At 37.0% G+C, this 561,175-nt stretch overlaps 20 protein-coding genes and 1 pseudogene across 37 annotated transcripts; 12 read left to right on the top strand and 9 right to left on the bottom strand.

Moving 5' to 3' along the window:
• Positions 1-14,018: 14,018 nt before the first annotated feature.
• LOC306854065 (polypeptide N-acetylgalactosaminyltransferase 17-like) lies at positions 14,019-31,099 on the top strand. Its single transcript, XM_079391865.1, has 12 exons — positions 14,019-14,478; positions 15,819-16,101; positions 16,193-16,376; positions 16,837-17,003; positions 18,289-18,463; positions 21,042-21,239; positions 24,315-24,432; positions 24,597-24,782; positions 24,854-24,991; positions 28,482-28,577; positions 29,020-29,181; positions 29,276-31,099. Exons 1-12 carry the CDS (start codon positions 14,476-14,478, stop codon positions 29,411-29,413), a joined length of 1,848 nt encoding a protein of 615 aa, XP_079247991.1. The 5' UTR covers positions 14,019-14,475; the 3' UTR covers positions 29,414-31,099.
• Positions 31,100-37,271: 6,172 nt separating this feature from the next.
• LOC306854161 (calcium-binding protein 8-like) lies at positions 37,272-89,806 on the bottom strand (the record flags this gene model as incomplete). The annotated part of the gene is made up of 6 exons (XM_079391978.1): positions 37,272-37,399; positions 41,756-41,912; positions 73,715-73,827; positions 78,747-78,890; positions 82,853-82,977; positions 89,679-89,806. 6 exons carry the CDS (start codon positions 89,804-89,806, stop codon positions 37,272-37,274), a joined length of 795 nt encoding a protein of 264 aa, XP_079248104.1.
• A 12,956-nt stretch (positions 89,807-102,762) lies between these two features.
• Positions 102,763-170,775, bottom strand: LOC306854087 (S-adenosyl-L-methionine-dependent tRNA 4-demethylwyosine synthase TYW1). 2 transcript variants are annotated; one of them, XM_079391896.1, is made up of 16 exons: positions 170,628-170,775; positions 170,137-170,267; positions 169,908-170,042; positions 169,162-169,263; positions 167,730-167,924; positions 167,371-167,649; positions 165,349-165,468; positions 157,532-157,664; positions 148,773-148,825; positions 148,520-148,638; positions 144,499-144,608; positions 139,377-139,554; positions 132,096-132,231; positions 122,348-122,458; positions 109,366-109,533; positions 102,763-103,956 (listed from the first exon to the last, which is right to left on the bottom strand). In XM_079391896.1, exons 1-16 carry the CDS (start codon positions 170,686-170,688, stop codon positions 103,735-103,737), a joined length of 2,253 nt encoding a protein of 750 aa, XP_079248022.1. In that variant the 5' UTR covers positions 170,689-170,775; the 3' UTR covers positions 102,763-103,734. The 2 variants fall into 2 exon arrangements, with proteins under 2 accessions (XP_079248022.1, XP_079248023.1); XM_079391897.1 differs by lacking the exons at positions 157,532-157,664; positions 165,349-165,468; positions 167,371-167,649; ... (3 more) ...; positions 170,137-170,267; positions 170,628-170,775 and adding an exon at positions 148,943-149,030 and having other exon boundaries at positions 102,769-103,956.
• A 404-nt stretch (positions 170,776-171,179) lies between these two features.
• Positions 171,180-175,385, bottom strand: LOC306854341 (transmembrane protein 120A-A-like; the record flags this gene model as incomplete). Its single annotated transcript, XM_079392267.1, has 12 exons — positions 171,180-171,290; positions 171,413-171,481; positions 171,594-171,658; positions 171,736-171,828; positions 171,927-171,988; positions 173,341-173,406; positions 173,584-173,673; positions 173,756-173,851; positions 174,216-174,275; positions 174,920-175,036; positions 175,120-175,238; positions 175,317-175,385. The coding sequence occupies 12 exons, from the start codon at positions 175,383-175,385 to the stop codon at positions 171,180-171,182; spliced, it is 1,017 nt and encodes a 338-aa protein (XP_079248393.1).
• A 2,242-nt stretch (positions 175,386-177,627) lies between these two features.
• LOC306854340 (lysophospholipase D GDPD1-like) lies at positions 177,628-186,500 on the top strand. Its single transcript, XM_079392266.1, has 10 exons — positions 177,628-178,074; positions 178,526-178,568; positions 181,716-181,851; positions 181,996-182,041; positions 182,738-182,859; positions 183,002-183,091; positions 183,181-183,314; positions 184,289-184,348; positions 184,580-184,631; positions 184,933-186,500. The coding sequence occupies exons 1-10, from the start codon at positions 177,939-177,941 to the stop codon at positions 185,068-185,070; spliced, it is 957 nt and encodes a 318-aa protein (XP_079248392.1). The 5' UTR covers positions 177,628-177,938; the 3' UTR covers positions 185,071-186,500.
• Positions 186,501-187,217: 717 nt separating this feature from the next.
• LOC306854342 (protein yippee-like 2) lies at positions 187,218-204,714 on the top strand. 3 transcript variants are annotated; one of them, XM_079392268.1, is made up of 7 exons: positions 187,233-187,387; positions 187,478-187,634; positions 193,692-193,921; positions 194,122-194,165; positions 195,497-195,605; positions 201,065-201,097; positions 201,341-204,714. In XM_079392268.1, exons 2-7 carry the CDS (start codon positions 187,511-187,513, stop codon positions 201,368-201,370), a joined length of 570 nt encoding a protein of 189 aa, XP_079248394.1. In that variant the 5' UTR covers positions 187,233-187,387; positions 187,478-187,510; the 3' UTR covers positions 201,371-204,714. The 3 variants fall into 3 exon arrangements, with proteins under 3 accessions (XP_079248396.1, XP_079248394.1, XP_079248395.1); XM_079392270.1 differs by lacking the exon at positions 187,478-187,634 and having other exon boundaries at positions 187,218-187,387; XM_079392269.1 differs by lacking the exons at positions 187,478-187,634; positions 201,065-201,097; positions 201,341-204,714 and adding an exon at positions 198,276-198,411.
• An 8,689-nt stretch (positions 204,715-213,403) lies between these two features.
• Positions 213,404-268,714, bottom strand: LOC306854423 (huntingtin-interacting protein 1-like). 4 transcript variants are annotated; one of them, XM_079392395.1, is made up of 32 exons: positions 268,307-268,677; positions 249,062-249,125; positions 248,109-248,251; positions 247,299-247,355; positions 246,413-246,451; positions 244,512-244,592; positions 242,186-242,262; positions 242,019-242,080; positions 240,500-240,640; positions 239,055-239,112; positions 238,853-238,928; positions 238,339-238,482; positions 238,152-238,249; positions 237,969-238,041; positions 237,223-237,406; positions 234,770-234,858; positions 231,958-232,074; positions 231,763-231,864; positions 229,177-229,371; positions 228,847-228,994; positions 228,651-228,737; positions 227,635-227,742; positions 226,162-226,298; positions 221,450-221,560; positions 221,284-221,342; positions 220,924-221,017; positions 220,737-220,837; positions 219,815-219,920; positions 219,589-219,712; positions 215,735-215,796; positions 215,542-215,659; positions 213,404-215,339 (listed from the first exon to the last, which is right to left on the bottom strand). In XM_079392395.1, exons 1-32 carry the CDS (start codon positions 268,424-268,426, stop codon positions 215,329-215,331), a joined length of 3,186 nt encoding a protein of 1,061 aa, XP_079248521.1. In that variant the 5' UTR covers positions 268,427-268,677; the 3' UTR covers positions 213,404-215,328. The 4 variants fall into 4 exon arrangements, with proteins under 4 accessions (XP_079248521.1, XP_079248523.1, XP_079248522.1 ...); XM_079392397.1 differs by lacking the exon at positions 268,307-268,677 and adding an exon at positions 260,024-260,368; XM_079392396.1 differs by lacking the exon at positions 246,413-246,451 and having other exon boundaries at positions 268,307-268,714.
• A 5,747-nt stretch (positions 268,715-274,461) lies between these two features.
• Positions 274,462-280,420, top strand: LOC306854422 (perilipin-2-like). 6 transcript variants are annotated; one of them, XM_079392390.1, is made up of 9 exons: positions 274,462-274,539; positions 275,024-275,189; positions 275,326-275,377; positions 275,871-276,066; positions 276,156-276,238; positions 277,800-278,085; positions 278,599-278,783; positions 278,870-279,001; positions 279,795-280,420. In XM_079392390.1, the coding sequence occupies exons 3-9, from the start codon at positions 275,348-275,350 to the stop codon at positions 280,170-280,172; spliced, it is 1,290 nt and encodes a 429-aa protein (XP_079248516.1). In that variant the 5' UTR covers positions 274,462-274,539; positions 275,024-275,189; positions 275,326-275,347; the 3' UTR covers positions 280,173-280,420. The 6 variants fall into 6 exon arrangements, with proteins under 6 accessions (XP_079248516.1, XP_079248515.1, XP_079248520.1 ...); XM_079392389.1 differs by lacking the exon at positions 274,462-274,539 and having other exon boundaries at positions 274,658-275,189; XM_079392392.1 differs by lacking the exon at positions 274,462-274,539 and having other exon boundaries at positions 275,074-275,189; positions 278,909-279,001.
• A 642-nt stretch (positions 280,421-281,062) lies between these two features.
• LOC306854506 (uncharacterized protein) lies at positions 281,063-286,875 on the bottom strand. Of its 2 annotated transcripts, none has more exons than XR_013782845.1 (6): positions 286,753-286,875; positions 284,262-284,302; positions 283,804-284,151; positions 282,803-283,072; positions 281,502-281,602; positions 281,063-281,381 (listed from the first exon to the last, which is right to left on the bottom strand). XR_013782845.1 is itself a non-coding variant. In XM_079392600.1 (6 exons), exons 1-6 carry the CDS (start codon positions 286,767-286,769, stop codon positions 281,302-281,304), a joined length of 807 nt encoding a protein of 268 aa, XP_079248726.1. In that variant the 5' UTR covers positions 286,770-286,875; the 3' UTR covers positions 281,066-281,301. The 2 variants fall into 2 exon arrangements, 1 of the variants encoding a protein (XP_079248726.1); XM_079392600.1 differs by having other exon boundaries at positions 281,066-281,381; positions 281,502-281,552.
• A 632-nt stretch (positions 286,876-287,507) lies between these two features.
• Positions 287,508-298,330, top strand: LOC306854278 (putative lipid scramblase CLPTM1). Its single transcript, XM_079392155.1, has 14 exons — positions 287,508-287,595; positions 291,269-291,390; positions 292,087-292,210; positions 292,356-292,514; positions 292,686-292,803; positions 292,982-293,067; positions 293,260-293,380; positions 293,491-293,735; positions 294,112-294,205; positions 294,303-294,493; positions 294,593-294,688; positions 294,785-294,920; positions 296,862-297,029; positions 297,119-298,330. The coding sequence occupies exons 1-14, from the start codon at positions 287,542-287,544 to the stop codon at positions 297,295-297,297; spliced, it is 1,893 nt and encodes a 630-aa protein (XP_079248281.1). The 5' UTR covers positions 287,508-287,541; the 3' UTR covers positions 297,298-298,330.
• A 1,214-nt stretch (positions 298,331-299,544) lies between these two features.
• LOC306854277 (serine/threonine-protein kinase mos-like) lies at positions 299,545-300,537 on the bottom strand (annotated as a pseudogene). The gene has a single exon. The product of its transcript is annotated as a serine/threonine-protein kinase mos-like (transcript).
• A 658-nt stretch (positions 300,538-301,195) lies between these two features.
• Positions 301,196-310,154, top strand: LOC306854505 (transcription factor RelB-like). Of its 2 annotated transcripts, XM_079392598.1 has the most exons (11): positions 301,396-301,560; positions 302,031-302,042; positions 302,307-302,470; positions 304,198-304,488; positions 305,722-305,882; positions 305,988-306,079; positions 306,209-306,340; positions 306,437-306,541; positions 306,628-306,843; positions 307,907-307,981; positions 308,073-310,147. In XM_079392598.1, the coding sequence occupies exons 1-11, from the start codon at positions 301,524-301,526 to the stop codon at positions 308,570-308,572; spliced, it is 1,785 nt and encodes a 594-aa protein (XP_079248724.1). In that variant the 5' UTR covers positions 301,396-301,523; the 3' UTR covers positions 308,573-310,147. The 2 variants fall into 2 exon arrangements, with proteins under 2 accessions (XP_079248725.1, XP_079248724.1); XM_079392599.1 differs by lacking the exon at positions 302,031-302,042 and having other exon boundaries at positions 301,196-301,569; positions 308,073-310,154.
• A 1,001-nt stretch (positions 310,155-311,155) lies between these two features.
• Positions 311,156-316,266, bottom strand: LOC306854534 (large ribosomal subunit protein bL28m-like). The gene is made up of 6 exons (XM_079392656.1): positions 316,087-316,266; positions 315,540-315,842; positions 315,291-315,443; positions 313,861-313,995; positions 313,671-313,757; positions 311,156-313,584 (listed from the first exon to the last, which is right to left on the bottom strand). Exons 2-6 carry the CDS (start codon positions 315,825-315,827, stop codon positions 313,489-313,491), a joined length of 759 nt encoding a protein of 252 aa, XP_079248782.1. The 5' UTR covers positions 315,828-315,842; positions 316,087-316,266; the 3' UTR covers positions 311,156-313,488.
• Positions 316,267-317,135: 869 nt separating this feature from the next.
• On the bottom strand, positions 317,136-329,275 carry LOC306854590 (cullin-5). Its single transcript, XM_079392737.1, has 19 exons — positions 329,212-329,275; positions 327,561-327,670; positions 327,366-327,465; positions 327,109-327,285; positions 326,885-327,026; positions 326,653-326,798; positions 326,462-326,542; positions 326,079-326,172; positions 325,308-325,438; positions 324,936-325,043; positions 324,624-324,688; positions 323,773-323,905; positions 323,543-323,674; positions 323,336-323,459; positions 323,025-323,200; positions 322,762-322,923; positions 321,922-322,040; positions 321,715-321,838; positions 317,136-320,601 (listed from the first exon to the last, which is right to left on the bottom strand). Exons 1-19 carry the CDS (start codon positions 329,233-329,235, stop codon positions 320,407-320,409), a joined length of 2,343 nt encoding a protein of 780 aa, XP_079248863.1. The 5' UTR covers positions 329,236-329,275; the 3' UTR covers positions 317,136-320,406.
• A 1,137-nt stretch (positions 329,276-330,412) lies between these two features.
• itgae.2 (integrin, alpha E, tandem duplicate 2) lies at positions 330,413-351,566 on the bottom strand. Of its 2 annotated transcripts, none has more exons than XM_079391516.1 (34): positions 351,447-351,566; positions 351,186-351,288; positions 350,981-351,060; positions 350,802-350,875; positions 347,198-347,309; positions 347,040-347,111; positions 346,872-346,940; positions 344,932-345,057; positions 344,523-344,579; positions 344,263-344,384; positions 344,009-344,160; positions 343,730-343,883; positions 343,342-343,486; positions 340,521-340,579; positions 340,247-340,367; positions 338,601-338,731; positions 338,056-338,193; positions 337,758-337,958; positions 335,360-335,487; positions 335,034-335,176; positions 334,800-334,945; positions 334,488-334,607; positions 333,846-333,916; positions 333,600-333,723; positions 333,421-333,507; positions 333,252-333,331; positions 332,925-333,005; positions 332,743-332,818; positions 332,547-332,651; positions 332,423-332,455; positions 332,246-332,326; positions 332,079-332,165; positions 331,893-332,003; positions 330,413-331,655 (listed from the first exon to the last, which is right to left on the bottom strand). In XM_079391516.1, exons 1-34 carry the CDS (start codon positions 351,511-351,513, stop codon positions 331,602-331,604), a joined length of 3,510 nt encoding a protein of 1,169 aa, XP_079247642.1. In that variant the 5' UTR covers positions 351,514-351,566; the 3' UTR covers positions 330,413-331,601. The 2 variants fall into 2 exon arrangements, with proteins under 2 accessions (XP_079247642.1, XP_079247641.1); XM_079391515.1 differs by having other exon boundaries at positions 337,758-337,961; positions 351,447-351,558.
• Positions 351,567-387,943: 36,377 nt separating this feature from the next.
• Positions 387,944-391,229, top strand: LOC306854421 (uncharacterized protein). Its single transcript, XM_079392388.1, has 10 exons — positions 387,944-388,304; positions 388,552-388,899; positions 389,092-389,187; positions 389,299-389,355; positions 389,446-389,505; positions 390,194-390,223; positions 390,334-390,396; positions 390,484-390,543; positions 390,630-390,689; positions 390,816-391,229. Exons 1-10 carry the CDS (start codon positions 388,241-388,243, stop codon positions 390,848-390,850), a joined length of 873 nt encoding a protein of 290 aa, XP_079248514.1. The 5' UTR covers positions 387,944-388,240; the 3' UTR covers positions 390,851-391,229.
• A 1,353-nt stretch (positions 391,230-392,582) lies between these two features.
• On the top strand, positions 392,583-401,880 carry LOC306854504 (putative ATP-dependent RNA helicase DHX40). 2 transcript variants are annotated; one of them, XM_079392596.1, is made up of 8 exons: positions 392,583-392,968; positions 393,062-393,198; positions 400,286-400,400; positions 400,499-400,607; positions 400,689-400,783; positions 400,861-400,930; positions 401,052-401,214; positions 401,327-401,880. In XM_079392596.1, exons 3-8 carry the CDS (start codon positions 400,366-400,368, stop codon positions 401,443-401,445), a joined length of 591 nt encoding a protein of 196 aa, XP_079248722.1. In that variant the 5' UTR covers positions 392,583-392,968; positions 393,062-393,198; positions 400,286-400,365; the 3' UTR covers positions 401,446-401,880. The 2 variants fall into 2 exon arrangements, with proteins under 2 accessions (XP_079248722.1, XP_079248723.1); XM_079392597.1 differs by lacking the exon at positions 400,286-400,400 and having other exon boundaries at positions 392,616-392,968; positions 401,327-401,645.
• Positions 401,881-402,952: 1,072 nt separating this feature from the next.
• On the top strand, positions 402,953-429,393 carry LOC306854464 (clathrin heavy chain 1). 2 transcript variants are annotated; one of them, XM_079392500.1, is made up of 33 exons: positions 402,959-403,498; positions 405,428-405,635; positions 407,972-408,240; positions 408,370-408,531; positions 408,645-408,758; positions 408,869-409,042; positions 411,005-411,202; positions 411,293-411,493; positions 412,450-412,602; positions 412,716-412,838; positions 412,981-413,118; positions 413,208-413,372; positions 413,543-413,723; positions 416,094-416,257; positions 416,356-416,481; positions 416,589-416,731; positions 417,316-417,550; positions 417,683-417,805; positions 418,190-418,335; positions 418,429-418,612; positions 418,737-418,929; positions 419,045-419,202; positions 419,522-419,686; positions 419,839-419,946; positions 420,522-420,689; positions 420,856-421,005; positions 421,133-421,264; positions 421,349-421,459; positions 421,566-421,736; positions 422,976-423,197; positions 424,844-424,864; positions 427,330-427,405; positions 428,512-429,393. In XM_079392500.1, exons 1-33 carry the CDS (start codon positions 403,457-403,459, stop codon positions 428,640-428,642), a joined length of 5,055 nt encoding a protein of 1,684 aa, XP_079248626.1. In that variant the 5' UTR covers positions 402,959-403,456; the 3' UTR covers positions 428,643-429,393. The 2 variants fall into 2 exon arrangements, with proteins under 2 accessions (XP_079248627.1, XP_079248626.1); XM_079392501.1 differs by lacking the exon at positions 424,844-424,864 and having other exon boundaries at positions 402,953-403,498.
• An 876-nt stretch (positions 429,394-430,269) lies between these two features.
• Positions 430,270-441,804, top strand: LOC306853737 (vacuole membrane protein 1-like). Its single transcript, XM_079391371.1, has 12 exons — positions 430,270-430,345; positions 431,016-431,119; positions 431,426-431,558; positions 432,447-432,537; positions 432,724-432,834; positions 434,757-434,924; positions 435,594-435,725; positions 436,589-436,669; positions 437,187-437,303; positions 437,728-437,789; positions 440,140-440,242; positions 440,911-441,804. The coding sequence occupies exons 2-12, from the start codon at positions 431,044-431,046 to the stop codon at positions 441,052-441,054; spliced, it is 1,218 nt and encodes a 405-aa protein (XP_079247497.1). The 5' UTR covers positions 430,270-430,345; positions 431,016-431,043; the 3' UTR covers positions 441,055-441,804.
• A 15,649-nt stretch (positions 441,805-457,453) lies between these two features.
• On the top strand, positions 457,454-465,972 carry LOC306854255 (ribosomal protein S6 kinase beta-1-like). Its single transcript, XM_079392115.1, has 15 exons — positions 457,454-457,665; positions 458,327-458,370; positions 458,563-458,683; positions 460,793-460,861; positions 460,944-461,091; positions 461,470-461,527; positions 461,764-461,864; positions 461,961-462,051; positions 462,203-462,293; positions 463,721-463,828; positions 463,941-464,003; positions 464,532-464,609; positions 464,700-464,807; positions 464,899-465,011; positions 465,090-465,972. The coding sequence occupies exons 1-15, from the start codon at positions 457,594-457,596 to the stop codon at positions 465,334-465,336; spliced, it is 1,512 nt and encodes a 503-aa protein (XP_079248241.1). The 5' UTR covers positions 457,454-457,593; the 3' UTR covers positions 465,337-465,972.
• Positions 465,973-470,487: 4,515 nt separating this feature from the next.
• Positions 470,488-498,355, top strand: LOC306853941 (sorting nexin-19-like). Its single transcript, XM_079391656.1, has 11 exons — positions 470,488-472,075; positions 472,551-472,689; positions 472,772-472,872; positions 472,981-473,100; positions 473,173-473,294; positions 473,379-473,472; positions 473,647-473,821; positions 475,035-475,164; positions 491,947-492,131; positions 493,393-493,480; positions 495,204-498,355. The coding sequence occupies exons 1-11, from the start codon at positions 470,507-470,509 to the stop codon at positions 495,325-495,327; spliced, it is 2,847 nt and encodes a 948-aa protein (XP_079247782.1). The 5' UTR covers positions 470,488-470,506; the 3' UTR covers positions 495,328-498,355.
• The last annotated feature ends 62,820 nt before the right edge of the window (positions 498,356-561,175 follow it).

Here is a 561,175-nt window from a genome sequence, read left to right as displayed (position 1 = left end):
TTAGGATGTCTGGTGTAAATGGCTCTCTTGAGGTCTTTCCACAGCATCTCTATTGGGTTGAGGTCTGGGCTTGTTTGGGCCACTCCAAAAGATGTATATTATGTCTCCAAAGCCATTCTGTAGTAGATTTAGGGTTCAATCTTTAGGGTTATTATACTGATGCATCATCAACAAACTTTAGGCATGCTGTAACGTTTTGTTTGGAGAGCAATTTGTGGTGTCCTTATATGGATACCATGCCTGTTCAATGTTTTACATATGGTTGATGCATGAACGGAGAGGTTAGGTCTTCTGAGATGTGTTTTTTCGAAGCATGGCTGACATCAGCTAATGCTGATGCTTGTGAATAGCACATTGACACTGTTTGGGTGTTCATATAAGTCTGTTTAGCTCTAAACCACACCTTTATTCTCATTTCATTGATTCGACACCTGGTTTGATAACATCTGCCTCCAGTTGGCATTTAGTGACACCAGAAGCCAAGTGTTTCGCTTACCTTTTCCACCATCACTTTGTATGTTTAATGAGTGAAAATCAAATCAAATTTCATGACCAATATATGCAGAAAACCAGAAAATTTGAAAATGGTTAACATACTTTTTCATGCAAATGTACACGCCATCTGTCATCTGACTGAATTCATTCATTTTGCTATTATTTTTATAAAGTAAATGTAGGAATAATTTGAATTATTAAAACTGTTATTAATATTTCAAGATAAACACTTAGCAGACTGAAATAACTTTTACTTAATTATCCATACTTATTTTTTTAGAAAAATCATGCTAAATTATGAGCATCAAATATGATGGAACTGAATCTCATAACAGGGCAGTAAAGAGATCCATGTGATGACATTTCTGGAGCAGCTTGTGTGGAATAAAATGAAATCTCCAGAGAAACACATAATATTTAACTCCCCTTAAAGCACATGAGGCCACTGTCCAGCATCATGTGTCTAAGCTTCATAATAGCATCAAGCTTTGCGTAATATAAGCATGCAACAGAACAAATTAAATGCAAAACGCATTTAACAGCTTTTCCATCATTATGAGAACATAGGAGTATTTCAACAATTTAGTATTTTCTGCTGGGTGACTATAGTCTTTAGTGTTTAAGACATTCAATGCACATGAAACATTCTGCGTAATTAAACCTAAATGCTTAAATGTCAGCTTTTTCTTCTAATCTTCTCAATATTTAATCTGCCAGCAAGCGTGGAGCACATCCCAGCAGCAGAAGCCTGTTCCACCACATTAATCCAGAATTTTTAACTAATTGAGCACACATCATCCAGGCATAACATTAAAATAACCTCACAGCACTTGAGAGAGGAGAAGATCTTCATGCGTCTTTGTTCAGCGCTGGAAAAACCACTGCTCTGTCTCTTTGTTGGTTGTGTGGAAGTGTCAGATTGTTGACTCATGGAGACGGTGAGTGAGAAGTCCTGAGGATAAAGCCTAGCTGTAATTAATGTGCTCTTGTCTCAGCGCCGCTGGCAGCTCGGAGCTCTCCTAACAGCTAGTGTGCTATGGTGATAATTATCAAGTGCAACCGCGATCATCATGCTCTCATGCACTCTAGATACCCATCTGATGGCTTCTGAGGGTGTTACACCTAAGGGCATGTAATGAAAAACATCTTATTAATTATTGCTTTATTGCAGTTTTATTTTAAATTAATTAATAATAATATTTATTAGTTATTTACAAACCACTTATATATTTTTAAACATTTTACATTATTCATATTATTTAATTTTAATATTTATTTTAGTACTGTCAAGCGATTAATCGTGATTAAGTTTTTGTTTACATAAGAAATATGTAGTACACATACATATATTATGTATATATAAATACACACATACAGTATATATTTTGAAAATATTTACATGTATATACATTTATATATTTATATTCTTATATATAAATATATTTAATATATAAACATAACATTTTTCTTAAATATATGCATGCAAATATACACAGTATACACATTATTTTGGAAGCGATTAATCGCGATTAATCGTTTGACAGCACTAATTTTTTTTATTTGAATATTTCATCCAATTTTAATTATTAAAACAATTAATATTAAATTAATACAATTAATATTAAATATTTCAATATTACTTAAATTATTACTTTTGCTATGCCTATGGTACATTTTTATCATATATAATGATGAGTACATGATTATGTATTATTCAATTGTTTATTAATTATATAATGTTTTATTTGTATTTCTCATGTATTTTTGTATTTGTTTTTCCACATTGGAGACACTGAGCCTCTTACGGTGTGTGTGCACCAAAATTTCATACAAAGTCAAATGCAAAAACGCGGATAGTCGCAAATTTACACCGGGCAATGCAAAGGATGCTATTTGGGCGTACCATTATTTTAAAAAATGGAAAACTCATAGGGAAACATCTTTGTATTAAATGTTTGTATAATCATGTCATTCCTCTATTACAGTAAGTCTCAACCACAAAGGACTTGAGAGTGCTGTTGCTCATCTTACCGCAAGTCCTTAGGGTTTAACATTAACTTGGTGACTAAGTAACAGACCCAGCCAATGCCTTTATTGAATTTAAGTCTTGATAGCCTTTCTAAAAAGGCAATTTAAGAGCTTTAACCACTTAGCTGCATCATGCTTTAGGAGGAGAAGTGAACTGATGAAATTATCGATCTATCAGAGAAGTACATGAGTCACACAGTGTGCTGGGATTAGGATGCAGTGCCGGTACAACATGACTGCTGCTGACAGCATGAGAACAAACTGCCTGACAGCCAGCTGCTGTGAACAGAGAACTACAGCCGTCTTACAGATGCTGACAGTCAGCTGCATTAAAGTTTCAAACAGAATTAAGGCTGTGACCGCTGCAGAAAGATGTGAGGAGGTGTGCTGGAGCCCTGTTGAAAACTACATCCAGTCCCACTGTCAAAAACCTGCATTTATCCTATAACAGTTTATTTATTTTTTTAGTAGTGCTACTTTTATGTCATTGAGATATTGTTACAGTTTATGATGGTATGATTCTAGCTATGCCCGTCGAATCAATCACCTTTCACAGAATAGCACAAAATCCACAATGCCAGCACCCTTACAATTGCATAAACGTCCTTTTTTAATTTAACTCATAAGCAGGGCTCGTTTCGGTAATCTCCAGTCTCGTTGTTTCATTTTTTGCCCATTTTAAACATGTCAAGATTTCTGGGCAGTTCAAGTTTGTCCGAACTCTCATGCTTGATACAGCAAACGAAAATTCTTACTCTCGGTGCAGCGAACAAAGCCACTGTTGCCAACTCTCGTGAGACAAATAAGCAATCGCAGCTTCAAAAACAAGCCCAATATTATTTGATTACTTATTATCATCAATATTATTTATTATCAATTATTTGGTACCAATAAATGAGCCTGCAACATATTAAACTGAAACCACGCTTTTATCTGAAAAGCAAAAATAGAAGTTATTTTGCAAAAATCTGCAAACTGCAACAAAGTGGGAACAAAACTCATCTCCAATCACCTGTGAGCAGAATAGGATTGGAGAGATGGTAAAGGAGAAAAACAGGAAAAGGAGAGCTCTAACATATAACAACAAACAGGGAATACAAAGCAAAAACTTCCACGTAGCTCTCCCAAGACAGTCTGGGGCTTTTTTAAGTCCAAAGGGCATTATATTGATGTGAACTAGCCCAGCAGGGGTGGTAAATGCAGTCTTTGCTTCACTGGAAGCATCCACAGTAATTTGCCAGTACCCACTATTAAGGTCTGGAGTGGAAAAGACAGCAGATGAAAATGATTCCAAGATTTCATCCAGATTTGACAGTAGGTATGCATCACTGTCCGTTGTAGCATTTAACTTGCGATAATCAATGCAGAATCGAAGCTGTTAATTTTTTCAGCACTATAGGACTATCGGAGAAGATTTGTGTTCGGTACCCACTGGCAGCACATTTACTGTACTTTATCACTAAGGCTTTCAAACTGAGAGGTCCAATGCAAGAAATCCTCAGCGAATTCATTGTGGCTTCTTTGAAAGTTTTGCTGGTTTTGATGTTTTATACCTCTTGTTGAAGTTGCTCTACCATGAAACAAATATTTGATGTCAATGATTTTTCAACTTTTTGGAGTTCATCTGTTATTAAAACTTAATTGTCTTTACCGTTTGATCAGTCTCGGTTTCAGTCTGTTGTTTGTTTTTTGGTAAAATCTTTTAAATTTGCTGTGTGTGGTTATCAGCAAGACTTTCCAATTGGCATTTCATACTGCAAAGAACTGTTTCAGTTCACTAGTAAATGCACATACAGCTCCATGAGGTTAAACAGTTTGTCGCAGTTAGCCTGGATCTGGGCAGTAAGATATCCATTCTCCCTAGCAGGTGTGGGAACCGTCCCAGGCAAATCATACCCGCTGTCCCTGCTGGAGAGGGAGTACACAACTGCATCTGGTCCTGGTCCATTCCATACAAGAGGTTGCATGAGTGTGCTAAGGGAAAGGCGTGAAGGAGCAAACATGGGTTCTTGATTGCAATGCAGTGGATTGAATGGGGGTATAAGGATAATTAGACACTGGCCAGGCCAGTTTGTTCAGACTGGAGTGTCCACAAAGGTTGATGAAGGATGCAAAGCATCTGCTGTTATGTACTGTGTAGGAAAGAAAAGGAAATTGGTTATGTTGTCAGTACATGAAATGAAAAACAAATAAACAGTTATTCACTTCACAATAATACCAATCACATATTGGTATTATAATCACATACCAATCACTTGTGATAACATAGTTCACAACTGAGATTACACCCTCATTGGTTACTGATTATTTAACACTTTGGTTACTGAAGCTTAAGACCACAAATTCAAAGACTGGAGTTGGTTTCTAAAACAAATCTGGTAACCACACTTAGTTATACAAGTTTTAGTTTACATTAGTTTAGTTCTTCACCTTTATACTTCAACGATTATGTGCATATAAAGTAACGAAATAATGAATAAACTTCAAAGGTTTCCATCACAAAGTGAGAAAGTTGAAAACCATTTTTAGCTTATAACGGGCCTTATAATCTTCTGTCTCGTTGTTTCATTGTCGGTGGCTCCTCAAACCGCTCAAACTTCTCAAAGTGTAATGTTTGTTGATTCAGCTTCTGTACGGCCCAAACACAACTAGGAAAGGAGCAGCCTACAGGAATTGTAGTGACCCAGGCATAATATGTAATCTCCAGTCTCATTGCTTCATTTTTTGCACATTTTAAATGTCTAAAGAAGGGATCCTCAAATCTGATCCACTTTCCTGCAGACTTTAGCTCTAAACCTAATCAAACACACCTGAGCATGATAATCAATGTCTTGAGGATCATTATAAAATCACAGGTAGGGGAGTTTGATCAGGCTTGGAGCTAAACTTTGTAGGAAAGTGAATCTTGCGAGCCAGATTTGAGGATCCCTGGTGTAAAGACTAAAGCAGTTCAAACTTGTCCAAACTCTCATGCTCGGTACAGCAAACGAAAACTTTCTTTAAAGCAAATGTATATATGTAGTTTTATGCATTTTTGCAGCTTTGGAGCCCTGCACTGTCGTAAATATATAATTACACAAGGTCACTTATTTGAGAAGAACTGGCTTAATTAACAGAATATGTATATATATATATATATATATATATATATATATATATATATATATATATATATATAATTATTATTATTATTTTAATTATTTGGGAAGTAGTTGACTCGGGCCCACACTCCAGTATAGTAGGTGGCAGCAATGCACCTTCTTGTTGACAGCCATTAAAAAAAAAAGAAAAAAAAAAAAAGAAGAAGAAGTAGATTGCTTTACACATGCATATATGTTGCTGCCATAAAAACAATATGCATTTTTCATGGAATTTCGTATCCTCTGGTCAAACTTACATAATCTCAGAACAGAGTTTTGGTGGGGAATCATGGAAAAGAAACTTTGTCCTCATTAGAAGTCGGAGTACTATAAGAATGATTTTGAAACTGATTTTTCTTCCACTTTATTTATAGGATTTTCCACAAATTGCAAAATATCAAACATTTTAGAATACTGTTGTACATTTTGACATATGTAGAGGGAGAAAGAAGATAAGCAGGGATCCAAGATGATTGGAACAATTATTGACCCCAAAAATATATATTATAAAATAAAAAAGCAAAAACTTGCTGAAAGGATGCAAAAACATCATCTATATATATATTTAAACACTGATAAACCATAATTTGCCCACTGAGAAAAAGTCCTGTCCATCATTGATGGTGGGAAAGCAAAGTTTGATGCTACAGGGGCAGATATAGAAAATGTTTGTAATCCATAATACAGCCTAAACTGTCTCCAGATTCGTAGTGACGTTTTTACAATTAAATGTTTTTGTATAGGGAGAGTGTGAACTATTAATAGGGGAGTCTAACAGGGCAGTCAATGTAGTAGGGATACATGAAGTTGCTTCTATGGCAAGCCACATAGGTGAGCATTGTGACTGGGACTGGTTTAAGCACCCTACTATTTGAGCTTTCCTGTAGCTCAAATAGTAGAGCATGGCGCTAGCAATGCCAAGGTCATGGGTTCGTTTCCCAGGGAAAGCAAGAGCTGATAAACTGTAACTTGAATGCAATGTAAGTCAAAGTGTCTGCTAAATGCATAAATGTAAATGTAAGCAGTATGGAAAAACCCTGAAATTGGCAGCCCAGTAGTAGTGTCTAAAGTTGGGAAGGCCCATACCCCCCAAAGATTTAGGTTGCTGAAGAAGTGCTTTGCTAATCCTAGCAGTCTTTTTATTCCAAATAAACTGACTAACCTATCCAGTTTCTGAAAAAAAGGATTGAGAAATAAAAATGGGAATGCACTGAAACAAATACACAAACTTTGGGAGGATATTAATTTTAATTCTGCCAGCTATGGACATGGGAAGCACCGACCACCGTTCAAAATCCTTCTGAACCTGGAGCTGTAATATATGTAACCTCGAAATATATTGGTTATACAAATCCCAAGATATTTAAAACTATGTTGTGCAATTTTAAATGGAAAAATATGTAAAGGGTATTTTTTGGCCACTGTATTCAGTGGAAAAAAATCACTTTTGCTTAAATTAAGCTTATAACCAGAAATAAAACCAAATAATTTTAAAACATTAAGAACTGCAGGAACTGAAACAGAAAAATCTGAAATATAAAGAAGAATATCATCTGCATATAATGATGCCTTCTGTTCAATGCCTAGTCTAGTTACACCTTTTATTAATGGGTCAGATTTTAAAGCGGCGGAAAGAGGCTCGATGGCAATAACAAAAAGAAGTGGGCTCATCCTTGGCGGGTGGAACGGTAAAGACTGAAGTATTCTGAACGAGTATTATTTGTACTAACTGAGGCCTGGGGAGTAGAATATAAAAGCTTAACCCATGAAATAAAATTTTTACCAAAACCAAATTTACTTGATGTATAGAAAAGGTATCCCCATTCTACCGATCAAATGCTTTCTCAGCATCTAATGATTATTACATAATCGCCTGATATTAAAAAAGGAATGCCTGCCCTTGCTGTCTGTTCTGGAGACAAAATAGATTCCAGACGCACCGCCAATAATTTTGATAAAAGTTTAAAATCAACATTAAGCAAACTAATAGGACGATACGAAGAACAGTCTAAAGGATCTTTATCTCTTTTTAGGATCAAAGAGATCGAGGCCTGATTAAGTGTTTGTGGAAGCTTTGACGACTTAAATGATTCATTGTACATATCTATTAATAGGGGGCACAATTTGTTCAAAGATTTCTTATAAAATTCGACTGGATAACCATCCGGCCCGGGACATTTGCCACCTTGCATAGATGAAGCAACCTTAGCAAGTTCCTCCATAGTGAGGGGTGATTCCAATTGATGAACCAAATTAGAATCAACTGTAGGTATACTGAGGGGACTAAAAAAATTATCAAAGTCAGAAAGGTTGGCAGTTTGCTCAGATGCATAAAGAGAAGTGTAATATTCTCTAAAATGATTATTAATTAATATGGGATCTGTTGTTGTGCCTGAAGGTGTTTTAATCTGGGGGATAAGATGGGAGGATGTTGAGCCAACAGCCAACCTGCTTTATCACCCTCTACATAATACCTAGATCTAGTTCTGAGCAGTAAATTCTCCACATAACTTGTTGAAAGAATATCAAACGCAGCCTGTAATAACTAACGTTCCTTATAAATATGAAACATATCTGAAGATGGTGTAACAGCATAAATATTATCTAATTGAGCTATTTTATGCGTTATCTCAGAACACCTCTTTTTGTTTAACCTTACCTTATGGGAAGTATATGACATTATTTCACCCCTAAGAAACGCCTTCAGAGCCTCCCAAAAAAGAGATGCAGGTATCTCAGGATTGCTATTTGTGGATATGAAAAAATATGTTTGATTAGAGATAAATTCCACAAATCTATGATCTGATAACATATGAGTATTGAATCACCACAGTGACATCGAGCCCCTCAAAGTAGATTTTCATGGTAACTGGTTCATGGTCCGATAGCTTTATAATCACATGATTCTTGAAACTGATTTTTCAAAGTAAAAACACTTACGTAGCCTACAATTGCTTTAAATCTTGAAGGCTGAATTCAGTTTCAGAAAGCTATAGCTACATACACTGAAACAGGGTCAAAACACATAATCTGTGAATAATAAAAAGTATTATAATACTTTCTATGATCACATTAAGATTTCACAGTGCACAATAATAGACTATTACCTTGAGTATTATGGCAAGAAATCTGAATTTGCTGGCACTTTATGGAGTCAACTCTACAAATGGTTGAAGGAGATGCATGCTTGGCATACTAAATTAGACACACAGATTTTGAATCTGTTCCCAGACAGGTTCTGATAGCATATTATTGTATATATTTAGGCTGTTGTGACAGACAAGCTGGCAGAGTCAGAGAGACCAGAACAATCTTTAGAAACATCATAGTCTCTAGGACATAAGTGTGAGTGTGAGGCTTTGGAAGAAATGCACTGAAATACTTGCTTCTACAACACAGTTAAATATAGCCTATTACTTGTCTTAAAGGATTTAAATTAATTATATATATAAAAAAAATATATTAAATATAAAAATATAAATATTTTATTATATCTTTTCATGTGACAACACTGAAGAAATGACACTTTGCTACAATGTAAAGTAGTGAGTATACAGCTTGTATAACAGTGTGAACTTGCTGTCCCCTCAAAATAACTCAACACACAGCCATTAATGTCTAAACCGCTGGCCACAAAAGTGAACCTAATGGTTAGAGAGTCGGACTCATAATTGAAAAGTTGCGAGTTCGAGTCTCGGGCCGGCAGGAATTGTAGGTGGGGGGAGTGAATAACCAGTGCTCTCGCCACCCTCAATACCACGACTGAGGTGCCCTTGAGCAAGGCACCCCCAGACTGCTCCCTGGGCGCCGCAGCATAAATGCATGCCCATTGCTTTGGGTGTGTGTGCACTTTGGATGGGTCAATTGCAGAGCACAAATTCCAAGCATGGGTCACCATACTTGGCCGTATATCACGTCACTTTTTTTTCTTTTTTTTAATGGTAAATGGAAATCTCATATAGGTTTCCTACACTTTAAAAAACAATGTTCAGGACTCTTTTCAGACACTTTTATTCCTCCACAAGCTACTCTTTCATCTTTTCTCTACCAACCCCTCTGCTTTGTTTTCATCACTTATCTCTGTGAACTTCATCACCTACTCTGAGAAGAAAGTAGCAGCTATCAGCAACTCATTCTCACAAACCCATTGCCCAATTTCACCACCAATTTGCGGCTGACCTCATTTAAGACAGTCCCAGAGGAGGAAAAAACTCACTATTTACAAATGAACACCTGCCTCTCAATCCCATCCCCTTCCCTCTCCTTCAAGAGCTCTAACGAGAGCGATAACGTCATTCAGATCCACACAGCTGAGCTCATGATCGTTAAACCCCACAAACAGTCCACCAAATTGATTCAACAGCAAATGATTACATCGCAGAGAATAACGTGTTACATTCACAGCTTTTCGACTTTTTTTATTTATTTTGGCACTTTTTCAGGGAATCGTGCATGAGCGATTTAGTGTTGCATTTTAATATTTGTAAACAAGGCGCAGTTTTTAAGCAAGGCACAGATGTTGTACTATTAATTTAGTTAAATCATAGCCTTAATTTAAGGAACAGGAACAAATTAGTACAATTTATCCAGGATTTAACTAAAATGAGGGAATGAATTCTTAATTAGTGTGACCACTGACCATGATGTCTTGTTTTTTTGTTTTTCACATCACATGTGTTGGAATAATGTACGCTGATGAAACGTTTACAATAAGATCAGAAGTGTTCAAATAATGTAAATATAATCAGTTTTTATGTTAACAAGAGCTGTATTTGGCTTGAGTCTGCTTTATTGGAACATAAGACACAGTCTTCTCATCAAAACTGATCCCAAACTGACCCAATCAATGGCCTGAGTCAGTGGATAATGTTGTTATGGGTGTGGCTCCCTGAATTATTTTTAGTGCAATTTGATGATGTATTTAGTTACTCCCATTCTTACTTTCATCTTTGTATTCAGTATCCAACCTCATTATGCCACTTCCTGTTTATCAAGTAATCAAGAACAAGAATGTCAGTTCTGTAGAAGAACCAAGGGTCACATGATGCAGTTGTGCAAGGACTCGACATGCAGAGAGGGAATAATGTGAGTGTGGCTAGATCTACCAAGTTACCGCTATGAGGCCAGGCACATCAGTTCCTTGGGCTATCTGGGTGACCTATTTTCTCCTAAACTCGTGGAATTTAAAGGTGCAACAGAGAGGAAAGCCACTGAACAACCCATATAGCGATTGTTAACATACATTGAAGGTGACAGCTTCAAATAAACCTTCAAAATTTCATAGAAGTGAATACCTGTATATGATGGATGAATCATAAAATTTTTATTTTAGGTTTAGAATTAGGTTCCGATTTCAGTGGTACTGTAGAAGTATCTTGATATCTTTGGCTTATGGTGTAATGCAATGCTTATGAGTGAGGTGCAAAATGGATATTAAAAAAACGGAGATACTCAGATGTGATGCTTCTAGAACATGCCTTTAAGACTTCAAAATGCAAAACTCGTCCATAAATAAAGCATGCTTCCCTAAACATGTTCTAAAAGAAGAGTTTATCCAAAAATGAAAATTCTGTCATCATCAATCTCGCCAAATCTTGGAAAAGAAATGAACGTCCAGGTCTGAAAAAACAAAAACAAGTTTTTAGTAAGTGACTTGCTTTATCAAATTAAGCAAAAATAGACAGCCTTGCAATACTGGTCATCATTTACTCATCCTCACAGCTCTCAATTTTCATTTGTGTTTGCATATATTTAATCATGATGCATCAAGATACACATTGCAAAAGGTTTAATAATATTCACAAGATGCAACAGCATTTGATGCCATTGACGTCAAATTTGGGTGATGTGGAGTGCAAATGAGATCAGAAATCTATAGATTTAGGCATAATGGGTCTCATTCATTAACAATTGAATGGATTATTTCTTACTTATACACACAGAAGAACTTCTCACTTTTTTGGCCAATTCACGGATGCACAAACTTTTTGAACCTGGTTCTAATGTTAATGAATTCTGAGAATTCAGAGGGTCATGCAGAGGAACGATCGCAGCTCAGGGTATAACACATCACTGTATGATGAAATTTATTGAAGATGAAATATTTAATCACATTTAAGTCTCCAATTCTCCATTCCTGTTTCAGGGAAGAAATAAAATCCAGATTTCAAGCCACATGATTTTTTTTTCTTAAAGAAAAATATACTTGAAAATAAACAAAAACTTTAGAAGAACCTCAATAGGAACCATTAAATAAGAGCAGTTATAAATGGAACTCATAAATTCCTGCAAGAACTCTAAAGACTGTCAATGGTTCCTCATGTAATCTGTAAAGCTGCATATAGGTTCTCCAGAAGGTTCCATCAGTGTGTCAGTCTACTCCAGATGGAGCCTCAAGTATCTTCATTTTTACAGTGTTGGGAGTACTATTCCTTTTACTTCTATAAAAACATGTCATATTAACTACTATACTAGAAAAATACTAGGGGTCATGACATGGATTTGTTTTATTATTTTAATATGTTCCTTGAGGTAAACTTATAATGTTTATTAATGATTATTTAATTATTATTGATTACTATTAATGATTATTTTCATCCCCCATTCTGATCCTCTCTCTAAAACAAGCTGTTTTTTAGGGGCGTGCCCTTTAAAGGGTTAGTTCACCCAAAAAATGAAAATTCTGTCATTAATTACTCACCCTCATGTCATTTCAAACCCGTAAGGCCTCTGTTCATCTTCGGAAAACACATTAAGATATTTTTGATACATCCCGTGAGCTCTCTGACCCTCCCATAGACAGCAAGTGTCCTTACACGATCAAGGTCCAGAAACATTGCAAGGAGATCGATAAAATAGTCCATGTGACTACGAGAATAGTTTTTGTGCGCAAAAAAAAAAAAAAAAAACGACTTCATTCAACAATTCCTCTGCGTCACCCTAAAACCATTTTGGAGAGTATCCACTAAACGTCAACAGCATATGCTATTCTGTGTCAGCTGTGCATTTTTTGCGCACAAAAAGTATGCTCATAGCTTCGTAAAATTACGGTTGAACCACTGATGTCACATGGATTATTTTATCGATCTCCTTGCAATGTTTCTGGACCTTGATCGTGTAAGGACACTTGCTGTCTATGGGAGGGTCAGAGAGCGCTCAGATTCGATCAAAAATATTTGTGTCCAGAAGATGAACGAAGGTCCTACAGGTTTGGAACGACTTGAGGGTGAGTAATTAATGACATATTCATTTTTGGGTGAACTATCCCTTTAAGCCTTGTCAGGAATTGTTATTGGCTAACGTCATTGCATAAGAAACACTGTCAACGCCCCCTCGCTATTGCATGTGTTTCGACAACATGATCAAAAATAAAACAGTCATTTCCAGACAAGGCATTATGAACTCATTTACTTACAGTTTTTGATGCAGCTGCAGTCAGATTTAGTACCGCTTCATGAATCAACAAATGTTTCTGTATCCATTGCAGACAAGATACCGGCAATGATTGTAATTTGCATTTGACATGACACTAAGTAATTAAGTCAGAGGTTAAGGTAGTGAACGCCAGTGGGTGAGAAGATAACTATTCATTGCTCTTTGGGGGGGTTGCACTTATATTGTGAGAAGATAACTATTCGTCGCTCTGGAGGCGGTGTTTATGCAAATGTTTGTGCCCAAGTTACGTCACCTTGCCCATCAGATCCAAAACAAGCCGTTTTTGGTGCTTGATTAAATAAATGCTTTGTTCAAAATGACGAGGACGTTTTAAGCTATGAAACTTGCAGGATGTTTGAATGACACAAAGATATCTTATATGCCAAAAGATCAAGGCAAATTTGATTTCTCATGTCATGACCCCTTTAAGCGCAATGTCTAGGCTACTTAATACTTTAGGCTATACTTAATATCTAACTAATATTAGGCCTATTGCGAAGAAAATACTGCTGTTTTTACAAAGTGTAAATAGAATCTATCACTATTTGCACTTAGTGTAAATAGCATATGGCTAAGAAAATACTGTTTCTTTTGTGTAAATAGACTTCATTACTATTTGCACTTAGTGCAATGGATCTATTTACACTAAGTGAAAGTAACAGTACATTTAGTGCAAATAGCCGCTGGCAATATTAAGTGTGTAAGTAATTCTGTCTACTTGGCATGCATATGAGTATTACGTTTTGGTATCGTCCATGTTGGTGAACAGAGTCAAGTGGCGCGCGCGTGAGAAGCTCTTTAATCCTACACACCTGCTCCACATGCTGCATCCACTCCGTGTTTTCCATCAGTCTCAGCCGAGCCGCTATCTAGCATTATGTGGGCAAAACGATTTAACAGGGCACATTAACTGCAGAAAACAGTGTGGATGGCACGAGATACGGGATGCTCGTGGATCAACGATCAGCGTCACACAGCAGCAGGATATGAAACAGCGTTTATAATGAACACTGTGCTTGATGTGGATGAATCCGGCTGGAGATGATGTTGCGTCTGCGGAGTCTCGTAGCTGAAGTGGAGGGATTTTACATACTTCTGCTCATCCAGGGCAAACACACACGTTAAGTCTGACTTTACGAAACATCTTCTGACATTATTTCCAGCAAAGGACAACTGTGTTTGTCAGTGAAGACCTCTTAGATTTGACTGACAGAGGTCTTATGATGAATGACTGCAGTTTAGGACCCTTTGCTGTGACTCTTTGAAGTATGTAAATCAATTTCTCATGTGGTTTTTATATATAAGAACATGTGAATACGGATGAAAGCGCACAGGAGGACTCTAAATTCAAGTGCAGGATGCATTTTACCAATCCAAAATGGTAAGTGGTTATGGTTATTTTTTTTAAATAAACTAGGCTGCATTACCCAAATGACAAGCATCACAAAAATACAGTCTGATGTTACATTTGCTGTTGGTCAGTTGGTTGGAGATTCATACAATGTATGTCTGATTTTCAGAAGCCTGTTGTGTCTCAAAACCCAGTGAGCTGCCTACCTTTAACATATTTTTGGGTGATATGAAAGGGTGCCTTACAGGCGCAGAAATGCATTTTGCCAGATAAATATAGCAGAAATAATGTTAATTAAATGTGAAATTATGAATACATAAACATAAAGTTAAGTAGCGAATTATAAATGAAAAACATTATTTTAATGTAAGGTCAGTCGGTCATTATCACCCTGAAATGGTTTATTTTGAGACAGTGTTATCTAACTTATTACGTGCTACTTAGTAAATAAATACACGGGCAATGGAAATGACTTTAGTTCAATTATTTAGTTACTTGTAGATTAAGATCCACAAAGAAAAATAGCCCAAATATGTAGAAAACAATTAATTTAGCAAGAATATTGAATAATATGCCATTAAAATACACATTTATATATTATTATGAATATAGCCTATAAAGAGTCATTCTGAAAATTCCTTAACTTAAAGTCTCTCTTATTGATCTTATGTCTTACTGGTTCGTGGTTCTTGGGACCCCTGCTCTGAGCAAAGTGTTATGTTCACTGTAAAAGTAATACTTGAGTAGGCCTACTCCGAAGCCAATGTAACAAAGTTATTAACAAGTCGAAAGAAAAAGCCTTATTAATTATTAATTTGTGCTTGCATGACCAGAGAGAGAGAGAGAGAGAGAGAGAGAGAGAGAGAGAGAGAGAGAGAGAGAGAGAGAGAGGCGGCGGAGTGATACAAGGCACACGAAAGTAGTCCCGGCATATATTTTGCGTTAATTTATATTTATTTCGTCGCTGAATAGTGCGATTGACCAAACAGAATCAAGTATTCCAGGGAATGTAATGAAAATAATTCAATACCCTGTCTGTCAGGATAGTAGCAAATTATGCTATTTTGCATTTCATTTACACATGAAAGCACATCTTTTAACATCTTAGAAAGCATTTTTGTTAAAGTTTACATAATAAACTGGTAATAAAATGGTATCTAGATGTTGGCAGTGTGAGTGTTTTGACATATAATGATGTCAAACCTCATGGTAAACTTGGGTTTAAGTCCAGCCCAGGTCATGTTCTCATCCTAGTCCCTTCCCCTGCTGACTTACTGTCTTTATTACTGTGCCTATCAATAAAATAGACAGTTTATGGTTTCCATCAGTTCAGTGCACATGACACATTACATTTGCTTTATTTTTTTAAGATGCAATTTGCTGGATTCCGAACACCAAAATCTTTCATGGCCTTTGTGATGAGGAGATGGAAAATCTTGCTGGTGCTGAATGTGTTTATGATGGCCGGCTTCATCACTTTTTGGGGCAAGTGCAATTTACGCACAACCAAAGCTGTTGGTCAACAGGCGGCGGCTGCTGATATGAGAGGACAGACACATCTGAATGGATCTGCTCAGGAGACCAGCATCACTCATGATTTGCTCTTAAAGAGACTGGGATCACTAGAAGATGTGGTGTACAGACAACTGAATGGTAACTTCTACATTATCATAAAAAAACTGCATTATTCACAAAAATGCCCTTTTACAGAACAAGAAAGCCATGAGTCATTTGTGTTGAATAGGTTTGTCCAAGTCTCTTGGACTCATTGAAGGTTTTGGAGGCCGAGGTAGAGGAGGTCTACCAGCAACACTTACGCCTCAGGAAGAAAAGGAGGCCAAATACCTGAGGGAGAAATATGGCTACAATGCATTTCTGAGTGACAAAATCTCTTTGGATAGATCTATTCCAGATTATCGACCTAGCAAGTAAGTGTCACTGTTTTTTGTTTTTTTTTACTCTGAAAAATATCTATAGTTTTTGCTCTTGGTGTAATATGGAATAAGTTAACTGACTAGTAAATGCATAGCATAGTTTTGTATACTTTGTCATATTTATCATTTAATCACAAAAACCCACTGCAATAGTTTAGCTATAATGTCTAGAACAATTTGCTTAATAGGTTTTCCTTTTACCAAGATTAATAGGACAGGAAAGTGACATTTACTGTTTCTAAGTTCAGTTAAGTGAGGTTCTATAAGCTTCGTTTTTGAGACCCACTTGGCTCTGTAATTGTTACAGTGAAAATGTGCAAATAAGCAAAGCAAGGAGTGGCTTTCCTTTTGTTAAGAAGTGAAAGGTTTCACAGCCTTGTTTACCAAAGATTCAAAGGTGGTTTGTTTCAAAGACAACAAGATCTTCTGTATCCATATTTGTGTGTTTTTATAGATGCAAAAAGGTCTTTTATCCCCGTGACCTGCCACAGATCTCCATCATTTTCATATTTGTAAATGAGGCGTTGTCTGTCATCCTGCGTTCAGTCCATTCAGCTGTTAACCACACACCAGCTCATCTCCTAAAGGAAATCATCTTGGTGGATGACAACAGTGATGACGGTGAGAAACAAAAGAATTTTGTCTACATGGCATGGTACAAAATCATATTTAATGATTATTCTAATGGTTTTATCTGGCGAACAATGAAATGATATGAAAAAAAAGTTTGGAAAGTCCTGGAAAGTTTGCATTTACCAGTTGGGAAGTCATAACTGTGTTGTCAGGTGTGTTCAAATCACTTTGGTTGGAGCAAGATGGCGATGCACAAAATCGAGCAAAAAATTATTATTATTACTATTTTTTTAACGCTACAATGATGAATAATGAATGTGCATCAGGTGTGTTTTTGTGTTATCTTCTAAAGCTGAAGCAAATTGTTATAAATTCTATTATAATTGTACAATACTACTGTGTTTTGTACAATCAACATAGCTTTTTTTATTGTAAGTGAAAAAGAGTAATTTCATATATTTCAACAAACTTTTTGTCACCAACAGATGTTGCATCAATTGCATCCGCCACGTTTTCTCACTGAAATGTCCCCAACTCCAAGAAAATCCTGAGTTTCCCACTCGTAGTTATGACATTGTGGTGGTTCATATGCACTAAACTCATAATTAAGATCTTTCCTACAGGATTCGAACATACTATTAGATGGTAGGTTATTTTGCCTTGGACCAGTAAGAAACCACTAAATACTCATCACCCCCCCCCCCCCCCCCCAGCAACTACATACCAATGCACTACAAACCACTCAGAGCACCTTAGAAACCACAGAGAAAATAGAAAATGCAAAAATCTAGTTTCATAAACCATTCTGACAGGGTTTAATCCATTGTGTTGCATTCGAGCGCGAGTGTCAACACTGATAACCTGGAGTAATATGCCAAGCACTCTTTGCTCACGTTGCATATGGCCATGCTTGTCTATTGTATCAAAGTGTGTGCTCAGGCCTTCCCAGAGAGACAGTTCAATTTCCATCACATTGTTGGCATGAGCCAGTGGCGGAGGGCCAACCATCCATCAGCACAGGGGGAAAAGCCGGCATTTGCTGAAATTAGAGGGCAGGCGAGCAGCACACCCATCTCTGTCCTCATAATGTCAGTGATTCACGGTTTGTCACTTAGAATGTGGATGACAGTGTTTAACGTGGGGATCGGGAACACTTTCCAAGAACGTGTTTTCCACGGGGATGGTGTGGATCCCCATAGCACAGATCAAAGGCACGGAAGAGTTTTGGCGTAGGAAACACATTCCCTCTTAAACACAGCGATGAGCACTCATGCACCATGAAACAAGATTTCTCCCTCTTTACCGTTTATGTGTGTGTGTTTGTGCATGACAGTACAACTGAAAGGGCCACTGGAGGAGTATGTCAACAAGCGCTACCCGGGTCTTATCAAAATAGTGCGCAATCAGAAGAGAGAGGGCCTCATCCGGGCTCGCATCGAGGGCTGGAAAGTGGCTACTGGGGAGGTGACTGGCTTCTTTGATGCCCATGTTGAGTTCACACCTGCATGGTGAGGATCTAGCACTTGCTACACTATGCTGCTTGTTTTATAGATGGTATCACTAACACATCGACTTCTCAGGCCTCGTTTACAGCTGATATTAACATCTGTCTTGGGTGATCTAAAATGAGCTGCTCAGCCAAGACAGACAGCTGTTTACAACCAGTAGTAACATATGTCTCAAATATGTCTCTTGTGACTCTTGTGATTGGATTTCAAGTGGAGAGTCTCTAAATATGTGATTTCAGAGATTAATCACTATGCCAGTGGTAAAGTGTGTTTACAAAGTCAAAATAAGAAAGAAAAAGCATAGAAAGTCAGTGTTTCTCTCAAATATACTAATTTATTTTATTATGAAAAACTTTTAAAACTTAAAAAACCTTACCAGCCTAATTTGGTTTACTGGTCTCAACTGGATTAAACTGGTTTTAGCTGGTTAAAGCTGGTCTCATATCCTGCCAGGATGGTTTAGCTGAATTTCCAGCCAAGCAAAACTGGTGACCATCTGAAAATGATTCAAACCCCTCTAAAAGAGTAGTATTGCAAGGAATGCTGTCACATGTGGTTTTGGCCCTGTTGACACCTGGTATATTACAGGGTTAGTTCACCCAGAAATGAAAATTAGCCCATGTTTTACTCACCCTCAAGGCATCCTAGGTGTATATGACTTTCTTCTTTCAGATGAATCCAATCGGAGTTATATTAAAGTTGTCCTGGCTCTTCCAAGCGTTATAATGGGAGTAGGCAAGTGTTTTTACTCAACAGTCCAAAAGTAGTCAAATAAAGCGCATCCAACCATACTAAAACATGCCTCACACGGCTCTAGGGGTGAATAAAGGCCTCCTGTAGTGAATCGATGCATTTTTGTAAAAAAAATAAAAATAAATAATATTTAAATATTTAAAACCATATAATTAGTTTTGTGTAACTTCCGCTATCTGTCATGCGCGCGTTCACGAGAGACTGTCTTTGGATGACATAGGACACCGGCACAGCTCATGCGCGTGTGAGTCTCGTGAAAACCAACGTTTGTTTACACGAGCAAAGGAAGCAAAGTTTCCTTACTTTACCAAAGGAAAACCAGTCTCCTCTTGGCTTATATCAAAATCCTCTGACATTTTTCTTTACAAATCCTCGTTTTGTGCTTCTAATTCATGACCGGCTTTTTGTTTTGTTCTCTCTCCGTCGCGTTTCCGCGTTCGTCACTAATCATTGGCTCACGCTACACCGACGTCCTACGTCATCTTGCTTCCGCCTATGACAGTTAGCGACCGTGAGAAAAAGGTGTTTATATCATTTTAAATATGGATATTTTTCTTACAAAAACACATCGATTTGTTACATGAGGCCTTTATTCACCCCCTGGAGCCGTGTGAGGCATGTTTTATTATGGTTGGATGCGCTTTATTTGACTACTTTTGTACGCTAAGTGCACTGGAAGGGCCACTTTTGCATAGTTTGTGCTTGCTGTATAATAAACATTTGAAACTTGGCAAACTGGCATTCCAGTAGTAATGAAAAGATTTATCTTGAACTCTTTTATGGAAACTAGCATATGTATAACCCACACTGTACAAGCGGTTTGGAAAATGGATGAATGGATGATTCAGCTGCAGGTGCCATCTTCTGGTGAGACGCGGGAATTAATTCGGCACAACACTGACATTACATTATGGGTTTTCTGTAGCTGTTGAGTGTACATTGGTTGTACACTTGTTATTGCGGTGCATTATGGGATTGAATGTGTGAACTCGACAACATCCATTATGATTTCGGACACCACTACAAATGGCTGTGTCCCCCCAAATAGCACCTATTTAAGGGTATGGGGGCAATTTTAGACATGTGCTTTAAATGTGTCTTCTGTGACTATTTGAAGACTACATCAGGGGTGTCCAATCCTGTTCCTGGAGATCTGCCTACCTGCAGACTTCAGTTCCAGCTTTGCTTCAACACACCTGCCTGTATTTATCAAGTGCTCCTGAAGATCTTAATTAAATGGTTCAGTTGTGTTGTGTTTGATCAGGGTTGGAGCTGAACTTTGCAGGATGGTAGATCTCCAGGAACAGGATTGGGCACATCTGCTCTACATCATTTTCATGGATGCGCCAAATGCAGTACACAAATACAATTGAATTAAATGGAGCCATTACGCTGCTTACGAGTGAGTGGGAAACCAAGAGAATGAAAAGGGTACAAATGGTAAAGCAATTGTAATCAATGTGTTTTGGCATAGCGAATGTGGAATAAATTTTTTTGCCGTGCTTTCTCAAAAGAAGCCCAAGGCGAGTCTTCGAATGCATTTGTCCACATGAACGTCTATAGTGGACCCTGCTCAGATGTATTTAGTGTCGTGTTCTCAATCGCATGAGCAAACCAAACAGATATGAATACCATGTGTAAACAGAATTTCAGTTCATGTTTCCTCTGTAGGTCCATCTAATTGGCTGATGTGAGGTGAGAAACCAGCCAACACATTCGCAAGCCAGGATTAGATTTAGCTCCACAGCAGAGTTGAAGAAGTGTTATTAGCACTGTGCAATACAGCTTTGCTTATAATGATCTAACCTCTACATCCCCTTGTCAGGGCTGAACCAGTTCTGTCTAGAATCAAAGGAAACCACAAGAGGATCATACTGCCCTCCATAGATAACATTAAAGACGAGACGTTTGAGCTGGAACGCTATGAGAACTCAGGCCATGGTTATAACTGGGAGCTCTGGTGTATGTATATCAGCCCACCGAAACAGTGGTGGGATGAAGGAGACACTTCTGCACCTATCAGGTAGGATCCTACTGGACTTTCAACCATTCTGAACACAGTCCTGGGTTTCATATTTTTCATTTACCTTGGGTTAGTAATTAAAGGGATAGTTCACCCAAAAATGAAAATTGTCATTAATTACTAACCCTCATGTCGTTCCAAACCCGTAAGACCTTCATTCATCTTCAGAATACAAATTAAGATATTTTTGATTAAATCCAAGAGCTTTCTGACCATGCATAGACTGCAACTCAACTGACACGTTCAATGCCCAGAAAAGTTGTAAGGACATTGTTAAAATAGTTCATGAAGAAATGATTCTAAGAAATATATACATCATCAATCATTCATTTGATCCTCTGCTGATTTTGTACGTTTGCCCACTGACAAAGAAATGATCCGTCTATAATTTTAATGGTAGGTTTATTTGAACAGTGAGAGACAGAATAACAACAAAAAATCCAGAAAAACGCATTTCAAAAAATTTATAAATTGATTTGCATTTTTGATTTGAGTCAAATAAGTTTTTTGATCCCCTATTAATCAGCAAGATTTCTAGCTCACATGTGTCTTTTATACAGGTAAGGAGCTGAGATTAGGAGCACTCTCTTAACCCTTAAAGACCTAGAACATTTTTGGGGCATCTGACACGCCTATACATTTCTTTGTTTTTTCAGATCTATTGTATTTACTTTACTAACAATATAGATGTATCCAAAAAAAAAAAAAACACTTAGGGAGTAAAGAAAATGGAAACCGTGTTATATAATAACAGAATACAGTGTAGGAAACTTTTTCCTCTTCGAAGCAGAGACCAGGAGAGGTTTGGATATCTTTCAAGCAGAAGTTACTCTTTATTGAGAACTCGCTGTGTGTCGCTGCAGTCATCCAAGTCTGACTATAGCTCAGCACAGTAGAGTTTATACCTTTCAAGGGGGAGGGATACATAGAGGTGGAGACAATCTAAACAAAGCATGCAAATGCAGGTAGGCTACATTCAGAATCCTTTGAAACTTTTTTGGGTGTTGAGGCTAATAATGTGTTTTAATGTCGGTAATAATTTCACCCCCACCAACGCATCTAATATTCTCTCCGAGTTTCCATGTACCCTTACGAAAGTTAGCCATGGTTTTAACACAATTTTTATTTTTATTTTTAAAGGTTCTTGTAGCCATGGTAACCGCAAATTAACCATGGTTTTGTTACTTCAAATAATAATATACAAAGAAGTATTATTTTGTGGTTATAAAACAAACCTAAGACAACAACAGCCTTTAAAATGACTTAAAATGCATTATGTAAAAACAATGAGGCAACCCTGCTGAAAAAAACAATAGAACCATTCCAGAAAATTCTAATACCATCACAAATGAATTAGAAATAAATCACAAATACCATTTAAAAAATTAAAAACCATCAACTTTTAACCATTAAAAAATGGTTTCCTGTAGTGTGTTTTGGGACATATTCCATTAGGATTTATTGGTTTTAACAAGCCACCAATAGAATGTGACCAATTACCAGTAGAGACCAACAGGGTCCATTACAGTTTCCATTAAAACCAATACAAGTCCCATTATAACCAGTAAAACCATTACAAATTTTGTGATGGTGTTTATTGTTTTTTTCAGCATTACATGTTATTACAAATGCCTGCAAAGGGTGCCAAAGGCCTGGTCATTGCTGCTGTTACACTTACAGGACGATCAAATCCTTGTTTAATAGGCTATTGACCAAACATTGAATTAAAATATCCACTTAATCTTTCATTTTTGGCCACCTTTTTGATATAGATGACACAGCCGCTATAATTTTTTTTAAACAAAAGACATGTGGACATCACAACCCTTACAAAAATTAGCCATGGTTTTCATAGTAAAACTGCTTAATTTTCTTTTGCGTGATTTCTGAATGCTTGAGACTATAAAATCAATCAGACGACTGTATTACTAAACTGTCTAGAGCTACAATTCTAATTTGTAAATAATGCAATTTAATTACAATTTATTTATTTTTATATTTTAGTAAAGTTCTATTGACCCCTATAGTAGTATTTTAATTTTTTTTTACTTCCATAATATTTAAGGGAGGGGGCACAACAATACAATCCTGCTTAGGGCACCCATTTGGCCAGCAGCGGCTCTGCTTGGAGAGGATCTGCAAAGAGAAGTGGGACAAAATCCCTCCTGAGATGTGTGCAAACCTGGTGGCACAACTACAAGAAACGTCTGACCTCTGTGATTGCCAACAAGGGTTTTGCCACCAAGTACTGAGTCATGTTTTGCGAAGGGGTCAAAAATTCACTCACTAAAATGCAAATCAATTTATAACTTTTTTAAAATGCGTTTTTCTGGATTTTTTGTTGTTGTTATTCTGTCTCTCACTGTTCAAATAAACCATTAAAATTATAGACTGATCATTTCTTTGTCAGTGGGCAAACGTACAAAATCAGCAGGAGATCAAACATTTTTTTCCCCACTGTAAGAAATGATTGGAAAAAATACAGCACACAAAGAGACCGCAACCTCTTTATAGCAGGACTTGCTTGTCCAGCTGGGGAAATGTTACTTTATATATCTGCTCTGGTTGTCTTAAATCCTCTGAAACATACAAAAAGGTATAGAAGGAAGATACACAGTAGTATTTTCAAGTGTTTCACTCAAAGGCTGAAACTAAACAGAGTACATTGAAAGTTTATGTGACTGTACAAAGTACATTAATATTTAATGATCTTGGCATTGTTTGGTTTGTGATTGGTTTTCTGTTGCTAAACAACTCACCATGATATTCTAGCACAGCATTGTTTCACACTGTGCTCCTTTGGCACTGCCGTTCAGCACTGCAACCCAAAGTTATGAAAAAAGTATGAAAGTAGCTTAATGCAAAGTGGTCTTAATATAGTGTAAACAGTGCTTATAAAATTAAATATATTTTATTAGTTAAAAGATCAATTGTACACAGCCACTATTCTCATATTACATTATTTTCAATTATTTATACTTTTTTCAATATTTACATTCATTATTTTTTCATTAATTATTCAGTATTTTAGAGAAGAAACAGCATTGAAAATAAGTGTAAAATCTGTATTTTTAGGACGCCTGCAATGATAGGCTGCTCTTTTGTGGTAAACCGGGAATACTTTGGGGAGTTGGGCCTACTGGATGCAGGGATGGACGTGTATGGAGGCGAAAATATAGAGCTGGGAATCAGGGTTAGTATGCCACCCACATCCCTCCGCTAAAGTAGAGTATTCATAACTTAGCCTCCCTACGCTCAGTGCACAGAGCCTTCATTTGAAAAGAATTGTAGCTTTTTTCTTCTAAAATTATGCCAGAACTGAAGTTTGATAGGTGTATGTGTATTTTTAAATCCCAGGTTTGGCTGTGTGGGGGAAGCATGGAAGTTCTGCCTTGTTCCAGAGTGGCCCATATTGCAAGAACAAAAAAGCCCTACCACAGTAACATCGCCTTTCACACTAGGCGCAATGCACTTCGGGTGGCAGAAGTCTGGATGGACCAATACAAATCAAATGTCTATTTGGCATGGAACCTGCCAATGAAGGTAAGCACTTGACATATTTGCAGTATTATAATAATAAATAGTATAATACTTGACTTTCTTTGTCCATACAGAACCATGGCATTGACTATGGAGACATATCCCAGAGACTAGCGCTCAGAAAAAGACTCCAGTGCAATAACTTTGAGTGGTACCTCGACAATATCTATCCAGAGATGAGGACATACAACAACACTCTCTTTTATGGAGAGGTGAGTCCCACATTAAATGAATGTAGGTGCGGTCACATTTATCAGCATTTGGCAAATTTTCATGGAGGAAAGATTTCCCTACACAAGAGTTCACAATGGGTTCAATTTGGTTACATGGATTTACCACATTGACCAACAGAAAGCTTGTTATGAAAGTGACTCCTGTGTGAGCTGTGCTTACATCACTACAAACTGACAAGATAATGGACCTTTTTTGCCTACAAAATTTTTCTATTGTGACTGCACCTTAAAACTGTCAAGTCAAGTCACTTTTATTTATATAGCGCTTTTAACAATACAGATTGCGTCAAAGCACTTAACAGAATCAAATTGGAGGATAGAGTGTCAGTAATGTATAAAAATAAGATTAAACACTCAATTTTCAGTTAAGGCATTTCATTATTGAGTTCAGAGATGTCATTGTCTAGATCAGTTTAGTTTAAATAGTATCTGCTAAATCAAATTGATGATAATCACTAGAAATTAAGTGTCCCCAAATGAGCAAGCCAGAGGCGACAGCGGCAAGGCACCAAAACTCCCTCTGTGACAAAGAGACTGTGTCTCTAATTAACACACCCAAAATCATTAACTCACCCTCATGTCCTTCCAAACCTGTCTGACTTTCTTCCATAAAAGAAAAAAAAAGAAAACATTTTAAGAAGGTCCTCAGCTTACTTTTTCATACAATGGAAGTGTATAGGGACTAGGGCTGTCAAGCCCCCCAAAATTACTAAAATAACCATAAAAGTGTCATGCAAGTGGTCAGTATGACTCATGTACTATATCCTAAGCCATTTGAATCCAATGATATAATAGTGTTAGGAGTCAACCAAGTTATTTGATTATTTGGCTAAAATCTCACTAGTCATCTTACTGCCGCTTTCAAGTTTTGTTTATTCAAAAATATTGACAAGTCATGCAATGATTTCATATTAGTGACCATTGTGACACCAAAACCTATGGTGTTTAGAGTCAATGAAGCCAAAACTTAGATTTCAATTGGTTCTTCACAAAACGCCAGCTTATGGCTTTAGAAGTCATATGAACCACTTTTGTGAGACTTTTATGATGCCTTTTTGTCATTTTTGGAGTTTAAAAGCACCAGTTTTTTACCATTCACTTCCATTGTATTGAAAATAACACTGTAAACATTCTTCTTGGTTAAAACCATGGTTTTCATAGTAAAACTGCTTAATTTTCTTTTGCGTGATTTCTGAATGCTTGAGACTATAAAATCAATCAGACGACTGTATAACTAAACTGTCCAGAGCTACAATTCTAATTTGTAAATAATACAATTTAATTACAATTTATTTATTTTTATATTTTATTAAAGTTCTATTTTGACCCCTATAGTAGTATTTTTTTTTTTTTACTTCCATAATATTTAAGGGAGGGGGCACAACAATACAATCCTGCTTAGGGCACCCATTTGGCCAGCAGCGGCTCTGCTTGGAGAGGATCTGCAAAGAGAAGTGGGACAAAATCCCTCCTGAGATGTGTGCAAACCTGGTGGCACAACTACAAGAAACGTCTGACCTCTGTGATTGCCAACAAGAGTTTTGCCACCAAGTACCAAGTCACGTTTTTCGAAGGGGTCAAATACTTATTTGACTCATTAAAATGCAAATCAATTTATAACTTTTTTTAAATGCGTTTTTCTGGATTTTTTTGTTGTTATTCTGTCTCTCACTGTTCAAATAAACCATTAAAATTATAGACAATTATAGAAATCAGCAGGGGATCAAATAATTTTTTTTCCCCACTGTAAGAAATGATTAGAAAAAATACAGCACACAAAGAGACCGCAACCTCTTTATAGCAGGACTTGCTTGTCCAGCTGTGGAAATGTTACTTTATATATCTGCTCTGGTTGTCTTAAATCCTCTGAAACATACAAAAAGGTATAGAAGGAAGATACACAGTAGTATTTTAAAGTGTTTCACTCAAAGGCTGAAACTAAACAGAGTGCATTGAAAGTTTATGTGACTGTACAAAGTACATTAATATTTAATGATCTTGGCATTGTTTGGTTTGTGATTGGTTTTCTGTTGCTAAACAACTCACCATGATATTCTAGCACAGCATTGTTTCACACTGTGCTCCTTTGGCACTGCCGTTCAGCACTGCACAGCACTGCACCCACAGTTATGAAACACAATGACTTATTTTGTAATTCACAGAAGAAACATTTACATTTATGCATTTAGCAGACACTTTTATCCAAAGCAGAAAAAATAGAGGAACAAAATCAATCTGTCAAGGAGCCAACAATATTCGTAATATACAAAGAAAGTGATGTAGTATGAGGGCGAGTAAATGATAGGGATAAGTAGGGATGCACGATATTGGTATTTGCCGATATACGATATCCCGATATTTTTCAAATCATTTTGGCCGATACCGATATATTTCCTTTTTGTTTGGAAACAACAACAACAAATGTGCAGAAATTATAAGCAAAATAATTTTAATTTTGGTTTGTTTTTAACAAGAACTTATTTGTTATAATTAAATAAACCATAATGAAGGTTTTTTTTGACAGCACACTAAAGCTTTGAAAATAACTATAAATAAACTATATATCAATCGCTGCATCACCCCCCCCCCCCCCCCCAAAAAAAAAAGATGCAGTGTTAACCCTAATATTTTATTATATTTATAAGATTTAATATTTGTAGATGGCCTAAAGCAAGAGTTGTAAAAATTCAGAAAATCTTTTAGAGCTCATGATTTGTTTAAAAAATAAAACATTACACATTAATGAATACATCAGTATATATAAAATTTAATTTACAAGTGTCATGTTTGTGATTTTTTTCATGCAAGCTATAGCTTCTGACCTTTAAATCAAAACATACTCATTATTTTATGACATCAATTACTGCTTTGTTTAATCAGAAACACAGTCTAAATGTTACTTGTGTAGGCTATTTTACTTTTAATTTAATTAGAAGTAGGCCAATAACGCCCCCTACAGATTAAAAATCCTTACTGAACAGGCGTTAGGACCCGGGGGAGGCTGTCACTGCTGCCCCTGCATGTGCTATTACTGTTTACTCTATCACACACCGAACGCCCTGTACTGCTTTCACAGATTAAATGCAGTGATCCAAAACAGTGAATCTAATCATCATTCAGACAAAAAACTTTGCTTCAAGAATGAGCCACACTACTGACATGATCTAATCACTAGCACACCCTGAGCACATGTGAGTTAATGTGTTCCTCTTATCGGCAAGACATATCTGCATAATTTGTCATATCGGGCCGATGCCGATATTTAAATTTACTCATATCGGCCGATTCCGATATCATCCCTAGATGACAGAATTTTACTTTTTGTGCTGACCATCACTTTAAGAAGGCACTGCATCGTTAATTATGTCTTAGTTTTATCAAAACAGGTTTCATAGTAAGAGAATAACTTTTTAATCAACAAAAAGCAGGCCAAACTATCAGCTGCTTACATGTTTTTAATGTGTTCTAGATACGCAATACCAATGTGACCCATCTGTGTGTGGACCAGGGCATAAAGGAAAACCACACAGCAACTCTGCACCCCTGCCATGGCTGGGGCCCTCAGGTAGAGACGCAACTCCTCACAGCTATACATCTCCACAGACCTGACCTCCACTAAACCTCTACTCACTCTGCACTGGAAATAGGTTACATCTAGAGGGAGTCTGTTCATGACATTGTTCTCTGCATTCTGCTCATCAGTGGCAACTAAGCAATAAAATGACAAGATGGCGCGCAATAAGAAATACATTTTATTTTCTAGTTATAAATTCAATCTGGAGACCATAACTTCTAGATCTAGTCTTGACCAGTTTTCAAATCTGCACTGGAGCTTGACCCAGCTAATAATTATAATAAATTAATAGTCGTTATGGAACTGCCAAAAACTATCTGGCAAACAACATCAGCTTAGGGTGCCAAAATGCCCCTGAATGACTCAGTGACCCAGTTACCAAATCACTGAATTAAATAAATTCACATTATCCCCTCTGTGGTCTATTTTGTAGCTGGGTCGCTACACTAAGGAGGGTCATCTTTTCCTGGGTCCTCTGGGAAGCACTGGCGAAGATACGCGGTGTGTGGTGGACGATAAAATCAGCAGCTACCCACAGCTCCTGAATTGTGAGAAAGTCTCTAGTGTACGCCAGAAAACCTGGCACTTTGCACAGGTGAATGGGTCATGTTTTATATAGAGCACTTTGTAAAAATTGTCCTTTTGCCTTTGATCACTAAAAGAATTCTTTTTATTTTTGTTCCCTGAAGAATGAAGCAATCATCAACCGAGCTACAGGACGCTGCCTTGAGGTGGTACCGGCTAATGTCTACTTCGGCTACGTTCTGATCCTTCGTTCCTGCACTGGCCAGAAGTGGAACATCAAGAATTTGATGAAACAGGACTGAGGGCAGTGAGTCAGTGACCTTAGAAAGTTGGGAATCTCTATGGCCTTCATGGAACTTTCGAAAATGGATCCAGTTTTGTGGAAATCAAGGGGTGCTGATTATGTTTGCGTGTTTTGTGTTTTTGGTCTTACTACATGCCACATTACAAAAAAATAAGACACTCGAAGCACCACTGCATACAGTAGGTTCCTCAGATTTCCACCTTCTGGAAAACCTCTAGACATTCTTTCAAAATGACAGTTCTCTGAGGAACATTGGATTTCATAAGTTCCTGCAAGAACTGTAAAGAACATCAATCGTTCCTCCAGTAACCTCGTTGCAATGAAAGATTTTGAAGCACATAAACTATGTTGAAGTTCCTTATGTTTGCAATATTTGAGTTTCAACCATGAGAGCAACCAAGTCTTGAGTGCTGAAACCAAAATGACAATTAAACGTCGTAGATTATCAACTTTGCAAATACTCACTTAGTTCACTTCCAGAATAACAATTTCCTGATTATTTACTCACTCCCATATGATCCAAGATGTTCATTTCTTTCTGAAAAATTAAGGTTTTTGAGGAATATATACTTTTTAACCACAAATACTTGTCTTGCACTAGCTCTACCTCAAGCATTACGTAATCACACACTTGGTCAGAAGTACTGACCTAGTGTTTACAAAGTGAATGTGCAAAGAAAGTCAAACGCCCTTTACTAAAAAAGGTAAAACAACAATGTCGGATGATTTTGAAGTTGGAGAAGAAAATGAGATGGGAGTTTTTCATCCTCCCCTTCCTTTCTGAACCGTAGTACACAGATGAAGTACTAACATGACCTTTCCAACACGATTAAGTTATGTGTGAAGTTGCACATGCGCATCGCAGAGGTAGGCCAAGACAAGAATTTGTGGTTTAAAAGAATATAATTTTCATATAAATATATTAAAGAATTATTAGAAAATAACCAATCATTTGGCTAGATAAGACCGTTATTCCTTGGCTAGGATCATGTAGAAACCTTTTGAAGCTGCATTCAAACTGCAATTTGGACCTTCAACTAGTTGGCCACCATCGAAGTCCACTATATGGAGAAGAATCCTGGAATGTTTTCTTCAAAAACCTTATTTTCTATGCAACTGAAGACAGAAAGACATGAACATCTTGGATCACTGGCGAGTGAGTAAATTATCAGAAATTTTTTATTCTGGAAGTGAATTCTATTCTAAAATGATATACATGCAGATTTACTTTTCATCCTGGAAAACATGTTCTTCTTTGTCCATTCTCTTGTGTCTGTCAGCAGCTATGGATCCCAGTGCGTCTTCTGTTTAAATAAGCTGTCTGCTCTGGAAATATGTTATTTATTGCATTTCTTTTTTCGACAGTAGCCCCTCATGAGAATGACATTATGATATGTGCGCAGTTTAACAGTAACTATGGTAACTGAGCTCTATCTGCTGTTGAATGGATCCTGTAGTAGTCATACTGTTACTTTGAACCTCACTCTAAAGCAACAAGGCCAGTATGTAGGCGATAGGAATATGGGAAAAAATGATCGTCAGGGATTGTAGACCGAGTTACATAAGGACACGTTACATGAGTCATAAACTGTACATGTAACTACAGTTTCGTCAGATGTTGTTGCACCCATACCGTCTTCCATTTTGACTATAGGACTGATTTTAATAAAATGGTGAACTGCAGCATTTTAGTGCTCGGTGTCCTAAATCTAAAAAAGAAATTTAAATGCCCTATATAAGTACCTCACATTTTACTTTACCTGAGGAACTGTCGGCAACAACAAAGCAGCGTATCTAAAGATCAAAGCAAGTAACGCTCCACAAAAATATTTAGGTTGTCATTTGAAGATTAGTGACAAACACTACAATGTTCCTGTGACAGGAGGATGATGGGCTACCAAGACGCTGTTCTGACATGTCAAAAAGCACCAGCTGAGCTTTCTCACAACAATCCTTCCTTCAGCAATGGTAAGGCTGTTCTAACTTAAAAGGACATCAACTGTGCATACTAATCGACCCTCTGAGCGCCTCCTACCACTGAGCCAAACCTCTCCTGCTGTGATGCTTCAGGCTCTGTGTGACTGACAACTCCCAGTCATGTGAGCCGCACTACGTTTGAGGGCTGTTAAATATTCAACCGCTGTTTATTATGCATTTAAAACTAGAATTAGGGCAAATATTCTTTTTCATCTTTCCATATTAAACAACTCTGGCAGCTGTATCGGCAGCTCTGCTGTATAGCCCTATCGGCTTATGGATTTTCTTTGTTGCAGAGGCTTTCACATTTTATTGGAGGCTTGTTTCATTTTATGGTAAGCTGTGAAGCAGTGAGTAATTGTAGTGGTTCATAGCTCTCGAATACACATAATGACTTTGTAATTCATAGTACAAGAGTAAATAATTTAAATAGATGATACGCCCCCATAGTTCATCACCAATGATATTGATCATCATGATTCATTACTGGCTCATTGACTTAGTGATTCACCCTCAGAGCTTAGAGGCAAAGCTGATGTGTGACTGTGAATAAGTGTTGTATGGCTTCATATTTTGACTAAAACCCATAGCTAACTGTTTGCCTTTGTGCTCTGCATCTCAGTTCCAAAAGTGGTGGTACAGTCTAACTGCACTGGGACTTTAAGGCACAATCACACTGGCGAAATTTCACAGGCACAGGCAAAAAAAAAAAAAAAAAAAAAAAAGGTCCTGTCACATGGAGTCACTTTCAAACCAAGCAGATTTCTGCTGGTCAACACCACAATTTGCATGACCAACAAAGAACAAAATTTGCTAGGAGGACTTGTTTGCCCTCATGCAAAACTCCCAATTACGCAGATTCCAAGCAATGTGTCTGTGACACTCGTCCATTACAGTTTTACATTTACTTGCGCAAATTTTTGCAGCCATATATAAGTCAGAATTGCCAGATATAAAATTTTGCAATTTTGAGTCTGCATCGCACAATTCTGACTTTATTCTTCCACATTCTGAGTTTACATCTTGCAACTTTTTATCTAACAATTCTAATTTATCGAATTGAATGAAAAACAGTTGTTCTTCTTGTTTTCTTTTTTTTAAATGAGTCACTGAATTATTTCCTCACACTTTCTAATTATTTCAAAACCATGACTCATTTAGGACAGAAACGAGTTGATTCTGCTGTAGTCTCATTTGGAACTATAGAATATACGACTGTAAAGTAACTGACAATGACAATGTCTAAAATACTCTGAATTAACTTACCTCCATCCTTGTGACAGTGTGGAACAAAGTCGATCTTGCTTGTGAGATACTGTGAAAATACTAAAGCAACTGTACATATTTTACCTTAAAATATCAGTTTAAAAATCATTCTGATGGTACACTGACTTCTATTAATACAAACATATTCTGTTTCTTTCCCACTTTTCCCTCCAAACGTCTGTTCTGGGAGTAAATTTAGTAAACTAGGCCTGCGTCCCAATGTGCATACTATCCATCCTAAATTCTATGTGATTGTAGTAATTTTCAATACTATTTAGGGCAGATAGTATGCAGATTGGGACGCAGGGTAGTACAAAATCTCGCGAAGAGGGCGGATTGCTTTACGCAGCAACAAATGCATGTGTACAGAGATCTGCTGTAATTATGACAGTGAATCCCACTCACTTAACTGTAGGAGGCTTTAAAGTCTCAAAAATATACACTAACTCCATACAGTTGCTTCAAGTCTTCAATTCACGAACCCACAACAGAGAGGTTGGTTTTACAGAATGATAAATAGAGCAACAAAAACAATAGTCTATTAATTAATAGTGGATAGTGTAATGTGTCTTGAAGTAGGCTATGCATATATTTTCTCAGGAAACAGAAAAGATGCCACAAATATTAAAAAATCCTTTATTGCATAAACTCTATGCATTTGTCCTGTACATATTTGAATATGTATATTAAAATCATCTATGGGCAGCTTGCAACAAGCTACTCTCAACTACATAGCTAAATATTCTGCATGCAAAGTGTACAGATCTATCGTTAAGTGAATAACTGTAAATATGGCTATTTACTTTTTTTTATGTTTTTTTTTTTACAATTAAATTGAATGTAGCCAACCTTACCACCACATCAGCCATGTTTTCCAAACCCTAAAGTGTTCAGTTGAAATACAACCCACTTTAAATTCAGAACCGATTTAATCTGATTTCATGGGATATTTTGTTCACAACATTATTATCCTAAACTGCCATTTTACAATATTGTCTATAAATACTAAGAAACTGAAATAATTGACTCTGTATATCGGTATAACATTCCTTCATTCCTAAAATCACACCCAACCCCAAAATATAGGTAATGTGTAATTTTTCACATTCACCACACAATTGTGGAGGTCAAAATCATCTAAACACGTAGTATAGCCTATATCATTTAACAACCCCATCTAGATCTTTAGTTGAATGCTACAAGCTAATGTTACATTCTAGATCAGACAAGGACAACACGAGGACAAACACAGTGAATGAAGTAATCACATCCACCACCAAGTGTCACCGTTGTACCAGAATGAACCATTCACTCGCTCCAACCACACATGGATCAACATTTGAGTGGGGTTGGACTAACATTGTACCTTTATAATTTCAGTGTATGTACCTTTATTCTCTAAAGTACACCTGTGCAGACAAATATGGCTTTAGTCAGGGGTCTCGGGGGAGAACGGAGAGCTGGCAGACACGTATTGATTTCAGCCGCCCCCTCAGTAGGCCCTGACACGATCTGTGCAGAATGTACTGCTTTAAACTATCATGCACGGACAGAAAACACACATGTAAAGCCCTATTTACAAAGTTCTGCTCATTCACATGCATAATTAAGTAGAAGCAGACCTCAGGAAACATGGTGGAGAACATATACCAGTGCGTTTTCTACAGGTGTCCAGAGGAGACATTCATGAAACACAAAGAGAAGAAATGCATCAGGCACAGAGTTTTAGCCATCGCACCAATGTGAAAGATACAATCATCTTCAGATATCATTCTTTTCCTTTGTACAATCCCAATCTTGAAAATGTGAAGCATCTTCATTACATACACTTACTGAAACATCAACAATGCAGTGCTACGGTGGCTTTAATACAGACAGACAATGAAATGCAATATGAACACCCTGCTGAAAAAAAACAGTAGAACCCTGCCCAAAACACAGTAGAAAATTAAATGGATTTAATGGTTATAATGGGAATTGTATTGGTTTTAATGGAAACTATAATGGTGTCTACTGGTATGTACTGGGATGTTAAATCCAATTGGAAAAATGCCCAAAACACACTACAAAAAGGAATTTTATAATGGTTTTACTGGAAAAAGCTAATGGTTTATTTTAATGGAAACCATTGGAATTTCTGTGATGGTTTCTATTGGGCTTCTATTGTATTTTTAGCAGGCATGCACCATACACATAACCATTTCTTCATTCATGGTAAAGTGAAGGTCATCTTTAATGCAGCTCGAAAAGGGAGGTTTGGTGTAATAAAAGTAACAAAGATTTTTCAAGCAGGTTGGGGGGGGGGGGGGGGGGGGGGGGGGTAAAGCAGTGCAAAACAACCTAAGCTCATCCGCTAGCATGAATCTGAGAGCCATCATAAACCTTTCAGAAATGCTGACAATGTGTATCTCAACAGGTATAACCCTTAAAAACACTGATAACTGGCCATAAAGTACCATTAAGCCACATTAAGTGCCTTGAAGTACTGCAAAACCTAAATAAAAATGTCTTGTTCTTCACTCATTAGGCCTAGATGGAACCTGTAGATGTTTTTAGAATAAAATCTTAGCAGTATATTGTCTTGTTTTAAGAGTGTTTAGATCAGGGCTGTCCAAACTTGGTCCTGGAGGGCCGGTGTCCTGCAGAGTTTAGCTCCAACCCTAATTAAACACACCTGAAGCAGCTAATCAAGCTCTTACTAAGCATACTAGAAGCTTCCATGCAGGTGTGTTGAGGCATGCTGGAGCTGAACTCTGCAGGACACCGGCCCTCCAGGACCGAGTTTGGACAGCCCTGGTTTAGATATTTCTGATGGAAACAAAATACATTTACCAGAGAAGATATATATCTTGTTTATAAGTTTATACATATTAATTATTATTAAGCTATATATTATTTATATAACAATATTATAAATTCATTATATAATATGTATACAATTATAGTACTTAAAATATAAATGTTTTACATTTTCAAATTTATCCTCTCAAGTAGATAGGCTATATCTTCTTTTAATAATTTAATCAGTATTTTTGTCCTTTTCCATTATCTAAAACTTAAAATAATTAAAAGCAAAGTTTTAAAAGGTCTTACAATTATGTAAGAATTAAGTTTATAATATTTAATTAAATATATAATTATTTATATAATATTGAATTCTTTATATAATTCCTAACGTTTTATGTACTTTTGCAAAGTCTTGTTTGGAGAATGTGTAGATACTTTCATTGGAAAATTAACAAAAATACTGCTTAAGAAAAATTACTTGTCATTGCAAAAAAAAAAAAAGAATGTATAAAGTGCTGCAGCTGTGACGTCAAAACATAGAAGACTAATTTGCCATTGGTTTCATTGTTTTGTTTTGATTTTTAAAATGGGTTTTTTCAATTAATGAGTAAAATAAGGACTGTGCGAACTGAAACTTGATGAAACTTGGCGTTTTGTTGTACAACATGAACTGCACACACACCCACAACCAAAACATTCTTTGTATGTAGTTACTATGTAGTTACTTACTAAAAACATGTTTTTTAAATAACTGCTTCAAAATCATGTTTTCATTATGGATGTGTATAATTTATATTGTAGGTCAAAATGCCCAAATATCATCAATTTAAATTAACCACAGATTTACTCATAAATTGAAACACCCCATTATGAAACCAACAAGAAAATCTTGAGGGAACCCATGGCGAATTAGTCTTCTGGGTTTTGACGACTGCAGCACTCTATATAGTAGATCATTTTACCCAAAGCAACCTACAATGCATTCAAGATATACCTGCATTTCGTGGGAATTAAACCTGTTTCGCCATGCTGTACCAGTTTGAACAAAAACAACTGTTGGAACAAACATGGAAATAGAACTTATGAATGACGGCAGTTCTAATTTTGTGGAAATCTGCACAATATTCCGTTGTGTTTCAACATTTTGCGTGGGCGTGCTCATTACAAACCACTTCAGGAAAAGCATTAGACACAGGAAGATTGCACAATCGAACAGCAGAACACATTCGAAATGATGAAAACTATGAGTCAGGCTCATGGATTTTTGGAGCTGACGACTATGGATTTAATTATGGACTACAACTAGTGCTCCTTCCCCGGCCTCCCACCATCCCCCGAGCCAGAAAAACACTCTGATGAGAGCAGACATAAATAGTCTCCGGAGTGGATGCTGTAACTCTCTCTCCACAAAGGTGTAATGAGTTGCCAATTACTTTTGCCTTCCTACATCGACAGCAGGCCCGAACCCAGCAGAAGCTCATCAGCGAATCCCTGCTGAAATATCTGAAGCCACGGAGGAGACGGCGACGGCTTATGAACTCCTGCGTGTTATTGCATTAGGGAACAGAGGTGGCACGAAAAGCAGAAAGTCAGCCCTTTAAAGTCCCTGCCTGAGAGATGAGGCCCTGTGTAACATGCTGGCTTGGCTCGCCTCTACACTTCCTGTGTCGCTTGGTCCGCGTGGAAACGTAACGGGAGAATACAAATAAAAAGAATAAAAAGCTCCTCTTTTCAGTAGTGAGGTGTTTGGTTTTGTTTCTTGAGTTTTCGACAACTTCATCCACAGACATGCACATGCAGGCTCCGCCCCGCTCACAGTGGTGTCGCTACTCCATGCCGTTGCGCAGCATCTGATTGGCCGCGATGAGCATGACGCTGATGATGAAGGCCATGGCGAACGCGCATATCAGGCTCTTGCGCACACACGTCTGCCGATTCTTCTTTTTGGGATGAACTGTAATGACACAAAAACAGAGATTTAGTCTGAGGAAAACAAGCCAGTGATTAGCATATATCGCATTAGTGTCTGAATGCGTAGGTGTCGATTTGCATTCTAGCCGACCGCTTTTCATCTGCCAATCTGACCCGTCTAAATAAAGCAGCGTTTATCGCACAGCTGTGAGGTGGAGGTGTTTTGACCAGGGCTCGAAGTTCACCTGAGCACATGTGGTGGCTCGGCTCACGAGCGTCTGGGGTGACATTGGGGTCTGGGCCGAAAATAGAGCCAGTTATTAGGAGCTTCTGGGAACACACAGCGAGACAGATTGTCTGCCAGCCTCACCCCGTGATATCATTTTCCGCTCCAGTCCTCCTTCAGGCATAGAGCGGTAGTCAGCAAGTCCCGCCCCCTGCAGCCAATCCTTGGCCTGGTTACGGCAGAGAGGAAGCTTGATAATGAGCGAACATAGCGACTCTTCTGCCTGAGTGTGTGTTGCTAAGGAGAACTTTCGTTTTTGCTCCACTCTCGCTTTTCCAAATGGCAGCAGATAAAAGGCCAGATAAAATGTCTCGCAGCATGCTCAGCATGTTTTGAACTTCAAAAAGTCTCAACAGCACTGCAACCCTTTTGTGAAAAAGAAGTGCATGTAATTGTATTGAAGTTTACTTCAAAAGTACAGTATATTTGTAAAAAAACAAAAACAAAAAAAACCTTTCTTGTAGATAATTTAGAATATTATGAAATAAAAGGCCAATTAAGTGTACCTAATGTGTGTACATTTTATTTCTTGACACACTTAAGTACTTTTAACATACATTTAATACACATTTACATTTAGGCATTTAGCAGATGCTTTTATCCAAAGCAACTTACAAATGAGGACAATAGAAGCAATCAAAACCAAGAAAAGAGCAATAAAATGTAAGTGCTATGACAAGTCTCAATTAGCCCAACGCAGTACACATAGCAAGGTTATATATATATATATATATATACATAAAACACTTAAGTACTTTTAAAAAAGTGCGATTTGTAGTAATGTAAATTAAATGTCCATTTTAAATCATTTTTAAAAATGATCTTTAGTCATGCTTTAAAGAAGTACGGTTATTTGATTATAACATGATGATATTATTTTAACAATATTATGTTGTTTGTTATTACATTTAAAGTTGATTAATTTTAATACACTAAACTGCAAATTAATTTTTACAAATGTAATTACAATGTAATGGTGCAAATAGATGACATGTTTTTAAAAGGAATTACAATAATGTATATTTCAGTTTACCATAAATGCTTGTCAGTACATTTGTCATTACAAAAACCATATAAGTAATTATGAGATTACGTAAAAAGATACTTAAGTCCTACTTAAGTGGGCCAAAAAGCTAATTACAAACTAATTACATTTAATATAAATTTAAACTAAGACACTTTACATTTAAACTAATGTATCTGTGTATTCTATCATTTCATTTCATTGCAAGGAATTTAGTGTATGACATCATTATATTCAGTTCACACTTAATTTAAATCTTTTCAAATATATTAAGTACTCGTATGCTAAAGTACTTTTTCAGCTTCAAAAACCCTCACTACAAAAAGTACACAAGCATGACAGCATTTTACACTGCTGTAAAGCTGCACTTTTTGCATTTTCTTATCTGCTAGCATCACCAAAATGAAATGCTAAATCCACATTCCCATTAATCTCAATAGCAGTTGTTTGGCTAGTTTTAGTTTAAGAGTTTTAATTAGCTTTGCTTGTGTCTCTAGATTCATTAACATAGTTTCAGTGTGTGGTCTGTTGACAACACCTAAGCTCGACCCAGGTGCCACCATGAATGTTTCATAAAGACACAGAGGGCTCAACAGAAGGTGTGGATAAGTGTTGCTTTAGCGCTGTGGACATCTGTTACTGCTGGTAGGACAGAGACTTACGCCGTTGTCCCCTGCAATGCTAACACTGTACTAGCGTGGTCCATACATACTGAACATTCATACATTGAAATCATTCACTGAGTAGCTTTCTAATGCGTATTGCTGCATGTGTACTAATTTAACATTTAAATTGTGGCTGATACTATAAAGATTTATAGGGATTATTAATTATATGGCAGAAACAACAGATTGCTAGTATTCTATTCTGAATTCAGCCATTGGCTTTTATTTATCATCTGGTAACAGAACTTGTAGCTGCTTTGCACGGTTTTCACTTATAAACAGTGCTTGGTCTATGCATATTTCTCTCCTGATTCAGACAAAATGACTTTTCTCACTGAAGAATATTTAAGCCTTAGGCAATGGTTTGAATATAAAACGTCTTAATGATGAATTTGTTTTTCACTTCACAAGACATTAACACAAGATATTAAGTGGTGTGGATTACTTGTGGATTATTTTAATGCTTTTATCAGATGTTTTGGACTCTTATTCTGACGGCACCCATTCACCTTGATGTAATGCTAAATTTCTCCAAATCTGTTACGTTCAAGAAGCAAACAGAATTTGTGACCCTGGACCACAACACCAGTCTTAAGTCGCACGGGTATATTTGTAACAATAGCCAAAAATGCAGTTGTATGGGTCAAAATTATCAATATTTCTTTAATGCCAAAAATCATTATGATACTATGTAAAGATCATATTCTAGGAATATATTTTGTAAATTTCCTACCGTAAATATATCAAAACTTAATTTTTGATTAGTCAGATGCATTGCTAAGAACTTCAGTTGGACAACTTTAAAGGCGATTTTCTCAATATTTGCAACTGTATAAATACAGTTGTTAAAAGTACTATTCATTTGTTAGGTTTAAAAAAGTGTGTGTGTGTGGGGGGGGGGGGGGGGGGTACTTTTTAATGATCTGTGGCACACAAAGTGTCAAATAGGCTGAAAATAGTGTATTTGCAACATAATTTCAAGACTCAGTTTCATAAGATGATTATGAGTTTGTTTCAGGACATCTCATAATGTAGTGCAGCATATGCTACATTGAGCTGGTGAACCTGTAGATGGCGTGACAACACCCACTCGTGTATCTGGAGATAAGCTGCCCACTCAAAAACCAATCTAGAATCTTTAATTCACTCCTCTGATTTTAATAACCAAATAAGCCTCTAAAAACTGCACCTGATGTCAACAGGCTGTAAATATCACATAGCCTGCTGTAAAAGAGCATTAACCCTCCTGTGTATTACCATGAGGAATGCTGTGTTGAGATGAGCCTATAGAGGTGGAGTAACAGGACTATTATCATGCATGGAACAACAACATCAACATCAGCCCATATTAGTTTGGTAAAACAAACAGACCGAAGCAGAGAAGCCTATAATGAACTCTAAAGCACCTACACATCATTACTCATCTAAAACCATAAATATTGTAGAATACCCCACTTGATTTTAAATGCATTAAATTGCAAATTCATTATTACAAATGTAATTACAAATATATTTAAAATACATGAAAAAACAGTTTCAGTACAGTAGAAATTACCATAAATGCTTGTAAATACATTCAGTAGTGCACTTTAACCAATAGAAGTAATTAAGAAATTACATAATTATAAAGATTAAGTCATATACTGTGAAATATTTCCACTAACAGTGTGTCAGCCTTAAAAAAAAATTAATTCAGTTTCTGTCTTAAATTTTTAAGTATAAGTTTTTAAGTTGGCTGTACAAATGATTTCAACTGAAATTATATTAAACCGACTCATATTAATATTATATTAAACCGAAAAATCAAGTTGAATTTCATATAACTCAAAAAAAGTTAAAACTGCTCATTTTACTGCTTATTTTATGATTACAGTAATGTAAAAATATAAGTTGCCATGACTTACTGATAATATTATTTTTACAGTGTACTTTTATGAGCCAAAAAGCACTCCCTTACTGAATTTAATTCATTTAAAATTCTAATACATTTTAATTTAAGTGTACTTTATTTTCACACGGACGACCATCTGCATTTTTTTATGAGAAAAAAAAAAATAACTCGTAAACTAAAATCATGAATATTGTACAATACCTAATTTATTTGAAATTATCTTTGTATCAATGCATTTTGTACCGAGTTTCTTAAGGACTTAATGTATTAGAATTTATGTAGCGTGCTGGACAGTCAAGGTGCTTATCTAGGGCTAATTAATATTCATGAGCTTAGTCTTCCCTATACAGTGACATCACAACTAGCCCACTCTAAGGGGCTATTTATACGACATTTTTAATCTAAAAAAGCTAAATTTTTATGTGTTCATTTACACGACAACTACATTTTGTGTTCATACTCACAAGTTTTCACAAACACCAGGGAAAAACTCCACTGACACACACACACAATGCAGCAATGTTTACACTCACCTCCCTCAAACTCTGTTTGACAGTTCCCCGAGTTCTCGTTCAAGCTCTCCTCCTCATTGATGATGATGTTCTCGATGTCCTTCATCGTCAGGTGGTCCCGGAAGGCATGAAAAAGGATGTGTTTCAGCTCCTCCAGTGTTATCCTCTGCATGTCAAACTACAAAGACAAACAACACAGGAGTTACTCAACCAAACTCAAACTCCTCAAAAACTCTTTTATGTTTCTATCAAAGGATATTTCACCTCAATTTTTAAAATGTAATGTTAATTATTTCAGCTTTATACTCTGCATTTTTTGGCTTTCAAATGTCACATTAAAATCAATTTTGCAGTTGAGTGCTTAGATATGAAAACAGCACAGAAAAAATCAATACAGTCTTTGTAATTGAGGAGAAAAAGTGCATTGATCAGTCTGATCTCTTTCGCGTGGGATTTTATAAATGGTCATAACACAATGAACTGCAAGAAATTCAAAGGACATCTGAGGAAAACTGTCATGGGGACTGTAACTCATGTTCAGTATTGAAAGTTGATTTTTATAACTCGTATCCAGAGGGCGTTTATGAGCTCCATCCCTTTAATTACCCAGGCAACATTAGCCCAGAGATCCATTTTTCAGGAGGATGTAAATGAAACTGTGGAGCACTAACTTAATGCCTTATTTGCAAAGCTGTCAGGTTAGAGAACAAACAGTCATTAGGAACCGCAATACAGTCGGCTACATATTAATACAACACTAAATCATTCAGCCTTCCCTTACAAAACAGTACAGTAATGTTAATACTGCGGTAACTTTAATCACATAATCATATACCAGAATATATTCATTTAATTACCACAGCAGATGTCCAAAAACTCATTATTATGATATTCCTAGTAACTGTTTTAGGTAAGAAAAATGTACAGTTCAAATCTAACTTTTCATTGAAACATTGATAAGCACAGTGATAAAATACAGAATGGAAAGCTCCGACTTTGTGACAGGAAGCTCACAGTACACTTCTGTGGCTCTGGAGAAAGACGCTTGACAGGATGTGCTGCCATTGCAGCTCATGAGGAGAGACAGCAGGATATTACAATAGCTGGCAAGCTAATAAATCTGACAAGCCATTAAGTATTACAGCCTCAGTATGCTCACCTCCACAGTAACTTGTCATTTCACTCCACTTAACAAGTCAGTAAGAATGAGAGCAAAACACTGCTTTGTAATACTGCATGTATGATGCAGTAAACACTTCAGAACAGGCCTATGAATCATTTTATACTTGTCCTTAAATCCGAAAATGCACAAACTGAGCATTTTAATACAGTATTTCTATGCCCATGAATGTTGACCTATTGTGTCCTCGGTTTTTATGAAAACATATATATATATATATATATATATAGGTTTGATTGCTACTATTGTCCTTGTTTAGAAGCGTCTACTAAATGACGCTTATCCTCTAATAACTTATAAGATAAACTAATGACTAGGTGTTTTGAGGGACTATATAATAGATTTTGAGCAACATGATAATAGATTAGATCAGCAACTGATAATGTAGGAAACCGCAGACAAATGTACATAATCAGTTGCATGACTGTACCAAAGCAATAGCAATTTGTTCAAAAGAATGATAAACTTTTATGATGTGCACAAGTGACTAGATGATGTGGAGGTTCAACAAGGAGTTTTGAACATTTTATTTCTGATCTGAGAATTGCACCAAAGCGACTGAGGAAAAATTGTAATAGGCATGCTAATAAGCAACTAGTTAATACTGAGAATTGATCTAATGTGTTACCTCTTATAGTATATTATATTATATTATTATTATAAATGAAAATATTATATATTATAGATAGCATACCACTTGATCTAACAGTGCGCTTCTACAATATGCTGCATCATTTCTGAATACACATTCATGCCCATAAAACAAACAGTGCAGGGTAAGTAATAGATGTTTAATTTTTTATGAATTTTTAAGATCAATAAAAATGAACTTGCAAAGTTTGGATTCCTGATCAAAAAAATAGGGTAAACGATCCAATAGAAAAGGAAAGTCATCTAGGGACTATCATGCAAACCAGCCCTTTAGCATCCAGACAGTAATGCTGGGAAGCTTCCGGCCATACCAGAGATCCATCTGTTTCCACTGGAGGCCACGAGAGTGGGCAGCAGAGCAACTCATTAAGAGCCCTCGTGCTAGATAACAAATCCCATTTTCTTTTCTTTCAAACACTCTTTCTTTGCTGTATTTATATATCAGTAAGGTGGCCAGAATGACCTTCAAGCCTGACTGTCCGTGCGGAATACAGGGGTAATCCATGTCGGGATGATGTGTGTGTGTGTGTGTGTGTGTGTGTGTGTGTGTGTGTGTGTGTGTTTAGTGGCAATTTCCATACAGGCTGGAACCTGTTGAACAATAGGTCACCTGAGAATCTTGTTTTAAAGTAAGAAAAGACACCTGTAGTTTAAGAGAACCATCCACAGCTTGGCAATATTATGAAAACCAGAGTTAGATATATAGAACAATAGATGTGTTCGGCAGTGTTTAGTACAAGCCGTGGGTGAAATAGTGGACGTGTCAGACTCCCAAAAAGGGAAAATCATGGAAGTCATGTTTAACAGGCATTGGTAACCTTAAAGGGATAGTTCACCCAAAAATGAAAATGATGTAATTTATTACTCACAGCCCATGTCGTTCCTAACATGTAAGACCTTTGTTCTTTGGAACACAAATTAAGATATTAATTATTATTGCATTAACGCATTAATTAATTAACGCTGACAATTATTTTATCACACATTAACAGTTTTTTATTAGTATTATTATTTTGAAAGTCCGTTGCTCACTGGCTCTGAATACACATACAGACAAACCATGGGTCACAGGAAGGGTGGGATGTTGATCAGTACTGGCTTGGGATGGTCTCAACCAATGAGAGCATTTGGGGTGGGGTGGGCCTAAGCCTGCTGCAGCGCTCACATGAATGCTCCCGATAAAATTATTTAGGCTAAGCATCAACATTAACAAACCACTGTTCACTGTTATTTTTAACAGAAAAGCAGGCATGGGCTGCTGCGTGCATGGTTTGGCATGGCAGAATATGACCAGCGCTCCCTTTATCATCACTAAAAAGCTGACATCTCAGTTCATCTCGATCTCATAAAGCTCTGTTATAACACAATAAATATATATGCACAATGAATCTTCTATAATGTCTACACTTCATGTGTTATAATGAGAGGATTCGTGAGTATGCAATTTTCAGCACTGCACAATAACTTTTGAGCGGTGAGTGGATTCTAGCTTAAACATCTTTGATTGACCATTGCGTTCCTCTGTGATTGTCTACATTGCTCAATGCTGCAAACACGCGTATAATAAAGCAATAAATATACTTAATTATTGAACGAATTCGTTGTGGTTGCAACACACAAAGTAAGATCATACACTACCGGACTTTAAAGTTGTTCCGATCACAACAAACTCACACAGAAACGTGCAACTTGTTGCTAGGAGACGCATGACAAATTATATGTGTTCAAAACATGTTTGATATCCTCCGACTGGATGGAATCAAGGTCTGAAGCTAAAAAATCGGAGTCTGTGACCATCATACACTACGCGATTTTCTGTGCAATCTGTCAGCTGTAATCTGCAGACTGGCTCTGACTTTCCTCAACTAGCGTCAGCTTGTTCAGACTGGGGCAAAAATCATGTAGTGTATTCCAGGCTTAATTTCCAACAGCTTCGAACACGGCTCAACCAAACAGAATCAAGGACTGGAACTATCCGTTTTATAAATAGAAACCAAAGCCACTAGAAGGCAAGCCTGCAACTATTAGCCAAAAAAGCATTACTGGAGTCTGGCTGTACGTGGGAAAGGAGACCAGAGGTGTTTTTTTTTTAAATGGATGTCAATGGAGGAGAGGCACCACTACGCTGAATAAACAGCTTTTTAGAGGCTTAACATTTAATGAATCGACAGCCTATCTGCTAATCTTCAACGTGTTTTACACTAAACAATACTTTTGGATTGAACTATTTTTAGAGTTTACCACAGAAAAAAATGCCGTTTTATAAGAGAAGTCACTGACTTTTTGCAACAGGTGGGAATTAGTTTACAGCACTTCTCATTCATTCCTATGGGATCCGTAAACGGCGATTGAGTGTCGCACAACTCTGACTGAAATTCAATGACGTCAAGACTGTAATGTGATTAAATTATACTGTAATTATACTGTAAAGGTCTCTACTCGGAAGGTGCCTGTTATAATCGAGGCTCTAGACTCTGAGCATAACTTGTAATTGCACTTTTGTTCATATAGCAGTACTTAAAATAAAAGTGCAGAATACAATACTTTTGAATTAATTATTTAATTTTGCGCATAATGCGATTAATCGTAGAAAAATCACGCGATTAATCGTGATAAAAAAAAAATGTATCGTTGCCAAGCACTAGTTTTTATAGACAACATTAAATTGAAGACAAAAAGATTAAATGTTGTGTGAATCGATTCTTGTATTGAAGGCAAATGGTGATAAATCACCAACAATTCTTCTGGAATACTCTGTACATCATACATTTGGACTCACTGTCCAGCACTGTGCCCTCGTCTGACAGCCATTTCATTTCCCACTTCAGGGGAAGATATTATGACGCTCATGTTCTTAAGCCCAAGGGAGTTTTTGAGTACATAATGAAGAGCGGGATACTTAATGTCCAGCCTGTAACCTGGTTTTTATCCGTCCTGCTGAGACTGTCAACATTTCAGTTCTGGCACTGCACACACTTGTCCATGAAAGTCACATGACTGATGTCTTGTTTGAGACACGGTGACACAAGAAAAACTATGACTCATCATTCCTCGAATGGATAAGTATCAGTGCATCTTCAGACATTTTTTTTCATTTTCAACATTTTTGTCCTTGTAATGAAAGTCAGTGAGGTCCAAAACAACTTTGATTGTGTGACCAAAAATATATATATTTTAAAGTTTTCACATTTTTTTCTAATTTTCTGATTCTTCAATTAACTGATTGATCATCAAATTCAACAGAATCATTATCAGTAGAAAGTAATTCATACCAGTTTGAATTGGCATAAGGATGAGTAAACTTTTATTCATTTCATCTTTTCTTTTAAGATAATTTTAAAATACTTCTTGTTCTGTGCTTTAAGACTTCAAAATGGCCCTTTTATTCAGTATATTCTATAAATGACAGTACTTTGAGTGTATGAGAGTGAACTGATGACTCTGCAAGATAGTTATCCATGAGGCATTGTACATGCATAATGTACCCAGATATATTTATAGCATAAAGCCACTTTAATCTGAGAGAACAAGCCTTGAAAGTAGCTATAGATACAAAAGAGTTATGATATGCCATACAGCTTGACTCAGCCTTATTGCTAGCATTGGGTAAAATAAATTAGATGGTCCTTGTTGTTGAAACAACAGCTTGGCAAACAGTATCGATCTCTCAGCAGCCTGACCATGTTAGAAGCGCAATCGCTTTGGTTATTTAGGTTTCTATGAATTGAATCCTATTGACTTATGAAAGCTAACAGCCTTCATATGTCCAAAAGCATTCAGCATGTGCACCGGCAACACTTTGTCGACTCGTGGATGGGTTACTGGCCATGCCTTAGGCCAGGTGACAGCAAAATGATGTGACCCCATTGGATGTGTACACTGTTCAGCCTATGGCAGCCATTAGTCAAGACCTCTCCCAGAATCCCTGCTTCAGCCGGAAGCTCCGGTTCTGCTGGAAATTCACTGGACAGATGGTTTGTGTCAGTGGTGGAAAAGATGACAAAAAACAAAGTCTCCTGATGTGTTAATCAAGGTTTCTAGTTTTCTAGGTTCTCTCTTTTTACTGTCAGATATCCAGCACTGTCAGAAGTCCTCTGCCGCTGCCGCTGCCCCATGAGTCTGTGCTGACCACAATGCAAATGATCGTGACCTTTCTGTGGTATTATTGTCTGAAACGAGGAATAAAATGCAGGAGGCAGAAGATTTCTATAGCGTGCATACTAGCGGCTTCATAAAGGACCATAGACGGGAAACCAGCATAAAAGCAAAATCCTAAATGAGATCTCTTTAATATCTCGATTGCTTCTCGTATAGAAATGAGATAAAGTGAGAGCAAATTGAGGATCTTAAGTGTTCTACTCTTCTAGCGTCAAAAAATTGCTCAGACATACCAAAATACCAGGAATAAAAATATGAACATTTTTCATCAAATATCTTCAAAACTGCTATCCACATTCATATTTATTATATCTGGTGCCCTAAAGATTGCATTAAAGTACTTTGGTCCAAATAATGTACTTTAAATACATGACAGTCTCGCCAACATCCTAAAGATGACTGATTATATTTATATTTCAGGTGTAACAAAATATATAAGTTCCAAAGTGTATTCTTGCCAAAATGGTGATTGCATTAAGAATTCAATTAATTATCTAACTCAATCTCCCATTTTACTTCAATGTTACATACAGTTTTAGCTTTAATTTCTAGCAATATTAAATATTAGCAAAGCAATTTTATTTATTTGTCCTATTAAATTATCTACTTTGCTAATATTGTTAGCTTTAATCATAAACAGAGGGTAAATATTGTATTTTATTGTAGTGGTCTACATGGTATTTTTTTTTAAAGTAACACTGAGAGCTCCATTATATTTTGTGAGCTATGAAACAGACAGAAATAATTATTTATTATTTGCAATACATTCGAGTGAAGATTTCTACATAAAAAATTATTTAGTTTTCTTTAAAAATAAATGTAAAACCTTGAAATCAGCATAAACTTGTATTGTACTATTTTTCAGCAAAGTTTCTTTTGAATGATATTACTATGAAAAGTTCTATACAAATACTGTACATTTGAATTTCATTGAAAATGTTTTTCTTATATTCTGGCATAGAAACAAACCATTAATTTGGCTTGCCTTTCATTTGGAAAGTAAATATATTCCGAATAATATTTAAATTATTTAATTTTGGTTTTAGTTTTAATACAATGACAAATAAAAGCCAGTCATTTAATTTGGGAGAATGTTTGTCCTTATAATCTTTCTATTAATTTATGTGTTTATGTATATTACAGTCATGGCCAAAAACATCGGCTCCCTTGGTAAATATGATCAAAGAAGGCTGTGAAAATGAATCTGCATTGTTAATCCTTTTGATCTTTTATTTTAAAAATTCACAAAATCTAACCTTTCATTGGATAAGAATTTTAAATGGGGGGAAATATCATTATGAAATAAATGTGTTTCTCTAATACACATTAGCCACAATTAACGGCACCCTTTTATTCAATACTTTTTGAAACCTCCATTTGTTTAACAGCTCTAAATATTCTCCTATAATGCCTGATGAGGTTAGAGAACACCTGACAAGAGATCAGAGACCATTCCTTCATCCAGAATCACTCCAGATCCTTTAGATTCACAGCTCCATGTTGGTGCTTCTTCTCTTCAGTTCACCTCACTCATTTTCAACAGGGTTCAGGTCAGAGGACTGGAATGGCCAGCAGAAGCTTGGTTGTGTGCTCAGTGACCCATTTTTGTGTTGTTTTTGAGGTTTGTGTTTGGATTATTGTACGGTTGGAAGATCCAAACATGGCCCATTATAAGATTTCTAACAGAGTCAGTTACTTATTGATTTTTTATCTGTTAGTATTTGATAGAATCCATGATGCCATGTGTCTAAACAAGATGTCCAGGACCTCCAGCAAAAATATAGGCCCACAACATCAAAAATACAGCAGTATATTTCATTGTACACATGGGGTACTTTTTATCCCTGCATGTGTTCACCAAACCGATCTTGAGTGTTTGCTGCTAAAAAGCTAATTTTTCAGTTTCATCTGACCATAGAAGCCAGTCCCATTTGAAGTTCCAGTCGTGTCTGATAACTGAATATGCTGGAGTTTGTTTTTGATGAGCTAGGAGAATTTTTCTTTAAACCCTCCCAAACAACATGTGGTGATGTAGGGGCTGTTTGACAATTTTTTTAAGGTTTTCTGACCCTGAGACTCTATTTTCTGCAATTCTCCAGCTGTGGTCCTTGGAGAGTCTTTATCCACTCAAACGCTCCTTCTCACCGTGCATTAGGATGATATAGACACACGTCCTCTTCCTGGCAGTTTCGTAACATTTTATGTTGATTGGAAATTCTTAATTATTGCCCTGATGGTGGAAATGGGAATTTTCACTTCTCTAGCTCTTTTCTTAAAGCCACTTCACTAATTTGTGAAGCTCAGTTATCTTTTGCTGCACATCAGAAATACATTATTTGGTCTTTCTCATTGCAATGGACGATTAAGGGAATTTGGGCTTTGTTTTCCCTCCTATTTATATTTCTGTGAAACAGGAAGCCATGGCTGGATCATTTCATGTCCGCAATCACCCTGGAGTGCTCAAAATTGTGAATATGAATGGGAATATACTTCAGAGATATTTTACTCATAAGAATTTCTAGGGGTGCCAATAATTGTGTCCAACGTGTATTTAAGAAAAACATTCATTTCATAATGATATTTCCCACCATTTTAAATTCTTATTATCCAATGAAAGGTTAGATTTTTGTGAATCTTTTTCAATAAAAGATCAAAAGGATTAACAATGCAGATTCATTTTCACAGCCTTCTTTGATCATATTTACCAAGGGTGCTGATATTTTTGGCCATGACTGTATTATTATTACTATTACTATTTCTACTGTTACTATTTTATGAAGGGGGTCCCACACACAGGGATCATCATCTAATGGATCCTTGTCATTAAAAAGTTAGAAAATCCCTACTTTAAAATAAACCAGACAGAGATGTCCACAAAGTGTCACAAACAAATATTGTAAGATGAAACAGTTTGTAACTGTCACTTGTTTTCCAACCGAATCCTTTGGTGGAGAATAACAAATAGATTCAGGACTCAGCACGTCTTTCCAGCAGCAGAGAAGCATTTGTCAGAGCGCCAACATCGTCCCATTTCCATATCTGAAATTAAAATGAGCTCCACAGAAACGCCAGTGTCCCTTTGACACACTGCTTTAATATGCACACCCTGCTGCATGCAATAAAGAGCAAATACATTGCACCAATACAATACACAATTTATACACACTCGCCGGCTGTGCAGCTCTTGCGTTCTGAACAGCATTTCAAAAAGAATTAACTATGTGATAAGCAAACAGAAGGACCTGAATTAGGCTAGATTATTTCTTGTATGTTCTGACATGACATGAAAATTCATCAGTTGCACAATATTAAAGGAATATTTCATCCACCAATGAAAATTCTCATTTACTCATCCTCGTGTCGTTCCAAATCTGTACGACTTTCTTTTTTAAAGAAGTCTCACCAAGGCTGCATGTATTTGATCAAACAGTAATATTGTAAAATATTATTACAATTAAAAATAACTGTTTTCTATTTGAATGTATTTTAAAATGTAAATTATTCCTGTGATGCAAAGCTGAATTTTCAGCATCATTACCCCAGTCTTCAGTGTGACATGATCCTTCAGAAATCATTATATGCTGATTTGCTGCTCAAGAAAAATTTATTTTTATTATGAATGTTAAAAACAGTTGTGCAGCTTCAATTTCTTTCTGCTCATTTTTTTCAGGATTCTTTGATGAATATATCTTAGGAATATGTTTAAATGAGAATATGTTTTAACACTGAATCTTTAATAAAAAAAAAATTTATTTATTTCACAAATTCAATCTGAATGATTCATTGGGCTAATGTGGTTCTTGGGTACAACTTAACTGATTCACGACAGCTCTCTAGAACGGAAGATTTTAAGTGGATAATGAATTAAAGTTTACAGTTGTATGAATTTCATACTGGTAACATTTAGCTGAACAGCTCCTTTTGTGTTCTATGGAAGATATTCATACAGGTTTGGAAGGACATGACACAAATGATGACAGAATTTTCAGGTTTTTATGAATATCATGAACTCTGCACATGAATATCACAAAAACAATGGAACATTAATCATACAATGGGAATGCAATCACCTAATCTTCTGAATGCCATTACAATTTCACAGAAAAACACCTCAATTCTCCTTACTCTGGCACACTATTCCCAGCGTTCAACATGCCCAGGCTTTGTCAAGCTTGCTGAGAATCTTGAAATGTTCAAAAGGGAACATTCTCCAACTTAAAGAGATAATCGTATCTAATAATAACCAATTTAAATTGTGGTTATTTCCGCCGTGCACTCTGTCCTGCTGGGGAAGGCTGTGTGTAGGTCTGTGCTTGTGCATACCTGATTATGTGTGTGTGTAAGGAGTGCAGTGCTGTAATTTTCTCTGTGTGTGTGAGTGACAGCTGCCGCACTGGGGTTGTGGAAACAGGCAGAGGTAGGAGAGGTTTGCTGATTGCAGAAGGAAAAGCTCTCAGCCCATTCTCAACACTTTCCTCCATTTCAGAGAGCGAAGAAATGAAAATGAAATTCTGAAGAGGTGACGTGGACGTATTTGAAATAAAAACAATGAAGAGAGCAAAAGAGCATGGCAGAAACAAAGAAAGAGAGAGATTGTGAAGGAGGGAGATAATGAAGCATAGAATGCCTCTATTGATGTTGAGCTTTTTTGGATATTCAACATGACATTTAGCATCAGACCGTAAGAATAATTAGACGTTTCTGAGCTAAATTAATGCATTAAAGAAACAAAACTGCCAGGTACCATTATAGTAGCCCTGAAAGATGAACCTACTTATCCAAGAGAGCAGCATTTCTTGCCAGAAATTCTCATCATATGTCATCATTTACTCACCCTCATGTTGTTCCAAACCCATGTGACTTTTTCTTCTGTGGAACACAAAAGAATTCTGCAGGTTTCTGTGCTGCTCTTTTCCATATAGAAAATGAATGAGGACTAAGGCTATATAAATTCAAAAAGCACCATAAAAGTATTAAAAGTAACATACTTCATAACAGTTTTGTATGAAAAGCAGACAGAAATAAGTGTGCAACTTCAATTCATAAAATATCCCCTTACGTGTTTTACAAGTCACACAGGTTTGGAACACCATGAAAGTTATAGTTTATTCAAAAATTATGTAGATGAGCTTGTTTCTTGAATTGAACAGATTTGGAGAAATGTAGCATTACATTACTTGCTCACCAATGGATCCTCTGCAGTGAATGGGTGCCGTCAGAATGAGAGTCCAAACAGCTGATAAAAGCATCACAACAATCCAAAGTAATCCACACGACCTCAGTCCATCAATAAGTCTCATGTGAAGTGAAAAATCTGCATGTTTTTAAGAAACAAATCCTTCATTAATGTGTTTGAATCGTCACTTCTGGCCAAAATCCATAATAACACTGAAAAAGTCCATCCTTTGTTGTCCTCTCACATCGTTTTGGACTGTTCATGCTTGTACATGGTGCTTGATCTCTGCATATTTATTTCCTGATTCATATGAGATGACGTTTTTCACTGGAGGAAGCAGTATTATGGATAGAGGACTTTATTCTAACTGGAAGCAATGGTTTGTTAAAATTGTCTTAATGATGGATTTGTTTCTTACAAACAGAGTTGTTCACTTCACAAGATGTTAATTGATGGACTGTGGATTATTGTGATGTTTTTATCAGCTGTTTGCACTCTGACGGCACCCATTCACTGCAGAGGATCCATTGGTGAGCAATTAATGTAATGCTAAATGTCTCCAAATCTGTTCCGATGAAGAAACAAACTCCAAAATCTACATTTTGGAAGGTCTGAGGGTGAACATATGTTAAGCAAATATTTTTTATTTTGGGGTGAATTATTCCTTAAATGTAAAAAAATGTTAACAAACTTAATTTTAAGGTAAAACATGTAGCATGGACTGTTCCATATTGAAGAAACATGACACTAAGTGGTTGTCAGCTTCCCAATACAAAAGGCACTTTATGACAAAGCCCATGCATCACACAATCTTCAATAAGGCATCATGAGTTGATCCAAACAAAATTGTTACATAATCATTAACGACCTGCATTGACAGGCATTACATATTTCCTGGAAAGCCAGTATCGTTTTTAGGCTGAGCCGAGGTGTTAGTTAGTTACCATGGGGGTTTTAATTCTAGGTCATTTCTCTCCATCTAACCCCACTGTGAAACATCAAAAAGAATAAAAGAATCATATTCACACTTTTTCCTATAATAAGCCATTCAGATGTTATGCAGACGATATCATTTGTCATACACTGCAGCCGGCGCATTACATCATCTCATGCAGAGCTAAAAGTCTATAGAAGCTTTCCACTAACATTTTACATTCATTCGTGGGACGCGTTTGACACAAGATTATTACTAAGACCTTTCTTTTTGCAGGTAGGCAACTCAGAAGCACAATTACCCCCTTTGTGCCAGCTAGTCAGGAATGGAGTCACGTCACAGTGAGTCACTGCAGGCCATTGCCATGTTTCAAACTTATAACCTATAAAATATTTTTTTCCAAATGGACCATTTACTTCCTTAAACACAGTTTCACTCTGAAATATGCAACACTGTAGAAGAAAAACAGGTAGAACAGTTTTACGTTGACTTCAATGTAAAATGTATACTAATATCAGAGCCATGAACTGCGCATTTTATACACACATTGACATGTTTGGGGTCGGAATATTATTTTATGCTTTTGAAAGAAGCTAAAGATGCAAGGATACATTTACTTGATTACAAAAATAGTAATATTAAAAATTAAAATATCTCCTTTCTATATTAAAATATTTATATTTAAATTATATATATATATACACATACATATACATACAGTGGTGTGAAAAAGTGTTGGCCCCCTTCCTGATTTTATTTATTTTTTTGCATGTTTGTCACACTTTAATGTTTTAGATCATCAAACAAATGTAAATATTAATCAAAGATAACACAAGTAAACACAACATGCAGTTTTTGAATTAAGTTTTTTATTATGAAGGGAAAACTAAATCCAAACCCACATGGCCCTGTGTGAAAAAGTGCTTGCCCCCTAAACCTAATAACTGGTTGGGCCACCCTTAGCAGCAACAACTGCTATCAAGCGTTTGCGATAACTTGCAATGAGTCTGTTACAGCACTGTGGAGGAATTTTGGCCTACTCATCTTGGCAGAATTGTTGTAATTCAGCAACATTGGAGGGTTTTCGAGCATGAACCGCCTTTTTAAGGTCATGCCACAGCATCTCAATAGGATTCAGGTCAGGACTTTGACTAGGCCACTCCAAAGTCTTAATTTTGTTTTTCTTCAGCCATTCAGAGGTGGATTTGCTGGTATGTTTTGGATCATTGTCCTGCTGCAGAACCCAAGTTCGCTTCAGCTTGAGGTCACAAACAGATGGCCGGACATTGTCCTTCAGGATTTTTTGGTAGACAGCTGAATTCATGGTACCATTTATCACAGCAAGTCTTCCAGGTCCTGAAGCAGCAAAACAGCCCCAGACCATCACACTACCACCCCCATATTTTACTGTTCGTATGATGTTCTTTTTCTGAAATGCTGTGTTACTTTTACACCAGATGTAATGGGACACACACCTTCTAAAAAGTTCAACTTTTGTCTCGTCAGTCCACAGAGTATTTTCCCAAAAGTCTTGGGGATCATCAAGATGTTTTCTGGCAAAACTAAGACGAGCCTTTATGTTCTTTTTGCTCAGCAGCGGTTTTCGTCTTGGAACTCTGCCATGCAGGCCATTTTTGCCCAGTCTCTTTCTTATGGTGGAGTCATGAACACTGACCTTAACTGAGGCAAGTGAGGCCTGCAGTTCTTTAGATGTTGTTGTGGGGTCTTTTGTTACCTCTTGGATGAGTCGTAGCTGCGCTCTTGGGGTAATTTTGGTCGGCCGGCCACTCCTGGGAAGGTTCACCACTGTTCCATGTTTTGGCCATTTGTGGCTCTCACTGTGGTTCGCTGGAGTCCCAAAGCTTTAGAAATGGCTTTATAACCTTTTCCAGACTGATAGATCTCAATTACTTTCTTTCTCATTTGTTCCTGAATTTCTTTGGATCTCAACATGATGTGTAGCTTTTGAGGATCTTTTGGTCTACTTCACTTTCTCAGGCAGGTCCCATTTAAGTGATTTCTTGATTGTGAACAGGTGTGGCAGTAATCAGGCCTGGGTGTGGCTAGAGCAAACACTAGGTGCGTTCGACTTCATGCAGCACTTAGCAGACCGATCGGCGGCTGAATTGAAGCAGTGCATGCCGGTTAGAAATTTAGTCCGACTTGAACCGGCGCCGACCACACGTCACTGTCACGTGTGGCATCAAAGTACCGCGATAGCGTTTCGAGAGATGACACAGCTGTTTCACGATTGGCCAAATTCACCACATGACAACAACGACGTGTATTTCGGGTTTATTCTGACAACTTCAGTCCCACTAATGCTCATATACGGACTTTCAAAAAAATACAAATAAAAATAAATTAACTTTTCATGTCATCTTCATCTCGTAAATCATGTTTATTAAAAGATTACAATTATTTTTACTGCAATCACTTTTTTGTTAATTTGTTTATATAGGTTTTGTGCATAGGTTTATTTTGGACCTTTTTCATACAGACCCTTTACAGTATTAAGCTGCATAACCTATTTAGATAATCATTTTTTTTATAGAATAAATCAAATGTCAATCTTACAGACTTTTAATATAATGTGGTCATCGTGGATTCTGATTGATACTAATTGTCTAGTTGCTGGGTTCATCCATCTTCACTTGCATGTGATTACTGCCAACAACTCTGGCTGGATGTCAACTTAATACAACATTCAGATCACTTTCATAAGATGGTATAAATCATAATAGAAAGGCAAATAAATTGGGCTTATCCATAGGCCTGTTCATGGTGTTCACGTATGAATGTTCATGGTGTTTTGTCTTACTAAAATGTGCTTACCTAACTGGAGAAATAGTAAAATAAGTAAACAAATATGTAACATCCTAATTCTTTTATCTGTAATGAAAACCACATTTAGTACATACAATTATTATCTTCATAGATTATTTTTATTAAGTTGCAGTAGCAAAAACACACATAATGAATCATACTGCACAAGTCAAATTTTCAATATGTTCTGTTTATTTACTTAAAACTTGTTTCTGTCGTGATGACACCCTTTCAAAATATTACATACATCTTAAAGGTTTATGAAAACATAAACCAACATAGTAATAAAAAAAAGAATCACTTCTAATGAAAATTGTTAAGTGTAATTGCATTGATTGGTTAGTATTAGAAATAACGAGTCACACTGGTGTTGGGTATGGTCCCATGTCCCTTTGGATATATAAAAACAATACTTATTACATTGAACCTTTACTCACTTTCATTGCTCATTGTGCTCAATTTCATACAACAATAACGGCATTTCTATAGCTTCCAGTTCGTCTGCAATAAAGCAAGCAAACGCCACGTGATCTGCCATGACTGAGGTAGATGCAGCAAACTACGAGAGCCCCGAAGTGTCCGACTTGACGACTCCGTTTTCAACTCCGCCCCTGACTGCAAGCGGCTACTCTCGTTGACCACCGTCTGTAGACGTGCTTCAAGTCGAACGCTCATTTAAAAACTGCATGCTGTGTTTACTTGTGTTATCTTTGATTAATGATCTGAAACATTAAAGTGTAACAAACATGCAATAAAAGAAAAAATCAGGAAGGGGGCCAACACTTTTTCACACCACTGTATTTATATATATATATATATATAAATATAGGTCTCATACTGTTTGATCTCATACCGTTTGGTCTCATACTGTATCGCGTATCTTGTCAGTGTCTGCACTTGCTTGGCCATTTTTTGTGATAAACAGGAAAGTTAGTCCAGCTGAATTCAAATAGTGATTTGTTAGATAGATATAAAAAAGGTTATTATACCGCGGCAGCCGTCGTGTAAAGCCCTCCTCGTCTGAAGACCGAAGAGTGTAAAGACCATCGACTCTACCGTGCAACTCCACCGGCCAGAAACACCGGCAAAGGATATAAGTATCGCTTTTTATTTTTCCTCTTTCCTACAACTTGTTTCACTTCTGTTTCAGTTTTTATAACCATTTCTTACTATGTTTAAGTAAGTTGTTGTTGTTGTTTTAAAACATGTGTGCTTGGCTCAGTGTTGATGTCTGTATAGGTTGTTTATTCAGTTTTAGTTTTATTTAATTTGAGTTATTTTAGTACGTCATACTATATGGAAATGAAATAATATATATATTGAATTTATTTTATATGTATGTATATGTGTGTGGCTATACGTACACATGTAGTTGTTTTTTGGTGTTTGGGTTAGTGTTATGTTAGAAGCATTATTATACTCATACCTTTTGTTGTTTTAATATTTTGAATTGTTTTTTTTCATTTAAATGTTTAATATTGAAATGTTTTTGCATGCATTTGTCAATTTTAATTTCTTTATTTTCTTAAATGTGTGTATATAGTATTGTAAATACTATATACACACATTTAAGAAAATAAAGAAATTTTTTACTTTTAGTTATGTTACGTTTTCTTATTTGTAAGTCGCTTTGGATAAAAGCGTCTGCTAAATGACAAAGTAAAGTAAAAGTATGTATAAAATCTATATTCAACATTATATATTTAGTCTTCAGTGTCTAATATGCTCATTTTCAGCTCAAAAAACATCTTATTGACCCCAAATTTTAAATGATAGTGTTAGTCAATTTATATACAATACACTATCAGTCAAAAGTTTTTTGAACAGTAAGATTTTTTATGTTTTTAAAGAATTCTCTTCTCAACAAGCCTGCTTTTTGATCCAAAATACAGCAAATATTTATACTATTCAAAATAACTGCTTTCTATTTGAATATATTTTAAAATGTCATTTATTCCTGTGTGATCAAAGCTGAATTTTCAGCATTACTACTCCAGTCACATGATCCTTCAGAAATCAGATATTTAAATCTATATCAATCTCCTGTCAAATAAAAACATAACATGGCCCCAGGAATACAGAGGAAGAGGCAGCATATCAGTATTTTGATGTAGGTATACGGTTTTGCTTTAATGTTGTTCTTAAAGACTGTCACAACAAAAATAAGATGTTGAGCATCATGAAGGTAGAAGAACTCCATCTGTGCGATGCCTTTGAATGCGCTGCCTTTGTTCCTGGCGATACACCGGTGGAACAGACCTTTTAAGGGTTTGTTTAGATAGTCAAAAGCAAATAGTACAAGAGGCAGTTATCTCTCAGCATTTTGTAGTGTATAATGCAGCACTCAGGTTATGGCAACCATTTTTTATTTTATTTGATGGTTGGGTCAAACACAGGCTTTCTGTAAGCTACACTTGACTGTTATCAAAGTCAGCAGTTGACAGCCAAGTATGGGTCGGAATAAGTGCTGAATCCAGCAGGCAAACGGAAACACAAAGAACCTTTCAACTCCATTTAAGTCACTGTACTGTTAAATCTCAAACTGATGATTTTCTATTGACAAAAATCCAACTACAGACTTCATTACCTTCACCAGATCACCTTTGCAATAACAATACATTTATAACAAGATATATGACCTTTTATGTGTCTTTTAAATATATATTATAAATATCACAATTTTGGAACTCAAAGATCAGTTTTTCTAATCATAATTTCACAATTCAGTGAAAATAGCCATTTAAAATAATGTCATAATTTAAAATAAATGAAATAAATGTAAGGAAACTGCAGGGGGTTTGTGAGATGAAAAACTAATAATTAAATATGATGATGGCCTGTGACCTTACTTGTATAACTGATGGCCTGTGACCTTACTTGTATAACTTTACAAGAGGAGTCAGTGTATGAGCACAAAACAATTACACTGGCAAATTAACATGCTCACACACCGCCAACTCCAGTGCAACAAGAACGGCACTTTTTTGGGACAAGAGAGACAAAATGCAGTGAGCGGGGACTTTTACAGTACCCGCCTTGAAGCTAATACCTATGGATTTATGGAAATTTACTTTATCAGTGGCTCCATAAATATAAGGAAACTTTTGTCATATTTAAAAATGAATAAAATCAAATGTCCGGTATTATTTGTTTGCAGATGCCACTTAGTTTGATATTATGTTATTTAATGCCACAACATTGACATTTTAAAATGTGGCTTAAAGGAAAGGTTCACCTAAAATTTAACATTTGCTGAAAATGTACTCACCCTCAGGCCATCCAAGATGTAGATGACTTTATTTCTTCATCAGAACAGACTTAGCATTACATCACTTGCTCACCAATGAATCCTCTGTAGTGAATGGGTGCTGTCAGAATGAGAGTCCAAACAGCTGATACAAACATCACAATAATTCACAAGCAATCCACACAACTACAGTCCATCAAATGATGTCTCATGAAGTGAAAGGCTGTGTGTTTGTAAGAAACATTCAAATGTTTTTCATTTCAAACTGTTGCCTCCAGTTAAAATATCATCTATCTATAATATTGTTTTCTCCAGTGAAAAAGTATTCTCATCTGAATCAGGAGAGAAATATGCACAGATCAAGCACCAATTACAAACCAAAACAGTCCAAAACAAACAGCTCTAAATAAATGTGTCTGTGGAATTTGATGTGAGAGGACAACAGGGAATGGACTTTTTCAATAGAAGTGTTAGGGATTTTGGACTGATTTGCACCCATTCACTGCAGAAGCCCATTGGTGAGCAAGTGATGTAATGCTACATTTCTCAAAGTCTGTTCTCGTGAAGAAACAAACTCATATATATCTTGGATGGCCAGAGGGTGAGTACATTTAAAGCAAATTTTCATTTTTGGGTGAACTTTTCCTTTAAGTGTCCTGATAATTTTAGGGAACACTATTACATATCAACTTTTAAAGGTTGACTGAGTGAGAAATGTGATACTGTGATGGTGAAGACGGCCCACCTATCCTCCCAGATTACACTTATGAGGCCGTTTTGAAAGCACCACTTCAATACATCTCCTTATGTCACTTCACACCAGTGAGGCGAAGAAACAGCCTTTAAAGCCAATCATCATCTCAGCCTTGGTCAAGTCTGGAACGCTATTTATCAACATCCTTCAAGGACATCCATTCCCACCGAACCGAAACCATGGTAATATGACTGACAGGTTTATAAGATCCAGCACTGTCTGAGAATAAACCAAGCACACGTAAAACTGCACTCATGCAGCAGGACTCATTTGAGGTTATTGATATGCAACATTTCAGCATTTTATAACAGAAAATTTCACAAAATCATTTGTGATAATAGTTGTAACAAACATTCACATTACAGTGAAGCAAGCGCATTTGGGCAATTAGTCGCGGCTGCAAGTGTGAGAAAAGGTGTGTCATAAGTGTCAAGTTAAAAATGGTGACAAGGACTGTAATCACCTGCCACCCGCTGCCTCTCCTTTCATATTTTATTCCACAGATTCTCATAATTTATTCCACCTACACGACAATCTCTATATGTATAAGATCTTGCACTGTGCAGTCTCGCCAAAAATAATGTTACATATTTCTGAATGTTTTTTTTATAACATATGTTAAGAAAAAACTTTTTTCAGAACTTTTTTCAAGAGCCCAAAAATTCTGTATGCTTTTACATAAAAAAGGTTTTATAATTAAACAAATTATACGGATGATAAATGATAATGATATACAGGTACATCTAAAACTGTCAGGCTTCTGAAAAGTATGTTCATTTCTATGCACTCAATAATTGGTTGGGCCTCCTTTTGCTTGAATTATTGCATCAATGCGGCGTTGCATGGAGGCAATCAGCCTGTGGCACTGCTCAGATGTAATGGAAGTCCAGGTTGCTTTGATAGCGGCCTTCAGGTCATCTGCATTGTTGGGCCTGGTGCCTCTCATCTTCGTCTTGACAATACCCCATATATTCTCTATGGGGCTCAGGTCAGGGGAGTTTGCTGGCCAATCAAGCACAGTAACACCATGGTCATTGAACCAGCTTTTGGTACATTTGGCAATGTGGGCAGGTGCCAAGTCCTGCTGGAAAATGAAATCAGCAGAAATCTTGTCAGCAGAAGGAAGCATGAAGTGCTCTAAAATTTCCTGGTAGATGTCTGCGTTGACTGTGGACTTCAGAAAACACAATGGACCAACACCAGCAGATGACATGGCAGCCCAAATCATCACTGACTGTGGAAACTTCACACTGGACTTCAAGCAACATGGATTATGTGCCTCTCCACTCTTCCGCCAGACTCTGGGACCTTGATTTCCAAATGAAATGCAAAATTTACTTTCTGAAAAATTTACTGTTTGAATCAGCTTTTCTTGACAGTATTCTCAAGCTTGCGGTCATCCCTGTTGCTTGTGCACCTTTTCCTACCCAAATTCTTCCTTCCAGTCAACTTTGCATTTAATATGCTTTGATACAGCACTCTGTAAACAGCCACACCTTTCAGTAATGACCGTCTGTGACTTACCCTCTTTGTGGAGGGCGTCAATATTCGTCTTCTGGATCATTGCCAAGTCAGTAGTCTTCCCCATTATTGTGATTTCAAAGAACAAGAGATACCCAGAATTTATACTGTAGAGATGGTCATTTAATGAAACTCAAATGTAAATATTCTAATATTTTGAGATACTGATTTTTGACTTTCTTCAGCTCTAATCATCAAAATTAAAAAAAAAAAAACTTTTGAAATGTTTTACTTTACATGTAACGAATCTAAAACATATGAAAGTTTCACTTTTTGAAATAAGTTACAAGAAAAAAATGAACTTTTTCATGATATTCAAATTTTTTTAGATGTACCTGTATAATTTTTTAGATTCCTTTACATAATTACATTTCTGGCCTTATTTCAAAAAGGCCAATACAAGGATCAATCCGTAGTGATATAAGTTTTCAAATGTGAAAATACTCAATAATATAGAATAAATAGCATGTAATTGAATGTGACACTCTTTAAGATCTCAGTTCTTGCAACTTTGTGTCATTCACATCAATGATTCACAACTTTGAAAGAAATGGGGAAAAATCCTCTAACTACAGATCCTGTCTGGTCTGCTTTTCAAAGCTGTTGCCATTTTGATGGAAAATCTAACATGCGCATATTGAGCTAAATAAATCTTAATATTTAATAGGGATCAACAAATCTGAATCAAATGCATACTCTACTTCTGACGAAAGAAAATGGCTCTATAATAAGCTATTTTTCTTGTTGTGAAATCCTTTTTCCCTTTCATTTACAAATCATGCCGTCTACTAAATCAAAGTGCCTGTGGTTACAGCTATAGATAATTTATTTTAATATTTCAGAAAAGATTAGGATCCAGAAAGCTCCTCATGCATAAACAATAAGATTATTAAAATTTTCTGATTATTATAGCAATAAAACAGGCACAAGTCAACGTGCACGCATGGCAGGGGTTTAGCGCATCAGAAAAATCGGTGGCATTTCTCAGAAACACCCAAAGACTAAGCGAATATCAGTTTCATCCTCTTGAGGAATAAAGCATTTGGTGTGTTTTATTTATGCATAAAATCTTCCTGACAGTTCCGGAATCTAGAAACAGCTCCACTTATGTAGCCCGTTTTTTACTGTTGTTCGACATTTTTTTTTTTACATTTGGGGTAGTTTTTTCGTGTATAGTATATACACGAAAAAGTATACATACCCCCTTTTTTTCCTTTTTTTTTTTTTACCCCACTTTATTACTGAATTTTGAAGTTATTCTGTTCTCTTATAATAGGGCTAATGGTGGTGTTCCAGAGAATTGCTTTGGCTGTCGTGTTAATGTCACTGACTAAGACAGGGGAGGGCGGCAGGCTGGGGTTTGTTGTCACCCCAGTCTGTAAAGGTTTTATGGGGTGGGCTTTCTTTATGTTAATGGTTTTTAAAGGCAGAGTTGAGTTAATTCATTTGCAATGGTACAACTTGTTCTAATTTGTTTGATAGTAATGACTGAAATTAATGTTCTAAGTTGTAATGTCAATGGTTTAAATGGCCCCCATAAACGTACAAGTTTTTTAGAACTATTGCGACGAAAAAAGGTTGACATTGCTTTAATCCAGGAAACTCATTTGCGGAAGAAGGATGTTCATAGATGTAATTGTCAGTCCTCTGTCGTGTGTGTCATGTGTTCCCGCCTCGTGTGTCCATATTTGGTTTGTTTCCTGTCCTTGTTAAATGTTATCATTAGTTAATTCTTGTCCAGCCGTGTTCGTCTCGTTATCTGTGATTTACCTGTGCATTTATAGTCCTGTCTGTTGAGTTAGTTGTGTCTGGTCCACTCGTTACTCCCCGGTGTTTGATGTCTGTGTCTTGCCCTGCCTTGATGTCCTCAGTAAAGACTATTATTTGAAGTTATATCCTCGACTGCGTGTTCCTGTGTCCTCCCTCGTGTGTGCACCGTGACAGTAATAATAAATATTACAAGGTGGTCTCTTTTGCTGCGACTGACAATAAAACTAAAGGTGTTTTGATAATTGGTAGAAGAAATTTTAATATTTCCGCAGGGGGCACTCGGTACATATTTACATTTTTTGGGGGAATGCTCTGCACTTTCGCTTTTCTGGACTCAGCTTGGCTCATGACATATCATTTCTATTAGAAAATTATGTGGTTTTGACTCCAGATCTTTTCTTCTTAATGATTTTTCTGAATTGGCTCCTTCCCCGCATCAGAGAAACTTACTTTTAGCTGCTCTTACTGCTGCAAAGAAAATGTTAGTCGGTCGCTGGGTTCCTCCCCATTCAATGACCAGACGTGTATGGGGCTTATCTTTGCTGGACGTTGTTTCTATAGAGCCATCAACAGCTCGTATCCATGGAGCAAGGACAAAGACTTTGAAAAACTGGGGGGCCACTTTTGACATCGTTAAATCTTTTGTTTCTTCTTTTTGATGTATAATTTATTTTGAATTTATGTATGGTGTGGGTCTGCCTGGTGGGTGGGTGGAGGGGGATTATTATTTTAGTTTTTATTTTATTTATTTTTTCACAAAAAAAATAATAATACAAAATATTTTATATTATTATTATTATAAAAAATAATAATTATATAAATAGGGTTTGTCAATCACTTCAAATCTGTGCTCAAATCAACTTACGCAATATGCTAATCATTCAAGTCCCTAATTGAATATAATTCAGAAATTATTGTGCAGTAAATCACTGAATAAACAAAAAGTGGCTTTATATGCCAACATATTGTCTTGTTTTGTTTATATTTTATTCAGCATAACTCTATGCTTGGTTTACACTCAACAGAATTTTTTGACAGCCCTAATATAAGCTTTAGCCTGAGCAAATTTGGATGGGGAGTGACAGATCATTTGCTAGAAACTCATTCGCTTGCGCAATAATATCAACACATGATCACATTTGAAGATTGCAGCTGGTGTGCTGCCAACAGGAATCGAACGCCTCAGTCTTTCAGACAGGACATTAGTTGTGACACACTGAGCAATTGTGTGGTTATGATTTGAAGTGGGCTTTGGGAACAGATTTTTTCACGCCTCTAATTTTCTCATCATTTCTCATTGAGTGCTCACGATGATCCGTCATTATCCTTCGGCATCTCTTGGACAAAATCCTTGTCTCATTAGCGAGATGCAGTGTGGTCTCCCGCGCCAGGGCAGATTAACAAACCTGACACACGCTGGTAATTAAAAGCCAGACATAGATATTAAATCACTAATCTGAGCTTGATTTGCACATTTCGGATTTTTGGACTTCAAGTGTGCCTGTTTAAGGGTGAGTCCTGTGTGTATTAGTTCCATCCTCTCAGATCTGTGAGGAATAAAGGCTTTGAGTTCAGTCTTTCGTATCGATAGATGGGCTTCTGAGGCTTCATGCTGTGTCACACAGCAGAGTCTGCATTCATGCTTTCAAACCAAAGGTTTCTTGTGCCATTGCAAAGAGAGGCACAGAGAACAAGAAAAACAGAGGGCTTTTGGCTTTAAAGAGATAGTTCATCCAAAAATGAAAATTAATTCATCATTTACTCCCCCTTATGTTGTTCTAATGCTGTATACTCTTCTTTTTTTCCAGACCACAGGAGGATACATTTAAAGAAATGTATTAACTTTACATTAACTCTTACTTTATTTTACTCTTAAAAATAAAGATTCTTTATTCACGTCGAGGAATGAAAACAAAAGGTACAAAAGCTGTTACTCGGGCAATACCTTTTTTTAAAAGGTAAACTTTTGTTCCTTTTAGGTACTGTACTAATATGTACCTTTAGGATACCACTATTCACCCTTTAGTTACAAAGGTGAACCTCTTGAAAAGGTACCACCCCCCAAGGGCAGTTTTTGTGCCTTTTTTTCTGAGAGTAGTGGTATTGATGGTTCCGTGAAGAAACTTTAACATCCGCAGAACCCTTCCATTCCAAAGAAGTGATTATTAAAACATGAAAAAACATGGTTCGTTTAAGATCAGTTCGCTGAAAGGTTCTTTGGGGAACCAGAAATGGTTCTTCTGTGGCATTACAACAACAACAAAAATCCCTTTTAGAACCTTTAATTTTAGGAGTGTTTACAATCAGACTCAGATCTGACTCAAAAGAATGATTCATTCATTCGAAACTTTTCTCATAAACGTGCCAACATGAGGTAGGGTGGATTTAATTTCAGTTTGTCAGAAGACTTTAATATAGCACACACATTATATGAACTATTAATATACTTTTACACTGTGTAAGAGTGTAAAAGACTGCCAGTGCAAATCACCAATGCACGTTGCTTGTATGGAAAACAGAAGCTTGGGCATGATTGAGGGTGAGTAAATGATGACAATTTCCATTTTTGGAATAACTATTCCTGTCAAATGCAAAGTGCAACATTTGGATGGAGATTCTGGACATTTGGATGAAGTACAGCATGTGGGCACTGTACTACAAAGCTGTTTAACTCTTTTACTCTCCAAATGCTTTTATTACTGTCTAAATCATTTTATTTATACCCATTTATTTATATAAATCTATGCTGATTTGCCTTTTTAGATGCTTTTAGCTGTAGCCTGAAAATGGCCATTAGTTGAGGAAATGTATAGTCACTGATACAATGCCACAGTTTTTTAATGCAGTGCTTTACGGCAGTAAACAGAAAGACGCTGCTTAGTGCAAAGTTGCCAAACATCTCATCAGATTATCCTCAAAAGTATACCATAAGTATGTTACCATTAAGTGGCAAAATATAAAATATGTGCATTCGCAAATCATCATGCTGGAACATGATGAGAAATGTGACCTGGACCATACAACCAGTCTTAAGTGTCAATCTTTCAAAATTGAGATTTATATATTATAAATAAATAAGCTTTCCATTGATGTATGGTTTGTTAGGATCGAACAGAATTTGGCCGAGATGCATCTATTTGAAGATCTGGAATTTGAGGGTGCACAAAAATTTTAATATTGAGAAAATCGCCTTTAAAGTTGTCCAAATGAAGTTCTTAGCAATGCAAATTACTAATCAAAAATTAAGTTTTGATATATTTACGATAAGAAATTTACAAAATATCTTCATGGAACATGATCTTTACTTAATGTCCTAATGATTTTTGGCATAAAAGAAAAAATTCTAATTTGTACCCATACAATGTACTTTTGGCTATTGCTACAAATATACCCCAGCGACTTAAGACTGGTTTTGTGGTCCAGGGTCACAAATGTTTACACATTATGAAATTCTTGTATCTGATATAATATTTTTCCATTTTAAATTTGCAATATTTAAATTGCATAATAATATAATATCTAAAATGTTTGAATAAGAAATTTAAAATGTAAAATAAAATTATTATAAAAGTATTATAATATTTTTACATTTTAAATCTGTAAAATTTAAATTGCATATATTATATATGAAATTACGCATTATAAAATCTATCTGTATATTTAAATTGTATAATATTGTAATATAAAATAGTATAATATTTTTAACTTTTAAATTTCAAATATTTAAATTGTGTATAAATTGTATTTAAAATATATAATATTTATAAAATAACACATCAAATCTATCTATCTATGCATCCATATCAGTCCATTTTATTCTGAGGCTTAGTCAGTGACACCTTGACAAAAAAACACAAAAAATATATTTTGTACCCTACTTATGCAAAGAACATCAGAAAGTGCATATTACAGACATACACATCCACACAATAAAACACAGTACTGCAGGAACAGAAGCTGCTGTAACAGACTGGAGAGCCACTCTGGTGCATGAGAACGCCAAAGCGATGTAGCACTGATGGAATAAACCTGACGCAGCAGCACGGCAGAAAATAAATACTTTAGAGCAGAGTCCTTTATGAAGTCTGGGGAATGATTCATAAAATATAATTAAAGCTCTGGCAGAAGCAGAATGGTTCAAGATAACCTCTGTTGTCATGTTTCTGAGGAACGCCACAGGAAGGAAGCAGCTCAGGCCTATGAGAATAGAGCATTTCCACAGCAGTGGATATCAACCGGTGGGTCATGACCCAAAAATAACCACAGATCTGTTCTGATAGGGTCCGTAACAATGGGGGGGGGGGGGGGGGGGGGGGAGTATTCTAAATGCAAATAACAAGCAGCTAATCATATTATCATGCAAATCTAAGATGACAATTAGAGACACAAAGAAGTCTCTTATGCTCACCAAAGCTGCACTGATTTGATAAAAAAATACAGTAAAAAACTGAAATATTGTGAAATAATATTACAATTTAAAATAAGGGTTTTCTATTTGAATATACAGTATTTTAAAAAATAAGTTATTCCTGTGATACAAAGCTGAATTTCCAACATCATTACTCCAGTCTTCAGTGTCACATGATCCTTCAGACATCGTTCGAATGTGCTGATCTGATGCTCAAGAAATTCTTATATATATATCCCTATATACACTTCCCAGATATTTTAGTCACCGCTTGTCCAATGTCAAATATTACTCCCAAAGCTAAAAGCATTCAAGGAGCACTGCTGCAGGGAACTGTCCCGTCCTCTGCTGACATACACCAGGAATAGTGAAGGCACACAGGAAGTGACTCTCCACCAGCACTGGCTGGAACTGGATATATAACAGGAAAAACGTCCTTCATAATGGGAAGGTTGATTCATCCTACTTCACATGCAGATGATGGATGGGGCCGTCTCAATGATTATTTCCCCTCACAGGGGGGATGAGCCACTCTTGGGACTAGATTCATTTAGACAGATAACACTGCAAGATCGAACGCTCCATGTCTAAAAACAACAAAAGGACACGTATCACTTCAATTAAAAGTGAAAGGAATCATCACACTGAGCGTATGCTAACAGGTTTTCTGGTTTACGTGATTAAAAATCATGTACTGTACATATGAAAGCACGTCCTTCTACCTTAGGACTATTAAAAAATTATAGATTTTCATTACTTAAAATAAAGCTTAAATAATATTAGATAACCTTAAACCTTAAAAAATACAAAATATATATTTTTCTAACAAATATTAGAAATGTTGCCTTGGCAACTAACTGAAAAAAATGTCGAAGTACAGTAAATTTTAAGCATTAAAATTACAAAAATGAAAACGGAAATAAAAATAAATTGACGCTAAATAGAAATATTTAAAAAATAAATTATTCATTTCATTTATTTATTCTCTTTTCATGGTAATGCAACACGAAATGCCAAAACAATCCAATGACACAACAAAAATACATTCCATGACAAGAAGAATAGGAGTAGGATGAAGAAAAAAAATCTTATAAACTCCTACCCCATTCTTATATTAAGAAAATTACAAATTAGATGGCCTCACCGACATGAAAAATAAAATAACAAAATAGCCCAGACCAAATGTAATCTACTTTCAATTTTAACAATTTTCCCTTTTTTAAAATTTATTTATTTATTTTTTATTATTATTAATTCTGCTTACACAACATTAAACAAACAAAAACAACAATGATACAATAATGACAACTCTGACAACGAAAACAACGACGAGACCATCATTAACCCTCATCTTTGTACAAGTGAAGTATCTTCTGTTTATACTTATATTTAAATTGAAGAATATTTGAACAACATTTTAGATCATTTTCTAGTAAATTCCATCTTTTCACACCGGAAACTGAGACACACATTTGTTTGAGGGTATTTCCAGCAAAAGGTTGTTTAAAATCATTATTTCTTCTGCTTGTCTCACTATTCACAGTAAAAAGGGTTTGCAATCCATCCGGTAACAGGCAATGTTTTGCTTTATGAACAACTAATAAAGTTTGTAAAGAAACCAAGTCCTTCAATTTAAGTAATCCTGACCTCAGAAACAGTCCTGTAGTATGTTCTCTTGGAGCAACGCCATTAATTATTCTTATAGCCCTTTTTTGCAAAATAAATAAGGGCATTAAATTAGTGAAATATGAATTACCCCATACCTCCAAACAATACATCAAATATGGCAAAATAAAGGAACAATATAGGATTCTCATTGCCTTATAATTTAACATAAACTTTACTTTACTCAAAACGGCAATGTTTTTACAAATTTTGTTATTTTCAAAATAACAAAAGCACAAAAATTATTAAAACAAACTAAAACTGAATATATATAATTAAAGCTAATTCAAAATATTAATAAATACTATAATAGTATACAGAAAATTATACTAAGTCGTGACGTATTGTCAAGTATGGTGACCCATACTCGAAATTGGTGCTCTGCGTTTAACCCATCCAAGTGCACACACACAGCAGTGAGTAGTGAACAAATGCACACACACACACACACACACACCGTGAACACACACCCGGAGCAGTGGGCAGCCATGCTGCGGCGCCTGGGGAGCAATTGGGGGTTCGGTGCCTTGCTCAAGGGCACCTCAGTCGTGGTATTGAGGGTGGAGAGAGCGCTGGACATTCCCTCCCCCCACCTACAATTCCTGCCGGCTGGGGGCTCGAACTCGCAACCTTTCGATTACGAGTCCGACTCTCTAACCATTAGGCCACGACTTCCCCGTCGTGGCCTAATATAGCACAATATCATATTTTAAGTAATATTTAACCACATATTCAAACTAATTTTGTGTTTGATTAAACACTTTTGGTGTTTCACGAACTAAAGTATATTTCAAATATATTAAAGACCTATAAAGTCAGATTTCACACATGAATAATAATTACAGCATGCAGTGTGGAAACCTGTGAAAAACTCATTTATTGTCATTCAAGCATTCAGCATGCACTCATATAACGGTATTTTTTGGTCAAGAGGGGTTCTGAATACCCATCATAGTGATAATATCACATTGATAATAATAAGAAATGTTTCTTCAGCATCAAATCAGCATATTAAAATGATTTCTGAAGGATCATGTGACACTGAAGACTGAAGTAATGATGCTGTAAACTCAGCTTTGCATCACAGGAATAAATTACATATTACAAAACCATTCTAATAATATTCACAATATTACTCTTTTCACTGTATTTTTAATCACATAAATGCCGCCTTAGTAAGCATAAAAAACATTTCAATTTTTAAAAACATTAAAAAAAAAAAAATAAATATATATATATATATATATATATATATATATATATATATATATATATATATATATATATATATATATATATATATATATATATATATATATATATATAAAATATGACCCCAAACAATAGTGTATGCAATAATTTCAATCATTCTAATTAACAGCAAACTGTAAATAAGCGGCATTTTTAAAAAGTAAAATAATTTCACAGTGCAAAAGACACACAGATGCTGTTATGGAGGTGTTTGTTGCTATGTAATGTTTTGGGAAAACATAACCAAAAGGTGCCTGTCAAGTTACTGACAAATTCTTTATGCAGACATTTATTTTCGTTTATAAGAAGTCAGGGTTAAGGTAATCTCTATTACATATCTCCCTGATCGTGAGCGATCTGGCCTCTGTAAACACTAAGTTGTCAAACTCCTCCGGGACGGTCCCTCCAACGGGGCGAACCAAGGTCACGAGCACCTGTCTCAGCCAAGTGGGGCTGGCATGGGCTCTGCTTCGTCTTCTCCAATATCATCACATAGTACTCCATCACGATCCTGAGACTTCACTAAACCCACAGGGAACCAAGCCATACACTGCTTCACCCAGCTCAAATCAGCTGAATACCATTCTTACAAACCACAGTCTATACATAAATGTCACTAATGTAACAATATCCAGACAATGCACCCACCATGCAATACCTCTCACTGATGTTATTCAGAAAAACAAGCATCACACTAGAGCCCTATGATTTCTGCGATGCGCAAAACGCAGATGGAATTGCGGAATCCAGTCATAAAAACAGAATTCACTGTATAACGCGGAATATACCAAATTTTGGATGGATACATCAAAAGTAGGTCAGTACACTAACATTAAAACACGACTAGTGTTTGTGAATATTAACGCGGTTTTGTTTACGGCACATATTACTGAAGTGTGAGTGATGCTGGCCGTGTTTTCAGCCACTGCTGCCTCAATATAGCAGTACATAAACACATAAACGATCTCTAGAACTGCTCTGAGAGTCACTTCATGAGCATTTTACCATTTCTTTTGAGTAAAACTATCGTCATGTCATATACACAAACAGAAACCTTCACAGCAACCCGTCAAAATAAAATATCAGTTTAACTTGAAGAAACCGTGACAGAAATATTACTTAATGTAAGGATAGTACGGCTACTACAAATTAAATTATTATTAAAATATTATTTTAAAAGGAATATTTACCAGAACAATTATTTACCAGAATTAATTTAGCAGAAAAAATGTAAATACACAACACAGTATTTCTGGAAAGAAAGAAAGAAATAAAATAATAAATTATAATTTTTTATAAAAATCAATTAATTAGAGATGTTTTTGATTATTAATATTTAATAAAAACCATTAAAATGAAATCCAGAAAAAAAAAAAAACGGAAAACAGAATTTGGCAAAAATAAAGCAGAATTTGGTAAAAAAAAAAAAAAATAGCTGTTTAATATTGTAAGTTTCAGGATTTCAATTAATTAGACATGCTTTTTGATTCATACAATTTGATTTAACCATTAAAACAATGTCTAGAAAAATTAAAATAGAAAAAGTTTCATGATTTCAATTGATAGTGTTCACATGACGTCACACCCTTATAGGAACGCCACCTGGCGGGCAAAACGAAGCTTTGCTCCACTGACCGCCAGTTATTTTTATGCAGATTGTATCAAGTAAGAATGTAGTAAAACGCAGATATTAAAAGGCGAAATTCAGTAAACACCTTAACGACGATGTATATTTTGTACAGGCAAGAAGATGAACCCAGAATATAAACGCAATGTGCAAAGTTTCACATTAAATGGCTTCCCATAGAAAACCATTAGAAGGAAAACGCGTTCATAGTCCCGCTTCATCTGCTTCCCTGTGTAAACTTTGCATCATTAATATGGTGAATACTGAATTTGATCTTTTAATATTACTGTTTTAAATATATTATGGCACTTTTTGTCGCACTGTTTATGATTGAAATATTGCCACGGGTGCTTAATATGGATTGCAAATGGCCAAAACATTTTGTTCAGAAATACCTTTGTTTTATTCTTTTGAGAGGTGATCTAAATATTTGTGGCTGGGAAACAGATGAAAACTTGACACTCTTGTGCAGCAGTTCTATGGATGTTTTGCCCTCCAAGTCTTCGAGCCGGTCACATGACTGAAAACTATGAATTAATTAGACATACTTTTTGATGAATACAATTTAATTTAACCATTAAAACAGAGTCTAGAAAAATTTTAATGGAAAATAAAAGTAATACAGGAAAACTAAACGGAAAAAATGGAATTTGGAAAAAAATAAATCAGAATTTGGGGGAAAAAATAACATGGATTTCATAGGGCCCTAATCATCACACCAATAAAAAGGCTTATATAATATAGCAATTTAAAGACTCTTTGAAGTTCAGTCCTACACAGCTACCAGTAAATTGTCTTCTACGGCATCTTACCTGCCAGAATATGCTATCGATTGTGTTTCCCAGGAAACCTTCCCGCGTTTCAGAGGACAGGAGCTTCGGTCCGAGTATCGTCATGAACTCATCAAAGTCCACCTGTCCATCACCTGAAAAACAAATTAACGTCAGAATCCTGCTCATAAATCCCAAAAGCTATATTTAAAATTGAAGGCATCATTTTATGACTGGAGGCATTAAAGGTGAGGAGCGTCATTTCTGAGCCGCTAGAGGCAGCAATATTTTATAGGAAGCATAGGGTGTTGTTGATTACGAAATTGCCAAAAATGTCCGGGTTTTGGCTTTGTTTGTCATATTTACATGCTTTACAGTCCTCAAACATTATATGTCCTGCATTGCTTTGACTGTTCTCTGTAGATCACACCTTCTTGCACGCCACGATTGGTCGATTATGTACAATACCTGCATGCTATTGGTCAAACCACCTTTTCAGTCATTACACTCTTAAAAACATTGGTTCCAAAGGGGGTGGGAGGGGGGGTTCACAGTGATTCCATAAAACAACCATTTTGGGTTCCCAAATTTACCTTGCTGAAGTGAAAAGTTCTTAAAAGAATGATATTTTCTTACTGTGAAGAATCTTAAGAACCTTTTTTCCCAATATAATGAACCTTTAGTGGTTCCATGGATGCTTGAGGTTCTTAAATGGAACCAATGACGTCAAAAAAGAACTTTTATTTTTAAGAGTGTAGCTTCAGCAAGTTTTAAAATGATAAGAATACAGAGACAAAACAGAATTTAGAAATCCCGGCCAGGACACGTCTGGGGAAAAAAAGACAAATGCTCATCGTTTTTGTTCATAAGTATTGCTTTAGCAAGCATCAGTAATAATTATACACAAAAAAATGAATGCCAAACACCTCTACTGCCAAACTTACAGACGAGAAGACTCAATCATTAGTTTGAAATGAACATATACGATTGTTGGAAACACCACAGAGCCACACTGGCATATGATGAAGTATTTTAACATTGAAACACACTCACTTCACCTTTAAAAGAGTAAATATATGATAACACACCACAACTAAACACATTAACACATCAGCTGTTATGAGCAATCTGTCAAAAAATATGATTAAACATGCTTTCAAAAGTGCGTGAATGAGTGTGACCTGTGCTTGCAGAACTACTTCCTCAGACAATAGCGCTTTGGAAGACGACTCAGTGTGACAAACTTTAGCTTAACTCTGAACATTGATGTGAATCATCAAGTGCTGCTGCACATTGGATTACATCTGCTGGCCACATTCATCTGATGTCTGGCAGTTCGGCTTTCTACAGATGACTACGCCAGGGATCATAGCTCTTGAATGTACATATGTGCTGACAGTGATGAAGGTCAATTGGAGTCATTATGATTTTATCCCAGTTTTTTTTGTTTTGTTTTTTTATGACAGCCCATCACACTATGTAATGAACTTCCGAAAGAGCATTGTGTTAGGAATACTAAAGAAGGTCAAAACCTTAACTTTTTCCCTTTTAAACTTCTGAGAATGTTTTTGTATATGCATTTTCTTTTCTCTCCCTTTATGTTGTTACATTTCCCCTTCAGAAATAAAGCATTGATCGTTCTTAAAGCAATAGATCACCCCAAAAAAATTAAAGTTCTGTCAATTTAATCACACTCAAGCTGTTCCAAACCTTTATGAGTTTCTTTCAGCGGTTGAACAAAAGAAGATATTTCAAAGAATGTTGGTACCCAAACAGATGCGGGTAGCCATTGACTTTAATAGTATTTTTCTCCATTCTATGGAAGTCAATGGCTGTCGTCAACTGTTATGATGACAGAATTTTCATTTTTGGGTGACCTATCCTTTTAAATCATAATTATTAATATTTGTTATGTTTACACCTAAATTACACCTAAAAGCTCAATATTTCAACTATGTTATGGAAAATTGTTTTCCCCCTCAAATATTTTAGCACAAATAGCTTTAGCCAATTGCTTTATGGCAAAAATATATATTTTTGTATTCATAACCAAGAGCTCATGTATTTTATTTTATTCAACAATCTCTCAAACAGTATATCTGTCACTGAAGTTTATGCTCATGCTGTTTAATATTATAGATTCATGGCTTTAGGTTCAAAGTAAAAGAGACTAGTTCTCTGAGCCTGATAAAATGTCCTCAGACGACTAGGCAAAGTCTCTGACTCGCAAAAAGAAAAGTAAAAAAACTTGATTAAAATGTGATGAAAATTTGATTAAAACTGAATTTAGCTGTCATAAAAATTAATGTGGGTCCCCTAAGCTTAAAGTGAACAGCCTGAAATCAAAGGTAATGTCCAGTTACTGTTTTATAACCAAATGCTAATGAAGTAGGAAAATATTACTGCTTTATTAATTCATTTCCACTTAAACTCCTCATACAAATAAAAAAAAGGGAGTCTTCGCTAAAGATTCACAAAAAATATGTGAGGCCCAGAAGCCTGTAGATTAGTTCTGCTGGCTTAGAGGAGATGAAACAAGCAAATTACTTTGAGAATAAAAACTCAGTCAAATAAGCATGGTGACATCCAGCAGTGTCTGCAACTGAGAAAGTGTAGTAGCTAAATCTTTGTGAATATGAGTTACAATCAGAGCATAACATTCACATGGATGCTCATGTCAAAACTCACTGACATTATCAGATCTTCAAATATGAAAAACTTTTCACATTTGGGATTCTTTTCCATATATAAATATTGAAAAAATAGTTGGTGTAGCAATAATTTACACATAGAAATTGCTTTTGTTATACAGTGAGGGAAAACAATTATTTGATCCTCTGCTGATTTTGTATGTTTGCCCACTGACAAAGAAATGATCCGTCTAAAATTTTACTAGTAGGTTTATTTTAACAGTGAGAGTCAGAATAACAACAAGAAATCCAGAAAAACGCATTTCAAAAAGTTATAAATTGATTTGCATTTTAGTGAGTGAATTTTTGACCCCTTCGCAAAACATGACTCAGTACTTGGTGGCAAAACCCTTGTTGGCAATCACAGAGGTCAGACGTTTCTTGTAGTTGTGCCATTAGGTTTGCACACATCTCAGGAGGGATTTTGTCCCACTCCTCTTTGCAGATCCTCTCCAAGTCATTAAGGTTTTGATGCTAACATTTGGCAACTTGAACCTTCAGCTCCCTCCACAGATTTTCTATGGGATTAAGGTCTGGATACTGGCTAGGCCACTCCAGGACCTTAATGTGCTTCTTCTTGAGCCACTCCTTTGTTGCCTTGGCCGTGTGTTTTGGGTCATTGTCATGCTGGAATACCCATTCACGACCCATTTTCAATGCCCTGGTTGGCGTCAATACCCTGGCCCTGACGGTACATGGCCCGTCCATCGTCCCTTTGATGCGGTGCAGTTGTCCTGTCCCCTTAGCAGAAAAACACCCCCAAAGCATAATGTTTCCACCTCCATGTTTGATGGTGGGGATGGTGTTCTTGGGGTCATAGGCAGCATTCCTCCTCCTCCAAACACGGCGAGTTGAGTTGATGCCAAAGAGCTGGATTTTGGTCTCATCTGACCACAACACTTTCACCCAGTTCTCCTCTGAGTCATTGGCAAACATCAGACAGGCCTGAACATGTGCTTTCTTGATCAGGGGGACCTTGCGGGGGTTCTCATGATCATTGAAACTCAGCGAGGTGAGATCTTGCATGGAGCCCCAGTCCGAGGGAGATTGACAGTTATTTTGTTTCTCTTCCATTTCTGAATATTCGCACCAACTGTTGTCACCTTCTCACCAAGCTGCTTGGTGATGGTCTTGTAGCCCATCCCAGCCTTGTGTAGGTCTACAATCTTGTCCCTGACATCCTAGGACAGCTCTTTGGTCTTAGCCATGATGGAGAGTTTGGAATCTGATTGATTGATTGCTTCTGTGGACAGATGTATTTTATACAGGTAACAAACTGAGATTAGGAGAGCACTCCCTTTAAGAGAGTGCTCCTAATCTCAGCTCCTTTCCTGTATAAAAGACATCTGGGAGCCAGAAATCTTGCTGATTGATAGCGGATCAAATACTTACTTGACTCATTAAAATGCAAATCAGTTTACAACTTTTTTGAAATGCATTTTTCTGGATTTTTTGTTGTTATTCTGTCTCTCGCTGTTCAAATAAACCTACCGTTAAAATTATAGACTGATCATTTCTTCCTCACTGTACAATTCTTTCAAATATAGTCCACAATACTGTTCAAAATTTGGGGATCAATAAGTTTTTTAATTTGTTTTTTAATTTAAAGAAAAAAAATTTGATTCATCAAGGACATGTTACATTGGCCAGATAAGTCAGTAAATACATGTATAATGTTTCAAAAATATTTATATTTTAAATAAATGCTGTTAAAATGGCAAATGTAGGGTTTCCACAAAAATATTAAGCAGCACAACTTTTTTCATCAATAATATAATGAAATGTTACTTTAGTTCAGCATATTAGACTGATTTCTCAAGGATCATGACTGAAGACTTAAATAATGATGCTGAAAATTCGTTGCATCACAGGAATAAACTGCATTTTAATAAAAAAAACTGTTATTTTAATTTGCAATAATATTTCATAATATTACTGTTTTTACTGTATCTTTTCATCAAATAAACGCATAAAAGACAATAGCATTCAATAGCATTATAAATTCTCGCAGACTTCAAACTTTCAAAAGGTAGTGTGTACAGTACACTTAATATAAATCATACTGAGAGTGAAATAGAGTAATTAAAGGTCATGCAAGTCTATGGGTGTGAGTCAGGTTTTTCCTACATTGCAGGGACCAGCTAAATAAACATGCATGCTAAATACGCTGTAAAAAATAAAGTAACTTAAGTATTAAGTAACTTAAAATTAAGGCAACCAGCCTTTATTTTTTTTTATTTATTTTTTTACAGTGTACTAGTCCTTGAGGTATAAAACATATCCTAATTGCAGTAAAATAAATAAATAATAATAATTAATAGAAGTCAATGAAAATTCCCACCAATGACAGCAAAGCTAATGTGTTGGTGAGTAGAGGAACTCACCATCCATGTCCAATCTCTGCATGATGATTGCCAGCTCCACTTCACTGGGCATGTACCCTAGTGAGCGCATGGCCATGCCAAGCTCCTGCTTAGAGATGAACCCATTGCCATCCCGATCCAGGACCCTGAACGCCTCCCGGATCTCTGCCGAGACAAACAAGTGTGCGACTCAACACAGGTGGCTTCCCATCACAAGACATCTCACTGGTCTTCCTTCACTGAGCAATGATTGCAGTGATTTGCCACCTTCTTGGCACCTGCTATTACACCAGTGGCAACAAACACTGGTGTGCTGTTTCGTTCATCAAAACGCTTGTCAGATTCTTACTTTACTGTTCATTTTACCGCTGAAAACAGCACTAAATATCAGAATTTTTCCAGCCACACAAACACATCTTAAGGGCAGGCTTTTTCCTGGCTTTTTCTTTTGATATCTGCTCTACAGAGGAGGACTCTGCCTCTGAAATGCACATATATCTCGAATCGTGGAGACGAGGAGTTGGCTCCATCAAATGCATATTTTATAAACGATTCTTCTTTGAGGAGAAAACTTTTGAGGCAGCAAATGATTGGTGTTTTAAAATAGAGCAGAACACTACAGTTGTGCTGTATGCTTGAGCACACAGCAGTACATTGGCTAATTTTGCCTACGTATAATAGCATTTGAAGTCAAGCAACCTGGGAATTAACACACAGGAAGCAAAAGCTTCAACGACACGCTGCTCTGTTCTCATCCATCTACATCCAAACTTAAAAATGCACATTATCACAGCAACAAGTTATGCAGTTAAGCCAGGGTCATAGCCTATGTAAAATGATCCTTTTGATGAGAAAAAGCTATTTGAAAAATAGATATATGATTTAATTTTTTTATTAAAAAACAACAACAATCAGTTAAAATAACAAATATTTTGCCTTTTCTTTTTTGATGTATCCTGCACAGTGCAACTGATAGGCTACTATTCTTTTTTTATTACAATAATTGTTTTCTAAGCCATTGAACAATGCAACTATACACTAAATTAGGCTTCCTAAAAATTGTTTTATTAATATTAATTATTTTTCCATGACATTTCCAGTTGTTTTCAGACTAGGGAATTTTTAAACAATATTATAGTGAATTTAGAGATTTTTATTTGATTTCCTTTTTCAAATTCGTTGTTGGGGCCAAATATTCAGTTATTCATTTGATAAGACAAAAAGCAGTTTTAAAAATAACATTCATCATCATCAGCATCAGCAACAACAACAACAACAATTTCCATTATGTTTTCCATTATATTTCCACAATACAATCTGACTGAGGAATTTGTGAAAATAATTTTATAGAGATTTCTGGGTCTAATTTTTTGAAATTACGAGATTGAAATAACTTTCTAGATTACAAAGATCTCCAATAAGATCTCCCCCTTGAGGAAGAGGATTTTGAAAAACAATTAGCTAGTAATATATACCATCCAAAGAATCCCAAAGCACTCCTCAATGAACAGACTGGTGTTACCAGTCATCAAATTTTACTCTGCAGAGGGGCTCATGAAAAGCTATATCTAGTGAGATATTGGAATGCTTTAGGGCAGAGCATCACTATAAAAATCAATACTGACAAAAGAAACACACATTACATGATTTTTAAAGCTGTATTAATTTCCAAAACATTTCCAGTTGTGAAAATCATTTATATTTACAGTCAAATAATGTCAAATAATCTGCAACTCAAACCAAATCGGGATCAATCAGGCAGATGAGGTACCTACAGTACATAACAATAAGCATTGTCAGGAGGGCTTAAAAACATATCTCCAAAGATATTCATCAACCATTACATGTTTTATATATACTGTCACAATTACAACCACACAAATGGCTTTTATATGAACAGCTATGGACATTTACACTGACAGTTATGTTTCAGAGCCGTCTTAGGAAAAGGAGGCTCATAATTGTTATTCCACACAGACACATGCAAGAAGACTTTAGGAGCACTGCAAAGTGTTTGCACAGTAAAGGCATTAGATTTGTTTTTGTACGTGGAAGCAAACTCATAAATATATGCATAAGGAGTCTGTTGCGGATGTAAAGCCTGTTTGAACACAACCTTCAAAAACATTTCGTGCTCTCAATTCTGGCTATTTGTCGGACAAGCACTGTTCATTTTAGAGATGAAAATGGCAGTTGATGTAATAATCAATTTTCAGATCTAACACCTGAAGATGCAATGAGATTAAATGCTAAGATATTTAAGATAAGATAATGTCTTTCTTTCTACAAATGTGCTCTTGATATGGCTAGTGACTTTTACAAATCAAAGACAAATTCATATTCAGCAGTTTGCAAGCATAATGCTCCTCTGAAAGGGATAGTTCACCCAAAAATGAAAATGTATTCATTTACTCACCCTCAGACCCCTGTAATCCACAGCCTCAAGCAAACGGTCTGGAATGATGTTCGTTTCACGAGCGAATTATTCTTTTGAACCAGTTCACCAAATCTGACTAAACCATCTGAAACAGTTTGCGACTCAAGCGGCAGAGATCTAGAAGTTACTCAATCAAAACTCACTTCCGGATGTGTGTGAGCCAAATGAGCCAAATCCCTTTGCATATGATCCTATGTTGGTTTTTTGCCAACTCATTCAGCGCTCCAAAACTGAGTAAACGGCACCGTCTCAGACCGATGTGCCAGTGATTTCACCGTTTATGTAAAAAGGTGAGCTGATGAAGACAAATGCTTTAAACATGATCATTATTAGGTGCAGTTTATTAATATCATTGTGCATACATTACGTATGTAAGACCTCAATATATTGTGAGGAGCCACAGGTATTAATTTTGTGTTGCCTTTACTTTGAAAGTGACGGTAGCCGTTAACTTGCATTTTATGAATCACCAAGAACTGCAGTTTCTGCTAAAACATGTTGCTGTTCTACTGAAGAAAAAAAGTCACCCTACATCTTGGACGGCCTGAGGTTAAGTATTAAGAGCAAATTTTTATTTTGGGAGAACAATCCTTTTAACATCTGGGAAACCTTGCAAAAACATTTTGCTGCCATACCAAATACAGATTCAGTTAGATTTGTTCTGCATTTTAATACAGTAAGGACTCCAGAAATCCCGCCGTTTCTCTAACACAACAGAATCGCTGTGATTAAGATGCTACAGAGTATTTGCTGATCCCTCCTGATACGATCAATACAACATCAGCAGGGCTCCAGCAGCTGCATTTCACAGTTTGGACTGTTTCAAAGTAAAACCAACAAAGTCAATGACTTGTAGCAGCTCTGTATATCTGCAGATGCCCTGCGGTGTTAATATGTCACTTAAGCATTCATTTTCAGGTCTGAAGGGTTCGATGTATTTCTCTTCTTCAGCTGCTTTCTGCTGACAAAGGCAGAGTTAATTGATTCGCGCTCTGCTTCACTCGCCCCGATTCATGATGAAGAGTGTTGAGGGGGACGTGTGCGGCTTTGATCGTGATTTTTATACAGTTTCTGACTTTTGATTTATGATTTAATGCCTAATTTACATATGAAAACCAAAAACACTTCAGGGTAAGACTCTGTAATAGCCTTCATTAAAACGTTATTAATAAAAAAATTATATAATTCTTAAGGGATCAGTAATTCATTCTCATTCAAAAATGAATATACATGAGTACATAAATCAAAGTTAGATGACACTATTTATTATCCATTAAACACATGCAATATAATATAAAAAAATGTTTGTTTGTTTGTTGTGCCTTGCTCATAACTTTCTTCAAAAATGTTAGTTACTTACCCTCACATTGACTTTTTGAACTCTGCATACATTTGTTTAGTAAAATTACTGTTGCTTTGGGTCTGCAGAAATATTTGGTTTATATTAGTGATAAGACGGGCATTATGTAGCGATTTTTTTTTTTTTTAATGAAAATAACTATACATACACACAAAGAAAATTCATTCATTTTTGAGTGAACTATTCCTTTAATGAAAATAATTATAAAGTGTTACTCAACGCTGAATAACCAATTGGAATATTAAGTCACACTCGCAAAAAGTGGTTATAAGTTTTACCTTAAATAAAGTGCATAGTATTTGTGTTAATGTCTGTAAGTTCATTGCTCACCATCTAGTTCCTCCACGGAGATGCTGGCGAGCTGTTCACTATTGCTGTGTTCGGACAGTGAGCGACTCAAATAGTTCCCCTTGTACAGCAATCCTGCCGTCACATGGTGGAACGGCATCTTCTCCCTGAGAGATAGAGAGAGCAGAAGAACATACTCAACCAACCAGACCAAAAGACATGGCAATGATTTATGCAAATCAAGATCCAAGATGCACATTAGACAGAGCATGCTTAAGTTGATTATATGAAAATGGTCATTCTCATGAAATGTCTCCACGGCTCATCCGTTATAACTTTGTTCAGCAGATATCACTGTACTTCCAATGTTCTGCTGCATTAGCTATTAAGTGAAGATCTTGTTATAAAAGAATACGAAGGCTGTTTCCATGCATATGAGAGTTAAAACTAATGAAATAAGTAGCCATAAAATGGCAAGCTATTAAAGCTGAATGCATACACTGGCCCTCCGAATTACCCTTGTGTCTGTGAACATATGGGTGGAGTCTCTAGTGTCTATGAGAGCACAGTTATTGTTTATTTAAGTGCCATTAAAATCCTGCTGACACTTGCAGTTTTCACCTTTAACAACTGTGTTTTCTCATATATAAACTAGTGGTCTAACAATCTGGGTTTTATAATGGCTGAAACCAATAACAAGAGACTAGTGTGAAGGATGGACAATATAATGTGGATATACACTGTATACGAAATACATAAACACTGCCGTTTTTAAAGGCATTGTTTTTAATGTATTTAAAAAAAAAAAAATTATGCTCACAAGGCTGCATTTATTTGATCAAAAATGCAGTAAAAAAGTAATATTGTGAAATATTATTACAATTTAAAATAAATGTTTTCTATTTGAATATATTACAAAATGTAATTTATTCCTGTGATTGAAAACTGGATTTTCAATAGTCATTAGTCTTCAGTGTCACATGATCCTTCAGAAATTATTTTAATAAGCTGATTTACTACTCGAGAAACATGTATTATTATTATTAACAATGTTGAAAACAGTTGTGCTGCTTAATATTTTAGTTTAATCTGTGAAAAATATATTGTAACAATATTTTGTAAAATATTTTGTAATGTCATGTTTTAACAAATTAATGTTAAAATACTAATTATAATATATATATATATATATATATATATATATATATATATATATATATATATATATATATATATATATATATATATATATATATATATATAGTTTTTTTTTTCCTTACTGGCCCCAAACAATGTGTGTTTTTTTATAATATGAACTAAAAAAATGGTAGTAATAACAGTGAATTATGCATAATTTCAAGCAACTAACCATAACCATAAACCAACCCCTAACCATATAGTAAGTACATGTTGTTAATAAATATTACTCAGTATTTTATTGTATAATTGGACTGTAACAAGGACACCATAAAATAAAGTGCAACCAAAATATTTGATAAAAAAAAATACAGTAATTAAAAATATTCTTACATAAATCTAGATTAGATTTTGTACCCGAAACTATGTATGATGACCATTTCTGTTCATCAGTCAGATACAGATCGATATAATATTCTCAGAATGGCTACATAATGGTCAGTATATTGATCCTATCACTAATATAAACTGAATAATTCTGCAAACTCAAAGCAACAGTCATTTTACTAAACAAATGTACGTGGAGTTCAAGAAGTCAACATAACAATAACCACAAATCAAACTGGAATTGCTCTTTATATGGAAATCTCTCATTTCTCAGATGTCATGGTTAGCGTGAGCAGAATTTCTCTATGAATTATTCAGCACAGCTACAGCCATGGGAATCGTTTTAATACAATGGCGTCAGATAGAGATGTGAGATGGAGTTTCTCGCAGTAATTGGGCTCTGTGTTGATTAGTATGAAGTGAGTGCCTTTCGAAAACGTGAGCTTTAAAAACAGGCTTGAGTGTCAAAAGCCCACTCAAAATGCACAGCACTCCACATCCTGCAGGCCGTTTCACAGATCAAGATGGATTCTGTGCGTATCAAGTACTCCCACAAACAAACCCACTGAAGGCTTTACTGTAGTTCCTGGCTCAAGGCCCATGTGACAGCTGCCAACCATGCACTAGCCGTTATTAAAATACATCCAAAAAATAAATATAAATCAAGCTTTCAACAATGTATAATTGTCCAGATTAGTTTTAGAGTTAAAGTGGCCGAGAAAGCACAACTGACCACAGCAATTTACTTACAGAAGTTGAGTGTCTCTGTACAAAACATCACAGTTCTGGTTGACCGACATGGGTTTTTCTATCTGATGCTAATTATAACTAGAGAGCAGGCTGGCTGATTTAATTCCGATATGCTTTATAACTAATAGGCTTATTATTTTATAATTTATTTTATTATTTTATAGCATAACAATGAACCACCATATATTTACTATAAACGTAAAAACAGGGTTAAAAACAGTTGTGCTGCTTAATATTTTTGTGGAGACTGTGAGACATTTTGTTTTTAGAATAGAAAGTTTGAAAGAACAGCATTTACTTGGAAACAAAAATCTTTTATAAGAATGTAAAAATCTGTATTAATATTTCTGATCAATTTAATGCCTCATTGCTGAACAAAATTTCTTTAAAAATAAAAATCAACAAAATCTTACTGACCCCAGTATATATTTTATATATATATATTTTATTAGACTACTGTAATGACTGGAGTCTTCAACTCATGTGAACTGATTTAAAAACATTTTCCAAAAATGCATCTGATTTATTTATCAGTAAAATACTTTTTAAATTAGTGAGTAGACCTTACAAAAATCGCTCTTGTCTATAATTTTATGCTGATTTACAGAGATTTACTCCCTTCAGCAGAGCTAAAAGCAGCCTTTCCTTCAGACTGTGACGCTGAACTGCTGGTGTCCTATACAGGAACTTAAAGCTCTCATGGGGACAATGTGGTCACCCAGCAGGTTAAATACCACCAGACCGTCAGCAGAGAGCAAGAGAGAGAAAGAAACGCCACTTGAAGCAGCAGTCAGCATGAAGGGGCAGGAGGTTCCAGATCACAGACTATATTTTGGGACGTGAGCCCACAAACACAGTATGTGCTGGGCTACAGCCAATTACCAAATCAGAGTAAAACACATACAGCTTGAGCTCGTAGTAGCAGTCTGCTGAAGGACATATCCCATGATGGATGGCACACCCTTGTAAAATATGGATGCAGCCTTGGGACGAATGTAGGAGACTGGGGTTTGCTTTAATGGGTCAGTTGATTGGGATGTGCAAAGCCTTTAATGGCCTGAGAGTAGATTAAAGTCTCTCTGGTTCAAGTCTCTATCAAATGTGGAGATGTAAATGCCTTCATTTTCACTAGATCTTTAGATTAAAGCATCTAACACTTGGGCTACAGCAGAAAGATTCCATAATTAATAAAAAATAGAATATTCAAATAAGTAGAATTGATTTTAAATAAAAATGTTTGGTTCTTTTTTAAGTTGTAAAACTCTCTCCTGACACTTTTGATCAATTTAATGTGTCCTTGCTGAATAAAACGATTAATTTCTTTTAAAAAAGAAACTGTAATATATAATAAAAACGGACATGCATTCTATCAAAATATTTTCTTCAGTTGAGTTCTCATTAATCTACCATAAAGTTTAATGTCCGAAATGATTAATAAAAGTAAAAGATTATAATTAGTCTTTGGTGGAATGTTTCATGCCAATGAATTATTGTCTGTAATTATTTTCAATGTGAAAGCTCATTAATACCAAATATTTTCCTTTTTATTTCTCCATCTTTACAGGGTACTGTGTGAAGGACTATAAAGCACCATATGTCAACACTTTGCACAAGTAGAACTGAATTGGCCAAATAAATCATCGTCCCCGAAAGGGAAAAAGCACAGATGAACTGTTTATATGGGCAATTTTAATTAAGGTAATTATCACAGTGCCTGCTGGTTCATTAGCATTCAAATCAACTTCTTGTTTTCTAATGGTCCCACTTTGTTGATGGTTGATGTATACTTTGGTGCTTTAAAATAGCTCATGAAACAACCCAGAAATCTTGCATTACATGCAATTAATTTTTATAACTGGTTAACAACACGCATCACAATTATAAATACACATTGTAAATGGTATAGAAACTTAGTGAGGAAAATTCCAAAACGGTTTCCTTTTGACTACATAAGTCATTCTAGGATGCATGTAAAAACGAAAAGAGCAAGTTTGTCTACAAAACATGCATTTTTTATTATATATCCAAAACCAGAATCCCTGGGGCTAAGCCTGACAGTAGGAGTATGTCCAGGGGGAAAGTATGACTAATTTACCTGCTATGCTTTTCACATGATAAACTGCCAAGTGTAACTGACAACTGCATAAAGAAAAGGGACTGCAACTGGCAAAAAAGTAAGCTGAAGTATAAAAATGCATCAGTTAATCTGGTACATTCTAAAATACTCTGTAGTTTGTTTTAATCAAAGAAATGTAGATGGGTAGTTGAACAGTAACACAGACGTGAACATTTAGATTTTACGTTAACATTCACATACTGTATAAGAGCCTAGATTTTCATTTATATACCTATTTTTTATTACAGGTGCATCTCACAAAATCGTGAAAAAGTTCTTCTTTTGTAACTTATTTCAAAAAGTGAAACTTTCATATATTCTAGATTCATTACATGTAAAGCAAAACATTTCAAAAGTTTTTTAGTTTTAATTTTGATGATTAGGGCTTACAGCTCATGAAAGTCAAAAATTAAATGCACCTGTATATTATACACGATTCAAAAGTTTGGGGTTAGTTAAAAACAAATAAGAATTTATCATTTAATTCGGCAACACTTTAAAAAAACTATTTTTAGTTGTACATAATACAAAGATTACTTAATTTTACATAAAATACTTTATCAGTCTTTCTACTTCAAAATTTAATGTGTAATTCAATGTGTGAAAATTGTGAATTTACTAAAATTGTGAAATTTACTATAGGATTTTCTAAGTAAAAACTCTACACCATTTTCAGTGAAAGATGCATTAAATTGATCAAAAGGGACATTAAAGACATTTATGTTACAAAAGACTTCTATTTCAAAAGTCAATGCCGTTCTTTTGAACTTTCTATTCATCAAAGAATACTGAAATAAAAATGTATCACAGCTCCACAAAATATGAGGCAGCACAACTGTTTTCAACATTTATTATAATAATAATTGCTGCCTTCACATGCTATCGGAAATGTCCTATTTCCCACTTATGAAGTCGTGATTACGAGCTTGTTGCATTCAAGTGCTTTAACGTGGAAAAAATTAAATGTAGCATCCCATTGGTTGACAATCACAGCGCTGCAACTGCCGTTTGCTGACAGTTCTGGAATTTCTGTCAAACACATGCTTATTTCACTGTTTATAAAACATACAATATGATTAAAATGATCGTTCATATATAGTCTATAAATACACTACTTTATAGACAAGACAAAGGGATGTAGTTGTGAGAATAGCATTGACGACAGTAATGATTGTCCCCTCCACCATGTTTAAAGATTATGGCCCGCCCAACTCGGAATCTCTGGTATTAAAATTATTTACGAATTTCCCAGTAGTAAATACGACTTGAGAGGCGTTCATGTCTAATTTCCTATTAGGAAACTCATATTTACGATAATTCCGATAGCACGTGAAGGCAGCATTAAAGTCGCTTGAGCATCAAATCAGCATATTAGAATGATTTCTGAAGGATCACGTGACACTGAAGACTGGAGTAATGATGCTGAAAATACAGCTTTGCATCACAGGAATAAATTAGATTTTAAAATATATTCAAATTTAAACTGATAATATTTTACAATATTTTACAGTTTTTACTGTATTTTTATCAAATAAATGCAGCCTTGGTGAGCATAAGAGACTTTTCCAAAACAAAACAACAAATACAGTTTATGGCAGTTTAAATATGAAATTAAAATTAAAAAAAGTCACAGCACAACTCTCACTTAAATAGTCCTGGATAAAGAGTACAAATGTTCAATGTAGTCGCAAGGTCATAGAACCTGCATTTATAATGATTATAGAGAATTAGATTGCAGTTTTAAATAGTTTTAGGTGCAGCGTGTCACATTATACGACACTGTTTGACATGTAATGTTAACTATCCATTGCAAACATGAGTGTTCTGTTCTGGAGGGATAATGGAGTGTCTGGACATAAAGAGTGTAACTAAGAGGTAGAGGCAGAATTGATCACAACGTGTTCAACTGAGGGCTTTCCAATCGCATTCCAAGTTTCCTAGAAAACAGCCACCGAATTGCAATTAAAAAATACAAGTGTAAAATGCATTTCTTAAATACCATAAAATGAGATATTAATTCATTCATTAATAAAAAAAAAAACTGCACTCAGCCATTTAGTCTTGTTCACAAGAGTCAAAAACATTAAATAAAGGTCTGCATCCTTTAATCAAATCACAGGGCGCTGTGTTTCACAAAGTCACTGCAAAAAAGTCCAGTGTCAAAACGTCATTCCACATCATGTCAAAATAATGCAATCTAAACCTCTTACAAAGGCAACCTACAATTCGAAGGACAGACCCGAGCATAAATACATTTCAAGTTATTAAAATCAATACAAATCAAGTCAGTGATCACACACATACCAAAACAGAAGTATCAAAGCAGGACATCTCTCCACTCTCATTAAAGCAAAAACACATTTACAATTAAAATCAGAGCACATACCACCAAAAAAGCAACTTTAAGCATATTCCCTACATGCCAAAGTGTAAAAGCAGCAAGATCCCGGGACGGCAGCAATGATCCCTGTTGCTTACCCGTACGGATCATACTCTACAGGATACTCAAGCACAACAGGCTCTGTCCCGGGTCTGCTCGGGACGCACGGACCCTCTCCTTCAGACCCCTCCAGCCGAGGGTCCGGATCCAGATCGGTGACCTCCATCTGACGGCACACTCCAGGCTCAGAGCACAACAGACTATGTCCCAGCACTGGTCCTCTCCCCGAGCAGCATAGAATGCCCAGAAACCCCTGGTTAAAATTTCAGCAGCCCGGAGCAGGTAGTCAGTCATTCATGCGTTCATTCATCCCTTCAGCTGGTCAGCATCTCCCTCATGTCACACTCTGGTGTCATCGGTGGGCTCATAATAACAGTGGCTCGGTGACATAAGTAGTCCTGCCTCTGCAGCTCCGTTGAGAGCGCATACACATACACACACACACACACTGCTGACCAGCCCCCCAGACCGCACTGCCACTCCTGCTCTCTCACACTGCACACGCTCCTCCAGGTTCTCTAGTCATTAGCATGTCCATCACTTTTTTCCCTGAAGGGGGTGTTGGCTGGGCACCACCTGACTTGTCAAATGAGACTAAGGTGAATAATTTTCCCGGAAACTGCCATCTGCGTGTCAACAATGAATTATACACGTTGTTTGTGTTTTGCACAGCTTTTGGGAATAGACGTCCATGGTAAAAAATAATAGTATTAATTCCAGCAATAATAATGATTAATAATTTTGAATACATTTTAAAATAAATAAATATAAAAAGATAAAGCATCCGTTAAATTACAGAGCTATAAAAACAAAAACAATATTATTATTATTATTATTATTATTATAGACATCCATAGTAAAAAAAAAACATAGCAACAACTGAATAAAATAAAATCCTTAAAAGTAAACAGCAAATTATTATTATTATTATTATTATTACTAATAATAATAATAATTAAAAAATAAGACTTACTTAAAAGGTAAACAGCAAATTATTATTACTTCTAATAAACATAATAATATTAATAATAATAATAGCCTAATACTAAAAACGAATAAAAAGACATCCTAAATTTCTGTCATTTATTATATTTATTATAATATAATAGCCTATCAGCAGCAGCATCCTGGTTTACAATGTTTTAATAAATTAAATATTGGATGTTTAAAATCAGTAAAAAGATTAATAATTTTGCATGCCCAATGCAAGTCGAGTTGTATGACAGTAAATAAATCATAAACCTTCCGATCAGTGCATTAAAACAACAGGTGCGAAAGTGTGGAAATGTAGGCTGCAGTTTATGAAATCATGCTGACCATCAAAGCCTTCATGTCACTCAAATCCACTCCAAACATATGATTTCTAAACTCTTACCTTTAGTGGTGATGATGGGCGATCTGTGAAAGTGATCCCGCAGATGATCCGAGCCGATGTCGCTACAGGATCCAGATTATCCCGCTGCTGAAATCTGGATCATGGATTGTCGCAGAATTGTGAGGAATTTCTCCAGGTCTCATTCGCGATTATACACACTATTAATTTCAGCCATTTGGTACGAATAGCAGTGGACAGTGGTCCTTATCCCGATTGTTATCCGGAAAACCCGTCCGACTTCCAGGCGAAAGCAATAAAACCAGTTGTACTTTTCCTCCAACTCCAGTCAGCTCTAATGAACCCCTGGATGCTTCAGTACTTCCATGATCTTAAGAGAATTCCAGCTCATAATTCCCGAGTTTCATTGATTCACGTCTCAAAAAGCTGCTCATAGATTTCGACTGCCATACAGACACACACGAGCCTCATAAAAACAATCAATAAACATCGCTGTCAAATCAGCAGTCCAGATGGATATTGTTGTCCACGAGCTGTTGGTGGGCATTAACGGTCACAAAACAAGAAATAGACGGTTCCTTTGAGAAAGAAGCAAATAGATTCCTCACAGAACATGAATTAACCCATAACACACTGACTGAGTGAGCGCTGGAGTCATTAGTCAGCGGGTCCAGCCTATACAGCTCTACTGTCATTCATCCACCCTTTCCCTTTCAACCATCAGCTCAGCTCATCCACCCATCCATCAGCTCATCCACCACCCATTCATCCACCAGCACATCCATCAGCCCATTTAGCCATCCATCGCCCATTCATTCACCCATCTATCCATCACCAATCCATCCTTCCATCCACCCATTCATTCATCCATCCATCCATCCATCCCCCCATTCATTCACCCATCTATCCATCACCCATCCATCCTTCCATACACCCATTCATTCATCCATCCATCCATCCATCCATCCATCACTGCATTCATTCATCCATCCATCCATCACCCCATTCATTCACCCATCTATCCATCCATCGCCCATTCATTCACCCATCTATCCATCACCCATCCATCCTTCCATCACCCCATTCATTCACCCATCTATCCATCACCCATCCACCCATTCATTCATCCATCCATCCGTCTATCCATTACCCATCCATCCTTTCATCCACCCATTCATCCATCAATCAGCCCATTAAATCCATCCATCCATCATCACCCCATTCATTCATCCAACCAACCAACAGCTAACCTATCTATCGATCAGCCCATCCATCCACCCATGCATCTCCACATCCATCTATCAATCTATTCATCCATCAGCCCATTCATTCACCCATCTATCCATCACCCATCCATCCTTCCATCCACCAGCCAATTAAATCCATCCATCATTCACCCCATTCATCCATCAATCAGCCTATCCATCCATCACCCCATTCATTCACCCATCATCACCCACCATCCATCCTTTCATCCATCTATCCACCCATTCATCCATCAATCAGCCCATTCATCCATCCATCCATCTGAATATCTTTGTAAGTAATAATATTTGATGGATAGACAGTCACAAGGGAAAGACACTTTGATTTTTTGAAAATTAAAGGAAATAAGGCATTGTTTGGCATATACGTATGATATACAAGCACATGCGCAGTAACCTACTAATCCTGCAAACATCATGTGACCAATTATTCTCCAAGCACATGAAAATGATGTGATGACCATGCTGACTGGTGAATGACAACACAAGAACGCACACGCAGTCTCAAGCCCTTCACTGGTCACATTCTGAGCTGTGACGTCAAAGGGAGCAGGGGAAATATAAGACCATTTTATGCTTTAAAGCACCCTCCAAAAAAAATTCAATGGTAAAAAAATCAACGCTAGTTTTGAATAATATAAGGGTTCATTTTGAATGGCCATTAATGAGGAAAGATATTTTTAATACATCTACCAGCGGGGCCATTAAATATATTTGAACATTTGTCCTGGTCTATATCTAAAAATGACCAAACTGCAGTGGTAAAATATTATAAGCTATCAATTTATCATATTTATATAAACTGAATGAAAAACAAAGAAATATGAAATGCGCACCAGCCTCGTCATTCATTTTACAGCAATCAATGAATAATCAAAGACTTCAGGTCAGTACAGAGGCTTCAGGTTTTCAAGGTAAAGCATGCTATATAAATAAAATGTATTATTTTTATTTTTTAATTTAACGTGAAATTAAAAACACTTTTTTGTGACTAAAGCAATCTTTCTTTGTCAGTCAGCTGTGCCTGGACAGAAATGTAAAGGAGTGTGTGTGTGTGTGTGTGTGCGCGTGCAAGATGAAAGCCAGCACACACATCAACCCTGGAAACTTAAGTGCTGAAAGAAAAAAGAAATGGGTAGAAAATAACACGACCACCACAAACACACAAGAAAACATTTCAATAAGGAGCAAAGCAATCAGCACAATATGAACCCCCCTTCACAGCCCTGTGAGAACTGACAAAGGAGCGAGCCTACTCATTCATCAAAGCAGATCATGTTTACCAGCATGAATCAAAGAGCGGGCTTCATGATTCTGAGTCACAGACATGATCAAATGAATGGTCAGCCTGTGATGCTTTATAATGGTCATGCTTGAAAAACACTCTAATACTCAGACAGATTTTTCACAAACCATAAAATTTGACTAGATTTAGTAAGTAACGTCTAGTTTACAAGTGAAGATTAATTCACATTTTGCTTCAGGTTACGATGTAACTGAAATAGCGACAGATATTTTCTGTATTGTGATAAATACAGTATGAGACTGAATTATTGAAATAACAAAAACGACTTGGATAAATCCATCGGTTTTTGATCAAACAGAGGCAGATCTGAATGACAACTTGCAGTTGATTATAAGAAAAGGACAGGGTTTATGAAGATTAAATGATTGGAGAAGTCAGGCGTACAGAGAGAAGTTTGTGATTTATTGACATCTTGATTAAAAATTATTGTTAGAAAATTAAGGTAATTGATAAAAAAAAAAAAAAAAAAAAAAAAAAAAAATATATATATATATATATGATGCTAAAAAATAAATATACATGATGATTCATTCACAATATTATCATTTAGAAAATAAACAGGGTGAATTTCCATTTCATGTCAACTTTAAAACAGTGTTCACGAGTGCTTATATATAAAAAAAATATAACTAAAATAATAATACAATACAAAGAGGAGCAATAAAATAAAATGAAAACAAAAAAGAGAATCAAACGGTAAGAAAAAATATATAAAACATGGCAGATCATTCTCTTAATTTTATATTTTCTCATGCTTTTGTCCATTGTCTATTGTTAAAAAAAATAATATTAAAAAGTTTACATTATTTAATTTTAAAACAACATATATTATAATTTAGCTTAATTTAGTTAGTTAAATGGGTTTAAAGGGATAGTTAATCCAAATATGTCTGTCTTCTGTTGAGCTCAAACAGTTGACGGTAGCCATTGACTTCCTATATGTTTTTACATTATATGGAATTCAATGGCTACCGGCAACTGTTTGGTTCCAAACATTCTTCACAAATGTTTTCTTTTGTGCTCAACAGAAGAATGAAACTCATACAGGTTTAGGACTTGGTGATGAGTGAACTCTCCCTTTACTACCTCGCAAACAAGCAAAGTGATTCTTTAGGATTTTTTTTATTTTTTATTTATTTAGCTGGAACCTTTATTTTGAAGCAAAAGAAACACAGTAGATGGTCATCTACAGTCCTCTATAACAGCTAACACAAATGGACATGCAACAATCAATTAGTACAGAGAAATTTTCCAATCCATTGATTTTTCAAAAGATTTCACACGCTCCTATTGACAGTGAACATCTTGAGCATGTTATGACCCATCACATCGGACCACATAACTAACATAATGCAACCGAAACCAATTCACTCGATCTCATGCACACAGCACACACAGTGATATAATGATGTGATAATTAAAATCCCCCTCATTTCTCGGCCTGAGTGTCCTCTAAATTCTTCCACCAGCTGACTCACAAACACAGGGGCTGAATCAGTGACTCACACACACTTTGTGGAGCATGCTGGGATTTTTCTCTAGACATCAGTCACAGGAGCACAGAATAAGCTGACCTCAAAGTTAAGCCCAAAAGGAACCTGACAACCGGCTGATATTGACGACACTTTAAAAATACACTCTTTCCAAAGTGAAGTTTAAACTTTAGCGATATCATAATCTTAAACTGAGAGAACATTTTTAATACTAGATTACCTGTCATATTACGCAGCTGAATCAGGAAACTGCAACTAAAGGTAGAGTTTATTGGAGCTGAAAAATGACTCCGGTTATGAAATAAGGAAATCACAATGTTATTCCTGTCAGGCCAGCGGAGAAGATTTACTGAAGCATTATCCGCTCCAAACACACTTGCTTTTTGCCTGTCTCTGGAAATGTAGTAACTGCAGAGTGATGAGAAGCTTTTTATCCGGTTTAACGCTCTTCTCAATTTTGCTTCACAAAGTGAGTCTGTCTCAGAGCGTGTGAAAGAAATGAAAAAGCAATTCATTCATTCTCATTAGCCTAAGTAGGGCAACCTGCTATGCTCCAGCTAGTGCCCAAATCCAGCCAAAAAAGTAGTGTACTTATAACATGTTTTACACAACAGTGACCAACCATTATTTTTTTTCCAGAAATCTGCATGTCAAAGGAACATGAACGTCAAATTTTCTCTCTTAGAACAAGTAATTTGTATTGCGCTTTTCACAACATACATTGTTTCAAAGCAGCTTTACAGAAAATCATGATGTTAATGTTCATAATATCTTAATATCTCATTGCCTTAGTTGCATTTAGCAGATTAGGGCAGTGAAATAAATTAAGTAGTGCTGTCAAATGATTAATCACGATTAAATCACATCCAAAATAAAAGTTTTTGTTTACATATAGTGTGTGTGAACTGTGTATAATAATTACGTATATATAAATACACACACATGAATATATTTAAGAAAAAAATGTCATGTTTATATATTAAATATATTTGTGTATAATATAAATTATATGTATATAAATATATACATGTAAATATTTTCTAAATATATGCTGTATGTGTGTATATTTATATATAATAAATAGACACACTACAAACACATTATGTAAACAAAATCTTATATTTTGGATGCGATTAACCGTGATTAATCATTTGACAGCACTAAAATTAAGTATAAAATAAATATCATTTTATGTGAGTATACTGTATGTAGGCGGATAAAGTTGGACATACTAATATATATGCTTTAGAGCTGTGCGATAGTTACATTTTGCGACAATTTAAGCAGTTAATTTTTGCTAAATAGTAAATATCGCTTTTCGTGAGTATGCTGTATGCAAAAGAAGTTGGATATATTTTACTTTATATATAGAACTGTGCCATAATATAGTAAGGAACACAATAGGAGATATTTTGAAGAGTGTTCATGCTGCTCTTTTCCATACAATGAAACTGAATGGGAACCAAAAATCATACAGTTCTAGAATGACAGCAGAATGAGTAAATGATACAATTTTCATTTTTGGATGAACTATCCCTTTAAATGTATCAGTACTGACCCAGTTCCTCATACTGTTCATGCACAACCACCCAAAACTCATGAAAGCACAGCTGAATCCAACACTTGAAACGATGCAAAGCTCATACCTTGCAATATTAAAGGCAACCAGGTGGAACATGCTGCATTTTCACAGGGAAATTGTATTATTAAGGATTTGGGGGATACAAATATTCGAGAGGGATGGAAGTCTGAAGTACAGATGGAATATGGTGTGTGTTGGGCTGAAGAGAAGATAAATGACACACAGGTGTGTCTCTGAGCTCTCCATTACACACTGGTTAATAGCAGGCGCTCTGCTCACTGAGGCTTTACTGGTCTATCGTTAAAGACACACAGCATCTTTGTTAAACAAGGCCATCTTAACAGAATAACCCCAAAAACTGAGTTAGGGGCAGGAGAAGCATCAAGGCATCAATAATCACTGACATTCACTGAAACCTTATTATTAAAAACAAAAGTTTGTGATTTAAGAGGTAAATGGGTAATTATTTGAATTTAACAACAAATTCAACTACAAAATCATTATCGAAAATTCAGGCTGATAATGGTGCAAGAAGTGGAGGATTTTGTTCAGGACAGGCTGTGTGTGAGTCAGCTACAGTACACGGACAGAGACCCTGTGGTGCATGAGGACACATTTAGGTGTGACACTGTGTCAGCTGGCATCAAACTGTCCCTCTCCGCCCTAAGAGCAGCTACATTTCCAAATGCTAGCATACTCAGAGGTTTCTAAAGAAACACTTGTTATTTACTCACTTTTTTGACTTATTCTTCAGTGGAGTACAAAAGGAGAAACCATGAAGTCTTGTCAATCCATGCAATTACAGTGAGCGGAGACTGAGGCTTTTAAGCTTCAAAAGGGCCACAAAAGCACTATAAAATGATAAATATACTCCACATGACCCTATAAATCTAATTCCAAGTGGTCTAAAATCCTAAAATAGATTTGTGTGAATAACAGACCAAGTTATTTACTGATAATCTCCGAAGAGTGAGCAGTTAACTCGAGAATCGCTTTGACCGTATTGAGGTGAACTGGTTCCTTTAAGGATTTCAAGGGGCTGTGAAAAGACATCAGTCTTCACACAAGGTCTGTAATCAACATCAAATTTCACAAACTCTGTCTCAGCAACATCTTGAGAAAAGGAATGAAACCATAAGCAAAGAGTGTGAGAAAACTTCAATCATTAAGCACTGCTTAAGTTATCCAGAGGTTAGCAGGTTCATTCTGGATATGATCATATTCATGTATTTACGCTGAAGGTCACATACAGTATATTATTAGCCCTCTTTCACCGGTCAGGACCCCTGTGATGGCAAGAAGACCAGAGGTTGCCATATAATTAACCTATGGGCCAGTAATGGATCCCTGACATCCATTCATGAATTCACTTAGCTTATGGGCATTAAGGTGGAATGTGCGCAATATGTGTAATACATTGTGATTCAATTCGTGTAATAAATATATAAAGTAGATTTTTAATTAAAATGCAAATCTTTCAGCAAAGAAACATCCATATGCCAGACAAAACTGAGTTCCTTGCAGCCGTGAAGTTAATTGACTCACATCAGTTAATAAGGGAATTAGTAGAGATGATTCTCCTATCATTATTGATGTTGCTCTTACAGAAAGCAAACAATGAGAATTAAAGGGATAGTTCACTCAAAAATGAAAATTTACTCATTTACTCACCCTCAAGACATCCTAGGTGTATATCACTTTCTTCTTTCAGACGAATACAATTGGATTTACTTTTTAAAAAAAATATCCTGGTTCTTCCAAGCTTTATAATGGCAGTGAACCGGGGGTCAAGATTTTGAATGCCAAAAAAGTGCAACCATCCATCAGTCTGCAATATCAAGCAGCAAAACGAGCTGTTTTGTACAGCTAAAAATAGCTGGATGCGAATTACACCAAAAGCCAGAAAAATTAAATTTATAAATGGCCACGCCCGCTCTTACGGGAAAAATAAGGTGGATAACATACTTTGGTTAAAATTTCTCAATGGTAGTGTAAAACAACACTTTCTACCTGGTCAAAAACAGCTCTTTTCTCAGCGACCCGTTTCGGTGTATGTCCCTTTAAATCCTAATAAGCTCTGCACACCCCACCCCTCTCTTCTGTTGAAATCACCATTATTTTCATGCAGTTATAACTTCTCAAAAACAATTTAAAATTGTTAAACACCTTTATAAACCCTCTACAAAGGCAACCTTAATAGTGGCAACATTTATGTTCAAACACCACGTAAAAAACACAGGGGGGCAGTCGTGGCCTAATGGATAGAGAGTTGGACTTGTAACCCGAAGGTCGTGGGTTCGAGTCTCAGGTCCGGCAACCACGACTGAGGTGAGACCCTTGAGCAAGGCACCGAACCCCTCAACTGCTCCCCGGGCGCCGCATTGATGGCTGCCCGCTGCTCCAGGTGTACCTGGATGGGTTAAATGCAGAGAACGTCCCTTTCCCCCTTCCCCTTTTGTGGGAAGTCGTGGCCTAATGGTTAGAGAGTCGGACTCGAAATCGAAAGGTTGTGGGTTCGAGTCCCCGGCCGGCAGGGATTGTAGGTGGGGGGAGTGAATGTCCAGCGCTCTCTCCACCCTCAATACCACGACTGAGGTGCCCTTGAGCAAGGCACCGAACCCCCAATTGCTCCCCGGGCGCCGCAGCATGGCTGCCCACTGCTCCGGGTGTGTGTTCACGGTGTGTGTGTGTGTGCATTTGTTCACTACTCACTGCTGTGTGTGTGCACTTGGATGGGTTAAACGCAGAGCACCAATTTCGAGTATGGGTCACCATACTTGACAATACGTCACGACTTTCACTTTCACTAAAAGTGAATTTTGCATCCGATGTCCCCTTTAAACATGGATTTTTACACAAATACAATGCTGCGTTTCAGAAGTCCTTTATTAACCCAACAGAGCCATGTGGAGCACTTTTTTATGATGGATGAATGCACTTTTTAGGGCTTCAAAATCTCAACCCACATTTACTGCCATTATAAAGCTTGGAAGAGTCAGGACATTTTTTAATACAACTCAGATTGTATTTGTCTGAGAGAAGAAAGTCATATACACCTATGATGGCTTGAGGTTGAGTAAATCATGAGGTAATTTTCATTTTTGGATGAACCATCCCTTTAAAAGCAGGAGTTATGAAGATGAATTTAATATTCTGTAAGCGAGCAAACAGAAGCATATTCTGTTAGGGTCTCCACTTTGTGTCTCGGAGCAAATCTGTAGTAGGTGAGAGCTTTAAGAACTGTTGCTGTCATTTTAAGCAACTTCCTTTTTGGCAGAGGACAGCTCAGTTTGGCGACAGCTCCAGCAAAATCTGTCTGTTTGACAAGAAGCCCAGAGCTTTGTGCCTCTCAGCCACAAAACAGAGCTGCCATTGGCTGCTGACCACCTCAGTTGTTAAGGCAGTGGGTTAGCGTTGGATTCAGAGAAAGGTAGAGAAGCAGCGGTGATGGCCGTGATTCTGCCATGTAGGACATGTTCCTGGATCAGCATCTTTTGTTGGTCCTGGAACAACATACCTGTCAAACAGTCCAATCACTAGACCCAACCATTAACTATTACTAGTACACACTACAAGACAAGCTTTAGTTGACGAAATCACTGATGGCAACGGTATGTAACCATGTTAAACAGTTTTTTTTTCATAAGATAATCAAACATACTGTTTGAGAAAATAATATGATTGTAAAAAAATCAGGAATGAACTAAACATTTAAAATGCTGTAGGGACACAGACAAACAAAACCATAGACAAAGACTTCACAACATCATAGTTGTGATATTTATATGAGTAGCCAATTAGACAAAGGACAAGGGCTGACTAAAACAAGTAAAAAGCCTTTAAAAAAGCACTACTTTTTGTTCTTTTATCTTTTAATGTCTGACTATTCTGGGACCAAAAAGGTCCAGATTGTTGAAGTGCAAGACATTTAGTGCACGTCTGTGAGACAATCAAAGCTGTGGCGCATCCTATGAAACATTTTTACTTGAAAACAAGTTCCAGTGACAAGCCAATGTGTTGAAATTTGATGAAAGGGCCACAAAGCCCTTGAATTTGTGTCTCAGATATTCCATGTGCCTTTGAGCTGTCAATTGAGTTGTCAATCAATCCACTTGTTATGACAACACATCAAAACACAATGTCAGCTTAAGGCCATTTTCTCTGCTCTTGCTAGTAAAAAAATAAGTCTACTGTCCGTATATATATATTTTCTCCCATTACGCAAAGGATTCTTAAAAACGTTCAGTGGACAGTAGGACTGGAGGCTTAAAACAGAAGTGGAGACTGAGGTAATGAGACTGGAGGCTCATGCTGTTTCAGTACAGCTTGTCTCTTATCCCTGGCTCTGTGAAACCTATTCGAGGGACTGAGGTTTAGGGTGGCATAGCAGAGAGAATTCATGATGGGGAAATCCATTAGTAATGGAGGCTGAGATAGACACTGTGAGAAATTAAACATTTGTTCAGGCACATTAGAAATAACATGTACTTGAATAATTTCAAATTCCACCATATACAATTTGAACATCCGCAGAGACCCGTCAAGCCATGGAGCTTTCACGCCACACATCATGTCCTCATGCAATTAAAAATACATTGCGGATCAAAGAGGCAAGGTGCCGTAATGGGGGTTTAGGACGATTCCAAGAGCTCGACGATGGAGGGGGGCCCCCAGAGGGGAGGAACGCGATTTATACTGAGGGGAACACTATTTATACCAGGAAGGGTGCAGAGCGCGATTTATACTGAAGGGAACGCGGAGCGCGATTTCTACCGGGAAGGGCACAGAGTACAAAGGGGTCATGAACTGAGAAACCAAAATTCCCTTGATCTTTTGACATATAAGAGGTCATTGTACTATAAAAACATCCTGCAAGATTCAGAACTCAAAACTTCTCGTTACTCTAAAAACAGCCTATATTGAAGCCAGTCTGCCAAAACGACAGCTTGTGGAATGTTCTACTCTATGATGTATAATAGTGTGGCTAAGCACCGTCTCTGCAGAAGATCAATGCCTGCTTCTACATAACTGCCTGTTTAGCCCTGCCCACCTGTCAATCAAGCTCGCTGCAAAGGGTCAATTCCACAAAAGAATTGTGTACTATATCCATACAGCACACAGTACACGGTACATGTATATTGAAAATACGCTATTCTTTAAACATTGCCTTTAAACGAAACCTAAAATGCACTTCCAACAGACAATATAAAATATAAATAAAAAACATAGGACATTACCTCATAAAACATAGGACATTACCTCATGAACAGCAAGAAGGGGTGACAGTCCAGTCCTTCACTCTGTAAACCTGACTTGTCAAAAATGTACACATTTTCATGGCATTACCTGTCAAAGGAAAAAGCATCCAAATCAAACCATCTTTTATATGTGATGTTGCAAAAGTCAGTCAACTTCACAGAAACAACCCAATTAAACTCAGAATAAAATACCCTCATGGACTACAAAAAGGGTGTATTTGGGTGGTGAATTCCCTTCGGGTGGCTAAATTGACTGAAATGCATGAGGAAGACAGTGTCACATTAGCCTAGATCAGCGCGGCACCTTTCCACAGTAGTGTGAAATAGCTTTTCTGTCGCTTGTCACAGACCATTACACATCTCTGTTTCTGTTATGTTTAAACAACTAGGAGACAAGGCACTTAAAGGCTGTAGTTGAAACATTCCGATAAATCCGGTGAACTTTCAGCTGTAAGTGCTCTCAGTGGACACAAACTTTGGCTAACTTGTCAGAATCCAGAGGCAAGAGAAGTCATTGTGAACTTAAAGAATAGGATTGAAGCTATTGTTAGCCATGCATTACATCAAAGTGTCATAAAAGTGTGGAGCTGAGAAAAATACTTACACATATATATATATATATATATATATAAAATGGAGCATATTTATAAGTGCAAATAAAGTAAGAATATTCCAATTTGACTTCAGATGAATGTAGCATTACCAGTTGACTCTATACTTTGAACAGAGGGACAGAAAGCGGGGAACTCTTTGTCTGGTCTTAATATTACGCCTCTCATCCGTCACTCTAGACCGCTTCATTCAGTCGCAGAGCTGTGAAACGGCTGTGACCTTGTTCACTCAGCATCAAGCACATTCCCATCTTTAACAATAACATTCAAACTTCTGTATAACACCATAAAAGACAGTTTTAATAAGACACCAAGATAGCAGCTACAAAAAAACTCAATTTCATTTCCAACGCACATGTATATGAATAACAAAAGCAGTTTGAAGATACCTTTTGGGTGTATTCACAATATCAGTGTAACCCAATAAAGCACAAACATCAGGTTCATAACTGCATTACAACATTTTGCAAAACAAAAAAATGCAAAGTATGACAAAATAATACAAACACAAACGTGCAGTGACATTTGACTTGATGTAATCCGTCAACACATCCGTCAAATGTGCAGAAATACCCAAGACAAAAAAACAATAAGACAATGCAAAAGGTAAGAACTGCACATTTCACATTTCAATGTCTTGAGTGGTTGTTACAGAGATATTTATGGGGCAGTTCTGATTCCAAATAGCTTTCAGCTGTATCATGGGCCAATCCGTAAGAACTGCTCCATTCAAAGTCCCATCTGACTCAACTGCCCTCTAAACATCTAAAAGAACGCACAAATCACAGTTTGAGGTGACATGTTATTAACGTAGTTAACTATAGTGATATTTTTCTCTTGTGTGCTCTAAATTTAGACCCTAAGGTGGTATGAGTAAATGAAGCCTTAAATTCAAGTCACTTGTTCTTCCGGTCTGTCCTGCTGATGGTTTTCTTACCAGAGCTATTAGATACAGAGCTCAGAGTGAACAGGACTTGGGAATTAAATTCTTTATTACTGTGATCATAGCTAAAAACAGCAGCTAACATTCATTAAAACAGTAAGAAAAAAGAGTTGTCAAGTATCTGCAAGTATATACTAACCAGAATTTCATCCCTAAGGCAAGTCTTGGAGAGCAAACTGAGCCTTGGCTAAAATAATAAAAAGAAAAGTCTTAATCTATGGGTGCAGTCAATCAGGTCATCCATTCCATTCATTAAAAATACAAATTCCCCTACAGACATAAAGTAGGAATGCAAAAGTAACATCAGCACCCTGATATATCTTTGGTCTTATTCTTTCTCTGGAAGCGTGTGTCCAAGGGGTCAAATCCCCTCTCTCGGGCCCCAAAAATGGCCCAGCTGGGGGTCTTGGCCATATAGTCCATCGCTGAGAAGCTCTTGGTGCCCCCACTCTCCTCGTATTCCTGAATGAGCTTATGGAAGCGTTCGTAGTCAATCCACGTCCACCACTCCCCATCGACTTTGAACTGCAGACACACAAGAAAGAAAAGAGGTAAGAAAGGCAGCAGGTGATACAGCATTGATAAATAACACACAAAAAAACGGATACACAGGTGAAGATTGGACCGAGTCTCCCTGCCTGACAGGTGTTCACTTTGACTAATGAGGACTGATGGTGTTTTCCAAGCATGTACACAGCCAACTGGGCAAAGCTCTGATACTAAACCCCAAGACAGGTGCAAATCAGAGGAAGAGGCCAAAGGAAGTTGCTTTCGGAGAACAGAGTTCGTAGTCTTTAATGACACAGTCCCAAATAACACCGTCAGTCCTTTAAGTCCTTTTTCAAGTTCATACTTGAAATGCCAGTACCTCAAGAGTGAAGCTGCAAACTAGGCACTCTTCAGAATCAAAAGATATCAAACGGGACACCCTGCAATCTTCAAGACAAGTGTAGAAGGTGGCAGGGCCCACATCAAGAATGTCATTTGGGGTGCAGCTTGTGATGAACTCACAAACTTGCACATCGAGTTGAGATGCAGGACCTGTGGTCTCCATCCAGACCTTTCAAGCAAACCTTGTGTTTCAATCAATCTTACCCAATCTTGACTCTCAAGCTTTGGTTCTATGTCAGGGTGTAGGCGCATCTTAGTTCTGCTTGTTTTCCCACCCTATACATTTAATCAATTTCCATCAGCACCTTTAAACCATTCTCCAACACACAGGCATAAAGAATCCTAGTGGGGAGCTGCACTGATTACATTTCACACTGCACTGATGAGATGCTGTACTGTGATCCATGCTCAGCATGGTGATGCAATCAGCTATAGGCGCCAGGCTCCTGTTCCTCCCATCTCTCAACATGCTCTTTATTTTCAAGACCTCCTCACTGCCACAAAATCAATTCAGCTGTAGTATATTTTGCTCTGAGGACATTGCCGATGTGCCTGATTGAGTTGCTGGAGATTAGGGTCCAGGGAAAAGCATTTCAAAGTGAAAGTCAAGTCTTGAAAGTAAGAATAACTCTTTCAAGGGAAGCATGCTTTCAAGTCAAGACTTGAGGAACCAGAGAAGAACTTGGAATAAGAAGTCTTAGCTGCTGCAAAGTTGTTGCTTGGACAGTTCCCGAAGAACTCTGTCCAAACTAACAAAGATGTCAAGAGTGGATCAAACCACCACAGGCTCTCTTGAAGACAACCATTGTCCAACTTGCTGAAAGCTGGCCGCTGCTTCAAAGAAAACCTGGTCACTTGCTGAGAAGCAAACATACATTCCCACTACTGAAAACCCCAAGGCCACCACTTCCTCTTAGTGCAGTGCCAAGTATGTGATCTTTGTCCTTGTGTCATATTACCTCTGTTTAGCTGCTTACCTGAAGCTTCCTAGAGGCAGCCTCAAAAGCCATCTCTGCAGTCAGTCTGTAAGGCCTTAAGCAGTTTGCATCCTCTGGAGAACCGTCTTCCTTAGCTGCATGTTTTCATTACTAAGAAATTTGCTGAGGTGAATCACTCCATAGCCTTCTCACAGATACTCAGCACTCAGAAGATGAAGGCTCCCATGGGGCCAAACTCATCTCTCCGGGAAGGCCAAGGATACATCCCCAACTGCTTTAAAGATCTTTTCCCCTCCTTGTCAATCTTACACACATGCAGTTTGGCTCAGAGTTCTCCTACAATACTCACAGTAGGAAACAAGGTGTTTGGAAGTAACTAAAAATAGCATTGCTACTAGATTATTTACACCAGTAACAACTGAGTAAGGTGACAGCAATAATCCAAATCGCTCATCTCTCTCGCAAATTGTGTTGGGAATTCCAGTTAATTTTAAAAAGGACTGTTCAATTTAATGGAAACGTAAGCGAGGGAAACTGGCAGTCCTTTTATTTTCGGAGTACAAGACTATCCACATCTGCCATGCCAACAGATGGCCATGTTATTGAGAGAGTGCACTTTAAGGCTTCATTCATTTGTAAAATTGCTTCTGCACAGCTAACTGGGAGCACTAAACATATGAAGTCACTATGCAAATGTGGTTTTGGGATGCCACATCACCCAACACAGATTGCAGCCCCTCTTTCATTATAAGCATCCCCCAAAATTAATGATGGTCTTGTCTGTACGGTGTGCGGCGGGGGCTCTACAGTCTGGTGTAGTTACTGAGAGACTATAGGGACTTTAAAGTTTAAATGGGTAATCTTGTTTATGAATTAATGAATGTTCATAACGCCAGTGAAGGCTTTTTAAAACATGCAACATGCTTCAAGGCTACGTCTCTTATTAGTAGTGCTTGCTAAGGCAAACATCTCTATTACTATTGCTCATACTTAGGGCTGTAAGCAAACCTGAAATACTAAATTTAGGTGCACAACTTGCTCTACACAGTTTGTGTTATGAACATGAATAACTAAACTGTTCTGTTTGCTGAATAGAAATGTGCTACTATTCTAAATTATTAGGATGATAAAAGGGAGAAAATATCCCAAAGACTTACATCGAAAGAGGATACAGATTAATATCTACTGACCAGAATATCACAGGACATTTTAGAAAATCAAGCTTCTTCTACTTATAAAACACTTGATGGATTTAAATCCTCGTTTAACCCTGCTTTACATGCTTTAATTTCCTTCTTCCTCTAGCTCAGAACATGGAGAGATACGAAGAGCTTTATGAGGACGCAGCGCTCTAACTTTATGAAAATATAAGCTGTCAGCTCCAAACAGCGAAGAGTTGTAAATTCATTCAGAGGGTCTTACATTGTCAAGAACACCGCAGATAAAGGGCGAATGTTTGCAACCCTAAAATAAGAAAAAAACGAATGCGGCAGCTAAACAAAGTCAATGCAATGAAATACAGTCGGTGGCCTTCCAAGGTCCAATGTGAATAATGGCTTCTTATTACAGGAACAATGGGCCTTTTTAGCACCCTCTTGAGTCATGGCCTAGCCGAACAGAAACCAAGAGTGAGTCCCTGTGCGGTTGGAGGTGATGTGGTGAGGAATTAATTTTCACATCAAATTCAATGCCTTTTCATTTAGATGTCTGTCACAGGCAATGCAAAGAGAGCTCTTTAACATGCATAAAGCAGGGACAAAAACCTTGCAGAGGAAGGCAAAGCGGCTCGGTTCTTGAGTGCTGGGACGCAGAAGCAAGACGGTATGACTGCCGAAGACTGCAAAAAAGTCAGGATCATTTGGATAAAATGGGGGTTTGCGTTTGAAGTTCACACATTACACCCTAAAGCATCTTCCTCGGTGAATCATGAGATGCAGCTCCACCCACAAGGAGTGACATCATCCATCTAACCATATTAATTGGTTCATAATGGCATGAGGAGGCTGAAGGGCTGTAAAATCTTCGTCCAACAAACCACACGCATGTGAAAAGTCCTTCATTAATCTTTTGTTGCAGTTATTACTGTATTGGCACACTATCTTCATAGGTCTCGCATCCAGCCTCCTAAGCTGCCCACCAACAAACCTCTTCGCCTTGTTTCCAAACACTTGATGCTAAGGCAGTAGAGGACCGAGCACCTTCTCATGCCTGTGTGGGCTTGAGTGGAGGTTGCTCTGGGCACTCACAATGACTACGACTCTCCAAAACTGCAGCTCATTTACAGCCGTCGTGTTTGTAGCTCTGCATGATGAGGCAAGAAATGAATGGAGGGGTTTTAAAAACGGGTGGACACATGCAGTTACAGTCCCTTATTACACGTAAGAGTGCTCTCCACACCTGAAGAGAAAGAGGAAGCAGAATGAATAAATTGGATATTTAGAAATCAAGTAAGGAAGTAAACAGCATGGAAATGAGAGGACAAGAAATATCTGGGGCAGTATTAGACATTCGCTACTGCAAGAAAAAAAAAAAGCTCAGGAGGGGTGTCAAAAATCATGTACATTTCGAATTGTTCCATAACAGTATTTCAAAGCACAATATAGAGTTAACTGGGTCAGATACAGAGTGAAAAATGTTTCCTTAGTCCACATTTTAAATAAAGAATAATAAAGAATGAAAAACATTAAAGCAATAGTTCACCAGAAAATGAAAATTCTGTAATTTACTTATGAAAGATGATATTTTACCTTTTTATACCCTCATAAAAGATGATATTTTGAACGTTATATTATTATATATTGTGAAAGTCAATGGGGTCCAAAACTTTCACACTCCAAAAAGGACATAAAAGTTGTGTTAAATGACTCCATGTACTAACATCAAGCCTTGCCTAGCGGTCACACCTTATGACATTTGTTTACATGATGCGCAAGAATCAATGAGGTTTGATGTTTAACAAATATGTTTGTTTCATGCTAGCTTCTTTAGTTATTTTCATAGAGAAAACCATACTTGAGATATTACATGTTAAAACAGAACTAAAGAAATTTAACTAAAAGACCCATTTTCCCAAAAAAACAAAAAACAAAAACTTGGTTTAAAACATTGTCAAGGGTATCAATATGAGTGAAAAAAAAATTATTGTCCTGTCCTGCATCATGAGTACATGACTTACCAGCGATAAAACGTACCCATATTTGATGAAGTCTGTGTATGAATGTGTATTTCGATATGTTCATAATACAAAGTGGTTGGGTCACTTCAAAAGTCAAACTGTACTGATTAATTTGACCATCTTAGCCATTTTATCATTTAAAGATTTTGGACTCTATTGATTCTCATAATATGGACAAAAGCAGCTGAAACATTCTTCAGATTGTAATACAGTTTGAAAGGACATGAGGGTGAGTAAATGACGACGCTCTGCAAGTCTTTATCAGGTTTAAGATGGTCTCCCAGTCAGGCTAAGCAGGTCTTCAGATAATTTTTCCCAGCCTGGCCGCAGAACCCTTCTAAAACCAGCAAACACCACCTAAAAAACTGCTTTCAGATGTTTTTAAACAGGGAAAGCACACAAGGCTTTATGTTTCTTAGTAAATGAAATACCCCATTGTGTGTTAGAATGGAAATATTCACCATAGAATCACATGCAGAAATTTATGGTAGTTGATTTGAGAATACAAACAGCAAGTCATAAAAGGATATTGAAGCACCATATAGGCCTAACACTTGCACAAATATGTTTTTTGTTTGTGAGAGAAGAGCGCTGGTAAGGGCTCGCTGCCCACGCAAACCATTAGAGAAGCTGTCACAAGAAACAAATGTAAAACAAGAGTAGCTGTAAGAATGACTAGCGCTGTGTCAGGAGACAGCATAAAAATGCAGGAAGGAAGGTTTAACCCTTCACCTGAATGGCAGTTTAATGCAAGTGCCCATATCAACACTTTTTCAATAACATTTACAGAAATGGCAGTGGTGTCTTCATTTGTAACAGCTTTAAGTGGTTTAAGTCGGACAAAGGAAATTACAGTATGAGCTCCGTTTCTACGAAACGCAATGCAGGAGTAGAACAGCAGCTATGAACAGCATGTCTGTTCAGGGTTACCTTGTGGTGTGCGAGTAACAGACAGTTGGAGTGCTCGTGTTCGCAGGCAATTTCATAGTCTGGGAGCAGGTTGGCAAGCTGCTGCACGAAGTAGACGACCTCCTCGTGCCAGGGTACGTTGGCCATTGTCAGGCTACTGGCTGAGCTCTCGCCACAGTATGTCACTCCCTAGACAGGCAAAGAGACAAGAGGGACAAAACTGTAAAATGGGACATTTAAATTGTCTAAGTCACAAACACAGCATGATAAAATCTCATCATAAATGTACCAACATAAAACAGACAGAGTTTTTATTGGGTTTGTCTTATTAGATAGGTATGCAAGTCCGTCGCTGCCTCCGATCGACGGACTTACAATCGATTATTGGCCATAACATGACAATATTGGACTTTTTTTTTTTTATCATATTAGTGATGACGACATTTCATAAAAGCAATAAAATCACTGTAACACTCCCTCTGGTAGCTTTCATTTAAAATATTCACAATCAAACTTTTCAGATACAGCTGATATTGCCCTGACTCTTTGAATTTTTTTTATTTAACTGTGCCTCTCTGTACAAAAAGGAACACAAAAACACTCTGAATCATATCGGCGCACACAGCCCAAAGACACCCCGGCGCGTGGAGGCTGATTTGGATTTTCTATGGATGACGGAGACTGAGACAGCCAGATCATCTCATTCAACTCCTACACACACGCACACGACAGAACTGTTCACATCACACCTCATAGATGCTGCTGTGATCAGGACGAACGCGGCTACGAGGGCTGCGTCCACCACATGCTGGAAATGCAAATTCAGTTTACATTAATACAATTTCTGTCATCATGAACGCTGATGTCTGATTGGATACTGAAACAAAGTGGTGTCAAGTCAGGTCACGTACTCCGTTTGAACCTACACACATCATGAAAAGTAGTCATTAATAATCCTTGGCAACCGAGTAAGTGACACATCACCGCTGGACGAAAACCGGCCTCATTTGTGGTGTGGCCAGCATTAGTTCATGCAGGGGTCTGCTTGTGTGTAGGAGTAGCTGTGCTGTTGAAAAGACATTACTCATCCTGTGATAGAGTGAAAACCCATTTGGTGAGGCTTTATCTTATTTCAGTCTTCATCATGCTGAGCTGTTAGCACTCTATTACGCCAGACATTTGATAGAGCAGTTGAATCAAAAAAAAAAAAAAAAAAAAAGAGACGTCATGTGAAAGAGATATCAGATGCATCATAACTGTAAACAACGCATCAGTGGTATAAATGGTTCAGGAACAAACACACCACAAGGCCAAATTAAAAGCAAATTAATTCTAAATAATATGAATACTGAGTGCAATAATTCATTAAATAAATCACAAGAGGCATCATGTAAGGGAATGATTAATACAGAATTTCCTACATCTCCATTTACCTGAAGCCAGTGGCTTACAATTATGTATAAGTATAAATAAAAATATTCATAATTAGAAACTGTTTAATAGTTTCTTTCATAACTGACAGATGATTTGTGCAACTGTCTGATAATGAATATCCAAAACTGAATTTTAATTAGTTTCATTTAATTTCTGTATTTTGACAATAATGTAATGATCATTTTACTTATGAATAATAATAGTAATGGTAATAATAACAAATTTTTGTTTTTATAATTTTATTTCTTAATATTACTTTATAATTCATAATTTATAATGCCCATTACTATTATTATTATTATATATTGTAGTATTAATTTGTAGTAATTAATATACATTATATATTATCAGATGTAATTATTAGATGTATATTATATATTATAGTAATTATTAACATTTTATTAATATTTTGTTTCTTATCAGTATTTCTATTATTATTATTATTATATATAGTTTTTAGTATTATTTTGTAGCAATTATGTTATATTATAATTACTAATATATATATATATATATATATATATATATATATATATATATATATATATATATATATATATATATATATATATATATATATATATATATATATATATATATATATATTGTATTATATATTAGTTCATTTGCAAGATGGTCACATGTTTTTATGCTCTGTCTAAATGTTAAGCTACAGATTTCTCACTTTCTAAAAAAATATTATTACTTTGGTAATATTTTAAGTTAGTTTAATTTTATAATTCAAATTAAAACAAATTAAACTGGTTGTTCTTCATGTGTTTTAATGCACTATAGTCTTTTCAGATATAAGGTATACAGGGATAAGCAGATAAGTATTATATTGCATTATGGCTCTATTACCGTCTCAACACATCACATTCCTCTCTGAGGATGGAGAGGACAATGGAAATGAAAGGACGAGATTCTTGCCTTCCTCACTTCAGTCTTGTGGGCCGTGGCTGATGTCCAAAGCTGATATTCCCAGTCTGGCACAGAATTAATGAGCCCAACTCTTATCTGGCTGCTCTGTAGCCATAGAGAATAATGATCACCTGCAGAAATGCACTGATAAATCAATGGGGCTAGGAAAGTGAGAGCATTTCTCCAGCCCGTCCATGCCAAACTAACAATACTACAGATTTCCTGTCATAGACCAACAATTGGATTCTAAAAAGCCAACCAAACGTTTATACAAAGAAAGGTGAATTGATAAAAGCGCTATGAAAAATAATCTAATTTCATGTGGGATTAAAGCAAAAGAAATTAGTGGTGCGTGAATGATGCACTAATAGCATCATCCAAAAGTTAGGCAGTTTGATCTCAGTTGTGTCCTCAAACGTCTAACCTCTTGAATAACTAAGGTGGAGATAATTTGGGAGCCCAGCGCAGGCTTGTCCATCTTTGTGTCGAGACTAACACCTCTGAGACGCTCTAATTGTGCAGGAATAATGATTTGATCGATAACGCCCAAAGAGGATGATTGCTCAGCACTGGAGAGGAACGGGAATGACTTCACATTACACAAGAATGTCTCTACCTTTCATGGTGTAAGACTACAAATGCAATTTGTATTATTACATTTTATTGCATGCACAATATATTAGTGCCCTATCAATTTGTATTTTTTCACTTCTATAATTAAAATATACTATATATATATTCTATAAATTTATATTGGAAATTCACAGAGCACTGTACATAACATGAAATTATATATATATATATATATATATATATATATATATATATATATATATATATATATATATATATATATATATATATGTATGTATGTATGTATGTATGTATGTATGTATGTATGTATGTATGTATGTATGTATGTATGTATGTATGTATGTATGTATGTATAAATAATGTGACCATGACTTTAAGAATTCATTCCCATGAAATTGTGGTCACGAATTAAGAATTTGCCACATATAAATTTGTTCCCTTGTTTTAACTAAATAAAAACAAGGGAAAAAATGAGTACAATGCGGCCACGATTTACTAAAACAAGGGAACAAATTCAGTTGTGGGAACAAATTCTTAATTTTCAAATTCTTAAATGAATGAACTAAAACGGGGTAGCAAATTATTAAAATAAGGGAATTAATAAAACAAGGCAAATTATAAATAAAACAATGGAATAAATTCTTAATATATTTTTGACCACGTCATGTACAGGGCTCTGTAAATATTTAATATTTATCTTTTTATATTTAGATTAGCTTTGCCATCATCGAACAAACAGAAAATTGATCTTTAAAAACACTAATAATTTATATTACTGTTAGATGCAATCTTTGACAAATTTCTAAATGAATATCCATTTTTCATACTGTACATTATAACATTGTGATGCATAAATTTTGCACTTTTAGTATTTACAGAGACTGATATTAATTTTTATTGTTTTTGTAATTTATTTATTTAGACAAAACATTATAGAATTAATAAAAAAAAGTCTTTTTAAATCATGTCCTTGTGCACAACTTAATGCACACATACACTCTAAAAAATGCTGGGTAAATATTGGACAGAACACATGCTGGGTTGTTTTCAACAGTTCATCCATATTTTACCCAGCACTGGGTTGTATTTAACCCAGCATTTTTTTTTAGAGTGTACAAATAATTATTTTTATTTTTTATAAAACATGGAAATAGACAACAATGAAAAACATATGTTGTCTGACAGAGTAAACCTCTCACAAGGAGAGTGCAGCAGGTCTATCAGATCCTGCAGGAATAAAATAAAGACACACACAAAGGTGTTGGTAAATGTGAGGGGTAAGAGCAGCTGTTGGACGCTGTAATTACTGTGGGGCCAAACAGCTGGAGGGGGCTAAACGCCTTCATAACTCACAGAAACATATCAAACTTGCTCGGCTACCACCAAACTTAATTACCCTCCGCATATATCACCACTCTGTTTCACGTCCATAAAAGTGGCCAAACGCACACAAAACAAATGCTGCCGCTGCCAGCGGTTTGATGACTGGGTCACTGGTGTCCTATAGAAGTAAATGAGATGTTAGGAAATTTGATGTCTGGCTACACATAAACCATGTCTCATTGCTAGAAGAAACTTGTTGTCTGGCTCTTGGCATGAATAAAGCATCATTTGTCTAATTAAAGGGAAATGTAAGTGTAAAAGTATAAAAAGTGTGACTTTTAAAAGTGTGGCTAGTAAAAAGGGTTGTCTTAAGGGTGGTTGGATGACTGCTAATGTGTTAAATTCATGGGGCTCATGGGTTCGATTCCCAAGAAATACATGAACTGATAAAAGGTCTACTAAAAATGCAATCCAGACACAAACAAAATCATCACCTTTTTCAGAGAAAGCACTTTAACAGATTTATCTCAGCTGATCTTAGCTTCATGCTTCCCATATAGCAAAATGATTGACTAGCGGAAAACTTGCATCAAAATCTTCTGATGAGATCAAATTTTTATATGCATTATTTAATATATATTTAAAAATGTTAAAATATGTACACACACTACCATTCAAAAGTTTGTGGTTAGTAAGAATTTTTGATGTTTTGGACTCTTAATGGTGTGCATACCAAAAGCTAATTTAATTATAGATACAAAGTAGATTACATACAAAGTCAATGCAAAGATGCAAATACACTGCAATTTGCACGGGGCGACAGAAACCAATTGGGCAAAGCGATTGCTGCGAACATGATATACGCCTCAATCGCATCTTCCACGCAAGTTGAAATTGTCACGCAAGCCAATAAGCGAAAAGCTTATTAACACTTCCGGTTGTATCAGAAAATGAAGGAGAGCATTATGTTTTTATTTGCACGAGTGACACAAAACATATCCCGCGAGTAATCTAGAGTGATAACGCAATACGAACATTCGCTTCGCTTTTGGTGCACACACACAATAAGTCTCTGATACTCACCAAGGCTGCATTTATTTGATCAAAAACACACTGTAAAAATTATATGATCAGTAAATCATGGCAGCTTATGTTTTTACATTAATTTCACTCAAAATAAGTTGATATTTCAACTTGATTTTGAAGTCTGTTTAATGTAATTTAGCTTGAAATGACTTGTACAGCCAAGTTGATTTTAGGCAGCAACTGAACTGGGTTACTCCACCACAAAATGAAAATTTTGTCATTAAGCCCCATGTCGTTCCAAACCTGTAAAAGCTTTGTTAGTCTTCGGAACAAATTACGATATTTTTGATGCATTCTGACAGCTCTCTGACCCTCCCATAGACAGCACTGTAATAATCACGATCTCCTTGCTACGTTTCTGGATGTTGATCGTGATTATTACATTGCTGTATATGGGAGGGTCAGAGAGCTGTCAGAATGCATCAAAAATATCTTAAAGGTCCCATATTGTACACCTTTCTGGAGTTTTACTTTAGGTTCTGATGTCCTTAAGAATATATATTTGCTGTATAATTACCAAAAGCCATCTCAATATATTTTTACAGCTCTTCTCTCAAGAGCTCTGCTAAGAACAGGTCGATTTTGGCCTGTCTAATTAATACTCATGAGCCTCTCTCCTGATTGGCCTGTTGTTTTCTGAGTGACGCACGACTAGGCTGACCACAGGTAAAAAGGGTCATGCAGGGCTGACGTCATAATTTCGTCACAGCGCTAGCTGAAGGCAAAACAAAGGGAGAACTGGAGGCGGCCCATTCAAACCAGCGCAGATTCGGCTACATAAAGGAGCTTAAAATATCATCTTGTTGTGATGTTGGGTGCCACAATCGACGTAATAAAGCCTCAAATTAGAAATATGATTGAATACCTGCTGCCACTGCCAGACAAAAAACCGATGACAGCCGTGGTTAAATGCGATAAAACAGACTGGATAGAAACGATCATCAAAAATGCTTGCGCTTGCAGTGCACACTACTTATCAGAAAAGGTTCAATAAAGTATTGTCTTTTGTTGTTATGGGCGTGTCTGAAGATTTCTTGCGTCTCACGACTTACGACGTGTATGAAATAATTTCTGTGTGCATGTGTGTAAAACAACAAACTGACGATTTATATATAATGATCTGTAATTGTATATTCATTGTTGTGATTAATTGTGGCTGGAATGATAATGTAGCTGTAAAAATAGTTGCCTGCTGAAATTGAAATGTATTTACATCATCATGACATGGTGAGTTTGTCTTTACTATACATATTAGACGTGATCCACCTCATAGTAACAATCCTGTCAGATCGTCCATCCTTTGAGTAAGAGTGTAAAGTTACAGGTCAGCCGATCTGGTTTCATCCGTTAAAGTTAACCTTTTCGACAAGTTTCCGTGTTGTTGCTGATCAGCAATGGCATGGATGCGATGTTGTCTGTGCTCGGGATGGTGACTGAATGCGGTGACTGAGTAGTTCAGATGTCACATTTTTACAGAAGTCACAAGGGCTTGTGAAAAGGCACAGCTACTTTATGCAGGCTGTGTGCACTTTACTGTGGATTGACTGTTTTGAAATTTATATGGTAGTTACATAGCCCCTAGACCACAGTGATCATGAAAAAAGCCAGGCAATTTCAGTTTTGACAATATGGGACCTTTAATTTGTATTCCGAAGACGAACAAATATATTTTGGGGTTGAGTAACCCTTTAAGTTTTTTAAGTTAAAATAGGTGGACATTTTGTATAGTAAAAACACTAATATTATGAAATATTATTAGAATTATCAAGATTCAAGATTTTTTATTCGTCACATACACAATTATACAGAGTATAACCAGCAGTGAAATGTAAGTCAGGTCCGCTCCAATTATACAGAATACAAATATTAAGAAAAAGAAAAGTAGAAAAAAATAAAATAAAAGATAAAAAAATATAAATATAAATGTGCAGGTCAGTATGTTGTTGACAAATAGTAATAACAGGAATGTGCAAAAGAATGTGCAAAAAAGTTGTACGGGGTATTTAAATAGCAGCAATATGAGGTAGAAAAAATTATGAATGGCTTATAGATATATTGATAGTCAAGTGATGCTATGACACAGAGTTAGAGTTTAGGAGCCTGATGGCCTGGGGGAAGAACCTCCTCCTAAGTCTCTCAGTTTTTGCCATCAGGCTACGGAAGCGCTTACCAGATGGAAGCAAATTGAATAGTTGGTTACCAGGGTGATTTGAGTCCTTGATGATTTTGACAGCTCTATTTTTGCAGCGTTTGAGGTAGATGTCCTGCAGAGAGGGGAGAGCAGACCCTGAGATGCGCTCAGCTAAGCGCACAACTCTCTGTAGTGCTTTGCAGTCCTGATTGGAGCTGTTTCCATACCACACTGAGATGCACTGAGTCAATACACTTTCTATGGTCCCTGAATAGAAAGTTTTCAGGATTGCTGGTGAGACCCTGAATTTCCTCAGCTGTCACAGATGGTACAGTCTTTGCCTGGCTTTCTTAACCTGTGTTTGGATGCATGTAGTCCAAGTCAGGTTCTCGGGGGTGTTTACACCGAGGTACTTGAAGCTACTCACCCTCTCCACAGGGGTCCCACTGATCATAAGAGGAGTGTAGGGCTGCTGCTGTCTCTTCCTAAAGTCCATGATCAGCTCTTTAGTTTTACTCACGTTCAGAGAGAGACAGTTGTCCTGGCACCATGATGTGAGTCTCTCTACCTCATCCAAGTATGCGGTCTCATCATTGTTGGAGATGAGGCCCAGAACCACAGTATCGTCAGCGAATTTGATAATAGATGTGGAGCTGTGAGAGGACAAGCAGTCATGCGTGTAGAGAGAGTAGAGCAGGGGACTCAGGACACAGCCCTGTGGGACTCTTACGTTCAGGGTGATGGAGTTTGAGGTGAAATGGCCAACTTTCACCACTTGAGGTCTGCCGGTGAGGAAGTCTTGAATCCAGTCACAGAGTGAGGAGTTTAGGCCGAGGTCTGTGAGTTTAGATGCCAGCTTGATGGGGACTATAGTGTTGAAAGCTGAGTTATAATCAATGAATAGCAGCCTTACATAATTCCCAATGTTGCTGTCCAAGTGTGTGAGGGAAGAGCGGAGAACGTGAGAAATGGCATCGTCCGTAGATCTGTTTGGGCGATAGGCAAACTAAAGAGGGTCCAAAGTATCAGGTATGGAGGAGCAAATGTGGCTCTTTACAAGTCTCTCAAAAACCTTCATGACTATAGAAGTGAAGGCAACTGGGCGATAGTCATTCAGGCAAGAGGGTTTATTGTTCTTAGGCACGGGGATTATGACGGATTTTTTAAATGAGGTGGGAACCACGGAGGTAGCAAGGGACTCATTAAAGATAGAAGTGAACAAACCAGCAAGCTGATCAGCGCAGGACCTCAGAACACGGCCGGTTATCCCATCAGGTCCGGCTGCTTTCCTGACGTTCACTCTCTTTAGCGCCCTCCGAACCTCATCCTCCGACACGGTGATTACAGGATCATCGCTGCTCTGCCCGCTGCTTGCTGACGCGCTGGGCGGCAGAGACGCGCCGCCGCCGTTGCCATCGAAGCGGCCGAAGGAGGTGTTTAACTCGTCGGCCAGCAACGGATCTGCTCTCACCTCCACTGAGAATTTGTTTCCGAAGTCGCAGATGGTCCTCAGTCCCTGCCACATCGGTCGAGAGTCATTGAGCTGGAAATGAGACTCAATTCTCTCTCTGTATCTGTGTTTGGCGGCTCTTACTGCTCTTACTTGTTTCTGTAGCTTGCTCGGTTAGCATGTTTACAAAGCTTAATGCTACATCCGTGAACTCGCTGATGTCAGAAGAACTCGCCCGGAACATGTCCCAGTCGACGTCATCAAGAGCCGACTGTAGCATAGCTTCTGAGTGGGAGGACCAGCGCGTCACTACTCTCTGCACCGGAGGATCCTGAACGAGCCTTTGTTTATATTCCGGTGTGAGGAAAATGGCGGCATGGTCCGATTTGCCAAAAGCCAGTAGTGAGCTGGCTTTGTAGGTATTCTTGAACTGAGTGTAGCAATGATCTAGTGTATTTGGTCCTCTAGTTGGACAGGATACATGTTGATGAAAGTTCGGCATGACCCGTGATGATAAAGGCAGCGTCAGGATGTTTGTTAATGTAGCCACTGAGCACATCGTGAAGCTTAGACAAAGCCAAGCCGGTGTCTGCCTGTGGTGGAATGTACACAGCAGTAACTATGATCGATGAAAACTCCCGGGGCAGATAAAATGGGCGGCAAATAATGGAAAGATGTTCCAGATGAGGCGAGCAGGAATGCGACAGAATGGAGATATTCCTGGAGTCACACCATTTCTTGTTAATCATGAAACACACTCCTCCACCCCTGGATTTACCGGCCTCTGCTGTTCTGTCCGTCCGAAAAACAGAGAAGTTATCACTTGGCATTACAGCAGTGTCCAGGACCGAGGACGAAAGCCACGTTTAGGACAAACAAAGGATGTTACGGTCCCTTATGTCCTGTTGGAAACTAATCCTGGCTCTAAGATCGTCCATCTGATTATCCAAGGATTGGACATTTGCGAGCAGAATGCTCGGAAGAGGAGGACTGTGAGCCCTTTTCCTGAGTCTATCTCGAATCCCAGCGCGTTTCCCGCGGTGTTTCTTGATCCTTCGCCTTGGAGGGTTATTGTTTATCTCCGCGTTCCAAAGAATCTCCAGAGGCCATGCTGGATTTGTGGCTAAAGTGTCCTGGAACAGGTTAGTGTAGCGGTTTCCAATGTCCAAAAGTGTTTCTTTGTTAAGCGTTTTCTTTGTTATGAGGTGATCAGTGCTGACGTGAGATGTGTAAAATAGAAAGTAAAACTAAGTAAAAAAGTAAATAAAAACAATCTTAGCGGAGCGACCTGGACGGCGTCCGAACACAGCGGCGCCATCTTCAACCTTATGTAATAATTTTATGTTAACCATTTTATGTAATAATTTAAGATTTTATCAGTCTTGAAAACACTGGTGTGTTGCTTAATATGTAAAAACTTTTGTAAAACAATGTGTCAAACGATTTAAAAATCATGCCACACACATCACAAATTGGTCTGTAATTTAGAATCAATTACAGCTCCATTCTTCATGATTCTAGCTGTCAGCCAGCCAGACAATTTTACATAATAAAAAATACAGTTTTGCAGCCAAATGTTAAAGTTTGCAAAGCCTAAAAATAAATGTACATGTAATATACAGTACTGATCTTATAGGACAAATGACTAAAACACTTTCAATGGCTACATATCAGTGTACCATCCTTATTGTTGAGCCATTTTGCTGTTAAACCAGCAAAATATTGTTTGCATTGGGCTGTCAACAATAAGCAAACACTCTCAGACCTAGTATGTGAACAACTAGTTCAAGTTTGCATCAAAACGCACCAAAGCCATGATGCTCATATGTCAAAAAACAACTGGAAGCAGAAATCTCATTTGGCATTCGCCCCTTTAACCCAGAGCTGACGAACCATTAAAAGGTGAACACAGGCTCTGGGAGATTCAGACAGCCTGCCTCTGTTTGGGTAAACTCAGCAATATTTTCCTCACGCTATTTCATGGCCTTTATTTTATACCACAGAAGGAGGCGTAAATCCTCGCCTTCAGCGGTCTATCAAAGTGGGCGATTATTGTTGCTAGGTAACAGCATGTCATAGTTAAAGTCGGCTTTACTTTGGAGTGGCTCTGCTTTGAATGTGAATGCGCTGAGGTGGGTTCCCTATGGGGCAGGTGCGCACAGGTCACATGACTGGCTGTTGACTTGTAATGAGATTACGAGCAATTCTGTGAATCTCAATGCAGCAGACCCCCCTTTCCTTCCATTAGAAAAGAAGCTGCTAATGTGACGATAAGAGTCCAGGAGGGAAGAAATACATGGAAGAATTATTGCAAATTGCAGCTGAATGGAGAAAAAGGGGAGAAACAAGGATGAATAAAATTGTAATTTAACAGATGTGAAAAATTGTTTTTCTACCTGGAGGAACAGGAAGAATGGCTTTGAGACTCTACAAAACAATGTGCGTCCCTCAGCCGAGAGGATTTCATGCCGTGGTGGTCTGTGATTCATCAGGTCACGAGTGAATCAGTTCAGATCGGTACAATTAAACCAGGACAGTGTAATTACACAGGTCAACAAACACCAAATGCATTAAGGCAAATAAACGCTGGCTGAGATGAGGAGAGATTTAATCAGTTTAGTCAATTGCATTAATCTTGAAGACAGGTTGATTAAGTAGAACGAGGCTCTTATTCACCGATTAAAAACTAGCATTTCATTAAAAAGCCATTAAAGTCACTAGTTGACTTTAAAAGCTACAGTCTTGGCATTTCATAGAGGACTGACTTGATCTTCATGGATCATTAGAGGAATGGGATGAAACGTAAACTGCATTCTGAATGTAATGACTTATGGCTCTTCATTTATTAAAATTAATAATTATGATTCTGTAACCATTGGTTTATCCTCATATTATAGCAGATCTTTATGACCATATTTCTTGTATTGAGCACAGAGATTTTGAAGAAAGTGCTGGTCACTCTTTTTCTTGAAATAATGAATAGGGACTGAAGTTTTAAAAAAATTACACAAAAACATGTTTTATAAAAGTGGTCCATACAAATTGTGCATTAAAAAATTTGGTGGTGAATTGTTTCACTGAGAAATAGATAGTAAATTTCACAAATAAACCACAAATTAAATGTGAAAATTTGAAGAATCTCAGTTTCATACTCCATTACTTTAAAAATATATATTTTTTAGTGTATACTAAAAGTCCGTTCTTTTTTGCTTGAATAGCAGACTGAAATTTAAGTCATAATTACAGAAAATATAACTGATTTGTAAAAAATAAATAACTAGATTAATACAAAAATACATTTTTCTGAGTCAAATCTTTAACAAATCAAATGGATCCCATTTTTATTACACAAAGCTGTCATATGGCAGAACACTTGGGATCTAATGCTCAAGTCATATGGATCACTTTTCTGATGCTTTTGTAATTGTATGGAAAAGAGTGACCTGCACATTTTTCAAAAATTCTCCTTGTGTGTTCTACAGAAAACAAAGGTTCAGAAACAACAAATAGGTAAATGACAATTTTCATTTTTAAGACAAACTATTCATTTAACTGGCATAAAATAAAGTGATATGAACTCAGTCTATATCAGTGTCTAAAAAAAAACTGTTCTAAATTCAGTGAAAATACACATGTAACCAATATTTCATAACAGAATGCAAAAATATTGTGAATGATACTTGATACAGCGATTCCAAAGGGATATTTTTAAAGTTTAATATCATTTAAAAATGTACCATTCAAACCAAAATTGTTGTAGCACAGGGCCCTTAGTTACAGCATTTTGTAGCTCCCGCTACAAATGTATCTTATCTGAGCTCCAAATCAATCCTATCTGCGCTCCAAATCAATCCTATCTTGAATCATTGGCTCTCGGTAAATGCATTAGCACAGAGAACAAATTTAATGAGTCTGGTCATTACCTTGTTTTCCTGCAAAAAGGATTAGCTAGAAATTCTTGGGATTCCAGCAATAGCTTAATAAATCTTCACCTGTTAACCCCAAAAGGGTTCAGAGACCCTCATTAGAGGCTCATTCCTGAATTAGGGGGGTGAGAGGCATACCTTGACCTCGATGAAATCTGGCTGTCCAAGGGCAATGAGATCTGCATAGGCCTTCAGCTCATCCACATTCCAGGCCTTCACCAGGGTCAGTCTGTACACCGTACGCTGTCGCTGTAGAGGAGGAAACACAAGGAGGTGCTGTCAAATTACTGCTTAATTAAACCAACGCACCTGGGCTTGAGAATATGAAATGATATCGGGAACCCACTTCTATAATCTGATGTATTTCTCAGTGAAGCTGTACGATCAACAGAGAAAAAAAAAGAAAAAAAAAAAAGATTACAAATCTAGCACAAAAAGATTACAAAGCCATTTCTGTCCCTTTGGAATAGCATTCACTAAATTTAAACTACTGAAATGAGGATTTGCTTGTGAAATTATACTGACAGAATCAGTGGCCAATATTTGTTTTTCCATAACTGCATTATCTGCAAAAACACAGGGTGGACGATATAAAAATATGATTAAATAATAGGAAGAGGCCATTCTTGAGACATACTACACAAAACTTAAATAACTTTTTTTTTTTACATAAATCTTTGCCCAAACAAACATTGTGTGAATGTGAAGTACTTAAGAATAAACCCCAAAGAATACCACTTAAACATATGCAAATAATAATAATAATTATTATTATTATTATTATAAAAAAAATTATATTATTTACATTATTATAATAATTTTGTTATTATATTTTAAATTATCTTTATTATTACTACTACTGTTTCTGTTAACAATAAAAGTAAATTTTAATATTATTAATTTATTTATATCATTGGCATTACTGTTACTACTCGTACTACTGTTTCTGTTAATAAAAGTAGAGTTTTATGTTTAACTTATTATTATTATTATTTATATAAAATCAATTAAATATTGATATTTAAATAATAATACATTAATATTATTACTACTACTATTATTATTATTAAATCCTTATCAAATGCATTTATATATATTGTTGACATTATTGCTATTTTTTAATAAAAGTACATTTTAATATTACATTTGAATATTTAATGTATGATAATTATTAATATATTGATCATTATTTAAATTATATTAGAATGATAACTTTAATAATAATAATAATTATTATTATTATTAATAAATCTACCCCTGCTGCTATACAAGTCAAAGTATAATGTGAATAATGAGATGTATAAGTGAATAAGTTAAAACTGTAAGTGACAAAACAAAAAAAATTTGTAATTGTTTGTTTGAAAATGAATCAAACAAATCCACCGACATTTACTGATGGTGACAGCCTAGCGAAACTTGTAATGTATCGGTACTGAAGGCATGAAGTAAACAGCACATCCCATGACTGACAAATAATTCAGAGCTTAAAGTGGGATGTTCCATTTCCAGCTACTGCACCAACGTAATATCTTGCTGACATTGCTTAATATCATTGACAAGAGAGTCAGGTGAACATGGAGAAAAGGAGCCAGATTTTTTAATAAGAGGGCTTCTCCAAACTTCAGCCTCCGGTGTCTGCCCCTGGGGTCCCGGAGTTGGGAGCGCTCCGGCCCACATCATTACTCACAGACCCTCATGCGCCGATGCCCTGAGGGGAGGAAGCCCTCACAAAACACAGCGAGTGATAATGGACACTCGTGCCTCCCATTCCTGTTATTGCACCTTGTCAATCAAATACTCCGAGTGTCAGTCTGACATTGCTCAGAATAACCATGTCTGTCCCTATAGGCCGAATGTCTTCGCACGGTTGGTTGGTTTCTGTCGAAGTACAGATGTCAGCGCAGTCAGCACTCTTCCTGATCCATGCTAACTAGCGGATTTGCAAGACAGGGAAGGACGAGGGGATGGAAGCCAATGAGAAAATCCAACAGCTGGAGAGGATCTGGCTTCACAGGTGCACTCACGTATGTGCCCATGAACCAGAGAGGAGGAGATGGACGAGAGAGACGGATAATTGGAGTGATGTGGCAGCAGGTGAGGGTATTTAGAGCAGCAGCCTGTTTTAAACCTGCCAAGAGAGCTGCATCCGCCCTACACCTGAGGCAGAATCAGGCAGCAGGTCAGCAGGGCTTTGTGAAAACAGACAGCCACATACTGGACCAGAACAGTAGCATGCCAACATGCAAAGCTCTGTGCCAGCACTTCTCCACTCTACACCAGGGGTCGGCAAGTAAGTTTGGCATCGGGCCAAAAACTAATTTTGCCACTAGATGGCGGGCCAGAACGTAGTCAAAGGATAATTTAAGAAATTAATTTATGAAAAATGCAACTAGAATTGCCTGTGACAGACTGTTACAGTGTCTTTTGTAACTGGTTGTGAGCTGTTACTCTGTTAAATCCTGTAGGAGGACAGTCATAAACAAAAAGCCACATTTGTGTGGCGGTGTCCGGCAGAGTATATGAGTGGAGTGGAGCGTCAACAATTTCCCCTCCGCGCTCCGAGCATTTAATAATCACTCCGCTCCGGGTTCACCATTTCCCACTCACGGATATCAGAAACACCGCTCTGCGTCTAAAGTTTTTCAGTATGTTTGAAATATTACAGTTCTGTTCATCACGTATATTAAAAAATAAAATAAAAATAATAACAGGAGAGTTTCAAAGTGACTTATTGGAACACTAGTGTGCAAACCTTTTTCCTACCACGTCCACATGACTAATAACATGGTTGTCAGCATTATAATAGCTGCTTTTTGTGGTGCAAATTTTGTTTATGATGAAAATAACTACGTTTTTGTCAGTTATTTTACAGACGGATCGATGCATTTCTTACAGATTTCTGCTCATTCGAAATCGGATACAGATGAAGTAGCACTATAATATTACATTTGTTTGAATATTGAGAGAGCAATTGCGTGCGAACAAGTGTTGTAGTACTTGTTTAAATCATGCTTTCAGCTGAAAATATTCAGGATCTAGACTAGAAGGAACTAACAAATTCCTTGAGAACTATAACTTACTGCTCATGTCCATTGCCGTCGTCATATAGTCACATTCTTTCTGATCTGAGTGATCCTTCTCCATCAAGCTAGCTAAATATTAACATGTAAATTCTTGCTAAATATGCAGTTATATTACGGGTCGTTGGCATGAATTGTACTTGTGATGGTGGTGGAGTGCTCTTGGAGCGAGTGAAATCCACGACGCTCCGACTTTTAAAAAATCCGCTCCACTCAAATTCAAAATCACACCGCTCCGCTCTAGCTGCGGGCGCGGGCCAGATATGACGGCCTGTTGCCGACCACTGCTCTACACTTTCACAATAAGGCAAGCCTCACTGTTATATTGCACATACTAATATGCAGAAAGCCATTAAAGCCATCTCTTCCATTTAAAGTGATAATTTAAAGGGGTAGTTACTCACCCTCAAACCATCATAAGCATATATCACTTTCTTCTTTCAATGAATGCAATGAGAGTTAAATAAAAAGATTGTCCTGGTTCTTCCAAGCTTTATAATGGCAGTGAGTGGTGCTCGAGATTTTGAAGCCCAAAAAAAGTGCATCCATCCATCATAAAGTGTAGGGGTGTGACGATAAATCGATTCATGGATCGATTCTGCGATTTTCCGAAAGCATTGCGATTCTCAGGAATCGATTCTGAGTTTAGTTTTTAACAGCAGATGGCGCTCTAGGCTAGTTTTTAAACGCACACTCAAATGCTCACGAAGAGTAATGTAAGTGGTTAAATGTACTTGCACCTCAGCTTTTATGCTTTTATGACACGAGATTAATGTAAACAGCCCACTGTGAACACGCTTCAACCTTCGCAAGAACTTTATGAATGATTATTTTAGATTCAAGTGGTGCTTGTGTGTGTGTAAGGAACTGGAAGCGAGCAGAGTACGGCTGTTTCTAAAGCACGCAGTGCCATCTGCTGTTAAAAACTAAACTCAAAATTCCAGAGAAAATCACGAAACATCAATTTATCGTTGCACCCCTAAAAAAATAAAAATAAATGCCACACACGGCTCCGGGGGGTTAATAAAGGCCTTCTGAAGCAAATCAATGCATTTTTGTAATAAAAAAAAAAATCCATATTTAAAACTCTATAAACCGTAATCTCTAGCTTCTGCCAACTGCCATACACGTGGTCATGAGAGAATGCCCCAGTGTATGAATATGCTATGAATATGCTAGTCTCACTGGAACCAAGTTTTGTTTACAGCAAAGGAAAACAAGTCTACTCTTGGCTTATTTTGAAATCCTTCAACATTTTTCTTTACAAATCCTCGTTTTGTACGTCTAGTTCATGATCGGTGTTTTGTTTAGCGTCTTTGAGCCCTGGAAAGGCACTATATAAAAAAACTATTATTATTATTAGTAGCAGTATCCTCTGTACTTCTGCATTAGTCACTTCTCACCAGAGCTTACTCTATGCCTACGTCCTATGTTATCCGCTGGAACGCCACTCTCACGTGAATGCAGACAACGTTAAATTAAAAATAAATGACTATACACAATGATAGTCAAATGCTTATATAATTTTATGTAACGATAACGATATACATCATGAGTTTATAGTTCAATAGTTATTTTTCTTTTTAATAAGGTTTTTATGATATCAAAGTTTTTGATACTATAGAATTTTCATAATTCTTGTCACTAAACAGGCCTATCACAGAAAAACTAATACAAGCCTAAAAAAGGGGGGGGGAAACTAATTAGCAAAATGACAAAAAACTACAATAAATGCTACATATATTGTATAAATTAATGAAAAACACTGCATAGTTTTCACTGTGTAATAGGGCTGGGCGATATATCACATGTGATGATCATGTGCATCTCGTCAGTAAAGCCGGTTCCATGATTAGCGGTATATCTCTATCACCTGTTTTCAAATGGAGCGGCTTTTAATAGACAGAGCCGTAGTTCACTGACAAGCTATACAATATTGTGTTATTTATCGAAGACGATTCATCTGAGATAATGAACGTGATATTGCGTAGCTTGTCAGTGATCTACGTATGTCTGTGTATTAAATGCCGCTCCATTTGAAAACACGTGATGGAGATATACCGGAACGGAACCGGCTTTACTGACGAGATGCACATGATCATCGCATTCGATATATCGCCCAGCCCTACTGTGTAAATTAAATTTCTTGTTATTTAAGGTTACAAAAGTGATTTCGCCAAGAGCAGTGATATTGCCAGTATATCATCCACCCCTAAATGTTATTTTACCTCAACATGTAATAATGTGACTCAATTCACTCAAATTTGGACTACTAAGCAAAGTGGCATTTGTTAGTCACTTTTTCAATATTCTGCAAAATTTTAATTTGCAACATGGATGGAAACACCTAAAACCACTCAAAATACCTTAGCAACTGTACAGAAACACTGTGGTAACCATCCAGAACACCATGGTATTTTCTTCTTTTTCTTCAAAAAAGTAATCTAGTTACGAATTTGAAATTGCTGCACTTTATTAAACTAGAATCTATAAGAAATAAAGTTCCTGTGTCTTGGAGGCCAGAGCAGAGAATTTATTTTCAATCTTCTGAAGTCAGGAGGAGCAGGATGGAAATGCTAGGAAATGGCAGCACAAACACATTGCAACTTTTCTGTCTGACCTCTGTTCACCACTGTGCATGGTATTTTCAGCTTTGCAAAAGGTCTTAAAAGAGCAGGACCGTTTGCACACAAACAGCTCGCTCCTGAAAAAAAACAAAAAACCTGTCAATCAAAATGCAGGCCAGAATTGTCAAATGTTTCCGCACAGATCACATCCGATAGGAAATTATTAGTTATCCTGAAAAAGTACCATATAAATCTAGCATGTCTTGTCATCGGTCATGTGCCGTATTAGTACACACAGAAACCGATTTGTAGAGACATAGAATACTTGAGATGAAGTCCAATTAATTTTCTTCATTCTTAAACATTTACATTTATTCATTTAGCTGACGCTTTTATCCAAAGCGACTTACAATTTCTATATATGTCGCACGCCTCTGGAGCAACTAGGGGTTAAGTGTCTTGCTCAGGGACACATTGGTGTCTCACAGTGGATTCGAACCCGGGTCTCTCACACCAAAGGCATGTGTCTTATCCACTGCGCCATCACCACCCCATAAACACAGTCTTAAATATTTAAATGCAGAACTTGTTTGCATTTCAGTGTTGATTTGCCCACGACTAAACACAGAATAGCATCTGAAGTCAGATTTTAGTAACTATTCTCAAGCAAAATTGATCCAGAAACACTACCTGTACCTTATAAAAAATATTTTATGAGCCCAATCAAGCCAAGGCCTACCCAAACATCTCCTGTTGAATATAGAAGAGGTCACAAAAGACCCCACAACAACATCTAAAGAACTGCAGGCCTCACTTGCCTCAGTTAAGGTCAGTGTTCATGACTCCACCATAAGAAAGAGACTGGGCAAAAATGGCCTGCATGGCAGAGTTCCAAGACGAAAACCGCTACTGAGCAAAATGAACATCAAAGCTCGTCTCAGTTTTGCCAGAAAACATCTTGATGATCCCCAAGGCTTTTGGGAAAATACTCTGTGGACTGACGAGACAAAAGTTGAACTTTTTAGAAGGTGTGTGTCCCATTACATCTGGCGTAAAAGTAACACAGCATTTCAGAAAAAGAACATCATACCAACAGTAAAATATGGTGGTGGTAGTGTGATGGTCTGGGGCTGTTTTGCTGCTTCAGGACCTGGAAGACTTGCTGTGATGAATGGAACCATGAATTCAGCTGTCTACCAAAAAATCCTGAAGGACAATGTCTGGCCATCTGTTCGTGACCTCAAGCTGAAGCGAACTTGGGTTCTGCAGCAGGACAATGATCCAAAACACACCAGCAAATCCACCTCTGAATGGCTGAAGAAAAACAAAATGAAGACTTTGGAGTGGCCTAGTCAAAGTCCTGACCTGAATCCTATTGAGATGCTGTGGCATGACCTTAAAAAGGCGGTTCATGGTTGAAAACCCTCCAATGTGGCTGAATTACAACAATTCGGCCAAGATGAGTAGGCCAAAATTCCTCCACAGTGCTGTAACAGACTCATTGCAAGTTATCGCAAACGCTTGATTGCAGTTGTTGCTGCAAAGGGTGGCCCAACCAGTTATTAGGTTTAGGGGGCAAGCACTTTTTCACACAGGGCCATGTGGGTTTGGATTTTGTTTTCCCTTCATAATAAAAAACTTCATTCAAAAACTGCATGTTGTGTTTACTTGTGTTATCTTTGATTAATATTTAAATTTGTTTGATGATCTGAAACATTAAAGTGTGACAAACATGCAAAAAAAACAAAAAAACAAAAAAATCAGGAAGGGGGCCAACACTTTTTCACAACACTGTATACAGTGTCCTCCAAAAGTATTGGAACAGTATGGGTGGGTTCAAACAAAAGGTGCTATCTTCTAAGCCGTGTATCAGATCCAGATGAAAATACCTGTAAATAAAAGCTGAAATGTTAATCTCTCATCTCATATTCATCTTTTGATGTCAAATCCAAATGTTTTCAGTCTACAGCAAAAATAAAGGAATTGGCCTTACTGTTCCAATACTTTTGGAGGGCACTGTATAAAATTCAAATGCAAAAGCCTGGAAGATTTTAGAAGAAAATTTCAGACGGCACTTACAGGATTTTGCTTCTATTGTTGTAATTCAACAGCTTGTTCCTAGATGTTGGATGTTTGTAGACTTGCACTGAACAACCTCTCATTTAAATTCAACAACCAGTGGTGCATAAATGGATTCCTGCCCATTTTGTGAAAGTGTCTGAGGCAGGTTATTGGTGTTATACGATCCCTACAACTGGTTTTATGGCAAAGCTCCTTTTCAAGGTCATGAAGTCTCACAGGAGAACATACATCTCAGGCAGTGCACTTTCAAGGTAACTGCTAATAATATTAAAAGAGATATTTAAAAGCTCCTATATTAAGTTCCTAAAGCTAGTTTATCAAGACCGGGTTTGAGTTTTGTATAGTGAACAGAAATTACATAAAAAAAAAACAACTAAATTAATGTAAACACTAAACAGTGTATAATAAATACAGATTGTTGGCCAATATCTGAGAACCAATTACGCAGAATGTGCACTAACAGCAAAATTAATGAGAAAGCAATGTTGCAGTTACAGGGGAAAAGGGAAAAATGGAATAGAACTGTTATGGTGATGAATGTTGAGAATAAAACAGCCATTAATGGTTTTGTATTTATACTTGCATCTTATTTATCTCTGCCAAATAGAAGTCAAAAACAAATGCCTCGTAATTAAATCTTTCAAATCCGAGAATGATGATTAAGCCAAGGCACAATTAGTACAGAAAATTGTAGACAAACTGTGTAAGGAATCAGTGTCAGTCTAGACGGGTGAAGTTCAAGTGATGGAGGCACAGCAGGTGTTAGCCACATTAAATTCTTGCTTTTGTCTCACAGAGCCAGATTTTCACCATCAGTATAAAGTCTGGTAACACTGCAGCTTATTCTGGTCACAAATCGCCCACTGAAACAGGAATGGCCAGTTTGAATGACATAAGAAGTTTATCTTCAAAATAAAACTTTATTGCTTCTTTCATTGGCAAGTCGCTTTGGATAAAAGCACTATCCTGAATGCCTCACAATCCTGCTGCCTAAAGTGCCATCAGTGTCGAGTTGCTCTCTTCAGCTAGAAAACGACACTGCAGGTGATCTCAACTCATTAGAAAACAGAAGAGCACTTTTTGTTCTTGTGTCTTCCTTTTTATGACTCACATATGCACATATGTGCAGGCACACACACATGGAGTGAGCGGTCTGTTCAATGGCAAATGCAGGGAAGTCATTACACAAGTTTAGTACACAGGCGCAGTGAATCATCTCTGAATGATGGCACTTAAAATCATTAAGCAGTAATGCCAAGGCCCCCGATAACACACTGCTTTTGTCATCTCAGCATGCTGAACCCAGAGTAAGAGCCGTTGATGGACAGCACCTACGCATCCACTTCATCAAGCTAGCATTTTTAACAGAACTTCAGCTCAAAAATGCAGTTAAAACTGAAGCCGTTTATTCAGCACCTTCTTTTGACGTTAAAAAAATGACGTTGTTACAGGCCGACGCACGTTATTACTCCAATAAATCACAGGATTTGGGTTAAGATGAAATCAATCCTGGAGCTTTGCAGTCATGATGTTTGGAATTAGCATAATCGATAACAGGGATTTCCAGAGTGTTTTGTATAGGCCTGATATGAATTACAGGCAAAATAATGGGTGAAGAGAAGCGAGAAGAATAGCTTTCGGCAATTAAACAATCATTTTTAAGGCCAGCAACAATTGAATTTTACACGCAGTAACAAACAACAGAACTATTAACCTTGAAAAACACTTAATAAATGTTGACTTTAGCGATTGCGTACCACAGTCTCTTCTGTCTTCATTTCATGGCCTGTGCAAAGACACAATGTTTATTATTAAAATTAATTGAAAAGAAAAATTTTATTCTAGAAGAGAACTAATCCTTTAAGAGCAATGGTGTTGATTGTGCAAGTTAAAGCTGATTTATTAGGATCCACTATTTAAAGATCACAAGCAACATAAAGAGTTACTCAGTGTCTTGTACTCTTGATAATTACAGTTCTGTTTGGGTTTTTTGCTAAGCAAAGGTCAACATGGGGTGACTGTTGACAACAGTTGGTCCTAAAAAGGTTTTTTCCCCCGTCTAAATGTGCTTTTCAGGTTGTGTGACTCAAAACAAATCAACTGTTCTACCAGTGTCAAAACTCTTGATTTATCTGGATTAAGGCACAGTGGACCTACCTTTTCACCCAGCGCTCTGAGACTGTCTAAGAAGCGCTGCCAGAAGTCTTTGAAGAGGGGACGGTCAATTTTCTTCAGACTGTCCTTGGTGCTGGCATCAACGCTGACGTAAAGTTGTGTAACAGGCACAAGACTCCTATAGACAGAGAAAAAGAGTTGGAGGGAGAATTAAATTAGCATTGCATAAAGAAAGTCTTGCTTTTTAACATATTAACAAAACTGAAGAATATTGGAGTGCAGTTAAGCATCAGGATCTAAACTATTTTTGGCCAGCCAGAGCAAGAGGCTCTATTTTTTTGTATTCTTTGTCGCTGCACATGAGTACAACACAATAAAACAGCACACAACTGAGTGATTGAGTTTTTGAGATGAAAGCTGGAGTTAAGCCAGGAGTAGGAAATGTGTACGTTCAGACAATGACAACAACTGCCAGAGTTGCATTAGGGAAAGGAAAAAGGGAAGTGACGTGTGGTTATTCACTCCCCCGCCTACAATCCCTGCCAGACACGAGACTCGAACCCACGACCTTCGGGTTACAAGTCCAACTCTCTATCCATTAGGCCATGACTGCCTAAATAAAACTAAATCGCACAGTACAACTCTGGAACTGAGCTCTGCCTACAGTACCTTTATCAGCCTATCATCATTTTAGTAAAGACATGGTATTTCTAATTAGGGGATGTCAGTGTATACAGAGTAACATTGCCGTCCACAATGCAGTAAGGCAAGGTATCTGAGTGATAATTGATGGGCAGAATCTTCTTTGTGGTTTCCCTATGGGCAAGTTAGACAAGTCGATGCTGCCACTGGTTTTCAAAACAGACCAGCTGACATGCTGACCCAGTGTTTCCTTCAAACATTGAAGTCATCTTAAAACATCTTGAATAGACTGGATTTACATTCATTCATAAAAAATCTCAGCAGGCAGATGATAACCTCCTCTTGTGTATCTGATTCTTAACTATTTTTGTACTCCTAGATCTCAGCAAGGCGTTTGACAGTCTGCCACAATATTTTACAGATATTAGCATTTATCATCACTGATACTGCTCTCCTCTGGTTAATATCCAACATTAATGAAAGGCATTAATTTCTACTGAACCAAATCAAGTCCTGCTCCCATTGCTCATGGTGTCCCCCAGGGTTCAGGTCTGGACCCTTTCCTTTTTTTAAATTTACATAAATAATTTGATAGCATGCACTCAAATACCATTGCTATGCCAATGAAATGCAAATCTGTATCTGCTGACAGGCCTGGACAGGATTTCCTCTTCAAATATACTTGTATCCATGACGTTAAAAGTGTCCATGGCTAACTTTCCAAAACTCAATCCCGACAAAACCAAAGTTGTTTTATCTCACTCCAATCTGCATTTAGATGTTTTATTAAAGCCCTGATTTTTGACTTCATCCTCCGCTTAAAGTCACAATATTTTGATTACTCATTTCAACTTCTTTCCTGCTCTGCCAATTTATTAACATTTCCCAGGTTCAGACTGCCCTCCTTGGGTCCTTCACAACTTAAAACCTAATTAAAACCTATTAAACCTTAAAACCTATTAAAGTTTACTCGGGGTTATAAATTTTTTTATGCTTTTGTCTAATCAGTTTGTACTATTTTGTTGTACTTTTTTCCAGATATTTTTATTTTTACCTAGCAACTAGCATATTTTTGTTACATGATTTACAGTTGTTCAGCATCATGCATTGTGAAGAATCCTTAAATTAGAGAAAAGACAAAAAAAAAAAATACTATAATCATGACGCAAAAATACTGTAAATAATTTTGCAGAATTCTGCTCTAAAATCTAAGAGTTAAAGTTTTAGAACTGCAGTGTTTTTTATTATTACTTTACTGAAAATGGACAAATGGACGCATAGAAGTGCTCTGTCTACATTATGTCAAAATTAATGCACATAAATAAAATTAAAAAAGAAAATGCTATTTAAATAATATACTAAAAAACAAGCTCTTTAAATATATAAGCCAATCAATAACAATGAAATAAGTCTCAGCATTATTAGTTATTTTGAGTTAGTGTGAGGTTGTGCCAGTGTACCAATTCATTTTTTCCTTCTGAAAAGAACGCAAAGCATTAGCATACTGATATGAGTAAAGCAGCAGGTCCAGGACCTCATTATAACAGCATATAAGAAAGCAGGAAAGGCTCATTGCTGGGACCCTCAGTGAATATATTTTTTTTTCCTCTGTTGGTTTGTTTACCACACAGAAAAGGGCTGCTTCAGCAGAGAAGCGTGAGGAGGCTTGCAGCTACGCGATAAACAACAATGACTGACAAGTGTTTCTCACTACTTCAGCACACTGCCAACATGATATTCGAGCAGCTGAGGTGATGTCCCCTCACCCTCAGATAACCTGCCTGATCTGTGAGAGCATCTGGCGTGCAGCAGTCTGGAGAATGAGGTGAGGATGTATTCTGCATTGAGCTGGGGAGCAGAAAGAGAGAGATAGCTAAAAGCTTTTTGGCTGCTCCTGAAAACTCATGAATTTAGCACAATCTGGTGGAATTGGAGGAGCTAGGATTCGAAGAAGCTGTGATTTGCAATTCAGAGCCTGATTATGGCTTATCAGTCCAGTTACAGCCCGAGTGGGACTTCAAAGACTGAGGGAAAACTTCAAACGGGAGGATGTTCAGCTGTTAGAACTACTGCAGATAAACAGAGAACAAACGCATGCAAAAACAGGCTTTATCTGTAGGCACCAGATCAGAATCACTGAATGATACATGACAATAATCATCATAGACATTGATGGGAATGTGTGCCCACAATATTAATATTAAGGCAATTCCATCGTTACGGACGTGACATTCGCAGTCAAAACCTGAAATATAAATTCTCACAGAATGTATTCATTACCAATATAATGAACGATCTCTTTATATTGTAGGATATCAGAGACCGAATCAGACAAAGTTAAGATTCGATCAGAACATCGAAACATGAGAAGCTGAAATTTCAGAGAGGCCAAACAGGACGCCGTAAATCAGATTCCTAGCTCCAGCCCGTCTGAAGAAAGCCTAACCAAGCCTCTTCCACAAAACAGCTTGTAACATTAAGACAAAATAACACTTATTGATAATTCCAATTCAGGAAGGAGATCGTCCAATTTGGGGGCAAGTAATCAAGACTGGTCAAAGAGATGGCCGTCACATGTAAATCTGTGATAGAAATCACAAGCTACAGACTTTCTCGGGCAGGTCTCCCCCATACAAGACAAAGACTTAGACTGAAATTCCTTTGCCAAAAAAAGTGTCTTTATGTGTTCACGTTCTCCATAGAACTACACAGAGACTTTCTTTTTCATATGCACCTAAAATCATCCTAAAAGGACATTTCTGTGCACAACCCCATATTATGTATGTAACCCACACATTAGACTATCATGGTTTAAGCACATATTATGTATGTCTTTTTAATAACTATTGAATGACTTTAAGGGTTATTCGTGTTTGGTATGTTTGAGTTTGAAAAATTATGCTTTAAATGTTTCTTCCAATCAATTCTTTGTCAAATGTATCAAAGTATTGTTATAGAAATCATGTTCAAAAGTATACTTTGCAAGAGCCTGTAAAGTTCGGACACATGACTGATCAGATAACATGTTGATTTATTGATTGGGTGGAGGAACAGAGCAACACCCCTAGCTAAGATCATTTGTAATTGGTCAAGACAAGCATTGGGATGTGTCCAGGAGTTCAAAAACTCAGGACACTATCAAACTCTCTCTTGTTTTGTTCGCTTTTCTCTTCTTCTTCTTTTTTTGCTTCAACTATTGTCACCGCGTTTTTGACGCTGCTCTTTGAGCGTGCTCTGGCCTACGTGCCAGCTGCTACCACAATGAGAAGAAAACCCACCTAGTCTCTTTACATCCCTTTATTCTTTTACTTTAATTTCTTTTCTTTTCCGTTGCGAGTTTCGTGTACTCAGTTAAGTTGCCCTCCACGCCTCGTCTCCGAGTTAAACTCGAGTCTGTGACCGCCTCAAAACTCCTGCCAGCCACAACTCCGCATCCTCAGCCACCGCCCAACGATTGGCTTCCCAAGACGTCACTTCAACGACTACTGAACTTTCAGCCAATCAGCAACTTCGGGGAACCCCCTTTCCTGCAATGACGATGACAAAAGGGAATCCCTTAGCAACGCAAGCAAGTAACCTCCAGATTCTAACCGAATTGGTGCATTTAATCCAAATTTTAGCCTCATTGAGAAACTCAAAGCGAGGGTTAATTAAATGATTGATGGTTGTTCAGATCTATGCGATTGCACATATTGCTGTAAACTTGGGATATCACATTTTCATTCTCTTAAACTCATCCTTTCCTTACTTTCTCTCTTTCTGCAACGTGTGAATGTTTGTGTCCATGTGTTAGAATAGTTATAAATAAAGCCTTGTTTATATTGAAAAGAGAAGTATCTTGTGTTTTGTGCTTACAAGTTAATGTCTTAATCTGCCGATCTTGTTACTGTGCTATTAAATAGTGTTTTCACTATATTTTGGATTTTAATATCCAGTGCAGAGTTGATGTTACAGCTCGTCCACTGAATCGCTGCTGACTCAGTGACCAGCAATAAAACAGTGATTCTGTTCAAATTCCCTATAAAATTATAAATGATTCCCTTTGAGCTAAATTAAACTGTTTCCCTTTAAATTACATATTACGTTTTACGTTACAATATTTTTCTAAACCCCTGACAATAGAGTCCAGACATCAGAAAAATATCCATCTATAAACGTGTTTTATATCTTAGATTTGGGAAATACATATGCATTATGGACGTGACAGAAAAATATCTGAGTTTTTGGGCGACAACACATTTTCTAGAATTTCTGCGATTTACAATGCACAAACCAAAAGCAACAATATCTGCAGAATGGAGAAGGGTTGGCTGTTCACAAAATTTTCGTTTTTCAGCAGAATTTATCAGACTATGGAAATGCGCATAAAATGCTTTAAAAACTTGAACAGAGACGTCTAGAGGGTATTTAATTAAGGCTGCCGGCCACTAAAGATTTTTCTAGTTAACTGGTAGTCGTTCAATTAAGCCATTATTAAACTAATCACACGTTTATATTAAATTATATAATCCATAATGAGCCATACCCGTGCTGAAGCACATGCATAAAGTTTGCCACAAAGTACAGGCAAAAGCAGCCTATTGATTACAAAAAAGTTGACATTTAATGTTTTTTATTAATAGTTGTCGGCTGCAAAGATGAATTTCACGGTGCTGACTCTCATCTCCACGGACGAACCTTTAGAGAGAAATGCAACCTTTATACAGATTACATAGCCAGGGAATATTTTATTTCATTTTGAATAAGTTCGTTCCAAAGAAGTAATTTCAAGCTTTCTGCAGATATATTTCGCATGTGAGGCACCCCAATTTTAAATTATTTCATTATCAGGAAAAATACATGTGATCGCACGGACGCCTCATTATGCACATTAATACTTTTCCGCACAAACACTTGAATATGAATAAAGACCTATTACCGGTAGGTTAACTCTAGAGTAGGCTATAGGATCCGCATTAAATCTTCACCAGTCTACATCCAAGACAGATGCAGTTATAACCTGTAAACTGAAAGTTATTTGACGATTTAAAATGATCTAACGGGCTGATGCTGCTCGTTGATCATTAGTTGTTGTTGATCAAGATTAAACAGATGTCACAGTCATAAACTTGTTTTAAAGGGGTCCTATTATGCTTTTTTCACTTTTTGAATTTTAGTCAGTGTGTAGTGTGTATGTTTGGGCATAAAACGATCTGCAAAGTTACAAATCTCAAAGTCCACATCTATAGATATATTTATCAAGAATGTGAGGCAATTATTTGCTGAGTTTTGGTTCATCATTGTGAGGCGCTCCTGCTCAAGACAGATGACAGAAAGCGCATCCTGTTTGTTTTTTTTATTTTATAAAAGCACTTTATATTGATATTGTGAGTGCACACAAATAAAAATAGACCCTTTGCAGCTCTGAATGATGCCGCTGGCCGCTTGGTCGTTCCTTTAAAAAACAAAACCTTAAATTTAACAAACATTTCTGTTCCAAACATATTTCTTATAATTCTTATAATCATTAAGTGGACACATAAATGTCCACTTTGCCATTAAAAACAAAACTGAACTATTTTAATGGCTGCAATAGCAGCTGTGTAATGGGAATGAAAGAGAGAGAAAAAAGACACAGGATCCAGACGGACTCGGGCCGAGAATTTTGATAAGCTGTCGGACAAGGTCCGGCCCATGCAGGGCTCTATTCTTTCCCTCGTTTCAATTAAAAGTTCCCCTCGGTTCGGCGGGCCCCCAAACTCCCTGGGCTCATATGCACCTGCATACCCAGACACTATGCCACTGAAATGAACATTATATGACATTTAAAATAGTTTTGACAATTTGTCCTTCAGTCTGCCTGAGCATTTTTGACAAGTACAGCAAATGCAGATCTCCACGATGTTTTCGTTGAGAATGCAATTTCTAAAATGTTATTAGAATGATTTAATTTCTAAAAGGTTATGATACGGAAAGCCTGAAACAGATCACAGCAGTAGCCTTTAGACCTCCACAGTACAGGCTATCAGTCATCAGCAACGTGGTAAACGTGTGCCGGTGTGCGTAGATTAAATATGAAGTGTCCGTAACGCATTATTGGTGGATAAGAGCAAAGAATGGAGATAAGTTGTTGGTCATAATTAGAATAGACATAAATTGGCTTTGCACAGAAAGTTTCAAGTTAATTGCATTAATAATTACTATATGAAATAAACTTAATCTTTAAAACGTTACGGATGTGACACTGCGCTGAAGCGTACTGACCTCATAAATCTAGCCCTTATTAATCCAAAAATCATCGCTGTTTAGACAAAGTGAGTTTATTTCTTTTTCAGACAGGCCTCCATCTTTCTACAAAATGCTTTGTTATTTTCAATTATAAATTATAAAATGGGCATAAAATCATGAAACACAGTCGGATAAAACATTTATTTTACTTTAGGTGCACCCCTCAACGTGGTGGGTAAACAGCGATTTCCTTCAAATTTCTATTAAAGCACATTAATGCTGTAAAATACAGGCATAAATGCCTACGTTAGAAAGGGTTTTATTCTTATGGTAAAAACTTTTTTGTTCATGTTAAGGATGACTTTTGCATGGAATTGCCCATTAGTGGATGACCGACAAGTGTTTTTCAGTAGCCAATTCAGCATTTAGTCCCCGAGATGGACAATTCCATTACCTAAAGGTTTTAAATCCCACCTGATCTCCTCAGGGAACTGGGCGTTTGTGACGAGGAAGCTGGATATGTTCTGCTCGTGAAGGAGTCGAAGGAAAGAGTTGATCTCAGGATACATGATAGGTTCGCCCACCAAAGACAGAGCACAGTGCTTCACAGTGAGGCCCTCTTCAAAACGCTCGGGACGCACTCCTGGAACACCTGTTATGTGAAAACACACCAAATGGTTAAAAAGTGGTCAGTGGTCATTTGTTAAAGCTAAAGTGTGTAGTTTCTTCGCAACTACACAACAAGCAGAATTGCAAAGACAAGTTTTTCAAATCTGTCATTGGCCATACAAGCAGATAATCCCACCCCCAACTCAAACCATTGGTTGAGCCAATATCAGGATGTGGTGCGAATCCAAAATAACAACATAACTAGGGCCCTTATTCCGTTTAGTTTTTTTTTCCATATTCCATTTTTTCCATTTTAAGTTTTTCTAAACTCTGTTTTAATGGTTAAATTAATCAAAAAGCATGTCTAATTAATTTAAATCATGAAACTTACATAATTTAACAATGTATTAAAAGTTTAACAAAAACCCAATTATTATTATTTCATTTATGTTTTTCCAGAAGTACTGTGCGTTTGCTTGTGCGTTTACATTTACCTAGTTTTGGTAAATTATTTTTCTGGTAAATATTCGTTGAAAATAAATGTTTTAATAATTTTATTAGTAGTAGTACCGTCCTTACATTCAGTAATATATGTCTGTCACAGTTTCTTCAAGTTAAAACACGTTTTTATTTTATATTTATTTCATTCACACAGAGACATGCAGGATTATTTTTTTATTTTTTTGCAGCTTAATATTCAAAGACACTAGTGCATATCGCATTTTGATTTAAGCATACTGGCTTACTTAGATTTATAGATTCATCCAAAATTGCATATACAGTAATTTCCATTTTTATGACTGGATTCTGCCATTTCATCCGTGCTTTCCACATTGTGTAAATCATAGGGCTCTACTTAAATTACCTCTTTACTAACATACTACAAAATTACCTAGCTAGTCACAAATGTTCCCAGAAACTGTAAAATCATTTGTTCGAACCACATTGGTTCAACAATATAGAATTATTGTTAATTACATCATGCAGGTGGTGGAATATCAACTTCTTGGTTCAAGAACCAAATAATGTCAGATTATGCAAATTATAAACATGGCAAGTGAGGACTATTTTGCCATTTTCGTTGTCCATTTTTCTCTTTATTTTGAGATGTCTGATTCAATACAGATTCTTATTTGTTTATGGTAAAAAGCATATTTAAACATGTGGACTCTGAAAAAAAAGCTTATTTTTTCTTGACAAATTAAAAGACGATGAATGAAATTCATATACATATGAAATAACAGATACTGATAGAAAAACATGTCTGAAAATGATTTTTGGGACCATTTATTTTCAAGAAACAAAATCGTTGAACTATATTGGTAAATAAAGAACTTAAGAATTTTTTTGGGAAACTCACCCAAAGTTGGGATGATGAAGCAGCAATGCTTTTGAAGCGGAAGAGTCACACGGTTTACTCTGAGTGAAATCAACCAATTAACAAATATCTTAAAGCGGTCTAAGCAAATTAAACTCAGAGAAACATTTTAACTTGTTTTAATCTATAATCAGCCCATTTCAAGTCCAAGACAACTTTGGAAAAATAGGGGACTGCAGGAAACTCAAAATTGGTTTCCTGCAAGTTAGCAATCTTGACAAAAAAGAAAAAAAAAGAAAAAAGATGATTAACAAACTGGATTCTAATCAGACTGACAATAATGATGAGAATGTATTTAATCTGTCAAAGAACTAACACTAGTGCAATTTCTAGCTGCTACTCTACATTTTGCTCCCTCTGGAGTCTGGCTCCATTTTTGTGCTCTGTACCCTCTGCACAGCGTGTTTCCTGGCCTTTCATCTGCTCTGTGTTCACTTGTGAGTGCGTTTGTTTACTCAGCCCTGGGTCATCATGCCTTACTTCTGCTACATAAAGCAGTGATGTCACTGCTAAATGTCAACTGCACCACCAAGCCAGAGAGGATGGTGAGACCAAGACGACGATGCGGAGGTGGTGCAACGCACACAAACTTGCGCACACACACATCCGGCGGCACTAACTCAGACACTGGAAAAAAACTTCTGGAGGTCTCCATCAGTAGCCTCGATTTCTCTGGCTCAGATGCACCAAAAGTGCTAATATTTGGACCAAAAGACATGTACTGCTTTAGAAAACCATTCCCTGTCCATTTCTCGAAACTTGAAGAAAAAAAGCTTGACAGGAACATTAGATTTCTGAAAAATAATTCAACAAGAACAGTAGACCTTGAGTAATGTTCATTTTAGAAAATACTAAAGTTTGACATCTGTACTGAAAACAGATGATCAAAGACAGATGTCTTGACTTTCGAACAGCAGAAACCTTAATTTGCGAATGATAAAATCGAATCAAACTGACTTTGGGACTGTGCCACCCCACCTAATAACATTCCCAGCAGATATCATCAGAAAACTCCCTTTCTTAGCTGCAGATCTGTTTTGTAGCCATCTATACTAGACATCTCTGATGAATTTTTCAGACTACTGCAGACAGAGAAAAAAAATAGTAAAAAGATCAAAAAGTATCCAAATCACCCCATATTCTGAAGTATGAAGGCAGTGCGGTAAAACAAAACCAGTGGTGTTAAGGGAGTCTCTTCAAATGCTGAGAAAAAGCACAAAAGGAGTCAGTTCCCATCTTAAGGTCCTTGCAAACCCATCTGGTGTGCCCCCACAATCCCAAGAAAGTCTGATCCAGATGTCCACCAAAGTACTTGAACTTCGGATATGGCAGAGAAATCACAACCCATTATGAGTTGACGTCACCTGATTGTTGAGATGAGGAATGAGAGACAGGAATGTGTTACGTCCCAACAGCACATTTTGGAGGGAAAAGGAAATTTGCTGGCATTGGATTGTTTTATGACACAATATTGGTATGCCATTGCAAAAATTGTCCTAAGAGTGCAGGACAACATTTGCTGCCATGACTTACCTAAATCACAAAGAATTTTCCATCAAAACAGAGATGTTTTCCCATGGCAGTAACATTTGACTTGATAAAAGCAGCATGATTCATTTCACTATTTAATTTACTAATTTGTCATTGCGTTGATGCTTTTATCCAAAGCAACTTACAGTCAGTCAGGGTTTGGGAATTGGCTCACTATCAATTCATGAGCTTGAATTTAAAACAAATTGGTCACAGGATGTTCTGTATTATTGCAATTAAAAACTACACTTACATCATATGAAATAAAGCATTTTCAATTCTGCATGGCATACAATCCTGCCTACAGTCCACCCTCAGTTGACCATTGGATTAAAGGGATAGTTCACCCAAAAATGAAAATTCTGCCATTAATTACTCAACCTCATGTCGTTCCAAACCCGTAAGAAATTCGTTCATCTTCGGAAAACAAATTCCTTTTTTTTTTTTTTTTATGAATTCCGCAAGCTTTCTAACCCTTCATAGACAGCAATACAACTACCACATTCAAGGCCCAGAAACGTAGTAAGTACATTATTAAAATAATATAAAACAGTGGAGAATTACGCTGAAGAGAAGAATTGTTATTTTGTTATATTGTTATAAATGTTTTATTATTTATTTATTTTTAGAATAAATTATTTTTTGTTTTCGTTGCACAAAAAAAGTATTCTCATTGCTTCATAAAATTACGGTTGAACCACCGATGTCACGTGGAATATTTTAACAATATCCTTCCTACCTTTCTGGGCCTTGAACATGCTGTCTATGCAGGGTCAGAAAGCTCTGATTTTATCAGAAGATTTAATCAGAAATACCTTAATTGGTGTTCGAATTTAGGATGACATGAGGGTGAGTAATTAATGACAATTTTCATTTATGGGTGAACTATTCCTTTAATATCATGGGATTGAACCTAAAAGCTTTCAGTTAACAGCCCAGAGCCCACCACACAACCACAAAACTCAAACTTCATGAAAGAGAGTGAACTTTTGTGCAGTCTGTGATTTTTTTACATCAGATTTCAGCATTAACCATCAACTGTTATATCACCCAGAAAGTTTGCAAAACGCTTTAAATTAATGAACAATCTGCATAAAGTTAAAGTTAAGTCAAAAAGTCGTGACGTATTGTCAAGTATGGTGACCATACTCGAAATTGGTGCTCTGCGTTTAACCCATCCAAGTGCACACACACAGCAGTGAGTAGTGAACAAATGCACACACACACACACCGTGAACACACACCCGGAGCAGTGGGCAGCCATGCTGCGGCGCCCGGGGAGCAGTTGGGGGTTCGGTGCCTTGCTCAAGGGCACCTCAGTCGTGGTATTGAGGGTGGAGAGAGCGCTGGACATTCACTCCCCCCCACCTACAATTTCTGCCGGCCGGGGACTCGAACCCGCAACCTTTCGATTACGAGTCCGACTCTCTAACCATTAGGCCACGACTTCCCCATAAATCCAACAACCAAATAAAACTCTCAAATGATGCTTTACAAAAAAAGTCTCAGTGAGATGCCCTTCCCATCTGATCTCGGCCTGTCAAATAGATCCAATAACAAACCTCATCCCCTTAATGCTGCTGAAAGCTGATGGATCCACTACTGATCTGATGCAGCAGATGGTGAAGAAAGTGACAGGGTGCAAATGAATAAATTAGACTCAGTCGAACTGCACTTAGAGCCTGTCCTGTTACTGCCTTCTGCAAACTGTAGTGACAGCTAAATATACCCCAGTGTCTGTTGGACAATCTCTGAAAGCGGGAGGGTGTTCAGAGTGTAGAGACATCAACATAGTGTTATGTCACACAATGTCTGAATAGCTTCCAACTGGATTTGTGCCTCTGAGAAAAAGGATTTAAATATATTTGGCTATATTTATATCTCACCAGACAAACAAAACAAGTTATTTCTGTACAATTACAATGTAAAGGCCTATTAAAAGCATGTGTGAATATTCTGCTATAAGTGAAGTTTGTGGCAAAAGAAGATTTCCAAAGCATACTTTTTTCACTTATACATAAAAACAGACCCTAAAATTCACAGCAGAAGAGGTCAGCTGAAGGTACCGGTAGTCCTTACCTCTGAACTGGCGAATCATGTTCCTGTGGTTTTCCACAGCCTCTTGAATGATCTTCTCAGCTGGGTCCATTTTCCAGCGCCACTCGGTGCCCACTGGGTTGGTGTGGTGTCTGTACAGAGAGAATGAGAGAGGACATGTCCTGTCAGCATGTCACCATCACAGCGTTACACACCCCTGACCGCAGTCTCATTCCCCTCAGAACAACACCTGCACCCCCACTGCTTGCAAATTAGCGTCCTGTGACCCTTTCAACAGCTCTCACATCACATGAAAGGGCACAAATGCCAGGCAATGTGGTCTTACTTCCATCCCCTGCCACAAATAGCAACAGGGGCTGAGACAACGTTGAATGTGGCACCATATCCTTTCATTTCACCACAGGCAGAGCCAAATCCTAATATGAGGATGTACAAAACTACATTTTCAAAATCAACTAGTCAGTGAGTTGTCTGAACAACTAGCAGTTTTTTTTTCAGCCAGTTTTTAGTTTGAAGCCCAAAAATTAAAATGCTCTCATCAAGTTCATCATACTCACTCAAGTTGTTGCAAACCTTTATAAGTTTCTTCTGTTGAAAAAAAGAAGATATTTTGAAGAATGTGTGTATCCAAACAGTTATTATTAATTGACTTTCATTGACTTTTTTTGGCTTCCGGCAATTGTTAGTTTCCCAGCATTATTAAAAATATATTTTGTGTGTTCATCAGAAGAAAGAAACTCATACAGGTTTGGAAAAACTTGAGGGAGAGTAAATGATACCAGAATTTTTACTATCCGAATCAGAAATGTGTTTTTAAGTTTAGAAAATAATGAAAACTAGCTAACTAAAATGTTAACCTTACAAATCAGGCCATTTTGATCCAATCCTATCCTGTGTGTATGCTTGGTAACCTGAACATTACAAAAAATAATAAATTAAATGATTGAATGAATAATAGTATTATTATTATTATTATGGCCATTGTGACCCGTTTTTAATAAAAAAACAGAAACAAATGAAAAAACAAAAAACACGCAAAAAAAATAACCAAAAAATAAGAAAGAATAAATAACTAAAAATAAATGAAGGAAAAAAAAAAAGCCATTGTAATCCATTCATATTTAAAGCAAAGTCAGAGTAAAAATATTATTTGGAAAAAAGAAAAAAAAGAAATGCGAATATAAAAAAAAAAAGAACCAGAGAGAACCAAGACATCTCTGAGCAAAAGAAATATTTAAAAAATATTTATTTTTTTAAAGAAACAATAAAAAAAAAAAAAGTCTAAAGTAAAAAAAATAAAAGAATATTAAAAATACTTAAACTTTTTTTTTATCATCTAATATTAAAAATTATAACACTAAGTGGGTGTGCTTGGGGAATCAACATAACCAAAACACCATAAAAACATTAACACTGATGACGTCATTAACAATAAAAAGGCTTGATCTTTTTGCCCTCCTGCCTTTGTCAAGATGAGCTTCTGGGTTGAAGAGCCCATGTTTGAGATGGGTTTAAGAGCTTTTCCTCTAATACCTTTGCTCAGTTTCATGAGATACCACCTAAAATATCCAGTCCATCCACATGAAGAGGCCTCTTCAGACTCATAATTTCGAGTGCCACTTTTAACCAAATTACTCCCCTTACACGGTGTTCAATATTTCCATCACATTCCCTGAAAGTGGAGGACTAAACGACTTTCGCATTTGAAACTTCTTCAGCACATTTATTTGCATTATGTCATTAACTGTGTGGCATTTGAGGATACGCGCAGCATGTGGCAATGAAACGGATGAAAAATTTGATTAGCGCGACGCTCTGAGTCACAGCGGCACGACACAAAACACAACCCACGACGCGATCCGATACACCGCTTATACACAAGGGCATAAAAATAGAGTTCACTGACAGTCTGAAGACGATGATCTTTCTTCATTAAGCCCCATAATGCCACAAAATCAGCTGATTCAATGAGAAAATTGGATCTGAAATGACAGATTTACTCAACAGCAGGATCAAAGCCCTCTCTGAGACGCCTTCAATCTGCTGCGTTAATCTGACAGTGCAGCTCAAACTACAAACACAGAAGTTGGATTTTGTGCACTGGAAGCTGTCCCAGCATGTCCTGTCCTGGAGCTGTAGGGCAGGAGACAGTGTCCTGTTAGTTTATGGGTGGATGTGTGTGTCACGCTCACAGTGATGTCCTTAAATCAAGTCCTGCTGTGCTGCAGCGTAAGGGTCACTCGTGGTGGAAATCATCCCTGATCCACTCTTCAGAGGAAGTGCGCTGATGCTCGTTGACAGCTCTTTTTTCCCTCCACATAAAACCTCACTGCCAACGACAGGAATATTGAATGCAACCTTCTCCCCACAAGTGTCACTGTGAATCATCACTGCTGCATCTACCTTTGCACTTCCAGTTCATTCAGATGGACATCACAGCTGTTTGCTCAGGCATTTTTTAAAGCATATAGGCTGACATTATGAAGTACAGTACTTAAGCATTTTTATTATGGATGAGTTAAGCACCAATCATTTAATACTTAGGTTTAGGGGTTTGTTCAAAATCTGAATATGAGCAATGCACCAGCCTACTTCATATTTGCCAATGAAATTTAACATGCTTTCTTAAATATTTTAGTGTGCTGATTCCAAAAATAGTCCCTGTTTTGTTGTAGCACATCATACTTTTACATAAAACATGAAGCATTTTTGCTTTTGACAACTATTTGTAAGGTAAAGAAATATAGTTTTATCGTTTAACCTCCAGTAAATGTGCCACAGAGACATGACTCCTAGACAGGTTTCAGGTTTATTTAATTCTCAGATAGCCTTCACATCTACAAATGATTCTGAAGACTTTATTTTATGCCTTAACCTGATTTCAACATCAGAATTATGACCAGTGATGGAAGAAAACGCAAGAAAAGCTTTCTTTTTTTGTGAAAATGCTTATTTGTAAATAGTGTTAATTTCGTTACCAAAAACTATGACGAAAAATGTTAGTTGATGAGCTTTTTCCCTATGACTAAAACGAGACGATGAGATGACAATAAGGTCAATAAATGATAACTTTGACTATATCAACATGCAATATCACTAACGATAAAAGATGAGACTAAAATGTATTTTAAAAAATAAATACTATACCAAAAATCTAAAAAAAAAAAAAAAGGGGGAAATATTCGGACTGCTGTGTTCGCCTCTACTACGCAAGCTTTCATGTGTGCGGTTGCCAGGTATCAAGTTCAAATCCCCAAATCAGAGATTCTCTTTTAATAGGAGACATTTTCTGCCCGGTGTTTTGGTTAAGTTTTGCAATCTGGCAATTCATTACGGAAGTGCCAATGATGATCTGAAAACACAGACAAATCAGTAACCTGGAGTTCAGCAATCTCCATGTGAGATGTTCGGTTTAAATGAAAGTGCCATTCAGCCGATCTGTACTCTGTTATGGGATCTCGATTTTGTTTGCGATTTGCACTTACTCGACCGCTGTTGTTTTAATAGTGAAGCATTATCGCAATTTTCAATTATTGGAATTACTATTAGGAATTTCACAGGTATAATATTTCTTGTTTGTTTTTTACCAGTTTTCATATTGTAGATAGAGAGAGTACATGTCTAAGTCTTTGATATTAATTTAAATAATAAATAGCCTATAATAAATCAGTACAATAGATGAGATCAAATAAACCATGTGTATGAGTCCACATTCTATTTATTTGTGCTTATTGTGAAAGTGCAATTCTCAAATAACAATCATAACGACTAAAGTTTTAATGACAAAAAGTAGTATTCAAAATTAGTCAAAACTTTTGTCATTTGGCTGCTTTTGTTATTTTAGTAATTGCACTGAAGCTGATGTATATAAATTGAAAGTCGTCATTATTATTCTGTGAAGAATTGTACATGGAGTTGTTGTTTTTTTAACTCAGCATCATCAAATTAGGTATTAGGTTTGCAAGTTAGGTTATTATTATTCATTAGGAGAATATCATGGAATAAATAATGTTTTTTAATGCATAAAAAAGACTTTCTCTACCTCCAGCAAAAAACACATTTGTTGGCACAGGCCAGGCTCGGTGTGGTCTCCATACAGCGGTGTGATTCAATCCCGTAGAAGGTGTGTTTATAGCAGCCTCCTCTCCCTCTCAGCATTGACTAACAAAAGAAAGGCAACATGCGTTTCATTTATACAAAGACAAACTGTTCCTGTCTGGAAACATTGAGCTGCTTTAAAAAAGAAACTTGCTAAAGAGCCTTGACAACAAGATCAATTGGAGGAAACAACTTACCTTGGTCCAACGACACAGTTTTACCCCAGAGTGACTTCCTATTAATTTGTACCCTACAGACCACAAAGAAGAAAGCAATGAAGATGGAAACAAGGCATTTATATAGAGATTAGCAAGTTTTCAGAGTACTGATCGAGCAACATAACCTCAAAAGATAAACAGAATCATACCCTGCCTCTAGGTATTGAAGTCCAAAACCCACTGGATTAGTCACCAACATGTTTGAGTTCACAAGCAGAAAATTTCACTAATATGGTTGACCTGTTGTCAGGAAAAATAATAATTTTATTGCTTTTAATTGTTTTAATTTTTGTATTATTATTATTATTTGCATGCCATCATCAAAAACAGATAAAGATCCAATAATATAAACTTTATTTAGGCATCACAATGTAACCACGTACAGTAAGAAAGGTGTATAATATAAATTTTTTTTGTTTTTTTATTTATTTTAAATTATATAAAAAAAAAATAAAAAAATTTATATATATATATATATATATATATATATATATATATATATATATATATATATATATATATATATATATATATTTTTTTTTTTTTTTTTTTCTTTTTTTCTTTTTTTCTTTAAGTAATACAAGTAATACTATTATTCAGTATATTCAAATAATAAATGTTTATTAAGCAACCAAATCAGCATATTACAATGTTTTCTGAAGGATCGTGTGACACTGAAGACTGAAGTGCTGAAAATCCAACTTTTCATCACAAATATAAATTACATTTTTTAAATGTATTAGATAGAAACCAGTTATTTTAAAATTGTAATATTTCACAATATTGCTGGTTTTACTGTATTTTTAATCAAACAATTACAGCCTTGGTGAGCAGAAAAGACTTCTTAAAATATTTTTTGGCATAATTTTTACTTTTGAACATTAGAGCATTACTGCAATGCCATTCCATTCAAACCAAGCTGCAACCTAAACAGTTAAATTATGATGCAATTGAAGTCACAACCATGAGCACATTAATATATGACCAATTATCACAACAGAAGTAATTTACATAAAGAATACAGTACAATGGCTTCAAAACAGTGTAAAAGGTGATGCACTGTACTCCAATGAAATAAAGAGCCTAAAGATGGTGCTTTTATAATGTACACCATGTACTCTGTTTTCCATTTTACACTCTGCTCAGGATCTAGCAGGAGAAATGAAGGAAATTTTCCTACAAAGCTCCTCAATATATCCAAGCAGACTGGAAGGCCAAATGTGCATAAGTCTGAGCATTTCCTGTTAAGCACTTAAAGTCTGCCCATTTCTAAGGTCCACAGCCTGGTTCTCCCATGACTGTGCTGCGTCCCCTTGGGGAATCTGACTCGATTTAGACTTTAATCCACGTGTAAGGGCCATCACTGGGGCAGCCATCATTCCTATAGCACTCTTAACAATATTTTTTAAGGGTTACATTTTTTCACCCTGGCTTATAACATTCCTTAGTATGTTTCCTGGGTTTTTTACTGTACTCTGTTGATTTTATTTGTCTGTTGAACCTCGGTTGTGTTTAAATGTGCTCTATAAATAAACGTTGTTGTTGTTGTTGTTAATAAAACCACAGAATATAAAGGCATAGCTCTGAGTTCACATCACAACTAAACAAGACTTTCACACAAGAAGTAGTTTTGTACTTTGGGGGGTTTATAGATTTCCATCCACCTTTGTTGAAAAAATAGTTTGGGTTTAATGAAAGAGAGAAAATAATGGGCCTTGGGGGTTACATTCATTTTTGGTGAATTATTCCTCTGTTTTTCTCTTTACTCAGTCTCTCTCCTCATGCATGAAGGAGTGCAAGCAGTAAGAAAAGCAGTAGGAGTGAAGCTCCATACTAATGATCCCAATCTAAAGTCTCTCTCCCATGTTCATTAGCTAAACTCCACATCAAACACATGTTCTTGTCTTTTATGTCTGCAAATAGCTTGCTGGGGCTGAGGTGGTAGGGGAGGTGTTCTCGTCCCTGTCTGAAGAACAGCATCTGTTTGGATATAGCTGGGTTCAGTTTGTGAAGGCTTAATATTTGGGCAGTTGAAAGCTGAGACAGAGGTCCCTGCAGTGTTTTTTTTTGTAAATTCATGTCCCAGTCACATTTTCTTCACTAAATAAACATTACTTACACTATAAGAAAAAAGGATTCTATTTTAATTTTTTACATTAATAATAACAGTTATAATGTTAATTCAGACAGATTCACAAATGCATGAATTGGTTCAATGCGAGGCGGGACTTATCGCCTCCTCTCACATTTTATATATACATAGAAATTAATTTTCAATTGGTTTAAACGTGCATTTTTTTTTATTTGGAAATAATTTTATTTTGAGCAAACAACCAATTAGACAAAGTGTTTAATTCCAAAAGAAAGTAAATGCGGAATGAAATATTGTTAAAAGTAATCAAGGCATATCTGTCAAACAGTTTTTCTCTACGAAGGAAGAATTATATTTAATTTTCACTTTAAGGGGTCATGAACTGAGAAACCAAAATTCCCTTGATCTTTTGACATATAAGAGGTCAACATGGTACTATAAAATCATCCTGTAAGATCTCAGAACTCAAGACTTTCTCCACCACACAAGTGTGAATAACGGTCTTCATTACGTGGTTACTTTTCGCTTTGTCTCTTATTACAGATCGTTACAGAGTTATTTATGCGTTTTTGACCTAAATCGCAGCAGTGCCCATCTATGAGGATTGAATATACGCTGTCAAGCATACACAAGTGTTAGCCAATCATAGCAGTGGGCGTTTACTTCAGAGTCTACAATCCGCCAAACAGAGCGGTCTGATGAGGGGGTCAAAAACAGGACAGAAAATAGCCTATTACTTCTAAATTATGTTTTTTGATGTAAACATCTTGATAAAATTACAAGTGGACCTAAGAGAACAGTACAAAATCAAAAACAAAGGCAGTTCATGACCCCTTTATATGCACCGCATAAACAATCAGCAATATTTAGTAACAAGGATTTTTACCAAAACATTTCAATAACTGAAAAAAATGCCATGCTAGACATCTATGAATATTTCTGAGTGATGCCATAAAGTTATTAATCAAACCAGTGAAACAGAAAGTTTGAATAGATTCACAGAAATTAAACTTACCAAATCTAAAGCTTTTTTTTCTACTTAAGTTTAAATCGGAATCTTAATGCTCTCATACTTACAAGTCATGAAAATCAACTGTAAGCTCATTTTGAAATAAAAATTAAATAAACCTAAACCTTAACTAAGACAGTTGTGGATAAAAAAACATTTCCGTTTAATGGTTACAATGCTGTAACCATTGCATAAATTTTAAGCTGCGTTAAATTACTAATTAAACAATTGGAAGGGTTTTAAAAAGGCTTTATTACCTATAAAACAAATAGCCTAAAACAATGACTTAATAGCTTTTCAGCTAAATGGATAAGTATATTTATCCCACCAGCAAAGTTGAAAACTAAAAGTTGTTTTAGAGGTAAAGTAGCCCACATTTTGATGAAGAAAAACATTTTCTTTGGAGTAAAACACAAAACAAGACCAGGAGTAAATGGGGTTACTGTTGGGTTATATGCTGAGCTACAAACTCACCAACAAATCCTGTTCAAATTTGTGTACAAATTGCTGAATACTTGACAAATTGACAATATATCCATTAAGATGAGTTCAGTCCATTCTAAATGAGTTTCATGTATCAAGGTTAACCAGACATAAACAAGGGCACAGTGCATGGAGAGTCTGCCAGTGACTGGATGTGCAGCTTTTCCTCACAGTTTAGTTCTCTCAGGACCGTAGGAAGCTGACGGGAACAAAAATTGCCATCACACTGATGATGCACAGCACCAAAACAGAAGTTCACAAGATCAATGACATACTGCTATGGGATGACTTTAGTTTCGTTACTTCAGGTTTTCATTTCAAGCTGTTATTTATGGTATAAGGTAGGTGACTGATGAGGAATTTGAAGGCTTTATAAAAAAAAATAAAAAAAATGAAAAATAACTTCCTCCAGCAATCCACTCTGACCAAACACATTTGCCCTCTTTATCTGCTCTAGATGCTGTATTTCCTCTGCTGTTATTTAAAGGAAATTACTTATTTTAGAGGTCTTCAGCTCTTTCTTTTATTCATCTTTAAATCATTGCTAATAATGTCGGAGGGAATCATTTCAGTTTATCATTAAAAGAGCAAAAATAACACCAAGCGAGAGGAGGTTACCAGTCGGCCCCTCAGGAAATGAGTGTTATATAATATCACATCAGAATCTTCTCTAGACTGCAGGCAAGATCAGCTAAATTACATGCATTTGTTTGTGCGTTCACAGTTCACAAACTCAACCTGCAAACAAGGGGAGAACACTCCAGTTAGGGTGAATCTTACAAAGAAATGTTTTTAACTCAAAAATTGTTTATTTATTTATAGTTTAAAACCATGCTAGCTTCCACTACTATATTCATGGCAAGATAAGAAACAAAAAAGAGATGAGATTTTTAAAACTATTTTAACCAAAACAAAAACAGAAATGAAGCAATATTAGGAAATTAATTGAATTTGAATGGTCTAAGGCTGTAATATGTGAAAACACACCAATAATCTTATTTTTTTGTTTCTAAACTGACTCAAAGTTTATTCTATACATAACTGACAAACACTCTATAATTATGTATTGTTTTTTCCCCCCTGTCTTTTGGTTTGTGTAGTTTACATTAGTATTTGGTGTTGGGAGGTAGTATGGGAAAATATTTGTTTCTATTCTCCTGTATCTTTTTCAATTTGTTATTATAAAAGTTTATAAGTTAAAAGTTAACATATTAAGCAAAAATAAACATCCAAAATAAGTTTGTGTTTATATAATATATGTATGTGTACTGTGTATATTTTTTATGTACAGTGGGGGGAAAAATTATTTAATCCCCTGCTGATTTTGTACGTTTGCCCACTGACAAAGAAATGATCCGTCTATAATTTTAATGGTAGGTTTATTTGAACAGTGAGAGACAGAATAACAACAACAACAACAACAAAAAAAAAATCAAGAAAAACATTTCAAAAAAGTTATAAATTGTTTTGCATTTTAATGAGTCAAGTAAGTATTTGATCCGCTATCAATCAGCAAGATTTCTGGCTCCCAGGTGTCTTTTATACAGGAAAGGAGCTGAGATTAGGAGCACTCTCTTAAAGGGAGTGCTCTCCTAATCTCAGTTTGTTACCTGTATAAAATACATCTGTTCACAGAAGCAATCAATCAATCAGATTCCAAACTCTCCATCATGGCTAAGACCAAAGAGCTGTCCTAGGATGTCAGGGACAAGATTGTAGACCTACACAAGGCTGGGATGGGCTACAAGACCATCGCCAAGCAGCTTGGTGAGAAGGTGACAACAGTTGGTGCGATTATTCGCAAATGGAAGAAACAAAATATCTCCCTCGGTCTGGGTTTCAATGATCATGAGAACGGTGAGGAATCAGCCCAGAACTACACGGGAGGATCTTGTCAACGATCTCAAGGCAGCTGGTACCATAGTCACCAAGAAAACAGTTGGTAACACACTACACCGTGAAGGACTGAAATCCTGCAGCGCCCGCAAGGTCCCCCTGCTCAAGAAAGCACATGTTCAGGCATGTCTGAAGTTTGCCAATGACTCAGAGGAGAACTGGGTGAAAGTGTTGTGGTCAGATGAGACCAAAATCCAGCTCTTTAGCATCAACTCGCCGTGTTTGGAGGAGGAGAAATGCTGCTTATGACCCCAAGAACACCATCCCCACCATCAAACATGGAGGTGGAAATATTATGCTTTGGGGGTGTTTTTCTGCTAAGGGGACAGGACAACTGCACCGCATCAAAGGGACGATGGACGGGCCATGTACCGTCAGGGCCAGGGCATTGAAGCCAACCAGGGCATTGAAAATGGGTCGTGGATGGGTATTCCAGCATGACAATGACCCAAAACACACAGCCAAGGCAACAAAAAAGTGGCTCAAGAAGAAGCACATTAAGGTCCTGGAGTGGCCTAGCCAGTATCCAGACCTTAATCCCATAGAAAGTCTGTGGAGGGAGCTGAAGGTTCGAGTTGCCAAATGTTAGCCTCGAAACCTTAATGACTTGGAGAGGATCTGCAAAGAAAAGTGGGATGGTTTCCAGCTGCATCACTGTCTGGTACGGGAACTGCAGTGCTGCTGACCGCAAGACCCTCCAGCGGACAGTGAACACAGCTGCAAAGATCATCGGTGCCCCTCTCCCCTCCATCCTGGACATTTTCCTTACACGATGCTCCAGCAAAACCAACAGCATCGTGAAGGACTCCACCCATCCCTCCCACAGTCTCTTCCAGCTCCTACCATCAGGAAGACGGTACCGGAGCATCAGAGCCCGCTCCGCTAGACTGCTCAACAGCTTTTTCCCCCAGGCTGTGAGAGCCCTGAACTCAAACCACCCCGCCCCCCTCTGAAACCCCATGCAAACCCCTACCTCCTGAAACATGGACCACCCCCCACCCCAAACCTTACCACACCAAAGAAAAAAAACTGTATGGAACTTTTTTGTGCAATTCGAAGTGTGCTACACACAGGTGAGTGGGCCTGTTCAAACCACCTGTAGTAACACACTCTCCTCTATGTGCACTAGACACTTTACACACACTGCTGCGTGTACACAATCCCACAAAAGACTCAGCAATATATGTATGTTTACATGCTCATGCACAACAAATCATCCTGCACTGTTCCCCACTAAAATATATTGGTTGGTAATAATATTTATTGGTGTTTTTGAAGATTAATTTAAACTAAGTGAGCATTACATTCGCCACCATACACAGGTACATCTCAAAAAATATCATGAAAAAGGTCAATATTTTTTGTCACTCATTTCAGAAAGTGAAACCCATACTGACATAAAACCAAATGACATAGTTGAAAATGTGTGATGCGAGAGAAATGAAACTAGCAAAAGTTTGACCACAGAATGCTGGGATTCTTTAATTAGAATTAAATATAAGCTATAATGAATTTTTGTATTTGTTTCATATGAATTTTGGATAAAATATAGCAAACAGGATAATATTTGCTCAACTCGCACCTCATACTGCAGAGATCTCTTGGTCTCTATTGATTCCGAGTTTGCTATATCAAGCAGGTTAAACTAACAACATGCTCAGAGGTGCTGCCCATTGCCACAAGCACAGTGGACACTGATTGGTAGTACACACAACCTCGGTGTAAATGTGAGAGCAGGTCAGCCTCTGTTGTGTAGTGTGTGTATATGCGGCTGCAGGCAGGTTGTGCTAATAAAAGGTGTGGAGTGAGAAACTCAAGGGAACTCCGGCAGCAAGAGAGGAGTAATTGGGCTTTGCTGCATCATTAAGCTCCGTTAGGCACAGTCACACCATCAGAAACCAGACGGCGAGGGTGAAATTTGTAGCGCACAATAGGAGAAGAGTTGCAGCTCTACAGCCGGTTTATTAATAATAAATGTGAGATACCGCTTACGGAAAGGAAAAACTGTCAAAAGTGTGAGAAATAATCAATTGAAAACTAGGTTTACTATAACGCGGGTGACACTCTGCCAGCACTGAGGACCTAATTACCATCAGGGCCTTGGTATCCGTTTTTTTGAAAGATTGAGAGACGTATTCAATTAAAGCAGCCGGGAAAGCAGGAAATGACTGTCCATCATCAGGAAAATGGGACATAACAGTAATCATTGAAGGGCTTGTGTAGCTAGTATGCTTATTTAAGACTAGCTGTCGAACTTTGCAAAGCTATTTTAACTTTAAATACAAAAAGATGGGGTTTTATGAGGTTATACTTAAGATTAAGGATCAAAAGTTTGGGGTCGGTAATATTGTTTTGAAAGAAGCCTCTTTTGCTCAACAAGGGCAGCATTTATTAGATAAAAAATGCAGTAATATTGCGGAATATAATTACAATTTGAAATGACTGTTTTCTATTTCAATATATTTTAAATTTGTTCCTGTGATCAAAGCTGAATTTTCAGCCTCATTACTCCAGTCTTCAGTGTCACATGATCCTTCAGAAATCATTCTAATATGCCGATTTGGTGCATAAGAAAAAAATTCTTATCAATGTTGAAAACAGTTGTGCTGCTTAAGATATATATTTTTTTCCAGGATTTTATGAATAGAATGTTTAAAGGGATAGGATTTATCTGAAATAGAAAGCTTTTGTATAATTATAAATGTCTTTACTGTCTCTTGATAAATTTAATGATTTTTTGATGATTAAAATGACTAATTTCTTTAAAAAACAAAAACTAAAATATCAGGAATACTTATATTATAAATATGTGGTTTAAATCAGAAATAGGAGCAATGAAATTTGAGGCACACAGTAAAAATCTCAAAACTTTTACACAGAAAAAAGTTTTGCGAGCTAAAAGCTACAAACAAAAGCTCAGGCTAGGTGCCAAACAACAAACAGGAAAAGGAAATGACGGCACAGCAACTGCCCACAACAGCCTAACATCCTAGAGGTGAGAATTGCATGGAAATATTATATGACAACCACTCACATTTTTTTCAGAAAAATTAGTTGTAAATCTAACACGAACAGGAAATGTACAAGGACATTCAAATTTAATAAAGTGAAGCAGACTGATTTTTTTAAAAAGATGAAAAGAAATTGAAATGAAAAACGGTAAGTATGCATTTACGCAGATACCCATTGTACAGCAACTTTCATTTCTGTCACAGACATCTTTCTTTCTGTGAGTGAATAACAAAGGCCATGGTGTACCTTGTTTAGTCAGAGCATCTCTCAAGGCTGGAGTGATCATCTCCCTCCGCTCCTCCTCTGACTCGCTCTTCCTCACTCCATTCTGCTTTGACAGCTTCACCCTCTGGGAGTCCTCTTCATCTCCGTCCATCCTCTGCAGCACATACAACCACAAAGAAAAAAAAGACAAACCAGTAACATGAAAAACCCTCATTCATTCATACAGCCTAGTCACAGTTACACAACCAGCCGTTGTGCATCAGAGGAACCAACAGAGGCTGAACCTTTAACATATTATTCAAAAAGTGCATAACTAAAGTGATAAAATTAACTTTTTTATCAATTTACTTACTAATGTGCATAACTCAGAGGCATATAATGATTTTACTGTTATACAAAGTAGCCCAGGTGAGTTTTAATCATTGTACAAAACATTTCCAGTTGGGAAAAACTTACACATGTATAGCCTAATGAACAGACTGTACTTATATCCCTTACAGCTACTTTCACATAAGAATCAAAGTAAATATTATGCCTAACTTGACTAAAATCTCGACATAGCACCACACATCTTTCCTCTATTAAAGATGCAATTTTTTAGGAAATGAAAGAGTTTACTATTTATCAGATATCACATCGTATATTTAAAAACTCCAGAGCTTAATTTCATATTGAACTGTAATTATGTAATTGATAATTCATAAATAAAAGACTTGGAAACAGATGCTGCTTTGAAAATGATGTCACTAATGGGATGGTTTAAACAGAAACGATACTTAAAGCCATATGGTTCTGAGGAAACACACTGATGAAGGTCTTGGACTACCATCAGTGACCTTCAGCACTCAAGCGCTCTTATGCGAATAGACTGCATTAAACTTTATTGCGATTCCAGGCTGCACAGGTTCCAGAATATACAATCTGCTGGAAATCAAGTCTGACTTATAGTTCCTGCTCCTTTTCCTAAAATGTTATTATTCCATATTTCTTCCCTAGTACATATGGCGGCATTAGCAATTTTTTCCACAGTAAAAGGTCAGAGAGAGTCTGGCTTCAGAATCAGACACAGCGCTGTTTTCGGCAGATGAAGGGAATAATCAGGCAAGCTGGACGCCATAGGTCACATTAGATGCTCTACACAGGATATTCAAAGGACATGTAAGAAATGTGCAGTATCTAAAACCAAAGAATGAATTACTGAAAAAACAACATATGACAAAGGTCATGCTCTTACCATACACTAGATTAAATAATAGACTTCAAATTGAAGAAAAAAAAAAAAGACAGACAGTGGTTTTGCTTATTTAGGTTTAACAAAAAAAACAAAAAGAAAAGAAATACACAAAACAAGATTAAACGCCCACCCCAAATCCAAACAACAAAACAAAATCAAGAAAAACACAAAACACCAAAAAATAACAAAAACACCCCCCCCCCAAACCCAAACATAACAAACAGCCACCCCCTCCAAAAAAACAACAACATATCAAACTCAAACAAAGAACAAACAAAAACCAAATCCAAACAACAAAATCAAGAAAGACACAAAACCAAAGCATAAAAACATCATACTGTCTCTGCTTTGTTTTGCATTCCAGGACAAAACTTTGAGGTCGCTCAACATCCGGGCTGAGAGACAGGTGCTGAAGCAGTCGCTGTTTCAGTGTTTGTGTTTCTGTGACTTTGTTAATTTGTTCCAGAGTACACAATGTCCCTTGAGCAAAATCCAACAACAAGAGCGGGTGGAAGGCACCAGGTGGGGTTGGAATGGCAAGCGGACATTATGCCCTTTCACTGCGAGATCTGTCGTGGAACTGCCACGCACAACGTAGAGTTGACTAGGCTGCAATCTGTCACCGAAGATTCATCTCGGCGTCTCGGCGCTTTCGTCCCTACTGCAGCGTGGCGGCTCTCCGCACCCCTCCTCCTTCAGACTGACAGAACCAGAGCAGTTCTCTTCAGCTGGAAACGCTCCATTTCCCACAAACCACCCATGCAAGTGACAGCGGTGATGCAGGCAGTGGCCCTGCAGAGTTCAGGCTGAGCAGCTGATACATTGAGACTGACAGCCAGCCAAAATGACGACAAGCCTCTCCGGCTACCACCCGTCCCACACGGGCGTTGTGGCCGCGGGACAATGCCTGTCCATGAGCCGTTATCTCAATTTCCACCTTGCTAATACTAAGCAGTGAAACATAGCCTCAATCCACACCTGCACTAAATCTATGCATGACATTAAAGCGTGTGCTCTAAGGTGGAATGGGGTTTATATATCATTTTTACTTTAATCCGCACAGACTCAGCGGACTTTCAGGATAATGTCTCACATAGGAGCTTAAAAGAAACAGTTCACCTAAAAATTCAAAAACTGTCATTATCTACTCACTCCGTTCCAAAACTGAATGCAGCTACGCCATGGAACACTAAAAGGAGTACACAAAAATAAATTAAATTGTTTTGTTTCACAGAACAACGTTGTATAGGTTTGGAATGGCATGAAGGTGAAGAGTGAATTTTAATTTTTGGTTGAACTATCCTTTATTTGGAGAAGGTAAGAGGTTCTTAGGAAGTGGCTCTTGGTTTTGGAATTGGGACTGGTCTATACTCAAGATTATTACCAAACTGGATTCTGGTAAGGAGTCAACAGTCACTTATTTGGTTTTAGGAGGTATTAAGGATAGACATTCTCATCTGTAGAGGACATTTCGTTGTACAGAAATCTCTATACTGCAAGATGCATCACTAATAATTTGGTCAATTTTTCTGGGAGATAAACTCAACTTCAAAAACAAATACTACCGTTCAAGAGATTATGGTCAGTATTTAAGGTCAGATTTTATTTTAAAAATTAATAAAAATTAAAGGAGCATTGTGCAAATTTTACACCACAGCAACACCATACAAAACTGCAAAAATAAAAAAACACTTTCAAAAAACGTTTCAGCTATTGTAAAACAAACCACCTCTAAACTCACACCAATGGTCAAGACAATGTAACAAACGTAGGGACACTCCAACAATGCAGAAACCGCAACAGACCCACACATACATCAAAAGAACCTATGAATGGCTTATGCATTGTATCTGCGCATCAAGCTGAGATAGGACCAGTTATTTTAGATTACACTCATTATCTTTAAGTGCAGAAACATATAGGGGTAGGAATCATTATTGAGTGCAAAAATAGGAAATGCACATCTATTTATAAATCCCAACTAAAGCGGTGCAGATAATACAGTAATGCAAGGTTAGGTCTGCATCAGTAAAGCCAAGATACAGTATGTCTCTGATGCCATCTGGAGCCAAAGCGGAGTAATTCTACATATGCAAGACCCAGATCTACACAAGCTTGACACTCTGCATTTTACAACAGTTGTCATTATTCCAGTGTGATTAATAAGTTATTAGACTCCACTAAGAATATGAATTATGCATGCATCTAATAATGTCCCTATAATACATATAAATAATATGCTGAGAAATTCAGAATAAACTCTTTCAAAATGTATTCACTCAGCAAAATCAAACAGAGAAGAGCAGCTGAAAATGTGAGTGACTGACAGACACAACACATCACTACAGAATTTAAATGATGGTGTGTTTCTCCTCTGAGTTAAAGGTGAGATATCCTCCTTGCTCCTAACCTTGGTGAATGTGAAACAAATTCAGAGTCAAACGAACCAGTTTAGCTGGATCAACATAAATGCAACAACAGCGTTTGCTATCACTAAGTGCTCTAACATGTTTGTCATTTTGGCAGGGAGTTGAGAAGTGACTCGAACATACAGTAAAAGTCAGGCAGATGACACTTCAGTCAATAAATTAGAAAATAGTTTTATGTATTATGAAATAGTTTATGAAAGCATTTATGTCTTAACACAACTAAATGTGCAGAAACCAATATAAGTGGCACACTGTGGCATTAAACAAAAATGATTGTTTGAGAATCACAACCAACTGAAACCACAACACTGGCTCAACCAATGGTGCGAGTTTGGGGTGGGACTATCTGATTGGCTGACCAATGGCAGATGGGGCGAGTGTTCAAGCAACCTGTCTGGATATCTAATCTGATTGGTGACATTAATTAAGACACACTTCATCTATAAAACATGGCTGCACTTTCATAAAAGGCATTGAAATTCGAAACATTTAATTTCTGAAACATGATGGTTCGAGTAAAAGAAAGTAGGATGGACATTTTATCCATCCTCATTTGACTGGATCTCAGAGGTTTAACTCGAATATTACTAGTTATATTTTTAGCCTGGCCACTCAGACATGCTTATGTCAATAGGGGAGAGAAAAATCCCATCTTGTTGATTTATGCTTGGTGTTTTTAAATGAGTTTTCACATATAATACACTTTAAATGAACCAAACCCAGTTCAGTTAGAGTGAACCAGAAAGGGAACCAGCTACAAGTGACTTTTTATGGCATTTACAATGCAAGTTGACTTAAAAGGGGACAAAAGGACCCCAAATGAACCACATATTGTATGATGAAAGCTACAGTTCGTTTGACCATTTGGGGTGTTCACATATGCATGTTATATCAGCCCAAGACCGTTTGGAGTGCTCAGATGAACTAATGCATCAAAAGTTCAAATTAGTTCAACTTTGTAAAACGTATCTCAAGATCCCTGCAATCCGCTGTAGCCTCACTGTTTCTGAACACAAATGCTTTTATTTTTGATAACTAATTATAAAACATTTATGCATTAAACTGCCAGCCCTTGTAAATAAATCTATAATGCAATTAAATCCATCATGTTTTTTCAAAACCCCATTTGCTCTCTCCTCTAATTATCTGCCAGCTGACACACATTCATAGTTTATGGGATATCGTTTGATCGGCGTATCGGGAACATCACAATCAACTGCTTGCTTGAGCTGCAAGCCACATGTCTAAAAACGTCTTCTGAAGCTGTTTAAACATGCATCCAATCCTGAAGGCATCCATAAAGGGCCCTTGCTGGATTAAAAGGGGCGAGAGTATGGGGAGATTTGTCTGCGCTTCTGTCTCATGAATCACTCCTGCACACAGGCCTGTAGAGTGGGCGTCAGTGATCACAGTTCACGGTTACGTAAGTCCTCCCAGCGCCTGCTGGAGCTGCTGTCTGCTGTAGCAAACCATCTGTCACTCAGTCTCCTTCAATGGAGCCATTGCCGGTGTGTCTCCAGCACTCTGTCCTTTTAAAGGAATAGTTTGCCCAACTCTGTCATTATTTACTCACCCTCGTGTCAGTACAAAACCATTTGCTGTCATTTCCTCTGTTTTCATGCCACACAATGACATCTCAGAGATCCCATAACGCTCTAAAATAGCAAAATGGCCCATGTATACGCTACATTCCAAGTCCTCTGAAGTCAAACAATAACTTCGTGCAAGGAAAAGATCAGATTTAAAGGGATAGTTTAACCAAAAATGAAAATTCTGTCATTATTTACTCACCCTCATGCTATTCCAAACTTATAAGACTTTAACCCCCGGTTTCACAGACAAGGCTTAAGCCTAGTCCTAGACTAAAATGTAAGTCTGAGCTGTTTCGACTGAAATAAACTTGCACTGACTGATCTTAAAACATATCGGTGCCTTTGTTTTGTCTCAAGATGCACCCAGTAATGTTTTTTTTCTAAGCATGTTTATAAAAAATACTTAAATGTCCTAATTGAACTATGTCTTAATCCTGGCTTAATCTAAGACCTGTCTGTGAAACCGGGCCTACGTCTTACGGTTTTGGAATAACATGAGGGTGAGTAAATGATGACAACTTTCATATTTGAGTGCTCTATCCCTTCAAATTGATTCCCTTATGACCTTTCCCTTTGCCAAAGCTTACGTCTAGATTTGAAATTACTGTGTTGACACTAAAGGGATAGTTCACCCAAAAATTTTAATTCTGTCATCATTTACACAGTTTCAGTTTCTCTGTCATCATTTACACAGTTTCAGTTTCGTTCCAGTTTCTTTCTTCTGCTAAGCTCAGAAGATGATATTATGAAGAAAGTGGATAACCAACCCATTGAATTTTATAGTAAACTCAGCAAAAAAAGAAACGTCCCTTTTTCAGGACTGTGTATTTCAACAATAATGTTGTAAAAATCCAAATAACTTTACAGATCTTCATTGTAAAGGGTTTAAACAATGTTTTCCATGCATGTTCAATTAACCATAATCAATTAATTAACATGCACCTGTGGAATGGTCGTTAAGACCTTAACAGCTTACAGAGAGTAGGCATTTAAGGTCACAGTTCTAAAAACGCAGGACACTAAAGAGACTTGTCTACCGACTGTGAAAAACACCCAAAGAAAGATGCCCAGGGTCACTGCTCATCTGCGTGCACGTGCATTAGGCATGCTGCAGGGAGGCATGAGGACTGCTGATGTGGCTAGGGCAATAAATTGCCATGTCCGCACTGTGAGACGCTTAAGACAGCGCTACAGGGAGACAGGAAGGACAGCTGATCATCCTCGCAGTGGAAGACCACGTGTAACAACACCTGCACAGGATCGGAACATCCGAATATCACCTGCGTGACAGGTACAGGATGGCCACAACAACGGCCCGAGTCACACCAGGAACACACAATCCCTCCATCAGTGCTCAGACTGTCCGCAATAGGCTGAGAGAGGCTGGACTGAGGGCTTGTAGGCCTGTTGTAAGGCAGGTCCTTACCAGACATCACCAGTAACAACGCCGCCTATGGGCACAAACCCACCTTCGCTGAACCAGACAGGAGTGGCAAAAAGTGCTCTTCACTGATGAGTCACGGTTTTGTCTCACCAGGGGTGATGGACGGATTTGTGTTTATCGTCGAAGGAATGAGCGTTACACCGAGGCCTGTACCCTGGAGCGGGATCGATTTGGAGGTGGGGGATCCGTCATGGTCTGGGGCGGTATATCACATCACCATCGGACTGAGCTTGTTGTCATTGCAGGCATTCTCAATGCCTTGCGGTACAGGGAAGACATCCTCCTCCCTCATGTGGTACCCTTTATGCATGCTCATCCAGACATGATCCTCCAGCAGGACAATGCCACCAGCCATACTGCTCGTTCTGTGCGTGAGTTTCTGCATGACAGCAATGTCAGTGTTCTGCCATGGCCAGCGAAGAGCCCGGATCTCAATCCCATTAAGCACGTCTGGGACCTGTTGGATTGCAGGGTGAGGGCTAGGGCCATTCCCCCCAGAAATGTCCAGGAACTTGCAAGTGCCTTGGTGGAAGAGTGGGGTAACATCTCACAGCAAGAACTAACAAATCTGGTCCAGTCCATGAGGAGGAGATGCACTGCAGTACTTCAAGCAGCTGGTGGCCACACCAGATACTGACTGGTACTTTTGATTTTGAGCCTCCCTTCATTCAGGGACACATTATTCTATTTCTGTTAGTCACATGTCTGTGAAACATTTTTAGTTTATGTCTTATGGTGTTGACTCTTTTAGTGTTCATACAAATATTTACACATTAAGTTTACTGAAAATAAAAACAGTTGAAAGTCAGAGGACGTTCCTTTTTTTGCTGAGTTTATTTCTTCTATACTATGGAAGTCAACGGTTATCATCTTTTGTAGTCAGCAGAAGGAAACTCGGAACAATATGAAGGTGAGTAAACAATGACAATTTTAATTTGTGGGTGAACCATCCCTTTAATTGTTGTTGTATGGAAAAGAGCTGCCAATAGATTCTTCAAAGTTTCTACTTTGTGTTCCACAGAAAAAAAACAGTATACAGGTTTAGAGTGTGAGGTAAATAACGACCCATTTAACTCCCCACTAAATAGGTTCTGAAAGAGCACAAACAAAACACACAGTGGAGATGGTTTTATTTTTACCTTGGCTTTCTTCATACTATTCATCACATTCCCAAGGTCCTCCAGGTCAATGATGGAGCCATGAGACTTCTCTTCCTCAGCGGAGGACTCTGCATCACTGCTGGACTCCATCAGCTCCTCCTGAAATCCAAACAGAGCTGTAAGCTTTTTTTTGGGGGGGGGGTTCTTTCTCTCCATTGAATTGGCTAACGGGTTTGCAAAACACTCTGAATTAATTCACATTTGTACAGACAGCTCTCTCAAACTATCATCTGAAGCCATTTCTCCATAAGTAAAGCTGACAGTATCAAGACAACAAAGAACATAGAGCATGGGATGAAGTACATAATCACCTTCAATTGAAACAAAAGTATACTTTTTGAGAGGTAACAGCCTTATGCTGTGTTATGTCAATATAAAGCTATTCACACCAAGTGGTGGTTGCGTTCTCTCATGCTGCTTTTCAATTGTTTTCCTATGTGAAAATGCACTACCTGGAAGTCTTTTATTTTGCGCTTTTATTTGACGTTTTTATACTTTAAATTGCTTAGCGTTTAAAAAGTATACAGTTTGTCTCACTGATCATTTGGTCTGACGACTCAAGCTAAAAAAACTTACATGAATGCTAGACATACTCTATAGAAAATCTGAACTACTTTCAGAATTATTTATTTAATTGCTGTTGGTTTTTTTTGCAAAAAATAAATAAAAAGAAAATAAAGAACATTTCCCCTCTGTGCATAACTGATGAAATCCTGAAGGTACCATATGATCTTCAATATGAGGTGATCATATTAAAAGTCAACATGTAATGGCAATGATGCTGGGCAGGATTTTATCCATCAGGACTTGGTTGAATCAAAAGTCGGATGTAATATTACTGGTTAAAAAGTCACCACCATGATACAAGGTTTATCTAGGTTAGCAAGGGTGCTCTGTCTGGTGGTTTAATGTGGAAAAAAGGCCCTCTATAATATTCTGGTCTCTAGATATGGCTCAGCTCGCACCTGCTCTGGATTTGTGGGAGAATTGCAAGTTTGATCGCATAGAGAGCAGGGATGTGCACCATGACTAATTTAATCAATGTTTAAATAAAAACGTTGTATCTGACTAATTGACTAGTCTAACAAACACTTATAGGCAGTCTGTACAAGTAATATATTTGAATAAAGCTACATAATCTATGAATCAAACAGTCAAATTCCATATTGAATGTTGCAGCAATATTATAAATACATGCAAAAAAACAGCTCGTCATGTACTGGCAACTATACATTTGAAGGATATTCTATTTGTTAGGATATTGATATAGGATCTATTGTTGTCAAGTAAGTTTTTCATTCACAATGCTTCCCCTAGTTTTTCCCAATGTCTATTTGTGGCATATCATTTTGTCGACTAGTCTCCCTTTTCCACAAAACAGGTGATAGTTGCAATAAATATATTGTTCTAATCTTTTGTGACTACAACCATCTAAAAATATTAACAAATATGTATGAATTGACAGCTATAAGTTTTATTACTTAGAACCTCTGACACCTGCATTAAAAAGCTGAATGAAATTATTTTGGATATTAAAATGCATTTTTGATAGACTTCTAAAAGGCAGCGATATGCTATGTTTATTTGTGTGCAAGTTAGGCATTAGCAGTCATTTGTTTCATTTCGTTTGGCTCTCTAGCAAGTTCTGAAAGCATTCGAGTTGAAATCCAGAGCTAGTTCAGTGGGAAAGGAGGAAAATGGGGTCAGTTTTGATTTCAAGTGCCTTTAAGGTTATTAAACGTTATTATTTAAACCATTCAAAGGAGCTTAACTTCATGAGAACGATGTTTGCTATAAGTGTTTGAGCAAAGAATATGAGAGGGACATCTAAGAGAATAAAATTTCCTCCGAAGTCAGTAATGTCACCCCCGCTGTTCAGATCCTATTTACATGAGTGCAGCACAGACTGCAGGGGAACACTCTGCTCTCGGGATGTGCAGAGCGAGAGCTGTTACCATGACTACATGTGTTCAAAGACATCAGAGAGGAGGGTTGGCTTGCCTCAGAGTTGTTCTTCTCAGCGAGCGACTGGCTGTCCTCTGCCTCCTCCTTATGTTTCTTCTTATTCTTGCAGCTGCCGTTCTTGCACTTGCCAGAACAGGCTTTCTTCTCACCCTTGGCCAGAGCCTGTAGCCGGTTCAAGAACTTTGTTTTCCAGGCCTGGAAGTCGGCCTGGACGCTGCCGTGTCGGCTCTTCACAACGTTGCAGTCGCCTTCTCCTCTGGTCATGATCCGGGCAGCGCTCAGCATCCACAGCCACTTATCTATGTTCTTACTGACCTGCATACAGAAAGTATATTTGGTGTAAGATTCAACACCGTCCAATCAAAAACGGAGTGAAAAATGAAGGTGTGTCTCACAGTGTTGTAATGGCCAACATAAACGGAGTTCCCCAGCCCAAAGACGGCATATCTCATTCCCTTCAGGTAGGTTTTCCCATATCGGAAGTCTGTGGAGGCTTCCTCAAGCCATTTACAGAACCATTCGGCGCTCTCAGTGGGCTGCCCATCTGTGTATGTGGCCACCAGGAACACACAGATCATCTTGCTCGTGCACTAGAGAATAAATTATATGTGAGCATTAAGAAATTTTTAACATGTTACTCATGGAAGCAGCTCTCTACTAAGAGTGCGTGAAACGTCTGGATCTTATTTCCCTAAAATCAAAAAACAAAGTTTTGATTGTGGGGTAAAATATAATCACGACATTTACTGACCATTTGTGTTATTCACCCAAACTGTTATTAATATTTAAAATAGAGCAAACATCATGAATAAACCATGCTGTAGCATTTATAAACAGGGTTGTAACCGTAAAAAAACTGTAACTTAAACTGAAAATAAATAAATCAAATAAATTCAAAAAAAGTAAACTTTTTTGCAACAAAAAACATTTAAATAAAATAAATAAAAACTAATAAATAAAAATTTAAAACTATAGAGAAATATTAAACATTAATACATAAAAGGGAGACAACCTAATTCAAAACATTATCAAAAACTAGTAAATCAATGATACTAAATAATAGTGCTGATTATAACACTGTATGGCCTGGTTTCACAGAAAAAAAGAAAAAAAAAAGCATTACTGGTGTCCCTCTTGAGACAAAACAAAGGCATTGATATATTTTAAGATCAATTAGTGCCAAGTTTCTTTCAGTGGAAAAAGCTAAGACTTACATTTTAGTCTGGGACTAGGCTTAAGCCTTGTCTGTGAAACCAGGGGAATAAATGCTGAGAGGAACAAAACTCAGGTCTTTTAGACTTTGCTGTGACTGTCCTGTGACAGATAGATTTATCTCAGCTTTGCTCTGATTGAGAGCGAGAGAACAGACAAATTAAAATTCTATCAAAACATTATTCATTCAAAGCATTTTTTCAGTTTTGGTGTTGATGTAGTTATGCATTCTGCCTTTGCCTGGTAGTACAGAAGTCATTTAAGGAAACAAACTAATTTAATTATGTTACTTTGCTTTTAATACTCTTGGGGTTTTAATATTTAAGCTCTGGTGATATAAAAGGCTGGTAAGTCATTTTACATTCTGCTCAGGGAGAAGTATTGCGATTAACTGCCAGCCAGAAGATCTATATTCCCTGTAAATGTTATCGTGGTAAGTGGTAATTGAAAGATATGAAGCTCATAGTAATTCCTGTGATATTCTTAATGTTGAAAGTGAAATACTGATGCAAGCATGACAAATCCTGAAGTTTAAATAATCTATTTCTACTTCTTCGACTACATGCTACTGCAACAAAAAATGAAATTGATCAGCCGGTATGGGGCCAGTCTCACCTCCTCAGCCAGTCTGTCCTCTGGGTCATACTCTTTCATATCTATAACCTCACACTGGATCCCCTGAGCACTGACGTCTCCAGCAAGCTCTTTTGCAAAACCCTAGGCAGTAGTTAAAACAGTAGTTTACAACCACATCACAACACAGTTGCATTTAATTCTTTAAAATTACATAAATAAAAATTACACAGGCAGTCAAAACTTTTAACATTTTTAAACGTTATATTTTTTTTTTCAGGATTCTTTGATGAATACAAAGTTCAAAAGAAAAGCACTTATTTTAAATATAAATCTATTAACATTATAACATTATCAATTTAATGCATCCTTACAGAATTAAAAAAATATATATAATAATAATAATATTTAAAAAAAAATCTTACTCCAAACTTCTGAACGGCAGCATATTATGGTTTGCACAAAAATATTAAACAGCACAGCTGTTTTCAACATTGATAATAATAAATGTTGCTTGAGCATCAAATCAGCATATAGAATGATTTCTGAAGGATCATGTGACACTGAAGACCACTAAAGAGTAATGATGCAAAAAATTCAGCTTGTATCGCAGGAATAAATTACTTAAAGTATACTGAAATAGATTTCAAATTGTAGAAATAGTTCATAATATTACCATTTTACTGTATTTTTAATCAAATAAATGCAATTGGGGAGCACAAAAAATGTCTTTCTAAAAATTCCTAATTGTTCCAATCTTTTGACCACCAGTGTAACGTTATACAAACCTTTGCAGTTCCCGTCTGTGATCCATAGAACACTTTGACCCCAGAAACGTGAATGACTTTTTCTGTTTCAGGTGAAAGTTCTTGTTTTTTCACAGATTTATAAAGCAGAGGATTTATCTGGTGGACCATTTTTTTCTATAAAGGAAAAATACAATCTATTAAGCTGTATTTATTAGCAACAAAAACTTTAAGTAGCAGAGAGGCTTTAAGAGTAAACGCACTTTATTACCTCTTTAAAAAGCATGTTCACAGTAAACCAGACTCCTATGAGAACAGCAGCAGTAGTGTACACATATAACCTGTTCTGCCACACAGTCAGCAGGCAGCTCTCAGTCAAATCCCAAACATCGTTCAAAGCACCTGTGAATGCAGTTAGCACACAAATATATAAACAAATAATAAGCGACAGACAAGCGAGATGTGCAGAACAATGTGTCAAAACTTAGTGAACTGCCTATCTAGCGACTTTAACTATCATAGCAGAGTTTAAAAACACTGAAACTGGGTTGTCTAACAATGCTGTCTAAGTAGGGAGCTCACTAGATTTTGAAACACAGCCTAACCGCAAAACTCGTCCGATCAAGAACATTGAGAGTGACGTGCAAAAATGAGTGCATGTGCATTGCTGTACTGTTGAGCTATAATCTGATTAACAGTTTAATTTAACTCATTTTCGTGCTGCTTGTCAGCGATGCGTTGCAATATAAACCCTAACGTTACCTGGCTTCTCAGCGCCGACTGTACAATACAGCAAACACGATACCACCGCTAAAAACAACATCACTGTTTATAAATCTATAGCAATAGCCAAACTTCATATGCCGTATGTAAATAAGTGGCTAACTACACGCCGCCATATTGTTATGACAGGAATGCTGGGAAAATGAGGTCATTTAACTCTCCACGTGATTCCTCATTACTTGAATTGCTAATACGTATATAGTTTATTTATATCATGTAATAAACAATATTAAGTAATACTACGACATTATTGTTCAAATGGTGTTAGGCTAATATTGTAATATATAATAATGTTCCTACATTTATTTCACATAAAACATAACACTTTTATTTTTTTATAGTTTATTCAGGTTTTTAAAAAATTCCACTTCTACAAACAAATTTATTACAGATTGTTCAACATCCCACTTTGTATTAAAAAATGGATTCTGCATGTTTTCTGAAAGACAATAAGAATTATTGTGTAAGACCCATTATTAACATAAATCTGCATGTTTTGTACAAATATGTCTTCATGAAAGCTCTTAAAAATCACAGACTCTTGGTCTTTTGCTGGTTTTTGCGCTTGTGATGGACGACTGCGAGTGTAGTGAAGAAGTTTCCTGCAAACAGAACCAGAAAGCAGAAGCCACACATGGACACCTGCAAAAAAAAAAGAGGTCAAGAGGTCATTGCAACTTCAAGATCACTATCTTAATTTATTCATAATCTATTTAACTTATTTCATTATGATATTGGGGAAAGGTCTACAAAACAACACTGACCTGCCATTCTTTGCTTTCAGGCATCTGAGCCATTCTGAAGAGAGAAATACTGTTCCAAAGCTGCCAGAACTGCGACACATTGACCGGGATATACAGTAAAGGATTACTTTCATAAGGCAATTCATATGCTGTTCCATTTTCAAAGGTTTATATATATTCTATAGGATAGACAAACACTTACTTGGCCCAGGAAGAGAAAGGGAAGAAGAAATGTCAGTCCCCGCCACATCCACGACTGAAAGCCTTCTGTGTAAACAAAAATCTATTTGATAAACAGCTTTACACTGGCAGATTTTCTATATATTGTGAACCCAGATCCTTACCAACAGTCAAATCCAAGTCGTGTCTTTCTCCCAGTGCTTTTAGCCTGTAGAGACACCCACTTTGATAGTAGTACTGAAGACACTGCACAAAGCCTGTGAGAGAAAGGGATACGTTTGCCTTCAGAATCGCTCAGTATTGCACTGTTGGTATTTTTCCCACAACAGATGTTTTACAAGAGTTTGTAACTTACTTTGATACAAACAATACGCCAGGAATTGGTTCCTGAAAGACTGGTATGTTTCACCATCTGGCCTACATATACAACAGAAGTGATGTTTGAGGCCAAACCAATTGTAGCAGCAATTCACTGAGTCTCATTTATTGTTTCAATGCTTATCAGGGCTATTTTAGTATATACTACTACACTATACTTTGTTTGTTTGTTTTTTTATATTTTGAAAAAGCTTGAAATATTTGAAAAAATATTTCCTGTTTTCATTTTAAGTTAAAGTTGTAATACTTTTATCTTTTTTTTATGTCATTCATTATTTTTTACTTCAGTATTATTTTATAATATATGTATTATTTTAACTAAATGAAAAAAGTGTAGCCTTGGCAAAGTTTAAATGTTTTTATATGGTATTTTATTTCAGTTAAAGTTTATTTTATATCAAATAGCAAAAAGTGTTTTATGGTTTTTCGTGTTAATAACTCGTTCTAATTGTGCTGATGCATTTAAAACCAACATAAAATTGCACCTATTTGGATTTTTGGACATTCCTGGATTCCTCAATGATTTACATGTTAATGTTATTCCAAAGAAAACAACTGCAGTGTTATTTTAGTATTATTTTCATACTATTACTGTATTTGTTATTTTATTAAATTAGGTCATTTTAGTTTATGTTCGTTATGTGCTTTTGTCAATATTATACGTTTTTGTTTTTAATATTTAGCTTTAATTTTTATTTCAGTCATTTCAGTACTTCAACTTATAAATCTATTGTTTTTATATTACTGTATTTTATAATTATTTATTTTAGTTTGTTGCTATTTTATCTAATATTTTTTAGTTTTTTATTTAAACTTTAATACAAATATTAGACATTTTAAATAGTTGAATTTTTGGTTATCCACCTTTTTCTTGGCCATTTAAAAATTCTATGGGTCTGGCTTCCGGTGTCCAGCTATTTTTAGCTGTATAAAACAGTTTGTTTTGCTGCTTGATATTGAAAATTGGTGTGTCTTACCATATTATTTTATTATTTTTATCTTAATTGTGAACACACTGGTTTGTAATGCAAACAGTTTTACCGTTTACTGCACGTTCACGTTATTTCCCTATAGCGGCTAATGAACTGGAAGTCTTGCCCATAGGCTTACTTCCGCATTGAAGAGAAAGGTGGATAGTTTAGTTTAGACAACAAAACTGGTGTGTTGTCTTTGTAATATTTAATCAAGATGTAATAACTTGCTCTTGCACTTAATATCTGTCCTTTTCCACTGGTGTCACTTTGGTCAGGCTATTTCATTCAAAAGTTTCATTCAAAAGTACATCACACTACAAAAATAACATGTGAATGACAATTTATAATTGATTTTAAGGCCAAACTTGAGTAGGTAAGCTACAGTAGGTCTGAAATGAATAGTTTGAAATGACTCACCAGGTCAGCATGACTCCAGACAGAAAGGTGGAAATGTAGTGGTGGAAAACCCACCAGCCTTTAATCCTAAAAAAAGAAATTAAATAAATAAAAGGTTGTAAAGATGGCACAAGCCAAAAAGAGAAGGGCCTTGAGACAGCTTATTAAACCCATTACTGATCAAACATTTCTTGTGTGACAGCAACAATGCACATCTTCAAACCTGAAATGTCTCTTAGATAGTTTCATCTGACAGTTTCTGACCTGGATCCATTGCTGATGAGGATGCTTTCACGAATCGTCAGTGTGCAATAGTACCAAACCAACAGGAAGTTAAGAAGGGCATCCACAACTCTACAGATACACAACAAAGACAGGCATGAAATGTGATATGAGAGAAAGTGTGTCAGTCAGACCTGTGTGAACTCAGTCTTACCTGTAGCTGATGAAGAAGCGACAAGCGAAGGTCAGCAGGAAGAAAGTCACAGTCACATACAGCTTGAACCTTTCATACTCATCCTTGTATTCAGCTCTACAATAAAATGTTTACAGGTATAAGATGACATATTCAATACTGTATTCTACAAAAGCTGAAAGAAATTAATGTATGTATTTATTTTACGTTTAAATTAGTTATTATTCTATTTTGTTGTAAATTCTTTGTTTAAATAAATATAGTTTAGTTTTTGAATTATAAATGTATTTATTCTTAAATTGTAAACACAAAACCTATTTGCCATATGCAAACGGTGCAAGAAAACTCCAGATATATTCTCTGAAAGCAAGCCTTAATTTCTTATGAAAAATAAATGTATCTTGTATGTATAAAGTTAACAAAGTTACAAATCTACTGATATTCAGTACATTTGAAATATATAAAAAAAATTTGTGCTTACTTGGCTTCTTTGCTTGGAAGGTTGACGTTCACACTCCCAAGGACAAGACTGAGATAAATCCTTGAAAAGATAAGCAAAAATAACAAATAATATGTACTGTATCTACAGCTTTTGATAACAAAGCTTAAAGGTCTTTCCACACTGAGTGCGGAAAAGCGAAACGAATTTCGCACGCGATGTCGCGCTGGAATAAAACAACAGCTTCCAGCGTTTCGTCCAGACGTCCGACGAATCTTTTGATCAGTCCATTATAAAACATGCAAAGAGTGCATGTCTGCCTTTATAGAATCAAAATCCATTTTATATCACAATCGGAAGTTATTACAAGCACTCGATGATGATTTAAAGTGGGTTTTGAGCAAAAACGTTAATAATTACGTACATACATTTTCAATGTAGCTTGATGCTAATTGTACCTCTAATTATTTCAGATGTATTCTTGTAAGCATTATGGATATTTTGTGTTTCTGATGAAGAAACACAAGTTATTTATCTTAATTTAATGCTGTATATTGAGCAGCGGACGATGTAAACCGCACGAGATACATACGCTACATGAAGAAAAAGTGTGTTGTGCAGGTGTGAATTCGTTTCGCACTCAGTGTGAAAGCAACATTCGCGAGCAATTCGCCTCGCTTTCTCGCATCGCGCTCAGTGTGGAAAGCCTTTAGTTGAAACCTTTAATTTGCATAATCTTTCAGTACCCATTTTTCTTAGGAAGAAATGATTCCATTTGAAAGATTAGGCTCGGCACATTTCGGATGTGATCTTTGGCCTCCTTAACCTCATTCTTCTCCTCTTCTTTCAGTCCTTTATTAAATCTTTGTTTGGGAACAGAAATTGCACATTAGCAGGCAACAATCTTATTCAATAAAGCTTCAACATATAACAACATTTTATTTACTTAGTCAAAGCCTTTAAATTCTCCTTTAAATTCTTTTTCTGTTGAGCAATGGAGGCAGCAAAGCTCTTTTGAAGTTTGGAGACTTCCTCTAACTTCTGCAGGTAAAGCCGATGGGTCTCCTGGACACAGAAATGCTTTATTTAGTGAAGGTCTATTTTTTGTATTGACATTCAGAACGAATTCAGAAAATCATTTACCTGAAGCTCCTGCAGTTCTTTCTCCTGAAACGTCCATTCTTGAAGGGCTTTTGCAAGTGCTGTCGACATGTAGAACTTTATCAGTTACAACTACTCAGTTTAACCAACCGAGTTCTTCTTTCTTAGATTACTATGCAAATTCAGTAAACTACCAACTGTGATGGAAACACAGCAATGTCTTAAATTCTGTATTAAAAGAGAGCTTCAGTTTAGAAGCATTTCAATTGACAATCTTTGTCGTATATCTGATTTCTTAGCGACTGCATATAGGTCTGAACTTTGTAGTGAACTTTGACAGACCAACTTGACTGACCTTTGACACACTTGGTTGCTTGCAATATGTCAGAAGGGCTGCATACTTAGAGCAACACTGTGAATTCTAACCTATGGAGGAATTGTGTATAAAGTTGAATTGTGTTTATTACAGACAGATTTAATAGATTATTACTTTAGAGAACATAGTCTAGTCATTCATGCTGAAGTCTCATGCCTTGCATAATTCAACAATCCCTCGTAAACTCCATTGATGTAAAAGAACTCTTGCAGAGTAAGAGAACGGCTGAAACAATGAGATCTTGAACTTTAGTCGAGAGATAACACCTTTCATACTTTACATCATGCCAGCATTCAAGTGAAATATAGAGAATTTAGTTTTAACATCTTTAACTGACTCTCACTTCACTGTCATTTCAATCAATACAGTGCACTTTGGTCGTTTTTAAAACATTAGAGACAAAAATGCCATGTTTTTTGTGAGTATTAGATACGTCACATAAACTGTGTGGTATAGGGGGAGACCGGGTACGGTTGTAACACTTTTTGTTTCAGCATCTGTAACTCGCTGAATGTTTGAGCTAGAGTGCTCAAACTTTTATCCAAAACACCCACATTTGTTCACTACAAAAGGCACCAATTCAAACCTCTGCAAGAATATCACAGCCCTTATAAGTTGATGTTAAATACATGCCTTTGTTACAGTCACTGCCGGGGTATGTTGTAACACATGCTGGGGCAAGTTGTAACAGTCAGACAAAAGAAGCAAAAACAGCAGCCACCTCATAAAGTTTGCTTCAAAAACAGGTTTAATGATCTAAAAGAACATTAGAAAACAACGTCACACTTTCTACAAATGACCACAGCTCAAATCCACTTTCTGTTTGATGCAGGTGTGTGTGTAAATTAGACTACTAGAAGAAACTTCCTTAACAATATTTATGCTTACTGAACCCTCAACTCCAATGTACCAATGTAAAGAATATATATAGATCTAACAACAAACTGTGTAAATTTGTGTGTGAGATTGTGTCTATGTATGAATGTTCTCAATAAGAGTCACAATGGTGAAAAAACAATGTTTTTAACCGCAGAGTGCAGGCTTGGTGGGTCCAGAAACTGCATAGGGCACACTTCCTTTGGCTTTGAGCTGCAAAAAAGCTCCATATAGACTAAATGAAAGTTCTCAGTTCTATGTCAGGGAATGCTAAAATGTGTTATCTGTCATCCAATGTTTAGTTAGCTGTATTAGCATAATGGTTTGAAATTAGCCACTTAAAAATGCATCACATTTTGCCTGAGAATCTACAATTGATTCTAATGTTATATGATTTAATCTGCAACAGTTTAAGTACTAAGCAAAATAGAGTTTTGGTCAAACAAACTGGATTTTTACACCAAAATCTGTTTTTTCTTTATAAAATCTGCATATATCTATTTACAGCCTCGACAAGCATGCATATAAAGATCAGGGAGGAAGTGGGTAAATAATGAAATTATCGTAGGACTCCTAGCTTATCCCTGATAGGTGGTGTATGTGCTTTTTTATAAAATTTACCTTATTAAAATTTATTGTTTTATATATTTAATGCTAGAAAATTACACAAAAAAACGCAAGTCTGAAAAGAAGATTAAATAACTTTAAGAAAAAAATTAAACGGATAGTTCATCCAAAAACAAAATCGTCATCATACTCGCTCTCAAGTTTCTTTCTTCTGTTTAACATAAAAGAAGATACTTTGAAGATTGTTTGTAAGCAAACAGTTGACGGTAGCCATCGACTTCCATACTATTTTTCCATACTTACTTTTCTTTTATATATAAGTCAACAGGATTTTCATTTTGGGTGAATGATCACTTTAATCGCCTTCTTTCACTCACTCTTTGTTGTAAAGGAAAACAGTTTCAATATTTTGTTTAAAGCGCAATGAATCTGACACGTAGGGCTTTATTTTATTTGTCCATGAGCATCCTCTTGCGTTCACTCGCGTCATCAGACGCTTGTAGTGCGCATGCGCTTTCCTGCGACTGTATTATTATTACTTACCCGAGCAATATGTAAACTGCGCAGGGGGGTGGCCTGTCAAGAAACATTGGAATGCATGACGGTGCAAATAAAGAGGAATCTAATCTGACTGACACTACATGCTCTGCCTCAAAGCTTCACTCGGCTTTCTTCTGATCACTGTTAAAGCGCAGCAGCGGTGGCTGGCCAGCGGTGCTGAATAATACCGACCGGTGCGTTGACTTCTGCAGAGACTGTCGCGTTTCACTTCACTTCTCAATGAATTTTAGTTACATAAGTGGCATTACAGGACTGACTTGCTTGTCCGACTGATAAAAGTAAAAATGAGCGCCGCGGTTTATGGTTTATCCACGGTTACCGGATATGTGCTCGCCTCCGCGTTCCTGCTCAAGTGTCCGTCTCTGCTGCATCGGCGAAAGAAAGAAGCCTTCCGGAGCAGACACATCTCACATCGCGGCGGTGAGTGACAAACACTGCTTTATCAAGTCGACAGCACTCCGAGGCTTTTCATCGTTTATCCAATCACTCTTTTTCCTTATACTTCAATAAAACCTAGTGAACAGTGATGTTTCAAAATGCTCACTAGGTTTTGAGACACAGTTTCGATTAATCTTACAGGGTTACATTCATAACATTGCTGACTGTAGCCTTAAGCCATGCACTTGGAACATTTTTGTCTACTATGTAATGGAAAGCCTGTTTTTTATCTTTAAGTCATATTTCATTATACCTTCATGTTGGGCTAGTGTTGGTTCGGGGTTCATCATTGAATTTCTTGACTACACACTGGAGTGTGGACTGTGAACCCTGGAATATTGCAGACACTACATGTAGTCTGAACATAAACATCACTTATAGGAAGCAAAAGCAAATAGCAAGCACTGCTATAATTGTTATTCTTCATCTGCAGGAGCTGGTGAGAACTTGGAGAACACAATGGCAGCCTTCAGCCAGTGAGTTTCTCAATTGGCAGCGATTTATTGCTTGGATTTGCACTGAGTACGACTGTACTAAAACCTGCTTTTTAACATTGTATACTTGATCTTGAAGAATTCAGAAGCATCTGCAGTGTTTCTTCATCATTCGTCCAAGTGGCATTATCAGTTGATGAAAAAATTCTGTTTTTTACGAGGATCAGGGCTGCATTTCCAAAAGGCATCGTAAGCCTAAATTGATCGTAGAACCATTGGTTTCAATGGGTCTACGATGTACTTAAAGGGGTCATTGGATGCAAAATTCACTTTCACTATTCAAAATAATTTATTGTATATACCTTTTCAATTTGCTTATTAAAAGAACAGCAGCAGCAGTATGGTGTAACATTTATTTGAAACACATGTATTTGGTACTTGCTACCTTATACAGTGCCCTCCAAAAGTATTGGAACAGTAAGGCTAATTCCTTTATTTTTGCTGTAGACTGTAAACATTTGGGTTTGACATCAGAAGATGAATATGAGATGAGAGATTAACATTTCAGCTTTTATTTACAGGTATTTTCATCTGGATCTGATACACAACTTAGAAGATAGCACCTTTAGTTTGAACCCACCCATTTTTCATGTTACCAAAAGTATTGGAACAGATAGAATTAACATATTAAAGTGAAAAAGACTTCATATTTAGTTGCAAATCCTTTGCTTTCAATAACTGCATCAAGCCTGTGACCCATTGACATCACCAAACTTTTATATTCTTCTTTTGTGATGCTTTTCCAGGCTTTCACCGCAGCCTTTTTCAGTTTTGGGGGGTCACTCCCTTCAGTCTCTTCTTTAGCAGGTAAAATGCATACCCTACAGGGTTTAAGTGTGGAGATTGACTTGGCCAGTCTAAAACCTTCCACTTCTTGCCCCTGATGAACTCCTTTGTTGTTTTGGCACTATGTTTTGGGTCATTATCTTGCTGCATGATGAAGGATCTCCCAATCAGTTTGGTTGCATATTTCTGTAAATTGTCAGACAAAATATTTCTGTAGACTTCTGAGTTAATTTTGCTGCTGCCATCATGTGTTACATCATTAATAAAGATTAATTAGCCTGTCCCAGAAGAAGCGATGAAAGCCCAAGCCATTACATTACTTGTGTAATGTGTACTATAATGTACACTGTGTTTCAGATGAGCTTGTATGTTTGGGAGCATGAGCAGATCCTTTCTTTCTCCAAACTTTACCCTTTCCATCACTTTGGTCCATAAAACCTTGTCCCAGAATTTTTTAGGCTCGTCTCCTATTCTTCTTGTTAATGAGTGGTTTGCATCTTCTGGTGTAGCTTCTGTACTTTTGTTCATGAAGTCTTCTGCGAACAGTAGATTGTGATACCTTCACTCCTGCCCTCTGGAGGTTGTTGCTGATGTCACTAACAGTTGTTTTAGCGTCTTTCTTTACAGCTGTCACAATGTTTCTGTCATCAACTGCAAATGTGTTCCTTGATCTACCCGTTTGAGGTGTGTTACTTAGTCCACCAGTGGTTTCTTTCTTCCTCAGGAGATTCCAAATGGTTGTACTTGCTATTGCCAGTGTTTGTGCAATGGTTTGATTGATTTTTCATCTTCTCTCAGCTTCACAATTGCTTGTTTTTCACCCATAGACACCTCTCTGGTTTTCATGTTGGTTACACGTCTAACTAACTATAAACGCAGTCTGCACGAATCTGAAACTGAGCGAAGACATTCAGTGCTATTTATTGTTTGAATAATCAATTAATAGAACACACCTGGGCAACAAAACACAGCTGTCAGTCACATGTTCCAATACTTTTGGTAACATGAAAAATGGGTGGGTTCAGACAAAAGGTGCTATCTTCTAAGTTGTGTATCAGATCCAGATGAAAATTCCTGTAAATAAAAGCTGAAATGTTAATCTCTCATCTCATATTCATCTTCTGATGTCAAAACCAAATGTTTACGGTCTACAGCAAAAATAAAGGAATTGGCCTTACTGTTCCAATACTTTTGGAGGGCACTGTATCTTTACTCTTTCATTTAATTCTTTTCATGGCTTTGGAAAACTTGCATCTGATGTTTCTCTATGTCGCTTTTTGCATAACTCTGGGTCGTCAACACCAAGCTTCGTTGCAATTTCGTTCTAGGAATTAAATGCTTTCCCTGAATCTTTAAAGTCTCACCGCAAGCGATTGTACAAGTGCGGATATATTTGTGGCAGTTCAGCTATTCAACACAGTGTATTTATGTTACTAGTGACTTGGAGATGTTGTTCTCCTGCCTGACCTTTATTGAATGAGAAACGAACCGGGAAAAACCTATCAATTGCGTAATCGCCAAGGACCAATAGTAGCTCAAAGGTGTTTCGAAGCCAAAACGAACTCCCCAGAAAGTTCGCTTTGGTGGGCTGTATCGAACTGCCAAAACGAACTCAAAACAAAACTCGGGCTGATTTTGTTCGAAATTACGTCATATCAGTTCGTTCTTCGATTTCGTTTGAAGTATATCGGGCCTTAAGGGTTTTTATGAATCTTTGCAAATCGCCTTTCCTAATAATGTGCTAGTTATCCAGTTTCGCAGCTGAAGTTTAGTATGCTCCATAGAAATATATACCTAGATGCCTCATTATTGACTTTCTATGGGCTGCGATACATAAGCCTTTCGCCATTTTTGGAATGGTCTGAGAAGCTTTGAGCACATTGACTGTGTGCGTCTACAACAGCAAGTTATACGCTTGTATACCTTTGAATATTCAATGATTATTATTATGGAGAATGCGAGATGGCTGACACGTCAAAGTATCTGGAACGGTCGAATAGGGAATCTACACATATCACTCCACGGAAGAGAGGGGCGGAGTCTGCAGAGCTCACTAGCATTTAAAGCAACATGGACTAGAAAAGCGTGCTGAAAACAGAGCTGATTTTGACAGGGTAAAGGTGTTTTTTACACTACCATTGAAAAATTTTAACCAAAGTATGTTATAGACTTTTCATTAAGACCCTAAAGAATCATATCAACTTGTGTAAAATGGGCATCGGATGACCCCTTTAAGCTTACGATGCTTTTGGGAGATGCAGGCCTGGATGAAAATCTTCATGTTCATGATTTATGAACCGATGCTTCCTTAAGTCATCTGTTGTACATTTTCTTCTTCCTTAGCGCTATTCAACTGGGCACTGACATGTTGGAGCTGGACTGTCATTTAACCAAGGATGAGCAGGTGGTGGTGTTGCACGATTCCAACCTGAAGCGGTCGACTGGAATTAATGCATACATTTCAGATGTGGCTTATGTTGTGAGTAGGGAAACTTCAAACATCCTGTATTCACAATCGCAGTCAAAATGTTTAAAGGCTTGACTTTGTAGTAGGCCTTAAACTCTAATATCTATGTAATATATGCTGTATTCTGAAAGTGTTTGTGTGTGTTTGTCTTCTTAGGATCTTCCACCTTACCTTTGTAAGCTTGGGGTGTCTTTTAAACGAGGTGAGTGTTCAGTCACAGGTAATGTTCAACAAATCTGATTTAAGGTATAATCAAGCAGATTCCCAATGTGTCTAGTGTTACTAATATACTACAGTGAAGTACAATACTGAGACCACCCTAAAAATCCAGGATTGAAAATCTAAACTGAAAAAAATTGCTTTGCTTAGAAATAGCTAGTAAATTTGATGAATAATTACAAAGAAATAACAAATTGAATGAATCATTCAATTTGAAGTAGAAATACTGAATTAGTATTTTCTTATAGAATGTACTCCAATCATATATTTTTTTAAATCATTTTATATTGTATTTGAATCCTGGAAACAAAGTTGTAGTATTAAAATAAATAAATAAGTTGTAAATGTCATAATGCAAAATGAATAAGAAAAAACTTTTTCTGATCCATTTCTTTTTCACTAATCAAATGAAAGTAAATTTGTAACATTGATCATGTGAACTCCTTTGTACAGATGGCCCCATTATAGCACTTCTATTATGAAATTAATTTTTTTCTACTTTTCGGTTCATATTTGCACTCAAATTTCAGTTAATCTTTTTACTTAATTGAAATCCAAAACAGATGCACATGTGGTCTTGGTTTTTCAGCCACTGTGTTGACGTTTCAAATATGTTTTGTATACATTTAACGTTAACTAAGACATGTCCAACTATTGCATTATTCCTGATGTTTTTCAGAGTGCTACTGTGAAGGAGGAGATGACAAGCGCATCCCTCTGCTGAGAGACGTGTTTGAAGCTTTCCCAAGCACCCCTGTAAACATCGACATCAAGGTCAACAATGACACTCTCATCAAGAAGGTTTGTGGGCCCCTGTTGTCCTGCTCATATTTAATTTCCTCGAATCCTCTGTCTGTGCAGCTGCTTGTCAACACTAAAGTTAATCAGGTTGGTGAGACGAGTTCACCAGAAGCAAAATAGAGTTTTACTTTTTTTCTGTCAGGTGTCCGAGCTGGTTGTCCGATACAACAGAGAGCATCTGACCGTCTGGGGAAACTCCAGCAACAAAATCGTTAAGAAATGTTACAAAGAGGTAATACACTGGTTATTAGTAAACAACATAACTGAACAATAAAGTATGCAAAATGTCAATATCTGAAGTTTTTTTTATTTGTTTTCTAGAACCCACATATCCCAATCTTGTTCAGTTTGCCCAGAGTGCTGGTGTTACTCGGTCTTTTCTACACAGGCCTCCTACCCTTCGTCCCGCTTAAGGAACAATTCTTGGAGATTCCCATGCCTTCAATCATTTCCAAGTGAGGAACATATGCATTTTAGTCATGCATGCACTATATTGCCCAAAGTATTGGGACACCCTCTTCTAATGAACAGGTTTGACTACTTTAGTACAATTAGTTCAAATCTTAATGTTAAAGCAAATAATGATTTTCTAGGGAATTGTGTGATTCTAATTTTAACAACAAGGTTAAAAAAATAAAGATGAATAAGTCTAAAAAATTTAAAAAGAAATGATTGATTCAGTCAGTGTGGAAGAACTTGACTGGTCTGCAAAAACCCAGCTGAACACCTCTGGTGTGACTTTAAATGCAGACCTTGAGCCAAAAACTCATCACCAAACACCAATGACTTGAACATATGGGTACAGTCATTTTAGACACTTTCAAAACTGTTGCAACAGAGATGGAAATACAATTTTTAAATACAAGAATTGTTTCCATCTCTGTTGCCACAGTTTTATAAGTGCCTTTTTCTGTTCTAAAGAAGGGTCCCAATACTTTTGTCCATATAGTGAATGTACAAATCTTTGGTGTTTGGTGATGAGTTTTTGGCTCAAGGTCTGCATTTAAAGTCACACCAGAGGTGTTCAGCTGGGTTTCAGCAGACCAGTCAAGTTCTTCCACACTGACTGAATCAATCATTTATTTTTAAACCTTGAATTATACACAGAGGCACACTCATGTTAGAATAGAAAATTAAATCCTGTCCAAACTCTTGCTATAAAATTAGAAGCACACAATTCCCTAGAAAATCTATATTTATATTTATCTACAAAAGTAGTCAAACCTGTTCATTAGAAGGGTGTGTCCCAATACTTTTGGCAATATAGTGCACATGGCTCCTATAGTAGTTCTTCTAGTATTTAAAAAAAATCTTTAGATTTGGTACATTCAGGCTCAGCAGATTAACTTTGTATGCTCACAAAACTAGTGCTTTGCTAGATGTTTTTTGTTGGAAATTTGAGAAGTGATAAAGATTTTGTTTCTTGTAGACTCAAAGATCCTGAGCGTCAGACACGGAGTCAGCGTTTCATAGCATGGTTGGCAGACACGTAAGTTTATGTACACTGGCCTCATTAAACCTTTTACCTAAATATTTACTTAACACGGTTTATGTGTTTCTTATGGGAAAGTAGTAACTGCCGCCTTTAGAGTTTTGCACGTTCTGGTCTCAGTGGTGAAAGTAATTACAAACATAAAGAAATGTTTAAGCTTGGCCATGTTATTCTAATACTTGCTAGAGTCGTAAATATGATAGAATTACGATATGAATGTATTTTCAGGCTCCTCATGAGAAAAGCATTATTCAATCATCTGACGAGCAGAGGAATACAGGTGAGTATTAATCTCCAAATGAGATTTAGGTCATACACCACTTGTACTTTATGCTTAAGCATTGCTTTGAGTGCTGTGATGTGCATGAGCAGATGGCAGGAGCTTTGAATGGCATTTCGCTCTTAACAAAGCATATATAAGCTTTGAATGGCATTTCGCTCTTAACAAAGCATATATAAGCTTTGAATGGCATTTCGCTCTTAACAAAGCATATATAAGCTTTGAATGGCATTTCGCTCTTAACTGGAACGTCATCGTGGGACTTTTCCACTGGTCTTTGTTTTTTCCTTTCCAACCGCAGGTGTATGTCTGGGTGTTGAACGACGAGGAGGACTTTAAACGTGCCTTTGACCTTGGGGCTACAGGGATTATGACAGACTATCCCACCAAGCTAAAGGAGTTCATGGAGAAAAACAACTACACTACCAATCTTAAATAAGACTTGTCAGCCAAAGTAAACTATCAATATGCTTTTCCACTGATCTTTGGCTTCTAAATGGGCCTTTTAATTACCCAACATTCATTGAAATTTATGTTTATGAGTGTAGAAGTGGCAGCTATCAGTTCTGCATTCAATCAGAGCCATTTTAAACCACACAATTGATTTAAGTTCATAGCAATACACATTATCCATAAAAAGCAGGAGGATTCATAAGAGGCTGAGGTTATGATGAATTATCAATCATGTTGGGATGGTGTCATGATCATCATGACATTTCTTTGAAGTTTTCTCTACAGGCACTTTCATGTTATTGTTATTATAATGTAAGGATGTAAATCCCACAGGTACTTGCCATGCAATAACACTGAACTTAGAGTTAAAGAGTTAATTGTCTAAATGACAAGACCGAAGCTACTGAAGTTTTTCCAGGACACTAAAAATAAATACTAATTTCAGGGGTGTACTATGGGATTGTTGAGAGACCAATAATAAGAAGGCATTAGATAATTTCTTATTGTCAAAAGAAACAAATTCACAAAAACAAAATATACACATCAAAATATACACAAATATACACTTAAGTGTAGTTTAATATATGACCAGTCAGAAGTTTTGACACATCAACTCAATCTTCATTGTTACTATGTCAACATTACAATGTTATAATATTAAAGAACGTATGGTAATTATGTACCATTAAAAACATTTTATTTGAGCTGCTTCAAAACTTATTTCTGCTTTTATTTAATATCTAATACTCATAATAATAATAATACAATAAATAATAGGTAAATTTAGCAAACAATTTCATGCATAGGGAAACTTAATATTTGTCTTTAAAAGCATTTTCATTTATTCAAGCAATAGCCTTTAGGTCAAAAGGTTTTGTGATCATGAAAAACAATGTCAGTCAAGTGTGTCCAAGCTTTTGACTGGTTGTGTATCTTATACACTGATGAAAGAAGTTGTGTTGGAGTGTAACAAGGGTCACAAACAAGCGTAGTGTGTAGTGTTACTGTGACATTTGAATGTACTTTTGCTAGGACAGGAAAAGGTTTTATCTTTAAAACGCTGGTGGTTTTGCTGTATTGAAAGAGAAAACAGAAACATTTTCTCACTCTTTTAAGGACAGAATGCATTCAAACTGACATGACAGTAACTCACTCCTGAACAGAATGAATCTTAAGACTTAAGCATTTGTGGAGTTCAAACGTTTCCCTCTTTTGCAAAGTGTACAGATACAGTAACTCTTAGTTTGTGCTGTGTTTAATTTTCTGGTTCATATTTTCTCCAAGCCACTTTCATTGGTTGTGTATGAATTTAGTGCACTGTTTTAATTGTAAATGATTATAGAGAATATTTGGTATCAGAAGTACAGTTCTGTTTTGTGAATATACTGCCATTACATATATTTTATAAATGAATTTAAAAAGAATATGTTTTGCCTTAGTGTTATTATGGGTTTTCAGAGCAATTACAATACATACTCCCATAAAACTCTTTTGGGTCTGTGGACTTTTACAGTATCTCTTAAAGCACACTTTCCAAATGTCACTAGTTTAATGCGTCCACAAAGTTCAACACTGGATACAAATGTGTAACTTTAAAAATTATCCCGATAAAGACTATAACTGAAAAAAAAAACGCATTTTGACCAGAAGAGGACGCTCTGTGATAACAACTAAAACTTGCTCTAACTAACCAATCAAGCACTTATGAAATATAAGCGCTGTTTGTAAAAGTATCATATGACTAACATAATGTATGCAACATGAAAACTTTTCAACCGTGCATTTAACTACTTATAGATTAAATTGTATATGCCTTCCTGCTATTTCCTAATGAGTGTTACTTCAAGGTGTTGTTTAATAAGTTTAAAATGAATATGCCTACATAATTGTATTTGGTAGGACCTTAAAACGACTTCACCACAGAATGAACACGATGAAGTAGCTTAAGTATCTTCAACCACAAAGTAAAATACTAATCGATCAAATGCGGTTTTGACGCTGCAGGTAGATACCAGCCTAAATAATGATTGGTTGATTTTTGTTAACGTTCTGTCCAATCGGCGTAATGTTGCTATGCCTCTGCGCCTCGGTGATTGGTGGAAGCAGTTGTCATTTGCGTTCTAGGTGATGTACAGTGTGATCGTGCCTAGACTAAACTTGGTTTACATGCACCACGTCCACACTGAGCGCGAGAGAAGAGGGAGAGGGAATGCACGCGCAAAGTTTACTGTGAATCCTGATTTACTTTCACGGAAGAGGAGCACGTGCCGCTGTCTCACAACCTCGATTTCTTCTTTTCAAAGGTAAATGCTTGACATTTTAACGAGCAGTTAAATATGAAAGTTTGGTATAGTCATCTGCTGTATGTAAATATTGTCAACTGATATTGACAGTGAGCTGGTCATGATGACAGTGTAGTGCTGGAGATGCTGGATGGTGTGATGTGCTGCAGGTCTAACACCTCCACTATCACATCCACCAGCAGCAACAGCAGTGGCACATGTATCATCTCGGACAGTGATCTCCTTAATCGTTGTGTCTGCATGACATGTAAGTGCTATCAGTCATAAATTAAGACATTTCTGCATTTAGGGCTGCGTTAGTGTGCACTTTATTCAGTCTGCGTCATGTCTGAGTTCTCCAGGAGATAAACATTGCAGACCTTACTTGCAATTCTATATATATGTATATATATATATATATATATATTAAAAACTAAAACCAAATACATTTGTATTATGTATATATATGTATATTCTATACAAATAGAATATTCAGCATAAAAAGCATAATAGACTATTTTACAGACATTTACCATTCAGTAACATTCAATACTTAGAATATCAGAATATGTAATAAAACGTTCTAGAATATTCAGCATAAATAAAATGGATAATTTAAAAGCATGGAATACAATTCAATATATTTAGAACATTTTTAAATAAAATTGCAATAGAATATTAAGCATACACAGAATTGATTATTTAATGGAGTAGAATAACCAAAATATCTGGTATTTAGAATTTTTAATTGAATGTTATCTAATATTTAGTACTCAGAAAAAAAATACATTCAATAGAATATTTAGTATAATTGACCCACATCACTATAACACTACAATTCATGGCCACTCATAACACAGATTTTGCACTTTTCATGGACTTTTTGACTTGTATTATATTGGCTGTGTTTCAAAACCTTGTAAGCTCTCTAACTAGATAGCATTGATGGGTTTGAATTCATATTACTTTGATGAGAGTTATATTGCAGCATTGAGCAGTAGGTTGAGTTATCAACCTGTGAAGTTGTGAGATTGTGATGTGATGATCACATTTGAACAAGTCTCACATTTTACTGCCTTTTTTAGTGGGAATTTGCTCTGGTATGTTGTATTAGGCTCAAAAAATCATATTAAATGTTGTTAATGGCACTGTTGTCAGGGGTCAAATTTGAAAGCATGCTTGGGCTGCCATGAGGACACGGTGCCAGTTGTGCAGTGTGGCTGAAATCCAGCCCTATATACTGTCTGCTGTCAATACATGAGGTTTAGTACAGCACAGCACTCAAACAGTGAGTTATTACATAAAACAATAATAAGAATTGATTACTGTTTTATTTTCAACAAGCTCTCTCGCTCTTACACAATCGAATTCAGAGCAAATGCTGACAAGTAATTTCTGAGACGCTGTCAAATTCAATCCGGTCAGAGATTATGTTTTTCAATAGTATTTCCTGCAGGTCTAAAGCTATGGTATTATACTGTGACACTCTGTGCATAATAAACTGCATTTATGAATGCAAATACAAGCCATCAGAAATGGATAATCACAAAAAGCAGAACATTTTAATTTTCATGACCCACTCAGGAAATTACAGGGGCTGTATAATCATTTTGCTATGACGTAACATCGTATTACACCATTGTCCAAAATGATAAAAGTATGGTTTTGTGTGTGTGTGTAGGCGTTGCAAAAATCCTGTCTCAAAGTAATTACAGTTAATGCATCACCAAAAAGACTGTTAAATAAAACGCTAGGGGATGGACAGCCAGTGAAGGATAGGACGCAGCAGAAGGACACACAGCATATTTTCCCCTCTTTTCTGTTGCTGCTGTTATCCCCATCAGCGCTGCTTAGGTTACATAAGGAAGGTCCTTGTGATGCACAGGCCTTGAAGTGATGAGTGCTACAGCCCCTCTGTCACAACAAATGCATCAGAGCGCTTAACAGGAGACATTAAGGGGCAAATTAACTAAATTAAAGGTACTGTTCACCAAAAAAAGCATACAGATACAGTATGCTATTAAGTAATATGTGCTATATGTAGAAGTTATATGCTATAAGTACAGACAAAGCTATAAAGTAGGCCTAATCAAATGTATAAAAACACTGCATATTCTTCGCTGTGTTAAATATATATTTCTTCTAATTAAAGTTACAAAAGAGATTTAGTCAAGAGCAGTGAGAGATTTTCTATCTTGTTTTGATTAAAATGAATGACAGGCAGCAGGAATATTAGACTTTTATCACTTTAAGAGCTGCCCCAGATCCAATATACTGTCACATTTTTTTTATTTCTCAGCTCTCTTTTTTTCTTTCACTTAAGACCTAAATGACTGTGTTTACGAGGATACTCGAGGATACAAGTGTGTGTATTTAGCCTTTAAACGCCTATAAAGAGACAAAAATAACTCCGTTCAGTACTCTCACATTCTATGAGCACCGTCTTCACATGCGCGCCAGTTCTCAGAAACAATCTCTCAGACAGCATATAGCGAAATGAGTTCTCTTTCACTGCTGATTGCATTTCAGTGGCTTAAAATCACTTGTTTTTTAAACAGCAATACTCAAAAATGCGTGCAAGCTTTACGTTTTCATGACCATGTAGCACAGCAGATGGACGCTTTACTATCGCATGAGTTTTGAATGGTAGCTGGTAGGTCATGTGACAGTGATAGCATGGTGGATAATGTATGTCTGGATTTCATTCATACTACTCGTATTCAAACTATATAACGTGTTTTTTTTTCTTAATGGTCATGAAGTAAGTTTTAAACCAAATGTAGTACCAGCTAGACGTAATGTAACTTTGGACGCAGTTTGTGTCTTAAGAGCTAGTTTGACCCAGGGTTGCCAAGTCTGCGAAATAAAATCTAAACAAAATCTAGCCCAAAACTATCCCAATTGTGTTTTTTTTCTGTGGGTTTCCCCTGCATTGGGTGGGGGGTCTTCTCCATTGAAATCACATTCCGGGTGGTCCTCCTCTGTCAAAATAGCTTTCTGGGAGGGGGATCGCTTTAAGGTGGACTAAAAAACGATTCACGGCAACAGTGTAAAAATCGCCCAATTCCATGGTAAAACTGCAGGTATTGCAACCCTGGTTTGACCAACTAGCAGTTAGTAAAGGCAAGGGGTAATCCGTCTTACATTTAGGTTTCAAATTAAACAAAACTACTTTTTTATGTAACTGACATCAAAAAATCTATGAACATTCTTAAAAAATAGTAGAGGAGTAACTTAAGCAGTTCTCACGAAAAGAAAGAGCTATGTAAAATTTCTTTAAAATGTTGTTCCATGGAAGAATAACAGCATATGGCTTTAGAATGATGTGAGAATTAATAAATTATGACCAATTTCTTATCATTCATGGGTGAATTATTCCTTTAATGCTGGTATTTATGTTATTTAGTAGTGTTTGTACTATGTTGAGCATTGCTGAAAAACCACTCAGAACAGCTTAGAAAATCTGACTGAATCTTTTGTTTAAATGAGTTCATGTATAAATTAAATTATGTAATAATTTACTTGCCCTTATGTTGCTCGTTCTAAACCTCTTTATTCAGTGGCAGTGATTTAACTTCAACATATCTTCTTTTATGTTCCATAGAAGAAAGAAAGTACAAGTTTGGAATGACACGATGAAAGCATTTCCATTTTGGTGTGAACGATCCCTAAAAACACTTGATAAAATTACTATAAAGCATCTTATAAGCTATGTGGCTTCCCATCCAGCTTGTGTCCAGCTTTGTGATCTGTGGCACAGTTTATGTGTTGGTTCAGTGATCAGTATTTGAACTGGTTGTGCCTCAAGGTTCATCAGCGTTCATGGATCAGAGCTCATCTGATGTGTTTTTGTCTGCATGATGAAACCATACCGAGACTCTCTCGCTTCACTTTTATCGATCTGCCTGTTATGGCAATACAAAACCTGGAATCAATTTGCAGCTGCGTGAATAAGGAGGAATACAAACACAAAATCCCAAGCAAAGACACAAATAGGTTGGAAAAATCATTCGAGGGCACTAAAAGGTGGATTTGATCATTGTTTCCTTCAGCGTGGAGTCTCAGAGGATAGTTTACATCTCCCTGAAATACGGATAACCTGATTCTTCTTTTACTATAATTTATTGATGTTTTCATACAAAACAGCTTACATTTCAGTTAATAATATGCAATAATATTGAGACAGAACCAGTATGAACAAATAAAAGCCACTTAGTCTCTCCCAAAGCTTCTGTGAGAGAAAGAGAAATCCATAATCTCATCTATTATGCAGTTATCATAGCAGTGTCACAAAAAGCATCGTTTGGTTGATAGTAAACTGTAAGAAAACCCCACAGGGTCTTTCAGCATAGAGTCCTGAGCAAACTCGCAGAGTGCTAAAATACCCACACGGGTCAGGGTGTGGAACTGGGGCAAGAGCGGGTCACCAGAGGGTTTATTTGTGGACATGTCGCAGTACGAGTGTGCGTTTGCCCCAGCCGATGGTTGTGTGTTTGTGTGGGAAAGCGCTTCGATCTATCAGTAGACTCTTTATTCTCCAACCCCACGCTTTGGCGGGGAAACAATGGACAGAACATAAAAGCTGCTTTTTGCTCCAGACTCTTAAGACAGGCTCACCCCTGCCTCAACAAAGCCTTCTGACTAAAGGAGTCATGTAAAAAACTAAAAAAAGCATCAAACTGGTGCATGCAAACACACTTGCTAACCAATGGACATTCTTAAAGGTGAAGTGTGCAATATCTGCACCACTATTAAACAAAATGGAAAGAGGGTTTGATTGTGTAGAAATGGCCACCATGATGTTAGGGTGTTGTGGCTGGTTGCCAAAGCATTGGCCATTTCTGGCCCAAGCTTACACCAAAGTATCTAGTAGATATCTATATTAAATATTATTCTTTATCTATATCTATAGCACACCTTTCAACAAGTCACACGATTAAGCTGCATTATTTATGTACTACTATAGTATTTATTAATGTTTTGAATAATTAGCTTTTATTTATTTATTTTTTGTTATATATTCATTTTAATTTTAGCATAAGTGTTTGTATTTTTGTAATGTGCTGTTTTTGTTTTTAATATTTTTATTAAGCTTTAATGTTTCAGTTTTAGGAATTTTAGTACTTCAACTTTATTTCAGTTAGTTACCAATGCAACTTATCTAATTTTATGTTTTTCATCTAATATTTACATTTTATTTCAGCATTTAACAGAAATGATTTTAATTGATCGTTTTAGTTAACAAAAACAACACTGAATTTGAGGTATTGTTGATACAGTGTGAATCGTGCCGGACATGTTATACACCAAAGTTTAGAGGTGTGTAATCTTTTAGTATTTTTGACAAAGAAAAGAGTTGGGAATAAAATACAGTTCTGTTGCAAAATGATAGATAATTTAAATAGTAAATACATTCAAAACAATTCTCATAAAAGTAGTTTACACATACTTTTAAATAATTTTCGAGTGTTTTTATTTTTTTATTTTTTTTTTGAGGCAACATAAATTAAATTGAGTTATTAACTATTTTAAACCAAAACCTAAACAAACATAAAATGTGTTATATTTCATTCATTCATTTATTTGTATAAAATACTACTGTCAAAACTCTTAATATGTATCATTAACTACATGTTGTCATATGAGCAATCACTCAATAACTACACTGATTTAAGTCTTATGAGCAAAAAGGTGGTTGTAAGCTGCATGTGTTTGATTTACTTAAAAGAACCAGTTATTTGTTCAGTAATCATTTATGGCTGCACTATATGTTTATATTTTAACTAAAAAGCTCCTTCTTTTAGGACTGCAAAATGATTAATCGATGCAAAATAAAAGTTTATGTTTACACACTATGTGTACTGTGTATATTTATTATGTGTATATATAAATACACACACACACATATGTATATATTTAGAACATATTTGTATATATTTGTATTTTTATATTATAAATATAAATATTTTATAAATAACATAACATATTTCTTCTTAATATATACATATATATGTGTGTATTTATGTATACATAATAAATATACACAGTACACATAGTGTGTAAACATAAACTTTTATTTTGAATCGATTAATCACGATTAATCATTTTGTAGATTAAGATTAATTATTTCAGGAATTGTAAGATTCACACTGTAGAGTCAGTAGTGTTATATATGCTGAATAAGAACTGGTTCTTGATTCCTAATCTTACTAAAATACTAAATTTGATCAAAAATAATGTAACCTTGTAGATAGTCCCGTCCCAAACTCACGGCACTGGTTGACTCAGATGTCACTCACCCCAGGACATCCCTGTGTGTGTGCAGGTGTATACCTCCCACCCCGCCCCACCACGGCCCTCACCTGTGTGTTGCGGTGCTTCCCTTGTGAGCCGACCTGGGCCGGCAGCCCCTTCTTGCACCGCCCGCCGACCCGGCCCATGGTCACCATGACGCGCTCCAAAACTTTCCAGGCGTACCTGCCCAGCTGCCACCGCACCTACAGCTGCATCCACTGCAGAGCACACCTCGCCAACCATGACGAGCTCATCTCCAAGGTGATTAATGAGCCGAGAATTAACGACCTGACACGAACAAACATGTTTGTAAAACATATGAAGCTCACAGGTTAGAAGATCAGCACATGCTGTTTAATGTCACATCAGATAACAAAGCAGATACTGTAGTTTCAGATTAACATTTGGACATGATATTATATGCAGCTCTCTAAAGAATGTGTCTCTTTTTTGTCTTTTAGTCATTTCAAGGAAGTCAAGGCAGAGCATATCTGTTCAACTCTGTGTAAGGTGTTTCTGTGTTTTTACATGGGTATTTGATTGTACAGTTATGGTATTTGAAGAAGTGGTGGGTTTATACACTACCTTTCAAAAGTTTTTGAAAGAAGGATATGTGACCCTGGACCAAAAAAACCACACCGAGTATAGATTTATACATAATCTGAAAGCTGAATAAATAAGCTTTCCTTTGATGTATGCTTTGTTAGGATCGGACAATATTTGAAAATTGCCTTTAAAGTTGCTCAAATTAAGTTCTTAACAATGCATATTACTAATCAAAAATTAAGTTTTGATATATTTATGGTTGGAAATCTACAAAGCATCTTCATGGAACATCATCTCTACTTAATATCCTAATGATTTTTGGCATAAAAGAAAAATCAATAATTTTGACCCATACAATTTAATGTTGGCTATTGCTACAAATATACCCGTGCTACTTTGTGGTCCAGGGTCACATATTATGTTCATTTATTTGATTAAAAATACAAAATACAAAGGGACATTTATTATTATTATATATTATTATCAATGTCGAAAATAGATGTGCTGCTTAAATTTTTTTTGGAAACCTTGATACACATAATGTTTTGTGATTCTTTGATGAATAGAAAATTCAAAAGAACATCATTTATTTAAAATACAAATCTTTTGTGACAATAGCTATGTTTCCATCCACCTTCTTTTATGCAAATTGCATGGAAGTGCCAAAATGTACATAAATTCTAAAAATGCACATAACAATCTTGAGTCTGATTTTTTTATTTGTTAAGACATCGCAAATAAACTACAATGGAAACACATGTACAAAATAAATTCCTTGATGCGCATCAAAGAAGTCACGTGACTTTGCCTTAAACAGATCATGTGATTGGATAACTAACCTGCGCACCAATCTCATCACACCTCATCTCAAAAGTTATTTTAATCATTTTGAAATGCCTGAACCAAAGTCTGTCATCAAAATGATTTGGTATATTCAAAACTGTCTCAGACGATTACGTTCATAAACATCAGGCCTCCGAACGCAAGATAACATGACAGTGTTTGTTATTGCATGTTGTCTGCATGCAAGTCATTTATTATGTTGGCAAAAACAGCCACAGGCGTGCGGCAACTTCAATTTTTGGGGGGGAAACATAGCTAGTGCTAAAGTCTTGATTAATTTAATGCATACTTGGTAAATAAAAGTAGTATTTTCTTTACAAAAAAAACTAAAGAGAAAATCTTACCGACCCCAAGCTTTTGAATGTTATTATATAAACTCATGTCCACTATGTTTCCACAAACTTAACTGTAGCTTCCTGTGCATGACTGTCTCACTTGTCTTGTCAGGGTGAACGTGGGATGTGGTCCTGCAGAGGAGAGGGTTCTGCTCACAGGCCTTCACGCAGTGGCAGACATCTACTGCGAAAACTGCAAAACCACACTGGGATGGAAATATGTAAGAAAACACTCACAACACATGGAAAGTTAAAGGGCATTTACATAAAACTGACATCACATCATAACACAGGTCATTTACATGTAATTAGAGAGGCGGTGGAAAATGGTTATACAATAAAATGATGACTGTACAAGATGCCGAAGCTTACATTATTGGACATTAGTTCACCCAAAAATGTCTTCTCTGGAGAACAAAAGAGGATGTTCAAAGAATGTTTTAACTGTTTTTGTCCATATAATGAGATATAACATAGAATCTATTTGTAGCCTCATTACCCTGAAGAAACTGAATGTGCTTGCATTGACCGAACAAGTCATGGACGCTTTGAGATGATAGCACATTGTTAATATGCACGGCTTTGTCAGTTTATGCTTGCTAATAAAGGCTTGTCTAAGCAGGACACATTACTTGCATGGCGTCCATTTTTAATCAGCAGCTGTGCCGCATGCCGATTGTTTTTTTCGGCACTGGTGGATTTCCGGTCGCCCTTGACATGGAGTCTTGAGCGATACAAACACCAGTAAGCACATAAACAAGTATACGTTCCCATAGTGGCCTGGTTATTTATAAGCACGTCAGATATTTATGTCAATGTGAATGCAGACGTTTCAGAGTAGCAGGGAAGTTTGACCCAGTGCCTTTCTCCAGAAATCTGATGAGTGCTCCCTGCTGCCTGCATCCATCAGCTATAAAAAGAAAAGACAAACAGGATATTAAATGCATTAGTGAAACTTTTTTGTCCTACCTATGTATTAATAAATACTTTAAAAAGTAATACATGTCAGAGATAAAACTGTCCTGATACAATAATAAAGAAAAAATCCTCATTATAGGAATACAATTCTTGAAAAGAAAACCTTAAGTTGTTTATGACATCATCTTTTATTATTATTTCCAACATGCAGGAAAAAAAAAGATAAAAGATGAATAAATACCTTAACAAATGTATTGCTCACTGTTAATATTAGTTAATGCATTAAATATATAGTTAAAAAATGGAACCTTATTGTAATGCGTTACTAAATTAGATAAATAAAAATGGAAATTTTATCATAGGACACCTGCAGACATAATTGACCATAATTTGACCTTTTTATGATAGGGCAAGGCAAGTTCAGGTTACAAAAATGTCATGTAGTGCAACTCTCCATAAAACATATTTTAATTTAATAATTCATGATATTTGAAAAACTAAAATTTGCCTTAAAGTATGTTTAAAAACTTTTTTTAAAGTAATGATTAACATGTATAATAAGATGAAAATGTTATTACTTTTATTTTATGGTTACACCACATTACATTTTTAGAGTCATTTAAGGGATAGTTCACCCAAAAATGAAAATTCTGTCATTAATTACTCAACCTTTTTTTTTTTTTTTTTTGTCGTGACGTATTGTCAAGTATGGTGACCCATACTCGAAATTGGTGCTCTGCGTTTAACCCATCCAAGTGCACACACACAGCAGTGAGTAGTGAACAAATGCACACACGCACACACACACACACCGTGAACACACCCGGAGCAGTGGGCAGCCATGCTGCGGCGCCCGGGGAGCAATTGGGGGTTCGGTGCCTTGCTCAAGGGCACCTCAGTCGTGGTATTGAGGGTGGAGAGAGCGCTGGACATTCCCTCCCCCCACCTACAATTCCTGCCGGCCGGGGGCTCGAACTCGCAACCTTTCGATTACGAGTCCGACTCTCTAACCATTAGGCCACGACTTCCCCAAAAGTGACTGCTTCAACCAGGATTCGAACCCACGGAGACATCACTGCAATCGAGCACACTAACCACTCCCCCAGATCAACCTCATCCAAACCTGTAAGACCTTCGTTCATCTTCAGAACACAATATTTTTGATGATATCCGAGAGCTTTCTGGCCCTCCATAGACAGCAACATAACTGAAACTTTCAAGGTTCAAAAAGGTAGTAAGGACATCTTTAAAATAGTCCACGTGACTATTATAGTCATCAGTGGTTCAACCTTATGGAGCTACTTTTTGTGTACAAAGAAAACAAAAATAACGCCTTTATTGAACCATTTCTTCTATTCCGTGTCAGCCTCCACCACGTGTTCACGAAAGTACGATGCACACGTGTGCATTCCTCTGACTGATAACAAATCACAGTGCATCTGGGTTCTACGCCATGCGTCATGGTACTGGCGTGAACATGCGTCAAAGACTGATACAGAAATTGTTAAATAACGTCATTATTTTTGTTTTCTTCGCACACAAAAAGTATTCTCGTAGCTTCATAAAATTAAGTTTTGAACCACTGATGTCACATGGACTATTTTAACGATGGCCTTACCTTTCTGTTCTTTGAACGTGTCAGTTGTGTTGCTGTCTATGCAGGGTCAGAAAGCTCTCAGATTTCATCAAAAATATCTTAATTTGTGTTCTGAAGATGACTGAAGGTCTTACGGGTTTGGAACGGCATGAGGGTGAGAAATTAATGACAGAATTTTCATTTGTGGGTGAACTATACCTTTAAATTGTAACTTTACTTGAAAATGGCATTGAAAAAAGTCAAAACTATATGAAATCAAAATATAAAGATTTTTCTTATCATGGACAGTCTATCGCTGACCTATAAATGATGACAAGTTTCACATCCAAGTTAGTCTTGCGGTCAATATCGTTTCTCGCTTTCCTCCTGCCCCCAGGAACATGCCTTTGAGAGCAGTCAGAAGTACAAGGAAGGCAAGTTCATTATCGAGCTCGCCCACATGATCAAGGACAACGGCTGGGACTGAGCAAGCGTCCTGGAGAGAGCAACGGGTGGATGGTGAATGTGTGGGTGAATGACTGACTTTGGTTTGCCATTACCCTCTTAAACCCTCTTCTACCCTCCATCTCCTACTGACACACACGCCCCTCGCCGGACCGGAATCAGTAGAACGGGCCGCCCCGGGGGGCTTTGTGTGTCTAGAGGAGAGTGCGCGCATGTGTGTGTATGTGTCCGGCCCGGCACATGGGAGCACACTGAGATACATGAATGCATACACAAGGTGTACAGACATACGTGTGTAAAACAACAGCATACCGCATGTCACACTCATCTCAGCCCGATGGTTTATACTACAAGCGGCTCTATTCATACGCGTATATGACATAAGGCAGGGCTCAGGGGGCGCGTTGTGCTTGGCAGGATCAGGGTCACGAGTTCGCCGAGCTGATGGGGCTTTCTCCACTTCGTGTCAGTGAGAAACTACCAGGCTGACCTTTCTCAATTCAGCTGAGGTTTGCACCATCTGCACAAGTGAGGAGGACTGGCATGGAGAAATCTCTGAATGGAGCTCTGATGGACCAACAAACAGGGCTTAAAGGAATAGTTCACACAGAAATGAAGATTAATTTATTTTTTTTATTATTGATTTTAAACACAGAATAAAGTGTACACAGAAACAGAAAGCAATGATAAACACGATGTGTACCAATAATAATAAAAAAAAAACCCAAAGAGACAAACCACAGTCAGAATAGTAAATAATAATAATTAAATATTTAATAATAAATAAATATTAATCAGATATTCAAGATGAAGATTAATTTCTTTGCAAGATGTAGAGTTTGTTTTCTTCATCGGACAGATTTGGAGAAATTTAGCCATGCATCACTTGCTCACCGATGGATCTGCAGTGAATGGGTGCCGTCAGAATGAAACCATAAAAACCATAATAATTCACAAGTAACTCCAGGACATTAATTATTGTTATGTGAATTAAAAAGCTGTGTTTGTGAGAAACTAATTCATCGTTAAGAGATTGTAACTTTAAAACACTGCTTCTAGCTAAAATGTGAGCTGTCTATCCATAATAATGCTTTCTCTAGTGAAACCTTTCAGTACCTGTAGGAGAGATACTGTATATGCACAGATCAAGCACTATTCACGGTTGAAAGCAGTCCAAAATATTTCAAGACAAATTTTCATTTTGATGTAAGAGGACAACAGTGGATGGATTTTTTTTAAAGCCTAGATGGTTTTCTTACAAACACACAGCTTTTCACTTCACAAGACATTAATTGATGGACTTGAGTCATGTGGATTATTGTGATGTTTTTATCAGCTGTTTGGACTCTCATTCTGACGGCACCCATTCACTGCAGAAGATCCATTGGTGAGCAAGTAATGTAATTTCTCCAAAATCTGTTCAGCTGAAACAAATTCAAACACACCTTGTATGGCTGAAGTTGAGTAAATTCAGCAAACTTTCATTTTTGAGTGGAGTATTCCTTTAAAGGAATGAGAATTCACACTGAAAACTATTTCTTTAAACCATCTAAGAAATGTAAAGTGAAGTTTACTGTCATGCTTTCTGCATAAAATTACCATCTTACAATTCTGGATGAAACATGGGCATAATTAAGTGAATGTAAACCTTTGTGTATAGCAGTTTACAGGTGTTGTATCTGAACATCTTTGTGTCTGTATTCCATATTCCAACAGTTTGTGCTATTCCCAGTCTCGCGGTGTTCATTTGTTCTGACTGCTCTTGCTTGTTAGTGGCCTCTTTGGGGAATAAGGACATAAGATGAGACTGTACACTGCCTATCTGTTAGGTTCTTTAAAATAAAAACATAATTCATCATAGCTCCTCTGTACCCAAGACAACTAAAAGACACTTAAGTGTCTCCAAAAATCACCAAAGACCCAACTGCAAATTAGTTGATTTAACAAAAATGGCATGTGGGATTGTGTATAGTGGAAAAACAAGCTTCTTGACATGTTTTACTGACGTTAAATGATGTGGTAATATAAATGTGCATAAACATATTTATTCACCATAACTGATTTTCATCTGTGTCAGCGATTAAATTGTTGCATTTGTTATATGAGCATTATCGTGCTTTATGTCTGGACACCGAAATTTACTACTTTTGTATTCCAGCAAGAAGTTTCAACTGTTGGGTACTTTATAAATGGATGAGGAGAGGATAATGTTATTGGAACTCCCATCAACACTGATATAAAATGTCAATAAAACCGAAATATTAATTTGCCTGGTGTTTTTATTTTTGTAGGCTCTTTTCATCATAACTACATGCTGTTTTTAATTTTTAAAGTTCTGATCTGAATCGAAAGATTTGCAAACCCTCTCCGAAGTTCTGATCTGAATTGAATGATTTGCGATACACTATGGAGAGTCCCGAACTAAATCAAATGATTCATAATACTTGTTTTGACGTTCCAATGAACATTCGCCAACCTGCTCCGAAGTTTGGATCTAAATCAAACGATTCATGAAATGCACTTTGAAGTTTCGATCTGATTCTGAATCGAAAGATTTGTGAACCTGCTCCAAAGGTCCGATCTGAATCAAATGATTCGCGAAACGCGCTTTTAAATTCAAATTCTTTCAGCATTTACTTACTCTAAATGTGATACTTTTCTTTTGAGGAATACAAAAGGAGATATGACGTTTCTCAAAATATTTTCTTTTATGTCCCACAGAAGAAAGTCGTACAGGTTTGGAACAACATGAAGGTGAGTAAATGACAGAATTTCCTTTTTGGGATGAAGAAGTTTATAAATGGTATACGTATACATTTAAGTCCACTTAAATGTTTTATGTATTTATTTTATTTAATTAATCAATTTATTTTATTTATTTATTTTCATTTATATATTTCATTTATGGAGCTTGATTTCCCAGGTTTCATTCATTTTCATTGAATGGAAAAGAGCAGCTTGGACATTCTGCTAAACCTCTCCTTTTATGTTCCACAGAAGAAAGACTATCTTCCAAGTTTGGAATGAGATTAGACATTTTATGTGAAGTATTGCTTGAAAGACTTCTATGTTTTGTCTTCAAACTAAAGTTCAACACTTTAAATTCAAGCTCAGCTTGATTTGCAAATACACTTCAGTCCCACCTTCAACACTGCAAATGAGGTAAAAATCCAGATGTGGGCTCACCCTAACAAACAGACTATTATTTCAATATGGACAAGCTTAAAATACAAGATGTGGCTACTCTCCACTCCTGTTGTTCCGGGGAGTGTGCCAGCCTTTCAGTTGCCCTACGTCTCCTCTTTACACAGACAGATGGCTGTGTGTTTGCACTGGGGGCCGCGTCTCTTAGCAACTGGCTCTCTCTCGCTCCTCAAGTTGCGGAGGAGGCAGTGCAAGTGTGTGTCTGTGTAGGGCTGGTGTCATTCAGTGTCTGGGCCCGCGTTTACCTCACACAGCTCGCTGCCTGAGGTTGTTTAAGGTCTGTCGGATTGGGTAGTGCTCTGCTGAGTGTGTGGGCGAATAATATCACCTACAGTTGATTACCCAGCTCTCCGGTGGTTGATGGATGAACATGTAGACAGGAAATACAAAGAAGAGCACACAGAGTGCGTATATACTCTGGTTTATAACTGTATCCTCTGTTCTGAGCTAATATTGTGTTACCTAAAAGCTTGTTTCTTGTGTTGTGTTAGTTTAGCAGAAACATCTGTTGAAGTATAGCAGAAATAGATATTCATACATGTGTATAACTATGGTTTCAATATGGCGCACAGCTTACGTATAGCGGCCCATATAAACAGCTACTAATGAGGCATCTATGCGTGTGTATATGTGATGAACGCCTATGTGCGAAATGAGAATTACCAATGTTTTTCCACTAAAACATTATTTTTTTTAAACACTATTTCTATAAAATGGGTTATGAAAAATTGTCTGAACCATGTTAGAATTAAATAGTTATATGAATTATTCCTAGAAGTATTGGTGGTCATTAAGTTTTCATGGAGAGATTCATACATTCATTGTTCATGTTTTTAACATTGTGAATACTGAATAAGCAGAGGGCAATGGCTGCTTCATGACCAATTTGAAACTTCTGTGCAGCTGCCACTAGGGGCAAAATGCGACAATCGCAAACGTCAGAGTGAAAAATCCCAAAGGTCAGGTTAAATTTCACACACCGAGCTACTGTATAACAGAGGACCTGAAAAACCTGACTGAAACATGCACAAGTGAACTACTAATGCAATTTTAATACTAAATGTTTTGTTTTTACTGATGTTCATTGCATGGAAAAGAGCAACTCAGACATTCTGTTAAATATCTTCTTTTGTGTTTCACAGAAGAGACAGTTACAGGTATGGACCAACATTAGATGAATAAATGAAGTGAATAAATGCAGGAATATGAGCAGCACACAGAAGCAGAGGTGCTGTATCCAGCCCTAGGATGGAGTGTCTCAGGAGGTAATGACTCAGCAGAAAATCAAACAAAGAACATCAAGAGCTCATGTTCCTGAAACACCAGACTGCAGTAAGGAATGATGGCGCTCCTAGCAGATCGGGTTCTGTTTATTGGCTGGTGAAAGTGCAGTCCTCAGGGAGAACCCTCTTTTTTTGGCCAATGACCTCACATCTGCATCTGCCTCTTTGTCCAGCAGCAGCGCTTTTATGTAACGTTTACTCTCAACATAAGACTGTGGGCAAAAGCAAAGTAAACCCTTAAAGGGATAGTTCACCCAAAAATATGAATACCTTTCTTCAGCAGAACATAAAAGGAGAAGTTCCAAGCTTTTCCATACAATGAAAGTGAATGGTGACCGGTGGCTGTCAAACAAGATTTTCAGTGAATATGAAACTTAAGTCTGTGTTTTTCTCTGAAAAGCTATCATATTAAGAAGACTTGGAATAACATGTGAGTCATATGGATCACAGTTATTATTAAGCCTTATGGTGTCCTTTTTAGAGTTTGCCAGCCCCAATCCCCATCCACTTTTATTATATGGAACTGAGCAGCATGAACATTCTTCAAAACTTCTCGTTTTGCCTTTTTGTGTTGATCAGTATGATGATGCATAAATAATTTTAGAATATGCTCTTTGGGTGAACTATCCCTTTAAAATGCCAAAGCTTGGCATAGTCTGATATTTTCTGAGTGTCCCCACCCTTCCTATATTTAACAGAGACGACATTCACAAGCATCTTTCCATTAGCAATCCTTTCTCCTCTTTTCAGCCTTCGTGGTGAAGGCAAGACTCACTGTAACCTGATGGAGTGTGAGCTGCAGAGGCTAAAAATAGCAGAGCTGTTCAGTGAGTCAAAACTCTGCAGCAAAGACTGACTCAGACTCGCACAGACTGGTGCATTGACACAGTGAATAGAGAAAGCACAAGAGATTCAACAGTGACATGAGACAAGCATGTGGCATACTGCAGTTAAACTAATGCACTGTGATCTGATTGTGGCCATTCAACAGGATTTTATCTTGAACCTAAGAGATACGATATAGGCTACTTCAGTGAAGTCTGTTGTAAACAAGCTCACTGGGAGGCATAGAATTAAACAGGGCCGAACTATATTTTCCCTGTGGATTAGGGATTGTGATAATCTCTGCATTTGTTTAAGATTATACAGATTGATTTATTCCTGTGGTCTACAGCCATGATGGCCTTCTAGAAAAGAAAGACTACTTAGTAAGGAAATGAAAGATCTTAAATACTTTTCGTTTAAGAAGTATTACTGTTGAGAATTGATTACAGTGCATAACTTACTACCAATACTGATGGCATGATTTCCTCACATTGTGTCATTATGACTCAGTGTTATCAGTATATGCACAATAAATGTATATTTTGTACTTGAGAGAAAACGTATTGTTTTGAAAGAGGTAAAATTATGGTCTTCCTAAATTTTCATTAAAGAAACGGTTGTATTTATTTGAAATGATTATTAAAAGGCGGTGATTATTTAGGAAATACTGCATATGTCAGTAATTTTGTAGACAGCAACTTGAATAAATCATGTAAGACACAATCTGTAGCTGTCTTGACAGGCCATTAGAGCAAATTACTGCAGGAGCATAAAATTCATTTGACTTTTAAGAGCATCTGCCAAATGTCTTGAATGCAAAGACCATTATGTTTGGATGCTACTGTAAACATGAACAGGAAATAATTTATCAAATCAAAAAGAGCAGTTGACTACAGCACTGGTGTTATTATTATTGGAGAGACCAGGCCTAGTTGTCACAATTTTTACTGATTATTTAGTGCTACAACATGCCCCACATTATTACATAAAATCTGTATTAAACTTTTCAGTAAACAATTTTGCATGCAAATACAACTGTTAAATAAAGATTAACTGGTTACAATTTAAGACAATCTAAGATGCCTCATTATGATCAAATTTTTGGATTTCTAATCTTTGTTAGTTAAGATAATAGGAATTGTTTCCGTTTGTTTGAGCTATCAATCATAGTCTATCTGATTGATACATGCTATAAGTTTTTTTTTCAGTGTGTTAATACATAATTATGCTTATATGAACACACAGCCCACAGGAAAGCAGAATCATTAGAGCAGTTGCAGTCTATCATGGATGACTTTTCCTTCCATTTATATTGACCTGTCCTCTCACCTCTATCGTGCTCATTTGACCTTTCATATCTAAATTCATTAATAATTAAAATCCTGTATGTAAATTGGTGATTTAACACCTAATTGTATTAAATCTTTGTTTGTTTGTGTGTGTGTGTGTCGCTTGCTACGAGAAACGGAGTGATACATGATACAAACAGAGAAGCGGTTGGAGGAGCTCTGTTATCACTCTAATATATATATATATATATATATATATATATATATATATATATACACACACACAGGGCCTAAAACTAACTTTTTGCCACACCTGCCAATGGCCGGTGACGTGATAAAATTTACCGGCCAAAATATTTTTTGCATTCTTTTTGCAAAAACAGGCAGTTATTACTACTACAATGACTAAACATATTTACAATGTTTTTAATTGGTCCTTTACTTTACTTACAAGAAAAGAACAACAAACAGATTTATTGATTTATCTTTTTTTTGTCCTGAAAACGTTGAGATTCTTGTCCTTTGCATGTTTTCGGCAAACGGAGTTTGCAGTGCATATGTGGTGCATGTTTTTTTTTCTGCACCCATGTTAATGGATTAGAGCAGGGCTATTCGATTAGCTTCATTTGAGGGACGGATTATAAGAACAGAAAATTTGAAGGGGGCCAAGGGGGTGGGGGCCGTCCCATCTCTTTCTGGGGGACCTATAAAATTAGAAATTAAATAGAAATTTAAAATCTATAAAAGGTGAACATTAGTGCTGTCTGACAATCGATTTTAAAAAGTAATCACACATTTCTCTGTAATTAATCATGATTAATCACATATTTATATTGTCAATTTCACATTGAACCTCCAAATGAATGATTAAGGAACAACATAAAGATAGTATATTTTAAATATGTTTTTAATGGCATTTGTTTTTACAAAGTAGCCTATTATTAATGAAGCATTAATACCAATACTGCTACTGCTACTATTAAATGCATTTTCCCTATTAATTATAGCCATTCAACATTACAGTATAATTGAAAGCCATTCTTTTTTAACATTTAATTGAAATATTAAGTGATTTTAAAACAATCTTCACATAAACTATCAATTGTAGCCTATATGCATAAACTATATAGATTAATCTTTATTCAGCCACAAAAGTTCAGCAGGTTTCACAACAACCGCTCGGGGACACCCAGTCCAAAGGAAGTGCCAAGTCCTTCCATAAAGTCAATGTTCTTATGGCTTTCAAGTTTGTAGAGAACTCAATAGAATCAAAATAATTTTTCATTTCAAGTTTGAATCGTAAAAAAAAGTTTACATTTAGAAAATTTACATTTATTAATATGATATTTAGCTAAAAGGAAAATAAGGTTTATAAAATAAGCATCACTTTTTTTCACATTCATGAAAGCCAAAAATGACTGCTATAAGTAAACTCAAAATTAGGATTCATATAACATTTGATAAAGTCAAGAATGTCACACCAAAATGATGTTGTGTAAGAGCAATTCCAGAATACATGTAAAGATGTTTCATTGTTTTCTAAACAGAACGAACAGTTGGTATTAATATCATTCTTAAGTCTTTTAAGAGAGCACTTATCCGAGTAAATTCTATGAATCAACTTAAATGCATTTGTTATGCATCTCATTTTGTTAGTAATTAAATATTTGTGAGGTAATGAGCAAACTTTCTTCCAGGGAATATCACTTACTAAACCATTCTAATAAGAGATTACATAAGGCACAGAAATAGACTCCATCTGAAACAAAACTCAAATTTTCTTATTGTTTTCCAACAAATGTTTCACGAAGATCCGGAAGAATTCGGGTAGGAAAAGGTGCACAAGCAACAGGGATTGCTGATTGCAAGCTTGAGAATACTGTCAAGAAAAGCTGATTCAAACACTTGGGAGAGCTTCACAAGGAGTGGACTGAAGCTGGACTCAGTGCATCAAGAGTCACCACGCTCAGACGTCTTCAGGAAAAGGGCTACCAAGCCACTTCTGAACCAGAGACAACGTCAGAAGCATCTTACCTGGGCTGTGGAGAAAAAGAACTGGACTGTTGCTCAGTGGTCCAAAGTCCTCTTTTCAGATGAAAGTACATTTTGCATTTAATTTGGAAATCAAGGTCCCAGAGTCTGGAGGAAGAGTGGAGAGGCACAGAATCCATGTTGCTTGAAGTTCAGTGTGAAGTTTCCACAGTCAGTGATGATTTGGGCTGCCATGTCATCTGCTGGTGTTGGTCCACTGTGTTTTCTGAAGTCCACAGTCAACGCAGGCATCTACCAATAAATTTTAGAGCACTTCATGCTTCCTTCTGCTGGCAAGCTTTATGGAGATGCTGATTTCATTTTCCAGCAGGACTTGGCACCTGTCCACACTGCCAAAGGTACCAAAAGCTGGTTCAATGACCATGGAGTTACTGTGCTTGATTGGCCAGCAAACTCGCCTGACCTGAACCTCATAGAGAATCTATGGGGTATTGTCAAGAGGAAGATGAGAGACACCAGGCCCAACAATGCAGATGACCTGAAGGCCGCTATAAAAGCAACCTGGGCTTCCATTACACCTGAGCAATGCCACAGACTGATTGCCTCCATGCCACGCCGTATTGATGCAGTAATTCATGCAAAAGGAGGCCCAACCAAGTATTGAGTGCATAGAAATGAACATACTTTTCAGAAGCCTGACATTTCTGTTTAAAATATCCTTTTTTTATTGATCTTATGTAATATTCGAATTTTCTGAGACACTGAATTTTGGGTTTTCATTATCTGTAAACCATAATCATCAAAATTTCAAGAAATAAAGGCTTGAAATATTTCACTCTATGTATAATGAATCTTTATATAATATATGGGTTTCACTTTCTGAAATGAGTGACAAAAAATATTGTCCTTTTTCATGATATTAAATTTTTTTTTACATGTAGGCCTACCTGTAAAAGCCTCGTCCGTTTGGGAAGGTGCGCGCGCAGTCAGCGGAGGCTCGCGAAAGTATACAAGTATTCAAGTGGCTCGGTGTCTGTGTTCAGCCGAACGAGCAACCTCAAACTAATATATATATATATATATATATATATATATATATATATCCACTTCAATATTCTATTCTCAGAATAGTAATTCATCAACTGTTCATTTATGAGAGAGAGAGAGAGAGTAACAGTGAAGCTGTGGCTTTAATTCCTTTAGAAACAATGATGTTACCAGCTCCTTGTTGAGAAAGATAATGTAGCTCTTGAGCGATTAAGCTATTTAGTTGATAAAAAGTTTGCTCCTGAATGTCTGTGAGTGACTGTGCGCGTGAGATACAGTGAAGACAGCGCATTAGTTTACTCTTCTCATTTATTTTTAAATTTTTTAAACGTAGCGAGTGTGCTCCATTTGTATCATTTGTGCAATGATAACCTACCAGCAATGTAAAGATGATTTATTTTTATATATATATTAGAATGAGCCTACATTACAATATAAATTTATTAGAACGAGTACATTATTATTTATGGACATAAAAACAAGATGCAATAAGAATTTTGTACCTGGGGCCTGCACCTTGATGGTAGATGAACAAATTCAGAGTTGCAGGATTTGTTTTGAGTTGACAAAACCAAACCACTCCAACCTGGCTTTGTTGGTACCATGAAGCTGATTATCAACTTTCTCTGTCAACTCGGGCTTGATCCTGAGTTAAAGGAGCGCGTGCACATGCATGTGTGACATCACTGCCGAACAGCCAATCACGAGTCTTGATTAAAGGTTAAAGAATTGAAGAATAGGATTAATTTAAATGATTTTTTCCATTGTAAATTTTTCATTTAAAAATGAAAAAAATTACTTGTTCATGAAAGAGGACAAATAAAATAAACGATCTTGCTCTATCAGTGCAGTCACAAGTTAAACTTAAGTTCGTTTAGGCTATATAGTTGGAAATATACAGCGATAGAGACTCATATGTTAGGCCACGTAGTCATTTTTAAAGCATTCTCTATTGATTCTACAACTTATTTATATTACATACGATCTGTAACATTAATTTAAAATAAATTATTTATAATAACTGTTAAACTAAAAATGCTTGTGTGTAATGTATTAATAATAATATAATATAAATCCTATAATATAAGTAATTAGGCTATCATTAAAGCCAGACATTTTTTTAAATACAAGTGACCTTTAATTTGGAGGAAACTGGGGGAGTAGCTTTTGTCTCTGGGGGAGTGTCAGACGTGTCACTTTGTTCACATCTGATTGGTCCACTTTCAGTTTGAGCTCTCTAACTCAGAGTCAGAACATAACCTGCCCTGGATCAGGGGCCTGTACCATGATGGTGGCTAAACAAACTCAGGGTTACAGGATTAGTTTTGAGTTGACAAAACCAAACCAGTTCAATCCGGCTTTGTTGGTACTATGAAGCTGATCATCAACTTTCTCTGTCAACTCAGGCTTGATCCTGAGTTAATGGAGCTCGTGCACATGAAAGTGTGACATCAGTAATGAGCAGCCAATCACATGCCTTGAAACTGGGATTCACTTCTCGTGAGAGAGTCAGTGCGAATTCACTACCAAAGATTAAAAGATTGAACAATATGAAGAATTTAAACACATTTACACAGCAAGATAAAACAATCGATCCATTAAAGAGGAAAACTTATCTTACCATATAAGTGCAAGTAAAATTTGTAAAGTTTATAATATTTATAGATATAACAACACTTAAAAATTGAAACTCATATGTAGTCATGTTTACAGCTATTGATTCTAAAACGTATTTATATTGCATATTATCTATGTTTATATTAATTTAAAATAAAAGCTTAATAATTACTATTAAATTAAGCTGTCTTGTGTAATGGATTAAGGGTATACTAATTATATAAATAATAAAAAATAATCATGTCTAAAAATCACATGATTTTATCTTTAAAAATGTTTTACGTAGCGTCCTTTAATTTGGAGTAAGAGAAACTGGAGGAGTGGCTTTATTGCGTCAGAGATGTGTCACTTTGCTTGAAGCTGATTGGTCAAATTTCAGATTGAGATCTCTAAACCAGAACATAACCTGCCCCGGAGCAGGTTAGCCGTGCAGCGTAAGATACCATGGCAACGAACACCGATTAAAGCCGAGCTACTTTCATAGTACCTAAAACCCAGGGTTGGCGGAAACTAAGCTGAAACATAGCTGGCTAGCCACCTAATCCGGCTTCATGGTACAGGCCCCAGGTTAGCTGTGCAGTGTAAGTTTCTATGGCAATGCAAGCAGCTAAAAGCCAAGCCACTTTCATGTTACCTAAAACCCAGGATTGGTGCAAACTAAACTGAAATGTACCTGGCTAGCCAACTAATCTGGCTTCATGGTACAGGCCCCTGGTGGTGAGTTCCCAATGTAAACATGAAACATATGCCATTATCTATATTGTACTGTGGTACAGTTATGGAGGCCCTGCAGAGGTCAACTGCCTGCTCTGCCTATAGTTAGAAATGGCCCTATGGTATGCAGTGTTTAATAAACAGCTGTTTTACAAAATTCTGCTGAGGAGAATTTCAGTGCAGTCCTGTATCGTGATATGTATCGCATCATGGCCTCTGTATCGTATACTGACTTTGCTGGTGATACACAGCCCTAATATGTATATATTGTACAGTTTCTAAGATGTATTTATGTGCTATATATATATATAGCACATAAATACATCTTAGAAACTGTCATAACTGAACATGAATACATGAAATGGATGTCACAAATGAATATCATATACGTTCTTTTATTAGACATTAACAAAAGCCATGGACATGAACTAGAAGCATCTGGCTCTTTTGCAACAACTTGACATCTTCAGAGTATCATCTTTTTCCATTCCCTTTTAAAGAACACCGAGTGATTGAATGGATTAGATTGAACAGTGTATTTAAAACATACTTTAACACTAGTTATGCTCAGGACTGTGGCTATACCTACCAGTCTGCATAAGGCAGTAGCAGGGTGCTTGCGGGAGCAGTTCGTGACACTCAAACTTATTCTCTGGAAGGCTGCAGTTAGTTTATCTATGGAGGATGATGGTTGGCCAGTTTAAGTATCCACTGGGGTCTGACCGTGCCCTTTGGTCTGCCCAAATGCAGGTGTCCTCCCAAAAGCTGGGGTCCAAATGTGAGCAGGGGTCTGTCCAAAACCTGGGACCTGACTGGAAGCAGGGGTCGTCCAGAAGTTTGGGGTTTGACCATGAGCAGAGGTCTGCCTAAATGTGCAACTGTGACAGTGAGCAGGGGTCTTGCAGAAGGTTGGGGTTCGATAATGAACAGGGGTCTGTCCGAAAGCTGGGGTTTGACCCTGGCATTTAGAATATGAAAGTGATGCTGCTCCAAATTCTTGAGTCCCATTACTGAAACTCATCTTCTGGAAGGTTGCGATCAGTTCATCAATGAATGATGATGGGTTACTATACCCAGTGCAAAGTTAACCCACCATTCCGACCAAAAGCAGCAGTTAACCCAAAGAAAGCCTGCCCTGAGCACTGGCTAAAGGCAAGCTGACTGAAGGCAGGTAATCTTCTGAAGTTTACACACTGCATCGCACTAGATGCAGCTTAATTATTGCACTGGGCGATTCTTAAATAGCTACATTTACTCAGCAGTTGCTCGTACTACTCAACTCTCTTGTGCTCTCCTTTCTCCTAATCGACGCTTTGTAGCACAAACCGTGCTTTTTACTTTAATCTGCATGAGCGAAGATTCTATTTAGAAAATAATCCCAGCTATGGATTCATGTTAAATATGTATTTAATTTTAGTTGGGGTAGGCAGTATGCAGTAGACATTACAACTGTAATAACTGCAAAGATTTTTTTTCCTATGTTTATGCATTCACCTGAATGTGCCAATATATTCTCCAAATGTATTGAATGGTCTAAATTAATTTAATAAATCATATGTCATATATGTGATTTATTCTAACTTTAGTTAGCCTTTTAAATAACTGGTCAGGGACTACAGATAAAATATTGGGCTCATTCATAGTTCTGTTTCTGTTGATTAACGAGGGCAATGTACAAAACTGTCATTGAGGTGGTTCCCTTTCAAAAGTACAAAAACTAAAAAAAAAACTAATATGTACCATTTAGGGTTGTTCCATTAAGGAACAAAAATTTACTTTTTAAAAATGCCTACCTATAACCTAATGTTCATGTATTTTTATGTAGCTAGAAATGGAACAAACAACTAAATTTGTATTTATTATTCGTTCAGTTAGCTGCTGCTCTGATTGTTTATTCCCATATGAGAGTGGAAACAGTAAATCCGGTGTCAAAGAAAGTGTTGCAAGGTAGCTTCAGACTATAGACAAACAAAAGATGAGCTTCTCTGACCCGCATGAACTCTTGCTGTAATATTTAGTGACACCTGGTGGGATAATCTTTAGCATGTCAACAGATTCAGTCATTGTTTATATTGCTTGAACAAATAATTTGATGTAACAGAATAACTCACCGGTTGCTTAATCTGAATAATTACACAAGCTTGCATTGAGATTTTTCCCTCTGGCTTCCAAAAACCTCAACAATGACGACTGTAATATTAATTATTATGACGTAACACGAAAGTCTACGCAAGCGGAATCAAGACAAAACAGTGATTATATCAATGAGTGAAATATTTATTTAAAAACTGAAAAACAAAACAAACCCTCACACATAGTTTTAGTATACATCATACAAAGATATTACGGAGCAGTATTGTTTTTTATCTCCATTAACAAAAGTGAGAGGCAGTTTAGAGGCTGGCTGAGCTGGTAAGACTAGACCATAAACCATTACCGGAGGAGATTATGACACTCCAAAAAACAGAAATTAAATACCCAGTGTCGCAACTTAACATAACAGCCAAAGCAGTGCAACTAGTGAAACAATATGAGGGAATTAAGACATAACAACATAAGGGATATACAGTATATATCATATCTCAGTCACAGCATCCACCCAAACACACACACGTTATATTAGTATTAAAGAACACACACACACACGCACTCATGGTTTAGTCAACGCATGCTCATACTGAGTCTACAGGACCCTTAAACTCAAATCATTTCCTCTTTTGTAGTTACTGACTGGTAGTTTGTGGAGAAGTTGAGGTAACCCTGGTTTGTAGATGACTACAAGACTGCAAGTCCCTGTGAGCCCTGGTGAGAGCTGTGCTGCTGGCAGACAGTGGTGGTCTACAAGGCTATGTGGTCTACATTGCTTTGACAGAAGTGGACAGACCTCTTGAACCCAATGCATTTAGCTTACCATTCCTCATGCATCTCCATTTTGTGTGAATCTAATGAAAAAAGTCAGGAAATGTAAAAAAAAATAAAAAATAAAAAAAAAATCCCCAAAATTTATATTTTGCGTAAAGAAAATTAAGCCCATTATATTATATTATATTATATATATATATATATATATATTTTTTTTTTTTTTTTTTAAGCAGTTTTTAGCAGTTTTAATACACTTTTAAGCAGCTATACATCATGGTAATATCTGTACTGTATATAATGAGAAATGTATACAATTCTAAAAGAGACTTAATTTTTTTTGAGCAAAATATTTTTTAAATGAATTTTTACCCATTTTACAGCTCCTAAAAAGAGATGATGGAAATTTTTTATTTTTACAATATACTTGCGTTCGCTCTCAAAACTTCTGCCTTCCCTAAGAAACTGCATTCGCTCACAAAATATTTGTGTTCACTTAATATACTTGCATTCAATATCAAAACCTGTGTTCCCCAAGAAACTGTGTTCGCTTGCTAAATTTGTCTTGCTAAACTTTTGCGTTTCCTCCCAAAACGTTTAGGTTCCCTTGAGAAGCTTTGCATTCTCTCGCAAAACTTGTGCATCTCCTAGAGAAACTTTTGTATTCGTGTTGTGATGGAAATAATACAGGTAGAAGGAAAAACTATATTTCTGTGCTTTGAGTGAAAGCAAAAGATTTGCAATTGAAGGCAGTTTCCCAGGAGAATTTAACCCTTTTGCGAGAGAACAGCGAAATGTAATTTTTCATCCAATCTCTTATTTTTTCCATCACCATGTCCCCTTTAGGGCTCCATACCATTTCTTTTTCTTTCAAATATCCAGTTTAAAAAGGGAAGCTCAAAATTCCAAACGAAACACACCAGAGTTGAACACAGGGATGGCTACATCGGTTCTCACACCACACTCTACTGATTTCATGATCTCAGTTCGCAACACCAAACTACAAATTTAAAACACTGTCCTAATGCTACTCAGATCACGATTTTAAAGGTCTTTGTGAGGGAATGTGACCCTTTTTCCCTTTTGGAAGGCACGGATGTCTCTCCTCGCCTCAGTGTGAAGGGGTGCGCGTATGTGGAGCTGGAAGAAGACAACAGGATTTAACAGATACTGTCGTATTAACAGTGTAAACCGTACGGGACCGTTACTAATACAATATGGTGCCATATCTATCTGTTCTGAAGAAACTATGACCCAAATAGATCTATAAAACAAAAACAATGAGCTCTAGCCCGACGTGAGGTCTCACAAAAACAGTTGGTTCATATTCAGTCATGGACTTGAAACTGGTGAAACGCATCAGGACAATATCATGTGTTAGATGAGCCAACATGGTGGAACAGTAAAAGCCAGTGGATTAAATCTATTAAGGGTTTTCCTATAAAATGAATGCCTCGGGAACATAAGGAACATGACATAACAAAGGAAACTTAGCATAAAAAATACTAAATACAGAAAAAGTGAGTCTCGGTTGAGTTTGCTAGTGTTTTCATCAGGTGTTAGTCCACAGTAGGTCATCATCTATTACTCTTTTTAGTCCAGTGACCACTGCTAAGGGACTAGGGAGGGACAGACCCAGATGAGGGCGATCCTACGCGACGCTAAGGAATGCGTTTGAGAGGTGGAAGTAGCACACTGCTGCGGTTTGTAAAAGTTGAGTCCTGAAGAATCACAACACAGTGTCATTTCCTGCAAAATGGGGTGACTCACCCTTGTGCAATGCATCATGGGATGTTTCACGGGGAGACGGGATTGTTCTACATGGGGAAGATTCTCCGTTCCATATGAGGAGGAAGAAGACATGAAATACTCAGACAGTTCAGCGAGCCTGCACTTCCCTCTCTGTCCACTCGGTGGTGTGCCATCCACTTCCTTCCTCTCCCTCCCCTTCATCGAGCAATATCATCACGTCTCCAGACTCCACGGGCAGGGGAGGGAGCAGGTTAGAAAAAAAAGCACCTTTTATTTGGCTTTAAATATACAATAAAGAAATCAAAGAGTTAAAAATTACAATAAAAAGGGAGAAGGGAAAGATGTGTATATAAAGACGTCAAGCGCCCCATCTGTAGGGCTGCTGCACAGAACGCGACGAGTCTCAACCCGTTCCTGCAGACAAACACAAAAAGAAAGAGCAAATTATGTACGAGCAAACACAACACACCCTTTACACCACTAATTAGCTTCTGAATCCACTCTGTTCGCTAGGGAACTCTGGAATGATTTTTGAGGAGGAAGCAGTTTTGGCTGATGGTCAGACCGTATTGTGTTGTTGACAGACAGATGTTTGTGGTTTTACTAGGGGTCTTACCATCTTCCTCTCCTCCCCAGCCCTCTGCGACGCCAGCGAGCTCGTAATGCTTCTTCCTCAGCTCACCCAGTCGCTCCCGCTCTTTCTGCAGCCGAGTCTCCAGCTCCAGCACCAGCACCTGAGACGTGTTATACGCTCAGATTTGTTCACATACTTGCATAAAGATATGAGAAACAGGTTAACAAACTCTCACCTGTGCGTCCATCTCTTGCCTCTTGATCTGAGTGAGTGTCGTTGCAGAAAAGTCCATTGTTTCTGAAAGAAAGAGAATTCAGCATTACTTAGCAAAACTGAAACGGTATGGCTTTTAGTTCATGTCTAAAAGCTTTCAGGCTATTGAGGTGTTTTTCTTGTTTGCAGGTGTTGTTGTCCAATAAAATAATTTTAAAAATGAAAATATCTTTCAATTTTTGGAAACAAATCAAGATTTCACCAGGCACTAGGGCTGGGTGATTTGGCCAAAAAAAAATCTTTTATCATATCAGTTGATATCGATAATATCACAACAAGTGTCAAATCTTTATTTCTTTCAAGTTTAAAGACAGATTTTTGCTCCAAAGTGAAAGTTGTAGAAACCAGACCATTAATTTCCTTAAAATACATTTCTTAGTTTCTGCAAGTTCTGCATGTGTTAGTGTTTCAAATCAAGAAACGGGATTGTGTTGCCTGTTGATAACAATATTACTTTTTTGTCTCTTAGAAATGCACATTTGATAGTAGTAGTAGCTTAAGATAGGATGCAGATGTTAATTTTTGTTCATTATCAAAATTAGTATCATCTGTAAAAAAAAACATTTTTGAATGGTAAAATGTATTTTTTTTTTTTATCACTGGTCTTCCTTAGTAGCATACATTTGAATCATGATAAACCAAGTTAAAACCACACATATAGCACACCTCACTACCATGGTAAAAATATAACTATAAGGTTTTTCGGTATTTGTATAAAAAAAACAGTAGTTTAAAAACTTAGTATAGGCTAAACGTGCACATGCTATAGCTTAACCACAAAACACACTGTAATTATATTCCATTACTCCTTTAATACATTTAATTAATGTCTACATTAATAACATCATACAATTCTATACAAATAACCACATTTCTGCAACAATACCACGGTGCAGTGAGTGTTACTACAGTAAATCCATGGTAAATTATGGCGATTTGTAGATTGAAACGCCTTCTGACTGTCTCGTTCCTCACGGTTCTACTGTTTGTCAGCGCTGTTTCATCTGGCTGTAAACTCGTTTAAATCAATGTGTTCTTCACTGAATTCAAGCGCTTCACACTGCATCTCACAGCGCTGCTTAGTGCTGATACCGGTCCGTGTGGCACGTTTCAAATGACAAGTGCTCTTTCGTTCCGCTTTTGGCGCATAAACATTATATAGAACATTTAGCGAACCCTTCATTCGTTTTATCGAGGAAAATTATATCGCGATATCGTCATCGATTTATCGCCCAGCCCTATGAGAGACACATTTTATATAACTATAAAAAATAGAATAATTAATAACAGCGATAAAAGTTATTACACTTAATTTGGATAGTTTATTTATTTTAAAAAAAAAAGTGTGATACTATTATATTTTAAAATAAAAAGAGTATTAAATAAAAATACATTTACTTTATAGTATACGCAGAAAATACTATGCTAATATTTACGCTTTCATTGTTTTATTTTTTCTTTACTATTTATTTTTATGACTTCATATTTATATTTATATTAGTGCTGTCAAACAATTAATCGCAACTAAAATAAAAGTTTGTTTACATAATATACGAGTGTGTACTGTGTATATATAAACACACACAAAGCATATATTTTGAAAATATTTACATGTATATACATTTATATACTTATATTTTATATTACATATAGATATATTTAATATATAAACATTTTATATTACATATAAATATTTAATATATAAACATAACATATTTTTCTTTAATATATATACACATGTATTTTACAGGTGGGCGATTTAGGAAAAAATATATCACGATTTTATTTTTTAATATCACGATTCACGATTTAATCACGATTCTTTGTCATGTTGGTTTTACTATTTTGGTTTTACAAGCTGTCTGAGCATTACAGCCAAACTAGAAAGACAAAGCCTTTCAAGGTAACAAAAAAACAACAAAAAAAGACATGGCAGATATTTAGGCCAAAGTGGGCGAAGATAAAAATCTTTGACATTATTTTATCTTTCTTATTAAAAAATAAGAACAAAGATGCACATTACAAATACACATAATATACAAATAAAACAAACTTCTTTATTTTCAGGTACAATAGGTGTATTTAGCAGAGCATTCAATGAAATTGAATGAACAAATATAAAAATAAAACACTAGATAGACTGATTCCTAAAGCAACTGTATTAAAGTTTTTCAGTCAAGAATAGTGAGTGATTTTTCTCTTTGCGTTTTGTTGTTTTGTTAATGTTCAATGAATAGTTCCCCCAAAAATAAATATTCTGTCATCTGTCTGTCAATTCTGTCATAATGTTTTATTTTTATACCATCATTTACTCAAAAGTTGTTTTAAACCTGAGTGAGTTTCTTTCTTCTGCTGAACATAAATGCTATTTTGAAGAAGGTGGAAAACCAAACAGTTGCTGGTCCTCAGTGACTTCCATAGGATTTTTCATTTCCTACTATCAAAGTCAATGTGGACCAGCAACTGTTTGGTTACCCTCATTCTTCAAAATATCTTCTTTTGGGTTCAGCACAAGAAATTAATAGAGGTTTGGGACAACATGTGAGTGATTAAATAATGACAGAAATTAAATTTTAGGGTGAACTATCCCTTTAATGACAGTCGACAGCACGTTTAGTGTCCTGTCCCTTTAAGAGCTGCACGCATCTAATATACAGTACAGGCACGCATCTGTTTCTCTCTCAACTATTTACTTTCATTTTAGAGATAACCAACTGAGTCTGTATGTAAACCTTGTGTGTTTTGACAGTATTAGCGCAAAATATAACTTAGTTTTTTAGTGTGCGTGCTTCAGGTGTATGCGCTCAGAACAAGCGCACGTCAGACCAGCGCGCGAATTAATCATTTAACCAGCAAGGCTTGTGTGCAAATAATGTACTTTTGCGATCGCGAATAAGTGCAGTGTCCTGTCAGAGTAACTCTACTGCTGTATGTCGTGTTGTACAGTATATAGAGACGGAGGAGCCAGAACTGTATTTGGCAATGTGTGCTGTAGCACGATACTACGATATTTCTTAAAAAACAGATCGTGGAGACATTTTTATCGTCCACGATCAAAAATCGTCATATCGCACACCCCTAATTTGTATTTATATACACAGTGTACACATATATTATGTAAACCAAAACTTATTTTGGATGCGATTAATTGTTTGACAGCACTATTTTATATATGTATATATAATTTTTTTATATATATGCATGTATGTATGTATGTGTGTGTGTGTGTATTATATATATATATATATATATATATATATATATATATATATATATATATATATATATATATATATACATATACACATACATACATACATACATTATATATATCTTTTTTTTTAATACTGATTCTCATTAAATGAATCAAGTGTGTAAATCTGCTGCTGGTCTGGATATAAAAGGAGGCACAATGTCACTGACTCTCTGTGACTGGTCAGTGTTGTTTAAATGCCTTTGCCTCCAGAGAAGAGTGTCAGAACAAGAGCTTGTGTGGAGGACAACTTGACTGTGTAGACTTGCTCATTCCTGTATCTCTGGAGGGCACCGTAAACCAGTTTTCACAGCTATAGTTAAATGTGAAATGGGGCAGTGAGACTGTGGAGGTCAATGAGAAATAAAATGAGGCTGCTGCTGCCACTGTTACTACTTTCTTCTGGCTCTTATTTAATGAATAATGGAAAAATTACAAGACATTATGGAGGAAGCATTGCAAGCCAGATTCAAACCTGAATTTCCCAAATGAGCAGCACAGCTAAACATGTCTGAGAATGTTGAGTCAGGAGAATGTGCTATATATGTCCAACAAAACCTCACCTGTGTCCTCGATCTGAGATTTGCCGGACTTGGTTGATGCCACGACCCCCGCTGTGGCCTGGGTGACCCCTTTGGAGGCCTGCTGGAGACGGGAAAGGTTTCGACTGTCCTTGTCTGCTTTTACCTAAAGAGATAAAATATATTATATATTATTAAATATAGTATAACATTACACTGCTTTAAAGTTCATTCAAGTGCACATGTTGTTGGCAATTTGTTGTTGTACCTTAGAAGCTGCGACCAGCTGAGCCGTGCTGGCGGCGATCTCATGCGAACACACCATCAGCTCCTCAAACTTGCCCTTGCCTTGGACCACCTGATCAGCTGCATCACTGCAGGAAGAAGAAAAAAACTTTACTGGAGGTAGCACAATGGTGATAGTTCATAGACCAATTAGTATAGGATTCAAACCAATGATATATGCAAAGTGGAAAACACAGACTCTAGAATTGCAAAATCCAGTCATTAAAAAGGAATTTACAGTATAATGTGAAATGTCACTGAATTGGACAACTTTTGGATGAATAAATCAAAAGTAGAGCTGTACACAATCAACTTCAAATTGCGACATGGATTAATGTCTTTTGATTATTAAATCGCAATATAAAGTCAATATGTTCTGTGCTTCTAAGAGTGACTATGTTTTTATTTCTACTGTAAAATGTAGTAAGTAATAATAATAACAGTAATACAATTTATTAAAACTTTTTTAAGGAGTCACAAAAAAGATTTAGTTATTTTAACTCATTTTTTGTGCAGCATGTGGCACCAAGTTTTATGAATTAATTTGATTGCCACAGTTTTAAGAACTAAAAAATGTATAAATAAAAAAGAAAGGGGCATGTCAAAGAATAAAATTGATTTAATAAGGCCCTGTTATTATGAATATTTTAATCAATTTGTTAAATTTATTGCACATGCTTTTTACTGATTCAAATGTAATTAAACTATAAAAATGAAGTACACAAAATCTGAGAAAAAATAAACAGAAAAAATAAAATAAACAGAAAAAATAAATACAATGGAAAAATAAACCAGATTTTATAGGGTCCTAAAAACCTACAAGCTTTCTGTTACCTACTGAGATTTTAATCACTGTCATAGCATCCTCCAAACAGTTTTATTTTCTCACTGTCTAACATACTCACACCAACATGGTGGCACCCCAGCCCACGGCCTTGGAGGCAGAAATGAGACCTTCTGTCCACCGGGAATTCTTGACGTAGAACTCTTTCATAGATGCGGCCCCCTGTGAACACAGCAGCACCTTCATTAACACCCATTTCTGTCATTTTAAGCTCGAGTTTTCCTAAAAGTGTTAATGCGTTGACTCACCCTGCCGCTCTCCACGATGTCCCTCTGCAGGTCTTTGGAGGACAGCACCAGCACTTTGATGGCCTGCATGAGATCTGTGCAGGACGCCAAGATCCTGCAGGGGGCGACAGAGCAACATTTAAACACTCACAGGTCTGTTTCGTATGCACCAGGGTGGGTCTGCTAATGCGTCTGAGTTCATGTAAATGTGCAGCGCTATCCAAGTGAAACAAGCTCAGCATGGAGACATTCTGATCACTGAATACCCAAATCCAATGAAGAACATCAACCAAATAAAATCTGTAAAACTGCTTTTGTGACAGTAACGGTTATCGTAAAAACATTATGTATATGAATAACACATGACTTGGTCAGCCTGACCTTTCATTGACTTCCATTTTGATTCCAGTGTCAACCGCCCTGGACTTATTGAGCATTTCCTGTTTGAGAGCAAAGGGGAAAAACATTAGAGGAGTAGATTGGAGCGCTTCATGTTTTATTAAGCATCTGTCTGTAGGACAGGGAGAGCAGGGAGCCGTCTGATTACCTCAATCCTGGCGGAGGCTGACTCCACAGCTGCCGATGTGGCTGCCATCTCCTTCTCCACCAGATCTCCCAGCTCCCCTTGCTGCAGTTCTAGACCCCGAGGACGCAACTTCTGCTCAAAAGAAAACAAAATAGCATACTACATTTATTTCAGTTTCATATTTATATAAGATGCATACTCATGGAATACCTGCATGTGAAAAATCAATCTGAATATCAAAAGTTTTTATAACACTCCTTCTTGAGACATTTGATCGGATTGTTGACTAAAACTGTTACAAATTGTTTTTGTTGACTGAAATAATTAAAATAAAATAAAACATTAAATTAAATATGTAATATTAGTTGAACAACTGAATGAAAATGTGAAAAGTTGCACATGACAAAAGCACATACAATTACTAAAAATTAAAATTAAAAAGAAAATTGAAACCATAAAAATAAAGGGCCAGATTTACTAAACGGGTCAAATTAGCGTTAGAGCGCAATTCCATAAAAACGCCGATGGGGGGGGAACAGACGCAACATCTCATTTCCATAATGACCAGCGCAATCTACCAAGAGCAGCGCAAATTACCACCTGCTTGTAAGACATGCTTTTTTTGGCCGCTAAATAATGCCACAAATACCAGCGAATTGACTAGCGCAAATCTTAGTAAATCGCATAGCGTGATTAATTTAAATACTCTCCTCCTATAAATTTACAGACTGAAAGGGAAACTCCTACAAATGCATATTCGCAAAAATAAATGTGTCCATGCCTTTTCAGCGCTAATTTCCCACTGCGTGTCTTCAGTAATCCTGACAGTAGTTTTTTAACGCCAAAAGCGGGTTTGCGCTGACGCAAACTGATAGTAATCCGGGTGCAAAGCTGACAACACTGACTGTAACCTTGTAAGATGTTACATGTACTTACTATAATACAATAATGAAATGCCTTAACTGAAAATTGAGTGTTTGATCTTATTTTTATACATTACTGACACTCTATCCTCCAATTTGATTCTGTTAAGTGCTTTGACACAATCTGTATTGTTAAAAGCACTATATAAATAAAGGTGACTTGACAATTTATGCATAATTACATGCAACTAACCCTAAACAAACCCTCATCCTAACCATATATGTAGTTAAGAAGGAATCGATTGCTTCTGTCTGTCGTGCTGCTGAGAGGTTTGCGATTGTAGCTCCGTGTAGCTTCACTCTTCTGTTGAATCTCTATCTTACTTTCACTCTCTGTTGTTAAAAGTGATAATATATAACTTAATTCCCACCATATTTCTGGTATTATCTATCAAACTAATTTGATCGTTCGCTTTTTAAAACCGTGAGTGCAGCGCATTAGCATCCGTTAGCAGGTTAGCTTGTCACTCACTGTTCCATTCGCGTCTATTATTGTTTTCTTTTTTCTCGTTCCGTTTTTCACGAGTTCATCAAACAACAGTGGTAAGAGAATCATTCTTCAATCACGGTGAGTAATAGCTTCTTCTCCTGCTATTGTTGTTTGCACTGTTTGTCACATGTACAGTTTATCTCTCTCTGTCGGCGACGAGGGATTCACATGTGATAAATGCAGGGAAATAGCTAGGCTGACAGAGAAGATTTCAGAATTAGAGACACGCATCCAAAGTTTAGTTGAGGACAGTAAGAATGTGAGGGCAGTAGATACTTCTTTGTATGTGACTAGCTCAGGGAGTCCTGTACATTGGTCGGTTCCGGTAGAGCCTGTGCAGCAGGGCAACTGGGTGACTGTGAAGCGGCCTAGTCGCGGGTCAAAACACCACTCTTCCGTTCCGAACAAAACATCAAACAGGTTCTCCCCACTCAGTGAGGCACCCACTGAGAAACCTGATGAAAGTGCTCTAGTTATTGGCGATTCTACTGTACGGAACGTGAAAATAGAGACACCAGCCACCATAGTCCAATGTTTACCGGGAGCCAGAGCGCCTGACATCTTGGCAAATTTAAAAGTGCTGGCTAATGCTAAACGTAAATTCAGTAAGATTGTTATTCACGTCGGCGCTAATGATGTTCGACTTCGCCAGTCAGAGATCACTAAAAATAATGTTAAAGAGGTGTGTGAACTTGCAAGTACGATGGCAGACACTGTAATATGCTCTGGCCCGCTCCCTGTTTACCGTGGTGATGAGATACATAGCAAACTGTCGTCACTAAGTGGCTGGATGTCTAAATGGTGCCCGCAGAATAACATAGGTTTCATAGACAATTGGAAGAATTTTTGGGGCAGACCTGACCTGTTGAAAAGAGATGGTCTTCATCCCTCTTGGGGTGGTACCGCTCTTCTCTCTAGAAATATGGCACATAGTCTTAGAGTTCGTACTTGACTAACTGGGGCCCAGGTCAGTAAGCAGACAGACTGGCTAAACCGACATCTGCTAGCCGCCTCACGTCACAGAAGTCAGTTAATTCTCAGCACATAGAGACTCTTTCACCTAGATATCACACCATAGAGACTGTGTCTGTTCCCCGAACTAGAAAATACAGAAAACATCCAAACCAAAGAGTAACAATTTAATTGATGTTCAACAAATAAAAAACAGATAAACGAATGATAAAGCTTGGCTTATTGAATATTAGATCCCTTTCTACAAAAGCACTTTTCGTAAATGATATGATTACTGACCATAAACTAGATGTGCTTTGATTGACAGAAACCTGGCTAAAACCAGATGACTACATTACTTTAAACGAGTCTACCCCCCAAGATTACAGTTACAAGCATGAACCGTGTCCAAAAGGTAAAGGGGGAGGTGTTGCCACAATTTATAGCAATATTTTCAGTATTTCTCAGAGGTCAGGTTTCAAGTATAATTCGTTCAAAGTAATGGTGCTTCATATAACATTATCCAAAGAAACAAGTGTTAATGATAAATCCCCTGTGATGTTTGTACTGGCTACTGTATACAGGCCACCATACAGACTTTATTAAAGAATTTGCTGATTTTCTATCTGAGGTAGTGCTGGCTGCAGATAAAGTCCGAATTGCTGGTGATTTTAATATCCATGTTGATAATGAAAGAGATTAGTTGGGATCAGCATTTATAGACATTCTAACCTCCATTGGTGTTAAACAATACATTTCAGGACCTACTCATTGTCGAAATCATCATCTAGATTTAATACTGTCATATGGAATTGATGTCAGTGGCGTTGAAATATTGCAGCAGAGCGATGATATCTCAGATCATTATCTAGTTTCGTGTATATTCCATATAGCTAAAGCTGTAAAACCAACTCCTTGTTACAAATATGTTAGAACCATCACTCCTACCACAAAAGACTACTTTATAAATAATCTTCCTGACTTATCTCAATTCCTCAGCATATCCAATAGCTCAGAACAACTTGATGATGTAACAAACTATTGACTAACTTTTCTAGCACTTTAGATACGGATTATTGCTAGATTATTGTAATGCTTTATTGGGTGGTTGCTCTGCACGTTTAATAAACAAACTCCAGCTGGTTCAAAATGCAGCAGCTAGAGTTCTTACTAGAGCCAGGAAGTATGACCACATTAGCCCGGTTCTGTCAACACTGCACTGGCTCCCTATTAAACATCGTATACATTTTAAGATCTTGCTAATTACCTATAAAGCCCTGAATGATTTGGCACCTCAGTATTTAAGTGAGCTCTTATCGCATTATAGTCCTTCTCGTCCGCTGCGATCTCAAAACTCTGGCCATTTGATAATACCTAGAATATCAAAATCAACTGCGGGCGGGAGATCGTTTTCCTATTTAGCGCCAAACTCTGGAACAATCTACCTAACACTGTTCGGGAAGCAGACACAATCTGTCAATTTAAATCTAGATTAAAAACCCAGATCTTTAACCTGGTTTACACATAATACACTATCGCATTTCTTCAATTCAAATCCGTTAAAGGATTGTTAGGCTGCATTAATTAGGTCAACTGGAACCAGGAACACTTCCCAAAACACCTGATGTACTTGTTACATTGTTAGAAGAATGGCATCTACGCTAATATTAGTCTGTTTCTTTCTTATACCGAGGTCACCATAGCCACCCAGATCCAGACTGTATCCAGATCAGATGGTGGATCAGCACCTAGAGATGACCACTACAGCCAGGACACCTAGATGAGCCCCAGAGACTGATCCCCAGTGAAGACCCTGTCTCCAAGACGGCCATCGGGACAAGACCACAGGAACCAGATGAGTCCTTTGCACAATCTGATTCTGCTTTAGCCTAGATTTAAACTGCTGATTTTGTCTGGCCAGAGGAGAATGACACTATTTCGACAAACTATTTCCCCGTCTAAATACTGTAAAGCTGATATAAAGCCACCCAGCGTTATATCAAGGTGATGTAAAGCTGCTGACACAATTTGCATTGTTAAAAGTGTTATACAAATAATAGTGACTTGACTAATTACAACTACTGAGTACTTAAATGTATAATTACACTGTAACAAGGACACCTAAAAAAAAAAAGAAGTATACTAAAAGCCAATTCAAAATATGAACAAATACTACACTACTACTAAAATAACACTGGCTGGTACACAGTATATCACAAAAAAGTATCCCATACTAGTTTTGGCCTAATTTAAATGACTCCGTGAAAGAATAAATAAATAAAAATAATTATCTCTACCAAATACGTGCTGCTTTATTCAATCCACTGTTACTATACTAAACGAGGACTGTCTTTCAGTGGCTCGCTCACCTCGCCCAAGGCCATCACGGTATCCAGTGCCGCCCTCAGCCGGCTGCAGTCTGCTGTCCCCACAGACTCCTGCTCCTTGAGCTGGCAGAGCAACGCCAGGGCCTCCGCGCCACACGCCTTCACGTTGTCTGCCAATGCTGCCCACAGACAGACAAAGGCAAAGACAGAAAGCAGAGAGCAGTCAGATGAACCATCTGTCACCTGCAGACACTACACATATGCTCGGGCAGACACACATTTCCTGTGACGAGATCGCTCGTGCGCGTGGGAATGCACATTAGCCATTTTGAGTTATGTCATGCTCCTTTAAAGCAGCTCTACCGAAACCACTAGACCTCCAGCAACGGAGTTATTAACAGAGCCGCAGTGACACTAATGACCTTCATGATGTATGGAGACCAACTCGAACAGAAAGTCTTGGACGTCTCTCCATATGTGGATATAGCGGTGCTGTGAAATATTTAGCAGTTTAATAATAGACATTTATGCTGCCTCAAACGGATAGTTGTTGTTCTGGATGCTGATTGGTCTATACGGTGAATATGTGACACCGAAAGTGTCTTTAAAGGGGGGGGGGGGGGGGGGGTACAATGCTGTTTCATGCATTCAGAGTTGTTTACAGTGTTAAAGAGTTGGATTCTCATGCTAAGCATGGACAAAGTTTCAAAAAACAATTTGGACGTATAACAGTATTTCTGTGCCAAAAAAAAAAACTCAAGAATCATGGTTCTTGCTGATGTAAACGACGATGGAACTCCTTATATGGGCATTTCTCGGAAGAACGTGTCCATGCATGCATCGACCAGAGCGAGAGCGAGCTCATCAGCGCGTTTCATTCGGCAGCACTGCACGGGACTCGCTCGGGAAGAATGTCTCTAAAGAAGTGTGTTTTTGGTTGTGAGGGAAAGATAACCTTGTTCAGCTTCCCAAAAGAACCCACCGTTACGTGAACAGTGGATACAGTTTGTTTTTTTGGGGCAGCAATGGAGCTTCTCAGGTGTGTTTGTTGACGAACGTTTTATAAACAAGGCCCAGTTCGATACTGGATTTGCACATCGTTTAATACTGAAAGATGGAGCAGTCCCAGCTATAAAAGATCCCGGTCATCATTCAGAACTGCAGACGGTAAGTGAAACTGCATCAAATGTCTCTGTTTTGTTGGCGATCGGCGCAAGTGCTCATCACTCTTTAGCTCCGCCCACACGACACGCCTCCAGGAGCTTGGCTTTTTCTGGAGAGAATTGTAAAGCTGTAGCTTTCTTTCATTAATATGATAAAACTAAAGACTTTTTGGAGATATGAAGGATGCAGTACTACTCTATAGGTACTCAAGATTAACATGAGATTGGGTGAAACTGTGTGTTAGGTCCCCTTTAAGGAAGTATTTACTATAGAGGTGCATCAGCTGTGCTGATACGATAACATTATCAGCTCTTTTGAATACGTTTCGGGAGATTGATGTCTCGTGCTCACCGTCAGCTTGCTCCACTGGCACCATGTGGGAGGTGGCGCTACCCTGCACGATGACATCGCCCACCAGGTGAGCGAACTGAGTCACTGCCCGCACCAGTCCAGACACATCTATCACACACATACAGGAAAATCAGTGAGAAACTGTTTCTACATGATCATATGAGTGTCTCAAATCATATGAGTGTGACAAATCACTTCACCATGGATGTATCAGGATTTATTGTGCAGCACTACTAGCAAACAAGTCAAAACAACAGCCTGATAGAACGTTTTCCCTTTGTCTCAAGTACAGTCATTTAAAAGATGATTCAGATATTTGTTTTAATGTTTCAGTTTGTTCAGAAATTCATTTCAATAAAAAAGTAGACTCCAAAATGAGTTAATCAAATTCTGTTCATGTTTTGTTGTTTGTTTTTTGAGTTAAAACTTCTATACAGCAAGGATGCATTAAATGACAAGAGACAGTAAATACATTCATAATGTAACAAATAATGTTGTTACAAACAAATGCTGTTCTTTTGAAATTTTTATTCAACAAAGTAACCTGAAGAATAGTGTCATTCATCCACTTAAAGTGTCAAATAATGAATTCCACTGAAATACTAAACAGCACAATAAGTTTTCAATATTGATAACAATAATAGATACAGTAGTAACGAGGCTGAAAATTCAGCTTTGCAATCAGAATACATTACACTTCAAAAAAAAAAAAAAAAAAGATCACAATAACATTACTATTGTATTCTACTTTATCAAATAAATGCAGCCTTGGTGAAAATAAGACTTCTTTTAAGTTTTAAAAATCTTACAATGAGAATTATCTAAAAGATATAGTTCTTTTTAAGAAGCTTCAATTAAGCTATGTTTTCAAGAGAGTAGCACTACTGTTCTTTTACTACTTTAAATGGTGTGTATAGCTGTCTTGTAACTTTCACAACCCTGCTGGAGTGAATGGTACATTGATGAATGCTGGTTAAGCAGGGAAATGAGTGTGTGTGTGTGTGCACATAATTCACCTGTGTTATCTGATACAAAGCCGTCTCTGGCCGACTGCAGTCTCTCCACGCAGTCCAGAGCCACCTGGCACCTGGACACCAGGTAATCTACACACACAAGAAGGTCTTTTAATATTTATTACGCTCTCGTAGGGCAATTCCTGCTTTGTGATATAATCATTGGGAAGGTTTAAGGTAATTTGAGCTGGTCACTGACCGGCTGAACTGGTGCAGCTGATGTGTGCAGGGTCCTCTAGCTGATTCAAGCTGTCCTGTACGATCCTCCCTGCCTCCTCTAGTGCTGCCCGCAGAGCCGCCCAGCGCAGAGAGACCAGCTCGCTCTGCAGAGCCTGCTCACGACTCTCCTACAGATAAAAAGACAATGAAAACAGGCATTTTAGACTCCTATTTTAGTCTATATTATATAATATTAGACATATTTGCCATATTTACAGCATATGTCTTCTGGTATAATGAATCTGAACTCATACAAAGCCATTATTGTAACACAGCAACTAAAATCAAAAGTAAACACAGAATATTCCACCTTCTCATTGAGTTGGTTTTGCAGGGCCTCAACAGATTTCACACCACTCTCCCTCTCATTGGTCAGACTGCTTTGCACACGCTCTAACGCCACCCCCAAACTGGCTAGCTCCACTTCCTTCTGAGATACAGTCTCCATGAGTCCGGTCTTCTCAGCCTCCAGAGCAGACAGCTGAGTACTGAGCTGCTCGTTTGACTATAAGAAGAGAGTGAATAACGTCAATTACAAGATTTAATGTGACATTTTCCGGAGAAAACAAAAATCATGAGAAACCGTGATCTTACTAAAACTACAAAAAAATCTATTGAAGTTCAATAAGTTTACTAACTGAAAAAGCTCAAATAAAGTATAACAAAATTATTAAAACAAAATTAAAAGGACAACTGAAAATACACAAATAAAAGCTATATTTTAAATACTAATAATATATGATGCTAAAATAGAAAGAGAATGAGGGATAGACATTCAAAAAGCGAGAAATACTGAAAATGAAAGATGGGGTTCATTTTTTACTTTCATTTCTAACTTCCATTCATTCCTAATTTCAATGTTATCCAATTAATCTTTCTTTCTTCAATAACTGTACATACTGTCTTTTGTTATTTCCATAATTTAAGCTTTTTTTTTTACATTTTAAAAGCACAGTTAAATGGAAATAAGAATTTGTTTCAATTGTTATATATATGGTTCTTTTTCACAGAAATTATTTAAAACAATTGGAAAATAATCAAGTGGTTTAGAACGACATGCGAGTAAGAAACTGATGACAAATGTTTATTTTTGGGTAAACTATCCCTTTAAATTGGATTTTTAGGATAAATCGGATATTTGTCATGTCTGACAAACTGTAAAGTAACAGGCAAGTAAAAGCTTTAAAAAAACACAAGGGTATGTATTGATGTATTGTATGCCATAGAATAAAACAAAAATATCTTGAGCTTGTGTTAACCACAGACCTTATTTCAGGCATTTAACCAAAAACCCACTGACTTCAGCACAACAGAACATCAAGTGCTAAAATGCAACTTTGTTTCCGGGTTTTGATCTACAAAAAAACATCCCTGCAAGCCTCTATAAAGCCTATTAAAAGTGAAACTGATACAGTCATGCTATAGATGTTAACAGTGTCAAGTGTTTTGAGGACAGTTGTCTTAAGTTGAGTCAGCTGCTGGAGGTGCTGCAGCAGGTGTGCAGGTGACAGAAGGAAGTGGGATGGAGGGGTGACATATCAACTCCCACATGCAGTCTGGACACATTAACTCAGGTAATTCAGCACCCAGCACAGAATCTCCATGTCCACCTGCTCTAGACTAACAGCAGAGACAGTGATGCATGGATCCTGTGGCTGGGCTGAAAGCTGAACAGGGATGTTTGGAAGAGTGTGAAGATTCGTCTACAACAGGTTGATGAACTGAGAAATCAAATTTTCCTTTATCTTTTGAGAGTAAGAGTTAATTGTACTATAAAAACATTGTAAGTTTCATAACTTAAAACTTTCATGTTAGCCCAAAAGCAGCCTTTGTGAAAACCAAACTGCCAAAACGGCGGTTCGTTTCATATTTCATCTCAATATGATATAATAGTGCGACAAAAGATCAACGCCTACTTCTACATCATTTCCTCTTTAGCCCCGCCCACCAATTCACACACATAGTATCACACACATAGTAGGAAGCGAGTAAATATAAGAGAGGCACAAACAGGATTACTCAAGCAAGAAAATGATAAGAGATTTATCCAAGGATTATGTACAGCTAGCTAATAAGAGGTCTGTGTAAAAGGTGTTGGCAACGCTCAAGGATCGGGTAATGTCCCAACTCACAAGTGTGAGTAACAATGCTTTTGCCATGCGTCACTATTGCTTTGTTTGTTACCGATTGTTTGATATGTACAGCGTATGTATACGTTTTTAACCACAATGACACATATTGTTTTCAAAGAACATCACAGCAGTGTTTATCTATTGTTTTAATATGCAAAATTGTTAGCCAATCATAGCTGTGAGCGTTCATGTCCAAGTCTTAAATGTGGCATGCCTATCAAAATTATGCATTTCTAAAAGAAAATAGCCTATTAATTTTAAATTATCCACCTTACTCTTCCTGTAAAAATGGGCGTGGCCATTTGTACATTTTATGGGTCTGGCTTCCGTCTCATTCACTTCCAGCTATTTTAACCGTACAAAACAGCTCATTTTGCTGCTTGATACTGCAAATTGGTGTCTTACCATATTATTTTAATGTATTATCTTAATTATGAACACAGTGGTTTGTAGTGCAAACAGTTTTACCGTGTTTTACAGTTTTACTTTTACTGCATGTTGGTATTATTCTTGTTTTTTCCCTACAGCAGCTAATGAACTAGAAGTCTCGCCCATAGGCTTACTTCTGCGTTAAAAAAATAAGGTGGATAGTGTTTTTTTGATGTACAGTTCTTGCTAACATTATAAGTGGACCTCAGAGAACATCATAAAATAAATAAGAATGTAGTTCATGACCCTTTATAAAGTATTACGAGAAGGAATGGAAATGGTTTTGTGACAGAGGTGAAGAGGAAGAGAATGATGGGTAGAAGGTGAGGTCCCACCTGTTGGGAGGAGGTGACGGTACTCTTCAGGGTCTCTAGCTCAGATCTGCTGGACATGAGCTCGGCTTGTAGAGCTTGAAGCTGCTCTAACTGAGCCTTCTCCTACTCGTGCACATACATGAGGATAGGGATGTGTAAGACAAGCAAACTATTGATACATCAGGCTGAGGGAGTGAGTTTGTGTGTGTGTCCAACCTGCTGACTGGCAGTATCCTGAGCGGCTTTCAATCGGTCCTGCATCTCTTTTTTCACATTATCCACCTCATCCTGGGCGGCACGGGCCACCGTCATCTGACGCGTCACCTCGGCATTCTGTGAAACATACAGACATGTACAGTTTAGCACAGAGCCAAGACTCTTGGCTGACCCAGTTCTTTTCCCAAGGACGTGGCACCCACTGTCGGAGGTCTCTGTGGTGGGATCAGAGCGTGCTGCTGAATGGGAGCGAGTGTGATGACAGCCTCTAAGTGTGGCAGAGGAACACAATGCCAAGTTTCATTTGTGCAAGAAATGGAGTAGAGTCTGCAGGGGAAAAATTCTGGTGAAGGAGCTAAACCACCTGCAGGTTTACTGCCACTGGAGCTCAAGTCAGCAGTATGTAGTGTGCACCCTGTGTCTGTGCAGTATGCAAATTCACCATCTACTATCTACACAGAAACACAGAATACCGACTGCATTTGCCAAAACAAGCATGCTGAGTGAGATATTGTATCCCACAACCCAATGTGCTTGACCTTTCATTTCTAGTGTGAAGGAAATGTGAAAAATTAAATGATATAATTTTTTTCTTTTTTAAATTTATATTTTTATTTGGCAATGATGCATTAAATTGATGAAAGTGACAGTAAAGACATTTATTTCAAGTAAATGCTGTTCTTTTGAATTTTCTGTTAATTAAAGAATTAACAGAACAGAGGAAAAAAAACTAGTAAGGATATAATAACCCATTTCCACAAAAATATTAAGTAGCATAACTGCTTTCACCATTCGTGATGTTGTTTGAGCAGCAAATCTGCATATTAGAATGATTTCTGAAGCATCATGTGACTTTGAAGACTGGAGTAATGATGCTGAAAATTAAACTTTGAATCACAGGAATAAATTACATCTAATAGATTACAAAATAGAAAACAGTTATTTTAAATTATGTCACAATATTACCACTTTATTCTGTATTTATGATCAAATAAATGCAGCATTTGTGAGCCTGAGAGACTCGTTTCAAACTCTTATTGACCTCAATTTGAACAGTAAGGTCATTCCGTGTCAAATCAACCAAATATCAGAAAGTTCCCTGGCTCAAATTTTGGATTTTGCTAATGTTTTTTTCTGAAGAAAGATAGATGTATAGTGATGAAAGCCAAAATATGCCATGGATGTATATTTACGGAGTATTTACAAATTACAGGGAGGGGGCAAAAATGACTTCAGAAAGATGGCAGCATCGTAATGTTACTTTTACACAGAGATTGGTAGGTCTATTAGTGAAACCTGTTGACTTTAGCAATCTTTATTGCATTATGTGCCAATGGTAACCATAAAAAAAAGAAAAAAAAAAAAAAGAAGGGAAAACAGCACAAGTTTTTTCTCCAAATTTTTCATGCCTATAACTCAAGGGCCTGGTTTCACAGACAGGGCTTAGACTAAGCCAGGATTGGGCCATAGTTCAATTAGGACATTTAAGTAATTTTTATTAACATGCCTTAGATAAAACATTACTGGTGTGCATCTTGAGACAAAACAAAGGCACTGATATGTTTTAAGATCAGTCAGTGCAAGTTTATTTCAGTTAAAACAGCTCAGAATTACAGTTTAGTCTGGGACTAGTCTTAAGTCTTGTCTGTGAAACCGGGGGAAGAAGTATTAAAGATATCACAATATGATTTTATATTCTAGTTTTTAATAAAGATTTCTTTTGGGATCTTCATTTTCAAGGCCCTGTATCATTCAGTCCCAGAGATATGGGATTTTCATACATATTCTTCAGACATTCCTCTTTAAATACAATAAGTAATGCTGAAACTAGACATGTATCTTGTTTCCCTTTTTCAAAACAATTGTATAGGACGTATCTGCTTGAGTGTCATAAATATGATTTTTTTTCCCAAAATTTGCGTGCCTGTAACTCAAGTAGTATTACAGTTATATTAATATGATTTTAGATTCTGGTTCCTAAGAAACTTTTGAAATCTTTATTTTTAAGGCCCTGTATGGTTTAATCCTAGATATATTGAGATCCCAGTGAAGCTCCATGTCCAAACTGTTTTATCCTACCCATTTTCAATGGTCAAAAACCAAATGTGGTTTTGTGTTTATCTAGTTATTACTGTTGACACAGTCAAATATGCAAATAATAACAGTAACCCAGGGTTTAAGAATGCACAGTTTGACACGTTAGATTATGAATGACAAGGATTAACTGTTAACTCTAAATTCCAATATCGCCTTAAAAATGAAGATGCCAAAAGGAAAAGACCTAATACCTAAAAGGGAATTAAGATATCTTTAATGCTTCTTGAATTACAGGCATGCAATCTTTGGAGAAAAAAATGTCTCTTTCTCCATTTTTGAATGGTCACCATTGGCACATAATGCAACAAAGATAGCGACAGATTTGACTAATAAACCTACCAATCTGTGTGTAAAAGTAATACTATGATGCTGTCATTTTTACCCTCATGTAATTTGGCTCTGAATCTCAAGAGAAAATGGCCATTTTGACCCCCTCCACAAAAAAGTGGATTAAATATTCATCCACAACATTTAATATTTCGGCTTTCATCACTAAATGTTTATCTTTCTTCAGAAAAATATTAGCAAAATCTAAAATTTGAGCCGGGGACCTATGGTTCAGTTGACATGGAATGACCCAGTAGCGTATACATCAAACAGCATTAAACATGTGTTAATGCATTAATTGCATGTATTAATGTGATTATTTGCCCAATAAAATATGCATATTCTCATATACAGGCAGTGTGTGAACTAAATGTAGTCATCAATTCACCTTCCTCAGCAGGTCAGCATGGCTCTGGACCAGTTCTGTGTATTTTTCCTTTAACTTGGTGTAGCGTTGCTCATTAGCTTGTGCTTTTCCTACAAAAAACACAAATACACAACCAAAATATCAACATTAAGTATCAAAAACACAAGCCTTGACAGGCCTCAGACCTTCCTATCTGTGTCACAGAACAGTTAGCACCACTGAGAGCCTCAATACAGGCCTGCAAGATGGTGAATTGGACTGTGGACTATATGGTTTATCAGCGTTTGATTGGAGACTGCAGTGAACTGGAGTCCCTTCTGGCTGTGTTCTTCAGCTCCAGAGAGTAAACAGACAGGCTGTTCTGCATCTGTACTGACTCTGCACAGCCCTTTAACGGGATGGTTCACCCTAAAATGAAAATTATGTCATCATTTACTCATCCTCAAGTTGTTCCAAACCTGCCCGAGTCATATTTTGTCTATCCCTATAATATCCTGTAATGCCGAGTTCACACTGCACGATTTTCAAAATCATCTGATCACCGCTGTTTTCACACTGCACGACGTTTTCTGGGGTAGCATTTAGTCGCTGCTGTGTTCACATTAAATGATGGATCGGCGACAGGAGGTTACACACCGCATGACTTTACAATAGGAAGAATCGCCGACAACTCTGTCTGATCCGCAAACTACAGCCAAACGCACACGAGATAAGGTAATAATGCAAGATATGCTGATATTATGGTCTATATTCCTCCCCGAACACACAATAATTATCAAAGATGACTTGTTAACAAACATACTTCTACTGGGAAATTTTTTATATACACAAATCTAATTAGTAGCCTACTTGAAAGTGAAACCAACGTTTTGTGCATTTTATAATGAGTTTATTTCTTATAGCCTATTAAAAGCCCTCAAAGTGATGAAAAAGAAAAATGCAATAAATCTTTTGTTTATTATAGAAGAATATTATTTACAGGAAAATCCCTGGCCCCTTCATCTTCATGTAACCTACCTGTTCTGTATATTTAATGCAAAAATGTAGGCACGTTGTTTGTAAATGTTTGTAAAAAAAAAAAAAAAAAAAAAAAAAAAAAAAAGTCCTCCCCGAACTTCCCGCTGCCCTGTATCGTGCTCTCTGATGTATTTTTCAGTCAGAACTCATTCGCACAGCATGATTTTGAGTCGCCGACAGCTCCTGATATTTAACATGCCAAATATTTCACGGGCATCGGCAACGCATCGGCGATTCTCTCAGATCGCGTCTTTGATAATTCACACTGCACGATTGTCACTCGCGTGAACGAGCAACAATTTGACTTTGATTTCGGGCATTTGTCTGCGATTTATCAAAACCTGTGGGCGAGTGAAAAATCGGGCTAAAATCGTGCTGTGTGAACTTGGCATAACACTAGATTTAGAATATAATGTATGCTGATGTTCCAAAAAAAGCAACAGTTTGAGGTGAACCACTGGGTGTAAACAAACCAAAAAGGAAGGAAAGCCTGTTTTTTTTAATTTACAAAAGAGGAACAGAGCAATGGTTTGTCTTGAAGGCCTAATTTACAGCTTCTCAAAATATTAAAAGGGGTCAATTCCCTTGATCTCTTGACATATAAGAGATCATTGTACTCTAAAAACACCCTGTAAGTTTCAGAACTCAAAAACAGCTTATATTGAAGCCAATCTGCCAAAATGACAGCTTGTGGAATGTACGACTCTATGATGTAGTAGTGTAGCTAAACACCAACTCCACAGAAGACGATCAACGCCTGCTTCTACATCGCTGCCGTTTAGCCCCGCCCACCAATTCGTGCACACAGTGGGTAAATAACAAAAGAGGCAAACGCAGGTCTATGCAGAAATCAACCATTAAAGATGGCTCCAAAGACAACAACATGCTGTTCAGTGTGAAAAAAACAGTCTTTGCAGTGCCTTCCTTCTGATCCTAACATCAGAAAAGAGTGAAACTTTATTTTTAATGAAGATCCAGACCGGATCTTCATTAAGAACTCGGTCCTTAAGAACTCGGTCCTTTGTTCACTTCATTTTACCGCAGATTCATTTACAAATGAGACTTTTTCGACACAGGATTTTTGGAGAGATTGAAAAAGAGACGATGCCGTCTCAACTCTATCCAACAGTAATTTTGCAACACACAAGTGTGAGTAACTGTTTTTATTACGTGATCACTATTGTTTTGTCTGTTATAACAGAACGGTTGATATGTACTGAGCATTTATGCGTTTTTAACCTAAATCACAGCACCCATCTATGAATGATATAGGCTGGAAAACATACACAACTATTAGCCAATCATAGCAGTGGACCTCAGAGAACAGTACAAAATAATTAAAAAAGGCAGTTCATGACCCCTTTAACAGGGTCATGAAAATTTTATGCAATATTTGAAATAAAGAAAGAAATTCAATTTACTGTATATTTTAAAAGGTTCCCACAACAAACACTTACTCTCGATTTCGCTGAGGCTGCGCTGCTCCTTCTCGGTGTCCTCTTTGACTCTGCGCAGGTCGTCTAGCTCCACCCTCAAAAACTCGCTCTCACCCAATGCCTGCTGCTTCAGGTGAGTCTGCTCCGCAAGCTCCGCCTCCAGCTCGTTCACACGCCCCCGTAGTGCTTGACAAAGACGGCCACTCTGAGAAAGAATGAATATGAATAATCAGTGACACTTTTATTTTCATTTATCTTCCACTGTACATGACCCTTCAAAGGTAAAATGTTTTATGCTCATCAAGGCTGCATTTATTTGATTAAAAATATAGTAATCACAATAATATTGTGAAATGTTAACAATTTAAAAGAACTGTTTTCTATTGTAATTTATTCCTGTGATGGCAAAGCTGAATTTTCAGTTAAGTCCAGTCTTCAGCGTCACGTGATCCTTCAGAAATTATTCTAATATGCTGAATTGATGCTCAAGAAACTTTTCTGATTATTATCAATGTTCAAAACAATTGTGCTGCTTAATATTTTTGTGGAAACCATGATACTTTAAAACACTTTTTAAAGAACAACTTTTATTTGAAACAACTCCTTTGTAACATTACAAATGTATTTATAATTACTTTATCAATTTAATGCATCCTTACTGAATAAAAATGCTGAATTTCTTTTATTTATAAACAAACAAAAAAACACATTACTGACTCCAAACTTTTAAGTGCTCCAAACTTTTAAGTGCATCTCCCACTCTTTACCTCCAATCTGAAGGACTCCAGCTCCTCCTTCAGGGCCTGTAGCTCCGCTGTGAGCTGCTCAATCAAACGGTCTCTGAGATGAGAGATACACGTTCATGAGTCCCATGTTATAATTTGTTCTAATAAACTCAAAGAGCTTCCTATAACTTAATTATATTCTCCAACAGCATCTCCCAGACTTACTTCTCATCTTTACGCATGCCGTTCTGACTGTTGAAGTTGAACGGGTCTGTAGCAGCTGAGGTGCCAAAGAGGTCGTCAAATTTGGTGTCCACAGTGCTCTAATGGAGAAAAAAATCTTTGTCTTTAGAAACTCATGTTAAAAGGAAAGTATACAGAGAGTTTTGGATAGTGAAAGTGTGTATGTTACCGGTAAAGTTGGGATGTCAGTGTCCACCAGGTCTTCTGTCTCTAGAACATGTTCGCTCTCAGGGGACGAAGACTCCACTGGAATCACCACCACTGGACTGATGTGCTCGGAGAGGGCTGACGCCCGCAGGAAGTTTGGTGGATTCTGAAGAGAAATAAAGAGAGATGTGAGGAAAGGAAACCACTGGAATGTGTTTTTAAACCATTTTTCCAGTCGAGAAAACAGACAACCCCACCCTAGTCTCATGCCACTGGTTGAGCTGAAGTAACTATGTTGTGATAATGAAGCTCACAAATGAAAATATAGCTCACTTTGCCTTTAATTTTATGCAAATTAAAGGAAAATATGTTGCTTTATAGGGCAGCCTGTAGTATCTTCATGGAGTCCAGCTGAAAATCCTGACGCTAGAATACTAAGCAGGCAGATATGCAAATGAGTTACATAATTTCTTTCCACTAGCTGTATTTTTGGACTCCGGTCAGGCAGGAATCTGTTTGGTATGCAGGAGTCTCACCTCAGGAAGTTGTGGGATCTGAATCAGTCTCTTGAAATACTGCAGGTTACTGGAGCGATAGAACAGACTCTTCAGCCTGGAGAGAGAGAAACGGAGTGAAAGGAAAAGATTGAAAGAGTGAGAAATGACAAAAGAATAAAATAGTGGCAGTCTATGTGACTCATGGCAGCTGTTCTGACTGGATAGTGACTGACAGACTCACTTCTTAAACTGCTCCTGGAAGCGATCCCTGTGGCCCTGCAAAGTATCTGCAGGCAGACCTGGAAGACAAGAGTACACAAGACTGAGAGCGTGCACTATTTTACGTTCTGTTTTGATTAAATTGTCATAATAACCAAAGGAACACCACCAAATACAGAACAAATACAACTTCCCTACAACAATATACAAGTATAATAATAAATAAAAACTGAATTCAGACTGTGGTCGCATTGCAAAGCATCCGACCTGTATCTGATTAAGTATTACATATGCTAGGCTACGTTCACACTGCAGGAAAATGTGGCCCAAATCTGATTTTTTGCTCATGTAACTCAGATCGTTTAGCTTCATGACAGTGTGAACAGCACAATCCACATTGAACCCGATCTTTTCAATTCCGATTTGGGCCACTTCCATCTGTGGTACTAAATCAGATTCAGCACTGCAAAAAATGCTTTTCTTACTTTCATTTTTTTGTCGTTTCCAGCCAAAATATATCTAAATGTTCTTAAATCAAGAAGGATTTTCTAGACAAGTAAAAAAATATTGTCTTGTTTTCAGAAAAAGCAAGTCAAAATTAAGTGAGCTTTTGCTTGAAACAAGCAAAAAAAAATCTGCCAATGGGGTAAGCAAAAATAATCGTTTTTTGCTTAATAGATCATTTTGCTTACCTCATTGGCAGATTTTTTTGCTTGTTTCAAGCAAAACTCACTTAATTTTGACTTGCTTTTTCTGAAAACAAGACAATATTTTTCACTTGTCAAGAAAATCCTTCTTGATTTAAGAATATTTAGATATTTTGGCTGGAAACAAGACAAAAAAATTTAAGAAAAGCATTTTTTGCAGTGAGGTCAGATGCTTTGAAACGTGACCGCAGTCTGAACAGCTAAAACGAATTTATGCAACTTTTACGTCATTCTAGATCGACGCTGACTGACAGGAGTCACTCCAAAGATTTTACACAACGTACTTCTTTGATCACTCAGTGAATCGTTTTATGGTGTATTACAGAGACACTGCTTTAGAAGCTAAACTTCCTGGATTGTACAGTAAATATTTAAAAACTTTGCTTTCTCCTCATCTTTGTCCTTCTTATCGCCTGCTCACGAATTTGAAGGTTTTTGCAGCACATCAGCTTATAAACGAACCCGTAAACGCTTGTTAATTTTTATTTTGCATATGCAGTTCAGCACAGTCATTTGTTCACACTGAAATCTGATATTTGCCACATTTAAAACTGATAATGTGAACAAAAAACTTGTCCGAGTATTAAATCAGAATTGAACACTAAAAAAAACTGATTCCATGTGATTTGTGCTGTTGACATTGTTAAGATCTGAGTCGCATGTAAGCAAAAAAAGCAGATTTGGTCCACTTCTGTCTGCAGTCTGAATATGGCCTTTGTGTGTGTGTGTGTGAAGAGAGAGATGTGATTTATGGACTCACAGGAGTGGAGTTTGAAGAGCAGTTTGACGGTGTAGTCATACAAATGACTAGAGTCCAGAATGACCTGGATAAGAGGGGCCAGACGACACTGACCGGCTGCCGTCACAGACACGGAGCGAGACATATCCAACGAGCTGAACACTGTGAAAAATAAAGAGAACATCAAGACACTCCCATCATTCCATAGTCACGCTCTAACACAAAATTATAAACTATTATTACTAATTATTAACATCAATTGTGCACGTAATTAATTCATAATAATTTATATTAACTAGTTATAATATACTTTTTTCCCAGAATCGTTCATGTAAAATAAGATATAATATGCATAATATATAAATAATTTATAATGCATTTGACATTTTATTTGTTTATTAATGTATATAGCATACATTGTGTAAATAAGATATAATACGCATAATATATTAATTTAGACTAAAATACATATTTTTCTTTGTAATATGTTTTGGTTATAAATAACTTTTCCCCTACTACCTAAAAACATGTGTTTGAAATACTCTAAATAGCCTCCATTTCTTAATTGGCAAGTTGTATTATTTTATTGTATGAATCCCTTTCACACCATTCCCTTCAACATGCTGTTTTTCTCAATCTATCCCTCTCATTGCCCACTTCCTCATTCACATTCATCCCCACACTCCCTCCCTCCCTCCATCCATCCGTCTCTCTGGTGATCAATGATGCAGGCTCCTGTGAGACCCTGTCTTCTCAGCACACAGAGAGGTGTGGTTTCCTGTGTCAGGGAGCTGTGTTTCAGCCAACAACACTCACATTAACTTGACTCCCTAATGCTTCCAGCACAGGCACACTAAGATCTATCAGTGTTCCAGCTAGATTTTACTGCCTGTTTCAGCAGAAATATCTATCCCGATAGAGATGTCACTTGTTTTTTACTCTAGAATGCACATTAGCTATTCTTTACTGTGCAGCTTTTTCAGAGATCCCAGTCTCTCTCTATTCAAGTATATAAAAGGGTTATTCCACCCCAAAATGAACATTTTGTCATTAATCACTTACCCCCATGTCGTTCCAAATCCATAAAAGCTTCGTTCGTCTTCGGAACACAATTTAAGATATTTTGGATGAAAACCGGGAGGCTTGTGACTGTCCCATTGACTGCATAGTAAATTTCACTATCAAGGCACGGGAAAGTATTAAAAACATCGTCAAAATAGTCCATCTGCCATCAGTGGTTCAACCGTAACAATATGAAGCTAGAGAATACTTTTTGTACACAAAGGAAAAAAAAAATTCAACTTTATTCAACAATTTGTCTCCAAAATATCTTAAATTGTGTTCCGAAGACAAAGAAAGCTTTTACGGGTTTGGAATGACATGGGGGTAAGTGATTAATGACCAAATTTTCATTTTGGGGTGGAGTAACCCTTTAAAGCTGTATTTGTCTGCCTACAATCTACTTAGAAAACAGCATAATCAAAATAACCACCAAGGACTCTTCTGGTGCTCAAACACCTGCACTCCACTTTAAACTTACCGCCTAAGAAAAGGTTCAGCTCACATTCCAAGTAATCAAACATCTCCACCGTCAACTGGAAGCTACATTTTGAGAGGAGAGGAACAAACACACAGAGCAATTATAGAACTTTAATAAAACAGACTGAAAAGAAACACAAATCTTGTAAGAAACAAAGCAATACTCACAAATTATTGACGTCGTTCTCACCCGCCTCATCAAGCTGTCTGTTTGACATCTGAAGGTTGCCTGGGAAACGAGGATTCTGGAAAAGCAAGTGGGGTAAATGTTATATTTGTGAGAGTCTGACAGCACAGCCTTTTAAAATACTCATGAAATGGCTTGACAAATGCAATTTTCTTTCATGTATTGACGCATTTCATATTGACGCAGAAGCAGGGCCAAAACATCAAAAAGCATGTCTGGGTTTAAAAAAAAAAAAACTATAAAAATAATGTATATATATATATATATATATATATATATATATATATATATATATATATATATATATATATATATATTCTAATTATATATTAATAAATTTTGTATATGTTATATTGCCTTATAAAAAAAAGAAACAAAATAAATGTATTTTTTATTTAATTTACTTACATATTACAGGTACATATCAAACAATTTGAACATAGTTAAAAAGTTAATTTTCTCTTGTAACTTATTTCAAAAAGTGAAACTTTCATATATTTTAGATTCATAACATGTAAAGTAAAACATTTCAAAAGTTTTTTGTTTTAATTTTGATGATTAGAACTTACAGCTGATGAAAGTCAAAAATCAGTATCTCAAAATATTAGAATATTTACATTTGAGTTTCAATTAATGACCATCCCTACAGTATAAATTCTGTGCATCTCTTGTTCTTTGAAACCACAATAATGGAGAAGACTGCTGACTTGACAATGATCCAGAAGATGAACATTGACACCCTCCACAAAGAGGGTAAGTCACAGAGGGTCATTACTGAAAGGTGTGGCTGTTTACAGAGTGCTGTGTCAAAGCATATTAAATGCAAAGTTGACTGGAAGGAAGAATTTGGGTAGGAAAAGGCGCACAAGCAACAGGGATGACCGCAAGCTTGAGAATACTGTCAAGCAAAGCTGATTCAAACACTTGGGAGAGCTTCACAAGGAGTGGACTGAAGCTGGACTCAGTGCATCAAGAGTCACCACGCTCAGACGTCTTCAGGAAAAGGGCTACCAAGCCACTTCTGAACCAGAGACAACGTCAGAAGCATCTTACCTGGGCTGTGGAGAAAAAGAACTGGACTGTTGCTCAGTGATCCAAAGTCCTCTTTTCAGATGAAAGTAAATTTTTCATTTGGAAATCAAGATCCCAGAGTCTGGAGGAAGAGTGGAGAGGCACAGAATCCATGTTGCTTGAAGTCCAGTGTGAAGTTTCCACAGTCAGTGATGATTTGGGCTGCCATGTCATCTGCTGGTGTTGGTCCACTGTGTTTTCTGAAGTCCACAGTCAACACAGCCATCTACCAAGAAATCTTAGAGCACTTCATGCTTCCTTCTGCTGACAAGCTTTATGGAGATGCTGATTTCCTTTTCCAGCAGGACTTGGCACCTGTCCACACTGCCAAAGGTACCAAAAGCTGGTTCAATGACCATGGTGTTGCTGTGCTTGATTGGCCAGCAAACTCGCCTGACCTGAACCCCACAGAGAACACCAGACCCAACAATGCAGATGACCTGAAGGCCGCTATCAAAGCAACCTGGGCTTCCATTACACCTGAGCAATGCCACAGACTGATTGCCTCCATGCCACGCGGCATTGATGCAGTAATTCATGCAAAAGGAACATAGAAATGAATAGAAATGAACATACATTTCAGAAGCCTGACATTTCTGTTTAAAATATCCTTTTTTTATTGATCTTATGTAATATTCTAATTTTCTGAGACACTGAATTTTGGGTTTTCATTATCTGTAAACCATAATCATCAAAATTTCAAGAAATAAAGGCTTTAAATATTTCACTCTATATGTAATGAATCTATATAATATGGATTTCACTTTCTGAAATGAGTGACAAAAAATATTGACCTTTTTCACGATATTCCAATTTTTTTAGATGTATCTGTATATACATGCATACATATTACTTTCATATCATCATTATTATTATTGGTATTATAAAAATATATATTTAATAATACTGTGTATATATAAATAATGGATTAAAAATATAAACATATCTTTATGTAAATCATTATTAGATATATTACACTAAAAATAAATGTATTCTTTTTTAATGTGTGTCTACATATTTAAATATATTTGTATTTAAATATTTATCGTATATATTTGTTATTATATGTATATTTGTTTTGTGCTTTTTTTTTGGTAATTTTTTTTTTTTTGGACTAACATTTAGTTGTCATGAGGTCACAAAATAACTGAATGAAGACTGGAAATAAAGATCTGAGAAGGATAGTTAGAAGATGGATGTTCTGCTGAAATCTCCTTCAAGGCCTCAATCACTCACTTTGATGTGAAACTCCATTTTGGTGATGAGCAGTTTGAGGTAGATGCTGCACAACTTGCCGTAGCCTTCACTCAGATGACCCTGAGAAGAGAGAGAGCAGTGTGAGGGCAAGAAAAACACTGAACACTTCAAAAGGAAATTATGTTGTTGCCCTTCTGAAGCAGCCAATGAGTCCTTTTCTCATTCTCAGCTCATCAGCTCACTTCAGTCAGTGTGGGCAGATTAAGGACATGTTGGTGTTTGTTAACATGTTTGGTGTACACACATAATAGGACCAGCTGCAAGTCAAGTTAATGAGCTCATTCTTTCAATTCCTGTCCCCTTCACCACTTACTGTGACATCATAACAGGAAGGGGACAGAGTTGCTCACAGGAAGTGTGTCTCCTGCAGCACATTATCAGCAAATACTCAGAGGGATGCAACTAAAGGTCTTTCTAGTAAACAAAAGTTGCAATTCAGCATGTTCCATCTGACCCTTCTTGTTGGCCAGTGATACACAGCTGATCGTAAACTGCATTAGAAACACTTGCATTGCTGACAATGATGCTAAAGTCAACATGAAACGGCATTCACAAGCCACTGCATCAGGGCTGCTCAGTTAATAGAAATAAATCCGGAATTGCAATATGGTTTGGTGCGATTATCAAATTGCAAAGGCTGCGATTTAGTAAAAAAAAAAAAATATATAGACCGTGTTTCAGAGTGAAGTGCAGCACTGTAGGTTTTTTTTTTTTTTTTTACACATGAGCAGCTCATGATCCAGTGTTTCAGTATCTCAGATCGGCTCACTTTACAGTAAATACTGCTCCATATAAACTCATTTGTGTATCTGCTCTGAGTTTAGAATGCTTATAACATGCATTTGGAAACTTAAAATGTCAACTATCTTCCCAAACTTGAAATTGAGAAGCAACTGTTGTAGTAATAATACTACTAATAATAAAAAGACTATTGTCAAACAAAGACGAGCTTTAGGGACTTCCTGTGATTTTTCACCAAAATAAAAGTTTGAAGGTATAACTTTTGGAAAGTTTCCAGCCTCTGCCGCCTCAATATATGAGGACATGAACATGATCTCTAGAACTGCTCTGAGAATCACTTCATTAGCATTTTACCGTTTCTTTTGAGAAAAACTATCGTCATATCAAATACAAACAGAAACTTAAGTCTTCCCAGCAACCCATAAAAATAAACGTTTGTTTTAACTTGAAGGAACTGTTACAGAAATATTAATGTAATGATAGTACTACTACCACTAATTAAATTAAAAACATGATTTTATATAGAAATATTTACCAGAAAAATGTAAATACACAACACAGTATTTCTGAAAATAAAAAAAAGAAATAAATTATTTTTTATAAAAACAATTAGAGATGCTGATGCTTTTGATTGTTAGCATTTAATGAAACCATTAAAATATAATCCAGAATATTAAAAAGTTAAATGCAAAAAAAAAGTAAAAAGTCAGTGCCAACACACTCCCTTCTCCCTTCCTGCTCTCTTTCCGGGAGAGCGGGAAGGGAGAATTTGAATAAAATAATAAACGAAACGAACAAAAACATGAAGGATGATTTTTGATGAGACTTTGGGAGCAGTCTGAGTGAGACTTTTTCACATGTAGTGTGCGCATCGCTATAATGAGTCCGTGCGTGTAAATGAATGGGTGTATGCATATGCATGCATGTGTAAATGTGTGCGTGCATGAACAAAAAAGCCTCCTGAATGAAAACTGCAACCCAGTGTCCCAAAAATACTTGTATATATGTAATAAAGTAGAATTTTGAAGTAAGAAGTGTTGGATTATTTTGATCACGATTTTTCTCTTTTTTATAAATAAAAAACAGAAAACGTATTACTGTTTTTTTTTTGTCTATTTAAATTCTGTTTACAAACTCACCACACAACATTGAAAGCTTTCTTGAAAGCCATTTTCTTTCTGAAAAAAAAGACACCTTGCACTTGAAAATAGCACATTCTGTTAGAATTTTACAGTCAAATAAACAACATATGTAAATTACCTATTTTACCCTTAGGTTTTAAAGGGTTAAATAGTTTTTCTTACATGGCAAAAATGGGTGTCTGCAGCGGTCACATTACAGATTTGGGGAGAAAATTTAATTGTGATTTTTCTGATAAACAAATTTTCTCCCCAAATCTGTAATGTGACAGCTGCAGATTTGTGTGTATAAACACCCATTTATGCCATGTAAGAAAAACTATTTAACTTTTTACATTTTATATTGTATTTAATAAAGAAAAATAATTAATTCTGGAATATATGGTCTACTATTAGATATGCTGATATATCAATCTAACAATCAATAATTTATATATAAAGCACAATACAAATAACAGCAGCTGACCACTGTGCTGAACAACATCAAATACAAAATTCTAGATAAAAGACCAAAAAGAATAAAAACATCCAACATCACACTTCATAAGATATCAGGGATGTTTGACTGGTACACTCATAACAAGCAAAGCTCTGTAAGCGTTCCTCCAGAGTGACAAACACAAACTCACGTCATCGATTGCTAATTACAGATCCTCTCTGCGCTGAGGTTAGTGTGTCTGACTCACACACAGAATGCTATTCAGCTGTCAATCAGCAGTTTGAAATGACTTGCTGACTGACACACTGACAGTTTCCACAATGAGATGAAAACTCAAGGGAACTCGACAGGGCCTCATTCAATACGACAGAGTTATTTTGATCCGAACCTCCAATTTAGAGGGAAATCATTAAAACCTGCAGCAACAACTTGTATTCACACACTTACCCACATCCTGCTCATGTCGTTCAGGTCAGCCTTGTGCCGCATGGAGTCCTTAATGACCTGAGGTGACAGAGAGACGGAGGAAGAGCTGAGACAGCATACTAAAAATAAAATATATAAAATAAATACCTCTACTTACCCTAAAATAAGGTTCTCAAAATAAATAAAAAAAAAAAAAAAACAAATACATAATTTTATCCTCAAATTAGATAAAAAATAAACTACAATAAATACCTCATATTAACTTCAAATAAGATACGTCAAAATAAAATTAAATAAAAAAAGATACCACATATTATCTTTAAATTAGATACCTGAAAATAAAATACAAGTTAACTCTAATTATCCTCAAATAAGATCTCAAAATAAAATAACTAATATTAACTTCAAATAAAATAACTCATATTACCCTCAAATAAAAGATACCTCAAAATAAAAATACATAACACTCTGCATATGCAGCACTGTCTTGAATTTTGACAAAAGGCATCATAGATGGCTGCACAATGCTGCTGCCTACCTTTTGGAACAGATTTTGTGTCATGAGTGTGCCTATGACGCCTTAAAATCCTGTCTAAGCAGACAGCTGATTAGGTTTTTGGAACAGGGCTTGTGAGAGTTTGCTCAATATGGATCACACACATCATGTGTCACTGATGCATGCTGCGTTTACTATGGGGAGCTGTTTTGAGTGTGTGAGAAAAATAAACGAATTAAATGAAGAGCCAGATATCAACTAACCAAGAGATTGAGAGAAAGTGAGCGTGAGGTGGAATTAGACTTGTAATAGATAATACGGCTGTATGTACTCACGTTTGGATGGCCGTCCCTCAGCAGCTTGTGGAAGACGTGGCAAAATTTCCAGCAGAGCACAGCATTGCTGGAAAGGGGCAGGCGGTTGACAGCAAGCCAGAATGTGTGAGCCCCCTTCTCATGATGCGTGCCCAATATGCACGGTGGAGACACTAGTCAAGGACAAAACTGAGGGGTGTGGGATCTAAACTCTGCTTCTCAGAGATGTCTGCATCTTTATCCAGATACTCTAGATACCTGAACGAGCCTTCTGGAAGAACTGCATCATATAAATGAATAATAAGTACTGGAGAAAGAAACACTGATGTGCAGCAACATGGAGTTACACATACACTATTTGGACAAAAGTATTGGGATACCCTCTTCTAATTAACAGGTTTGACTACTTTAGTCATTTCCATGAGTACAATTCTTTATGTTTAAACATATTTTGTGGTGATTAACACAGTTATGGGGTGATGTCCAAATATTGGCAGAATAATTAGCATGTCTAGGATTGGGATGTCTAACATAACATATAACAAAAAATAAAATAAAAAAAGCAAGTTTAAATAAAAAAAAAGTTTATAAAATAAATATCCCATTTTACTCTCAAATCAGATACCTCTAAATAAAATAATTACATAAAATAAAATGTATTAATTACTAAAACAAAAAATAAAAGCAAATTCAAAAGCTCTTCAAGTTTAAAATATTGGCAGGTGAATTGGTCTGTAAATATTATAAAACAATATTCTAAAATAAATAATAAAATAAATATATTTTCTTTCCCAGAAATAGGGCCAGAATATAATTAAACTATGGCTATTTGGTTATTTAGTAATCAGTAGATTTGAATTTATTCCATTTTGAGTTTAGGGTGATTCCGTGTGCTTATTCATCATAAAATAAGCATCATAATTTTAATTTAACCTTCATAGTTCTCTTTCAGGGCAACACAAACAAAAGGATATTCCTGGCATGCTTCTCTTTGACAGCAATCTCCTGTGTGTTGATGGCTTTGTTGATGCTCACGGCCTGTAAAAAGAGGAAGAGAGAAAGAAAATTAATATTTGGGGCCTTTCCTTCAGCGATGTTAAAGATTACAAACCAGCTCATGGCAGAAGAGTCTTCCTGTGTGCGGAGGCAAACAGTGAGTTTTAGTGTTTCACTAGAGCCTTATTGAGCAACTTTAACCACCGCTGCGCAACCGCCTCTGAATACTAATGAAGTTGAGCTTAAGGAGTGTTTTACAGGCAGCATGACCTAAAACACTATTACCGCTTGGGCTACATCCTACTAATAGTTTATGATTCATCTCTCAACCATATACATACTGAAAACGTTGAGAGCTCTGATGCAGAACAAACTCGTGAGAGATATTGAAAAAGCATTAGCCATATGTTTTCTTTCCTGTTCCTGTCACAGATGCCAAATTGCCATCAGTTTTAGGTACCTTCACAACGTAAACTGTGTTCCTGTTTAAACAAGCATCACATTTTCGGCATGGTCAGCTGAACGTAATGAACCCTTATCGGCCCATCAGATAATGCACATGGTTGCATGAGCCAATTAAGGTGTGGCAGGGCAGTCATGCTTCCTAACAAGAGAGAAAATCTCACTGCTCTTGATCAGTGCTGGGTAAGTTACTTTCAAAAAGTAAATACTAATTGCATCATCAATATTGTATTTAAATTACTTTACTAATTACTCTGTCTGAAAAGTAATTTAGTTACTCAATAAGTAACTTAATTATTCAAATTGCTAATTAGGCTACATCTTAAAATCCCTATAAACCTTAAAGCATAGACGATAGAAATTAAACTCTATTCTTTTAATTTGAGTCAAACGTAGAATAGTTTAGCCTTTTAGCTTTAAAATAACTCTAATACTTAAAATTTATCAAAATTGTAACCTTCTTTGGTTAAAAAATTGAAATAGCTACTCTGTAAAATATCTGGATAAGAAAAAGCTTAAGAAAAGTTATTTCAGTTTGGCAAGATGTTCAGGAAAAGCCCAACTAGTCAAATCCATACAGGTTTATGTAAAAACAACACGTTAACTAATGTAGAAGATAAGTTACAGAAATGATCTCCGCTGAATAAAGCCGTGTCAGATCGCACTGTTCTTCTGAGGTAAATTCCTCATAGCAGGTCTTCTTTCAGAAACGATGAAAATTAGATGAAACTTGAATTTGTTTTTTGTATCTAGGTGAGGCCGTTTGCACGCAGGTCACTGCATACAATGAGCTCAGATACGGGAAGGACTGTACCTTGCTTTAGTTACATACGGATTACATAATCAGATAATATTCATTTTCGATTTGAATTCATTCATTTAAAAGTAGACACTTCAAGCTTTCAGACACGGGAAAGACTATACATCGCTTTAGTTTCATACAGATGACATAATCAGATAATATTAATTTTCGATTTGAATTCATTCATTTAAAAGTAGACACTTCGTTACACCCAACACTGCTCTTGATTAAATCACATTTTTAACTTTAATGAGAAGCAATATGTAGGCCTATTTAATTTACACAGTGAAGAATATGCAGTGTTTTAATAAATTTGATTACTTTATACAATGTATGTAGCATTTCTTATTTATTTGTTCTACTGTAATTATTTTTTTCCTATTGCTTGTTTCTTATTCTTATTTAATCACTGACTGTTTACTTGTCTTCAATGAGCTTGAGGTATTGCATCACATGAATAAATTACATTTTAAATATAATGAAATAGAAAACAGTCATTTTAAATCATAATAATATTTCACAATATTACCATTTTTACTTTTAAAATATTTTAAAATATTACTGAATTTGGAGTGTAAACTTTGAAAATACTTCACTCTGGACCAAAAAATTTATTTTGTTGAGGCCAGGGATCATCCTGACAAGAAATTCTGGCAAGGATGCTGAGAGAAACGGTTGTAGTGTGTAGTTCAGTCTTCATCCCTGTGCCGGCTTCTGCTGCCAGACACACTGTTAAAGGTGACAAGGCATGGCTTTGTGTAGACAAGATGGATATGTTGGATGAGCATCTCATTAAGTCGCAGCTGTGATCGCAAACATGAGGACAAGGATGAAGAAAGGACAGCAGATTGGAAAAATCCATCCAGGTTTCTTATGGACCAACCCAACAGAATGTTTTTAGGCAATGCTCTTACGCCTAAAACAATACATTGACTTAAGAAGTGGGTTTCTTCCATCCCTCTCCAACAACAAATAATGCATTCAGAGCTGATATATGACTAAAACCATCCATGAGCCATTAGTCTATAAAAAGGTAATCAGTAGAAATTACATCAATAAATTTCCATTATAAGGAAATGAAGACCTTTAAAAATAAAGGACTAGATAAGCATAGCAGCTAAGGCGTCTAAGAGATTGTGATGCTGGTGTGAGGAAAGGTGTGACCTAATTTGTCCACACTAAGACTTTGTCGTCTATGTGAATGAGCTGTGCCAGCTGCCCAGAGCTTTTGGCACTGGCGAGTGAATTTACTGCCATCCCGGCCCATCAACTCTCACAGGCACAGGCAAATGATAAGATGAAGTGATAACCACTTATTAAAGCAAGAAGAGAGAAATAAACTGGGAAAGATTACAAGCAGAGATGAGCATAATTTCATCACATACTTAACCCTGTAAAGCCTGACATATGAAATAATACACAGAATTTAATAAATGGGAGTTTATTGAACATTCAGATAAATTCAAATTTTTTTTTTTTTTTTGAGTATAATATTTGATACTTCAGGCTTTTATGGCTCATAGTCTGGATATAGAGCTCATATTCAAAGGGGGGGGGGGGGGGGGGGGGCACACCTAAATAAATTTGGTGCAGCTGTTGATATTTATATGGCCAAAAAGTAAGACCAAATTCTGATAGCTCGTTAATGAATGATCAATGAGATCTTTAATAATACAGAAAATACATATATAGTGGAGATCAAAATGTGAGAATCTAGAATTTCCCAAATTTCAAGGTCACTGCTTAGTCCTATTTGAAGTTATCCTAACAGGAGTAAAAGCGCAGCTTAAGCACATTTCATGAGTTAAACATGTTCTGAAGCAAATAAACTTAAACGAGATTTGATAAAGAATACTGATCAAAATTAGAGAACATTGTCAGATAAGTTTTCAGTAGCCACATTTCCATTACACTTCAAATTGTGCAAACTGAATCCGCAAATTGAAAAAAAATGCCCAAAGCTCGTAAATTTTGCAAAAACTCCCTTATAATCGCAAATAAAATTTTTAGCTCTCATAAGGTGGTTTTTCAGGAAATTCAGGCACCCGTTTTTTGTTTTCATTTACAGGTCACCCGGCATATGTAAATCGCATGATCATTCCTTAATGTACTATAACACGGCTGTCGGAGCTGATCACGCTAGTCAATGCTTGTTTATACCAGCCACGTAGTGGCACGTTCTCCATGCTGCTTCATTGGAGATACATGCATACGTCTCCTTGGCTAGTGCGGTGGCTGCAATATACATAGGTGAATCTACAAACATCCGTCGCCATGACTTATCGTGAGAGGAAAAAATTTAATTTTAAACGCCAATAAGCAGCCATTAGGGATGCACCGAAATTAAAAATCTTAATCATATCAAATAATGTATTGTTTTTATTAGGGCTGGGTATCGAGTTCGATACTTTTTAGACACCGACCGAATTGCCTCGATACCACCGAGTATCGAAAAACGTCTTGTCGTTCGGTACCAAATTTCGATACCTAAGGAGTTAATCTCATCACCGTCAGTGAGCCAATAATCCTGCAGCACTAGGTGTGTTTGACTAGAAGCGGCGCGGCGCTGATTGATCAGTGTTTCACATCCGCGAGAGCGTTTCGAATGCGCACGGAGCAGTCTGCTCTTTAAATCGCGCGGTTTGTTTACTACACACAGACTGAAGCGCGCATGACGCTCGCGGTCATTTCAGCATCTGCCGCCTCTCTAAATGAGGACATAAACACATGAACAACATCTCCAGACCTGCTCTGAGACTCACTTCATGAGCATTTTACCGTTTGATTCGAGTAAAACTAGCGTCATATCATATACACACAGAACTGTAAAGGTATTCCCGGAAACCCGTCAAAATAAAAGTTCGGTTTAACTTGGAAGACACTGCGGCAGAAATAAATTAATATTGTTCAGCAGACAGCACTGCTACTACTAGGCTACTATTAAAATTATTAAAACTTTTTTTTTTTTTAGTAATGATCACACAACAGTTATTCCATGTTTTAATTTTAATAGTAACCCCCCTTTGTTTGCCAAAATAAATAAACTTTGATTTTCAATAATTTAAAGAGAAATTAAATTAATGTTTTATGTCTTCATTTGAAAACCAGATACAGAACACAGAATTTCTGAGGAAAAATAAAACATTTCATAAGGCTATTTTAAGAATAAATTTAAATAAACTAAGTTGTTTTTATGCATTCAAATAATTAGACATACTACACCAGAATTTAATAACAATAAAACATATGGTGAAAGAAAATAAAACACCCACTTATGAAAGTGGATGAAGATTTAAAATGTATTTTAGTCTTTAACAACCTAGAAATGATGATTCTGTCTGAGCTATGCGTTTTAAAATGAACACACACTAATGTAAACGTAGCCTAACAGATGTGTAAACTGAAAACTATTTGAACTTTATTAAAATTATTTATTTATTTATTGTGTTGAATATATTTTGTTCCTTTTGTGCAGTGGCTCAGGAGATGAGGCTTTGAGTCTGTATAAATATCAACAAGCTAAAAAAAATAGTTTTTTGAGATAATGTAATCTTATTAAAACTGATTTCATAAAACTGGTATCGAAAAAAGTATCGTTCAGGAACCGGTATCGAACTCAAGGTATCGGTATCGATATCGACATTTTTTGAACGATACCCAGCCCTAGTTTTTATTCAGTTCTATGCAACTTTTTTTTCTTTGACTAATTATCCAAAAATGTATAGTCCTACAAAGCTATTATTATCAGAGTAGATCAGTGAACGAGAGGGTAGCGTCATTTTACCAGCGTTGCCCAGTACAGCTCTACTACAGCATGTTACAGCACAGTAGCGTTACTGCAAACAGAAGAGTGAAACCTGCCAGGCGGTGCGGCGTGACATATTTTCGGCTCATTTTCTTCTTTCGCCAAACGAAACTGCCATTTTCAGCCAATAATTTTCACTTCACATCACTTCAGTGATGAGAGCAAGCTTAATTTATTTGGGTCCGATGAGAAACTATGTTTGTCATTAAACTGAGGAAAGACTAAACTCAAAGTGTGTAAAGAAGTCAGTAAAAGATGGAGGAAGCATCATGATTTAGGGAAAGTTTTCTACTACAAGAGTTGGGCCTCTTATACAGCTACATGGCAGAGTGAATGCAAATGTCTATCTGAACCTCCTGCAGCAACATGCAGTTTCTTCCCTGCAAACATCTCTCAGACAGCCTGCAATTTTCATGCAGGACAATGACCCCGTCACACTGCACAAGAGGTAAAGCCGTTCCTGGAAACTGAAAACATTGGCGTCCAGAGTCCTGATCTAAACCCAATTGAAAATCTCTGGAAAAGCTTTAGTGACAAAGTTATGGCTAAGAAACCCACTACAGTTACCAAACTGTGGAAGAAGAGTAGAAGAGTGACTCAAGATCACACCAGAGCAGTGTGAGAGATTAGTGATGTCCTGAGGCTGCAGTTTTCAAAGCAAGAGCTTCTACATTTCCTACTAATTTCTGACTCTGTAACCTTCAGAAATTGTAGTTGTAATCTTTCTTCGTGCAACAATTATTGCTCTTCTCTAATTTTCATCACTGTGTTTACCACAAAATAAAGGGTTTTTGTTGAAGTGCCTTGGCTGTTTTGTATAACACTGTTCTACTAGTACGGTATAGCCACAACTAAAATTCATTTTTTGAACAATGAAGACATTATTTCTGAAAAGAAAATTTTTAACAATCAAGTGTTCATTGATTGTTCTCTAATTTGTATTTCCAGTAATAGATATAAAAAGACTTTTATAGAAAGTTTTTATCGTAGGGAGCAAAACAGCACAATGATGACTAATGTATCACATTGATGCTCAAAATGGAACTATATTTCAGATGACTGAAGGCAGATCGTAGATTGTGTACAACAGGTTTCTCAACATGTTGATCATGTTGATAATATGGTGACCTTAGAAAATTGCATTTCAAATATTGTACAGTACAGTAGGCTTTATAAGATTAAAGGGATAGTTAACACCTCCCAAAAAAATGTATTCTGTCATAAGTTGCTCACCCTCATGTCGTTCTGTATGACTGTATTTATTAGAAGTGGAAAGAACTAACTTTTGAACTCATAGGGGCCTGGACTCATCTTTATATGACACTCAGATATGTATTCAGAAATGCAGCGTCATCCTACACAAAAAACGATTTGTTTTATTGAAACCAGAATAACTAAATTTCCTGCTTTTGCGTTTCAAAGAAAGCTCTCCAAACAGCCTGTTGCGCCACAAGTAGTTCATTCAATTTCTCGCCTACAGCAATATCAACCCATTAGACACTTAATTACTGTGGCACTTTTTCTATATGGAGCTGGCGCAAGCTTGTTAAGCAAAGCATATGTGACTGATGATCTGCAAACATCTGCGTTGCAAACCGTGCTGACAGTCATGTTGTATTGAACTGCCAAATGCACAATATCAATCAAATCAATGGGATCTTAGACAGGAGTAATGCACTACAGGGATATTAAGGCCAGCTGTCCTCATGTGACCCATCTGCCGGGAGAGGAGACTGTAAGGAAATAGCTCTCCTCATATTGAGGTTTATACTTTAACCCATGATGCTCCACAATTACACACACAGGCAGTGATGCTTTTAGAAATAATTAGTGGACAAATAGTTGCAACTGAACTGTGTTATTTGGGGGTGGGTGATTTTATGCTTGAATGTGGTAGACTAGAAAATAAGAGTGTCCAAAATAAAGAAAAGAAAAAACCTTTTTAAAATCTAGTTTTAAAAAATTCATTTTCCCTGATAAATTCCTCCTTGAGTGTACATTTTAATTATTACTTTCAAAAAAAAATTTTTTTAATATATATATACTACACTTCTAAAGTTTGGGATCAAAACACACAAAAAGTAGCACAATTGATTTTAACATTGATAATAAGCAAATCGGAATGATTTCTGAAGGATCATGTGACACTAAAGATAGGAGTAATGATCCTGAAAATTCTGCTTTGCATCACAGGAATACATCAAAATATATTAAAATTAAAAAATTGCTATTTTGAATTGCAATAATATTTCAATGTTACTGTTTTTACGAAAAAAAAATTATTAAAGCTTCTTTAAAAGTTCTTACTGACCTAAAATTTTTAAATGATTTTGTATTTTTCAAGGTAAAAAGTATGTTTTTCGAGTATCATGAACTATTAAATCATACATTTTACGTTTTTGGGGAGTCTTACCACCACATGACATTTTACAACCTAAACTAACCTTGCCTTATCATAAAATAATCAAATTATGTTTTTTGCTTTTTAAAGGAACGTATTAATTTGGTCAACAGGAATCTTGATTAAAAGTCATTTCCTGTTTTGTTTTAATTTGGCAGACAAACGTGTAATACATTACAGAAAGTTATATATTACAAATGTTTTAGAGAACCTGCTTAGCTGCTTATTACGAAATAATAATAAAAAAGTATTCCAACCTTTGATTAATAATATTGATTCATAACATCAGTATTTTATTCTTTTAATGAGGCTTATTTCTCACTCTGACATTTGTGACTTTATACCCCAAGAAATAGCTAAATTAATTTGATTTCATAAATTTCCATTAAATATGGACTAAAACTGAACATTAAATAAATGAAGAAATATGAAAGAAAAAAAAAGAAAAATTGTCATTGACCCATCCAGTCAAATCCTGATGCTTGGGGTGGGCCGATCATCAAACTGTGGTCACATCTATATGATATCTTGTCTCAGAGGTAGTTTCACAGGGGCTTTCTTTTGTCTCTTTTAGATCTTCCCATCTTGGATCACCCTGTCCTTCCCATATCTGGCTGACTGAAGAATGCAGACTCTACCCACCACAGGGCACTGCGGCCAAACCAAACAACTTCCCAGCTTCCCATTTTGGGTAATCTCACTACTTTGAGGTGGTTCGGAGAATAGGCTGCCAGAGCACAATCGCTTGCAGAAGCACTGCTGATAGCGAGCAATGAATGAGGCATTGGTCTGCGGCTTCTCTTCAGCATTTTCTGAGGCGTAGGTGTAAAACTAAAGTTGAAACAACTAAAAATAGCCTACCTCTCGACTTCCTGAGGTGGCCCTCTGTTCACAAGACTAGGTCTGTACAACCTGAAAACACCAAAACTCTCTCACACCCTGCAAGAACATACACAGACTTCTCCTTTCTTGCCGTGTTGATGAGTGGGGGGGGCTGACGCTCACACTTAACACTTGTTTTTCAGCTAACTCAGTCTTCTGCAAACCGCTCCACCTCTCTTAAAGGTCACAGCAGTGAAAGGCAACAGCGTATGGGTTACGAAATTACTTTTTCTTCCGTTTTAAAGACAATTTTTGCATTTTAGTCATATATGACTCAAACTTCCTCTTTCAGGGAACATTCAGTCAACACCTAGTTAGGGCTCTGGAGTGGAAAAAACAACCACAGTAAACAACCATGCCATGACATCACTATGGGAGTGACCAGTAGAAATGATTTACGGGTCTATTTTTTTATATATATATTTATGAGGGTATCTTTTTCTATATGTTTTTCTAAATTTTCACTCTGACCAAATACAGCTGCTAATTATAAAAGCTAATCAACATCAAATGCAAGCATATCCTTTATTATAGCACTTTATACTTAGGATATAAAGTATCTCTTTTCTAGTACTTGTTTCACTTCTGTTTCAGTTTTTATAACCATTTCTTACTGTGTGTAATTAAGTTGTTGTTTTTAGCATGTATGTTTGACAGTGTTATTTCTTAGGATTACTGATAAATACTGTCATGATTTATATTTGTTATCTATATTAATTTTAGTTAAATAATGTCTGAATTTATTATGTCTGTATAGGTCTTTAAGTTTTAGTTTTATTTAATGAGTTATTTTAATACTTCAACAAACTAAATGGAAATAAAGTTTTAGCTTTTAATTTTGGATCTGATTTTAGATGTTTTAATACTACAATTGATTGCTTCTGTTGTCCTCGTTTGTAAGTCGCTTTGGATAAAAGCGTCTGCTAAATGACTAAATAATAATAATAATACTTCTTACAGGGCTGCTGAATGCTTGAATCTGATTGGTTGACAAACTTTCTAAGGTGTGAAATTCTTTTCGGGGAAACACACAGCTGAAGTAGTTCCAGACAGGTCTTGACCACATTACATGTCCATATCACTTCGCCAAATGATTTCAGTTATTTCAAAAGATCCTTACAGCTTACAACAGCAAAAGAATCAAAACCCACATGACACTGACCTAGCAAATAAATATAGTAAACAATGATCAAATAAATTGGCAAATTATTTCCTTGTTTTCCCCACAAAAGTACATTTCAATGTAAAAAATAAAACAATGTAGAAATATTAAAGCAAGTAGAGATGCATCAATGGCATGTTTTCTTCCTATCGTGTGTTCTTATTTGTCACAGACGAAACAAATCAGATAAAGTGGAGCAGGTTTCTGAAACGGCCTCACAGGCCTTTTGGTTAAAGAAAAGGAATTGAAGATCTGTAACAACAGCACAATTGAAAGAAACCTTGAGTTTTACGTGCTTGCTAACAAGAGGTTTCTGAGGCCACATCAAAACCTCTCAATCAAACCCAGAAGTCACAGATCTAAACCAAGCATTGCTCCTGTTTCAGTGCAATTTACATCAATCAACGACTTTCCATAAAGCTTGATTTAGCCTCGTGGTCTGCACAAACAAAATCTCCAGTAGGGATCCCAGGACCCCACTCAAGTGAAGACATGTTTTCATACCATTGTCAAGCAGAGCATGACATGAGGGATTTGAGAACAAGCAGATATCATACAATGTTGATTGTATGATAGTCAAAGCAGAGAGAGGGATGCGGTGATTTAAGTCAAAACAGTGAATCATGTGTCCAAAAATGGTACATACACCGTCTCAGATCTCACTAGACCCTAAGGAGCCACTCAAGAGTCAAAATCCAACACTAAGTCCACACTATAAGTTCTGTGACCCCCAAACCTCAGAGTTTGTATTAGCTGCACACTTAAAGCGACAGTTCACCCCTAAAAGAAAATTAAAATGCTGTCCACCCTAATAAGCCTGTATGACTAACTTTCTTCTTAAAAACACAAAAAGTGATGTTAGGAATGATACTGGAATCTCAGAGTCTCAGTCACCATTCACGTTCATTGAGTATTTTTTTTATACTATGAAAGTGAACGGTGACTCATTCTGGCTAGCATCTGCTTTTGTACTAAAACTAAGAAATAGTCGTAAGGGCTTATGAGGGTGAATAAATAATAACAGAATGTATTTGTGGGTAAACTATCCATTTAAAGTTAATAAAAGCAGTTTTTATCGTTCCTGTTCTTTAAACATTAAGACATTAGCGGTCCATTTAAACGCAATGTCCCACCAGCACGGCTTATATTAGCACACTGGCTGTGACTTCCTAAAATCCGAGAGTGTTGTGGGAAAAGCCTACTTGATGAGCCCAAACAATCGCTAAAATGTGCTTTGAAATGTTTGAAAAACATGAAATTTTGCAGCAACTCGTTCAGACGTAATGGTCCGCGGAGTAAACGCTCGCGACGTAAATAAACACACAAGGCTGTTGCAATCCTCGATACAAAACAACCCCTCCCCACCCCCAAAAACGTGCATATTCACTAACACCCGCTAAACATCAACATTTCGTCGAGTACATACCATTTTATTCGAGTCCATAGTTCAACCGGGGTTATGGAAGCGAAGCAGCCTGTGAATCCGCTGAGGGAGCAGGATCGGTCCGTTAACTCAACATGTGTCCGGTTAAGTCTCTCCTCTCTCCTTCTCTTATTTCCCCCTCGTCCTTCTCGCGCGCCGAGGAGCAGATTGGCAGATGGCTAGATTCTCAAGAACGCTCTAGAAAAGCCTGAGCCATACACGTTTAATGGAAGCGCTTAAGACGCTGGACTAAACATTATGTGACAGGTACGGACCACAAAATACAGACTAGAGGAGGAGTTCTTCATGCATTGATGTCATTTGCCACAGCTTTTGACTTAAAAGGACAAAAACGAGAACGAGAGCAAAATTCTGTCAAATGTTACATCACTAAAAAAGAAACAGAAGTGTAAATGCTTGCATTGCAAAGATGATGCAACGAATGCTTCTGAAGAAAATCAAACTGCACTAAAACTCAACTGCAATGGTACAAGACCCACGAGACACAATGCAGAGCAACATGCGTTATTATGGCACGTACAGATTTACAGATGCATTGTCTAAAACTGTTAGCCCACTATAGGAATCGCTATATATATGTAGGTTACCCATCAATGTGCAGAATATAAGACGTGATTGATGACATTCCAGCTAAATTACTCTTGCTTTCACATGATCACGTGTGTAAGGTTGGTGAATGGCGCCCTCATCTGGTTGTTTTTTGGTACTGAGGTAGAGCAGAGTGAGAATGAGCAGCTCCATTCATTATTAATCCAACAGGTGCTCATGTGTAACTGGAGATCCAAAGATAGGCTTTTAATTAAGAATAGTAAGTATAGAAAAAAGTGAGACCATATAAATAATAGCCTATATATCATTAGGTATTTATTAGGAAATTAGTCACTACATAAAACTTCCCCATTTTATAAATGACAGGAACTACAAATGTAAATTCTGTTCGAACTGAATTCAATGCAGTTTTGTTTCTTTTTAAGAGCATATCACAGGATCTAATGTTCACACGACTCTTTTATATTAAACTGAATTAAAATAAGCCTACATATAATACAAAAAAACATCAGAATACAAAGAGATGTATCCACTGTAATACACTACCATTCAAAAGTTTGAGGTCAGTTAGATTATTTTAAGCTATTAATACTTTCATATTCAAGGATGTATTAAATTGATCAAAAGTGATTAAATACTTTTTAACTTTTTTTTTAATCGAAGAATCCTGAAATAAATCTCACAAAATGTTTCCACAAAAATATTAAGTAGCACAACTGTTTTCAACATTGGAAATATTAAATATAGAAATATTTCTTGAACATTAAATCAGCATGTATGATTGATTTCTGAAGGATCACGTGACACAGAAGACTGGAGTAATGATGCTGAGAATTCAGCTCTGATTCACAGAAATAAATTAGATTTTAAAATATATTCAAATAGAAAACCATTATAAATTGAAATTGTAATAATATTTCACAATATTTCCTGTAATTTCAACCGAATAAATGCAGCCCTAGTGAGCAGAAGAGACTTCTTTCAAAAAAAGTGAAAGAAAAAAAAAATCTTGCCAACCCCAAACTTTTGAACTGTAGTGTATATCTGTATTATTTGCTAAAATATATGTCAATTATCTTCTCAGATATGCTGTTCTTTTACATCAATCTCAACTGTTTAGACAGACGTCCAAAAAAGGGCACAAGATCAGTTGATCTGGACATGATACCAGTCAATGTTTACATAAACTATGCCACCCAAATCACTCATAGAGGAAAAATGTGGCAACGGTAAAGGGAGGGGGGTTCTCCAAACAAAGCGTACTCTTTAAAGGGCAATCACTTCCTGGTACGGTGTGGTAGGCCCATCGGGACAGTTTACACTGCAGTGCTTCATTGGTCAGACGCTACGGCAGTGTAGAGTCACTGCCCACACACTATGTCTGTCCAGCTCACACTGACCACAAGCCTGGAAACTGCAGGCTTACACTTCCCAGTTAATGACCAACAAGTTTAGTGCCCACTTTAGATAATGAACAAAAATGTAACGTTACAGTGGATCCGAGTACGATCCATGGCTGTATAACTGTGACCTTTGATACATCCCACAGGATTCCCACATCTTTGACTCAGGAATTTTCATGACTTCTCAAAGACATTACAAAAAAAAAGCAATTTCTAGTTGCTGAATTATTTTAGAGCTAAAAGGGGCTATTAAATTGCATACTGTAGAAATTTCAGTAACTTTTTAAGATCTTAATAATTTGACTTAACAAAAACACAGAAAATACAGGTTTTGCAGAAAAAAAAAAACAAGGGGCTGTTCACACAGAATGTGTCTAAAATGCAAGACGCATGGTTTTAAAAAAAAAAGCGCAGCGCAAAATGCCCCTATATAAAAGTTGCTATGTCAACTTGCTACTGTAAACAAAACCTTACAACGCTTTCCCCGCCTCCGGTGTCTTCAGACTGGTCACTGCATGTAAAAGCTGAAATTCTTTCAACTCGACACAGCATCTTAAAAATGTGGCGCTCATGCATTAATGGTCTGTTTGATAGCAGTATGACCCGAACACTGTTTCTGGCACAGGCATCTGGTGGCCCGCCTAAGTGCATAGGAGTTTTAATCCACAGCGAGCGAACGGAAGCCACAGGCCAGGGCCCGCATGTTCTGCTGTCTCAGGGCTTTTCATACATGCCCTCCTGCAGTCAATGACCCTAACAAACACTCCTCACCCTCTGAACCGCAGGAACTACAGTAAATGTGCACATATCAGAAAGAGAAAGAGTTTAAAAAGTTACATTTAACAAACAGAGAAACACTAAAATACTTAATTTAGAAAAAATAAAAATACTAAAAGATGGTAGGACATTGAAACTACTGTAGATAGAGAAAGTGAAATATTGAAAGTAGCGATTGGCTCCTAAGAGGGAGGCGAGATTACGACTGTCTGGCTCTGTGAGGGCGAGTCCTGGGAAAACAGAGGGGGGTTTAGGTTCCTCCCGAGAATTCCTCCACGGGAACGGTACCAGCACAGGAAGAAACACAAGCATAAGAGATGCAGGGTCATAAACATAACTGATTTAAAGTAGGATAGTTTGAAATAAGAAGAGGAAGAGCAGACATGGGCCGAACAGAGACAGAATGATCTAAATTAGCATTAAATGAATAGTTCACTCAAAAAAATTAAAACCTTCATGCCATTCAAGATGTAGATGAGTTTGTCGCTTCATCCTCTGCAGTGAATGGGTGCCGTCAGAATGAGAGTCCAAACAGCTAATAAAAACATCACAATAATCCACATGACTCAAGTCCATCTATTCAAGTCTTGTGATGTGAAAAGCTGTTTGAAACAAATCCATCAAGGTGTTTTCAAATTCGAACCATTGCTTTCAGCTAAAATACAGGTTGTCTATCCATAATATTGCTAGTGAAAAAAATCATCATGTCTGAATCAGGAGAGAAATATGCAGAGATCAATCATGGTTTACAAGTGACAATAGTCCAAAACTTTTTTGTCAGATAGTTTTATCCAAAATAAATAAATGGGTGGATTTTTATGTGAGAGGACGGATACACTTTTCATTGGAAGAAGCGTTATTATGGATTATTGTCTAATTTTTGGCCAAAAGTGCCTATAAATTTGTTTATTACAAACTTGCAATTTTTTGCTTCACAAGACGTTATTTGATGGACTGGAGTGGTGTGGATTTCTTGTGGATCACTGTGATGTTTTTATCAGCTGTTTGGACTCGCTTTCTGACGGCACCCATTCACTGCAGAGGATCCATTGGTGAGCAAGTGACGTAATGCTAAATTTCTCCAAATCTGTTCAGTTGAAGAAACAAATTCATCTGCATTTTGGACAACCTAAGGATAAATACATTTTCAGTAAATTTTCATTTTTGGGTAAACTAATCCTTTAAAGTGATGCAAATATACTGAATCATGCTCATTTGACTTCTTTGAAATCTCATTTGACTTCACTAGTGTGAAACAGGACAACAGTCTTTTAAAAATGTAAAACGGGACCTGTGGATTGTTTGGATTAGGGCTGCATAGTTTGGGGGGAAAAAATTTGCCATGTATATCATCGCACTTTATGACTGTCAACTAACGTGTTGCAAAGTGACCATCTTGAACTTGATACAAAATGTTCTGCGGGATGATTACGATGCTTCAGACTGATTTGCAGATGACTTATTTTAGCAACAATCTTTTAACGTATTATTTCATCCGTGTGGTTTCTGAGGCTGGCCGGATGTCCCTCGGCTAGGCTCTGACCACAACAAAGGTTCCCAGCTTAGATTTCCTCCATATAAAACTCAAGTTAAGTAGACGCTAGTCTTCTAACACCCAGCCACAAGGCAAACCACGCTCATGTCATTACAGAGCACCACACTAACATCCTCTCATTTAAAACAGGCTGAACTCACACCACAGAAGGCCTAATCTAAACATAGCGTTCCAAGGGCAGAAAAGAGACGGGATATTATGGAATCAAACTTCCTCCAGGCAAACTAGCTGATAAGGACAGCTCACAATAGCATTTCCTACTGAGACCTGATCAGTTTGTGCTGTTTGAAGTGCTATTTTTAGATGTATGTGAATGTTTAGTTTAGGCTTTATAGTTAAACTTTAACAACTTAAACTTTTTGGCTAAATTAAAATCACACTGACGAAATCTATTCTAAAAACAGGAAAACTCACGTACGAGTCTGACCCAGTGATCGGTCCTAAAGAGCGCATGCGTCACATGAGTCTCACTAATCCATGTCACTGTCCTAGATGTAAAGAGGACTGAATATTGCACACTTGAGTCAAACATGATGCTGCAGATTGCCAACATTGATATCAAACCAGAAATTAAGCTAATTTTAGTTGCTGCCACAATGTCTACCTCGAGAAATCTCGGCAAGAACGAGGTCATGCTGTTTTCAAACACTCTGAAACCCACCAGTAGGGCAGTCGGCTGCAGCTTCATTCGTGTGTGACCTACTTTTTCTGATGGCTGTGTCTGGATGGGGAGGGGAAAGACCCCCAGAGAAGCGAGAAGAGTGCATGAACAATGAGAATGCATTTCTCTATACTTCACAACATACTTTCAGGCTCAAGAACCCAGATACTGACTGCATAATTCAATGCATGTTCACTTTAAAAAGGTCACGATAAACAAGACATTGTTTATTCTTCTCTAAAAGACTGAAGACGTATGGAAATCCACTATAGGCTTATGTCAAGAACCAGAATGCATGACCGTCAAACTCAATGGTTTTAGCGCTGCATCTCTAAACCACTAAAAGCTTTTACATCTCGATACATGGCCATCAGTTTTGAAACGCAAGACTAAGTCACAGAGGATCCTTTTGGTATATCCTTTTATAATGATTATTAACATATTAAGACAAATGTGTGTGTAATTGAATTTTTAATGGCATTTGGAACACCATTACCTATATTAACCTGTACTGAAAGAGTACCTGGTAGAACTTTGCTCCCGTCCTGAATCGATGACACTAGAATGTGGACTGATAAAATAAAGGTGCGATATGGTCAAAGGTTCACTGAACTGAAAGCTGAATTTAACAGGCCATCAATTATAGTTTTGTAAACATGATGGCTTTTTTTGTGGAAATAAACATTCATTTTATGGTTTCGAAAAACAGACGCTAGTAGGCTGCTTCAGGCACCAAATGAAGCACTAGCAGATCTTGAGAGAATTTGCGCACCTGAAAAAGTAAGCACTATAGGGTCAGCTCTGATTTTTGAACTCAAAGTGAGAAAACACTTCTAGTAGCTTTACAATTTATCATATCATATCAGACAACAATAAAGCGTGAGTTAGCTTGATTTACTAATATATTAAATTAAAAACAAATAATGCTCTTTGACTTTGGCAAGCCATTTAACATGTATTCCTTTAATAGTTAATTTTGTGTTGCTAATATTTGGTTTCAAATTAAAAAAATGAAGAGTAACACAGTCCACTAGTAACTAGTACCTTTTAAAATTTCACTAGTATTTATTAGATACCATTACACTGAAAGAATAAATGCTGTAGGATTTACTTTTAAACCATTTTTACTCAGAAATTGCTAGTAAAATTCACAAATAATTACAAAGAAATGGCAAATAACACACTGAATTAAACATAAAATGTTGAAGCAGAAACAATTGACCTATCGGTAAGCCCCGCCCCTTATGACGCTTTTCCACTGCGTGGTACGACTCGGCACGCTCATTACGGCTCGGCTTGCGTTTCCACTGCAGTTTAGTACCGCTTTAGAGTGGGCGGGATTATTCATGTGTCGTTATAGTTGCACCGCCCCTCTACTGCCGTGACTCCTGAAAAACTTTTTAATTCCGAGTCGCTCCATCAAGCTCTCGCTGGATCCGCTCCTCAGCTATCAACGAGAGGAACGTCTCTACTTCCTTAACAGACAACGAAACAGCCAAGAAAGGTGCGCTCATTCAAAACAGTTGCATTCGATCCTACGCTGCCTGTGCCGATTTAAATCTAGCGGGTCTGTTTTTTTAATTGAAGAATGATTGAACATTACAAAAATGTTAAAATCTAGCGAGTCTGTTCAATGATCAAGTTCAATGATGCAGGCAGTGACGATTTTCTCCAGCCAATCAGTGATCAGCAGAGTTTTGGTAACGGTACGGCTCGCTTGGAACCTCGGCCGAGGTGGTACTAATAAAAGTACCAGGTACTGTACCCAATGGAAAACCCCCCAAAAGTGTGCCGTACTGAACCGTACCGTACCGTACCATGCAGTGGAAAAGCGTCATTAGTTACTGTTGCTCCCTCGGACAAACAAACGGAGTTGCACAATTTTGCACAATTTTTGCACAATTTTGGACACACAGAAGGGCCATCATTCAAGTGGGAAATAAATATTCCACGGAGGGATATATAAAATAAATACGGTGGGTAACTCGAAGCGAGGGTTACAGATCACAATGCATATTACGGTCGTCACTATTGTGGATAACAACACGAAGGATCAACACTGTTCATGTATCGCAGGGTACGATTAAACTAATGTACATTTAACCAGTTTAATATGGAGAGGCACTGAAATGTAGACCTTTGTTTATGTGTTTTTGACCTACACTGTACGTGACGTGAGAATAGTTCACTATTTAGGTTTGTACGTTAGCATGGACTCACTAATTTTAATGTTAGCGAGTTTTAGTCAGAGATACTTTGCTGAAGCACGAGATGACATTAATGTTCTGCTTGAGCAGATGAAAATTGTAACTTAATGAGTATATGACAACCAGAAAATTAACGTTTTTGTCTTCATTGGGATTGGGTTGAATCCTAAGGGACATTTGCTGTTTTGTTTGGGTTTAGGAAATGTAATAAAATAAATTCTATTGGCCATCCTCTCAGGATACCTGGAATCAGTGTTACAAGTACCACAGGCACATCGCTTTTCCATTTTTTGTAGCACAAACACCATCAAACCGATGCAAGCTTTGGATCTTCCAGTGTTTCTCTATGGCGCTGAAACCTAAAGATGTCTGAATTCCGGTCCCATTGCAACTGATACTCGACTGCCATTGGCTCATCTGCATTCGAGGCGAGGGGCTTACCAATAGGTCAATTAGAATTTCAATAGTTCTGTAAAAGTTTCCTGTAAAATGTGTTTTATTCACAACTTCAAAAATAATTTTTACAGTACTTTTTACTACATTGACAAGTATCTAGGCTATATATTAGTAGTCACTAATACATATTCCTTAAATTATAGAGGTTATTCAGTTTATACTCAAATAGAAAATTTTCTTAATTGAATTCAATCAAGATTTGTGAGTGAGATTTCTGATTAGTAGGTGTTTCTGGTACCCATTTCAGTTCCTAATACTACTTGATTAGACACTTATAATACAGTATATATTTATAAAAGTATATTACAACATTTTATCATTTATTAGCGAATGTGTTACTTTAAAATAGCTTACTTGTAAGATTTTAATTGAAGTAGTTCTAACTACTAAATGCAACGGAGATCAAAAATGTTAGTTGACTGTAAAATATTAACTTCACCACTAGTAGCAAAGGAATATGTGCTGGTATCTAATTATTATTGTAATAGACAGGCTGCAAAACTCTAAATGCCAGTTATTAGAAAACAAGAACTAGCACAATACAAACAAATACTAGTTTGTTTTAAGCAATAAATGTAAAAAAGGGCTTGCCATTCAATGCAATACACTGGCTGGCTACATGAAAAAACTTGCCCTGTGTTGTTTACAGTTTCTTACTTGACTACGCTCGAAGTTTTCCTTTTCAACTTCCAAGCTGTTGGCACCGGCCGCGCGACGGCTGAGCACTTTGGGAATCGGGTTGGGGACTTGCTGCATGGAGCTCTTGACGCGGTCCATTCTGGAAATAAAATCCAAACTGCGCGAGCGACGGAGACCTCTTAAATCAACATAAATAGAGTGTAGTTAAAAGAGATTGACTCTAGCGATGAGCACGACTCGCCGTTATCACAAAAGGTCATTTTCTACGTCCACCGCCCATGAATATCATCCCAGCGCTCTCCGCTCGCGAGCGTGCAAAACATGCGTCTCTGCGCAGATCTGTAAGCGAAACACAGCAGCATCAGTTCGCGTGATATACTATACAAATCAACTCAACCCCAGACCAGCGACTGTCACGGGCTCCTCCCAGCGCTTACACACTGCTGGAGGAAAACCATTAGCTCCCGCCCTTCAAAACAGTTATTCTGACTCACTTTACTACAGTTAACAGTTTACTACATTTCTCAAGGTAGTGAATACTTCTCAGGGACGATTTAGCATTAAATACAGTTTTTGAGCAAATTATAACAATTACAAAATACATAATGTAATGAAACAAAAAAGTTAATAAAAAAGTAAAAAATAAGTACAAAGTAAAAATAGTGACAAAAAGTTACACATAATAAAATAAAAAAAGTATTGAAAATTGAAAAAGCAGCCTATGTAAGGTGCATGTATCACAGTAGGCTACTTTTCTATTCTATTCTTATTTTTTATGCAGATGTAAAAGTCTGTTTCAGCTTAACACAGTGTTATTTACGTACATGTCAATTTTTAGAGAACTGAAACTGAGCAAGGGGCCTTGTGTTAACCTCAATAATAATCAGAGGTGGAAAGTATTGAATTACATTTACTCACGTTACTGTAATTGAGTAGCTTTTTTGTGTACTTCTACTTTTTAAAGTAATTTTTCAAATATGTAATTTTACTTTTGCTTAGGTACATTTTGTTTGAAGTATTGTACTTCACTACATTTTAAAACGCATTACTGAGTAAAAAAAATCGCTCCCTGGAAACTACTTCAGTAAGTAATGGGCAGGAGAACAAACTGACGCTAAAATCACAAGAAAGATACAGATGGACAAGACAGGTGTTAATGATGCAGACCCAGCTGAAAACAAACCCCCGTCGTATTCTGCTGAAGTTGAACTCGAAGGAAATGAAGTGAACCCTTGGCCATATTTATGCTCTATTATTCAATCTAAGCTGTGTTTGTCAAGGGAGACCAAACTAGCAGCTTATAAAATCTTGACATCATCCCTTCACAAGCATGTAGAGGTAAAGTAAATACCTGCGTGCATTTAAAGTGTGTTCTTTCGTGATTCAGTCTGTTAAAATGCATTTAAAATTATCACAAAATTGAAGATATAGGAGCAGAAAATGTATATTTATATAATTTCATATAGTGAATCAATATTACACGAAGAGTGTCGTTTTTCTCCAAAAATCTGCATGATTACGTATAGATTTTTTTTTTTTTTTGAACAACAGTTCAATAAACAAGAAATTAATTGTTTTTTTTGTTTGTTTTTTGAATGAGTATTCAACATTGTATGTGTTATATATCAAAACATTATTTCTGCATTTGTTACTGCAGGTTAAATGCATTCATGTCCTGCATTAAACAGTGTGTAACTACATCTAAATAACACTTCAGATGAAGCTTCTGTGTTTCCTCTGCATTGCAAAGATGAATTTTGTTGATACTGATTTAATTTGCCTGGTAACAGCCCGAATGTCTTATTATTCAAAATAACCGATTCCTTTAGTTAAAACCAACTAGTTTGAGATTTATAGGCCTATCCCAGGGGTGTCAAACTCAGTTCCTGGAGAGCCGCAGACCTGCAGAGTTTAGTTCCAACCCTGCTCCAACACACATGCCATGTAGTTTTCAAATAAGCCTAAATGATTAGATTAGTATAGATACAACCCTAATTAAACACAGCTGATCCAGCTGATATACTGTGTAGGGCTGTGGCCCTCCAGGAGCTGAGTTTGACACCCTTGGCCTATCCCATTTTTGCGTGCCTCCCACTGTTAAAAAGTAATTTTTACTAAGTAAATTTTAATTGAGCTACTTTTTACTTTTACTTGAGTAGATTTTTAGACTGGTAGTTTTACTTGTACTTAAGTAAAATGTTATTAAGGTAATGGTACTTTTACTTGAGTAAAATATTTTTGTACTCTTTCCACCTCTGATAATAATAATACAACCCTTCACATTTGACCTTCTCCCAAGCAAGGCCCATATCTATCTTTAACTTGCTTTGTTCCGTTTTGAAGTTAAAGGGATAGTTCACCCAAAAATGTAAATGTTAGCATCATTTACTTATCCTCAAATTGTTACGAACCTGAGTGTCTTTTTTCTGTTGAACACAAAAGATATTAGTAACCGAACAGTTGACGGTAGCTATGGACCTCCATCGTATTTTTTGAAGTCACTGTCTACTGGCAACATACCAACATTCTTCAAAATATCTTCTTTTGTGTTCAACAGAAGAAAGAAATACGTTCAACACAAAGAATATGATAGTAAATACTTTCAATTCATAATTCAACTTAATGGTGAGTAAATGGTGACAAATTGTTTATTTTTGGGTGAACTATCCCTTTAAGCAGATTCTATGACTTTGCAGATGCATTTATGTTATCATTTGTGACGTATAACCAAGGCATACGCTAAACTTTGTACTTCATTTCTCTCTTGACTGTTTGACTTGTGGGATCTCACTTGTATTCTCTTTGTATTTGCCACACCAATTAATCACATTATTCCTTTATCAACAAATATCACTGTCAGTTTATTGTCTGCTGATTCCACTTGCATAACTGTATTAGATGGCATGGGCACCTGCAATCTCTAACTGTGTCCTATCTCTAAATGGGCAGAACAGAAGCCAGATACAATTTCCTTGCGAAGCAGATTCTATCAGATGGCCGAGTCAGAGTTTTGTTTCAATGATTCAGTAGAATGACGTGTCCTGAGTGAGTGATCATTATCTTTTCTGCTTGTCGGCACAAGATGCCAACCGCAGTAAACACCATTGTCCATAATGTCGGCAAAAGGAACCTTGAATGCTTTCTCAATGTGATTGCTTTACTAAATATGTACACTGTCCTAAATAGTGCTAATATCTTAAAATGCTTAAAAATTGCTGTACTCACCCTTAGGCTATTCAAGATGTATGAGTTTGTTTCTTCATCAGAACAGGTTTGGAGAAATTCAGCATTACATCACTTACTCACCAATGGATCTTGTGCAGTGAATGGGTGCCGTCAGAATGAGAGTCCAAACAGCTGATAAAAACATCACAATAATCCCTAAATAGTCTTTCCTTTTTTTTTCAGTCAGTCAGTGTCACTGTGTTTTTCCAACAAATATAACAGCATATCATGTTTGTTTTTTTATGTTATATTATAAAATAGATTCCCCCCTAAATTGGTCATCCAGTATAAATAATATAATTTGGTGGCATGATTTGGATGAATGAGGTTTAATTCCATATGTTTCAGTATTTCTTTGTAATTTTTAACTTTACAAATCACTATGATTTTGAGACATGGGGTTGTTTGGCACAGGGCTACTTACTGGTTTACTGGATGCTGTTACCAAAATAAAACATCTGACATCAACATTTGCCCTCTTGTTATTTTCCAACCTGTAAAGGATCTAAAAAATAATCATAGCCTATTTATCCTAAAACATATTAATACAAAATCTGATTGCTTGGTTACTTTAATCATAAATAAATTGGGGAAGTCGTGGCCTAATGGTTAGAGATTCAGACTCTTGATCCAAAGGTTGTGGGTTCGAGTCTCGGGCCGGCAGGGATTGTAGGTGGGGGGAGTGAATGTACAGCGCTCTTTCTCCACCCTCAATACCACGACTGAGGTGCCCTTGAGCAAGGCACCGAACCCCCAGCTGCTCCCCGGGCGCCGCAGCATAATTGGCTGCCCACCGCTCTGGGTGTGTGTTCACAGTGTGTGTGTGCACGTTGGATGGGTTAAATGCAGAGCACGAATTCAAAGTATGGGTCACCATACTTGGCCATATGTCACTTCACTTTCAATATATAAAAAATATTTTGTAGTCTGTTTTTAAAGCACTTAAGCTTTCCTCTGCACCTCTTTGTTCCACCAGAGATAATTCTTCAAAGAATAAAAATTGTGGCAACCAACCTCAGTCCAGCTGAAAGGATACCTAAAGAAAAGCTTCTAAAGAAAAGTTATCAAGAAAGTTTAATTTCTTTTAATTTAGCCACATCTAGTGGTTAAACACGCTACAACACTTGCATGATACGCATATTTAAACATCTTGATATGTGTATTTACAGCATTTAAGAGAATAGAAGAGCATTTGAAATGAACCGAAGATTAATAATTGTTAAAATTGGTCTCGAACAAATGTGGTTTTAATAAATAGGCTAAAGTCTTTTTTAAACCAAACGATGGAAATTAATTGTAGTGTTGTTTACTGTAAATGTGAATTATATTTAGTGATTATACAATTATCAGTGTTCTGTATAGGTCATTTATATTCTTCAGGTTTGTTTTTACCTGTTCTTATTTGCTCATGAATTTGCCATGTGTTTAATGACAGTCCCTGCGTCCCAATGTTCATACTATCCATCCTCATATGTCAGGATGCTGCTCATCTGTCAGGATGCTGTTCATAGACTTCAGTTCAGCATTCAACACAATCATCCCTCAACAACTCACTCACAAACTGGTCCAGCTGGGGCTCAACACCTCTCTGTGCAACTGCCTGTTGGACTTCCTGACAGGGAGACCTCAGGCAGTACGGGTCGGCATTAACACATCCAGCACCATCACACTGAACACTGGGGCCCCCCAAGGATGTGTACTGAGCCCCCTCCTCTTGCTGACCCACGACTGCACACCGTCACACAACTCCAACCTTTTCATTAAGTTTGTGGATGACACGACTGTGGTGGGTCTCATTAGCAACAGAGATGAGACAAACTACAGGAGCGAGGTGAGCCGCCTGGCCGGGTGGTGCAGTGACAACAATCTCTCTCTGAATGTGGAGAAGACGAAGGAGATTGTTGTTGACTTCAGGAGAGTACACACTCAGCATGCCCCTCTGACCATCAACGGTGCGACTGTGGAGAGAGTGAGCAGCACCAAGTTCCTGGGTGTGCACATCACAGAGGACCTCTCCTGGACTAACAACACTGTAGCACTGGCCAAGAAAGCACAGCAGCGTCTCTACTTCCTCCGCAAACTCAAAAGAGCCAGAGCCCCGACCCCCATTATGTGCACCTTCTACAGAGGCACCATCGAGAGCATCCTAACTAGCTGCATCACTGTGTGGTATGGCGCTTGCAACGCATCCTGCCGCAAGTCACTTCAACGCATAGTGAGAGCAGCTGAGAAGATCGTTGGTGTCTCTCTCCCCTCCCTCCAGGACATCTACAGTCTGCTGCCATCAGGGAGGAGACGGCGGAGGCTCCAGGCGAGGACCAGCAGACTGAAGGACAGCTTCATACATCAGGCTGTCAGGAAGCTGAACTCCCTCCCGTCCTTTCCCCCCCTCCCCTCTTTTACCCCATGCAACACTGAACTCTGATACTACGACCCCCCCCCCCCCCCCCCCCCCCCAGCTCCCCACATCCCCAGGACCTGCCATGTGCCTTATGCCACTTTATCTATATCTTTGTTTTTCTACAAAGTCCTCATTTGCATATCTGTATAGTTGTATGTACATATGTTTAAACTGTATTTATCTGTATTTGAACGTCTACTGTCAGTGTTTAATGTTAACTGTATGCACCAAGGGTCTGAGAGTAACGCAATTTCAATTCTCTGTATGTATGTGCCGTACATGTGGAAGAATTGACAATAAAGCAGACTTGACTTGACTTGACTAAATAGTATGTGAGATTCCAATAAGTGTGTCCCAAAGCATAGTATGTTGAAAAGAGTATGCCAAAAGTCCCCGGATAGTCTACTATTTCAGGTCGATTTTTGAAGTGTGGATCCGTGCACACTCTAATGGCTAAAACTGCCCACAATCTATTGGGCTTTGGCAAAGGATTCGGTCCAGAACTACAAACACGTGTAAAACGCGTTAGAAAAACTACAAACGTGGCGGATGCACGTGATCGACCATTAGGTAGAGAGGTTTACAAAAAGGGGGTTTGAGTTACTAATAATCAACATTTGACCTGGTAAAAAAAATATTTATTTATTGTTATCCGTGTTATATTTCGTCAATGTGAACTTTTATAAACACCCATTTGGTACATACTACCAGTAGGCTACATACTTTAAGGGCGTAGTATAAGTAGACACATTGATGTTGAAGCACGTCCACTGTGATCATGATGATGATGATGATGATGATGGTGTCAGACAGATGACAAAGTGCTTTGTGACGATGAACTTCTGATAAGTAAAGCGCAAACGATCATAGTTATGTGCCCTATTGCACCTGAACTGACTCTGCGTGAACTTTCACCGACATTACTCAGTTATTAAGACAGGAAAACGGGAAGTTGCTGCATTAGTGTGTCAGATGCTAGTTTCAGTAATTCTTCAAATCTTCACAAGTCACAATTGTTTCAGGCGTGAACTGTGAATGTTCTCTATGTTACAGAAGTAGCAGAAAATTGTGTCTAACCGATCTTTGTAAACACTGTTTATGTCATACAGTGAAATCCCCGACCTTTGGACTACATCAGTCGTCATTACGTCACCTACAGTCTCTCACCAGAGATCCTTCCAGTTCCTATAAAATCCTGAACAGTGGCTCAGTCCTCATTACAGCAACTGAGAGTGAGCTCGGGAGTTTTGTTTGCAACCTCAGACAGCACAACAGGTAAAGATATTTTTCATTATTCTTATGCTGATATTTAAACCTCTTGATTTTTTAATGTTGTTTACTGGGTTCAGATTTGCTGTGACAGCGTAATCATTTGACACTAAAATCATTTGCTATGACTGATATTTTGCAGATTTTCTGCTAACTATAGTGACATGGCTTCTGTGGATGCTGTGAATAACCAGGTGTGCCATTTTAATCCTCATATGTGACCCTGGAGCACAAAACCAGTAGCATGGGTATATCTGTAGCAATTGTATGGGTCAAAATGATAAATTTTTCTTTTGTCAAAAATCATTAGGATATTAAGTAAAGATCAATTTCCTACCGTATCAAAACTTAATTTTTGATTAGTAATATACATTGCTAAGAACTTAATTTGGACAACTTTAAAGGCGATTTTCTCAGTATTTAGATTTTTGTTTTTTGCTCCCTCAGATTCTCAAATAGTTGTCCAAATATCCTAACAAACCATACATCAATGGAAAGCTTATTTATTCAGCTTTCAGATGATGTATAAATAAAATAAAAAAAAGGCCCTTATGACTGGTTTTGTGGTCCAGGGTTACTATTTATCCAGGGTTATTATTAATTCTATTAACATATTTCTAAATAAATGTATATGTTTGTTGATTAGAATGTCAATTAATCTGTTCATTCCTGTCTGTTCCTTTCTAGAATGTGGTTGAACGCATAGTTCACCTTCCCTTGGTTATTTCCACCTATGACTTGGTGTCAAATGTGTACTGCAACACCAAGAACAACCATCCGTACTTGAAGTCTGTGTGTGAGGTGGCTGAGAGTGGTGTGAAATCCATAACCTCAGCTGCTTTTCACAGTGCTTCACCAATCATTGGCAAGCTAGAGCCTCAGAGTAAGCTGATTGTTGTTTGCAGGTTAAGATCAGGGCTGATTTTAGTGTGAATATGTATTTATTTACTAAAAGTTACTGTCTCTGTGTAGTCTCTATGGCTAATGACCTGGCATGCAAAGGACTGGATAAGATAGAGAAGACTCTGCCGATCCTACATAAGCCATCTGATCAGGTATTACGTAATATTTGTCTAAATGTTAAAGTGGGCATGAAACGGAAGTTGCAATAATTTTTTCTTCCCTACTGTGATGTATATCTAAGTGGGTTTTGTTGGTTTTGTCTATCATGAATTGATTGGATCATTTTCGTTGGCTTTTGCTGAGATCTCAATGAGTGGTTGTCAAAAATCTGCTATAAAGCAGCTGTTGCAAGACAATAGTGTCGTTATTCAGCTCCAGTCAGTTCAGTTCAGTTCAATAACTGTGTAAAGTTAATTTATTATGAAACAAGTTCAATTCGGCAATTAGCAGCTCAACTGAAGACAGTATTGTTGTTATTCAGCTCGAGTCAATTCAGTGTTGATTTAGCTCAAAAACAGTGTTGATGTTGCATGTTGAATTATGAACAAATTTGATTCAGCTATAAAAGCAGCTCTACGGAAGACAACCGTGCCATTATTCAGCGCAATCCAGTTTAAGGTTTGTTTTCCTGATGGTGTCAGTGCTGTCAAATCCATGATATTACTGAATATTAAGTGTCTTTTTGACCCTAACTAATCAAGCCAATAGGCAAGAAACACAAACTCTATCAGGTGACAGAAATGGATGAAAAAAACCTTGGAGAAACCAGGCGCAATGAATGAACACAGTGTAATCTTGATCAGGATAACATCACAACAGCATTAGGTGTGAAGGAAGAGTTACCAAGAATTACTCATTTTGATTTCATGGTGACTTTAACAGTACTGAGCCGACAAGAGGCGCTCCAAAGTTATCCTCATATTACTTCATAACCACTTGCTTGACCAAAACAAAAAAGGTGTCATATTAAAGTTTAGATGCTTGGCTTTATGCTAAATAGGAACATGACCAACTCTCAATGTGCTTTTAAATTTGCTGAACTGTTAGAGGTGCTTCATTTTATAGCGTAAATATTTTTTATAGCATTTTGGTTTATAACATCCGAAACATTAGTACAGTAGATCGCTTATCTTTATTTAAATGGAAGTTGCAATCTTCTTTTCTTACCTACTGTAATGGTGAAAACAGCTTCTCGAACAACTTGATTTTGTTTATTGGGATTTGATTGGATCAAATGATCGCTGTCAAAACCGGGAAGACTTCTTAACCATGGGTTCCCTCAATATTTTCCTATAGGATTTTCATAATGGGGTTTTTCAATTCACGAGTTGGTAGACATGGTCACCACTCTCCAATAGCGCTTTCAAACGATTAATCACATCTAAAATAAAAGTTTTTGTTTACATAATATATGTGTGTATGCGGTGTATATTTATTATGTATATATAAATACAAACACATGCATGTATATATTTAAGAAAAATGTTATGTTTATAGATTAAATATATTTATATACAATACAAAATATAAGAATATAAGTGTATATACATGTAAATATTTTCAAAATATACTGTATGTGTGTGTGTGTTTATATATACATAGTAAATATACACAGTACACATTATGTAAACAAAAGCTTTTATTTTGGATGCCATTAATCGTTTGACAGCACTACTCTCCAAGCACTGCTCTAATGGTGTTCTTCTCTTTCAGATCGTCGCTAGTGCTAAAGAGGCAGTGACAGGAGCTAAGGAAGCCGTCAGCGGTACCATGAACGGTGCCAAGGAGTCTGTCTCCTCCACCCTCAGTGAAGTGACGGACAGGACACGTGGAGCAGTACAGGACAGCATAGAGAAGACCAAGACGGTGGTGAGCGGTGGAGTCCAAACGGTGATGGAGAGCAGGGTGGTCAAACTGATGAGCAGCAGCGTGGACACAGCACTAAGCACATCTGAGACTCTCCTGGAGCAGTTCTTACCTGAAACGGAGGAGGAAAGAGGTGAGGATAAGGGATGGACCGGGTCCACTGGCGCTAGGATATTTTGCTGATATTTAGATTTTGACTTAAAGTTGCTCAGCTTAAAGTTGTGATAGATTTTCTTTCCTATTGTGACATATATCAGAGGGGAAAAAATATTCATAAAAACGCATAAATATCTGTACATATATATATTGAGACTCTTACATAAGTGCTGTGAGAACTGCATGTCTTGTGATGTTCTTGTGATATGAGGTATGCCTTTTTAAATTACATTGAAAGAATATCCATACTGTATGCTCTGTTATAAGCATCAAATAGGCCTAGGAATTATTACATTTTCCTGGAAAAGAAATATTAATTCTATTCATGAGTGGAACGTTAGACTTAGGAACATCTCAAAGAGACCCCTGACTAGCAATCTGAAATAATGTTTTGTCTCAAGAGCCTCACTAATCTTTATTAAACGGCAATGGAAATTCTCAAATCTAACAGTTGCTTCTTTGTCCTGTTTCTCTGCTTAATCTCTCTCAGAAAGTGTAGTGAAGAACTCCGAAGGACTGGAAAATAACAGTGATCCGCTCAGTTACTACATACGGCTAGGGTCTCTCTCCAGCAAAGTCCGGGACAGGGCTTACCAGAGGGCTGTAGGTAAAGTTCGTAATGCCATACAACGCAGCCAAGAGTCCATATCTCAACTAAACCACACCATGGATCTAGTAAGTTGATCTGAGATTCATTCAGAGATCTATGATAACTGTCAAAATATTCTTATATCATGTTTTTGTTTTGTTTTTTTTATTAGATTGAATATTCCCGCAATAATTTTGATGTGTCTAACCAGAAGCTACATGAGAAACTGAGTTCAGTGATGGGCTGGAAGACTGTCTCTCACGGTCTAGAAGAAAATGAGAAGGACACAGACAACGAAGCTGAGGTATCTGAGATATCATATGACTGGAAATTAGGGCTGCACGATTTCTGCAACAATTTGGTGTTTTGCAATATATATTGTGAATTTTCACCAGATTTATTATATTTTATTTGTTTTTTTTTGGTGCAAAATAAAAATAATAAAAAAAAAAATGCTGGAAAATTACATCTTATTCAGATTTTTTTTAATGCCAAAATCATTTTAAGGCAGAAAGATATGTAAACCTGTACTTAAATCACAGTACGTTTTACTTCAAAATTTCACATTTGATTCAAAGTGTTACTAGCCATTTCTTTGTAATTATTTGTGAAATATACTAAATTCATGTGTGAAAATTGTTTCAAAGTACACCCAAAAATTAAAAAAATATATATTTTTACTTCAGTTTTTTAGGCCATATTCACAATACATTATGATTTTATTTAAAAATATACTATTAAAGAATATATATAAAACAAGATAAGAAATATATTCTAATAACATTTGAACTGTAAAATAAAAAAAGGTAATCAAATGTATTTTATTTTACTGTAAAATTAAAATACTGAATTTTAAATTTATTTATTTTTATTTTGACGCCAAATATAGTTAATTAAATCGCAATCTGGGTGATTTGACAATTGCACTAAGCCGTATCACAATGTGGATTTTATTTCAATATATCGTGCAGCCCTACTGGAAATTATTTTACAACTACAATCTGAATTGAATGTTCTTAGAAACATGAAATTCAGCTACATGATTGAATATTCCTAATTTTCTTATTTTCTCTTTTGCAATTGTTTTTTTCAATCAGCAAATTGAGTCGCGCACATTGACCATTGCCCACAACCTCAGCCAGCAACTCCAGAGCACATGTCTGGTCTTGGTGTCCAGTCTCAAAGGTCTCCCTCAGAACATCCAGGTCCAGGCCGTCTCCGTCAGCCACTCCGCCATGGAGATCTACAGCAGCTTCAGTAAGGCTGCCGCTATAGGAGATCTGTCCAGCAGCGTCCTCACCACCAGTCGATCCCAGCTGAGCAGAATAAGAGATTCCATGGATAACGTCATGGACTACCTGCTCAACAATACACCTCTCAATTGGCTAGTAGGTCCATTTTACCCACATGCAGAACGCGGGACTGCAAATGGCCCCGAATGTGACAAACCAAGGACCCTTCGAGTCACTGAATGAAGACCGATGAAATTTCAGAATATTAACCATTTGTTTCTATCTCACAAATACACATACAGTCACTCATTCCTGCCAGTAAAATCTTTCTCTACTTTGAAAGCAGTGATGCTTTCTGTGATAGTTATAACAAATAATATTTCTTTACTATTTTAAACCTGCATATGCCTAATCTTTTTAGGTATAAATAGTGCCTTTTTACACACTCTTTTTATTGTTTTTGTACATTTCTAATAAAATAATACATTTACAATATTCTTCTTGTGTGTTGTTTTGAGGATGGAAATTTCACTTTGATAATATTTTTATTTAAACCTTTCACTTAGACAATGTCTTTTTTTCTGCTAAATACAATATTTTAGATAAAATGGATTAAGACATCATTAATAGGTCCACCATGCATCTGAAATATAACAAGGGTGAAGAAATATACTGCCCAGATAGCATACAGTACGTACGTCTGCAAGATGCCTGGAAAGCATCTGCTCTGTACAAAGATCTGATAAACGTCTTTAAAATGTTTTACATACATTCTGAATCATAAATGTCTTAAAGACATTTTCTAAATGTCTATTTAACTTATAGTATTCTAATTTTCCAGATGTAAACACGCACATAAAACAGACGTCTCTGAGATGTATGTGTGCTATGATTTTTGTGTCAGCAATTTTAATAGATTTTAATGAATCTACTCTAATCTCATGCTATGCATTTGAGCAATAATAAAAGTATATATGCTGATGATCTTTTTTTTTTTTTTTTGCATCATGAAGTTGCATCACATTTCTACTAATCTAAAAGCATTTTTTTGATAAATCTAAATCAGGATCACTGAAATGTTCAAATATCTAAAAATCAAACAGTTAAAGCCTTTATATTTTGCTATTTGTTTATTTAGTATATATATTAACTCTACAATTTAAAATAATTTTAATAAGTCAATGTACATAAAATAACACTTCAAATGTATCACACACAGGTTTCAGGTATTCACACATTTGTGAGCTTTCATTACAAGACAGTATCTAAAACAACACTCTTTTCACAATTGATTTCCACCTTTCTTTACAATGTAGGCTAAAATAGTTCAGTTAAAAGCAAGATGAAAAATACAGTTAAAATCAAAACAATCTCAATTAATTTGTAGCATTAGATTAAATGTGAGGAAAAGAGTAATGAGGCTTAGAGGTGTCATACTCATTGTAGCTTTACCTGAAGTGAAAAAAGTGGGAAAAAATGACAATAAAGATCAAAACTGTAAGAAACAGTCAAGATATGTTTTAATATGTTTTCATTAGCTTGTCAAGTAACGACTATTTGTCTTCAGCTTACCTAATGCGGAGTTTATTTGCAGAGTTTCTGTTTCTTTTGGTAGCACAGGTTCTACAATTGAGAAAAAGACTGAGATGAACAAAGTCTTACAACTGGCCACTCTGTAAGAAATCAGGAAAAATGTAAACCTCTGGGCCAAAACATTTTGCATTTTGAAATCTTTAATTTTTTTGATTAATCTTTTGTCGCATTAGCTTTGTGAACACAAACAATTATGGACATGTTTTGGATATATTAAAGGATCAACAGCAACAAAACAACAACAAAAATGTCACACTTGACTCCTTCCAGGCCAAAAATGACCAACATTGGAAATAAATGGGAAATATGAAACAATGCGAAAACTGAGATAATCTTTTGGTCGTGCAAACTACAAATCAGTCATGATGCAAAACAGGAACTGGTGTGACTGCAACACAAAGCAAGTTTCTGCAAATGTGTAAAATCAATAATTCTTTATATATAGCTATATAGGAATCTAGTGGTCACACTATGGCATTACATATCTTTTTCTTTTTTACTCACACCAGATGGCACTAATCTGCCTTCAAAAATATGATTTTAAATATTTTAACATGAAATACTGCTTTGATTGAAAAATAATAAAAAGCTATTAGAAAAATAAAATTGTACTGTTTTCAATGAGGGAAAATTGGGAAATGATCATAATTATTGCATAAATATTAATTAGTACCATAAAATTCTCTCAAAATTCAAAAGAAAAAATATTGAACAAAAACATATTACATTGATTTTACTGAATCTAAAAAAGTTACATTTCAACCCCTAAATGAAGAGGGCTAGAGGCTAAAACTGCCTTAAAACCAGCTTGTTTGGGTTTACTCAACTTAAAGAACAGCTTTTGCATCAGCTTAAAAAAATTACATTTGCTCTGTGCTTTCAAACACAAAATAAGAAGTTCAACTTGAAAATAAACTCAAAATTCATTTTATTTAATTTTATAATATAAGCATTGATTACGTAATAGTGATGTAGAACTTTTTCGTTTGTTTTACTTGGGTATCCGTTTGTTGAGCAAACTAAAAAGATTATACGATGACTTTCATTCACCAAAGAAAGATCTTACTGAGATGGAAGAAACCCACAAAAGAAAACACTAATCACTCGAATGGTGACACCACATAAACTTTTACAACAAAGTAGACTTAAAAGCACTACATAGAGATAATTAATATTTTATGTAAAGTCAACATTTTTGAAAATAGAGTTTGTATAACAAAACAAAAGTTGGATTTTTGACAGTACATAACAGTACATAATACTCATCAAAAGTGACCAACCTGTAACTGTGACCTTCACTGTGCTGAGAGCCAAACCCTCTGAGTCAAGAACTTTGTATGTTCCAGCTCTGCAGGCCGTAACATGACTGAGAATCAACTTGTTGTCTCTCTTTTTAAGATGACCTTTCTTGTTTATGACTGCATCTTTTTGCCACAGGACTGTCCAGTCGGTTTCATCACTGTTTTGAAAAATCACTTGCTCGGCTTGATGTGTGTGCAGATCCAGGATCAGTTCTTCCCCAGTCTGCACACGTTTGATGTCCTTGTGATCTACCACGGGAAGAGGAGCAAAGCATCAATTTAGAGTTAGTCATTATAGTTAACTAAAAGTGCGTTAATATAGTTAACTAAAAATAAAAAAATAAATAAATGTTCGTTACGTGAAATACAATTATTTTAACTTTTTATTCACTTTTTATTTTCTATCAAAGGCAGCATTTCTCATTCTCATTTAGTTTAACGTATTGTGATGAAATAACAAACAAATTAAAACTGAATAAATAAATTAAAAAGAAAAATAACATAAACATAAAAAACGAATAAAAATGACAAAACTAATTATATTAAAAAAATCCCTGATTTATACTGCATGTTAAAGCAATATTCCAGGTTCAATATAAATTAAACTAAATCAACAGTATTTATGGCATTATGTTAATTATTACAAATAATAATAATAATAATAATAATTCCAACTTGCAAAAGATGAGGTCATGTAGTAAAACCAAATTTTGGAGGATTTAAAAGGAAAAATGTTAAGATTATAATTTTATAAAAGAATTTACATGAATTCTTCGACTAAAGCATGTGTTTGTTATGTGAGCTGTAAAGATTTTTCTAAATATTTTAGGCTTTAAGTCAATTTCTAAGTGAAAACTGTCGTCACCGTTTTTCAGTGTATTACAATACAAGTGATGTCGACTGAACTTAACTTGTACCAAACACAGATTATTATTTAAAACTGCTATAAGTGAGACATGTTAGTGTTAAAGTGCCCTCACCGATAACAGCAAGTTGGACACTCTGAATGAAAATTCGGTTCTTGATACTCGATTCACCAACCACCAAGTAACTCTCATAAATTCCTTCATCGCTGAATCTGACATCCTGCAAGAACAGAGAGCAGTTTCCCCTCACAAGCAGTTCCTCTGGGACATCCGCCCGGCCTCTATAATCCTCCCCCTGAAACTGCTCCTGCCCCATTCGCTCAAACACCGAATTGCTTATAGTCTGCCACTGTATGTGACGCTTTTGATCAGATTCCAGGTCTGATGCCACAGAACAAGGCAGGACAGCTGGCAGACCGACCCTTGATGATGTATGGACAACCACTGAGAGGGGAGAGGAGCCTATAGGGACACGTTAGATAAAATACACATTATTTGACATTAAAATAAAGGGCAAAATGCTAATAAATGAAAAAGTTGGCATATTTTTGTCATTGTCATTGTATACTTACTGACACAAATAAGAAGCCACAGCATCAGAAAGGCTGAAATCCTGAGAAGAAATGTTATAAATTACAATTACTGAGACCGGAGCCAAGTCTCAAGACAACAAGGTTTACATTTAATAGAACAAGGTGTTCTATTGAATAGTGCTCTATATGGCAAGCCAAATTAGCTTTTAATATAACTGCATTTTTACTAGTAACAATTAAGTTTGAGAACTTTTTCAATTTAATTGTTACTAGTAACAATTACCATTAGAGAGATCTATAATTAAATTCCTACCAGTAACAATTGCATTAGAGAGCTCTGCTGTTGCATTTTTAGTAACAACTGAATTGTGGAGCTCTACAATATAGTTCCTACTAATAATTTAGATTAGAGCAATCTCTAATTCAGTTGTGACTAGAAAAAATACAATTGTAATATTCTCTAATTCAATTAATAGCTCTTGTTGTTACAGTGTGATTTCTGTTAGAGAGCTCTTTAATTCAATTGTTCTTAGTAAGAATTACAATTAGACAGATCTCTAATTTAATTGTTGTTAGAATGCTATTGCAGAGTTCTCTAATTCAGTTGTTAACCCAGCGGCCACCTTGATGTTAAAAAGACATCAAATTGACATCCAACATTGGCATCAAAAAAACAGGTCAAAAATGCAAATCAAACTGATGTCAAAAACTTCACGTCCATTTGACATCCACACACTGATGTTCTTTCGACCACCAAAATATTGACAAAAAATCAATGCAATGAAAGAAAAGTTTTATTCAACAAGCTTGAAATCAATAATACAAATGTAAATTCAAAAAGAAATGCACCTATTCTGATTCTGAACAAAGATCGCAGAACAACAGATGAATAATTACTGACATTAGTCCATATCACAGTCTGAATTTGATTAGCTGTGCAGTGATACTTCCTGATTGTTTAATCCAAAACTGGCCAAATTCCATGACATTACACATTACCTACAGTGAATTGAAGAGTTTTAACTGCAAAATGGAGTACAACCATAGTGAAATGGCAGTGTGCCATGGATTAACCTCACACACAAAAAAGCGGTTGTGTGTCACACACATGTGTCGCATGCGTGCTACAGTGGAAAATGTCATGAAAGCATCTTTTTTCTACCACGTGGTAGGCATGCAAAGAAAAGAAGAAAAAAAAAACTACCAGAAATAATAATAAAGTGTTCAAATTTACCCATGTATCCACCTGAGAGTGACAGAAGATGAGCTGGACACAATGTCACAGTCTGTTTTAGGATTGTCAATGCTTTTGAAGCAGAAGCTCCCCTGTCAATACTAGCATAGCGCCAAGGTGTGGTATTAAACAGCAGAGAAAGCTTTGCCATTGAATGGGCATTAGAAAGGACATGAGTATGATGTGAAATGAACATCAAGTTTCTGACGTCAGTTTGATTTTGGGACACGTTTCGAATGGAGATGTGGCAAATCGATGCTGTCCGAGGCCCCAGTTAAGAAAAGTTTTTACTTAATCAGGCTGACAAAGAATTAATATAATGCATTAAATATCAATCAAACACACAAATCACTGATGCCAATATGACATCAATTTGGCGTCTAAACCATGACATTAATTTGATGTAAATTAAATGTCAAACACATTGGCCAGCATATACACCAATTTGTGAGTATTAACTTCATATGTTCACCCAATTACCACTGGATGAAATTGCTGTCCAAACTGACCTTAAAATGATGTTATACAGCATCTTGATCAAGTCTTGAATAACATTTGACGTCAAATTGATATCAATTGATATTAGTAGACTCAAAAATCCAATTAGAGAACTCTAATAACAATTAATTAAATTTTATCATAATTACGGAACTTTGCAATTAAACATATATTTAATGTGTTTTTACAAATTTGACTATAATTAAAGTACGAATTGAGCTCTCTAACTGCAATTTACACAAGTAAAAATTAATTTGTAGTGCTCTGTAATGAAAAACAGATGGAATTCTATGGAAACATAGGATTAATAAAGATTTTATTGTAGCGCTCTTGAATTCTAGCTAACTAGTAAAAATGTTATTATAGATCTCTCAGAATATAATTGTGACTCGTATTGGAATAGATCTGTAATCGTGATTGTTTACTATTAAAAACTGAATTTTGGCGTTCTTACTAGTTCTTATGATTAAAACGCAATTATGACGACTTAAGGCTAATTCGGCTTGCCATATGTCCGTCTCAGTTTCAGACTCCACGCTGTTCGGCGAAACGAAACTTAAACTCCACAGACCTCAGTCTAGACTCAAACAAACAAGACCTTAATATATTTGATAACAGTCCGTTAGCATGGATATCTGGAGGACAAGAAGCTAATTAATTGTTGTTTTCATGATTATATATCTATTAACCTCACCGTTTTTATTGATAAACCTCTTTTATCCCTAAAAGAATGCAACATAGATTTCTTCAGAATATCTCCTAACCTTCTTCTGTCTTGCTATTAAATACTTTTCTTACCAGTTACTTCTGTCCATCTTGCATTTGTGTCGGCTCCTGATGCTGCCAGAGATGTAGAATGAGTGCAAACAGCTCAGCAGCGAATATATAGCCTACTAGCCTATCTCTCAATTTCCCAAAAACGAAACTTGAGGTTATATAAAGGCCAGGTTACAGTTTCATCGGAATATTTGTGAGATTTAGTTTTTATATTGTATTTTATCTCATTTCGTGTATCTGTGGAAATAGACATTGTATTAAACGTTTTGTGTTATTTAATGAAGGATTTTGATTTTAGATTTGAGAAATGTGAAGTTTTTATTTTTAAATGTTTTTAAGATTTTTGTAATACTTAGCCGATGTAATTAGCCTATGTCTTTATCAAGTATTATTATTATTATTATTATTATTATATTGGAGAAAGGCAATACACATGAACTTATTTTTCAAGATCTAAATGATTTAATCACATCGCTGTTTAAGAAAAGGGAAGTAAATTTATATTTTTTTAAACAAGTCTAATCTAAATAATAATAATAATAATAATAATAATAATAATAATAAAGTGTGCATTTATATAAGAGCTGACTCATGGAATCACTAAAATGAACTGAGACATGTAAATATATATATATAATTATTATTATTACTCATTATACTCATTATTAATTATAACAAAATTCATTATGTTTTTGAACCGGTTCTTTTAACGAACCGTTTCGCGGAAATGTAGTAGTTCCCAAACAGAAAATCTCGCGATACTTCAGATTGCATCCCACCACATTACAGTGTGCGATAGAGACGGGTAAGATGGCGGCGCAGGAGACCCAAGCAACACAGCAGTTATCCGTAAGCAACGGAGAGGTAAGAATAGCCGAAATGATAAAGTGTGACCTTCAAATGGACGTGTCAACGAACAGCTTTCATATAGTCCACACGTTCACGAAAGTAAATTCTTGTTTCGTGTCAGTTTTAAAGAAGAAAACCAGATAGTCGGTTTGAATCAGCGACCCCTTTAATTTAGCCTGCATTGGGGCAGAAATGCTGCCTGAGTCACGAAGGGTCTGTCCGATTGTGTGGCTTATTTTTACCGGCACATCTCATTTTTACAAAACAGAACAAAGCTTAATTTATTCAGTTTATCTATCACACAGACTGTATTTCAAAGCCTAGCATACTGCTGCTTTCCTTGACAGTATTTTTGGGCATCATCATGTTTGAACCCGTCTTTGATGCCCTTAAACGCTGTCTAGGCTTTGAGAAACAGCCTCGATTACAGACGGCTCTTCAGATATTGATCTACGTAGTGTTATGAGTTGATCAGTGTTAGCATGCCGGCTAACTAGCTGCCTAGCTCTTCTGTTAGCTTCACGTCAAAGCAGTTTAAAGATGGCAGTATTGTGCAATCTTATTAATCCGCCAGCTAGACCTTATAGTGACAAAATAGCACGTGTCTTTGTGTAGACAGAGGAACTGTAGTGGTGGTGAGAAGTTTTGTAATGATTAGGCTATAGCATGCAGTCAGCTATTTTGGTAATTGGTTTAAGTCAGGTTTGATCAGTCCTGCTATTAGAGATGTGCTTTCATTCAGAGATTTATTGCAGTCATGCCTCCTGCGGTTATTTTCTAGTGAACATGAAGACTTTGGTTAATTATTTTTGGCGGAGTTAGACCTAAACCCTTAGTTTAGCAGATCAAGAGTGAGAGCTTGCTATTGGCCTGCTGCTGGATTAAGTAGCTTTGATAGCAAGGTTAGCTTCACTTATTTGGATGAATAACCCTGTGGTTACTAATTACACAGGTTGTAAAGGTCATATAGGTGGTATCAATCATAAACATTACTCAGGTTTACTGAACTTTTTCCAATACAGTGTGGGCTGCCAAATGTAAACAAGTTGATAATGGTTTCCCAGCATTTCTTTTGAAATCTCAAGCTTGTTAATTCTATGGGAAACACAGAAAACTGGTCTGATGTCCTTAGTATGTCATTTTGTCAAATTGAAATGTGTTTTTGCACCCATGTCTGGTACACTGGTAATCAGTCTCTAGGTGGGGTCTCTGTTAATAGTGAGGGGGTGTAATTGCTTCTGTTGACAAATTACCATGACAACAAAGCATCAGAATCTCCACCTTTTCTGATAGGCCTTTCCATCATCTGTGATTGGGGTGACCTCAACCATGTCATCAGAAAGCTACAACGGACTTTTATTTGGATGCAATACAATAGAGGTCTCAGGACAGAGCCCTGGGGTACCTTGTATTCAGAATGAGGATTGACAATGACTGGCTGCCCACATTCACTGCTTGAGGTTTTAACAGTGAATGTACTCTAGAAATATACTCTACGCAAGTGTGCTGGGCGGTTGTGGCCTAATGGATAGAGAGTTGTAACCTAAAGGTTGTAGGTTCGAGTCTCAGGTCCGGCAGGGATTGTAGGTGGGGGAGTGAATAACCAACACTCTCTCCACCCTCAATACCATATGGCAATCAGTTTTAACATTTAATCTATAAACCGTACTATTATCTATTTTCATGCTACTAGTACTTATTTTTTAGATACTAGTATCTTTCCCATTAAGTACTAGTACTTATTCATTAGCTACTATGTATTCAATATTTTTTGGCCTTATGTTTTGATCCCATCCCCGATCTTGGTGACAGGCCTTTTTGGATTTATTATCTCAGAACTGTTATCTCTAATCTTTAGACATCTGGACTGTAACCAGAATCATTGTAAATCAGATCCCCATCTTCTGCTTCCATTTAGTGGACCTAAATCCAGTCAGAAGTAATTTCATGATCAAAAAGATTTAAGTTTAATATTTACCCTGATCAGTAGTGTGTCGAATGTAAATCATTTTCCCAGGCAAATTGCTTTTAGCTGATCACCAATTAAAAGAACAGGAACAAGCTAGAACCGTTGCAAAGCTAGATGTAAGCTCCAGTAGTCACTTTATGAGCTTGTGAAAATAAATTTGTAAATCATATTATCTTTGTTTCTAGCTCGTAGTTGAAACTGGTCACCTTTAGCTTTTTTGTTAGACTGAGTCAATGTTTTTTGGGTTGTTTTTTTGTGCAAAAAGCCCCCATTTGATGGAATAGTGCAGTTGGGGGTTTTGAAATCTTTTTTGTAAATATGACATTTAGCAATTAAATATCATCTGTGTTTTTGTGAACACTTTATTTCCTGTTTTGTCAGTACAGGTTTTTAGTTGGCATCCTGTCAGACTGGGTTATCAAAAATAGGGATGTGCAACAGCGAGTACTCAGCCATGAAAACGATGATCGTGGAAAATAAAAATATTTCTGATTGGTTATAGCGGCATCCTGAGCACTGATTGTTTAGCTTGCAACAGCATGCGGTTCAAAGTATAGACGTGAGAAGAGAGAACATCTTGGCTTTGAAGTCCCGTAGTGATGTCTGGGTTAGCTACATGCATATTTGATTAATCTAGTATAGGATGCGTTGGGATATTAACATTTATTTACATGCAGCTGAATGCGCTGCATATTACCAGTGTTTAGTTTCATGCTCAAATGCCTGATATTATTTGAGTTGGTCATATTACTTTTAGATTTCTTTTTCAAAAATACTGATCCTATAATAATGCAGCAGTGATGTTTTTCGTCATATTTGTTCAACAGTAGGCATACTTCAATTAAAATTGTTTTACTTCATATGGCTTCGAAAACACGCAGGCGATTTTAAGAATCACTTCATTATGTAAATGAGAATATAGCACATCTGCCATAAACATTAATGACATAAGCATTATAATGAGAACTTTATTGAATGTGAAATCTATAGTACGGTAAATCCTGTCCATGCCGTGTTTCAGCACGCTGTTGAAAGCGCATCACGGCGGGAGCTCGCTCTCTCGCTATAGCGCGTAACTTAGTTCACTGGCAGATGCATCCTTTTGTGATACAAGTTGTAATGTTAAGTTTATGTGTGTAAGTTATCTGATTAATATCATAGGAAGTGTCATAGAACGGGTTTCAGTTTATTGGCATACAGTCAGCTTCACCTCAGGCAGCTATTCTTTTTTTAGATGCTGCTTTTTTAATAACATTGCTGCATCATAATCATAATCTAACATCTAATGATGTGTTTGTGTTTTCATAGACATGTTTTCATGTTATTTTTATTTTTAACATTCATTTTCATAACAGTCTTCAGATATTTTCATTATCTCCATTATGGCCATGACCCGCCCCCCCGCATACCCCCCCCCCCCCCCCCCCCGAGTACTCGATTAATAGTTTTTGAAACCTATCGATGATCGAAATAAGAAATTGCCCAAATTGCACATCCCTAGTCAAAAATAATTGCAAGTATGTAAAGTTATAGTTGTAATACTTTGCTTTCCTTTTTCTGCTTAGTTAATTATAATTGAAAATCTGAAGCAAAAAGAAATCAACCTGTGGGTAAAAAAAAGGATCAGAGCTCTGAAACTGATCTGTTCCATCTTTATATCACCGTGAATACTAGATCTTTATATATAGTAATTTTATTCATCACAAATGTTCTGTGCAGGTGAGCAGTAATGGGGAAGCTGCCTCAGGTCAGGTAGCTCAGACAGGTGAGACTGCACAGGACCCCCAACAACAGCAACAGCAGCCCAATGCCTGGCAGGTGATTAAAGGTGTCCTCTTCAGGTGAGTCCTTATTGTGCACCTAAATGATTGTTTAACTCTATAATTGTTTTTTCCTTGTCTTGATATGTACTTTAAGAACCTTCTGCACTTCGGTCTTTATTTGACAGAGGTGGCTTGTTTTTGAACATTGTAAAAGTCAGTGATGTGACTGGTAACTTATTATAGATAATTTGGTATAGTGTTTGTGCTAGGTTTGCTGTTTTTCAGTGCATTTGAATGACATCTCTGGGGTTTCTGTAGTATCAAAATAGGTTTGAGAATGATCAACTTTGGCTGGAATTGCCTTCTGAAGTTTTGATATTGTAACAACCCCAGTATAAGCCCTAAGGATCTGTATTACTCAACAAACATCCTGTGAGAGGAAAGCAACTCAACTCTTGAGCTGTTCTGGGTGCACTAATTGATGTCAGGGGGTTTTATGTTAACTTGAGTTTTCATACTTATGCAATATATAAATCTTATTGTCACAATTACAGTAATTACCTTCTCCAGTAATATTTCTATAAATTCACTTTACTCATATTTAAGGTGGGCTGCTAAAGGCTGTTATTCACAAAAAGAAGTAAAATCTGTCTCGTACCATAGATGATAGTGTAAGGCAACAGTATTGCATCATGAGTTTTGGGATTATGTTTTCTGAATATCATAGTGGTGAAGTCTAACGTGAGTCTGCTCTTGTGTTTGTGCATCACCCAGGATTTTTATAATCTGGGCTATAAGTAGCTGGTTCCGCAGAGGTCCATCAACTCCAGATCCCAACACTCCCGCTGGAGCTCCACGATTGCCCAGCCGAAACCTCTTCCCCAAGGACACACTTATGGTATTCATAATCAAGACCTTTCCCATCTTTCTTTTACATTGATAATGACATAAACAAGGATATATAATCAAGCGCATAACCAAATTCTTCGTAAGATCTGGTTTGTAGCTGCTTGGATAATTCTCTGTTACCCGTCTCTTCACAGGATTTGTATGTATATATCTCTGAGAATGAGATATTTACAGATTTTAACAATACAGAAGCACTGTTCTGGTACCAGCAAGATCTGGTTTATGGAGATTGGACCACAGGGGAGTCAGGAGATGGCTGCTATGAGCATTACCAAGAGCTGGACCTCTCTGAGGTTGGACACAAAAGCTTTCTATAAATATGAATGGAATAGATGAGGCATGCATGGTTTTGTAAGAAGTAACATTGATTTTTGATTGTACATGTTTGGCGGCACTGTCGAAATCCAAGAATACACTTTTTTTGGCATGATTTGCTGATAGTCCGCCTCTGTTTGTTCGTACAGAGTGTGAAGCACAACGGTTCTATATATATCCACATTTACTTCACTAAGAGTGGCTTCCACCCAGACCCCAAACGCAAGGGCCAGTACCGCAGGCTGTCCACGGTCCATGCCACTCGAAGTGAGTGTGTCCAGTTTTTGGTTGTATTACTTGTTCTCTCATTCACCTCTGTGACACTTGTGTTTTTGCTGCTCACACGTTTGACTGTGTCAGCAGGCCTAAAATAACACATTATCAGTGCATGGGTGAACTCTCTTTAAAGTCTAGTGCCAGTTTTCACACGCTTCCTCTTCAACAGTGCTCAACAAGTACAAGAGGAGGAAGTTCCTCAAGACCAAGAACCTGTTGACGGGAGAAACCGAAGCTGATCCGGAAATGATCAAGGTAATTTGTTGGAAAAAAAATTTTTAATTTGAGATTTGCCTCATTGAAATAAGTTAATCGGTATTGAGCTTGGTTTGTCCGCCATCATCTTCCCCATGGCATTCATTCCTGTGCATTCTGGGATTTCCTTTTTAATGAAGGACATGTATGTTGTGAAGTTTCTGAAGTTTTGTTATGCTTGTACATTCCCAGCGGGCTGAGAGTCATGGGCCTGTGGAGATCATATCCCATTGGCATCCCAACCTCACTATCAACATGGTAGACGATCACACAGCTTGGGTGAAAGGCTCTGTCCCCCCACCTCTTGACCAGCGTAGGTTTTTTTTGTTTTGGTGCTAAACTTATGTTTTTGAAACGACTTATTAAGCCATAGATGAATCTAGAATCACCCCTGGTTAACCTGAGCACTTTTGTTCCTCTCAGATGTAAAGTTTGATGCAGTGAACGGAGACTACTATCCCATTATTTATTTCAATGACTACTGGAACCTGCAGAAGGACTATTACTCCATAAACGATACCCTGCAGAATCTGCCCCTCCGGCTCACCTACTGCCCCCTCTCCTTGTGGCGCTGGCAGTTATATGCCGCCCAGAGTGCCCGCTCTCCATGGAACTTCCTGGGAGAGGACACTTACGAGCAGTCAGATGAGGACCAGGATTCTGTTAAGGTTTGTACTGCACTCAAGAAAATATTTTTATTGGTTTAGATTTCCAAGTGAGAATCGGGATTTCTTTACCATTACAATTTTTGAGAGCAAATGACGGTCAAAAATGTTTATAGAAGATAAATATTACTATATGGATAATTGGTTTTAATCAATATTCTTTTTTTTAAGCTATATTATATTTTGTATTTTCAATTGAAATGAGTAGACGCTTAGACACGAAACAGTCACAACTTAGCAAACAGATAATCTTCTGAGCCTAAATCATGACGATTAATTAGTGATGTAATGTTAAGATTACAAGCAATGTAACTACTTTGAGAAACGCCATTAAAATGTCTTGTTAAAAGAAAAAAAAAAAAACTTATTTTCTCAACAGGTGGCTCTACTTGAGACCAACCCCTACCTCCTGGGACTGACCATCGTTGTTTCCATCGTCCACAGCATTTTTGAGTTCTTGGCCTTCAAGAATGGTAAATAAATACTGATGTATGTGTATGGTAATTGATCGAGACTTGTGGGTTTTGGTGTCTGAGCTGTGTGGCGTCTCTCATTTCACGTTCTCTGCAGATATCCAGTTCTGGAACAGCCGTCAGTCTCTGGAGGGGCTGTCTGTGCGCTCCATCATATTTGGGGTGTTCCAGTCTCTGGTAGTGCTGCTCTATATCCTGGACAACGAGACCAATTTTGTCGTCCAGGTCAGCGTATTCATCGGCCTGCTCATCGACTTCTGGAAGATTACCAAAGTCATGGACGTCAGGGTGAGATGATGCCACTGCCAGGCATTTTGGATGACTTTAGTTGAATGGCTAGGCTTGAATTCTTGGATCTCGATGTTGATTCTTGTTTTCTTTTTCTAGCTGGACAGAGAGAATAGGATTGCTGGAATTTTCCCACGATTGATATTCAAAGACAAGTCCACATATGTGAAGTCTTCAACAAAAATCTATGATGACGTAAGAGACCTTTTAAGATGCAGTTTACAGGTGAATCATCAAATACACATAATTTATTCAAAGTTTGAGAAATGCCTGTTTTGTTTTTTTCCCCAGATGGCTTTTAAGTATCTGTCATGGCTGTTGTACCCTCTCTTTGGGTGCTATGCAGTTTATAGCTTATTATATGTGGAACACAAAGGCTGGTACTCTTGGGTGCTCAGTATGCTTTATGGGTTCTTGTTAACCTTCGGTAAGTGTAACTTCACTTCATGTTTGCAGTGGCTGCATTCTGATAAACATTAAAATGCTCAGAGTCTGTGGCAAATTAAAATCAGTGACTAGATGCTTGAGGAAAAACTCACAAAAGGGAATTCCACTTTTTAACCTTCAAGGCCCAAAGGATTTTCTACAGTTCTGTAAATAGAATAAAGAGAGAGCGCTGTCTACAAGGACACACTGTCACGTGTGGAATCAAGTCGTTAGCCTGAGGGGCATGAATTCGTGTTGACACACATTCATATTTAATGGATTTTAAAGTGAAAGGAACAAGAAAAAATTTGTTTTAACCCTCAGATATAGCTTTTTGCCATGTTCTGAGTTAGTTTGTACTCTACATTTATGCAGTTGGGCAGATGCTTTTATCAGGGCTTCTGTGGGTCTTTGTCCCATGATTTACTCTCCATCATATTCTCACTGGAGCTTATGCTACACCTACATCCTACGTCATTTGCTGGAACGCCACTCTCTTGTGAACACGTCTGACAGTTAGCGGAAGCTAGAGATTATTAACCCAACCAAAGTGCACACACACAGCAGTGAACACACACACCCGGAGCAGTGTAGAGCTCATTTTATTATGGATGGATGCAATTTTTGGGCTTCAAAATCTCATTCACTTCCATTATAAAGCTTGGAAGAGCCAGTACATTTTTAAAAATAACTCGGAACAATATTCGTCTAAAAAAGAAAGTTGTATACACCTACGATGGCTTGAGGGTCAGTAAATCTTCGGGTAATTTTCATTTTTGGGTGAACGATCCCTTTAAGGCCTTGAAAAGGTCTTAAATCAGAACAGAAAGTCTTAGATACCTACATTTTTGTTTTAATGTTGCTAAAAATAAATATCCTCCTCAGTATTTGTCTTGCTTTCCAATACAAATATCCTTAAATCAAGAGAGATTTATTGTACATGAGATGCAAAATGAAGTGAGTTTACGCTTAAAACAAGAATAAGTGTCATTGGGGTATGAAAAACTATTTTACATTTTAATTAAGTAGATTTTTCTGAGCCCATTGGTAGATATTTGTTCTTGTTTAATCATGAACTCATTTTGAGACTTGTCATTTTGCTTCTCAAGTAAAGGCATTTTCATCTTTAAACATTTGCACTGGAAAACAAGATGAAAAATGCTGCGGGAAAAACTTTTTTTTTTTTTTTTCAGTTTTCTTTACTTAATTGTATTACATTTATCCGCATAAAACCCACAGAAACCTTGTTTTATTCTAAGTGACTTGCCTTGCATTCAAGATACACAGTTTTATCAGGTCACACTTTTACCTGGGAATCAACCCCATGACTTTGGCGTCGCTAATGCCATGCTTGACTGTTATAGGAGCTATAGGAACTTTAGTGTGAAATTCTGTTTGGTGATGCTATTAGTGCTGAAATCAGATATTTCAGCTTTACAGAAATATTTTCTCCATTCAGAAATATTTTGTCAAATCACTGTCTTCCACTCATTCAAATGTTTTCTAGATCCTTCACAATGGTTAACTAAGTAACTGATGTTTCAATTAGCATACTGACAACATGCTTTGCCTGAGCTTTTAGACCATTTGGATGGTTAAAAAAAAACATTTTAGGGAAATTTGAGAATGTAAATTTATTTAAACACAGCCGTTAGAGCAACAAACATTTTAGCTTCCCACCAGGATCACTGCAGTTTTCCGTTGGCATGATATTAAAAGTAGTCTTATATATATATATATATATATATATATATATATGACATATATATATGACCCCTGAGTCCTCAAGACAGACTAGTTGTTCAGGTGTCCCACTGATTTTAAATTGTTGTTTCCCACATCCTTATTACTTTTCAGTAGTTCTTATGACGTGTCCAACTGAAAAAAAAAAATCCATCAATTTGTCATGTTTTGAATTAAAAATGCTTTGTTTTTCTTAAAGGGTTCATCACCATGACACCGCAGCTCTTCATCAACTACAAGATGAAGTCCGTAGCCCATCTTCCCTGGAGGATGCTCACCTACAAGGCCCTGAATACCTTTATAGATGACTTGTTTGCCTTCGTCATCAAGATGCCAATGATGTACAGAATAGGTTGTCTCAGAGATGGTACGTGCTTATTCTTTGTATTTCTCAAAATGATTGCTTCAGTGTAGTGTCATGTTAATAATATTGAATGTACCACCATTTCTCCACAGATGTGGTCTTCTTCATCTATCTGTATCAGCGCTGGATTTACAGAGTGGATCCCAACCGTATGAATGAGTTCGGGACCAGTGGAGTGGACCAGAGCAAGGACAGCCCAGCCCAGCCAGCAGCTGCTGACACAACCGCTGCCATCACAGATAAATCAGAGGGGGAGAAGAAGAATGATTAACCCCTTTTAACCCCTTCCTTTGCCCTCTGGTCTTGTGAAGGTGTGATAAGGCATCTTCAAGGCTGAATTTATGTTTAATTGTCAGGGAAGGGAACTGGATTAATGGTATTACGTAAAAGACTGCAGGGAAAAAAAAAAGAGTTCAGTTCAGCATTCCTCCTTTGTGTGGGATCCACAGGAAAAAAAAAAACATTAATGTAGACTTCCTAAAATCATTCTTTTTCAATCTCCCATATTTTTGCAGTCAAAGTGAAGTAAAATGTGATGTACTGTATTGTATATTTTTGGGTTGGTAACACTAATAATTTGAAGGGTTAGGTGGTCTGTAATTAAATCCTATTGGCTGGAGTGAATAGGGCGATTGCAGTACATATCATTTTGTTTTTTGAAGTACAAGAGCGAGGAAAAGAGGCTCAACGCAGCCTTGCTGGTCTCCTGATTCTGTATACTTATTTTCTGTTCATTCCATGTGTGAAGGGGTACCAGGAAGCAGTTGTGTAGTGTAGGACGGAGGTGGCCAAGAAAAAAAACAAAAAACAGCCAATTCTGTTCAAACGCTACTCGTGTGCAAGACAGAGACTTTTCACGTTTTTAAAACAAGAATTGATGTTGCAAACTTGAACAAAAAAGAAATAACAGCCTTGTAGGTATTAATATATAAGAATATTAATAATAATAACTATATGATTTTTTTTAAGCCTCTGAATTTTTTTTTTGTATGTTCTAAAACTGTACAGCATCTCAGCTTGTAAAACTTAATCATGCTGACGTCAACTTGTCTAGCAATAGCTGAATTGCCAGTCCTCTCACTGAGAACTAGTTTCATTACATTCACACTCCACAGCTGGACCACCATGTCACGTCCGGTTCGACTCGACACGTCGACGGTCCAAGAATGCGTGAGATGAAATGCCTGGTATGTCTTTTATTTTTGGTGCCGTACTTCTGAATTGATTGGGCTTTTTTTTTGTTGGTACGTTCCAAAGTTTGATCACTCATGTTTATAGTAAAGCATAAGTGCAGTTTAAATTGGACATTGTTTTATTCATGTCTCAAGAGTTGTGCATTTGCATATTTGGCTTTTTAAAGGTGACTCATAAAAATATGTATCAAAGGAAAATGTTAAATTTTGCAAAGATAACCGAAACCACTTAACGAATCAGGGGAAAAGTTAAACATTTGATTACACCATATGAAGTGCATACTTGCCCCTCTGGTTTAGCACAAATCTCTTTGCCTTAAAACTGTTTAGCGGTTTCCCATGAAAAATGACCATAACCATAGTAAGAAATATGAAATAATATATTAATATTAAAATAGTAATAGGAGAATTGCTTGAATAGGTTGGTTTTGGTATAAACTAATATAAACTAGCAGATTTACGTTTGAGCACCATCTTGGGCAAAAACAAAGCTTACGTTTTGCCTATCTGTGGTGGTGTTATCAAGAAATAAAAACGTGGGCCATGAAAAAGAAAATATACTAAAATGTATAGAAGATAACTTTACTCTGTAACCATTTCTCTAAGGCTTTCCCAGAATTTTGGATGATACACATTCGCCAATCTAAATTTACCTTCACTATCATGTCTTCTGCCTTTTCACCTACTCTATGATATAAGCGAAAAATAGTCAATGGAGCTGCAGAAAGCAAATTATTTTGTATAAAGCTGTGATCATTTTCACAAATGAAATCAGGTTAAAATGCACTCAGATGTTTTTATATGTTGTGCTGACACCTAGCGGCGGACATGCAGCATTATGCAAAAGTTTTCAGTCACTGGTGTCTTAAGAAATGCTCTGTTCGTAATTCATTTATTCTGCGATCAAAGTTGACCGAGAACAAAGCAGTTTCCGAAATAAAGAGTAAAATTCAGCTGCTCAACATGGCGACCCGCTCCATGTAAATACATCATAATTGTTAAACATTTGGCTCTTTTATGTGGATAAAACGTGCTTAATTACAAGCTAAATAACGTTTAACGTTTATTTACTAATATATCAAAGTAAAACGAATGTACTAATTCTGTTTCACTTCTAAACTATTTTAGGTACTGTAGCCTAAATCAACGTTCACCTCACATTTCTTAGTAAATATGAAGCAAATATCAACTACATAGATAAATTTATTCAGAAATATTACAAAATAACAGAAAAAGGCCCGCTTTAAACAACATTTAATTATAGATATTTTGATATTTAAAATACATTTGCTTAATAAAAAGGTTACAAAATTAATAATAAAAATTCAAAATGATTTTTTTTTTGGAGTCTGGAGGGTCCATGTGGTGCAAAAGTCACAATAAAATGGAAAGTTGATTAAGAAGCTGGTCTGCGGTGGGTCGGATGTTGGGGTCGCCGTCCCAACACAGACTGGTCAGTTTTTGACACTTCTGTCCAAGAGAAGACTGGATAAAAACATCCCTTGTGATGGAAGGGCGCAGATTATACACCACGGTACAGAATATACTGTCTGCCCCCCTCATACGGCGGCTCTCGGGTGAGGAGCTGCCACATCGTGATGCCAAACGATTAAGGAGAAACCTCCCCTCCCTTCAGCAGCTCGGGCGCGCGGTGCGTAAACGTGCCACCGATTTCACTCAGGTGCGTCACGGTGTCGCTTTTACTCGATAGTTTGAAAGAGCACCCAAAATCTGCAATCTTACAAACACCCTGTTCTGATAACAAAACATTGGCAGGTTTTAAATCCAATGCCGTGCGCGTGCAAATGCTGGATCACACGCGAGATGTCCATTGAATATCTCACGCATTTGTCCATAGGCAACGGGTCTGCGAGTCCGTAAATGACCTGCTGTAGGTTTAGGGTGCCGGCGAACTCCATTACAATCGTCCCGATGTTGTCTTTGGTGTTGAGGTGCGCAGGAGAGCACGTGGTGCCTGCGATCACGCGCACAATGTTTTGATGGCGCAGGTGCGCTGCATGGAGTTCCGCCCAGAAACTTTGCCTCGAAGCCAGCTTGTTTTTCACACAGTCTCGTCAAAAGTACGTGCCTTTGAACACCGTACCGAATCCCCCGCTGCCGATGGGCTCCAGAGCCTGCAGCTCTCGCCAGTGGATCACAGAGGACCAAAGTCTGTGCGCGATTTGACCGTGAAACGCGTTTGTGGGCGCACGCAGCGTAGATCCACGTGCTGTTTTGGATATTGGGCTGCTGCACGCCCCAAACTCCAGCCCAAAACCCTTTGGCAGCAGTCGGGTGATGGGGATTGGTGACGGCATGGTAACCGTGAACCCAAGTGCTGTTTGCTAAATTTGGGGCTCTGCTTCGCGTGGGGGAATTCACGTGATCGTTTTATGCACGTCTGTCATATGACCTTCACGACCCGAGCGAACATGTCAAGTGATTTAATTTGTATATTCTATGAAACTATGTGGGCACTTGGTGTGCAGGCGATATTTGCATAAACCTACCTTTTAAATGAAACATGGTTAAACAGGCGGTTTAACCAGATTTAAGAAGTTATTTGCGGCTCAGACTTTTCTACATTACAGTGCTGTTTTAACAAAAGATGAAAACAACAGGCTCAAATGAGCCCTCATTTCAACAGTCGTTGTTATTCTGCAATTTTTACACTAGAGGTCAACCCTTTCACTGTCAGAGCTACTTGGAAGTTATTTATTAATATTTAATATATATATATATATATGTATGTGCATGTGTGTATGTATGAAGAGTTGAAGTGCCAATATAACTATATATATTTATTTTATATTATTATTATTTTTGTTATATAAGCAATTTAATTACATTTCGGTTTTATATAATGCAAACAATTTATTTATAGGTTATGTTAGGACGGCGTTACCTGTTATTGGTGCGTTTTCTTGAAACTCACCTGTTAGTCGTTGTCATGGTGATGAATTTTGGGGTTTCCCCAGTTGTGACGTAGGGGGATTTCCACCCACCAGATCATACCTCTTGTAGCTCACCGAGAGAAAAAGTGAAAGAAAACTGCAGAGCGAATGTGTTTGTCAAGTCATAATCGTTAGTGGAGGAGCCGCAGACACATCGGTCTCTCATTTGCTCTCGAGATTTATTCAAAAAGCTTCCGTTAACTTCAGGCGAAGCAACCGGAAATGAGCTAGTCCTTAACGCGGGACTGATGATCTGATCGCGGTTTCGGAGGACTACGATTCAACACAACAACGACTCACGACCGTGGAGGAACCTACGAGACTCGTTTTTCTTCAGCTTCGCGCCTGCAATGAGAAACATGAGCAACCGGAGCGGCGCAGCGGGAGGTCAGTTCAGCTTCATCTTCAGCTCGGGCCTGTTGTCACTGATTCAGCGTGTTTTAGCAATACTCATTTGCTCTACTTTACGCCTAAGCGATGAATTATGTACGCGTTTCGCACTCAACTCGAACGGCAGCTATCGCCATATCATCGAAACGAAGTTGTTTTTAAGAGAAGTGGGTGTTTCCAAAGTTACAGGCCTGGATTGAAACAATAACACAGGCCCGCGAATGTCTTTACGGTTTTATTGTCGCAAAAATAATGTTTATAATCTGTCTGTCATTGTAAGCCATTTGTTTGTTAGCTGGTAATAAAATCAAGCGGCTGCAGACACGTTTATCAAACGACTTTGTCATTACCAGCTAATTTTGTGTTAAATAAATAAATAAAAAGTTGCTTTCAGTTTCGTTTTCCGGAAATGCGCATGTTTAACTGTTTTTCTTGTCTTTTTTCCCCCATCACGCCTCCCTGTGCAGGCCTAGATCTAGGTGAGTGCAGATGTGACCTTGGTGGTCCACTTTATTTGTTCTTTAATATATTGTGTGTTAAAAGGGTAGTTCAATAATTCAGACTTCCTATGGAACACAAAAGGAGATGTTATGCAGCCCGAGTCATCTTGTTTTTTCATGCAGTGAAAGTACACAAGAGTGTCATTCTGCCTAACATCTTTTGTGTCACATGGGAAAAAAAGTATTTTCAAGTGATGTCTTTAACTAGAGTTTGTGTTTCTAATCATCAAAACTTTACCTCAGATATGATAAATGAATACCTTTTGGAGAAAACAATCAAAGAACGGACCGTAACGCTCCCTGGTCCTCCTCCTCCACCTGTGGACCAGGATAGCCAGCCAGTAGATCCGCCGCCTAGAAGCAGGCGAAGCGCACCGGTGTTGGTCTCCAGAGGAGCAGCTCCACACGTGAGTCTTTCTGCTGTCACACTAAAACAAACCAAAAGAGCAGTCGTTGTATCAGTTTCTAGATCAGGCATTACTCTTATTATTGTACATAGTCTTCTGAAACCCTTAAAAAGATGAAGATTCTGTCATGTTGTTCCAAACCTGTATGAATAACTTGCATCTGTGGAACATGAAAAGAGGATATTGTGAAGAATGCTGGTAACCAGATGACCATTGACTTCTGAAATGAGACATTTCTCAGAATATCTTCTTTTATGTTCCAGAAAGTCATACCAGTTTGGAATGACATGATGACAGAAATTTCATTTTTGGGTGAACTGTCCCTTTAACACTAACAACTGAATTTGGTGCGTAACTCATCCTGTTTTGTTTGTACTGTGGCCATGAATGATGCATCAAACTCTGTAGCATATTGAGTGTATTCGCTCTCTATATAAAATGTCTTGTTTTTTAGTAGATATCGAAACTTGTTATTCATGACATCAGGCTTTTTTGCTCTCTGATGGGTGATTGTAATTCGATGCCTACTTTCAGTTAACGTTCTCTTCGCTCATGCTTCTCTTATCCATACAAAAGACACTCAGTCTCATACCCTCCTCTCTGCTTCTCACTTTCTCATTGGCTGGTTTTTCGTCCAGCTATGTGAGCTTCCTGTTTCTTAACCATGCTTCTTCTGGCTCTTTTCAGCGGCTCTTTGTGTAAGCGATCTGAGTCCGTTCTCAGGCATGTCCAGACTTGGTTTTTGTCTGTTGTCTCCTCAAAAATGCTTTTATTGCTCTTGTTATTGTAATTGTGCTCTTTGTGTTCAATATCTGCATGTAAAAAACAAACTGTTGTTCACTCTCTCTACTCTATCACCCTCTTTTTCACACACTCACTTTCTCTTTCTCTCTTGCTGTTTTTTTTTTTCTTCTTTTTTTTGGTGGTTGCTTCGAGTGAGTTGAAGGTGAATTGTTTCCATTAATGATTTCAAAAATTGGAAAGTCAAAAGGAACGTGATTCCAATGTAGTAATAAAACAAGCTAATGTGGTTTTCTGAAGGCTTTGTGTTGCTGAATCATTGTGTGGGGGTTTGACAATAAATTATTCAGTGTTTGCAAGCCATTTATTTATTTTTTTAACTTAAACATGTAAACCCTTGTGGCAAAGCTTTGTCTGTTTGTTTAAATATTTTGTCTCTTCCTCTATTCAGTTGTTTGTTCATTTATTTGTTTTCTGGAAATCCTGCTGTTGAAGCCACACCAGGGGCGGTAATTATAACGATAAATTTTTAATAATCATTCTAATTCAACGAGAACAGGGAAATTCACACTACAACTACAACAATAATGACCCAGAGAAGTGATATCGTTGGAATCACTTTCAAAACTTTTTTTTTTTTTTTTTTGCAGCTGATAAACAAAGTCATTGAAGCTAATCCGAATTCCCGCGACTACATTATTTAAAGTGGCAGACAACAAAGAGGCAGCACATACTTACAATAAACAATGTAATTGTGCATTGATTTGGACACTAGTAAAGTTTATTATTATTATTATAACCATCTTTATAGTTACTTTTCTTCATTAGTAACCACCCTCGTAAACAGACACCATAAATATCGTATAGCGACTTGTTAAAAGCCATTCAGAAGCCTTTGCAATTGTATAGCATAGATCTTTTCTACAGAGAAGCACCATTAATTTTCTTCATATTTTAAAATTTAGCTTGCATCTCTCTTTTCTCAGAACCCATACAGGCTCGACCAGACCCCTACGGCGCAAACTGATGGTATGGCACCGATGCATTCCATGCGAAGCCAGCGACGTGGACAGTCATCTTTAGCACCCCAGAGACTTCATCCTCAGCAGACTGGAACAGAACATCTGGAGCAATTCCTGGAAAAGCCAGAGCTGGTGGTGGTGGAACAGCCGAAGGAGCGCGGCATGCGATTTCGTTATGAGTGCGAGGGACGATCCGCGGGCAGCATCCTCGGAGCAAACAGCACTGACTCCAGCAAGACCCTGCCTGCCATTGAAGTGAGTCAGAGGAAGAAGGTTTGGGATGGATGCTAATGAATGAGTCGCCAAATGTAATTTTAGGAGTTAAATAAGTTAACCCTGTAAAGCCTGACATAAGAATCTACCTTTTTAAAATGGAACGTCTATTGAAACAAATGGGAAAAAAAAGAAAGTTTTTTCTTGTTGAGTATTGTACTTGATACATCAGGCTGTTATGGTTCATATAGTATGATATAGGAGAATATGGAGCTCATATTCGAGGAGGACAAAAACAGTTTTATTCAGAGGCCCATACTGAGCAAAATTATGAATTTTGGTGCAGCTTCTGATAGCTGATAAATCAACAGACACTTAAAATGTGTAAATATCTCTCAGTAATGTTTCCTACTAAGTGCTTAGTTTTATAATCCAAGCTCTGTAGTTTTTTTTATTCTGGGGGCAAAGCATAAAATGCAATGCACAATGATGACTGATAGATGAACACAAATACTCCTCAAAAGTCTGATGTATCATGTTTGATACCCACATTTTAACATGATTTTTCTAAAAACGATAATGGATAATCAAGTAAAGCTAATTTTCTTCAGTCCAGTAGATGTTCTTCTTGAAATATTACCGGTACTAACTATATTAAATGTACTAACATTATTCTTACTTCAACTGGACATTTTTAGACTTATACTAAAAAGCCTTTTATTTGTTAAAAAAAAGCATAAACTATATCAATCAATTAGTTTTTCCTTAAAGTTTTGATCACGTGGATGATTTAGAGACCATAGAAATTAGCGTGTAAAACCGTTGACCATATAGGGTTAAAATGACATCATCGATTAGACCTTGTAAAACTTATTTAATTTCCGTTGCTCGTTTTTTCCATTTACATGAATTCGAAATTGATTTGCACTCCTTATTTGATTCAGTGGGTGTGTCTGGAATGCACCGACTATACCATAACATTGGGGCTTCCCCCATTATTGGTTTGTGGTTTAGTATAGATGAAATCAAGTTAAACTTGTAATTGCAGTTAAAACTGAAAGTTCGCTGGGGAGGAGTGCAACCCGTGGGCTCTGACGGAGGGAATTACCTTTTTAAACACACAAATAAACATACTCACTAGTCAGTTTTGCCATTGTGAAATGTCCTTAAATGGGTATTTTCAATGCAAGAGCCTGTGCCAATAATGCAACCACAAAGACCCAATTAGCATGAAAGCAAAAGTAAAACTGTATTTTGTCTTTTCACCTGTTTTAGATACAAGGGCCCCTTGATAACATCAAGAAAGTGGTGGTCACCGTATCTCTTGTGACAAAGGACATCCCGTACCGCCCACACCCACACTGCTTGGTCGGGAAAGACTGTGCAGATGGCATCTGCGTCATCCACATCAATCCCCACAGCACTCGTCGACACAGGTATCTTTCTGTTAACGTCACTGTTTTGAGCAGCAGCATGGTCAGCAGAACGTGATCTGAGAGTAAAATTGTTATTTCCTGCCTGAGTATGTTGGTGTTTTCCAGCTTTGCAAATCTTGGCATCCAGTGTGTGCGGAGGAAGGAACTTGATGCCTCACTTCAGAAGAGGAGGAATAAGAATATTGATCCGTTTAACAGTGAGTTGTTGAATATTGCAGACTGAGTGGCTATGTTAGTGAGCAGCCTCCATAAAATCTAATAATAATACTCTCCCTCTGTAGTAGAGCATGTGCATCTGTTGAATGTTTTTGTCTTGTCTTGTTCAGCGGGCCACTCTAAGAGCATTGAGGACATGGACATGAACGTGGTGAGACTGTGTTTCCAGTGTGAGCTGGAACGAAAGGATGGAGATCGAATCCCCCTCGCCCCTGTGATTTCCAGCCCCATCTATGACAAGAGTAAGAGCAAGATGCATGTTGGGCCAAAAACTTACTCTACTCAAGCTTGCAAACTCTCTGAGATGATGTTTGGATTGTTTCTGTTTGTCTGATTAGAGGCGACCACAACGGCAGAGCTGAAAATCAACCGGCTTAATGTTGTCAGAGGCCCCTGCACAGGAAAGACTGAAATTTACATGCTCTGTGACAAAGTGCAGAAAGGTAAGTGGACTTTAAATATGTCAAATTAAATTCTTCCATACTGTTGTTCTAAAAGGACTCATTTGTATATCTGGAAACCTCCATAGATGACATTGAGATCATCTTCAGCAAGGACGACTGGGAGGCCAAGGCGGAGTTTGCTCAGACTGATGTCCACCGGCAAATCGCCATCGTCTTCAAGTCCCCACCCTTCAGGGAGCAGAATATAACTGAGGAGGTGGAGGTCAGTGTGTGTCTTCGCCGCTTGTCTGACCGGATGGACAGCGAGCCAGTCAAGTTCACTTACGTCCCAGACAATGCAGGTGAGTTATCAGACGCCATATAAAGACAAGATAAATAGACAACATTAGGTGACAGTTGTGAGGGAATATCTGGGGTATATTTCACCCCAATATCAAAAGCTAAATATTTTAGTAAATCAAATTAAATGAATTAAATATTACGCTGTTAGAGACGCTGGGATAGGCTCCAGCATCCGTGTGATCCTACTGAGGATAAACAGTTTGGAGAATGGATGGATGAAAGGATTATACTGTTTAAATATTAAATGATTAAAATAAACAAATTTAAGAAGTATAACAAATTTTACCAGAAAGAAGTCTCTTATGCCCTCCAAGGCTGCATTTATTTGATTAAAAATTATTACATAATATTTATGTAATTTTAAAATGTAATTTATTCCTGTGATGGAAAAGTAGTATTTTCAGCATCATTACTCCAGTCTTCAGTGTCACATGATCCTTTAGAAATCATATTACAATGTTTATTTGCTGCTCACAAAACATTTATTTTTAAGGTTGAAAACAGTTGTGCTGCTTAATATTTGTGTGGAAACTGATAATTTATTACAGAATTTTTTTTAAAGAAGCAAAGTTGAAATTGAAATGTAAAAGTTTTGACTCTTTATCATCATTTTTGATCCATTTAGTGCATCCTTCCTGAATAACAGTATGTATTTATTTGTAAATAAATAAGTTTAGTTTTTTTTTCTTGAGGTGTAATTGTCCTAAAAATGTCAGTTATGGTATTTCAGGTTTCTTGTGTTTAAAAGTAATAGCATACAAAAGTACACCAATAGAACGGTTAACTGAAGCAAAGACGCCCAGACATCCCAGAAATGAATCAGCTCTTCTCTTTCTGGTTTCTAAAATATTGCAAAAAAGAGGGTGTGCCAGTTTTTCATTATAAATAGCAGCATTATAGTAGTTTAAACTGAAAGTATGCATGAGGAAACTGTAATACTTCATAATAGGTCTTCTGTTGTCTACTGAACACAAATGATTGTTATAGTCAGTGCCATCTCATGCTCCTGTCACCCTGTGACACGGAAGGAAGGTTAATCTGATTTGCTCGTTTGATTTGCAGATCCTTACGGAGTCAACCGCAAGAGGAAAATGAAGTCTGATGTAAAGCTCAGCGAGACATGCAGCGTTCCTCAAAGTAAGCATGTTTCTAAAATAAACCGATACCTTAACATCGCTCTCTCAAACTTTGTTGACTACATCAGTGTTTTATTTCCCTCCTCTTGTAGATCAAGACATTGAGAATGAACTCCACATGCCACAGCATTTTGACAACTCATTCTACTCCCCTCCCGATTGTAACGTTCTCAATGCTTCCATTACACTCCCTGTTATGGACGGAGGCGTCCACATGCCAGCCCAGGTCATGGAGGAAATTCACTATAATGAAGACTTTAAACAAGAGGATGGTTGTGTTAGCCTGGACCCAGAAACTTTGGACACCGTCCTCCAAGGCATTTCCCAATGCCTTGCCAGCTTCAGACCAGACCAGTCCCAGCAAGGTTCAGACCAGTTTCTTAATCAGTTATTCTGTCATGGCGATCTCAACTTTGGTTCAGATTGCACAGATACGAAATTGAACGTCAGTCAGCCTATGATGAACATGTCGTCTATAAACGACGCGCACTTCAGTCAGATGGTGAATGAGAATCATGCCTATCCAGCAGATCTGGAGAACATCGAAGGTCTTATGTTTCCCCCCGTGAAGAGCGAGAACCAGGACCACTGAATGCCACTGTGGATTCTTATGTCTTTCCTATTGGGACTTTGGACATAGTCACTTTTGACTATAAAATCGTTTTTGGACTAGGAAAAGACACAGACTAAGTCAAACTTGTTATTGACTGCCAAACCTGTTCAGCTGCCACTATCTGACTTCCTAATGAAGTAAATCACCTGCTCAGCCATTGGTTTTGTAAATGGACTAGACACCATGTGCCAACAAAAGGTGGGAGAAGCATGTAGCTATTGCGTTTTTTTAGTAAAAAGGGAGCAACAGATGCTGCTCAGTTGCTTGTGATGTGGCAGTTATGTCCGTCATTCACTAATTTATTGTGTGGATTTCTGAGCAGAACATATTAGTATCATGTAGATGGTCCCAGACCCAAATTCACTTTGTATTTAAGTGTTACATGTAATGTGATATTTGTTTTGAACATTTCGGAATAGTCCATCCACAGAGAAATTTCAGTTAACAGCATTAAGGGGACAAAATTAGATATTTAAACATAATTCTGAAGTTGCAGCTGGATTAATTCATGTAATTCATACCAATCTCACACCATGATCAAGCCAGGTGTGGCACGACAACATGGTAAATGTCATTTCTGTCATCTCCGCAACAACAAAATCTTTCACTGACTCCTCTTCCCATTGGTGGACGTTCGTAACTCCTGGTTCTCAAAAATTGTGATCTTTGATTAACTAGTTAGCACTATGCTATGCTATTAGGGGCTGTTCACACAGAACATGTTTTTCCACTTCACTGCGCTGCTTTTCCATTGTTTTCTATGTAAACATGCACAAGATGGATGTTTAACCATTGCACTTATGCGTATTGTGTATAAAAAAAAGTTAGCATCAAGTTCTGAACTTCTCTAGACCTTACCCCCCCCCCCCCCCCCCCATTCCACTGCCTGTCTCATGTTTTTAAACACAAAGAAATCTTCTGTTTGAATGGCTGCTTAGCTGTCAAACTGAAAGCACAAAAATACCTTTTTTTTGGCTTTGGTAATATGTTTATGTAATTTCTATACATTAATTACCACATTTTAATGTGTCAGTGGGGATTTGGATTTGAAGCCCCGTCCAGAAAGATATTTAATTGGTCTAAGATTCTAAAATTGGTCTTCCAAGTTGTGTATTATACATCAATTATGTTCTGATTGGCTGCTTTGCACAGGATTTTATTTTTCATTGAGGATGGTCACATTACTTATCCCTGGAAATTTGACATGTCGTGCCTGGTTATGTCATGATATGAGTTTGCATAGGAAACTGAAATGAATGTTGTCAATAAGTCTGTCAAAAAGATTTTAGTGATATTTGTCTGCGTCACATCAATGTTGAAGGAAGCTGGATTACCAGCATATCCATTGGAAAGAATTTTGTTCATTTATACACATTTAATGTCTGTAGTACTGCTGTGATTTTTGTCCGCAGTACTGCTGTGATTTTTATTGTCCGCAGTACTGCTGTGATTTTTATTGTCCGGTGTAAAAGTCCTTTAGTTGCTGTCAAATAATGTAACATTCTGCTTCTTATAGTGTGTTGTTGCTGTCAATATTAAAATAGTGTGTTCTGGAAAATGAATCCGTTTTGCTGTCCCTTAGTGTTCTTGCTTTATTAGTCACTGGCTAAATCATAATTTCTTCCTGTCTCGAGAGTAGGCGGCACTATGGCCTAAGTCCAACCAAATCCACCTCACCACATTAACTACATTTATTTGCATCCAAATAATCAGTTGGTAATCGGATTGAAAAGCCTTCATGTTTAATCCAGAAATACATAAATACATTTCCATCAGTCTGAAAGGAATTCAAACCTTCCAAACCCTTGATTTCATGCCATACACGTTCTGATTTTTAAAAGCTACGAGCTGAGGGAATCAGGAAAAAAAAGTTGTCACTTCCTCATTCACTACAGCTATTGTAGTGCTTTGTTGCACTTCTCTGATATTATATATAGAGTTCAGAGCAATAGCTGCACAATCAACATGTCACAATCGACTCCCACAGTCTTTCATTAAACTTTAAGAGATGATGCATAAACTGATGCTTTGAGTTTTATTCAAGCTTTCATTATGACCTACAGTGACTTTAAAACAAAAGATGTTTGTGTTGTGACTCTAGTGAGAAGTGATTTCACACCTCGTCCACATGACTCAAGATGACCTTTAACAACTATTAATGTGAACAACAAAGTTTGTGCTGGCCTGCTCTCTCTCTGTCTCTGTGTGTTGCAACTTCTGACTAACCAGGTTCAACATTGACAAGCTGTACGGAAACTATGTGGTAAAGCCTATAAAGTCCAGTATTGCTCAATTGGTTTGTATAAAACACATGGCGCCAAAAGTAAGGTTTTTAGACAACATACATTTATACTCCCAAAATAATTGCTATGAAAATTTTGTAATGTAAATTTTTGACATAAATATCAAGCGCTGTTTTCAGAGTATAATACTATCGTAGCTACTGCTTACCAACAAGCAATACATTTATTTTTTCTGATGAAAATGTGATATTTTATACAAACCCGATTCCAAAAAGTTGGGACACTGTACAAATTGTGAATAAAAACAATGCAATGATGTGGAAGTTTCAAATTTCAATATTTTATTCAGAATACAACATAGATGACATATCAAAAGTTTAAACTGAGAAAATGTATAATTTTAAGGGAAAAATAAGTTTATTTTAAATTTCATGGCATCAACACATCTCAAAAAAGTTGGGACAAGGCCATGTTTACCACTATGTGGCATCCCCTCTTCTTTTTATAACAGTCTGCAAACGTCTGGGGACTGAGGAGACAAGTTGCTCAAGTTTAGGAATAGGAATGTTGTCCCATTCTTGTCTAATACAGGCTTCTAGTTGCTCAACTGTCTTAGGTCTTCTTTGTCGCATCTTCCTCTTTATGATGCGCCAAATGTTTTCTATGGCTGAAAGATCTGGACTGCAGGCTGGCCATTTCAGTACCCGGATCTTCCTTCTACGCAGCCATGATGTTGTAATTGATGCAGTATGTGTTCTGGCATTGTCATGTTGGAAAATGCAAGGTCTTCCCTGAAAGAGACAACGTCTGGATGGGAGCATATGTTGTTCTAGAACTTGGACATACCTTTCAGCATTGATGGTGCCTTTCCAGATGTGTAAGCTGCCCATGCCACACACACTCATGCAACCCCATACCATCAGAGATGCAGGCTTCTGAACTGAGCGCTGATAACAACTTAGGTTGTCCTTGTCCTCTTTAGTCCGGATGACATGGCGTCCCAATTTTCCAAAAAGAACTTCAAATTTTGATTCGTCTGACCACAGAACACTTTTCCACTTTGCCACAGTCTATTTTAAATAAGCCTTGGCCCAGAGAAAACGCCTGCGCTTCTGCATCATGTTTAGATATGGCTTCTTTTTTGACCTATAGAGTTTTAGCCGGCAACAGCGAATGGCACGGTGGATTGTGTTCACCGACAATGTTTTCTGGAAGTATTCCTGAGCCCATGTTGTGATTTCCATTACAGTAGCATTCCTGTATGTGATGCAGTGCCATCTAAGGGCCTGAAGATCACGGGCATCCAGTATGGTTTTCCGGACTTGACCCTTACGCACAGAGATTGTTCCAGATTCTCTGAATCTTTGGATGATATTATGCACTGTAGATGATGATAACTTCAAACTCTTTGCAATTTTTCTCTTGAGAAACTCCTTTCTGATATTGCTCCACTATTTTTCGCCGCAGCATTGGGGGAATTGGTGATCCTCTTGCCATCTTGACTTCTGAGAGACACTGCCACTCTGAGAGGCTCTTTTTATACCAATCATGTTGCCAATTGACCTAATAAGTTGCAAATTGGTCCTCCAGCTGTTCCTTATATGTACATTTAACTTTTCCGGCCTCTTATTGCTACCTGTCCCAACTTTTTTGGAATGTGTAGCTCTCATGAAATCCAAAATGAGCCAATATTTGGCATGACATTTCAAAATGTCTCACTTTTAACATTTGATATGTTATCTATACTCTATTGTGAATAAAATATAATTTTATGAGATTTGTAAATTATTGCATTCCTTTTTTATTCGTAATTTGTACAGTGTCCCAACTTTTTTGGAATCGGGTTTGTACAACAGCTTTTAAAAACTTTTAAGTTAAAGAGTAACTTACATTTTAGAGCCAGTATTGCGACTTGTGTCTGTTTTGTTCTTTTACTGCCAACAGTCCAAGTTGAGTCTTTGAGCAACACACAGCAACATTTAGTTCCTGTCTGTGAACAAATGTTTGAGTAAATGTTTCAATGAATCATTCGGAAAAACAGTCACTTGTCGCCCCCTACTGGTGTAAATATGGAGCTTGGATAAATTGTCACTGAAAAATGCTCACCAATAATCAACAGACTTTCATGAACTTGCAAACACAGACAAGCGGAGTGATACAAACAAATTCTGTGACCGGAACTAGCTGTTCTATAATGTGCAATATATACGATTTACTAAACAAAATATGATTTGAAATGAAAACATGTCAACTTGTAAATTCTTTATTTTTTGCTGCATCCAGCAAACAATTTTTGGTTCACAGAACCTTCTGGGAAAGTTCTGATGGTTATAAATAAATAAACATTAGATAAATTATGTATACCTAAAAAATCAAAAAAGAACATTACTAGAATGTTAGGATTTGGTTTACAAAAAGATAACCAATGAGAACCATTATTAGTAGAACATTACAGTTTCCAAAAACAGCCAGAAAATAAGGTATTCCAGTCAGATTGGCAAATGCATCTCTGATTCAATTTATTATTAAGTAAAAATGATATATTTACAGAATATCAGCAAGCTGTTAGTGATGTTAATACAAAATAAATACATTATCGTTTATTCTTCAGACTGTATGACAGACATGGAGGATGGCAAAGAAGAGAAGTCATCATTTTTTCTCCACAATCTGAGGCTCTGAGAGCTTCTTAATGGCGAGCTCCTCCACAAGCTTCTTCACCAAACTCTTGTGAAGAGGCTCTGGATCCTGAAATAGAAAAATAGTAATATTTATCTGCTGATAGCGACTTGACATGCAGTGACTGTCTTTTATACTTCTGTTCAATTCATTACCTTCTTTTCCAGTAGCCTCTGTTTCTCTACTGCTTCCTCTAGACTCAAGCCCACCCATTCAGCCTCCTCCTCTGGGATCTCAAACTGCTGCTTGTCCGAAATGAGAGGAAAGCAAGAGAAGAAAACACACAGGATGATTATCAACACCATATGGATGCAAATATACAAAAAGATAATCAACTCATCTCACCTTGTAGCGGTTGTAGATTTTCTCCCTGCGAGATGGATCATGAGGGTACAGATCTGTGTCTTTCCGAGCCAGACGTAAAAGCATTGCACGTTTTAGATCCATTCCAAACTTGGAGTTCAAATCTTGCTTCGGTGTCTGATTTAAAAGAGATACAAGATATCGACCACATTTTGCTATAAGATTTTCTAGTATAAATGATGTAAAAATGGATTCTTATGTAAATTATTACAGTACACTGAACCAAATGACCTTTTACAGAAGAATGGCTTCACAAACAATTAACATATATTCAATGTTAGTTTGTTTGTTTTGTTTATTTTCTTCTTAACGCCATTCCAGCATCTATGGCTATATTCATGGTGAGAACTAGTTAATCCATACGCAAGTCTGTTATATTCTATGTCTACAAAATGCCATTTTACACAATAATGTAATTTAATAATGAATATACAAGTATGTGATATAGGGTATACAAATATGTAATATATTACTATGTAAACATTATTATATGAAACTACTTAAATTAACCCAAAACAATAAAAAATAAACGCCACAGATATGTGAGGATTTGCAATAATTGAAATCATTTGATACATTAATATATTAAAAAACTACCATAATTTTGTAAAATAATAAAACATGCTAAATGCCACAAACAAGAATACTTATTATAAGTAATAATTTTATACAATATATTCCATAAACACAAAATTATTGTAATCTATATAAAATAAAAAAGCACACTAAATGTCATAGACTTTTGGAGTCTCAATTTTAGAAATAAATAAATAAATATACAACACCACATTTTATACAATATGTTTATATTAAATTACTGTATAAACATTATGTAAAATTATTAACTTTTTTGTCAAATGCTACTGATTTTGAGGACTTCATAATTTATTAAGATAATAACAAATATACAATAATAAATAAAACATTTTTATACAATAAATATTATTTTTGTAAAATGCTAAAACGCCACAGACTTTTAAGGCCTTCGTATTTTTAATATAAAAATAAATATCCAATAAAACTAAATGAAAAAATTAAAACATTTCAGTCAATAAATATTACTGGCAACACTTTGCTTAAAGCCTTTATGTATAATGCATTATAAAGGGTTATTAAAGGCTATAATGCATTATAATTATTCATAATATGCATTATATCTTGTCGTAAGTAATTATAACCAAATTTAAAATACACTGTCACAATGAATTGATGGTGATGTAAATGGTGGTTACAATTATGCATAACATTGTACAATGCATTACAAGGAATAATTAATGCATTAAAACTACTTTAATGTGTTATACATAAAGGTTAAGTAAATTATTACCATTACTATACAAATACATATTAAATAAATGTATTCATTTTTTTTCTAAAATGATAAAACATACAGACTTTTGAGGACTTCTCACCTGAAGAATGTAGAAGTCGAAGCCAAAAGCAGCATCAATGAGGTCCAGTGCGCGAGCTGTGATGGTTACAGTGAACTTTTGGTCGAGGATCTCACTGTAAAGCTCTCTGTTAAACAGCTGCGGCTTCCAGGTTTTGCGCAGTCTTGTAGAAAGCTGGTGTGACAAGTACATACTATAGGATAAGTCGTCTTCAAGAAACATTCTCATTTACCCAAATCAGTATTACTGTAGTTCTCTCTTCAGTCTTACCTTGTCATCTTTAGCATATCTGAAGCCAGATATCCAGCCTTCTCCACCCCAGAGTCCGCTCTGTGATTCTGGAGGATGATAGACGGGGACAGGCACATCCTGCACTCGCTCTCTGTGTCCAGATTTAGGACTGAGTCTGTATTTGACACCCAGAGGTTTCCAGTGCACAGGTGAAGGAGGGGTGGTGTCCTGCAGAGAGCGCAGGTAGTGCTGGGGTAAACGGGCGTAGATGCCCTTCTGCAGCTTCAGGGCTTCCCAGATTTTTGGTGGATACTTGTGTAGAGGCATTTTATTGGACAAAACCTTTGGGTACAGGGTACACAAACATATAATTATAGTATACTTACAAATATATATAGAATATATTAATAGTAATGTATATATATAACATACATACACTATATATAGACATATAGTTGAGTAAAACTGTAAACTAGCTGATAAGCTACAGCCAAAGATGCAAATATACGCTTTATGATATAAAGATATAAAAATGCAAAGCTAATAACGATAAGAAAAAGGCTTGTATACAGATCAGCATTCTTACCGGGGATAGACAAGAACAGAGGATGTTTAATTTAATTTTACATGATCAGTGTTAGCCTGCTAGCCTCTCAGTCAGCACACGCCGTAAAGCTAACCAAGGGCACCTCACGTCATTTCCTGTGACAGTCACCAGCGTGAGCGCTGATTGGTTGTTTGCATGGCTGCGCTTCCGGGGGTTTAACAGTAGTAATGTTCTCGTGGGGGTCTAATATAGTTCAGATTTCAACACTAATTTGATAAAAGGTTATATTTGTCACATATTTCCTCCTCATGCGCCCGAAAGGTGGAATTGAACCACTCTGCCGCTAGGCAGCTACAGGTTTGAAGCCTGCACCCCGGACCACCGAGGATCATCCGGGCATTTTGAAAGTATGAGACCGCGTCAATATATAGGTCTCTCTTGCGCTATGTTTTAAATCTACGGTGAGTGTTATTTATGAACCTGTTTTTAATAGCATATCATGATTGATTTATGATATATTGTTGCCTCCCATAGTATGAAGTTCAAGGAAATACGAAATTTGTAGAAAATCTACATTAAAGCTAGCGTTGCACCACATGCAAATTAATTACTTGCTATTGGTCCAAACGCAGCAGATGATTTACATACTTCCCTTGTTTTGTTAATCATGCTTTGCAGTTACTTAAAACCAAATCAGGTAATGCTATTTTTTGAAAATAGCATTGTATATTGCTATTTTCTAATGTAAGAAAGGATACATTTATAGCATTTCTAGCATTAACAGATGTTTTACTCATATTATAATACTTTATCTTAATATGTTTTCTTGTCAAGTAATATGTTGATTAAGATTCAAAGATCTTTCATTTACTTCAGTTTGAAACAATCAACTCATTTCAGTCTTGTTGTTTCTTTCTTATTTTATGTTTTTAATACATAAAATATTTCTTTATTTGTTTCTGACCTAATCAGACTCACTAAGCAACTGAAAATTATAAATCAATTCATTTTTTATGGAATTGCCTATTATTTGTTCAGGGTGTTTGTTGTGCAAACAGGAGATAATTAAAAACGCACATCAGCATCTTTCAAATAGTTTTTATTTCGCCAGTAAATAAATTATGCAACATTAAAAAATAATAATAATAATCCAGTGCATGAAAAGGGTTTACACTGCAAGAATAGCATCTGTTCCATATTTTCACTGTACAATGGCATACATTCACCTCAAACTTATTCATTCTCAAATATTCTTGAAGCTTTTAAAGCTCCAGGCAAGAAATCTTGAAAACAGACAGTGCATATGCACCTTCTCAGAACTAGACTTACATTTGACTTGTTGTAACAGCAGTGAGTCACACTACAGGGAACTTGTGTGTTCAGTTTTCTACTTGAACTATTTACCAGAAAGTGTATGAGGGGAATAATTGCAGAACTGTCCTCACGTGTCATTCAAATTAATACTGATAACTGTCCAAGTCACTATGAAACCATCACCAGAACATATCTGTATATGTAAGTGTATTATAAAGTGACATATTCTTTTGAGAGTAAACCCAAACCGTTACATTTTAGTCAGTGTTTAGATCATTTGTAATGAACAAAACTCTTCGACTGTGACAATGACGGAAGACTCTAAAAGACAAGAGCGATAAATAAGACACAAACACCACTCCTCCTGGTATGTGATATAGTGGAGTGACAAAGGGACAGTAAGTACACATTATTAGTACAGTATTAGAATTATGAAAATACTGTTGTGCCACTCAAGAAATCAAATTATGACCCCCATCTCACACATGGGACTATTTCAGTGCAATATAATCAACTTGATAGTGAGTGTTTATATGTGTATGCAACTTTATTAGAGAAAATTCCATCAACAGATTTCAAAATGTCTTGTTTCACACTCACTTATTGCATGATACCACTGCATGATGTGCACACAGACTTTATTACTGGAACATACCATGTGCATCAGAGAAAATGTATAAATTTGCAAACAAAGTATAATTCATAATTTCATGTAGCATTCCCTCATAAGGTGATTCACACCATTTTTATTCAGTTTCATCATCTTTCACTACAATGAACTGAAATTTCAGCTTTTGGGACTGCATTTTTCATTTGACGTCATTCAGATTAGCTTTAGAATAACACAAGCACACAACAAACTCCAACAGTGATTGATAAATATGAAAATCATAGTGCTTGTCCTATTAAAATTATATGTATTTACCTAGAGAAATTGATAGAGGAAAACATAGTCAGCAGAAACATCGATTTTAAATTCCAAAAATTAAAATGCATAAACGCAACAGGGTATGACAGCACCCTGTTGTAAAAGGCTACTAAGCGTAAACACGCACACACACTCGTCCTCTCAAACAGGCTTAAGTTATCAATAAATAAAGTGGACAATCAAATAACACAATGTTCTCAAACACTGTTGTACATCTGGATCTTATAAAGAACGGCTTTTCAGTACAATCGAAGGGAACCTTTTCACTATTTCAGTTACCATGTAAAATCAAACACTGGGGATACAAATGAATGACTGCGTTGCATTAAAAACAGACAAAAACAAACAGAATTGACAGAAAATGTCATAGTGGAGATGGACAGTTGAACTGCAGCAATGTTACAGACAAATCAGTGAGGATTTCATTGGGACGTCATCATGTTCTCCTCATTAGATTGAGTGTGTTGGGTTTGGATATGAATGTACAATCCAGTCTAGACGTCATCAGCCAGTAAATATGATATTTTTGTTATTTTTTTATTGAGGACACACTGGCAGGCTGATATAGTAAATACATTGGTGTTTGATTCAACCGTCACTCCAAACCCTCAGAAAAAACTACATCTTAGACTGACCAGTCACTATCACTATATGAAAACTGCTTGAAAAATATGAGTTAATACTTTTCTTTGCACGTATTTAAATGCTAACAGTTCATTTGATTATAATAAACAGTCGATCAGTAATTGCACAAGTTTTTGTTCATGGATACTCGGTCATAATGAGTAAAAAAAAAAAGCCCAGACTTCCTGTTTCCCACTAAATGTGGCTATGAAGGTTACCTCAGAAATAGAGGAAAAACAATAACTGTAATAGATCCTACATTATTTGATTTTGAGATCAGCACTCTTGTGCTTTGCTTTGGCAATGTGTGATTAACAAGAACCGTGAGGTGTTAAAGTTAACACAAACTACTTTTAAAATAACTCTGCCCTACTTGACCTGAGGTTGGAGCAGTGCTTGCTTTACTCAAACTTCTGTAACTGTGCTTTACCGCTTGTTAATGCTCAGCCGTTACGGGGCGATGAAAATAAACGGGGAGTTGTTGCTAAAATTCAACAGGTTCGATGAGTAGCTTACATGTTACAGGACCTTAGTGGGGCCACCTCATCACAAGCTAATCAGTTGGCATCTCACTCGTTATCTGAGACCGATAACGGAAAAGTGTAGTAAACACAAAAAAGAAACTGCAGCTACATTACACTGACCTTCTGACTTGGTGTGTAACGATTATGCATGTACAATGAAAAAAACAACATCACAAACTGATAGATTTTCTCCACAGACCTTGACCCTTTGTGACATCTGAATGCCAGGATCTCTTTTCCTAGCATTTTAAAGAGTAATGTGTTGCTAAAATGCTATCAGCCAAACAAATCTTTCATTTGTGATATTTTGACGAAGAAAAAAGTCTAAATGAAACTCGAAGTCGTGAAAAACAACCCAAATAAAGCCATGCTGACATATTGTGGCGGAGAGTGTGAAAAGTGCTAATGCTAGTCCTCCATCTCGGCCCGTGCTCCTCAGTGACTCCGGTGTCGTCATGCAAGACCAGATGTTTGTGACGGTGGGACGGCTCTCGCCACAGGTTGGACGCTGAGGATGGGACGCAGCGAGGTCTAGACGGAGGATGTGGGAGAGGGAAAAAAAACACTCGTAACACGGCACACACAAACAAGTCCTGGGAAAAATGTGACATTCCCACTGACCGCATGCTGCTGGAGATGTACACATACAAAAGGCAAACCGCCCACCATGCATACGGACTACCAATGGCAAAAATAGAATCCTTTTAGTCTTTTTTCCTATTTTTTATCTCCTATCCTCATCCCATGTGTCTTCACTGTAAGGTAAGGCAGGGATTTATTATTTTTTTAAATACATTTTTTTATCTGATGTGTGACTGTCTGTCGTTAAAACAAGCTCATGACTACGCCACCAGACCAGCAGCCTAAGCAGTATCTTCGAGACGTCACCATCCCTCCCCCGCTGCTGATCCTCGTCAGGTACACCGTCCTCCAGAACGGTCACGGATCATCTCCGGAGTCGTTTCCGCGTTACGCCATGTAGGTGAAGGTGTTAATGTCCGTCTCGTCTCTCTTGATGTACTTGTGCTCAATGAGCCACTCGATCTGTTCCTTGATCATTTTCTTCTGAGGGAGGAACATGTTCTTCAGGATCTCCACCAGCTCGGTCTGCAGCTGAGCGTTTGTGATCTTCTTACGCATCTTCATAATCTGAATGATGGCCTCCTGAAATGTTGCAGTCAAAGAAACAAACACATTAAGTCCACTGTAAAAAAACAAACAGTATTTTACTGTAAAATTACTTATTACAGTACATTTTACACCCAGAAAGGTAATAAGGACATTTTTAAAAAATAACAACGTAATAAAAACATTGTTATTTAACAACTCTTCTGTGTCAGTTTTCGCTGCATGAGAGTACCACGACACACACGTTCTGACGTCAAATTGACGCAAAGAAATCGTTGTTTTCTTTGCGCACAAGAAGTATTCTCATAGTTTCATAAAGTTATGGCTAAACCACTGATGTCACATGGATTATTTAAAAAAATGTCCTTACTACCTTTCTGGGCCTAGAACATGTTAGTTGTGTTGCGGTCTATGCAGGGTGAGAAAGCTCTCGGATTTAATAAAAAATATCTTAATTTGTGTTCCGTAGATGACTGAATGTCTTTGGAATGACATGAGGGTTAGTAATTAATTAAAGAATTTTCATAATTGGGTGAACAATTCCTTTAATTATCCTGTTAGATCTATTACAGTTTTTCACAATATAAAGTAAGGGAATTTATTTCACAGGTTTTTAGAGTAGCATATTTACAGTCTTTTACTGTCAATTACAAACATTTTTTCTTTGGTTTTTATGCAAACAGTGCACAATGCAAATTTCATCAACAGGGTAGAAATGGTGTACTCTACATGCACAGTCCAATTTTTCTAACTATGTACTTCTTAAATTTATTGCGCTAATTAGTTTGTCCACAAGGTGGCAACACTGGCCCGAACAGTTGTTTCATAGTTGAAAAAAATGAAGGAGAAGGAACAATAACAACAAACGACTGGAACAGACGCCTATGTTGATGAGCGCTTGTGTGATGGAGTTACACGCAACTCTAGTTTAAACGAGTACAAAGATATTTTATCGGCATAACTTCTGTAGATTTAGCGCAGACGCTGGACAAGGAAACTTTCTAACGTGTCGAGTACTTCTGTTTACACAGATACTATCAAATGGAGTAAACTTTGAAAGGCTACACATTAAACTGAAGTATACTTTGGGTTTTAGTGACTAGTGTTCATGAACAAAGAGGACTAGTAATGCTTTTTGATGTTTTGTACCTGTGTTCTTAATATTCTAAGCTGGACGATGCCTTCGTTCTCCTCTTCTCTCATTCGCTCTGTCGTCAGCTGCAATCGGCCAATTAGGTTTATTTTCCCCCTCTTTTGAACCTTGGCGTTTTTTCTGAGGAGAAACAAAAATTTTATTATTATTTCCAATTAAAGAGACCAGTTCTAAAGAGCCACCAGGACAGGACATGTTCTTACATCAAGGAGAATTCCTGGTTAACGAAAAACAATGTACTGTCTGTGAAGTCTTTGGGAGAGCTCACTTGAGGTTCATATAACAGCACTTGGCGTTTGAGCTTTGGGAAGGCAACGAGAGACTGTATAAAAAGAGAGGGGAAATGTTAGATGATGGTATAACATGTATAAACAAAGATATTTTAATTGATCATAATCAGTCCATTTTAGATATTTCAAATTGATCTTTGAAAACACTAGTAATTTAATAACACTGTAAAATGTAATAAAATAAATAATGATGATCCATTTTTCATACAACATACATAATAATGTTGTGATATCTAAATTCACATGAAGCATTGTGAATAATTTTAGCTCTAGTTAGCAGTTTTTTTCCTCTATTCACACTAAACAGTACACAATTTTTATATTGATCATTTATCGGCCATAACAAAAATAATTATCAGCTTATCGGTATCTGCCAGAATTTTAATATTGATGCATCCATAGATCATGTTAAACCAGTGGGCTTCAGCAAACTTCCTAGGGGCTCGCATGTTGACTTTAAAGTATTTAAATGAATAAATTATTCTAAGTGCTATTAATATTAAAAATAGAATCTATATAAAACGCAAAAAATCAACATAACTATTGTTTTTACTAAGAACGCAGTTCTTGGAAGTTCTGGAATCACAAAATGAACTGTGGTGAATTAGTTTAATATATCAATTCTTCCAATTTCTGTTTAAAGTTTAAAAACAAGCAGCTTCATCATAAGTACAGCAGAAATATGGTAAATATCTAATGGAATAAAATGCGACATATGGGCCTCCAGTCATGACACTCCAGTCATGTTCTTACCCAGAGAGTTCGTCTCAGTTCAGCATCAGGCAGCTCAGTGGCAAGTTTCAGATTCTCAAAGCTGATCTTCTCTCGTGGTCTTTGGTTCCAGGCAAAAAGTACAGCCAGCTGAAAGGTTGTGACCTCCAGGTCGTACTGCCCTACTTCATTCTTAAAAGTGATCTATCAGAGAGCACACAGACTGATTAGCTACAAGTTGCAGTTTACAGTTACTACAAATCACTACTAAGCACTAAACTACTAAGTGCATAAAATAAACCCACAATGCCATTGGACATGAGGTGGTGCCAGTGGAGTTTGCGGCCACTGTGGTTCTTCTTGTAGAAGTCCTCCACCTCTGGAATGAGGTCTTCCAGCTCGGTGGGCAGAGACACAAACACTTTCTCAGAGCTGCGTGACCACGCTCCAGCATTCAAGATCTTTATGTTCACAGAGTCCGCTGGGTAACAGAAGGAGAGACCGCTTTTGATACATTTAATGCTTCCTTGCTGAGTAATAATACGAATTTCTTTCAAACTTAGTTAAAAGGTAGTGTAAATGCATATACATAGAGAAAAATAGGCTTGTATGTCACCTGGTAAAGCCAGCTTGTTGTGTTTGTGCATTTCCTTGAAAACCTGGTTAAGATCTTCGGACACTTTGATGTCCTGGAACATTCTAGCTAGCTTGTTCACATAGTCAGCAGGCATCCCAACTTCCTGAAACAAGCCAAACAATGAGCCATTAGTGTATAAAACACTGAAGATACAAATTATTCACTCTTATATGTCTTTATTCTTACCCTGAGCCACTCAACCATGTTCTCCTCGATCTCACTGTCTGCTGAGATGTCCAGAATCAGACGTCTGGTCAGATGGGCTTTGTGGTACCTCATGAACACATCTTTATTCTGGACGTATTTTAGCACAAGTAGCTACAGGAAAAAAATTGCATATACATTTCAAAACACTTTTAAGGACAACAACAAAAGCATCAAGTAAACAACATGTGACTTTTACAACAGCTCCTCACCACTTCCTTCAGTTTGAGCTCGATCTCCTCTGAGGTCAGCTTTTTGCTGAGTGGCGTTTTTCTTAGCAGCATGTCACAATAGTTTGCGAGCAGCTCCGGACACTTTGACTCTGGTTGTGTTTTTAGGCCCACTCTGCATTTAGAAACATCAAACACGACTGATACAAGTTGATACAATACTGAAATATGGATCGCTAAAGCTCACTTGCAGGATTATTATATTTAATACGAAAACCACAAAACATTTTTTGAGACTTGAAATAAAATAAACTTTAACTGAAATAAAATATGAAAAACTTTTATTTCAGCTAGTTGCCACAGCAACTTTTCTCATTTTCATTTAATGTATTGTGATGCACTAAAATAACTAAAACTGGAAAAAAATTAAATGAACTGAAATAAGATGAAACTAATAATGAAAATTGTAATAGTAATAGTATCTCAGTGATACTAAAATAACACTCACTTACACATGGGCCCTTTTTAACTGAAGATGTTTTTCCACAGTTTATATTGTAAATCTAAAGTTTTTTTTTCCATTCTTAAAAAATTTCATATACATTTATAACAATATGCTTTGTTATATTTGCTTTGCATTTAATTACAGAAATTTTTAATTATATTTTTATAGCAGATATACATTTTAAATAAATATCTATATGTATTATACATAAAAATGTACCTAGTTGTAAAGTCATAGATTTTTGTAAATGAAACCTCTCCACTATAGACAATAACTTCAGCTTCTGAGTTGCCTGTAAATGTGTCTATTAGTTAAATGAAGGTTATTTTGAGCATCTCACTTAAATGGACTGTCAATCCATTTTGCCCAGAAGGCAGCCGTTACTCACCCCTTCTGTTTCAGTGGCAGCTCCAATTTAAATATTGTGGCATCATTCACAACTGCTTTGTATGCCTGTGGGGAAATATTAGACATCATTAAAAAGGTATGTGAGATATAAAAACTTCATTCATTCAAAATAATAAACACCTCAATTAATTTTTCAGCAAAATCAACAGCATATCAAATGGAGTTATTGTTATATAACCTTCCATTGTATTTCTGTGTCATCACAGATCTCTGGTAACCATCTGCGGTGTGATCTAGTCATGCAGACTACTTACTGAGACCAGAATGAATATGGATAGGGCGGCATGCTCACTTTGTCTCTGGCTGTAAGGAACCGAGGATCATCCTGGAATGCTTCCTTAACTAATTTACTAAATCGATTGAAGAGAGTCAGGAGCTGCTCCACGTACTTCTCAGAGTCCTAAGAGGAAACAAACACAAACATCAGCACAAGTATTACAATGTGGTTGCCTAATATTTGGGGATATATCCTAACACATAGGTCAAGGTTCAAACCACGACAGGGTTTTGGAATAAATTAAGTAAAACAGTGACCATTAATTAAACATTCATCTTACCAACATTAACCAATTATCCTTTATTTATACTGTGAATGACAAAAACCAGCTAATGCTCTAAAATTCATAAAGCTCACAAAGAATAATATTGCAAATGTTTTGCTCACAGACGTGATGGTCTCGGCAGCGGCCACCATGTCTGCCAGTCCAGCACTGACGATGTGCTCCTCTAGGTCTTTCAGCATGGGTTCAATCCCATTGGGCACTTTATCCATGAGAGAGAACATGAGGTGCAGCTCTGTGGAAGAAGAGTTCAGAGGTTTGAAACTAAAAGCTCATGTTTATAGATATTATACAACAATACAGTATGCGATGCATGTATGCAAAGTCCATCTTCATGGAAAACAGAGTACTGTTCAAAAGCTTGAGATCATTAAGTTTATTTGATCAAAGGAATTCATACATTTATTCAGCAAGGGTGTATGAAATTGATGAAATAGAGACATTTATAATGTTACAAAAGATTTCTATTTTAAATAAATGCTGTTCTTGTGGATGTTCTATTCATCAAAAAATCCTGAAAAAAATATTAAACAGCACAAACATTTTCAAATTACTCTTGAGCTGTCAATCAGCATATCAGAATGATTTCTGAAGGATCACGTGACACTGAAGACTGGAGTAATGATGCTAAAAAATTAGCTTTGCCATCACAGGAATGAATACATTTTAAAATATATTCAAATACAAAACAGCTAATTAAATTTGTAATAACTTCACAATATTAGTGTTTTTACTGTATTTTGATCAAATCAATGCAGCCTTGTTGAGCATAAGTGCTTTCTTAAAAAAAAATCCTAAAAACAAAATTCGGAGTGTACAATAAAACCGAAAATGGTACATAAAATGGTAACATTTCTAAATAGCCTCATACTCACTGTCAGTCTCATTTCGTTTGATCATGCCAGGACATTCAGCCAAGATAGTTTCTTTAAATGACGTTACCAGTGTATTCACACAACATTCCATAAGCTGAGGAAAAAAACAAAGCACAATTTCAGTCACACATACCTGGCTATATTATTTTATTTAAATTAAATATTGAACAACTTAAAAAAAATTATACTTTTAATATTTTTACATGTAAAAATACTAAAATATTTTAATGGCTGATGCCCTATTTTATGCAAAATTGTTAAATTAAATCTTTGTCACTGCCTCGTTTCTAATGATGTATTATTTTTTGCGTAGAAGTCATTTAACTTGACATTCAAATGATGTATTATTATTATTATTAGTTAAAAGCCAATCTTATACTCACTGCTTGTACAGAGTTACATTCACGTCTTGTCTCTAAATATCGTAGTGCACGCTTTTCCTCTTCTCTTAATTTAGCGTCTGCCTGTAAACAAAGACATGACAATATATGACTGCAAACACAAGCCTCTCGGCTATGCAATCTGATTGGCTGAAGATCATGTAGTCTAAAATCTGATGTCTGGCAGGCCGTACATATTTCATGTAGTTTTGTACTCCATTCTGCTGCAGGTAGGACGGCGCCTGGGTCCTATAGAACCTCTCAGTGGAGTCTAGGTAGGCTTTTTCAAAGTTATCCCTGTAGATCTGCAGCTTATCATCGGGATTGGAGCATAGGTTCACTAAGAAAGAGATTGTAAGAGACTTTTCAGTTTTCATGAATAAAAAGATTCACTCAATCCAATGAAAAACCTGGAGTGAACCTCACCATATGACTCTCTGACCCCGATGACCAGCTGGGAGTCGAACGCTTCTCCCAGCCGTTCAGCATGGACCAACTTCATCGCACTATCCTGCAATCTATTCTTGATGTTGGAGAATATAGATTCATTCCAAGTGTCCAGCATCAGCTGCGAGAACATAAAAAGCAGAGCAAACCAATGAATCCCATTCTAGGAAATCAACCTAAAAATCCAGATTTTATTATCTTACCTTCCTAACAATGCTGTCCTCCACATTGGACTTCTTGTTGCTGCCCTGTTTGCCCATCAGGGTGATCTCCAGCTGGCAGAACGGCTTGGGCAGAATGTCACACTGCGTGAAGAACTTCCTCCACTCCACGATGTAAGCCTTGAGGAGCGCCGTGTCATCTTGGTGACTGAGCACTCGCTAAACACCAACGATCGAGAATGAGACATGATTCTGCTTAAAGAACATCAACAGGTTGTTTAATCCTGAACCTTTCTTACTGCTTGAGCTTGTTTAATAAAATCTAAGATGTCCTCCTTGAGGGCCTGGTGGATCTTTGCTGGTCCTTTGTCATCCCATAGACAAACTGCATGAACATCTCTGGGAGAATGGAGGAGAATAGGAAGACAGATTGAACATTCAGACTGTAGTTAATGTGTAGGATATAAAAAGATCTGAATTCACTGGAGCCTTACGAGAAAAGATCAAACCACTGCTGCTTGGTTACGGACTCTTGGCGAAGCAACTTAAGGACAATGGGGCGCATAAGATCCCACTTGTCCTCAAACTGGAGGGAACCCTTGTTCTAAGCAAAAAGACATGGAAGAGGATACAGACAGTTAGAGAAAACGAGTGTGAATGCATTCACATAAAACAATGAACCAGACATTATGGAAGGCCTCTCTGTCTCAACATGCCCAGAAAATCAGAAGCCTTATTGAATATGATTCACAAAGCATTTACAATAAGGCAAACAGTATATCTAATGTCTTCAAGAAACTTTTGTGTCCTGGGGGTTTTTTTTTTTTTACCAAATGTTTTATTATTACTTGTATTTTGTATTACTTTTCAATTTTTAATTTCTTTGTTTTTATTACATTATTTTTTCTTATTGTTACATAAGCTTTCAACATCCTTTTCAAATGCCCTTTATTACGTGTAATGTCCTTGTTTTATCCATGAACTAGACCTAGACTTTCAATCAAAAAAATATGAAAATACATCTTAAAAATACATTTTTAAAACCATAATCCAATTTTGTTATTGTGCGGAAATTATACATTTTAAATTATATAAATCACAAATTACAACTACACCTACTGCCACTAATAAAATTTCAAGGTTTTTTTAATTTAATTTTTTCAAATGTTGTACTTGTTTACCAGTGAAGAGCTTGAAATCAAATATGAGACGTGAAGAAAACTAAAAAAGTAAAAAGCAAGGTAAACATCTCATGTGAAGAGAATCATTTCGTGCATAATTACCCAAAACGTGTAAAATTACTATTTAATAGTATTTATTCAAGATTAGTCTACGCAAGCTAATTAATTTAATCAATAAAAACAAGTTTTTCATTTTTATATACGTTTAAAATATCATGCCCACCACAGACAGATAGCATGTAACAGCAAAATCTCAAAAAATAGAAAGGTTTTAATCTCAATATTTACCATTTTGGACACCACTGGTGCTTTTGAACACATCTATTATGCCCAAAATGTTGTCTAGGTAGGCAGCTCACTAGGTTTTCAGACAAAGCCCCTGTATTTAACTGTATTAAATCAAACATCATCTATACAAATGGGATGTCTCTACTCTCTGGATGATTTCTTCACATATTTCAAGTAACGTTACTTATAATATCTGACACTTGTGACATGACATGCGCATCTTTTCTTGGCTTACTACAACACGAAACTCTTAGTAATAACGGCACACATTCACATTTTATATCATTAGCTCAGACATTAGACTCAGTGTCATCAAATCATTGACCAAGCTAGCAACATGCGTGCTAACTGTCAACAGGAACACGTCCCTTTAGGATATATATTTATAAACAACATAATACCGAAGGTCAACACCCGTTGGAGTGAATCATGACTTCACCTCGTCTGCATGCAGTCTAGTATTTTTGTGATTATTGGCTTTATTAATCTGAGCTAGCTCACAGTCTGCTAGCTAAACACAGGCTGCAAGACTCTCTTATAAAGTCACTGGACATGCATGTAAGAGTCCGAGCAAGCCGCTAAATCACAATGGCACAACATAGTCTGTTGAAGGTTATAGGCCTCTAAAAGGGTTTTTGACTGTTTATGGAGAATTTGGAGCTTAAGTGTCTCTTACCTTTAACAAATTAGACATCGCCATGTTTCCTTAACTTATCCCCTCGTCCGTTCTCGCGAGATTTGGTTCGGTGTTAGCTCTGGTGACGGGATCTCCGATTCATATTCAATCTTAATTTGTAAGTGACTTTTCTTTTTGTTTTAAAGATGCTGTTTTTGGATTATTTGAATACTCTATGGAGAATATAGGGAAATATTGCATCATTAATTTGTGTTTGCTGTTGGCTTAATTTCACATCCACAAACAAAAGTGTACTGACTCTAAACCTCTCTTTTCTTTATTCAAATATTCTTAGACAAATATATGGAAACTATCCAAAGTTCTGTTCATTTGAAAGCATTAACTGTATCTTTAGATTCGTCCGTTCTTTGTGTCTTCTTGAGATGTAATAGTATTGTTTTTATAAACAAGTCTGGCCTATAGGGCCTATTTTATATATAGCCTATATATATATGTATGTGTGTGTGTATAAGATAGATAGATAGATAGATAGATAGATAGATAGATAGATAGATAGATAGATAGATAGATAGATAGATAGATAGATAGATAGATAGATAGATAGATAGATATTTATACCTATAGGTTTTTGTCTTTGTTTATAATTGTATTGTCATAATTGTTTGATTTATGCACTGTGTAGAGATTTTTGCATTAATTTTGACTTTCTTTTTTTGCGTAGAAGTCATTTAACTTGTAAAACAGTTTCATTTCATTTTAGATTTTATTTGGAGCATTTCATATTAAATTCTTATTAAATTATTTTCATATTAAATATTGAACTCATGTCCGTGGTAATACAGGAAATTTGTTTGCAAAATTTAGATATAAAAAGCGATACTTAAAACAAAAATCAGTACATAAAATTAAAGAACAATACATTAAACCTTTAAATAAAACTGGTTCAACCCTCGGTTCTACATGACCGAAAAAGACACGAGTCAGAATCAAGTACCAGACTTGTCCAGAAGAGTGGAGTCTGTCGACTCGAGAAACTCCCTGATAATTCATTTCGATTCGTGGAAGAATTGTTCAGGGGTGCGTTTCCCAAAAGCAACTATGGTCGCAAGTTACGTCGTTACCAATAGAGTTCAATGGGACTATTATGTGTGGAAATGTGATGGCTTTGACGTTGCATTTAGGTGCATAATCATTATTGCGTACTACGCAGTTTATAGAGAGAGTGAGAGAAAAAATCTTTGCTTGGTGGTCATTTATTTTCACATATCAAGCTGTTACATTCAGTAATCACACGCAAGACTAAACATAGCCAGACATGTGAGAGCTAGAGCATATCACTTGACCTCGTGTATATATGTGTGACTGTTTATGTAGACCATGTGGAAGTGATTGACCACTAGATAAAAGACTTTATTTCCAGTTTCAAAACAGTATGATGTCTCTTCTTTGTTCCTAGCCTAGGGAAGTTGGTTATATGATTGTTTGTTTTATAAAGAGTTTGAGCCCTTTTCAGCTCACCAGAACCACTAGTCAACTAGTTAAACATGACCTTGACCAGGCTGGGAAATCATCTTAAACCAGGCAAGAGAACTCACCTTCAAAATACCCCTTTTTTCATGCAAATTGTGACCCTGGACCACAAAATCAGTCATAAGGGTCAATTTTTCGAAATTGAGATTTAAACATAACCTGAAAGCTGAATAACTACACTTTCAATTGATGTTTGGTTTGTTAGGATAGGACAATATTTGGCCGAGACACAACTATTTGAAAATGTGGAATCTGAGGGTGCAAAAATCTAAATACTGAGAAAATTGCCTTTAAAGTTGTCCAAATGAAGTTCTTAGCAATGCATACTACTATTCAAAAATTAAGTTCTGATATATTTATAGTAGGAGATTTACTAAATATATTCATGGAACATTATATTTACTTAATGTCCTAATGATTTTTTGGCATAAAAGAAAAATCAATAATTTTGACCCATACAATGTAATTTTGGCTATTGCTATAAATATACCCCAGCGACTTAAGAATGGTTTTGTGCTCCAGGGTAACAATTGGTTTATAAATGGGGCTTGCCATTTGATTGCCATAGATGCTATACTGTAAATGATGGATCATAAAATCCATCAGAAAAATTATCTTTGACTTTTGGTTTTGATCTTGAGCAAATGACGTCCATGCAAGGAAATAACTGTTAGGCCCTTGATTGTGGGATATTTAGGATTTAGAAACACAGGTTTTGTCTTTCATTCTTTAATATTGTATATAGAGAAATACAATAAATCATTAAAAAGCTTCTTCTTAATGTTACACTGACAATAAAAACAAGACAATAACTTTCATCTTGCAAACAATATTTTTTTGGACACAAACTTAAGCAAGATATATGGTAATGTATGGTCTCTCCTGGGCTGTGCTGGTCTTCAGTTTGGACTCTGTGCTTGGTCCACTTTACGGCGGCGACGGAAAAAGCCACACTGAACATGAGATCACAGAGTCAGCATAGAACCTTACAACTCTCACTATTTCTTCTCTATGCACACATTTTAAGCATAAAATACTCAAATGGTCAACATTCACCAAAATTCACAGTAAACAATTGCAGGTTTCTGCAAGGAATACAATATCCCACAATGCAATTTGCTCGACTTGATCTTCCTTGTACCATCATTATCAGTGTAAGTGTGTAGACAGAGAGGAAGTGTTTGTTTTACCTTAATGAGAATGATAATGATGATGAAAAGGAGCAGAAAGCCGCCTATGGATCCTCCAATGATGGGACCTTTAGATGTAGTCACCTGCAGCTTTGTAATTATCACCTCCACCTGCATGGCATGATATCAGTAACTAACTAAATATATGATAACATGTTTGCATGCTTGAAAAGGACTGCAGCTCACCGGGATGGTCCTCAAAGTATCCTTCGCAGCATAGACGGTCTCATCAAAGCTGTATGTTCCTACGGCAGTAATCTTTTCTGATTTTTCCTATCATTTTGAAAAGATTATTGGATAAACAGTTAATTGATGCAAACGATTATCAGAATACCTGAACTATATTACTATACCTGAACATCATGTATCAAAACACTGGCATCAATTTTGATTTCCTGCAGCTTTGTCATGGCACATTTGATGACATAGGATCCCTACATGCACAAAAAAATAAAATGCATTTTATATTTAAACTACTTTTATTTAAATTTTTTTGAAAGCATGGTCATTGTGTCAGGGTAATATCTTACCTTCGCGTTAGTATTTTCTGAAAAAACACACTCCTAATATGAAAGGAGCAATAGATATTAGTTTGAAAGCTTTCCTGCTGTTTATTGTCAGTCTATGAACTAAATATTGCATTTCATGCGATACCTCACGTGGTGTGACACTAACGATATCCAAATCAGTTTTGAAGGTTTCCTTTGATATGGTAACATTTACACTGACTGTAGCGCCATACTTATTTTCACCTGTAAACTAAATCAGAATACAATATTTAATGTATAATATAAAAATAAAAACCATATTTAGCTCATTCTATTTTGAGATCAGATTTTTTATACTGTACCTGAAATGAAAAATGCATATTCTGAGTCTTTCCTTTCCCCCCCTCTTCAATACTGAGTCTGCTTGGATGGGCTGTGCTGTTGTTGAGAAACAAATAATTATAATAATATTCAAAAATATGCATAATATTACAAAATGAAGAGGTTTTGTGTGAAATACTTATCAGGTTGTTTGTTCACCTACCCAGTTAGCTGGATCGGTAGGGAATACTTCACAGTAAATGCATATATTTTAGAGTCCAGAATTTCAGAGCCATGATTCTGACTAAAACCAGAGAAAAATGTTTTAAAAATAAAAGTTTAAAGATTAAATTTGTATACACTGTAAAAATGTAAACTTATTTAATTAAATGATTATTGGAGCACATTTTACAAAAAGTACTATTTTACTTCAAAATTTCACATCTAATTAAATGCATCACTTGATGTTTTTCTGTAATTGTGAACTTTACTAGCAATTTCTGAGTATAAAACGTTTCTACACCAAATTTTGGAAATGCAGCTCTCAAACCTGGTTAGATTAGCAGTAATCTCAGAATTCTTCAAATCTGATTTGATGTCATTGGGCTGCCATGAGATGAAAAGGTTGATCTGGAAAAAAACAACCTTTTCATTACTGAAAATCAGGTGCAAATGAGATCAGATTTCTAAGGTTTCAAAGATGTGTGACTGATTCATACCTGTGCTCCTCTTCTGAAAACAGGGTGTTGAAGATTACACTGTATTTGATTGTCAGTCTTCACAGGACAGGTGGCACCTTCTATTTTCTGTAAGTGAGACACCAAACCAGGTTGTCATGTATTTGTCATTGTCAGGTTGCAGATGTAATTGGCTTTTGAAGATGCGGTCATGTTTTTACCTTTTGACTCAGTATGCTGGGGAAGGTCAAAGTCAGGGTGGTCATATAGGAAGAGTCTTCAGTGTTTGTAAGATTGAAAATGATACTCAAGCTTTGAGTTTCTCCGATTATAATCGAAGTTTCACTGAAATATGAATCATTTTAGTTACAAAAACACAGCACTATATTTTTACTTAAAAAAGATGTAGCTGGGCCCACAGAGGTCCCTTTTCAAATTAAAATAGAGTACATTTAATCAGTACATACCTAATTTTTGAATCAGATAATGTAATTTTTGGTTTACAATTTGTATCCTTGCAATCCTTTTCAAAGAAAATCTAAAAAAGACAAAAAGATGACAATTTTATGATATGATCATTTTAAATGTTATTACAGAAATTAAGCCATTTAATGAAAAATTTCACAATATGCATAATGACTACATGATAGATGAGATTTCTTTTTTTTTTACTAAATTTTATTCAGCAAGGATGCAGGAAATTGATCAAAAGTTACAGTAAAGAGATTTATAATACAAATGTTTGTATTTCAAATAAATGCTGAATTCTGAAAAAAAAGCATTATGGTTTCTCTACAATTATTAGAATGATTTCTGAAGGATCATGTGACACTGAAGACTGGAGTAATGATGCTGAAAATTCAGCTTTGTATCACACATTTTAAGATATATTCAAACAGAAAACAGTTATTTTAATATTGAATGTTAGTGTTTTTACTGTATTTTTGATCAAATGCAGCCTTGATGAGCATAAGACACTGCTTTTAAAGCATTTGAAGAATCTTTCTGGCCGCAAATGAAGTGAAGTAGTGAACAAATAGTAAAAGATAAATATGTTTACAAGTGCTTGAGAAATCTTTATGTCATGAATATGCTTAAAAATATTTTACCTCCTTTACAACCTCTGTTGGAGTAAATGCATCAAGGATTCGTTTAGGGGCTTCGTTTGTGGGTTGATCCAATGAAAAATTAAGCTTGATTTTAATAGGTGAAAAACAATCAAAACAGCCCTGAAAGGAAGACACAGTTCTTCTCAGTCAGCATCATATAGAAAGAGTCAACGCTCTCAAATTATTTTTATTATAAATCATTTGCTGTTTACTGAATGCTGTCAATTTTTCTTACAATTTGTACCGAGCATCTGTTCCTGTCACATGTTTTATTTTCTTAAAAACCAGACAAGTCAAACAGAGCCAACGTACCAAATATTTTAGTTTGATAGGAGGTGCACACTCTTCGTCTGGTGTCAAGGTGAAAGTGTTTTTATAAAGATCTCTGCTGTCAACAGTGAGGCGCTTTTGGTTTACTCCAGAATCAAAGGCAATTTGGTACTTAATAGGAAGTTGAACTTAAAATGACAAAGTGAATATGGTTAAAATAATCATAAGGATTGTTTTAGATCAAAAATACTGACTGAACTGAAAGAGAATACTTACTTTGAAGCTTTTCATTAATCACTTTAAAGCATATGTGGTACATTATGTCAAGCTTGCTGGATATTTCGATCATCTGTTGATTGAGAGGAATGACATCTGGAGTAATTGTCATATCTGGTTTGATAACAATAACAGGGATAGTCCTGTAAAAAAAAAAAAAAAAAAAAAAAAAGTTTAGACATTAAACAACATCTGAGAAGGCTCCACCATCCACTAATGAAACAGAAAGTACACTGTATAATACACTGTACAAGTATAATATTAAAATTACAAAATTAAAAATAGTTTGTCACTTTGAACAATATAACAATATATTTTTTACTCACTCGAAAAGAAACACTCCCCCTTGACTTCCAACAGCGATGGAGGCCTTATTTGATGCAGTAGCAGGTGCACCACTTACTGACTGACCAAAGTGCACAAGTTTCATTCTAAAATCTGAGGGAGAAATTTTCTAGGGAGGAAATAGCAAATTACATTAAAATACTTCAAATGACACAGAGATGAAAAGACTACCTTTAAAGCAACCATCCTTCATGTCTCATTTATTTTTAGAATAAAAGTGACAATGAGCTCCATTTTGTGTCTCTCGAAGAAACAGGGTCATAACTGTCATAAAGAAAGAGATGTTTTTTTGCATCGTCTTGATTTTCTCCATCAAGTGTTCATGTAGAGACTCCAACTGAATCAGTCTTTTTTTTTTTATAATTTGTGCTACGGTAGGATTTTTTTAAATTAAGCTTTTATTATTTTATTTGTATTAATTTGATTAAAATAATTAATATAAAACACTCTTCTAATAATTATCTGCATCATTTTGTCAACATAATCCATGAGGAAAAATACAAGACTCAGATAATGTCCAAAAATAGAAAAACAATAATAATACAAAATAATAACTTTAGATTATAATTAAAACATTATAAAATTTATATATATATATACACACACACACACACTCTCACTGGTCACTTTATTAGGTACACCTTGCTAGTCCTGGGTTGGACCCCTTTTGACTTCAGAACTGCCTTAATTCTTTGTGGCATAGATTCAACAAGGTGTTGGAAACATTCCTCAGAGATTTTGGTCCATATTGACATGATAGCATCATGCAGCTGCTGCAGATTTCTTGGCTGCGCATCCATGATGCGAATCTCCCGTTCCACCACATCCCAAAGGTGCTCTATTGGATTGAGATCTGGTGACTGTGGAGGCCATTTGAGTAAAGTGAACTCATTGTCATGTTCAAGAAACCAGTCTGAGATGATTTGAGCTTTGTGACATGGTGCATTATCCTGCTGGAAGTAGCCATCAGAAGATGGACACACTGTAGTCATAAAGGGATGGACATGGTCAGCAACAATACTCAGGTAGGCTGTGGCGTTTAAACGATGCTCAATTGGTACTAATGGGCCCAAAGTGTGCCAAGAAAATATCACCCACACCATTACACCACCACCACCAGCCTGAACCGTTGAGACAAGGCAGGATGGATCCATGCTTTCATGTTCTTTATGCCAAATTCTGACCCTATCATCTGAATGTTGCAGCAGAAATCGAGACTCATCAGACCAGGCAACGTTTTTCCAATCTTCTATTGTCCAATTTTGGTGAAGCTGTGCGAATTGTAGCCTCCGTTTCCTGTTCTTAGCTGACAGGAGCGGCACCCGGTGTGGTCTTCTGCTGCTGTAGCCCATCTGCTTCAGGGTTCGACGTGTTGTGCGTTCAGAGATGGTATTCTGCATACCTTGGTTGTAACGAGTGGTTATTTGAGTTACTGTTGCCTTTCTATCATCTCTAACCATTCTGCCCATTCTCCTCTGACCTCTGACATCAACAAGGCATTTTCATCCACACAACTGCCGCTCACTGGATATTTTCTCTTTTTCGAACCATTCTCTGTAAACCCTAGAGATGGTTGTGCGTGAAAATCCCAGTAGATCAGCAGCTTTTGAAATACTCAGACCGGCCCGTCTGGCATCAACAACCATTCCACGTTCAAAGTCACTTAAATCCCCTTTCTTCCCCATTCTGATGCTCGGTTTGAACTTCAGCAAGTCGTCTTCACAACATCTAGATGCCTAAATGCACTGAGTTGCTGCCATGTGATTGGCTGATTTGCAATTTGTGTTACCAAGCAATTGAACAGGTGTACCTAATAAAGTGGCCGGTGTGTGTGTGTGTGTGTATGTATATGTATATGTATATATATATGTATATATATATATTTTTTTTGAATATATTTTAATTAGTGCTGTCAAATGATTAATCGCATCCAAAATAAAAGTTTTTGTTCACATAATATATGTGTGTGTACTGTGTATATTTATTATGTATTTATAAATACACATACATTATATATTTTGAAAATATTTACATGCATTTATATGCATATAATTATATTCATATAATTTATATTATATATGAATATTTTTATTATATAAACATAACACTTTTTTCTTAAATATATACATGCATGTGTATGCATTTATATATACATAATAAATATAAACTACACACACATAAATGTTTACACACAAAAACAAAAACTTATTTTGGATGCAATTAATCGCGATTAATCGTTTGACAGCGATCATTTTAATGTATACAAAATAGAATATTATATATATCACAATACATTTCAAATAATAAAATATAATGTAAACACTCCAACAAAGATATATTAAAAAGCTCAAAGAGTAAGGAATATATGCTGAAACGCACTTGTGAAAAGTTAAGTCCATGATTGAATCCATTGTAAATGTAAATGCTTCCAGAGGAATCTGTTTCTAGAGGAGCACCAACTGCTACATCATTGAATTTGTTCCCATCAATATCTCCAATAGAGGCAATGGCTGCACCAAACCTGGCGAAGGTCTGTCCTTCATCACCCTTCAGCTCCCAGGACACACTCTCAAGCCTGTCCTGCTTTGGGATGATTAAAAATGACCTCATGAGATACAAATCATTTTAAACCACTGTCCACATTTATCCAACAGCTGAAAGGAGAGTATGATCTTACCTGATTCAGTTTGTACACTAGCACTTTGCCTTCTTCACCATTTAGATGGAAATGTGGTGCTCCAACTAATAGATAATCTGTGTATCCATCTTTATCAATGTCCAAGGCACAAAGAACTGATCCAAAATAAGATCCAACCTATGATAATTATACAGTACTTCATTATTATCGTACATCATATCATATAATTAAGAAACAAATGCATAAACTGGGGCTTGTAGTAATAAAGGTTTTAAATGAATGTTTTTAAAAAGGGACATTTTAAACGTATTGTCTTGTATTGTTTAAAAACATTGTTTTAGAGGTTTTAAAAGTTCATACTGACGTTTTATTTTAATTAAATATGTAACATTTACTATGAATTCATATGTATACCATTTAAAGATTACTCAGTTAATTTTAGTGGAAACTGGTCAGCAAAAATGGTCTGGTCTTAAAAAGACTGAAATATGTTTTATTTATTTATTTATTTGTTTATTTTGAGTGCCCAAAACTTAAAACAAACAGTCTGGTGTGTTAATATCAATAGTTTTAACTACATATACCTGATCTCCCTGGAGCACATACTTTTCAGAGCCATCAAAAATAAATACTCCACCAGTCAAGTTATACCGTGGTGCACCAGAGATGTAGAGTGTTTTACTGGGTTTTACTTTAGCAGAAGTGACACTGTAACCTGTGATCGAGAAGGAGATTAAACAAACAAGAACCTGAGATGACTTTCATGTATCCAGGTGTACAATATACTGTATATACACTGAACAAAATTATAAATGCAACACTTTTGTTTTTGCCCCCATTTTTCATGAGCTGAACTCAAAGATCTAAGACTTTTTCTATGTCCACAAAAGGTCTATTTCTCTCAAATATTGTTCACAAATCTGTCTAAATCTGTGTTAGTGAGCACCTCCTTTGCCAAGATAATCCATCCACCTCACAGGTGTGGCATATCAAGATGCTGATTAGACAGCATGATTATTGCACAGGTGTGCCTTAGGCTGGCCACAACAAAAGGCCACTCTAAAATGTGCAGTTTTATCACACAGTACAATGCCACAGCTGTCACAAGTTTTGAGGGAGCATGCAATTGGCATGCTGACTGCAGGAATGTCCACCAGAGCTGTTGCCCGTGAATTAAATGTTAATTTCTCTACCATAAGCCATCTCCAAAGGCATTTCAGAGAATTTGGCAGTACATCCAACCGGCCTCACAACCTTTGACCACGTGTAACCACACCAGCCCAGGACCTCCACATCCAGCATCTTCACCTCCAAGATCGTCTGAGACCAGCCACCCGGACAGCTGCTGCAACAATCGGTTTGCATAACCAAAGAATTTCTGCACAAACTGTCAGAAACCATCTCAGGGAAGCTCATCTGCATGCTCGTCATCCTCATCGGGGTCTCGACCTGAATGCAGTTCGTCATCGTAACCGACTTGAGTGGGCAAATGCTCACATTCGATGGCGTCTGGCACTTTGGAGAGGTGTTCTCTTCACGGATGAATCCTGGTTTTCACTGTACAGGGCAGATGGCAGACAGCGTGTATGGCGTCATGTGGGTGAGAGGTTTGCTGATGTCAACGTTGTTGATCGAGTGGCCCATGGTGGTGGTGGGGTTATGGTATGGGCAGGCGTATGTTATGGACAATGAACACAGGTGCATTTTATTGATGGCATTTTGAATGCACAGAGATACCGTGACGAGATCCTGAGGCCCATTGTTGTGCCATTCATCCACAACCATCACCTCATGTTGCAGCATGATAATGCACGTCCCCATGTTGCAAGGATCTGTACACAATTCCTGGAAGCTGAAAACATCCCAGTTCTTGCATGGCCAGCATACTCACCGGACAGTCACCCATTAAGCATGTTTGGGATGCTCTGGATCAGCGTATACGACAGCGTGTTCCAGTTCCTGCCAATATCCAGCAACTTCGCACAGCCATTGAAGAGCTCCGTTTACAAGAACAACCTGATCAGATGTGTTGCACTGCATGAGGCAAATGGCGGTCACACCAGATACTGATTGGCTTTCGGTACAGTAAAACTGCACATTTTAGAGTGGCCTTTTATTGTGGCCAGCCTAATGCACACCTGTGTGATAATCATGCTGTCTAATCAGCATCTTGATATATATATATATATATATATATACTGCTTTCACAACATTTCCAACTATCACTTACCTAAATAGGAATATTTGGGTCCATTATTTGAGTCATTCAAGAATTTCACGGTTTTATCAGATTGCAAAATGACTCCACCACTCCAGGCATAGGCTCCAACTGCTCCAAAAAGAACAGAATTCTAAACAGAAAACAAAAACAAATTAATGTTATTAGTATATCAATTAATCATCTTGGTAAAAGTGGTTTCAAACATCCACACATTCTCAATAGTGTTTAATACAAAGATTAGTTTCTTAAATAAAAGGTATCAGAAACTAAAAATCCTACTTACGTCCTGCATGAGATGGGAGCTGAATCCAGCTTCAGCGAGCTGGAAAATAAATCCAGTGCCTGAGACACAAAGTGGTCAGATAATTGCATGAAACTTATTTCACATTAATAATATCCTTCATATTCAGTTAAAAAAAGAGTCTAAAGTAAATTTTTAGGATATTCACTGTCCTCTTGCACACTCCAGACAGATGGTCAGTTTCTGCATTGGTGGTGGGAATTTTTCAGTGACTCATTAGTTATTCATTAGTTACTCATTAGTTATATTGATAAACCTGTAGATGGTAACAACTGAATTTGTCTTTACAAGGGAGTCATTGATCATTATTCAACCGATTCATTAAAATATATTTGGGAACTAAACAATTGGCTCTTTATAGGGGAGTCACTGAAACATTCACTTAACCGATTCCTTCAAGTATACCTTGATTTTCTCCATCAAGAAGTTTATGTAGAGATTACAACTGAATCCGTCTTTAAAAAAAAAAAGAAATCTGCTATAATCTGATTTTATTATTTTATTTCTTATTAATTTATTTAAATAATTAATATAAAACATTCTTCTAATAATTATCTGCATCATTTTGTCTACATGATCCATGAGGAAAAATAAGGAAGTCACTGAAATATTTACTTCAAGTACATCGATTTATCCACAAAAAACCACCTACATGTGTTGATTGGAGATACAAAGCTTGATTTGACTATTTCTTTGTTTAGAACAATGTTTGTTCGTGGAAAATTAGACAAAGTAGCTGACAATATTGTATTTAAAATGTTATACTCAATATTTACTTTTTTTCACTTAACTACAATGACAATCAGAAACTTGTGATTGTCTGCAAGTCTTAAATGAAAATTCTGTCATTAATTACTCACCCTCATATCGTTCCAAACCCGTAAGACCTTTGGAATACAAATTATTTTTATTTCCTTTGTGCACAAAAAAGTCTTATTGTGTCTTTTGTTTCCCCTCCTCTCGTCCCCATATTTGGTTAGTTCCTGTTCCTGTCCCCTTTTAGGTTAATTAGTTTATTAGTCTCCAGCCATGTGTCATTAATTATCTAGTTTTCCCCAGCGTTTATAAGTCCTCTGCTTCCCTGCCTCTGTGTCCGGTCTTAATTGTCATTTTAAGTTTGTCCTTCCGTGTCTCCAGTGTTCCCAGTGTTTGGATAAATAAAGTCTATGTTTTGAAAAGTTCCTCGCCTCCTCGTTCCCTGGTTCCTACAAAATGTGACAGAAGACCGGATCTTTAACATGGAGACGAGCCACGACCCACTCACCTACGAGCTCCCTCGACAGAGATGTCCTCGTGACACTGTTCCGGCTCAGGATCACCTACCACTGGCCAACGGAACTCCCAGACACCACCAACCTCGATTGGAAGGAGGGAGAGTCTGGAGAGTCTCCGATCCCGAGCTGGAATCCCATGGGTCGCTCCGCAGTCAAGCCCGCCGCCGCCCGCGGCTCTTCCAAACCCGCCGTCCACAGGGAATTCAACGCTGCCGTCCGCGGCTCTCCCAAGCCCGCCGTCTGCGGGGAATTCTACGCCGCTGTCCGTGGCTCTCCCAAGCCCGCCGTCCGTGGGGAAAGTAACGCCGCCGTCTACGGTTCTCCCAAACCCGTTGTCCGTGGGGAAAGCAACGCTGCCGTCCGCGGCTCTCCCAAGCCTGCCGGCAGTGAGTATGGCAAGCCCGCCGGCAGTTAGTATGGCAAGCCCACCGGCGGTTCGTATGGCAAGCCTGCCGGTCACTGCTCACTCAAGCCCAGTGCCAGTCCCTCGAAAGCGCTATGCCGTGCCTGCGCCTCCAGACAGCACCCTCCAGTGCCCGCCTCTCCAGGGCCAGTCCCTCAAGTGTCCGCTTCTCCCGAGTGCCCCCAAGTGCCAGGTCCTCAAGAACGCCAGCCCGATCAAGCCCCTACTTCCCCCAAGGAAATTTTTTTTGGGGGGGTAGTAGGGCTCCTGCCGTAGAGGCGGGGGCTGGGGTCGCGGCCTCGGAGGCGGTCCTATCATGGCCTCCCGAGTCCCTGGACCCGCCATGGGTCCTGGAAAGGGGCGCCGCCCTGGAGGCCGTCTGTTATGTCTCCTGGTCCCTGGAGGCCTCCAGAACGCCCCCCCCCCTCCCCGTTAGATGTTGAAAAGCGCAAGACGCGCCTTCCGGGAGAAGGGGAGTAAATGTTAGTCCTGTCTTCTTGTTTCCCTTCCTCTCATGCCCATATTTGGTTAGTTCCTGTTCCTGTCCCCATTTAGGTTCATTAGTTTATTGGTCTCCAGCCGTGTGTCATTAATTATCTAGTTTTCCCCAGCATTTATAAGTCCTCTGCTTCCCTGCCTCGGTGTCTGGTCTTAATCGTCAATCTGAGTTTGTCCCTCCGTGTCTCCAGCGTTCCCAGTGTTTGGATAAAGTCTGTTTTGAAAAGTTCCTCACCTCCTTGTTCCCTGGCTCCAACGTGTTGTGACAATAACATTACGGTTGAACCACTGATGTTACATGGACTATTTTAACATTATCCTTCCTACCTTTCTGGGTCTTGAACATTTCAGTTGCGTTGCTGTCTATGCAGGGGCAGAAAGCCCTCGGATTTCATCAAAAATATCTTAATTTGTGTTCTGAAGATGAATGAAGGTCTTATGGGTTTGGAACGACATGAGGGTGAGTAATTAATGACAGAATTTTCACTTTTGAGTGAACTATCTCTTTAAATTGACAGTGGCTGTTTATCTAGGCTACAGCTCATCCGATCAGATTTTTAGCATGGGGAACTATCCACAAAACTGCCTTTCTATTCTATTGTGTAATGTTTGATGCAAACTTTCTTACCTTCAATATCTGTTAAATTTTGTTGCAGTGAGGACTGAATGTCTTCTAATGCGGCATAACTGGAAACCTTGTAAAACTTATCAGGATCTGCTATTTGTGTCATCTCCTCTATTGCTTCAGAATTTGACAGAATGCCTTCACCAACCTAAAGATAGCACGATGTTATTGCAAGTGCTTGGGTTACATGATTTATTCTGTTAAACCATGAACAAAAATTATCATTAAGTAAAAACTGTAATATAGCTGATATAAGTGTTTTAGTAGGACTGGTGAACCAGAACAGATAATCAATTAAATATGTTCCAAAATATGATGTAAAAAACCTTTAAAAAAAATTTATTTGTGATTTATTATCTAAAATCTATCTAAAAGTAAACAGGACACTTACTCCTATGGAATAGCGAATGACATCTTTCATTTGAGGCATGTTCAAAACATCAGTAAGATTCATTGGGTCTCCCAAAATCTTCCCGTCAGATAATACAATTATTATTTTTGTGGAGTTCTTTTTTGATCCATTCTCAGGGATGAAGATATCTGTGCTGTAAACAACCAGTAAAACCACTGAAACCATGACATTAACGTATCACCATCAAAAGTGCTGCATTTCAACCAAACACTTAAGGTGTAAAATGTCTAGTATTTCACATAAAATCTGTAAACTCACAGGACATGATGGATGGCTGAGGCTGTCTTTGTGATCTTGAAAATTTGCTTTATATCTTTGACCTTTTGCAAGGCTCTGGCACTCTCCTTATTGTCCAGTAGTGAGAGCTCTGTCCTGATCTCGTCACCATATTGCACTACTGCAAAGTCACACTGAAGAGAGATTTTTTTTTAAACAAATATAATACACCTTTTAAATTGTACTTAAAAATGGCTATACATGTATCTAATTAAAAAGCTTTAGTTTATACTTGCATTAAAACATGTGTTCCAAACATTGAACATGACATTGTAGATGAATTCTTTGGCTCTCTGAAAGTCATCAGGTTGAATGCTACCAGAGCCGTCCAGCACAAAAGCAATCTCTGTCCCAGCATCTATAAAACATGATCTAAAACATCAGTATAGAAATAATGGTTTCTTTGGAGACAATGATCTACGCATCTTTAGTACAACACCATTAGTATGAAATAATACATGCTGATTTATTTCAAAGGCTGAACAAAGATTAGTACCATCATCCTCATCTGGGTCACTATCCAACTCGGCGTCTCTTCTCATCCTCCGTTTAACTTGTAGATATTGACAAAGAAAATGATCAATCAGATTCCTTAAATGAGTCCCACTAAGGCAACAGTTTATTCCAATTTCAGATGTACTCTCCAATATCTCTATATTTTAATGCACTATGTGGTTTTAAGTCCTCTCTTTTCAGTTCAATTCTTATGAAAAGGTTTTTAATGAAGTGAGGCCATATTTAGATAAACTAATTTTTTATCAAAGTTTTGTTTGTAGCTTATATCTTATGCTTTATTTATTATGATAAGAATTGTTTATTTATTTACCTTTTTCTATTTTCTCTTGTCTCTCGCCATGGATATAGTCATGGTAGGTGGTATGATTTTAAATTATAAACAAACTAACCTTCATCGATCCTTCCACCTCGATAGTGATTGTTGTTGTTGTTGTTGTTGCTGTTGGGTTTTTCATTTTCCAGTTGGTTTGTAGCAGGAGACAGAGGTGCAGATCTTGATGGCAGTGGCACATTCACTGTGACAGAAGTAAATTTCAAGCCTTTGTTATCTTCATTCAATACTTGTTAGTTATAATACGTATAAATGTTTTACTCAAGTGTTAGTTCTGTATTAAGGAAGACTAGAGGTTTTTTTTTACTTAAAGCTGCAGTATGTAAGTTTTATCTCTTAGTCTCCATCTCTGTTTGAAAACCTGCAATTGCGGTTACTTGCGGAATTATCTTTATTACATGGGTTGTGCACCGGCAGAACTCCAGCGTGGATGAAACTAATGTTTTGAGGAGTATGTGTGACTGTCAGGTACTGCACTGGTGTACTTCTGAATCACAGATTCTAGACTACATCTTGGAATTATTGACCAAAATAAGAATTTTCTCCGGATATTGTCATCTGAACAGTAAGAAACAAGTCTGCCAAGTTTGTTCTGACCAAATGAGGAAAAAAGCATTACAATAAATCGTGCTACCAGTGGTTTTTAAATCTAACGATCGTTTTGCTCATATCACATCAAACCGTGCAAATTATTATTATTTTTATAATTTGCTCTCAAATTGTTAATGTTAACAACATCAGCATTGCGTGACTATGTGTATATAGTGTGTATTACCGTATATTTCAATTTCTGTACAGTCTAATCTCTATAATTGTCATACCATTAGAATGTCATATTAAGAAATTCTTTTAACCCAAAAAGCAAATTATTCTTCCTTCGAACTGGTTCTCTTTAAAATGCAAATCCTGTGTCATCCCAGGCTATGTGTAATCAGATGGACATATAAAACTGAAATATAATTTAATTACAGTCACGTGTCAGGCCCGTAGACAGCCTAGTGGAAGGGGGGTTCTTGTTTTCACAAAGTGGACCTTTTTCAGTTCCCATCCATTTTGTATTTAGTTATGAGGTACGAATACTTCATTTTGGTATCTTGTCATGCACCAATATGTGCTGGATTTGGTATTTTGTTTTTGATCACGAGCGTTTGTAGGATTTGAAAACATCCAGGGCTGCAGCCAAAAGGGGGATCTGGGGGCATGCCCACCAGGGAGAAAAGTTTATACATTTTAAAGTTAAATTCAGTAATCTGGAGCACTTTGAGAGTTAAAAAATAAGAGCTCCAACCCATTTTCAGTGTGTGCAAATTGAACAAACAAATAAAGCAGATGACAATCGAAAAAGGGTCTAGAACTGCCCCTGGTCAGAATGTACGGTGTTCTTCCTTGACCCATGCTACACCCCTCCCGTTCTGGGCCAATTTCAACCTCTGGGCCCTATGCAGTCTGTCTTCCAAAACACAAATATCAACAAATATCAAGGAAGGAATTTGAACTATTTAGGCCTATAGTATCTACAGGATTTTTAAAATCTAATTTAAGGCATTTGTTACTTTTCTGCAGAAATAAAATTAATATGTATGAGCGGGATAGAGCAATGTCTAGTAATATTTTAAACCAATATCATGATTTACAACTCAGATACAGGTTTTCACAAAAAAAAAAGTCTTCTAAAATGATAAACATCACATTTCAGCCTTTAAACCATTTTTTCACATTTACAGTTCTGCATGTTTTCTGAGTAAAATCATGGGTGGATTTTTTAATTGATCTGAACAAAAAGAACAAACAGGCTTATTGCAAATGCACATCATAGACTACTTTATCACAGTCTGCGTGTCGTCACATCCGGCTCCGATTAGTAGCGTAAAGGAATTTCCACCTGCTTGACATTGACATTGACTGATATCGATAATTATAAATGACTAGTTTTAGGCATCTGTTAGTTTTACATTCAAATCTTTGACATTTATTTGAAAGGAAAAACAAGATTAGTACCATCATAATCCTTATCTTTAACTTTTGTGTCACTGTCTGGTTGGGTGTCTCTTCTCATCCTCCGTTGATCTTGTAAATATTGATCAAAATGTAAATTAGCAATCAGATTCTTTAAAAGAGTCAAACTGAGACAACACTTTATTACATTTTTTTCTCATGTGAGCTCACCTTGACCAGTTCTTCCACCTTGATAATGATTGTTATTGTTGTTGGTGTTGTTGTTATTGTTGATGTTGATGACTGAGAAGAAAGAGATTTTGAAAGGTAAGGGTTAGGATTTTATCTTTCTCAATCCGAAATACTATTATGAAATCGTCTAATCGTACCTAATGCAACAGGATTCAGTTTTTCAATGACTCTTCCAGAGGGATTCATTAGTTTGCAATCTCCGTTAAAATCCTCATTTGCTGACTTCTTTACACGAACTTGATTACACATCTTAGGAGAAAAAAAATACACAAATCTAAATATTTCTTTTTTTTTCATCACTGTAAAAAATGATCGTGATTTTAACGGTAAAAAACTGTGAAAAGGCTACGGTAAAAACCTGTTACATGGTTAACGGAAAGTTCCTGTAAAATTTACAGGTAAACTGACGTTCCCAGAATTCCCTGCGTTCCATTTCAAATTCTGTTTGAATTTGATGTTTTTTCTTTGAAATAACTATGTTTCTTCTTAGTTTTTTCTTATCAGTTATGTTTATTAGGGTTGTATGTTACATCTAATGTTGTTAAATTAATGTTTATAGCATATTTCAGTTTAAGGAGTCTCACCATGATGGTGTTTAGTGCTTGTGTGAATGACACTGTGCACCTTCTTTATATGCTAGAACTTGAGATAGGCTTTGGCTCATCATGTGACTTTCTCATCATCACCTGCATTTGGTGGTTATCAGTGTATTTCAAAGGAACAAAACAGATTTCAGTTCTTTAACAGGTTGGTATATTAAGATTATATCAATTTAAGAAATTACAGTATTTAACTGTAAATTTAAGTTAAAACTGTAAAACCTAAAACGTTGCTACCGTGTTTTTTACGGTAGAATTCTGGCAACCACAGCTGCCTGTTTTTTACTGTAAATTTGACAGATTTTTTTTACAGTGCTGTCACGTATCCTGTGGGTGTGCCCTGGTTGGCCACCAGATGTCACTGTCTTGTCTGAGCACATGGGTTTGTGTTGTGATTGTTCCATGTGTTCCCCCGGTTGATTGTTTGACCCCGCCCTCCTTGTTATTCCCTAATTGTCTCAGCGTGTACACCTGGTGCTTCCTCGTTTGTCTCCTTTAAATGATCCTGGTGTTTGCAGTCCTGTTCGGCCACGTTGTCATATGTTCTTGGTGCAGTAAGTCATGTCTGTTTTCTAGTCCTCGTTTTTGCATTGCTCTGTCAGTCTGTTTTTCCCCTCGGGGTAATTTATGTTTCTGTTTTGTTTGTTTTTATAATTAAAACCACCATTTCCCTGCACTTGAGTTCTCGCTTCATTTGCACTGCACGTATCATGACAGAACGTGGCCGACTACAGAGAACTCAGCGGGGAATGGATTCATACCATCCTCCAGCCCCTAACGGGAGGAACCCCCTCTGCCAACGCATCCTCCAGGTCAGGAAGCTGAACGCCATCCGTCAGAGGGGCACTGAGGTGAGGATGTTTGCCTGGACGTTCTGTGAGGCAGCAGAGGGTTTGGGCTATAATGATGTGGCTCTCAAGGACTTTTTTAATAGAGCCCTTGAGGAACCCCTCGACGTGTGGAGGATGGGGGAGCTGGACCACCTGTCGTTTGATGAGTTTGTGGAGTTTCTGGCGTGTTCCTCTACGGGAGTGGCTTGTGTGCCGCGGGCGGTGCCCGCTCACAGCGCTCCCGAGGCGGCGGTGCCCGCTCACAGCGCTCCCGAGGCGGCGGTGCCCGTTCTCAATCCCCTAGTGGTGGCCGAGGATGCCGCAGCGGCGCCCCGCTCCCGGAGACGGAGGAAGAGGCGGAGGAAGGCCTTCTCCGTCCCACAAGGCCAGGAGGCTACCCAGGAGCTCACTGCTGGCCAGGAGGTCGTGCCAGAGCCACCCAAGCGCCTCGCCCTGCCGGCGCCACCCAAGCGCCTCGCCCTGCCGGCGCCACCCAAGCGCCTCGCCCTGCCGGCGCCACCCAAGCGCCTCGCCCTGCCGGCGCCACCCAAGCGCCTCGCCCTGCCGGCGCCACCCAAGCGCCTCGCCCTGCCGGCGCCACCCAAGCGCCTCGCCCTGCCGGCGCCACCCAAGCGCCTCGCCCTGTCGGCGCCACCCAAGCGCCTCGCCCTGCCGGCGCCACCCAGACTTCTTGGCCTGCCGGCGCCACCCAAGCGCCTTGCCCTGCCGGCGCCACCCAGACTCCTTGCCCTGCCGGCGCCACCCGAGCTCCTCGCCTTGCCGGCTCTACCCGAACGTCTCGCCCTGCAGGCTCCACTCGAGCTCCTTACCCTGCCAGAGACCGTTCCTGAACTCACTGTCTGCCCTGTCACGGCCACAGAGACCGTTCCTGAGCTCACTGCCTGCCCTGTCACGGCCACAGAGGCCGTTTCTGAACTGACTGTCTGCCCTGTCACGGCCACAGAGGCCGTTCTTAAAGTCACTGCCTGGCTTGTCCCTCCGGCCCCACCCTGGCCGTGCGCTGGGGTTCCTGTTGGGCCGGAAACCCCCTGGTCCGTCCCTCCGGATCCGTCCTGGTCTCCTGCTCGGCCTTGGTCTGCGGGCCCCCTGCCTCTGCACGGGCCTGGCCCACCATCCCTCCCCCTGATCTGTCTCTTGCCCACCTCCCTTCTTGACATTTTTGTATTTTCATTTTTCATGTTTTTGTGTGTTCTTAGTGTTGCAGGTGGAGCATCTGGGAGCTGCTCCTTTGTTGGGGGGTAGTGTCACGTATCCTGTGGGTGTGCCCTGGTTGGCCACCAGATGTCACTGTCTTGTCTGAGCACATGGGTTTGTGTTGTGATTGTTCCATGTGTTCCCCCGGTTGATTGTTTGACCCCGCCCTCCTTGTTATTCCCTAATTGTCTCAGCGTGTACACCTGGTGCTTCCTCGTTTGTCTCCTTTAAATGATCCTGGTGTTTGCAGTCCTGTTCGGCCACGTTGTCATATGTTCTTGGTGCAGTAAGTCATGTCTGTTTTCTAGTCCTCGTTTTTGCATTGCTCTGTCAGTCTGTTTTCCCCCTCGGGGTAATTTATGTTTCTGTTTTGTTTCTTTTATAATTAAACCACCATTTCCCTGCACTTGAGTTCTCGCTTCATTTCTCTGCACGTATCATGACAAGTGCATCTTTCACAAAAGTAATTTCCTTTCATATTCAACTATCATTTTCATTCCAACAAAACAAACAAATGTTAATCTCTTATTTTAATGAGAATTTGTAGCAGATTTTAACTCCTAGAGACACAATAAATCTGATTTAGGGGAGATTGTTTGAAAAAAAAAAAAACAAGTTTTCACTGAGGAAGTGCTGTCACTATGGTTTTGATTGACATCACAGTTGTGACTCACAGTGCTGATGACTTCCCCCTGATAGTCACATCATTCTGAACAATTTCCAAATGTCCCAATGAATAAAACAAATACAGTTCCCCAAGAAAAACTGTTATATTCTTACATTTCTAGCTCTACACACTATTTTCCCACCATTTTCCAGCTCTCTAAAAGATTTATTTCCTGTTCTCTGAAGAAGAACTGATATATTTCTGTCTGTCACACATGTAAAACGGAAACCAGTCTGTGGTTTTACTGTGAAAATGGTGTGCGACAGACCCAAAACCTTGTGCAAACTACATCTGATTATAAACAGTTTTCTTCTTGTTTGGTATATAGCTTTGTGCTCAAACCAACCTTTTGTAAGTATAATCAGGTTGCCAAATGAAACAATTGCTGGCCATATCTGACATCCTCGTATTTAAGGATCTTTATACATACCATAACATGTTGTTCCTCTTCTGATGTCAGGGTAGTTACTGATGCTACTGGCCTCAGGCCTTTAGGTTTTTCAACTTTAAAAGAGATATTAACGTAATAAAACTTTTAGAGTGAAAAAGTAATCGTGTCAATCAGTGAGGACATTATGAAACTAACAAATTATGAAAAGACAAATGTACCTTTAGAATTTACTTCAACACATTCATCGTTTAAAGTACACCTGAAAAGTGCTCCATTTTTTGGGGAAGGAACAAAAACTCTAGAAGAGGACAAATTAAGAAAATTTTACTGAAATAGGTCAATAAATATTCTTAATGATGATGTTAAAAAAATTGACTTCAAAAATAAATATATAGCTAGAATGAACTCTAATAAATGACCAACCCATCTGTTGATTGAATAATGGTTTGACCAAAGACTGGATCATCTTTTCTGAAATGCTTCACAGGAGTTATCTGAATGTTGAACCCCGTCACACTCCATATGACTGTAACATACAAAAAAATTCAGACCACATACTTTTATTTCATAGGGATTAAGTAATAAGATTAATGATGTTTTAATAATATTGTTTCTGCTTTTGCCCAGACATTTCCAGATTCAAATAAAGAAGAGTTTAAAACATATAATATAAACATTACATACCAATCATAAATAGCAGTCCTCTGTACATTTTATGAATTTGATAAACTCCACGCTTTAAAAAAAACATCGGCACAGTGGAGCAGAATGCAGCTCGTTGTGGTCTTCAAAAAAAACAAAGTAGAACAGCACACAGTCACTGCAGACTGTTAAACCCGCCCACACTTCAAACACATGACTTTTTCTCTAAAGTGAAGTTAAATTTAAAACGATTTACTTGTTATTCAAAATGTTACAATTATTTTTATTGTTAAAGCTGTATGACCTTGGAAATAATGTTAAGTATCAAAACAAGTGTTACTGTAAACCATAGTAACTGCAGTTACAGTTAAACATGACACTGCAGTCGCAGTCAGAATTATAAGGTATAATGTCAGTGTTCCGTTTTTAAAGTGGTTACAATAGACATTGTCTACTCAAAGGAAACTCTGTGGTTGACTGGTTCTCATGGTGTGGCTCTTATAAAGAGCTGAAAATAAAGTAGTTGACGAAGGCTATTGGCTATATATTCTGACTGGAATGTAGTCACTAAAATCAAATGAATCTGAAATTCAGTTTTTAAAGAAAACTATGTATTTTCTAATTAGAAAACTGACCACTGAAGTGGCCCTTTTATTTAACAAATCTGGTCATTTTAGTAAAATGAGTGAGATGTCCATTAATTAATTATCATCACTGGCATACAGGTATTCACTAGTTTTGCAAAAGGGCTTGTGTCTAACCATCTCAGACTACGCTGATATCATCACAGGATGTGGTGAGCATGGAAACCTGCAACTCTCAACTGAAAAGTAAACCAATCTACCCTCAGCCCTCATTTTTCAAATAGATCTCAAATGATCTTCTTTATCACCTGTCTCTCTTGAATATCTGATATAACAGTCTGACAGCACTGTCTGGGACTTTTCACTGTTTGTCACTCCACTTGTCTGCGTTTGCATGTGTATGGTAGACTGTCAGTGGCTGTTTCTGAAGGCTTTTACAGGGATGCAGCCTATATCAAACCAGTTGTTATCACAGAATAAACCCATTGTAAACAGCAAGCAGTACAATATTATAACAATTACGACCAAAAGAAAAAAAATGCGACTAACCAGTCAGAATCAAGTATTCCAGAGAGCCGTGTAACAAGCCTGGTTCTAAACACACCCTTTTCAATTTGAAGCTGATCCACTGAGAATGAGTTTCAAAACCGCTTGTCAAATGTGGGTACAATGTAATGTCATACAGGTAAACATTTCTTTGAATTTATTATTAAATAGTTTAATTAAGATTTATGCATGCTTGTTTACATGACAGAGCTCTAGATAAATCTGTCTCATTACTGAAACTGCCAGTTTGCTAAGGTTGCTGTGGAACTAGTTACTACATTTCATGTATTGTTATAGTTTAACAAAAATTATAAAAAATTATTAACTTCACTAAAACACACACATTAAAACACATAATAGCCTTTATTTAATAACAATCTGCATTTATAACATTTTTCATACAGGCTTGAAGGAAAAAAAGTCACCTACATCTTGGATGGCCTGAGGTTCAGTAAATAGGCCTACACATCAAATTTTAATTTTTGGATGAACTATCCCTTTAAAGCTCCAGTTGACAAACATTACATCTGTAATGCAATTGCAAAATTAAGTTTAAACTTTGTTTAATGAACAAAAAATGACTAAACAAGGTAAACAAAATGCCACACCTGCCAATGGCCGGTGACGTGATAAAATTTACTGGCCAAAACTTTTTTTACCGGCCATGAAACTCTTTTTGCAAAAACAGGCAGTTATTACTACTACAATGACTAAACATATTTACAATGTTTTTAATTGGTCCTTTACTTTACTTACAAGAAAAAATACAACAAACAGATTTACTGATTTATCTTTTTTTTGTCCTGAAAACGTTGAGATTCTTGTCCTTTGCATGTTTTCGGCAAACGGAGCAGTCTATCGTGTTACACCTGTTTCACTCAGTTTGCAGTGCAGATGTGGTGCATGTTTTTTTTCTGCACCCATGTTAATGGATTAGAGCAGGGCTATTCGATTAGCTTCATTTGAGGGCCAAATTATAAGAACAGAAAATTTGAAGGGGGCCAAGGGGGTGGGTGCCGTCCCATTTCTTTCTGGGGGACCTATAAAATTAGAAATTAAATAGAAATTTAAAATCTATAAAAGGTGAACATTAGTGCTGTCTGACAATCGATTTAAGTAAGTAATCACACATTTCTCTGTAATTAATCATGATTAATCACATATTTATATTGTCATAAGTTCATATTGAACCTCCAAATTAATGTAGAAACAACATAAAGATAGTATATTTTAAATATATATGTAATGGCATCTTTTTACAAAATAGCCTATTATTAATGACGCATCAATACCAATACTGCTAACAGGGGTGTCATGCACTCATTATTTTTGAGGGGGCACGAGTTGGGGGGAGGGTTGTGTGATTTGTCATGTGACACACAGCAGCCAGCATATTTTTTCCTTTTTATTCGAAACATTCCCAAATGCATTAACTATATAATGAAACATCTTGATTCTCACCTTTATAGATTATGTTAGTTGATCTAGTGGGCGATGGTCAAAGTAACCTAATAATGTACATCTATTAACTATGCATAAAAACCTGTCTGTTTACTTAATTAACAGATATGGGTGTCATGCCATAACATTTTAATACGACTGACTTTATATTTAATGTGAATTTAACATTGAAAGTTAATGTGAATAAAAACATTGTTAGGCTACTAATCATAACACTTTCAGTGTACAGAAAGAGAGCAAAGAACATTTACATTATCAAAGCATATTTTTACTGACAGCCTAGAGTTCAAGCACTCTCAAAAACTCAAAAAATCACTGAAGGTGTTTACACAGTGAAATTAATATCTTACAGGTTCGTACACACATTTGCACTTTGTTGTTTCTGACGAGAGAATTCGCCAGAAAGAGGTATTCTGTCAGTGAGCCAGTGAAGAAAACATCGGCATTTTAGCGACGACTCATCTGAACGCCTCTGATTGGTCATTGCATTCATAAGATCAACAGAATCGTGTGTGATTGGTTATAATGCGCAGCGCTGTAAAAAACGCGTCTGCCTCAGCACCAGCCAGCGAACGCAGAATTGAATTTAGCAGCTGATGCTGTGATGTAGCATACTGAAAGTTCTATTCACGCCGATGTGATTGTATTAAATATTTAATCGGCTATTTTTTGTCTTTTGGAAGCTGCATTCAACATCCAATTGGCTCAAAAATCTGCACGTGCCCCCCTCACTTTGAATGGACATGACGCCTCTGACTGTTACTGTCTCTATTAAATGCATTTCCCTCAATTTTACCTATTATTTATAGCCATTCAACATTACATTTTAATTGAAAGCCATTATTTTGAACATTTAGGCTCTGAAATAAGTGATTTTAAAACAATCTTCACATAAACTATAAATTGTATATGCATTGTATAAACTATACAGATTAATCTTTATTCAGCTACAAAAGTTAATGGCGCTGATCAATGCACAGTCCCTGGTTAATAAGACATTTATTCTCAATGATTTTATCTCATCTTACAGTTTGGACTTCCTGTTTATCACTGAAACCTGGATGAAGGTAGGAGATCTGAGCCCTTTCAGAAACCCAACAGACTATTGTTTTTATAACTCTCCTCGTCCTGTTGGTGGGGCGGAGGGTTAGCTGTCATTGCTAAAGAAAGTTTTAGATCATGCTGTCAACTGCTACCCGCCATCAACCTCACAAGCTTTGAAGTTCAGCTACTACTACTTGACTGGACTCAACCTATTGTCTTAGCTCTAATATATCGACCACCACATCTGACGAAAGGTTTTATTGAAGAATTATCTGAGTTTGTAGGGGCTCTTATCACTACACATGATCGGATTCTTCTTTTAGGAGATTTTAATGTCCATGTATGCTGTCCTTCGAAACAACTAGCGGCAGAGTTTTTGAATGTCATTGACTCTTTTAATCTGCTGCAATGGGTTAAAAAACCTACACATAATCAAGGTCACACTTTGGACTTAATATTGTCTTTTGGTTTGTCTATAATTGATACTGAAGTGATCGAATCTGCTATTTCTGATCTTTTTCCTATCATGTTCAAAATGTCTCTCCCTGCAATCCCTCATAAAAATGCCTCTGATATAAGACAAGTCCAAGTTTATTCACCACGATTCTGCGAGGCCTTTACTGAATGCAATGAAAACAGTTCTTCTGTATCCCTTGAGTTTTTAGTATCTGATCTAGATGTCGAACAACATTTTGAATCTTTAAACACTGTATGGTTGGAGATATTAAATGCTATTGCACCTTATAGGTCTCTAAAGCCAAAGCGTAAATCGGAGCCTTGGATAGATCAAGATATTCGTTCCTTGAGACAATCATATAGGAAAGCAGAAAGAAAATGGAAAAAAGACAAACTGCAAATATCTTTTAATATATTTAAAAACTGTTTATCGTTATACCAGAGAGCTGTTAAGAAAGCCAAGTCTCTCTATTTTTTCTAATTTGATCGAGAAACATCATCACACTCCTAGAGTTCTTTTTTCTGTTAAATTCGGTACCAAATCCTTCTGTACAGACTTTCCAAAATCCTACCAGTGCATTATGTGAAGATTTCTTGAATCATTTTGGGGACAAAATTACTAATCTGAGAGCTCAAATACAAATGACCTCCCTGCAATCTTTAAAGGAAGTAATTACAAAATTAAAACCTTCCCCAAGCCCCCATGATATTATACACCCTCGCTATTTGAAGCAAATAATTGAAATTGTAGGATCAGGGCTTGTATCTCTACTCAATAAAAGTCTGCAATCAGGGTTCATCCCTGATAGTTAAAAAATGGCCACAGTCACCCCTGTGCTAAAGAAACCTTCACTGGATGCTTCTATTTTAGCAAATTGTCGGCCTGTTTCTGTTCTACCTTTCATCTCTAAGGTGATGGAAAAAATTGTCTCTTTACAACTCCAGTCATTTTTAACTAATAATCACATCTATGAGACTCTTCAATCAGGCTTTAAATCACTGCATAGTACTGAAACTGCCCTGGTAAGAGTTCTTAATGATATTCTAATGGCTACTGATTCTGGTGAGTCTGTCATTTTAGTTATGCTGGACCTGTCTTCAGCCTTCGACACAGTTGATCATGAAATTCTCATCTCTCGCTTGGAGTCTTATGTGGGTCTGGGGGGGGGGGGGGGGGGGGGGGGGGGGGGGGGGGGGGGTTAAATTGGTTCAAATCTTTCCTAGATTAGAATAGAACTTTCTCAGTTACAATAGGAAATTTCACTTCCTCTTTACGCAAGCTAACCTGTGGTGTACCTCAGGGGTCTGTTCTTGCACCTACTCTCTATCTACTTCCCTTGGGGTCCATCTTTAGGAAACACGGCGTTTCTTTCCATTGTTACGCTGATGATATGCAGATCTATCTGCCTGTGACCACAGAAAAAAAAGCATGTTCTTAATAGTTTATCAGCGTGTCTGGATGACGTAAAATCATGGCTGTCAAAAAATTTCCTTTTCCTAAATTCAGATAAATCGGAAGTTATTGTCTTTGGCCCCTCTGAAACTAGAACACAAAACATACCTAATCTTGAATTCTTAAATTTTGCTATTTCATCCCAAGTGCGAAATCTGGGTGTGGAAATCGACAACGGCTTGAAATTTGACAGACAAATCAGCTCTGTAGTGGGCTCTAGTTTTTTTTTATCTTCGCTCTCTCTCTAAAATTAAAACATTTCTTTCTAACGCCTCTTTAGAGGTTGCTATCCACGCCTTTATTACATCTCGGCTGGATTACTGCAACTCTCTATATTATGGTGTTTCAAAGACTCAAATTTCCCGTTTACAAGTCGTTCAAAATGCAGCAGCTAGATTCCTGAAGGGATGTAAAAAATTTGATCATGTTACACCCCTTCTGAGATCTCTACATTGGCTACCTGTTCAGTATATAATTGAATATAAAATCTTATTACTTGTCTATAAATCTTTAATCTTGCACCATTTTATCTGACGGACTTACTCCACCCGTACACTCCTAAGCGAGGACTTAGATCGGGAAACAAATTCCTCCTTCAGATTCCCAGAAGCCGCTTGAAAAAAAAGGGGAAATAGAGCCTTTGAAGTGGCTTGCCCCATTCTGTGGAATAATCTCCCGACCCAAATTAAAATGGCTTCCACTTTATCGGAGTTTAAATCTGCTCTCAAAACTCATTTGTTTGTCTTGGCTTTTAACATGTAATTTATCCTGTTTTTATTGTTTCTAAGTGATTATTGAGTGTGTTTCTTTCTTGTGTATCTATATTGTAATTATTGTACAGCACTTTGGTCGGCCGGCGGACGTTAGTAAATGTGCTTTTAGAAATAAACGGAACTTGAACTTGAGCTTGAATAATAACAACTTATTCAACAATTCCTCTCCCTGAGTTACTCTCTTCTGCCATTTTGGAGAGTACCCCGTAATCAGTGTTGTTTACGTTCAGCATGCACGAGCTTTCTACTGAATGTAAACAACACTGATTACGTTGACATAGTTTTTTGACATTAACATTTTTTGACATTAAATGTTTTATGGATTAAACAAAGTCAAAGACCACATTCCCTTAACTTAAAGGAACACTCCACGTTTTTTTAAAAATAGATTAATTTTACAACTCCCCTAGAGTTAAACGGCTGAGTTTTACCGTTTTTGAATCCATTCAGCCGATCTCCGGGTCTGGCAGTAGTACTTTTATCTTAGTTTAACATAGATTAGGCACCCTCAAATCTGGCCCACTCCTGCAGAGTTTAGCTCTAACCCTAATCAAACACACCTGAGCATGCTAATCAAAGTCTTCAAGATAATTAGAAAATCACAGGCAGGTGAGTTTGATCAGGGATGGAGCTAAACTCTGTGGCAGATTGGACCTCCAGGGAAAGATTTGAGGAACCCTGGCATAGATCATTGAATTGGATTAGACCAATAGCATCTCGCTCAAAAATGACCAAAGAGTTTCAATATTTTTTCTATTTAAAATTTTACTCTTCTGTTATTACATTGTGTACTAAGACTGCCGGAAAATTAAAAGTTGCAATTTTCTAAAGATAAAACATGATGTTATTGCAAGTGATAAACCATAATAAAACCATTAACTATATATATAGTAACAATCTATGAGTAATATAGCAGATATCAATGATTTAGTAGGACTGATGAACACAGAAGTATCTTCAAGGACAAGATTAAGTGAATTACAATAATCTATAGCCCCTTTCGCCCCTCCTTTAGTTCCAGAACTGAAAGTACAGTAGTAAAGTACTGGGACGATTTTGCGCGAACTATTTCCCAGTACCGTTTAAAGGGTTGCATTCGCACAGACAGTGGATACTAGGAAGTGATGTAAGCTGGTCGACAGCGACGTCATTTGTGCGCGGTGTTCAACAACGAAAACAAAGAACGATGACGTTAACAACAGGAGGATGGAGGACGCTGTGATCGGAGCTGTGTTTTTGTTGCGTCTCACGGGTTTCACAATAATGGACATGGAATGTTTACACAGTATGTGTTTACACAGCGTTTTAAACCATGGCGGGTAAGGGCGTTTTCACGCATTAGTTCCATAGGAACTGTTTTAGACCCTACTCTGAAGTAGGAGCTAATTTAGTTCCTCCAAATGGAGTTCCGGGAACTAAAATAGTTCCTAGTTCCCACGGTGCGAACACGAAAAAAGGGGGTAGTTCCATAAATAGTTTGGGTACTATGAAAAGGTTCCTGCAGTGCGAAAGGGCCTTATGTTACGGAAGTAGGACTATTAGTGAATAACAGGTGTTTATTGGTAAACAGCAGAGCAGATGGTTCAGGATATGGTGATTGAGTAATACGATTGACCAGTTTGAGTGCGATGAGATGGTAACTTGGAACCTTTGTCTTGACAGGAATTCTAGGAATTAGGAGCTGAACACACACCTCACACAGGCAGAGTAGCAGACTTCTGGAACAGATCACTGGAGCAGACAGACTGGGGAACACTGGAGAACACATGCTGGAGAGAACACTGGAGGCAAATACACAAGGAGGTAAGTAGCAGGCAATTCATAGAGATATCGTTAGCAGTCCACTTCGCATCAACGCTTATCCATAAACGTGTATTATAAACGTCTTGACATAAACGAGACCGGACACTTGACTGATGTGAGGTGTGAGCTTTTATGGTGTGTGTTGATGAGGATCTGATGACGTGCAGGTGTGCTTGATGAAGGCTCAGGTGAAATCAGGTGCGTGCATGCGTTGTGATAGGTGGAGGATAGACAGATCCCTGACATTTCCTCCCCCTCCCGGAAGCAGCAGGGGGGGTGGGCGCCCTGGAGGCTGGTGCAGGGCAGGGACACTGGGGAAGCCTCCAGGGCGGGTCTGGGGACTCCGGCGGCCATGGTGGGACAGGTAACTCGGGAGGCCATGGCGGGACAGGTGACTCGGGAGGCCATGGCGGTATTATTTTTTTGGGAAGCCTCGACCGAGAAACCATAGTGGCCTCGTCCCAGATCTTCCCAATGGCCACTATGGTTATCAAGACCAGGGGTATATAGCCCCCCCCCCCAAAAAATTATTGGGGACGTTCCCCTCTGGGAGCCGCTCAGGAGGTTCTGGTGGGCGCTCTGTAAGCACGGGTACAGGAGTACACTGACTAGGAGCAGGCATTGGAGAACTCTGACTTGGAGCAGACACAGGAGAACACGGACTAGGAACAGGCACAGGAAAATACGGACTAGGAGCAAGCACAGGAGAGCTGGACGGGACCAGCGGAGACTTAGGAGAGCTCTTGCTAGGAGCTGGCACTGGAGGGCACTTGTGAGAAGCTGGCTCTGGAGAGAGGACAGAAGCAGAGAAGTCAGGAGGTATCGCCATGTCTAAGAGCTCGAGGGCAGGAACCGGCGGGCTTGCCATACTCTCTGCCGGCGGGCTTTCCATACTCTCTGCCGGTGGGCTTGGGTTGGCCACGGGCGGCTGACTTGCGTTGACCATGGGCGGCTGTCGTGCATTGGTCGGGTCACGGAAGGTGGAGGGCTTGAATGAGATGGGCTGGAGTGAGGAGTGGTCGATGGGCTGGCATCAGGAGCTGGTGGATCTTCCCTTTCCCCTACTGGGTATGAGGATCCGGCAATCCATAGGGAGAAGTTCAGATATTGAGCCAAACACCAGCTGGGATCACCTAACGGCATCATCATCTGCATTTTTTAATCCAGCCGACTCTGAAACCCTCCATAAGCGTGAGTTCGCTGCAGAAGGCTTGGTGGCAGGTCTGTATAAATTCCTCCACACACCATCCATTCTGGAAGAGGAATATAGTGCATCCATCAGAAAGATTGTCCTCTGTCCTCTTCCCTCTGTATTCACTCTGGTGAAGTCTTCTCTTGATTGTTGACTTTGACACACATACACCTACCTCCTGGAGAGTGTTCTTGATCTGGCCAACTGTTGTGAAGGGTGTTTTCTTCACCAGGGAAAGAATTTTTCGGTCATCCACCACAGTTGTTTTCCGTGGTCTTCCGGGTCTTTTGGTGTTGCTGAGCTCACCGGTGCGTTCCTTCTTTTTAAGAATGTTCCAAACAGTTGTTTTGGCCACGCCTAATGTTTTTGCTATCTCTCTGATGGGTTTGTTTTGTTTTTTCAGCCTAATGATGGCTTGCTTCACTGATAGTGACAGCTCTTTGGATCTCATCTTGACAGTTGACAGTAGGGGTGGGCGGATCGATCCTAATATCGATAATATCGATACCAATGTTGGTATTGGTATCGGATCGATACTAGCCTGCCGAGATCGATACTTTAGTTTAAATTTCTCTAATCTACGCTAAAGTATTGCTCCTGTTTCATGAAAGAGCGGATATGTCTCTGAATACGCCGCTCCTTTCACATACTTTGCTCCTCCCCTGCTCTCTGCTGTGTTTAGTTGTCCTAACATCACGTGACTCGGCGGCGCCAAGCCCGCAAGGCAGGCAAGCACTTCTTTGGCTGCTTTGAGTGAGGGATGACGGAAAGAAAGAGGAGCGTAGTGTGGAGCTATTTTACAGCAGTAAATGAAAACATTGCAAACTGCGATGTTTGTAGAAAGTCTATCCGCTACTGTGGCAACACCACCAACTTACACAAACACATAAAACAACATGAAAAAGAGAACGCTGAGCTCCAAAAGAAACGGAGAGAGGAGAAGGCAAATCCTTCAGACAGACCCCCAGCAGTGCCAGCACTGAGACAGAGATCACTGGCCGAGTCTTTTCAGAGAGGCAGTGAATATCCAGGTAGCTACAGTGGTGAAATTAATATTTTAGTTATATAGGAGATTCAGCATTAGTTAATGCTAATTTGTAAAATAGAGTAATTGGTTATCATAGCTGTTACTTTAATCAGCAGACTGATTAAATATAAACTATATTCAGCACATTGAAACCTGTTATTTATATGAATTATTTTACTGGAATTTAAAATAATATATACCATAAACCTGAAATATTAAAATGGCTGAATTTTTGTGTTAACTGTGAAGGGGACACTATAGGACTTATATTTTGGCTACATAGGCAAGATAGCCTTTAGGCTAGACTTAATTATTTTGCTATTTCACCTAGGTGATTCCCCAAGAGCTATGGATATTACAAGGAGCCTTGCTGAAATGATTGCAAAGGACCTGCAACCTCTCTCTGTCGTCGAAGTTGAGGGTTTTAGGAATTTTGTCAGGACACTCGATCCACGTTACAGGATTCCAAGTAGGAAAAATTTTATGGAAGGGAAAATACCAGCAATGTATGAAGAGTGCCATTCAAAAGTGAAAAAGTCTCTAGAATGTGCAAACAGTGCTGTTCTTACAACAGACATGTGGACATCAAGAGCCACAGAGGCTTATTTAACTGTCTCATGCCATATTATTGATGAGAACTGCCAAATGCAAGCCTATGTCCTAGAAACCTGTAGTTTTACAGGACAACACAGCGCTGACAACATTTGCACACAATTAAAAAGAGTCACTGATGAATGGGGCATCACAGACAAAGTTCAGGCTGTAATAACAGACAATGGTGCCAATATGGTTGCTGCTGTGCGCAAAGCAGGTTGGGCACATTATCCATGTTTTGCGCACACACTAAACTTGGTAGTAAAATATGCCATTAAAGCTCTCCCTGATCTTCTTGACATCCAGCAGAGATGCAGTGCTATTGTAGCTTTCTTTCACCACAGCACAAGAGCAGCAGAGAGGCTCAAAGAAGTTCAGAAACAACTGAAGTCTCCAGAACACAAACTGATACAATCAGTTGAAACAAGGTGGAACTCAGTGTTTTATATGTTCAAGAGACTATTTGAGCAGAAGGAAGCTGTTACCACAGTCCTCTGTCTTCTTGGAAAGACTTCACTGTGCTTAAGCGAGGAAGACTGGTCAATGATCAGTCTGTCCATTGATGCCCTGAGACCATTTGAGGAAGTAACAAGAGAGATATCAACTGAAAAACATGTTTCAGTTTCAAAAGTGATTCCCCTGGTGTCACTACTTCTGAGATCAGCTGCAACATATCAGTGCCAAGGCAGCAATCTAGCTGCTGAGCTGTCAGCACAATGCCAACACCGTTTCAGAGGTATTGAAACCTTTTATGGTCTTGCTGTCAGTACCTACCTGGACATAAGATTTAAAAACCTTGGGTTCCGCGACATGGCAAATGTTGAACATGTGAAAGGGCGAATCATCACTGAAATTCAGTCAATGAACCAGACCTCAGACCTCAGTTCAGAGTCTGCTCCTGAACCAAGATCAAGCTCGGCCACAAGCTCTGCCTCAGCAATGGCTATTGCAACTACCTCAAGCTCCCCTGCAGGGGCAGCTGCAAAAGGTGGGATATGGACAGACTTTGACTCTCAAGTCCTTGCTTCCCAGCAGCATCGGACAACTGGCACTGACGCCTTAATTGAAATGCGAAGGTACTCAGAAGAGAAGCCAATTCCACGGGATCAAGACCCACTACTTTGGTGGAAAAAGAATGAACCAATGTTTCCGTCTCTTAGCAAGATAGCCAAGAAACACCTGGGAGTCATTGCATCATCTGTACCCGCAGAAAGGATTTTCTCGAAGGCAGGACAGTTAGTAAGCCAGAAAAGAAATGCAATAAAAGGGAAACATGCAAACATGTTATTGTTTCTGAACAAAAACCTCTTAAGTCTTAACAGGGTGTCAAAGTTTAAAAGGGGGCTGCAAGGAATATTTTGTGGGTAAGCCAAAGATTAAGAATCAGAGGTAGTAGTAGTTTGTGCTTTTGTTTAGCTATTTGCACTTTGTTTACTTCATGTTTTACAAGCAATTGTTTGCACTTTGTTTATAAAATGAGGCAGTTGTGTCTAATGAAAGGGATACATTTTATTTTGTTATTTTGAACAAAACAGATCGAAAACTGGGAAATTTTTAAAAAATATTTGTTCTCCAGTAATTTTGTGCACTTTATTTAAAATATATTTGAAATGTGTATTTGTTTTAAATTTATTTGTTTAAAGACAGAGAAGTGTTAAAAGAGAAATTTTGTTATTATATTATTGTTTCTAAACAAAACCTCCCGACTAAAGGAAAGGAAAATGTAAGTTTAAAAAATTAATTGTTCTCTAGTAAAAAAAATTGTTAAAATTTTGTGTTTGCAAATTCCATTCATTATAGTAATAAAAATATATTTTTTATTTGTCTTAAAAGTGTTTAAAATCTGTTCTGGGTTTTAACATACACATTTAATTACAGGTGCTTTGAGAGCAAAAATGACAAAATCTTTTAGTGTTAATGAAAATGTATTCTGATTTAGCATATTAATGATGCATTCCCCTCATAAATCATGACACACTGCTCTCCCCTACAGGAAAGTACATGTAGGTTCAAATGCAGTCTTTGAAAAGTAAAAGTATCTGTATCAATATCGGCGATACTGGCCCTGTATTTACTTGGTATCGGATCGATACCAAATTTTGCAGTATCGCACACCCCTAGTTGACAGCAACAGATTCCAAATGCCAATAGCACACTTGAAATGAACTCTGGACCTTTTATCTGCTCATTGTAATTGGGATAATGAGGGAATAACGCACACCTGGCCATGGAACAGCTGAGAAGCCAATTGTCCCATTACTTTTGGTCCCTTAACAAGTGGGAGGCACATATGCAAACTGTTGTAATTCCTACACCGTTCACCTGATTTGAATGTAAATACCCTCAAATTAAAGCTGACAGTCTGCAGTTAAAGCACATCTTGTTCGTTTCATTTGAAATCCACTGTGGTTGAGCCAAAAATGTTAGAATTGTGTCGATGTCCCAATATTTATGGACCTGACTGTATGTGCGAGTGTCTAGAGCATGTTGGTAGTGTTCCTGCGTCTCATTTTGAAGGCTTGACCCTCTGAGTCCAGGACTCTGCCTTGGTCTGTCGTCCCCCTGTCTCCACCATGGACTTCCAGGTAGGGCTGTGCAATTAATCAAAATACAGTTTCGATTTGAAAATACAATAATAAAGTGATTGTTGTGCCCATTCACCCCCTTTCTAGCAGTGCACATTTGCACCTCCATACCAGCCCAATTTCCCGCGCAAATCAATAAAATCATGTATCGGTTATGTAGTAATTAGTTGTGTAACGATTCACTCATTTTCTTGATGCATTGATTACAAACCCTGAAGATATGCATCGATCTTGAAACATGGATTTTTGAATCGTGAATCGTTGATTTCGGCCAGTAATCGATTTAAAATCGAGCTCGGTATTGCGCCGAATCCTCGGCTGCACTTCGGCCCTCCAGGCCCATGTCTCCACGTCGGCCTGTCAGCTCACCGTCTCCGCTCCGGCTCTGTATTCCTTTGTCTCCACTGAGGCCCGTCTGCCCTAGGACTCCTCTGGGCTCCCTCGTACATCCGGACAAACCTCGGTCGGTCATTGCTCAGCATCCGCCACGGACTTCCGGGTCTCTGGCTGTGCCTCGACCCTCCACCCCTTCGGCTTCACCGGGCTCCTCCCTTCCTCTGGTTTCTCTGTCATCCTCGCTCGCACCATCGACGCCCCGGCCAGCCAAATCCCCGGCTCTGCCTCAGTTACGCGAGCAAGCCGCTCAACCTTCGGCTTCTAGGCCTTTGATGTCACCTGGGTCCGTTGGCCTCTCTGCTCCACTGGTTCCTCCACTCACCCTGTTTCTGCCTCCATGAATAGGCTTCTGGGTGTCACTTCGGCCAAAGTTCCTCCCTGGTTCCTCCCACCATCGGATCCACCATGGTGTTGGTCACCGACTTCTCCAGGTTCCTGTCCTTCACCAGCACCACGCCCTCCTCCTAAGTCTCCGCCCTCTTTCTTCTTGTCTATCATCTACTGTTGTGGTGTGAGGCCACGCCTTCCGAGAGGGGGTGCTAATGTCAAGATTATGTTCAGCTCTCATTAGTTACCATGGTGTCTGATTAGTTAATCCTTGTCCAGCTGTTACCTGTTTCGTTCCCTCGTTTACATATATGTATTTGTAGTCCTGATTCTGTTCTATCCTTTGTCAGTTATTATTTGGTGTTATGTGTTGAACCGCATTTGTATTCTCAGTAAAGTCTATTTGGAAGTATAAATCTTTGTTTGCAGTACTCATTCCTCGACAACCCGTGACAGTAATCACATGACATTATTAAACAACACTGTTAAAATACATAATGTATTATAACAAATACCTGCATAGGGCGCCAACAACCTGGTGATGTTTAATTTTACAATGTGATTCAACGAAGTTTATATTCATGTAATTTTAATATTTTGCAAACTCAGAGCGAGGGAACTTTTCTTTTTAAGCGATGTACAACAAATCACATAGGCCTAATAGAAATATGTTGATTCTCCTGCGTTTGCGTATTTTTATAAATGATTTACGTTATAAATCTAGTGAGATGATAAACACAGTTTTCCCAGATGAACATTAAAGGGGTCATCGGATGCCAATTTTCCACAAGTTGATATGATTCTTTAGGGTCTTAATGGAAAGTATATAAAATACCTTGGTTAAGATTTCTCAATGGTAGTGTAAAACAACATTTTTTCCTTGTCAAAATCAGCTCTGCAGACATCAACCAGTTCTGTTGCATGTTGCTTTAAATGCTAATGAGCTCTGCTGACCCGCCCCTCTCTTCTTTGGGGCGAAGAGCCCTGTTCTGAGAGACTGTTTACTTTAGCAGTGAAACTGCTAAACAATGAAACAATGTTTTGCAATCGCTATTATTAAGAATAGCGATTGCAAAGATTCATAAAAAAACCCTTATGTTCACTTCTGCTGTAACAGTGTGTTCACACCAAATGCAAATGTAATTATTCGCACGAGTGGATTACACACAGAGTCAATGCAAAGACGTAAATAGAGGTGAATTCGCGCTGGGCAACGCGTTTGCCGTGAAATGCGCGAACTCGAGCGGAAAGTTCGCATAACTCGTTCCAATCAGCGAAGAGTTTATTTACACGTCCAGTTGAATCAGAAAATGGAAGAGAGCATTATTGTAGCCTGCTATGATAGCATAGAAAACAATTAAAATCAGTTGTAGTGGTAGTTGTAATTTATTATGGCTACAGAGATGCTGCTATCAATAAAAAAAAAATGTTTGTGCTGACCTGTAGCGTGCATATTTCATGAAAAAGCACATATAATAATGATAATGTCAATAATGTTATCCCCTTTAAAATATAAAATGATAATAAATGTTAAAAAAAGATATACATATTATCCATGTTGTATTTCGTAATAAACTTACCGTGGATGCTGATTTGTGTGTGTCTGTGTGTGAGGGGGAGGGGAGGCTTCAGTGCTTAATTGGAAATACGGAACAATGGCGAAAAGACAGCTTAATTTACGAGATTATAGATATCCATATCAAAGGTTAAAGTTCACTGATGATGTTAATACGAAGGAAGAAGAAACAACCTGCGATGAAAAGAGCAAGTTGACAACTGTGGAGAGTTCTGGTGGGCCGGGGGAAGAAGCATGTGGAGATGAGCAAACAAGCACCGAAGAGAAAGATAGAGAAAGCCAAAAAAACGGGGGCATAGATAGAGAAAGCCCAAAAATGGGGGCAATATGGACCGAAGCAGAGTTTAAAACAAAAAAGACATTATATCCTTGGCTTGTTATGGAGGGGTCGCATCTGGGCTGCACTGTTTGCAAAAAGGTTGGAAGCCTGCTTCCCGAAAAATCAGCAGGGATGAAACTGGCCAAAGAGTGGGTGACATGCTCTGTAACATCATCAGCCACAGATCTTACAAACTGCAAAGGACATTTAGGAAAAAGGTTTTTGAACACTCTCAGATGAAGGGGCACATAGCAGCACTTAGCATTCTCATTACAAAAAAACAATAATAAATAACCTCTCCGATGAAGTGAAAACTACGGCAAGAATTTTTCATACAACTTACAAAGAAGCGAAGCGCCACAGACTGGCATACGGCTTTGAGAGTGAAATTGATTGCCGGGAGTTAAATGGTCTCGGCATGAGAAGAATTCTGCACTCTAAAGAAATAGTTTGAAAAGATTGTTGCTTGCGCTCCTAAAATAGTGCTTTAATCATTTACATCAGATTTAAGATGGCCGACATGGAGTTGCCTGAGAATATTTTTGCTGAACTTGTTGAACTAGAAGACCAAAGTACCCAAGGAATTGTTGATCAACTGTTACTGTTACGCGCTGCTGCAGTAGGAGGCAGGAAGATGAGGGATTCAGTGTAATAAGGTTCTTTAATGGTACGAACGTATTCAACAACAGAGATAACCACATAAACATAACTTTAAGACACAACGAAGACTACTACAGAACTCAAGGCTTATAAGGAACACAAACCAACGAGGAAACAAGATGATTAATAGAAGACAGGTGAAAGGAATAAACGATGAATAAGTAAATGACAGGAAACCGATCCAAATAAGGACAAACAGGAACTAAACAGAAACCAATCCGTGACAAGCATGCTGATGACGTTTTATTCTTCTATAGTAACGTGCGTCGTAGTGTACATGTCAATAGGTGTCATCATTGTAAAGTAAACACACATGTCGTAGCCAAGTTTATTATATCCATGTCGTACAGTATGACCTGCAATGATCTTATAGGATTGCTAAAATCGTGCAGGTGTGTCTTGGGCCTAAAGCTCCGTTCAGACTACACGATTTTAGCCCGATTTTGCCATGATCTGCTTGACGTGGGGTGTCGTGAGAATTTGTAAACGACAATGGGCGTCGGGACGCACGATTCAATCGTTTCATCTCATGTAGTGTGTCATAGTGCATGACACCTCTGCGACACTTCGCAACGTCAACACAGAAAGACTAGCATGTTTAATTTTTTTTTTCGTTGTACAAGACAAGTTCCATCACATCTGTGACACTGGCCAATAGGAGCACAGAAGCGCCTTTGTACAAGCTTTCAAACATGTTGAAATAAAAGAGAGACATGCTAGGTGTAATTTTACAATGCAGGAAATGTTCGTGGAGCTACGGCAACAATACTCCTGCATTTATGATGATGGACTACGGCGACACAATGAAAAAAGGTAAAATAAAAACTATTTTACCTCAGTTCTCTTTGACAGTCCATACCATCCTCTTCATGCCATGTAGATTTGTGTCCGTTGTCAGGTTTTCTTTATTTTTGGGTGTTTTCTGATGACAAGTTTGTTTATGCTCATAGCACCTTCTGTCTTGTCCGATGACATCATGCACGTCGTTAATGATGGCATGCGATGAATGCTCGGGTAGCATCAGTCTGACATGATTGTTGTTCACAACACGACAAGATTTTATGAGTCAAAATCGCATAATCTGACACAGTGACTCGTAACTGACAAAAAATATTGTGTAGTCTAAACGGGGCTTAAGGGTGCTTTCACACTTGGTTCACTTGCCTGGTCCGAACAAGAGTTCGTTTGCTCCCCCCTCCCCCTGCCCTGCTGGACTGCGTTCATATGATTTTATTTGGGTCTGAACCATGGTTCGTTTGCTCAACAAGCCAGCAGCTGTTTACCCCGTTGCTTAGTAACGACGGCACAGGAGAAGGCAGCAAAATGCATTGCTCTCTGCACTTTTATAGACCTTTTTCCTGAGTGACCGATGAGCAGCACCATGACGGATTCTAACTTCCGTTCGGGTGCTCTCGTGTTCCGGTCTCCATAGAAATCCGTTAAAATGGGGTAAAAAAAGATTGAATTTAAACTTTTTCAGTATAACTTGATATAAAAATGTGCGGAGGGTTAAGCTGTGCTGTTTTTGGGTGCCACAGTAATGGCAATAAGGAATTCCTTTACTTGTTTTGCGTACCAGAAAATCTGTCATGTCCGGCGCTGTATGCATGGCTTGCAGCGCTTAAGTTAAAATACTGAGTATGAAATAATAAAATATGTTAAAATAATGTTTGCTCTTATCATTCTGTGGACAAAATCCCGTGAACTTCGCCCCGATCGGGAGCTGTATGTGCGTTCATCTGTTTTCAATGGAGCTAAACTCGCATCACTTTGTGTCATCTTCCCACTCATTAAACTACAGTATGACTGGTCAAGACAGTCATTGCAACACTGCAAATGCTCTAAAGAACGCTGAAGGCAAACAGAAATTAGATATACAGCTCAATGCTTGCAGCGCGTCAGTCACGCTTGTGAGGAAAGTGAGTGAAACACACACAAACACATGTTTTTATCAAATAATAGGTCAATAATAGCAGTTCACTTCCACGATTTGGTGCCTTCACATCAGCAGCGAACCATACCTGAGTTCACTTGAACCTTACCCCAGACCACCCTTTTTAAGCGGACTCGGGTACGGTTCGCGGGTGCACACCCGAAGTCGGATGACAGTGTTCACATCATCCAAACGAACCTAACTCTCGATGTCAATCGAACCCGGGTGCGCACCAAAAGTGCTAGTGTGAAAGCACCCTAAGAGACTATTGCGACAGAAGTGAAGTGACCACATTAACCTTTTGAGCGGTACAGTCCCACATTTGGGATTTAGGACGTTCGGTGACGTTGCATAGCTGCCAAATTCAAACTGTGAGAGAGACGTGCACTTCGCTTCTCATATTATTACAACTATCCAGTGTTCTTAACACATAATGCATATTTTAGGTTTCAGACATTTAAATACACATAAGTAGGCTACTAGTAAAACAATACATTTAGAGCTTGTAAAATACACACAGGTGTGGAAGCAACAATAACAATCCATTCAAATTTAATTTGCCGATGTGTTTTTATATCAGATACACATAGTGTAAGTAACTATAATGTTCACTCTATTCTTCATCCAGTTCACCAGCCACTTACTTACTTGTATTTCAGGAGAAATTGATGAATTCTCGTGCTGTAAATCCGACGATCAAGATCAAGATAATTTATAAAGGTGTTTAAATGACAAAACACACTCATTTACACATATTTGTGAATCAGAATATCAGATTGTTCATGGCATGGTAAGCAAGTTTGTGAATATATTAAATAAAAAAGGAAAACAAAATAAAAGGGATCCATCTGTCATAGCTACAGTCTTATCCATAGGTTCCATGTGACGTCACAGTGTTTTATCGCCGCCATTTTTGTGTCCGAGTCACAGCTGCGCGACCTGTCAGTCTATGGTCACAGCAGCCACAACTACCAGAGGAAGATCAGCGAAACACTCCCAGAGGTTCACAAGGTTACAGTATGCCCGGGATATGTTGTGCTGTAACAACAGTTGTCAGAAGAACCCTGAACTACAATTTTATTCGATCCCAAAGAGGTTACATGGGCGGAATAAATTGTTGGCTTCAATCAGTAGGCACCACTGGCAGCTAACGTACGGTCAGAAAAGAATAATAAGAGACAATTGTGATTCTTTATAGGAGAATAAAGGACACTAAAATATTGTATTGTACCACATAGGCTATGTCGTTTGTGTCTGCAGTTAAGTATATATATATATATATATATATATATATATATATTATATATATTTACAGGTGTATAAAAATTATCACAAGTTTCTCAAAAATAATCACATTTGTTTTGATAAACCTATTTATTTTTCATATTATTGAATTTGTCATACCTTTGTGAATTGTGACTGGCTGCATAAGTGGTGTAATAAGGACATAGCCTACATACATATATAAGGCATACATTTTGAGAGCAGAACAACCTAAAGTCTGAATCATCAGTCAGTAAGGCATTTTTTAACAATGGCAAAATTTTGAACTGAAATGTTATTGCAGCCATGTAGCCTATGAATAAATGAAAATGCATATTTTTAATTAAAGAGAACTTGGTGTGGGCTGCTTTTGGTGCCTGGATTTGTGCTTCAATAATGAAATCCAGGTTTAAGAATACAATAGAAGTGAAAGACGTCTTCCCTCAGGTAGATTGCATGTTTTATTGGCTTCCTAGATATTGGGCTCATGATCAGTAATCACGGTTGTTTGCATTAACCAAACTGACTTGCAGAAATCAAAACTCAGATGGAGAAGGGAATCGCGAGTCCTGCTCACCATGAAGCAGGAGCGACTAGCATGCAGAGGATTCTTCAAGCTCTTAAAGCCTTCATCGAGCGGCTATGTTCACAATTCAAACAGTAATTTGTCCAGAAAGACTGATTTATTATAAATTGTGCTAATATTAGCTAATTAAATTCAGATTGTGCAGTATGCTAATAACGTTATCTTGTTACACTATCATTGACTCAAAAGTGCTTTTTTTGAGCTGATGTCAGTTTTAAATTTACAAGTAATCAGGACATTACATGGCCTAACTGTTACACTTGCTATCCTAAAAATACAATCAAGTCCAGGGATCAGTGTGGCAAATGGTAGTAAAAGGTAATTTATTATTTCAATATATTAATATTAAATCTCATAGAGATGTGCTGTGCTCGTTGTCACATTGGACACAAATATAGCGGCGAGCAGAGCGGAAGTGACGTCTTTGGAACCCATGAATTGTGGCCACAGTGTGTCACGTGACAAGCATGAAGCGTCGGCATGGAAACAGTAAGGGGAAACGTTCTAAAATAATGGTTACCTTAAAAAACTCACTCTGGGGGGACCGCTTGAATATTTTAAACTCACCACTGAAAGGATTGCTCTATATAGGAAGTCAATCTTAATCTCAACTTCACTGACACACAGAGAGATCTCAGTGTCACTCTTTTTAATGGCCATGAACATGATAGTCAAGTCAGCGGAGGTAGAACGTAGAGGCCCTAAATCTAGATCTGGTACCCTGCAGCCCCCCCATAAGTGCATTCATGGACAACTTAACAGTGACAGCAAAATCTCTTCCCGGGTGTAGATGGCTCCTCTGAAAGCTGCAAAAGCACATCTCGTGGTCAAGAATGAGTTTTAAACTAGCCAAGTCCAAGTTTCTGGTCCTATCCATCCGATAGTGACAGAAAAACTGGTCAAGAGCCTGGGCAAGGTCTTTGACAGTTCCTTGAAGGTCACGGCCATGCTGCAGCAAACCAAGTGTGACCTATCCACCTGGCTCACAGCGATTGACAAATCGAGGCTTCCAGGAAAGTTTTAAGCCTGAATGTATCAGGAGGCTCTATAATAGAAACATCAGTCATTTCCTCTGTAAGTGGTTGGGGCTCCCTCGGTCTCTAAGCTGCATTGCTCTGTATGGGTATTCCACTAAGCTGCAGCTCCTCATCAGCGCCCTAGCAGATGAGTTTAAAATCACTTGAGCCAGGGAGGTTAGGATGTACCAAGACTCCTCTGACATTAAAGTTGCAACTGCAGGAATCCTTGTAAAGACGGGAAGGAAGTGGCAGGCCCAGGAAGCTGTCAACAGAGCGGAAACACGACTGCAGCACAGAACCTTGTTGGGCACTGTGGTAGTTGGGTGGGCAGGACTAGGCAGTTTTCCACAACCTGTTATGATAAGAACCTATGGAAGAGAGATATTTCAATTGGTAAAGGATGAGATACGAGCAAAGATGGAGAAACAATGATACAGTAAGATGGTCGGCATGTGCAAACAATGAGCCTGGACCAAATGGGAGCATGCAGAACCTCGCAAGATCACCTGGTCAGAGCTCTGGATACCCAAACTGTTTGAAAATAAGTTTCTCATTCAATCAGTTTATGAGGTGCTACCCAGCCTGTCCAATTTGCATAGCTGGGGAGTGGCATATCCGGGGAGTGGCATATCCTTGCTGTTCAAAGGCATTGGGGAAGGAGATATCGCTGGTGCCATGATCAAGTTCTAAGGTCTTTGGGGGACACGATCAGCACAGCGAAACAAGGTAGCAAGAAGCAGCATGCCCCCAAACAATACATCTCTTTCATCAGAACTGGGGAGAAAGCACACCAGTAGTCTAGCTCTGTGGGAGGGCTTTTAGCCTCTGCAAGGGACTGGCAGCTTAAGTTCCCAGTGAACATCACAAACACACTGCTTTGCCTAGACATGGTGTTAACATCGGAGGTGTCAGAACAAATGATCTTGCTAGAACTGACTGCCCCCTGCCCTGGGAAGACCAGATGGAGGAAGCCAGTGAGCGTAAGAAGACTAAATACGCAGACCTCGTCACAGAGTGCTGGAGCAATGGATGGAGAGCCCACTATGAGTCAGTCGAAGTTAGGTGATTCACCGGCAGATCCAGGGTTTTTCCTGCATAGAGAATTATGAGGCGGCCACCTCCACCAAATTTTGTGCCGCCTCTGGTTGCAGACAAAACTCAGGCAGGCAGTCAGTGCAAGCGTCACTGACCAGCATCCATCAAATATCCAGTTTACTTGAGATTTCTTTACATAGAAACATCATTTCTATGTCATGCGATCTGATATGCATTAACTTATATTACGCGATTATTTCTCTGTATGAATGAATTGACGTGATTTTAAGAATAAATATAAATAAATTAAGTAGTTTTTATGCATTCAAATAATTAGACATGCAACAACACAGAATTTGGTAACAATAAAACATATGGTGAAATAAAATAAAAGATTTCACAGGGCCCTAAACGTGTAATTTTTGTCAAACCTTTTATAAACTGATGTGACATACAGTGATAGCAATTTAGCAATTTTGTAGCTAGATTTAATGACTTCCCCACCCATTTTGAGACTTTTTTCAAAAGTTTAGGGAAAAATATAACAACTTTTTGGATAAACCTTATCCAAGTTCTCATCTTGCCCACTGATCTCTATTCATCTTTATATAGATCAGTGAATTATGATGTCATCTAGTGACATTTAGCTACCAGTTTGAGCTACTTTCAATTGAAAGCAGTTGGCAACACTGGTGACATAGTATAAGTTCCATGATTTTAATTAAATAGACATGATTTTGGATGAATAAAATGCAATTTAACCATTAAAAAGGATTCTAGAAACATTAGAATGGAATCTGGGAAAAAATAAAACCGATTTCATAGGGCCCTATATTTAACACACAATTACGATAGTGTATGGTTTGTATGTTATTTTAATTAGATTTGGGGTGTTTTCTTAACAATAAAAAATATTTACATGAGAAATGCCAAGCTGGTAGCTTTGTATATAAAAAAACTACAAATAAGTAAGTTATTACAAACACACAACACTGGTTTGAAGTGAGATTTGAGTAAAAGCTTACTATTAATTTTATAACAAGTCTTAGCTTGATGCTAATGTTAGCTTTAATGCACCTGTGACACTGCTGCGATTGCATTTCATTATGTATTCCTTCAGAAGATTTCACATAAGGTTGTAAGAAAATGTTTTGTTTTCTAGAAAGACACTTTGAGTATATAAATATATATTGGATCAATACAATGTGGACCAGGAGAATATAAGGAGTGGATAAAGATTTTCAATTTCATGAAGTGTTTAACAACCTAATGTTATGTTTATGTTCACCTATACTACAAAAGGGCCCCTTTTAGCTGGTATGTTGTATTTAATTTAATGTTCAACATGTTTGTTTTTGTAAAATGTAACTTTATAATTGTCATTTTCTTCAATCACAGAATTACTATAACACCTAAAATATGTTATGTGTAAAAAGTGTTTGCTTCAGTCAGTTGAAGGGTGCGTATTGTGCCTCATTCATGAAACACAAGCAGAACACATTTTTGTGTAAATCCTTCATAAAGCTGTTCTGATGTAAATTTTCTGATTCATGAAAATGTTCGTATTTTCAATATGTTAGTTGACACAAAATAAATTTACACCTGCTCCCTACCAGGTGTTGACTGATGAATTTTGATGAACACTCTTCCACATTGTCTATGTAAATACTTCATAATCAGACTTGACATATAAACTCATTAAAAGTTAAGTCACTTTAAGTTAAGTTAATTGATTTTCTATGGATTCTGTCAACTCTGTTTCTGACCTTTGGCAACTAGCATCAACTTCTATAGACTCTAAAATTTAAATCGGTGGAAAATTGAGGCAAAAATCATGCAGTGTATTCCAGCCTTAAGAGATTATAAAAAAGCAACCAGGCCTTTCGCTCCTTGAGTTCTCTCCAGCGCTGGAATGCTGATCTGATATTTACACGGGTCCTACTTCTTGCCTAATCGTTCCGCAAACATTTTCCACTTTTGTTTTTTATCCGCCAACTCTATCTTTCTGTCGCTCGGCTGTTCACTGAACGCTCTCTCCTTCATATCATGAGCAGACACACCCCTTATTGCTGACTGACTACAAGTTTGTTTTGGTACTCACCCTGACTCGGTTTTCTAAAGCATTTTTGAAAAATTACATACCCCCCCCCTTTAATAGGCTATTTATTTTCAAACTTGTTTTTACATTTTAATCTGGATTACAATATGCTCTAGATATTGTTTGAAAATGTTTTGATTCTTTATTGTTTGGTCACACTCTTATTAATTAACATTAGTTATTTCATGGTCTGCCTGAATGCTGGATTCTGATTGGCTGGCAGGTATGCAGTAAAACTGTTTAATGCAAAGTCAGTTTAATCACCGTTCCATATATATGCGTTGCTTTAATTAGTGCATACAACCCCCCCCCCCCCCCCCCCCCCCCACACACACACACAGAGAGAGAGAGAGAGAGAAAGTGAGAGTGAGAGTTGGAGATCGTAGATCGTACATAAACTTGTTGTCAAAGCGTCGCTTCCCTGCAGTTTTTATTAATAAAATAGCCTAGATCTTCTCAAAGTCTACGTTCAAAGATCCAAATCTGAATTTTCATCAGTGTCAAAGGTCCGTACCTGAACAATTGGTAATTACAAAACTTCTTTTTAATAAACATACATAACATGCATAACAAATCAACAATAATTTAAAAAAAGAAAAAAGTGCCCTTTGCATTCAAAATACATTAATAACAAGTGCAAAAGTGGCAAAACAATTCATTTAAGTGTCAGCATTAGAGGTCGACCGATATTTTTCTAGCGATCGATGGCCAATACATGATGCAGATTATTTGGGCCGATATATTTGGCCTATTTTCTTTTTCCCCCTTCATCTCAAAAAAGAGAGTAGAATATTGCAGGGCACAAGATGGTATAGCAGTAGTAGCAGCAGCCTAATTCATAGTAATAATACATAGCTCAAAACTTAAGCACCTTCTCAAAACAGTTCTGAAGCTTTTTGTTTATGTTTGCTGACAGACAGCAGTGTTTCTCACAGACTTCCAGATGCAAATGGCCTGCCAGCAGGAGGCGCTCTTGGAGGACAGATATATAATGGCGTCCCCGGTAACGGCTGTAATCAAATGTAATCAGTCGGTTCTTTTCAAAGATACATTCATATAGAAACCCCTGCGCCACATTTGTATTTTGAAACGTGTAATGCTCATGTTTCAACGAAGTAAGCCTTTTGGAAAGTTTTGATATAGTGACGGACCACCACAAATAACTCAATTTATGAGAAACACTTGGACACTACTATAAGTCAAATGGCCATATAAGTGATAATATATATATATATTTATTATTTGTTTTTTTTAATACTTGCTCAGAAATACAAATGTAACAGAACATATGCCAAGGCAAAGATCCAGGGGTTCAAGGATGGCCAAACAATACATAGCGATTACAAATCATAAGAGAAAGAGTAAAGAAAAAAGTAAACAAATAAATGAAAAATAAATAAAGGAGATAAATAAATGAGAAAAAAAGACAGATAAAATAGATAAACAGATCACATAGCAACTAACATACTCTTTCCTCACAACATAAATGATCAAATACAAGTTATACAAAAACACCAAAAAGTGAGCATACATTTAAACTTTTAATTGCCTTATAGGAGGTAGATAAAGATTTTATATCAATTTTAATATCTTCTTGAAAGTAAGAAAAGTTCGGGGAAAGTTTCATAACCTTGCATTTGTGGATAAATTTTTTTGCAAGCAAAATAATTAAACTGCAGAGAAAGTAAATATTTCCATATTGCTTCTCAAAGGTGAAAATACCAAACAAAACATCCTTAAAAAAAAGCTCAAAGTCATTGTGTATGAAATTTACAATGAACTGGCAAATGTCTTGCCAAAGTTTTCTTGTATGAACACAATGCCAAAAAAGATGTAAGACAGTCTCTGGTTGCGAGTCACAAAAAGTACAGTTCACATCTATGCTTAAACTGAATGATGAATAAGCTTAAAAGAAATCTCTTTAACCTTATTTACCAATAAATACTTGTTAGGAAGCGTCCAAACCTTTTTCCACAAAATATTTTCCACTGATCTATTCCATTTTGAAACAGCTTGAGGAGTGGAAACAAAATCATTAAGAAAAAGAAAAAGAAAGTTATTTTTCAAAGTAGATTTAAAACATATCCCACCTACGTACGTGTCAACTGGGTCTGGAAGAGGCATTTACAATGTTATAGCACTGTTATAGCCCTCAAATAACATCATTACACCATTTGGAAGAGCACCAAACACAGTGGCAAACTGTTTTGGAGTAACAGGAAAATTATAGTGAGAAAGATAAAGAAAAAAATTGTGTTTGAAAATCATAGACCATGCTAAAAGTGCTTGTTTGTGGAAATTAGAAAGCGCAACAGGGATCTTCTCAATACTGTAGTTACATAACAATAGAAAATTCAAACCTCCCAACTGTGAAAAGACATATTCTGGTATAATATTTCAAATACTGGACGCTTTTTTCAAGTAATTCCTCAACCAGTTAATCTTAAAGGTATTATTTAACGTTGCAAAATCAACAAAATTAAGACCGCCATTACTGTAGCTGTTGGATAAAACAGATTTCTTGACTTAATGCGTCTTATTTTTCCATACAAAGTTACATAATTGTTCATCAATCTTTTTACACATTGCTTTATCAGGTTCTAAAGAGATGGCTGCATATGTTAGACGTGAAATGCCTTCAGCCTTGGAGAGGAGAATCCTTCCTTTTAGAGATAAGTCTCTCTAAAGCCACTGATTTAATTTTCTTTTAGTTTTCTCTAAGATAGGCAAGAAGTTTAAACTGCACCTAAGTTTTGGATATAACTATTCCAAGGTAGGTTATGGTCTCTTTGACTTGGATATTACATACACTGGAAAGAGAGAGTTGTTTAACTGGCAATAATTCCCATTTGTGCGTATTAAGAAGAAGCCCAGAAGCATTGGAGAACAATTGGCTGATGATGATCTCCCTTCCCATGACACTAACCCCTTGCAAAGTACTATTCTTAATGTGATTGGCTAATAATTGAGTAGTCAAAATAAAAAAATATGGCGAAATGGGGCAGCCCTGGTGTATTTCCCGTTGCAGATCAAATCTTGGAGAGGTACCATATTTAAGCTTAATTGAAGAGTTACCATGAGCATATAAATTTTAACAGTTTTAATGAACAGGTCTCCGAAACCAAATTTTTCTAAAGTTTTAAATATAAAACCATGTTCTATAGAATCGAAGGCTTTGTAAAAGTCCAGAAAAAGCATATAACTGTCATCCTTCACTAACTCTGAATAATCTAACAAATCAAGAACCAACCGAATATTGTTTGAGATGTGTCTGTTTTATAGAAAGCCTCATTGTGTTTAATATATTATGTCCTGTAAAATCATTTTTAAACGTTTTGCAAATATTGTAGCAATAATTTTATAGTCACAATTTAAAAGACTGATTGGACGAAGTAACATTTTGATGCTGTTCTTCTGTTTAGCTCTGGACTGCTGGAAAACAAGATGTACAGATGTCACAGTCAAAGCCTCTTTGGAATCTGAAGTTCTTCTCCCATGTTACTTTAAGATAAACCATTACAATGAAACTGAGACAATAAATTGGAGCCCCTATTTCAATCTTTTAACGATCATGACTAATGGCAGAATCTTCTTTGATAGCCCTACTGAAGGACGAGTGAGCTCTTTCCCTATTCTGGCCAGAGGAGGAAACTTCTCCATTCTCATCCATGATCTGCAGTTTTCAGACATCAGCACATACACATGTGAGCTGAACAGTGAATGCTGGAAGGTGAAGATCACACAATTGCCAGAAAGTAAGATTAGTCCTTTTTCAGAACTGAACTCCAATCACAACTCTTGGTTATTCTTTTTTGCTGGAGTTGGAGTGTTTATTCTTCTTTTTATTATATTCAGTCGCACTGGTAAGCACTACTTTTCATCAATTATCCACAGTAAATTCCATGAACCAGTATTAGCCAAATAATAAATACTCCTGTTTATTTATTTAAACAATATCCAGGCTTACAAAACCGTTTGCAGTCCTTGACAAAAAAAAAAAAAATGCATCAGATCAACCAAATCTATGTGATATCAATTCATATAATATTGTGCTACATATTTTGCTTTTCAAGAACATGGTTCTTCAAGTCAAACTTCTAATATCCAGCAAGGTAATTCACCATTTCTGTTTCCTTTATACATTATGTACACATTATTAAATAAGGTGTATGTTTTAATTTGACAATAAATTAAGCTCAAATAATAAAATTAGCAAACTAATGTATTTTGGTTTTAACAGCATTCAAAACTCCAGATCTAAATGACTCTACGACGTCTACGGTAAACTACAGTAAGATACAGTATGTTTTTAATTATAATGTTTAGAATAGGATAATAACAAAATAACAAAAGAATAACAACATATCTGCTTGATATGTGTCATGAATCTGGTCTATGAACTTCCGTTAACTCACCACCAGAGGTAACTCGCTCACCACAGGGACTCTTGCACCACACTAACACTTCACGTCACCTCAGACTACAATTCCCATCATCCATTTCACTGAAGACACACACAGCTGATTGCACTGATCACACACCCTACATAAACCATGGACTTCCTCTTCCGCTCTGCCGAGTATTGTTTAGCGTATATGGAGCCCACTCGGTTGTTAGTCTTTCCTTGCTAGTTTTCTCGTGTTTTGATTCCTGCCCGTGTTTCCTGGATTAACCCTTTGCCTTGCCCTGTTGGAAATTTGTTCGCCGATCGTCGACCCACGCTTGCCCTAGGATTACTCTTTGTCTTGCCACATATATATATTCCTGTTTGCCCATGTTTGACCCATGCTTGTTTCCGACCACTCCTTTTAATAAAGCCTTGCAAATGGATCCCCATGACTCACGTGTCGTTACAATGTTTCAGTCTTTCAGGGATAATTGTTCATTTGAGAAGGTGCTGGCAAGAGGGGAATATAAAAATCACGTTTTCCTATTGCAGATTACAAATCTGTTATTTCAGTAAAGGCGTGTCTTTTTCTTTTTTATTTACTCAGCCATCTGTTTTTAAATATTTTTTTTCTATTATCATTTATTGATTTTTAGTGTTTCCAGTTCTTTTCAACAGTTTACACACATTTTCAAAACTTTGCCTCTTTTTTTTCGAAACTTTACACACAAATGCAAGAATTGCGCACACAAAATGCAAAATGTCTCATTTGCAAAGACCTTTGCCATAATATTAATTCCTGTTAGATTTCCGTGTGTTGCATAGAGAATTGTGTGTTGTGTTTTGCAAAAAGTGTTTTATGAAATTGAAAATGGAGTCAAAGGCCGAGAATTGGTGTCAGCTTTCAGAAATTGTGTGTAAGATAGATTCAACAGATCACACACACCTGGAGCACTTCTGTGAACGGAGAAAACACAATAATGTTTGTAAATATTTTGCTTTTACCAGCATTTTAGCCAACATTATTTCTGAATGCAATCATAAAATGCGACTTAGTCTATGTTTTTTTTTTTTCCCTCACAAAAAGCTATTTTATAAGAGCGGTTAACAATGCAGCAAACATTTTTAAATATCCTGAAAAAATGCTTTAATATAGTTAAAGCGTTAGCAGATTTTTTCTTTTGTTTAGTAGACTACATTTGGCCAAAATCTATAAAAGACGATGCTGTATTGGCTATGATTAAGTGCAGTGGGTTAAGATACCAGATTTTCTGTGTTGTTGTTTTTTCTTTTTTTTTTACTTTTTTTGAGTAAAGAAAACACTGTACTTTATTATTATTATTATTATTATTATTATTGGCAAAAAATAATGTTATTAACCGGTTTCAGAACGATAATAATAATAATAATAATAATGAGAAAACGTTAAAATATTGATTCTGCTTGGAGTGAACCGATTGACCCCCCCCCGTTTTCAAGCCCTGCTAAAGACATTTAGATGGATCTGAAAAGAAATCACTTAACCAGTAAACGTAAATAAATATTTATTTAATAAAGTGTGCATGTAATGTTTTATAATAATATTATGAAATAGTTTAATCATTTCTAATATTAATGTCTAAATTTAAAATATTTTTAGTTTACCCCACATATGTTGCTAGACCTTTAAAAACAAATGCAACCTTTATTACCATTAAATCTGCTCAAAAACAAACTTATGATCAAACTGTGTGTGTGTGTGTGTGTGTGTGTTTTTGTGACAAATGTCAAAAAGACATAAATTTGTATAATGACACAGGTATGACAGGGTGGGAAGATTATTCCACCAGCCAGGAATGGTGAACGAGAATGTTCTGGACAGTGATTTTGAGCCTCTCTGTGAGGGTACCACAAGGCGTCACTCACTAGCAGATCTCAGACTTCTGGAGGGGATGTAGATTCGTAATAGTGAGTGGAAGTAGGAGGGTGCTGAGCCTGTGGTAGTTCTGTATGCAAGCATCAGTGTCTTGAACTTGATGCGAGCTGCCACTGGTAGCCAGTGCAAGGAGATGAAGAGCGGTGTAACATGATCAGTCGTGCCGCTGCATTCTGAATCATTTGTAGAGGTTTGATTGTGTTTGATGGCAGACCAGCCAGAAGAGCATTGCAGTAGTCCAGCCTAGAAACGCCTGGACAAGAAGTTGTGCAGCATGCTTTGTCAGAAAGGGCCTGATCTTTCTGATGTTGTGTAAAATCTGCAGGATCGAGCAGTCTTTGCAATGTGCTCTTTGAAGGTCAGCTGGTCATCAATGATTACACCAAGATTTCTGACTGAAGTTGATGGGGTAATCATTGATGAGCCGAACTGAATCGTGAAGTCATGCTGTAGAGTCGGAGTGGCAGGGAAGACAAGAAGCTCCAACTTTGCCAGGTTGAGCTGCAGGTGATGTTCTTTCATCCATGCCGAGATGTCCGCCAGGCAGCCTGAGATCTGTGCAGCTACCGTTGGGTCATCTGGTTGAAAAGAGAGATAGAGCTGTGTGTCATCGGCGTAGCAGTGATAGGAGAAGCCATGTGCATGTATGATGGGACCCAGCGATGTAGTGTATGTGGAGAAGAGGAGGGGTCCAAGAACCGACCCCTGAGGAACTCCAGTGACCAGTTGATGTGGTTTGGATACCTCCCCTCCCCAGGTCACCCTGAAGGATCTACCGGTGAGATAGGATTCAAACCAGCGAAGTGGAATCCCAGTGATGCCCAGTGAAGAGAGTGTAGACAGGAGAATCTGATGATGGACAGTGTCAAAAGCAGCAGAAAGATCCAGCAGAATGAGGACTGATGATTTGGAATCGGCCTTTGCAATTCGCAGGGCTTCAGTGACTGAGAGTAGCGCAGTCTCTGTTGAATGGCCACTCCTGAAACCCGACTGTTTAGCATCCAGTTTGTTGTACTGTGAAAGAAACCGTGAGAGCTGGTTGAAGACAACTCGTTCGAGTGTTTTTCCTACGAATGGAAGGAGAGAGACAGGTCTGTATGCTTTGTCAGACAGGACTTATGAGGACATTGCCCCATGTCCCCACTTTTCAAAACGCTTATAAATCATACAGAGTTTTTTGGGGGAAAGTAGAAATGCACAGTTTCCTGTGAGGGCTAAGTTTAGGTGTAGGGCAATAGCACATACAGTTTGTACAGTATAAAAACCTATGGGATGTCCCCACTTTTCACAAAAACAAACGTGTGTGTGTGTACAAAGGTGTAATTTAAAAAAAGGTATCAGCTAAAAAGGTATCAGTATCAGCTTTTGTATCTTTTTTTTTTGAGAGTGATCTTGTATTGTTACTTTAAGGCCATTTAGGGCAAACACTGTGGTTTGCTATTTTCAGCATTTACAGATGCTATTGTTGTGGTTGTTGCAAGCGGATCTTAAAATAAACTATACACTACATACAGCCTCAGAACAGGGGAAAACCTGCTGCTTTGGCCAGAACATAATCTTTATTTCAGTCAAATAAATTTGCATGTTTGAAGCAATAATAAACACATTGTTTATTATCAAGAAATTGATTTTCAGTGTATATAGCAGAGGTGTAAAGTATTGGAGTAAATGTAACTAATTACTGTACTTGAGTATCTTTTTGGATACTTTGTAGTTGTACTGAGTATTGAGTTGTACTGTGAGCTCCTTAGCAAGTAGGTGTGAATCAAAGGTGTTTTATATGACTGCAGCTGGCAATGAGGCCGAAACCAGCACATCCAGTGCAAGAAGACTTTGACTTTTTAAATTGTTTATTTTTTTATTTATTTATTGCAATTTTGAGGTGTTCAGTTTTATTTTGGTTTTAGAAAATAAACGTGATTGCTCTCCTCATCAACTTTCTTGTTTGTGTTACATGTTCTCTGTGCCTTGTCTTAGACTTTTATGTCACTTCCTGTCTCTCGTGGTGTTTGTGATCAGTTTGTATCCTGTATATATATATATATATATATATATAAACAGGTCTTAAAAAAATTGAATATCATGGAAAAGGTCAATATTTTTGAAAGTGAAACCCATATATTTTATAGATTCATTACACAGAGAGTTATATATTTCAAGCCTTTATTTCTTGAAATTTGGATGATTATGGCTTACAGATAATGAAAACCCAAAATTCAGTGTCTCAGAAAATTTGAATATTACATAAGATCAATAAAAAAAGGATATTTTGAACAGAAATTTTAGGCTTCTGGGGGCGTATTACCGAAAGATCCTAACTTTAAAATCTTATCTTATCTGTTTGGTAACCATGGTAATTTCAGTTAGGACCACATTTAGGACAAAAGCTATTACAGAACAGCATTTCCTAAGTGCGTTATCTTATCTTAACTATACAGATAGGAAAGGGGTATTACAGAAACCTCCTAACTTGACAAAAAAACCCCAAAACTGTCTTAACTTTAGGACAACCCCACAGCTGCCCTAACTTCAAAATTATTTGAAAGCTAACGGAAAAAAAACGCTTATAACTGTGCTGTCCGACAATGGTATTACATTTATTAATAGTTGAAAATGAAAAACGAGGATGTTTAATGGTAGAAAGACTCTTGGAGGACCCTGAAGATGTGTTATATTTTGATGACAAAAAAGTAATTACAGACTGCCGCCCAACATATTACAGTTAGCACAGGAACTGCAACCAGCATTATAGAGACCAACAAAAGTGTCACGGAGCATTACTGGTTGTAGTGCAATTAGTGACTAATGCCTTACGTTTTTTTGCAAAAGGCGATTTTTAAAGTGAAGTAGATTTTGTTTATCTCATCAGCAGTGTTGGTTGCTTGGTAACAGACCTGAGAGTGGATTGTCGAGCTTGATTATACCATTTAAGATTTCATAACTAGAGATAAGATACTATTTTGTAAGATAGGATAAGAATCCCAAATCAAGTTAAAATTTGCTTCTGTAATACGAATTTGCGAAAAATCCTAATTTAACATATCATATCTTAAGTTAAGACCTAAGATAAGAAACTTTCTGTAATACGCCCCCTGAAGTATGTTCATTTCTATGCTCTCAACACTTGGTTGGGCCTCCTTTTGCATGAATTACTGCATCAATACGGCGTGGCATGGAGGCAATCAGCCTGTGGCACTGCTGAGGTGGTATGGAAGCCCAGGTTACTTTGATAGTGGCCTTCAGGTCATCTTCATTGTTGGGCCTGGTGTCTCTCATCTTCCTCTTGACAATACCCCATAGATTCTCTATAAGGTTCAGGTCAGGCGAGTTTGCTGGCCAATCAAGCACAGTAACACCATGGTCATTGAACCAGCTTTTGGTACTTTTGGCAGTGTGGGCAGGTGCCAAGTCCTGCTGGAAAATGAAATCAGCATCTCCATAAAGCTTGTCAGCAGAAGGAAGCATGAAGTGCTCTAAAATTTCTTGGTAGATGGCTGCGTTGACTGTGGACTTCAGAAAACACAGTGGACCAACACCAGCAGATGACATGGCAGCCCAAATCATCACTGACTGTGGAAACTTCACACTGGACTTAAAGCAACATGGATTCTTTGGACCACTGAGCAACAGTCCAGTTCTTTTTCTCCACAGCCCAGGTAAGACGCTTCTGACGTTGTCTCTGGTTCAGAAGTGGCTTGTTAGCCCTTTTCCTGAAGACGTCTGAGCGTGGTGACTCTTGATGCACTGACTCCAGCTTCAGTCCACTCCTTGTGAAGCTCTCCCAAGTGTTTAATCAGCTTTTCATGACAGTATTCTCAAGCTTGCAATCAGCAATCCCTGTTGCTTGTGCACCTTTTCCTACCCAAATTCTTCCTTCCAGTCAACTTTGCATTTAATATGCTTTGATAGAGCACTCTGTAAACAGCCACCCCTTTCAGTAATGACCCTCTGTGACTTACCCTCTTTGTGGAGGGCGTCAATGTTCATCTTCTGGATCATTGCCAAGTCAGCAGTCTTCCCCATTATTGTGGTTTCAAAGAACAAGAGATACCCAGAATTTATACTGTAGGGACGGTCATTAATTGAAACTCAAATGTAAATATTCTAATATTTGGAGATACTGATTTTTGACTTTCATGAACTGTAAGCTCTAATCATCAAAATTAAAACAAAAAACTTTTGAAATGTTTTACTACATGTAAGGAATCTAAAATATATGAAAGTTTAACTTTTTGAAATAAGTTACAAGAAAAAAATAACTTTCACGATATTCTAATTTTTTGAGATGTACCTGTACATATATATATTTATGGGTAGTTGACGTATCAATGTGTCCTATGGTCTGACAGAAAAATGTAAAAAATAAATAACTTCTAACATTGAAGATAAACCTCTCTCATGCTATTTGTAACACTGAGAATGAAGATAAATTTTTCTCATGTTATTTGAATGTTAAGTTTATTTTTTATACATGTTTGCTATGTCACCATTGGACACAGTTCAAATTTTTATTTGTCAACTACCCATATATATATATATATATATATATATAGCCCTAGTGTTTCTTTAGTTCCCTTTGGTTTTGGTTTATTCTAGTTTTTCCATGAAGTGCCTGTACATAGATCCTTGCCTCTGCCTGTCTTCCCCAGCTTCTCCACAACGTTACAGTTTTTGACTGGAAATAATAATAATTAATAATAATAATTCATTACATTTATATAGCGCTTTTCTGCTTTTTCTAAGCACGCAAAGCGCTCTACATTGTGAGGGGTGATGTCTCCTTGTCCACCACCAGTGTGCAGCATCCACCTGGATGATGCGACGGCAGCCATAGTGCGCCAGAACGCCCACCACACACCAGCTTATTGGTGGAGAGGAGACAGAGTGATGAAGCCAATCAGTGTAAGGGGATGATTAGGAGGCCATGATGGTCAGAGACCAATGGGGAAATTTGGCCAGGATGCCGAGGTCACACCTCTACTCTTTTCAAAAGACATCCTGGGATTTTTAATGACCACAGAGAGTCAGGAAAGTCTCTTTGACTAGTGCATATTTGAGCCTATATTTAGTATAATTAAAATACTTAAGTACTGTTAAAATCAGATACTCCAAAACTTTTACTCAAGTTGTTTTGGAATTGGTGACTTGTAACTTTGTAGTGGAGTAATTTTCACTGTAAGGTATCTGTACTTTTACTCAAGCCAGTACTCTTTACATCTCTGGTATATAGTAACCTACATTTTGACAATAACTTTGCAAAATATGCAAATTAAGGCAGATATTGCTTAGCAGTTATCCAATAACATATCAGTTCTGTCATAAGATGAAACTGTATGACATTAGCAATGCTTTCTAAGTGAGTTTGACAAGAGTTATTTGTTGCATACTATTCTCACCATATAGTTTTATCACAGCCGGATGCATATAATTACATGAGATGATCTCACTTTGACTTTGCTACAGGATGTGGTAAAAATGGAAATCTGTTGCTTGAACTGAGATAAGTAGCCCAGCGTTTGACTCTACAACCTCAAAACACTCTAATGCAAAAGTAAATCTATCTACCCTCAGCCTTTAATGCTATGAAATGCATCATCAAGCACATTTTTCACAGTTTGGCCACTGCTGCATCGCTAACCTGGCTGTAGAAAATCATATGTATGTGACGAGTCACTTATGCTGTGAAATTGCAGCCCCAGGCCCCCACATGTAAGACGCTGTGCGTGTGTGTTTGCAGGAAATAACACGAGAAGGACATCAGCCTACACATTCTCTGTCTTGGTCTTGCAACTTTGACACTTTGGATGTCATGCATCATGCACATTTCACATCTTTGGATATTTTTTGGTGCTTTGGTGTCTTCAAACGGTAGGTTCAAAATTTATTGTCAGTTATAATGTGGTTTATATGGCATGGGGGTAAAATAGACATTTATAATTTTGACTATTATAATTTATAATAGTATTAATAAAAGTATGTTTAAAGTTAACAAATCAGATATTTCTTTAGCATTATGTATGTTATGTTTGCTAGCAAATGACTCTTAAAAGATTAAAATGTGTGCATGTGTGATATCATACTGAATCATTTATATTTTGATGCCCCTTCATTTTAGCTCTGGACCGCTGGAATACAAAATGTAGAGAGATCACCGTCAACGCCTCTCTGAAATCTGAAGTCTTTCTCCCATGTCACTTTAATATAAGTGGCTACAATGAAACAGTGGAAGTGAATTGGAGCCACTATTCCCATCTTGTAACAATCATGATTAATGGCAGAATCAACTTTGTGAGTCCTACTGGACGACTGAATGTTTTTCCACTTCTATCTAAACATGGAAACTTCTCCATCCTCATCCATGATCTGCAGTCTTCAGACATTTCCACATACACATGTGAGCTGAAGAGTGAATGCTGGAGGGTGAAGATCAATGAACATGTGAAGATCAATGGACCTCCGTACAGTAAGATCAGGGGTCTTATTCTCACAAGTGCTATATATAACTGCACTAGCATACATTCAGGCAAATGTTAATGTAAATGTATACAATATATTTAACAAATCAATGGTTTAGTTATTCTGTTACCTTTTACATTCTCGCAGATTCATGACTTTTTGTGTCATTATACATATAATGTATTTTTTTTCTTTGTAGGATTCAAAGAGTTCAATCCCTGGTTCTACTTTGCAGCTGGAGCTGGATTGTTTATTCTCCTTTTTATCACAATCTGCCTATTATCAAAATTCTATGGTGAGCATTGTTTCCTTACATTTTTAGATAAAAGTTAAGTAAAAAAAAATAAAAGTAATAATTAATGTATTTACTCAAATAAATGTTTTAAATAAATCTTCTCTTGGACAGCAAAGTATGTAAATTCATCATCCAAATCTGATCCAGTTAATGGCGTACAGAGTGCAGGTGAGAAGTATAACACACCTGATGAGTTCTTGATGTTCAGTGGCATTCTGTGGAGTTTCTTGACCTCTATAAAAATCATATGACCTTTAGGTAGTAATTTCCCTGAAGAAACACACAATACAGAAAGCAGCGGACATAGAAACAAGAGGGGTAAGAATATTAATACTAACATATTAACTTACATATTATTATACTTACATATTAAACCAAGGCTGCTTGGAACATTTGAGAGAAAAATACATTAAACGTGCATATTGTTTTTTTGTTAAATAATTGCATTTTTTGATACAGTAAAAACAGTAATATTGTGAATTATTAAGAATTATAAATATTATTACTTATAATATAAGTATTTTCTATTTTAAAACGTCATAATTTTCATTAACCATTATTCCAGTATTCAGTGTCAGTGTAAGATAAAAAATAACAAACAGAAAGAAATGACTAATTTTATTTGCATGTTTGCACATTTATCAAAAGTGACAATAAAGACCTCTGTAATATAAGTTTTCTTCTTATTATTATTATCATTTATTTCAAATAAATGCTGAACTACTGTTTTCAATTACATTTATTCATTTAGCAGACGCAAAGCGACTTCCAAATGAGGAATACAACAAGAAATTCATCATTAAGAGGCAAAATAAACACAAGAAGTGTTTGTAATACAACGTTTCAGACATCGTTTAGAATAGGGAGGGACTCAATTGAATCATTGCACTGCACATTCCATTTTGGAATTTCAACAGACCAAATTTTTTTCTGTTATGATATGGTATTATTGATTAGATTAGCTCAGAATAAACATTTTGTTTGTCTGTTGATCTTATTTCTGAAGGTGTGAGGAGGGGCCCCTCAACTGTTTATGGTATGGATGATGTATTTGAACTGTTTTCACTGTGTTAGTTTTGATTTATTTATTTTTTTCATGATTTTGGGTAAAATTATTAATTATTTTTATTTTATTTTTTTGGCCAGAAAATGACATACATGCTCCAAATCAAAGTTCTGCTGTGGTGCAGGGGCAACATCCTCAGAGAGGTGAATCATCATTTTCGGTTCTTGATTTATTGCAGTGTTACTTTACAAGATAAATGATGCAAATCTAATTTTGAAAAAAAAAATCAGCCTTCAGAGCTGTTCCTGAGCCAACTACAAGTCATCCTTCAGATGTAATACCATATTATGGTAAGGCAATATTTGTGCTTGAAAAAACAGATTATCTGTATTTGATATAACTGAAATAACCTAAACATTTGTTTGAAATATTTCAGTCAACCAGGTGGAGCTCTCCACTCCAGCAAATGCTGGCAAAAAACAGAAAAAACAAAAACGTAATTACTTTTCATTGTTCTTAAATGTCATTTATTTTGTATATTAATGAAGTTATGGCACATGGCACTTTTTCAGAACAATTATCACAACCAAAAAAAACGTGTTTTCTTTCATTTCTCTGGCAGATTATCAGTTTAAGAATCCAGTATACAATGACTGAAGTGATCAGAAGTCAACGACAGAATCCAGTTCCACAGAATCCAGAATACACCTTTCAGACTTCATTACATAATTTTTCATTATAAACAGTTCACTATCTCAATAAATGCTGATGTTTAAAATGGTTCATGGAAATCACATTCATCTCATTAAAATAAAATCTGTTAAGTAACATACACAAATCACTGAATGAAAAAACTAATGCTTCAGAATTATTATTATCTTTATAGAACATTCAGTTTGTCACAAACTGACCTTTACATTTTTTTAAATTTGTGAAATTAGTTTACAGAAATTAGCAAATAAATTGTTGGATATTTTGATCTGGTGGTCACTTGTTTTCCGAACACAATTAGTCATAAAATTCTCTCTTTTCAATCAAAATTCTTGTAAATCTACTTTATTGTATTTATTTTGAAACTACATACTGTAATATGATGCACATAACCAGTGTTGGGGGTAACGCATTACAAGTAACGCGCGTTACGTAATCAGATTACTTTTTTCAAGTAACTAGTAAAGTAATGCATTACTTTTTAATTTACAAGAAAATATCTGAGTTACTTTTTCAAAAAAGTAACGGCAGTTACTTTGTTGTCCCATTTATTGACTGACAAGTCTCCTGTCCCCATGTGGAGAAAAATCGTAAGTACAGAGGTGTTGTGTGTGAACATGATGTTACTGTAGTTCTAGACTAAATGTGAATGTGCATTAATTCATCCCACTCACAAAAAAAAAAAAATATTTAGTATTCATCAAAATGAATTAAAACAGAATATGACGCAAACCTGCAATAATTAAATATGTTGAATAACACAATTTAGATTAGATTAGATTAGATTCAACTTTATTGTCATTGCACATGTAAGGTACAGGGCAACAAAATGCAGTTAGCATCTAACCAGAAGTGCAATAAGCAGAGGTACAGGATATACAGTGCCTACAATATGTTACATATGTACAGAAATATACAGATAAGGCAGTACTATGGACATAATTTACAAATTTTTAAATACGTGATATACAGATGGGTGATATGAACATACTATACAGATGGATTATGCAGTAAATGTATGTACACTGTGAGCAAAAACTATGAACATAATTACAAATGGATATGAATAAGCTATACATTAAGATATATAAACACTAGTGCAATGAACACTGAAAGTGCATAGAAAATAAAAATTTCCAGTACATAGTACTCAGTGTGTAGATGGATTTTGTATCTAATCCCATTTTATTAAGCAATGTCTTTGCTGCTGACCTTTGATGACCAGCTCAACCATACTAATAAGCAAAAATGACTTTAGATAAACTAACAATTGTGCTTCATTGTTTTTTTTTTTTATTGCTGAAGAGTGTTGAACCTTCTTCCCCTGCGTTCTACTGTACAGACGTGAACTCTTCCTTCAGCCTGAGGTTTATTCATTACACTTTTTGGTGTGAAAGGGCTTTTATATTTGCTATAAATAGAACTTCTTATATTAAAAACAAACAATCAAGCCCTGCTCATATTTAAAAAGTAACGCAACGCATTACTTTCCATAAAAAGTAACTAAGTAACGTAATTTGTTACTTTTTTTAGGGAGTAACGCAATATTGTAATGCATTACTTTTAAAAGTAACTTTCCCCAACACTGCACATAACAGCTGCTAGAGTGAACGCCACTGAAACCCTGCAGTGAACACAGCGGTGCTATATCATCCTGTGCTGCAGGTGGCGCTAATGTGTTTTCGTGAGCTGTGAGTAAAAACAGATATGCGTTCAAACGCTGATGTAAAACCAACTGACAACTTGTAAACAAGATGAAACAAGGTCTTCTGCGCCAAAATAACGTGTGATTATGATTTATTAATATTCTGCTGAGCTTTTAGTAATCACAAGAGGTGAAATATCTATAGAGTTAAGCAACGTTAGGAAGTGGATGAACGGTCATAGACATGTGAAAATCAGAGAAGAGCAGAGAAACAGAGAAGTATGAATCAAGAAAGCTGCCTATTTATCAGCACGAAGACAAACTCGTCCAGGCTGTGAAGGAAAACACCTTCCTGATCGTAACTGGTGAAACTGGCAGTGGAAAGACCACCCAGCTGCCTCAGTACTTGTATAAAGCAGGTATGTAAGTGCATGACCATTGAACTGGAATTGAAAGGCATGTGTGTTGGATCTATTCCTCTTCTTCAGCATGACTGTGTTTTTTTTGTTCAGGTCTTTGCAGGATTGGTGTGACTCAGCCTAGGAGGGTTGCAGCCATCACTGTAGCCCAGAGGGTGTCCCATGAGATGGGGGTCAGGCTGGGTGAGGAGGTGGGATACCAAGTGCGCTTCGATGACTGCTCTACAAAGGTACGAGATTACACTCCTATTTAACACTTCAACATTTGTATCTCAGAAACAAAGGTACAAAAGCTGTAACCGGGACAGGGCCTTTTCAAAAGTTACGCGTCTGTACATTTATTAGTGCCTATTAGTAAAATAATACTTTTATTCAGCAAGGATGGATAAAATGGGTTAAAATTTACATTTATAATGTTACACGTTTTTATTTGAAACAAATACTGTTCTTTTGAACCTTCTATACATCAAGGTTTCTCAAAAAAGTATCATGCTTTCAGCAGAAAAACATTGATAATGCTAAGAAATGTTTCTTGAGCAGCAAATCAACATATTAGAATTCAGAATATCAGATTTTTAAAGTATTATGTATGTGACACTGAAGATTGGAGTAATGACTGCTGAAAACTCATCTTAGCTGTCACAGGAATAAATTACATTTAATTATTAGTTATATTTTTAATAATATTAATGCTTTACAGTATTTTTTAGCCTTTTTGAGTGCAAGAGACTTATTTAAATAATATTAAAAATAATCTTACTAAACCCAAACATTTGAACGGAAGTGTGCATTGTAAATTTCATCGTCATATTTCATGTTGGACCATATATTGTTGTTATTGAGACTAAGGTCTGCATAATTTCAAGGCAGTACAACAAATATTACCACAATGCATAAGATATTAAATATATATATATATATTTTTTCATATTGTAGTACTGAGATTTAAATAGTTTTGCATTATAGGATAAATGCAAAAATCATGTCATAAAAAAGGGAAGTTTTTTTTTAGATTTACACATTTAATGATTTTTAGGAAGCAGCTAAAAGCGAGCATCGTCTGCGCTTTAGTATTTGTGTAGTAAACAAAACTACACATTCATTCATTCATTGCAGAAATCATGGCACATTATGCGTGATATAAACTGCTTCCACAGATTTATAGTATTACTATAGCATTTCATCTGAGCATTACGAATCACGTGTATGGCTTTGTTCTTGGTTCTAGGGCTGCAACAACTAATCGCTAAAATCGATAATAATCGATTATGAAAATCGTTGTCAACGAATGTCATTGTCGATTAGTTGGTCTGCTCACGTCACGGTGAGCGTTACTGATGACGTCACTTTCATGACAACAGTCACACGCGAAATGGCAGAGAGTAACTGTTAATCGGAGAGAAATGAGTATGACAGATCAATCGGCGGCAGAAAAAAGTGTGCGCCCCAAGTCATCTAAGGCATGGGAGCATTTTACATTAAATGCAGCAAATAAGACTGTAATCTGCAAGTTATGCAAAGCTGAGCTTGTGTGGCATGGAAGTACCACAGTGATGCACGAACACATGAAGAGGAAACACGTTGGTGTCACGGATGAAGGTGAAACATCAGCACGGTAAGCAACTGTATATCCTCATTACATGAAGATGTGAAAATAGTATAGTCTGGTTTAATAATTCAATACTACTGTGTAAACAGCTTTGTTTACCAACTTCGGGACAGTCACACTATCTATTTTGTCTTGAGCATCAGGTTGCGCAATCAGTTCAATAGCAGTTCGCTCGCAACATATGTGATGGATTAAAATAGCTCTACCGCAGAAATAGGTTAAATTAAATGGTTAAAGGCAAATTAAATATAAAGGCAGTTAATAACAGCAGTAATAAAAGATTGTTTTTTAGTCACTGTAGTCAGTGGTTTTTAGCGAATGCATAATTTTTCCTGTCCTGAGTTTATTGATTTAAAAACGATTGTTTTGCTTCCGCTAAAGAAAATAGTCCATTCCGTCTCTACGGTTAGAATTCTGCGTCCATAGCAACACTCTGTTTTTCATGGCAACGATGTGTTATATTTTGCAGCGAGCGGTCTGTTATCAAGAAATAACACACCGACCGCATTCTACATTGGAATTCAACCAAGCCATGTAATAAAAAGTTTTAATTGCTTTTCAAACGCGATCTACTGCAGCTCTACTACGTTCACACGCTTGTTTTCAGTCTTTCTATATCTAATTTATCAATATATCCTTATAATTAATTTAATTTTAAATAAAAAAATAATTGATTATATATTTTAGATGTTTTGGTTTATATCTTCACATCTGAACATCATGTCTGTGTAAATTTGTTTTACCAAAAATTGTTAAAACATAATATGTTGTATATAATTTTGATTTTTTTTTACATTAATCATGGTTGTCAACTTGCCAACAGTAATTATCATTTAAAACAATGCAAATATTGATTTACACATAAATTGTTTTTCCTTGCATACTCAAATGCTGTTTTTTTATTTCAGAAAGAAACAGCTCACCATGAGAGTTTGTTCAGAGGAGAAATCCCCCATGCACTCCTCAACAAGCAGCCATTGTAACAGATGCCATACTTAATATGTTGGTAACTGACATGCGGCCAATGTCAATGGTGGAAGATGAAGGATTCAAAAAAATGGTCAGCACACTCAACCCAGGATACATTCTTCCCTCAAGGACCCACTTCACAAAATTAATGGAGAGGAAGTATCAGGAGGCATTCCAAAAAATTAAGAGTGCTATAAACACCACCAACAGTAGAATGGCTTTAACTACTGATATATGGACAAGTGTTGCCACTGAAGCTTACCTTGGCATTACATGCCATTACATTGGGAATGTAATGAGCAAATTATAACTGTTCAAGGTAAAGTGCAAACTAAAGCACTTGCAGCAAGAAGGGAGATGGTGCAACAGCAAATTACCACCTCAACCATAAGAACCGCAGCTGAACCTTCAACATCTTTGCTTGACTCACTCCTTGAGGCTGGAAACAGCAGTGACGAAGAGAGCAGAGAGGAGAAAGCTGAGGAGGACCTCAACACTCAAATAAGAAATGAAGTCCTGGCTTACTTTGGTGAGAGGCCCCTAGCCAAGGAAGAAAATCCTTTGGATTGGTGGAGAGATAATAAAGATAAATATCCCACCTTGGCAAAATTAGCTAAATCCTACTTGTGTATCCCAAGCTCCTCAACACCATCTGAGCGTCTGTTTTCCGCTGCAGGTAACATAGCTTCCAAAAAGAGAGCCAGCCTCAGCCCAGAGCATGTGGACATGCTGACATTTTTGCATTCCAATTCAAAGTTTTGGAAGAGTGAATAAAAACATGTTCTTATGACCAACACTGAACAGTGACAGTTTTCCTCTTCTTCTGCATTCTACCTCTGTATCAAACAGTAACGTTTGTTTGTTTATTATTTATAATTTTGATATTTCAACAAAATACGCTGCTTAATATCTTATTACAAACATCTTTGTGTCCTAATTTCATAATGTGAAGTTTATATGAGCAGCACAACTCAATATTTAGTTTTGTTTATTTATATTTTGGATATTTAAAGAAGTTTTACTGTTTAAAAACTGGACAAACTTTTGTGTTTTAAGGTTTAAAATGTAAAAATTAAAGATTATATTAGTAAAACTCAATGTGTGGCTTTTGCACTTTTTAAAGTACACTTTGACACATAAATACCCTGATTTAGCGTTTTATTTAGTTATAACAAACAAAAAAATCTAACTGAATGATTTTTTTTATCCGATTAATCGATTAATCGAAAAATAATCGTCCGATTAATTGATTATCAAAATAATCGTTAGTTGCAGCCCTACTTGGTTCTCATCAACAGTATCTCCGCCATGATAGGCACTGAATGAATGACGGGCTTTCTGTTGTAACATCGCGCAAGGTACATAAGGGTGACATCTAGTGGAGAAGACTAATGATAAGAATCACATATGGGGTGTTTATCAAACGAAAGGCTGCATCCTGCGAAGGCTGCATTTCTCGGCTGCCACGTCATCAAACGTCGCTGAAGGCCATCTCAGTCGGAAGGATCCAGCCTTCATTTTGCGTCCTTCATTCAGCTGAATTTGAAAGATGCATGGGATGTATCCTCCGCGACCTTCAATCACCCACAATCCTTTGTGCCATTCCATTTCATGAAAAAAGATTTGTAATACAAAGTATTTTTCCAAAACTAAGTTTTATTAGTGTTTTTGTGTCATGACGGTGAGGGCGGGAACATTTGTGACGTAGCCACGCACACTTACTAGAGCGTCTCATTCTAGCGTTTATATGCCGATGACCAAGAACACCAAGTATGAGAAGAAAAATTATTTTAACATTTTAACTAGTATGAAACACAGTAATCCAGCTCAGAACTTCGAAACAAAAAAAGCAAAGCAAACATACAGTTACATTCTTATTGAGATCACTATTTTAATGACAAACGTGTGTGAAACGTGGTGTGTGACTGTGAGTGAGAGAGAGAGACTGAGTGAGTAAGAGAATGACAGCATAAAAATGAATACGCTATATTCACTCAAAATTGTGGCAACAGATTACAAGCAATATTATTAAATACATTTAACAAATTAGAATTGAGTAATAATTAATCTAATTAATTCCTTAAAAGTTAACCATTTAAAATGAGTAAAATTTACAAAAAAAAATTTTAAACAAAAATATCTGAATTAAGAATTCTTTCTTTTTTTTATTTACATTAATGCTACTCGACGTCGCCGGCGCTGCCATACTGCACTCGCACTCCTCTGAGGTAAATGTCCCGCGCAGCAGGTGCAGTGCTCTAATCTTGGTACTAGGGGCGATATTTTCAGAGCCCCCAAACCATAAAATTCGACGACGATGATTGGCAAAATATAAACTATATAAATATAAACGTAGCAACAGGGGAACCATTGGCTTAAATTCCAGCACTGTAGGGTTGAGCGAACTGGAGCCCAGGGAAGACAGCCTATTGGCTACTACTACACCAACATGAAGTGAATGCAAATATCATTCTGGAGAGTTCTAAACACATTCTAAAGTAAAACCATTAATAACATGTCATTAACACAGATCATTTTTCAAAATAAGAGATTATTAAAAACTTCTTATTATTAAATAAAAAAAAAAAATTAAAAATTGGCAGGGAGGTTAGTTCTATGGGCGAGTTGTATGTATATGTTGTATACATATACAGTTGTATGTATATGTATGTATATATATATATATATATATATATATATATATATATGTATGTGTATTCTACTTATGACTGGTTTTGTGGTCCAGGGTCACATACACACACATACACACACACATATATATATATATATATATACAAACCCGATTCCAAAAAAGTTGGGACACTGTACAAATTACGAATAAAAAAGGAATGCAATAATTTACAAATCTCATAAACTTATATTTTATTCACAATAGAATATAGATAACATATCAGATGTTGAAAGTGAGACATTTTGAAATGTTATGCCAAATATTGGCTCATTTTGGATTTCATGAGAGCTACACATTCCAAAAAAGTTGGGACAGGTAGCAATAAGAGGCCGGAAAAGTTAAATGTACATATAAGGAACAGCTGGAGGACCAATTTGCAACTTATTAGGTCAATTGGCAACATGATTGGGTATAAAAAGAGCCTCTCAGAGTGGCAGTGTCTCTCAGAAGTCAAGATGGCAAGAGGATCACCAATTCCCCCAATGCTGCGGCGAAAAATAGTGGAGCAATATCAGAAAGGAGTTTCTCAGAAAAAAATTGCAAAGAGTTTGAAGTTATCATCATCTACAGTGCATAATATCATCCAAAGATTCAGAGAATCTGGAACAATCTCTGTGCGTAAGGGTCAAGGCCGGAAAACCATACTGGATGCCCGTGATCTTCAGGCCCTTAGACGGCACTGCATCACATACAGGAATGCTACTGTAATGGAAATCACAACATGGGCTCAGGAATACTTCCAGAAAACATTGTCGGTGAACACAATCCACCGTGCCATTCGCCGTTGCCGGCTAAAACTCTATAGGTCAAAAAAGAAGCCATATCTAAACATGATCCAGAAGCGCAGGTGTTTTCTCTGGGCCAAGGCTTATTTAAAATGGACTGTGGCAAAGTGGAAAACTGTTCTGTGGTCAGACGAATCAAAATATGAAGTTCTTTTTGGAAAACTGGGACGCCATGTCATCCGGACTAAAGAGGACAAGGACAACCCAAGTTGTTATCAGCGCTCAGTTCAGAAGCCTGCATCTCTGATGGTATGGGGTTGCATGAGTGCGTGTGGCATGGGCAGCTTACACATCTGGAAAGGCACCATCAATGCTGAAAGGTATGTCCAAGTTCTAAAACAACATATGCTCCCATCCAGACGTTGTCTCTTTCAGGGAAGACCTTGCATTTTCCAACATGACAATGCCAGACCACATACTGCATCAATTACAACATCATGGCTGCGTAGAAGGAGGATCCGGGTACTGAAATGGCCAGCCTGCAGTCCAGATCTTTCACCCATAGAAAACATTTGGCGCATCATAAAGAGGAAGATGCGACAAAGAAGACCTAAGACAGTTGAGCAACTAGAAGCCTGTATTAGACAAGAATGGGACAACATTCCTATTCCTAAACTTGAGCAACTTGTCTCCTCAGTCCCCAGACGTTTGCAGACTGTTATAAAAAGAAGAGGGGATGCACAGTGGTAAACATGGCCTTGTCCCAACTTTTTTGAGATGTGTTGATGCCATGAAATTTAAAATAAACTTATTTTTCCCTTAAAATTATACATTTTCTCAGTTTAAACATTTGATATGTCATCTATGTTGTATTCTGAATAAAATATTGAAATTTGAAACTTGCACATCATTACATTCTGTTTTTATTCACAATTTGTACAGTGTCCCAACTTTTTTGGAATCGGGTTTGTATTCATACATACATACATATATATACACATACATATATACATGCGCACACACACACACACACATATATATATATATATATATATATATGTGTGTGTGTGTGTGTGTGTCTGTGTCTGTGTGTGACCCTGAACCACAAAACCAGCCATAAGTAGAATGGGTATAATGTTTGTAGCAATGGCCAACAATACGTTGTATGGGTCAAAATTATTGATTTTTCTTTTATGCCAAAAATAATTAGGATAGTTAACAATTATGCATTGCTAGGGACTTCATTTGGACAACTTTAAGGGTGATATATACTGTTCTAATATATTAGATGAATCCAACATCCTTTTTTTTTTTTTTTAAAGGTAAACCAGAAGGACAAAAGGAAGCAGAGATCAGACATAAAGAGATAGCAGCTTGTGCTGGTGGCTCCAATGATTTCCTCATGCTGCTCTGTGTGTTTGAGAAGTGCAGAGCGGGGTACACCATGACTGACCAAATGACTAAATAAATCCAGAACACTTTATAGAAATCATGTGAAATAATGGTATTCATTCTTATTTTGGTTCTTCTAATAGTGACAATCCATCTGCCTGGTGCAAAGAGCACTGGATCCACTGGCGAGCAGTGAAGTCAGCCTTCAGTGTTGAGACTCAGCTGAGGGAGATTCTTCTTCGCCTGAAGCAGGTAATTGTTTCTCTACAACAGTATTTGCATTTACTATTATAAGTGTGAATTCTTACGACTTGTTCTTGACTGTTTATGTAGCAGAAAGACTTTCCTCATGAGACGTTTGAGGGCAGTCGGAGTGAACTGCTGCGGCAGTGCCTTTGCCTGGGTTATTTCACCAATGTAGCCAGGAGGTGAGTGCCACACTGTTATTTTATTACATAATATGTATTTATCAAAGCCAGTATTCAAGCTGTTCGGTTTTCCTCAGATCTATTGGGAAATCATTCTGCACCATGGATGGACATGGGTCCAGTGTTCTCATTCACCCCTCATCATGTGTAAGGAATTAAAGACATCCGAAAATGAGATTTTTGTCATTATTCACTCACATTCATGTCATTTCTAAGCCTGTTGTATAATGGTTTTAGCCAAACACTTGCTTTAACTTCTTTTATTCAGCTCTTTGGTCAAGAATTGCATCTGGATTGGATCATCTTCCATGACGTGTTGGTCACCTCACGGGTGTACGTGAGAACAGTTTGTCCCATCCGTTACGAGTGGGTAAAGGACCTTTTACCGAAGCTGCATGAAATCGATGTCTATGAGCTGAGTATGGGAAGAGGTAACCGATGAAGAGATGGCGCAGTGGGAGAAGAAAGAGGCAGCAAGCTGAGCATTTTGATGTAGTTAAATTGTGTCATATTTTTGTAACACATTTTTTTGTGTTTAAACAGAAGCCACCGAGGATGCGGCAAAGAAGCTGGAAAAGCGAAACGATGAAAGTTCAATCACTGAGGCTCACGCTCGCTATTTGGAGCGAAAACAGCATCGGCTGCAAAGAAAAGGCACATGAGAGGATCAGATACTCACCACTGATACTGCAGCTGCTGAATACAAATATGAAAGACTTTATAATCTCAGATTGCAGAACATAATCCTCGTTTACTGCCACAGCACTCTGGTCCCTGTGGATTTTGAATATGGCTCTTGAGTCATAATATGTAATAAACATTTTATATCTTTAATGTAAATAAATAGTTTTTTTACTTTTTTATACAGTGTTATTTTTTAAACATGTTTAAAGTGCGGACAAAACATGACAGATTTTAAAACTGTCCCGCATCCAGTGCATTTGAGGGGAATTTTTCATTCATCTCAATGACTCAAATCTTTGACCCTAATAAGATTTGTTAAGATTAGTTCAGTGGCCCTTTCTACAGGTTACCAATAGGAGGTGATGAGTCATTGAGTCTTTCACTCAACTGATTTATTAAAGGGTTAGTTCACCAAAAACTGAAAATTGTGTCATGTACTCACCCTCAAGTTATTCCAAACTTATTTCAATATTTTTTCTGTTGAACACAATATTTTGAAGAATGTTGGTAACCAAACATCGCCTGGGACAAAAATTTGCACTTGAACACACCACAAAGATGGCCAATAGCAAACTTACATGTAGGCCTACATTATGTTCCTGGGTGAGAAGAAATAACTCTCCATACTAGCAAGTGGCAGTAGTCTGTATTTGTCATTAAAAAAGTGAAACTTGGAACTAGGACTGCAGATATTCAAACTATTAACAGAGCATTGCTATATACCATTTTCTTGCTAACCACAGACGGGACTATTTGACAAATATGTCTGATGAGTTTCAAATGGCACTGTCTTTGTCAGTCCTTTGGGACAGAAAGGAAAGAACTGGAAGTGAAAAATAAGGGGAAATAGTTTTATCACTTTAGTTTTTTCTTGTGCACTGGTTCGTTAACATCCATTCAGACTGGTCTCTCTTACTGAAGGCTCAGTTGCTGATCCAACATGCTCATTTTGGCCAAAAAGCCACAGACATGGTCTGACTAGTGCCAAGGTGCGGAACACAAAGCAAAAACTGGGCTGACATACATTGGTTTGGTGTGTCACTTACAGCCCTAAGAAATGGTTGTAAACACACCAAACCAATGGTCAGCCAATGGCCAGTCGTTTATAACCCATGATTAAAATTTGACCCATGATTAAAGGAACTCCATAAAATTTACGAACGATATGTTGATTAATTTCGTTCACTGACGAGATGTTCAGCTTAGGTTCTTCAGTGCTGTTCTCTTGTTCAGAGAAAAGACCAATTTATTGAAAAACTTTAGATTTAAGATTTAATAATTTTATTTCGTTCTGCAAAATTATCACATCTTTATTCAAATAATTTCAAATGGACTTTGTTTTCAATAGCCAAATTCCCCAAACATGTCCAACCAATGACATTATACTTCACCACCTGTATTTTGCGCTGGTCGGAAAACGATTCAGTGAACGATTCGTTCAAAAACAACGATTCGTTCACGAACGAACCACCACCACCACAACTAGAGCGCAGCCGGAAATGACGTCCAAAGAATATAAAGAACTGAATGATGTGGCAAAAATGAAACGAATGATTTAATAGTGACTAGACTACTCATACTGGGGCTTATAAATCAAATCTAAAATATTAACCGCCCAAACGCTCCCAACACCAGATCGCGCATCGCCTGCTTGTTTAACAAAATCGCTGAAATCGCGAATGTCCTTCCGCCGCAAAGTCCGCGCTGCTGCTTCCGGATTGTCAGTCTGAGCTGTTTCCGCCGCCATTGCGGGTCTTAGCGAGTCCAATCCGTGCAGAGAGGGGAGAAAAAACATCAACCATCTGGCGGATTGGCTTGACACGACGAAAACGCGACACTTGCATTCTCTGTCTAATAAAGCCAGCAGTCCTGCATTTGATCTGTTTTGAATCGGGGGTGTCTGCGGAGAGGAGGTCGTCGCTCGCTAAAGCTAGGCAGAAATTTTGCGAGGAGTCCGGCCGGGAGGATTGAGAACAGAAAGCCCAAACCATGGCTCAAATTCTGCCTATCCGCTTCCAGGAGCACCTGCAGGTGGGTTTTTACTACGGCTAAACCGTACGCGACTCGTTCACAGCATTAATAATCGTTGGCTGTGCTGTTACAGAGGTGACAGTGCTCGTTAGCTTTAGCGCTAGCTCAATGAATGACCTCCCATCCATTTCAATGGCTGTGTTTCAAAAAACTCAGCATCTTTGAACAGCCGAAGTTAATGCATGTGACATTCTAAAAACTGATGGATGTTCGAATTTAAAAGTTCGAAACCACCGTTCAGAGCGAAAATACTAGATGTTCGAATCGAACGAGCTTATGATGCTGGAGAGATGCAGCCTGGGTAACTTAGGCAGGTCACTAGGTTTTTGGACACAGAGGGATGCAGCGATTTGGGAAAGATTAAACCAGCTTTATCAAGCTGCATAACGTTACCCGATGTGATTGATTTGATCGCAAATGTGTCGTTTAGATAGAACGTGACTTGGATGGTCTACATTATCATTGGAAAATTGCCCCTTTATTGCTGAATTAAAGGGATGATTAACCCGAAAATGTAAAAATTATAATCGTGTGTAGTCACTCAAAAACCAATATAAAAGATGTTCGGCAGAATGATGTAAAATATATTGGTGGTTATTCACAGAGAGTCGATTCAGATCTTGATTGGATTTCGATTCTATTCAAAATCGATTCGATTGTACATATATCAAATACAGAACGCGTTAATTTTTCTTAAGGAAAAAATCTAGCTAACATACTAATATTGTAAACTGTACAGAAATCCAAATTCGATTTCTGTTTATTTTTAACAGTCAGAGCTCAAATAAAGAGTTGTATCCAAACACTGAAAATACACATTTATTTAAACCTTTTAGTGATATGCTTATGTTTTTACATCTGTTTTTTTTCAAACTTATATTAAATGAGACATCATGAACAGGTTAAGTAAAAATGATGACTGTGTAATATGGTGCATACACTGTATTTTGGAAGAGTGCTCCTCTGTAGAGTTTTTTTTTCTATCTAACAAACATGCTATGTACATTATATGGCTTTCCTGAGGTAAATGTTATTTGACGTTTACAAGAATATTTTATTAACGTCTTTTCATGGTTGAAACACTAAGCGATGAGACGTGAAACGGATTATGCTACGGTTTCTTTCAACATACCTTCTGATGTTCATTCATGTTTTTTCATGCTATAACTAGTAGTAAAGAGGAAGATATGCCTATTATGTTGCCACATTAAAGAGCATAAAAATAACAAATTACTTGAATTTCATGATAAAATGGACAGAATTTGACAGCTGAGACTTTTTCATATCATAAGTAAAGCAAAAAGCATATTGTTTTGATCACGCATCAAATGAAAATGGACTAAATGATTGATTTTGGAACTTAAGAATCAACATCGATTCATCAAAATAAAGATGTAGTAAAATAAATTATTGGATATTGTCAACCCTAGCCCTAGTTTTAAAAACAATGCAGTGAAAATCAATGCAGACTGATGCTGCCACTCTGCCTAACATTTTTAGTGAACTGTCCCTTTAAATAATTTCTAACATTTAGGATAGTGTATAGATGGTGTTTATCAACATTGATGTGTGATACATGGATAAATAAGATTTGAATGCTAATTCATGGATATTTGTTGTTTTCATTACTTAAATTCCAGTTACTGGAGCATTAATGTAATGAACCGGCCTGACTTGAGTCAGTACAGTGTATTGTGTCATTGTGCAGGTGCATCACAGTGGGGGAGGATGATGGGGCTTGTGAGTTTGTGCCCATAGATCCCTATTTTTTATCTCAACACGTCCCATAAACATTGAAATAGACTTGCAGCAGACACCGGCAGTGTATTAAAAAAATGAAGCCAAGCTACACAGCATTTTGATGCCGAAAAGAAAAACTACTAGTACTGTATCTAACAATAGTAAATAATGCCTGTCCACCTCTTACAGCTCCAAAACCTGGGCATAAACCCAGCGAACATTGGGTTTAGCACCCTTACGATGGAGTCGGATAAGTTCATCTGCATCCGAGAGAAGGTGGGCGAACAAGCCCAGGTGGTGATCATCGACATGAGCGATCCAAATACGCCCATCCGCAGGCCCATCTCTGCAGACAGTGCCATCATGAACCCAGCCAGCAAAGTCATTGCTCTTAAAGGTAAGACACAGGGACATTAAAGACATTGAAAAGTGAGGGGGGGGGCATTAAGGCATGGATTTTTGAAATGTAATGATAATTTTTGGCGTGAATATAGAAATTTCCATGAGGTTGTGTATTCCTGCAACCCCGTCCCACCCCCTCAATATATAACATGACTACAATATCAGCTGACTGTGTTTTTATCGAGACAGTTTAGTGTAACAATGTATGACTTGTGATGTCAGATGACATAATTATTTTAAAATACCCTCCATAATTCCAACAAGTTTGTTCATGTTCCCAGCCATCTCTGTCTCGTTACGTATTAAAGCTTCTTAATGTAATTTTTTGGATAAGAATAGCTTTTAAAATGCTCATTGGAAATGTCTTGCCATCATAAATGCTTTGTCTGTTCTTGCTTGTTTTTGTTCTTTTTTATTTTGTTTCTTACTGCTTTCTTATGTTTGCAGACGGTGAGTTCAATTTCATCTATCCTGAGTTGTGGGATTTTGAATTGTGAAATGTGGGGTCAATCTGAATGCCTTTGTTGAATGATAGGTTAGCCATGTAAGGAGGGGGTTGGGATCGTGTAACATGCATGTAACCGCCTGTTTTTTTTTTTCTTGTTTAGTGTAAAATGAAATACATTTTGTTGTTGTTAGTCAGAACAACAATATTCAGCTCTTTATTTCATTTTGTTTTTGTTTGGCACTTGGCAGTATACTGTTAATGCAATGCAAAGGTGTAATATGTCTGTAAACTGATAGATTTGCAAGGCAACTTTCTAGATATATTTCACTCTGCAACTCAACTGTAAGAATGAGAAGGTGAATTATGACCTTGAAATTAGTGAGAAACTGAATATGGTCTTATTTGCGGTGATGATTTGTATGTGATTATGGTGATTTTGGAAATGAGCATTCAAAAGTTTGGGGTCATTTGGGGTCAAATAATTCAAATAAATGGTGTTTGTTTTTCAACTTTCTATTTATCAAAGAAACCTGAAAAATACACATTTAAGCAGTACAACTGTTTTGATAAGACATGTTTCTTGAGCAGCAAATTAACATATTAGAATGATTTCTGAAAGATCATGTGACACTGAAGACTGGAGTTATGATGCTGAAAAATACAGGAATAATTTACATTAAAAAACAGCTATTTTAAATTGGTAAAATATTGTACAGTTTTTACTGTGTTTTGAATAAATGCATCATTGATAAGCGTAAAAAACATATTTGAAAAACATTTAAAAAATGTACTGACCCCAAACTTTGGAATGGTAGTGTGTTTATTCTGAGAGTGGAATTATTGTTTTTTTTAAAGCCTTGAGTTTAGATAATATATGCATTTGTAAGTAATATTCAGAATTGTTAGGTGTTTTCTCCCTCATGACATTGTTACATTTTTTTTTTCAACAGTGGTTAACAGAAATTAAATCAAATATACAGTGACCCCTCCCCCCATACACAAATATTTGGACACTTTAAAAGTCAGAATGCTGTCACATTAGAGAAAATTATCAAATCGAGTGCAATCAAATCATAATTCAGCTTTTCTCAAAACTAATTAGATTTTTCATGGCAGTTTGAAATCTACTTTCTACAATATTGACTGACATTTGACAACTATAAAGTGTCCAAATACTTTGTCAAATAAATCAGATGATTTGTTTTGATTAAAAAGTGTGCTTCTGCTCATTTTCTTTAAAATAAATGCTACTCTTTTATTTTTATTGCAGTGATATTCATACATTAAGTGTGGCTTTAAGTGTCTCAATGCATTTTGGGGCTACTGTATTTTGATTAAAAGAATAAATACATCTCTGCAGATTTAGCCAATTGCAGTCCACAATTTAGGCTAAAACTTTTAAACATGTTTATACATGTTTTAGCAAATAGTATTCCCACATACTTGAGGTAAGGTGATGATTCATGTGATTGCAGGCGAGAATATGGTTTTTAATATTTTTTTTTTACATTAAACAATCTGCATTGTATTTTTTTGTAGTGCAGAGAAGAGACATACGAGTTCCTAACTAATTAATAATTGATAAGCTTGTTAGATTTAGAACTTGACTAAAAAATGTCCAACTAAATGCAGATTAAAACTCGGCTTGATGTTTGTAAATGTTTGCAGTGTTTGTCATATTGCTGTTCCTTTTGCATTGTAACTGCTTTGTCATGTTGTCCATATATTTGTTGTTACTTTACACTTATGATAACATACACGTCTTGTTAGTAGCATTATGCTTGATGTCTGTATGTTAACTAATTTAAATCACACCATTCATGAACTAGACAAGACACAATCGTCACTGTTTTGTTCAAGTGACCTCTGTTCCTGAATTTCAGCGGCAAAAACCCTTCAGATTTTCAACATTGAAATGAAGAGCAAGATGAAGGCTCACACCATGACCGATGATGTTACATTTTGGAAGTGGATCTCTCTCAATACCGTAGCACTTGTGACAGACAATGCGGTCTATCACTGGAGTATGGAAGGAGACTCACAGCCCATCAAAGTCTTTGACCGGCATTCCAGTTTAGCAGGCTGTCAAATTATTAACTACCGCACTGACGCCAAACAGAAATGGTTGCTTCTAATTGGAATTTCTGCACAGGTACAAATAACAATTTGATTTGCAATGTTTAATGCACCAAAAATTGCCTGATCCTTTCTCATTAACCTGCATGTCACAGTTGTTGTCGTCTTCCTGCTGAAATGCCATTTTTAAACCTTTTCCTGTCAGCAAAACCGCGTTGTGGGCGCAATGCAACTTTACTCAGTGGACAGAAAGGTGTCGCAGCCGATTGAAGGCCATGCTGCTGGATTTGCTCAGTTTAAAATGGAGGGAAATGCTGAGGAATCCACACTTTTCTGCTTTGCTGTTCGGGGACAAGCTGGAGGAAAGGTCTGGTTATTTATTTTAAATGAATGTCCATGTGGTAATAAGTAGTAATTATGTCTTTGCATTGAAACAGTTGTAAATTTAATGTCATTCGCGTGTTTTTGTCCCCACTGTAGTTACACATTATTGAGGTTGGAACACCTCCGTCAGGTAATCAACCCTTTCCAAAGAAAGCAGTCGACGTGTTTTTCCCTCCAGAGGCACAGAACGATTTTCCGGTTGCAATGCAGGTATTCATAGTTTTGAATATTTAATGAATATTATTAAAATTTGTCTGTTGGGGCGTTAGGTTTAACCACAAAATTTCTGACCATCGCACTCCTTTTTTGTCGTCTTCTAGATAAGCTCCAAGCATGATGTTGTCTTTCTCATCACCAAATATGGCTACATCCACCTGTATGACCTTGAGATGGGCACCTGCATCTACATGAACAGGATCAGTGGAGAGACCATTTTTGTCACCGCTTCTCATGAAGCCACATCTGGCATTATTGGCGTGAACCGGAAGGGACAGGTACCGACCGCTTTACCTGCTGTTATTGCAGACAGAAAGAAGAAAGTGGTTCATTGGCTTTGTTTTAGCTTGAGCATTTAGGCTTGGTCAGCACATTTGAATGGAGCAGCTGAGCTAGTTCCAGGCAGACACCAGGGGTTTGTTTCCGTATAGTTAGTCTGCAAGCACACTAGCTTGTGTTCTGTAATCTACTGTAACAGGATGCCATCAGTTGATGAATTATTTTGAAGCTCAGACCCAAGAGTCATTAAATATGCAGAGTGCACAGAATGTGATCCTTGTTCATTGTTATTCTCCCGTTTGTTTTCCCTTCCTCATTTAAAAACCCTCCCTTATCAAACCACAAAACTGTCAGACCACACTAGGGTGGGATGATATATTGAATGGTCACAATGTATTCGTCTTGATTTAGCTGGCAATATAAAATTAAGCAACACTAAACATTGCAGTAATGAACACAATTTTCAATGTGTTTCCTAAGGATCATGTCATTTGATTTTTTTTTTTTTTTTTTTTTTATCTTTCTATCTATTGGAAAAAAAAAAAAAAGGTTTTAAACAGGAAATAGGTTTTAGCCAGGAAAATACCAAAGAGGCTGGCATGAAGTTAATAATCAAACAAACAATCCTTTTCTCATGATTCATAAGTTAATTGTTTTAATAACATTTCTATTTCAAACTGCAGTATGTGTCAGAGTTGATAAGTTTGAATCATTTCCATGAATCAATTCAAAACTAAGTTGTTCAAAATTGCTCATTGCAGGTCATTTCATATTACTATATTATGTATTTTTTAAATTAAATTAAAGTTAGGTAATGTATATAGGTAAGGGTGATGATGTTTTATATCTATTATTATTTTGTTGAATATAATGAAAACAGTAAATAAGTTTTGTTCATTTAACAAAAATATTACATGTGATATTTTTTTACTTGCATTAAACATTTTGAATTCACTTGGAAGTGGCTATATTTGTTTGAAATTATGGTTTTTCTATAAATATAAAAATTCAGTTTTAGGGCAAATGCATAAATATTGAGCAGTCAACTCATGAATCTCAGGGAATATATATATATATATATATATATATATATATATATATATATATATATATATATATATATATATATATATATATATATATATAATCAAATACATTACATATATATTTGATTGACTGTGGATATGGAATATTAAGCAGTTTTAAATTTGCATTAACCAAACTTGGGCAATTAAAATATGTTGAATGATATATATATATATATATATATATATATATATATATATATATATATATATATATATATATATATATATATATATATATATATATATATATATATATATATAATATAATATAATATAATTTGTTTTTTTTTAAGTTATATTTATGGGCTTTTTGTGATATATTAGCTATTCTAACCTCAGTCTCAGTCCATAATGCATTAGGATGCTGTTGCGGAAAGAATCCCTGTAAATAACAGCGTTTGTTGACCCCTCGACACGTACAGTGAGAACAGCGTGTGCCGCTCAGTAGGAGGTAGAGACTGCCGCTGTAATCCTCTTACTACAGTCTGCGGTGTGTTCGCTGGGCTTCAGTCGCTGACTGATGACCAGCTCTGTCACAGGCCGTGCTTCAGACGTAAATAAGTGTATAATGGGATACCGGCCCATTCATTTATGTATTACCCTGAGGGTCGCTTTAGGTGCTTTATGGGTCCAGATCAGCATCATTTGGGCCTTATGAATAGAGATTAGCCAGATTTAGCACTAATGTGGTAATGATGCTAAAAATTCAGCTTTGCATCACAGGAATAAATGACTTGTTAAAATATATTAAAATAGAAAGCAGTTATTAAAAAAATAAATCATGAATCCCAAAGTATAATTCTGTTTAATTTGTAGAGTGAATTATGCTGTCAGTGTCTGCATTCTCTTTCTGATACTGTCATTGTTTCTCAGGTGCTGTCTGTGTGTGTGGAGGAGGAAAATATCATCCCTTACATCACTAACGTGCTGCAGAACCCTGATCTGGCCCTCAGGATGGCCGTCCGTAACAACTTGGCAGGTGCAGAGGAGCTCTTCGCCCGCAAATTCAACAACCTATTTGCTGGTGGCAACTACTCTGAAGCTGCCAAAGTGGCTGCCAATGCACCAAAGGTACAGCAGACTGCATCACACGACCTGATGCCTCATTAGTCATTGTCAGGCAAATGTTGGGGTTTCTGATTGGCTGTTGGCTTCTTGCAGGGCATCCTGCGCACCCCAGACACCATCCGTCGGTTCCAGAGTGTTCCTGCCCAGCCCGGTCAGACGTCTCCCCTGCTGCAGTATTTTGGGATTTTGCTGGATCAGGGCCAGCTGAACAAGTTTGAGTCATTGGAGCTTTGCAGGCCCGTCCTGCAGCAAGGCCGCAAACAGCTACTGGAGAAATGGCTAAAGGAAGACAAGGTAGAACCTCTTATGAATAAATATGTGACCCAAAGTTGTATTAAATTCAAATAGTTTTATTGGCATGATTGTTATACATACAATATTTACAAAGCATCAATACAACAAAAGCAGTTACAAAATTGATAGATAGATAGATATCTCTGTGTCAGAATTGTTGAATAAAATCGTAGTTTTGTTTTCTTTGCGCAGAAAAAGTGTTCTCGTCACTTCATTAAATTCTAGTTGAACCACTGATGGCAGGTGGACTATTCTGATGATGCTTTTCATACTGTAACGGACCTTAACAGTGCAATTTACCATGCAGTCAATGGGGCAGTCACAAGCCTCCAGGTTTTCATCCAAAATATCTTAAATTGTGTTCCGAAGACAAATTAAGCTTTTACTGGTTTGGAACGACATGGGGGTAAGTGATTAATGACAATTTTCATTTTGCGGTGGAGTATCCCTTTAACAAATCAGTCTTTTAATTAATTTTTTTTACGCGCAAGTTCACCCAAAAAGGAAAATTGTGTCATTTACTCACCTTCATGTTATTCCAAACCTGCAAGACGTACTTTCTTCTGCGGAACCTAAAATAACGTATTTTAAAGAATTTTGGTAACCAAACAGTTTTGATTCCCATTGACTTCCATTATATGGATAAATATAATAAGTGGTACCCGAAACTGTTTCAATCATAAAGGTTTGGATTGGAACAATATGAGGGTGTGTAAATGATGATAGATTTAAATTTCTGGGTGGACTATCACTTTAACGTATCTCACAGGCTGATTTACTAGCTAATCAGTCTTAATAAAAATTATTTTAAAATCGTATTCTTTTATCACAAACAACTGGAAAGGTCATAGAAACTGTCAAAAAGTGTGGAGCCTCATATCTTTCCGACTAATGTAATTTGTTGTTATTCAATATTATGATACATAATGAAAGCCGTCTGTTTTTGGTTCCTGCAGCTGGAGTGCTCTGAAGAGTTGGGTGATCTGGTGAAGTCTGTGGATCCAACTCTTGCACTTAGTGTTTATCTAAGGGCCAACGTTCCCAACAAAGTGATCCAGTGTTTCGCCGAGACCGGGCAGTTCCAGAAAATTGTACTGTATGCAAAAAAGGTGAGTTTTAAAAAGGTGGCCCTAAATTTCATACTGCTCTGTGAACTGCTCTATTCGTGTGAGAGATTTAATATTTGAGCTCCATCATCTAATGCGTGGCCATCTGTGTGCAGGTTGGCTACACTCCAGATTGGATCTTCCTGTTGAGGAACGTCATGCGGATCAGTCCAGAACAAGGCCTGCAGTTCTCCCAAATGCTCGTTCAGGATGAGGAACCTCTGGCTGACATCACTCAGGTCTAATAGCATTTTGTATTTCCTCAGTTGTATATCTTGTATTTTATTTTATACAAATTGACTGGCTGTAAGCATTTCTGAGGATAAAGTAGGTGAACTTTTAATAACAAATGAATTCGCTATGTTTTTGCTTATTCTACAGATTGTGGATGTGTTTATGGAGTATAACCTGATCCAGCAGTGCACTTCTTTCCTGTTGGATGCCCTGAAGAACAACCGTCCCACTGAAGGTCCTTTGCAGACTCGTCTGTTGGAGATGAACTTGATGCACGCCCCACAGGTGCTCACTACAAACATCAAACATCTTACTTTCCTATTTTGCAAAATTTTTTATCATAACATGGTATTTTTTTTTTTTGCCCTATTCAGGTGGCAGATGCCATCCTGGGGAACCAGATGTTCACTCACTACGACCGGGCCCATGTGGCTCAGCTGTGTGAGAAGGCAGGTCTCCTACAGAGAGCTCTGGAGCACTACACTGACCTGTATGACATCAAACGGGCTGTAGTCCACACTCACCTGCTCAACCCAGAGGTACAGTCCACGGTCTGCTTGAACTTTTATACCCAGAGTTACTGTATCATTCATTTGCATTTATTAGAATGGAATGCGACACTTAAATGTTGATAGTTATGTTCATGGCCATCAGTATTTTGGTACTTCTGCTCTGATTGATGTGGTAATATGTTGTGCTCTGGTTGCAGTGGCTGGTGAACTTTTTCGGCTCGCTATCGGTGGAGGACTCTCTGGAGTGTCTGAGAGCCATGCTTTCTGCTAACATCAGGCAGAACCTCCAGATCTGCGTCCAGGTGGCCTCCAAATATCATGAGCAGCTCTCCACCCAGTCGCTCACAGAGCTGTTCGAGTCCTTCAAGAGCTTTGAGGGTAAAAATGCTGAAACACTTTCAGTGCACCATGACTGATTTTCCTGAAATTAGGGCAGGACAATATAGCTTAAAGGGAAAGTTCACATTCAGTTGGTCCCCATTTACTTGAATAGTGTTTTTTTTTCTTTCCATTTATGGAAGTCAGTGGGGACCAGCAACGGAAGGTGAACTATCCCTATCTCTGTTTTTTTTGTTTTAACCATAATCATGGTGTACCTCTATATTTGTGTATTTGGTCTGACTTGTCCAGATAATTTTAATAACAGTGCATTACTGTTTTTACAATAAAGTGCCACATGGACACTTGCCTGAAAAAAGTTTAAACTAGGGATGCACCGATACCACTTTTTCAGAAATAGTCAGAGACTACCGATACTTTCATTTTTGGTACTTGCAGATACCGATACCTTTTATTTTCGTTGCTTTTGTAATTTTTTTAAATATTAGGTACAGAAACAAAATAATAATAAATAAAATATGAATCATGTTAGCTGGCTTCATTTAGCAAACAGTATTTCCTTAAGTTATTTTCACACTTAATTATACATGTTAAAATGTATTGCACAAGCTTTTGTTACTTTCACTGTTCATTTTATTGCTCTGTTATTTTATCTTTAATTTAATGGGGCAGTAGAACTGTACCAAGTCGATTGCAGCGGCTCAGTACTGTAAGCACAAAACGTTTTCCTAAAATAATGCAGGGAACCACTCATTATACATTATACAATTACACGCATACTATTTTGGTGAAAAACTTTGTCGCACTATATGCGGATGTTCGTGTATGAGTAAAAACGGAAGTATACTTTGGCCTTAAAAGCAAGCAAAACATGCGCAACGCTTGCACACATTGGTGCAGAATGTGAGTTTCACCTAGCCCTTGCGCATTTCCAGTGTTGGGGAAGCTACTCTGAAACTGTAGTTTGATAAGCTACAAGCTACTCGTAAGTTAAAGTAGTTAAACTACAGTCAAGCTACCCTTTTGGAAAAGTAGTTAGCTACACTACAAGTTACTATCAAAAAGTAGCTAGCTACATTGAAACTACTTTAGATTTTTTTGAACAACGTATATTATAAATAACTGAATAAGTGTCTGAGGAATGTTTTAAGTAAAATATTTAGTGTTTAAAACAATGCAATACAATTATGATTTCAAAGAGTATTGTTTTATTACACACAACACTCAAATATCTCAGACTGTTACAAAAAGTGTAACCTTTACTTGTCGTTTCTTTGAGAGACATGAACTTGGACAAATAAGGCCATGGGTAATTAACGTTAGTTGTTTCTCCATCCTCCAAATCTGCCGCCACGTCTTGCTCCATCATGGATAATATGGGTGTGTCAACCCACTTCTGTACGTCAGTGAACCGTTAGCCGCAAGATGCGTGATTAAACAACAGGTGGCGGTAATGGCAAAAAATGAGTTTGTAATCTAACAAGAAGAATATCCTTGCATCGTGCTGATTCGCGCAGGCTCGACAAAACGCAATGTAGCTTTTGCTCGCGCTACACCGCTACTTGCTGCAAAAAGTAGTTAGCTACTGGAAAAGCTACATTGTTTAAAAAGCAACTGAGCTACTGCCAAGCTACTGAAAAATGTAGTTAAGTTAGTAGCGTCGCTACTTGTAGTTAACTACTCCCCAACACTGCGCATTTCACACAGGCTGCTAGTTTCACTTTCAAATCGTATATGCTTGCCGGTTGAAATAAATGTGGTTTAATGCCCCTATAATTTTTGTTTTATATTTATGATTTAGTTTTAATCCAAATGAAGCATTTGCTAAGTGAGCAAACAGCATTCAAGATCATGCAACAGAAGTGACTCTCTCTCTCTATTTACCGACAAATAACTCTAGTAACTTGTCTTGTGCATCGGTTTACTTACCTGCTTTTGACGCATCCGACTGAACTACAAACTTTCCATTAATGTCTGTCAGAAAGGGATATTTGCTTGACAAGCTCGCGCATCTGTCCCGCTGCATGCTCAAACCACTCAGCGAGCTTTTCTTATCAGCTCGTGCACAGCTGCTATACAGGCATGAATATTGAATGCTTAACGTTAGCTATATTAATTACATAGCCTACATGTACTTCATAGACATCCTTAATCTCTAATAAATCCATTCTATTCTGTTTGTTCTGTTGTCAGTGATGCTTTATCTGGACACAGCTCTGTTCACAGGCTGTGTGGTATTGGCTTTTGGTATCGTAGCATTTATATGAGTATTGGAGTGCAGTATCGGGCCCGGTATCGGTCCATCTCAATTTTAAGCAGTTTTTTTAAATTGATTACTTGATTTCCGCTTACACTCAATCATGGAAATGAATCAGATCTCATGAGAATATGTGTTCGTATGGCCTGCAGGTCTGTTCTACTTCCTGGGCTCCATTGTGAACTTCAGCCAGGATCCAGAGGTTCACTTCAAATATATCCAGGCTGCTTGTAAAACTGGTCAAATCAAAGAAGTGGAGAGAATCTGCAGAGAGAGCAACTGTTACGATCCTGAGCGTGTGAAGAATTTCCTCAAGGCATGACTCTTGAAGACTCTTGTTTAGGCTTTTAACAAGCATCTTGAAATGAAAAAGTTCATTGTGCTATTAAGAACAATTTACCTTGTCTTTAACAGGAAGCAAAACTGACAGACCAGCTGCCCCTCATCATTGTGTGTGACCGCTTTGACTTTGTCCATGACCTTGTGCTCTACTTGTACCGCAACAACCTGCAGAAGTACATTGAGATCTATGTTCAGAAGGTACTAAATAATTTTAGCAACTCTTGTGATTCTCAAGGGCTCGCCTCGGCTCTCGGTGTGGTGTTTCTGTAGCAGTGGCTGATTGAGTGATTAACTGGTTTTGTCAGGTGAACCCCAGCCGTTTACCCGTGGTGATTGGAGGGCTGCTGGACGTGGACTGCTCTGAGGATGTCATTAAGAACCTCATTCTTGTGGTCAGAGGCCAGTTTTCTACTGATGAGCTTGTGGCCGAGGTGGAAAAGAGAAACAGGTCCGTACTGTTGGCCAATATAATGGAGATAAACTGAGTCATGATGCAATTTAAATTGTACTAAATAAGTATAATATTTAACATATTTAATAATTATTTCATGTAAATACAGAACGTGTTTCGTTGTTGTGATCCATTGACAAGTCATTTTTGAATTTACACCTAAATAATGTACAATGTACAATATATGCCTAAAAGTGGTTTATTACTTTTTTGTTTGTTTGTTTGTTTGTTCTTTAAGAAATGAATGTTGTTATTCAGCAAAGATGCACTTTTGAATTGATCAAAAGTGACCGTAACCGTTTACACAGTTTAGACTGAGATATAATATTTAAGAATTAATGAATAAATTAAGAATGAAATCAACTTATTAGAATGGTACCTTGAGAATGAACACTTTTAAATGGTGGTCTAAATGTATAAATAACACTTCTGCTGTTAATCTGCTAAATTAGCACAATTATGTGCAGATAATTCAAATATTGTCAAATATCTATAATCATATTAACATTTGTTGTTATATTGTTGTGGTCTGATTTACTCTGATTCTGGTGTGCATTGTTGACTCTTGATCTCTTTGACAGACTGAAGCTGCTTCTGCCGTGGTTGGAGGCCCGTATCCACGAGGGCTGTGAGGAACCTGCTACCCATAATGCCCTGGCTAAGATCTACATCGACAGCAACAACAACCCTGAGCGCTTCCTCCGAGAGAACCCCTACTATGACAGCCGCGTGGTGGGCAAATACTGCGAGAAGAGGGACCCCCATCTGGCCTGTGTGGCTTATGAGAGAGGACAGTGTGACCAAGAGCTCATCCATGTAAGGAACAATGGTGCTTTTGTTTTAGCTGCTTGTTGCAGCAGATTGTTTTTAGCGTGTTCACTGATAAATCCAGTTCCTAAAATGAAGGGAAATTGCTTTAACTTTTTTTTTTCTTTTTTTTCTTTACAGGTTTGCAATGAGAACTCGCTCTTCAAGAGTTTGTCTCGATACCTTGTGCGTCGTAAGGACCCCGAGCTGTGGGCTAGTGTGCTTCTGGAGAGCAACCCTTACAGGAGACCCCTAATCGACCAGGTGCAAATTAGAAAATAACACAAGTCAACATGAAGCTTTATTTGCAATCCATTTTAGTAGAATGGCACAACGTAAAAAACAATCCATTGAAAAGTAATTGGATTATGGAAAGTAGGTGCTACATAGCAGAATGTAACCAAATGGCTGAAAGGGAGGAGCTAAAAAAAATAAGGGATTGATGATGTCATCAGAAAAGCAACATTGTTTCAGCCTGTTTACAAAAAGACTAGGAATGCCATGTCAATTATTTTTGGGCAAAGAAAATAAAAGAAAATGGGACAAATTTTGATTTCATGTTGACTTTAAGTACGTTTCTGAGTTATAATGTCAAAAACTGCTTCAAACATAAAGATTAAATTCAGTTTATGTTCCCGCCCACCACAGGTTGTTCAAACTGCCCTTTCTGAGACCCAGGACCCCGAGGAAGTGTCTGTTACTGTCAAAGCTTTCATGACTGCTGACCTACCCAATGAACTCATTGAACTTCTGGAGAAGATTGTTTTGGACAACTCCGTTTTCAGCGAACACAGGTAATTTAATCCGAGCGGTGACGGAACACAAATTGATTTCCATAAAAGATTTTAGGTTGTTAAACATTTGCTTTTCCATTATTTGTGTCCCAGGAACCTGCAGAACCTCCTGATCCTGACGGCCATCAAAGCTGACCGCACTCGTGTCATGGAGTACATCAACCGCCTCGACAACTACGACGCCCCAGACATCGCTAACATCGCCATTAGCAATGAGCTCTTCGAAGAGGCTTTTGCGATCTTCAGGAAGTTCGATGTGAACACATCAGCAGTGCAGGTACAGCTTATCTCCCAAATATCATCTTAATATTTTCTATATGAATGTATAAGCATAGAGTTGTTCCTGGCCTTTGTTTCCTTTTCCTGTTTCTGTGATCTCAAATAATTTGTTGTCCTTGTAGGTTCTTATCGAGCACATTGGGAATCTGGACCGGGCCTATGAGTTTGCTGAGCGCTGTAATGAGCCGGCCGTGTGGAGTCAGCTAGCTAAAGCACAGCTGCAGAAGGAGCTGGTGAAAGAGGCCATTGACTCTTACATCAAAGCTGACGACCCCTCGGCCTACATGGAAGTGGGACAAGCTGCAGCTCAAAGCGGTAAGAACCAATAAAAAGTGCCTGATTCTTGACTAAATCCATAACGTTCCAAGTTGAGATGTTTATAAATATGGGAAATGGTCTAGTAGTGAGATTGTTTTTTTTTTCTCTTCAGGAAACTGGGAGGATCTTGTCAAGTTTCTGCAGATGGCTCGTAAGAAGGCCCGTGAATCATATGTAGAGACAGAGCTGATCTTTGCCCTGGCCAAGACTAATCGTCTGGCTGAACTGGAGGAGTTTATCAATGGGCCAAACAACGCACACATTCAACAAGTATGAGTCTCCTACTTTGGTATTATGCTGCTCGTTTAGAAATGAATGGGGCAAAATTCGCCACATTTTTATTTTAATGTATTTTTGCAATTTGCTGTATTTGGATATATTTAGATGTAAAATAAATAAACTGAAGTATTTTACATAAAAGGATGAAAATATAAAAAAAGGCTTTGGAAATAGTCAAAAGTTAAATTAAATCAGTTCTAAGCTATTAAATATTGCTGTTTATTTAAAAAATGACAAATTCCTGCAGTGTTTTTTGTAAATGTCTGATCGATGAATGAACTTATTTTGCTTTTTTATTTTTTTTATCTAGGTTGGTGACCGATGCTATGACGAGAAGATGTACGAGGCAGCTAAACTACTTTATAACAATGTATCCAACTTTGGCCGTCTGGCCTCCACTCTGGTGCATCTTGGCGAGTATCAGGCTGCTGTCGATGGGGCTCGCAAAGCCAACAGCACAAGGACCTGGAAAGAGGTCTGGTTATACATTCTTGCTCTTTTCTACAGTTACAGAAACCATTTTATGCTGCAGGTTACCTTGTTGTGTTTGTGAATAGCTTTGATCCCATGTGTTTTGCCTCTATATATTCTGTTTACATTGGTGTCAAAGATGTTGTCTGCTTGTAGGTTTGCTTTGCCTGTGTTGAAGGGAAGGAGTTTCGTCTGGCTCAGATGTGTGGATTGCATATTGTTGTTCATGCTGATGAACTTGAGGAGCTCATCAACTACTACCAGGTGAGAATGATTTAATTTAGGTTTGATGGCATTTTCATAGCCTGAGAGATTAACAGGGTTCCCACAATCATGAAAAGTTGTGAAAATAATCACAATCATTATAATTCTGTAGTAGATTTAATTTTTAAGATGTCATATTTACTATAGGGCTGTCACAATTCCTCGAGTCAAATCGATTTGAATTTTTTTTTTTAAAGTCATTTTAAAGGCTGTTAATTTTTAAAAAACAATTTTAATGAAGCTGTAATTTACTATAAAATAGTAGTTGATAGTGTGATTATAATTACACTACATGTTGCAATATTTCTTTGATTTAGATATTGTTCTTTGAGAGTTTAATAATTATTGCATTTATAAACATAAAATACTACTACAGGATTACAAACAAAACACAGTAACGTGTATATATATAAAATAATAGTAATTATTATTGTCCAGATAAGAGTCTTTTAAAATGATCCAGTTATCCACTCAATCATAGTAATCAATTAAATTCATGATTTAAGAAGAACCTCCTTAGTGTGTCTGTCCATCTTGGAGTCCAGCAGCACTGATATTTGCGGTTTCTCCATCAGGACCGTGGCTATTTCGAGGAGCTGATCACCATGCTTGAAGCGGCGCTGGGGCTGGAGCGCGCTCACATGGGCATGTTCACAGAACTGGCTATCCTCTACTCCAAATTCAAACCACAGAAGATGAGGGAGCACCTGGAGCTCTTCTGGTCCAGAGTCAACATTCCCAAGGCATGTCTGCTTCAAATTTATATTGATTGATTGTAAATGGAGTTCTTATATTTGGTCAAAACTAATTAGCATTAAAATAGCAAACCCTGTATATGCACAGTGGATCATCTCTATGTATTTCTTGATGGAAAAAAAACTGATGAAATATTTCATGCATCTTGTTCAGGTTTTGAGGGCAGCAGAGCAGGCTCATCTGTGGGCGGAGCTAGTCTTCCTGTATGATAAGTATGAGGAGTATGACAACGCCATCATCACTATGATGAACCATCCTTCAGATGCCTGGAAGGAGACCCAGTTCAAGGACATCATAACCAAGGTATTGTCACATTTTTACGCATACTTTGGGGGTTAGGACTTCGTCAAACTTCGCTCACTCATTTGGACTGAAAAGGTTGTATTTTTTTTTAATCTGATGTAACTTTTTCTGTTAACTCTTGTTGCAGGTTGCTAATGTTGAGCTGTATTACAAAGCCACCCAGTTCTACCTGGAGTTCAAACCGCTGTTACTGAATGACCTGTTGATCGTACTGTCCCCACGTCTCGACCACACTCGTGCTGTCAATTTCTTCAGCAAGGTACTGTGTGACTTTCGCTTATCACATTTAAAAAATCAACCATTTGGTTGTTTTTACAGAATGTTTTGATTTTATTGTTTTCAGGTCAAGCAATTGCCTTTGGTGAAACCATACCTGAGATCTGTACAGAACCACAACAACAAGGCTGTAAATGAGGCACTAAATAATCTCTTCATCACGGAGGAAGATTATCAGGTATATATCAAATACACCATTTTGGACCCAGCCTGTAACTTTATAAGCAATCTCTTGGTTGGCAGCTTTGCAATCTGTTGTCTTTTGTTGTTTTTTTCCCCCACAGGCTCTGCGTGCATCCATCGATGCCTACGATAACTTCGACAACATATCTCTGGCTCAGAGCCTGGAGAAGCACGAGCTCATCGAGTTCAGGCGAATCGCTGCCTACTTGTTCAAAGGCAACAACCGCTGGAAGCAGAGCGTGGAGCTCTGCAAGAAAGACAAACTCTACAAGGTCTTACCCTCAGCCATCTATCTCTTATTTCAAGGGTTTTCAGTATTTTAGATGCCAGGGATCCCAAAGATTTTCATACTTATTTGAGGGACTCCCATGATAAAAAGGGGTGGTTGATTGCGATTTCACTTAACGTTAGTTAGTGTGTAATGTTGCTGTTTGTGCATAAACAATATCTGCAAAGTTGCAGTTGAAAGTTCAAAGGAAACGGAGATATCGTCTTTTAAAATTCTGGCAGTTTAATGCCTACAATAACGGCTCGTAGGGAATCCAACGAGCTACTTCCCGGGTCCGTTACATCGAGAACCCAGATAAACCCCGCCCTCGGGGACACGCAACGAAGGGGGCGAGGCCATGCTGCGCTGCTTTAGAGAAGAGAAGACTTGGCTCACATGCCGCTGAGGGGCGGGACACGCACTAGTGGCGGTTTAGCCAATCACAACACACTGGGGCACCTAACCAATCACGTATTTCTGAGGGAGGGGCTTCATAAAAGCAGGAAATGATCAGCGCGTTTATCAGAGAAGGGACAGAGCGGTGTGGAATAAAGGTAAATTATGTGAAAAAAATAATGCGCTTTATTTATTTATTTTTTTAAGCGAAGCATTAACACATGTTAGACTGCACCCCATAAACACAATCAAGCCTAGAAAGAAGTCAACCACCCCTTTAAAAAGGATCTATATAGTTTTTTTTGTGTAAAGAATTTATTCTGTGTAAAATGTATATTATAAATCTAAAATATCAAAAATAAAGTAGTTTTTTTTTTAGTCGTCATAGTACACTATAGTGGCATTTTAATTTAAGCTTTAAATTACATTAAAATTATTTATTTTAATCATTTTATGTAATTATTTTGATCTAAAATGTATTTTAATGATTTGTTTTACACATTTATATAATTACTAATCTAATGTAGCTTATTTTTTATCTAATTGTTATTTATTTATTCAAATTTTTACTTGTCGTCTAGTATTTATTTACTTTAATCATTTTTATTTTAATCTAATTTATTTACTCGTTTATTTGCTTATATTAAAATATGCAATCTAATTTTACTTTATCAAATTTTTATTTATGTAGTTTTTTTTGCAGTTTTTTCTCTAAACTTTTCTACATACCCCCTAGCACTTCAGATTGTAAACCGCTCTCTTACACCACATGGGACATCGTACTGAGAAAGTTGTTCAATTTTTGGCCGGATCTAACTGAATGTTTGTTCTTGTCTCTCTTCCACAGGACGCAATGCAGTATGCTTCAGAGTCAAAGGACATAGAGCTAGCTGAGGAGCTGCTGCAGTGGTTCTTGCAGGAAGACAAGAAAGAGTGTTTTGCTGCCTGCCTGTTCACCTGCTACGACCTGCTGAGGCCCGATGTGGTGCTGGAGACCGCGTGGAGGCACAACCTCATGGACTTCTCCATGCCCTACTTCATCCAGGTCATGAGGGAATACCTCAGCAAGGTGAGCCTCCATCCAGAGGCTCTTCTGGGTCTGATGGTGGACACGGTTTGGGATGATAGATGCTTTAGATCAAGGTTACTCAAATCTTGCCCTGGAGTTTAGCACCAACCCTGATCAAACTACCTGTGATTTTTCTAATGATCTTGAAGACTCTGATTAGCATGCTCAAGTGCGTTTGATTAGGGTTAGAGCTAAACTCTGCAGGAAAGTGGATCTCGTGGGCCAGATTTGAGGATACCTGCGTTTTTGAAAATAACCACGTTCGTGTGGACAGGGCCTTAGATTAAGCCTTTTCTCAGTGGAAACACTTTAGGTTTATTCCAAAACCTAGTGTATAAATGCAGCGGTTGCTTTCTGATAGAGTCTACTTGCAATTGATTCCGATAAAGTTTGACGCTAATGAGTTGCTAAGCTAATAATGCAGTATTCTAATAAATAAAAATACATAGCACCCTACCTGTTTGCTAAAAACAGCCCATTACTATTTTTTATTGTTACGTTTCAGTAAAAGTATTTCTCTGTCCGTTAATTATTTTTATTTTATGATTGATAATGATGATAATCAATTAATTTTAAAATGAATTAAAAGTAAAACACTAAAAGCTAAAATCATTCACTTTAAATGACACATTTAGTCATAACAAATGTATAAGTAGGAGAGCTGAGCAGGTACAACAACATATTCAATATCAGCAGATAGATTCAAATTCCTGTAACCAATATCAAGTAACAATATCACTTTCAGAAGTTTGGGTTTGGTAAAAATAATTAGTTTTTGAAGGATGTCTCTAATACTCACTAAGGCTGCATTTATTTGATCAAAAATACAGTAAAACCGTAATATTATGAAATTATTGTAATTTAAAATAAATGTTTTCTATTTTAAAATATTAAAATATAGTTTATCCCTGTGATGACACAGCTAGATTTTAGCTGCCATTATTCCTGTTTTAAGTGTCATAATAGCTTTCTAATATGCTCATTTAATGCTCAAGAAACATTTCATTTTCAGTATTCTTTAATGAATAAATAGTTAAAATGATCAGCATTTATTTGAAATAGTTTGTAAAAGTCTTTACTGTCACATTTGATCAATTTAATCAATGCTTGCTGAATAAAAGTAATAATTTATTTGTAAAAAATCTTCCTGATTCCAAACTTGTAAATGATAGTGTTTACCAATATATTGTGCATCCATACTATGATGATTTAAAGGCTGCTTGCTAGGTTTGGAACAAAATTTTAGTACCTTCAGTATTTGTATAAATTGGATTTTTTTCTACGTGCTACTGCATGTTGAGTTAAAAAAAAAAAAAAAATATTTCCTCTTTCATTCATGAACATGGTCTGACCAGACATTTAATCATGAGGAATATTTCATCACCTTAACCAGACTTTTTTTTTTTTGCAAGTTTATAGACTTATAGTCACACTAGGTAATAAAGATTCATTTGATCATCTAGTGAAAAACAAATGCTAGTGGAGTAACAGGAAGGACATTTGATTTGTATCTTCTCTGATTTCCCGCTGTTAATTTCTTTTAACACTTCTCATGATTGCTGCATTTGTTCTCTACTTGCTTTTTGCAATGCTGGACTGTTAAGTTTGCTTTTTTCTTAAGCTGCCACTCTTAAATTCCCTTTCAGGTTGATGCAATTAAGGAAAAGGTGAAGGTTCACTCTTATTCCTTCTTTAACTCTTGTAGTTTGGAAGACTGAAACTTTGAAGAATCTGCATGAGTTCTTCCCTCCCATGTCACTCTGCTGCTTTTAAATACACACCTTAACTAGACTTTCCTTGAGTTTCTTCTAGATTACTGACCATCCGTTTGCCAGACGCTGTGGTAGTCCGCCTCAGACCTGTAAATGGTAGAAAGCTGGAATTAGCTGATGAATGCCATGGAACTGTCATTTCATTGATTGCCAACTAGATAATTTTGTTTGTTCAGTGAATTTGAAATAATAAATTGTTAAAAGATCATCAGCTAATTCTGTTGTAGACTGATTTAGGTAATTAGGTTCAATGTGAGATGACCGCGAAATGAAGTGACCACATTTTCACAATTTACATTTTCCTAGTTAATACTAGCATTAAACTAAGAGTTGCATGGTTGCCCCATTTGTTTTCAATCTACAATCTAGTGACGGCTATGAGAAAGTGTGGTCCTTCTCAAAACTAAAACCATTGTATGCTGTAGATACTTTAAAAGCATGTGTTTTACCGTGTTCGTAGCACCCTTGAAAGGTCAGGGATCGTGGCTGTTGGCTTTGCCTGCCTCTGGAAGCCGTGAATGGCTGTATAAACCATCTCTCACCCCGTCACACCTTCACTCTTACTCTTCCTTTCTCTCATGCACTCTTTTTAACATGGGAATAACAAACTACACATGTGGCATGATTTCTTCCTCTCAACGAAACTTCGACCTGCCGATCTCTTTAAGCCTGCTCAACATAATACTTTAACTTTTAAAAGTTGACATCAGCTCTATGTAGAGAACTGAACCCAAATACAACATTTTAAGGGATAGTTCAAACAAAAAATTAAATTCTGTTATCATTTATTTACCCTCATGATGTCCCAAACCTGTATGACTGACTGACTTCTGTGAAACACAAAAATGTTGAAGAATGTGCCAGGTGCTCTTTTCCATAAATTGAAAATGACAGACAGGAGGTGTCAGGCTCCAAAAATGACACAAATTACCATAAAACTCATAAAATTATCATAGAAGGCTTAAAAATCACAAGGACTTTTTTTATATCATTTGTGGAGCTCAATAACTCCAGTCTCCATTCAGTTTCATTATATGAGAAAGAACAGCTTAACCATTCTTCAAAATATCTACTTTTGTGTTTCACTGAAGTAAAAAAAGAAGAAAAAAGATTTGGTATGACATGAGGGTGAGTAAATGATGACAGAATTGTACTTTTTAGGTGAATTATTGCTTTAAATCATAATTAAAATCATTCAAGGACGGGTAAGATATCCAGGACAGTCTAACCTTTGTATCTTGGCTTTTACTTGCTTATTGGTCATGTTTATCACCTATATCAGATTATGGTTTTGGTTGTTTCATGGTAGTAAGGCACCTATAGATTTTTTGTAAGTTTTAGTTTCTATTATTCGCACAGTGACTTCCTTTTTCTCGCAGGGGCGTCTTTCACAGAACCAATGAACAGCTTGCTCCAATTTTAAATATACACACAGCATTTCTTAGCACATCAAGTGAGACCTTTAGTTTGAATTAAAGGGTTTGTTCACCCAAAAATGAAAATTAGCCCATGTTTTACTCACCCTCAAAGCATCCTATGTGTATGACTTTCTTCTTTCAGACGAATCCAATTGGAGTTATATTGAGATTTTTCCTTGCTCTTCCAAGCGTTTGAATGGGAGTAGGCGGTTGAAAGAAGAAAGTCATATACACCCAGGATGCTTTGAGGGTGAATAAAACATGGTCTAATTTTTTTTTTTTTTTTTTTTTTAGGTGAGCTAACTCTTTAAGGTGCGGTCACATTTACCGTTCCGGCAAATTTTTGGTGGGTGAAATCCAGTCAAATCAATAGGAAACTACATGAGGAAAATATTTACTAATGCAGATTGTGTATGGGAATTCACCACATTGACCAACAGAAAGCTGCTTGGTTTCAAAGTGACTTCTGTGTGAGCTGTGCTTCATACATGGCTACACGATTGACAATAGATTTTTTTTCCCTGCAATATTTTCCAGAATTTTTCGCTAATGTGATCGCACCTGAAGAGGGTTCTGTTTTCTACATATGCATTGTTAATTAATAGGATACTGACTGACTGTATGGGGGACCATCTATTGCTTGTACCAAGTCTTTCTTATCGATTGAATTGGCAAAGCCATAGTTACCATGATGCATAGACCAGTAGTGAATAATCAGAAGCTTATTTCAATAGGAAGTGTTTGTCGTCGGGTATGGAGTGCCTTGGCAAGAAGCTTGTGCCCTGAGACCTGCTTTGAAAGCGTTTGCACCTTGTATTAAGCTTGGCTTTATGCATCTCCCATGAATGGTCCCATCCATCAGTCATTACTCCCTTTCTTCAGAGTATTTATCTCTCCTCATTGTTCCTCTCTTGTCCTTCTTTCTACCTCTCCTTCATTCAGGTTGACAAGTTGGATGCTTCAGAGTCTTTGAGGAAAGAGGAAGAACAGCTCACAGAGGCACAGCCCATTGTCTATGGTAGGACCCTTACACTGCCCCTTCATCTAAGAAAGAAAGTTTTTATAACTCCACTACAAATTATTGGTCAAGCAATATGGTATTTATATTATGGCTAATACAGATATCTAGAAGTCACTTATTTGTTTTTTTAATATATTTTATTTTATTTTAGGTTTTATTTAAAATAATTGTTTTAACAATATTTTTGCTTTTGTGTGTATTTACTGTATTTGTGTGTTTTTTTTTTTTTTGTTTGTTTTTTTGTTTTTGGTTTTGTTTTGCTTGTTTGGTTTAATACTAGCAAGTATGAATGGAATTTATATTTAATTCACATATATAATGTAATTTTCACTCAAATTTTTACCGTAACCTCAAAATACCTAATATGCCACAATATATTAGCTTATCATGTTACATTTTTGTACGTTTTATTTTATTAGATTATTATATATATATATATTTTAATATTAATATTTGCAGTAACCTTAAAATATATTAAATGGCAAAATAGAAGTTCATTTCACATTTTAATAATTTTATTTATATATAAGTTATTTACTTTTTGTTTTTTTGTTTTGTTTAATGCTAGCAAGTACAAGTCAAATTTATATTTAATTCACATGTATAATTTATGTAATTTCCACTCATAAAATATTAGCAGTAACCTCAAAATACCAGATATAGGCTAATCACATTACATTTTTTTGGTTTGGTGTTTTTATTTTTGTTATTTTGTTATTGTATTGTTTTGTTTTTTGTTTAGTGCTAGCAAGTATGAATGGAATTGATAATTATATAATTATATAATATACATATATAATTTATGTAATATTTTCACTTAGAAATGTACAGTAACCTTTTTGGTATTTTGTTTATTTGTTTGTTTAATGCTAGCAAGTATCATTGAAATTGATATTTAATTATATACAATTAATGTAATATTTTTGCCAAATATTTTGAGTAAACTCAAAATACCAAATATGCCCAATATATTGGTTTATCACCATAACAAATGCAGAGTAGTCTGGTGTAAAATAATTTACAGTTGCATACTAAACCCATTAAATGAGACCAACAACCTGTGGTTGATAGATATTGTTTCTGTGTTTGATCATTTTTCCCAGGCACACCCCAGCTGATGCTCACTGCAGGCCCCAACGTCGCAGTTCCCCCACAGCAACCTTACGGCTACGGTTACCCCACGGCGCCTGGCTACGCCCAACCCGCACAGCCAGGCTTCGGCTATGGCATGTAAAGCCCTCCTGCCCACAGCTGTCCATCTATCTCTCCTTAAGTTCCTTACTAGCTTATTGTGGTCTACTCACAAGGTTATATAAAGTAAAAAAAAATAAATAAAAAAAAAAGTTAAGCGCTTTAAATTATTTTCCTTAAAATGCAATGAAGGACTTCATTTTTATTCGTGTTGTCAAATAAAATAATCGGACCACATTTTTGTTATTTCACATTCCATATTTAAGGCTACTTATATCACTAGGTTTTTTTTCTGTGAGCTGATTTTTTTAAGGGGGCATGGGTTGTATATGTAAGGGGAGTGTCGAGAAGAGCAATTAACCTTAAAATATGTCGTGAAGCATCTGATTTGCACTCTGTCGTGAGAGGAAACTAATGTAGAATCTCTTAATTTTGATGTATTGTATGTGAAGAGCTTACACTGTCTGTTTAATGCATTTCATTATTGTATATTCTGAAAAAGGTTAAACGATATTTGAACATGAACGTATGCATCCATGGGTACATTTAGCTAACACTAAGTAATAATCTGATATTCTACACAAATATGTAGCTGTATGAAAATTTTAAGCGCATACAGACATGGATATAGTAAAAGATTTTAATCCCTTAGCCTAAACAGGTTTCCCCGATCGACCTCGTAGTGGTTAACATCTCATTCACTCCATGTGTAACAGGTGACCTTTCCTTGTATTGAATACAGTGCTCTTTCTTGTGTGAATCCATTTCCATAAATGAGCAAGGGATACATGATTCTTCTGACTTCTGTGTTTACTCATCCGATTCTTTGTATTGAGGTTTGTGTGTGTGCCAGGTGTCGTGCTGTTCTAGCTCACTATTCGGAGTGTACAGAAGAATTAATTCCAATGCTTTGTCCACCTGTAGGATTGTGTACGATCTGCAGATTCAGAAAACGGGAATAAATTCACAGGATTGTGATTATATTGGTGGCTTGATTGTAAATTGGCAGATTAAAATGAAACTCATCCATTCTCCATCATATAGCTTGCCACTTTATTTTTCCACTAATCACAGACACAAAAGCCATTTTGCTAGTGAATATGGCAGTCATATTGGAAGAAATAAATGTTTTGTGTAGTTAGCCATAATTTTATTCCACAGAAAGAAAAAAAAGCGGTAGACCATGTGATCTAAACATGAGGCGACCCCCTTCATGTACAATAAATCGCCATTTATTGGGCTAGTGATGTAATGCAACATTTTACACACATTTAAAATGTCTTTAAATTTGCACAAATTTATATTTGTAAACATGTTCATTTGTGTCAATCTATTAGAAAGAAGCCTGGAAAAAAATGTTTGCAATCCAACACATTTTAGACGTGACATGGGAAAGGACATGAACTTCCTTCGGTCATTCGATAGTGCGCTAGGAAATTGTGAGACGTAAGATATTCTGGTCCCGGATACGCATGCAGCATAATAAAAGACCACCTGGTCTTGGTCATCTTAAAATAACCTTTCTATTTTTGTCATCGACAGAGCCCCAAAGCCATAAAGTAAAGCTGCTGTGCGACATCCTAAATGAATATTTATATGCTTTCTGTAATATTTTAGCGTTATGATGCCAGTCCGCAGGGTCTTTTATTTTGAAACGACTGCACTGTCCTGCAGCTGAACGCGAGTCATTTCCTGTGGCTGTTGTTGTCGCTTATTGCTGCTGTCAGGACGGAAGAGTAGTTGCAGGTATGACTCTGTCCCTTCACGTTACATTACCTCTATTATGACACTTTTCTATCTTTTTAGCCTAAAAGTATGTGAACATCACTATGTAATCGACACTGAGTCTGAAATCAAATATAAACAGTGATAGGGGACTCAAAGCTAACCTAGACTGCTAATTCTTGCCGGTTCATCACCTGCATGGGCTGTTTGAATTAAATGGAATCTGGAAATGGTATTTTGTTTATTTGAAATATTTAGTAATAACCCAACAAGTGTTAATAATTATCATATACCAAAACCCCATTTAATCAGTTGGTTAATCTTCTTTATGAAGTTATAGCTTAGTTGGGTTAGCTTAAGTGCTAGTTAAAGGTCCTAGTTCAGGTGCTCCGAGTCCTGTGATGGAAATAAATGAATATACTGGTACTAGAATACATTATAACTTCTGCTTTTTGTCAGGTGTATTGATTGTAATGGTCTTTGTGATCATAAGATTATTTTATTTTTTAATAAACATTTCTTACATTTATTCCCCAATGACTAACTACTAATCCACTCAAGGTTTTCTTGAGAGGACAAACAGCCATCAACACTACTGTCTGCCTTCAGCAAACTTGCCAAAACCTCAGTGAGTCATGTTTTAAGGTCTGTCATTTATGATGACATTACAAAGTTTGTTTTCTGTGTGCAGGTGTCTGAACTGTAAACTGTAGTGGGAGATGGCTGCAAATGGAGCAGAATGTGAACAACAGAAAAGACTAGGACCTAAAGACAAGCAGAATGGCAGTTCTACAGGTTTGTTAAGCTGATTTAATCAGTTACCTGCTGGCAGCCACAGCGTAACCCTCAGCTGAGCTGATCAAGGGTCAGGACCAGAGATAAAGCGTCCTGTGGAGATAAACGGACCTGCCCTAGTCACTGATAGATTGATCTATCATCATTGAATTTTAAAGAAATGGTTCACCCTAAAATGATTTTTTTGCTGAAAATGAACTCCCCCTTAGGCCAATTTAGCATCACTTGCTCACCAGTGGATGCTTTGCATGTTGTTTTAAAATATAATTGAATCGTATTTTAAAAGCTTGTTTATTGCACCCACAGATTCATCTCTGAGAGAGAGAAAGCAGCTGGACAGGGAAGAGCGTCTCTCTTTAGTGCTGTGGAAGAGGCCTTTAACCACACTACAGTATTTCTGCATAGAAACCCTCATAACCCTGAAAGAATGGACGTGGAAGTAAGAAATCAAGTTTACACTCTTTCACAATTGTGCACTCAATTTTTAAGTGTCTCTTATATATAGTTTATGGGAAGTTTAACCAAATTATTAGTCCTTGTATCTGTCCTTGTATGGTGAAATTGATTTCCTATCAATGCTAAAAAAGTCAAATGGCATAGAGTGATATTTACAACTATCATTCAGGGTCTTTCCTGAGGGAACTGAATGCATTTCTAAAGTTTGAAGTCAGTAAATAAAAGTATTAAAAAAAAAAACAAAACAAAAAAAAAAAATATATATATATATATATATATTACTTGTAAAGAGATTAATACTTTTATTTAGCAAGGATGCATTGAATTGATCAAAAATGACACTAAAGAAAGATTTCTATTTTTAAATAAATGCTGTTCTTTTAAATGTTCTATTCATCAAAGAATTTCTGAAAAAAAGTGAATCAGTTTCCAGAAAAATATGAAGCAGCACAACTGTTTTCAACATTGAAAAAATTATTTGTTTCTTGAGCAGCAAATCAGGACATTAGAATGATTTCTGAAAGACCATGTGACACTGAATACTAGAGTAATGATGCTGAAAATTCAGTGTTGCATCAGAATTACATTTTAAAATGTTGAAAAAGAATTATTTTAAATTGCAATATATAATAGTAAAATTACTGTATTTCTGATCAAATAAATGTAGACTTGATGAGCACAAGACTTCAAAGTAATAAAAAAATATTTTGACTCCAAACCTTTGAACTGTAGGGCTAAATGGGATTGTTTTAATTCATTTATAGTCATACTCGTAATCAGATCCACCTTTTAGTAATGGAATCAAACCTACTTTTAATAGTACAGATCAGTATACAGTGGCTATTTATTTATTGATTGATTTATTTTGCAGGCTTTGGCAGAGGAGAGGTGTGGTATTTTTGACTGTAGTCCTTTTTTCACTTTTCTCAATGGCTTACTCAATAGAAGGAGCACATCAAGAGGTGAGCTCAGGGGCTTCTACAGCATTTTTGTTGTAGCCAGAATTGTAGTATTGTTAATGTAATTGAATTATTGTAACCTTTCTTAAGATAAATTTCTTTCTAAAGCTTCTAAGGTAGTCATTTAGAGAATTTATTACCCTGAAGCATCTTGATTCTTTATGAACTTAGTGTTTGTGTTATTTGTAGTATGTACAGTACCTGGAGAAGAAGTTCCTGTGGTGTGCCTACTGGGTAGGCCTGGGTATTTTGTCGTCAGTCGGTCTTGGAACTGGACTGCACACTTTCCTTCTGTACCTGGTAAGAATTATTTTACTGGACTGCTGTATATGATCTCAATGGTTACAAACATGGTCTGAAACGCATCTCATGGGGTCTTTACATACGGTACAGTCAGGTATTCCCCTAAATTAACTGTCTGGGGCCCAATGGGACCCTCTGTCAAAAGAGAAGTGTATGTGTACTCGATGTTCCACTGGAGTGTATTAGTGACAGTGAGAGCATGTGCTCCTCTGCTTCTCTACAGCAGATCTCGATACCAGAACCTTTCTCCAGTTTCCACTGAACTGCGAGACCGTGGTCAGAGTGTCCACTTCCACTGGCTGTGGTGAAAGTCACACCCCTTCTTTTTCACCAGAGAACTCTAGTACTTTGTGCTCAGTTTGTGAAAGAATGGGATGTGAAAGTGCATATATGCACAATGTTTCACCACCAGACTTTTCTACAAAGATGAACAGTTTTCACACGTCAAGCTCTGTTTTCATCTTTTTGAATTTGTAAAGGGCGAAAACTATAGCGAAAAAGCACACAAAATAATTATTAATATTATTTTTTTAGGGCGGTCACTGCCTTTTAGGTTTATACACCTAACTTTGGGAAGAAAAAAAATACACTTAATATAATATAATACTTATATAACATACTTTAGTTGGTAAAATTAATGTATTAATTATAAAATATTAGAATTTAAATGAACAGATTTGTATTTAAATATATTTTTAAAATGTAATTTATTCCTGTGATGCAAAGCTGAATTTTCAGCATCATAACTCCAGTCTTCAGTGTCACATGATCCTTCAGAAATCCTTGTAATTAGTTGATTTACTGCACAAGAAACATTTCATATTATTATCAATGTTAAAAACAGGTGAGCTGCTTCATATTTTTGTGGAAACTGTGTTAATTAATAGAAAGTTCAACAGAACAGCGTTTATTTGAAATACATTTTTGTAACATTATAAATTCCTGTCACTTTTGATCACTTTAATGCGTCCTTGCTGAATAAAAACTTAATTGTTGGTGGGTCTTTGGCACCAAAAGCTCTGTTTTAAACTTTAATGCAAGGAAATGGCTAATGTAAGTTAACCAGCCTGTCAAAACAAGCAGGTTCTCATCATCTGCATCTAATGATTGAGTTTGGGAAGTGGCTTGTGTCAGGTTTCAGTGCCTGGGAAATAAACTCAATTGCAATGAGTAGCCAGATAAAACAGTCGCCGGATCAGGCTCTTTGCTGTGACGCCGTCATGAGCTCATTCCTCTGAAAGTGACTAAAGTGATGAAAGTGATGTCTGGCTGACATCACATCTGCCTGTTAAGATCCCAACAGTCAGTAGAGTAACATTAGACTAACATCAATATTTAGACTCGGATTAGGTTTAACAGGCTTTTTAGTGCAGGTTTTGGATGTCTTGTTGCTTTATGGTCATCATAAAGCAGCGTTTGAAGTGAGAAAATAAAGGTTTCCGTATCATTTGTTGCATCTGTATGGTATTTTCTTTTGGATTAAGGTTGATTTGGATGGATCTGTCCACTAAATGGTACCACCTGAGTCATTCCTGCCTCCTTTGGTTATGCAAGGTTAATCAGAGGATAAAAATGCTAGACATGGTATATTGTCTCCTCCCACGAATTATCTCCCACAGACTGACCGACTGTGGGAATGAATGACATCAATGTCTGTTTTCACTTAGCAAATGAATTGTCATTCAGTAGGTTGGGGTTTTTCCATCGCGTTACATTGAGGTCACAAGTTTTTTGCTGTTGCATTTCAAGTGCTTTTGAGGTAGTTAAACGTGCTTGGTCAATGAACAATTGTTTATTTTACTTGTGAGAGACTAGTCTTAGAGATGTATCAAGCTGTGCATGTGACAGCGCTCATGGAAAAAAAATGTTCATACTCATTATTTCATTCTGTAAACATGTGATTGCATCATTTTCTCCAGGGTCCACACATAGCTTCCGTCACCCTGGCTGCATATGAATGTGGCTCTGTGAATTTCCCAGAGCCACCCTACCCAGTCCAGATAGTGTGTCCAGAGGAGGAGGTCCTGCAGGAGAGCATCTCATTATGGACCATCATGTCGAAGGTTCGCCTGGAGGCCTGCATGTGGGTGAGTGTTTTCACAGCGCAGTGTTTTCTCAAGGACTAAAGCTGCTCACTTAAGGCACTCTTGAAAGTCACAACTCTTGCCAAGTGTAAAAAGCAGTCACACTAGAGGTTTTGTGGACTTATTTGAAACCCTGCAACAAGTATGATGTCACCACCTCTGTTTAAAAAAAAAAAAAAAAAGATGTTCAATGAATTATTTTATTATAATTAATATACAGTTGTGGTCAGAATTATTGGCACCCTTGGTAAATATGATCAAAGAAGGCTGTGAAAATTAATCTGCATTGTTAATCCTTTTGATCTTTTATTTTTAAAATTCACAATTTGTTTTCCCACACTATTTTAGATTTTTATCCTCATTTAATTGTATAATAATTTTGTCATAAACATTTGCTAAAAATGCTTTGCAACAGCTTTTTAATTTAAGTTTGCATTATTTAAAACTTATGGAAATCATCTTTGTTTGATTATCAGAAGTCAGTCTCATGTTTTGATCCTTTATGATAAGAATCTTTTGCCATATCAATTCATATTTCAAGCTTGAACTATGATATGCTGTGAAACTATGAATATGATATCCTGTGTCTATTGCATATATGCCTATGTTCTCAAAAACCTTTGAATCACATGTTGTCCACATTAGGCTCATCATTTGTGACTGTTTTTGCAGGGTGCGGGCACAGCTATTGGAGAGCTTCCTCCTTACTTCATGGCACGGGCGGCACGGCTGTCTGGAGCAGATCCTGATGATGAAGACTATGAGGAATTTGAGGAGATGCTGGAGCAGGCACAGAGTGCACAGGTCAGGATTTCATCTCATACTGAACCCACATGTCCAAACCTTCACCTTCACACAGGCAGCGGTGTCTTTTGATCATCATCAGGAACTCCGGTAGATGTTCAAAGCTTAACTAACCATTTCCTTCCAGTGCTCATTCCTTTATGAAGCCGACAGTGATGCCCCCCATGATGCAGCCGATACTGTATCCTGTTAGCGGGAGGTGTCCCAGTGTCATATTCCCATGAGCCCTCACTATGTGGGTCACATGATTTCTTGGAAGGGCTCTCCCCTGATTTCCAGTAAACCCTTTGAGCAGCGGGTGACTCAGAAGTAGAGCTTCTCTTTAATCACAGCCTCTTAGTGTCTAAATGGACCCCACATGGTCTGCGCCTTCATAAAGATTTTTAATTGGAAGGCTTTAATATGGTGCATTGTACCTCAGAGTTTAGTGATTAATCAGTTAAATGGCACACTTTTTAATTTATTTTTATTGATTATTTTGCACAACTGTACACAAGTAATTATTTTAGATAATTAAAAAACAAATTATATATATTATATATTTTATAATATAGATTTTTTTTCTTCGTGATTTTGCCTTTTAATTTTGTAGGGTAATTGAAAGTTTACTTCATAAATTGCTCTACTAAAACAATATACAATGAAAAAGATTTTTTTAGAATACAAATAGTTCCTAATTTAATATGTTTGAAATTTTGGATTTTAGATAAATTGTTTCAAATAATATAAAGTCTATTTTATATAGAAGTATTGAACAGTTATGTAGATTGGTGAATCTTAAGATCAATTGTCCATGTCAAGCCCAAATATCTTAAGTTTTTCTTTAACCTAAATAAATGTTGAAATTGTCAAATTTCTTACAGGACTTTGCAACAAGAGGCAAGCTTGCAGTACAAAACATGGTGCAGAAAGTGGGATTTTTTGGAATTCTAGCTTGTGCCTCCGTAAGTAACTTTCTTTGAGATATCAACACAGAATTGCAAGAAATAAACTTTTAATTCTGAGAAGAAAAATCTGAATTTGGAGATATAATCTTGCAGTTAACTTGTTGTCCATGTGGAAACAAAACGGTTACAAGATGTAATGTAAACTCAGAATTCACAGAAAAAGTCAAAATTGCAAGATATAAAAAAAGTCATAAATGTGAGAAGTTGCAATTACCTTTTTATTTTCTTATATATATAACAAACTTAGCTGATAAATATAAAATATATTTCAAGAGCCATTAATGCAGTATGTCTCTCGAATCAGTATTTCTATCAATTTTTAATGTTTTTATTTCATAATTACAGATTTCAAATGAAAATGGTTTACAGTAGCATATCCAATGTGAACAGGGAGTTAATGTTTTGTGTTCACTGGGTGTAGTGTAAGAATACTTGAATACTTGGTTGTATGTTTCACATTAATTTTCCCGTATATTATCTGTCAGTGTTTACCAATGCTTACAATGTTTCTCAGATCCCAAATCCCTTGTTTGACCTGGCTGGAATCACCTGTGGTCATTTCCTGATTCCATTCTGGACCTTCTTCGGAGCAACTCTCATCGGAAAAGCCATTATTAAGATGCACATTCAGGTATGTAAAGAGTATGAAAACAAATGTTACATATTTGTTAAACACTTGTAAACAGAAGTGTTTTGCTTTTTGGGTGAGTCATAACTAATGAGATGATTCCCATAAATCTCTAAATAATTTTTCGGTTGACTGCCACTAGATCATCAAAGACAGTCCTTTGTGTGTACCTCCTCAGAGTTTTGAATGTTGACTCAGCAGATTCTAGACAGTGGTGCATTTGATGTCTTCAGGTCTGCTTATTTCATCCAAATGATCAAATCATGTGCATGAGCGAAGTCAGTGATCTCACCGGGTGTCACATGTCTCATCACAGAGTTATTGTCTCACTGTCTCCTAAAGACACAAAACATAAGATCTGCTGCATGCAGCCGCGTGCTGTTGATTCATTGTCTGACAATGTTATCTGCTTTTTGCTTCTCTACAGAAACTATTTGTTATCATAACATTCAGCAAGCACATAGTGGAGCAGATGGTCTCTCTGATCGGGTGAGTAACGACACCAGCGTGAGATGAATATGGACACCCTGTGTAAACAATGGTAAACATTATAGCGAATAAACAACAACTACATGAATCAGGAATGCGTGAAATTATAGTAGTTGTGCACATTCTGAAGATGGATTTGTTTGCTTTTGGCTTCATGAGTGGTAATTCAAAGTGTTTTTTTGTATTAATCATTTAATTTTGCACAATGAATAAAAAAATGGAGAGAAAAATATATATACACACTACTGTTAAAGTTTTGAGGTCAGCAAGATTTAAAAAAAATATAATTTAATTAGCGCTGTCAAACGATTAATCGCATCTAAAATAAGTTTTTGTTTTGTTTACATGATATTTGTGTGTGTACTGTATATTTATTATGTATATATAAATACACACACGTGCATGTGTATATATTTAAGAAAACTATATTATGTTTATATATTAAATGTATATGATTTCATTTATATGAATAAAAATATATGCATATAAATATTTTCAAAATATATGCTGTATGCGTATGTCTTTTTATATATATATACACATAATATACACATGTAAACACAAACTTTTATTTTGGATGCGATTAATCGTTTGACAGCACTAAATTTAATACTTTTGTTCAGTAATGATGCATTACATTGGTCAAAAATGACAGTAAACATATAATGTTATAAAAATATTTTTATCAAAGAATCCTGAAAAAAAGGTATTAAAGAAATTGTATTATTGGATTCTTGTATTAAAGAAATCATAAGCCACACTTTTTAAAATTGTTTAATTGATAAGAAATGCACCAAATCAGCATATTAGAAGAATCATGTGACAATGAAGACTGGAGTAATGATGCTGAAAATTCAGATTTGCCTCAAAAATTACTTTTTAAAATATATTCAAATATAAAACAGCTTTTTAAAATTGTAGTAATATTTCGCAATATTATTGTATTTTTCATCTAATAAATCCAGCCTTGGTGAGCATAAGAGACTTTTTTTGTTTCAAAAATGTAAAAAAACAACTTATAAAAAGTAGTGTGTAGACGGAAATAAATATTAATTTCTTTACCTAAAAGAAAGAAATGTCATTGTGACATGCTAATGCACAAAAGGAAACCAAAAAAAGGATCTAGCAGGGTTCGTTGAACTCTTTCATGTGCTGTGGCCAGCTTTTTTTAATGCTTGCCTGCAAACCCCTTTCACACAGTCCGATTCTTAGCATCGTTTACTCTGAGTCGTATATAGAAACGCATATAGTTTCTGTTCCTCTGTACTGCTCAGTCTGTCCAGGTCACATTTCAGCTAAAAATCATCAAGAAACAAGAAATTGTTGCGTAAATTGATCCTATTTTAAGAGTATTAAGATTTTTTTAGTTTTCCTGTCGTGACATTGACATTTAAGTACATCAGAGCTCAAAGCTAAAGCCTTGGGTGAGGGAAGATGTGCTTAGTTGCCATTTAAAAAAAACTGTTAAAAACCTGTAGTTGAATATTAAGACTGTTTATGATCATCTTTGTAATGCTTTTCATTTGATTGTAGGGTGAAATGAGATTTTGAGATGCACCAACACTACATTGGCATCACATACTAAAGCCACTTATTAGTAAGCATGAGAAACCTTCACCATTTATGGTGATGTCTGAGTTTAGTAGGGGATGCAGTCAGAATTGAGATGATGTAGCAGAGTGACTCAAAAGTAGAGATGTGGTCTCCACGTTGGAACTAAAAGTACGAATGAAACTACTATTCATCTCTGAATGAGGCACTACAATTGTAGCTTTATAATCAAGCCACACTGAAAGCACTTCATAATTACGATTTAAGAATGCAGTCAGCATGTTTCATCACATGATTTGGGCGAGATCCTTTGAATTTGATGTGCCGCTCAAACTTGAGGTTGTTAATCATCAGCCTGTTGGAGTTTTCTTGTGGTGAGGTCATGTGACTGAGACCAGTAACGTTCAGACTTCATATTGTGGTTCCTTTCAATAGTATTTATGTGCTTTTTGATGTAATAAAGATATGATAATTGCATCTCAAACTGAAGATATATATATTTATAAATGATCCTGCATGATGGTTTGGCTTCACTGACATTCACACCCACCCAAAACTGGGCGGTTCTTTCTACATTGCAGTGATGACACAAAATTGAGTCACTTCCTCATTAATTGCTTTAGAGCAGTTCCTACAGAAGTCTGGCTGCTATAAGTGAGGGCTCAGAGAGCTTCTGTCTCATTGTACTGGAGGCTTCACTGAAGGAAGGCTGTTGTGGGCTTTGGCCGATCTAGTGGACTGCTGGCGGCTTCAGTTCCTGGTAAGGCTTTGCTAATCATATCTTTATTTTTTTGGACAGTATTATCCCTGGAATTGGAGCATCTCTTCAGAAACCTTTTAGGGAGTACTTGGAGGCCCAGAGAGCCAAGCTTCATAACCCAGTGGGCGATGGAGCAGCAGCAGTAAGAACCAACATGTCCTCTTATTTCATTTATTTAATTGCATTTTTTGTTAATGTGATAAATATTTAATAAAATAGTTTATTACTCTCATTCAGTTTCTCACATTTTAATTTTATTTAGAAACCTTTTACTCGAATCTCAAAATATATTAAAGGCTAATATAATTTGGCCCAAAAATCACAAGTCATTCTGATTGTATTAATACAATGTTTTGATGATACAAAAATAAATAAAAAATATATCATTTTTTATTTATTTTTTAATCAAAGAATTTAGTACTCCCTAAAAGATTTTATGAAAAACAAAAGATTAAGTTATTTATTTTTTCTTATGGTGTTTTTTAATTCGAAAAATGCAATCTTCATTAATTCAAGTAATTCTGATTCATTAAGTGATGTTTTAAAATGAATAGAAATATAATATAGCCCAAAATCTTCATTTAGTAAATGTTTTTTTAATAATATTTCTTGAATTTCTTGATTGCAAATTTATGAACATATGAAAGATGCATTTAATATGGCCCAAAATCTTTAAGTAATTCTGGTTTTATTTTTTTTTAAAGATATTCCTTGATTAAATAAATGTAATGTGGCCCAAAAGTCTTAACTAAGTCATTTTTATAATTATGTATTTATACATTTTTTTTTTTTTTTTTTTTCTCTCTGCAGGGAGAAAGCTGGCTCTCGTGGGTATTTGAGAAAGTGGTGCTGGTCATGGTGTGCTATTTTATTCTGTCCATCATTAACTCCATGGCACAGAGCTACGCCAAGCGTCTTCAGCAGAAGAAGTACTCGGAAGAGAAAACAAAATGACGGACTCACAGAAAACCATCTCCTGTTTTGGAACCTATGAAATATTTAAGCTAAAACTGCTACATGAGCACTGATTTATGTGCGCTTCTGTATGTCAACGTTCATTCGGATCCCTTTAGTCCCTCTTCATTTGTCTGTAATGTGCTCGGCTATTTAAAATCAGATGTAACATTTAGAGATTTTTGTCTTTACAGAACCAAGGCAGTCTAGCTAACAGGCTGTGTGGAGTCGTATTTGTTGCAATGCCTTATGCAACATTTGGAGGTCATGCTTCCATTGAAGTGAATACAGTTCTTAATCAATAGATTGATTTATTTAATTTCTAACATACAGGTGTGGATGGGCAGGGTCTGTTTTGTGAGGTTTTGTGATTGGAATTTTCAGGGATACTGTTTTTTTTTAATCGATGTCATTTTGTATTTCTTTAACTGTTTGAAGACGATAGCAATATCAGCTCAGATCATTGTGGTTTCTTAATAGTTTGCACATATTGTAAAATAATGTTTTGACTATGCGCACATGATGTTTATTCTCTGGTCTTAAACCAAAATGTCACAATCTAGTGGATGTAACTTTTAACCCAAGAAAATTAAGACGTAATATTTGCATATGTTTGTGCATTTTGAACTAAAACTATAAGTTGATCCATACTTTCCTCTTATTTTGCGCTGAATTATTTGTGTAGCTAATTATGATTTCCCTCAGAACTATTGTTACATAATTTGTTTGACATTAAATTCATTAATACAGCTATTGTGTTACATTTGCATTTTACGTTAAAAAAAAGAAACATGATGAAAAATCAGTTATCTGGATTCAGACCAATGGATGACTGAAGTTGGAGGATGTGGCCTAAAAAAAAGGTATGTGGAAGGTATCTATCTTGTCTGTTTAGCATCAGTCCGTCTATTGTTCTATTTGTCTAATCACACATATAAGCTATAAGAAGTGTCCCGTTTCAGTGTATTGTGCTCATTCTGTCAGGTAGCTTATCAGACTGGTGTTGACTGTAAATCATATGGCAACATCTGTCTAATAGGCTGCCTGAAATTATGGGCTTGGTCACCATATGCATATTTTGAGGCTGTATTTTGTGATTGAAATGTTTAACTGAACTATTTACTAACTAATGATTGTGTTCTGTAGTGTTCCATGGATCTCAATAGCTAATGCATTATTTCCTAGTTTATTAAGTAAGCAGATCATATGTGAACATAATGGGCCAAGTGAAACATTTTGCTTTTCTTTAACCTTTGATTTGTTTTCTAGGTCTATTAGTCTGTAATAGTCTTCTTCTGGTTGCCATTTTCTCATTAGATTTAGTTGTTTAATTAAGCAAAATAAACGTGTTATCTATTAAGATGGATTTCATTTGATACAGAATAAAACTTTTCAGTTTGTCTATAAAATGCTGCAGTTCACAAACTCTGTTTTCCTTCTTACATGTGTTTTTGCCACATTAAACACATAGTGTCAATGGTTTAAAAAAAGCATTTAGGCATAATTAGTTTGTTGAAGATAATATTTTGTATGGTAAAACTTTAGGCAGCAAAGCATGACGGTTAGATGCGGGGCCATTAGTGAACACTTCTTCTGTGCAAACTCAATTGCATCATTGTATTGAGAGGCTTTCAAACTCAGCTTTTGTTGTGGATCATCGTCCTTAATTTTCTAGCTGTACGTACAGATTCCTTCAGGATGCAGTGATGTTTAAGATTTATAATCTTATAGTAATTTGTATTTTATATTTAAATTTTTATAATGTATATATTCAACCAATGCGGATTATATTTTATCATAAATATCAGTCAGAGAAAGAGAAAAAGGCTAAAAACTCAATTGATAAATGGCTGCAAGCAGCGATTCCGGGGCCAAGCCTGTGAAGGGGCTGTAGCGCAGAGCGGGAAGAACAAAAACAGCAGAAATAGAACGTACATTGAAAAAACGGATAGGTTCAGAAGTTCAAAAACGAACACCAGTTCAGATGAGAACGAACAAACACACTTTTCTGATTCACGACGAACACGCACAGAAGATCCAACGTCTGGAACAAAAGCAAGGTTTGCACCACTCCTGGTCACGGTACCTCTTGCAGTCTGGGCATGCGCCACCCTGGATTCGAACCCTGTTCAAAAATCTGTTCAGTCATTTCTGTGCAGGTCGGTCCAAAGATCATATAAGATTTTGGACAAAATTTGAATGAGGAGGAGTAGCAAAAAACAGTTTTTCATTTAATTCAATATGGCTGACAAGTACATTCATGGAAAATGACAAATGAGACATTGTCAGAACCGGCATAACCCAGGGAACGAAACACCATAAAAATGACACCAAGTTTCGTTTCGATTGACCAAAGTTTGGTAGAGATGCAGCCTCTGAACCAATTTTGGGTCAACCTTGTTACGTTCACAAAATCATAACTTTTTTTTCACTAGTAGTTAATTCTGTTCAGTCATTTCTGTGCAGCTCAGTCCGAAGATCTGATCCAATTTTGGGAAGAATTGGACAGACTTTGAAGGAGTAGTAGCGAAAAGAAAGAATACTGTACTTTTCAAAATGGCCGCTACTGTAATGGGTGGAGTTTTAATGTAAGCTATCGAATGTGATCAGCATGAAGAGAGTAATCAGGTGTACTAAGTTTAATTTTTCTAGGATTCAATATTATCCGTCTGCAGTACCGGAGGCCGCACTTTCAGGGCCGCAGTCCCAGGGATGCATTTCCAGGACCCTAATTTTGGAGGACCGAAAAAAAGTGCCACCAAGTCAGTATTTCCACCCAGTTTTAACTACATTAGAGTTTTAGAGTTTTTATAACGTTTTATTACACCCAAATACTACTTTATTGCAGTTAAACCTGGGCCCGTATCCCTAAAGAATGTTTGTGCAAAAAGTGGCTCCTAGCGGCCAAATTCTAAGAAAATTCTCAGAGTCATGACGTTTTCTTAGAATTTCCCCTAAAAGTGACACGAAAATCCCAGTTAATATAAAAGCTATTCCTCAAGATTCCTAGCGCTTAAAAGGGCTCCTAAGGCGAGATCTGCTAAGAGCAGGGAAGAGGACTTTTAGTGGCTTAGGAGTTCCCCTAAGCAGCTGCACAAAATGGCCAACAGAGGAGGCAGGAGAGATGTCCTGCAAACACTGGATGACAGGGAATTATTGAGACGCTACAGATTGGATCGTGCAGGAATCATGTTTGTGGTGGATCTCCTTAGAGATGCAATTACTACTTCATTAAGGACAGCCCCTTGAGATAGGCCATCTTGTTTTCAGTGGGGTCCATATGGGAGTGAAAGTACAAAATATGCCAGCTAGGATATTAATGAGCAAATAAGACACAAATCATTATTTGAACAGGGTGTAATGAGCTTAAGTTTTCACATATTTTAGATTCTAATGTTAGGCTATAACCCCTACAGCTTACGATTCATTTTCCAGATATTTTCTTGAATGTGAAATATTATTTACAATTACAGTCTGCATAAGATTAGAGTGTATAATTATGTTTATTGATTTGAGGGTACATCCTTCGCTCATTATCACCAAAAGTTCATTTTCATCAAACTTGTAGGATCAACCAATCACGGCTTTTGAAATGATGACTCATACCTAGCAACGGGGTCAACCACACCTCCTCACTAAGATAGGATTTTCCATCCATTCCTTGCTCAGAGTTCACTGAAAATGTTCTGGAATGACTTCTATGCTAAAACTCCTGGCAAGGAATTTTTAGGTTAAGTTAGGAGCTCTCTGAGAGGATTCTCAGAATCTTTAGGGATACGGGCCCAGGTTCCTAGGAATGTTGAGTAATTATTGGGTCTAAGTTGCATAATATAATAACTCAAGTAAAATAAACAAGGGATCATAGTATAGTCTTTTCAGTCACTAGATCAACCACATTTTCAAGTACAGAGGGAAGACTCAAGGATGACTCTGGGGGTAGATTTAAGATTGTGTATATTTTATAAAATAATACATTTCAAAAGTTGAACTTGAACACACACAAAAACCAATTTGTTCATGATGTGAACCACGTAGAACTTCATGGACAATGTTTTCACTGACCCCTAAGAGAGAGAAAGAGAGAAGTGAATGAAATAAGGAACATTTAGTTGAACATGTTCTACTCTCTAATTTTAAATATTTCTATTCAGATCATCTAACAAATTTAAAATGTTAATCAAAGATAACACACATAAACACAACATGCAGTTTTTGAATGAAGTTTTACAGCGCTTGAGCCACAGTCTGGCACCATTTAACACAATTCCTTCAATTTAACGAAGATGTACAACAGCTTGAATCAATTGTGTGTATACACACACACACACACACACACACACAACAACAATAACTTACAAAACAATACATTGTATAATTCATTGAAAACATAAGTATCCACACTTTTTGAAGGAACACACTAAAATGAAGACAACTCTGAAAAGTTAAACTTTAAAAAAAAAAAAAAAAAAATATGGTTTGCATAATAATGATATAAAAAAACATACACTTTGGACCATGGTGTATGTTCCTTGAAATATTATGGATACTTCTGTTTTTTCAAATACATTTTTGAAGCCCTCAGTTATTTAGAAAAAAAGGTGCAGAATTTAGAAGAATTTCTCTTCAAAAATTTTGTTTAAATGTTTTAAATTTTAACTAAAACGGTTTGTTTCGATGTTAAATAAACTGATTTTGAAACAAATAAACAGTAAAACAAAGAAAAAAAATATTCTTCAAAATTCAGCACTATATCTATTTATTTATTATTTTCCTAAATGGTTGAAGGCTTTCATTAAAAAATTAATATTAAAGGGATAGTTCAGCCAAAACTGAAAATTATTTTATTATTTGCTCGCCATTCTACTGACTACCATAGTACGGAAAAAAATACTAGGGAAGTCAATAGGGAGAAGCAACTGTTTGGTTACACACAATCTTTAAAATATCTTCTTTTGTGTTCAACAGAAGAAAGGAACTCAAATCAAGTTTGAGAGTTAGTAAATGATAACAATTTTCATTTTTGGGTGAACTATCTATTTATCGAATGACAGTATATCGGAGATCGGCTTACCCATAACTGCAGTAGAGACAGCTTTCCCCCGTAGTATTAGAAGATTAGCAAGTGATAAATTGACATTTTTATGCCTGCTGTTAGTCACACTCTCTCCTCCAGATGTGACCGCTGATGGGGCACTTACTGTCCAGTCAATTCCTTTAAGAAAGAGTGCTTTAGTTCCACAAAACCATTATGTAGAGTAGACAATGAAGTAATAGTTTGCATTTCTTCTATTATGTGTCATTTATAAAACATCATTTCTAATATTACAAGGATATGTGACATCACAGCACTCACCTTCCTCCATCCTAGCGCTGGCGATGAGCATTTGACGTAAATGCTTGAGCAGCCCAGGCCAGTTAAACACACTATAGACCAGAGACGTGCTGTACATCTGAGGAATGTTATACAAGCGGAGCAGTTTGTACTCAGGGTGACACACCAAAGTCAGTAATTCCCCAGCAGACAGCAGATAAACACTGGTAAAGGAGTGCCATTTTGACTGATGACTGTCTGAAATTGGAGGTGAACTGTGAATCATTTGTACCGTTGGGGTTTGTGCTGTAATGGCAGGGTGAATCAGCGGTATAAGTGGGCTGAAGTACGCTGGCCAGCTGGTGAGCGATCACCTTATTAACGTCACTGATGGAGATGTGTTTGATGTTCATCAGATCGCTGCAGATTTTGTGCACAGTGTCATTCTCGTGAACCAGAATAACACCAGAGAGCTGGTAGAGGTGTGACAGTGTCAGCACAGAGTTGTAGTTTTGCACAATCACCTGGAAAGGCAAAACAACATAAAGAGTGAATAGTGACAGTGTAAGGATGAATAATAAATATAGTAAAAAACCTTCTTTAAAACACATGTACCAAGTTCATAGAAATGTACTCTTTGTATTAATGCATGTTTTGTACCACACGAGTTTGTTGATCACACTGCATGACTGACTTGGAAGTTGTTGTTTTTTAATTATTAAGCAGTGAAGCTACTAAACTACTTAAAAAGGTTTTCTTTTCATGATTTTCATTATTTTAATTAGCCTTTTTTCTTCATTGTGATGTCATGACAGTTGTTTCACTCTGACATTTTTTACTTAATGAGCACAAAAATATCTATATGAATTTTAGTTCAGAAATTAAAAACGTGTTCATAATAGAAACGGTGTACTCAAATAAATTTTAAGTCATTTTTTAATAAGTCTAACCCACACACACAAAACAGATTTTGAAGCCTTGGCTATTGCTTGAGAGATAACTTTAATCAAGTACTGACCTCGCCACAAGTTCTGTTAGACATAAACATGAAGAACCTAATAAATATAAAATATTACAGTGGTATTAGCAAAGGGGAGAGAGCTGAACCTACCTCCAGAATAAAAGAACCTCTCATCACTGCATTGCTTGTACTTCTTTCTCTTTGGTCCATTGGAATCATCGCTTATGACACTAAAGAGCTTGTGTCCAATCTAATTCCCATACTGACCCAACTGTAGGCTTACAACCGACATATCTATCGACGTTAAGCATTAAACGATACAACAAAACCTTGAAAACCACATCATGACAGCACTGTGTAATACACATCCAGGTTTTTGGTGCATTACTGCTCCCCTCTGCTCTGGAGTGTGCACCAGAAAATAGGTTAGAATATTCCCTTTCCTACACTTACATGACACTTATTTAATCCCCTCACATAAACACACACATCAAACTTGAATTATCCATTAAATCCTGTTGAAAACTCCCACCTCCCTTAAAAATGAAGTCAATATTCTACTCTGTGTCCTATTTACTGTGCTTAATAACTCTTTTGTGATCTCCTGCACCCCAATCTCCCTCAGTTTATTTTTCATTACCTGCCTTTGTGTATCATATCTCTTATGAGTCATGATTTTGTGCTCCACTGACTCTTCTCAACATCCCTCACACAGCCCTGTCTGGTGCTTCCCTATCATCTTTAGTGTTTTATTCAGTGAACAGTGTCCCAACCTTAACCTGCCTCTTCTCTCCTATTCCCATTTCCTCGCCTCCTTATCTCCTCTCTATCCCACCTCTCTTGCCATCTTTTATTGATTTTCTCCCAAATTATGCATTTAACCTCTGCTTTACTTACTAACCTGCATTTCTACGTCACGAAAACATGCCTAGATCACCAGAAAGAAATAAAGAAAGAACATTAAATAAAGGTCGCTCTAAAATCAGTGCACATGATGCGGATCTGACACATATCCTATTTTCTCCACACTCTTTATGGTTATTTAAGACTTTATAACTCATTTAAGACTACGTTTACGTGGAAACTCGCCAAAACCGCGTATTTTGAAATAATTGTGTGTAAAAACTGGCTGTTGTTTTTCACTACATTGCATTGTTATATTTCGTAAAAAATGTTAACGCCAACTGGCGACTGACACTGTTATATTTACTCGCCAACGCCGATATTTACTCGCATTTGGCGCTTGGCAAGAGCTGGGTAGATTACTTACAAATTGTAATCCATTACTGATTCCAAATTGTAATCCATTACTGATTCCAAATTACATGACAAAAATTGTAGTCAGTAACGTAATCCATTACATTACACAATTTAGGTAGGCTAATATAATCAGATTACTTTTAGATTACTTTTGACCTAACTCGTTTATCACATTGATTTAGACAGGATAATCTTGTACCATAATGATGTAAAAATTCAAAGAGTGAGAAAATTCCTTTCATATTAACAACACAAAGTGCTTTAAACATTATATTGCATCAAGATTTCCCAAACTGGGGTTCGTAAAGAAACTGCAGAGGGTTTGTGAGTTTAATGAAAGGCAAACATGTAATATCATAAAAATGTCAAATTAAAATAAATCATTTTAAAATAACAATCAAAACCATTGGTCAAATGCTGTGTCGCCACCTAGTCAAGGGGTCGGCAATGTTGGTCCTGGAGTGCCGATATCCTGCAGAGTTTAGCTCCAACCCTGAAAAAAAAAAAAAAAAAAAAAAAACTCATCTGCCTGTAGCCCTAGTAATTCTGAAGACCTTGATTAGCTTGTTCAGGTATAGGGTTGGAGCTAAACTCTACTGACAGCGGCACTCCAGTACCGACGTTGCCTACCCCTGGACTAGTCTATGTGTGAATGTCCACAAAACTGGAAATGTATATAAGCGGTAGACTATTTTAGAAAGCAAAAATTTAAAAGATAAAAAGGAATTAGAGAGAATCAATAAATGATGAATAATTTATTGCTGTGTGAATAATATGTAATCATGTAATCAATAAAAAAGTAACTAGTCCGATTATGAGTATTTTAAAATGTAACTTACTCTAATTACAAGTAGATCTATGTCAGAACCCTCTCGGGACACAAGGAGCGAGGAGATACGGCGATTTTCAATTCAATCCTTTATTGAATTTCACATCAAAATACGAGGCGCTTGGGGAGAGACGATCAGACCAAACACAGAGGCAGGGAAACACAGGGCTTATAAACATGGGGAAATCGACGAGGAACAGGTGAGGACTAATCAAACGGGGCTCGGGACTAATTAACTAATGATCACAGGAACGAGGAAGGTCAAATAGTGACACGAGAGGAGGGGAAAACAAGACACAGGACTGACAATCTACTTAATTTTTGGAATCTGATTACGGTACGTAATGGAATCAGATACTACCCAGCTCTCTCTCTCTCTCTATTCATTATATATATTACATAATTATATACATTATATATATTACATTTGTACCATGATATGCAACTGCAATCATGTCAGGGGTAGTCTTTCCTGTAGCTCAAATAGTAGAGCATGGCGCTAGCAACGCCAAGGTCATGGGTTCGATTCCCAGGGAAAGCAAGAGCTGATAAAATGTAAAAACTGTAACTTGAATGCAATGTAAGTTGCTTTGGATAAAAGTGTCTGCTAAATGCATAAATGTAAATGTCTATCTTCGAACTGGGCAAATGTCTTCTGTTCACTTAACTGATTGTGAAATGACTGTTTATGGTTATGTGAATCGACTGTTGTGTTTCTGCTTTTGTACAGCGTTGAGCTTGGGAAAGGCGCTATATAAATTAAACATATATATATATATATATATATATATATATATATATATATATATATATATATATATAATTTTATTTTTTTGCATGAAGCATAACATTTATTAATATTTTTATATTATTTTAATGCCTGTTAAGCACATTTTCATTAAATTATTTTTTACTTTACTTCAGATTAGACTGTAAGTGCAACAAATAATAAATATGATGTATATTTTACAATTTAAATAATAAGTCATTGTTTTTTCATATTGCATTGTTTATTTCGTATTTATTTTAATTAATGTATTTAAATTTGAAGAAATGTGGGAAAAATTGACTAATAGATTGATTTAGGGGAATATCAATCAATCAATCAATCAATAACATTGATAAAAATGTATTTCCTTCACGTGCACAACGAAAGCATATTCTATTCATTGTGATTATTTAAACAATGTACGATGTTTAAAAAAAATAGCCTAAATTAAAACAACCTAAGTCATTTTCAAGTTCTATGATCCAACACAGTATAAAACATTTAAAATTACTTTTTATTTTCATGTATTTATTGTCATTCGTTTGTTTTGTATACTGATATTATTTTGATTAGGCCTATTCTTTTTTACATACAACGTGTGTACTATGTAGGCTGCTAAATTAAATATATGTATATATACAGTGGTGTGAAAAAGTGTTGGCCCCCGTCCTGATTTTTTATTTTTTTGCATGTTTGTCACACTTTAATGTTTCAGATCATCAAACAAATTTAAATATTAATCAAAGATAACACATGTAAACACAACATGCAGTTTTTAAATTAAGTTTTTTATTATGAAGGGAAAACAAAATCCAAACCCACATGGCCCTGTGTGAAAAAGTGTTTGCTCCCCGTTAAAACATAACTGTGGTTTATCACACCTGAGTTCAGTTTCTCTAGCCACACCCAGGCCTGATTACTGCCACACCTGTTCGCAATCAAGAAATCCCTTAAATAGGACCTGCCTGACAAAGTGAAGTAGACCAAAAGATCCTCAAAAGCTACACATCATGTTGAGATCCAAAGAAATTCAAGACTGATAATACCTCTGTTAAACGCACAGCTATGATCGACTCTGGTGCAGCACTCAATTTAATCAGTAGCAACCTCCTCAAGAAACATAATTTCCCCACTCAACCTTGCACTCCCCCTATACCAATCAAAGCCATCGACAACACCCTCATCGGAGAAGGCATCACTCACAGAACCAGAACTCTTACTATGGCCGTCGGCCTTTTCCATCAAGAATCCATAAGCCTGTATGTAGTCGACTCAGCCCATCATGAAGTTACTCTCGGACATCTCTGGCTCTCTACGCATGACTCTGACATCTCCTGGCAGCGTGGTGAGCTTCGTCGCTGGTCATCTTTCTGCTTCCATCACTGTTTGAATGCTCAGCCCCTACCATGCCTCACTACCAGTATTGAAAGCCCCGAGACCCATAAGACCGTAAACATCCCCTCTTATTATAACGATTTATCAGAGGTGTTCAGCAAGTCCAGAGCCACACAACTGCCACCCCACCGTCCTTGGGACTGCCATCGATCTACTTCCCAATGCCATGCCACCCAAGAGCAAGGTCTACCCACTGTCAAGAACAGAGAGTCAGGCAATGGAGGAATACATTGAGGAAGCCTTGAGTTCAGGTTTCATTCGGCCATCTACATCACCAGCTGCAGCAGGCTTTTTTTTGTGGAGAAGAAGGATGGTGGACTAAGGCCTTGCATTGACTACAGAGGACTGAACAATGTAACGGTAAAGTTCCACAAAGGAGTAAGGATGGACGAGACCAAGGTCAAAGCAGTCACTGAATGGCCACAACCAAACACTATCAAAAAACTCCAACGATTCCTTGGTTTTGTCAACTTCTATCGGCGCTTCATTTGAAATTATAGCCTGGTCGCAGCTCCTTTAACCACCCTTCTCAAGAATAACCCCAAGAAGTTACAATGGACCGAGGATTCCACAAGGGCCTTCATGTCATTGAAGGAAAGTTTCACAACCGCACCCATCTTGAAACATCCTGAGCCCAGCTTGCCCTTCGTGGTGGAAGTCGATGTCTCGGACTGTGGAATCGGAGCTGTCTTATCACAACGCCATGGTCAACCAGGCAAGCTGTTCCCCTGTGCATTCTTCTAAAGGAAGCTAACGGCAGCAGAGCGAAATTGATGTTTGCAATAAGGAACTCCTTTCCATGAAAGCAGCCATCGAAGAGTGGAGACATTGGCTTGAGGGCGCTATTCACCCATTTCAAATTATCACTGACCATAAGAATCTGGAGTACATTAAGAACGCCAAACGACTCAATCCACGTCAAGCTAGATGGGCCCTATTCTTCACTCGATTCCAATTCACAGTCACTTATCGGCCAGGCAGCAAAAATAGTAAGGCAGATGCACTTTCCAGGCGGTACAACCCATACCCCGAAAGCTCATCCCCAGAACCTATCCTCTCTTCCTGTGTGGTCATAGCTCCTGTAACCTGGGACATTATGGAGGAGCTACAAAGAGCCCAACAGAACGAACCAACTCCAAATAACTGCCCCCCAAACAAATAATACGTCCCTCACGACATGCAATGGGTCCACACTTCCATCAGCACGGGTCACCCTGGGATCTCTCGACTCTCCGCCTCGTGCAAAACTCCTTTTGGTGGCCATCAATGACCAAGGATATCACCACTTACGTCAAAGCTTGTCAAGTCTGTGCACAATCCCAGACGCCCAAGGAATTACCATCTGGTCTTCTCCATCTACTTCCCATACCACAATGTCCCTGGTCTAACCACCATCGACTTCGTAACCGATCTACCCCCCTCTGATGGTTTTACTACCATACTGGTTATCATCGACAGATTCTCAAAGTCCTGCCGGCTAATTCCCCTAAAGGGTCTACCCACATCTATGGAAACAGCACTAGCTTTATTTAACCACGTCTTCCGAGTTAATGGACTACCAGAGGATATTGTCAGCGACCGAGGCACCCAGTTTACATCCCAAGTTTGGAGAGCGTTCTGCAAACACCTTGATATCAATGTGAGTCTCACATCAGGGTACCATCCACAGTCTAACGGTCAGGTGGAACGCCTTAACCAAGAGATTGGCAGATATTTACACACATACTGCAGCCGCGAACAACACCGATGGTCAGAATTCCTACCTTGGGCGGAATATGCCCAAAATTCCCTAACACTCTTCTACAGGTCTAACCCCCTTTCAGTGCATTCTGGGGTTTCAACCCCTTTGTTCCCGTGGTCTGGTGAACCTTCTTCGGTCCCTACTGTGAACGAGTGGATACAGCATAGTGAGAGGGTGTGGGACAGCGCTCACGTCCGCCTCCAGCGAGCTGTACGAACACAGGAGTTCCAGGCTAACAGGCGACGACATCCACACCCTCCCTACCCCGCCCGTGACATTCTGGATCCCTCTCTTATTGAGGAGTTTCACAGAGCCAGACCCGATCGACCAGCACCCAGACCACGGGGACGGCCACGTAGAGCCCCAGGAGGTGCTCCTAGGGAGAGGGAGGGGGAGGGATTCTGTAACACCAAACCAGCAGAGGGAGCCCTCACCCAAGTACTGACTGCTTGTCGCTCCCTCTGCTTCTACCTTCACTTCCTGTTTGGTGACCTTATAAGCCGGATACTGAGCACATGGCAGATTGCGACGTATTGCCAGTTTACCTGCCTTACCGAGCGTTATCCATTGTTATTTCTCTGCCTGATTTCCTGTTTATTACTCTGCCCGATCACTACGACTTCTGATTTCCTGGATTTGCCCCTTTGCTCTGTTTATCTGATTGGACTGATGTTTGTGTTTGATCCCTCTGCCTGCCTCCTGACTCTCGTCTTCTGGATTGCCCCTGTGTTGGTAAACGGATTCAACTGTTACTCTGGTTTTGACCCTTTGCCTGAATTAACGTTTCTGTCTACTGCTACTCCTTCTAATAAACTTCTGCGAATGGATTCTAGTTCTGCCTCAGCGTCCTCCTTACAATACTTTTATTCAGCAAGGATGCATTAAAGTGATCAAAAGTGACAGTATAGACATTTATAATGTTGCAAAAACTTTCTATTTCAGATAAATGCTTTTCTTTTGAACTTTCTATTCACCAAATAATCCTGAAAAAAAAATTGAACAATTGTTTTCAACGTTGATATCAACAAATCAGCATATTAGAATGATTTCTGTAGGATCATGTAACACTGAAGACTGTAGTAATGATGCTGAAAATTCAGGTTTTCCAACACAGAAATAAATTGCATTTTAACTGTTTTCTATTTGAATACATTTTATTTTAAACTGTAAAAATATTTCACAATATTACTGTTTTTGCTGTATTTTTGATCAAATAAATTAAGCCTTGGTGAGCAGAAGAGACTTCTTTTAAAAACCTTAAAATTCTTGGTTGATCTAAAACTTTTGAGCGGTAGTGTACACAAATACAATTGTATTCATGTACATTACCACTCAAAAGTTTCATGGAGGTAGATTAATTTGCAGTATACAATAAATACTAGTCATTCTATTAGAATTTCCACCTTGTTAGTTTCACATTCCACCCTGTTAGGTTTATAGACCTAACAGGGTGGACAATTTTGAGCTAAATTAGCTGTAGTTTTTTTTGAGTGATCAACATTTAGCTCTCTAACCTTCTATAGATGAACATAACTTTTATAACTATGTCAGATATGTTTTTTATTTTTCTTTGATCGGACAAACATTCTCCATAATATAGCCTAACAGGGTGGAACTTTAAGAGTGTGACAAGCAGGAGAACATTTAAAAAACTTAGAGGTAGGAATGAGAGTTGACACTTACCTCCATTTATACAGTTGAATTCCAGCAGAAAAAATAAACAATATCACTTCCTGAAAATGATCTCAGTGGAATTGTAGTCTATTTTGAAAGGCGAGGGAGGACATACTAACAGGGTGGAAGATGACTTTAGGGACACGGTAAATGAAGAAAATTGTAAAAATATAAATATAGTTTCACATGATTTATATTTATGATTAGATAAAGTTTAGCCTAGTCCATAACATAATTTAAAAATATTTTGAGGTTTTTATCATTTCATGGTTTATATTTCTAGTGTAAGTTGATTATTTGCACTGAGGCAGTGGCGTAACTTTGCTTTGAAAAGTGGTGGGGACACCGCACAAAACGTTTTGCTATTTGTTTATTTAATAACCGAATTTACTTGGGGACTGAGTTCAGAGTTGGGAATGCACTTAATTTCCACACATGCATCACATTCACAAATATGTCTATAAACATCCAAAGCAAAAGCAAACGTAACATTCACAATGTGGAACAACTTGCTAAAAGGACAACTTGCTAAAACTAGGTGTGATCAATGCACGCGCTGAACGAAGAATCAACATTACGTCAAGAGTCAAGACAAGCCCACAAAATGTTTCCTCATCCAATCAAATAATTTAACCAATCCTGAACTACGCAAAACCTTGTGTAAAACATGAATGAGAGTTCATTTGTGTTTGAAATAGTTAAACTACCTTTATTAATTAAATAATTAAATAAATGAAACGTTTTGACGAATCTTTTTTTTATGACGTTTTTATAAAAGCTCTATTTTTTCCTCCCCCACCCCACATGTAAAGGCTAGTTAACGGTAAATGTTGCTACCTATAGCATAAGTGTTAAAACATCAACAAAATGTCCAAAAGAAAGTGTGGAAGTGATATAAGAAGCTTTTTAGTGAAGCAGCCACGCACAGTAAAGGCCATTGCACACTGAGTCCGAATTTTTCGTCCGAAATTTTCGCACGTTGAAAAATAAATACGAACTCACGTTGTCAATCACGTTTGCACACTGCCTCCGAAATTGTCGTCCGTCAAAAAAAAATCGGATCGGGTTCGATTTTTTGCGTTTTTCGCATCCGTATAAAGCATTTTGAGATGCTTTGAGAAGGTGTTTTGACCATTCAGAGCCACCGTACAAGCGAAAGCCAAAATCCAAAATGGTGTCAGACAAATTAATACACTTCGTCTTGCAGCACAGAGCACTTTATGACAAACAAATTGCGGAATACAAAGATACAGAATATAAAGAACTGCTGTTGCCTATTTTTTTATGCCTGGCGCGCACCTTTCCGATGCCGCAGTTCGGGGTGTGTGTGTGTCTGTGTGTGTATCCATACCTCAGACAGTCTCTGTTCAGGATAAATTGGTTCACGGAAATTGGTGGTCTTCTTTTTAATATGTGGATTCAGTATCGCTAGCAAAGTATCAAACTGAGGCACTGACATCCTGAAATAAACTTTGAATCTCTCGGGATAATCCCGCAGCTCTTTGATAAGGAGGTGGAACTCTCCTTCCTCTCTGTGCAATCTAAGGATTGGGTGGACCCAATATTTCCTTTTTCTTTTTCTTTTTTTAAAAAGGGAGAGGCCAACAAAATCATCCTCACTGCTTGAAGACATTTTGTATAGTTTTGCGAATTCTTTCGCAACGGATTAATTAAAACGCATTGGACTCAGTGTGCAAGGTCTCTGTGCGTGACGAATTTTTAAGATTGCGAATGCGAAAAAACTCAGTGTGCAGAGACCTTAAGACTAAAATACAGTATTAACATTGTAGACTACAAATAAATTTTAAAAGAGGTACAGGATCTGTAGACTAATTAATTATAGGGAAAGGAAACTACATATCCCATGACGCATATCGCGTATCTCGCGATAGTTTCACAACGAGACTTAATATTCATCTTTGAGGATGTTGAAAAGCTTCTGACCGGCGGAAAAAAATTGTTAAATGAATGAATTAGATTATGAAGAGTGACGATTTGTAGATGGTGCTTTTCCTTTAATACATACCTTACGCAATCTATTTTCAGTTACTTTTTAAAAGTGGTGGGGACAATATCGAGCCTGGTAAAAAGTGGTGGGGACATGTCCCACCCGTCCCACCCGTAAATTACGCCTATGCACTGAGGACATGATAAAACTGAAGGCATGTATCAATAAAAACGTGTGTAAAAAACAAAATAATATTTTTAATGTCTATTATCTCTGTTTAAGTGATAAAGTAGACCTATTATGTATAATTTAAGCAATTTCTTATAAATATAAATCATAGAGACAGAAAAGTCACTGTATAACGTAAATACTGTATACACTATGTAATTAATCTTATAATATTAAATCAGCTTATTAAAGCAACAATAATATTATTTATATACTTATTTATCGCTTTTGTATTCTGGTACACTTTTTTGACAGTTACACGCATGAAACCAGTTTAAAGTCCAGCGCGAGTATTTCCCGCATTCCTCCGCGCGGGGGGGTCAGATCTCGTCATGCCGGTCATGGCGACGGTGAGTTCATGTCCATGAGGCGGGAAGCGCGAGCTCCTCACGCGGTTTGAAGTGATCCCAGACAGCGAAATCAATGATGGCTGGCGTTTTCGACATCGATTTGGACCAGCCAGAGGAAAATGTCTCCGATGATGAGCTGGAGGAGGTAACGGACAGTCGCTGTTTTGTAGTATAACGTTACCACCCGGAGCAGAGTGCAGGCCTGAGGCCCGAGGAACTGCTTTATGTTATGCTAACAGGCTAACAGGCTAACCCTACAGTGTGTTTTATTTACTGAACGACTGGTATTCTGTCTGTCAGCACGTGTGTCAGAGATATTTGAGTTTTACATGCTGAAATATGTTTTATATGCAGTAGTTAATGATACGAGCTGGAGATAATAGGGTTGTATGTGAGCTTATTACTTGGCAGTACAGTACAGTTATGGCAATTTAAAGGGCTGGATGTATGCATTTCCTTTCACATCTAAACTTGCAATGCAGCATACCTTAGATATACACATTTTTGCATGCATATTGCTTTAAATTATTTATTGACTTCGCTAATATGCATTTTTTACTATTTACGAGGATCAGTCAATTAGGAGATGCAAGACCATAGATGGTGCATGTCACCTTATGGGATCTCTGGGAATAGTATTGCGAAATCCGACCCCATACGTTTTCATGTTCAGACTAGAAGTGCTGCCAACTGTTTGCCTCATAACGTTATCTGCTCGTGCAATGATCATCTCTCCACCCAACATAACGCTGTTCACTGTTGCAGGGAATTGATTTGATTATGCATTTCACCCTACTTTTCTGCAGGCTCAGATCAATGACATAATGGATCAGTGCAGTGGCTTTGAGTTGTAAGTATCTGTAGTGGTTGCAATACAAAATTCAGTTTTTTATTTTAATATTAAATGATTAAAATAAGTATTCCTAGACCGATTCTAAAAAAATAAATTAGAAAAAAAAAACAAAAAAAAAACAGCATCAATATTCTAATGCAGGTGAGAGGAATAATGCACGTTATCTCTATTTCTGGTTTATTATTACAGTAACATGGACGACTGTGAGAAGATCGAGATATCAGAGGACAATGTGAACCAAGGCACTGAGAACATCCGTCCAGAGTGCTTTGAGCTTCTCCGTGTGTTGGGAAAAGGAGGTTATGGAAAGGTAGTTTTTAATTTAATTTAGCATATTCTAATATTTTCATTTTATTTTTTAAGCACTTTTCACACAATACCATAGCCACAAAGTGCTTAATATTAGTGATGGCGAATTGAAGCTTTCAACACAATTGTATCGGTAAAAGGTTCATCACTAGAGCAGGGAATCGATTCCAAAAAGAATCGATTCCTTGATTCCAAGGTGTTGGGAATCGATCCCATCAACAGCATTTGACTCCTCATTCAGAGCCTTTTTCTGTTCAACAAAGCCTATCTATGGGTGCCTCTCAAACCGGAAGGCTGCACATATTTAAATTCATGAAAATGACCTGAAAGAAAATGAGTCGGTACTGAGATCATCTGAATTTGAGGATGCAGCCTTCGCCTCATGCTCACTAAAAGTGATTAGAAATCTGATACGTTTCCACGAAAAGGTTGTTTCGGATAGATAGTTTTAATGAACCAGTTAAAAAAAACAAAAAACAATTCAGAGGTTATTTTACGGTGGAACTGGCTTATGTTGTCCACAATTTTGACTGCTGCACGACAGAATAGATCATGACGTGATCAAGGGTCTTGATCTTATTTCTGTCTAAAATATAATAGTAAACATATAGCCAATAGTAAACATTTTAGAAAACGTTGCGAGCATTGATCAGTGGCCGAGAGCGCATCTGATTGACAGATAAACCACGAGCTCTATCAGTGTTATAATTAATGTTCTGGTTATTGTTTTTCAGTGTACAGTTTGTTAATTTTGTGCAAAGCATACAGTCAAAGTAAACTTCATCATTCAGCTGAACTGTGCACATTTAATTTAGACGCTTCATGTCTTGTTCAATTCATGCGATAAATGCATGTCCCTGCTGAGAAGTGGGCTATGACTAATTTCACGGGCAACGCAGACAAAATTTGAATTTAAAAATCAATCACAGCTGTAGAAATGTATCGTCTTTTTTTTTTTTTTTTTTTTTTTACAAATAAAGCTTCATATTATGTGAAGGATACTTTCTACGACCTTTATATCCTGCAATCATGGCGAGATTAGGTTCCTTCAGTCTAAAAATCAAGAGTCGAAAACAAAAGAGGAATCGATATCGGACTCTATTCCAAACATTTCGGAATCGAACAGCCCTGTTCATTACTCGGCTGTGTTCGATTGCAGATGCTGGTTTCACATCTGGTTCTACAAATGATTCTTTATTTTATTGTATATAAATAATGGTCATTGTCAAAGTCATTCATTTGTGTCTGTACTGCCACTAAAATAAATAAACATAAATTCATAAATTAGATCTGTGATCTGATCTGTCTATTTTTGGTCTGCCTCAGTCCTTACTTATTTAATGGGCAAAGTTCATTTTAGCTTAATATATAAATTACGATTTAAAAAAGTAATGCTAACACACTATAATGTAAAGGAAACGGCACTGAGGTTCGCTTCGTTTGAATCAGATACTGAAGCAGTCACGTGGTTTTCAGTCGAATGAAGCTTCGGACGTCATAGATCACGTGCTTTTCTCAAAATTAATCAAGCTCCGATACAGAGCTTCAATGTGAAATGTATTGTTTTTTTGATGCAAGCTTCGAAGCTTTGGTGTTGAACATAACATCACTACTTAATATTGTATGGAACACAATTACAACATTACAGTACATTGCATTAAAATAAAAACCAACCTGTGTTAAAATGTTAAAGAGCACAAATATGACTTCAAATGACATTGGAGAAGTTATAATATCAATGGGTATAATAATATACAATATCAGGATTGTTATATCAAATAAACAAACTATTAAAATATGTTTGTGGATTGAAATGAACTATAAATAAAATATAATATGACATGTAAATATAAAAACTTAAATAAAGAAATGTATCAAGTTGAAGCATTGAAATAACTAACTATATAAAATTAATTAAACCTTAATAGTAATATAAAAAAATAACAAACTAATAAAAACATAACAAAATTAACTTAAAATGTAAAAAGTAAAAATCTAAACATTAATAAAAACTTTAGTATTGTATACATAAATCTAAAATAACACTGTGGAGCAGTATTCCATTTGAGCAAGTCTGGGCTTGACTTTAACTCTTTATTTGTTTTTGTAGGTTTTCCAGGTTCGGAAAGTATCTGGTGCAGGATCAGGAAAAATATTTGCAATGAAAGTCTTAAAAAAGGTTAAGCAAATTCCTTAAATTTGAATGCATTAATTTCCATTTGTGGCAGTGTCTCAATGTCACTCTTTTCTGCTGCTTGTAGGCTATGATTGTACGCAACGCCAAGGACACAGCGCATACTAAAGCAGAGAGGAACATCTTAGAGGAAGTCAAGCATCCTTTCATCGTTGATCTAATCTATGCCTTTCAGACAGGCGGCAAGCTTTACCTCATCCTTGAATACCTAAGTGGTTCGTGAATCAAGAACAACCTTTGTCTCAGAGATGGATAACTACTCATTCTTTCTGCTGTCCTGCTGTTGCTGCGGAGTTGCTAAGGAATACATTCTGCCCTTGGAGGCATTCCTTCTGTGAATTTTTTTTTTTTTTTTTTTTTTGCATAGAGGGAATCTATTTAAACATTTTATGAAATGCATAAACAAAATTATGCAATGCATTAAAAAAGCATTTTTTAAACCAGTTTTGAAACTTTTTTTTTTTTAAATATCTGTGCTGAAATGGTAAATTTGCAATATGTGATGGTTTGAGAGAAGATGTGGTGATGCTTTACTATCAGTCCATCTGTGTTTTCTCTTAAAACTGTGGTTAAAAACCTTTTTTCTTTTGCAGGTGGGGAGCTTTTCATGCAGCTTGAGCGAGAGGGGATTTTCATGGAGGACACTGCCTGGTAAGAAAGAGCTATTAGATCAGTTTTGTGAATTTTTTTTATTTTTAAAGCATAAACTTGCTACGCTAAAACTGAGTTATGATTAGCTATTTAAACGTAGTGTTTGATTGAAGTGTCAACTTTTTAAACAGTTTTCAAGGACACATGAACACAGACACATGCATAAAATAGGCCTTACATTCAACATGAGATGAACGGAGATAATCAGAATGATGCTCAGGGCTTTTTACACGCAGTTTTTACTTGGCTGAAATCTCTATGGCTCTCGGACACCTTCATCAGAAAGGCATCATCTACAGAGATCTCAAACCTGAGAACATCATGCTCAATAACCAAGGTTTGGTTGCTGTTTTTTGTAGTTTAGAAAGGACTAAATCTGAAAATGAACTGAGAAATCTTTAATTCTAATAATCTGTTTTTTAACCTATCACAGGACATGTAAAACTGACTGATTTCGGGCTGTGTAAGGAGTCGATTCATGACGGCACAGTGACACATACTTTCTGTGGCACTATTGAATACATGTGAGATGTTTAAAAAAAACCTTAACATCCTTGTGAATGTCCAAGTAGCTAATTTCCTGTTTTGCAAATGTCTCTCTTCATTGTCTGACGTGCCCATGTGACATGCATTTAGATGAATTCTACAGTAGTGTGAGACGTTTCTTTATTTCAGGGCTCCAGAGATCCTCATGAGAAGTGGACACAATCGGGCTGTTGACTGGTGGAGTCTGGGGGCTTTGATGTATGACATGTTAACTGGAGCAGTGAGTATAAACATTTTGGGAATTTGTGCAGCGCACTATAGCCTGCAATACTTCAATTTGGGTTTTGTATTTACATTCTGGAATTTATGTAATTATGTTTCAGAATTAATGTCAACAACCAGTTTCTGAACTTGACCAATTAATTTTTTTATTTATTTATTGGTCTTAATTTAATTCATGGTTCGTACAAGGTGTTTAAAGTGCTTGAAGTTCTTGAATTTGACTTGTGAAATTTAAGTCCTGGAGAAACCTTGAAAACAGCCATATTTTTGAGAAGGTACTTAAAGTATTTTATTTTTTAAAAGGCTGTATATATGAAAGTAGTGCTAATTGTTTTTCAATAAAACAATCTCTTGACTTTTAGACTTAGAATTACTTAGAATTACTTGATTACCAAAATTAGTTACATGTCAAGATTAGTTACAAAATACTACTGCGTTGTTTTGCTTTGTGTGATTTAAAAGACAAATATTTTGTCAAAAAATGTCTTAATAGTATTAAAATATTGTCTCTTTCTAGTGAACCAAGTATCTGTATTTTGTCTCGTCTCTCGTGAGCTAAGTGTATTGTCACGCCCCTAGTGTCTATAAGTGGTGATATAGCTCATAATTTCCCAAGTGTGAGATGTAGCTTTCATTCTTCAGGTCAATCATATATTCGTTAAAAAACAGTTTGAATAAGGAAGTGATAAATTGCCATAGTATCTTTTTCAAATACAAAAGTTGCCGCAGTCATTGCATGCTTTTGTGCTGCACTTTATTTGTATTTATTTGTATTCATTTTGTTTTATAAGTTTATTAGAATTTGAACGATAATAATGATATGGTTTGATAAGTGAGATCTCCGATAAGTGAGATTTTAGTCCTTGAAAAACAAAAAAGTAATGCTTAAAGTCCTGGAATTTCATTTTGCAGTTTCTGTGCGAACCCTGTTACATAATTGATTTTTTATTAATTAATTTTATTTTTGAAAGTTTGCTTATTACTTAAATCATCTAGTTTTTTTAGGCAACACACCATCTGAGGGCCGCAAGGAGTCCATGAATTTTTCATGCTCTTAAAGTCTTAAGGATTTTTTTTCTCAACTTGTTATATTCGTATTCCCTAAATGTAATAGAATTTAATACTGATTTCTAAAGACTGGTCAAGTCATTCACTGTCAACAATTAAAAGATATTTTCAATATAACTATTTTAGTGCAATGACAATATATAAGCCAGTTTAATTTAGAAATTAATAATTGTCACAAAACTATTGCACTTAACATATATATTTTTAGTCGTAAAATACAGTTCACTTTATATTTGTCAGCAAGGTTTCTCACGATGGTGTTACCGTATTTGTGGTTCTTAGCATCAAAAAGTTTAACTCTTGATCTAGTCAATTTAGAAGTTTGAATTTTTTTTTATGTAATTTTTTCCATTCTAGCCCCCATTTACAGGAGAGAACCGGAAAAAAACCATTGACAAAATTCTTAAATGCAAACTGAACCTCCCACCCTACCTCACACAAGAAGCCAGGGACCTTCTCAAAAGGGTAGGTGTACACGAATTTAATTTTTTCCCAGTAATACACTTATTTTGTGTTGTGTAATTGATGTTTTAATAAGTCTTATTCTGTCATTTTGTAACCATTTTACTGTGTTCAGTTACTGAAAAGAAGTGCCTCATCTCGGCTTGGGGCTGGACCTGGAGATGCAACAGAAGTACAGGTCTGTTTTCATCAACATTAATGTTAATATCAACATCTTAACCATGTAAAGCCTGACATGAAATAATAGTCAAAAATATATTTTTGTATTTAGAAAAAATATTGTAGTTGCTGTAAACCCAAGTTGCTTCTATCTGGTAGTGTTCATCTTGAACTATTGCCAAGAATAGAAGCTATTTATTTACTGTATAAAAATCAGTAAAGATTTCAAAGCATAAAGACAAGCATCCCGTGACCTGAAAAGAAAGTTATACTTGAAGACCTTTTACTTGTTAAAAAAGCACAAACTGTCAATCAGATGGAAGGCATGTTTTAGATTGTGTACAAGAGGTTTTTCAGCCAGTTTTGATCATATTGATAATTTCCAGGCCTTAAAAACGTGTATCAAATGAAAACTAGGTATTATAGGGTGAAGATTGTCTTTCACTATTGATTTTCTGGTGGTTTTAATGTTTAACCAGACTTAAGAATTCATAAAGAAGTGCTGGGATTTAGTTTGTGATTTAATTAGCTTGAATTTGTCTTCTAGACTCATCCCTTCTTCCGACACGTTAATTGGGACGACCTTCTCGCACGTAAAGTAGAACCACCATTCAAGCCTTACTTGGTAACTATAGTCACTTTTTGTGGTGTTCCATCATCTTATGGGTTAATTGAGTATATATGAATTACTTGACCCAATGTCTAATTTCGACAGCAATCTGCTGACGATGTGAGCCAGTTTGATTCAAAGTTCACCAGCCAGACTCCCGTTGACAGTCCTGATGACTCCACACTGAGCGAAAGTGCAAATCAGGTCTTTTTGGTAAGGCAGCCAAGTCATGATTTCACCGTCCTGCTTATCTGTTTAGAGAATTTTTTTGGCCTTTCCTTATCTTTTCTTCTAATTCTTGTAGGGTTTTACCTATGTAGCTCCATCTGTGTTGGAAAATATAAAGGAAAAGTTCTCATTTGAGCCAAAAATTCGTTCACCTCGCCGGTTTTTGGGAAGCCCTCGCACACCTGTCAGGTAATCAAAGTTTTTGAGTTGTAAATGTCAGAAATTTTTAAAAATCAAATTAAAAATAATTTGTATCCCATCTTTCAGCCCGGTTAAGTTCTCAGGAGATTGTTGGCCACGAGGTCCCACTTTGCCCGGATCCTCCATCCTCCAGTCCCCCACAGAGCTTGCTATGGAAGTGTCCACCATGGATCAGATGGAGGTTCAGGCTAGTTCCGAGGCCACCGCCCCTCTTCCCATTAGGCAACCCACTGGCTCCAAAGTTGGCCAGTTTAAGCAGCAGGTCTATCCCGTGATCTCCAAAAGGCCAGAGCATCTACGTATGAACCTATGACCATTAGTTCAACTTAGAGTTTTCCTTTGCTTTCTCTATTTCTTTTATATGGACACTTGGGGAGAAGAAAGGTCCCCACCGTCACTACCATCTGCTATGTACTGCCTTTCACATCTGATGAGCATGTGTCTTTCTCTGAGTTTGAGAAACTGCTACTGTTCCTCGCATCCCAAAACCTCAGAGTGCATTCTTTGATGATTTCTGTCATTACATATCAAATGGATTATCAGGATCGGGCCTTTTTTTGGATTATCAACTTTTTTACATGATTTTACCATAAAAGGAACATCAAACAAACAAAAAAAGATAAATAAAAAAAGACGCTATTGCAAATGTGCAGATGAGTTGATGATCCCTGCAAGATGATCAAGTGATGAGGAATTTCTTCCAGTGGGATGCTTTGAGTTTTTACAGTATTTTCGAGGAAAGCTGAATCGCTTTCCAGCTGTTAAACAATTGTACAAATCATTGTGGATTGCAGAATGAGAGGCGTTTGTGGGAGTTTCGCTCAGCGGAGGTTCGCACCCTGACCTAAGTCTTATACAGTTTTAAATGTGTATCCCACAGTGCTGTATAGATGATGGATAAATACACGAGCCTCAATAAAAAAAAAATACGTTGACTTTTTGAAACTTTATTATGTGCTGGGTATTCAAATTAAGTTGGAGAGTTTGTGATTTCACAAAAGGATGTGCATTAGAAAATCATGCATTCATACAAAATACCATTCAAACGTTTGAGGTTGGTATAGTTTTTAAAGACATTTCTTAGGCTAATCAAGGCTGCGTTTATTTGATCAAAAATACAGTAAACAGAAAAACAGTAACATTGTGGAATATTATTACTGTTTTCTATTTGAATATATTTTCTTGTAATTTGTTCCTCTGAAATGTTCAGCGTCATTACTTCTGTCTTCAGTGTCACATGGTCATTCTAATATGCTGATATCCTCATCGACGTTGAGAACAAACAATGATACAAATACGTTTTTTTTTAGGACTTGAAAATTTATTTGAAACAAATCTTCAGCATTCTAAATGTTTTTGCTATCACTTTTGATCAATTTAATGTGCCTTTGCTGAATATAAATATTAATTTCTTTAAAAAAAAAATCTTACAGATGCCAAATTTTAGAATGGTAGTTGCATAAGGAAAAAAAATAGGAATGTGCAATGATCACTTTTTCTCTTATGCCTTTTTAATCAAATTGGGGGAAAAAATTCAGAGAAGACTGACACTAAATTCCTGTAGAGCTGCTTTGCAACGATTCGTATCGTAAAAGGCGCTATACAAATAAACTTGAACTTTACAATAAGGTTACATTTGGTACCATTAGTTAACACATTAAGCATCACAAACTATGAATGACAAGGACTTTAACCTAGATTAAAGGCCCGTTCACACCAAGGACGTTAACTATAAAGATATAGTTAAACAAATCATTCTCAATATTATAGAATAGAGTCCACACCATAACTTTAACGATAAAGGCACAGAGAAACAATATCGTTGGAAACACTTTCAGAACTATTTTTCCAGCTGATGAATGCTAAAAACATTAACACCCAATCAGTAACCATCCTATTATCACAAGCTCGAGAATTTAAAGCGGCGGACACGTGTGCGCTTCGAACAAACAAATGATATTGTTTGCTGGGTTGGACACTAATGTCGTTATCTTTATAGTTATCTGTATAGTTATCGTTCTTGGTGTGAACAGGCTTAATAGATGCTTTAAATTTTGCATCTTAAAGTTGACAAAATAAATTGACATTAACTAGTTAAATGCATATGAACGATTGTGAATATGAACAATAGTATACAGTATTTTATAAAAAAAATATTTTTTAGTTGATGATGGCTAATGCTTTGATTAATATGAACAATGTTTATGTAAAGTGACAAAAAAGCTTATATAAAAATGTTTTGTAGATCATTGGTTAACTTTTTTTTATTTTGAACTCCAAGGTCCCTCCATTGTCCTCAACAGTATTTGAAGCCCCCGTGACCTTTCTAGTCTTTTTAGGGTTCAAAAATATTTTTACTGACAATTTACAATTGATAAAATACTTCAGAGCTTGGATTAAGTAGAACAATTTATTTTTATGATGACGTGCCCATGGAGTTGAATAGTTCGTGACTTTTCAAGGTCCATAAATCACACTTCTAAAATCTCATATATCCATGTTTGGCTTATTTTAATGCTTGTCTTTTTTGAGGCCCTTTGAAGAACCACTGGTGTAGATGTTCCTCTCTGCAACACACTTTGTGCACAACTAGGTTCTGTCTTTTCAAACAGATGAGTAAAGTCTGATCTTAATGATATTTAGCTGATATAAATAATTTGGATATGAATGCTCATGCAGATGCAAATACATTTAAACATTTTTCCCGTCAGGATGCAGCTCTTCTGCAACATGTCTGTAAGATGTCCATAAGGGAGAACTCAAATACTGGTTTATGATGCAATATAATGTTAAAACCTTTTTGTGTCCAGTCGGCAGAGAGGATACACTTCAAAATCGTCTGTGTTTTATCTGGTGGTAACATTTGTGTTTAATAGCCCTGTGTTTATAAAGATGTATTACTACATCACTTCTGTGCTCTTGCTAGCATAAGCAGCTTGTCTAAGCCAATCAGAATTATCGGCATTGTAGGTCACTTTCCAGCTGGACTGAGTCCAAATGGCATTGACTGGCTGGATCAATGAGTTCTGAAAGAAAAGTGGCCCAGTTTACCTGAATTCATCCTCGCCATGTCAAGTCTAGTAATATTTATGCTTTTTTTCAGCAACAGCTGTGTTGTTGCTTTGAATGCTTTCTTCAAGAGTCATGTGGATGGCTGATGGGAATTCTTGCTTGCAAATGTCTGTTTAAATCTTGAATGTTGTTTGCACTGTCTGTTAGAGGAAGTACAATCTGGGGGGAAACATTAATGGTATTTGCATATGACAAACAATATGGTTGTCTCATCTGTGTTTTCCAGAGGATTCCCTAAAATTTACAGCATAACGGAAATAACTGTCTGTCTCAGAGGAAACAGATGTTGAATACCAGTTGTAGCAGGACTAACAGTTTTAACAGCACTGGATGATTCATCCATGAACAGGCAGCTGGGGCTGCTTTTACTTTCCAACTTGTGATGTGGTACGGCAGCATGAGGTCTAACAGCTTGATGTGGTTTTTATTTTACAATTTAATTGTTTTTTATTTTACTATATGTTTTTTATAATTAGTGTAGTTTTCTATTACACTGCACTTAAAAATAAAGGTTCTTTATTGGCATCAATGGTTCTATGAAGAAGCTTGAACATCCATGGAACCTTGCAGGCAATGCAGGAAAGTTTCTTTATAGTGGAAAAAGGTTCTTTAGATTTTTATAATTTTCTTTAAAGTGGGTTTTTTAGGAACTGTTCACTGAAAGGTTCTTTTGGGAACCAAAAATGCTTCTTCCATGGCATCACTGCAAAAACATGCATGTATGTGTATATGTAAGTATGTATATGTATACACACACACACACACAAACATATATATACACATATGTATATCATAAGAGTATATATGTTCCACTCAAGTGTGGGAAAATTTGGAATCATTAAGATTTTTAAATGTTTTTTTTTTTTTTTTTTTTTTAAGAAATCTATTATGCACTCCAAGTTGCATATATTTTATATATATTTTACCAAATACAGTAAAATAAATTAATTAAAAAGAAAAATAAATAATTGTGGAATATTACAATGTAAAATATTACAATGTTCTATAATAATGGTTATTATTATCGTTGTTGAAAGTAGATTTTGCTGCTAGGTATTTTTACTGAAACCATGATACATCTGTCTATAAACATATATATATATATACACACAGACGAGTTATGTTTTCTAAAGTCCCTTATATCCTCACCAAGTCTGCATTTTACAGTTAAAAACAAATGTATAAACAGCAATTAGAATGATTTCTGAAGGATCATGTGACACTGAAGATATTAAAATATATTCAAATAGAAAACAAATTAAATTGCAATACTATTTCACAATATTACTGGTTTTACTATATTTTTTGCTCACATAAATGCAGCCTTGGTGAGCAAACAAGACGTAATTAACTATATATCACCCTCATGTCTTTTAGAAAGACATTTTACTTTCTTCCGTAGAACACAAAAGGACATATGAGCCTGAACGACCGTCTCCCTTTCACTTTCATTGTGTGGAAAAAATACAGTGAGAGTGAACGTTGTCTGAGGCTGTCGGGCTCAAGCCATCATCTGTGTTGTAGTAGAGCGCTGCAGGGATCAGTCTGACCTCTAGAGGGCGACAGAACACTGAATGCACTTCACCATCTGAGGCGGAGATAACGAGGAAGAATCTGTCAAAACACTGCAAGGCCGTTCGAGTCGGCATTTAAACATGAATTGGTTATGGTCCAAATTTGCACCTTACATTCATTACATATGCTGTTAAGGTAAGTTCAAGTTTAATTCAATAATATTTTACCCTGACGACGTTTTTTTTTTTTTAACAATTACGAAACGCCAGCTTGATACCCATCAAAACATACAGCTACGTTATACAGATGAAGTCACGATGCCAGATTTGTCAAGCTAGTCTTTTCTATTAAGCTTGATCTTTTGGGTGTTTGAATAATATGCATAATATTACAGTATTCAAGTGAATTTTACATATACAATTATATATAAATAATTGTCATGGTAACCATAGTCTTCTCTAAAGTAGTTTCTCTAGTCATTGTTACTTGTGTGAAACACTATTAATTCAATAATGTATTCTATTTTAACAATTATGTAATTGTTTAATTTCTTATTTTGATGTCAGTTGTGGCTACTGTCAAGTTACCACAGTTTTAATCCAGTATAGAAACAATGTTCAAATACTTTCCCTTCTATTTGGTTTCTCATGAACCGATTCTTAAAGAGACAGTTCACCCAAAAATGAGTTAAAACATCAGTTATCCTCACTGATGCATATCTCTATTGTAGATCAGTGGTCATCCCTCATTTTCTAACAAAACCAAATGACTTTCTTCTGTGAAAAATGGACGAAGATATTTGAGAAATGTCCATGCAATGGAAATCAATGGGAACCTCAATTATTTGGTTGGTCTGTCTCTTCATTTTCCTTCACAGGGGTACGTAAACCTCTGCAATGTCTCAACCTGAGCATCTTAACGTGAGCCCCTGGGGCTTGTCTGAGTTTTTGGTCCAGAGGAGGCTGCTTGGTTTTGGGGCGCTGCTGGCCTGGATGGTCTTGTTCCACCTGCTGGTCAACGTTTGGCTCCTCTGTGTCTTCACAAGCCTCTTAGTGGTCTTAGGTGGTTGGCTTGGTTCCCAGGCTGTCCTGGACTCAGACAGTGTTGTTCACCTAGAGCGCTTTGTTAGACTGGAGGAGATCCCGCACAGTGCTGAGAGTGAGCAGCAACTGGAAGATGAGATCCAGAAGACAGTCGCCAAGATCATACGCGACTTTGTCACCTCGTGGTGCAGTACCATTTCCAAAGAAAAAGAGTTTGAGGTTGAGGTGCACAATGCCATGATCTCCATGGCACTGGAGCTGAAGGGTCGAGCAGCAATAGTTGACAGGAAAGTTTTATCTCAGCGGGTTTTAGACCTCTCTGGATACCACCTTCAGTGTTATTTGAGTGCCAAGGAAGCCATTAAACATCAAGAGGTGGACAAAGATGGAGATCTCTGGGAGGCGTACAGCAAACTCTGCCCTCCTCATCCCGCTCTTCAGAGCTCTGCTGTCGAAGTGAATTACGTACGGGCCATTGTAGATCTGCTTCTCCATGTTCTTGTACCTCCTCCACACTTAGAAACCCGAACAGGTCGATTTGTGGTGGGCGAACTTATAATGTGCAACGTTCTGCTGCCTTTAATTGCCAAACTGTCCGACCCGGACTGGCTAAACATGTTAATCGTAAGCATCTTCACTAAATCCAGCGAACCAACCCCACAGCCAGAACCAATAGAAGTTCAAGCTCCACCACAAGTTGTATCTCCTCAAGAAAACACACTTCAAGAGCTTGAAATTCCTTGCGTTCTGAGCCTAAAAGTCACCCCAGAGACCCCTACAGCAATGGAGGCCCCAACACCAGAACTGGCAGTTTATGATGTCATTGATCTTTATTCTCCACACAACCTGGAAGAAGACGAACCACGGTCGACCAAACCGTTTCCTTTGGGGTTTAGCCCCAGGGATTATTTGAGACTCGGTAAACCCAATCCATTCTATCAAGAAACCGACTCTGATTTGGAATCTCCTCCAACGGATTTCAAGCGGAGCTCCCTAGAATCGCTGGTTCTAATTGGCTCAGAGGAGACCCTTTCTGAAAGACTTGCCGAATGCACCACTCCAGTTGACGCTGTGTTAGACCTTGAGGATGAACTTCCAATTTACACCAGTATGACAGAGAAGGAGCTATCAGTACATTCCACCGAAGAAGAGCCATCAAGCTTTTGCACTCTCCAGACGCTGGAGAAGAGTAACTCGAGTGCAGACCAGCCAGGCCTGGTGAACCCCAGTGAGCTGGCTTTGACTGCACCCGTCCAGGGTTCTTCACCAGCTGGGATTGCAAACCTGGCACCTTTCAACTTCGAGCCCCTCAGCAGCCCAGAGGGTCCGGTCATTATCCAGAACCTCCGCATCACTGGCACAATCACTGCCAAGGAGCACCGAGGCACTGGCTCACATCCTTACACTCTCTACACTGTAAAGGTGAATTGGTTCTCACTTTTCTCTGTTAAATCATGTTAGTTAAGTCAAGTTAGTTAAATCGTGGTTGAATATTTGATATTTTATAGTTCTCCTAATTTTACATTTAGATTCCCTTTGCCATCATCTAACGCACACTTAAAGTTCATATTTAAAATATAACTAACGCTTTTTAATAATGTTTCTGTCTAATTTAACAGTTTCTTGAAAGACAAATGGTAGATACAAATGCTTCACAATATCACATTTTATTTTAGCCCAAACAAGAGTCATTTTTAATAAATTTTTGCCCTTTATGAGCACATTGTAGGGAAAAATCACACTATTGTATTGGAATACATAGTGTGATATTGACAGACATGAAACACTGTAGTTCTCTCTTGTATTCTCTCTAGTTATTACTAGTAACCAAGAGAATGAAGTGTTGCAAAAAGTCATTATAATATGATTTCTTCACAAAGATGTGTTTGTCTTGCAGTATGAGACTGCCATGGACTCTGAGAATCCTGAATCTTTGCAGCCCATGGCCTATCACACCGTCAACCGACGCTACAGCGAATTCCTCAACCTTCAGACCCGTTTGGAGGAGAAACCAGAATTACGCAAGATTCTTAAAAGTGAGCAGAGTATATTAGTCATGTCAGTTTCAAAGCTTTCCAAAACACTGTTTTATTGGTTGTCTTGTTCTGTTAACTGTAGTTGTGAAAGGACCAAAGAAAATATTTCCTGAGCTTCCATTTGGAAACATGGACAGTGACAAAGTCGACGCCAGGAAAGGTCTTTTGGAAACATTCCTTAGAGTACGTTCTTTGAATATATAAATTACATAAAGCTGACTATATTTAATGTTAGCATTTCATTCCATACAACTTCTTTTAAATGTTTATTCATGTTTTCTTTTATTACAGCAACTTTGTGCCATTCCTGAAACGGCCAACAGTGAGGAAATGCAAGAATTTCTCGCTCTAAACACTGATGCAAGAATTGCTTTTGTGAAGAAACCCTTCATTGTTTCACGCATAGACAAGGTACTTTTCAGAATGCACATTGTATGTTTTGACTGAAACACTTAACATAAAATTTTTTTTATGACTTGGCAGATTGTGGTGAATGCTATAGTGGACACCCTGAAGACGGCGTTCCCTCGCTCAGAACCACAGAGTCCTACTGATGAAATTGACGCAGAGCCTGATGGGAAACTGTCCACTGACAAGAAATCCAAGTATAGGAGGAGAACTGCTTGTTTTTCGGAATGTTTATAGCTGTAAATAATTTCCAGGATGACTAATACACGTTTCATTTCTAGGTCTCGAATGAGGTTCTCCAGTAAAATTGCCCCTGCTCTCAACGTGTCTGACATGAAACCCAAAGTCCTTTACTGCTTTGATGAAAGCAGCTCTGTAAGTAGCAGTCATCAGTAATTGAGTCTTTTTCAATGCACCATAAGAAGGAAGTGAATGAGAATTAGAAAATTGATTTTGCTACTTTCCAGTGCAGTAGTCACTGTGACCCTGAAGTTTTTCTGCTCATCAGCAACACAGGGAATATGCATTGATTAGTTGTTGTGGTTACAGGTTTTCAATGGCTTCTCGTTGAATGAGCTGGAGAGCTTCATCTCCGAGAAGGAGCGTTTTGAGGCTAAAGCAGGGTTTGATGCTGATGCAGAGAGAAGCGGAGGACCTAAATGGGATATGAAATCATGCGCATGTGCCAAAGCAGTGCTACAGAATGCACCCGCCTGTGACTCTGGTAATGACTCTTGTATAAGTGAAATAATAATAATTATTATATTAATTCTTGATTTCAACTCAATGACGTAATTTCAGCTCACTCAAGGGGAAGGTTTCTCAAACAAGAACTTTTAATATAGAAGGGGTGTTGTGGTTAAAAAAACTGTGGACACTAATGCCTTGCCTAATGTAAATGAAATATTTTGTTTGTAACATTTTGTTGACGTTTTTCTGCAGTTGAAACTGTGATGTTCATTCATGTTTATTTCGCAATAAAACTAGTAGTAAAGAGGAAGGGATGATCACGCCCACTCATGCTCTGCGATGCCGTTTGAGCTGAGGCGTTTATACAGCGACCTGTCGCGTCACATTAAAGAGCGTCAAAACGGAACTTGTTTGATTTTCCTGAAACAAATTGACATAATTTGAAAGATGCTGTATAAATACAATGCTGTGTGCACACGTGTACCAAACCAAAAGACCCGTACCGAAAAATGTCAGTACAAAAATGTGTAGTTACACCCCTAAAATATTGTAAAGTCATATGGACCAGGGTAGTGTGATAATTATTTTTTTGGACAGGAATGAAAATAAGGCTGAGGGATAGAAGTGCACTGTGTTTAATTGATTGTACTGTTGTTTAGCAACAACAACAACATTTGATTGTTCAGCTGATGATATGTCCTTCTGAAAAAAAAAAACTAAAACCTTTCAGTATAGAAAAACTTCATGAAATGGTTTTGAAAGTTTTGAGTTGTGAATATTACTTGTGAAGTCTATCCCACAGAAGCCTCACTTTTTCCACTTTAAAGAAGCGTTTGTGCAATGGAATGATGGTGGATTTTAGAGGTTCTTCATGGAACCCTAGATGCCAGTAAGAGTGTTGGCTAGGTCTGTAATATTATGTAAGTTTACTCTAGAGGGCAGCATTGTACTTTCATAATGTTGTCTAGAATCCCTTGCATTGACAAAAACCAGCTCTCATAGTTATGTGCAGGAAAAAATAAACAAAGTCATTTCATGTTCCATATTGTAAAAACATGTCAGTGATTGGATCTGTGTGTTCATATTTTGTATTTTAGTTGTACTTGTGGACATGGAACACGCCGTGCTCTTATTCAGTCATTCTGGGAATCATTTTACAAACACGTTTTCAAAGATTCTGACCAGTGTCTCTTTTCCAGCTGTGACTGATGACTTTATATTGTGTCTACCTGTGTGTTTGTGTACAGCTAGTGAGATGGCTCTATCTGACCAGGCCCTGGATATCTTGTGTGTGCTCATGAAGGATCAGTGGAGCTGGCTCTGCACAGAGAACATCCAGAGGACCATCAGATTGCTGTTTGGGACCCTCATTGAAAGGTGTGTGTCTACCCCAATGATAAGACCAGATTGCGGTGTAATCAGTCTTTGGTAGCTTCTTGAATTCAATCCAGATTCACATAACCAGTATTTGAATTAGATCTAAAAGCTGAACCAACTGTTTGGCTTTTCTGCAATTACTCTGTTGATGTTTCTTTGACTATGGAGAACGGATCAAACATGTTTTAGCAGTATTAGTGCACAGACCTTTCATCCCTGCCGGGCAAAAGCTGAAAATGCATTTGTTTGCCTCTCTTTAATCTGAGGCTGAGAGATTTTTAGAGACATATCTCTCATCTCTGATGTGGAAAGAAATATTTTCAACTTGTTAAATTTAAAATAGATAATTGCATGAAGTGAAAAGTGGGGCATTTTCTTAAAGTTTTGTTTGTGCAGATGTAGTGCTGATTTATTGGCTGAAATCTTGTCTACTTTATAGATTTTGACTTCTACAACATTTTTTATCATGACTGGAACAGGATTTGAGCCATAATAATTGGCTTGAGGGGAACCTTTCACTAGATCTTTGACACCATAGACCAGAAACACAGGCTCGTTTAAAGAAGTTTTGCATTTCTCTACATTCAAAGTTGGAGGAAGATTGACCTCTTGAGCTGTACAGTGTTGCAGGAACAGTTTTACATTTTTGGTTTGTTTAAATATGTTGTGTTGATTTATGTTTTAAAAAAAGTTGCTGTAGAGCATTTTATTTCATTTTCCCCAAAGCTTTGTATATTCTAGATTTAATAAGATTAGTGTGACTTCAAAAGTTTGGGGTCAGTAAGATTAATATTTTCCTTCAGCAAGGATGCATTAATGTAATCAAAAGTGTAGTATTTTTATAATTAATGATTGCAATAGTTATAATTAATAATTATTAATTTAATTATAATTTGTAATATAATAATAAATTAATATAGTGTCATTTATAATGTCAGAAAAGATTTCTATTTTAAATAAATGCAGTTTTTTATCTTTCTATTCGTCAAGGAATCTAAATCATGTTTTCCACAAAAATATTACGCAGCATGTTTTGAACATTAATAATAATTAATGTTTCTTGAGCAGATTTCTGAAGGATCATGTGATACTGAAGACTGGAGTAATGATGCAGAAAATTGATAAAATGCATTTATTTAACCATATATTCAAAAATAAGTTATTGTACATGGTAAAATATTTTGACAGTATTACATCTTTTGCTGCATTTATTATTAAATAAATGCAGCATTGTTAAGACTTTGAGAAAAACATTGAGAAATCCTATTGACCTCAAACCTTTGAATAGTAGTGTATAAATAATCTACAGAGGTTCAAAAGAGCCTAAAGACAGACACGGCCGTGAGAAGGATTGACTCAATGAGGTGTCACTGAAGGCATCACTCATTCCCTTCCCAAACTGCTGTACAATTGCGTGATCATTCTTATTTTTAACCATGAATATAAATACTTTATTAAACAAGTTCTGCAGAGGGGACCGATGACAAGTTGATGGAGGAAGTGAGAACTGTATGTTTTAAAGCTGTCAACAGGTGGCTTTCCCCCATCCTCTGCTCCACTTCTCTTGGAGTTAATAACAGTCATGGGACGTCCCGCTGAGCCACCTTCAGTTTCAGCTTGTCGCTGAAGCTTTCTGCTCTGCTTTAATTAAAGTGCTTGGTGTTTTTGCTACTCTGTTTAGTGATGACCGCACGTCTGTGGATTGCAGATTTATCCCGTGGCACAGTAATGCCTTTCTAATGCAGAGAGGTTACCGAAACCTGGTGCTATAAAGGAGAGTTTTTTTTTTTTGGTTTCTTTGAAACCATCCCATCTGTCCTCGAGGATTCAAGCTGAAAGGTCAGGCCTCACATTAAATAGCACACACAAGCCCTCAGCTCTATGCGCATCTGTTTTACAGATCCTCGTGTTGTGATGTCTAGCCATTTCAAATGACTCATTTGTGAGGCGGTGTATTAAACACCTGCTAGCTGACCGGCTTCCTGCCATGTTTAGCTGAAGGCTAACAGCCATCGGATGGGAAAGCTGGAGTGAGGCCTATGCTTTTCCTCAACAGTTGGACAGAGCCAGTGTCTCAAAGGTGTGTCTTTTGTGGGTTCAAGCAGATCAGTACAATGGTTATTTGTTCTCTGTTTGAAATAAATGTACACAATGGGGCTTTTTCCCCCATCCACTATTCTGCAGGCTGTAGAGCACATTTAATCTTCATTCTGCTCTAAACCAGGGGTCTTCAGCCTTTTTCAGGACAAGAACATTGTGGTGAATCACAGAAGTGCTTGTCTAGTTTAATTGCAAAGTTTGCGTAGTTTAGCGCTTTTCGAAATGTGCTGGGGAAATCATCGGCTAGCAGCTCCCTTCTCATACAGACCTGATCTGCTGATACATATTTGAGAAGCCAGACCACTCACACTGCTCTCATCATTGATATTTTATCTCATTCACTCACATATGCTCCTGCAGCCATTATCTTAAAATCTATAAATATGCACAGTATTATAAAACCCATTTGTAGTAGTATATATTGTTGGTATTGCACATTTAGTCACTCTGTTTACTGTAGATTAATGCAAAGATTGTAAATAATGTATATTGTATATAGTGTGGTCTTGGTCTTAATACATGCTGTAGGCTAATTATTTCAAACTCATGAGAATGTTATGTAATCCCGACAGAAGAGAACAGTGAAACCAAGACATCATATATAGATTTAAAGAAGAAAAAAAATCTAGAACTGGATCATCATTATTGCAGTGACCGCAACAACATGCTTCTGGCATGTTTTATTTTAAGCAATAATTATTTTAACCCTAACATATGCAGTGCAGTTTTATTTCTTAAACAAACATATCAGAAGACATAACCCTGTATTTTTCTTTCTTTCTTTCTTTTTTTTTTGGCCATTTTTGCCTTTATTATGACAGGACAGATCAGAACTGACAGGCCTGACAAACCGATTTATCGCATTCAAAATAAAAGTTTGTGTTTACCTAATGTGTGTGTGCACTGTGTATATATGTATATATAAATGCATATACATGCATGTATATATTTAAGAACTAGATGTCATATATTTACAACCTCTCTGCATTATAAATGATTAATTTGTTAATCGTTTGACAGCACTAATGTAAAGATATATATATATATATATATATATATATATATATATATACACACACACACACACACACCGGCCACTTTATTAGGTACACCTGTTCAATTGCTTGGAAACACAAATTGCTAATCAGCCAATCACATGGCAGCAACTCAATGCAATTAGGCATCTAGATGTTGTGAAGACGACTTGCTGAAGTTCAAACCGAGCATCAGAATGGGGAAGAAAGGGGATTTAAGTGACTTTGAACGTGGAATGGTTGTTGGTGCCAGACGGGCTGGTCTGAGTATTTCAAAAGCTGCTGATCTACTGGGATTTTCACGCACAACCATCTCTAGGGTTTACAGAGAATGGTCCGAAAAAGAGAAAATATCCAGTGAGCAGCAGTTGTGTGGACGAAAATGCCTTGTTGATGTCAGAGGTCAGAGGAGAATGGGCATACTGGTTAGAGATGATGGAAAGGCAACAGTAACTCAAATAACCACTCGTTACAACCAAGGTATGCAGAATACCATCTCTGAACGCACAACACGTCGAACCCTGAAGAAGATGGGCTACAGCAGCAGAAGACCACACCAGGTGCCGCTCCTGTCAGCTAAGAACAGGAAACGGAGGCTACAATTCACACAGGCTCACCAAAATTTAACAATAGAAGATTGGAAAAACGTTGCCTGGTCTGATGAGTCTCGATTTCTGCTGCAACGTTCAGATGGTAGAGTCAGAATTTGGCGTAAAGAACATGAAAGCATGGATCCATCCTGCCTTGTCTCAACGGTTCAGGCTGCTGGTGGTGGTGTAATGGTGTGAGGGATATTTTCTTGGCACACTTTGGGCCCCTTAGTACCAATTGAGCATCGTTTAAACGCCACAGCCTACCTGAGTATTGTTGCTGACCATGTCCATCCCTTTATGACTACAGTGTACCCATCTTCTGATGGCTACATCCAGCAGGATAATGCACCATGTCACAAAGCTCAAATCATCTCAGACTGGTTTCTTGAACATGACAATGAGTTCACTTTACTCGAATGGCCTCCACAGTCACCAGATCTCAATCCAATAGAGCACCTTTGGGATGTGGTGGAACGGGAGATTCACATCATAGATGTGCAGCCGACAAATCTGCAGCAACTGCGTGATGCTATCATGTCAATATGGGTCAAAATCTCTGAGGAATGTTTCCAACACCTTATTGAATCTATGCCACGAAGAATTAAGGCAGTAGGCTATAGACATTTCCACTGCTCCAGAGTCCAGTAACAATGTGCTTTACTCCACTCTTTTTGATGCTTGGCATTGTACTTGGTGATGTGAGGCTTATACGCAGCTACTCGGCCATTGACACCCATGAAGCTCCCGCTGCAGTTTTTGTGCTAATATTAATGCTGGTGGAAATTTGACAATCTTCAGCTATGGAATCAGCAGGGTTTTGGCTACTTTTTTGGTGACTCTGTGACTTACAGTGTGGGGAGTTCCAATTTTTGGATGAGTGGTTGCTGTTTCTAAATGCTTCCACTTTCCCACAATCTGTGTAGCAAAATAAGGTGGAAAGCATTGGTAGCACGTCTTAATCACGATCGGACCAAACTGTAATGTTTTTTTTTAACTCTGAAGTGAATCCATGAAGTCTTGAACTTCTTGTTTAGACTGACAGTGTAATTATTGAGCTCAAAATAGATCTCTAACCACTTAGACAAAGTGGGGCATTTTGATTGAGAAAATATTTTGTTTTGCATTGCATTGAGTTATTTTGGTGTCTTTGAAGGAGAGCGTCTCAGAATGTCTATACAATATTTCAAACTACCAAGTGGTGGTGTCTGGACATGCTCTTTCTCTGGAAGGATAAACGTGCTGCATAATCTTATTCCTCAAGCTGTCCTGGCCACTATAACCCAAAGAACATTCAACTTATTTCTACTATTTGGATTGTGCTGATATCAAAGCTGTTGCCATCTTTAGTTTTGTGGAGAGGTTCTTTGGATGAAACAAAGCTCCCTTTTGCTACGATCAGTTAAGTGCAGTGAAGGTTTAGTCAAAGTCAATTCATATGCCAAGGATGAAGTTTTCTAGTGGGACATTTCTCTTTGCAGAGCTTGTTTTCTATAACTGATATCTGAACAAAGTAATTATCCTATTCAATTTTTGGATTCATCAGTCGAGAGTAGGTTTGGGCTGAGTGCCATATTTAAGAAATGTTAGATTAAGTTGAGTTAGAAGTTAAAATATTTAATTAAAATAACTGTTTGAGAAACAACATCTCTGTCAAAAAATCTGCAGTTTACATCTACAGTTGCTTAGAAAATCACTACTAATTCACTTCAACACTATCACTGTTTGGCATGTGAAAAGGTTAGGTCCTTCAAGAATGTGTAGTTACTAACAAACTAGAGACACATAAGTGTGTTGACCTTTAGTATGTAATCACAGTCACTTTGTAGAGCTTATGAAGGCATATTTACGTAAAGAATTTGTATTTGGTAAGATTAACGCTGCTGCCAATTTGTGTGGTAAAAATTGCACACATCTGCATTTTGTTAACAGGCCTTACTTGTTGCACACATTATTTTCAATAACGGGAAAATGATTGGGCTATTCCCCATTATTGTTCTTTCCTGGAAGAATGTACACAACAACATGTTTTTACTTTGTTCATTTATATACAAATTTGTGGCACATGTGAGTGTAGCCATTACAGAGAAGCAATTTGAATTTTAGTAACACTGGTTTGTGTAATACTGGTTTTTGTTAATGACCTGCAGAAGTTATACCACAATTAAATAGAATTAAACATTCATATTTTCTTATAATCTGTCAAAGTCACCAAGACTCAAGGTAAAAAACAAAAAAAAACAAAATGTTTGGTTATATCAGCATTTGATATCTTTATGGATTTAGTATGTTTTGAACCCTGTTAAGTTATTGTAAGAAAAAATATTTAGCAATTATTTATGAATAACTTTTAAATATGTTGGTGTTTTTGTGACTTGTATATACAGTGGTGCTAGAAAATTTGTGAACCCTTTCAAATTTTCTGTATTTCTCTAAATATGACCCAAAGGATCATCAGATTTTTACAAAAGTCCTGAAAGTTGACAAAGAGTATCCAATCAAACAAATGAGACAAAAAATATACTTTGTCATTTATTAATACAAGAAAATTATGTGTGAATGGCAAAAGTATGTGAATCTCTTGGATTAGCAGTTAATTTCAAGGAATAATTAGAGTCTGTTCAGAGATGTTTAACACCTAACACCTGATCAGGTGTTAGTGCGGTCCCTGTTTTATTTTAAAGAACATTCTTTCATTCATGTTTGGGGAAGTGTATCATGACGCGAACAAAGGGGATCTCTAAAGACCTCAGAAAAAGAGTTGTTGCTCATCAGGCTGGAAAAGGTTATAAAACCATTTCTACACTGCAAAAAAAGGCTTATCCTACTTAGTATTTTTGTCTTGTTTCTAGTCAAAATATCTAAACATTCCATAATTAAGATGCATTTACTAGATAAGCAAAACACCATAAGATATTTACTCTTGTTTCCAGGGGTAAAAAAAGTAAATTAAGTGCATTTTGCTTGAAACAGGTAAAATTATCTGCCAGTGGGGTAAGTCAAATATTCTTGTTTTAAGAATATTTTACCTACCCCACTGGCAGAAAACTGTACTTATTTTAAGCAAAATACACTTAATTTAGTTGTGATAAGCCTTTTTTTGCAGTGTAAAGAGTTTGGACTCCACAGATCCACGGATTGTGTACAAATGGAGGAATGGTCGACCAACAAAGATCACTCTAAAAGCAAGACATGTAATAGTCCATGAGGACCCCAGGGTAACTTCTAAGTAGCTAAAGGCCTTTCTCACATTGGCTGATGTTAATGTTCTTGAGTCCACTATCAGGGGAACACTGAACAACCATGGTGTGCATGAGAGTTGCAAGAAGAATGCCACTGCTCTCCAAAAAGAACGTTGTTGCCCATTTGCAATTTGCTAAAAATCAGGAAAGCCAGAGGGCTATTGGAGAAATGTTTTGTGAATAGATGATACCAAAATAAAACTTTGGTTTAAATGAGAAGCTCTATGTTTGGAGAAAAGAACACTGCATTCCAGCATAAGAACCTCAGCCCATCTGAGCCAGGACGGCTTGCCCTCATTGATGGAATAATGAATTCTGAATTATACCAGCAAATTCTAAAGGAAAATATCAGGACACCTGCCCGAGAAATGGATCTCAAGAGAAAACAAGTCATGCAGCAGGACAACAACCCCAAGCACACAAGTCATTCTATAAAAGAAGTTAATGTTTTGGAATCGTCAAGTTCATAGGAGGAAACCCACAAACATCATAGGATTGAAGCGGTTCTGTATGGAGGAATGGGCTAAAATTTCTACAAGTCATTGTTACAGGACTGATCAGCAGTTACAAGAAATGTTGAGCTGCAGTTATTGCTGCAAACGGGGGTACTGAAACCAGATACTGAAAGCAAAGATTCACATACTTTTGCCACTCACAGATGTGTAAAACTGGATCATTTTTCTCAATAAATAAATGAAAAAGTATATATTTTTGGCTCATTTGTTTGAGTGCATTCTCTTTGTCTACTTTCATGGCTTGTGTGAAAATCTGATGATCTTCTGGATCATAGGCAATTTATGTAGAAATATAGAAAACTCTAAAGAGTTCATAAACTTTCAAGCACCACTGTATATTGATATTTTGATCACTTTGCTTAATTCGGTCAATTAAGACAATACACCTGCCACATATGAATTGGCTCACACATTACATTTACATTTAGTCATTTGGCAGACGCTTTTATCCAAAGCGACTTACAATTGGGGAATACAAAAAGTGATTCATCTTGAAGAGGCAGTCAGACAGAGGAAGTGCTCGTAACACCAAGTCTCAGTCATTGTTCAAATAAGTACAAACTAGTAGGTGGAGAGAAAGATAGAGGGAAAGTTTTTTTTTTTTTTTTTTTAATAAATTAGATGACAGAATGAGTGACACTCCAAATAGAAACATGCCGGACAGGTCCTGTTGAAATGGCAGTGTGTGATCGTGTGGAAGTAAGTGAGACCGAAACATGAGCCAGCTTTAGATGCCTCGGTGCAAACAAACACATCGGACATCATCTGAGGGAAAGAATTAGTTTACTTAACTGACGTCTGCGGTTCTTCTAGCACCGAACCGGATGTCTTTGTTTGCCTAATTATTCAGAGGGAAAAGCCATTTCCAAATGGAAATTTACATTCTGCTACACAATCCTCAGGCATGCCTTTTTACAAAGTGGCTCAGAAGGAAAACCAAAGGGCCTAGATGAAATATTGTTGCTTTTATTAGCATTAAATCAATCATAACTTCGGGACAGTCAGACTTATTCTTATACACAAGGACAGTTACGGTTATATCATTCTGGCGCCTGATGAGAATTATTTTTAAACTTATGCCTGTGTCCTTGATAATAGCGGAGGAATGGTTGCTATGCTCGAGAATTCTAACCACCATATTGATCCCTAACTTTAGCCCACTGCTCGGAAATGACCGCAGAACCTGGACCAGCTTTGACCTAAAGTAACTTCTGAGACAAACACGCGAACCGTCTGTTCTTATATAACGTGCGGGACTGATTCCTGCTCCAGCACTAACACTCCTGCCTGTAATTTTCAAGCGGACTTAAAGACCTTGATTATCCAGCTCAGGTGTGTTTGATTAGAGTTGGATCTGAACCTTGCATCTTCACAAGCAGAATCGAGCAACGTATGCTCTACATTAGTGATTGTGTGTAAAACCACTTGATGGCGGTGTCTACTGTCAAATGCTGTGTGAAAATGTCAAGAAGTTGTAGAAATATGCTTCATGTTTTGATTGGCTGTTCTCAGATGTTCTTTTCTTAATTAGATTAATGCGTTCTTATGGAGTCTTGATTCATGGCATGTTGTGATGAACAAGTTTACAGTACATGTTCATGATGTTCCATTGTTAAAAGAAATGGTTCACGCAAATACTATCATCATTTACACTACTCTTCAAAGGTACTTTTGAAATTTCTAGTCAAATAATTATTGTGAAAAAAGTGCACAACTGTTACTGAAGACTGGAGTAAAGGCCATTGCACACTGCATCCAAAATTTGAAAAATAAATATGACCTCACGCTGTGTCAATCATGTTTACACACTTTCGTCTGTCATAAAAAATTTTGGATCGCTACATAAGACCCTTATTCCTCAGCTGGGATTGTGTTCGAGCCTTTTGAAGCTGCATTGGCAATTTGGACCTTCAACCCATTGGTCCCCGTTGAAGTCCACTATATGGAAAAAAATGTTTTACTCAAAAACCTTCATTTCTTTTTGACTGACGAAAGAAAGACATGATCATCTTTGATGGCATGAGGGTGAGTAAATTATCAGGAATTTTTATCCCGGAAGTGAACTAATCCTTTAAACCTGGATGACTCACTTCTGCATTTCTTATTTTTTATAGTGTTGTTTTGGATTTTCATTATATGGACAAAAACATTTTTTTAAAATGTCGTCATTCTGCAGAAGAAAGTAAATAATACAATTTTAGAAAAACACATAGCATTTAATTTTTTAAGTGAACTGTCCCTTTAAATCTTTCATTGACATTGTGCCCTTAAATAGTTCACACAAAAATTAAAATTATTTGTTATTTTAACCTGATTTGACTTTTATTGTTGTTGTTTTTTTTAACAGATGTGGTCACTATTAACTGTATGAAGTATGTACATATTACAGACAGACAGACTAGATAGATAAATAGTGTAAAGATTCTCCATTTGTTTTCCAAGGAAAAATCTGCATTCTTTTCTTGTTTTGCGTATGTGTTAAAATGCTATGCTGCTGTGATAGATTGTTCTGCTGTGCCTGCCAATATTTCCTTCATAAACAGGAAGTTTGGGAAGGTTTGAGGTAAGAAAGACCTGCCAATCCTGGTTTATTGCACCGCAAAACATTTGTCTTCCTCTCTTCCATCATTCTGGAGTACTGCACATTACCAGACTGTAGACTACCCACATTGCTGCACCGAATCCATCCACGGGTTATACTTGATATGAAACAGCCAAGACTGTACATGCAGAAAAACACAGTCTGCAAATCCATCTTGTTTTTGACAGCAGCCACTCAAGCTTCCAAAAAACCCCTTGATGTGATTTATTGCCAACAACACTCTACAGAATGTCCCTATATATATATATATATATATATATATATATATATATATATATATATATATATATATATATATATATATATATCGCTTTTTCATAACGTTGTGTGACATTATTTCAGCTTGAATATTACCTTTAGATTATCTATAAGCAAAGTGAGAATGTGTTTAAAAAGAAGGACTTTTTCCATCTCGGTCTTCCATAACAACACTGTTGTGACGAAAACAGTGATAGTATTGTACTCATTGTGTACATGCAACAACAAACCAGACATTCAGAAATATCTGATTGGAGATATGTAAGTTTAGTCTGTGCCGAAAGAAACTGAACATCTTCCCTGCATTCTTACAGGATGAGGTGTATTGATTGTAAAGCCAGCATTCATCATGCTCTATCATTACTAGACGCACATGGCACGGTATAGAAGGATCTGCCAGTCATCCAGAGAACGAAAGATTATAAATATTATGACAGAAAATTCTCGATGAATCTATCAGCAGCCCAATATGGAAAAAAGACCACACAGCCTTGTTATCGCATCCCTATGGAAAATCTCAGTAACGATGCTTTAATCTCATATCGCAGTCACAGTTTGTGTAAATTACACCAGAGATGATTCCTTACAAACAAATGTACCCGTACAAGATGCTATCCATGCCAAGAAACTATTTCTAGCTTAGGATGTGGCCTCAGAGGTGAAAGTATGTGCTTGTTTTGAAATAGTTATACATGGAGATGGATTAACTAGTTAATTTGGATTTGGGAAAGACCATTTGTTTTGGTCCAACATTCCTCTGGGTTTTGAAAAAGACTGCTAACTTGCAATGGCTTGTTCAAAAAAGCTGGCACACAACCCAGAGCGTTTGATTATTTCACAGCGCAAGTTGATGCAATTCAGCTCTTGGCTGCCCATAAAGGTCATTATGTTCCATTTGGTAAGAAAGCAGGAGCTGAATTGGTCTCCTTGTTGCCTGTATTTGAACAAGAATCTCTGAATAATTAGTCTGCACAGACACCTGTTACAGACACCTGCACGAAAATCGCTTTCTGTCTCTGTGTTCATTTCATGGTCCTAGACTTGTTATATTTAATTTCAATTAGTCCATGTTTTTTTCTAAAGTGAGACAAATTTTTATCCATCTGTCCATCCTGTCCATCCCATCCATCCATTGGGTGAAAAAAATTATTTGATCCCCTGCTGATTTTGTACGTTTGTACGTACATGGCCCCGTCCATCGGCCCTTTGATGCGGTGCAGTTGTCCTGTCCCCTTAGCAGAAAAACACACCCAAAGCATAATGTTTCCACCTCCATGTTTGACAGTGGGGATGGTGTTCTTGGGGTCATAGGCAGCATTCCTCCTCCTCCAAACACGGCGAGTTGAGTTGATGCCAAAGAGCTCGATTTTGGTCTCATCTGACCTAAGGTTGTTCCGATTCCGATACTAGTATCGGAAATTCCACCGATACCACAAAAAACTCTGGCATCGGTATCGGCGAGTACTTATGCACAGGAGAACCTATGTACCAATCCGATACCATTTTCTTAAACAAGACCTATAGTTATGCCCGCTAGCTTTGCTTAACCCTGCAAATCGGAAATCAATTATTCTTCCCTGCTCAGAATGCAAACACAGGAAGTTGTGCTGTGTTGCAACAAGCAACCGCTATTTAGAGCAGCGAAGAAAAAATACAAACGTGCTAGCACATTGCCAGTAAATCACTCGCATATGCAACTAAATCTCCACCCCATGTGCGACTAAATGATGTCTAATATCAGCCACTGGCTAATAAATGCTCAGATTTTACTCGCCAGTGTGTGAGTTGGAGGCTCAGTTTAAGTTTAGCACAGATATATTTTCACTCGCCGAACTGACTGAGCGCTTCAGAGTTTCACTCTCGGTCAAGCGATCTGTGCTATTTTTCAGATCATCTGAATGGATGCGCAAGCGCACCTGTATTTGACGTACCGTAAGCAATGTTCCCTCTAATTTTTTTTCTTGCTGAGCAAAACTTTTCTTTATTGGGCAGACATTTCAGACACACCTGAGCAAAAATATTCTTTAAACCAGAGCTTTACAGCACGCACACAAAAAAGTGTGTAACTTTTAACTTCAATTTGCTATTTATATTTGATTTGACCCTTGATGTAACTAAATGATGTATATTTTAGGTTAGAGAAAACATTTTTACAGAATAATACATCTTTTATTTGAACTTTAATTAATATTTTTATTCAGCAAGGATGTGTTAAATGGATAAAACGTAATGGGAAAGTCACATGATGAATCAGAATTAGCACATGCAGCTATTCCACAGGCTGAGGAGGGAAATACTAATATATAGAAGGTACACCGTGTCATGCACACAATTACTAAACGTTATCATGGTAACGTGACAATAAAAATTACGCAATTAACATTAATTTAGCAACATTAGATGTAACATAAAACCCTAATGTACATAACTGATATAGTTTACCATACTGTAAAGTAAGTACACCTACTGTTAACCAATTAACAATTTTTTATGTACTGTAGCATTTTTACAGGTATTTACTGTTAAAATCACAATCTTTTTTTTTTTTTTTTTTTTTTTTTACATTGCAGAGTTTTCTGTTCATTGTAGTATAAATACACCTCTATCTAGAAGCTCCAGAGCCTGGTGAGTCAGAGTTGTGGCAGAACTTGAACCATGAAAAAATTAAATCCAACAAGTCAATGTAAAAATGGAAAACCACAGGGCATGGATACAAGATGATTTCCAAGTCATTGATTGAATATTCCTTGGAGTACAGTTAAATCAGTGATTAAGAAATGGAAAGTGACTGTATAAGGAGACTGCTGAAGGAGAGGCCACCAAGAGGCCCGAGACGACTCTGAAGAGTTACTGGCTTCAAGTGACTGAGATTATAGAAACTGCTTGCAACTGCTGCTTCACCAGTCACAGCTTAATGAGTGAGTGACAGAGTGGCAAAGAGAAAGCCACTGATAAAAATGTCATATGACATCTTGGCTGTATTTGCAAGAATACATGTTGGAGACTCTGAAGCCAGCTGGATGAAGGTTCTGTGGTCTGATGAGACCAAAATTAAGCTTTTTGGCCAACAGACTAAATGGTATGTCTGGTGTAAGCTGAACATCATCAGAAAAACACAGCTCCAGCTGTGAAGCGTGGTGGCGGCAGTGGCTGTGCTGTGAGGATGCTTCTTTTCACCAGGCCCCAGATCAATTGAGAGAGTAAAATAAACAAGGAAATCATGGAAGAAAATGTGATGGAGTCTACTGGATACCTGTGATTTGGGAGATCCATCATGATAGTGCCTGCAAACATAAAGCCAAAGCTAGAGGAATGCCTTCAAAATAATGTGGATGTTTGGAGTGGCCAAATCCATATCTAGATCTCAATCCAGTTCAAAATTTATGGCGGTTCACTTATAATCCCCATGCAACCTGACTGAGCCAGCTGCCACATGTGCAAATCTGATAGAAACACATTTATACAGACTCTATACAGATATATTATTCTGTCTATCTGTCTGTCTATCTATTTTTCTATTGTTCTATCTATCTATTGTTCTATCTGTCTGTCTGTTATCTATCTATCTGTCTATCTATCTGTCTGTCTGTCTGTCTGTTGTTCTATTTGTTTATCTATCTGTCTGTTGTTCTATCTATTGTTTTATCTATCGTTTTGTCAGTTCTTTCATTCTATATATTGTTCTCTCGTTTTGTCAGTACTTTTATTCTGTTGTTCAGTCATTCTGTCTTTGAACAGGCTTTTCCAAACCAGTGTTATCATTTATTATTACAATTTTTGTTGGGGTGTCCTTAAGGTTATAATATGGTCTGCCTTGAACTGCTGACAACTGTCTTGTATTCAGTAGCATGAAAGTGCTGTCAAACTTCAATTAAACATTTAATTTATTGTCTCTGTATGACCACAGATAGTTTTTACAACCTGAGGCTACTGTACTTTTATGTATCGTTCTCAGATAATTGGACAATCAGTTAATTGGATCATAATTAAAGCTCATGTAATTCAGTTCCTTCTAAGATTAGTCTTCTAGCACATCAGTTTTTCCAAGTTTATATGAGATGCAGATCAGGTGAGGCTCTAAATGGAATATACTTATCATGTTTATATTTTTTGGAGTGTCAGAAGAAATGAAGGCTCACATTAAAATCTGAAAAGGGTAGTTTAAACTTAATTGGCTCCAGTGAGCTCCAGGCACCCTTGTTTTCCACTCATGTTGGCTTGAGAAACGTCTTCCCCCTCTAATGCTGCACGTCTCCGTCAAAGGCTGTGCCAGTCCACATAAACTGCCCTTTATAATGGCAGAAATGCCATTAATGGAATAAAATGCTCCACTTGATGTTTTGGAACAGCTAATTTTTGTTCCATCACCTTACATCAGAGCTTCTTGAGAATTACGTAGGTCCTCATTCAAGCCTTTTCAGAAGCTCTGTTCGAACTGCAGGCTGACTTAGTACTCTTGTTTGGGCAGTAAGCTAGAGTTTTGAATGACATATTTATAGAAATGCACTTTTAATGTCATCTACTATTAAAACCTACTGCAGGCTCTAAAAATAAAATGTTGTCATGGAACAGAAGAGCAATTCTGCGTGCAAACAGTGCGTATTGATGTTTTTCTACTATTGTAGACCTTTTGTTGTCCACGTAATCAGTAGAAAATCTCTGCAGTAGTAGACAGGTAATGCAAACGAGACTCTGTCATGTTGTTACTGGGTCATTCAAATTTGACCATAATTGTAGTTTAATGGCCACCAGGAAACCCATCATTCTGTTTGAGAGTCTGGACTTTGGCTTCCATATGCTTTCACACACACTCCGTTCCCTCTCACAAAAACATATGACATATGTATTTTGGATTGAAACCCCATGGGGGACAGCTGTATGTCCAGATTGTCAGTATTTAAAATGAAGTATTGCGAAATGGATTTTGTTTTGGAACTGAGTAAGAATGACCATAAGAGGCTCTCTGGATCTCAGGCTCTGTCACCATGTAGCATCTGTGGCATTTCAAAGGGTCGGGACCAAAATAAACCAGCTATGCAATCAAAGACAAGGACAGATTTACCACTTCACATAGTATTCAAGAGAGTATTTAAAATCCTCAGGTGAAAGCACTTGCTTTCCCAGTTGCTTATTAGAACCCTGATTTGGTTATGTATTTCCAGACTTTTCATCAATTGTTTCAACCACAACTTTTCTTGACTACAGTTGCTCACTGTTGCTTTTGAAATTATTATTAGAATAATAACAATTCTACTGCATTAAATTACCTGCTTAAAAGACACATCATTTATTCGTTGGAAATAGTTAGAAACAACAAAGGAAGATTTATGCTGTCTACTAAGGGGCCGTTCACACAGAATGCATTTTTACATTCCACTGCACTGCTTTGTTTATCCATGTAAACATGCACTAGACGGGTGTGATTGACCATTTTGTTTGTGTCTTTTGCAGATTGTTGTGCATGACACAGTGCTTCAAAAATGGGCTTAAGTTAAAAGTTAAAAACAACATCTCTAGACCTTCTGGGTCATTAATTTTATGAAATAAAGCATTAACTAAAATATATACTTATATAATATATAATATTAATATATATAATATGTTATTAAAATAAATTAAAAAACTAGTTTTCATTAAGTTGAAGTACTAAAACGTAATAAAAACAGACATATTACAAAACAAAAAAGCTAAATGATCTAATTCAAAATATATTAACAAATACTATAATAGTACCAATGATACTAAAATAACTGGATTGATTATGTAATTATTTTTATTAAAATTAATCCATTGGCAATCTTAGTAAAATACATATGATCCTTTTCCATCCTATTGGTTTTCTGTTTTTTTTTGTTTTTGTTTAATTTTATATCCTAATAGCCTCATAAAAATGGTAATGTTTTATAATACTTTTTCCACATCTTTTGTTCAGTTCCATTTGTTAAGATGACTGTCTGCCAAAATGGTAGTGATTATTATTAAGATTAAACAGTCTCATCCACAGTAATGTTGTGCAATCCCTCAGTTATCCGTAATTTCTTCAGGGAAAGGTGGCCAAAAGTAATTTTGCAGAGTTGATTCTGTGAAATGAGATTGTTTTTTTAGGATAAACTATATCCATATGCGGCCCATCACAGATTTTAACTGGAATAGACAAAGTACATTACAGTGGCACATGCGAACTGCGACTTGCTGAAGGACATCTGTGAAAGATGAAGTCCAAACACATGATGTTCTCTTAGACTTTTTTCTTTCCATTTGGTAGACTTTTTTGAATATATTTTAATCAGACATGGTTCGTAGCGTGTTTTGCTTGCAGCACATCATCACAGTCCAATTCACCAGCAATCCTGAATTTTATCCTGAATTTTCTGTCAAAAACAAAGGTTCTGAATGCTTCTGACAGCATCCTATTAAATAGTTGTTGTGATTGGCCTGCAGGTGGCTGGAGGTGGGTGTTGTTAACCTGACCTGTACGCAGTATTGGGTGATTTATCTGCGGGTGCTGCAGGAGGCCATCTGGCCTGGAGGAAGTCTGCCGGCTCAACCCAGACCCCAACGCAGCCAGCAGCAGAAAGACAAGAGCAGAGAGCAGGCTCTGCAGTGCCTTATGAAACTACTGCCAGGTGAGACGCCACATAATATGTACATATACATGATTTTTTTTTTTTTTTTTTTATTCAGCAAGGACACATTAAATTGATACAAAGTGGCAGCAAAGACATTTGTAATTTCATGGTTTCATGGTTTCCACAAAAATATTAAGCAGCACAACTGTTTTCAACATTGATCACAATAATAAATGTTTCTTGAGTGCCAAATTAGCATATTAGAATGATTTCTGAAGATTCATGTTATACTGAAGTCTGGAGTAATGACTACTGAAAATTCAGCTTGTCATAAATTACATTTTAAAATATAAGAAAATGGAGAACACTTTTTGTAAGTTGTAATAATATTTTACAATATTACTGTTTTATTGTATTTTTACTCAAAATAAGTAGCGTTTTTGAGCATAAGAGACTTAAAAAACAGAACAAAATCTGTACCAAGGTTATTACAGTTAACTTAAAACTGAACAAAAACTAAAACCATAAAAAATGTTGCTTAAAATAAAATAGAAAAACTTTATTTCAGCTAATTGCCGAGGCAACATTTCTCAATTTAGTTTAGTTTAACTTGATGTACTAAAATAACCAAAATTAAAACAGAAAAAACAACTATAGTCGTGTAAAACTAAACAAAAAACGAAATTAAAAACAAAAACAAATATACAAAAACAAAATTAAAAAACTGATTTAATAACTGTAATAGTATCTAAATGATACTAATGTAAAATAACACTGATCTGTACCTACTATTACAAATAAAGAGATTTCCACTATTAAAGGATAGATCATATGTAAATGGAATCATTTGACAATTTTTTCACCTCTTTAAGTGACTGATAGATCAGTAATTGATTCAGAATTAAAAAAGCAACTGAATGCATTAACTATGAAGAAAAATAAGAGATCAATCATGCATAAATACTTTAATCAACTGAATTTGAACATTTTCTACTCAAATTCTTTTTAGCATTTGTTTCTGGATGGAATGAGTAAAATTAGAGCTTGGAAAATCGAGCTTGCAAATTTTGCAATCAAGCTTACCCTGGAAAATAGGACTTGCAAATAACTGTGTGATTCAGACAAACAGCTGTTCTGTACCACGACACCATTGCTCAGGAGATGAATAAATGAATCAGAAGATAAACAACAGAAGTTAAGGGGAATCCACCTCGCAACAGAAAATGACTGTTCTTCGTCAGTAGTTTGGTGCAGATCTGCTCTCTGTGTTCGTTGATCGAGTTTGCTGAGTTTATTGTGTGGTTTTGTGTTTTTACAGATCTGATCTCTGATATGCTGGGCTCTGTGAAGTACAAGATATCTTGGCAGACGGTTGTGGATTCTTTTCAGGACCCCACCATAAACAGGTGTGTTTGAGTACTAAATAGGCCAAGATAAAAATCAGCACCGCTGTGACTTATGCAACCCCAACATTCCTGTTTATATATATATATGGGGTTAATAACATTGATTGTAAGTTTGAAATACACAGCAAAAATAGTAGCATTTTGACTGTTTTTAACTGTATGTGGCTGTAAAAGCGCATAAATATTTGATGAGGCAAGCAGACATGGCCTAGTGAACATGTGGCTTTAATGGTTAAAGTGAACAGGTTGTAATTTACTTGCATCATCTTGTTATGGCACAGTAAGTAAGCGATGCCGATAAAAGAATGCAGAAATGTGCTTTCAATAGATACATCACTGTGCTCTGTTATCAGGGCGCCTCGTGACATCTTTGTAGACTGTTACCACAGTGGGATGTATGATTTATTCTCGCCGGCTTGGATTTTGAGAAAGCTGCTCTTTGATTTACTTGAACATGCTGTAGTCTGCTGTAAATGTCCAGATGAAGCAGATGCTGTTACAATCAGTTATACATTGACTCAATATCTTTTGCTTTACGAGCTGTGTCCTCATACAGAGGGGGGAAGGCAACAAGCCATGTCCAAATCCAGTGTCTGCGTAACATCCTGTCCACTAAGAAACCTCAATCTGTTTGGTTTTGAAGGCAGCCTAGATACATCATCCTCTGCTTTTAATAAACCAAAATCCTGTGGGATTTTTGGTGGAAAGAATAAAGACATCTAAATGAGAGCTTTAAAGGAGTTAATTTATTCATAAATGTCAGTTCCCCCCTCCCATTTTTATTAACTTATGACTCTGGATAGTGAGACAGACTTATGGCTCATTTTGAAAGACTTTAAAAATTATTTAAAAAAATATTATTAATAATATAATAATTATAATTATACTAATGCTACTCGTACTATTGCTGCTTTAAATAGTAGTCGTAGTAGTAGTAATAATATTAATTTATAAATAATTGTCAAATATATTTATGAATAATTCATTCATTATTAATTATATTATAGTATACTTTTAATAGTATATTCTATATTTATTATAGTATATTATAATATATTTATTTATTTATCATTAATTAAAATAAATGCATTAATAAATAAATGTGTGTTTTCATGTATTAATTTATGAATATAACTATGAAAATGTATTTATTAATTCAATTTCACATTTAATTAAATTAATGCATTATTTATTAAATAATTTTATTATTATTATTAATTTATGAATAAGTGCACTTTAAAATAGGCACCGCACAGATGAGAGAGCGCGTGGTAGAAGGGAGAGGATTTTTCCCACATGTATTAATTTATTTGTAATTCCAGAAGAACACATTATCCGAATCCGAACATATCGCTAATTTGCGCTGCGGTCATTATGGAAATGAGATGTTGTGTCTGTGTTCTTTAATTTGCACGTTGTCAGTAAATCACCCGCAGAAATTTCCATGCCCATTTGCACTGTTTTGGAGTTGCGCTCTTGTGCTAATTTGCCCTGTTTAGTAAATCTGTCCCTTATGTGATGATTTGCATTAATTTTAACTGTGATAGAGATTAATGAGCTTGATATTACACTGCAAACATTTGCTTCAAAACTGTGCTTTGAATTTTTGATATTGCAAAGTAATGCTATGAAAGTAAAATTCCTAATGGGTCTTGATAACAAAGTATCTGTGTGCAGGATGTGGCTGTGCTTGTGACCTCCTGTGAATGTTTATTTTTTGCAGGCATCTTGTGTACTGCATCTGGGATCTGCTAATCGAGTTTCTCGTCCCCGAGGTATCTGATGGGGACTTTCAGAAAACACTTCTGCACAGCCTGTCCAAAAATGCTGAGAAGCTGCCACCATAGGTGTGCTGGGGGTGGACTGGAGACATAAACACACTTGCATATATACATACATATACGTATCACATACGAACGTGTGATCAGTGTTAGGCAGGAACATGTAATCAAGAAAGTGTGGATTTGGATTCATGACAGCCTGTGTCTGGCACCAATTTGGTCTCCCTGTTTCTGGGACACATGCGCACATCCGGGCAGGCATTGATTAATGGCCACCTGTTTTGTGTTTTATCAAACCACAAGTCCAATCTCTAAAGCCCGACATACCGGATCTAAATTAGTCGCAAGTTCTCCAACTTTTATCCACCTTGTTCCCGCTTCAGCTTTGGGCAAAGCTCTTACAGATGGACTGCGCAGATCATTACTGCACCATCTTATTACGTGTTTCCGGCCTTTTAGTCTTGATATACCTTGACTTTACACACATTCCCTTCGTGTGCACATATGCACTTGATCAATTTGCTTCTAGCCTTCTTCAGAGATGCTTTAGAGACTGTATCGGCCTTATCTCTCGAAGTAAGAAAGCCTGTTTTCCACAAGTTTCCTGTATGAAATTCATCACATCTGCATCTGGTGTCACGGTAATGCTGTACGTGCTTAATGTGCTTTCAGACAACTTGTGAAGCCTTTAAATGTAATTTCTCTATTCACAACCTCTAAGTAAGTGGTTAGATGCCTCTACGGAAAAAGAAAAGGTCATGTTGATTCAGCAAAAATGGCCAGTTTTCAGCATTTATCTTATTTACTCTGTTATTGAAGTATGCATATAAGTTTTCTTAAAGAGATAGTTCACCCAAAAATTACATTCCAATCCTGTATTACTACTTTTTTTGTGGAATATAAAAGATTTTTTGAGATATGTCTTTTTTTCCCTTATAATGGGGGTCAATATTCACCAGAACTGTTTGGTTACCAACAGTCAAAAAATGTCCTGTGTTTTGCGGAAAAGAAGTCATACAGGTTTGGAAACTATTTTGAGGTGAACTACTCCTTTAAATATGTTTATTTCTTTTCAAAGCAGCTAAGTTCTAACAAATAATAGAGTATTACATGGTTCTGGTTTGTGGTTTACTTATTTTCTTAGAATTCTAGCACAATGAAATGATGTCTTAATTGCCTTAATGTGTATAACAAACAAAACTATCAAATGGATGCACATGTAACTCTTAAAATGTCTGAAAAAAGCCTTGCCATTCATTAAAGGGATAGTTCACTCAAAAATTAAAATTTTGTCATTAATAATAATGTTGTTCCAAACCCGTAAGTTCTCCGTTCATCTTCAGAGCACAGCTATTTTGTATACATTTGTATACATATTTTTGATGAAATCCGAGAGCTCTTTGACCTTGGATAGAGAGCAATGTAACTGAAATGTTTCCAGACCCAGAAACGTAGTTATGGACATCGTTAAAACAGAAGCTACAAGAATACATTTGTTTGCAAAGAAAACAAAAATAACGACTTTATTTGAACAGTTCTTCTCCTCCAAATCATGTTCCGCAATTATTGTATAATATAATAATTATTGAGAGTACCTCTGCACATAAACAGCGCATGCGCGTGATACTGCCGCCATAGAATACGCATACTCTGCTCCTTGTTTACATGCAGAGGAACGCACGCCCATACATTGTGGTTCTCTCAATAACAGCAGAATATGTGATTTGGAGAAGAATTGTTATATACAGTCGTTATTTTTGTTTTCTTTACGCACAAAAAGTATTCTTGTAACTTTGTAAGATTGGTTGAACCACAGATGTTACATGGACTGTTTTACTGATGTCCTTACTATGTTTCTGGGTCTGGAAACATTTCAGTTGCATTGCTATCTATGGAGGGTCAGAAAGCTCTTGAATTTAATCAAAAATACCTTAATTTTTGTTCCGAAGATGAACGAAGGTCTTACAGGTTTGGAACGACACTTGGGTAGTTAATGACAGAATTTTCATTTTTGGGTGAACTATCCCTTTAATAAAATGTGTAATTAGTTTCCAAATCTTAAAAGTATTACTGTCAAAAAATTTTAATAGCATTAAAATGTCATCTAGTCACCATTCCGCTTGCACAAACTACCTAGTAGTTGCGTAAAATGTTCCTGTCCTTTCCGTATGTGATGGCTTGAGCTCAACGCATGCAGATTTAGATTGAGGTTTTTCGCACTGTGAGCCCTGTTGCTCAGTATGCATTACAGTGGCTTAATGGCTTTGTTGCACTGTACTTGTGCTTAAAGCGCTGAATGTTGCACTGTTAATTTTGTAAGTGATCTGGGGCCTGTACCTTGATGGTAGATGAACAAATTCAGAGTTATAGGATACGTTTTGAGTTGACAAAACCAAACCACTCCAATCTGGCTTTGTTGGTACCATGAAGCTGATCATCAACTTTCTCTGCGAACTCAAGCTTGATCTTGAGTTAATGGAGCGTGTGCACATGAATGTGTGACATCAGAGGCGAACAGCCAATCACAACACAGAGCAAGTGTGACTCACTTCTCACGAGAGAGCCAGCGAGATTCAAAACTTTTGTTTAAGGTTAAGAGATTACAGAATATGAGGAATTTAAATGCATTTCCACTGAAGTACTTGTCCAAGAAAGAGGACAAATTAAGGAAATTATCTTGCTCTTTCAGTGCAGTCACAAGAGAAACTTGTGAAGTTAGTTTAATAGTTGATAATATATAGTAATATATAGTATATAGTTTGCATCAGACATGTGTCACTTTGCTCACATCTGATTGGTCCAATTTCAGTTTGAGATCTCTAAACCAGAACATAACCTGCCCTGGATCAGGTTAGCTGTAGAGTGTAAGTTACTATGGCAATGAATGCAGCTAAAAGCCAAGCCACTTTCATGTTACCTAAAACCCAGGATTGGTGCAAACTAAACTGAAACTTACCTGGCTAGCCAGCTAAACCGGCTTCATGGTACAGACCCCTGGTTGTATATGTTGTAGGCCTTATGTTGTTCTGATGTGTACTGAAATAACATTATAAAGCAGTTGATGTTGTCATTGAATTAAAAGGAGATGCATTTTAAATTGTCACTTATTTTTTGAAGTGCTTTAGCATGTTACACTTTTTTGTATTAACTTATTCAAACTTTAATGTGATTCAGTTTACATTTAAAACAGGAGAACAGCTGGTACCAAAAACAACAACAACAACAAAAAAAAAACCATACTAAGATATATATTAAATGATGCAAAAACAAATGAAGAGTTCAGATGCAAAAGCCTTTAAATGCCATCTGAAATTTTAATCCAAAATGACCATTTTTATCAGGCCCCTATATTTAAATTCAGTTATTTCACTTTAATTGCATAAAGGACCTATACATTGCCATTAGAGTAAATTTACTGAACCTAAACATAGGAGCCTGATAAAAATAGTCATTTTGGATTAAAATTTCAGATGGAATTTAGAGGATTTTGCATCTGAACTCTTCAAATCTACCAACATGTGGACAGAAATTGTTTCTGCTGCTTTTGGTCACATTTAGTCACGTTTAGTTCAAGTAGATTGTGTTTTGCTCAAACTTTTGGATTACAATTTTTTTTTCCCCCGGCAATATGATTTATGGTTTGTCAGTAATACACGAGCCTCACATGTTTTTTCAAATAGCTTAAATTGAGTGAGCTATGATTTGAAACAGCACTTCTCAATTAAAATGATGTAATAAAATCACAAAAAAATAATGTAATTCTATTGGAAGCATTTTGAACGAACAGAATTTGGTAGCACTTTCTAAGGAAACCTGCTTTGAACAGCTGTTTTTCCATTGACGTGCTGCTACCTTTATGTACCTGTCAATTTTATTCCATCCAATTAATACACTTTTTCCACTATTGAAGTGAAAACATCAGTGCGTCATCATATTAATTCACATGGTCAGTAGAAAACAAGGGAAAGTGCTTGCCAAAACACTTCACATGCTAAATCCTCCTGATGCTAAATAATACTGCACTGCTGTTCCATGATACGACATTACAAGCCCAGACATCTTGGAGCTAAACATCCAGATTTCCTAGAATTTAGTGGAAAACATTTCAAAACCTTTGTTCAAAGTTTTTGCCCTTGGAAAAAAGGTCTATCTCCAAAGTCAACAGAAATAGATTAACAAAGAGACGTTGGATTATTGAAATCCGATCAAGTATCTGGGACTAATTTTATAGGTCGACAAAATGAGTTTGGCAAGTTGGCGAGTCATATGAGCGAGTAGTCATGACCTTTTACCTTAGATCACTGATGTCTGTCACAACAAAATACAACCTAATAAATCCTGCTAATGCATCACTACACCAGTCACTGATGAACAGAGAAATATCTGCAGCTCTATCTGTCTCTCTATCTATCTATCTATCTATCTATCTATCTATCTATCTATCTATCTATCTATCTATCTATCTATCTATCTATCTATCTATCTATCTCTCTGTCTATCTGTCTATCTGTCTATCTGTCTATCTGTCTATCTATCTATCTATCTATCTATCTATCTATCTATCTATCTATCTATCTATCTATCTATCTATCTATCTATCTGTCTGTCTGTCTGTCTGTCTGTCTGTCTGTCTGTCTGTCTGTCTGTCTGTCTGTCTGTCTGTCTGTCTGTCTGTCTGTCTGTCGATATCTATCTCTGTCGATATCTGTCTGTCTGTCTTTCTGTTTGTCCGTCCATCTATCATTCTATCGTTCTATTGATTGTTCTGTCTGTCTGTGTGTTCTATATCTGTCTATATGTTTCTCTGTCGTTATGTCTATCATTCTGTTGTTCAATCACAGTCCCTTAACAGTGTATAACACTCCACACTTTTTTATTTCAGAAAACTGTCTAGTTTTATTTGTTAAACTGTGTATTAACATGCATAACTCTTAAATATATTGTTTATTACGTCTTTGAATGCAGATTTCCACTTATGTACATGTACAGGCACCAAATATCATTACACATTATGTAGCCCTCTCTTGTACTTACATAAGGATCCAAAATGTCTTTAACTGTCTAAGCCTGAGTGCCATTGGCTCACTTACAGGCAGGCTGACATATAAACAGGTCAAGTGCTCTTAAAAGGACACTGACATTTAGCTGGAAATAACAGAAATATAATGGAATTTTAAAAGATTAATGATCCTTAAATTCCTTTGTGTTTTATTCAGGAACTAGCGATGTTGCTCTAATGGAAAATAGAAAAAAAACAAAAAACCAAACATTAAAACTCCCAGCGCTTATATACGAGCAAATCAAATGAGCAAGTCAAGCGCTTGTTTCTATATTAGTTTTGTGTGTGTCTATTTAAAGTATTTAATGTAAACACACGTGACATGTAAATACAAACTAACAATTTCAATAGTATCCTAATTATTTTGCTTACAAAAACCTTAAGCCATGTTCTTTTGACCCGTGCACTGTGAAATGTGTTTATATGCCAGTACATCCCCACAAGCGGTTCCTAAAAATCTTGTGAAACACTCAGCAGAGTAGTAATACCGTGATGTTAGACCACAGAGCACAGGAATGTTTCCTGAGGTGCCACAGACCTGGAACTGCTCACTTTGACTTACTCATCAGTGACATCTTGCTCAGGGGAAGAAGCAGACCTGTCATGAGGAGCACACTGCCATTATCCAGTGTCCACATTGACAAATACAACAGTTATGAACTTTTTTATTTTTCATGGAATTTGAGTGGTAATGTGGCCCAGTCGCTAAAAATCTGACCTTGTAACTAAATGATTGTAGGTTTAAACCCTAGGTGCAACACACAAACTGTCACAATTGTGTGTATAAATAAGCTGTTCCATACAATTAAAGTCAATGGAGAGCAAAATTACTTGGAGATAAAAAAAAAAGAACAAAAGTAGTCTCTTATGCTCACCAAGGCTGCATTTATTTATCTATAATACATTAATATTTAGAAATATTACTACAGTTGAAAATAAATTTTGTATTTTTATATTTTTAAAATGTTATTCCGGTGATGCAAAGCTGAATTTTCAGCATCATTACTCCAATCTTCAGTGTCCCATGATCCTTCAGAAATCATTCTAATATGCTACTTTAATGAATATTAATACTTTTATAATGCATTTTAACATACTTTTTGTCCTTTTTTTAAGCTCGTCAGCCATCGGTCACCATCCTCTTTCATTGTATGCAATAGAGTTGCTTGGACAGCCTTCTAATCTCCTTTTGTGTTCCACAGAATAAAGATAGCTATACCATATTGACATAAGTGAGTTAAAGAGAAGAGTCAACACCTAGAGCAGCAGGTAAAGATGATGAAAAACCTGTCTTTGATTATTTCTGGCTCAGGATTTTGATCTTTTAAGTCATTTCAAAATATTTGAGTTTGACTACATATGAAGTTACTTCCTGCTCAGGCTAGTGGTAGGTTCACTCACCTCCATGTGGCCCATGAGCGCTTGAGTAATTTAAACCAATAAATCATCAGCTGTACTTCAACGACGAAAGGCCACTGATAATTGATCCCGCCTTTTTGTATCTTTGGCTATGTTAAACATTTTGGCCCTACGCATATTTATTTAGTAATAATTTGATTTCACGTTCGAGGCCCCCGTTTGCCCCGTCTTTGTAAGCCTGTTGAATAATTGAAGATTAGCATGAACCTCAAGCCCATCCTCATCTTTGTGGAAAACACATGGCTTCACTGAGGTTATGCAACCACTTGCTGAATGTTTATTCTCCAGGATCGTTTGACAAGTTTTGGCAAAATGAGATGCATATTTTTTATATTTCTTATTGTTTGTCTCTCCTGATCTTATGCAACAAAATACAAGCATGTATGCGTTAGATTAAGGCACTTGTGTTGTGCCAACAAAAGTTTCATATGGTCTCTGGTTTGTGTTATCCTGCGGCTCCAACGAGAAGTGTTTAACACATCACTGGATCTGTCATGTCCTTTTAAATAGTGTCTTTATACAGTTAATAATGAATTGTACCTGTTGTGGATTAGGGAGGACATATTATGAAATAGTTCACTCTCACAGTACCTCCTGGTGACCATCCAGTGCTTGTATTCAGCATCCACTCTTCACTCTTTCTGACATGTTCATATAGTCAGCAGTGTGAAAACACAATGCAATAAATCTTTAACCTAGTGGTTGATTATTCATAGTCTAATAAGCGTTCACCTGTGTTTACAGAGTTCATAACATATGAGTGGAGCTTTAGCTCTTGTTGTTCTGCCAACAGAAGGAGCCCTAGAGCTGTTGAGATTTTTAGGATAGTTTGGTTTCCAACCACATGGAGGCAGGATAAGCAAAGACTACAAATTGCTGTTCAATGCGATAAATAGACCCAAAACCACTTTCATCACAAGTCTAGAAAGATAACAAAATATTAAAACATGTGGAAACAAATTATGCTACATGTTCTCTCAGAACTATTCGCTTTTTTAAAGCATTGTTTGCTTTTACTTTTAAACCTTTAAAACGATGTCAAGGTGATATTTCCACCAAATGTTTAGTAACCACAGAATGTCCAAATAAGTGCTAATATATATATATATATATATATATATATATATATATATATATACACTACCTTTCAAAAGGTTGGCATCATTTATTTATTTATTTTAGTTAGTTAGTTAGTTATATAAGAAGTCTTATGCTCACTGAGAGCTTTATTTGATTAGAAATACAGTAATATGTGACCCTGGATCATAAAACCAGTCATAAGTATCACGGGTATATTTGTTTCAATAGCCAACAATACATTGTATGGGTCCAATTTTTTTTTTTTTGTCTTTATGCAAAAATAAAACAAACAAACATTAGGATATTAATTAAGTGAAGATCATGTTCCATGAAACTATTTTGTAAATTTCCTATTGTAAATATATCAAAACTTAATTTTTGATATAAGGACTTCTTTGGACAATTTTAAAGGCAATTTTCTCAATATTTCAATTTTTTTTGCACGCTTAGATTCCAGATTTTCAAATAGTTGTATCTCGGCCAAATATTGTCCTATCATAACAAACCATACATTAATGGAAAGCCTATTTATTTGTATTTTGATTTGTAGTCCAGGGTCACATATTATTGAAATACACAATTAAAATAACCTGTCTGTCTGTCTGTCTGTCTGTCTGTCTGATTTCTGTGACGCAAATCTGAATTTTCAGCATCATTACTCCAGTCTTCAGTGTCACATGATCTTTCAGAAATAATTTCTAAAATGCTGGTTTGCTGCTCAAGAAACATTTCTATCAATGTTAAAAACAGTTGTGCTGCTCAATATTTTTGTGGAACCCCATGATAATTATTTTTCCAGGATTATTTGATGAATGGAAAGTTCAAAAGAACAGATTTGTTTGAAATATATTTTTTTGTAATTTTATAAATATCTTTACAATCACTTTTATTTATTTTCTTGTTCTTTTTGCTGAATAAAAACCAACAAAATCAATCATTAATTTAAAACCTAAAAAAAGTATGCTTGTGCTATGTCTTCCAAATCAATACCACTTTGATATTTGTTATATAATACAAGCCTTACATTTTAAATTCATCATAAATTTCCAAATGCTTTTTGGAGTCATTACTTGTATATTCCATAATGTTACTAGTTATTGTCCCTGACCTGACGATCCTTCAGAATCCTTCATTATCTCTCTTTATCTTGACACATACAGCTGTGCTTATGTGTACAAGGAGCCATTGATAATTTTTTTTATTATCAACTCTCCCCATGATGTAAACAACATTTCAAATAGCTTTGAATCCCAACTGATTGCATTACTTTTAGATGAATGGCTTGTTTCGAGTTCTGTGCGGCCAGTGCTGTCATTCATTTCACTCTTCTAGGAAAACCCAACGCTGTCCAGATCCTCACAACTGTCCCCCAAAACAGACTTGTATGTGCTTGCTGAAAGGCTGCTTTTGGGACCACAGAAGAGCAACGTTAAACCATAATATAAATCTTTGTTGTTTATCTCGTTTTTGCTGTCCTGAGGTCAATTTGCGTTTTCATTTCTCTTTCTTCAACACCTCAGCCAACTTCTGCACAGCTCAATGAAAGCTCAGCTTTCACGATGATGCATTCATTTTTAACCAGAACCACACTGAACTCACGTTGCTTCAAGAAATATGAAGGTGTCTAATAGTAGAGGAGTGTTATGTGAGTAGGGAGGCAGGTCTGGGACAGCGTGTCCCTAAATGACTGCGCTCTTCAGGTCAACATGTCTCTGTTCAAATCAGTTTAAAGGAGCCGTGATCACGCTCGGATAGATCTTTTGGACGGCCGCTGTCTGTACCATGCTTTACATTGGCGCATGATCAAAGGCTGAACCTGTTTTGACCTTCCATGTTTCAGGGGACATTTACATAGCAGCATTTACAAATGTATTGAGAGCAGAATCAGCTATTATCTGCTGAGGGGCTTTTAGGGGCCGATCCAGGATACAGACACTGTGTTCTGTGTTGCTCTTCTTGCTTTGAATTCCAGCAGAGCCTTTGGTGGTCTTTGTGTAATAGCAAAACAACGTTTTTCCATTACAAGAAACCATACAGATGTTATCATTGGGAACACAGACAATAACGCCTTAGTTTGATGGAGAAATTGCAGATCAAGTAATGCTGTGGTGATTTATTTATTACCCAACCCCAAATTTTATTCACTAGTTTTGTCACCTTAGAGTGGCCTGCCATCTTACAATCACAGTGAAAATTGTGCTGCCAGTTAAATAGGGTTTGTAACATAATTAAGGAAATTAGCACGAGGTGCCAGATTAACACCAATAACTGGGAGCTATCTGTAAGTGTTCAGAGTTCTTTTTCAAATGTCTCATTTACGTTTTTTTATACTGTGCTTCAGAAAACAATTAATTTATGAAATATGTTTAAAAACCTTCTACTCCTTTTAGGATAACTTCAAATATGACAGAGCAGTGACCTTGAAATTTAAGAAATTGTAGTTTCTTCTCTAATTTTGATCTCCAAATAGTGTGTGTATACTGTAATTTTGATCTCCACTGTAACCCTCAATAAGCGTGTTGCGTCAATAATATATAAAAAAAAAAACATACACATTTTTACAAATTGTTATGAGACTCTACAGTCAGACTACAGAAACGGTAGTATCTCTCTGTGTGTGTGTGTGTGTGTGTGTGTATAGACTACAAACTACTACAGTCTTCTTTGAAAGATATTGTGTTTGTCAAGTCTATATACCGTCCAGGAGATGATTCTCCTTTCCGGAAGACAGCCGATCAGCTGTGGAAAAAGCAATTGACAATACCATCTGTTAGAGAGGAAAGTTTCTCAGGAATCTGGTATGTGTTTGTTACATTCCAGATTAATAGCACACTTTCAGCTGCAGCTGCTGTTTGGTTCAATCATTCTTTCGTTTGGTATTTCTCTTTTTGTTGCTCATACATATACAAACACCAAACCAATCCAACAGCAGTCTGCACTTTTTTTTGTACATTGTTTTCCACATAAATGATTGGCAGCAAGTTTATATCTGAACAGCTCTAAGAAGTTGAAACAGTTGAGGCCTAGTACATCTTAATGCAGCAATAAAACATTTGTAGCCATGCTAAACCACCAAGCCTGGATTCTTTCCCTCCTCACTAGAGCGTGAAACAGGATTTGTAGGGCTTGCGACTGATTAAAAACAAGTGCACTTCTTTCATTGGAACTTCTCCGTTAAAAGCCCCCTATAGTAAGCATATTTAATAGTTTTCTAGTCCAAATGCAGGGCATTAAAAAAATATGAACCTGAGAAATGGTTCATATTTATTCAGGAAAGTCAGGAAATCCTCAAGAGTTCAGTTGCTACAACAAAACTGTATTTTTAATCATTTCCTGTAATTTTACGGTAATAGTTTCATATAGTCAGAGTAAATAATGGATGTCAGATTTCTCTCTATGTATTGTTATGGCACTTTGCTGTTACAAGGAACACGAGAACACTTAACAGCGGTCTGCAGAAGAGAGTTCTAACACTACAGTATGTTACAACATTTGCAGTGACATCATGCTGTCTTGGGGAAGGAACGGAGGCTGTCAGATGTTTCAGTGATTGGGGATGCATCCCTCATCTGGCCTGGCATGTGTGCAGGGGAAGTTCGGTGCTTTTGCATCACTTTTGCATGGATGTGCTGGTTTTTAGATGCGTGAGAGCGAGGAGGAGATGTTACTCTGATTACTGAAGGGCTGTGAGAGAAGCGTGGCTCCACACACACACAGATGCAGCGCTTCAGCATGTTACATTGCTGTGCCGTGAGGCAATGAAAGACAAGAACCCTCACAGCCAGGTTTCAGAGCGGCAGTTCACTCATCAGTTTAAAAACAGGCAGATTTGAGATGCCCTAATAGAACAAGAAAAGACTTAATTACGTATTTATTTTTTTCTGTTACTTGTGGTCTTGTATTGTTCTGATTGGCTCATCTGCATACGGTCCTTGAAAGCACTGTAGTTGTTGTCAATTGTTGGATGTTTGCAGTTTTTACACATAAACATATGAAACAGACAAAATTTAGTAGGACTTTATTTTACAGTCCTGTTCCTCATGTACATACTATGTACTTATTATAGTAATTACAATAACTAGGTAATAACTAAGTACTAACCCTGAACCTACCCCTAAACCTAACCCTACCCCATGTAGTTACCTTATATTACCAGTACTTTCTTAAGTACATGTAAGTACACGTACCGTAAAATAAAGTACAACCCAAAATTTAGATGATAATGCAAAATACTTTTTTCCAAAAATCTTGTAATCGTTTACTTCACTTTTTGGCTTCTCGTGTGATATTGCTCATATATATACAATGTTGTGGAAAGTTACTTTTGCATTACAATATTGTGTTACTCCCTGAAAAAGTAACCATTTAGTTACTTTTTTTGGAAAGTAATGTGTTACCTTTGCATTGCTTTTTCAAAATGGGATTAAATACAGTGGGGGAAAAAATATTTGATTTGCCCACTGACAAAGAAATGATCAGTCTATAATTTTAATGGTAGGTTTATTTGAACAGTGAGAGACAGAATAACAACAAAAAATCCAGAAAAGCACATTTAAAACAAGTTATAAATTGATTTGCATTTTAATGAATGAAATAAGTATTTGATCCCCTATCAATCAGCAAGATTTCTGGCTCCCAGGTGTCTTTTATACAGGAAAGGATCTGAGATTAGTTTGTTTGTTTGGTGACTAATCTCAGTTTGTTACCTGTATAAAATACATCTGTCCACAGAAGCAATCAATCAATCAGATTCCAAACTCTCCATCATGGCTAAGACCAAAGAGCTGTCCTAGGATGTCAGGGACAAGATTGTAGACCTACACAAGGCTGGAATGGGCTACAAGACCATCGCCAAGCAGCTTGGTGAGAAGGTGACAACAGTTGGTGCGATAATTCGCAAATGGATGAAACACAAAATAACTGTCAATCTCCCTCAATTTGGGGCTCCATGCAAGATCTCACCTCGTGGAGTTTCAATGATCATGAGAACGGTGAGGAATCAGCCCAGAACTACACGGGAGGATCTTGTCAATGATCTCAAGGCAGCTGGGACCATAGTCACCAAGAAAACAGTTGGTAACACACTACACCGTGAAGGACTGAACTCCTGCAGCAAGGTCCCCCTGCTCAAGAAAGCACATGTTCAGGCATGTCTGATGTTTGCCAATGACTCAGAGGAGAACTGGGTGAAAGTGTTGTGGTCAGATGAGACCAAAATCCAGCTCTTTAGCATCAACTCGCCGTGTTTGGAAGAGGAGGAATGCTGCCTATGACCCCAAGAACACCATCCCCACCATCAAACATGGAGGTGGAAACATTATGCTTTGGGGGTGTTTTTCTGCTAAGGGGACAGGACAACTGCACCGCATCAAAGGGACAATGAACGGGGCCATGTACCGTCAGACCCTCCAGGATCAAGTTTGATGACCCCTGAGCTAGGTGATAAAAACCAAAATCTGACCAAAAAAAACTAAAAACTATCAAGACTGACTAGTGCTAATGGTATGTTTCTCTTGCTAGTGCTCTATTTTTTCCTTCATGCTAAGTGCCATGACATCCTCACCTTAACTTACGCTGCCTTCACAGGCAATCAATTTTTTATTCATTTATTTTTTTGTAAATTGGACATGCTTGCCTTTGTCATATTTTCTACTGGGAAACCCTGAGATAATTTTATACCCAAGTTTCTGAGTTGTGCAGGCCAGGGGAGGGGAAAACAGTTGCTGCTGGGACAGGTGTTTTTTGTTTTTTTTTCTCCCACAAAAAAGCAAGATCACCTTGTTTTAATGTTAAAATCATGCACACCATAGTACAATAACCATTACAAGCATTTTGTATGTTTTATACACAGCAAAACTGCATGTATTTGACTGAAAATCCAGAATCATTAACAAGCTAACTATATAGATAACTCTGTGAATGTTTATATGTTTGTCAACGAATGGGATGCTATATTTTATTCAAAATTAAATACATTAAATATCTACAATTTTGGTTTTAATAAGATTAAAATCATGTCATGTAAATCATGTCCTCCATGATTCCTGTTCTGTCCAACAGCACTTGAATGCGACAAGCTTTTAATCAGACTTCTGAAATTCTGAGAACTTGCTTACCCAATTCTGGATGGAGTCATACAGCTGCAGCTCACATGAATGAAAGTGGCATGTCTGAAGTACTTGATACAGAAAACCAGCAGTCTAATAAAGAGGTTGATTGGCAAAAAGTATTTGATGTATTTTGAAAATACAAAAAAACTAAGATTAAATGTACTTAAAAAAATACATTCGATTTTTTTCAATGGTATTTAAATACAAAATACAAAATAGTATTTTGTATTTCAAATACGTATTTTAAATACATATTTTAAATACATGTCCCACTGCCCATGTTTACATGTTTAAACACTGCCCATACCTGCATATACTTTCACTATTGTGGCCGTAGCCTATACTGTCACATGCTCAATTCAACATTCCATTGCCAGTGTGATAGATGAAGCCTGCATTTCGTAAAGTCGCATGTGGACTTCTTAGCATAAAATTTGTTCCATTAAACAGTTAGAAATATAGATAAAAAAATATTCTTATATGGGCTTATTCTGAGAGCTTTCTAACCCTCCATAGACAGCAACGCAACTGACTCGTTTAAGGCCCAGAAAGGTAAGGACATCGTTAAAGTAGTACATGAGAGAACGAGAATACTTTTTGTGAGCAAAGAAAACAAAAATAATGACTCGTCTACAATTTTGACCAATGGACTTGTGTCTTTTGCAGCATCTTGTGCATGACATGGCATTCTGAAAATGTGGCGTTTAAGTTAAAAGAAGTTCAACTAAAAAAAAAATGTCTCAAAGCTTTTTTTCTTCCCATTTCAGTGCCCCTGTGTATGAATGACCCCTAACAGGTTAAACTGTAACAGGCCTTGCTCAAGGGCACCTCAGTCGAGGTATTGAGGGTCGAGAGAGCGCTTTACATTCACTCCCCCATCTACAATCCCTGCCGGCCCGAGACTCGAACCCGCAACCTTTGGATTACGAGTCCGACTCTCTAACCATTAGGCCACGACTTCCCCCGCATTGACTCTTGCACAACACTACTGTAGCACTTCACCCACGAACAACAATTCCCATCATCCATTGCACTGACGACACACAGCTGTCACTGATCACACAGCTGATTGCACTGATTACGTATGCTTTATAAGCCTTGAACTTCCTCTCTGTCTTGGCCGAGTATTGTTCTGCGTATAACACTCTCCTAGTGTTAGCTGCCTTACCGAGCCTTCTGTGTGTATGTCTAGCTCTGAGTCTGGTTCTGCGTATGTTTGTTTTGTTTGTAGTTTCGTTTCCTGTTTCTCGCCCTTGTATCGTGGATTTACCCTTGTCTCACTGTTTCGGACTCTGTGCATACCTCGTTTGGATTATTGCTCAGGTTATCGGACTACCCCTCTTCTCAAGCCCTCTGGATATTGTTCGCCGATCGAGGACCCACGCATGCCCTTGGATTACTCTTGTGTCTTGCCCGTGCCATACCCGTTTGCTGGTGTTTTGACCCTGCCTGTTATTTTTCTATGATTATTAATAAAAGCTTGCAAATGGATCCGCACGTCTCACGTCTTGTTCACCCCCTTACAATAGCAAAGTCAGAACTGACCTTTTTTTTTATAAATAGCCTTTGTGCACAGCTAGCCTTGTACTCTCCTAGGTTCACGAAACTGTCGTCCATAAAATGCGATGCACAAAATCGAACATTTGGCATCAAAGGCATCAAAGCAAGTCCGAATCCAATGTTAGCTTCACTTCCTGTCTCATTAGATACCTTCATCTGATCGATTTTTGAAGGCTGCATAGATGTATCCTTCGCTGCCTTTGATATCCCACAATCCTGTGTGTTCCATTCCGTGACGGTTGAGCTAAAAAATAAAGATAAAATAAAGTTGCGTTTGGTGGTTAGTGTAAATGTATATTTCTGATGAACTTTTTGCACTTTTGATGTTATTTCTAGTGAGAAAATTGTTTTATAGTAATTAAATATGCATTTAGTTATCACCAAAACTCGTTCTATTTTGTTGTAGATCATTAACCGTTGCGTTGCCTCAGAAGCCTGTCCTAAATCAGTTTCGTAAGGTGCCTTCGTGCAAAAACGCTGCCTGCAAAATCATTGCCTCATGAGGCAGCAAGTCAGCTGCCTAAGTTTTCGGATGCAGCCATAGCGTCTCCCTGACATGGCTGCATCAATATTACTGCGGTTACTGAAACCAAACCTTCTTTCTTTGCGTGCACATTTGGGCTGCATTACGCAAATATTTCCACATCGTGACGTAGACATGTGGGGGCATGTTTTAATGAGGCGTTTCAGCCTGGTCTGGATCAACCTTCTCTTTTAGATAGAATAAATGCTTTTGTGGGAGACTTTGTAACAGATCTTATACACGCACAAACAGCTACATAACACACTAAAGAGAAGGAAAACAAGAAATTGCATCATATGACCTCTTTAAACAAGCAACATAACCAATATACACTCACCTAAAGGATTATTAGGAACACCATACTAATACTGTGTTTGACCCCATTTCGCCTTCAGAACTGCCTTAATTCTACTTGGCATTGATTCAACAAGGTGCTGAAAGCATTCTTTAGAAATGTTGGCCCATATTGATAGGATAGCATCTTGCAGTTGATGGAGATTTGTGGGATGCACATCCAGGGCACGAAGCTCCCGTTCCACCACATCCCAAAGATGCTCTATTGGGTTGAGATCTGGTGACTGTGGGGGCCATTTTAGTACAGTGAACTCATTGTCATGTTCAAGAAACCAATTTGAAATGATTCGAGCTTTGTGACATGGTGCATTATCCTGCTGGAAGTAGCCATCAGAGGATGGGTACATGGTGGTCATAAAGGGATGGACATGGTCAGAAACAATGCTCAGGTAGGCCGTGGCATTTAAACGATGCCCAATTGGCACTAAGGGGCCTAAAGTGTGCCAAGAAAACATCCCCCACACCATTACACCACCACCACCAGCCTGCACAGTGGTAACAAGGCATGATGGATCCATGTTCTCATTCTGTTTACGCCAAATTCTGACTCTACCATCTGAATGTCTCAACAGAAATCGAGACTCATCAGACCAGGCAACATTTTTCCAGTCTTCAACCGTCCAATTTTGGTGAGCTCGTGCAAATTGTAGCCTCTTTTTCCTATTTGTAGTGGAGATGAGTGGTACCCGGTGGGGTCTTCTGCTGTTGTAGCCCATCCGCCTCAAGGTTGTGCGTGTTGTGGCTTCACAAATGCTGCATACCTCGGTTGTAACGAGTGGTTATTTCAGTCAAAGTTGCTCTTCTATCAGCTTGAATCAGTCGGTCCATTCTCCTCTGACCTCTAGCATCAACAAGGCATTTTCACCCACAGGACTGCCGCATACTAGATGTTTTTCCCTTTTCACACCATTCTTTGTAAACCCTAGAAATGGTTGCGCGTGAAAATCCCAGTAACTGAGCAGATTGTGAAATACTCAGACCGGCCCGTCTGGCACCAACAACCATGCCACGCTCAAAATTGCTTAAATCACCTTTCTTTCCCATTCTGACATTCAGTTTGGAGTTCAGGAGATTGTCTTGACCAGGACCACACCCCTAAATGCATTGAAGCAACTGCCATGTGATTGGTTGATTAGATAATTGCATTAATGAGAAATTGAACAGGTGTTCCTAATAATCCTTTAGGTGAGTGTAGTATGCTATATGTTAAATAACAACCCTATTGTTTTAATTACTTTTTCTAAATTATAGTCAGTATACTTAGGAAGTTTTCACTCAGAAATTACTTTAATTACAAAGAAACCGCAAGTTACACATTGAATTAAACACAAAATGTTAAAGTAGAATGACTGAAATAGTATTGTCTTGTAAAACGTACTACTTTAGTAATAAATAATATGCTTGTATTCCATTTTAAACATAGTCTGTAATTCACAACATATACTACATGTTCCTCAATATTTGAACTATTATTAAAGAGTCTTCCACTTTGAATGATAATGATTAATGATACTTTAAGCATCGCTCAGGTCATTAGAAAACACCATTAAAAAAAGAAAAAAAAAAAGAAAACACCATTAGGATAATATAAAACCTGATCCTAGTGGGAGAAAGCAGAGTTTTTCCTTCGATCAATTTATTTGTCAACCGCACCTGCTCCTTCTCCTCAGCCCTTTGGTGGGAAAATGCTTTTATATTTTGTCATCATGCTCTGGGAGAACAGGAGTCTGACTGCTGTAGACTTTCTGTCCAAATCTCGCTTGGTTGTTATAATCACAAAAGGCTCCCAGGAAATATTTACATGATAATTTCTGTTACCTTAGCATTTTAAGGGTCAGGAAAATTTCCCGACAGCATGATTACACTGAACATTTTGTCTGAGTGAGATCATATTTTGTGGCAATGACCTAAGAAGCATTTGTAAACAAGTGACAGTAATTCCTAATGTGAGTGTTGATGGGTATCGCTCTTTATTATTATGTGAAATGTTCTTTCTTTGAAACAGAAATACAGTATCTTTTGTCAGTTCACATGCTTGGTTAATGAGGTAATGCGCTCTTGCACAACAGCATTGCCCTTCTGACCCAATGTATAGACTGAGGGATGCTAGGTGTTGATGTGACTCATAGGCATGTTTCCTCCGGTGTGGCTCAGGTTTCGTCTGAGTGATACGATTATACTGGGCTCAATCAAACTTCCCACCAAATCTTGACAGCAGCTATGCGTGATTTGCCGTGGGAGACTGAAGTGTCCTGTACTGCCAGTTTAATGATAAGGATGGGAGCTGTCTCTCCTCCTCATTCAACAGGAAACATGCAAGATATAATTATCACACATGAAAAATTATTGCAATAGTATGACTCGCCTTGCATGGAATTTGCCATAAATTATTCCTACTTCAGTGTCACAAGCACAATGTCAGACCGTTTTCGTGCAGAAGCAACAATAACACTGTACACTGAATAAATGATTAATAGAATTTACTAAAGTTTTTAAAGTAAGTGGTTGCAATCAATTTATTTTAGCAACATTTAAATAAACAAATTAGTTGACTAATACTCAAATTTTTTTTTATTTAAATATAGCTAAAATAAATAGTTTGCAACCACTTACCTTAAAATTTGTATAATTTTTTCAGTGTAGAGAATATTAAATAAATAAACACACTGCCCCATTCTCTACAGTATTATTGCTGCTTCTGCACAAAGATGATTTTATATATATATATATATATATATATATATATATATATATATATATATATATATATATATATATATATATATAATATATTTTTTATAACCATTTTTAATTGATATACTTAATTGTATATCGCCAATCTATTATTTTTATATTTTTATTTATTCATACTATACTTAATATTAATGACAAATTAATATGTTTTAATTAAATGAATGACAAAGTATATTTAAGTATTAAATAATCAAGTTTTTTTAAGTATATTAAGTCATTAACATTACACACACATAATACAAATACACATTAAAAATAATAAAAATGACTTAAAGTAGGATATGATATAAAGTATATTAATTATATATTTATTTATATGTAATATTAATGACTTTGTTTAAATTCAACCAGCATAATATAAGATTATAATTAATTAATATATATTAGTTAAGTCTTTGCCATTCATATATTTATATATAATTACACTGTTAATGTATATTAAGAATAATTTTATATAGAAATATATACATTTGTAAAATTTTTAATTAGGTTCAGTGAAGGTTTAGTTAGTTCACTACCACAAAGATTCATTCATTATGTTGTTCAATGTTCATTTCTAATACATTAACAAATGTTAATATATACAAAATGTTAAAAGCATAGTATACTATACTATTAGTATTTCAGTACGTATAAGTGTATTCATAACTCATGTTAATGATCGTGGCCTAATGGTTAGAGAGTCAGACTTGTAACCTGAAGGTCGTGGGTTTGAGTCTCAGGTCCGGCAGGGATTGTAGGTGGGGGGAGTGAATAACCAGCGCACTCTCCACCCTCAATACCATGACTGAGATGCCCTTGAGCAAGGCACCGAACCCCCAACTGCTCCCCAGGTGCCGTAGCATTGGCTGCCCACTGCTCTGGGTGTGTGTGTGTGTGTTTGTTCACTTCTCACTGTGTGTGTGTGTGCGTGCGTGTGTGTGTTTGCACTTGGATGGGTTTAATGCAGAGCACAAATTCCAAGTATGGGACAACTTACTTGGTCACATCCTTTCCATTCCTTTTTACAACTTCATTAGTTGTAGATAAGCATGACGTGCAATATGTGTAATAACCAACCCGCATGTTCTTTCCTGCACTGGGACGTGTGTGCTGATGTGAGCGGAGCAGGCATGAGCGCAGGAGACTATTACTCTTGACACTCATGTTTTCAATGAGCCGCTGTTCTACAGGAGTGAGAGTACACCCTGCACCTGTGCTCATACAGAGAGACAGACAGGACTCCTGCTCCTTCTGCACACATAATGACACCAGTGACCTCATCCCCCATGACATCATGGGAGAGGCTGGGAAAACCGCAGCACACAGCATATATGAGACCACCTCTTGTGCAATTATTATAAGACCACCAAATCCTCAAAGCACTTGCTGAACTGAGCATTATATGGAATCTCTGCAGATGCTTTCAATTTTCATGCGCAAATGAATTCATTAAAAACCCATTCCGAGGGAAGCAGCCAAGAGATAAGGTCAATTTGATCCCGCCAAGCACAATTAAGTGAGATATTGTTTTCATTGCTAATCTCCATAACTGTGTGATGAAAGCATTAGCATACTCATATTGCCAAATATGAGCTTAAAGGACAAGCGATAAAGGACTCTCAGATTTCATTATTGTCGACCACACCTTCTCCCTAGATGCTCGTTTTCTTCATCTGAACTGCAAATAACCATAATAAGCATTTCTACTCGAGAGGCGGAGAATCTACAGCTGAGATGCATAATGCGTCTCAGAGGAAAGGTTATCATGATTTTGGCTCACATTGTGATTAAGGCTGGAATGATTGTGTAAAGAGGGTTAGTTTTGTTCAGGCTTTTGGCTTTTTCATTTTTGTTAAGGCACTGAATTAGTCCATCCTGGTGCATGAGTGTCTATGATTTTGAGAGAGTGGTTTGATTGAACTGAAATTGGAATAAGTTTGCATTAAAAATATTCATTTTGTAAAAATAAGGTACTTTTATGCTTTATCACAATGCTGGTTCTAGTATAATAGCCTTGCAAAATACTTTTGATGAGTGCTGACTGTGTGAAGATATAATGTAGATTTTGTAGGCTAGAAGACTTTAAAAAAAGTCTGCATCAATATTCTCCTTTGGACCACCTGGAGGACAGTTTCAAGTTTCACAATGACACAATGTCCTGCACCACCCAAAAGTCTTTTTGTTTCTTTTTCCCACCAAGATCATTGTTTTTTGTGTGTGTTTTTTAATGGAAAACTTTAATTTCAAAACATCTAAAAAGACTAAATAATTTTTTGTCTTTATATATATTATTTTATTATAATTTATTTATTTTGATGGTCATTTTAAAGTCATTGCATTTTATTGCATGTTATTTTATTTTTACTTCTATTGTACTTTATATATTTTTCAACGAGGTTGTTGTTTTTTTTAAGGTAATTTTTTCACATTTTTTCAGAAAAATGTATTTTGTTATTTCATTTTTACTTTTGCTTTATATATTTTTCACCAAGGTTGTTTTGTTTAGTTTTGTGTTTTGTTTTGGTTTGTTTAATTTAATTTAATTTAATTTTATTTTATTTTATTTTATTTTATTTTATTTTATTTTATTTTATTTTATTATTTCATTTCATTTCATTTCATTTCATTTCATTTCATTTCATTTCATTTATTTCATTTCATTTTATTTTATTTTATTTTATTTATTTTATTTTTTATTTTTTTGTATGGTTCTTCATCATTGCACATGTGGAATATAGTGCACACATAGGATGGGCTTTTAATGGAAGAAACAACAACATTAATATCAAAAAGACCAAAAGGTCACTTTATTCACCAAGGTAATTTTATTTTAATTGATAAAAATACTACTTTAGTATGTTTCTCAGTTATTGCACAGTCATTATATAGTGTACAAATGGGATGGACTACTCTTATGCTTTAAAAATAGTTTTATGACATTATTGCAATTTGTGAAGTCTAATGCTTTCCATTTTCACTGAATGCTCCCAAAAAAAGTGCCTTAGAGATTCTGCCCAAAATAATACAAAAAAAAATCTGTCTTTTATAGACAGAATTTACATTCGGATGATATTACATGATAATTAATGAAATAGTTTTTATTTAAACCCTAAAAGTTTATCTTTGGATAAAATAATGCAATCCTCCAAAGCGAGTTAAAGTCGTTTGAATACAGTACAAGGGTAATGTTTTAGTTATGCAGAGTAAAAGTCACTAACTGTGACATCTCTTGATGAGAGTGTTGCCAGAGCACACAGTGTACCTAAATTCTGAAAACCAGCTGGAAAGATTTTAATTATCAAACTTCACTGGCATGTCATATGTGGCAGCTTGTCCCTTTTCGTTTACATAGAATGGCAGACAGGAACCTGGACATTCCTCATGAATGATGTAATGTAGATCATGTTAGGTGGGCCTTCATTTGACATAATTAAAAACATACATGTGAAATACGAGCACTAGATGTTTAATCGTTGCATTTGTTTAATAACGACAGTAAATGATGGTGCGGTATTACATATGAAATCATCAGTCTGTTTAAACTTCGCAATGACATAATTGGGACCATAACCGGTGGAGAACTAAAACAACACACGATATACCTTTTTTTCTAAACACACGTAACTGTTGTGGTGAGTAATGAGTGAGAAGTTTGGCTGCGCTGTGAGAGAGCTGGAGACAGGTGTTCAGCTGACCTCCAGCATACATCTGCCAGTCATTGGCTGCTTCTCTTGTGCTCTTCTGGTATATAAACTCCCTCTCCACCCAGTCTGAGTGCTGAAACACTGGGTTGCCATGGCGTTTTCCCGCAGCATTGGGGAAACAGGCCAACCCTGTTCAGGCACGAGTCCCTCCTTCCAGCTCGGAGATTACTGGCCTATTTCTCTTTGCATTCCTCATGTGCTCTCGCTTTTTATGACATGGTCAAACAAGAGCCAGTGAGTTAGATCATCTAATGGAGGAGAGCTGGTGGAGCTCTGCAGTGCATTGTGGGTGTTGATATTAGGGGTGTCATGTCTCAGAAATGGTCAGAGAGTCCAAATGTGTTAGTCATCTGCAAATCAATCAAATCTGTCACATGAATGCTTATCTCAGATCATGATGGGAAGATAGAGTGCAAACAGTAAAAATGTGCAGTTGTTAACTTAAGGGTCTATTTCCAGACTGCATGAAATCACTTGACAAGATTTTTTTTGGAAAAAAGGGTTGTTTTGAAGAGTTCAGTGAATTCAAGCTTGGTGCTGTGATAGGATGCTGCCCTTGAAATATGTCAGTTTGTGAAATTCCATCCCTGCTAGATGTTCCACGGTCAGCTGTAAATAGTTTTATTGGAAAGTGGAGGCTTTTAGGAACAGCAGCAACTCAGCCACAAAAGGTAAAGTCACCGAGTGCTGAGGCGCATTCGTAAAAGTTGCCAATGCTCTACTGATTCCATTGTTTAAGATTTTCAAACATTTACTGACATTAATATCAGCACAAAAAGTGTGTGGTGGGAGCTTCATGAAATGGGTTTCCATGGCTGAGGAGCAGCATACAAGCCTTACATTACGTAGTCCAATGGACAATAGTGGACTCTGGAGCAGTGGAAACCTCTTCTGTGAAGTGTTGAATTCACGCTTCTCTGTTTGCCAGTCTAATAGGTGAGTGTGGGTTTGGCAGATGCCAGGAGAACTTACCTGCAATCTTAAAAATGTTAGTGTGAAATTACAGCAGTTTGTAATGTTGGTTTATGTTGTAAGTGTTGATTTTATTTGTTAAGTGTAACCATTTTTTTATGTCCAGTATTGATGTCACATCTTGCAAAGGCATATCTCATCAGTTTCTTCACTATTGTGAAAGATCCACCCACAAATAGTTATGAATATGAAGTTATTGATTAATCTTCATGCTTAAATAATGATAAAATAAAATCTTCATGTTCATGTTAAGAATAGTTTGATTAATTTAAAGCCAGGCAATTCGCTTATTTCATATTCTAGCTTGTCATCATTTTGACAAAGGTTTTCATTTGTCACATTTTCTGACATGACTATCAGAAATTTGAATATGAATATACAAGGTCCAAGATCCCAAACAAATACTAATCACCATTAAGGTGACTTCAAAACAATTGCAGTAGAAAACAACAACATTTTTCAAAGTGGCACAGTTAAAGAATCGATTTCTCTGTAAATTTCTCCAGTGACTCCAGTAACTTATTGAAAATAATATTTTTTAATCCTGTAAATCCCTGGCAATTTTTACAGTGTGCCTGACTGCATTGTGCCAGCTGTAAAACTGGGTGGTGAAGGCATAATGTATGGGGCTGTTCTTCAGGGACCTTTGCTTCCAGTGTAGGGAACTCTTACAGTTTTTCTCGATTGCTTAAACACATTTCTTGAAACTATGCATCATGTTCTCAAAACAGTAAACACGAATCTATAACTTCTAACTCAATTCCCCAAACTTCCTATATTCAGGTCAAAATGAAGCTATCCACTCAAAACAATTCAATCTTGCTGAAAAACCAAACTTTGCTCTCAGACATGACACACAAACAGTTAAAAACACACAGTTTTACACACTGATGAGATAAATTCAAAACAATACAAAAAAAAAACGGTAATAAGTGTTGCTTGTGGTACTCCCCAAATGTTTTATTCCTCAGTGTACAGTACAATACAGCAAACAACAAAAATAATTATTCTGCCCCAGTATCCCGTCTTTGGCCTGGAACAGGCCAAAGAACCTCTTCATAACTGTGTGATGAAATATACTGGCTATACTGGCCCTGGCTAGACAGCGGGGGTAAAATCATCTCGCATGCTTGATGTCCTTGTGTCATTGTTCACAAACAAGATAGGCAAAATGCTTAGTCATGTTGTCAATATAACAGTGTACTCTGGAGGGATGTTCTGATGTAAACTATGGCAACAGTTTGGATGACAGTTACTGTACTGAAAGGCAGAAGGCTGCACTTCTTATGTATGCCATATATACATTTCAAAAGTTCAAATGTACGCATTACTGTAATGTGGGATATTGATTGAAAAAGACTGGATATAATTCACAGTTACACTTTTACTAGTGGTCTGACCAAAAAACAAAACAAAAAACATTACAACGTCATTGACAACTAGATCAACCATTTTGCATTTACCGTAATGATTTATACGATGAACTAATGACTTGAGGTTTTGAGGTGTAAGACTATAGCACAGAGAGAACTATACATTTTGAGCAACATGTCAATAGTAACTGATAATGTACGAAACCACGGACAAATGTACATAATCAATTGCATGAATGTACCAAAGCAATCGCAACTTGTTCAATAGAATGATAAACTGCTTTTATAATGTGCACAAATGACTAGATGATGTGGAGGTTGAACAAGTAGTTTTGAGAATTTAATTTCTGATCTGAGAATTGCACCAAAGCCACTGAGAAAAACTGTAAGCTGACTTTGGCCCTTTTATCTATCCACTGAAGGTTCTGATTGGTGTGTGATACATTTTGACTCCTAGTGTTTCCACTCGGGTAATTGTGTGGTAATTGAGCTCAAACTGTGCAGAATTGAGTGAACAATATTGAATGCTAGTGCTTTCTAAATGATCACATGGTGTAAGCACTGAGAAATGTAGGAATTTGTGTGTAGAGTTTTGCAGTAACAGTTCACCAAATCTGACTCATGTGTTAAAGCAGGGAATAGTGTTTATAGTTCAGAAAAATGGCTGTGCTTTTTGAAAAATGGCGTTATGGTTTTGAAATTTTAGTTCAAAAGCCTGGTTATAGGGTTTTAGCAATCGAGAAAACCTGTAATGCTTTAGCATACAAAGACATTTTGGACAATGCTGTGCTTCCAACTTTGTGGGATTAGTTTGGGAAAGATCTTTTTCTACATCAGCATGACTGTGCCCCATTGCACAAAGCAAGGTCCATCCAAGAACTTGACTGCACAAAGCCCTTACATCAAAACCATTGAAGATCGTGAGCTAGGCCTTTTCATTCAACATCAGTACAGTACCTGACCTCACAAATGCTTTACTGGATAAATGGGCAAAAAGTCCCACAGATATACTCCAGACCCTTGAAAGCTGTTATAGTTGTAAAGGGTGACCAACTCCAGATCAATGCCAATGTATTTAGAATGCAATGTCACTGAAGTCCCTGTTGTTGTAAGGGTCAGGTGTCCCAATACTTTTGTGTCCATGTAGTATATATATGTGTGTATTTACAAACTGAAATATAAAGATATAACAGTAATACATATTAAATCAATGAATGAAGTTTATATAGTATATAGTGTGACTTCAGGTAAATTAGGACATTTCTCCACAAAGAGTTGACCTCGAATTTTCATTAGGTCTTTAAAAGATGACATTCAATGGTGTAACCTGTTGTCAGGATGCTTTAGTTATTTTAAATAACATCAATTACAAAAATAAATCTTTTAAATTTAGATGTTACCGCATCAAGTGCTTTTTAGGTTGCCAGGCCAGTTTTTGACACTGCATAGTGTACATAAATAAGATGGAAAATCAAGTTGTCTGATCCAATTTGCAGTCATCATGATAAATGTTATAGAACTATAAATACTGATGTAATTGCAAAGACAAATATAGAGTTAGATTTAGCTGTACTGTTTAAATATCTACAGCAAACACTCATTTGTTACGCCATTAGCAGTGATGTTGTGATTGTTTGGGTTTACTCAAGGGTTCTTAGCATAATTGAGTGACACTAATGGCCCATATGACCTCTCTCGTTCCCAAAGGCCTGTGTTGTTTAACAGTTGGCCAACTGCTTTTAAATGCTCTTATCAGCCTACATGATCAAAACAAGGACTGAGTGCACAAGCTTATGTATGTTCCCTTCAAGTGAAGTGGATTGAGAAAATGCCAAATTGTTACTTTTAAGCAAGTGTTTGGAGCCAAAAACAAATATTTGGAGCACAATGTCATAGATTATAAAGACAATTATTCTTGACTTGTTCAGAAGAGACATGCAAGTCACAAGAGGCATATTGAGTGACCTACAACAACAGACATTAACCAATGCACATGATAAACCAAGGTTTTTTTGTTGCTTCATGACTGTTGCAAGACTGTTGCAAATTTCTTGCCACACTGACTTCACAAATCACTAAGTAAAATAACTTTAATTGTATAACTAACAAATCTGTTTTGGCTGTGATTTTGTTTACATTGAGAAGGTGGTCTGAAACCTCAAAATAATTGTTTGGCTGAATCGCATCATTCCTGTGGGAAGCCATCAGTCTTCATACTCAATTATTGTACACTGAAAAAAATATAGAAACATTCATACTTAGAAATTGCCAGTAAATTTCACAATTAATTACAAAGAAACACAATGAATTAAAAGTATGTGAACTGAAATAGTATTTTCTTGTAAAACATACACTAATAATCTTGTTTTATTTACAACTTTACAACTCTACAATTATTATTATTTTTTTACTGTGTAACTTATGAAGACTTTGTCTTGAGACCATCTCACCACCCAACATATCCATTTCTATCTTTGAACCCTTGTTTATGTTTCACTAAGCAAAGCAATTCCTCTAGACTGGTTCTGTTTTATGGTATAACTGTCAACACAGTATTGCTCTTTGCGTTATGTTTGGTTAAATATCTCCCCCTTTGTATGCAATTTGTCACTTTCAAAGGCTCAATATACACAAACAGATATGATATTGTGTATTTTGACAGACCATTTATTAATACGTCCTGAAGTATGCTGTGAAAGGCTGAAATGGTACATATTCTGCATCAGAAGACAATTCACAGTGTAGTATCAAAGATAAATCTTCAATAAATATGAAGTACTACGCCTTGAGTTTAAAGCAATAGTTCACTCAAAAATAAAAATTTGCTTAATTTATACACCCTCAGGCCATCGAAAATGCAGATGTTTTTTCATTAAATTTAAAGAAATTTAGCATTACATCACCTTTCTCACCAGTGGATCCTCTGCAGTGAATGGGTGCCGTCAGAATGAGAGTCCAAACAACTGATAAAACCATCACAATAATAAACAACTATGACTTCAGGTCATAAATTGATGTATTGTAAGGTAAAATGCTGTGTTTATAATAAACAGATCCATCATTAAGGTCTTAATGTTGCTTTCTACAGTGAAAAAGTCTTGTCTATTTGTCTGAATCAGGAGAAAAATATCACAGATCAAACACTGTTTTGATAACAGTCCCAAACAAATATGTCATTGAATTTTAATGTGAGAAGACAACAGATGTTTAAAGTTAAAATGTCTTAATGATGGTTTTGTTTCTTACAAATACACACACTGAAAAAAAAAAAAAATTAAAGTAAAATTTAAATAACTTAAAAATTAAGAAATTTAAGGAAATTAAGTAAATTTAATGTGGCCAGGCAGAGTTTGAGGAGTAATTTCTACTTAATTATTTTAAGTTTATCCTGCAATATCCTAGCCTATTTCACTCGGTCACAGTTTGTAAACTTTACTCTAACAACATAGCACTGAAAAAAAAATGCCTATAAAGCATGTGGCTCAGTTACACTAACGTATGTAAGCAAGTAGACAACTCTTTATTCCTTTAAAGGTAATATATTGACTCAATATAGTTATTAACTGAATGAACACATAGAGACCTGAATACTTGACACATGATACACAATGGCGGTGACAATCAGTAAATAGTGTTTGAGTATGAATGGGTCATTTTGAGTAAAAAATTAACTCCAGATGTCACAAAACAGCTAATTACTTAACCTAACAACAAAAGCAACCATAAAACAATGTAAATACATCTTGAAAACAACAACAACAAAAAAACCTTAATAATTATTCCAAGTGCATGATGGGAACAACGGGATCATGACGTTGATATTTACTTAATCTTCATAAAAATAACAAACAATTCCAAGTAAAATATACTTATATGTTCAAGCGTTAAATTCTACAAGCTTAAATTGAGTACTAATATTGAGTTTACTCTTTTTTTTAAATTCTAGCCTGAACTAAATTTTTTAATGTAGAAATTACATTTGTTTTTCTGTAGTATTTACTGCACCACAAAATCATTTATATCAGTGCAGCTTTTCATTTCACAAGATATTAATTGATGGCCTGGAGTCGTTTGGATAACTTGTGATAAATGTAATGTTTCTATCAGCTGTTTGTACTTTCATTCTGACGGCACCCATTCACTGCAGAGGATTTATTGGTGAACAAGTAATGTAATGCAAAATAAGTGAGTAACTTTTTTTTTTAGCAAATATTCATTTTTGAGTGAACTATTCCTTTTAAGCTGTGTTCTTTATTGTACAGAACAACATATAGCAGGTATTCAGCTGTTACACATGTCTACATTTATGCAGTATGTGAATCTGATTTCAATTTCTTCCAAGGGCAGAATATGTATTTTTCCTCAACACATGGTCTCATGTAGATGAAGCTAATGTTCTGTGTGAATGATCCAGAACAGTGGCTCTCTACTATGAAATGCATTACATTCTACATAAAGTGCTTCTTCCACTGCAGCCATTGAAATTCTAAAGCTGTAATACATGCGTTTTCACATTTTTCTGTGCATTAGCCTGTCTAAATCAAGGTATTGACATTTAAATGAGAAACGCTGGTGACTTGCAAGAGAAAGGTCAAGGCAAAATTGCGAGCGGACCTGCGTGTCATCACCTCTGAGAATGTTGCTGTTCTGCCATCTAAAAGCTTTATATAATTAGTGATCCCTGGGAGGCACATGGTTGTATTAGCATAGTTGTTTTGACAGCTTTTAAAACTCTGTGGCCACAGCTTTTTTTTTTTTTCGTGTGTGAGCCATACTTACATTTCAGAGAAGGAAATTGTCTTTGTACCAGTGCTAAACCTCTTACAGATGTTACGGAGATATGATCGTCTTTGAGTCGCTTGTATGTAGTAAAAAAAATGCTATTTATGTGAACTTTACATTTGAACAGGCACATTATGGCATATTAGCCTTTGATGTTGAACACTAACACTGGCTGACCAACTTAAAAGGCTTATGTAATTAACCTACATATTAATACTCAGCCCCCCCCCAACTTTTATGTCCCAGGGGTTAATTTTATTTACCCCTTAAAACAGATTTTTGAAATGCCTTTTTCCATTGCCTTTTATTTGATTTTATTGAATAGAAAATGATCAAATTGACTGTGATGTTGTGACCCAGTGTGAATTTAAAAATCCACATATTACATATTTTTATGTAATATTTTTGTTGATCCGTTTTATTCAGTGCATATATTGTGAAATTGATTTCTTTTCGTTTTTGAAACATTGTCATAAAACAGAATACAGAATATTTCATTTTTTTTCCAGTTAAGATGTAATTTTGTCAAATGATGAAAACTGTTTGTTGTATTTATTTTGCATGGCAAAAATGACAATTTTATTCAAAGTGTTTAAAATATAATTTCCATCACAAAATGATATTAAACATAATTTGAGATGTGATAGAAATGAAATTGTGTTGTAAAAATGATCATAAATTTAATAAAATCATAAATTTACCCAAAAAAATTGTTGGACAATTAGTCAGTAATAACTAAACAAATGACATGATTTTGACTTAATATCGACAATAAATAATAAGTGATTAATAACATCATTTTCATTTTTGGTTGAACTATCAAAATTTAAACATGTTCATTTTGTCAGCCCGATATTTTAGTTTCACAATGTGATCCAAACATTTCTATCTTCTTTCTGGAGTATTTTAATTTTTAATTAATTTAAGTTTCTGATGCATATAGCTAAAAATCAATCCTAAAAACCAATTAAAGTCTGAAAAAAATGATTTGCTTTTGAAAATCAATGAGAACCTTTTCTTTGGCAGTTCCTAAAAAGCTACATGTGTAAATACTGCTGAATGCAGCAACGAAAATGCCACGAAAAGCCCTAACAACACTTCATTATATCAAGTCTGAAAGGACATTGTGAGCAGTGAATGAGTAAGTGCTGTTCAAGAAAGTCCAAAACACAGTTTAAAGATCTTGCAGAATCACTCCCTTGAGCGGGCAATTAGAATATGATGGATGAAAGAGCTAAATGAAAACAGCGAGCCTATTATTTTCAGCATAGCACAGATTGGAATGTCAGTGGTCTTAAAGGCTCTTATAGAAACTTCAGTGTAGTTCAGCTCTTGATTAATGACTCAGGCATGTCATGTAGCGAAAGGTTTTGAAATACCACTTCAATATCCGTGTATGTGGAAAACAGTGATCCGAGCTCTCCCAGGAATCGGTGGGAAACACCTGAGCACATTTCCAACTGCAGCCAGCTGCTGCGGAAGTGCTACATTAGTAATTGTTTATTAGTTATTCTATTTAAACGTAATGTGTGTGAGTTAAACTTTTCCTCTTTGGTTGTTATTGGAAGACATTACTCAAAACAAATACAGACAGTTCCATGTATGCATTAAATGTGAAGGAACTGTTTATAGCATTACTTAGGAAAAGATTGGGAATCCTTCCATGGAAGAAGATGATGACTGTAGTATTGTTTAGTGTGTTAATGTTCAAACGTGCCTGAGCAGGTCTAAGGTAGAAAACTGATGTCAGTGATATGTTGCTCTTCATGGAGTCGACAGACTTTGAAGTTTGGTTCCTCTTCACTAATGTTGTGCAATTTGACATAGAAAGCAATGATGACAGTCTAATGTGCAATTATTCTTCATGATGGGCATCAATACACATCTCTCATGACTTCAAGGGATAGTTTACAAAAAAATGAAAATCCTGCCATCGCACTCTTCGAACCTTTTGAAAAATGTCTGTTTTTTTTCATACAAAGACAGTCTTTGGGGTGCTGTGTTGTTTTGGACCACATTCACTTGTAGTGTATTAAAAAAAGTTGAAAGATTCCTCACAAAGGAAAGAAAGTCATACAGGTTGGGAACAACATGAGGGTATGGAAGCCCATTTCTGCTACAGGATTAAAAAAAGTGCAACTTTTTAGAATTGCGAGATCTCATGAGAACTCAAAATTGCAAGATATAAAACTCTGCGAAAAAGGCAGAATTCTGAGTTTATCGATATAAAGATGTAATTTTGCAATTTTAAGGAAAGAAGTCAGAATTATGAGTTTACATCTTTATATCTAATTAGTCTATAATTATATCTTTTTAGTCTGTAAAAAAGTCTAAATTGAGAGTTAAAAAGTCACAATTACTTTTTTTATCAGGCTTTCAAAAGAAGATGAGTAACTGATGACGGAATTGTCATTTTTGGGTGAGCTATTTCTTTAAGTTAAAGTTTATGCATTAAATCCTTCAGTTTTAACAGCAACCACAGATTATTTGAATTTAATCTTTCTCCATTCTTTAAGTCTTTAATTTACTGCACTAAATGGGATTGGTGTCAAATTCAAATTCAAGTTAGCAAAAGATCCAAAAACAGAAAGCTTAAAGGGATAGTTAACTCAAAAATTAAAATTTCGCCATGATTTACTCAATCTCAAGCCGTCCTAGGTGTATATGACTTTCTTCTTTCAGATGAATACGATCGTAGTTAAATTAAAAAATGTCCTGGCTCTTCCAAGCTTTATAATGCCAGTGAATGGGGGTCGAGATTTTGAAGCAAAATAAAGTGCATCGGATCTCACAATAAATCATCTAATTTTCAGCAGTAAGAAAAAAAGTGTTTTAAAGCGTGTTGCTTTGTAGAACATCACAGTTATAAATGATATGAGAACAGCTCGGCCTGTAGATAGGGAGTACGTGTTATTTAATAAAAATAACGTCAGAAATAATATTATATTTTTTTCTCAAACATAGTCAGTGGGGTAAAACGCCCCCAGCCAGGTGAGGTATAACGCCCGCAAGGGGCAATGGGCAGCTACTGTAGTTATTCTGTTCTGAACATCAAATCCTTAGTTTTTCCATTAAATGTATACCTAGTTGGTTGAATCAAATTACTTGGACTTTATATTTAAAAATGACCTCAAGTTAGCATCAGGTAGCTAGTTAGCTAGCCAGTTAGCATCAACTAACAATTTTTTAAAAATAGGCTATTATAATTTTGTAATCCATAATTCTTAATTATATTATTTCTTTATTTTAAGATAAAACTGCCAGTACTCTGATTTTGCTGTAAATGTTTAAAGCAAATTGCTTTGTTTGGGGTAAAACGCCCCCTTGGTACAAATTTTATTTTTGTTAAAAATCTAATAACATGAAAACTCTGGACATTTTTCATACCTGGTTTGTAATTTATGACAGTGTCACTAAAACTGTGATAGCTTTTCTGAACACATTTAAACCTTTGTTTTACAGAAAAAAATTACAGTCCTTAAGGGGGGGGGGGGGGGGGGGGGGGGGGCGTTTCCCCCACTCTACCCTATGGTTTATGAAGTTTTAAATATGGATATTTTTCTTACACAAATGCATCAGTTCACCTCAACCCCCCGGAGCCCAGTGGATAACTTTTTATGATAGATTTACTTTGCTTCAAAATCTCAACCTCCATTCACTGCCATTATAAAGCTCGGAAGAGCCAAGACATTTTTTAATATAATTATGATTGCATTCATCTGAAAGAAAAAAAGTAATATACACCTAGGATGGCTTGAGTGTGAGTAAAACATGGAGTAATTTTCATTTTTGGGTGAAATATCCCTTTAATTTGCTGATAATATGCATTTATAATACTGATCAAAGTTTTGGGGTCAGTTAGTTTAAAAAAATATATTTTTGTTTCTTCAGTAATAAATGCATTAAATTGATTAAAATGACTTTTCTCTATTTGAAATATATGCTGTTTTTAAAATTGATAATTATAAATGTTTCTTGAGCACCAAATCATCATATTAGAATGAATTCTGAAGGATCATGTGACACTGGATACTGGGGTAATGCTAAAAAATACAGCGTTGCATAACAGGAATAAAGTTATTTTAAATTGTAATAATATTTCACTGTATTTTTTATCAAATAAATGCAGCCCTGTTGAATATAAGAGACTTCTTTTAAAAAACTCGACATTCCCAAAACTTTTCAACAGTAGTGTATATTGTAATGTGAATTAATTATTCTACAAATTCTTTGTTAAATGTGTTGGTGTAGAATATTGATTATATTTGCAGTTGACTTTTCTGGATAACTGCGTACTGATGATTTAGGACATCACATTTATATGCACACGGGGACTAATGACAGCATGCCTGTGATTTAATTCATATACAGCATCATATGTCCTTCACTTTCACATGCCCATTATGTAATGGATGTTCCATGACTCATTCTGTTGGCAATCCAATGCATTTGGGATTTCTGGAATGGAAATCCCCCTTTCAACCCAGCAGAAAATATTCATATGCATTTCTTCTTTCTGCGTACCCATATACTCACAATTACAGGTCTATAATTCTATAACACACTGCATACTGTGGCTGTAATTAATATTTTATATTCCTACTCAGCTCTGTAACCTTTGAATTTAATTTTGTTACTCCAGATTATCTACATCAAAAGAAAATTAGTTAAAAGAGCTTTTATAACCATAAATAACAATGTGTATGCACACTTAAGTTAACTGAACAATGCCAAAAGCTTGAAAAAAACATCCAGCAGCAATTTAGACTTGAACAGACCACTTCACCTGAACAAATTATAAGTGGAAAACACATTTGCGATAACATCATTGCCGGAGCGCTTGAGAATTGGCTTGTTCTCTGTTATAAATGAAACTCGTATAGAGCGCTGCAGTAAAATCTAGCTGCACATCCCCCACTGCCCTCACTGTGAGCTTGAGCTGAACCAACACAACATGACTTCATACGTAAAAGTAGTACTATGTCCTAATAAACCAAGGAAAAGAGAAGGAATGGACATATGACCATGCAAATAAGATAATAGGACAGCTGAGTAGCAGAAGTTGTTTCAGGAGAACCTATCTTCCACTATGTAATGCTATATGATTTAGTTTCTGCTTAACAACCCAATCTGAGTTGTCTTACATCATGCTGCTACAGTCTTCAGGAACGTATGTCACTAAGATGGATTACAAGCAGTCATGCATGAATATGCCATGTCTGGTGTTTCATTCCAGGATTTGTGAAAATCATATTCCCAGAGAACTGGAATTTTAATAACAAGCCAGTGAAAATCAGATCAAACAGAAATCAAAGGAACCTTTTGGCAGGAAAGCTTAAATGGCAATCAAGCCTAACCAGTAACAGTCATTCGCTGTTGCAGAATTGAATCAATTTGAGTAATTTCATTGCATTTTGTTGTTCCATGCATGTAAAACTATAGTCTGGGTTATGTTTTGCATGTGAACATAATAGAAATGTTAATTTTTCATATTTAATGTTTAAAAATGTTAGCAGCTATGACCACCTGATTGTTGTTCAATTTAATTTTGTATTTTTGGTAACACTTTATTTTAAGGACCTATAATCACTATTAACCAGTTGCTTATTGGCATGCATATTACTAGCATGTTGGCTGTTTATTAATATTTATAAACCATGTATTAATGCCTTTTTCTGCATTACCATATTTTAGATCCCTTAATTTGACCACTTACTTAAACTTAACAACTACCTTACTAACTATTAATAAGCATATAATTAGGAGTTTATTGAGGGAAAAGTTGTAGTTAATACTGAATATGTGTTCCCTATTCTAAAGTGTTACCTTTTTTGTTTATTTATATGTAATATAAAATTATTTATTTGCTATTTAGCCTAGTAGATTTGTACTTGATGGAGATACAGTCACTATGCTGCGTATAAGTTAAAGTACAACTTGATAACACTTTAGTACAGAGGTGTAAAAAGTACTCAAACATTTTACTCAAGTGAAAATAAAGATACTCGGTGAAAATTTTACTCAATTAAAAGTACAAGTATCTGGCCAAAAACATACTTGAGTAAAAGTAAAAAAGTACTACTTTAAATTGTACTCAAGTATTAAAAAAGTAGAAGCACTTTTTTTCTGACAGACATACAGAAGTTTGGTTAAAGGGAGAAAACGAAACAAAATGCAATGGCACAGGTCAAACACGTATATCTAGAGCAGCAATAACCATTAAAATGCAGCACGGCGGTACACACACACACACACACACACACACAAAAATGGCAGGGAAAGGGATTAAAAGGAAACTCCATCCTTTCCACCCTCATGCCATCCCATATATATATATATATATATATATGAATGAATGAATTATGCTTTTATATAGCGCTTTATTGTGTATTTCTGTACACCTAAAGCGCTTTACAATCATGTGGGGGGTCTCTCCTCAACCACCACCAGTGTGTAGCATCCACCTGGATGATGCGACGGCAGCCACACTACAACGGTGCCAGTGCGCTCACCACACACAGCCACATATATATATATATATATATATATATATATATATATATATATATATATATATATATATATGACTTTTATTCATCAGATGAACACAAACTAAGATCTAAATCATCTAAACTAAATCATCTCTCTTCTTATGAGACAAGTATGGGATGTTCAAAAATGACACTTCAAAAACTACACAAAGTGAATATGACAGTAGCTCATACAACCCCTGTTAATGAAACAATATTTTAAACTTGACCGTCGTGTTCACCACTTTATGTGGTTTCTGAAGTGGTCCAGTCCCCTTGCATTATACAGACAATCTTTGCTTGTGTTCATCTGAAAGAAAAAAGTCATAAACATCTGGGACGACATGAGAATCTTAATTTTTGGGTGAAATATCACTTTTAATAACAATGTGATGCAGAGGTTAGAAACATATTCCAGACAGAATGCAAGAATGGGCTGAATTAAAAAGGAGAGTCATAGAATTAAAACATACAACATTAACGTTTTGAAAGGCCACTTTTTTTGTGTGTTGTCTACTTTTACTGTCTTAAAATCTTTTAATTGTTTATTTGGGGGATTTTTTAGGGGGGTTTTCCCAGCAAATATTGCTACATAATTATTAGTGACTAATTATATGAATTAATGAGCAAATCATGTAATTATTAAGATAAAAAATATTCATTGAGAGTCCAAATTCCTACTCAGTGTGTCACATAATGACATATTATTAATACAACTTATCCACTACCTGTAAGAACATCACAACATGAATTACTATTAAGTAAACATACAATGTTCATTTAAACACTTTTTTGGAGATTTGTAACATTTAATAAAAAAAACAATAATTCCCACAAAAATATTAATTATATTAAAATGTTCATCACTGATTTTATTTGCACTCAATCTTGTGCATTCAGCCAATATATTACACAGCTAATGGCTCTATCAAAACAGAAAGAATAATGAATCAACTTTTTTGGGGGAAAACACAACTTTGCTACCTCAACATGCTTTCTCAGATTTGATAGCGAATATTTGAACCCAGACCTTTACCTGATTAAAGTCATAACTGAAGTAGAACTGTGTGCAACAACAACAATGATGATTGGTTCTCACGTCAAGCACACACTTTTGAACTTCCGTTTACCATATTTAATGTGCATAAGATAAAATAAAAATGTAACACTTTTTAAGTTGAAATAAAATTGTTAAGAGTAAAAAGTACTTCAGAAATGTAGTCAAGTAAAAGTACAAGTAGTCAGTTTAAACTGTACTTGAATAAAGTAAAAATCCCCCAAAATAATACTTAAGTAAAGTAATCAAGTAAAATTACTCAAGTATTTTACACCTCTGCTTTAGTATAGGGACCAATTCTAACTCTTTGCTCAGTAGCATGCCTTTTATTAATATATTGTCTGTTTATTAGTGTTTAAAAAGCACATATTCTGCATGACCATATTATACATCCGTTTAGATGTATAATATGGTCATGTATAATACAGAGTTAATGAGGCAAAAGTCGAAGTTAATAGTTTGTTAATAGCGAGAATTGGACCTTAAAATAAAGTGTGACCGAAAACTTAAAGTTTAGAGTAAATGTTGATTTTTTTCCCCATATCCATAGAAACTACACAAAGATGTACAGTAGTCAACATTTGAAGTGGATCAAAACCTTTCATCAAAGTTGTCCTAAAACCTAAAACCAAAATGCATTCTTGTCTTAGGACAACTTTGATGAACTTTTCTGATCCACTTCAAATGTTGACTACTGTATACTGTACCTAAGGGCAGTCAAATGATACCTTAGTAAATATTGCTTGAGTCTTAAAGGATTATGGCCTGAAAGGGATGTCAGTCATAGAGACAAGCCATCCTCAGGTCTCATGGTGGACAGATCACAACACTTTCACTCACGGCTTTCAGAGTTCACCTGTTCCTCACAGTTGGGCCTTCCCAGGCTGCTGGGCCTTGTTTGAGTTGAGTTCAGGGGCCTTTGTGTTTACTGAACACTAAGGTATTCTGAGCATGAGCTGACAGAAGAATCCATCTCTCATTCTTGGAGTCAGCAGCTCTTTGACTGCTTAGAATTACTTGAGCCTTAAAAAATGCTTTCTCATTTATTCTTACCTGCATTCTGACAATGTTAGTTTATGGTTATAGTGTAAAAATAAGACCTAAAAAGAATGTTCCTAGAATGTTAGGAATTGGTTCCCCCAACAAAAACAATGCTAATGTTAAAAATGTTTAAAAAAGTCTGTCTAAATGTTTTCAGGATTAATTCAAAGACAAAACTCTTCAAAGAAGCTTTACATTTTTTTTAGTATTAAATTATATGTTTTTCAACTAGTTGACCTCTATAGTGGAACGAAGAACAGCAGGTTGATATAATCTCGCTTTAGCAAAGCGGTTCTTGGTAAACTGCACAAAGCCACTGTGTTGCAGTCATTAATGAGGCTCAGTTTTGCTGGAATGAGGAACAGTGGTCGTACCATAAAATTAGCTCAAATGAACAGTAAAGTTGTCACAATCAGACTCGTATTCTGCAGGTTGGTGTAGTTTGTAAATGGCAGCTGTTAACCATAAAAGTTAATACTTTGACTCTCCCATGCGGGTCATGATCTTAACAGCCAGTGTTTGGTAGTGAGGTAATTGAGGATCAATGCTTTGGTTTTCACAGTGTAATCAGCTCCATGTGCTGTTACAGATATGTACTATGTTGGATTGAATCCAAATACAAAGGCTCACGTCCTGTTCTTTCAATCATGGTCATATATGTAACGTATACAAGAGTAAATGGGAAATGTGCATGTACAGTATGATGAGAGACAAATACTGAACACACTTAATAAATGTAAAAAAATTAATGAATTAAATTAAAAAGCATAAAATTATAATATTTATATTATTACATATAGACTAATATAAGCATATTATAATTGCAATATTTTTTTTCTTTTACATTTCTTTTATTTTTTAAGAAATTCCAAAATATGTTGAGAATAGAGCTCAGGTGTCATTGCACAATAAAAACAGACAGGTACAGCTTCTCACATTAGACATAAGATACAAAGATTAGGTCATGTTGATATTATTTCCACAATGAGCGCTTTGTTTTTGCTCTCTTTTGTTTACGAGTTGATGTGCACCGAGGGTCTCCGGTGTGTCACTCTTCACACGAAGCATAACCAAACCACTGAAGTCGACACACACAATGATTGAAAAAAGAAAACAACCGTGAATCAGTATTTACAATAACTGTGTGCAAGCACCATGGTTACAGACGAGGAGAAAGGCTCATTGTTTTGGCTCGGAGCAGGTGTGTTTTGCAGCTCAGCACTAAATGGTTTGTGTGACATTGCATTCTGTTAATGGAGGCTTGCGGATTATCCGTGATATTGGCCACATCTATAAAAGTCTGATGGACAGGCCAGTCATTGCTTTATAATGATGCTTCACATCGTGACTACACCGGACGCGACAAAGCGACCGTTGCAAATCATTTGAACTTTGTGTCCATCGTTAATAGAACAACGCATCAGTGTATTGTCAGGGATTTGTTGCGTTGCACATTCAGTATACAACAGCATCACTGATTATGGGTTCTACATTATATTTGGTCACATCCAGTGTTATAACTTACATTAAGTAAAAGCGTTCTGTCATTCTGTTGTTGTTTTTTCTATGGCTCTATCTACCGTTCTGTCTCTCTGTCTATCGTTCTTTATGGTTCTAAATACATACAGCATCAGGCACATAAACATTTTTATGACTCATTCCAAGCAGTGCTGGTGCATGATTGATTAGGCTACAAAAGATGTCTTTTGGAAATAACTGCAGTCCTAAATAGACTTTAGCAAATAGAAACAGTTTCTTGAGTGGTGGGAATGAGTGATTACAGTTCATATTAGGCATGCAGTGGCCAGGTAAGAGCCAGCAGTGCTAACAGATACATAATAAATGTACAGCTTAATGACCATTTTACATCCAGCATGTCAGATTTTATGTTTTACATACAATATTAATTTATTTGAATATTATTGCCAAGTTTTTAACCAGAAACAGCTGCATACTGTTTATATAGTGCATGCTATATTCCAGTTGGCATCTCGAAAATGCACATGTACAGTATATATGTAGAACAAATCAGGCAAGAATGAACATAACTAAAAACAGACAATGATTTCGGAAGTAACGCCCTGAAGTTTGCAGTGAGTATAAACACTGAGTATATAGAGGAATGAGAAACAGGTGATTGTAATTAACTGCTCGGTTTGGAGGTCCAGTGAGAGGGTCCTTTGGTGGGGAGCTGTATGAGTGGCATGTCTGAATGTGACAGGTTCTCCTCTATGAGTGGCTCCTGACGCTGAACTCGTGTATCTCCTGGGTCTTCCTCTCTGTTTAGAAGTTGTAGTAGATTGTTGAATGGCTCTGGAACAAATAGGATTACCATCAGCAGCTGTGACCCGAACAGGCTGAAGTAAAGGAGTTGTGGAAATGTGAAGCTGTTGAAACCTGGTCAGTGGAATTTCTGGCTGATCTTGAGTTTCTTCGTGCTGCAGTGTTACACTTTTGAAAGTAACACAAAAATGAAAGTTTGATGAAAATTCACTCGCCCCCAAGATGTAGACAAGTTTGTTTCTTCATAAGAAATTTAGCATTACATCACTTGCTCACCTATGGATCATGTGCAGTGAATGGGTGCCATCAGAATGAGAGTCCAAATAGCTGATAAAAACATCACAATAATCCACAAGTAATCCACTGCTTGTTCATAATAAATCCATCAAGACGTTTTTAACTTCAGACGAGTCCTCTATCCATAACATTGCTTTCTCCAGTGAAAATGCCATCTTATCTGAATCAGGAGAGCAATATGAACAGATCAAGCACTGTTTAAATCGATATGATAGCCAGTTTGACAAACATTTTTAGATGAGAGATGTTTGAAGAAAGGTGAGTACTTATCTGGAAAATTGGAGAACCATTGTTATAGACAATATTTACTTTAGAGAAAATTAAATCTAATCTGAGACCTTTTTTATTGTTATGTAGCTCATTGTGCTGCATGTGCCATGTATTAGTGCAACTATAAAAGATACTGTCTTTGCTTCATTTGGAAACAAAGCTGTAAATGATTGGCTGTTGTGTTGTTGTCAGAGGACATTTCAATTAGACATATGCAGTGTGTTTTATCTGAATCATTGCTTGATACATTTTTGGGCAAAGTCTTCAATCCACACGCAGAGATTTATTTACAGTTAAGCTAAACAAAATCCAGAATCCAGCACACATAAGTAGTATAAACCACACAAGAACCAGAATAAACAAAACAGACAGTGACAAGGACATAACTTACAGTATTACAGAATTACAGTACAGTTAGATTTTAATACTAGTTTGTGAAAAAGTAAAAGTGTGTAAAAATCTAAATGAGTATTAATAATACACATTATAATTTAATTTACCATGTACACGCATGCATTAAAAACTAAAAAGACATTGAGAAGCAGCTTTTATTCAATTCTTATCGCAGGTTTCCATTCCAAAGACTTCCTGGCCTTTTCTTCAGAAGTTAGTGTTAGTTCTTGGAAAATCTAGTTCTCAAATTATCTTAAAAAAGAAAAAACAGCCAAGTTTCCACAAACAAACATGTGACAATTCCTGGTATCTTAGTTAAAATTAAAAAGATTTTGATAATGCTAAATGTCAAATTGAGTTGTTTATGGCTCATAATTAAACTATTATTGATCCATAATTCTGTAAGAATGCAACAAGATTAATGTTAAAAGAATGCATTAGTAGTTTGTCATTTGTTCATGGTGTTGACTGTGTTTAACTTTTTATGATGCTTACTTCATCTGTAAAATTCATCTGGCCAAATCCAGAGGAATGTCAGCAGAATGCCATCATGGAGGTTTGCCTGTTTTCTCGGAGCACCTGACTGAAATGAGAAGTGCAGTAAAGAGCACAGATGGATATCCCACAGACAGATTTGTGTTTCTCTTGAAGCGATTAGCCTTTTATCCCTGCTGATGCATTACGAGCAGCTGAACTCTGTAGTTTCATAATCGTAATAAACTGAAAGGTTGCAGGCTGCAGTCAAATCGCAACAGTGAGATTTACAGTGAGCCATTTACCTCAATCTGTCTTAAAAAAGTGTTTAAACCGAGGCTGTATAACTGTTATTTCTGTACTTAAAGAGAAACACATATGTTTAGTTTGAACTACGCAAGATTGTTTGTCTTGTCATGTATACTGTGGTATGAAAAGCAGTATTAAACGAGGGTCAGAAGGACATGTCGATGCTTGCAGAGCAAAATGTTAAATTGTAATTTTTGGGTGAACTATTCCTTTAATGGAACAGCTGACCAAAAATACAAACTGTCATCATTTATTCACCCTCATGTTGTTCCAAACCTGTGCTGGCTGCTCTTCTCCATCCAGTTATAATCAATGTGTGAACTGAGGCCAGATTTACGAAAATAGTTTTAATAAAAAATCTTCTTAAGATGAATTCCAAAGAAAATGGCAAGAAGAAGTGCAGTTCTTGATTTTAAAAAAAAAAAAGTTCTCAGATATTTTCTACAGAACATTTATTTTCTCTTAAATAAAACGGGCTTTGGGCTCTTGCTAAAGACTTGCTGATTTAAAAAAAAAAAAAATAGGGATAAGATTCTCTTGAGGAAGACAATATGCAAGAAAATAGCAGCTAAGAAGAATTTTATTTTTAGAAAGCGTTCCTGAAGCGTACAAGATTAAAAAAAGGACACATAAAGGTATCATAAATGTGGTCCATATGACTGTTCCAAGTCTCCTGAAACCCTACAGTGTGATGAAAATACTGAAAGTCTTTATTTTCTTGGAAATCTTGGAGTAATTAAATGTCATATTGTTCAGAGGGCCACCAAAATAGAAATGTAGTGAAATCTGTTTTTCCCATGTTTGTCTGTTCAAACAGACACTGTTTGTTAGATGTCCCCTTAAATATTGGCCCATGAGTGCTTTAGACTGATGAGCTGAGATATGTGTGGTGTTAGATGCTGATTTCCCTTGGCTGTAATTCATCTAGGAGAACATGGGATTTCAGACAGGGCAAATGCTGGAAAACAAGAATCCATCATTTAGACATCAAAAATCCTCTTGGCTTCAAAAGAGACAAGAAGATATTGGCTCGGCCTAGTGTTGTTGAAAACACATCCATATAGCTGAAAATAAAGGGTATAGTTGTGGCCTTCATGTTTAGTGTTAAAGGGGCTCGTGAATGGATTCAGACCACTGGGGTGACTAATTATCCTATTACTGAGCATGACCATCCAGGTCTCAAGAGTGTTCTGTATTACCAATACATGCAGGAAATTCAAGAACCGATGGAATGACTTCTCTGAACTGGCATGTTTTGATCTAAATGCCTTTTAAATTTGTTTAGCATTGCATAATCCTCTAACCACCATTATAATGACAAAATATAAAGTGTTTATATGATATTAGCTGATCTGTCTCAGTGAAAAGGCACAGCTGGTAAGCCAGTGAGGGGGAGTTATTGTGATTTGTGATCTGAGAATGTTGACCTATGAAAAAAAAAGTGTGTTTAATTGTATTGAATGTGCACTTGCAGTATACTTCAAATAGTGTATTTAAAAAATAAAATAAAAAAATAACTGTACTTGAGATAATATATTAAATGAAATAAAAGACGTTTGTGTACTTAAAGAGGGTACACTTCTATGAATATATTTCAAAACATACGTACAACTCACTTTGTAATAATGTCAAATAAAAAAGTTGAACTTTAAAGTACTTTAATCATTACTTGTATGTTTTAATTACATTCTGTTGTGCTTTAAAGAAGTGAACTTATTTTGACATGTTGACTAACACACTAAAGCACATGGGAAGTACTTGATTATAATTTTAACTAGTGTGTTATTCAATATTACACTTAAAGTTGATATATTTCTCATATATTAATATATATTTTAAATGTACTAAATTACAACTTCATAATTTCCAATCTGTAACTGCAAATATAATCTGTACTTGATGGTACTTCTCGAGATGATATTTATGGAAGCTTGTTCGTGCCACATGATAAAAAATAATAATAATAAAAGGTCATTCTGACATTTTTCCTCACATTTATGAGTTTGTATATTAGAAGTGCATAAAAAAGTCAGAATTGTGAGTCATGGTTGATTTCAAATCAAATTGCATCCATATGTGTTTTTTTCACATAGGCCTACTGTAGAAGCTTGACTCAGTTCTGAGAATAAAAGTCAGAATTGTGAGATGTAGACTTACAAATGCAAGAAAAAAAGTCAGAATTGTAAGAAAAAGGCATTACCTTTTTTTAAAAATTTTTTTTATTTTATTTTGTGGCAGAAACAAGTTTCAATAGAAATGACATTAAAATACTGCATATTTTGATTACCATGTATGTTTATTAGTACATTTTGCAGTAGACTTTAACTGTCACGTGTTTGAGTTCCTGTTTGTCCATATTTGGTTTAGTTCCTGTTCTCATTAGTTAATTTTCATTCATTCTGGTTAATTTATCATCTCGTTTGCTCCTTTTGTTTGCTTGTCTTTATAAGCCATCAGTTTCTGTTCACCCTTTGTCCTGGATTAATGTTATCAAATGGAAATCGTGTGTTGATTTTTATTAAAGACTCCTTTTCGTCTACTCCTTCGTTGTGCACTTATCGCTACAACCACGTACCTACCGTCACATAATCCAGGACCCAAACAGAAAACGGCAATGGAAACCGCCGCACAGTTTTCTGCCCTGGCCCTTCCGAGATCTCCCGCTGATGGAGTATGCACGGGAGTTCCAAGAGCTCGCCATGTGGACGGGGCTGGACGACGCCACACTCAGTTCTCTGTTCTGGATCGGGGCCAATTACTATCGCCCCGTGGACCTCCCTTCGCTTTGCTTTGTAGACAGAGTCTGGAAGGGCATAATTGACAAGCGTTAACTTTCTCGTGGGGGGGGGGTCACTTGTCTGAACTTTAAAATCATTGGTGTACCCGTAAGCCAATCACATAACGTTTGGTTATGACGTATGTTATGCGTCGGATCAGCCGCCTCGAACTTCCGCTGTAAACACTGGTATGCAGCGAAAACAAAACCATCGAGCGAAATACCAGAGTGAACATGGCTGTGAACGACTTTTGCAGATTATGTGAAGTAAATCTACGCATCCACGGTACAATTAGTGCATCTAAACTAATATTTGACAGTAGAGACTCCCCAGTTTCTCGCTGATGGTCGGTAACAGTTGATAAATTAAACTTTTCCCAAAACCTGTCGGGAGTAGGGCCACAACATCACCTCCATTCAAAATGTGAACCAAACACTCTTGTTCGGGCTTCAGTTGGCAAATGCTGGGAATATTCGACACAACAGAGCGAATAGCATCCCGTGTCTCCATGTCCGCTGTCGTTTTAGATTTACCTAACTTAAACTACAATCTTAAATTCGGTGCTTAGCATCTACGTCACGGTTCTCAGCCCACCTTCTGTTCGTTGGTTGGACGGCTGGTGCGGAGCTGGAGATAATCTGGGTGGTTTTAAGATGGTTTGCTATATCAGACTGAGTACAGAAGCGAACTGAAATTTAGCGGAAGTACGAAGTCTGACGTAGTCAGGCTACCTGTCCAGTTCGCCATCGTCTCAGGTGTCTCCTTCGCCTCCGCTGGTCCCGTCCAGCTCCCCATCGTCTCCTGAGTCTCCTTCGCCTCTGCTGGTCCTGTCCAGCCCTCTGTCTCCTGAGTTCCCCAAGTTAGCCAGCGCCATCCAGAGCCCACTCCTCAAAAGCGCCCTCCAGTGCCCTCCCCTCCAGTGCGCCCCCCAGAATTCCTAATTGGAGGCGGATCCGCCATGGCTCCCGGAGCTTTCTGATCTGCCCTGGAGGCCCTCCTTGTCTCCACCTGGTTCCTGTCCTGCACCAGCCTCCAGGGCGCCCGCCCCCCCTCCCCGATGGTACTGTTACGGTGCGGGACTCAGCTAATTGTATTTCATATAAATTTGAACTTTTAATACATTTTCGTTTATTGTTAATACATTAACATACAGTTGAGTGTCCAAAAATATTACATTTAGTTCACAGTTAAGTATATTCTTTACGTTTTCATAATAAGTACTCTTTTACTTCTTTTTCACAATGAAGAAAAACACAACTAGATAAATGAATTTCATGATTGTTTGTAAATAGAAACCACATTGTTTTAAAAGTTTTGTAGGTCAACATGGTGAAAGATTGCTGGGAATGTCATAGGTGTGTTCTGGATCCAGGCTGGGACTCAACTCACAGGAATTGTAATAGTACTTGGGCGTACTTGACTACATAAATGTCCTGGGAATGTGGTGGGAGTACATTATAAGTCAATGAAAGAAATTTGAAACAAATGTTCATTTCTACCAACTTAAAAGCATTGGAACTATGGCTAAATCTTACTATGTATTAGGTAATTCCTGAATAGTTTTTTTAATGACAGTGCTTTGAAGTTTCAGCACCTGAGATGCTCTCATGCCAACCTGACATATCTGTTTTTTGTCTGACATAAAATTTCTAATAGTTTTTGTACTAACATTGATGCATAGCCCAAAACATTGCCATGATTAAGTTTTCCCTGAAACCATACACACCTTCTGAAACACATGCCATATTGTTTTTTTTGGTGTGGACAACGGCCTGTTAAATTTTACTTCTCCCATGGGGTACTGAATAATACAAGTCACCTCCATCAGAGAAACCTGCTGCAGCAAAGACAAATACAACTTTGTGGAGCTGATGTAGTTAAGCTGTTGTGCAAGAGCTATGATTTGAGCAGGAAATCGTCTCTAGGCCTCAGGACATGCATTACCTCATGCGCTGACAGACCATTGATTGAGAACACTGACGGCTTTGACAAGACATACCTGACCCAGGTATAAGATTTTTAACCTCCAGAAACTGCAGATAAACCCACACTGTAAAAAAGATCCTGTCGTCCTTACAAAAATAAGTTTGGTAGCTGTGGTTGCCAGAATAATTGTATACAATTTTTTGAAATATACAAGTATATATATCAAATATCTAAATATCACAAGTAGCTTTTCTACAAGCTGAAGTATATAATATACAGAAGGTGAAGAGAGTCATTCACACAAACACAAAACATTTATTAAACAACAGAAGAGATAACATAAAACCCTAAAGTACATAACTGATAACAAAAACTATTAAGAAAAAAAACAGTGTCGTGTAGGGATTTATGGGTTCCTATTCTCACACTACTCGGGGAGCGAGGAGACAAGGAGAATGTTCTATAATCCTTCTTTATTGAAGCCAACACACGGAACGTGGAACTCGGGGGTAAGACAAACAATTACAGACATGGGAGACAAGGAGACACAGGGCTTAAGAACACTAGGGCCGTTTCTCAATATGCGTACTTGTCTGTACTTATGTTCTTGTGGACTTGTGAAACGTCATCAGTCGCTGCCCAAGTACTGTTCCAATTCAAAGTTCACATCTAGCCAAGTCCAGTTCAAATCCCCGGATGTGTTCTTGATCCGCCCCTTTTACCGAGGATGCATCGAGAGGTGACTTGTGCGGACTTGATACGGGCCATAACCCAGAATTCAGTTCGTCCTCCCGTCCTCGAGAGTTCGTTCTTCCGAGTCGAACTTGACAAGTCCAAACTCGAAAGGACGGAAGTCCAGACTCTGCGAACTTGGTATTGAGAAACGGCCTAGGAAATCAAACGAGGAAGAACAGAAACAGGTGAGGAGTAATTAAACACAGGGCTGGGGACAAATGAACTAATAATGACTCTAAACGAGGAAAGGAACTGGAAGTCCAAATATAAGGGCATAATGAAACACAGGGAGCAGGTGGAAACACAAGACACAGGGAAACAAAGGCTGACACCTATCAGTTTACAGTGTTTGACTGTAAATTACATGATTTGTACTTTTTTACTTCTAAAAACTGTACAGTTAACAGGGTTATACTGAAAAATTACATGAAATGTCTGGTTAGATCTTTCTCAGTTTTTTCCCTGTATATAACTTTTTTTCTCTGGCATTTTTACAATATTTTACATTTAAATTTACACTCATTTTTTACGGCGCACTAACAGATGCCAATGAGTAATGTGAAAGTTTATTTTCTTTCTGTTTTGATTACTTCTTGTAGGATTCAAAATTGTTGTGCCTTATTTGTTTCATAAGAAAATTTCCACCTGTCTTATTTATTTGATAATATTTTTGTGAAATTACGTTTTTTCATAATTGAATAATTATATTTTAATTAATAATTCTTCTATTTATTGCAACAAACCTCTGTAATTTATCTTTAATTATAAGTAACTGTTCCATATTCATTTTAAATTAGACTGAAAAATTATTTGTGGGAATCTGTTGCAAACTCAGTACTGGCTCTGAAATAATTGACGGCACCTCACAATATGGAAGCTTGTTTCCTCTACGGGACAAAAAAAAAATAAAAAAGGGAATTGTGACTTCTTATCTTACAATTCTGACCATTTTTGTCAGAATTATGAGATAAACTCCCATTTGCAAGAAAAAGTCAGAATTGTGAGAAAAAGTTGCAATTACCGTTTTTATTTTTTATTTTGTGGTGGGGGAAAAAAACTGTTGCGGGATGTAAACTTGGAATTGCGAGAAGTCAAAATTCGGAGTTTAAAACTTACAATTCTGACTTTCTGACATTCTGACAAAAAGTTTACATTTTGTAATTCTGACTTGAAAAAAGTCAGAATTGTGAGATAAAAAGTCACAGGTATTTTTATTATAATTTTTTTTTAATTCTATGGCGAAAATGGGCTTCCATAGTTGTGATGTTTAAAAAACACATATTGATACAATCTGATTTGAAATCAGCCATGACACATTTAATTTATTTTTTAATTTTAGGGTGTGTATGAACATGTAATATGCATAGACATAACGTCCTTGTTTTTATAAATTCACGTTTTGTAGTTCACACTGAAATAGTAACACTATTGTTTTTAATAACTTGCACTTTAAAACATGTTTTCAGAAGTTTGCATTTTCAGGCGTTGTCGTGTTAATTAATGGCCAAAACGTACAAAATGTTTTCCATCTTTAGTTGAAAATGTTGTAATGAAAACACCCTCTCTCTAGGAATCTACATTTTGGCAATGGCAATGGCGATGGCATTTTATCAGTTATTATTTAAAAACAGAAAAGAAAATGTAAAGAAAAGCAGCCTATGTCACTTATTTGTAAGTTCTGCGTGTTCAGCATGTCCTCCAATGTTTTCACATATAATATGCTTTAATTATGTTCTTTGGGTTAAAAGGTGTAAAGACGACCACGTGCTGTCTATAATTTAACACATCACTAATTAAGAATATTTTCCCATACTCTGCAGAGCCATTTGGCTTCATTCACAGAACAAGGGCACTATGGGAAGGGGGCATTATCAAACAGCAGGAGAGAACAGATTCCTCTTTAATAAGGCGTCTCTCAACCATATTGTTAAAATCAGTTGAAGGGTGAAAGCCACATGATTTCATTACTCCCATCCAGTCATGGCAGAGCAAGTGTCTGGTAAATTGCCGCCCTGCCAACACTGATTGTGGTTCACTACCTCCTTTAGACAGCACACTTATCAGAGCCTGTGTCTGCACAGCATGCGAGGAGAGGGGGTTAATCGGGCCCTTGTCAACTTGGCATGCACACACAGCAAATTAAGATTTAACCCTTGCTGTTCTCTCCTGTGTGATTAGAAATAAGCTAGCAGGCCTGAGCAATGAGGAACTGTGTCTGTATTTCAATGCAATTGTTCCCCTGATTAGCTACTAGTGAATGTAGAGGCCATTCATTATGTAATTTTGCATGCAATGTAATGCACATGTGAGTTGATATCGTATTTTGATAAAGAACTACTACTGTCAGCTTGAAAAAGGCCAAGCATCAGTGGAGACAGTCCAAGGGATCAAAGCTTTGGCATTGATTGTGGATTCCTGGCATCCACTGGTTCCATCTTCTTAAGATAACAAAAGGCAGTTTTGTTTTGGAAGGGCAAGAAAGAGCGGCTGGCCGGAGAAGCAGCCATGGTTCACATCTTCAGCTCATTGCTGGAAGATCCCTCTTGACGTTTAAATTATATCTCAAATCTCCCTTAGTTCAGGCTAATCAAAATATTGTATTTCTTGCATACTAAAATATTTTCAAATAAAGGAAAAGTGTGTTTTACAGACTTTACAAAGGTTTTATGATGTTTCGATGTCCAAACTCTTTCTCCAAAGCCCTTGTGAAAAAGAAGTACACTTTAGTAAACTTTTAAAAATAATAATTATTAAGGAAATAATATTATGGACATTTGAAAAGAATACACATGAGTCCAAACAGAATGTTTTGTTTTTGGATATTTAAAGTAATTACTTTATATGATTACTTTATGACTACTTTATATGATGAACATTTAAATTTAGGCTTTTATTTACATCTGAATAATGATTGATGCATGCATAGAGCGCATCAAATATGAAGAACCTCATAGGTTTCATTAAAAATATCTTGTGTTTTGAATATTAACCAAAGTCTTATGGATTTGGAACGATAATCAGAATTTTCGTGTGAACTGTTACTTTAGTTCCATGTTAATTGCAATTAAATTAAATAAAAAATTTAATTAAATAAAAAACATTATAGTTAAAAGCATGACAAAAGAGTATTTAAACTGTTTTAAAGTAAAGCTTTTAATTTGACATTATTACAAGTTTACTTTTTTTTTTAAAGAAACACAGCAATGAAAGTCTACTCTCTTTAAATACACTTGAGTGGCCTTTTAATATTATATTCTCTGCAACAAAATACACTTTTAAGATTTATACACTACAAGTGCACATTCAAAACAACTGAACACTTTTTTTCACATGGGAGCCCATAGAAAAACGGATAAACTGACATTTTGCATTGGATGATTTTTTTTTTTCTCTGTTCTTTAAAAGAAGTGGGAAGAGAACGTCACACAATTCTACGTAAAGTTTACGTCAGTATTTTATGGAAACGTCTTTTATCCTGGGGTCTCCAGCTTTAGGCTACCTCACTATTTCTGTTTAAACATTCAATATATCATCCATTTCCCTTTACTTCCTTCTCCATCGTAACAGTAAATTTGGTTGTCAACAACACGTGCCATTTACTTCAGCGAGGGGCAAATTATAATGGCTGCACAATGTCAAAATCTAAGGCTATTTCTGTGTTGATGATCAGGGAGTGGCTGTGATCTCACCAGTTCCAGTTCTCTGTACCTTGTTCTGATGTCTCTAAAGTTTCTCACACATTAGGCACAGCCCTTATTTTGGTGTGCATTATAACTTTTCACCATAGCAACTTAAATCTGCAGTAACCCTGGAAAATCCCCAATTATACCCACTAACTAATGCAGAGGGTGAGGTCGATGCAGTGTTTTTGCCATTTTTCACTTTCCAAATAAAACGTATTTGAAGTTTCTTGTGATGGAATATTGAAGAATATTGTAGAATAGACTATTTGCACATTCTGACTGCCATTTTATGATAAAGACTTTAGCTTAAACATGATTGTTCTGCAAAATGATTATTCAAAATCTTGCAGTATTTATTTTTGATTTTGCACTGATTATCTGACCTGAGAGCATGCTACAAAATGCTTAGAGATTAAAATTGTCAAAAAAAAGAAAAGTTCTTATCCTCATGTTGTTTTAAACCTGTGTATAATTCTTTTTTCACGCAGACTGCAAACGAAAAAAGCTATTTGGGGTCCGAACAACACTTAGGACTCCTTTGACTTGCATTGTTGTTCATTGTTCAGTTTGTTTTTAGACATTTTTCTTTTGTGTTCCACAGAAGAATGAAAGTCATTCAAGTTTTTATAATTTTTCATTTATTAATTTTTTTTTCTTGAGTGTGAGAAAAAGTTGACAGAATGTATCTTTTTGGTTGAACTTTCCCTCTAAAATTCAATGGAAGCCTCACAATTTTTCCTCACACATAGATGTTTTTTCTACAATTCTGCATATCCCTCACTTCTCACAATTTCAAGAGAAAAAAAGTCTGAATTGTGAGATAAAAAGAATGAAATTACCTATTTTTCAGCCATATATATTGTTTACGTCTATGCATTTTACACATACGTAAAATAGGTAAACGTTAATTTACAAGAAATAAAAAATGGACTTCAAATAAATGAGCTTTTTTGAAATACTTTTTGGACTTCCCTCAAGCAGCAGTGGTCTCATTGGCAGCTTCATGTGATTTCTAGAATTAGCATTTGTGCTTTGGATCATTATAAAGGTTCGGTTTGATGTTGATTGTATTGATGTAGATTTCTTTGCGAGTTTTTACAATCCAGCAGTTCATTATGCGAGACCTCCGTAACAGAAGGTTCTGTTCCTTTTCTAAGCGTGAACTCTCAAATGACCTTGTAAAAGCAGTGTCTCCAATGACGTGGATTTAAAGCAACTCTCTGAAACAGGCAAGAGAAGCCAAAGAAAGAAACATGGCCTCTTGGTTCACAGATCTTTTTTCCTCTTGCTTAACTATTGCTGGCCATTTTCACGCATGGCTTTTGATTTGCATGGTGGTCTGAACAAAGACTTAATGGGTAACAATAGGTTAAAAGCTTACAATGAGGTTGCGTCATCCGCTAACATTCACCAAATGTGTGAATGTAGACGTAGGGAGTTCATTTTTAAATCACTAATACATTTTTAATTCAAGGATTTATGAGACTGAGTGCGAAAAAGAGACTCTGTGTTTGACTAGTTTGACAAAAACACATTTTTTATTCTTTCCTTTATTTGCCACAGGGTAATGTCTTTGATTTTAAAACATGTCCAAACTTCAGCAAGCATTAACTTCAGAAATACAGATCATATAGATTTTCATGGGTGTTCTCAAGGTTCAAGAGCAGGCGAGGTCAATCCTATGGAACAATAGATCCAAAGCAGCTGAGAGTTTTAATATTGTGGAGTTGGACAAACTGTGTGGGGTGTTTAGATAGGAGAGTGACCATTTTTATTGGAACTCAGTCAAAGAAAGATAAACCTCTTGAAGTTTAGTTCAGCGCATTAATGTTTTCCAGATTAATCAAGCTAAAAATAAATACATGAAGAGTTTTCTGGATTAGTTAAGTACTAAACAAATGCGTTAAAGCTGTCATCATGCATGCTTTTTAAAATAACTCTGTGGACTGCTGAAAAACTATATTTTTACATATACATTTTGTGTAAGAACAGGAAACGCTACAATTCGCACAGGCCCAACAAAATTGGACAATAGAAGATTGGAAAAATGTTGCCTGGTCTGATGAGTCTCGATTTCTGCTGACATTCAGATGGTAGAGTCAGAATTTGCCATAAAGAACATGAAAGCATGGATCCATCCTGCCTTTTCTCAACGGTTCAGGCTGGTGGTGGGGGTGTAATGGTGTGGGGGATATTTTCTTGGCACACTTTGGGCCCCTTAGTACCAATTGACCATTGTTTAAACGCCACAGCCTACCTGAGTATTGTTGCTGACCATGTCCATCCCTTTATGACTACAGTGTATCCATCTTCTGATGGCTACTTCCAGCAGGATAATGCACCATGTCAAGTCAAGTCAAGTCAAGTAAATATTATTTGTATAGCGCTTTTAACAAATTGTGTCAAAGCAGCTTTACATCGGCTTGATATAAATCTTGATATATCAGCTTTACAGTATTTAGACGGGGAAATAGTTTGTCGAAATAGTGTCATTCTCCTCTGGCCAGACAAAATCAGCAGTTTAAATCTAAGCTAAAGCAGGATCAGATTGTGCAAAGGACTCATCTGGTTCCCGTGGTCTTGTCCTGATGGCCATCTTGGAGACAGGGTCTTCACTGGGGATCAGTCTCTGGGGCTCATCTAGGTGTCCTGGCTGTAGAGGTCATCTCTAGGTGCTGATCCACCATCTGATCTGGATACAGTCTAGATCTGGGTGGCTACGGTGACTTCGGAATAAGAAAGAAACAGACTAATATTAGCGCAGATGCCATTCTTCAAACAATGTAACAAGTACATCAGGTGTTGGGAAGTGTTCCTGGTTCCGGTTGACCTAATTAATGCAGCCTAACAATCCTTTAACGGATTTGAATTATAGAAATGCGATAGTGTATTATGTGTAAACCAGGTTAAAGAGATGGGTCTTTAATCTAGATTTAAATTGACAGATTGTGTCTGCTTCCCGAACAGTGTTAGGTAGATTGCTCCAGAGTTTGGGCGCTAAATAGGAAAAAAATCTCCCGCCCGCAGTTGATTTTGATATTCTAGGTCAGATTATCTAGATAATCTAGGTCAGATTATCAAATGGCCAGAGTTTTTAGATCACAGCGGACGTGAAGGACTATAATGCGATAAGAGCTCACTCAAATACTGAGGTGCCAAACCATTTAGGGCTTTATAGGTAATTAGTAAGATCTTAAAATGTATACGATGTTTAATAGGGAGCCAGTGCAGTGTTGACAGAACCGAGCTAATGTGGTCATACTTCCTGGTTCTAGTAAGAACTCTAGCTACTGCATAGCAGCTGGAGTTTGTTTATGAAACGTGCAGAGCAACCACCCAATAAAGCATTACAATAATCTAGCCTCAAGGTCATGAATGCATGCATTAATGTTTCTGCATTTGACATTGAGAGCATAGGTCGTAAATGCAGTTCCCTATCAGTCAGTCACGTTCGACGTAACGTCAGTGTGACTGACTAATGGGAACTCGCTCGAGAGCCCAATCATCTTCGAGTGTTAACAAAACAAGCCAATGACAGTTGGCGTGCGTGTTTCGCCACGCGCACCCCGCCCCGCAGTGCGGGTATAAAAGGAGAGCGCGTGCAAACGCACATCAGCTTTTCGCTTCGGAGCCGAGCCTTGCTGCGAATCTCCGAGAGTGTACAAGACAGCTTGACGAGTGTTGGTGTTACGGCGCGTCAGCGGAGGTTGCGATCCAGTGCTGCTGCTTCATCTCGGCGTGCTGCAGCTCTCATTCTGCGGTCGCGCTGCGACCTCTCCTGGGCGCTTCAACACTTTTTCTAAAAGAGAATTTCTTTCAAAAAAGAGCAAATTCTGAAAGAGCTCCACGAGCGACGGGCGTCTTTTTAAAGATGGCTTCCCGCTCGTGTGTTTCTGGATGTGGCCGGTTCCTGGCTTCATCTGATGGTCACGATCGCTGTGTCTCGTGCTTGGGCTTTCAGCACGCTGAGGCAGCACTCGTGGATGACTCATGTTCTCTGTGTGGGAACATGACCATCGCGATGCTGCGCTCCAGATACCTCCTCGTCAAGCGGGGGGGTATCCCCCTTGCCATGCCCCGTTCTAGTTCCTCCGGTTCTCGGAGGGCTACTTCGGCTCATGGTCAGGGTGACTTGAGGATCACAGTGAGAGCTTCCCCGTCGAGTGCGTCTCCGCGGGCCTCTCACTCCTCTAGCGCATCGCACCGTCTGGGGTTTCCGGACGAGTTTGTGGAGTCCTCGGACAGGGCGGGGCCCTGCATCGGGGGATGAGCTAGGTTCTGGAGATGATGATTCGGCTGCGCTGCCTCCATCAGGAAGAGTGGCGTTGACCGAGTCAGATCCAGAACTGACTGCTATGCTTTCCCGGGCCGCTGAGAGCATCGGGCTGCACTGGAGGCCTCCTCCTTCTCCCGAACGCTCAAGGCTGGACGATTGGTTCCTGGGGGCGCAGGCCGATCGCAGGCAACCGCCTCCGGTTCCATTCTTCCCGGAAGTGCATGAGGAGGTGACTAGGTCTTGGAGGGCACCTTTTTCTGCCCGAAACAGACTTAGTGCCTCCTCCGTCCTCACCACCCTCGACGGTGGGGCGGCCCAAGGGTATGTGGAGATCCCCCCAGTTGAGCGCGCCATTGCAATGCAGCTCTGCCCGCAGGGCGCTGCCGCCTGGAGGGGTAATCCACGCCTTCCGTCCAGGGCCTGTAAGTTCTCGTCCGCTCTGACGGCCAAGGCTTACAGTGCTGCTGGACAGGCCGCTTCCGCCCTGCACGCCATGGCCCTCCTGCAAGTCCACCAGGCCAAGGCGTTAAAGCAGTTGCACGAGGGTGGTGCTGACCCAGCCGGATTGCAGGAACTGCGCACAGCGACGGACCTTGCCCTACGGGCGACGAAAGTCACGGCGCGGGCCCTGGGTCAGACGATGTCCACGTTGGTGGTCCAGGAGCGCCACTTATGGCTGACCTTGGCGGATATGAGGGAGTCTGACAAACACCGTTTCTTAGACGCCCCGATCTCCCAGGCCGGCCTATTCGGCGAAGCGGTGGAGGGCTTTGCCCAACAGTTCTCCGCCGCACAGCAGCAGACAGAGGCGTTTCGACACATCCTGCCCCGGCGGTCCGCTGCTGTCTCCACCCCACCGCCGGCTGCAGCTCCTCCGTCTGCTCGTCGCCGAGGGCGCCCTCCTGCGGCCTCCACCTCCGCTCCAGCTCGGCCCCAGCAGCAGCCTTCACAACGGCCGCAGCGTGGAGCTGGCTGCAGGAAAGCGGCGCAGCCCGTCTCTGCCCCTGCCAAATCTGTGAAGCGCCAGGGCAAGCGGCGGCCCTGAGACGTGCGACCCGGAGTCTCTGGATCCTGCTCTTCAGGAGATGGTGACTGCACCACTCCTTCCCCCGGAGGAGGGCCGGGTGGAGAATCTTTTGTTCCCTTTTTATTCTGTTCCGCCACTGGCTCTCCAGCCAGTGGTACCCAAAACCTCAAAAAAAGAGCAGTTTCCTTTTTCTCCGGGTCCCAAGAGGGCGAGGATGGCAGTGCACGAGACCCCGTCTCCACACTCCCATCCCCCTCTCCTTTCGGCCTATGAGCAGCAGGGTCCGGTCCGAGGACGCGATGCCTTCTCCCGCGCCCCCTGCTCAGCCTTGGAGCCAGGTAAGTGTCGCACTGCACACTCAGACCCCACTTCGGAACGCACTGCTTTCCGAGGCGGGCCCCTGCGCTCCACTTCGCTGCCCCGCCGCGGGTACATCCGTGGCTCCCTTGGTCCCGCTTGTACGGTTTCTGGGGGCCTGGCTAGCGCTCCCCAGGCCGTCTCGCTGGCTCATGAGAACCATCAGACTTGGCTATGCGATTCAGTTCGCCCGGCATCCCCCCAAGTTCAGGGGCGTTCGGTTCACCTCTGTGTTGAGCAAGGATGCCCCTCTCTTGCGTGCGGAAGTCGCGGTCCTGCTGGCGAAGGACGCGATAGAGCCGGTCCCTCCAGCCGAGATGAAGTCGGGGTTTTACAGCCCGTACTTCATTGTACCCAAGAAAGGCGGTGGGTTACGACCAATCTTGGACCTGCGCGTCCTGAACCGGGCCCTTCACAAGCTCCCGTTCAGGATGTTGACGCAAAGACGCATTTTTCAATGCATCCGTCCGTTCGATTGGTTCGCAGCGATCGACCTGAAGGACGCGTACTTTCATGTCTCAATCCTGCCTCGACACAGACCGTTTCTCCGCTTTGCGTTCGAAGGACGAGCATATCAGTACAAAGTCCTCCCCTTCGGGCTATCCCTGTCGCCTCGTGTCTTCACCAAGGTCGTGGAGGCAGCCCTTGTTCCATTAAGGGAAGCAGGCATTCGCGTTCTCAACTACCTCGACGACTGGCTCATACTGGCCCAGTCTCGAGCACTGTTGTGCGATCACAGGGACACGGTGCTTGGCCACCTCAGCCGGATGGGGCTTCGGGTCAACTGGGAAAAGAGCAAACTCTCCCCTGTGCAGAGGATCTCTTTTCTCGGTATGGAGTTGGACTCGGTCAACCTCACAGCACGTCTCTCAGTAGAGCGTGCTCAGTCGATGCTGAACTGCCTGGAGTCTTTCCAGCGCAAGACAGCGGCTCCACTGAAACACTTTCAGAGGCTCCTGGGGCATATGGCATCCGCAGCCGCTGTCACGCCGCTCGGGTTGCTTCATATGAGACCGCTTCAGCATTGGCTTCACGACCGGGTCCCGAGATGGGCATGGCGACGCGGCACTTACCGGGTCTCAGTTACCCCGTCCTGCCGTCAGACCTTCGGCCCGTGGTCGGATCTTGCTTTTCTTCGGGCAGGAGTTCCCCTAGTGCAAGTATCCAGGCACATTGTTGTCTCAACAGATGCCTCTGCCATGGGCTGGGGAGCCATGTGCAACGGGCGTGCAGCTGCAGGGCTCTGGACAGGGTCCCGGTTGCAGTGGCATGTCAATTGCCTCGAGTTGCTAGCAGTATGGCTTGCGCTGCGCCGCTTCAAAGGGCTGCTACACGACAAGCATGTACTGGTCCGTACGGACAACACTGCGACCGTTGCGTACATCAACCACCAGGGTGGTCTACGCCCCCGTCGCCTGTCGCAACTCGCTCGCCATCTTCTCCTTTGGAGTCAGAAGCATCTGAGGTCGCTTCGCGCCGTTCATATCCCTGGCGAGCTCAATCGTGCAGCCGACGAGCTCTCACGTCAGCCCGCCCTTCCGGGAGAATGGCGACTCCACCCCGAGGTAGTCCAGCTGATTTGGAGACACTTCGGGGACGCTCAGGTAGACCTGTTTGCCTCCCCGGACACGTCCCACTGCCAAATGTTTTACTCCCTGTCCGAGGGTACCCTCGGCACGGACGCGCTGGCACACAGCTGGCCTCGGGGCCTACGCAAATATGCGTTTCCCCCAGTGAGCCTTCTCGCGCAGACCCTGTGCAAAGTCAGGGAGGACGAGGAGCAGGTCCTCTTGGTGGCGCCGTACTGGCCCAGTCGGACTTGGTTCCCAGAACTCATGCTCCTCGCGACAGCCCCTCCTTGGCAAATTCCTCTGAGGAGGGATCTCCTTTCTCAGAGAGGGGGCACCCTCTGGCACCCGCGTCCAGACTTGTGGAATCTCCACGTATGGTCCTTGGACGGGACACGGAGGTTCTAGGTGGGCTACCTCCATCGGTAGTAAACACAATCACTTCAGCTAGAGCCCCGTCTACAAGACACGCTTACAGGCTGAAGTGGAACCTGTTCGTCGATTGGTGTTTTTCCCGCCGGGAAGACCCCCGGGGATGCCCGATCGCGGTCGTGCTTTCTTTCCTGCAAGATGGGTTGGAGCGAAGGCTGTCTCCCTCCACCCTCAAAGTGTATGTCGCCGCTATTGCCGCACATCACGATGCAGTAGACGGTAAGTCTGTAGGGAAGCACGACTTGGTCGTCAGGTTCCTCAGATGGGCGAGGAGGTTAAATCCTCCGCGCCCTCATCTGGTACCCTCTTGGGATCTCCCCTTGGTCCTGTTGGCCTTGAGGGAGGAGCCCTTTGAGCCTCTGCAGTTAGTAGAGCTTAAGTTTCTGTCGTTGAAGACAGCGCTCCTCACTGCATTGGCCTCGGTCAAGAGGGTAGGGGACCTGCAGGCATTTTCGGTCGACGATTCGTGCCTAGAATTCGGGCCGGATGACTCTCACGTTGTCCTGAGACCCCGGCCTGGTTATGTGCCCAAAGTTCCCACCACACCCTTCAGGGATCAGGTGGTGAACTTGCAAGCGCTGCCCCGGGAGGAGGCAGACCCAGCCATTGCTCTGCTTTGTCCCGTCCGCGCTTTGCGCACTTACGTGGACCGCACGCAGAGCTTCAGGACCTCAGACCAGCTCTTCGTCTGCTTCGGGGGACAGCAGAAGGGGAAGGCTCCAAACAAAGACTTGCCCACTGGATAGTCGAGGCTATAGTCTTGGCCTATCAGGCCCGGCGCTTACCGTGCCCCCTCGGTGTGAGAGCACACTCTACAAGAGCCATTGCTTCCTCTTGGGCGTTGGCGCGGGGCGCCTCGATAGCAGACATTTGTAGAGCTGCCGGCTGGGCGGCACCTAACACGTTTGCGAGATTTTATAATCTCCGTGTAGAGCCCGTGTCCTCCCGTGTACTTGGCTCAGACGGCCAGTAGCACTGGGACACTGCTCGGTGTCAATCCCGCTTGCTGCGCCATTCCCCTCTACGGACCGGATACGTGCGCTTTGTTGCTTCTCAGTTCAGTTCCCCATGGCGAACCCTGTTGAAGTTCCTCCCGCACCCTCGGCAGTCAGGCGTGGCGGAACGCCAGACGCCAGGTCCAGCACTCGTGTGTTTGCCCAAGGTCAGCCCTTGTGCTGGGCTAGGTGCCCGTGTGTAGTGATTCCCCTTCGGGTGGTCCCACATGTGTATTCTTCCACGGTACGGTTCCCCTCACGGTGAGCCCGTGTCTTTCCCTGGCAGAGACCTTCTGCCGTCTCTGCTGTGTTGTTATCTCACCCCAGGCTGGCTGAGTCTACCTCAGAGACTTCCATATGTAGTTCTGCCCTTGGTCAGTCCATATGTGTAATTGCCACGTGGTACCTCCTTACGCAGGATGTGGCTTCCGTAGCGTTCCCCTACTTGTGGTACGCTTTCCCAGTGTTATCCATACCCACTGTACGGAACAGCAGTGGCTGTCATCCCTGCCTAAGCCTTGTCCTATCTTCCACCCCAACTGGTGTGGGGGGACTTGCCGGCTTCCGCAGGGCACTGGAGGGGGTCAGCAATAGTGGCGTTTTCCAAGGGATCCCATTAGTCAGTCACACTGACGTTACGTCGAACGTGACTGACTGATAGGGAACGTCTCGGTTACGTATGTAACCCTCGTTCCCTGAAGGAAGGAACGGAGACGTAACGTCCCGTCGCCATAGTTGCTGTACCACCGCTGTACGGCCGGGGCACACAGTCTCGGCTCCTCAGCGAAAAACTGATGTGCGTTTGCACGCGCTCTCCTTTTATACCCGCACTGCGGGGCGGGGTGCGCGTGGCGAAACACGCACGCCAACTGTCATTGGCTTGTTTTGTTAACACTCGAAGATGATTGGGCTCTCGAGCGAGTTCCCATTAGTCAGTCACACTGACGTTACGTCTCCGTTCCCTCCTTCAGGGAACGAGGGTTACATACGTAACCGAGACGTTTTACAAATGCTAGAAACATGTTTTTCGAAGGAAGATTGCTATGAAAAAGTATGCCTAGGTTCCTAACTGATGGCGAAGAATTTACAGAGCAGCCATCAAGTATCAGACAGTGATCTAGGTTATTACATGCAAAAGTTTTTGGTCCAATAATTAACACCTCTGTTTTTTTCAAAATTTAGCAGTAAAAAATTGCTAGTCATCCGTTTTTTGATATCAACTATACATTCCGTTAGTTTTGCAAATTGTTAAGTTTCATCAGGTCGTGAAGAAATATAGAGCTGGGTATCATCAGCATAACAGTGAAAGCTAGCACCATGTTTCCTAATGATATCTCCCAAGGGTAACATGTAAAACGTGAAAAGTAACGGGCCAAGTACTGAGCCTTGAGGTACTCCATACTGCACTTGTGATTGGTATGATACCTCTTCATTTACTGCCACAAACTGATGGCGGTCAGATAAGTATGATTTGAACCATTCCAGTGCACTTCCTCTAATGCCAACATAATTTTCTAATCTATTTAAAGAATGTTGTGGTCGATGGTGTCAAACGCGGCGCTAAGATCCAGTAGCACTAATAGAGAGATACAACCACGATCAGATGATAAAAGCAGGTCGTTTGTAACTCTAATGAGAGCAGTCTCAGTACTATGATGTGGTCTAAAACCTAACTGGAAATCCTCACATATATATTTTTTCTCTAAGAAGGAACATAGTTGTGATGATACTAGCTTTTCTAATATCTTTGACAGAAAAGGGAGATTCGAGATTGGTCTGTAATTAATTAATTCTTTGGAGTCAAGTTGTGTTTTTTTAATGAGAGGCTTAATAACAGCCAGTTTGAAGGTTTTTGGGACATATTCTAATGACAATGATGAGTTAATAATATTCAGAAGAGGAACTATTACTTCTGGAAGCACCTCTTTTAGGAGCTTAGATGGAACAGGGTCTAAAATACAGGTTGTTGGTTTACATGATTTAACAAATGTATACAATTCTTCATTTCCAATAGAAGAGAATGAGTGGAATTGTTCCTCAGGGGATCTATAGTGCACTATCTGATGCGATACTGTGGCTGACAGCTGCATGGTTACAATTTTATCTCTAATAGTTTCGATCTTGGAAATAAAGTAGTTCATAAAGTTATTACTACTGTGCTGCTGGGTAATGACTGCACCTGCTGATGTTATATTTTTTGTTAATTTAGCCACTGTATTAAATAAATACTTGTGGTTGTGTTTGTTTTCTTCTAAAAGAGACGTAAAGTAAGCAGATCTAGCAGTTTTTAATGCTTTTCTGTAGGATAGGGTACTTTCCCACCAAACAATATGAAATACCTCTAATTTTGTTTTTCTTCAGCTGTGCTCCATTTTCCGGGCTGCTCTCTTTAGGGCCTGGGTGTGCTCATTATAACAGGGTGTTGTACTCTTTTCCTTAATCTTCCTTAAGCGTAAAGGAGCAATATATAAAGTGCTAGAAAAGTTAGAGTCAGTAGTTTCTGTTACATCATCAAGTTGTTCTGAGCTTTTGGATATGCTGAGAAATTGAGATAAATCAGAAAGATTATTTATAAAGTATTCTTTTGTGGTAGGAGTGATGGTTCTACCATATTTGTAACAAGGAGTTGGCTTTACAGCTTTAGCTATATGGAATATACACAAAACTAGATAATGATCTGAGATATCATTGCTCTGCTGCAATATTTAAATGCCACTGACATCAATTCCAGTATTAAATCTAGAGTATGATTTTGACAATGAGTTGGTCGTGAAACGTATTGTTTAACACCAATGGACTTTAGAATGTCTATAAATGCTGATCCCAACTAATCTCTTTCATTATCAACATGGATATTAAAATCACCAGCAATTAGGACTTTATCTGCAGCCAGCACTACCTCAGATAGAAAATAAGCAAATTCTTTGATAAAGTCTGTATGGTGCCCTGATGGCCTGTATACAGTAGCCAGTACAAACATCGCAGGGGATTTATCATTAACAGTTGACTTGTTTCTTTGGATAATGTTATATGAAGCAACATTACTTTGAACAAATTATACTTGAAACCCGACCTCTGTGAAATACTGAAAATATTGCTATAAATTGTGGCAACACCTCCCCCTTTACCTTTTGGACACGGTTCATGCTTGTAACTGTAATCTTAGGGGGTAGACTCGTTTAAAGTAATGTAGTCATCTGGTTTTAGCCAGGTTTCTGTCAAACAAAGCACATCTAGTTTATGGTCAGTAATCATATCATTTATGAAAAGTGCTTTTGTAGAAAGGGATCTAATATTCAATAAGCCAAGCTTTATCATTTGTTTATCTGTATTATATCTGTTTTTTATTTGTTGAACATCAATTAAATTGTTACTCTTACTTTGGTTTGGATGTTTTCTGTATTTTCTAGTTCGGGGAACAGACACAGTCTCTATGGTGTGATATCTAGGTGAAGGAGTCTCTATGTGCTGAGAATTAACTGACTTCTGTGACGTGAGGCGGCTAGCAGATGGTCGGTTTAGCCAGTCTGTCTGCTTACTGACCTGGGCCCCAGTTAGTCAAGTACGAACTCTAAGACTATGTGCCATATTTCTAGAGAGAAGAGCGGCACCACCCCAAGAGGGATGAAGACCATCTCTTTTCAACAGGTCAGGTCTGCCCCAAAAATTCTTCCAATTGTCTATGAAACCTATGTAATTCTGCGGGCACCACTTAGACATCCAGCCACTTAGTGACGACAGTTTGCTATGTATCTCATCACCACGGTAAGCAGGGAGCGGGCCAGAGCATATTACAGTGTCTGCCATCGTACTTGCAAGTTCACACACCTCTTTAACATTATTTTTAGTGATCTCTGACTGGCGAAGTCGAACATCATTAGCGCCGACGTGAATAACAATCTTACTGAATTTACGTTTAGCATTAGCCAGCACTTTTAAATTTGCCAAGATGTCAGGCGCTCTGGCTCCCGGTAAACATTGGACTATGGTGGCTGGTGTCTCTATTTTCACGTTCCGTACAATAGAATTGCCAATAACTAGAGCACTTTCATCAGGTTTCTCAGTGGGTGCATCACTGAGTGGGGAGAACCTGTTTGATGTTTTGATCGGAACGGAAGAGTGGTGTTTTGACCCGCGACTAGGCCGCTTCACAGTCACCCAGTTGCCCTGCTGCACAGGCTCTACCGGAACCGACCAATGTACAGGACTCCCTGAGCTAGTCGCATACAAAGAAGTATCTACAGCCCTCACATTCTTACTGTCCTCAACTAAACTTTGGATGCGTGTCTCTAATTCTGAAATCTTCTCTGTCAGCCTAGCTATTTCCCTGCATTTATCACATGTGAATCCCTCGTCGCCGACAGAGAGAGATAAACTGTACATGTGACAAACAGTGCAAACAACAATAGCAGGAGAAGAAGCTATTACTCACCGTGATTGAAGAATGATTCTCTTACCACTGTTGTTTGATGAACACGTGAAAAACGGAACGAGAAAAAAGAAAACAATAATAGACGCGAATGGAACAGTGAGTGACAAGCTAACCGGCTAACAGATGCTAATGCGCTGCACTCACGGTTTTAAAAAGCGAACGATCAAATTAGTTTGATAGATAATACCAAAATATGGTGGGAATTAAGTTATATATTATCACTTTAAACAACAGAGAGTGAAAGTAAGATAGAGATTCAACAGAAAAGGGAAGCTACACGGAGCCACAATCACAAACCTCTCAGCAGCACGACAGACAGGGACAGACAGAAGGAATCGATCATAGGGAGTGACACAAAGCTCAAATCATCTCAGACTGGTTTCTTGAACATGACAATGAGTTCACTTTACTCAAATGGCCTCCACAGTTACCAGATCTCAATCCAACAGAGCACCTTTGGGATGTGGTGGAACAGAAGATTTGCATCATGGATGTGCAGCCGACAAATCTGCAGCAACTGCGTCATGCTATCATGTCAATATGGACCTAAATCTCTGAGGAATGTTTCCAACACCTTATTGAATCTATGCCACGAAGAATTAAGGCAGTTCTGAAGGAAAAAGGGGGGTCCAACCCAGGACTAGCAAGGTGTACCTAATAAAGTGGCCAGTGAGTGTATGTATATATATATATATATATATATATATATATATATATATATATATATACACGCACACTCACACAAATTATGTCATGGTAATTAACCATTAAAACATCTTTGGTACTTGAAATAAAGTAAATGTTAACTGAAATAAAATGAAATAAAAATAAATCTCAGTGATACTAAAATAACATAGATATGTATTTAAATGATATTATGTAGTATATTATTTAGTTATTAAATATATATATAGGAGTATATGATTTCATTTAACCTTGGCTGGAGAAGGTAGTGCTTTTGATTTTTCAATACTGTGATTTCAATGCCAAGTTAGTGCTTGCTGCGTCTAATGTTATAATCCTAGCAGGGGGGTAATTTCATTTGTTATGAAAATCACTGAGTTGGAAATATTGGAATTGGAATTAGCTGGCCACCACTGCTTTTAATTGACAGGGGATGTGCAGGGCTGGCAAAGAGAAATAGTCCCATTTAATGTGACTGCTTATGAATGCAGATATTTTATGGTTTCCATACACGTTTAGGTTACACCTGAAAAACTGCCCATTCTATGCATTTAATTTGTTATATTAATTTATATATATTTTATTCAGTCTTGCTTCAAACAAATGCATTATACCAAAGTTTATAGCAGTATAGGCTATAACCTGTGGCTTGGCCTGACATGTGAAACACTGGAGATGGTTGAGCTCCGTCACACA

The sequence above is a fragment of the Barbus barbus genome (assembly GCF_936440315.1).
Source record: "Barbus barbus genome assembly, chromosome: 34".
In the NCBI taxonomy this organism is placed as follows: Eukaryota; Metazoa; Chordata; class Actinopteri; order Cypriniformes; family Cyprinidae; genus Barbus; species Barbus barbus.
Note: the sequence above shows the minus strand (reverse complement) of the source record. Positions and strands in the feature narration are given on the sequence as shown.

Bases quoted from the DNA above. Each gene is read 5' to 3' on its own strand.
- LOC306854590 (XM_079392737.1), bottom strand. From the start codon at position 329,235: ATGGCGATGTCTAATTTGTTAAAG. The intron at 327,027-327,108 runs GTAAGATAATAA...ATGTTCTCGCAG, and splicing joins AGGACAGCATTGTTAGGAAG to CTGATGCTGGACACTTGGAA. The intron at 323,201-323,335 runs GTGACATACAAG...TCTGTTACCCAG, and splicing joins CAACAAGCTGGCTTTACCAG to CGGACTCTGTGAACATAAAG.
- LOC306854065 (XM_079391865.1), top strand. The intron at 24,433-24,596 runs GTTAGTATGCCA...TTTAAATCCCAG, and splicing joins ATATAGAGCTGGGAATCAGG to GTTTGGCTGTGTGGGGGAAG. The intron at 28,578-29,019 runs GTAGAGACGCAA...TCTATTTTGTAG, and splicing joins GCCATGGCTGGGGCCCTCAG to CTGGGTCGCTACACTAAGGA.
- itgae.2 (XM_079391515.1), bottom strand. From the start codon at position 351,513: ATGTTTTTTTTAAAGCGTGGAGTTTATCAAATTCATAAAATGTACAGA. The intron at 351,061-351,185 runs GTTGGTCATTTA...GTCCTCTTCTAG, and splicing joins ATTATTCAATCAACAGATGG to AGTTTTTGTTCCTTCCCCAA. The intron at 332,819-332,924 runs GTAGGTGAACAA...TCTCAACAACAG, and splicing joins CTACCGATCCAGCTAACTGG to CACAGCCCATCCAAGCAGAC.
- LOC306853941 (XM_079391656.1), top strand. From the start codon at position 470,507: ATGTCTCAACCTGAGCATCTTAACGTGAGCCCCTGGGGCTTGTCTGAG. The intron at 472,076-472,550 runs GTGAATTGGTTC...TTTGTCTTGCAG, and splicing joins ACACTCTCTACACTGTAAAG to TATGAGACTGCCATGGACTC. The intron at 472,690-472,771 runs GTGAGCAGAGTA...TGTTAACTGTAG, and splicing joins ATTACGCAAGATTCTTAAAA to TTGTGAAAGGACCAAAGAAA.
- LOC306854422 (XM_079392390.1), top strand. From the start codon at position 275,348: ATGGCTTCTGTGGATGCTGTGAATAACCAG. The intron at 278,086-278,598 runs GTGAGGATAAGG...AATCTCTCTCAG, and splicing joins TGAAACGGAGGAGGAAAGAG to AAAGTGTAGTGAAGAACTCC. The intron at 279,002-279,794 runs GTATCTGAGATA...TTTTTCAATCAG, and splicing joins ACACAGACAACGAAGCTGAG to CAAATTGAGTCGCGCACATT.
- LOC306854505 (XM_079392598.1), top strand. From the start codon at position 301,524: ATGAGAAACATGAGCAACCGGAGCGGCGCAGCGGGAG. The intron at 305,883-305,987 runs GTATCTTTCTGT...GGTGTTTTCCAG, and splicing joins CACAGCACTCGTCGACACAG to CTTTGCAAATCTTGGCATCC. The intron at 306,341-306,436 runs GTAAGAGCAAGA...TTGTCTGATTAG, and splicing joins CAGCCCCATCTATGACAAGA to AGGCGACCACAACGGCAGAG.
- LOC306854504 (XM_079392597.1), top strand. From the start codon at position 393,131: ATGAGATGGGGGTCAGGCTGGGTGAGGAGGTGGGATACCAAGTGCGCT. The intron at 393,199-400,498 runs GTACGAGATTAC...TTCTTCTAATAG, and splicing joins TCGATGACTGCTCTACAAAG to TGACAATCCATCTGCCTGGT. The intron at 400,931-401,051 runs GTAAGGAATTAA...TCTTTTATTCAG, and splicing joins TCATTCACCCCTCATCATGT to CTCTTTGGTCAAGAATTGCA.
- LOC306853737 (XM_079391371.1), top strand. From the start codon at position 431,044: ATGGCTGCAAATGGAGCAGAATGTGAACAACAGAAAAGACTAGGACCT. The intron at 434,925-435,593 runs GTGAGTGTTTTC...CTGTTTTTGCAG, and splicing joins GCCTGGAGGCCTGCATGTGG to GGTGCGGGCACAGCTATTGG. The intron at 437,790-440,139 runs GTGAGTAACGAC...TTTTTTGGACAG, and splicing joins CAGATGGTCTCTCTGATCGG to TATTATCCCTGGAATTGGAG.
- LOC306854255 (XM_079392115.1), top strand. From the start codon at position 457,594: ATGATGGCTGGCGTTTTCGACATCGATTTGGACCAGCCAGAGGAAAAT. The intron at 461,865-461,960 runs GTTTGGTTGCTG...AACCTATCACAG, and splicing joins CATCATGCTCAATAACCAAG to GACATGTAAAACTGACTGAT. The intron at 465,012-465,089 runs GTAATCAAAGTT...CCCATCTTTCAG, and splicing joins AGCCCTCGCACACCTGTCAG to CCCGGTTAAGTTCTCAGGAG.
- LOC306854342 (XM_079392268.1), top strand. From the start codon at position 187,511: ATGCTGGATGGTGTGATGTGCTGCAGGTCTAACACCTCCACTATCACA. The intron at 187,635-193,691 runs GTAAGTGCTATC...GTGTGTGTGCAG, and splicing joins TCGTTGTGTCTGCATGACAT to GTGTATACCTCCCACCCCGC. The intron at 195,606-201,064 runs GTAAGAAAACAC...TATGTCCCACAG, and splicing joins CCACACTGGGATGGAAATAT to AAGAAAGTCGTACAGGTTTG.
- LOC306854423 (XM_079392395.1), bottom strand. From the start codon at position 268,426: ATGGACCGCGTCAAGAGCTCCATGCAGCAAGTCCCCAACCCGATTCCC. The intron at 238,929-239,054 runs GTGAGTCTGTCA...CTCTCTCTCCAG, and splicing joins TTCCAGGAGCAGTTTAAGAA to GCTGAAGAGTCTGTTCTATC. The intron at 232,075-234,769 runs GTGAATTGATGA...TATGTTTCACAG, and splicing joins ATGCTGACCTGCTGAGGAAG to AATGCCGAGGTGACGCGTCA.
- LOC306854534 (XM_079392656.1), bottom strand. From the start codon at position 315,827: ATGCCTCTACACAAGTATCCACCAAAAATCTGGGAAGCCCTGAAGCTG. The intron at 315,444-315,539 runs GTAAGACTGAAG...TTGTCACACCAG, and splicing joins GATATGCTAAAGATGACAAG to CTTTCTACAAGACTGCGCAA. The intron at 313,585-313,670 runs GTAATGAATTGA...TTTCTATTTCAG, and splicing joins AGAGGCTACTGGAAAAGAAG to GATCCAGAGCCTCTTCACAA.
- LOC306854421 (XM_079392388.1), top strand. From the start codon at position 388,241: ATGTCATGCATCATGCACATTTCACATCTTTGGATATTTTTTGGTGCT. The intron at 389,188-389,298 runs GTGAGCATTGTT...TCTCTTGGACAG, and splicing joins CCTATTATCAAAATTCTATG to CAAAGTATGTAAATTCATCA. The intron at 389,506-390,193 runs GTAAGAATATTA...TTATTTCTGAAG, and splicing joins CGGACATAGAAACAAGAGGG to GTGTGAGGAGGGGCCCCTCA.
- LOC306854087 (XM_079391896.1), bottom strand. From the start codon at position 170,688: ATGTTGTTTTTAGCGGTGGTATCGTGTTTGCTGTATTGTACAGTCGGC. The intron at 148,639-148,772 runs GTAAGTTGTTTC...TTCTTTTGTTAG, and splicing joins AACTGTGTCGTTGGACCAAG to TCAATGCTGAGAGGGAGAGG. The intron at 139,555-144,498 runs GTAAGGACTACC...TTCACATAACAG, and splicing joins CATGATTCGCCAGTTCAGAG to GTGTTCCAGGAGTGCGTCCC.
- LOC306854340 (XM_079392266.1), top strand. From the start codon at position 177,939: ATGAGCGCCGCGGTTTATGGTTTATCCACGGTTACCGGATATGTGCTC. The intron at 178,075-178,525 runs GTGAGTGACAAA...CTTCATCTGCAG, and splicing joins ACACATCTCACATCGCGGCG to GAGCTGGTGAGAACTTGGAG. The intron at 178,569-181,715 runs GTGAGTTTCTCA...CTTCTTCCTTAG, and splicing joins ACAATGGCAGCCTTCAGCCA to CGCTATTCAACTGGGCACTG.
- LOC306854464 (XM_079392500.1), top strand. From the start codon at position 403,457: ATGGCTCAAATTCTGCCTATCCGCTTCCAGGAGCACCTGCAG. The intron at 412,603-412,715 runs GTGAGTTTTAAA...ATCTGTGTGCAG, and splicing joins TTGTACTGTATGCAAAAAAG to GTTGGCTACACTCCAGATTG. The intron at 424,865-427,329 runs GTGAAGGTTCAC...TCCTTCATTCAG, and splicing joins TTGATGCAATTAAGGAAAAG to GTTGACAAGTTGGATGCTTC.
- LOC306854278 (XM_079392155.1), top strand. From the start codon at position 287,542: ATGGCGGCGCAGGAGACCCAAGCAACACAGCAGTTATCCGTAAGCAAC. The intron at 294,206-294,302 runs GTAAATAAATAC...CGTTCTCTGCAG, and splicing joins GTTCTTGGCCTTCAAGAATG to ATATCCAGTTCTGGAACAGC. The intron at 294,494-294,592 runs GTGAGATGATGC...TTCTTTTTCTAG, and splicing joins CCAAAGTCATGGACGTCAGG to CTGGACAGAGAGAATAGGAT.
- LOC306854506 (XM_079392600.1), bottom strand. The intron at 283,073-283,803 runs GTGAGGGCACTT...TTCCCGTGGTAG, and splicing joins TGTCCAACTTGCTGTTATCG to ATCACAAGGACATCAAACGT. The intron at 281,553-282,802 runs GTTGGTCACTTT...TCTCAATTGTAG, and splicing joins AGTGAAGGTCACAGTTACAG to AACCTGTGCTACCAAAAGAA.